Below are 522,031 nucleotides of genomic sequence, written 5' to 3' on the forward strand. Positions count from 1 at the left end.
CTGTGACATTCCATTTGCCGGACGACTCCGTGCCTAGTGATGTTAATGTTGAAATATCGATAAAAAATATATTCTTTTATTATACTTTAGCCGGATGAGTGTTCTGTGCATGCTGATAGTGATGTACCTTGTAGAATAATCGATAATCGATATATTAATCGTTTTTTTTATCGATTTTTTGGAATCCATGCTAGTTTTGTTCCAACTATCAATATCGATTTTTTTTTTTCGATGTAAATGTTTGTGCTGTTTTGTTTGCTGTGCTTTGTAAAATCCTCAGTAGTGTTGTACTAAATATAAAATTAGATATTAATAAAAAAGTTTTTATGATCACTTACATTATTTACATACTTAATGATTGTTTAATACATACGAGTAAAAAAGTAGGTGCGAACTGTGACGTAACAACCTAATTAAATCAGAGAAAATATGAAATATCAAAACGAGATATAAAATAGTTATTATTCAACAGGAATTTGTACAGAATTTTGAAATAACTTTATCGAAACATTACGAGCACATGACTAGTCGTCTGATTCATTTCGCCACAACGATACGGAACCAATACGTCGCGGCTAATTGGAGATCCTCAAGTGAATTATGGCTGAGAGCCGGGTTTTTTATAGCTTTTTAAAAATGCTGGTATTGACTTTCTGTTTTTTTTTATTTATGGACAGGATGCAAAGTCAAGTGCGTATTGGCTAAATAGGGGTTGCATGCCATGTACGGCAAAAATCAGAACTTTAATTAATTATAAATTTAAGTAATACTAATATTATAAATACGAAAGTGTTTATCTGTCTACATGTCCGTCTGTCTATATAATAATAATAATATCTATGGACGCTTCACACCACGTCTTGTGTTACAGGTACCAGACAACGGAAATATATTTAATACTTTTATACTATACATATATTTAAGATTTTTATTATATCATACACATATTTAATACACATCCAGACCCGGGAACTTTGAAAACTCTTTGTTCCGTCGGCGGGATTCGAACCCGCGACCTCCGGCTTGAGCTACCGACGCGCTCACCACTGAGCCACATAGGTCGTCAATATATGTCCGTCTGTCTGTCTGTTTGTCTGTCTGACGTCTAACTCTCATCACGCCCAAACCACTGAACCGATTTTGCTGAAATTTGGTATGAAGATACTTGAAGTCCGGGGAAATGGAGTTGCGGGCTCTTTATGTATAGGCATTCTTTTTTTGGGTCATATTGCTAATAACAGTATTTGAGAATTTTTTTTTTTTATATGCGTAAGTATAGTTTTCTTCTTCTTTTTTTTTTATGAGATAAGGGGGCAAACGATCAAACGGGTCACCTGATGGAAAGCAACTTCAGTCGCCCATGGACACTCGCAGCATCAGAAGAGCTGCAGGTGCGTTGCCGGCCTTTTAAGAGGGAATAGGGAAGGGTAGGGATGGGAAGGGAAGGGAATAGGGTAGGGTAGGGAATAGGGGATTGGGCCTCCGGTAAACTCACTCACTCGGCGAAACACAGCGCAAGCGCTGTTTCACGCCGGTTTTTTGTGAGAACGTGGTATTTCTCCGGTCGAGCCGGCCCATTCGTGCCGAAGCATGGCTCTCCCACGTATAAAATACTAGTCTTCTTCTGAGTCTTCGTAAAATACTAGACCAATTTTAGAGTATACGGGGATAAAATTATCGTGGCAGTCGGCAAAGCTTCCGTGTTATTTCGTTATGAGCACAATCAGTTGCAACATCCAATGGGATCAGAAATTAAAATTTTATTAGTATACAAGTTATAGGCTCTTGAATCGTCTCAAGTGGTCGTTTGCCTATAGAAGCTCCATTTTTTAGATTGCTATCTATTTTTATTCTGTAAAGCTTACAATAAGAATTAAGATTAACTATTTATTTCTCTTTCCAGATGGTGCCCAGTTGCACAAAAATTCGTTTATCGCGCGGAAACCGTACATTTTTCGGTACAAAAAGTATACTATGTCCATACTCCTTTACCGGGACTCAAAGTATCTCCATGCTAAATTTCAGCAAAATCGTTTCAGTGGCTTGGGTGTGAAGAGGTAACAGACAGACAGACACTCTCTCCCATTTATGACATTAAGTATGGAACTTGGAAGTATGAATTTTAATTCGACCTATCTATCATACGCATACAACGTTCGCCATTTTTTACTAATGACAGCTGTCAAAAGTTTCAGCTATCAAAACATCTTGGCGAAAGTTGGGCACGAATATAGGGCACGGGTCTAGCTCCCGACGTTTGCCGACGTCGGCCGAACTCGCCCGAACCCCCGAACCACCCTAGCCCGTCAGTCAGTCCGTGCGTCGTCGTTGGCGCGAACGCGTCGTTCGAAATTCGAACGCGGCAATTTTTTTTTCGGCGCGAAGTGTGTGATGGTTTCCGAATTGTGTGTGTAACGATAGTGCTGTGTGAGTGTTGTGAAAAAGAAATTAGGTAAATACTAATTTTATTCTATTTTTTATAGTGTTTATCTAATTAACAATCACAATTATTATTTTTAAGGATAATTCATCTGTAATATTAGAGTAACTTACGAGATCTTTTTATAAAGGGTCAGTAGGTCAAATTTCGGACGAATCAGAATATTAAAACAGTTCACATAATACAATTTCATTGAATTAGTGAAATTCTTCAAAATCAAGTTACCATTACAGATTAAATCAATGATTAATTAGCTATCACTCGAGTAAACGACTTATATTAATTAAAATTGACGATGAAAAATATACAAAGGGCATTTAAGCTAAATCTTTCAGTTGTATTAATATAAATAATACACATTTATATACTAAATATGACGCGAAGGTCGTATTTCATTTTTACAAGTCACTATTTAAAATTATGATTGGTTTCTAAGCCAAAATCTGTGATAAATATTTCAAGGATCTAACAAAACATAAAAAATCAATTACATTTTAAAAAATGTTTCTAAGAAGTCGCATCGAAATTTTCTTCACACTAAATCCCTATAAATATAGAATCATGAATCATCTATGAAAACAGTATTTAGGTGATCCACAATGTACAGAAATAAATGAAACGACTAAATTGATGCAAAGAAATGTGGAGTCTTTTTATTTAGATGATATCTCGTTATTTATTTATCTCGTCTTATTATTTAGATGATATGCGCTAGGAAAAATGAACATTTAACGGCCGTTCTCAATATTTGATCGATCTCTAGTTTTGCCCTACTAGAGATAGGAATAGCTCACATTAGACATTAGAGACATATATTTTATGTCACTTGTGAGCTATTCCTATCTCTAGTAGGGCAAAACCAGAGATAGATCAAATATTGGGAACGGCCGTTAGTGTCTAAAAAATAATTATAAAAACATGTGTCATAATTACAAAAAAGTTTCACATATTGCTACAGACAAAAAGTGTCCTGAGTATCAAAGACAAAAGTCCATAAAAGAGTCAATGGCTCATAATTGCTTGTCGTATTCTGAAGCCTCCAAACTCCATCCAACTGTATCTAAATTATATTCAGATGTACTTATACCCTCCAATACTTTATCAGCACCTATAAATATACAAAAATCAAGCTTTATAAATAACAACATTAGAAATAATAGTAATTTAGGTCAAAAATCTTACAAAAAAAAAAAGTTTTTAAACAACCTAAATCTCCTCACAGACAGGAGTATGGGTATGATAGACAAGCTCATAATACTTTAGTAAAGGATTATAATCCTCCATTAGGAAATAATGGTTCAGCCTATCCTGCACCTAATTTTGACGTTAACTCCATCCAAGAAACCGTTCTAGCCTTAAACAAATTAATAACATTGCTATCTACTTTTTCACCGTCCAACGTAGCTTCATTGAATACAGAAACAAATAGTAACAATACATCCAATAATGGACCACATAATACAGTGGAATTGCCGAAGCGCAATTAGCAAAAAACATGAAATCTTATATCTAATTAATAAATATAAACCATCTATTCTTGCCTTACAAGAGACATGGCTAAAACCGGAATCTCTTTTTAAGATTTCCGGATATACCTGTCTTAGGGAAGATAGATCCGATGGGCATATTGGTACAGCTTTGGTCAACAAACATCATCAATCATTTCATCATATTTCTCTCCCTCCACATCACTCAGATTTCTCAATCATTGCTGCATCTATAAATAACATATGTTTCGTTTCATTGTATATACCCCATCCTTCATATAACATTTTTTCTGATATTAATAATCTGATCAGTTCATTACCCAAACCAATAGTAATACTTGGAGATTTAAATGCACAACATCAAGCTTGGGGTAGTCATAAAGACGACTCATGGGGAATGTACTGCTGGACTTGGTAGATTATCACCAACTGGGGGCCTATTATGAGCTCTTAAATCCATTCACTTTACGTCCTTATACAGTCAGATAAGGACGTAAAAAGAATGGATTTAAGAGCTCATGATAGAGGCCCTGTGCATTCTTAATTCCGGCCATCCAACCCGTCGTACTGCTCCTCATGAAGGTTGCAGTGCTCCAGATTTATCCATTTGTTCACCTAATCTTTCATCCACTTTTCACTGGAATGTTTTGGACTCAAGTCACGGTAGTGATCATTTTCCCATCATTATTTCATTTCCAGGTAGAAACAGTAATAAATCGCCTAATCATAATCAGTCCTCAAAAAAATACCATTTAAACAATAATTTGGATTGGCATAAATTTAAAAATTTGCTTTCAAATCAGTTGCCATTCCTTCCTGACATAAAATCAGAAAATACATCTATTTGTGCAGAGGCATTGGCCAAGGCATTCATTAAAGCAGCTGATGACACTTTACCAAAAAAGAATTTATCATCTAATCATCCACCATCTCCACCTTGGTGGGATCAAGCATGCACAGTTGCTATTAGGAACAGGAAAGAAAGTGAAAAACAGTATAATAGAAACCCAAATATAATTAACTATCAGCATTATCTTGATTGTGTTAGACAAACAAAAAAACTATTCAGGACAAAAAAGGTTACAAGCTGGAAAAAATTTTGTCTGTCTCTAAGTCCGGAAGTACCATAATTGGCAAGGATGGCATCATTTATACACTGATGCATCAAAGAATTCTGCAGACAGTCATGTAGGAGTAGGGATCTACCATTTACAATATAATATTGTGCAAAAAGTTAAATTTCCTCCTGAATCCTCTGTTTTTACTGGGGGAGTATTATGGTCTTTTCAAGGCTATCGAGTACATTCTACTCGGTAGGCTTGAGAAGGCTCTAATATTCTCGGACTCCTTAAGCGCTTTGCAAACCCTAAATAAGTTCCCTTTTAAATTAAAAAACTGTTTTCCTATTATTATTCAGATTCGTAATCTTTTATACAAATGTAAATTAAAAGGCTACTCAATTACTTTTGTATGGATACCTAGCCATTGTGGCATTATAGGCAATGAGTTAGCTGATAAAATGGCAAAAGACGCTATATTCTGTGGGGATGTATTTCCTTTTCATAACTACACTCATGATTTGGTTGCCCTTGCCAAAAACTCTCTAGTAGAAGCGTGGGACGAGTCATGGAGATTGGAGACTGAGCAGTCAAACAAAAGCAGTTCATTATCAAAAAATTCAACCCGTGATCCCAACTAAGCCTTGGTTTGCTAAAATTCATCTCTCTAAAAACGTAACAACATCGATTATTCGAATGAGACTAGGTCATTTGTGCATTCCTACACACCTTAAGAGAATTGGCGTTCGACGTGATGATTTATGCGAGTGTGGCGAAATTGGTGATTTAAACCATATTATTTTATCCTGTCCTCTCCATGATCATTCCAATTTATATAATAGCTTATCATTGATTCCTATCCCATTTCCTACTTCTGTAAATATTCTACTTCATTATAATAATAAAAATGTATATAATTGTTTAAGTAATTACTTATCTTTAAATAACATTAATATTTGATTTTGTATTTCATTGTAATTTATTTTTAAGGATTTTTTTTTTAATGAAATAAGGGGGCAAACGAGCAAACGGGTCACCTGATGGAATGCAACTTCCGTCGCCTCGAAGAGCTGCATGTGCGTTGCCGGCCTTTTAAGAGGGAATAGGGTAATACCCCTATTACCCTATTCCCTCGGAGGGTAGGGAAGGGAAGGGAATAGGGGAGGGTAGGAAAGGGAATAGGGTAGGGGATTGGGCCTCTGGTAAACTCACTCACTCGGCGAAACACAGCGCAAGCGCTGTTTCACACCGGTTTTCTGTGAGAACGTGGTATTTATCCGGTCGAGCCGGCCCATTCGTGCCGAAGCATGGCTCTCCCACGTATAAACTATATTAATTAACTTATTCCAAATTCCGTTCCTATTATTCCTTCCGTTAGTTCCTTACCTTTTACTCGTCTGTGGCACAACATACGCAAAATTGTGTCAAGTTGCCAAGAAAAAAAAAAAACACTATTTTCAAACTTCAGAAAATTTCAAGATGAAATAGATTTTTTTAATTATTTATTTAAAAATAAAAAGAGCTGAAGATAATAATTATTTTAAATCTCATAGTTTAAATACTTAATTGTCATGTGTGTGTGATGTTACAACGATTGTGTTGTGGTTGCCTATCTTATGTTATGAGTTAGATTATTAATAATAATCCATCTATTTTACATACGCCCCTTTATTATTTTGAGTGTAGTTCGCAACAATTTTCTTTTATTTTCTTTAATTTTCTTATGATTCAACAATGAAAAATACATACAAAAATCTACATTTTCAATCTTAAATATCAATTGAAGATTTAAAAATGATATTATAGTATATTGGAAAAGCAACGTTTGTCGGATCACCTATACCGAAAAATTTCCTCTTGTCCGTTTTGTTTTCATGTAAATTCAAATAGGCTTCGGAAATACTAGGCCGATTTTGATTAAATTCGGCATAGACATAGAGAAATCCACGGCGATGATTTTTATCGCGGAAAAAAATGTACGATTAACGCGGGATGTGAGTTTTGCAACTTCTAGTATTATAATAAAATACTTGAACGCATAAAAAGGTAGTGATTTCTAACAGCGGTTCCTTCTAAATTAGTTAATTGGGGATTAAAGCTACCAGGATAACATGAACAGATCAAAGTAATCTAATTACATAATCCAATATACAGAAATTGATATTGCTTTAGGACGAATTTTTGTTGTTTATGTTAGCATTTTTAATGTAATATACTAATATTATAAATGCGAAAGTGTGTCTGATTGTGTGTCTTTTACCTCATTAAGTCATTACACTTATAAGCCGCTGAACCAATTTAGATGAAACTTGGTTTCGAGATACTTACTTTAGAGTCATAGGATAACTAGATAACGCCCTCAATGCCGTTGCGTCAAAATTTGTTTATCGCACGGGAACCTTACATTTTTCCAGACAAAAAGTATTTAAAAAATATATATTATAATATACATATGCTATTAATATCCAATTCGATAGCGTACTATTTACTACGCTATCGAATTGGATATTAATCTATTTAGATTAATTATTTAACACCTTTATAAACCACATTTCATGCAAAATAAAATACGAATAAGTCCTATACTTGCTGTTCACTTTGTTAAGTATTAAAGTAAATAAAACCCACCAATATTCCTACGGATCAGGGCCTCGCTAAAAACCGGCGTATTCGAAAACAAAGATAAAAGTATGACGCAGTATTCTATTCAAAATGTTAAAAGCCCAAAAGTTGAAAAAGCGAAAATTATTTGCACGTGAAATATGCTGATTTGGTAGTTTTTAATAAACATAAACCAAGCGCGAGACGCGTATAGAGGGTTCTGTATTGATGTCCACACTAATATTATCAATGAAAGTGTGTATGTCTGTCTGTACGTCTTCACGCCCAAACCGCTGAACCGATGTTGCTGTTTAGTGTGGAGATGCTTTGAATAGGATACTTTTTATTGAAAAAATGTACGGTTCCCGAATCCCGCGTGATAAACGAATTTTGGTTTTCCAGGCGCGGTCCGAAGGGGGGGTCACAGGGGACATGACCCCCCCAAAATCTAAGGTAAAATTGAAAATAAAATAAAACCCAGAACCATCCGAGGGCGCAGATAAAAAAAATAGTGTAGTGACTACTGAGTGACCCCCCCCCCCCCCCCAAAATTTCAGGCTGCGACCGTGCCTGCGGTTATCATCTCGTTGTTAATATGCAACAAAAAGGCCAAATAGTAGCGGTTTTAGGCTTTTTAAATATTTGTTATTATAGCGGCAACATAAACGTATTATGTAGTTATTAATTATATTTAAAAAAATAAATTATCTAGCTGTCGCGGTTTTCGAGATACAGCCTGGTGACAGAAGAAAGGACAGACAGACGGACGGAAGAATGGACAGATAGATAAATAGTGAAGTTTAAGTGATAGGGTTCCGTTTTTTCCCCATTTAGTACGGAACCCAAAAAAGTTTCACGAGTTTGGCAAAAGTCGAATTTATAGTTTTCAACAGAATACGGAATCCTAAAAAGTAACTTTAATTACGTATCCCTAATGAAGAGAACTTTTAAATGCACCAAACATTTAGATATTCGAAAATAGCAAAATATTTTTTATTACAATTCTCAATTTTACGCTTCGAATTTTTTGCAACTGAATTTTGAAATTCCCAGAAAGGATATAATAATATAGTTTGTCATAAAAGTGAGGAAATTAAAAACTGGCAACATCGTAGTGTCATCCCTTTTTTTCTTAGATGGATTTGAAAGGGGACACTACGTAGTTATGTCTATTGTGACGATGTCACAGTATAGCAATATGACATACGATGTTGGCACTTTTTAATTTCTTCACTTTTTTGACAGACTATAAATACTTTATTACTTTTTCTTGCTCGCATTTAATGTACATTTGCCATGGGTCAATATACAAGAAAAACAGCCTCTCCACTTTGGCCAAATGATGGACCAATGCAAGCAATTATGAACTATTTAAGCATACGATAGTCGTCTATGATTGACCATTAGGCGAATTCAGTCTCGAATTCAGCGGGCGGCGGGGCGGGAGCGGGGGCGGGAGTGGCGCGTTCTAATGTACCGTATAGAATTATGGATAAGCCGTCTATTATAACTTTTTCCACATTTTGACTTGTTTGTTTTTTATTTTATTTATTTATATGTGTGATGACTAAGACGTTTTTTTTTTATATTTAATCAATGAATGATGAATAATGTAATGGATTTAATTATTGTTACCTTGTATGTTATGATTTGTCAATCCCCTGTACAATTATATATTTTGCACGCCACTTCCAAGGCAGAATGACGGATCCATGTATGACGTGTGTACCCATATAAGACCTTTATATACCACATTAATTATGCAATAAATTGCTATTCTATTCTAAGCTGCGCCGCGCGCCGCTTGGTTTTCCTGTCCATATAAGACTAAGGGCCTGTCTCACCACTGCCTGATAAGTACCGGACATGCTATCCACAACTTAACTTGACAGATAGAGTATGGATCATCAGTCAAATAAGTTGTGGATAGCCTATCCGGCACCTTATCAGGAAGTGGTGAAACAGGCCCTAAATTTATATTCACGCGCCACCGCCGCCGTGCCCGCCCCGCTGCCCGCTACTTTGAAGACTGAAGGCCTATTGACGTCAATTATGCATGCGAACAGCTTCGCCATCATGGTGGCAATCATTGGAATACGTGGAGAGAGGCCTTTATAGAAATACGATAATAAAAATATGATCTCTCACGGGTCGTGTCCGTCGTACGTCACTCTGGGTTATAAGAGAAGGATGACAGTGAGATTATGTACTGCGCACACATTCGGGCACTATAAAAGCTAACCTGGTTTCAATGAAACCTGCCACCGTCACCCAAACCAGTGAGGGAGAGATTTATCTGTTTGTCTGTTCATCTGTATAATATAATAATACTTTTTTACAAATATTTTCGTACATTCTCAATAATTAAAGTGTATGTATTGACCTAGATATAAAAATATTCACTGAAACATAAAAACTGGCAAATCTCGAGTTGAATTACGAACGAGGGGTTCCGTACTTTCCATATAAGTATCTATGTGTCTGTCTGTCACTACTTGTAACTTGACGATTGAACCGCTGTACCGATATCGATGAAACTTTTAATGCGCGGGGAACTGTACGTTGTTCGAAAATAAAAAGTGTGTATGTCCGATAAAATAAGAAACACCATACTGCGCTCCCAAACGGGCATCAAGGACGTAGGTGTCAAGGCGGCCAAGCTGAAGTGGGAGTGGGCGGGTCACGTTAGCCGCATGTATGACCCCCGCTGGACAAGGGTCTCAACAGAGTGGGCACCCGAAGATGGACGCCGCCGCCGAGGCCAGCCTAGAAAAAGGTAGCGTGACGAGCTGGAGGCATACCAGCCAGGCTGGCTATCGGTGGCGCAGGAGCGAGAACAGTGGAAGATCCTGGGGGAGGCCTTTGCCCAGCAGTGGGACACTAAAGGCTAATAAAAAAAAAAGTCCTTTACCAAGACTCGAAGAATCTATTAAAATCGGTTTAGCGGTTTGGGCGTGAGGTAACAGATCGACACGTACACATTCCAGGCGCGGTCCGAAGGGGGGGGGGGGGGGTCACAGGGGACATGACCCCTCCCAAAATCTAAGGTCAAATTGAAAAATCTCAAAATCTTGTCAAATAATAAAAAGGAAATTTCTTGTTATCCTATAACAGCGATTTTTTTTTGTGTGACCCCCTCTAAAACTTCAGGCTGCGACCGCGCCTGACACATTCGCATCCATACTTATATTATTACAAATGCGAAAGTTTGTCTGTCTGTTGCCTCGTAACGACCAAACCGCTGAACCGATTTTGCTGAAATTCAGTAAAGATAGACGTAGGATACTTTGTTACCCGAAAAGATGTGCGTTTCCCATGCGACAAACGAAATTTTTTCGCAACGGAATTCCGTTCCGGAGTCCGTAGATTATAATACTAGTTAATATATATTCTGTGATACTAGTAAGTAAAATATAGACTTCCTCTTTTTTTTTTTATGAAATAAGGGGGCAAACGAGCAAACGAGTCACCTGATGGAAAGCAACTTCCGTCGCCCATGGACACGCGCAGCATCAGAAGAGCTGCAAGTGCGTTGCCGGCCTTTTAAGAGGGAATAGGGTAATAGGGGAGGGTAGGGAAGGGAATAGGTTAGGGGATTGGGCCTCCGGTAAACTCACTCACTCGGCGAAACACAGCGCTAGCGCTGTTTCACGCCGGTTTTCTGTGAGAACGTGGTATTTCTCCGGTCGAGCCGGCCCATTCGTGCCGAAGCATGGCTCTCCCACGTAAAATTTATTTATATTACTCCCTCTTATATTTCTTTTGATAGCTGATAATAGCGTCACATCAGGCGGTCCTTCTCTCGTTATCGGCCATCATAATGTACATAGGATCGTTGAAAGCGATTTCCAATAATCTTTCAGACTTCTATACACTTCCTTACATGTTCTATGAATGTACGCGCACCTTATTATGGCGCCGCAGCGTAGCGGGCTGCATATAATATTACTATATAGCTATTTGTCTGAGCTTTGCTCGGTATTCGATAAAACACGAAGAAAATGGCATTTTCTAAAAATGATTCCTAGGTAGATCGATTTATCGCCCCCGAAACCCCCTATATACTCATGAAAATCGTTGGAGCCGATTCCGAGATTCCAATTATATATGCAGCGGTTTGGCTGAGAAGTGGTAACAGACAGACACACTTTCGCATTTATAATATTAGTAAGGATTCTCGTGTCGCGGTGTTTGTTTCCAAAATCCTCCGAAACGGCTGGAGCAATTTTGTTGAAACAACAAACAGCGCAATTCTGAATCTCGTCGTAGTTCGTCCAAAAGAAACAGAACAACGTCCGCCGGTACAGATAGTTTATAATATCTTATATTATATAATATATAAAATTCTCGTATCACAATGTTTGGCCGTGTACTCCTCCGAAACGGCTTTACTGATTTTAACCAAATTTTATATGCATTTTCAGTGGGTCTGAGAATCGGCTACTGGGTACTTATTAATTTGTTGAATAAATAATAGTAAATTATTACAGCTCGAGACTGACGGTGACCATTGTTTGTGCGATGGGATAGCGATGGACGTTGCCATGGTGACACTCTTATTTAGTCACTTCAATAAAATAATACGGGCGAAATACTTTATATGGCAAAACAGCGTTTGCCGGGACAGCTAGTTTATTTATATAAATTGGGTCACAGTATGTCACTATGTGTCACACTATTTATGTCACATTACGGTATTTGTGACAACGTCAAGTATATTTTGGTACATTCGATCATTGGTATTTCAGAGTTAGTGATCGGTATGATCTTTACATACATACACACTATTATTTAAAACTATTAAAAAAACCGAGCTTTGTGAGGGCTCGCGTCGTTTTTCTGCGTGGTAATAATCTTAAGGCAGTTTTTTATATTTATAAGTAACCAAACCTTCACTGACCGATGATAACCATCTACATATAAATATAATTTACTATGTTAAAGCACAAATCAATAGGCTTGATAGTTTTTCCGTAAAGTGGACATCAAAATTTAAATTAATTACATTGTCTTTCCCGAGCCCGTGTTGCAGACCGTGGGAAAATTGCTGCTATGTGTTTGTTGTTATGTTTACAAGATGTACTTATAAGTTATAAGAGAGTGCTGTTTGTGGGATCACAGACTGACAGGGGGCCACGGAAGATCAGGCGCCACGGTTTGCCGCGGTCGATGCCTGAGTGGATTACCCCTTTAAACATGCGGTGTGTGCATTGCACAGCCATAACCGAGTTTAATTTTAAGTAGGTAGTTAAATGTTGTATGCGTCATGTCAATTTACTTGAATTCCTTGTTTTATTGTTATTTAACTCTGGCTGTGTTCTGTCCCTTTCACATGTTTAATAAAGTTATTTTTATTTTATTTATTTAAAATATACAGGTTGTGGAATATACTAGGCCCCTAGGGCTTCGCTCGCCCTGATAAACTAGATGTCCCGGTGAACTTTATATTACTTCCCTCCTAAAGAAACCTTCCCTGGACTTCCACGGATATTTCAACACTAAAATTAGCTTAATCGTTTCAACCGTTCTTGAATTGTAGCGAGACTAACAAAATGGATTTATTTTAATTTATACAGGGTGCAATTAAACCTTCCTGCCAAATTTTGATATATTGATCCTTGTTAAAAATTAAAATACACGTATTTTCTTTTATAATCACTCAGTACTAAAATGTTGAGAAATGGCTTTAGGAAGTTATCCTAAAAAACACTACAATTAATGGACACGACGCGTCGCCCGCGCGTGATGTGACCCCGCGCGCGCGCCTCCCCCCGCGTTACCCCCTCTCATTCCCCCGCGCCGCGAGTGACCGTTGTGCAACGATTTTAAATAAGATAAAATATGTCACTAAAAAAAAATAACACCCAATTTTTTTTTTGGTTAAATGGACTCTCCTAGTGATACATAAGCCCTGGAAAAAATTTGGCAAGAAGGTTTAATTGCACCCTGTATAGACTCGCTGTTGCCCGCGATCAAGAATCAACAAAAAATAGTAAAGGAGATTTTTCCCCGTTTTTTCCTCATTTACCACCGTTTCTTCGCTCCTATTGGTCGCAGGGAGATGTTAAGCCTTTATAATTTTCATGTTTACAATGAGATTTCAAATTATGGCAAAGCAAAATATGTTATAAGCCTACAATAACTTATTAGAAAGTAACTTTCTTTGGAATCCAAAATCTCTCATCATCAGCGATAATGAAAATTTCAATTTTAATGAAAAAACTTCTCTGTAACAAGGAAAAGTTGCGTACTTAAAAGTTACATTTGAAATCAAAATTAACATGTCTTTAAGTAAGGCGAATTATTTCAATTAACGCTTTTCCACTGATATTAGGGTCCGTACCCAAAGGGTAAAAAAGGGACCGTATTGCTGAGACTTCGATGTCTGTCCGTCTGTCTAACTGTCTGTCTCCAGGCTGATCTCAAGAACCGTTATAGCTAGACTTCTGAATTTTTCACAGATTGTGTATTTCTGTTGCCGCTATAACAACAAATACTGAAAACAAAATAAAATTGGATGTTGCTAGTCGTCCGGTGAACGGATGAATAAAATAAATCTTAGTCGTCCGATTACCGGACGACTAGCAAATTCGATTTATTTTATTCATCTGTTAATCGGACGACTAGACACGAATAAAATTAATATTTAACGGGGCTCCTATACAAAAACACAATTTTTGCCAACTTCGCTCTATAACGGTACGGAATTCTTCGTGCGCGAGTTCGACTCGCACTTGGTCGATTATTTTTGACGACATGTTTTTATTTTGATGGGCCAATACAAGCTCTCACCCAGAATAGGACGTTCTTGTTTTCCGTAAATGAAATTCTGGGTAAACGATGTTTTAGACTTTGTCCATACTGATATAATAAATGCGAAAGTAAGCCCGTTACCTCTTCACCTCTAAACCGCTAAACCGATTTTGCTAAAATTTGGTATGGATATACTTTGATTCCCGGGAAGGGACAAAGCATACTTTTTATCCCGGAAAAATGTACGGTTCCCACGCTTTTTGCGCAACGGGATTCCGGGCGTCATGTAGTTATATATGTGTTCCCAACATAAACATTATGACAGCCGCTGAAATAGCCAAGGTTTGTTAGGTCATAGATATTGCGGATTTGGGTTATGAATATACCAGTTCACGAGAATGATTTAACCGACTGTGGAAATATATGTGGCGGGGATAAAAAGAACAGCGGGGCTAAAATGGTCGCTTTGGAGAATCATATTATGAATCACAGTATGATTAATTTTTCTAAAATCGCAAAATGCAACTCTGCTTGCAATTCATTTCTGTATTATTGTACTGATTTGACATTTGTCAGTTTGACAGTTTTGACAATTCATTTGCTGAATTGATTGAGAGGAATTGCTAAATGTGACCATTTTAGCCCCGCTGAACTTTATAGTATCTTTGCGTGCAAAAAGATTAAAATGAATCCATATTTCCACACTAATATTATAAATGCGAAAGTGTGTCTGTCTGTCCGTTTGTCTGTCTGTCTGTCTGTCCGTCTGTCTGTCTGTCTGTCCGTCTGTCTGTCTGTCTGTTACCTCTTCACGCCCAAACAGCTGAACCGATTTTGCTGGGCATGGAGATACTTTGAGTCCCGGTAAAGGACATAGGATACTTTTTATCCCGGAAAAATGTACGGTGCCCGCGCGATTAACGAATCTTGGCTCAACAGAGTTGCAGGCGTCATCTAGTTAAATATAATTTAATATGCTGATAATAATATGTATTAAAAAAGCTGACGAGTTTGTTCGTTCGAACGCGAATATAATTTCAAATCTCACGATTTTTTTGTGTTGGATTGATCTAGGAACGCTTACAACATCACGCTGCGACCAAAAAATAAGGAAAAATCGCAAAATAATATATATTTTTAATGAAATAAGGGGGCAAACGAGCAAACGGGTCACCTGATGGAAAGCAACTTCCGTCGCCCATGGGCACTCGTTGAACGTGGTATTTATCCGGTCGAGCCGGCCCATTCGTGCCGAAGCATGGCTCTCCCACGTATAAAATCCATCCGGTGCATAACAGTGCATAAGCGCGAGAACCGTACATTTTCCACGATAAAAACTATCCTATGTCCTTTCCCGGGCCTCAAAGTATCTCCATACCGAAATTTCATCAAAATTGGTTCAGCAGTCTTAGCGGTAAGAGGTAACAATCACATTTTCGCATTTATAATATTTTACTTAAAAGATATTTGCCGATTGCCGCCTCCAATTCCAGCAAGCGATCTTAAACTAGTGCGCAGCTTATAAAATATTTTCCCCTAGTTCTTTATCTATTAATCCAAATGTCATACACAGTCTCAATTCCTCAATGTGTAAAAGCGATAGCAACTTGGCTAAGTGCCAGTAGCTCGACCTTACTTCTCCAGCGCTGGACGGAAATATATTTGATGCATTTGCAGTTTAGCGAAGAAAGAAATAGATGCTTTGTAAATTAGAAAATTATGGCCTAATTTGCTAATTTACAAAGCATCTATTTCTTTCTTCGCTTGCTTAATTATATCAATAAATATAACCTCCTCCTTCTTGGAACTCAGTTAAAAATTACGTGAGATTTGGCGAGACCCCACTCTTCCCAACGCGTGAGTTCTTTTTTATTTTTATTAAATAACGAGCAATAGCAAACGAGCAAACGGGTCACCTGATGGAAAGCAACCTCCGTCGCAAATGGACACTCGCAGCATCAGAAGAGCTGCAGGTGCGTTGCCGGCCTTTTAAGAGGATACACCAGGGGCTAGAGAAATGAAAAAAAAGCACGTGTAATATCTATAGCTGTCTCCCTTACCTCAAGCCTATACCGCAGAACGCGATAGAGACAACTGCAGAAAATCCAGAAAATCAACGATTCGTTGTCCCCTGATTCCTTCTCCAAAACTTAACCGATTTAAGTACTTTTTTCATTAAAGATTAAAAAAAGGCTTGAGCTGTGTTCCTATGTTTTGCTTTTTTTGTATAATCTAGCCAAATCTGTTTTCTGGACGTTTGAACACAACGGAAAATCTGGCCATTTTTTTTGGTTTTTGAACGTTCATATCTTATTTAATAATTAAATTATGAAAAAAAAGAAAACATAGGGACATCGTATTAGTGGCCGTAGATATTCAGGAAAAAAATTATAACTCTACTAGCATTATCCAGGGAGGAAACAGGGGACAGCGTTTGTATGGAAAAAAGGGCGGTGTGGACTCCTCTTAAGAGGGAATAGGGTAATAGGGGAGGGTAGGGAAGGGAATAGGGCAGGGGATTGGGCCTCCGGTAAACTCACTCACTCGGCGAAACACAGCGCAAGCGCTGTTTCACGCCGGTTTTCTGTGAGAACGTGGTATTTCTCCGGTCGATCCGGCCCATTCGTGCCGAAGCATGGCTCTCCCACGTTTTTATGTAATTTCGCTCAGATGTCGACCACAGGGAAGGATATAGACTACTTTTTGCTAAAAAACGCACGGTCACCGCGGAATTCCTTATTTACGTGGGCAGAACCAATAAAAAAATTTAAAACCTATTATTATCGGTTGTCAAGAGGTAACAGACTGACAAACTTTCGTTATATAATATTACTATGGATAACGTATAAGTTTAACCAAATTAGCTGGGTTTCAAGGGCGTATTGATTTCTCGCGCGAATATCGGTCAAGCCGTGCTTCGGCACGAACGGGCTCGCCTATGGACTCATAGAATAGCAACTATTGCTGTCACATACTGTTGCTTGTGATCTCGCGTTATAACGGCCAAACCGCGCGTTCGCGCGGACGCATATAATCCGAGTCTAAGTAGTCGTTCCGTAATTTCATAATATCTCCTTACTATTCATGGTATCCTAGTATATTATAATCGACTTGTTGGTTTATTAGTACAATAATTAGTTTGTTATGTATGTTAGGGTAAGGATTAAAGCAATTGCTTGCTACATTGATCTATATAATAGCTGAAGTGATCTAGAGATCTATTATAGAGATTAGTTGATTTAATAAAGAGCTCTAACTCGCTAGAGTTAAGCTGAACCGATTTTGATGAAAGTTGCCATGCACGTTTGAGTTCCGAATATGCAAGCCACCTTTAAGGTGGCTTTCGGATCTTTGCCGTGAGCGACCGCGACCGATAAAAATTCAAATGAAATGCTACTTTATGACATAGGATAGAGGTATTATTTTCTACTGACATTTGCGTGGCGACCCATGCTGTCGCCGGCGGCGACGTAACAGCTAGTGGTAGAGTAAAATGAAATCTATGCTTTTGTCATAAAAAAAACAAAAATTCGTTTGAATTTTTGTCGGTCGCGGTCGCCCGCGGCAAAGATCGGAAAGTCACTTTTTGGATTTTATGATGTCTTAGTAGACAAAAGTTGTAATCGTCATTATTGACCTTGAAACGAGCAGAATAAGTCTAAAAATATAAACTACCAACGAAAATTGGTTTGAATGAAATCTAGCAAGTAGTTTTTTTTATACGTCATAAATGGTAAACCTTAATTTAACTTTCATTAAATCAACTGAAATATAAAAATAAATCAAAAACCTTTTAATTTCATGAAAATAAACCTTATTGCTGTTGCGGAAATTTTCATTCGGTTAAAACAGACATAATTAAAAAACTAACACATTCCCATTAAAACAATGGAAGTTAAAGAAGAAAAAACTCAGTTAAATGACGCAGTTAAGCCGATCGTTAAAGTTAACTGGATTACAGTAGTTAAGTAGACAGTGATTAGAATATAATCAGAAATCGATAACGGACATACATACTAACTTACATATTATACTTAATACATTATACAGATACGTAAATGTAAGTCAAAACCTTTACGTTTTTTTAACCGACTTCCAAAAAGGAGGAGGTTATATTATTATGTTCGTGTGTTTATTTTTATTTCATTTTTTTGTATATGTTCAACGATCACTAATTCGCCGTTTGTGGACCGATTTTCAAGATTTTTTCGCTATTGTATAGGGTATAATCCGAATTTGGTACCATGTCCATAAAAGTAACGACTTGATGATGGGCCATGGGATCCATAAGTAATCGAGGGAATTCCTAGAAATTTATACTGAAAAATCCATTTACCTGGATAATATTGAGATTTCATATCTTCTCAAGTGAGTATTTCAATTAAAATGGAATCATATTATAGTAATTTTGGATAAATAATGGAGTACTCCAAGTGAATCTTAGCAAAAAGTTAGATTTTGCACCAAAATATAACATGGTTCAATGAGTTTCTGAAATACTAGTAACATAGAATATCATTGACATGGTTCGAAGGCGGTGAACAGATCTCCGGCCTCTTTAGATACATGTTTGGAGGTTTCATGTCCCTTGTATAGAGTTCACTGTGAAAGTGGCAGCACTGAAAGAATATTTTTTTGTGATTTGTATGGGCAAACCTCAGCGTCATGAATCTGGCCATGTGTGTCAATAAAGCAACTCTTTCAAAGCCTCAAACCAATTTTTATTAATTGACTTTCTAATAGCATAAGTAGAGGAATTAAAAATGTCAATGTCATGTTGTTTACTCAAATCATTCATGCAAGCGTGTTCTAACGAAGAAGGAATTCTTCCTATAATTAGAGTGGGAGAAAGGAATATAAAAGGGGTTGAAGGAGCATATTCTGGGTGAGCGTGAAGGGACTCAGGACTTAATTATGATCATGACAATTTTGATTGATTTAGAAATGTGCAAGTGTAATAATGATAATGATGATGATGAATAATTTCTCCGTAACCGCGTCTAATAAGATCTGACGTAACGCGACTATTTCTACGCGCCGGTTGGCGCCGAGTCAAATATACCACCGCGTTATACATGCTGCCCTGGTCGTATATCAATGGTAAGATGAAACAGAGGTGCAAGATGCACGGTTTCCGTTGGCATTTGAGTGTCTAACATACTATGCCGAAGTTCCGCGGCGGATATTCCGCATGATTGCGTCAATGTCAAACGCATACAATATATCGCGACGGAATTTCGGCTTGGTGTGTCACCGGTAATTTAAAATACATTGCAGGTGGAATCAAGCCGAACTTCCGCCGCGGAAATTCGGCATAGTGTGTTTAGACACTAAATAATCCTTAGACCTTATTACTTAAACTAATATTATAAATGCGGGTTTGACATAAGTCACCGCTAAATGACATTTCGCTTGCGAAGACTATTAATGTCAAATCCCATACATTTTGCGAACGAATTTCGTCAACGTTTTCAACGAAAGGGACTTTGGCTACGGCCTCTGCATCTTTTTTGGGTACCTAAAAATTAAGAACGAAGCTTATGGTATGGCCATGGGCGTACCTAGGCCTTGTACCATGAAACTGTTTTGAGACTCAAACAGTTGGACGAGAATGCCGCGTTTTACTCTAACAAACGTGAAATGACGTTGTTAGAGCAGGACGCGGTATTCTCGTCCGATTGTTTGAGTTTCAAAATAGTTTCGTAGTAGACCTCACGTAAAAAAGGCATGATTGAACATGAATTCTATGAGATTAAATTGTCAACTTGCGGCTCGTGCCGACTGGACGTCAAAAAAAGAAGGCTGCTATCATGTACCACACGTCTCTTTTTACCACGCAGTGTTACTGATAGTGACATCTCTCTTGCTCAGGCCTTTGCTTCTCTATTCCGCTAGGTATATTAATTTTATGGTTTGACGTCACGCAACCAAACTACTTAGGTCCCCGATTTGCATAGGAATCAACCTCTCTGATCGCACTTGGTACTACTCTAGTAGGTATGCATCTTTCTCTCTCTCTCTCTTTATCTTTTTAGCTCTCTTTCTCTTTTTATTTGATTCAAAAGAAAATTGTAATAAAATGCACTAAGCAGTGTATCCTTAGTAATATAGTCGTCTGTATGTCTGTAACTCTTGACTTGATGGAGATATTTTGAGCCCCGGTAAAGGACATAGGATATTTTTTATGCCGGAAAAATATAAATTCCCTCTCCAAGCTGTTAAGGCTTAACTTGATAAAAATACACAAGCATAATAATAATAATAAATAATAGCTCCCACACCGGTTTCGGTGACGGTGGCCGGTTTCATTGAAAACAGGCCAGCTACGCAGGAGTCATTTTATAGTGCCCAAGTGTGTGCGCTGTACACAAGAGCACAAGCATAATAACCCCCTTTCTAACGCAGTTGGATGCTGTTCTACCAGAACAACATAACAGTTATAGAGATTTGAAACAAAGCATTCGCAATTTTCATAATAGCTTTTAGGCTGTTGCTCAGTTTTGGTACATTTAGCAATTTCCAGTGTTGCCAACTTAGATTTGCCCATTTTAGGGGAAAATTCAGGTGAGATGAAATATTTTCTGGGCATTTGTTTTAAGTATTTGATTAAAATTTACAATACAAGATGACGCCCGCAACTCCGTTGCGCCAAAATTAGTTTTTTGCTGGGAACCGTACAGTTTTTCACAGCAAAAACTGCGGGGCTAAAATGGTCCCATTTAGCAATTCCTCTCAATAAATTCAGCAAATGAATTGTGAAAACTGTTAAACTGACAAATGTCAAATCAGTACAAAAATACAGAAATGAATTGCAAGCAAAGTTGCATTTTGCGATTTTAGAAAATTGAATTAGGTATATTATGATTCATATCATGATTCTTCAAAGCGACCATTTTAGCCCCGCTGTTCTATTTCCTTTTCCGTCACTCAATGTATCTACACATAAAATTTCATCTAAATTGCTTCAGCCGTTTAATAGTGAAGAGGTCACAGATTGACACACTTTTGAATTTATATTTTATTAGTAAGGATTTGAGGAGTTTTTATTTAAATTGGGGGTAAATATTTTAAAGAGTTAGCAACACCGCGCTTAAGGGTGTTTTAAGGGTGGTAATTGTTATAATCCAGGTGCGATGTTTATTGCGATAATAACACTTATTTATACACAGCTAAAGGATTATAATTGCGTGCTTGTAATAAGTAGGGTGACAATATTATAGGAACAAGGAAAGACTTAATGATAATTGCTATTAGAAGTAATAAAAAGATAATTTTGAGGTGCTAATTTTCTTAAGAATTTAATTTTATTCAAAGACAAAATATAATGGGGAACATTGGTTGTATAAAGTTTGTTTGTCTGACTGTTTACGCTTAACAGTTGAACTGATTTAGACGAAATTTGGTATAGGAATGGTTTGAGAGCCGGGTAAGGACTTATTTTGATAGTTTTTGTAGCGGAAAAAATACAATTTTAGCACAATAAATGAATATCGGTACAACGGAGCCGACGTCAAGCGAATATTAATTACTTAACTGTAATTTAAGGAACATTTTGACATAAGCTCCATAAATTATCTAACAAAATCTTTATTAAATTGAATTTTAATCATCATTAGCTGGCTCTGAATGCGGCCGTTACTCTACAATGAACATAAATGGTCCTTACTCAATGTCCTCACTTTTTCCCAAATTATGCTCACCCTACATAAAGCGTCACATAATTAAAGTGTCTGCTATTTATAATCGAGATAATTACAAATGTGTACGCGCCCTAAATCGCGAGTGTGCGCGCGCCCTTATTTAATTAAGTCGTGAATTTTATTGAGACAGATTATATTTATTGAAAGTGTATGCTGCTGAATTAATCGTGTGAACAGTACATTCTTCAGGGATATAAACTATTTTTAACCTTTCTCTGGAGTCTTCGTACTAAAATGGAAATTGGTTCGGCGGTTTTAGCGAGGAGGAATAACAAACAAAAGAAAGACAAACTGACACAAATTCTCTTCGTTTATCCCACAGTAACCAGCTTTGTCCACACTGTGCTTTTTTCTGTTCGTCAAGGGCATGCGCTATAGCGCAGTCAACAGCGAACGGAGGCATGCCCGCGACGCATGTCTGGTCGTATCAAAAAAACAAAAATGACGTTGGCGTTGCGTTCGTTGACGTATTCAATTATTGAATGCACCAAAACGAAAGTTTAATGAAACATGACGAAAATTGAAGACGAAAGCGCATAGTGTGAACTATCAGAGAAGTTGATTCCTATGCAAATCGGGGACCTAAGTAGTTTGGTTGCGTTACGTCAAACCCAGCAGCAGTGACAGATCACAATTAACATTGAATTGACATATTCGACCAAATAACGTTAGTCTGTCAATTGCATAGGAATCAACTTCCTCGATGGTACATAAATATTCAAACTATTCATATTTCAACGAAAAAAACTAATAATAATAATAATAATAATACTCCCCCACACCGGTTTCGGTGACGGTGGCCGGTTTCATTGAAACCAGACCAGGTACGCAGGAGTAATTTTATAGTGCCCAAGTGTGTGCGCAGTACACAAGAGCACTCTCTATTCCTTTACTCTCATAACCCAGTGGGACGGAAGACCGACACGACTGGCGAGAGATCAGGCGCAGGACCGACTTTTTACATGCCCATCCGACGCATGGATCATCTTACTTGTCAGACAATCAGGTGATCAGCCTGCATTGTCCTAACCAAACTTGGAAATAACATGTTTCCAACGCGGGATTCGAACCCACGACCTCCGGAGTCGAGAGCGACGCTCTAACCACTAGACCACGGAGGCGTAACGACAAAAACTATCATAATATTGTCGCTTGTGATTGAAAGTATTTTTAAATACCAAAAATCTAATTTTCGTGAAGGGGCAGCAAAGATCTACTTACAATGTACACATTAGACAAGGAAAGTGACGAATTTTCATATTAATTATGTAAGTAAAGGTTATTTGAATCACGTGCAAGAAAAACCTTAAAAACCTTAAGAGGATACACCAGGGGCTAGAGAAATGAAAAAAAAGTACGTGTAATATCTATAGCTGTCTCTCTTACCTCAAGCCTATACCGCAGAACGCGATAGAGACAACTGCAGAAAATCCAGAAAATCAACGATTCGTTGTCCCCTGATTCCTTCTCCAAAACTTAACCGATTTAAGTACTTTTTTCATCAAAGATTAAAAAAAGGCTTGAGCTGTGTTCCTATGTTTTGCTTTTTTTTGTATAATCTAGCCAAATCTGTTTTCTAGACGTTTAAACACAGCGGAAAATCTGGCCATTTTTTTGGGTTTTTGAACGTTCATATCTTATTTAATAATTAAATTATGAAAAAAAAGAAAACATATTGACATTGTATTAGTGGCCGTAGATATTCAGGAAAAAAATTATAACTCTACTAGCATTATCCAGGGAGGAAACAGGGGACAACGTTTGTATGGAAAAAAGGGCGGTGTGGACTCCTCTTAAAGTATCTTAAAAACCTGAGCTGATAGAGGGAAAATTTCTTAGAAACATGTGACCGGGGCACAGGGTTCTTACAGGGACAGCTTTTAGTTTTCAGGCACCAAATTTACTGTTGACCTGTGTGATTTATTATTAATAGTATCTTAGTTCTGTGTTAAATTGATTATTTAATTATTTTAGTTAAGTAGGTACTAATTATGCTTGAATAATATGATTAACTTGTACCTTAGCTAATGTTGTGTCACCTATATTGTGTTGTTTTTTAACTTTAATGTTCAATACATGTATGTACTGCTGGTGTCCTTTTTGAATAAATAAATAAATAAACCTTCAGGACCGTACGTTTTGGCGTAATTTTTTCCCGTCTGTCTGTCAAAATTACATTTGAATCAACAAATCTTTACTATTTTCTTTACATACAATAAAAATGTAAGCAAAAATTCTCCTGAAAGGCAGAAAAAATGGGATAATAAAGGAATTTAACATAACAACAGGAATAAGACATAGAGGATATATTTTGACGTTCCACCCCTTTTCACCCCTTGCCGAATTTCGGCATTAACATACGGATCACGCTTGGCCGCGCACGAGCACCTGCTAGTGTCTTATGCGGTCCTGGTACAAGTTAAGAGCGATTTGAGGGTTTTTAAAATAAAAAATACAGGTGAATAACAAAATTCAGTGATAATACTTTAGGGTGTGTATGTGTTCCTTGTAGAGAGTTCACTGTGAAAATAGCAGCGCTGAAAGACCAAATTTTTTTCACTTTTGTATGGGGAAACTCATGATGCAGGACTCAGGAGTGCTTGCCCATACAAAAGTGAAAAAAATGTTTGGTCTTTCTTTTGCGCTGTCACTTTCACATGAGTGTACTCTTTACAAGGAACACGTACACACCCTAAAGTATTTTCACTTAGTTTTGTTAAACCCTGTATATAACAAAACACGTGTGGCACTCGTGGACTGCCGCGGTACAGCTGCATAGCATTTTTTATCAACTTATGCAATTATCATTCGCATACGTCTAGTCGCACGTACACAAATACCGTCTGCTGAACTGACACGACGTTGGACGATGCACGGCAGTCGGCAATGTCGAACCGCTGTGCCGGTCGGAGTGCAGGGGGAGCGTTAGGTTTATTTTCGTTACGGAATTTCTTGATTCGGTCGCCGGGCGTTTTGAGCGTTCATATTAGGGGTCCATGAACGTAGCAGAGTTATTAAAACTGTAATGATACCTAAATATTCCTTCTAATATAGATTTATTAGTTTTAATCACAATCAAATTTCAACTTTATCACCTGCGCATAAAGTTGCTAATTAATAGCACGTAATATTAATGAAAAACCAATTAAATTTGAATCTTCTCACCTTGTGATAAGGTGCATAATATCGGAATTGTATTAATTTTGAATAATTTGCGCCAAATTGGCAACAGTCATTAGTAATGATTGATTAGATCAATTTAATGATTCTGCGTTTGTAATGAAAATTCAAAAGGCCGGAAACGCACTTGGGGTTCCTCTGTTGAGCAATTAACTAGGTCATCAAAGGTTTTTAAGAAACTCACCTGTAACTTCTAGGTAGCACTTTGGTATTTGCATCAGGCTATTCTGCTCGTTTCAAGGTCAATAATGACAATTACAACTTTTGTCTACTGGGACATCATAAAATCCAAAAAGTGACTTTCTGATCTTTGCCGCAAGCGACCGCGAGCGACAAAAATTTCAAACAAAATGACACTTTATGATGTTGGTTATAAGGTTTCATTTTCTACCGCATTGGTCTAGCGATTGCCGCCGCTGCTTTGTAATGGATGGCGAGCAAAATGAACGCAATGAAGCCTAGGTTTAGGGGTTCCCAAACTTTTTCAGCCTGCGGCGCAGTTACACGTCACAATGTTTTGTCACGGCACCCTGCTCTACCTAGCTTTTAGAAAAACATACATAAATAAACACCTTTAGCGATCAACTGATCATAGTTAGGTTAACCTTCAAGCGGTCGCGCGGCGTCGAATCGACTCCTCTCAATACATTTTCGTTAATATTATCGACATTTCTCGTTGAATCTGTATCATTCTCTCAGTAGCTTTTCATAATTTATCTATCTACAAAATAAATAGCTTACACTTACTTTCCGCACCCCCTTTGCAGCAAGAACCTCAATTGTTTTGGTCTCGGCGCCGGCGTCGAGAAGACTCCGCGCGCCTCTCTTATAATTTTGTATGTAGTTTTCATATAATTGAGGCAAATTATATGTTTATTTATAAATCTAAGTCGTCGTTGACCAATAACACCGAGTGTTATTGCTAGATGAAGAAAAAAATGGAACTAGGATAAGAAAATTCCGATCACTTTTTCTGCCTCTGTTCACACAAGATACTTTGGATCACCTTATTGTGTAATTAAGTTTTTACTAAAAATACATTTAATTTTCTGGGTGACTGGGGGTGTTTACTTTTAAAAATAGTAATAATTAAATTTATGAAATAATAAATAATGTTGAATGAAAAGTGTTTTGTTTTCCAAATTCACCTACGACGTCTTTTAGGTTACGCGCGAGTCGCGACCTACTACCGTACTGCCGTTACAAAATAGCGCGCGCTCGCTTGAAGGTTAATAAGGTACACGAGGCAAATAATAATAAACAAATAATATTTAATCATCTACCTGCTATTCAATATTATAATTTTATTTTATCAGGGGCGAGCGAAGCGAGCCCTAGTATATCCCATAATGTTTACATTTTGTAATACACTTTACGTAAAAACTATCACGCCTATTGATTTGTGCTTTAACTTAGTAATTTTTATTTATATGTAGATGTGATATCATCAGTCAGTCAAGGTGTGATGACGCGAGCCCTCACAAAGCTCGGTTTTAGCTAGTAATATTTGTTGTGTTTTGCGCACCAGGGCGCCGTGCCGCGGCGCACACTTTGGGAACCCCTGGACTGTAGGTCATAAATTAGCTTTTTTTTTTATTTTTTTGTTGGTTGCGGCTTCTTGCGACAAGGATCGGAAAGCCATTTTTGTTGATGTTACCATCCTTAGGAAACTCACTTTGAGCTATTTGCACCAAGAAACGCTCCGTTTGTCGTATCCGATAGAAATTGCTCGTTTGCAACCGAAAACTCGGTTTTCAACACTGATATTGTCCGAACGCTGCCAGTATAAATAGTTGCTATTCTATTTTGGTGGAATTTATAACTCGTCTAACCTATATACGCCCACGGTGAGCCTTGATTCTGGTTAGGTCATATCCGTAATTTCAGGGTCAGAAGTAGATATAGTGCAGTATTTCCGGATAGAACGAACTGCAAACCTTGAAGAAGAGAGCGATTCCCTCAAAAGGCCGGCCGGTCCATGGGCGACGATAGTTGCTTTCCATCAGCCGACCCGTTTGCTCGTTTGCCCCCTTAATTTTATATACAGAAATTATAATGAGTAAAATGGTGTTTGTCTAAGTTGGATGGACCAGTACAAGTCCCCTCTATAAATGAGCATATTATTATAATAATAATAATACCCAATACACCGGTTTTGATGATGGTGGCCGGTTTTATTGAAACCAGGTCAGTTACCCAGGAGTAATTTTATGGTGTCCAAGTGTGTGCACAGTACACAAGAGCACTCTCTATTTCTTTACTCTCATAACCCAGTGGGACGGAAGACCGACACGACCGGCGAGAGATCAGGCACAGGACCGACTTTTTACATGCCCATCCGACGCATGGATCATCTTACTTGTCAGACAATCAGATAATACGCCTGCTTGGTTACACAAAACTCTAATAGGTGTCAGGAATCAGAATGCAATATATTGAAGGGCTGTTTCACCACGTTCTGATAAGTGCCGAATAGGCTATCCACCACTTAACTTGACAAAATATGAAGTATAGAGAATCTGCAAAAAAGTTGTGAATCGCCTATTCGGCACTTTATCAGAAAGTGGTGAAACAGGCCCTGAACCTATCAAATCACTGAAAGTTGCTGACAAACTTTCATGAAGTAGACCAAAGTTTCCAGCACTGAGCAGGCTGATGATGATTAACTACTGCTAAGAACACTCGATCATGTCAGCTTTCAAACGAAACTCGGCCAAGTGCGAGTTGGACTCGCGCTCAAAGGGTTCCTTGAACCTCTCTTTAGCTATTATCGTTCTTGTGATACAGCCTAGTGACAGACAGACGGACAAGCATCAAAGTCTTAGTAATAGGTTCCCGTTTTTACTCTTTGGGAACCCTAAAAAGATCTAAACTCGTCCGCTGAATTCTTCGATGCCACGGACAGACAGACAGACAGACCGACAGACGGAGTCAAACTTTTCACCCCTCTTTTTCATCAGCATAACACCAAATTAAAGTACCAGGCGCGCAGAAAATTACAGGAGCATTGTTGTGATCTCTCCCGTTAACACCTGTTCACATTAAAAGGGCTGAAACCGTTAATCCCCGCCGCTTTAATAGACGTCAACTGTGATGGATCTCCTTGGATATTATGCTGCCTTGGTGAGAGATGGTGCTGAGAATCTTGCCTTAAAATAACTTAATATACGAAAGTGTGTCTGTCTGTCCATTTCACGATAATGAAGCGATTTTGATGGAATTTAGTACGTAGACAGAGAGCGGAGTAGGACATAGGATTTTATGGTCCCCCAAAAAAAGGGTCCCCGTGTGATAAACAAATTTTAGCGCAACGAATATGTGGGTGTCTTTTTTGCGCCATAATTCGTTTATCGTTTGGAACCGTAAATTTTTCCGAAATAAACATTATCCTATATCCTTTCCCGGCACTCAAAGTATCTCCATGCGCATCAAAATTGGTTCAGCGGTTTGGGCGTAACTCTGTTACTTCATCACTCGGCACGCCCAAACCGCTGTTACCGTAATAGACAGACAGACACACTTTCGTATTTATATATTAATACTAGCTGTCCCGGCAAACGTTTCTTTGACCTATAAAGTATTTCGCTCGTATTATTTTATTGAAGTGACTAAATAAGTATGTCACCATGGCAACGTCCATCGCTATCCCGTCGCACAAACAATACTCGCCGTCAGTCTCGAGTTGTAATAATTTACTATAATTTTTTCAACAAATGCACTTATCAATATAAAAAGTACCCAGTAGCCGATTCTCAGACCCACTGATTATGCATATATAAAATTTGGTTAAAATCAGTAAAGCCGTTTCGGAGGAGTACGCGGCCTAAAATTGTGACACGAGAATTTTATATATAAGATATCCGACAATCTGTACATTTTGTGGTACACTTGACGCAAAACTATCACGCCTATTGATTTGTGCTTTAAGTTTTAACATAGTAATTTTTATTTATATGTAATAATAATAGCTCCCACACCGGTTTCGGTGACGGTGGCCGGTTTCATTGAAACCAGGCCAGCTACGCAGGAGTCATTTTATAGTGCCCAAGTATGTGCGCAGTACACAAGAGCACTCTCTATTCCTTTACTCTCATAACCCAGTGGGACGGAAGAACGACACGACCGGCGAGAGATCAGGCGCAGGACCGACTTTTTACATGCCCATCCGACGCATGGATCATCTTACTTCTCAGACAATCAGGTGATCAGTCTGCATTGTCCTAACCAAACTTGGAAATAACATGTTTCCAACGCGGGAATCGAACCCACGACCTCCGAGTCAAGAGCCGCGCTCTATACCACTAGACCACGGAGGCGTCAATAATAATAAATAATAAATAAATAGTAAATAAATAAAAAAATAAATAATAAATAAATAAATAAAAAAATAATAAATAAATTTGACGTGGGAGAGCCATGCTTCGGCACGAATGGGCCGGCTCGACCGGAGAAATACCACGTCCTCACAGAAAACCAGCGTGAAACAGCGCTTCCGCTGTGTTTCGCCGAGTAAGTGAGTTTACCGGAGGCCCAATCCCCTACCCTTTTCCTTTTCCCTACCCTCCCCTATTTCCTTCCGTACCCTCCCCTATTCCCTTCCGTACCCTCCCCTATTCCCTTCCCTACCCTCCCCTATTACCCCTTAGAAGGCCGGCAACGCACCTGCAGCTCTTCTGATGCTGCGAGTGTCCATGGCGACGGAAGTTGCTTTTCATTAAAAAAAAAGTAGTTTATATGTAGATGTGTTATCATCGGTCAGTCAAGGTGTGACGACGCGAGCCCTCACAAAGCTCGGCTTTTGCAGTAATGCTAGTATGGATTTGATGAGAATAACCTATCACCATGCCTTGTTTCAGGTCGTACTATGTCGGGCTGAGTGTGTTAGTGTGAGTGACAACATGGCGCTCAACGTTTTGACAGTTCTGACGTTAGCTGTCATCGGCTGTCAGCTAGCGCACGCCGCTACAGAGAGAGGTGAGTTATGTTAGCTTGGTAGTTGGTACGAACTATGAAGTGTTATGCTTCCCTGGTGTTTCGGAAACGGGTGCATGTCCTCACCTGTCAATTGCCATGTTATCCTGGTATTGTGAAGGGGGTGTTACAAGTTGCAAGGGAATGTCATCACATCAGACACCAACATAGATAAAATTCATTTAAGGTGGTAAGTTACAAAATGGTTTTTGTTGCGTAATTTAAAAACCATAAATACATTTCATATAAGCTATGCGCAAATTAAAGTGTATGCTTGAACCAATCCATGTACAAATTTTGGAAGCTTAAATCAGTCTCCTCTGTTGGCAAAATAGGAATCCCTTTTTTTACAGAGGTCTTTTTGATTGATTATTCTGTTATAAAAGTTGACCAATCGTGTTATGCTATGGGTAATTCAAAGACAAAGACATGATGAATACTGACAATGAACTTTAATTTCTTAGCTTTGGTCATTGCTGAGAAAAATCGATATCGTTACAGCCAAATTATCAAGGCGTCGCCTTAAAGACAAAATTCTTTTTTGGGGTGCCGCCACCAGAAAAAAATTTGAGAACCGCTGAACTATAATGTCCTGAAAATGGCCATAGACAGCCATTATCCAAAAAAAGTTAAGACAATTTTTGAAATGTCAAAATGGCCACAAATAACACCGAAGTGTCTACGCAATGTTATTCCCCTAATTCCCTGAAAACCTTTAAAAATTATATCATTCAAATCTGCTCAGCTGTTCTAGCGTGAATGAAATCCATTCAGAATTTTTAATCTTTTAGGAAAAATTATTGTTCCAAATATAGTATCACTCGCCATTAGCGAAAAACCGGCCAAGTGCTAGTCGGACTCGTGCATTACGGGTTCCGTACCATTCATAATAATATAATATAATATAATATAATATATTTTTTTTATGAAATAAGGGGGCAAACGAGCAAACGGGTCACCTGATGGAAAGTAACTTCCGTCGCCCATGGACACTCGCAGCATCAGAAGAGCTGCAAGTGCGTTGCCGGCCTTTTAAGAGGGAATAGGGTAATAAGAGAGGGTAGGGAAGGGAAGGAAAGGGAATAGGAGAGGGTAGGGAAAGGAATAGGGTAGGGGATTGGGCCTCCGGTAAACTCACTCACTCGGCGAAACACAGCGCAAGCGCTGTTTCACGCCGGCTTTCTGTGAGAACGTGGTATTTCTCCGGTCGATCCGGCCCATTCGTGCCGAAGCATGGCTCTCCCAAATGCGAAAGTGTGCCTATCTGTTACCTCTTACTGCCCAAACCGCTGAACCGATTTTAAGGAAATATAGTATGGAGATACTTTCCTGGGAAATGAGATAGGATACTTTTTATCCCGGAAAATTCCCGAGTCCCGTGCGATAAAATAATTTTTGGATGAGTAGCTCTAGCGAAGAGACGAACAGAAAAATTGAAAGCAGAAAGTTAGATGCCGTTTTCACCGTTCAACTACGGAACCCTAAAAGATTTCCTTGAAAAGTTTGGAAATGAAATATTAAGAAAAGCGAAAAACACAATTCTTTGTTAGCAAAGTTTTTCGTGAAAAACTCGACTTGATCTTTCCATCTGATGGATGAGTGAAAATGTGGCCTAAGATAATAGCCTATGTTAAGAGGATACAACAGGGGCTAGAGAAATGAAAAAAAAGTACGTGAAATATCTATAGCTGTCTCCCTTACCTCAAGCCTATACCGCAGAACGCGATAGAGACAACTGCAGAAAATCGACGATTCGTTGTCCCCTGATTCCTTCTCCAAAACTTAACCGATTTAAGTACTTTTTTCATTAAAGATTAAAAAAAGGCTTGAGCTGTGTTCCTATGTTTTGCTTTTTTTGTATAATCTAGCCAAATCTGTTTTCTAGACGTTTGAACACGGCGGAAAATCTGGCCATTTTTTTGGGTTTTTGAACGTTCATATCTTATTTAATAATTAAATTATGAAAAAAAAGAAAACATAGGGACATTGTATTAGTGGCCGTAGATATTCAGGAAAAAAAATATAACTCTACTAGCATTATCCAGGGAGGAAACAGGGGACAACGTTTGTATGGAAAAAAGGGCGGTGTGGAATCCTCTTAAAGATAGCCTATGTCCTATTGTAAGGAAGTTTCTTACTCTTTGCTGAGAAGATTTTGATAAAATTGTACAGGGTGTAACAAAACTAAGTGATAGTAATTAGGGGGGTATCCCTTATACAGGCTGTAACAAAACTAAGTCATAATACTTTAATGTATAATATGTTCCTTGTAGAGAGTTCACTGTGAAAGTAGCAGCGGTGAAAGACCAAAAATTTTGTTCACTTTTGTATGGGGCACGTGACGCTGGGGCTTCAGAGCTGCTACTTTCACAGTGAACTCTCTACAAGGAACACGTACACACCCTAAAGTATTATCACTTAGTTTTGTTACACCCTGTATAGAGTTTACTGTGAAAGTGGCAGTGCTGAAAGATTTACTTTTGACGTAGTTCAAAATCTATACTAATATTACAAAATATTTGAAAGTATGTCTGTTACCTCTTCACGCCCAAACCGCTGAACCGATTTTGCTTAAAGTAGGTGAGGATATGCTTTGAGTCCCGAGAAAGGACATATGATACTTTTATCTCGGAAAAATGTACGGTTTCCGATTTACGATTAATTTTCACTTTATTTAAACCAGATTTTAAATAAATCACCAGGGACACATAATTGTACAAGAGCTCATTTAAATATAAACGCAAAATTACTGTCAATCATTATAATGAGTGTGGTACATTTCGTTAGCCTGTTTTGTTGGCGAGATGAGGCCAGCATCCCTTGCACCGAAATACATTCAGGGGAACAGCGGGGCTAAAATGGTCGCTTCCATGGGCGTACCGAGGGGGGGGGGCAGCTGCCCCAACCTGGATCACGTTGACGTCCGTATTAAGTATAATATTATCTAGTACTTTTATCTATAAAAATTAAAAATTAAGAACGATTTTTTGCCATTTGTTTGCAATACACTATTTTTACAACTAAAAATTATATTTTTTTTATTCTTTATAAACACTTAGCTTATGAAAAATCTGATTTGCCCCCTCCCTAGCCCAGAACCTGGGTAATTTGCCCCCCCCCCTGGCACCAGAGTCTGGGTAATTTGCCCCCCCCCTGGCTCAGAACCTGGGTACGCCCATTGTCGCTTCAATCATAATATTATAAATACTAGCTGTTTCCCGCGACTTCGTCCGCATCACCAAAATGGGATAACAAAGATAATAAAAAAGAGAAAAAAAATCCCCTTTTTAAGGTTCCTTTATAAAAAAAGTAAAATATATCCTCCCGTCGGTAAGTCGGTTAAAACGTAGCCTAAGTTATTACTTACTACATCAGCTATGTGCCTAAAAAAGTCCCGTCAAAATCGCTCCAGCCATTTCAGAGATTAGCCGGAACAAACAGACAGACAGACATACAGACAAAAATTGTAAAAAATGTTGTTTTGTTGTCTGTGCCCTATATACATTCATATGCATGTAGTAAAAAACGGTTCTTTCAGTATTACAAACAGACACTCCAACTTTATTTATATGTATCGATTATGATTGAAGCGATAATATTATGATTTATTTTTTTAATCGCAAAATGGTCACACTCATTCGTACATATTCGTCAGTTTGACACTTTTGACAATGCTGAATTGAAAGGAATAATTGCTAAATGCGACTATAAATCTTTAGGGTTCCATACCCGAAGGGTAAAAACGGGACCCTATTACTAAGACTTCGTTGTCTGTCCGTCTGTCCGTTTCCAGGCTGTAACTCAAGAACCGCTATAGCTAGACTTCTGAAATTTTCACAGATTGTGTATATCTGTTGCCGCTATAATGACAAATACTAAAAACAAAATAAAATCCATACTGATATTATAAATGCGAAAGTATCTCTGTCTGTCTGTCTGTCTGTCTGTCTGTCTGTCTGTCTTGCTTTCACGCCAAAACTACTGAACCGATTGCAATGAAATTTTGTATACAGTTATTCTAGAGTCTGAGAAAGGACATAGGCTACATTTTGATGTGGGAAAATATCTTATTTCCATGAAAATATCGATGAAAATGAATTCGCATTGCGCGTGGCCAGCGCTCATCCCGGGGGTCCTGGGTTCGAGTCCCGCAGGCGGAACAAAAAGTTTTCAATGTTCCTGGGTCTTGGATGTGTATTAAAATAAAATTTCAAAAATCTTAAACATATTTTATGTATAATACTAGCTGTTGCCCGCGACTTCATCCGCGTGGACTTTAGTTTATAGCGCGCGGTGTCAACAAAATTTGTGTCAAATTTAAAAACTTTTTAAAACCCTGGTAAGTGGTACCCCTCTTAGGGCCGCGCTACACCGGAATGGCAGCGCTGAAAGTGCTCGCCTCGCCGCTGCCATTCCGGTGTAGCGCGGCCCTTATTAATCAAAACAGCTGTGCAGTGTGCACATAATCTATACTAATATTATAAATGCGAAAGTATCTCTGTCTGTCAGTCTCGCTTTCACGCCAAACGCCAAAACTACCGAACCGATTGTAATGAAATTTTGTATACAGATAGTCTAAAGCCTGAGAAAGGACATAGGCTACTTTTTTACTGAAAAAAAGGGTTGTAAGGGGGTGAAAATGCGTAAATTTGTTCAAATTAAGTTTGTTCCAACAATTCATAATATATGGCGCCGTGCGTCTTCTATATCGCGCTGACGCTTGCTCAAAAGTCTTTCTATAAGACGTGGTATCATCTTACATTTAAGTTTCGATTGTTATATCTATTCTACGGTATTAAATAACTCAGTACTTTATCTGTGCAGTGACGTAACCTTAAACCTATCAATGATAAATAGTTTATGGGTAAAGTTTTGTAATTGGGGGCTAAAAAAGCTTTAAAATTTGGCATAAAATATAAAGTTTAATATAAAAAATGAAATACTTATTGTGTGCACACTGGACAGCTGTATTGATTTAAGGGGTACCAGGGTTTTTTTATAAAAGCTTTTGACACCAATTTTGTTGACATCGCGCTTTATAAACTGAAGTCCACGCGGACGAAGTCGCGGGCAACAGCTAGTTAATATATAAAGAGGGCTCCGGCCTCCGATGCAACAAACGTGATTTTTCGGCCTTTTTCGCTCTATATCAATAATGGTTTGAGGTAGGCACTTGAATTTTTCACATATTCTTGTTTTATATGTGTAATTTAATATTTAATAATAATATTAAAATAAAATAAGAATTTAAGGGGGCGCCCGTACAAAAAACCTAATTTTTAGGCTATTTTGGCTCTGTATTGCTACGGAACCCTTCGTGCGCGAGTCCGACTCGCACTTGGCCGATTTTTTATTAAATTACTTATTAGTAATTACATTAGATAGTTTTTGTTGCGGAAAAATTTACGGTTCCCTTCGGAATTCCCTATCTATACGGAACACGGATACGTTGTATAAAACTTGTTCACGTTTGTATGAATATTGGTCGCAGTGTTATCTGACCAATCGAGAAATGCGATATTCAAACACGTCTGTCACAAAAGGAGGAAACATACATATGATTGGATCTGCCTGTCCCCCGGTTTCGGGGTTTTTGCTCGTGCACTCCAAATTGTACGATAACTGTGGACTTGGGCAGAATTTTTGTGTAAATATGTTTGAAGAACGTTGATAATTAAATTTACGGAAAAATAGCTTTGAATATAAATCGAATTTTCATGTCGCTGGTTTGTTGACCCAGCCAGGTCCGCAAGATTTTTATAGTGCCAGAGTACGTGTATAAACCAAATATAGATGTTCAACACGATCGGCGAGAGATCGGATAGAACAAAAATTGTAATAATCCACAGATCATCAATATCTTTATGTAGCTATCGCAGTTCTCGACACAGACGGACGGACAGACAGCAAAGTCTTAGAAATACTAAAATATAAAAACAACCCTTTGGGTACGAAACCCTAAGAAAATATAATTTGTTTGGATTTTCAAAATTCGTTTGAATTTGAACGAACAACTTGAGATTCTGTAAACAAACTTGTCGAGTGCAGCCGAAAAGTTTTTCGACTATTGTTCTTGTAATAATTAAGTGTTGTTAAATTATAAGTGCCTCTTAGCGGAAACTTTGCGAACACTCAAATACTTGGGAACGTCTTTTCAGTGAATAAATTAAAATAATAAGTTTGAAGAAAAGAAAAGAGAGAAGAGATTTTCAATTAATTAATGTGAATAAAAATAAAAACTAAAATTACTTGTAATTTTTTAAAGTGAAAACTGACTTAGAACTTTTTTGGGTTGAGTAAACATTTTGAACGGTCGTCATAACAAGGTCCTGTGATATTCATCTGTTTCCTCATAACTTCTAAATAAAGTGTCATTCTTGATCATCCGCTCGTTATAGGCTGCATGACGTCACATTGAAAGGACTACGGCCTCTACGGGCATTGGGCAGTGCCTTAAATAGCCTTTTTTGTGCATAGTGCAAGCTTCTATAACTGCCCCCTTTTTTAGATGTTATAGGTACCCAGAGCAATGCTATGTAAAGCCCTCTCTGGTCTGGCCATTCTTGCGCCCCCCAGAATCTACGCCCTGTGCCTAGGCACCGGTGGGGGCGGTGCCACCGGTTTTACGGCACTGTCTATGGGACATAAAACAAAGAAACAAGAAATAGAGTTCTTGACGGTGTCGTAAGGTATATTAAATTAAAGACAAATAAATACAAAGAAAGAAAGATATAAAGATACTTAGAGTCCCGGGAAAAGACAAAAGATAGTTTTTATCCCGGAAAAATGTACGGTTCCCGTGCAATAAACGTATTTTGGCACAACTGAGTGGCGAACGTCATCTAGTTTCAAATATTTAAGTTACGTTTTCGAAATATTATAAGTAGTTTTTTAAACTGCCCTATAGTTTGATATGTAACCGTTTTCTTCTTTTTAATACATGGAAAGTTAAGTAAATACATCAATTAATCTCCTTTTTTGAAGTCGGTTAGAAAAAGTTTATGTCTGAGTTATTTTTTTATTATAAAAAGTTTGTATACAAAAAAAAAACACTCAGATTAAAAAGTCCCAAGTCCACAATATACGTGGAAGCATGTATGAACTGGACAGTGGTGGATTGAATTTTATCTGGATGGGCAAAATATTTGTCGAGTCCATCAAGAGATATCGTTATTTCTGGCTGTTTGTCCGTCGGTCTGTACGTTCATTTTGTTAGTTGACGAAGCGACGTCTCTGAAATTGAATGCGACGGGCTTGGAAGTTTTTTTGGAACGGAAACTTGGTATAGGGTTAAAAAGTATAACGTTTTTGCGCGAATATAAACGACTTTTTTCAAGTAACAGACGAGGACAAAATATATACGGGGACTGCCGAGGTAAAGCTTTTTCATAGCATTTTTCATCAACTTATGCAATTATAATTCGCATACGTCTAGTAACACGCAAACAAACGCCCTGCTGAGATCTGGGAACGTTGCAACACACCCCGAGCCACAACGAGCCGAAGTCTGCCGAACTGAAACGACGTTAGACGAATGTTAGGTATTTTTCGTTACGGATTTTCTTGATTCGATCGCCGCGCTCAAAGCCTGAGAATGGGTTACAATTTTGACATTTATTTTTACTCAAAACACTAAAGCTATATCCATTTTCCTCCTAAGATCTATCCTAGCTTAAGATCCTAGGGATCTATAAGCGCTAAGGAGCTCTAGGTCCTGAATTCAGATAGCCCTGAATAAGATACCGCGACAACAGGAGCACGGAGGCTGTAACTTTTACATAATGTACAACCCGTCCGGGATTATTTTACCTCCGAGTCTTGGAGTTTGAATCTTAACTTACCGGAATAAGGGATACGGAATTATGTAGGCGCAACACGTGATAATTCGTAAAATTTTCACGGAAAACAATGAATACTAATTTTGTTTCGTGCCATTTCGCTTTCTGATTTTTTTGAAGGTTATTGCAGGGTCATAGTGGACTTATCGGTCACTCGGTGTCTACAGTCTACACTGCAGTAGTTATAGTGGGAACGGATCCTAACAAATGATATGATATAAAACTCCAAGAATAAGTAATGATACACGGTTGACAACGGCGGTTCACGGTCGTCAACCGTGTATCAGATACTTTATGTAGCACTTGGATGACAGGGAACATTGTCATGGATTTAAAACTGTCACCCTAAATTACACTTGCAATAGCTAGATGACATTCACCGAAGTGGAGGTGAAACACCTATCATACACCTGTCAAGTGATACTTTAAAAGATGGTGGTGTTAAACATCATTGTAGAGTGGTATTTACTCTTGAGTTATTGACGTTTCTCTCTAGTTTGTGTATAATTTTTATACATAATTTTTAAGTGACTGTTCACTGGATGTTACTTTGACATTCTTCTAGGTTCAACCGCCATCTTGTGTTACATTCCAGATAATATGTCGTTCGACCATGTTGAACCGCCATCTTATACCATTGCGAGCTGTCATTATAACGTTCGGCCATGTTGAACCGCCATTTTAACCCGTCAATCGTGGGAAACGAGACACAATCGATATTCTATTGTGTCTCGTTCACCGGTGAGGGTTTGATGAAATTAAATAACTGACACCTACAATATCAAGCAAGGTAATCACAAAACCTGACTGACTTTGGCAACTCACAGAGCCTATATTAAAAAGAAGAAGGAATAACTGACAGCTGTCATTCTGACATTCCGCCATTTTGTTCCGCCATCTTGGCTCCCTCGCGTGTAATGGCGCGTGATATTACGCCGTGATGTATTTAAATAATCTACATTTAATACGTTGGGAATGCAATTTGTGGAAATTGCCACCCAATTTACGTTTTCCGTGATGTATAGGGGATTTTTTTTAAATCAATGTTACCCCAAAATGGCAAATGCCAAATCCATCCTATAAAATGCGAAAGTGTCTCTGCCTGTATGTCTGTAACCTGTTCATGCCCAAACCGCTAAACCTTGCTGAAACGTAGGAAGACACTGTAAGTCCCGGAAAATGACTTAGGATACTCTTTGTTCCCGTAGAATGTACGGTTCTATCTCTACGGTTCTAATCTACTTGTGCTACGGGTGTTATCTAGTGCCTTGAGTTTTTGCTCGACTTCCAAAATAGGAGGTTCTTATGTACTTTATTTATTAAAAGCACATAGGCAACATTAATTCTTCCCGTGGGAAAGATTTAATTGTCACGGGTTACTAGGAGCGCATAAACACGAAACAATGATCTCTGGCGGGCCGCCAACAGCTAAGCAGCCGGAAAATGGCTTGAAATCACAACACCGAGTAAATTACACAAGTTATGCTATCCTGGTTATAAAGTGGCTGTTCACGCGACTTTCGGTATAAACTCCTAAAGTTTATGAGCTCCGGTAGACTAAAAGGTTTTAAACCAGCTTGGCTATCTTTGAGCAAACTTTGGCTAGGCCGTTAGAAGTAGAGACGCTCGGAACTCAGTTGCATTGTAATTGTCCAATATCCTTTCCCGTCTCGGAAACTTGATTTACACTCGCGCGCGAGCCACGAGGCGAGCCGCGAGACGCGCCGCCAGCCCTGAGTGTAAACTCGAGCTCGCGGCTCGTCTCGCGGCGCGGCTCGCGGCTCGCGGGGCTCGCGTCGGGAGCGATTTCCAAAAGAGCTCGAAGGGGACGCGAGCTTTGTGTTTACACTCGCGCTTCGACGCGAGCTGCAAGACGCGCCGCGAGCCGAGCCACGAGGCGCGAGTATAAATCTCGTATCAAAGTATGTCCCTACCGAAAATCTAAACTTAATTTCAGACAGATTGACAGACAGTGCAAACTTGTAGTACTTATTGCTTAAGCTAAAAATTCCTAGTACAACAAAAAAAGAATAACGCAAATCGGACTTCTAGTTTCGGAGATTCGGTGACGGTGGCCGGTTTCATTGAAACCAGACCAGGTACGCAGGAGTAATTTTATAGTGCCCAAGTATGTGCGCAGTACACAAGAGCTATCTCTATTCCTTTACTCTCATAACCCAGTGGGACGGAAGACCGACACGACCGGCGAGAGATCAGGCGCAGGACCGACTTTTTACATGCCCATCCGACGCATGGATCATCTTACTTGTCAGACAATCAGGTGATCAGCCTGCATTGTCCTAACCAAACTTGGAAATAACATGTTTCCAATGCGGGAATCGAACCCACGACCTCCGAGTCGAGAGCGACGCTCTTAAGGAATTGATAACTTCCTTTTTTGAAGTCGGTTAATAAAGAGTACGAATCAGCATAGAATATTCACCGAAAAATCTCCACACAATTTTATAAGAGAACCAATAAATGCTAAGTCGTTTAAATAAAATTATACTCAGCCATCTTGAGTGTAATAAAATGTTACGGCTCTGCTGATACAGATAATGTCAGTGGCGTATTCGGTAGCGGGAGCCCCTTTTGGCGCCCTTCTTATTTTGTTTCTAAGGCTGTAGGGTGTCGGCCATACTTAGGGTGGGTTGCATCAACTTACTTTATCTATAACTGTAACTTTAAGTTTAACTATAACTTTAACTTTAACTAAAATGCAAAATGTCAAATCTTTGGTTAAAGTTAAAAATGGATGCCATCAAGACGCCATATTTAACCATAACCATAGACAAGGCTTTAAATGCACGTGGCGAAAAAAGGAACTAACGCTGTCATCATACAAAAACGCCATTTTTGACAGTTCTCCTTATAAAGCCTTGTCGGACCAGCAACGTCTTTTGTCAAATTCTGTGGTCAAAGTTAAGGTTAAAATTAAATTTTCCCCTATTAAAACCATAACTTTGACCAAAACTTTAATTTTAACCACGCCTCTGGTGCAACCCACCGCAACTTTAATATTATAAATGCGGAAGTTTGTCTATCTGTTTGTATGTTACCTCTTCACGCCCAAACCGCGAAACTGACTTTACTGAAATTTTGTATCAAGATACTTTTAATCCTAGAAAAGGACATAATATGATACTTTTTAACCCGGAAAAAATTACGGTTTCCGCGCGATAAACGATATTAGGCGCAACGGAGCACACCTGCATCTAGTTTTTGATAATTCTATCATTCATCATCGTCGTTGTAAATTTTGGGCATGTTCCGAAATAAAACCCAGTATGTAGGTCAGTGCAATGACGTGAACAATCGACACCACACTGTTTATTCTGAAAAACACGCAGTGTATTGACTTATGCCTTTGTTGGGATGTCATTATAATACTTACTAGCTATTTGACCGAGCTTTGCTCGATATATATATTATACACACAAGAATTGCTCGTTTAAAGATATAAGATATATAGCCCACCAGTGGTGATGTAAGATATCTTGCTGCAATATTTTCATGCCAGAGGCAGCACTTGCACGGACAGTAAACAAAAGTTTTTGTTTGACGTTTGACAACGTTTCTGTCTATATTCTGATATGCCGTGCAACATGTCGGATTGTGGTCGGCTTATTAGCGCCCTAGTCTGCTCTGACTTTTGCGTAATATTCTACTCCGTATTCCCTATTAAGTATTATGGCGTCACAACCATTGGCTACACTGGAAACATTTCAGAACTCATACACTATTTCTGCATGTTTCTTAATTCTCAGTTTTTGCTTTAAAATTGCATTATATTAAGGAGAGTGTTAATTCTAAGTACTAGGAGAGCAGAGACGTAGTGGTGTCGCCCTGTCTCATAAATTGCGGTTACACCACCGAAGGTTTATGTGCTCCTGGTAGTTGCCAGCTCCTTAGCTTGAATTATAATATTGTGTGTCTGTCTATCTGTCTGCCTGTGTATCTGTTTGTTTATGCCTGCCGCTTAAAGGAATAAGGCTGTTTAGTCATGTCGCTTAAGTTACTAAACTCGATTCATAGGATAGTTATTATAAGTATCTTCATAGCTTTCAGCAAAACCGGTTCAGTGGTTTGGGCGTGAAGAGGTAACAGACTGAAAGATAGACATACCTTCGCATTTATGAATGTTAGTGTCTAACCATAAAGTTAATATACCTAGCGGAATAGAGAAACAAAGGCCTGAGCAAGAGAGATGTCACTATCAGTAACACTGCGTGGTAAAAAGAGACGTGTGATACATGACAGCAGCACTCTTTTTTTGACGTCCAGTTTCGTTCCGGTTTCGTTTGACAGCTCGAGATTGTTGCTCTATTCCGCTAGGTTTTATGGTCTAAACACCATGCTGAATTTCCGCGGCGAAACTTCGGCTTGATTCCGCCTGCATGGTATTTTAAATTACCGATGATACACCATGCCGAAATTCCGTCGTGTTATATTGTATGCGTTTGACATTGCTGACGTCTGTCAAAAGTGAAGAAATTAAAAAGTGGCAACATCGTAGTGTCATCCCTTTCAAATCAATATAAGAAAAAAGGGATGGCACTACGATGTTGCCACTTTTTAATTTCTACACTTTTTTGACAGACTGAATTCATGCGAAACTTTGGCCGCGTAACTTCGGCATGGCGTGTTTAGTATATCTCTATATTTTATATGCTTGCCTTCGTATAAGACTGTTTGTCTGATCCTGTCGCTTAAGCTACTAAACTTGAATCATAGGATATAAATGCGAGAATTTCTGTCAGTCTGTTTATCTGTCGATTTGTCTATCTGTCTGGCTATTTCTTCATTAATTGTCTGTCTGATTGTCTGTCTTTTTGTGTGGATGTATGTTTTGTATGTCTCTCTATTATTTCTGCCATATTTCACTGTCTATCTGGTACCTGAGCTGCATTTTAACTGCCGAACCGGATAGACTGCCGAAACGTGGGTTTTTTTCTGTCCCGAAAAGGGTACGGTTCCCGGGCGATAAATTAATTTTGGCGCAACGGACTTGCAAGCGTCTAGTATACACAATAACAAATACTATGTTTTTACAATGTGAAAATTTGCATGAAAACATAATAACTTAATGTTGTTTGAGTCTCGTTAAAATATTTCGAACCATTGTTAATACGTGTACAACTAACAACGAGTACAGTTGCACGATAATTTATGTTTATCTCTGATCTGTTATGTAAATTAAATAAATATTATACTAATACTAGCTTTTGCCCGCGGCTTCGCTCGCGTTAAGAATTATTTTTATATACAAACTTTCATCTCCTATTTTAACCCCTTGGGGTTTGAATTTATCAAAATCCTTTTTTAGCGGATGCCTACGTCATAACATCTACCTGCATGCCAAATTTCAGCTCGATCCGTCCAGTGGTTTGGGCTGTGCGTTGATAGATCATCATGTCAGTCAGTCACCTTTGAGTTGTATATGTCGCAGCCGACTGGTTTAAATAGCCGTTCAATTTAACAGCTAGCCCTTTGACTGAACAACGCCATTCAATCACACGTCTAGCTTTTAGATTGAATATTTTAGTCGCTCAAAACGTTAAACACTACAGCTGATTCAAAAGACGCCGTCTAATTGAAGTAGTTCAGCGCGCACCGCTGCGGCGCTAGGTGCGTTTTATTTACAATATGGCGTCAACTAGCAGGTGATTGTTGGTGTTTGTGGTTGTTTTTCGGAAAGAAAGTAGTTAATAAAAGTTACAAGTGTTATTAAAGAGACAAAAATTGTGGAGGCACATACGAGTGAATTAAAATTTCAACAAATATTCGAGAAGAAATTACGGGATTATGAAATGGATGGACGCAGCCTCCCCCGAAAGGTGGGTTCGGGGGATAAGCCCCCCATCAAAACAAAAACAAACACAATCCAGAAAGTCCAAAAGTTGGTTAGGTTAGGCTAGAACTTAGACCACAACTCAGAGGGAGCCGAGCGAGCGCAGCGAGCGTGCTGCGGCAGCAGCCGGCGACCGCCGTTAAAGAAAAGGGGGGCTCGGGGGGCGCAGCCCCCCGCCAAAACAAAAAAAAAAAACCAGTTGACTAAGCATCGTCTAGCTGTAGTGTTGTAGAACGTTGTAGTCAACAATATATATACATATTGTTATATAACAATATAGTGTGATTGAATGGCGTTGTTCAGTCAAAGGGCTAGCTGTTTGATTGAACGGCTATTTAAACCAGTCGGCTGCGACATATATATATATATATATATATATATATATACAGAACAGACACAGTTTCGCATTTATAATCTATATATATATATATATATATATATATATATATATATATATATATATATATATAGATTATAAATGCGAAACTGTGTCTGTTACTTCTTCACGCCCAAACCGCTGAACCAATTGCTCAAAAGCATGGAGATACTTTGAGTCCCGAAAAATGTACGATTCCCGCGCTATAAGGTGTCATCTAGAAATATAATTAAACCGTTTGATAAGTGGCAGTCTTCCACAGTGCGTTTTTCGCGTAACTTTCTGCCGCGCACTGTAAAACTCTGGAACGAACTGTCACCAGCAGTATTTCCGGACCTATACGACCTGCAAACCTTCAAGAAGAGAGCGCATTCCCTCTTAAAAGGCCGGCAACGCACCTGCAGCTCTTCTGATGTTGCGAGTGTCCATACTCCATGGGCGACGGTAGTTGCTTTCCATCAGTCGACCCGTTTGCTCGTTTGCCCCCTTATTTCATAAAAAAAAAGATTCAGTAACTACCATTAAAATAATGAAGGATATAGGTAGCAAAATATACGTATACAGGGTGTAACAAAAATAAGTGATAATACTTTAGGGTGTGTACGTGTTCCTTGTATAGAGTTCACTGTGAAAGTAGCAGCGCTGAACGACCAAAATTTTTTTTCACTTTTGTATGGGGAAACTCGTGACGCTCGGACTCTTGCCCATACAAAAGTGAAAAAAATTTTTCGTCTTTCAGAGCTGCTACTTTCACAGTGAACTCTCTACAAGGAACACGCACACACCCTAAAGTATTATCACTTATTTTTGTTACACACTGTATAGGCTACTTTTTATCGCAATTTTCATTGGTCATTCAAAATAACGATACACTTTTTTTTTTTTAAGAAATAAGGGGGCAAACGAGCAAACGGGTCACCTGATGGTAAGCAACTTCCGTCGCCCATGGACACTCGCAGCATCAGAAGAGCTGCAGGTGCGTTGCCGGCCTTTTAAGAGGGAATAGGGTAATAGGGGAGGGTAGGGATGGGAAGGAATTAGGGGAGGGTAGGGAAGGGAATAAAGTAGGGGATTGGGCCTCCGGTAAACTCACTCATTCGGCGAAACACAGCGCAAGCGCTGTTTCACGCCGGTTTTCTGTGAGAAAGTGGTATTTCTCCGGTCGAGCCGGCCCATTCGTGCCGAAGCATGGCTCTCCCACGTATAATGCTATTTTAAAGGCTACTAGGCTACTTTTTATCGCAATTTTCATTGGTCATTCAGAATGACGGTACACTTTTCGTCCCAACATACACACAAAACATACATGTCATATGAAACAATAGCCGGGGGTTAATATATCAAAATGAATGGGATTTTGAACCTTTGTCATGTATATTTTGAGAGAGTGGAGCGTAGGCTAGTGGGTAGAACTGGTTCGCACTGGAGAGGGTGCAGGTTCGATCCCGGGTGGAGGCGTGTATAAGGTATTTTCTGATCTCAAGTAAGGACGCTCGTACGGTGAAGGAAAACATCGTGTGGAAACCTGCATAATATGGTTGGTCCCAGACGCATAAGCGTACCCAGGTTCTGGGCCAGGGGGGGGGGGTAATTACGCAGATTCTGGGCCAGGGGGGGCAAATCAGATTTTATATAAGCTCCTAGTTTATAAAGAATAAAAAATTAATAATTTTTAGTTGTAAAAATATTGTATTGTAAAAATATACTAGATAATATACTTAGTAGGGACGTCAACATGATCCAGCGGGGGGGCAGCTGCCTCCCCCCCCCTCGGTACGCCCATGCCTAGACGTATTGACTACTTCTTTCCTCTGGACTAGGTCGACTATGTGCTTGGGCAACCATATGGACATTCAAAGTCTTGTCCCAGGCATTACAGTATTTGAAGAGTGGTTACTTCGCACTGAAAATCTATACTAATATTATAATTATACAGTATGTAAAAAATATAAGTGATAATACTTTAGGGTGTGTACGTGTTCCTTGTAGAGAGTTCACTGTGAAAGTAGCAGCGCTGACAGACCAAAAATTTTTTTTACTTTTGTATGGGGAAGTTCGTGACGCTCGGGCCCTTGCCCCTACAAAAGTAAAAAAAAAATCGTCTTTCAGAGCTACTACTTTCACAGTGAACTCTCTACAAGGAACAGGTACACACCCTAAGTATTATCACTTATTTTTGTTACACACTGTATATGCGAAAGTGTCTCTTGTGTGTGTGTCTGTCTGTCTGTCTTCAACCTGTTCACGCCCAAACCACTGAACCGATTTTGGTGAAATTTGATATGGAGATACTTTGAGTCCCGGGAAAGGACATAGGATTTTTACCCCGGAAAAATATACGGTTCTAGGATTATAAAACGGATTTCTACAGCTCAATACGTCTACAGGCATTTAGGCATTTTTGAAATTCCGATTGACGTCCGATTCCGATAGAGGACTAAAGAACACTTTCGAAAGACGGGCATTGCTCGTCGTTTGGGAACGCGATATGGCACGCGAAGTACATACGCATGCGGTATCTATCTCGATCTATGTCTATGGTTGCGGGCGTCGCGTCGTCTAGTACTGTAAAGAGGTATACCGTCTATAATAGCACAATAGACATAACGACCAGTAGTTCGACTGCAAAGAGACGGACAGGTTTCAATATCTGTCAAATTCGTCGGGTTTCACTAGGATTATAAATGGAATGTGCCTCGCGCTGGCTGATATAATTTATTTTTAAATATTTAAAATAAAGATTTCAAAATTGGATTCTGACAATTTTAATCGCATGTGCCAAAACACAAACAACAATACGACCAAAGAGGAACACGTTCAGCGAATATGTCATAGTTTTAAATTCGTAGGTAACAATTTAACAACCCTAGCAACGATTTTCGTCATAATACGTCAAATTTAAAAATTTCAACATCAGTTCTAAGTCGGCATACTCTTTAATTCTGTCTACTCTGATAATAGCTTCATGTACCGTATAAATCATCCACAACGGATGCAAAGGCCTTGTTTTTGAGAGAACGTTGTGGCTCAACGGTTGCGCGAGTGCATTGGTGCTCAAGCAGGGTCGCGGGTTGAAAAGAAAATTTCTTAGTTACTGTAAACTTTTTGGGATGGCTCAAATTCGTGAGACAGAAGAGAGAGGGTGGACCGCCGGCGCGGCGTAAGAGAGAAATTGATATATTTTTCTACTGTGTGGCGATCATGTAAGCCTGCTGCTGCTGTTTCGCTATCACACCCGTGGTTTTACGCTATTGCATAGCTAGACCGAATCTAGGAATTCTGTAACAAAAATAAAACTAACGCCCCCAGTCCGACCGGCACAGCCACCGCGGTGCAGCGTTGCCAGATTTCGGCACGGTGTTTGAGTGCGCGCGACTAGACGTACGCAATTATAATTTCATTAGTTGATAATATGCAATGCTTTACCGCGGCAGTCGCCGAGTGCCACGCGTATTTTTTTTATTTCTTAAATTAAAGAGGGAAAAACCTCCCCCTTCTTTTCGGGTCATCAAGATAAATTCGACTAGGCTCGCATAAGATAGCGCGAGTGATTCCTTCACACGCCGTTGAACCTATACATTATACTTGTACTGGGGCAGTAATCTCTTAAGATTGATGGTGCCTTGGTAGGATTGATGAGCGGCAGTTAGTTATACGGTTAAATAACCACAGTTTATCGATCAGTTAAACTTAACTAACGCTGAACGCAATATTAGTAATGAAAACATACTACATATTTTTAAACTTGTTTTCTTCTAGGCGCCCGCCACTCTGCTGCACCGAAATTCGTTTATCGCGCGGGAACCGTACATTTTTCCAGGATAAAAAGTATCCCATGTCCTTTCCCGGGAATTAAACTATCTCCATACCAAATTTCAGCAAAATCGGTTCAGCGGTTTGGGCGTGAAGAGATAACAGACACATTGTCTCATTTATAATTTTAGTATGGCTAAGGGAAGAAGATTTCTGAACACACATAAAATATCCTTACTTTGTACCCCTTTTTATCCAAGATTCATAAATATTGCCGTCTCCTTTTAGCTTATGTGATCGTTATTTTCCATCCCACTCGCACACTTATAGAAATGTCAAAAGGATGTATTTCCAATTTTATATGACAAGCAATTTTGTGTTAAACATAAAATATGTGCGTTTATATGTAGACAGAAGAAAGGGTGGAGGTGGCATATTTAATATTGTGACTGAAAATAACTTAGAAACTTTGAACGATTATATTGTTTTTATTTAATAAGGGGGTAAACGAGCAAACGGTGAGCAAAAAAACCCAGATGGAAAGCAACTTCCGTCGCCCATGGACACTCGCAGCATTAGAAGAGCTGCAGGTGCGTTGCCGGCCTTTAAAGAGGAAGTAGGGTAATAGGGGAGGGTAGGGAAGGAAAAAAAGGGTAAAGGTGGGCCTCCGGTAAACTCACTCACTCGGCGAAACACAGCGCAAGCGCTGTTTCACGCCGGTTTTCTGTGAGCCCGTGGTATTTCTCCGGTCGAGCCGGCCCATTTGTGCATGCATGGCTCTCCCACGTCATTTATTCTATGTGTTGCCACCAGCTATGCCTTTGCCTACAAGTTGCGCAGAAATTATGTATGCCCGTGAATCGTACATTTTTCAAGCCTACCTTTTTTCGTGAACTTTGAGCGACCGAATCAAGAAATTCCGTAACGAAAAAGACCTAACAACCTACGGTGGTGCGGCGTTACGAGACTTCAGCGCAGTGTTTGTGTGCGAGCGACTGGACGTGTGCGAAATATAATTGCATAATTTGTTGCATAAGTTGATCAAAAATGCTTTGCAATAGCTTTACCGCGGCAGTCTCCGAGTGCCACACGTATTTTTATCACTCTGTTTTGTAAAGGGGGTGACAGACGTGCGAGTAAGTACGCGGAATTATGGCTCGACGATCTTAATTGCCTGTAGCAAAGATCCGCGAGCCTGCGGGCATGGTAATCCAGTGTGATCGATTCTCGTGTGTCACCGACGCGAGCCGAGTAAGTTCGCGAACTTAAAACCCGCGTACTTTAAGTTCGTACATCTATCAGGCACTTAACACTCTGTTTAAGGGTCATGTCTGCGTGTTGTCTAACTCTTTGCCCCCGAAGCGCGGGGTTACGATGACTAATGTGATCATACTGTACGGTGTAAAGCGTAGACGGTTTTCTTCACTGTGGGTGTTGGTACTTGGCGCTAAGGGGCCCCGTGCGAGTTTCTTACGCTGGTTCTTCTCGCCGGGTTAGTTCCCGAACCGGTGGTAGGCATCATGTAGACTATCAGAGGAGATTTGAAAAAAAATATTCTGAATTAAAAAAATGAGTTTTTTGAGTTTCTTTTAAGACGGTGGGTGCTTAGCCAAGACGCTCTCGGTGATTTCACTATTGATATTTCATACATTTTGGTATTACTGAGTGAAATGTGATGCTTTATATCGCCTAGATGTCTAGTAACTAGATGTTAGCAACTCCGTTGCGCCTAAATCCGTTTATCGCGCGGGAACCGTAGCTGTTAATCCGGAAAATTTACGGTCTGCGGTTCCCGAACAAAGATTTCAATTAACGCAATAGAATTGCTGACGTCATTTAGTATCACTGAATCTAGATTTTAAATGCCAAGTCTATGCCATTCTTACTCTATACTCTCCCCCTAAATATGAATATAATGATGTGTTGGTTCCCGCTGCTCTATCAGCAAAATGCACGGTGCGCGGGGGAAACTAGCTGGCGTTGCAGAATTTTTGGGGAATTTCGAATAAAAGTTGGAAAAAATCTTTTCAAATTGTGAGAAAATTTTGTTATATTTCGTATTTTAGAGTTAGGAAAATGTTATAATATTTTATTATAACTAGAGATCGCCCAATGGTCGAAATTCGACCTTCATGTCAACGACATTAGGACTTCTATCTAATACCTATATTTTATATAAAAACAATGACTTTATCATATTATTTTTTTCAACTCTTGTCTCTGGGTACCAGTGGTAGGCATCATGTAGGACATTCTGAAAACATTTATTTTAAATTTATTCAGAAATAAAACAATTTTGATTTTGATTTTTGGGACTCAGCTGATCTCAGACTGGCATGGCCGTGTAAGCATTGTCTAATAGTATCTCAGATACAATAAAAAAAACTATTAATATATAGATAATCTCAGTAATAGGGTCCCGTTTTTACCCTTTGGTTACGGAACCCGTCGACTTTCTTTTGTAGTAGTTTGTCAATAGGAGGTTGTATTTTTTTCCCTAATTTTGAAATATTGTCACTCTCGATTCTATGTATTAAACTAGATTTGTTTAATTTTGTTTACAGGAGAATCAATTCCGAATACTTTGAAAATTGATTTTTTTTTAGCCAGAAATAGTCATGCGCCATCATAACAATACCAGTTCTGATGTTTACAGATTATAACGCGACTGTAAAAAAAACGGCCTCAAAATCGCTGGTGGCGCGATACGGAATATTTACCCATTTTTGAAATATTGCGTAAGATTAGGAAAAAAAAGATCATATTTTGATAAAAACATTTATGGCCAGTTTCCATTTTTACAATCCAGTAATCCAATTTAGCGCTGAATAAGACTTAATTGCACTGGAATGCAATTCAATCCATTCCAGTGCAATTAAGTCTTACGTAACTTATGGACGCCCCCAAAATCAAATGTCAAACATAGCTTTACAAAGTGAAATCCATCAAAAGTTTTGGAAAAGTCACAAACTGCCGATTGAACAACACAAGCGCACTATGGAAAATGGTAGAACTAGAGCATATCATAAATGGATTTTAAAAATATCACAATTTGAATGAAATATTTATTGCATTCGATACTCTAATAACCAAATAATCCTAATCAGACATTTTTTTATTCTAAAACTGCATAAATATTTTTTTTTCATAGGTTGAAGTAAGTTGAAGTAGCGGATGGCTCATTCAAATGTTTGCATACACGTAATTCAAATGAATATTGTGAAAAAAGTATTTAGCTCATGCATGCGGTTTTATACATTTTTAAAAATGATATTTTATGTTCTTAATAATGAGCTATTAACTTTTTTTAATATGCTTTTTATTTTTGAGTAAGTACTTAAAAATTGACATACCCTATTTTTCACTTTTCTTTTTTTTTCGTCGAAGGTTTTCACATTTACCGACGGCTCGCGACGTGCAACTTTATGTGTTGTATGATAGCCTAACTATTTATAAATGAAAAATTAAAAAAATCAGCTGCGGAAGTTTGCGGTCCTGGAAGTTATTGGAAAAAATGTGATAGCGGTCGGAGTAGATAATTCGGTATCTTTTGCGGTTACTGCTGACATAGTTTACAAAAACTATATTAACCACAATATTTTGATAGCAATAGCTTATCATCTATTTTGCACTCGTCGTGCATGAGTAAATATGCATAACATTCATATTAGTACGTATTTCATATCTAAAAAACCAGTATATAAGGGGAAGCAAATATCTTCAAATTGCACACTTCAGCGTGTATTTCATATTGAGTGACACTTATTTAAATTGGTTATTTCCATTAAAATGTCAACTTTCAACTGTACTAAGGGCGATTTCATCATTCCCTATATCGAGCGTGGCAGAACCTTGGAATCGTTGTCCATAGTTCTACAGCAAACATTAAATGTTTCTGAAAACAACTCGTGTTTTGTAATTGGTGACATTCAAAGACATATTCTGCCTTCTTTCAATAAGCGCTGGGCTCAAGCATCACGGAAAAAGGACAAATTTATTCGGAATAATACAAGCTGGCTGGAGGCAGGATATTCAGTAAGGTTTCCGGAGTCTGAAGCACTGCCATCAACTTCTGGTGAACGAAGAATATAAGTGGAAACTCAAGTGATGGAAATACAGCACGAAGGTTCTTTTACTATTACACTTGCTCGGCGAACATAACAGGTGTTGATGAAACATTGATTAAACGCTTGTACCTATATTATTTTACAAGCTCTATCTTCTAGAATGATGATCGATCCCGGAAAATTTGGAGTTTATGCCTTAGAAACTGCGCGAATTAATGTTAGTAACTATGATTGGTACCACATGCCATCCTCCGTGCACAAATTACTTATACACGGAGAAAACGTGATCAAACATTTTTCTGTTCTTCCTATTGGGCAACTGTCGGAAGATGCACTAGAGTCGCGCAATAAAGACTACAGAAATATGCGCCTGCACCATGCCAGAAAATGTTCCCGTATAGCTACAAATGAAGACGTATTTAAAACGCTTCTATATACTTCAGATCCATACGTTTCAAGTTTAAGAAAACCTTATGTGAGAAATGTGAAGGATCTTGATGAAGAGGCACTAAGTCTTTTGAAGGTGGTACCTGAAGGTGATCCTACATTTACACCGGAAGTAATTTTAGTTAGGAATAGCGAGGATAATAACAATTAGATATAACATTATAAGTAACTAAAACCTAGAATAAAACCAATAATATTATAAGATTTGTCTAATCTAAGATAAATTAGTTTGGTGTGAGGCATAGATAGGTACTATACGATTTTATAATTTTATGTATTTTATTATGCTTGTGTGATAAGTATAATTTTACTCATATTAGTACTTATTTATAAAAAATAAACTACTCGTATTACTTTTTTATCTTTTCTTTTTTTTTAACCTAAAATAAATATGTATACAATGAAAAAAAATACAAAAATTGATTATTTTTAAAATCTTTGTATATCACTGTATACATGTGCCAAATCTCAATACAATACGATGAAAAACCTTGAAGTTACAGATTTTTGATCCGATAAGGACCCAAATTTTCCACTGTGAAGCGTGCCGAGGCACGGTCGTTACTTATATTGCTGAGTTTTCGTACGATACGGACGACTATCACACCGATACAATTCAGTAAGTATAGAAATATTTTACTAATAATAAACAAGACGCCAAAATAATTTATCTAATTTTTCTCTTTAAATATTTGTTGAAGTCCAGAGAAAATTTGTATGATGAAAAAAGGAAGAAACCAACATTCGTCAATTACGTTTAGAAAATTTAGTTCAACCTCTACTATTGCCAATCGTAACTTTTATTTTAGTTTAGCAGTAAAAAACAATGTGCAGTCGGATAAAACTAACGCACTACCCGATACACCGTATGCAAATTTCTAAGGCGTTATTAAATTTAAAATTACCATGGGAAAAACACACAGACAAAACAATATTTTAAACGTGCGACCGCCTTTGATTAATATAATTATAAACACAATCAAAGAGATAACAATTTTGCACATAAAAATCGTATACGTCAAAATAAAGTATAAGTAAGTGTATACAGTGTGTAACTAATAAGTGATAATACTTTACGGTATGTATGGGTCTCCTGTATAGTAATAATAATAATAAGGAAAAGTAACTCCGTCAAAAACACGCTCCACAATACTTGTCAAAAATGTGTACCTACGTACACATTTTCAATACATTTGCAATATTTAGGTGGCCTTGATACCGCTGTATCAGGCTGACGTTACGTGACAGTCCGAAAGGAACCTTAAGAGCTCACCTGACTCTAAAAATCAAACATCGTCCTTCTCTCTTCACACTCACGCCCGTCTTTCATATGCCAGGTGAAAAAGGACGGCGCGGAATCATCACCGAGTTAGTTTTACTTGAATAAAAGACGAACTATAATGATTATGAAAAAAGTGTTTTGAGCAAATTTAGGTTTTATCAATACCTTTTTAGATATTAAAAAATATTAAAGAAAAGACAGCAAACTTCGAAGATCCAAGCAAAAATGTGTCTAAAACAAGGTTTTTTGTAAAAAAGAAACTATCGAGCATTTTTTGAGTAATCGTGTTTTAGTCTTGAGCATTTAATCTTTATGAACTGAAGTTACTTGTGTCAAAAAATAAGTTTTCTAGACCTTACAGATTTTGAGATCTAGGTTAATGTATGTAGTCAAGTTAGGGTCATATGGGCTCTTAAAACGGTAATAGTATGGGAGTTACGTTTCCTTCGTTTATATTATTCGTAGGGAAAAAATCATGATACTGGGGCGCTTGCGCATACAAATCCCAAAAAAAAATCCTTGCAGCCCTGCTTTTATACAGAGTGTAACAAAAATAAGTGATAATACTTTAGGGTGTGTACGTGTTCCTTGTACAGAGTTCACTGTGAAAGTAGCAGCGCTGAAAGACCAAATTTTTTTTCACTTTTGTATGGGAAAACTCGTGACGCTCGGGCCCTTGCCCATACAAAAGTGAAAAAAATGTTTGGTCTTTCAGCGCTGCTACTTTCACAGTGAACTCTCTACAAGGAACACGTACACACCCTAAAGTATTATCACTTATTTTTGTAACACCCTGTATAATAATAATATAATATAATATTAATATCTATGCATGCTTCACACCACGACAGTCCGGCCCTAGGCTAAGTACCTGAAGGACTTGTGTTATGGGTACCACACAACGGTAATATCTATATTTAATACTTTTATACTTACTGTACAATATATATTTATGATTTTTTGTTGATACACGTATAATTTAATACACATCCATGTCCCAGGAACATACAAAACTTTTTGTTCCATCGGCGAGATGCGAACCCGCGACCCCCGGTTTGAGCGCTGACAACGCGCTCAACCACTGAGCCACGGATGCCACGCCACGGAGGTCGTCATGGAATTCCATATAAGGGACACATACAAACCCTTAAGTATTATCGCTTAGTTTTGTTACACCCTGTATAATAAGGTTGGGTATTTCATTGTTAGTAAGTTTTTTCTCCACTTCATAATAATTTAGTTATTTATTAGGAAATTTGGCCTCCAAATTTTAAAACCTTTGTTTTTAAAATATTTTTCTTTAGCAATTACGAAAATATTTTTATGCAGTAGTAATAATTTATTTTAATATGCATTTATATATTTTTTTACTTTTCCTGTTAGTGCAGCGGTTCTCAAAGTTTATTGGTAGCGAAACTCTTTTGAGAAGTGACATTTTTGACGGACCTCCAAAAAAATAATGTCTTAGAGTGAATTGTTTCCAATTCTAAAAAATTTGTATTGCTCGTGGAGCCTTTAAGGCTTTTGCGGAGACCCAGGGCTCCATAGAACACACTTTGAGAATGGCTGGTATGGTGGTTGCTATTTCCAAGAATTTAAAAAACTGTTATGATTTAAAATTTGTTAAGCCGGACTGTAATAATTATTATGGAAGCAGAATGCTTAAAACATTAATACCTTCATTTGTAGAAGAGCTGCCAGAAGACCTACAAAAGTTGTATCGGGACAAGCATGGGCGTACCGAGGGGGGGGGGCAGCTGCCCCCCCCCCTGGATCATGTTGACGTCCCTACTAAGTACTTTTATCTATAAAAATTAAAAAATTAAGAAAACGAATTTTTGCCATTTGTTTGCAATACAATATTTTTACAACTAAAAATTATGAATTTTTTATTCTTTATAAGCACCTAGCTAATGAAAAATGTGATTTGCCCCCCCCGGCCCAGAACCTGGGTAATTTCCCCCCCCCCCCCCCTGGCACCAGAACCTGGGTAATTTGCCCCCCCCCCCCTGGCCCAGAACCTAGAACCTGGGTGCGTACCCATGGGGACAAGTGTAAATATAGACGGCAACTTAAAAAACATCTATTGAGTAAATTTAACTAATGCGACCACATCTTGTCCAGATAAACTCTTTGTAGTTTTTGCGGCAAGATTTCTTGTATTTTGTAATATTATTGTATAGAGTATTGAACAAAATAAAATAAATAAATAAATAAATATGATTCTACTGAATGGATTAAAAATTGAGTTATTACTTGGACGTATCGTTTGTAGATTTATATAATACCCAATACTTTTATTACCAAAAACTTTAAATAAAAGGTAAATTTTTTTAAGCATTTTGTATTTTATATTTTTTGATGCTTCGACTTTTTCTTAGAATCGAATCGAAAATATCGGGGTATATTTCTTCGAGCATCATCAAAAATTGTGACCGATCATTTAAAAATATTGCCTTAGCACTTGGACGCCTCAAAATAATACTAGATGGCGCTCGCAAACGAATTTTGGAGCAACAGCTCCAAAATTCGTTTATCACGCGGCAACCGTACATATTTACCAAAACTATTCACTGTCTTTTTCCGTCTTTCATAGAAGCTCCATGCTTATCTATATATTAATACGTGAGAGAAAAACTTTGTAACCCTTTTTACGAAAAATGGGGAAACGTAGGTGCATGAAATTTCGCACAGTTATAGTTTATATGGTGAAGGAGTGCACCTAGCTAATATTATTTTAAAATTATGCTTTTATCATATATATTTTTAACAAATAAAACGTTACACACACTACGACACTACTACTAGGAAAAATGACAGATTTTTGAGTGACAAGCCTATACATACGAATTATACTCTTATTTATGGTTTAAGTCTGTTGACAATAAGTTGACAAATTAAAAATGGATTATTATTTTTTATATTTAATTTTAGATACTATTAGACAATGCTTAAACGGCCAGTCTGAGATCAGCTGAGTCCCAGAGACAAGAATTGAAAAAGACTATGATGAAGCCAATATTTTTTTACAAAATATAGATAGTGGTAGTAGTCCTGTCGTTGCAAGTAAGGTCGAATTTCGACCATTGGGCGATCTCTAATTTTACATAAATCGCTTCAGCCGCTATAGCGTGAAGAGGTAACAGACAGACGGACAGAAGAAAGACAGTCCATACCTTCGCAGTTATAATATTAGTAGCACGCTTAAACATATTAAAAGTTACGCTTTTATGTGAAGTTGCCAGACTTTGGCACGGTTTTTGTGTGCGTACGACTAGACTAGAGTAAGACTAGAGACTAGATATAGAACTAGAGATTGCATAAGTTGATAAAAAATGCTATGCTTAGCCGCGGCAGTCCCCGAGTGCCTCACGTATTTTTATCAGGGCGAGCGAAGCGAGCTCTAGTATATCCCACTACCTGTACATTTTGTTGTAAACTTTACGGAAAAACTATCACGCCTACTGATTTGCGCTTTAACGTAGTAATTTTAATTTATATGTAGATGTGTTATCATCAGTCAGTCAAGGTGTGATGACGCGAGCCTTCACAAAGCTCGGCTTTAAGCCAGTTTTTAAAATGTTACACTACGGTGTGAGTGTCAACCCTCGTTACTAGACGACGCGTTGTTTGAGGCAATTTGTTATGTTAAAATAAACGATATGATATGGGGCGCACCTTGTGACGTCATATGTCTTTATAAATGGCTCAAACCACTGAACAAATGCAATTTGAATTCTTAATTCTTAGCTTAAGCATAAAACCTTTTCTTTAGCTTAAGCATAAAAGTGGCTTAAATATTTAGTTTTGAAGAGTTTTGTAGTATGCATGTCCGTCAAACTATCCAGTGTCCTCAATAATTATGCATTTTCTTCGTCATCGCTGAACCGATTTTAATGAAAACCAACAAAACAGGATTGTTTTTATTCCGGAATAATGTGCGGTTCTTGCGCAATAACAAAATTCGGCGCTAAGTTAGTTAAATTTTATAATATTGGCAGTAACCGCGCATTTTAACCGTAAAATTTTAACTGAAGCTCCAATTTTCACCGGGCTTTTATGAGGTATCAGGAGGTAGCCGCAGCGTTATCGGTGACATCAATTTACCACTCCGTCGGTCCTGAGGCCCTAGTCCTTTGCCTCGACATTTTGATTTATTAACCCCAGCGTCAAGGGTATCTTTGAACCACTTAGGTAAATTACTCTTGTATGTTATGTGCTCCTGTATCTCACGGGAACCGTACATTATGGCGCAATGGAGTGATTTTTAGGGTTCCGTGCTTTTGATGCTTCGACTTTTTCTTAGGACCCTATTACTAAGACTTCGTTGTCTGTCTGTCCGTCTGTGTGTCAGCAGGCTGTATCTCAAACACAGCTATAGCTAGACTTCTGAAATTTTCACAGATTGTGTATTTCTATTGCCGCTATAACAAATAAATACTAAAAACAAAATAAAATTACTAATTAATAATGAAGGGGGGCTTCCATAAAAGAAACGTGATTTTTTGGCCTTTTTTGCTCGATTTAAATAATGGTTACAGTTAGACACTTGAAATTTTTATAAAATCCTTTATTATATGTGTACACTGTACGTACGTACGTACGTTGCGTATAATTAATAATAATAATACAATAAAATAAAAAAATTAGGGTGGCTCCCATACAAAAAACACATTTTGTGACTTACTTTTGCTCTATAACGGTACGGAACCCTTCGTGCACGAGTCCGACTCGCACTTGGCCGATTTTTTTTTCCTGTGCGAGTTTCAGTATCATTCTATAATCAGAGGCCAGCGCTAAAATTCGTTTCTCGCGTTCAAACTGTACATTTTCCCATCTGTCCTTTCCTGTCTCTCAAAAATCTGCATATATCATTTTCAGTAAAATTAGTTCAGCAGTTTAAGAGCAAATCATAATATTTTAAACGATCGCGCGGAATCTGCACATTTTTCCGGGACAAACTATCCTAGATGTCCTTTTTCGTCTCCCAAAGTATCTCTATACCAAATTTCATCTTAATCGGTTCAGCCATATTTTTTTTTTCACACGTTCACATGCAAGGATGTTAAAAACAAAAGTTTCTCATTAGATTTAATCGCAGTTTAAAAACTTTTCGCTGTTGCTAGTAAACTCTTAAGTTTTCGCCTTGCATAGTTAAAATTTATAGCTCAATCTAGTAAGTGTTGCGCCCCTGGTACTTAAAATCTCCGTAGGGGGTAAATAATTGATTAAACTGATGATGAGTACTGGGGGAGCAGAGCGTAAGTGGCGGTTATAATGGAGTTGAATTGCTATCGAATACGTTGAATGAAATACTAGGGAAACATGATTAATTAGAGTGAAATGTTTTAATTATTATGGTCCAAACCAGGATACTACATGCAGAACTGTATGTAATTTTATTAATGAGAAGTTTTATGACTTGTTTTGCGGTTTGCCATAGAAATTATTATTATAACTTACATTGCATTGCAAGCAAACGAAAACAATAGTTGATAATGAATTATACGTTTACTGAATAATAAATATTTGCAAACGTGCGAAAAATATAATATTATGCTGTAAATTTTAAAACTAAATATTTTTTAAATTAGTAAAATAAGTTTCACTTTTACGAGGCAGTTTCAAATTTTATTTTTGGTCTTTTTCAGGTATGTCTAATTATTGGTGAGCCTGAGTAAAGGAATTATATTTTCTTTAGTAAGTATGTTAGGATATTTCAAACTGTTATCTACATTCTACAATCATTATACAAGTCACGGTTAGAATTTTGATATTAAATAAAAACTCTTTTTGGGGCCTGTTTCAACACTTCCTGATAAGTGACTAATTTAATAGAATAGAGAGAAATAGAGCGAGACAGTACTTCAGTCCGGACCAACGTCTACAACTCTACAAGGCGCAGGTTCGGCCTCATATGGAATATTGTTCTCATCTCTGGGCAGGGGCGCCTAAATACCAACTGCTCCCTCTGGATCGTATCCAACGAAGGGCTGCTCGAATTGTTGACTGCCATAGTGTTTCAAACAGCTTGGACCCCCTGGAATTACGCCGAGATGTTGCTTCACTCTGCATCCTTTATCGGTTGTATCATGGGGAGTGCTCTGAGAAATTGTTCGGAATCATACCACCTGCAACTTTTCTCTATCGTCCCACGCGAAAAACATACCATCCTCATCACCTTGATGAGTGGCAGTCTTCCACAGTGCGTTTTTCGCGTAACTTTCTGCCGCGCACTGTAAAACTCTGGAATGAACTGTCACCAGCAGTATTTCCGGACCGATACGACCTGCAAACCTTCAAGAAAAGAGCGTATTCCCTCTTAAAAGGCCGGCAACGCACCTGCAGCTCTTATGATGTTGCGAGTGTCCATGGGCGACGGTAGTTGCTTACCATCAGGTGACCCGTTTGCTCGTTTGCCCCCTTATTTAATAAAAAAAAATAGGCTATCCACCAATTAACTTGACAGATCAAGTATAGAATCTGTCAAAAAGTTGTGAATAGCCTATTCGACACTTTATCAGAAAGTGGTGGCCCTTAAGAGGATACACCAACATGCCTAGCATACGCCAACGAGATATCTCGTGGATATGTCACTCTCGAGCGTAGTTATATTGTCGATATCGATATATATCTCTTTTTCGCTTACATGCATACGTCGAGACTCGAGAGATACATTTCTCGTTCGTATATAGTTCGTTAGTATATAGAAAAAAATAGCACATATAAAAAAAAAACAAAATTATCTCTAATTTTGACGACAGACGTACGAGAAAAAATGTATGTCATGTTAGGGTCAATAGAGATGAAGAGATAATCCAGTTAAAATCGAGAAAATGTGTAGAGTGAGATATCTCGTTGGCGTATGCTAGCACGGCATGGGCGATAGAAATTGAAAATAGGTATTTGAAAATGTATTGCTGTCTCACCAATCTCAAGTCTCCCACCGCAGAGCGCGATAGAGACAACACGACAAAAGTTCTAATAAAAGAACAGAAAATCTTCGATTCGTTGTCCGCTGATTCCTTCTCCAAAACTTAACCGATTTAAGTACTTTTTTCATTAAGAATTAAAGCAAGGCTTGAGCTGTGTTCCTATGTTTTATTTTTTTTTGTATATTTTAGCCAGTTTTGTTTTCTGGGTGTTTGAACACAGAGGAAAATCTGGCCATTTTTTTTGGGTTTTTGAACGTTCATATCTTTTTTAATAATAAAATTATGAAAAAAAAGAAAACATAGGGACATGCTAATAGTGTCCATAGATATTCAGGAAAAAAACCGGCCAAGTGCGAGTCGGACTCGCGCACCGAGGGTTCCGACAGCTTAAAGGTATTATAGACCTGAGTATTTGGTATGAATTTCAATTTAATACCTCTACGCGTTTATGAGGAAATGGGTAGTAAGTTTAAAATTATTAAAAAAATATATATTATGTGATGTAACTAAAAATTTATGGTTTTCGTAATTTTTCCTTTATCTATGCTATAAGACGTTGCTTCGTACCAAATTTCAAGATTCTGAGTTCACGGGAAGCACCCTGTAGGTTTTGATTCCCTTGCAAGTGTCGAAAATTTGCGGCATAAACGGCTGTATCTTTTGATTGCGTTGGCTTAGAAGTTTGATTTTTTCACAGCTTCAAGGGACAGTAGACCTGAGTAATTGATATTAATTTCAGCTTCATACCTCCACGCGTTCCTGAGAAAAAGGGTCTTGACAGACGGACGGACGGACAGACGGACAACAAAGTGATCCTATAAGGGTTCCGTTTTTTCCTTTTGAGGTACGGAACCCTAAAAATCATTACTCTACCGGCATTATCCAGGGAGGAAACAGGGGACAACGTTTGGATGGAAAAACGGCGTTGTGGACTCCTCTTAAACTTTTAAATTACTTACTGCCGCACTCAGAGTGGAACATTAATTACATAAATGTAATTTAATTTAAAATTTTGACATAAGCCTCATACATTATTTGTCAAACTCTTCATTAAATTAAAGGTTAATCATAATTAAATCAAAAATGTCCATAAATACAGCGGTTATTCAATTATTTTAACTTCTTAAAAAGTCTGCTACCCTGGTTAACAAATAATTGTACCGGGTCCCAGGACTTATAAAGACGTTACCCCATAAGTCAACAGATTAAGCTTAACATTGTTATACACAATTGAACCAGAAGAAGCACTTTTTGACCCCCACACCCCCTCATTTTCGGGGGTGTATTTCACCCCCTGAAATCATAAACCGTTGAAACAAGCATACGCACTGAACTGTTGTTTAATTGTATAAAGGGGAGTTTACATTGGACCATGTAAGTTTCTATTTTTTAAACAATTGGCTCGATTCATATTAAGCGTCCGCTCGTACGACTCAGTGGCATAGTGATTCGTCGCCTTCCAACGGGTGGTTCGATTTTAATGTAGTTTTTTAGGGTTCCGTACCCAAAGGGTAAAAACGGAACCCTATTACCAAGACTTCGTTGTCTGTCCGTCCGTCTGTATCTCAAGACCCGCTTTAGCTAGACTTCTGAAATCTTCACAGATTGTGTTGCCGCTATAACAACAAATACTGAAAACAAAATAAAATTAATATTTAGGGGGGCTCCCATACAACGAACGTGATTTTTTTTTACCTTTTTCGCTCAATATCAATAATGGCAAGAGGTAGGCACTTGAATTTTTCACATATTCTTTTATTATATGTGTACTTTAATATTTTATAATAATATTAAAATAAAATACAAATTTTAGCCTATTTTTATATAACGGCACGGAACCCTTCGTGTGCGAGTACGACTCGCACTTGGCCGATTTTATTATTATTTATTTCAAACAAAAAACTGACATGTTAGAGATTGTTCTTAGCAATAATTTTTATCATCATCCCGCTAAGTGCTGTAAAGTTTGGGTTTCTATTCTCTACCCGCCACTCTGTTGCGCCAAAATTCGCTTATCATGCAGAAACTGTACATTTTTCCGGGATAAAAAGTATCCTTTGTCCTTTCCCGGGACTCAAAGTATCTCCATACCAAATTGTAGCAAAATTGGTTCAGCGGTTTGGGCGTGAAGAGGTAACGGACAGACACACTTTCGCCTTTATCATTTTAGTATGGATCTACGTAAATCTTCATTTTTTTTTAGTTTAGACTCCAGTGTGAAATCTCCTTACATCGTCCCCCAAAAGATTGCGTGTTAGGCGATCAAATGCGATTGTCTCGACCGGGAAGCGAACCCCCGACCCCAGATATTGTGTCGACGCGTGAGGGCGACGATGTGTGGCTCCTGTTGACTTATGTTTTCCTGGTATGTCTCAAGGTTTTCATACAAAAATGTACGATTCTTGCATGGTTTTTCGAGTGAAAAATAACGTTGCTAGTACTTATGTTGAAATGAAAAATTTCCGGTATACATTTTCCGTTCTGTTCCGGTAATCAAAATATTTTTATTTCAAAATTTCATCAAAATCAGATCAACGGTACAAGTAACAAAAAGGCATAGACAGAATATGCGAACAGACTGACTGTCAAACTTTCGTCAAAAAACGTAGATGTCTGCGTGTCAGACTATGTGGTTTGTCTGATAGTTCTTCAGGTCTCAACTGTTAAACCGATTTTGATGAAATTGTTATTGGAGTAGTAACTCCAATAACAATTTCATTTCATAAGTCCCAGGAATTAACAATATTTTAATCGAGGGGTTAAAAAACGGGAGAAAATTCTCTCTATGCCACGACCGGACAACCAACATTGTCCCTTCTAAGAATAAGTAGCTTATCAGATTAGGACCAGGGTTGCAGGGACGGAAGGAGTAATCTAAGATGTCAAAAGAGCTGGCACACCCTGATGGGATGTGATAAGAACGCAGGGATTTTTAGGGCAAAAGATGCAGATTTGCTTTGCTTAAAAGAAGCTCATGATTCTTTTTTTTTCTTCCAATCATTTTAGGGTTCCGTACCCAAAGGGTAAAAACGGGACCCTATTACTAAGACTTCGATGTCTGTCCGTCTGTTTGTCTGTCTGTATCCAGGCTGTATCTCAAAAACCGCTACAGCTAGACTTCTGAAATTTTCGCAGATTGTGTATTTCTGGTGCCGCTATAACAACAAATATTAAAAACATAATAAACTTAATATTTAACACGGGCTCCTCCTCCTCCTCCTTACAACAAACGTGATTTTTTTGGCCTTTTTGGCTCGTAATCATATAATGGCAACAGACACTTGAAATTTTTAACACTATCCTAAATTTTATCTGTAGTCTAATATTTAATAATAAAATTAAAATAAAATAAACAATTAAGGGGGGCTCCGGGCTCCCATACCAAAAACACTATTTTTGCCCTACCTTCGCTCTGCACGGAACCCTTCGTGCGCGAGTCCGACTCGCACTTAGCCAATTTTTCCTTATTCTTTGATCGTTTTATGAAAAATATGCTAATGTGAAATTGTGTATCTCTGTCTGTCTGTTACGTCCTCACGCCCAAACCGCTGCATTGATTTTGCTGAAATTTGGTATGGGTACACACTACACATGTAATAGGATAGTTTAAAAAAAAACCTCGGAAGAATGTACGGTTCCCCGCGATTTTGGCGTTACAGGTTGCGGGCTTCATCTAGTAATCCTATAAAGTTGATTTAGGCGGTGTACTCACCTAAATAAGGGATAATACCTTAATACCGGTGTAATTCTATGTGATAACAACTTTGCCCTACAGGGCTGAGGCCCTACCTCTTAAGATTAGGCTCTGCGCAATTGTTGTTGTAGGTTGGGATTTGGGAGATTACAATAGTAGCCTCTAAGGACCGCTAGAACAAAAAGAGATACGAAAAATTTAAAACAAAACTTCATCAATATGTCAGAGGTATGAATTGCCTCGTGCATAGGCTGTATATAAAATTAGACGTCTCAATTAAATAATAATTAGTCTTACGGCGATATATATTAATTAGTGGCATTATATTGCTTATTTATTTTAAGTTCATACATTTTAAGTACATTTCTCCGGAATAAAAATTAGCCTGGTACCTTACCCGTTATATGTTCAATGTTTCTACTAAATTTTACCAAAATTGGTCAACTAGTTTCGGAGCCATCAGAATACAAACAAAGAAATAAATTAAATATATTTTATAAGACGTGATAGAACGTAGAAGGTAGTATAATTTTTACCAAATAATATTACTAGTCTAAATAACATTATGGTGAAATACTTATTTTAAAAAATTAAAACCGACTTCCAAGGTAAAAACAATAATAATATGAACTAAAAAGTATTAAATAACTCTTACTCTATAATAGTGCCTTTTTCAGAATTCGTCTAAATCTCAACTATTTCTGTACATACTACAGTCTTCATTATTTGAAGTCGGTACCAGCTAATTTTATCGTGAGTTCAGTCAATGTCAGAATATCTGAAGCTTTTGGGACTGGTTTTAATTTTTTGTTAAAAATAAGAATTTCACTCTTTTTAGTTATATTGCAGTTATCTAAGCGATGCTACAATTTAAAAACTTTTATCTTTAAAGGTTCAGGAGTTCTGTTCAGTGCCTTTGGACCAAGAGACACCTTTGTATGAACTGTCTCTTATTCGTAACATATGTTTAAGTTACTAGAATTTCCCTCGATTGCTCATAGATCCCATCATCAGCTCACCACTTTCGTAATTATTATACAAAATCAAGATTATATCCTATACAACAACACAAGAATTTTGAAAATCGGTCCACAAACAGCGAAATAATCACCAAAAACATCTGCTTCGATGCAAAATATCACGAAAAGCATCAATAATTGGGTCATAATGTGATGAGTGATGACCCATGGCATAATTATGATTTTGATGATGATGATCAAAGAAATTGATGTGTTGGCTTATGCTTTCAGTTCTTTAAACAACGCCGAAATCCCCGAACCCGTATCTATAAGGATTCAAAAGTTCTGTTGGGTACCTTTGGATCCAGGGTATAACCTCATGCGAAATCTTACTTTTAGGTAGCATTTACCTCGAATGCTTCAGAAAAAATTGAAATCACTATATGTTTCCATACAAATTTCAAGGAGTCCCCTCGATTCCTCCAGGATCCCATCATCAGATCACCACTTTTGTGAACATGATACCAAATTTGAGTTAAACCCTATACAACACAAAAAGAATTTTGAAAATCGGATCACAAACGGCTGGGTTATCGTTGAACATACCGCCGAACGTATAACCTCCTCCTTTTTGGAAGTCGGTAAAAATTGTGCATCTGTCGCAGCCTCGCCATCTGGTTGAATCGCCTATTTGATTAAATGGCTAGCGAATTCATTTAAAGAAACCATATTTTAATTATCACCATTTAATTTACTGTCAACGACTTTAGTCTTAAAGTCGTTGACAGTAAATTAAATGGTTTCACTCAATGAATTCGCTAGTCATTCAATGAAATATCGGGTTCAACTAGATGACTGTGACATATTATCTACATTTTTTCCGACCCATCCGTGCCGATGCACTTCTGTCGATATCGAAGCCATACAAAGTGATTTTTCTCTGGAACCTTTTTGGAGTATTTCAAATCTTGATGGATGAAATAAATTATTAAGTTACTGAATACAAAAATAGTTGAAAGTATGCCATATTCTACCCACGTCGGGAATCAAGCGAATATAACCCTTACACAACAGTAATAAAGTTGAAAATCCCACGATGTAACCCCCATATAAATTGCTTGAAAAATTTATTCGCACACGTCCTTATTTCGAAAGCAATAAAGTCTAAAATGGAATGTCTTTATTGGTAGTATTGGCGTATGCGAATTTATACTTTGTAGATACAAGAAAGAGTTGATTTTCCAATGGCATTCAAATCACGATGGTTTGATAGTATTGATACTGATTTGTGAATATGGACTTTATAACGATAAGATAGGGTTGGTTTTACAATGGTTGATATTGTTACAATGTTATCAGGGGATGTGACCTTTATTTTTAACGCGATAAAGTCGAATATCGCTTGTATCGCTCCAGGGTTGCCAGTATTCTAGGTCGCCTCTCTAGGTACAAATAATTCGATGTATTTTCTTTATTTTCGCGATTTTATTGCAATGATCCTATAGTTTTTAAATAATGTTTAAAATTAAAGTTACTAGGTTACATTTCAAGTGTATTTTAGTTAAAAAATCCTTTGGGGACCGTACCGTTTTCCACGATTCTAGAATCCTTACTAATATTTTAAATGCGAAAGTGTGTATGTCTGTCACCTCTTCACGCCATAACTACTAAACCGTTTTTACTGAAATTTGATTTGAAGACACTTTTAGCCTGGAAAAATGAGCAATTATATGAACGCGAGCGAAAATCTTTAGATCCCTTTCAACGGAAAATGCGGAAACGTAGGTGAATGAAATTTTGCACAGTTATTTAATATATAATAAAACAAAATAAGTCGGGTTTTCCTTCCTGACGCTATAACTCCAGAACGCACGAACCGATTTCCACGGTTTTGCATTCGTCGGAAAGGTCTCGGGCTCCGTGAGGTCTATAGAAAAAAAAATTCAGAAAAAACTTCAAGAGAAAAGCAGGAAAACAGGGAAAATCATTTTATGGCAAAACAACGTTTGCAGGGATAGTAGTTTATATGGTGAAGGAGTGCATCGAGCTAATATTATTTTGAAATTAGACTTTTATAATACATTTTTTTAACAAATCAAACATTACACACACTAGAATGTGCACACTACCATCTTTTTGAATGACAAGCCTATACATACGAATTATACTCTTTTGTTTATGGTTGAAGTCTGTTGCCAAATTAAAAATGTATTGTTGCTTTTTTATTAAATCTGAAATAGTCAATACTTTAAACGGGGAGCCAAAAGAAGATAATTTTAAGGTCGAATTTGGACCAATGGACGATCTCTAGTTTAAATAATTCGTTACATACATTATTGTGATCTAGCGATGTAACCGTCAAACGTACGTGGTAAACGTACGCGTTTATACGTGGGAGAGCCATGCTTCGGCACGAATGGGCCGGCTCCATCGGAGTAATACGACGTTCTCACAGAAAACCGGCGTGAAACAGCGCTAGCGCTGTGTTTCGCCGAGTGAGTGAGTTTACCGAAGGTCCAATTCCCTACCCTTCCCTATTCCCTTCCTTACCTCCCCTACCCTGTAATCCTATTCCCTCTTAAAAGGCCGGCAACGCACCTGTAGCTCTTCTGATGCTGCGAGTGTCCATGAGCAACGGAAGTTGCTTTCCATCAGGTGACCCGTTTGCTCGTTTGCCCCCTTATTTCATAAAAAAAAACGCGCGTTTGGGCGGTCGCCCATAAATCCAACCTAAGAAAATATCTAAGGAACCTCCCCTTTCCCGATTAAGAGATTATTTTAAGTGTCCAGGGGTGAAAAATACCCCGGGATGGGGTCAGCTTTTTTGGGGGAGCGAGGGCGAAAAGATATTACTGAGATCGTAAAAATGTTAAAACGATCTATATTTATCATTATCGGTTATTGTTCAGTGGGTTCGGTATACAGAATGTAACAAAACTAAGTGATAACTGACAATAATACATTAGGGTGTGTATGTGTCATCTGTATAGAGTTAACTGTAAAAGTAGCAGGGATCGAAGAGCAACTTTTTTTAACTTTTGTATGGGAAACTTTATAAGGCTTGGGCGTTTGTCACAAAATATGTTCTCTATCAGCGCTGCTACTTTCACAGTGAATACCATAATATAAAGGGCGACACATACACTCCTTAAAGTAATATATTGTATTACTTACTTTTGTTACACCCTTTATTATATAATATATTCATTATTATTAAGTAAATAAAAAATATTCTTCATATTGAAATTATAACTTTAATTATATTTTTAAGCGCATAAGTAGAAATAATTGTGGGCTTATAATAATATCTTGTTTATTTTGTTAATATTTTTTAAATTAAGGTAAAGGTTTATTTTGTGTAAGCGAAAATGTACTTTGTGTTGTTATAATAAGGATCAAATTTAAATAAATTTTGTGTTTCCAACGATATAATATATCATCTAGATAAAAATGATTGTGTTTACATTGTTTTTAATTTCATTCAATCGTTTTTCTGTGATATTTGTCCGGAAATTACTTTTATTATGAAAACAGTGTTTAGTATGAAATACCTATTTTTATATAGGGTGTAAAAGAATTAAGTGATAATACTTTAGGGTGTGTACGTGTTCCTTGTAGAGAGGTCACTGTGAAAGTAGCAGCGCTGAAAGACCAACATTTTTTCACTTTTGTATGGGGAAACTCGTGACGCTCGGGCCCTTGCCCATACAAAAGTGAAAAAAAAATCGTCTTCCAGAGCTGCTACTTTCACAGTGAACTCTCTACAAGGAACACACGCCCTTAATCACTTATTTTTGTTATAAAAGCCTAACATTATAATTTATAACACTAGGGTATCATAGCTCGGCAGGAGTTCTCTCGAATTTAATTACTAAACTAACGCCTCTGACGTCACTCATTATAATACCCTTTGTAATACTTAGATATTACCTAGGTTTGTTCTAAAATTACAAAGTCTATCTATTCTCTATATATATATATAAGTCTATTTATACGTGGGAGAGCCATGCTTCGGCACGAATGGGCCTGCTCGACCGGAGAAATACCACGTTCTCACAGAAAACCGGCGTGAAACAGCGCTTACGCTGTGTTTCGCCGAGTGAGTGAGTTTACCGGAGGTCCAATTACTTACCCTATTCCCTTCCCTACCCTCCCCTATTCCATTCCCTACCCTCCCCTATTCCCTTCCCTTCCCATCTCTACCCTCCCCTATTACCCTATTCCCTCTTAAAAGGCCGGCAACGCACCTGCAGCTCTTCTGATGCTGCGAGTGTCCATGGGCGACGGAAGTTGCTTTCCATCAGGTGACCCGTTTGCTCGCTTGCCCCCTTATTTCATAAAAAAAAAAAAAAAAAAACTCAAAGTGTGCTACGCGGAGTCCTAGGGCTCCGCAAAGACTTCGTAGGGCTCCGCGACCGATACATAAATTGTTTATACAAATGACATCAGATAGCACCGTGGAGACAATTCATTCAAAGACAAAACAATTTTTTGGGGATCCGTCATAAATTTCATTTCTTAAAAGGGTTTCGTCACAAAAAAAAGTTTGAGAACCGCTGGCCTTAGCTCCGTTTTGACGAAATATTATGGTTATCTCGCGGGAACCGTACATTTTCTGCGTTAAAAACTTTCCCCTGTTTCTGCCTCTTAAATTATCTCCATACCAATTTTCATCTAAATCGGTTCAATCGTTTAAGCGTAGAGGTAACAGACGGACATACAAACATTTTGTAATAGTATCATTCATAGCCAAGTTCCCCTCCAGTTTCGCTGAACGATCTTAAAGTTTTGCACAAGTTATCTGATTGAATATATGATGCTTTTTTATTGACTGACTAGCAAATTCATTGAATTAAATCATTCAATTTAATGAATAAAGGCCAACTCGTCAAGTCGTTGACTGTACTTAAAATATCTCATTCAATGAATTCGCTAGTCATTCAATCAAATAGCAGATTCAACGAAATGACTGCGATATAAATGTTTTTATTGTTGGACCGATTTCATTACCGCTTTGATATTTATGGGACGATTAAATTTTTGTTTAATTTTCGCGTTACACCCTTTTCGCCCTTAGAGGCCTGTGGTTTGTAAAGGGCCGATTTTAAATGGATACGCATAATTTTGTTTGTTTTACATGTATCGCTTTTATTTTGGGTGTTTTAATGTTTTTTTCTTTACCTATTAACGAAAAAGGGTGATGATTTTGGTATTGATACTAATATTATTATAAATGTGAAAGTATGTCTGTTTCTCTGTAGCTATCTCTTAAGCCGAAAACATGTCAAAATGTGCGTTTTTCACAGTATAAGTAAATTTAAATTGCGCCTCTGAAAGAAACAAAAAGTTGTAGGTCAATGGCCGAATTTCACTTTATCTTCAGACCAGCGGGGCTAAAATGGACACATTTAGCAATCAATTCAGCAAATGAATTGTCAAAACTGTCAAACTGACAAATGTCAAATTAGCACGAATTAGAGGGGGGGGGGAGAAGTCATGTGGCGGACAACACGACAAAAGTTCTAATAAAAGAACAGAAAATCTTCAATTCGTTGTCCGCTGATTCCTTCTCCAAAATTTAAACGATTTAACTACTTTTTTCATTCAGAATTATAGCAAAGCTTGAACTGTGTTCCTATGTTTTATTTTTTGTATATATTCTAGCCAGTTTTGTTTTCTGGGTGTTTGAACACAGAGGAAAATCTGGCCATATTTTTTGGATTTTTGAACGTTCTTATCTTTTTTAATAATAAAATTATGAAAAAAAAGAAAACATAGGGACATGCTAATAGTGGCCATAGATATTCAGGAAAAAAATCATAACTCTACCGGCATTATCCAGGGAGGAAACAGGGGACAGCGTTTGTATGGAAAAACGGCGTTGTGGACTCCTCTTAAATACCTATCCATTAATTTTTAATCAGCAGTCCAAAAATAAACTTTCATATTTCTAACTTAAGAAATGACGCACTTTCATTTAAACTTTCAACCCCTATTTCACCCCCTCGGGGTAGATTTTTCAGAAACGTCTAAACACGTATCCAATCATTTTTAATCATTAGCCTAAAATAAAGTTTCATGTTTCTAACTCAAGAAATAACGGACTTTCATTGACACTTTCATTCTCACTTTCAACCCCAATTTCACCCCCTTGGGGGTAGAATTTCCAAAAACGCTCAAATACGTATTCATTCATTTTTAATCCGTAACTCAAAAATAAAGTTTCATGTTCCTAACTTAAGAAATGACGGACTTTCATTCAGACTTTCAGCCCCTATTTCACCCCCTTCGGGGTAAAATTTTCAAAATTCCTACCTTAGTGGGTGTCTACTTAATAAAACAACCCTACCTACCAAATTTCGTGACTGTAACTTTAACAGTTTTTGCTCAGCGATGATGAATCAGTCAGTCAGTCAGTCGGACATGTAATTTTATAAGTATAGACGACAGCTGAATTGTATCACGTGGGCTTCGGCCTGACCGGGCATACCACCTCGCTCGGTCGGAAGATCTTCCTTTGGCCACCACATACTAAATGTGAATTGCAAGCACACTTGCATTTTGCGATTTTAAAAGAATGAATCATAACCCTTTAATCATGACCATTTTAGCCCCGCTGACTATTGCTTCCAACAAGATAAAAATCCTGAATTATTATTGTACAAACTTTACAAGAGCAATCGTAATTTTTAAAATAATTCAGACTAACAGTTTATTTATTGTAGTCAAGAACAATTTGTTTAGAGTAATACAACCGGGATTGTAAAGGTGGCTTTCCGCTCTATGCCACAAGCGACGAAAAAACATTCTAATAAAGTGCCACACGACCTAGGCTAAAGGTTCCATTTTCTACCGACATTGGTCTAACGCCCCTTTGAGGGCGCTGAAGGTCTAAAGAGGGCAGGCGCGGTCGCAGAGGTAAAGTAAAGTTATGGAGGGGGTCCACAAAAAAAATTATCGCTGTAATAGCATAACTAGAAATTTCCTTTTTATTATTTAGCAAGATTTTGAGATTTTTCAATTTGACCTTAGATTTTGGGGGAGGGGGGGTCATGTCCCCTGTGACCCCCCCCCCCCCCCCCTTCGGACCGCGCCTGAAAGAGGGGTGGTGTGGGACCCAGAAAAAAATGGGGGCGGTGTGTAGAGGCTTAGGGGATGATTTATTTCATCTGGATGCATTTTAAATTGAAACAAGGAGCCGCTAAAACATAATCTGTTCTCAATGGCAGGCAGTAGACAAGATAAGTTTGGGAACCCCTGGTCTAGCGATTGCCGCCGCTGCTTTGTAGTGGCGCAGAGCAAAATGAAACCTATAGCCTAGGTCATAAAGTGGCATTTTATTTGAATTTATGTCGGTCGCGGCTACTTGCAGCAAAGATCGAAAAGCCACCTTAACCGTTTCCGATAGAAAAATCTTTAATTATAAAGAAAAAGTGGAAAAGTTTCAACTTACTTTTTTACCGAGATTCTATTATAGGAATTTCCATAAGATCTACGAGATCTCCTGAATACTTATGCATTCCTAGTACATGAATTATACAGTGTGTAACAAAAAGTAGTGATAATACTTTAGGGTGTGTACATGTTCCTTGTAGAGAGTTCACTGTGAAAGTAGCAGCTCTGAAAGACGAACATTTTTTTTCACTTTTGTATGGGCAAAGGCCCGAGCGTCACGAGTTTCCCCATACAAAAGTGAAAAATTTTTTTGGTCTTTCAGCGCTGCTACTTTCACAGTGAACTCTCTACAAGGAACACGTACACACCCTAAAGTATTACCACTTGTTTTTGTTACACCCTGTATAAAACTGGTAAAACTATGGTAAATTAAAAGGTACGTGGGAGAGACATGCTTCGGCACGAATAGGCCGGCTCGACCGGAGAAATACCACGTTCTCACAGAAAACCGGCGTGAAACAGCGCTAGCGTTGTGTTTCGTCGAGTGAGTGAGTTTAACGGAGTCCCAAACCCCTACCCTATTCCCTTAATCCCTACCCTCCCCTATTCCCTTCCCATACCTACCCTCCCCTATTATCCTATTCCCTCTTAAAAGGCCGGCAACGCACCTGCAGCTCTTCTGATACTGCGAGTGTCCATGGGCAACGGAAGTTGCTTTCCATCAGGTGACCCGTTTGCTCGTTTGCCCCCCTATTTCAAAAAAAAAATAATATAAAGTGAGTGGCATTATGTACTAACTAAATAAACTCCGTTGCGCCGAAATTCATTTATCGCGTGGGAACCGTACATTTTTCCGGGATAAAAAGTATCCTGTGTCCTTTCCCGGGACTCAAAGTATCTCCATGCCAAACAGCAAAATCGGTTCAGCGGTTTGGGCGTGAAGAGGTAAGACAGGCAGACACACTTTCGCATTTATACAGTGTGTAACAAAAACTAGTGATAATACTTTAGGGTGTGTACATGTTCCTTGTAGAGAGTTCACTGTGAAAGTAGCAGCTCTGAAAGACGAACATTTTTTTTTCACTTTTAAATGGGCAAGGGCCCGAGCGTCACGAGTTTCCCCATACAAAAGTAAAAAAAATTTTTCGTCTTTCAGCGCTGCTACTTTCACAGTGAACTCTCTACAAGGAACACGTACACACCCTAAAGTATTATCACTTGTTTTTGTTACAACCTGTATTTATGGATATTTCCGTTGTCTGATACCCGTTACACAAGACCTTCAGGTACTCAACACGGGGCCAGACTGACGTTGTGTAAAGCGTCCATAGATATTATTATTATGACTAGATGTTCCGCGCGGCTTCGCCCGCGTAATTTAGAAATGTCACGGAAACGGAAATTTTTCCGCAAAAAAAGAAACCTATGTTCTTTCACGTGGTCTATTCTTCATGTGTGCCAACTGCCAAATAACATAAATATTGCTCCAGTACGTTCAAACAAGCCCTTTCAAATAATTTTCCCCGTTTTTTCCACGCTTTCATCTATTTCTTCGCTCCTATTAGTCAGAGTGGTAAAATATAGCCTATAACCTTTCTCGATAGGTAGGCTATCTAGCACTTAAATAATTTTTCAAATCGGACCAGTGGTTCCTGAGATTAGCGCGTTCAAACAAACAAACAAACAAACTCTTCCCTAGTATAGATTAAGGAGGATGGTACTTTAATTTGTCCAAAGCACACATGACTAACTGATTTCTTAACGCGAATAAATTTCCTTATGTTGATTCAAAGTAAGATTTGACTGTTCGAATAATATTTTCTCTAGAGGAACTTTGTTGGTGTTACAGACGTAGTGTAATCATCAAATAACAATAAGTTAAGTTTCGAGTTGAGTTTCGCCCTAAAAGGGGGGAGTAGGTGGGGGAATGGGCTTTAATAAGGGAGTTACAGATGGGGTTCAAACTCTTATCTTGCCTAAACAACTAAAGGGGCGTTTTGTTTGCCTTTGAAAGTTTCAACTTCTGTAGTGTCATGTAAGCCTAGTGTTGTGAGCTGATATCTGCTGTACCAGGAGATACGGTAGGAGACATAGACTGTAACAAAACCAAGGGCCTGTTTCACTACTGCTTGATAAGTGCCGAATAAGCTATCCACAACTTTATATTTGACAGATTCTCCATATGGATGACTATCCGGCACTTTATCAGAAAGTGGTGGAACAGGCCCTTAGTGATAGTACTTTAGGGTAAGGCCGGCAACGCACGTGCAACTTTTCTGATGTTGCGAGTGTCCAGGGGCGACGGTAGTTGCTTTCCTTCGGGTAACCTGTTTGCTCGTTTGCTTTCTAATTTTATAAAAAAGGGTATGTGTTCCTTGTATATGTTCACTGTGAAAGTGGCAGCGTTAAAAGAGTTACTTTAATTGTTTTCTATGTTTCTGTGAGAAATGCCTCAAAATCAAGAATTTTCCCAAACAATAACTTAAAAATAACGCCTATAGTTTTATGTAGTCCTGGTGTTGCTAACTGATATCTGCCATACCGGGTGATACATAGGAGTCAATTGTTACAAACCTTGGTGCCAAAATTACAAAGCTCAAAAATGCGCATTTTCTAGGAATCAGAAGAATAGCCACCCTATGTAGACTACATTTCGCCCTACCGATACGTAAAAAGCCTTAAATTTTTGCTGAGCGATCATAAAATCATACGTAGCCACCCCACTGGGTAACGTTTACCATAGAACCGAAGTTTTTCCGCAAATAAACCACCATTTTTATCTTGTTGATAGATAGACGCTATTATTCACATAGCTCGTGTTGACAGGCTTAAAAATATACGACGAGATCCCAAAGCCTGATTTTGGGCGTGAAATTAATCAGAATTATACCCGTCAGTATACCAGGGGATTAGAAGCTAGAGGAACATAATGTTTGCGCATCAGATTTGGCAGCCAGACTGACATATTACTAGGACGGCAGCGATGGAGAGATGTGTGAATTCGTATGTTAAATGTTTTATGTTTCCCGGCTAAAGTCTCAACTCTTCCAGTTTCACATTTCTTAAAATGTGAAACTGTCAGCTACCTGTTTAACCGCCGAACCGATTTGGATGAAATTTGGTATTTAGATAGTTTCAGTCCCGGAAAAGGACACAGGTTACTTTTTATCCCGGTTCCTGTGCATTAAAGGAATTTTGCCGCAATAGAGTTGAGCGTCATCTACTTTGTTCTGTTTTCAAACTTTTACACATTTAATTATATTGTTAGTTAATATAATATGTTACATAATATTATTATGTTACAGGTAGTGTCCGACCGAAGGTCTATTTTTGGCCGAAGCCGAAGCCGATTAATCGGCAATCGCTACAACCTTCGGCCGAAGCCGAAGCCGAAGCTTCGGTCGGACACTAGTTACAGGGCTAGAAAGGTAACAATAATATTCCAACAAGATTCCCATTAGTTTTCGCTCTGTTGACATAAGTTAGGCATAATAACTCTATAATCTAATGTATTTATTATCATAACATGATAAAATAATACTACGCTATGTTTGTGCCCTTGTTATACTTACATAAGATTATACTTATAATATGTCTTATATTTTATAAAGTAAGTAGATATTTCTTACTATACCTACTATTGGAAAATAGTCGACTTTTTATTAAAAATTTCCAATTACAGATTTTTAGGAATGGAATAAAATATATTACAAGACTTATATTTATTGCAATGTTTTCAAGCTAGAAGCAGCACCGACAGTAAAAAACTTGAGAGGTGTCAAGGGACACCCGAATGGAACGAAGTTATTTCTTATGTTTAAAAAATACATAATATAAGTACATTAAAAAAATCGGCCAAGTGCAAAACACTTGAAATATTCACAAAATATTTAAATAGATGTGTACTTTTATATTTAATAATAAAATAAAAATAAAATAACTAATTAAGAGGGGCTTCCATACAAATAACACAATTTTTGCTCTATAAATGTACGGAACCCTTCGTGCGCGAGTCTGGCTCAAGTTGGAACCCTTCGTGCGCCAGTCTGGCTCAAGTTTGGCTAATTTTTTGTACATTATTTTACTAGAAAAGAAAAATGATACTAGGAAAACATAACGGCTTTCTCCACAAGAAAAATGTACATCAGGCACTCATAAATGAATTAAAATCGATATTTAAACTTCCTTAAGCATATTTTTCCCACTATTCTGTCAATAGTCCCCTCTATGGGAATTCTGTGACCCGGTTTTTTTACCCGATAAACCTCCACGCGATATGCCACCTTGCTGCCCTTGAAATACATACTATAATCGCTTGGATTATGTAATACAAATGATTTTATACTCTATTTATAGGGGGTTAAATTGATTTTACCTTGTGGTGATGTTAAGTAACCTTTGTTCAGTATTTTTCTCACCATTGTCTTAAAATACAGTTCGACGATCGCGAAAACGTTAGATTAGTATTTTTGTAGGACCTTCCATTCATCATCATCATTGTATTACATCACTAAAATGACGCCTGCAACTCCGCTGCGCCAAAATTCGGCTATCGCACGAGAACGTTAAGAAAAAAATATTCTATAGCCATTCTCAGGACTCAAACATCTCCATACAAAATTTCAGCAAAATCGGTACAGCGGTTTGGGCGGAAGTTACAGACAGACAGTTCGTCACACTTTACACACTCTCGCATAATATCTATTACTTTTTAATATTATAAAATTTATAAAGCGGAAGAATTTGTTTGTTTGTTTGAACGCGCTAATCTCAGGAACTACTGGTCTGATTTGGAAAATTCTTTCATTCTTTATCGAGGAAGGCTATAGGCTATATTTTATCACGCTAAGACTAATAGGAGCGAAGAAATAGAGGAAAATGTGGAAAAACGGGGGAAATTATTTGAAAGGGCTTATTTGAACGCGCTAATTTCAGGAACTACTCGTCCGATTTGAAAAATTCTTTCAGTGTTAGATAGCCTATTTATCTAGAAAGGCTATAGGTTATATTTCATCACGCTAAGACATTTAGGAGCGGAGAAATAGAGGAAAATGTGGAAAAACGGGGGAAATTATTTGAAAGGGCTTATCTCACGAACTACTGGAACATTTTTTCTGTTATTTGGCACGAATAAGAATGTCAAGGATCATATGCTATTTTTTGTGGACTAATTTGTCTGTGAAATATCTTATTTACGCGGGCAAAGACGCGCGGAACGTCTAGTGTATTTATATTATTAGTATATGTAAGGTATAAGGCACCCAAATAATGTCGCTTTTATTAATGAAAAAGAAAACAGGAATGCGTATGCGTATTTCAAGAGAATTAGGGGCTGTTTCACCACTTCCTGATAAATGACGGACAGATAGAGTTTGGAATATCTATCAGATAAGTTGTGGATAGCCTATCCGGCACTTATCAGGAAGTGGTGAAACAGGCCCTTAATGAATTTACTGACCAATAAAATAAATGTAAAATGTTGTCCGAAAGGCTTGCGTTACAACCACACTCGCTCCCTCGGGGCACCAGGATATCACGAAACAAAGGAGATGTACGGGCGCGGGCAAAAATCGCGTATTGGAGGCATCGCTAACGAGCTATTGTATTTGTTTCGGACGAAAAATCGAGAAGCTTAACATTGATTTTCTATAATTATGTCATTTCGTCGCGGGCTTTGAGTACGGCGACCGAATCAAGAAATTCCGTGACGAAAATAAACCTAACACTAGTTTTTATTATTCGTAGCCTATGCCCGTTTTCACCAACATCACCTAAAATTTAAGTATCCCTTAAGCCAATATAAGGGCTACCTAACGTCAGTTTTGTTTTCACCAACGTTTAAGTGACATCTAAACCCAATGATATTCTATGTTACTAACGTAACTAGATTGGAAGTTTACGGTAGCAACGCGTTGCCACTTCGAAGATGCCTGCAGGCATATCTCACATACATAATGACATAACGAATATATGACTTGACATTGTCTTTTGAACAAAAAAGTGGTTACGCATTTCTGAGAATCTTTTGTAAGACATTGCTACTCTAGTATTTTAGAAACTCATTGTCTAAACCAATATAATTTAGGGGATGAATTGACAAGCCCGTAACACTTAGGTGACGTATATTTTGAATAAAACAACCTATTATGCGATTCGTCCGTCAAACCATTAGGTGACCCTTATAATTTAGGGGATGGATCAACGACCCCGTAACACTTAGGTGACGTATGTGGCGACGACGACGACGTTAGATGACGGTTGCCTTGACAATGAATCTGTTATCGAATAGCCGTCTGATATTTTACTTGTAAAATAGCAAACTCCCATAAATATCTTCATATTTGTCAAACCGCATCAAAATCCGTTGCGTAGTTTTAATAATTAAAGACAACTTGGACATGAGGGCAGAAAAAGCGACTTTGTTTTATACTATGTAGTGATATACGTCATCTAAGAGTTACGGGGTTGTCAATTCATCCCCTAAATTATTGAATCAAAACTGACGTTAGGTGCCCCTTAAGGGACATCTAAATTTTAGGTGATGTTGGTGAAAACGGGCATAACACTATTATAGCTCAAGTCCCAATGTGAGTCAAATTGAATCAGTCTTAAGTACGGTACTGAATATACCAGCCACCAGGCCATATGTAATGAAATATAATATTTGCGAATCAAAATTACCCGCCAGTCAGCACTCGACCCAACTGAAGTGCCATCAGCTATCGAAAGAACGTAACTCAAGTTTTATAATTATTTTGAATTTTAATTAGTAATTACTAATTACCGTTGCAATTTTAAAAACGAGACGGTCTGTAATGATGATTGATGACTGCAATTCTACAACTGTGTTTTGGCACGTGGTTTTTTATCACTAGTCACTAAGATAGCAAGTATATACTAGTATTAACAGTCGTCATCCCAGGGACTCAGCAGTATTAAAGATATTGTGAATCAAAATGACAGACGGCATTGGTAGATATTGTACCATCATCGATCATCCTCATCATCATCTTCATCATCATAAACATGCGTCTGTTCAGTTTCGCCGAGCGATCGCAAAGTTGTGCAACCTATGCTAAGGGTCAATTTATAAGCGAAGCGAAGGGACTTCCCAAAAGCTGAACACAGAAAATTCAACCTTAACTCCAGAGCGTAACGCATACATTACTTCTGCGAGGCCAATCAGCATTGGTCGAGCGCATTCACGCGAATTCGCGCGCCTTTTTAAATTTTCAGAAGTAATAAAGTGCGTTAACGCTTTGGAGTTAAGGTTGAATTTGTTATGTTCAGATTTAATAATTCGCTTCGATGCGCTTCGACTCTGAGCTAGTATAAATTGACCCTAAAGCTTCCTTTCATCTTCTGCTATCCTAGTACAAAATAGACAAAATTTTATTCCAAAGTACCAGGCAGGCAGGCAATCAGCAGTTACAAAGATGTTGCGAATCTGAATTACTCATCCAGTATTAATTATCGACGAATTTTAAAGCGAATAATTTTTAATTATTTACAAGCTGGCTCTGGCTTAATTACAATTAAATGTTGAAACTCATCAAATTTCTCTGTGACGTAATACGTATTTTAATGTATTTTGTTTCTTTTGATCGATGTAAATTATTTTGTGTTAAATTTTTGCTCCAAGAGAAAGCTGGTAAAAACGGTACGTGATTTTTGAAAGCTTAAGCTACTATAGCACAGCAATTCGGTAAGAATTTGTTCAGAAGTTTTTTCCTTTTGCTATTTGAAAAGAGAATTTTGACTTAGGTGCTATCCTACATACTATATATATACATTTCTCTGCTACCCTAGTAATAGCTGCTATCTGCGATCCTAGTAAAAGCAGCTATCTGCTATAGCTGCTATATGCTATAGCTATCTGCTATACTTACATAACTAATATCCTTGTAGAAGACTGGTTAGCTGCTATCCTAGTACATATAAATTTCTCTGCTACCCTAGTAATAGCTGATAATATCTGTTATCCTAGTAAAGGCACAGTATAGCAATATGACATAGTGGTAAAGGGCTGCGCTATTTACTATCAAAATATTAAACTAATGTACCAAGACAACATGGCCATAATGGATACAACGGGATATAGGCTCGATGTCCTCTGACTATTGTTTTAGTTAATTACATATTCATGCGAGCCGGGCGCCACATCAACTGGTAAACTGCCGTTTTATATAGGCGGTTAACGACTTGTATTAGTTTACAGGGGCACCTGCTGCCTTGCAATTTATGGCCCAAGTGTTAAATAATAATGACATTAGATGGACATGACGTGAACTTCCATTACATAATTAATGCGAAGGTGTCTCTGTTATACCCCTTCACGCCTAAACTGTTGAACCGATTTTGATGAAATTTGGTCTGAAGATACTTTGTATGCCTGGAAAAGACAGGATAATTTATTTTCCGAATTTTAAATGTATGGTTCCGCGCGAAACACTAATTTGAAATTTCTTGTTACATCTTTTATTATGAATCATGATGATCATGGCCTATGTAAGCGGTTTTCAAACTTTTTTGCTGGCTGGCATTATACCTCGATCGTGGGAATCGCAGACACAATAGATTTTCAATTGTTATGCGGCAGCCGGGTGCCGCTTGGGAGTTGATGGGTTAAGAAGTGACATTTTTCACGTACTCCCAAAAAATAATGTTTTGTGTTTGATATTAATGTCTGATGAATAATGATATTTCTAAAAACAATTTATGTATCACGGAGGCCTTACTAGGCCTTTGGCTATGGATTATACATCGGATTATATGCTTTATCGTTGATAATGCATATTTTGGTAGCTCCAAAATAGCTATGACACACATGCAAAACAGAGGTATAGATCAAAACACTTCAAATATGTGACTCCATTGCTATTTAAAGAATACAATATCTTTCTAGAAACAAAATTTTTGTTTAAAGTTGGCAACATTAATAAAAAAAATTCTAAACTTCCATGGGCATTAAGATTGCAATCGGAAAATGTTGGTAGAAAATTATTATTATTGGTTCTGTATAATGTATACTTATAAGAAATGAAAAATCCTGGATTTGATGAAATTATAAAAATTGGCGCTTCAATTATTATTTATCGCGCACTACCGGAAACCTCTTCAAAAATTATTATATTTAATAATAAGTGTCTTTTGATTGTGCATATTTTGTGCATATTTGCATGCATATTTGCATGCATATTTCGGCACTTTGATCGTGTATATAATTCGATGTCTAGCTATGATATTTAGAATAATGACAGCTAGTTTATTATAAAAGCGTAATATAAGCTGTTGTATATTTTTATGACGTCATATTGTGTAACGATGCTATTCGTCTTTATTAGCTCCTGGTGTTTTTGTTTTATAGCCACTTTGCGAGCACTCATTAGTACTTAAGTTGTGATGGATGTTTGTTATGCGAGCCTAGTATTAAGCTATAGCGGGAAAGAGACAAAATTAAACATAATAATAGCGTGAGATACTACGTCCTTTCCGACTCAAAAGTATATCTGTTCCAAATTTTATCAAAATCGGTTCAGGCCCGATTCGACCAAACTTGAAGTTACACGAGTATAACTATCATGAGAATAATTTTACTCCTTTAATTTACTCTAGGGTATTATCGTTTGCGTTTTACCAAGTAGTCAAAGAGTATGAAATAAAATGTCAATTATAGTTCACAATGACACCGACCGTGACAGTTGAACCCTGTTGTGCAACTATTCTCAGTTTAATATTTACTCCACCAAAATAGCCCGTGTAAATATTTACTCCCGTGTAATTGCCTCATTCTTGGATTAGAAGTTGGAAAAACGCAAAACCAGCTTACTCTTAGATTAGGAGACAGTTATACTCGAGTAAAATTTTACTCCAGTTTGGTCGAATCCGCCCTCAGTGGTTTAAGCGTGAAGAATTGACAGATGCACAGACAGAATATGTAATTTATAATATGAGTACGGAGTTAACTAACGCTTAAACCCCGATTAAGTCGATTCAGTGCTACTAGGCCCGCAGAAATAAAAGCATTATTGCTAACTTAATTAACTAGCTGTAATTAAAAGTCCAATAGCAGATGAATGCCGGTGCAAAATTGCAAATATAGAGTTAGGCTGTATTTACAGGGTGCAACAAAACTAAGTGATAATACTTTAGGGTGTGTACGTGTGCCTCGTAGAGAGTTCACTGTGAAAGTAGCGGCTTTGAAAGACCATTTTTTTCACTTTTGTTTGGGCAAGCGCCCTAGCGCCACGAGTTTCCCCATACAGAAGTGAAAAAAAAGGTTTTTCGGCGCTGCCACTTTGAACTTTCACAGTGAACTCTCTCTACAAGTAACACATACACACCCTAAACTCTAAGGTAATCAGTTATCAGTTATCACATAGCTGTTTTGTTACAGCCTGTATATGCGTCCGCCCGAACGCGCGTTTTGGCGGCTACACCGCGAGCCCACAAGCTGTATGTAAACTTACAGTCTTCCACGGTGCGTTTCTCGCGTAACTTTCTGCCGCGCACTGTAAAACTCTGGAACGAACTGACGCCAGCAGTATTTCCGGACCTATACGACCTGCAAACCTTCAAGATGGTTAAACCTCTTAAAAGGCCGGCAACGCACCTGAAACTCTTCTGATGTTGCGAGTGTCCATGGGCGACGGTAGTTGCTTTCCATCAGGTGACCCGTTTGCTCGTTTGCCCCATAAGTGTCTAAACACACGAGGCCGACAAAACGCGGTCGAAGTTCGGCGTGATTACGCCTGCAATGTAATTTGATGACACACCATGCCGAAATTACGTCGCGTTATAGTATGCGTAGCGCATTGCAAGCGTAATCATGCCGAACTTCGGCGCGTATTTTCGGCTTAATGTGTTTAGACTTAAGACACTTATTTTATTTAAAAAAAAATGAAAGAAAAATATACCCTTTTTTAGCATTGATGATGATGATGATGGAATGCTAATTTCTATATTTTTCTATTTCAGGTACTGGTGAAAACTGAACTTCGGTCCGAACGGTCGGCGCGTGTATCAATTATTTTTCAATTTTACCAATTTGTTTTATATTTGCGTATGCAAAAAGCGAAAAATATGGATAGGATTTGAATGGGAGGTTTTTATTGTTTTGGAATAGAAATTTACAACTAGAATATGGCGCCCGTATCTCGGTCGCGCCAAAGTATTTTGCGTACTGTACATTTTTCCGGGATGAGAGTATCCTATATCCTTTCCCGGGACTCAAAGCATATACATACCAAAGTTCACCAAAATCCGTGGTTTTGGCGAGAATAGGTAACAGCCAGACAGACAGACAGACACATTCGCATGTATAATAGTATATTAGTATGTAAGTAAAAATTTTAAGAGGGAACGCGGGTGCAGTAGAATTTAACCGAAGAAACTATTGCGCCGGCACGTGTATTGTGAGAGAGACAGATTCAGTAAATCGAGATCGTAGTCTTCTGATTCCTCCTTCAAAATATCTAATTATTATTTTATAAATATCTTTAGGAAGAGTGAGTCTATGCCTCTACGTTTTTATTTTATCTTAAATATCTTTCAAATTTGTTTTATGGTCGGTGGATTGGCGGAGTACGGGGCATTCATTTTTTGCGATTTTTGAAGGATCATATTTTTTTTATTTATTAGTAAAATTCGAAAAAAATTAACGTAGAGGCATAGCTTTTAAATATCCCAATATTGTATAAAAAATAATTTGTCTAGATGCATTGTCCAGGGAGTAAAATTGGGGAATACGTTTGTATGGAAAAACAGTATAAGCGTTTCCTCTTAAGAATTTGTTAAAACTATTTTGCTTATGCTTCAAGTTTTTTATATCAAAATATTTTTGAGCGCTCCTGACGCGTACCTCAATCAAAACCGTACATTCTGAACCGTGAAAACCGGGTTAAACCAGGTTATGACCGGGTGACTGAAGCTACATAACCGGGACCTGACAGATGCCATTAAACTTATTTATGTTCCGCGGCCATACTTGATTTATAGAGGAGCGATAGAGCCGTTTTAAAATTGTGTTTTTTGGTAAAATTTTATTGACCGGAATAAAATATTCGTTTACAAGTAAAAAGAATAAAACCAAAAGTGGATTTTATTACAAGCATATTATGTAACAATAGATACTAAAATTATAATTGTGTCTGTCTGTTTGTCTGTCTGTTATCTCTTCACGACCGAGGCGCTGAACCGATTTTGCTGAGGTATGGAGTTACTATGCAATATGAGTCCTGGGAAAGGACGTAGGATACTTTTTATCGCGCAAAGATGTACGGTTCAATAGGATATTTCTGATAACTATTGAAATTTTATTATCATACTAGATGATGACCGCAGCTCCGTTGCTAAGAAATTCACAATCGCTCGGGAACCGTTCATTTTGTAGTATCTAAGATTGTAAATCAAATCACTGTATGTTTTCCTGATAAAATAAAAATAAAATAAAATAAATAAAATAAAATTTTTCCGGCACAAAAAGTATCTTCATATGTCCATTTCCGGGACTCAAAGTGTCGTCATACTTATAAAATTTCAATTTTCAACAAAATCGGTTCAGCGGTTTATGAAGAGGTAACAGACCGACACACTTTCGCATTGACAATATGTATGTGGATAATTTAGATGTCTGTATTTTTACATTTGCGCGAGGAGTCCACACCGCCGTTTTTGCATACAAACGCTGTCCCCGTTTCCTCCCTGGATAATGCCGGTAGAGTTTTGATTTTTTTCCTGAATATCTATGGCCACTATTAGCATGTCCCTATGTTTTCTTTTTTTTTTCATAATTTTATTATTAAAAAAGATAAGAAGGTCCAAAAACCCAAAAAAAGGCAAGATTTTCCTCTGTGTTCAAACACTCAGAAAACAAAACTGGCTAAAATATACAAAAAAAAATAAAACATAGGAACACAGTTCAAGCTTTGCTATAATTCTTAATGAAAAAAGTACTTAAATCGGTAAAGTTTTGGAGAAGGAATCAGCGGACAACGAATCGAAGATTTTCTGTTCTTTTATTAGAACTTTTGTCGTGTTGTCTCTATCGCGCTCTGCGATGGGAGACTTGAGATTGGTGAGACAGCAATACATTTTCAAATACCTATTTTCAATTTCTCTCGCCCCTGGTGTATCCTCTTAATATTTAGTTCAAGTTATCTTTTCGTCTTTAGTGCGAAAAATGTTTAATATTCTGCATCCATTTTTCAAATTTCAACTCACGAATAACGATCTTGTTTATCATTTTAAAATGAGTTATGATCAGCTGTGAAAAATCTTCAACATTCATCTTCAAGTGGATTTTGAATAATCTGCTTAATTTTTTGGAAATATCTGACGTTTGAATTTTGGTATCTTTTTGTTTCAATTTACGACGAAAATCCCCTTTTATTCGATTTTAGTTTGTGCATCATTCAAATTTGCTTTTAATATCAGGCGATAAATATGCCCTTTTCTTTCTATAACACCAGGGTAACATGAACGTCAAAGTAGATAATATATTGTAATCAAAGTGATTTCCGGACCAATCGCGAACCTTCAAAGTGTTAATTCCCTCTTAAAAGACCGGCAACGCACCTGCAGCTCTTCTGATGTTGCGAGTGTCCATGGGCAACGGTTGTTGCTTTCCATCAAGTGACCGTTTTGCTCCCTTATTTTATAAAAAAAAAACATGTCCGTCCGACCTTGGTCGACTTTACCACTAAAACACCTTGGCCTCACAGAAAACTGGCATGAAATACCAGCAACGAACATGCAACTCCTAGGTTTGCGCATTCATAATCATCAAACGCATTCCATCAGGCGCTAATATTCATTTATCCCTAAACGCAACAATGCTACCAGATGGAAGATACCAGCATAAGTCCGACCTTGGTCGACTTGGCTGCCCTAATAAAATAACATGGTCTCACAGAAAGCCGATGTTCTGGTCCGATTTGTCATAAGCGGCAAAATATTACCTACCATGAGGCGACAATTCTGCCATTTTCTTCCTGTAATATCACGATGATACCAGGGCAACATAGCTTATGAGGTATATTATGTCCTTCCGACCTTGGAGGTCCTAGCTGCCCTACTAAAATGACCTCATAGAAAACCGCCATCAAATGCCAGCAACGAACGTACAACTCCTAGGTTTGTGCATTAAACATGTTCTTCAGCATGGAACGCTTCCCATTAGGTGCTGAGTCTGCCCATTTCTCCCTAGAATATCGCAATGATACCAAGGCAACATAAGCTATGAGGTATATAAAGTCCATCCGACCTTGGTCGACTTAGCTGGCCCACTTCGTACTGCGGCTTCATGATAATTATTTCTCCATTGTCGCCCTGAGAAGCCGAGACTGGTGTGAACAACACAAAGAAAAATATTTTAAGCTTTCAAGTATTCCACAATTTTATTTGGAATTTTTGTGTAAACTAGGTTAAAGTTTAGCATCTATACGAATATACTCAACCGATTTTGATGGAATTTGGGTCTTGGAAAAAATTGTATTTTTAATTTTTGAAAATAAAACTTGAGAGGTGTCAAGGGACACCCGAACGGAACGGAGTTATTTCTTATGTTCAAAAAACCTGTAAGTATACGTATAGACTCAAAAAAAAGCCCAGGAATACTAACAACGCGTCCCTGTTTATTCTCATAAAACGCCATCTAGTTGACGCACTAGAATACTATCAACGCCCTCTGCCCCTACCATGCAGGTAGTAATAAAAAGTGTCGAGGTCAAATATTGTTCTGTCTAGCCTTCTTTATGCCAAACGCGCGATAAGGAACATCGTTCCAATTTTGTAGCGCGATTTTCGATTAAATAGTTCACTGGCCGAATTTCTATTTATTTCCAAATCCAAATTTTATCAGTCAGAGTCAGACACACTTTCGGATAAATAATATTAGTAATGATATGAATTCTAGTAAGCGAAATTAAATGTTTAAAACTGCAACCACATTTGAAACATTTAAAATACACTGGCCATGGTGTGGTAGACAATAATTTCCTCCTTTTTGCAGTCGGTTCGAACTCACATACTCATTAAACGACAAATACTAAAGACTAAACGACTATTCCCTTGGGCGAAGACATTAAAAGAAAATTTTATTCGAATACAATAAAACAAATTCGAAACGGAACAATTTTGAACCGTATTACCTACGTCGTAAGGCGTTTAGGACAATTTTCCCTTGATAAATGCGTCCAGTCTACTCTGATCTCCCTCGCCCCGCGGCGCTCGAACAAAGCGGAGCTCAGCGGGGGAGAGAGTTAGTTTTGCAGAGACCAACTTATGTTGGCCGTTTTGAACTACCATTTTATTGTGACCCTCACTCTCCGTCGAGTTACATACTGGAAGCTTTAGATCACGGGTCTTTTTATAATGGTTCTGCAATTTTAAAGGTTTTGTAGTGTTGCAACTGTTCGATCGAATAAAGTAAGTAAGTAACCTCTTTATATGTCATGATACTTTAGGGATAGGGCCTGTTTCACCACTTCCTGATAAGTGCTAGATAGGCTATCCACCACTTAACTAGACAGACAGAGTATGATGGAGAATCTGTCAAAAAAGTTGTGGATAGCCTATCCGGCACTTTTTTTAATGAAATAAGGGGGCAAATGAGCAAACGGGTCACCTGATGGAAAGCAACTTCCGTCGCCCATGGACACTCGCAGTATCTGAAGAGCTGCAGGTGCGTTGCCGGCCTTTTAAGAGGGAATAGGTGTAAGGTGAGGTAAGGAAGGGAATAGGGGAGGGAAGGGAAGGGAAGGGAATAGGGGAGGGTAGGGAAGGGAATAGGGTAGGGTAGGGGATTGGGCCTCCGGTAAACTAACTCACTCGGCGAAACACAGCGCAAGCGCTGTTTCACGCCGGTTTTCTGTGAGCCCGTATTTCTCCAGTCGAGCCGGCCCATTCGTGCCGAAGCATGGCTCTCCCACGTTTCAAAATTCTTTGATATCAGACATTATGGATTTATTTATATCATTGTACAGTGGTTCTAAAACATTTTTGGTGGCGGACCCCTTTTAAGAAGTGACTTTTTGACGGACAAAAAAGGATGTTTTGTCTTTGAATGAATTGTCTTCATGATGGCAGTAATATTATAAATGCGAATATGCGTCTGTCTGTTACCTCTTCACGCCCAAACCGCTGAACCGATTTTGCTAAAAGGCTTAGTGAGTACTTTAAGTCTCGGGACAGGATGATACTTTTCATCCCGGAAAATCTACGGTTGCCTCAATAAATGAATTTTCGCGCAACGGAATTGCGGGCTCACTTAGATTATAATCAGGTGATAAGCCTGCTCGTTTATCAGTATTATTTCATTATACCCAACTAAGAAATGGCGCTCTAATAACTTCAAAATTAATTTCTCTCAAACGCAGTCACTTCCTGCAGCTTGGAATTAAGTTTTTGCAGTTTTCTTTGTGTTGGAAAATCAGACGATTCTTTGGAAATGATAGTGCTATATGCTTACATATAATTACTGTGCGTATTTGTTTGTCTGTCTGTTACCTTCCCATGCTTTTGGCTGACTCGATTTTGCTGAAATTTAAAAGAAAAGTAAACTATCCTATGTCCAACGCGACAAAAACTCTCCTACGTGCGTATGTTCTTTTCCTATTTAAGGAAAAGAACGTGCTTAGTTTTTGTTGCAGAAAAATGTACCGTTTCCGCGGGATAAACGAATTTTGGAGTTGCGGGCGTCATCTAGTTGGAGGGAAGTTCCTTATCGCGCGTTGCGCCTTGCGGGGTCTAGACTGAAAAAGTTGTAACTCAAATAAAACTAGCCGGTTATTCAGTGCAGAGCAACGTGCAGAGTAGTTTATTTGAAAATGACACATTACAACAGGAGACACACAGAATATATATTAGACATTACAATAGAGTATAGACGAGGTATAGACACTGTCAGTTTCTCAAATGTGCTAACAGATGGCGTTAGCGTGTACATTTTAACTTATTATTTTTGATACTAACTGACACCCCCACTTATCAAAAATAAGTAAACGTGGTCATGACACATCACATACCATCAACAAACTATGAACTAAGTAAACTACATTTTAATGATTCCTAAGATCTCCATAAATTTATAATGTTTTATGGATCCTAACCCTTTGGTCAACAAATCCGCAGGCATCTCGTTAGTTGGTAAGTAAGAAATAACTACCTTTTCATCTTTAACAACCTCTCGCACAAAGTGATGTTTAACATCAATATGTTTTGTTCTATTGTGACATTGATAATTTTTGGTCATTTTCAATGCACTTTGGTTGTCACAATACAACTGAGTTTTGACCAAAGTTCCAGTAAGTTCATACAATAGTTGTCTTAAATATATGGCTTCTCTGCAGGCTTCAGAAAGTGCCACATATTCGGCTTCTGTGCTCGAAAGCGCTGTAACTTTCTGTTTCCTGCTCTGCCAAGAGATAGCTGAACCTGACATGACAAAGCAAAAACCAGTATAGGACTTGCGGTCTAAAGAATCACTAGCCCAGTCGGCATCGACAAAACCACTTAAACCATCTCCCTTACTACTGAACTTTAAACAATATGTTTTTGTTTTACATAAATACCTCAACACCCTTTTTGCATAATTCCAATGCTCAGTATTGTAGCAAGTATTAAATTGACTTAAGTAACTAACTGAGTAAGCAATATCAGGCCTTGTCATAACAGCTAGATACATGAGACAACCTATAAGTTTTTGATAACTAATACCTGACATACATTTTTCTGCCTTAGTTATATTTAATTTACTTTCAATAGGGGTATCCACTGTTTTACAATCAGTCATTTTAAATTTTAATAACAATTCATCTATGTATTCTTGCTGATCGACAGTTATCTCATAACTACTAGAGTTTTTCTTTACATTAATATTCATTCCTAAATAATTTTTAACTTCGCCCAAATCTTTAATATTAAATTCTGAGCTCAAGATACACTTTAGCTTCTCAGTTTCAACTTTATTATCAGAAAATATAAGAAAATCATCGACGTACAATGCTATTATTATTTTTACATCCTTATTAATTTTTGTAAATAAACATGGCTCTTGTGTACAGTTTTTAAAGTTATTTTTACACAAAACATCTCTGACTCTCTCATACCAGGCCAACGCGGATTGTTTTAATCCATACACTGCCTTCCTAAGTTTTAAAACTTTACCACCCATTTGGGGTACAAAACCTTCTGGTACACACATAAATATTTCCTCTTTTAATTTACCGTTTAAGTAAGCCGTTTTAACATCTAATTGGTTAATTTCTAATCCTAACTTTACACTTAGCGCAAACAATAGTCTTAAAGTAGAGTGACGAACAACTGGCGAAAATGTCTCATCATAGTCAATTCCTTGTCTTTGGGTAAAACCCTTTGCCACTAATCGCGCACGGTATTGCACTTCACTATCACTTTTGTATTTCTTTTTTAGGACCCACCGACACTGCACAATAGTAGCTCCTTTTGGAGCATCCACAAGTTCAAACACTTCATTCTTTCGGAATGACTCGATTTCCTCGTCCATTGCCTTTCTCCACTGCACACTCTCGGGACCATTTAGCGCTTCTGCCACTGTCGGCTCACCATGTGTAGTGACCAGCCAACTTGGAAAGAACTTATCAGGCTTCCGCCGCACTCTTTTTTCTCTGCTGGAATACTCTGCGTCTGGTTCCTGTTCCAGCAACATAATTGGACTGCTGCTAGATGATGAACTATCGGGAACGTAAGTCTCATCGGCCTCGGCTTCAAAGAATGTTTGCTGTGATGATTCACTGTCAGATGGGGTCTCTGATTCTAACTCTGATCGTTCCATACTGTTACAATCCCCCACTGAACGATCATTCACTTCTGAAACATGACTGTCTTCTTCGATACACCATGTAGCTTCACTTGCTGCCGATTTTCCACCTGCCAATGTTCCTTCCATCACTACTACATCTCGGCTTGTTGTAACCTTATTTTTCACTGGGTCATACACTCTGTAGCCCTTCACATACTCAGAGTAACCAACAAGAATATGCTGCTGAGCTTTTCTGTCCCACTTGTTCCTTCTCTCCTTAGGTATGTGCACCATCACTGGGCTACCAAAAATGCGTATATGAGCCATATTAGGTTTTCTGCCATGCCACAACTCATACGGAGTTTTATCATGCAAACCTGAGGCTATAGACCGGTTTCTTAAGTAAACTGCTGTTGAAGCGGCCTCTGCCCAAAACTTTTTTGCTAGCTTGGCATCAAACAACAAGCAACGCGCTCTCTCAACAATTGTCCGATTGTTCCTTTCTGACATACCATTTTGTTCTGGTGTGTACGGGTTCGTCTTTTGGTGTACAATGCCACATTCTTTCAAGAAATCTTCCATCATCTTTGAACAAAACTCTCCACCATTATCTGTTCGTAGGATCTTGATATTGGCATTTTTCTGTTTCTCCACCATTAATTTAAATTCTTTAAAATATTTAGGCACCTCACTCTTTTCTTTCATGAAATATATAAATGACATACGGCTGTAGTCATCCACGAAGAGTAGGAAGAATCTGGCCAAACCTATAGACCTGGTTTCCATTGGCCCACACACATCAGCATGCACAATTTCCAGTACCTCCGTAGCTCTGGAACCAACGGGAAAAGGTAGACGTGTCTGCTTGCCCTCGCAGCAAATTACACAGTTAGATTTTGTAATTTCACAACTGCCTTCATAGCTAACACCTTCCACGGCGCCATTCTTCATTTTATTCAAGTCGTTATGGTTTATGTGTCCTAACCGCCTGTGCCACAATAATCCATTGTCTTTTGCAAGAAAACAATTTGTCACTGGTGTATCACAGATATCCAATTTGTATACACCGTCAGTTAAATTGGCAACAGCTACCAGTTCTTTCTTCGCATTGTATATTTTACACTGACTGTCTGAGAAGGACACACTGTTGTTATTCTTTATAAGCTGACTCACTGACAATAAGTTTGTTGTCAGGCTAGGCACTAATAAAACATCTTTTATTGTTACATCATAACCTTTCTGTGTTGATATTTTAACATTTCCTTTACACGAGACTTGAAGTTTTTCCTGGTTTGCCACCAAAATCTCCGGGAAAGTTTGTGGAGTCGAATCCTTTTCCAGCCAACTTTCGACTGCTGTCATGTGGGAACTTGCTCCCGAATCTACGTACCACTCGTATTTTCCATATTTAGCGCTTAAAAATACTGCACTAAAAGCATTAGAGGACTTATTTCTGTTTGATTTGACCACCATAGGACATTGATTACGATAATGGCCCGGCGATTTGCATTTGTAACAGGTTATGTTATTTTTATTTCCTCCTGTCATTTTGACATTTGACATCCCGCCTTTATTGGTGTTGCCAGCAGCGGTTTTATGTTTCACCCATTTTGTTGCAAGTGCCGATTCAGACTCATTTTCGTTATATGTCACTGATGCCATTTCTGGTTCCATATCCATCAGCTTGGTCTTGATAATGTCGGCTGTGATTTGAATGCCAGAGTGTTCTATTGCCATAATCATAGGCGAAAATCTATCCGGCAATCCGGCCAGCATCAATGATCCAATCCACTGATCTGTTATATCGAAACCTGTACCACTCAATCTTTGCGATGTTTCCACAATTTGAGTCACGTAGGCGGTCATATTTTCACAGTTCTCTCGTCGTATTGAAATCAGATGCCGCAACAAAGAAATCTTCCTCGAAAAACCTGAGTCGTCAAACAGAGATTTCAGTTTATCTCACAACTCTTTTGAGGTCTTTGTCTGCCTGATGTGCACGTACAAAGCTGGATCAATGGTTAGAGATAATTTGGCCCGCGTCTTCGCATCATCTTCGGGTTTAATATCTCTTCCTTCCACTGTCTTGACACAATGTAACATGCCTTCCAACACGAGTAAATTTTCAACTGCAAATGTCCACTCATCGTAGTTATCCCGGCCCTTCAACTTAGGCACACTAGCTAAATAGTTCGTTGACATCTTGCACAACACGACTTTATTCGAAAAAACTAATATTTCACTTTAAATACTGTGGAAATTCAGGGATAAGCCCATAACCTCAAATAAAACTAGCCGGTTATTCAGTGCAGAGCAACGTGCAGAGTAGTTTATTTGAAAATGACACATTACAACAGGAGACACACAGAATTTATATTAGACATTACAATAGAGTATAGACGAGGTATAGACACTGTCAGTTTCTCAAATGTGCTAACAGATGGCGTTAGCATGTACATTTTAACTTATTATTTTTGATACTAACTGACAGTAACGACACTTTTTTATTAGTACCTGCATGGTAGCAGAGGGCGTTGATAGTTTAGTTTTTTTTTTAAATATTGAATCTTAAATACTGTTCGACAAATATTATAAGGCCAGTCTGTCATCATTTGACTTAATTCATCTGAGACTTTCGCAGGAATGTCTAAAAAATAATAAATATTTTGACCATAGAATATCAATTAGAAAAGCGTTGAAATTTGATACTTACAATTTTTTTATTTGAGGTCGAATTTTGACCATTGGGCGATCTCTAGTATTGAGAAATAGACTCCTATTTAAAACTTCATTCCATCCGGGTGTCCCTTGACACCTCTCAAGTTTTTTTTTTATATACATACATAATATTGCGTGCTGCCAACATAATCGCTCTTATGAACTCTGTTATCCTATTACAATAATACAGTTGTAAGGTTTCAGATTTTTGTACAGAAGTTTAGTTAGTCGCGATAGATCCAAGTTTGTAACGGTATTTACTCCGTTGTGCAAATAAAAGTCTTCTACGCCGCGCTGGCAGTCCACTATCCCTGCGTCTTACGAATATTCGATCAGGCACTTGCCCCGAGTTGAATTTTACAGTTTTTACCCATCCTAAAATATTATGCAAAAGAAAAGAAATATCCACCTCACACCTCAGAAACCTAGTATTTTTCTACCCCAGTTAGCTCAACCCTTTATTTACTCAACCTGCTAAAGCAAAGAGACGAGTAAATTTTCATATCGCACACCTGCAGATGTTTTTAAGAGGAATATTATTGTAGTTCTAAGTTACTACATTTTTCTTGCGAACTGTTTCTTTAACTCTCAGAGTTTTGAAACCTCTGACGTGGGAGAGCCATGCTTCGACACGAATGGGCCGGCTCGACCGGAGAAATACCGCTGTGTTTCGCCGAGTGAGTGAGTTTACCGGGACCCAATCTCCTACCCTTTTGCTATTTCCTTCCCTACCGTCCCCTATTCCCTTCCCTACTCTCCCCTATTACCCTATTCCCTCTTAAAAGGCCGGCAACGCACCTGCAGCTCTTCTGATGCTGCGAGTGTCCATGGGCGACGGTTGTTGCTTTCCATCAGGTGACCCGTTTGCTCGTTTGTCCCCTTATTTGATAAAAAAAACCCTCATCTGTGGTTATGTTGTCCTGCCAGTATAAAAATTAACTTAAGAGAGACAATTCATTCAAAGACCGTCCGTAAGAAATGACACTTCTTAACAGACGTACAGACAGATGGACGGACAGACGGACGAAGAGTCGGACAGAATCTGTCTGTACGTCTGTTAAAAAGTGACATTTTTTACCGACGATCTTTGAATGAATTGTCTTCATGCGTGTCTGAAGTCTGCGGGGCTAAAATGGTCACATTTAGCAATTCCTCTCAATTAATTCAGCAAATGAATTGTCAAAACTGTCAAACTGACAAATGTCAAATCAGTACAAAAATACAGAAATGATTTTGCAAGCAGAGTTGCATTTTGCGATTTTAGAAAACTGAATCATATTATGATTCATATCATGATTCTTCAAAGCGACCATTTTAGCCCCGCTGATGACATTTGTACGTAAACAATTTATGTATCGCCCGCGGAGCCTCGACACCCCCCTTTGCGGAGACCTAGGCCTCCGCGGAGCACACTTTGAGAACAGCTGTACTAGACTACAATGTGCTTAATTTAAAATTTTAGAACAAACGTAGATAATAATTAATTTAAGCGGGGTATTTGTAATGACGTCAGAGGCGTTAGTTTAGTAATTAAATTCGGGAGGACTCCTACCGAGCTATGATACCCTAGTGTTATTACTTATTATGTCACTATGGCTGCGTTCCAGATGACGTTAATTTTGACCAAAACGCTCAAAACGTCCCCTTCTGCCGTTCCCTTTGGCGACCGGGGTCGTTTTGATCGCGGCTATGATTTTCGCTCAAAACGACCCTCAACGAAGATGGGTCAAAGTGGGCGTTCTAGTTTTTTTTTTAAATTTTAACGTAACTATATCGCTAAAGCCATGTTCGGAAAGTTTTCAGGAGAGAGTAGAGACAAAAAAACTTTGTTATTTCATTACAAATAATGTTGATATTACTTAAATAAATTAAATAACATTTAATGAAAAATTTTTTTGGAAAATAAATGGTTTTAAATGAAAGGTATAACGCGGGGTTTTAAAAATCGGGTACATCCCTATTGCATCACCAGGATCCATCCCTATAACACCTCCCCTCCCGCGCCTCGAACGCCGCGGACCGCTCCGGCGCCCGCGCGGGGTCCGCTGGCCAGTCAGTGCGATTTTGACAATCAAGCGGCGCGCTGTGAAATTCGCGCCTCTCCGATCACGCGATCCTCCGCGCCTCACTCAAACGGTCATACCAGCGATGTTTATGTTCCCGCTGGCCTCTTGTGATTGCTTATTTTTAATTGTTAACGTAAATGTGCTAATCTTGGTTAATGAATAAACGATTTTCAGTACAGAAGCGTTAAACTGGCGCCCATACTAGTGGCTCGAATCCCGCGGCTCGGACATTTTTACGTACATAATTACGTAAAATCGGGTAGGTAAATACCTAAACCGCTTGTGTGGCAGAAGCACGGACCTCCTACGTGATTATCCGTTCGCGTTTGGTTCGCGTACGATGACGAGAACACGGCAGGACGCGCTCCGGCATCGTCAACAAGATGGCGACGGCACGCCAACCGAGACCGGCGACGAAGACACTACCGGCGAGTTCGGTCGCGCTGAGCAACCTGCGGAAGGCACGAGACAACCGCAGGCACCAGCATTCCAACTCCCCGAGCAATTTCTATCTACGCTGGTAGATAGCATCACACGCGCTCAAGCTGAAGCGAACAGAACCCTTATCAGCTCACTGATGACATCCGCCGGAGACTTCAGGGCTTCTACCCCGGTGGCGTCGACGTCATCAGCATGTGCGCCCGGCGGAAACTTCACGAAGTGCACCGCCAGATTCGACGGGTCATCCCATGACGGCGAAGTATTGGAGGCATTCCTCGACGCCGTCGAGATATTCAAGGACTGCGCAGCCGTCAGCGACGAGCATGCTCTCCGTGGATTACCAATGCTCCTGGAAGGCGACGCAGCGATATGGTGGAGAGGCGTCAAGTCGTCGGTCGCGACGTGGCACGACGCGCTCGCACGACTCCGCGCAATCTACGGCGTCGCTCAACCGGCGTACAAAATATTTAGACAGATTTTCGCGTCCGAACCACAAGATAACGAACGCGCCGAAGTTATGTTGTGTAAAGTGCGCGCTCTATTCGCTAAGTTGCCCTATAAAGTAGACGAAGTTATGCAAGTAGATATGTGTTACGGTTTGTTATGTAATAGACTTAAGAAAAGAGTGCCCCGCGAGTCTGTAAGTAGTTTAGATGAGTTACTGTGTAACACGAGGATCGCGGAGGATAACATGAAGGAATATCAAGTAAGTCCCGATATTATTAAAACACGTAAGTCGCAAACTATACCTACTTCTACTGGCCAGCACCCCGCGCGATCCAATTCGCCTTGCACGAGTACTGTCGCTACGCGTAATAAAAACAGGCCCCGTTGCAGCTATTGTAGAGCTTTCGGTCATATTAGTGATGAGTGTCGTAATCGCGAGAAAACTTCCCAAATAGGTAATAAGGGTAACGACCCCAGTTATAGTTCACCTAAAGTTGTCCGATGTTATGGTTGCGGTAAGACTGGTGTCGTGAGGGCGAAATGTGATGTTTGTAACCCGGGAACGTCGACTTCGATGCCGGCGAAAAAAGAGGGGACGGGGCTCAATAGTGCGACATTTAATTATACCGACTCGAATAGGGATGTTACGTCGAGTCGCGATTTTTGTTATTGTTCCGATAAAGGTAGTGACACACATGTACACTTAGGTAGTACAGTCGCGTGCGAAAATTCATCGCACCCTATGGTGAATATTCGTGTTATGGGTCGTAACGGTGTGGCAATAGTCGACACGGGTGCTACACATTGCATCGCGAGTCCTATGTTGCACCGAATTTTAGTCGACGCGGGAGTACAATTTATCGAATCCCGCCGCGCTGTACGTTTGGCTGACGGGTCTCAGATGTTGCGGGACTTGTTGTCAGCTGAGGTCACAGTCACGATTGAAGGTCATGAGGTAACGAGTGAGTTCCTGGTACTGCCCGGGGACGAGACTAGAACACTATTGGGTGTCGAGTTCTTATCCCGGGCCGGTATGGTACTGGATGTTGCTCGAGGTAAGTGGATGTTCGCGGATGATCCCGAACTTTCGCATGACTTTGTGTATACCTACTCCCTTAGCCCAGCTGACACGGAGCTGTTGCGCGCCGACACCGCGCAGCTCTCGTTGCGCGAAGATGAAGGAACGAAGTTGTCAGAGGAGGAAAGGCGCACTCTCAACGAATTCATCAGTGACAGAACGGCCCAATTTGCGCGCCACGGTCCTGCCACGGAGTTCGCCACCCACCGTATAAAGGTGAGTCCAGACCAGGAGCCCATTGCTAACCCGCCGTACAGGATGTCCCAGAAACGGAAGGAGGCGTTGCAGAGGGAACTAGACAAGTTGCTACGTGACGACGTAATCGAGGAATGCGAGTCTCCTTGGGCCTCGAATGTCGTCCTCGTGGCCAAGAAAGATGGAAGCTTGAGGATGTGTGTGGATTACCGGAGGCTCAACGCGGTAACCGAGCCAGACCGTTATCCACTCCCGCGCATTGAGGACATCCTACACGCGGCCAAATCCAGTGAATACATGACAACCCTTGACCTGAGGTCAGGGTACCATCAGGTCAGCCTTTGCCCTGAGGATCAGGACAAGTCGGCGTTCACAACGCCGCTCGGAACCTTCAGATTCAAGCGGATGCCGATGGGCCTACGGAATTCCGGGGCCACTTTTCAAAGGTTGATGGACAGGTTCCGTTCAAACCTGAAGGGAGTAGAACTGCTGTCCTACTTGGATGACCTGGTCCTCCTGTCACCAGGTCCCTTCGAGAGGCACCTGGCGGACCTGAAGGCCGTCTTCGACCGGCTGGCCTTATTTAAGCTACGAGTCAATAGAGACAAGAGTCATTTCGCCCGAGAGTCGGTCAAGTTCCTGGGCCATGTTATCGCACCAGGCGGAATCCAGGTGGATCCGGACAAAACCGCGGCGGTAGATAACATGCTAGTGCCCACAAATGTGAAACACCTCAAGTGTTTTCTGCAAACGTCGAGTTGGTTCCGACGTTTTATACCGAATTACGCAGAGATTGCACGACCCCTCACTAACCTCCTGAAGAAGACGAACGTTTGGCGATGGGACGCCGAGCAACAGGAGGCGTTCGAGCGCATTAAATCTCTTCTCATATCCGCTCCCATATTGCGTCAGGCAGATGAGGCAAGGCCATTCATTCTCTGCACTGACAGTAGTGGATATTGCCTCGGGGCCGTTCTCATGCAGGGGGAGGGCTCCGATGAGAGGCCGATCGAGTACGCAAGCCGACTTCTCACCAGTGCCGAGAGGAATTACTCGACGACTGAGCGGGAGGCTCTCGCTGTCGTGTGGGCTTTGTGTAAGTTCCGCGGTTATGTGGAAACCGCGAAGGTTATTGTTAGAACGGATCATCAGCCCTTGCGTTGGCTGATGAGTCAGAGGTCACCTAGCGGCCGACTGGCCAGGTGGGCCCTAACTCTGCAAGAGTTCGACCTAAGTATTGAATACACACCCGGACGTTCAAATGTGGTCGCAGACACGCTTTCGCGGCCCGTTTGTTCGCAGGACCCGGTATGCGACATATGTCTCACCGTTGTTGATCTGCCGAAACGGAGCAGTGGTGACGTCCGTGACAATCAACTGATGGACCCAGAGGTTCGCAAGATTATTGAGGACTTGGAGTCCGACGAACCCTCTAGGGGGAGACCATGGTCCGACCGCGGATATACACTTTCCGACGGAATCCTTTATAGGTACAGTTTGGAGTCCGACGACGGAGAAGACGCATGTTTGGTTGTGCCCGAGCACGAACGCAGGCAAGTGATGGCTGACCTCCATGATGCACCTACAGCAGGTCACTTCGGAGTGGAACGCACCTTGAGCCGCGTTCGGTCTCGCTACTATTGGCCTGGCATGCGCACGTTCGTGACTAATTATATTAAAGAATGTGTGCCCTGCCAGAGGTATAAGGCCGACAATCGGAAACCAGCGGGGCTGCTGCAAACCCCTGCCGTATCGAGAAGATTCGAAGTTGTCTCGGTGGACCTATTCGGCCCATTGGTTGAGACCCCAAGAAGAAACAGGTGGATCCTGATCGTGGAGGACGTCTGCTCGCGCTGGGTGGAATTGTTTCCACTCGAGAATGCCACCAGCGTCGAGTGTGCGCAGACGTTAGCCAACGAGGTTTTCCTCAGGTATGGTGTGCCACGCCGCCTCATCAGTGACAACGGCGTGCAATTTGTGAGCGAGGTCATGCAGCAGGTATGTCATGTTTTAGGGATCAGCCAGTCGCTCACGCCATTCTACCATCCGGAGGCCAACCCGATCGAGCGCAAGAACAGGGACCTCAAGGCTCAACTTGCTATTCTTGTGGGCCAGGATCATGACACCTGGGATTTACACCTCGCTGCGGTAAGGTTCGCGATGAATTCCGCCGTTACCAGCAGTACAGGGTACTCGCCGGCGCAATTAACTTTTGGAAGAGAGCTGCGAGCTCCTTATGACTCCGCCACGGACATGAGGGCTATCTTGGAGGTGGATAACTTCGTCCCAGGTATCACTCCCTACTTAAAGAAAATGGCCGCGACCCTGGATGACGCCAGAGACACTCACGAGAGGGCTCAGGCCGTCCAGAAGGATAATGCTGACAAGAAGCGCAGGACGCCTCCAGACTATCAGGTAGGGGATCTTGTCCTTCTGAAGACTCAGGGGCCAAACGATGCAGGGCGCGGACAATCCGCAAAGTTCATACCACGCCGTGACGGCCCATATCAAATCGGTAGTATTGCCAGCCCAACAACTTATATGTTGAAGAACGTTCAGACCGGGGGGGACGTGGGTAAATATCACGTTTCACATCTCACGCCCTTCTCAGGCCAGGTAGAACCTCCCGTCCGGGAGAAACGTAAACGTGGAAGGCCACGTAGATACTTAGATAACTAGCCCAACGGCGAGGCGCCTAGTTAGGCTAGAGGGGGAGGATATAACGCGGGGTTTTAAAAATCGGGTACATCCCTATTGCATCACCAGGATCCATCCCTATAACACCTCCCCTCCCGCGCCTCGAACGCCGCGGACCGCTCCGGCGCCCGCGCGGGGTCCGCTGGCCAGTCAGTGCGATTTTGACAATCAAGCGGCGCGCTGTGAAATTCGCGCCTCTCCGATCACGCGATCCTCCGCGCCTCACTCAAACGGTCATACCAGCGATGTTTATGTTCCCGCTGGCCTCTTGTGATTGCTTATTTTTAATTGTTAACGTAAATGTGCTAATCTTGGTTAATGAATAAACGATTTTCAGTACAGAAGCGTTAAAAAGGTCAAATGATTTCTTATAAAATATTATAATAATTAATACTAATTTTCATCTCTCCTATACCTGTTGATTTATTCGTACTTGACTAAACATTATGCGGTATTGTTACCTAACGTTTATATGTATATTGTGACAATTATAGTCAATATTCAAAGTATGTGGATTTGTTATTAAAATGTGATTCAATGTGAAAACTCAAATATAATAAAAGTTTAACTATATTAAAATATGATTACTTAAGTAAAAAAATGTAATACTAAAAACCAAACAAATATAATATTATGTATTTTATTTGTAAAATAAATGTAACTATAAACAATAAAATTACTTTTAGTTACGACTTGAAGAAAAGGATCATAATATCCAAGTTCGGTTCATTGTACCTATGTATAAAAAAAATTATAGTTCTTTTTTTAAACTTTTCTCAAAACGCTCAAAACGATTCATAATCCGTTCCACTTGGGTTTGTATCGCTGACGCTCACACGCTAATGGAACGGGAAAAACTACGGTCTTGAGCGTGAGCGTTTCTAACGTCATCTGGAACGCGGGGTATAAAGAGAGTTTTACAGGTTTAGTACACAAAATTTTTTGACGTGGGAGAGCCACTTCGGCACGAATGGGCCGGCTCGACCGGAGAGATACCACGTCCTCACAGAAAACCGGTGTGAAACGACGCTTCCGCTGTGTTTCGCCGAGTAAGTGAGTTTACCGGAGGCCCAATCCCCTACCCTTTTCCTTTCCCTACCCTCCCCTATTACCCCTTAGAAAGCCGGCAACGCACCTGCAGCTCTTCTGATGCTGCGAGTGTCCATGGGCGACGGAAGTTGCTTTCCATCAGGTAACCCGTTTGCTCCCTTATTTCATAAAAAAAAATTTGGTGTTTGCCTGCGAAAATACTTAAAGGTTGAACGAACTGCCATACTCAACTGTGAAAGTCTGTCTGTCTATTTGTTACCTCTTCACACCAAAACCACTGAGCCGATTTCGCTGAAATTCGGTAAGGAGCTTGAGTCCCAGCCCCCAGGAAAGGACATAGGATATTTTTCATCCCGAAAAAATGTACGGTTCCGGTAGCAACGGAGTTCCGACCGTTACCTAATGTGTTTCACTTTGCTTCTTACGCAACATACGCTTGGATAAGAGAGATGGAAATATTTTCTATCTGAAAAAGAAAGCCAATGATAGGTCAATAAATCTCTGTATCATGCGGCCGGACTTATTTTCATGACGACGTCAACAATAAAAGAAAACGTCAAACAAGTTATGACACAGATAATAAATTGTACCAGGGTCCCAGATTGACGTGGTGTGAAACGCCCGTAAAGCCATAGGCGGTCATAAAATTCAAAACTACCCCCATAGGAGTTACTGCAATACGATTTTGAACTTTATTGCGTTTCTACAAGATTTATGTTCGCTCAGCCGATGTTTTTAGGGCCTCAATAAAAATGATATACTGCGGTGACTCGATGTGCGTTTCTGTCGTAAACGTTATTAGCTGTTGTATGAAGGGAGGACGTACGATTTGGAAGGAAGTCTGCGTTTCCACCAGACATGTGTTGCTAGGAATGTGCTGTGCGATCAAGCGAGTATTTTTTTACAAAAACATTTCCAAACGTCGATACTAAGGTGCCTGCCACCGGTTCGGGAACTAACCCGGCGTAAGAAACTCGCATGGGGCCACCTTTTACTTAAAAGATGGATAATTACAATTTAGTCCGGCCGCACATTGTCCGAATTCTGATCAGAAACAGTTGAATTCCGCCGGACCGCCCGCGCCACCCCACACACCATCCGAAATATCCTTCCGGCGAGTTCGAGCTCACTCGGCTCAGTACAAAATGAAAGAGACAGCGCGGACGTTCAACTGTTTCTGATCAGAAATTTCGGACGATGTGCGGCCGGGCTTAAACATAGTGCACCAAGGCTTTAAATGAATATGTCAATGGGCGCTGCTGGTAAAGGAGAACTGTCAATTGACGTTTTTATTTATGCAAACAGCGTTAGTTCCTTTTCTCGCCACGTTCATTTAAAGCCTTGTCGAACTGTAACCATAGAATTAGTATTTTGATATCTAATCGTTGACTGTAACAATATTATGACTTAGAGCTATTTACAATGACGTCAACGAAGTGATTCTATTGGTTCTCAAACACACGTTACCCGCAGCACATCTCTGGAGGAAACGCAGCCTTGCTGAGCTAAAACTATTGAACGGTTTTTAAGCTATCGGGCTTTGAGAGCGGCGATCGGGTCAAAGATATTCCGTAACGAAAAAAACATAACACGTCCCACTCTGGCCGGAAAATGGTGCAGCGTTTCCAGACTTCGGCACGGTGTTTGTGTGCGTGCGACTAAGCGTATGCTAATTATAATTGCATAAGTTGATAAATGCTATGCAATAGCTTAACCGCGGCAGTCCGCGAGTGCCACGCGTATTTTTTTGTCAAATTAGGGGGAAACGAGCAAACGGGTCACCTGATGGAAAGCAACTACCGTCGCCCATGGACACTCGCAGCATCAGAAGAGCTGCAGGTGCGTTGCCGGCCTTTTAAGAGGGAATAGGGTAATAGGGGAGGACGGCAGGGTAGGGAAGGGAATTAAGAGGGAATACGCTGTCTTCTTGAAGGTTTGCAAGTAGTATTGGTCCGGAAATACTGCTGGTGACAGTTCGTTCCAGAGTTTTACTGAACATACTTAAATTTAACTAGTTCTTATCCAACTGAGTATCAAAACACCTAAAACTCTCCCGGTACATCAGATTAACCATTTAGCCATTTAGCCGCCCTAAAATTGCAGTGAACCTTTCAAAGGACGAACCGCTTAAGCCCGTCGGCAAAGTTTTTTGTTACGTGGCAGCTTATCAAGTTGTGGGAAGCTCGTTAAGCGTCCTGTGAGCCTGGTAATCCGTGTTGGCGCGTGTTGAATAGTGTTGGTGCGTGTTGGTACGTGTTGGCGTGTGTCTAAACACACTAAGCCGAAAAAACACGGCATAAGTTCGGCATGATTACGCCAGCAATGCGATACGCATACAAAACAATTATGTAATGCGACGTAATTTCGGCATGGTGTGTCATCGCCTAATTTAAAATACATTGCAGGCGTAATCAAGCCGAACTTCCGCCGCGTTTTTTCGGCCTAGCGTGTTTAGACACAGCGTATTGGCGCGTGTTGGAGAGTGTTGTCACATCTTGGAGCGTTTTTTCGCGTGTTATTGTGTGTGTTGGCGCATGTGTGACCTAGCGGCCAAATCGCTCGTTCGCGCGGACGCACATAAATCGAGTCATAAAGTCAGCGCCATTTAAAGCCGGTTTTCCGTGAGGCCTTGTTATAAGTCTTACCGAATTAAATTAAGATTACAGACTTAAAATATCCAAACATAAATATTATCCTGCCAACAAACTCAGTTAAACATCTACGTGACACAGTTAAGTTAAACCGCAGTTAACTCCGCCAGAGAGCTTAGCTCAAGGCGTTTACTGGTTAACTTGATAACTACAATTTTGTGCTAACTTTTGTAGTTATTTTGTTTGTTATAGAGCTAACCTACTAATGTCGCAAAAATGTGTTTGTATGTTCCATCCTCATGCCGTAATCATTTAACCGATTTAGGTGAAATTTGGTGTGAAGATGCTTTAAGATCCGACAAAGGTACTAGAATAGTTTTCATTGCAATATAATGTAACTATGGTTACCGCGGGATAGACGAGTTTTGGCTCCACAAAGTTTCATATTATTTTTACAGGCAACATCTCTGACTTTAATGTTATCATTCCAACGTCACAACCATATCAATGTTTAACATCATAGCCTCAAAGGAAACCTTTGTAATATATAACGCGTTGATTTAAGCCGATTTAGGTTTTCCATACCAGAGATCTAGGAACTAAAGATTACTACGTATTTTATAAGTGCCATACTAGAATAGCTGAGGTAATCGCTTATCATTAGGTAATCCGGCCGCTCGTCCATTTCAGAATAAAAACCAAACATAAAATACGTTACAATATTGTATGCAGAACGATTTTAAAGATTCATAGAGCAGAGAAAATCAATTTTAATAGGGTGCGTTCCGATGTATAACCCAGTTTATGGCCAGTGCTCGTGACGTCTAAAACTGACGTCATACTGTTGATCCTGAAATATACGACACTGCATTGACGTATATGACTTTGTTGGGATGTTATTATTGCAAATATTACATAATATTATTCTATTTATAAGATACTTAAAATACAAGGGCACAAAGTTTAATGCAAATTTTGTCATTTTTTTTACAAACCACTTTAGCGAAATCGCTTCAGCCATTCTTGAGTTTTATCACGACTAATAAAATCTTAAATTTGTTTTTATATATTTAGATTTCACCGTATGCGTTATACTTGTTTCACCTATACAATATGGTGTTGGATTTAATAAACTCATAAGCAATGGCTATACTGTTTTATATTTCAGAACACACGCATGGTAAATAACGCTAAGGGTTCAAGGGATCAAAGTGCAAACTTAAAGGGACGATACTTACAAGTACCAGGACATAAGGAGTTAGAAGAGATTTGTGAGTTATTTGTGTACTAGGGGACCATCTGTGCAAATATTATACAATATATTACGCCCGTAAAAGTTGCGGCAAAATTCGTTTAACGCGAAACCCTACATTTTTCCGAGATAAAAAGTATCCTATGTCCTTTTCCGGAACTCAAATTATCTCCATACTAAATTTCAGCAAAATCGGTTCAGCGGTTTGGGCGTGAAAAGGTAATAGACAGATACACTGCGATTTTTTTATAGACGTGAAAGTGTGTTTGTTAGCTACCTGTTCTCGCTGCAACGGCTTAACCGATTTAGATTAAATTCGGTATGAAGATACTTTGAGTCCCGGGAAAGTACATAGCATAGTTTTTGTCGCTGTAAAATGTACGGTTCCCGCGTTATAAACGGATTTCGTCATCTTTAAAATATACTTATTTTCTCCTATAATTCTCAAGTTGTAGCGACTCCTTTCATATTTTATTTACAATTTAATTATCTCTTAATTAATAAGAAGCTCCTAATTATGCCGCGGCTTAATTTTTTAGCAGTCCCTTTGTGGAGCTAGAGGAATTAATTTTCATAACGATATTTCCTTTTGTGTAAATGAGACGGCACTTAGACAAGTCGTATTCGATAATTTCTAAAGCCAATTAGATGGGAGTGATTAGTTTAAACCATCAATCCCCAAGTTATAAATGCCAGATTTTGTCTGTTTATGTGTTACTTTTGCCCAAACCACTGAATCGATTTTTCTAAAATTCGGTATGGAGATACTTTAAATCAAGGAAAATGTACGGTTTCCCAGCACTATAAGAGTTTTGGCGCGACTGAGTCGTGGACGTCATCTAGAACAAAGGTAAAAATAAGCAAAACGATCACCTTATTGTCTGACAAGTAAGATGATCCATGCGTCGGATGGGCATGTAAAAAATCGGTCCTGCGCCTCTCTGCGGTCTCTCGCCAGTCGTGTCGGTCTTCCGTCACACTGGGTTATGAGAGTAAAGGAATAGAGAGTGATCTTGTGTACTGCGCACACACTTGGGCACTACAAAATTACGCCAACGTAGCTGTCAGTTTTCAACAAAACCGAAACTGTTTGAAAGGCATTATCAAAGTCTGAATTCTGATACCCTAGTATCTGTTACCCTAAGGGGAAATTCAAATATTTATCCAATAATTTCAGACGTCTTGAGCTAGACTATAGACCAATGTTTCCCAAAGTGGTTTAGGTAGATCTCCAGCCTGCCTAGCATACGCCAACGAGATATCTCACTCTACATGTTTTCTCGATGTTTGATGGTTTGTCTCTTCATCTCTATTGACCCTAGCATGACAAACATTTTTTCTCGCGTAGATCTACCTAAGAAATAACACATTTTTATAGAGTTTTGTCGAGATAATGTCGAGATTTTGACATTATGACATTATGAGACGAGTAGTTTTTAATTATCTCGAGAGTGAGATATCTCGTTGGCGTTAGCTAGGCAGGCAGGGGTCCAGCCTACCTAGCATACGCCAACTAGATATCTCACTCTACATGTTTTCTCGATGTTTGATGGTTTGTCTCTTCATCTCTATTCACCCTAGCATGACAAACATTTTTTCTCGCGTAGATCTACCTAAGAAATAACACATTTTTATAGAGTTTTGTCGAGATAATGTCGAGATTTTGACATTATGACGTTATGAGACGAGTAGTTTTTAATTATCTCGAGAGTGAGATATCTCGTTGGCGTATGCTAGGTAGGCTGGAGACGATGGGTGTCTACTTTGGGCGTGGCAAAAACTGGGGGTCCACAATAGTAAGGAGTGCATAAAAATATAATTTTATTTTGATAGTGAAGAACTAATATTGACGTAACTTCTATTTAATATGGAGATAATATCTGTATAATATTGTATGTTGATCACTAAGCTTAATATATACTTAATATTATAAATGCGAAAATGTGTCTGTCTGTTGCCTCTTCACGCCCAAACCGCTGAACCGATTTTGCTGAAATTAAGTATGGAGATACTTTGAGTCCCGATAAAGGACATAGGATACTTTTTATGCCGCAGAAATGTACAGTTCCTGCGACTTGAACGAATTTTGGCGCTACGGAGTTGTGGCCGTCATCTACTATCACATAATAATTATGATAAGAAACCCATCTTTACATGATAAGAGTAGATCATAATCTCCATTTTTTTAAGATTCAAGAATTCGTAGAAATGTAGCTTTTGGGGGAGGTCCATGAAATCCAGCTTGAAAGTGGTATAAGAATCAAAAAAGTTTGGGAACCTCTGAGCTAGACTGTAGCGTGCCTTTAATTATTTGGCGGGCGCTTGATCGGCGTCTAATACCCTGGTGATTCAAAATTGATTGAAGCTCCTCGCATGCTATGCTGACTTGGTACGTCTGGGTGGAATACAACATTATGTTTGGCTTTTCGTTGCATCAAAAACGTTGTTAGGGTCATGATGGGTTACCACGATTGCCACCATGATGTCCAAGCATAGTCAACATCGATCTTGGACAATCATAGGCGTAATTAATATTCCCTGTTGCATTGTGACGCGTCGATACGATGCATTCTTGCATATCTGTCATTTCACTTTGTGTCTTAATTCGTAGTAACTAAAGTTCAGTTTTGAATGACTCATTTTAAATTTCATCGCGTCGTCCCGCCACGTTGCAATGTAAAAATACCCTAAGGTGAGAAATAGGCGATAAACCGCTCACTTACCTGAACCTAAATCACCAGGAGATAATAAGTATGCTGGAGGTCTACGCGAATTTTCGTCAATAAAACCTTTTTTTTTTGCAAAACTAGGCTTTATCCCATTGAAATTATGGACGAATAGACAATATATCACTCCGGTATCACCTCCGAGCCATATCAGGACCTGACAGGGCTATCCCCATTGAAAAATGACCCAAGCTCTAAAAAACGACGGACAATTAAAATCCGACCTTATCCCCAGGGATCAGAGTCGATATTCCAATGCAAAATCTCACAAAGATAGGCTAAAATTGGCATCTCTTACGATAATGTATCTTAGTTTTAAACAAAACGGATACTGTATTGCGTACGAATAAGGTTGAATTTTGTGTAGCCCGAAATTTATATTGGCGTTTATTCAAATATGTACCTTATGTACATGATTTAGAGTGCAAATTGGTGAATTTTGCGTCAATAATGATTGTTTTAATTTGAATTTTAATGTGTGTGCCATAGAGTTAAATTTTGTTGGACGCGTGAAATTTATTGCGTTTTTTTGGATAAGAATAGTTAATTTGAGAAAACTAGAATATGCTCTTAATTATTATGATCGATCGATGTAAAGAAGATATTTGTACGTGGGAGAGACTTGCTTCGGCACGAATGGGCCGGCTCGACCGGAGAAATACCACGTTCTCACAGAAAACCGGCGTGAAACAGCGCTTGCGCTGTGTTTCGCCGAGTGAGTGAGTTTACCGGAGGCCCAATTCCGTTCCTTATCCTCCCCTATTCCCTTCCCTTCCCATGCCTACCCTCCCCTATTACCCTATTCCCTCTTAAAAGGCCGGCAACGCACCTGCAGCTCTTCTGATGCTGCGAGTGTCCATGGGCGACGGAAATTGCTTTCCATCAGGTGACCCGTTTGCTCGTTTGCCCCCTTCTTTCATAAAAAAAAGATATTACGCAAAAGTATGTCTGTCTGTCTCTTACCTCTTCACGCCCAAACCGCTGAACCAACTTTGATGAAATTTGTTATGGAGATACTTTGGAGTCCCGATAAAGGACACAGGATACTTTGTCCCGGGAAAATGTACGGTTCACGTGCGATAAACGAATTTCGGCGCGGCGGAGTTGCCGGCGTAGGTCATAAGACTCTTAAGGCGATTTTCTCTCTATCCGGCGGCCGAACTATACGTCTAAGGGCTGTAACTCACCGGGCCGCCATCGCGACGTAGCCAGTGACGTTACCATGTCACCTCTACGTCGCTGCAAGCGCTGTTTTTAAAATTAACTAGAAATACAGCGTTTTGCGGTGACGTAGAGACGCCAGATGTTGCTTGGACGTGGCCATGGTAACGTCGCTGGCTACGTCGCGGTGGCGTCCCGGTGATAGATGCGCCCCGGCACAGTGTGCGATACGCGCATCCGCTTCCATATAAATTGTATGGTGGCGGATTTTTGCGTTGCGCCCCGGCACGCTGAGCCCCGGCACGGCCCGTCTCAGTGTGCTCACTCCTTAAGTCTAGCCCCCTGTATTTTGCGTAATGAAATTGTACGTAATTAAATAATTAAGGGACCACAATAATTTCCGTCAAGACAATTAGACATTTTAAATGGAGTAAGAGACTTCTAATTGCTTTAGTTATAAGAAAAGAAAGAGTTTTGTTCTATACTTAGGCTGGATTCATATGCGTCCGCCCGAACGCGCGGTTTGGCGGCTATACCGCGAGGTCACAAGCCACAGTATATTACGATTTCAGTTACATACAATAGGCATTATGACTATTTTTTTCTTATTTGTAATTGAAAGACCCTTAAAAAATAGAAACATCGCTGAAAGAATGACTCTGATAGCTTAAAAATTCACCAAGATATGACAATTCAAACATCTCAGAAAATGACGGAGCTCATACGAAGCTCTGTATTAGCTCCGTGCATAAAATAGACCTGCCCGAAACGCTCCATACAAAGTGCTACGAAAGTATGACGTCAGTCTTTCGTAGTTTGTACGCATCGGGAGAGAACTTTGTTTGATAGGTATATTAAATATTGCGTTTATGAAAGTGGTTTCATAACGAAAGTTGCTTTTAATTGCATAAGTTATCGAATTGTATACAAATATTAAGAAATTTAATTGAAAAAAAAATCGACTTGAATATCCAACTTTGAAGGCGCATAACAAAAAAACTACAAATGCTATCAAGCTGAAATTTTGGGAACACTTATTTTTTACCGTGATTTCTTTATTTTATTAACAAAATTCGCTAATCTTTGACCTTGTCATCATTCCTATTGTAGCGATCTTGCGGTGTAGTCGCCAAACCGCGCGTTCGGGCGTTTTTCTTAAATATATAATATTTACTTTTAATTATTTTCTTGACTGTATTTTTTTAAAGATATGAATTTTCCCATACAAAGGTAAAAAAATAGTTATGATGAGGGTCACATACCACACCCTTAAGTATTATAATTTATAACATAGTTTTGATACAGCCTGTAGATCCTGTATACGTCAAAAGTTAGAATAATATTTATTCCTACGAATAATAAAAACTAAGGAAAAGTAACTCCGTCAAAAAACATGCTCCACAATACTTGTCAAAAAAGTGTACGTTAGGTACACATTTCAATACATTTGCAATATTTAGGTGACCTTGAGCGGTACTAGGCTGACGTTACATGACAGATCAAAAGGAACCAAATTAAAACGGTAATAGTATGGGAGTTATGTTTCCTTAGTTTTTATTATTCGTAGATTTATTCCATTATATTTTGACATTTATCGTTATCATTCTGTTTCGCGATAGCCGGAGATGCCATGTGATTGACGTATCGCTGTTTGATTGAAATGTTTCAAATGGGAATTCGTTTTTAGTTTTCCAGGTACAGCCAATTTTTACTCGACTTTGGTGGGGTGGGTTTTCGGTAGTCTATATAAGCACAATAGACATAACTACCAGTAGTTCGACTGCAAAGAAACGGACAGGTTTCAATATCTGTCAAATTCGTCGGGTTTCACTAGGATTATGAACGGAATGTGCCTCGTACTGGCTGATATAATTTATTTTTAAATATTTACAATAAAGATTTCAAAATTGGATTCTGTCAATTTTCATCGCATGTGCCAAAACACAAACAACAATACGACCAAAGAGGAACACGTCCAGCGAATATGTCATAGTTTTAAATTCGTAGGTAACAAGTTAACAACCCTAGCGACGATTTTCGTCATAACACGTCAAATTTAAAAATTTCAACATCAGTTCTAAGTCGACATACTCTATCATTCTGTCTACTCTGCTATAAGTAAAGGCTCTAACCAAAAATTTCCGGGAAGTAGCGAAATTCCGAGATTCGGTTCCGAAAAAGCTAGTCCTGAATTTTTTAGGACTTTTCGGAAATTTTTTGGGTAGACAGCAGTATTTTCGGACCAATACCACTGATGCGACCTGATCTGATCATTTTGAAAAGAGCGTATTCACTTTTAAAAGACCGACAACGCATCTGCAGCTCTTCTGATGTTGCGAGTGTCCATGGGCGACGGTAGCTTAGCATCAGGTGACCTGTTTGCTCTTTTGTAACCAAATTTTATAACAATACAGTTCCTTACTCCAAGTGTGACCACTTTTGAGTAAGAAAGACCTATCCACTAGGCTACGGAACCTTATAGAAAAGGTCGCTTTTTCGAAGCTTTTCTAGCATACGCCCAAACTATCTTTCCCGATCAATTTTAATTTCTAATTATGGAAATGTAGGAAAAACAAACGAAAAACTCATTACAATCTATCACGTGGCTATAAAGTTGAAAACCGTTTGAATTCTAAATAACTAATACAAAAAATCAAATTGAATGTTTGCGTGTGAGGAGTCATTAGTAGAGGGTAGTTTTAATCGTGTACAGTTTTGTATGTGTGGATTTTTTTAACTTTTAAAAACATGGAAATTACTCGAAATTACATAATATTATAGATAATATTATTTTTCGTAGCTAAGTTATGATTTCGTAGCAAGTCTGTCATTTCGTAGCAAGTCTGTCATTTCGTAGCAAGTCTGTCATTTCGTAGCAAGTCTGTCATTTCGTAGCAAGGCTGTCATTTCGTAGCAAGTCTGTCATTTCGTAGCAAGTCTGTCATTTCGTAGCAAGTCTGTCATTTCGTAGCAAGTCTGTCATTTCGTAGCAAGTCTGTCATTTCGTAGCAAGTCTGTCATTTCGTAGCAAGTCTGTCATTTGTAGCAAGTCTGTCATTTCGTAGCAAGTCTGTCATTTCGTAGCAAGTTTGTTATTTCATAGCAAGTCTGTCATTTCGTAGCAAGTCTGTCATTTCGTAGCAAGTCTGTCATTTCGTAGCAAGTCTGTCATTTCGTAGCAAGTCTGTCATTTCGTAGCAAGTCTGTCATTTCGTAGAAATATTATGAAGTAAAATTTTTGTGATTTTTTCCCTTACTAATAATAAGAATATTTTACACATGAAATAAGCTAAATAAATTTTCGCCAAGGACTGCAGTCCTTGAAGTACTGCAAATTACTCGTAGAGTGCAAATCAATATTATTGACGAAACATCTCCTACCTATCCAGGATAGATAGGAGATGGTTCGTCAATAAAGCAGGACCTGCTGCCCGCGTACTCTCCCATCCGTCTCTACCAGGGTAACATATTTCACTAGGATCTCTTTCGGCCCTCACAATAGTAATAACTTACCCTTTCCATAAATTCTCAAATCTGTCAAAGGACCGCTTCCACCAAGCTTAAGTTGATCTCGGATTATGTTTTGTCTCTCTCTTTTTTTGGGTGTGAGAAAGAGAAGGCGATGTTTTGATATACATTTAGTTGTGTGGCGCAACCGGGCCAGTTTCCAAACATTGTTGGAAATAATTTATAGTTTTTCCTTCTTTGGATTCGTATTGGCATGTTTTTTGGCGTGAAGACGGAGAAATTTCTTTTAACTGACTGTTAAAAAGAGGCCACTTTTTACAGTTTGTACAAGCTAAGAGTAAACAAACATACTTATCTATGTAGAATAATATATTATGATATTATAGACATAATACTATAAATGCAAAACTGTGTCTGTTTTTCTGTCTGTCTATCTGTCCTTGTACCTTCATACCCAAAATGCAGAACCGATTTTGTTTAAATTTGGTACGTAGATACTTTGAGTCTCGGGAAAGGATATAGGATACCGTTTATCCTGGAAAAATGTACGGATCCCGAATTATAATCGAATTTCGGCGCAGCGGAGTTGCGGGCGTCATGTAGTATTGAAATAATTATTCAAATAGCTAAAAATCACAATTGATTGAAATCTAATAGCTGCCTATTATGCCTGATATGAATTATTAATGTTGTTGTTATGAATTATTGGGATATATTAGAGGAGCGGCAGGTGCGTTGGCCAGGCTGAGGTGTTTGTGGGTTCGATGCTTGATTGAGGACAATCGGTCTTCGTAGAGTCCTCTGGTGTTGCAGTAATCGCTTGTCATCAGGCAATACGTTTGCACGTTTATGACTGGTGATATTATAGTGTTATAGCAGAATAGGGAGATTTGTATGAATGGTTTTTGCCTCTTGTCTCGAAGACCGTTAATAAGACCGTTAAGGTAAGCTACTCATTTGTGAGCGCACGAAATTAACAATTAAAAAAAAAGATATAAACAATGAAAAATCTCTATTAACCATATATTTACTATTGTTAATTGTATAGGCTATAGGGAATTTAAAAAAAAATACTTTTTTAAATATATTTTTTATGGGTCGAAAGTACCCAGATTTGAGATTTTTCGAACCTTTAAAAATTCATCAGTCTACAAAAGATTTAAACACATGTTGAGCAGTTGATTAGACATGTGTTCAAGAGATGTTTAATCTTTTGTGGTTAAAAAACAAAAACACCGCACATCTTTAACGGCGGTTCCCAATATTTGATCTATCTCTGGTTTTGCCCTACTAGAGATAGGAATAGCTCACATTAGACATTAGAGACGTATATTTTATGTCAATTGTGAGCTATTCCTATCTATAGTAGGGCAAAACCAGAGATAGATCAAATATTGGGAACGGCCGTAAAATATTAACTTTATCGTGAAAAGTCATATGACCTGTACTGATTTGTATTTCAATAAAGAATATTAAAATAAATTGTCCGGTTTAAAAATAACAATTCCTTGCAATCGTTTAAACAATATGGCACCGGGTTGCGCCATGGCAATACGTGGGAGAGCCATGCTTCGGCACGAATGGGCCGGCTCGACCGGAGAAATACCACGTTCTCACAGAAAACCGGCGTGAAACAGCGCTTGCGCTGTGTTTCGCCGAGTGAGTGAGTTTACCGGAGGCCCAATCCCCTACCCTATTCCCTTCCCTACCCTCCCCTATTACCCTATTCCCTCTTAAAAGGCCGGCAACGCACTTGTAGCTCTACTGATGCTGCGAGTGTCCATGGGCAACGGAAGTTGCTTTCCATCAGGTGACCCGTTTGCTCGTTTGCCCCCTTATTTCATAAAAAAAAAACATGCATTTATAATTTGAAGAGGATCGCATAAAAAATTGAGGTGGAATAGTTTTCGGTACTCATGCGCCGATTCCTCCTGGACTAAAGGGACACCCGGATGGAAGGAAGTTATAAAAAAGAACAAAAAAATACACAAACACACAAAAAAAAGAGAGAGAGAGAAAGAGACAGAGAGATAAACACTCGCTACCGCACGGCTTACAAAAGCATTTTTGCTGTAGTTGTAACTTGTAATATACCGACACTTTTGTCTAGCCCCCTTTCGCAACGCGCGATAAGCAACTTCGTTCCAATAATTTACTTTGGAGCAGGATCTTTTACCCAAGAAACTTTAGTTATTTCTTCTCTACGAAGACTGGAAACCATTATACAAGGCCATGCTAAGGGCGTTTGTGCACCATACGGAATTTTACCTTCCGGCGTTCATAACTTTCACGTTTGCCATATCAAAACGTAAGAAATCGGGACGCCGCGTCGCGCCGGATGGTAAAATTCCGTGTAGTGCACGCGCTTTTCGGGATTCGGGGGCTGGTATTGTGAAGTATTCTGTTATCCTGGTAAACAAGTGACATAAATTACCACAATGACTGCACTGATCTTCTGCCACCCCAGTCACAGTCACCAGCCTGTGTATCGTGATAGTGTGCTGTTATCCCGGTATACTAGTGAAATACACTGGCACGTATCTAAACTGAACTTCTGTAACCCTAGTGACAGTCACCAGGTATCGCGTGCTGTTATCCTGGTATACGAGTGACGGGTTCCTCTTCTGGCGCCCGCCCAGTGCAGCGCTGGGAATGTAAAGGACGTACGGTTAGCAAATAAAGTTTGGGTTATAGCCATGTTGGATTACCATGATTGTGTGAAATTTGTGTGAAAAAATCAATAATTTTTATCTTATCTTTTATCTTTTTGTGTTGTCTAGTGTGTCTAGTATAAGCGACGACGAGCATGGGCAATTATAAAGGCCGGATCTACCATATGGCTATTTGAGCTTAAGCCTAGGGCCCCATGAGTTCAAGGGCCTCCGCCCCCTGCTAAGTCAAGTCAAAAATAGACGATAATGCGAAAGAATTCATAATTGTATTAAATTTTTGTTGGTGGATCCCTGAGAATCCTACGATCAACGTTTATTATACAATTTAGGTGTTGGTACTACGAACTGGCAGTTAAAATGTTGTGGTCCTAAGTAGTTTCAGCCCAGGGCCTAGTAAGCTCACGGTCCGGCCCTGGCGGCATAGACGAATATCCTACACGTTCGTAATTTTATCTTTTTCTTTTGATCCGTTTAGGGCCAAATTATGCAAGTATGACTTTCATTTATTTCATACGTACCTATTGTGTTTTTATTTTGTTTCAGGTATGTACCTACTAAGAAGTTTCGCGTTGCAAAAAATAGAGTTAATGTATTTGGTAAGTTTTTTTTTTAAATGAAATAAGGGGGCAAACGAGCAAACGGGTCACATGATGGAAAGCAACTTCCGTCGCCCATGGACACTCGCAGCATCAGAAGAGCTGCAAGTGCGTTGCCGGCCTTTTAAGAGGGAATAGGGTAATAGGGAAGGGTAGGGAAGGGAAGGGAATGGAATAGGGGACGCAAGCGCTGTTTCACGCCGGTTTTCTGTGAGAACGTGGTATTTATCCGGTCGAGCCGGCCCATTCGTGCCGAAGCATGGCTCTCCCACGTATAAACATTTTTTTATTTACATTTTTTACCAACTTTAAGAATTTTTTAACTGACATTAATAACACAAGCCTAGTTTTTTTCACTTTAAGGATTCATACAGAAATTATTAATTACACAAAGTATTTTCTACAAAATATCTAAGGTTCTAGTAATGATAGGAGGACTGCAAAAGCCTCCTTGTTTTTTACAAGTGAATTTTAAGCGATTTTAACTTTTCGTTTTCTGCTGATGCTACTTAGCTCAAAGTGGTATGTAATTTGCGTCAGGCGCCATACCTAAAATCTTGCGGCTCAATGATATATCACCTGCCACTTGTCTATGCTCTCCTGGTAAACCGTTCAGCTTAGAGACGTTCCGTTCCGACCACGACGGACAAATTCAACAAAATAAATGGTTTTATTCTCCTGACCCTATGCCGCCGCTGCGTAGATCAAAATGAATCATACAGCCTAAACTTGCAATTTATCAAAATCGGTTCACCCGTTTGGAAGCTAACGATGCTACGGACAAACAGACATCTCTTTTTAAGGTTCCGTAAAGCGGTCCAAAGCGTTAAAACGGGACTCTATATTGTGCTAATAACTAAGACTTCGTTCTCTGTTCCTCTGGCTGTCTGTTAGTTTATCTCCAGGCTCTCTAGAACTGAAACTATAGACTTCTGAAATTTTATAACTTTATAAGAACAATGCCAGATAATAGGAATAAGAAACTTGATTATCAGGCACTCAGAAACCGCAAGAAAGTGAGCTAAGTACAAAATTATACTACAAGATGCTTTTAACCCAAGATTATAGTTAACTCTAGTTAACTCCTTAAAGTTTGTGTTTTAGAATCATTTAGCACATTGTGCTATTAACTGAAGGCTTAGGTGGTGGTAGGTGCAAATGAGTGGCTAGTCTAGTGAAATCTTCAATTTTGGTAGACTCGCTTAAACTAAAGAACAGCTGAACTGATTTGGAATTTGTTTGTCTTGAAATCATAAAGTTAATATACCTAGCGTAATAGAGAAACAAAGGCCTGAGCAAGAGAGATGTCACTATAAGTAACACTGCGTGGTAAAAAGAGACGTGTGATACATGACAGCAAAACTCTTTTTTTGATGTCCAGTCGGCACTTATCGGAACGTTGACAATTTAATCTTATAGAAAGATGCTTGTGCAAGTGTATACGTATACAAATTTTTACACACATGTAAATCAATTTCGGTTTCGTTGTCAAACGAGAGATTTCGTTGTCGAACTCAAGATTTTTGCTCTATTCCGCTAGGTACATAATATTAACTTTATGCTTGAAATATTCAGAAAAGTCCAGGGATGCTTTATAGTAGGAGGAAAGTTATACGAACTTCACCGGGACATCCATACTTATATTACTAACGCAAAAGGGTGTCTGTCTGTTACCTCTTCACGCTTAAACCGCTGAACCGATTTTGCTAAAATTTGGCATGGAGATGCTTTCAGTCCCGGGAAAAGACATAGGTTATTAATTCTAATCCCGGAAAAATTTACGATTCCCGCTAAACGAAAGAAATTCTAGTGTCGCGATGTAGCCGCCAAACCGCGCGTTCGCGCGGACGCATATAAATCCTTAGATTTTATAGTTAAAGTAGCCTATCAGTTGCATAATTTATTACCTAATCTCAATTCTGACACGGGTAGTGATAAATTGGCACTATTTTAGCACACTATTATAAACTTTAACACTGAAGTAATAGAGTTTAAAATCGCTTCACAATAGTTGTGAGCACCTGAAAATCTGTATGTAACACAGTTTTTGTATTAGTGATATATTACGGACAAGATTTATATAGCTTGAGATTTATCTTGAGATCCGTCGTGGGACGCAGCATCGTGTTTTATCGCTGTACGTGTTACAACCTCCATGTTTTTATGCGTTCCTGGTGTCATTTTTGTTAGTTAAACCGATTTTAGTGAAAACTGGGGTTTTGTTTTTGCACCAGATTGTAAGTTCGATTGTCCATCCGTCTGTCTGACTACCAAGCAAGAAGGAGCAGGAGTAATTTTATAGTGCCCAAGTGTGTGCGCAGTACACTACACACACACAGAGCACTCTCTATTCCTTTACTCTCTTAACCCAGTGGAACGGAAGACCGACACGACCGGCGAGAGATCAGGCGCAGGACCAACTTCTTACATGCCCATCCGACGCATGGATCATCTTACTTGTCAGACAATCAGGTGATCAGCCTGCATCGTCCTAACCAAACTTGGAAATAACATGTTTCCAATGCGGGAATCGAACCCACGACCCCCGAGTCAAGAGCCGCGCTCTATACCACTAGACCACGGAGGCGATACTCCATAGAATCCATACTATAAATACCAATGCGTGTCCGTCAGTTTGTCTGTCTGTTACTTCTTTTCGCCCAAACCGCTAAACAGATTTCACTGTTTGGTATGGACATACTGCTGGTTCGTTCCAGAGTTCAACAATAATGCAAAACGTCACACTTCCAATCAGGTCACATGTGAGGCCATTTTGTGAAATTATGACGTCACAAAATGTTACGTCATAGCGTAACATCAATTTCATGTTATAAATGCTTTTACAGAGGGAGAAATAAAATTTTATTTGCAGTGATTTTGTTGTTTACAATGTATTTTTGATCGGTTATATAAGTTTTGGTGACGGTGGCCGGTTTCATTGGCTACGCAGGAGTCATTTATAGTGCCCTAGTGTGTGCGCAGTACCAAACTTGTAAACAATTTTTTCCGATACGAAAATCGAACTCACGACCTCCGAGTCAAAAGCTATGCTACCACGGACTACCGACAGAGGCGTTTTTCACCCCCGAGCCCGACCAAAAAGTAGGGAAGTTTAAGTTTGATGTGTCTGTCTGTTTGTTACCCCTTCACATCCAAACCGCTGAACCGATTTTGCTGAAATTGGATATGAATATACTTTTTATTCGAAAAATATGTTTGGTGTGTCCACAGCATCCAAACGGATGGACCGATTCTCTGCGGCAAATCTCTGCGGTGTATTTATAATTTGATATCGTCAAGGACCCTACATCTTTCCGGAAGGGCCGAGAAACCCTTCCCTACATCCCGTATCGAGTGAAGAGAATTCGACAAAAAAATTACACAAAAAAAATGTTTTAAACCCATTAGAAATATGATTTTGATATCTCAATTCTTACTAGAGTTAATAAAAAAGCCTGTCTGTCTATTTGTAACCTTTTTATAACGTTTAAAACACTGCAACCATACTTCGATTTTCCCCCCATATTTAATACTAGGCGAAGCATACATTTTTCCGCTATAAAAAGTATCCTACGTCCTTAACCGGGACTCAAAGTATCTTCTTACGAAGTTTCATCAAAACCGGTTTAGTGACAGCGCGAATAGGTTACAGACAGACAGACTCTTTCGTATCTATAATATTAGTATGGAGTATGATGCTATTACGATAAATAATCACAATACACTCGATATCTAAGATGATTTATTTGAAAAGAAACGTATATCCGAAACCGAAGCGCTTAGCAGTAAGATTTCAATATGAATAGTGTTTACTGAAATACCGCCGAACATAATATGACCCAGATACAGCTAGGGTTGTCGCATGATTGTTAATAATATTTAATTATATTACATTTCATGTACTAGAGTTCTTGTGATAGAAATTAGAATGTTTACTATGTTTTTAAATCATTTAAATTGGTTATGTACCTATTCAGGATATCAAACTAAAATAAAAAAATAAATAAAAAAATCTGATTATAAAAACTATACTCTAATAAAACACAATAATTTTTCGAATACTTTTTCCAATATATTGAGAAATTTTTATTAATTTTAACAAATTACACGACCGGTTTCGAAAAAAATGTACTTACTCGAAAATTGGGAAGTTTATTATTTTGTTTGTACTCGAGTGTGTTTGCCGACTTTCGATTTTTTCCCCCATTTTTATCCCTTCAGAGCAGTTAATAGCTAAAAAACAAATGCATCATAGACTAAAAAAATGCTTCATCCGTTCAGGAGCTATGATCATAGACACACATCCCACAAAAACTTTGACATGCTGGTCAAACATGTACCGCCAATCTTTTTTCATGGCTTTACACCCATCCACCCAAAAATGTCACTTTACACCCAGCCATACTTAATATTATAAAATGTGAAACTCTCTGTCTGTCTGTTACCTCTTCACGCCCAAACCGCTAAGCCGATTTTGCTGAAACTTGCTAAGGAGACACTTTGAGTCTCGACTCCCAGGGCATACTTCATATACCAAAAAATATTATACAATTTTTAAAGGAATTTTGGCGTAACAAAGTTGTCGGTGTCATCTATAGTCTACGTAATCTTGTTCAGAATTGCCAAAATCTGTCATATTATACACTGTACAACCCTATATTATATACCGCCACATACATTAGCTCATTACCATACACCTATTTACTGGACGGCGGGCGTTTAACATTCGGGTATTTTGAATGCATTTCCCCGATTGTGACAGCCCTGAGGTGAATTTCGATTTGTACGAAACAGGGTAATTCGCGTAGATGTGAATTGTGGGTTGAACAACTTTTTTTCTTATAATTAGTACACAAAATTACAACTGTACCTATCATGAACACTCGCAACATCAGAAGAGCTGCAGGTGCGTTGCCTTTTAAGAGGGAATATGCTCTCTTCTTGAAGGTTTACAGGTCGTATAGGTCCGGAAATACTGCTGGTGCCAGTTCGTTCCAGAGTTTTACCGTTTTTTTTTATGAAATAAGGGGACAAACGAGCAAACGGATCACCTGATGGAAAGCAACTTCCGTCGCCCATGGACACTCGCAGCATCAGAAGAGCTGCAGGTGCGTTGCCGGCCATTTAAGAGGGAATAGGGTAATAGGGGAGGGTAGCGAAGTAGGGATGGGAATAGGGTAAGGGATTGGGCCTCCGGTAAACTCACTCACTCGGCGAAACACAGCGCTAGCGCTGTTTCACGCCGGTTTTCTGTGAGAACGTGGTATTTCTCCAGTCGAGCCGGCCCATTCGTGCCGAAGCATGGCTCCCCCACGTATAAAATCGTACGTGGCAGAAGTTTGTAGAAGCTAGAAACTAGGCTTGATTATTTCGGAAAGCGTACGTTTTAACGGGATGAAATACTCTTAATTTTTGAGGAAGATATATTTGTATTGAATTGTATCGAAATCGGTCTCATGGTTCTCTTGAGTTACTAGGAATTTCCGTAGTTGTAAGTTGTGGTGATCATATTGCGGGAACTGTACGTTTTTCCGGGTAAATATGTCTTTTTCTAGGATTTCAAGTAACTTAACAAAAATCCTTTCAGCTACTTAGTCTCAAAGAGGCGACAAATAGACAGATTTGCTAGTATTTCTTTAAATATACAATTTCTGCGTACAAAAGAAGTTTCTGCGTCTTTATATTGCGAACAATATTTAGTAATTTTAGCAATATAATTGGAATCAAAGTCGAAATGTTAACAGATTCTAACGGAAACCGACCAAATATTGAATCGTGGAAGAAATTAAAAATTTAACGACGACATTTGGAATTTCCGAGTCGAGGAAAATGATGAAAACGCCAACATTTCGCCCGCGGACTCGTAAAATTTGATTTTCCCGAGGAAAACTTTGTGAAAAGCTTAAGAACAATTAGCCACTATCAATGAAACATTTTCGCATTTGAAGGGAAAATGGAAAGCGGAAAATCTTTTTTTTTCTTCGTCTTTGTTTACATAAAATAGTTTTTCATACATAAATGCAAACGTGTGTTTATTACATAGGATACTTTTTATCCTGAAAAAAAGTACGGATCCGGCGCAATTTAATAATGTAATCAAAAACTTCAACAATAGTTAAATAATATTATAACATAATATTTAAATTAGTAGGATTAAAGCTCTGCACAGGTACATTACATGCCTTTTATCCTACGTGAACCGTACATTTTGGTTTTCAGGTCATTAGAAGATTTCGAAGTTAAGTTCTCTGGTACAATATAATGATTTGTACCAGGAACACATGACAAGCACGGTAGTATCCCTCCACTTAAAAAATACAAGACGAAGATGGACAGTGTAATATTATAGGAAGACGGAAAAGAGATAGATAAAGCATAGCTAATGATAAGGAAAGAGATGGCTAGCTCAGAAAGCCTACATCATTAATTTCTACGGATCGCAACCATTAATCAGGTTTTTGCTCGAATCACTTTTGTTCTTTAATGTATGTACAGTCTGGGGGATAAGATTATGCGAATGTTGAACTTTACGCTTATAGTAATAAGGTCGTAATGTGCTAAAGTGGTCATTTTGTTAACTGTACCGAGCGCGTTGTCTCAACAAATTGATTCTGTTATCTATAATGTTTGGTGTACTATTTGACAATGATGAATATTCAGTTGCGAAATTAACGCATCTGCGTGCCTTTGGGTGGTGCAGATGTTAAAATTATGTATGGCCATGTGTTATCCATATATAAAATGCGAAAGTCTGTCTGTCTCTCTGTTACCTCTTCAGGCCCAAACGCTGAAACCGTAAATTTTTCTGGGATAAAAAGTATCCCATGTCCTTTCCCGGGACTCAAAGTTTTGAACAAAATCGGTTTAGCGGTTTAGGCGTGAAGACGTAACAGACAAACAGACACACTTTCGAATATATTTTATTATATTAAGAGCCTGTTTCACCACTTTCTGATAAAGTGCCGAATAGGCTATTCACCATTTTTTTGACAGATTCTCCATACTTCATCTGTCAAGTTAAGTGGTGGATAAGCCTATTCGGCACTTATCAGGAGGTGGTGAAACAGGCCCTAAGTGTAGAGTCCATATTTCCTTGTTAAATGTAGCTAGAGGTCTAGGAACTCATGAGTTGTGAAGAGTTCTCTTTTATTTTATACTGTAGCCCCCAGAGGTTCAAAAATTATATTTAAGGTTCTCCCAACAGTTATAAAATGTTATTACAGCGAAAACATATTGTAGCGTAGGCGAGGAGTTGGCAGCGATTTTAGTATGTTATACTGTTCTATAGTCTAGGCGGTGAAAGTAAATTGGAAATGTTTTTTTTTTTATGAAATAAGGGGACAAACGAGCAAACGGTCACCTGATGGAAAGCAACTTCCGTGGCCCATGGACACTCGCAACATCAGAAGAGCTGCAGGTGCGTTGCCGGCCTTTTAAGAGGGAATAGGGAAGGGTCGGGAAGGGAATAGGGTAGGGGATTGGGCCTCCGGTAAGCTCACTCACTCGGCGAAACGTTTTCTGTGAGTCCGTGGTATTTCTGCGGTCGAGCCGGCCCATTCGTGTCGAAGCAAGGCTCTACCACGTAAAGACAGATATTACAATTACATCATTATAAGATTACCCTGTGAACCTCGCATCACTTCCGTCCTAACAAACCTTCTCTGGACTTCCACGACTATTTCAACACTAAAATTAGCCAAATCGTTTCAATCGTTCTCAAGTTTTGGCGGGACTAACAAAAAATCATTTTTATTAATTCCTTAAATTGTAAATATAAATGTTTGAAGTAAAATCTCACGGGAGCCTTACACTTTTCTACACTTAAAATATACGTCTGTATGCTCGTAATTTGTCTACTATTATATCCGTGCATCAAAATCTGTCTAGTAGTTTATCATCAAAATCTGTCTAGTAGTTTATCACTTATAATACCACACGAGCTTCAAAATTATCGGGTATTTCCCGATAGGTTCGTTGCAAACAAATGAAGGAGTTTTTCAGGTTAAAAAACTTGACGACTTTATTTGTTTGCAGGGAACCTTGAGGGAAATGCCAGATAATTTTGAAGCTCGTGTGGTATTCGGGGGATTATTTTTCCGTCCCAAATGTCGGCCAATAGAATTAGAATTTGTTTTTTATATATAGCAACTACCAGAGAAAATTTTCAAAAAATTATCAGTATAATACCATGTAGGTTGTACCACGTGACGTCGAATGGTGCAATTCTATTGGTCGATATTTGGGTCGTAAAAATAATCAGTATAATACCATGTAGGTTGTACCACGTGACGTCGAATGGTGCAATTCTATTGGTCGATATTTGGGTCGGAAAAATAATCATCAAAATCTGTCTAGTAGCACTTGCGGTCTCAATCCTTTTCTTTATGTGATAACAGTTACTAGGAACGCATAAGTGATAAGGAGTTCTCTTTCAAACAATAATCTTATCATGTGCGAACGAAAAGTTATACGTAACGACCGGCGGGCCTTCAGGAGCGTTATGGAAAATTATTATTGCTGTGTTAGGGCCTGCTCAAACGCTGCTTAATTTGAGAGGTCGTTAAGTTATTATATTATACTGTGCTACCGTTTTTAGACTCTGGACTACTAAACTAACTACTTACTTAGGATGATGTATAAACTCCTTAGAACTAAAAACGAAAAATGATCAAACCCGCTTTTTATGTAGTTAGACACTAGGATATCAGTCCCGGGAGAGGACATGCGGTAGTTGAATATCCCTAAATGTACGGTTCTCTCTCGATAAAGCCCTGGCCACACTAACGTCAAACGCCGTTAATTATCGCGTTGTTGGACGTTAGCCGTAGGTGTAGCCACAATTTAACGCGATAATTTTCAACGGCGTTTACAATGCCGTTTGCCGTTTGGCGATAGCTCTAGTGGCGGTACATCAAAGAGATTAAGGCAAGAATCAATGAAGAATCGTCACTTTGCGTTGAGAGCCCGACGGGATCACACGTGTTGGCTTAGACTTGTTTGTATTTAAATCGCACGTTTTTTTAAATTTAAATACGTACTTTGGTAATGGAGTCTTCACTCCACTCTAGTTACTCCTAATGAGAAAGTAATTGCTTTTTTTTTGAGATTTTGCAAACCGAACCATGTTTGTGGGATCTGAAACTCAAAAGTTACAAGAATCGTGAAATGCAAAGTGATGCTTGACGACGAATAATAGAATTATTACCTTTTGAAGAAATGAATTAACATTATAAAAAGATAAAAGCGACTTCAAAATTGTACGTAACTTAGAATTAAATCCCCCTACCTCCAAAACTACTGAACCAATTTTGATGCAACTTGCACTATTCCCTAGGTTGAACAATATCTAGTACAATAAAAAAAGATTTACTGAAATCGCAATGGTAGTTCCAGAGAAATGCGAACACAGACATAAAAACATACATACATACTTACATACATAAATACCTACACTTTTGAAATATTTTGGCACATTTGTTCAGACGCTGATATACGAAAATTAGGCAGTTCTGGAATATTACATACATACGCGTCGAATTAAATAACCTCCTTTTTTTGAAGTCGGTTAAGTAAAATCAACGCCGTTTTTAATGCCGTTTTCAACCCCGTTGGGCATTTGATACGTGGGAGAGCCATGCTTCGGCACGAATGGGCCGGCTCGACCGGATAATACCACGTTCTCACAGAAAACCGGCGTGAAACAGCGCTTGCGCTGTGTTTCGCTGAGTGAGTGAGTTTACCGGAGGCCCAATCCCCTACCCTATTCCCTTTCCTACCTTCCCCTATTCCCTTCCCTTCCCTACCCTCCCCTATTACCTTATTCCCTCTTAAAAGGCCGGCAACGCACATGCAGCTCTTCTGATGCTGCGAGTGTCCATGGGCGACGGAAGTTGCTTTCCATCAGATGACCCGTTTGCTCGTTTGCCCCCTTATTTCATAAAAAAAAAAAAAAAACGTTAGTGTAGCCACCCACTTTAACGCGTTAAAATTATCGCAATAATTGTCGCGTTGTTGGGCATTGACGTTAAACGTTAGTGTGGCCCGAACATAAGAAAGTTTCGTTGCGAGTTTAAGGCAAAAGCAAGATTTTCTTAATAATAAACGTAAGAATAAATTATTGTTTGCCATGAATTATGTACGGAACACAGATAGATGGGCATAACACATAGGCTATATTTTACCCAGGCGCACTCTCGGGAACGGAAGCTACATTCGTATGTTGCATTTTGTTATGTAGGTCACTTTTTAGCTGGTACTAGTGGACTTTTGGTCCGTAGCATTATCTAATACTAGATGTTGCGGTAAACTGTATCCCGCGGTACTTGTACATCTTACAACGATGATAAATATGGCATGTCCTTCCTCGTGGTGTACTCTATGTCTATGCGAAATTTTATCAAAATCGGACGAGTAGTTTCAGAGTCTATTCGATGCGAAGCTACAAAATTTTTCGCTTTCAATAATTTGATACAAAATAATAATGTAGGAAGTATTTCGATGATGGCTATTTTTAATGAAATCAGGCCAGCTACGCAGAAGTGGTTTTGTATTGCCCAAGTGTGTGCGCAGAGCACAGGAAACACTACTCTCAAACGGCAAGAGATCGTGCATTTACGAGTATATTATATCCATGCGACGCGTGGCAACATTTTTCCGAAGCATAAATTGAACCCGCGACCGGAGTCAAATGCCACGCTCGAAACCGCTGAACCATGGAGACACTAAAAGTTCTTAGGGTCACTGCACACGGGCCACTGACCAGATTATATTCATATTAATATTACTAGTTAAGCTATTTGACCGAGCTTTGCTCGGTATTCGATAAAACACGAATAAAATGACATTTTCTAAAAATGATTCCTAGCTAGATCGATTTATCGCCCCCGAAACCCCCTATATACTAAATTTCATGAAAATCGTTGGAGCAGATTCCAAGATTCCAATTATAAATATACATAAATACAAGAATGGCTCGTTTAAAGATAAAAGATTTTTGTCTGTCTGTTACCTCTTCACGCCTTAATCGCTAAACTGATTTATTTAGGATGAATAATAAATACTTTGAGAGAAGGGTAAGAACATAGGATACTTTTTATCCCGGCAAAAGGTACGGTTCCCATGCGTGATGCTACCCCCAAAAAAATAATGCTTTGTCTTTGAATGAATTGTCTCTATACTGTGATGACATTTGTATAAACAATTATTTATGTATCGCTCGCCACAAGGCCTTTGCGGAGCCCCAGGACTCCAGAGTACAATTAGATACCCCTAGACTATATTTTGTCACGAAATCGAAAACGAATATCTAAAGCGATAATGACGAGTTTTTGTATCTAATTGGAGTTAATAATTTACATCCAACGCCTGTACTATAAGGTCGTGAGAAACGGAACGGAACCAGCGAAGCGTGGATGCGAGGGATATTGAGTTTTATTGTCAAAAGCATAGGGTTGGTTTTTAATTGGCGCGTTAAGTGACATTGATTTTTAAGAAACTAGATGTTGCTTAGTTGCGAAGTTCGTTTGCGGGAACCCTACATATTGCCAAAAAAATATACTGCGTCCTTTCCTGGGAATTGGGATTTAAAGTGCCTAAATATTAAATTTTATTAAAATCGCTAGAGCGGTTTAAGCGTTAAAATGTTATAGTCTATAGACAAACACACTCGGATCTCAGTTTTTTATTCTTTTAGAGGCCGCGACTGGCTACAAAAAGTCGCAGTGGCCAGTGGCCAGTCTGCACAAACTCTAAAGCCAAAGTAAAAATAATTAAATCGTTTAAAATATTCAATATTCGATACTCAAATCCGATGTATCGTATCCGACCCTACACGACATCCAACAATAAACTTTATGGCGCAGAAATAAAGTTTAATATCGCATGAATATCGCTGTTTGGATTATAATATTACGCAATAGAAACTCGTAACATTTTGAAATTGTTTTAAAGTTTTGCAATTTTGTATTCTATTTCTGTAGCGTTAAGATTCAATTTGGGATGACGCAATAAAATTATATTGCTCCAAGAGATTTTGTTTTTCGAATTTAGGTTATTGTTTCAAGTCCTGTTAGCCTGGTATCTTTTTGGGTGAAAATAAAAAATATGTGAAAAGATTTTTAGAAAATAAGCGTATTTGCGCCTGATTTTAAGTGCGAGCAACGGAAGAATGTCACATCCATAAAAGTGAAGGTGTGTCTGTCTGTCTGTCTGTTACATTTTAACGCTCAAACCGCTGAACCGATTTTGCTGAGTATACTTTGAGTCCCGGTAAAGGACATTACTTTTTATCCCGGAAAAATGTATGATTCCGAACCGACCGTTATCTAGTATGAATAATATTCTCTTTGATTATGAAGGCGAAAGATTGTATTTTTGTCACTTTTTTACGCCTAAACGGCTAGAGCGATTTTGATGAAATTTGGCATGGAGTTAGCTGGCTTACTGGATTAACACATAATGGAAAAATGTCTTATAAAAACCGCGTAACACCGCAGGGCACGGCTAGTCTATTTTTGTCTTACTACAAATATAGACAGGATCGTCTCGTTTATGTAAAGAATTCTCTCGCGATTTCTCTCAAACTTGCTCTCCAACTAACTCAGGTATCATCTGGTGTGGTGGTAACACGACACCGAAACCCCGCAAGTGTAATGACGCCAGATTGTTGACCGACTGCGGAAGGAGGGGTTGTGTTTTTATTCGGGTATAGAAAGACGGGGTAAGGTTAGGGGTAAATGTTTGTAAACTGTACTAGGTGACAACTCCGTTGCGACAAATTTCGTTCATAGTGCGGTAACCGTACATTTTTCCGATACAAAAGTATTCTATTTTTTTTTATGAAATAAGGGGGCAAACGAGCAAACGGGTCACCTGATGGAAAGCAACTTCCGTCGCCCATGGACACTCGCAGCATCAGAAGAGCTGCATGTGCGTTGCCGGCCTTTTAAGAGGGAATAGGGTAATAGGGGAGGGTAGGGATGGGAAGGGAATAGGGGAGGGTAGGAAAGGGAATAGGGTAGGGGATTGGGCCTCCGGTAAACTCACTCACTCGGCGAAACACAGCGCAAGCGCTGTTTCATGCCGGTTTTCTGTGAGAACGTGGTATTTATCCGGTCGAGCCGGCCCATTCGTGCCGAAGCATGGCTCTCCCACGTATAAAGTTCTAAGTCCTTTCCCGGGACTTAAAGTATCTCCATACCAAATTTCTGCAAAATCGGTTCAGCGGTTTGGGCGTAAAGAGGTAACAGGCAGACAGGCAAACTTTCGCTTTTATAATAATATTAGTAAGTAAGGATTGTAAAGTGTTGTCTTGTGGTTAGTTTGTAATTGTCTGTTACTCCTTCACGCTCAAACGACTGAACCGATGGGGGTGAAAATTTGGTATGAACGTACTGCCAGTTTCCCTTTTCATAGCCTAGTGTTTATCACAAATAATGTACGGTTCCCGCGCGATAAACGCGATCCGCGAGAACTTACTAGCTGACAGCTTGTAATAAATTAACAATTACTTATTATAAGGTCATATTAAGGCTACAACAAAAACAGGATTCCAACATAAGGGTGTACTCACAAGCGCGGCGGAGCGGAACCGCGCGTGGGAACCGCGCAGGTTGTTCAACTGTGAAGCTGTGTGTTTGTGTGTGTGTGTGTGTGTAAAAAGTATCTTATATCCTTCCCCGTAGTCTGCCCTATGTTTGTGAGTTTCATCAAAATTGGTCTAGTATTTTGGCTTTTTATAACTGTCCTATAAGATCTCACAAAAAACCGGCGTGAAACAGCGCTTGCGCTGTGTTTCGCCGAGTGAGTGAGTTTACCGGAGGCCCAATCCCCTACCCCATTCCCTTCCCTACCCTCCCCTATTATCCTATTCCCTCTTAAAAGGCCGGCAACGCACTTGCAGCTCTTCTGGTGCCGCGAGTGTCCATGGGCGACGGAAGTTGCTTTCCATCAGGTGACCCGTTTGCTCGTTTGCCCCCTTATCTCATTAAAAAAAAGATCCTCAGGTCGACGAACAGATACACAGGAGTGGTTTTATAATGCCCGTATGTCTCAGAAAATGTACGGTTACCGCACGATAATACTTTTTTGCCTCGATGGAATTGCCGGGTACATCAAACGCGTTCTCATCAAGCCCCAAGCGGCCACCGGCGTCCGCGTAACAACTGAATATCTATTGTGTCTATTTTCCAAGATCAAGGTAATAAAATGAACAAAGAAAAGTTTTTTTTTAATGAAATAAAGGGGGCAAACGAGCAAACGGGTCACCTGATGGAAAGTAACTTCCGTCGCCCATAGACTCTCGAAACATCAGAAGTGCTGCAGGTGCGTTGCCGGCCTTTTAAGAGGGAACAGGGTAATAGGGGAGGATAAGGAAGGGAAGGGAATAGGGGAGGGTAGGGAAGGGAAGGGAAGGGAATAGGGGAGGGTAGGGAAGGGAATAGGGTAGGGAATTGGGCCTCCGGTAAACTCACTCACTCGGCGAAACACAGCGCAAGCGCTGTTTCACGCCGGTTTTCTGTGAGAACGTGGTATTTCTCCGGTCGAGCCGGCCCATTCGTGCCGAAGCATGGCTCTCCCACGTATTGTATACGCTTACGTCCGATTCTGGCGGCCTAGTATGAAGATAGTGTACTGTTTGTTAGTAATATTATACTCTGTATTAAAAGCTCTTCATTTGTTATGTTATCCTAGTATCTTTTAATAGAACTAAAACCTCTTAAATTACCGTAAGGCCCACTTGGGCCGCGCTTATGTACGGCCGGCGCCATCAAATAAAAGGAAAAGTTTCGTACAAACCACAGAAATAGATCAAGATAGAAGCGCCATACGCTCGTGTTCATACAAATTGGAGCGACATGGCGCTTCTATCTTGATCTATTTCTGTGGTTTGTACGATAGTCGGCCAACATTAAATTTTAAAGTCTGCGGTGACACAGCCACAAGAATCTCATCTTATAATGCTGGCAACTCACCTGCAACTCTTCTGATGTTGCGAGTGTCCATGGGTGACGAAAGCTACTTCCCATTAGGTGACTCGCTTGCTCGTTTGCACTCCTAATTTTATTTAAATGAAGCCGAGTTCATCCGCAGCACTCGATGAGTCACATGTGCGTTGTCACGGTACGGTACCCGTGGGATACTAATTCGCAAGCAGATGGCTAAAATTGTTATCATGCTTTTTGCATCGTTCAGCTGATAAGCTAAAAATTTAAATTTCATTCCTTCTCTTTCTTAAACACAAAGAAGAAGAGAGAAAGCATGACATTTATCAAATGTCTTTAAACTATGCTAACCAGTCATCACCTTGATGAGTGGCAGTCTTCCACCGTGCGTTTTTCGCGTAACTTACTGCCGTGCACTGTAAAACTCTGGAATGAACTGTCACCAGCAGTATTTCCGGACCTATACGACCTGCAAACCTTCAAGAAGAGAGGGTATTCCCTCTTATATCGGCTACGCACCTGCAACTCGTCTAATTCTGCGACGGTAGCTCTCCATCAGGTGACCCGTTTGCTCGTTCGCCACCTAACCCTCCGTGGGTTACTGGACTAGAACGACCGTATCAAAGGGTAGCGGGTTCGAAATGGAAGGTGTATTTTTTCTGAGGAAACCGTTGACGTTGGTACAAAGAAGGAATCGGTGGTCCGTGAATCCGGTGGTTACCTTGTGTGTTTAGAGCGTACGACACGATCGTCGGATACGATTTGTCACTTTTTTGTATGCGAATGGCGGATCTTCTTTATGCTGTCATGTTAAGTCAAAAGTAAGTAATATGGCAGGGCTTGACATAGCCCAACCCAATTACCTAGGCCCGCTATCTACATAATATGAATCAATTTGTATGATAGTGCATATTATATAAAAGTAAATATTTTTGGAACACTTTCACAATTATTATGTATTTAAATTAGGAGCATTTTTAAAATCGTAGATTACAGTTATAAGTTAGTTTACATCTCTTATTAGTAGAGCACTACTTAGAAATAATACATAATAACATTAAATGCAAAAATGTATGTATGTATACTACCTCCTCGCATTCAAATAACTGATCCGATTTCGATGTAATTTGGTAGTAAACGTGACTTCCCTCACGACATATCGTATCCTATAAAGGATCATGCAAGGAGTGTGCAACGGTGCGTGACTCCGGCCCGCGCGTTACCACTTACCGAAGGTCGTGGGGGGGACAGGAGGGTGACGAGGGGGCAGGGGGTGCTTGAGAAGCCTGATGGGAAGTGATCCTAAGTACTACACATACATACAACAAATATACAACTTGATGATTATGATGCTGATTTCGGTTAGAGGTACTAGGCTCACATGAGTTGTTTGTGGTACTCAAATCCTACTATCCTACTAATATTATAAAGGCGAAAGTTTGTTTGGATGTATGGATGTGTGGATGTATGGATGTTTGTTACTCTTTCACGCAAAAACTACTGAACGGATTTTAATGAAACTTTACAATAATATAGCTCATACATCAGAATAACACATAGGCTACAATTTTAACCGACTTTCAAAATGGGGGAGGTGTTATGTTCGTTTTCTTATGTTCAACGATTGCTCCGCCGTTTGTTAACCGATTTTAAAAATTTTTCTTTTGGTATATAGGGTATCATGCCAATTTAGTATTATATTCACAAAAGTGGTGATCTGATGAATTATCCATAAGTAATCGAGGGAACTCCTCAAAACTTATAGGGAAACGTGTGGTTACTTCGGTTTCGTGAGAAGTATTCTAAGCATATGCTACCAACAAGTGAGATTTTGCACCGAGGTATACCTGGTATACCGTGGTTCGGAAGGTGCTGAGAGAACTCCTGATTCTTTATAGATACAAGTTTGGGAGTTTCGGCGTTGTTTTAAGAACGGAAAGCATATCGACGGGTGTAAGCAGAAGTGGCGTATCTCAAAAAACCCAACTTTACAGTAGAGCCAAAAAACTTGTTTAAAAATTCATAACTTCTATATTTATTAACATAGAACGTTAAAAATTGGAACGTATTTATATTAATCTGAGGCCTATACGATGAGTTTCTGCAAATTGTTCTAAAGTTGATATTTCATTGATTTTTAACAAGTTACGACAAAATATATTTCTGTTTTATGCAACAGAAATGTTGTATCTTTGAGAGGAAATGTATAGACAACTTAAAAAAGCTATTTTTTTTGAGCGACGGATCTGTCGTATCTCAAATATGACATGTACTTTCATTTCGCCGTATCTTGTTTACTTAATTAAATTGCATTACAACTTTTGGTTTAAGTGCAAAATCGGTAATAGACGTTGTTATAATGGAATGCTGTATCTTAAAGTGAACGAATTGTTTGTTTTAAAAGAATGTCATTATAACATATTATAAGAAATATTACGATTATTTACTGTTATTTGTTTATAATATAAGAAAATAAACAGGGAAATTTACATGTGTGCAGCAGAGAATTACGTGAAAAACGCACGGCGGAAGACTGCCACCCATTAAGGTGATGAGTGGCAGTCTTACACCGTGAAGAATGATGGAGAAAAGTTTAAGGAGCACTCCCTGTGATACAGCAGATAAAGGAATCAGAGTGCAGCTACATCTCGGCGTAATTCCAAGGGGTCAAGCCTGTTTGAAATACTATGGCAGTCAACAATTCTAGCGGCTCTTCGTTAGATACGATCCAAAGGGAATAGTTGGTATTTGGCGCCCCTGTCTAGAGATGAGAAGAGTATTCCATATAAGGCCGAACCTGCGCCTTGTAGAGTTGTAGACGTTAGCCCGGACTGGAATACTGTCTCGCTCTGTTAAAAACACCAAGCTTTTTCGAGGCTAGCTTGGCTTCACCCTCTAGATGACACCGGAACTGGACTTCGCTCGATATGTTTACGCCAAGTATTTCAATGCTGGGGGAGATTGTTAAAGAGGTACCTTGAAATCGAGTAGATATATGACTATTGGTGACTTTTTAGTGGTGAACGCGTAAACTTGTATCTTGGCGGGGTTGAATTGGAATAAGTAACGTCGATCCGATATTTAGAGATTTTCTCCTGTAAATTCTCTATTTCAGACACAAGTTCGTTTCGACTCCCAATGACATTTAGAAAAATAAGGGGGGAGCTGGTATATAGGGAATCAACTGTACTATCATTTGCATAGCAATAAATGCCGTTGGTCTGTAACATGTCATTGATCTGCTAAGAAAATTGTGACCCATTTGCATAAATTCTCGGGGAGCCTATGTTATGGAAGCTTTGATAGCAGCGCTTTTTGCCAAACCCGATCAAAGGCCTTTGTACTCGTAATGTCCAAACTAACAGCCAATGTCTCTCCCTTCGACTCAATCACCTGAGTTAGGTACGCCAAGAGATCACCAGCCGAACGATCCTTTCGGAACCCGTACTGTTTGTCGCTTAGTAATCCTAAGCCGCCCAAGTATCGAAATAACTGGCAATTGAATTCCTTAATCTGCGAGAAGACGGAGGTTATAACGATTGGTCTGTAGTTGGAAGGATATGAGCGGTCACCTATTTTGGGGTTCGAATAAACCAAAGCTGTCTTGCAAGAAGCCGGGACAATGCCTATTTTTTATGGGAAAATGTACGGTTTCCGTAAAATTCCTAATTTACGCGGGCGAAGCCGCGCGGGACATCTAGTTACATTATAATCAGGCCCCTAGACGATCAGGTTTATTGTTCAATATCACGTATTGTGCAATAATATTATTGCCTTTCAATCTTATCGTCAAATAAATTGTTCAATAATATTGTTCAATGATTATTGCACAATACAGTTGATCGTTTAGGGGCTCATACTAAAATATTGCCTGGTTTGTGACGTTTGTGCCCCCATATCAAAGTACATACTACATAGATTGGTTAGTTTTATTCGTTTGAAAAAATAAGAAAGGCTCAGAGACTACTGGACTGATTTCGATAAAGTTTTGACAAAAAAAATAGAGTTGACTTTGCTGAAGGATAATATCTACTTTTCATTGGAATTCCCTAGCGCATATAAAGTTTTTTTTTATGAAAGAAGGGGGCAAACGAGCAAACGGGTCACCTGATGGAAAGCAACTTCCGTCGCCCATGGACACTCGCAGCATCAGAAGAGCTGCGCTGCCGGCCTTTTAAGAGGGAATAGGGTAATAGGGGAGGATAGGGATGGGAAGGGAAAGGAATAGGGGAGGATAGGAAAGGGAATTGGGCCTCTGGTAAACTCACTCACTCAGCGAAACACAGCGCAAGCGCTGTTTCACGCCGGTTTTCTGTGAGAACGTGGTATTTCTCCGGTCAAGCCGGCCCATTCGTGCCGAAGCATGGCTCTCCCACGTAATCCCAAGTGGGCAATATCCTTAATAATCCAACTTAATATTATAGAAAAGTGTGTCTGTCTTTTCACAGTTATGCCCAAACAGCTGAACCGATTTTGTTGAAATTTGATACGGAAATACTTTGAATCCCAGAAAAAGACATATCCCGGAAAATGTACGGTTCCGCGCGATGAACTTATTTTGGCGCAACGGAGATGCCGGCGTCATCTAGTAATTCTTACTTTCTTTGTAGTCGGTTAACTATTGTAGTGTGTTGATGAATAAAGATATGCCCCGCCCACTTCGGTAGGCAGCAGGGAGAGTGGGGGGTGGTCGCTCAACTTCGGTCTGACGATCACTTCCTCTATCAGCTACGAGCCCAAGTGGTGGTGTTGAGTGATATAACAGTTTTCTGTGTTTTACTCTCCCTATAAGATTTTTTTTTATGAAATAAGGGGGCAAACGAGCAAACGGGTCACCTGATGGAAAGCAACTTCCGTCGCCCATGGACACTCGCAGCATCAGAAGAGCTGCAGGTGCGTTGCCTGCCTTTTTAAGAGGGAATAGGGTAATAGGGGAGGGTAGGGATGGGAAGGGAATAGGGGAGGGTAGGGAAGGGAATAGGGTAGGGGATTGGGCCGCCGGTAAACTCACTCACTCGGCGAAACACAGCGCTAGCGCTGTTTCACGCCGGTTTTCTGTGAGAACGTGGTATTTCTCCGGTCGAGCCGGCCTATTCGTGCCGAAGCATGGCTCTCCCACGTATAAAGAATGTACAAATTGTACAACTATAATGGTTAACAACTTACTTTTAGCATAAACTCTGTCAGAGAATAAAAATCACGGTTGCGCCATCTCCAAGCAGAATTCATTTAACTCTTTTTAGAACAAAGTCTTTGGTGGACGGAAAATTAAGAAAACAGTTTTTCTTTCGAATATTAAAATTATTAGAGTTCTGTAGGATTTTAAGTGGTAACAGGGCGTTATTCTGTCTATATCTGTATGTTTGTCTGTCTGTCACTAGACTATGGAAGCTGGACAGAAAATTTCATAATAATACTAGCTGTCCCGGCAAACGTTTCTTTGCCATATAAAGTATTTCGCCCGTATTATTTTATTGAAGTGACTAAATAAGTGTGTCACCATGGCAACGTCCATCGCTATCCCGTCGCACAAACAATAGTCACCGTCAGTCTCGAGTTGTAATAATTTACTATTATTTATTCAACAAATGCACTTATCAATATAAAAGGTACCCAGTAGCCGATTCTCAGACTCACTGAATATGCATAATATAAAATTTGGTTAAAATCAGTAAAGCCGTTTCGGAGGAGTACGGTGACTAACATTGTGACACGAGAATTTTATATATTAGATATTATGATAATAATATGATGTGGTGTGTGCATGTATTTCTATGTTGCTAATATAACAAAATATATAAATACTCTTTTATGTCTTATAATATGACGCCCACAACACCGTTGCACACAAATTCGTTCATAGAAACTGTACATTTTTCCCCAACGAAAACTATTCAACGTCCATTCCCGTGTCTTAAAGTATGTCCATAACAAATTTTATCAAAATCGGTTCAGCAACTTAGGCGTGAAGAAGTAAAGGCAGGCTCACTTTGTAGTATCTGTCTTAAGACTGTCGTGTTTTATATGAGCTCGAGCCCTTATTGTAGAAACGTACAGAACCCTTCGCGAGCCCGACTCGCGCTTGGCCGGTTTTTGTTCTCAAGTACATAACAATGTTTTCTCAGACAATACAGTTGGTTAAGCAAAGCGGTTAAGTTTTAAAATGAAGTTAAAATGCCAGTGTTTACTTTGAAGTTGGTTCAAATATATAATTATTAATTTGTTTTCGAGTGTAAGGAAAAATACAGTGATTTTAAGGCTCGATTCATATGCGGCGGCCCAAACGCGCGGTTTGGCGGCTACATCGCCAGATCACAAGCAATTGTATGTAACGATGATAAGGCGACGCCTTGATAATTTGGCTGTAGCGATATCGATTTTTCTCAGCAATGACTAAAGCTTAGAAATTAAAGTTCATTGTCAGTATTCATCATGTCTTTGTCTTTGAATTACCCATAGCATAACACGATTGGTCAACTTTTATAACACAGAACAATCAGTCAAAAAGACCTCTGTAAAAAAAGGGATTCCTATTTTGCCAACAGAGGAGAGTGATTTAAGCATCCAAGTACATAGATTGGTTCAAGCATACACTTTAATTTGCGCATAGCTTATATGAAATGTATTTATGGTTTTTAAATTACGCGACAAAAACCATTTTGTCGCTATGCCCTTTCCATTTTTTGTTGTTTTCTATGAGAGGCGGGGCCGGCCTCTCATAGAAAACAAGCAATCTAAAACATATCCAACACGGTTTTTTAATTTATTGCGGCGTCACCCAGTCGCGCTGGCAACGTGGTTGCTTACCTAAAATATATACCCCCACAGCGGTTTCATTGAACGCAGGAGTAATTTTATAATGCCCAAGTGTGTGCGCAGTACGACCGACACGACTGGCGAGAGATCAGGCGCCGGACCGACTTTTTACATCCCCATCCGACGCATGGATCATCTTAATTGTCAGACAATCAAGTGATCAGCCCGCATTGTGCTAACCAACCTTGGAAATAACACGTTTTGAACGTGGGAATCGAACCCACGACCTCCGAGTCGAAAGTCTCGCTCTAAACCACTGGACAGAGGCATCTAGGTAGTAGGTAGGAACAACTATTCACTATTCACTCAAAGTTTCACTGTATACTGTATACATTCCGTTGACCGACTGAATGGATAATTGCAAGCACGTCTTACCCACCCGCGGAAGTGGAGTGCCATTTTCTTATTATGCTAAAATCTTGAAAACGCTCGTGGCCCTTTAAAATAATAGAAAGGGGCGAGAAGGGCTCTTCTACGGGCCCTTCAGGAAAAAATGTTGAATGTCATTTTTGTATTTCGAATAAGGTTTTTTTTTAATTAGAAGGTGAAAAAGAAGGGTGATGATTTTGTCTATGTATGTAGATGACACCCGCGACTCCGTTACGCTAAAACTCGTTTACTGCGCGGGAACCGTACATTTTTCTGGGATGAAAATATAAAGAACAATGGCCAAATCGTACCAGGTGGGCGGTGGCGTCCCGACATGCCATTAGTAGCAAAAATTCCCTAATATTCCTAATCATTAGAAATGTGTCTATAAATAGCCACAAAAAAAAAGATCAATATATTTTAGTTTCGTTATGTTCTGACAGCCGGCGATCATTCGCATTCGTTCTATTTTTTACTCGAGGAAAAATTGAAATAATTAGAAACGAGATCGCCGAATATACACTTGTAGGCTACACCGCAGTCGGTAAAAAGGTAGTTCTTAAGTCTAACCTCAAAATAATTGTAAACGTTATTAATTATTATAAAAAATCGTGGCTATTTAGACATAATTCTCAAACGGAATTATGTTTAGAGAATAATAACAACCAAATCTAACTATAGTTTATTTTGGGACATCAAAAATAAAAGTCGAGTCCAGCTCCTATACAAATTTGGCCATGATTCTTTAAAAAATTGGGGCTGTAATGGTTGCTTTGGAGAATCGTAATAATATGATTCACTTTTTTAAAATCGTAAAATGTTCGCTCTGCTTGCAATTCATGTCTATATTCGTACCAATTTGGCATTTGTCAGTTTGACAGTTTTGACAATTCATTTGCTGAATTGGTTGAGAGGAATCGCTAAATGTGACCATTTTAGCCTCGCTGGTGTCCTCCGGGACTCAAAGTGTCTCCATACCAAATTTCAGCAAAATCGGTTCAGCGGTTTGGGAGTTAAGAGGTAGCAGACATACACACTTTCGCGTTGTTATTAATGAGTATACACATAAAACCATAACCCTCCTAGCACAGTCGGTTAAATAAAACCTACACAACCATTTCCTATGTCCCTATCACATTTTTAGTTGTAACAAACTGCAGTTTGTACACAGAACGGACCGGTTAAATTGAGAGCATCGCTTTTGAACTGAAATATAGTTAGAAATACTGTAAATAAATGTACTAGCTGGCCCTTCGAACGTTGTTTTGCCATATACGACCTCTGTGGCTCAGTGGTTGAGCGCTTGGTACCCGGGGGTCGCGGGCTCGAAAAGTATTAAATATATTTCTGTTGTCTGGTACCCGTAACACAAGTCCTTCAGGTGCTTAGCACGGGGCCAGACTGACGTGGTGTGAAGGATCCATAGATACTATTATAATTATTACGGTCAATATGCTCGAGTCCAGTCAAGCCAACTTATAAGCTACTTATAGTACGGTCGTGGGATGGATAGACATACAATTTGGCGAAATGTAATAAAAATATGCTATACATTTTATTTTGTTCTACGCCACACAAATGTCAGTACTAGAAAATGATATCTATAGCCTAAGTCATAAAGTAGCATTTCATTTGAATACGAGCTCTTGGCCGCGGCTTCGCTCGCATTAAGAAGTAATAAAAGTATTATTATATGTATACAAACTTTCCTCCCGTATTTTAACCCCTTGGAGGTGTAATTGATCAAAATCCTTTCTTAGCGGATGCCTACGTCATAACATCTACCTGCATGCAAAATTTCAGCCCGATCCGTCCAGTGGTTTGGGCTGTGCGTTGATAGATCACCATGTCAGTCAGTCACCTTTGAGTTTTATATTATAATACTAGCTGTTACCCGCAACTTCGTCCGCGTCAGCAAAATGTGATAACAAAGAAAATAAAAAAGAGAAATAAAATCCACTTTTTAAGGTTCCTTTATAAAAAAGTGAAATAATATATCCTCCTCCTTTTCGGATGTCGGTTAAAAAGTAGCCTAAGTTATTCCTTACTACATCAGCTATGTGCCGTCAAAATCGCTCCAGCCATTTCGGAGATTAGCCGGAACAAACAGACAGACATATAGACAAAAATTGTAAAAAATATTGTTTTGGTGTCTGTACCCTATATACATTCATATGCATTTAGTAAATATGGAACCCTAAAAACGGTTCTTTCAATATTACAAACAGACACTCCAATTTTATTTATATGTATAGATATAGATTTATCGGTCACGGTCCCTCGCGGCAAAGATCCCAAAGCCACCTTTAAGACGAAGCAGTATCGCCCTTACACCGATCGTGATCAAACTCCCGAAATCCAATCCCGCGACTGGCAACACACGTTATTTGTGTCGTATTTAATCCGAAGTTTTATTTTTTTGCCGGATTTTCGGCGGATTTTCCCAGTACTTTTTACGTGCAGTTTCAAATTCGTTTAGTGCGCCGTAAAACTTTTTTATGCACTCCTGTTGAACCTGAAATACAGTTTTTTGTCTTTTTTACACTGTGATTTCATTTAGGTAGTTGTTTTGACTGAAACTCGCGCTCCATGTGAGTTGGTGTGTAATTTAAATTCATACTGCCTGATCCGGCAAACGTTGTTTTGCATAGAATATTGTTGACATTTCTGACTTCGTTATGTGACGCTCATGATAAAAAAAAAGCATATTGTGTGTGTTTGTCTTGTATAGAGTTTTAATTTGTCGCGAATATAGGTCGCCAACTTAAACATCACTCTATCCCGCGACCGGGCTATAGCGTTTCTAATTTGTCGTGAATATAGGTCGCGCCAAATTATATATTCATTTTAATCTCGCCTCGCCGATTTCCATACATCAATATTTATGGTGCCCTAGTGACTCGGGCAAGGTTCAGTACTAATTCACTCAATTAACTAAGCGCTTAAATTGAGAGGTTCTCATGTCAACCCTGGTGATTAACGTGCTAAATACAGAGGTACAAGGCTACGAAAGAAACCGCCATGTTAAAAAATATCACTGAGAAGTACCTTAAAATTAAAACCGCCATTTTGAAAAGTGTCGTAAACAGAATATAAACAAAACTGGGTGAAAAACTTTAGGGTGTGTATCTGCTACATCATACACACCCAGAAGTATTGAAATCAGCTGTCATTAGCTAGTTAAAAATTTGAAATACACAGCTCTATAAAACTCTCTTGGTTAAAATTGGCTTCACTCTGCATCCTCTATCGGTTGTTTCACGGGGAGTGCTGGAATTGTTCGGAATCATACCACCTGCAACTTTTCGCTACAAAATATACCATCTTGTTGATGTAAAATTCCCAAAACAAAATCTGTAAATGTAAAAATTTTATTACCACATATTTCATGCTCCCCTGGTAGTATATTTATTTTAACACTACAATAAATCAAAACTATAATTTAATTAAGCTACACGCAAAAACTATAATAATTGACGCCATTATAGCAGGGGAACATGAAATGTAGGTGTTTTAGGATGGCCGTAATTAATTCTAATTTCTACGACGCAAAAATTCCTTCATCGCGCGTTCATTTTTCTTGGATAAAATGTATATTTGTAATCCTTGCCCGAGACTCAAAGAATCTCCATACCAAACATTAAAATCAGTTCAGCGATTTCGGTATGAAGGTAACAGACAGTCTTATAATAATTAGTAGGTACGTAAAGCAATTTTAGGTCACTGCATCGATTTATATTTTTCTATGCTTTACGATTTTCGGTAAATTTTGCTCTATAATTGTGTAATTCTGTATGTAATAAAAATGTCGACATGTGCATTCTGCCCGTCCTAACTTACGGTGCACAAACTTGGTCATTGACCGATTTGCAAAGGTCCCAACTCGGGGTATGCCAAAGAGCGATGGAGCGCAGTATGTATGTAGGAGTTAAACTTCTCGATAAAATGAGAAACACCATACTGCGCTCAAAAACGAGAATCGCCCAATCCCATTTCAAGAAAGTTGAAATGGGATTGGTCGGGACACGTAAGCCGCATGCATCCCGACCGCTGGGCAAAGATCCCAACAGAGTGGGTACCGGAAGGTGGACACCGCCGCCGCGGCCGGCCTAGAAAAAGATGGCGCGTAAGCTGGAAGCATACCAGCCAGGCTGGCCAGCGGTGGCACAGGAGCGAGCACAATGAAAGACCTTGGGGGAGGCCTTTGCCCAGCAGTGGGACAGCATTGGCTAGAAAAAAAATTTGTGTAATTATAATTATTAGCTTATGTTTGTCGTCGTTTGTGCCCACCCAATCATGGCTATATAAATTGAGCCAACGTGTAGAAAAGTCTTGCGTCATAGTTGAAATGCATAATATTTCTTTCATCTCGGTAAAAAAAACCCTGTTACCACGGACGTAAAAATTTTTTACGTCCGTGCCTGTTACCACCTGAAGTCAAAAGACAACATAAAAAAGTGGCGTTTTGGCGGCAAGGATTTAAATCCAAATTCGGGTTGGTTGCTGTTGTTTTGTGTTTTGCGCTTTTAATATTCGGTTTATCAAAATTTTCGTATTTTCTTTTACATAAATAATCCATACTAATATTATAAATGGGAAAGTGTGTCTGTCTGTTACCTCTTCACGCCCAAACCGCTGAACAGATTTTGCTGAAAATGGCACGAGCGGACATAGGAATGAGGGCGTCCTCTATATTATAATGACAGACAGACAGATAAACGTCTGGACTAAGTATTTATAATATTACTAGATGTCCCGCGCGGCTTCGCCCGCGTAAATTAGAAATTTTACAGAATCCGTAGGTACATTTTCCCATAAAAAATATTTCCCCCGTTTTTCCCACATTTTCCTGAGTTTCTTCTGTCGTATTAGTCTTAGAGTAATAATATAATATAACCTTCTCGATAAATGATGAGTCTTACTCGATAAATGATCTATCTAAAACTGAGATAAGTTTTTAAATCGGACCTGTAGTTTCTGAGATTGACGCGTTCAAGCAAACATACTCTTCAGGTTTATAATATTAGGTAGATATAGATTTTTTTAATTATCGCTTGACAAACTCGAGTCTCGATCTAAAAGACTATGAAATGGTATAATATGGTAGTGATGATGATGATGATGATGATGAAGAATGTAACTTGCATAGTAGCATATGCTTTCTGTTCTTAAAACAACGCCGAAACTCCCAAACTTGTATCTATAAAGAATCAGGAATTCTCTCAGCACCTTCCGAACCACGGTATACCAGGTATATCTCGGTGCAAAATCTTACTTGTTGGTAGCATATGCTTAGAATACTTCTCACGAAACCGAAGTCACCATATGTTTCCCTATAAGTTTTGAGGAGTTCCCTCGATTACTTATGGATCCTTCATCAGATCACCACTTTTCTGAATATAATACCAAATTAGGATGATACCCTATATACCAAAAGAAAAATTTTGAAAATCGGTTAACAAACGGCGGAGTAATCGTTGAATATAAGAAAACGAACATAACACCTCCCCCATTTCGAAAGTCGGTTAAAATTGTAGCCTATGTGTTATTTATTTAATATTTTAATCAGCACATGAATTGAAAAACAAAATTTTTTTCAAATTAATCGTAGCACCATCTGTCAGGACAAACTAAAATTGAAATAGAATAATATTGAATGCGATGATAGCGCCGTCCGCCGGATCTAATGTAAAACATTCCAAAATCAACAACTCCTTATAAATAAGAAATTAATTGAAAAAACATTTTCCAGTAGACAAAACTGTAAATCTAAACCATTCTCGAATCTCCACGAACACACACAAAAAATTTCATCAAAATTGGTCCAGTCGTTTAGGAGGAGTTCAGTCACATACACACGCACACAAGAAATATATATATTAAGATTAGTATCCTGGATAAACACGCAACCCACCTGCAACTCCTCTCCGGTTTTATTAATAAAAAACGAGCAAACGGGTCACCTGATGGAAATCAACTACCGTCGCCACTCGCCCATGGACACTTGCGATATCAGAAGAGTTGCAGGCCTTTGCGGTGTGATGATCCCTTTCCATCAGGCAAGTCGTATGCTCGTTTGCCCCCAAAAAGCACTCCAAAGTAATTCATAAAACCAGGAAACCATGAGTATAAAGGAGATTCGAATTTCGAAAGCACTGAACATTGAATTTATAATGAGTGCCATACACTATCAACGTCTTTGGTTAAAAGAACATTTTTATACACATTAAAAAATTACCTTTGAATACGTTTTTGTTTTTTAGGGTTCCGTAGGAAAAGCGTGATGACGCAGTAGAATTATTTTTCTTTGACGTATTCTATTAACCGTGATTGCTAGACAGTTGTTAATGATTTCTTTTACTTTTATGATAAGTAATACTTAAATTGATATAAAAATCTAATATATAAAATTCTCCTGCCACGGGGTGCGTGGTTGAACTTCTGTAACGGCTCGACTAGGGCTAGGGCTGAGAATCGGACACCATCTACTTTTTATATTGATAAGTGCATTTGTTGAATAAATAATAGTACATTATTACAACTCAAGGCTGACGGGGACCATTGTTTGTGCGACGGGATAGCGATGGACGTTGCCATGGTGACATACTTATTTAGTCACTTCAATAAAATAATACGGGCGAAATACTTTACATGGCAAAGAAACGTTTGCCGGGACAGCTAGTATTAGTATATTATTATTAAAAAGGGCATGCAATTTATAATAGATGTAAAAACTTCCTGCTCGATCAGTATGCCTTTACATAGGCTGCTAGAGTGTGTATGAATCTCCCACTGTAAAAGTAGCAGTGCTAAATGAGCAACTTTTTTTAAACTTCACCTTACTTACCCTAAAGTTAGTTTTTGTTTGTTGTTTGTGTAATATTTCTGGTACTTTTAGCCACTGCGTTTTGAACGGAACCTTTTTATTCGAGCCCAGCTCGCACTTGGCCACTTTTTATTCACTTTTAAGACTAAGTGAGCCGTGAAATCATTATATGAAGCATCCTCCAGCGAAGTGCTCTGAGACGCATGTTATTTTTTAATTTACATTTTTAAGAACGTGGGGTTTTTAATTAAAATGTTTGTTTGTTTGTGTTTAAGAGTGTGCAGAGATATGTTGGTTTAGCAGATTAAAAACCGCTTAGCCGTGTTGCTTTAGCAAAAAATATGTTAAGGAGTAAAAACATATTATACAGACTTTTTTTTATGAAATAAGGGGGCAAACGAGCAAACGGGTCACCTGATGAAAAGCAACTTCCGTCGCCCATGGACACTCGCAGCATCAGAAGAGCTGCAAGTGCGTTGCCGGCCTTTTAAGAGGGAATAGGGTAATAGAGGAGGGTAGGGAAGGGAAGGGAATGGAATAGTTGAGGGTAGGGAAGGGAATAGGGTAGGGGTTAGGGGATTGGGCCTCCGGTAAACTCACTCACTCGGCGAAACACAGCGCAAGCGCTGTTTCACGCTGGTTTTCTGTGAGAACGTGGTATTTATCCGGTCGAGCCGGCCCATTCGTGCCGAAGCATGGCTCTCCCACGTATGAAAATATTTGTTTGACTATAGTCAAACGGCGAATCGAGGCACAAAACTTTATACAGGGTGTACAGTTCGACAAGGCTTTAATTGAATATGTCAATGTCAGTCAATGTGCGCTGCTGGTAAAGGAGAACTGTCAAAAGTGACGTTTTTGTATGATAGAAGCGTAATTGGTGTCTTTAATCTGTAGTTAGTCCCTTTTTTCGCCACGTTCATAAACAGCCTTGTCGAACTGTAACAAAACTAAGTTAGAGTTCACTGTGAAAGTAGCAGCGCTGAGAGAGCAATTTCTTTTTTTATTTGTATGGGCAAGCATCGTCATGAGTTTTTCCATACAAAGGTAAAAAATACTCTTTCAGCGCTGCTACTCTTACAGCGAACTCTAAAAATAAAGTCACTTAGTTTTGTTATGCATACCTCTTATAATATCTATGGACGCTTCACACCACGTCAGTCTGGCCCCGTGCTAAGCACCTGAAGGACCAGACAACGGAAATATATTTAACACTTTTATACTATACATATATTTAAGATGTTTATTATATCATACATATATTTAATACACATCCATGACTTTTGAAAACTTTTTGTTCCGTCAGCGGGATTCGAACGCGCGACCCCCGGCTTTAGCTATCGACAGCCCGCTAACTGAGCCACAGAGGTCATCACCTTGTTTTATACTAGATGACGCCCTCAACTCCGTTGTGCTAAAATTCATATATCGCGCGGGAACCGTACATTTTCCCAATATATCCTATGTCCTTTCCCCGGACTCATATTAGTATCTCCAATTTACATATCAGCAAAATCGGTTCAGCGATTTAGGCGTTTAGAGGTAAACAGACAGACTTTCAACGATTCGAAATTGTGATATATACAGCTTTACCATCATAGAAATCTTGGTAATCCATCATTTCCTAACAAGAAAGAGTGGTGTTGAAACATGAACTACCAACAACATAACTCCTTTACCGTAGTCGGTTAAAAAGCTCTTTTTGAACACCCTAATGTTAAAAGCATGTATCGTCATGATGTATTTCATCCATTCAAGTCATTCAAGTCTCATTCAAGTTAAATTCGAGTGAAATTCAAGTGAAATGTAAAATTTGTCACTAGGTTCGCATGAATGCGCGGAGCTAATGTATTCGTCCTTTCTCATTGCGTTACGGTTATTTATAAGATTTGGGTTGGAGCATGTTGGAGTTTCAATTTCGTTTTGATTTTGTCTAGATGATATTTCTTTGTGTCTATATTAATATCTATCTGTTCATTTTTATTCTATATCTACTAATAATATTATAAAGGTGTGTCTGTTTATCTATTATCTTTTCACGCCCATATCACCGAACCGATTTTGCTGAAATTCATATATACTTTTCGTTCCGGGAAAAAGGAAATAGGATAGTATTTATCCGAAAAAAAGCAAGGTTACCGCGCGATAAACGAATATGGACGTAACGGAGTTGTTGGTGTCATCTAGGTTATTATAAAACACATACACACCCTGAAGGTGCTTCCTCACCGGGAGCATTCGCTTGTAATGTAACGTTACAGAGTCGAGCATTATATCTGTGAGGGAGGAGAGCCGAGCATTACAATGCGCATCTTGTAATGATACAGTGTGTAATATCTTGATACAACTTGTAACATTAATCTGACATAAAGGAATCAACTAGCTATGGAGTGCTCAGTGTAGAATCTATAATGTTAAATTACACGCGAATGCCTGTCAATCAGAGAGTTAGTATTGTAATGTAATGCTCAAAGTCGAATCCTTAATGTTACATTACACGCGAATGCTCGTGAATCAGGGATTGTAATGCAATGCTCAAAGTCCAATATTTAATGTAACATTACACGCGAATGCTCGTCAATAGCGAAGTTAGTATTGTAACGTAATGCTCAAAGTCGAATCTTTAATCTTACATTACACGTGAATGCTCGTCAGTAAGGGAGGTATTTTTGTAATGTAATGCCCAAAAACGAACCTAAAATGTTACATTACAATTTACACGTTACGTTACGTTACATGTTTGTTACACCCTATTATGCTAAGTACTCACATACGGTTTTTCTCGATAGTTTTACTCCGAATCGAAGGAAATGACATACCGTATTTGACATATTTAATTCCATCGAGCCGGCTCGAAGCGAGCTTTCGAGCTGTCAGTTTTGCGGTCCACACGGTGGTTATTGCTCGATTTGGAGTAAAACCGCATGTGAGTACTTAGCATTACAACATTCTGTTATAGTTATAACCACGTTATAACGTTATATAGTACGTGAGGACCCATCATTAGGATAATGAATCATTAGCGAAGCGCCAATTACTATCATTATTGATATTATATAGTGTTGTGGCATATATGTCGATAGTGTCGATAAAATTTACTGGCTGACTCGGCATACGTTGTTTTGCCATATATGAGTATACTTGAACTGTTATCATTTTAGCTATAGTCATGCAAACATTTATGTCCCCGAGACTCAAGGTATCTGCATAAAAATCAGTTCAGTGGTTTGAACATGTAGAGGTAACACACACATACACTTTTATAACGCTAGTATTTAAGTTTGATAAAATTAATTGTCAATTAAAATGATTGAGTTTAAGAGGTAATACTGTACTAACGGTGTAACAAAAATAAGTAATATTACTTTAGGGTGTGTACGTGTTCCTTCTAGAGAGTACACTGTGAAAGTAGCAGCGCTGAAAGACCAACATTTTTTTTCACTTTTGTATGGGGAATCTCGTGACGCTCGGGGTCTTCCCCATACAAAAGTGAAAAAAATCGTCTTTCAGCGCTACTACTTTCACAGTGAACTCTCTACAAGGAACACGTACACACCCTAAAGTATTATCACTTATCAAATACACACTGTATAATGTATATACCTACCTACTTACGTAGTACCTAGTTATTTAGTAATCTGTCTCTATACATACTTTAAATTTCATCGACCTACTGCAGGTGTAGCGAACATCGATAACTGCCACATCCCTATCAATCAGTATAAAACGCGTTCACCACAGAACGCGGTTTCAGATTTAGCTATTGACTATCAAAACGGAATTAACTAAATATTGGACATGGGACATAGGCTACACTAAACATTGGACAGATTGTGCGGTTCATATTTAATTTCGATTGGAAATAAATGTGGAATGAAGAGTTACATTGAAAAGTTTTGTGCACTTTTTAGCCGTCCCAAAAAAATCCCAAAAACAACGCTGGAAGAAATTTAAAAATAAGACTGGATATAACGATCGGTTTAGTGGTTACTCCGCGAGATTAAAAGCGCATGTACGATTTAAGGCCCAGTAGTCCCTAAAATAAGCAGGTCTGTCAGTACGAATATCGACGTAAAGGACATTAAAATACCATTCATATCAGCGCGCCTTGTACAGTGGCTGTTACGCGCTCGCCGCGTGCCTCGATAATAGAAAATAGGAGTAAAAACCTTTTGTTTTTAGTATTACACAAATCAAATATTATATCAAATCGTTTACGTTAGGTTACGACACTTAAACTACATTTTTTGTTTTTTCTAGAAAGTGTGTAATTTAGCCATAAAATGATTTAATTATAAAAACAGCGTTATAACAGTCATCTTTGAGATTTTTTTCTATCGAGCAGAATTGTTCAAATTGTGTACTGTTTACCTTTACGTATAGGAAATTTTCTCAATTTTAAAACTGTACTTATTTTATACTTAAATAATGACATTTCCTTTACTAAAAACGTGTTTTAAAAAACCCATTTTACGTACCTAGTTGCAACAACCACAGCGCCTTAAAGCGACGCCTTGATAATTTGGCTACAGCGATATCGATTTTTCTCAACAATGACTAAAGCTAAGAAATTAAAGTTCATTGTCAGTATTCATCATGTCTTTATCTTTGAATTACCCGTAGCATAACACGATTGGTCAACTTTAATAACACAGAATAATTAATCAAAAAGACATCTGTAAAAAAAGGGATTCTAATTTTGCCAACAGAGCGGAGTGATTTAAACTTCCAAAATTTGTACATAGATTAGTTCAAGCATACACTATAATTTGCCCATTGATTATATATATATTTTTTTTATGAAACAAGGGGGCAAAGGAGCAAACGGGTCACCTGATGGAAAGCAACTTCCGTCGCCCATTGACACCTGCAGCATCAGAAGAGCTGCAGGTGCGTTGCCGTCCTTTTAAGAGGGAATAGGGTAATAGGGGAGGGTAGGGATGGGAAGGGAATAGGGGAGGGTAGGGAAGGGAATAGGGTAGGAGATTGGGCCTTCGGTAAAGTCACTCACTCGGCGAAACACAGCGCAAGCGCTGTTTCACGTCGGTTTTCTGTGAGAACGTGGTATTTCTCCGGTCGAGCCGGCCCATTCGTGCCGAAGCATGGCTCTCCCACGTATAGATTAGATTATATGAAATGAATAGTTTATATGAAATATATTTATGGTTTTTAAATTACGGGACAAAAACCGTATTGTCGCTTACGCCCTTTCCATTTCTTGCTTTACCATTTCTTGTGATCTAAAACATATCCAAAACTATTTTTTACTTTAACGCGGCGTCACCTTAAATAGCGGCGCGGTTGTCATGCTTTCATTTACATACAATTGCTTGAGTTCTCGCGGTGTAGCCGCCAAACCGCGCGTTTGGGCGGGCACATACAAATCCAGCTTTATTTCAGCCTAAGCCCGGCCGCACATTGTCCGAAATTTCTGATCAGAAACAGTTGAATTTCGCCGGACCGCCCGCGCCACCCCGCACACTATCCGAAATATCCTTCCGGTGAGTTCGAGCTCACTCGGCTCAGTACAAAATGTAAGAGACAGCGCGGACGTTCAACTGTTTCTGATCAGAAATTTCGGACAATGTGCGGCCGGGCTAAACCGATATAAAATTCTAATAAAATATGTTATATGTTTATAAATTGTATATAAATTAGTATGGAAAATATTGAGATCAAAACACTGGACAACTTTTCTTAATGTTATTGATAAACCTTCATTTCAATTATGATGGACAGATAGACGGACATACAGATAGAATATAGATAAACAAACAGACATACACGTAAAACTTACAATACCCATTTCGTCCAAGGTTAAAGTCGATATTGTGAGCTAACAAAGTTGTACTTAATTAGACATTAAAGAACACTTAAAAGTTAATGAATAATAAATTCTTTCAGACAGTCATTCTCAAAGTGTGCTCCGCAAATGCCTTGTGGGGCTCCGCGGGTGATAAAAATTGTTTTTACAAAATATGTCATCAGACACCAGTATGGAGACAATTCATTAAAATACAAAACATTATTTTTGGGGCTCCGTCAAAAATGGCACTCTTTAAAAGGGTTCCGCCACCGAAAAAGTTTGAGAACCGCTGGTCTTACGTCTTAATCCTATATCGCCACCCCCTTCCCCCTCCCCACTCGATTTTACGACTTCGAAAATTTATTACCAAACTCACAGCAAATTGTGATTAGTGAAACTCCAAAAATCGACTAAGACCGAGTTGAACTCGCACACGAATAGTACCATTTACTGATATCGAGCAAAAACGGCGATTTTTTTTATAATATTGGATACAATTAATATTCAATTTGTTTTGTTTTTAAAACTTATTTGTTGATGAAGTTTAAAACTGTATTTATTCCTCTGGCGTAGTTTTTATTATTCGTAGCTCTGACGGAAAAATATCAAAGTCTAAATAAAAATAAACTTCTATGGTTTATTTGATTATTTTTTAGCGGTTCGGATTTATGTATTCCTAGTAATTCCTTTTGCTGGCATATATGAAAACGTTTGTTGTATGCACTGCGTGCCAACAAATAAGAGCTCTTACAGACGAACGACACGTGTCGGCGGCACGCGTCGGCGGCAGTCGACGGCAGATGACGGCACGTGTCGGCGGAAGTCGACGGTAGTCGGCGGCATGTGTCGGCGGCAGTTGGCGGCAGTCGACGGCAGCCGTCGACAGTTTATCACGCTTGCAGTTATGACGTAGCGCGTAAAGGTCGGTCCACAGGTCGGTATCGTACGCAACGGACGTCTCGCATCAAACGGATAATTTTTTTACAGTACGTCCACAGTATCAGCAGCGTACGGATTACCGACTAGACAGTATGTTTATCTTCAAATTAGTCCAAACAAAGTCTCTAAGTCAAAATTTCTGCTTTCGACTATTCCATCCACACCCCCCTTTTGAGCATTCATTTACTATTCGATAATCCATACGCTGCCGATTCAGTGGAAGTACTGTGAAAAAATTATCCGTTTGATGCGAGACGTCCGTTGCGTATGATACCGGACCTGTGGCCGCTTACCTTTAGGCGGTACATCACAACTGGGGGCCTACCACCACCTCTACTAAGCGACACCGTTTAACAGATAAGCAACAAGCTAGCGATCTTAAAAAAGTTGATATTTCACAGCGGATTTAACAATATTTTGCATTTTTTTACTGTTTTTTAGTAAAATTATATTTGAAAAGTGAGTACGGTAACGTTATTGTGATCTTACAACAAAGCTTTCTGGAAACATGATCGTTTTAGGAAAGGTCGTGGTAGCGTCATAAATTGTCAACGGCTGCCGTCGGCTGCCGTCAACTGCCGCCGACACGTGCCGTCAACTGCCGTCGACTGCCGCCGACACGTGCCGTTCGTCTGTAAGAGCGCTAAATTAATAAACATACATAATATCCAATATCCATACTATCCATGCTAACATTATAAATGCGAAAGTGTGTCTGTCTGTTACCTCTTCACGCCAAAACTGCTGAACACATTTGGCTGAAATTTGGTATGGAGAAACTTTAAGTTCCGTGAAAGGACATAGGATACTTTTCATCCCGGAAAAATGTACGGTTTCCGTGCGATAAACGAATAGGCATGATGTCAATTTTTTTTCTTATCGGTAATTGAAAGACATTAAAAAAATAGAAACATCGTTGAAAGAATGACTCTGATAGCTTAAAAATTCACCAAGATATGACAATTCAAATATCTCACAAAAAAGACCTGCCCGAAACGCTCCATACAAAGTGCTACGAAAGTATGACGTCAGTCTTTCGTAGTTTGTACGCATCGGGAGATAACTTTGTTCGACAGGTATATTAAATATTGCGTTTATGAAAGTGGTTTCATAACAAAAGTTGCTTTTAATTGCATAAGTTATCGAATTGTATACAAATATTAAGAAATTTAATTGAAAAAAAAATCGACTTGAATATCCAACTTTGAAGGCGCATAACAAAAAAAATACAGATGCTATCAAGCTGAAATTTTGGGAACACTTATTTTTTACCGTGATTTCTTTATTTTATTAACAAAATTCGCTAATCTTTGACCTTGTCATCATCCCTATTGTAGTCCCCGAGTGCACACGTATTATTTATCACAAAAAAAATGTATATAATACAAAAGAATTTTGTACTTTAATAAAACAAAGACTTTCCTACACTATATATTCAGCTACAATTTGTTATATCCTGCCATATGTACACAGAGTGTAGACATATTATTGTGTGTTGGGCACGCCGCACAGTATAAATATTGAATAGTATACAGTACGCCAACTTTATACTACACCAAGGCCAGCGGATGCACTATAATATTATAAGCGTAGTTTGTGATTAAGGCGACACCTTGATAATTTGGCTGCAGCGATATCGATTTTTCTCAGCAATTACTAAAGCTAAGGAATTAAAGTTCATTGTCAGTATTCATCATGTCTTTGTCTTTGAATTACCTATAGCATAACACGATTGGTCAACTTTTATAACACAGAACAATCAGTCAAAAAGACCTCTGTAAAAAAAGGGATTGCTATTTTGCCAACAGATGAGAGTGATTTAAGCTTCCAAAATTTGTACATAAATTGGTTCAAGCATACACTTTAATTTGCCCATAGCTTATATGAAATGTATTTATGGTTTTTAAATTTTTAAAAAACGCGACGAAAACCATTTTGTCGCTTACACCCTTTCCATTTTTTGCTGTTCCAATGCTTGTTTTCGCCGGACCGGCCTCTCATAGAAAACAAGCAATCACCTTAAAATAGAAAATAGAACGTACAATCTATGTGTTGCACGAATTTGTTGATCTTTTTCTAATTATAGAAACGTTTTTGCTTTATACCCAATAGAATCCCAAAAATACTAAGCTCATTTTGTTGAAATTTGAAAGATTATAGATTAGATATAGATTAGACTTCAGGATAATATACATAAGATAATTTTTCTCAAGGGAAAATGGACGATTACCATGGAATACTACTTTTACGTAAAGGAAACCATTCGCTTTTTTGTATAGAATATGTGTGTCCGATTTGAGTGATCTCGTTCGAAGATAGCCTACCGTTTACTACTTATACTATGGTATATAATATGTTTAGTGCAGACATACTATATGTGAAGATGGCAGTGTCATAACTTAACCTTACAATGTGTTTTATTCCATAGCTAGTGTTGAGACCTGGATAGGCCAAAATAATATTTTAACCGACATAAAAAGGAGGTTATCAATTATTTGACTCGTATGCCATGTTAGTCTATATCAGCGTCTGAACAAATGCGCTTTTTAGAAGTGCATAATATTATAATATTATGTATGTACATGCATAATATTGTAATATACACATCAACATCTGTTTTCGCATCTCCGGAACTACAAATCCTATTTAAGTGACTTTTATTTTATTGTACTAGGTATTGTTCTAATTTCGCGAATACTGCAATTTTCAAGTAAGGTTTTTTTTTAAGTATTATGTCTTTGTATGTCGCACTGTAGCGCCTAAACTACTGATCAGATTTTAATAAATGAGGTGTCAATAGTTTCGTAATTTAACAACGATGGTCCCGTGATATTTTCCATTATCTTCAAGCTGTCAAATTCAAGTTTTAAGCATTTTAAGAAGTAGCACACAATTTCGTTGAGCAGAAATATGTGAACGGCACGAAAATTGTTGCTTAATAGACATCTTAGGTGTAGTGTTATTGTGTATTGCGCATATACTTGGGCACTATAAAATCAGTCAACGTGGTTTTAACGTTACCAGACATCGTCACTAAAATTATTGTGGCAGCTACTATTACAATTTACACTGTACATCACTAGAACATTGTATTATTTTATCTCCAAGTATGAAACACAATACGAGTATCATACAGTAGTGTTACGCTGCCTCGTTATTATAAATAAATAAATAAAATAAATAAAATAAAATATAAATATGTATTGAAATCAAACTTGTTCAACAAAGATAATAGTTTTACACGCACCAAGTGACACTACATTGTTTTGCTTCTTTAATCAGGGCGAACGAAGCGAGCCCTAGTATATCCCACAACCTGTACACTTTGTGGTACACTTTACGGAAAAACTGTCACGCCTATTGATTTGTGCTTTAACATAGTAATTTATATATATTATGTAGATGTGTTATCAGCAGTCACTCAAGATTTGGTTACTATTAAAATATGAAAAAACTGCCTTAAAGATTATTACCACGCAGAAAAACGACGCGAGCCCTCACGAAGCTCGGCTTTTAGCTAGAATTTATTTGAGTTTATGCTTATGTGTGAGTAAGCGCGGTTCGGGCTGCCTGAGTGAGATGGTCTACTGTATATATTTATACTGTGTACAAGACGCTTCTCTACAAATCGCTAAGAGTAATGGTAGTGAGGAAATATCTTTGTCTACATTGTACAAACTTAACTGCTGTATCTAGTAAAATGCAATACAATGTATTGTTTATTATTTGTGCTAGATCATAGATGACGCCATAATATGTTTATCGCGCGGGAACCGTACATTATCCGGGGTAAAAAGGACCCAAAGCATCTCTATATCAAACTGCAAAATCGGTTCAGTGGTTTGGGCGTGAAAAGGTAACAGACAGACAGACACACTTTCGCATTTTTATTAGTACTAGATACCACACGCAACTCCGTTATGCTGAAATTAGTTTATCGCGCGGGAACCGTACATTTTTCCAGGATAAAAAGTATCCTATGTCCTTCCCTGGGACTTTAAGTATCTCCATACCAAATTTCAGCAAAATTGGTTCAGCGGTTTGGACGTGAAGAGGTAACAAACATACACACTTTCGCACTTATGATATTATAGTATCGATCTATAAAATTTCAGTCATCACTGAAAATCATGTGTATAAAGTGAAAAGCACGTAAAATTTCAAATTTTAAAAAGATTGTAATATATTTGAAATATGTTTACAGAGCCTTATTGAAATATTCATAGAGGTTTTAAAATTCTAGGCCGAACTGGTAAGCCGTTGTAAGAAGAGATTATCTAAAGTTCATGCTAACCTAGTACCGCAAGGTAAATGTTGAATATTTCAATTCTCAAACTCGCCTTAAAGTTGAGATGTTCTCAAGTTTTAAGTCTCACATATGTGATTTGGGAAGCGTTTGAGAGTTACTAATCCTCACTAAAAATAAGTTTTTGTCCGTGTCTGATAGGTCAGAAAGTGGCACTAGAGATTTAAATAAATCAGACTAAATAATATTATAGTCGGGGTGGGGAAGAGGGGATTTCGGGATAAGCTCAAGCGAGTCAGATTAAGCATGTATAGGCTTCCGACATGTGTCTAGTTATCATGGTATAGAAATCAGATTTCTCACGTGGTGGGTCAAAACATTTTTTTTTATATTGAAATGTCATCTGATCTGTCAGATTAAGATAGGGGATGCTTAGTACTCCCCAAAGAAGCTTCCATATAAAGCACTGACGATTAGCGGCCGTTCCCAATATTTGATCTATCTCTGGTTTTGCCCTACTAGCGATAGGAATAGCTCATAATTGACATAAAATATATGTCTCTAATGTCTAATGTGAGCTATTCCTATCTCTAGTAGGGCAAAACCAGAGATAGATCAAATATTGGGAACGGCCGTAAAAGGTTAGGTTAGTTGCTATGCTGAGCGCTACGTTGAGTGCTACGCTGAGCGCTATGTTGCTACGCTGAGCGCTACGTTGCTACGCTGAGCGCTACGTTGCTACGCTGAGCGCTACGTTGAGTGCTACGCTGAGCGCTACGTTGCTACGCTGAGCGCTACGTTGCTACGCTGAGCGCTACGTTGAGTGCTACGCTGAGCGCTACGTTGCTACGCTGAGCGCTACGTTGCTACGCTGAGCGCTACGTTGCTACGCTGAGCGCTACGTTGCTACGCTGAGCGCTACGTTGAGTGCTACGCTGAGCGCTACGTTGCTACGCTGAGCGCTACGTTGCTACGCTGAGCGCTACGTTGCTACGCTGAGCGCTACGTTGCTACGCTGAGCGCTACGTTGCTACGCTGAGCGCTACGTTGCTACGCTGAGCGCTACGTTGCTACGCTGAGCGCTACGTTGAGTGCTACGCTGAGCGCTACGTTGCTACGCTGAGCGCTACGTTGCTACGCTGAGCGCTACGTTGCTACGCTGAGCGCTACGTTGCTACGCTGAGCGCTACGTTGCTACGCTGAGCGCTACGTTGCTACGCTGAGCGCTACGTTGCTACGCTGAGCGCTACGTTGCTACGCTGAGCGCTACGTTGCTACGCTGAGCGCTACGTTGCTACGCTGAGCGCTACGTTGCTACGCTGAGCGCTACGTTGCTACGCTAAGTGCTACGTTGCTACGCTGAGTGCTACGTTGCTACGCTTAGCGCTACGTTGCTGGCAACGTTATACTCTTTATTACGTCGGGCGTTCATTACGTTGACCATCTCCATGGTTCAATGGTTTAGAACGTGGATATTGACTCGCGTATGTGCTATGCCCGCGATGGAAACATATTATTTCTAAGTTTGGTTAGGACAATGCGGGCTGATCATCTGATTGTCTGACTAGTAGGATGATCCATGCGCCGGATGGGCTTGTAAGACGTCGGTCCTGCGCCTGATCTCTCGCCAGTCGTGTCAGTCGTCCGTCCCACTAGGTTATGAGAGTAAAGGATGAGATAGTGCTCTTTTGTACTGCTCACACACTTTGTCACTATAATAATATTACTCCTGCGTAACTGGCCTGGTTTCAATGAAACCGGTGTGCTATTATACGTCCCGTGGCCAACGCGGCTCGAAGTGTTTCTGACAGGTTGTAAAATGAATGAACGAATACCACTCGACCGGTAATGTGATGTGAAGGACCGAATTTATTATTTTCAGCTGTTTCGAGGGCTCTTAAATGATTAAATTAAAATATTTAGGTTATATTCATTAATCCATAATAAGATAAATAAGAAAGTATCCGTCTGTCTGTGTATCTGTGTGTCGGTTTGTCTGTTACCTTTTCGCGCTGAAATCGTAGCCTGTTTGTCCTCTTTTGTATATATTTCAACTATATAATTTTATACAAATCGGTTCAGCGGTTTAATCGTGAAGCAAGTCACGTATTTGCTTTTTCAATAACATACAGGCTACATTGATAAATAACACGCTTTGCTGTACATATGATTCACTGCAAACTATGTTATTACAATGTGAATACATGCTATAATCCTGTGCTATATCATAGCATATAATATCGGCATGCAATATGTGTAAATACTAATTACATGTCATCATGTAATATGCAGTTTATATGATGACATTGCTTAACCAATCAGTGTTATATGATATACTATATGTATTAATAAGTATGTTATAGAATGTTAATATCTCTTTGGTGGTTATGAAAGCCTGGTAGCTAAGGACAGTTTTTATCAATTGTGTACTGTGCATACACTTTCGCATTATAAGTTAGCTTTTTTGCGGCTTCTCCACGTTGGACGAATACAAGCGATCACGAACGTCGACATCTTCCCAATACTTGGTTACCCATCATAGCCTAATGTAGAATTTTTTAAATTAATCAGTTTCATATTTTCAAAATAGGACATAATATTATAACTGCAATGTTTTGTAGCTAGGGCCAGCACGAGCACAGACAGTAAACAAAAAGTCTTGTTCGACGTTTGACAACGTTTCTGTCAATATTCTGACATGATGTGTGCTGTCAGATTGTGGTCGGCTCGTTTACTGTATGTGCTAGTAGCCCTTTGTGTAATATTCCCTATTTAACAAACTGCCTAGGCATCGAATGGACTGCCTAATACGCAAAGGTTATACGTGGTTATAGGAGAGCCATGCTTCGGCACAAATGGGCCGTTTCGACCGAAGAAATACCACGGGCTCACAGAAAACTGAGTGAGCGACACGCCGAGTGAGTGAGTTTACCGGAGGCCCAATCCCCTACCCTATTCCCTTCCCTTCCCTTTCCTACCCTCCCCTATTACCCTATTACCTCTTAAAAGGCTGGCAACGCACCTGCAGCTCTTCTGATGCTGCGAGTCTCCATGGGCGAAGGAAGTTGCTTTCCATCAGGTGACCCGTTTGCTCGTTTGCCCCCTTATTTCATAAAAAAAAGGTTGCTACTAGCAAAATATACAGTAAATAATCCGACAGCAATCCGACATGTTGCACATGTCATATCGGAATATTGACAGAAACGTTGTCAAACGTCGAACAACACTTTTTGTTTACTGTCTAAGCTGCTGCTGCCTCGTGAACACGTTGCAGTAATATGTCCTATTAAATTTGCTGGTACATAAGATTGGTGACAACTTTTATTATGCAGCCTCCGGGTCTAGAAATTTGAAAACAAACGTATTTTCTGTCTAGTTCTTGTTTCACGTCGTAAAATTTGTTACGAGCTAGGCTCGGCGCATGTTAGCAGCGACAGATAGTCGCCAAGCGACAAAAATAGCGTTTCTGAAGTACAAGAATATCAGTTGAATAATTATCGATAGTACAAAATTCACAGGTCAAACTAGTTTTAACAAATTTTGATATTAACTATATACGTAAGTTACACGATCAGTTTCTCATCAATCTGATCCATCAGTCTGGTAAAGATTGACGCGAAACTGAACGTCTAACCCACGGATTGATGGACTGATATTTTTTTTAATATGTACTTTTTATAACCATCAATCTGAAGCCAGATTGATGACAGATTGATCGTGTAACCTACGTAATAGAATTTTGTACCTTGTCGTCTATTTTAGACCAGGGATAGATAGCAAACAAACATTTTAGCTTTATGAATTATTGCAATGACATTTTCGGCAATTCTAACACATACACGTTTATAATCTACGAATAATAAAAACTAAAGAATCGTTAAAAACTCCCATACTGTTACCGTTATAAATTTGGTTCCTTTTGATCTGTCATGTAACGTCAGCCTAGTACCGCTCAAGGTCACCTAAATATTGCGAATGTATTGAAATGTGTACCTAAGGTACACTTTTTTGACAAGTATTGTGGAGCATGTTTTTTGACGGAGTTACTTTTCCTTAGATTTTATTATTCGTAGTTTATAATAAACAAAAGTATTTAAAACAACTGAATTTCACAAACGAATAAAGTGAAATCGGACAAAAGTATCCTCTGAAAATATGGTGAAAAGTTTTTAATGTTTATCTCGCAACAATTTAAGGCTCGTGTTGGGGAAAAGGATGAGATTATGGCCATGCGTTAATTTACTCTATTGTTGTATTATTCTGCCTATTTGCATTTTATATCTTTCACAATTTAATAATAAATAAATTGAAATAAGTTACATTACCTGTTTTCTCTACGTAATATTTCTCTGACCTTTTCTTTCCCCATCGCGTCGTTTCTCTAATCTGTCGCGCGTTTGTCTATTTTGTCGCGTGCGCCACTCTGTCCATACCCTTACGTTAGCCCCAAGTTTTATTATAGCTTTTATTATGGCTGTTTAGCCGGTTCAGAGTTTTAGTTTATGACGTGTGCGGAATGGAAGCCATTTTGGATTTATGTTCTCCGAGAACGTTTGCACTTTGAGAACAATAGCACTATACAGTATACATTATACATATTATTATTAGTAGACTATAATTATTGAGGACATGAGTGGGTGTGGCGGGTAACTTACATTTTACAATAAGAGCAAATACTCATTTTTAGGGTTCCGTGCCCAAAGGGTAAAAACGGGATCCTATTACTGAGACTTCGTTGTCTGTCGGTCCGTCTGTCTGTCTGTCTGTGTGTCTCCAGGCTGTAACTCAAGAACCGCTATAGCTAGACTTCTAAAATTTTCACAGATTGTGTATATCTATTGCCGCTATAACAGCAAATACTAAAAACAAAATAAATTAAATATCCCATACAACAAACTTGATTTTGTTGCTATTTTTTCTCGGTATCAATAATGGCAACAGGTAGGCACTTGGAATTTTCATAAAGGCCTTAAATATTATATGTGAACCTTAATAATTAATAATAATATTTAAGAAAAATAAAAATTTAAGGGGAACTGCCATACAAAAAACACATCTTTTAGCATATTTTTGCTCTAAAACTGTGCGAAACCCTTCGTGCGCGAGTCCGGCTCGCAATTGGCCGATTATTTCTTTTATAATTTGAACGAACCATAGAATCCATATACTTTTTTTCAAATAATTTTCCCGGCCCTAAAGCCTTCATTCAAGCAAAAAACGATAGTTGCCAAATTGTAAGTTATCCGTTTTATACATTCATATCTTTAATTGATATAAAGATGCATAGTATAAGATGCATACAGTAAATCTTTCTATTCGACAGGTCTAATCGAGTTATTGTACTCTATGATTTTTAAGCTGCGTTGGTTTCTAGAACTGAGAATACAAGAGTTATTTCAATACTATGTTGCCACTTACAACAAAGTCCCAAAACAATGCAATATCAAGACGTCTCATTCGTGTAAAACTTTTCGTTATGTTGAGATTGATTTTTTTTAATGAAATAACGGGGCAAACGAGCAAACGGGTCACCTGATGGAAAGCAACTTCCGTCGCTCATGGACACTCGCAGCACCAGAAGAGCTGCAGGTGCGTTGTCGGCCTTTTAAGAGGGAATAGGGTGTAGTGTACTTGGCGGTCCCCCGACACACCGTGACAACAATTATGGACTAAAATATTATTTTACACAAGTTAGGAATTATTTGAACTTAAAGGCAGTAAATATTATTTCATTACTTTTTAAAGTTGTTTGGCTGGGGTTTTTTTAAATTTCTTAATTTATATTTCTATTTTTTATGTATTTCACTATTATTGAGTCTTTCTCCCTCTATCACATGAACATTGTCTATGTCTATCCCACTCTAACTATACATTTTATCTCGCGTGTAATACGAGATTTACAATTAAGTAGACCTTCAGCTCAGGAAATTCATTTGAAGATGCGTTGTCCAAGTTGTAAGATGTAGCGTTTTAATACGGATTTAATACATTCTGATATCGATTCGTGATAAATATTTAGTAATCTGTACAAATATCAATCAAGTTGCTCATCGCTAATCTTGAGAACAATTGAATCGACTACGTAATTTTTTTGTTGCATTTGTTAATATCGAAAAAAGGTGTTATAAAAGCAAAAAAAAAATACATGGAAAATTAAAATATTAAGGGCCTGTTTCACCACTTTTTGATAAAGTGCCTAATAGGCTATTCTTTTTTGACAGTTTCGCCATACTTGATCTGCCAAGTTAGTTGGTAGATAGCCTTATCAGGAAGTGGTGAAACAGGCCCTTAAGATTCTGCTACATCTTACACAATTATTTCCGGTGGCGTATTATTACTTTATTGCCTTTTATAATTTAAACTTCAAACAAAACTAGCGGGCTCGAAAGACAAAACAGTAAATATAGTTTACTTTCCGGTTCCCTCTTATGACTTGTACCACTCTACCCATCAGCGCGCCCCGAAAGCTTGGATTTACGACCGGACCGCATTCTGCGGGTCGCTCGAGCGGAGCGGAACGCACACGTTGTGGAGCCGCAATATAGAGGGCCTGCTTTTTAAATATAACTTAGTTGGAAGAATATTTTTTTATTTATTTATTTAACTCAGGCATCTTGGCCCATATTATAAATACCTTATAGACTAATATACATACAATTATACTAAAAACTAACACTAAAACACTAAACACGTATTGTCAGCGACGTGGGGCGCGACGTGTTCGGAAGTCGTCCTCGGAACCTCCTGTAGACGACTCCAATCGGCCAGAACTCCTCCTTCTCGAAGGTCGGTAGATGATGCGTCGGACTCTCACAACAAAGGAGCTAAAATTCACTTTGTGGCGGGACTCCAAGCGCTCGACCCTCAAGACGAAGTGGGTCTTGCTCCTGATGTAGTCGACGACCTGTGCAGCCAGCAATATTGATTGTAGTTTTAAGAGAGAAGAATAAATATCAATATTATCTCTATATTGTATACAGAGCGGGATGTGCACATTTTGGAGCCGCAGCCGAGAAGGCCGAACAATAAAAGAAACATGATAATTACGTAAAAAATCACTATTGCCTTTAGTAAGAAATGTAGCGTAGAGGGCCGCTTTTACATACTCCGAAATATAAAATTTCATTTGTGCAGGACATGGTTAACTAGTAATACTATTTTTTTTTGTTTCAGGTATGATTTGAATCTCCAGAAAGAAAGATCCAGAAATTTCTCCCTTTAGGTGTAGTCGAAATATCTATTTAAGCCATTAAGTTCGATTTCACCCATGATAATTTGGCCTATGATAAATAACTTAAGCGGGAAAGGTCCTCGCAGGGTTCGCTTGCCCAACTTTTTATTTGGAACGTGTAAAGGAAATACGTAAACCATGCACAAATCACAATCAAAGTCGATCTTGAGCAATCATATACAAATATACTCCTCTACAAGTTCGTAGCTGCTAGTTTTTGACCATCATAATAATATAATATCTATGGACGCTTCACACCACGTCAGTCTGGCCCCGTGGTAAGTACCTGAAGGACTTGTGTTACGGGTACCAGACAACGGAAATATATTTAATACTGTTATACTATACATATATTTAAGATTTTTATTATATCATACACATATTTAATACACATCCATGACCCAGGAACTTTGAAAACTTTTTGTTCCGTCGGCGGGATTCGAACCCGCGACCCCCGGCTTGAGCTGCCAACGCGCTCACCCCTGAGCCACAGAGGTCGTCGAATTTAAAACACAATATATTATTAATGTATAACATTTAATAATATGCTAACTTATAATTTTTGCGATGTTACATTGCCTTCTAAAGATCAGTTATATTGCGCCATTCAAAATTGTAACCGCAGCTGCAAGTCTGTCAGTGCAATGTGTATCTTCTGCAGTAACGAATAAAGTTCAATTTTAAATAGCTATTTTAAATTTTGCATTCCAGCCTACCTAGCATACGCCAACGAGATATCTCACTCTACATGTTTTCTCGATGTTTGATGGTTTGTCTCTTCATCTCTATTCACACTAGCATGACAAACATTTTTTCTCGCGTAGTTCTATCATCGAAATAACACATTTTTAAAGAGTTTGGTCGAGATAATGTCGAGATTTTGACATAATTATCTCGAGAGTGAGATATCTCGTTGGCGTATGCTAGGTGGGCATGTCCTCGTGGAACTGACCTAGTTTGTCACACGTTTAGGTGTACAAAACCCTTAGAATGTAACAAATAGGCCACACTATAAAATATTTCCTTTAAAATCTATAAAAACTTTACAAAAATGTTCTAAAATTTTGTCCGACATTTTGTATACAAAATGTATTGACGAAAGTGACTAGGGGCGAAGAGAGCCCGAGCATATTTTAAATGATATTTCCAAGAATATTGAATATGCGCTAAAAATCTAGCTGAGATGGGCTTTGAGACCTAGGTCTCGAGTGCACTAGATTCTAGGTAATAAATATTTGAGGTGAGGAATATTAAAGTATAGAAATATTTACACTATGAATTGAATTTTTACGTCGCTATGACAGATTGCTTGTTGCTTTGAATCTTATGGAAACGATTTTTAGATCAATATTATACTTACCTTATAAAGTAGATGACGGATACATTCCGGGATAAAAGTATCCTATGTCCTTTCCCGGGACTCAAAGTATCTGAATACCGAATTTCAGTAAAATTGGTTCGATCGTTTGGGGGTGAAGAGGTAACATACAAACAAAAAAAGGCAGACAGACATACTATCGCATTTATATTATTAGTCTGGATATGGATATACAGCGTGTAACAAAATATGATAATATTTTTGGGCTTTTATTGGTCCCCTGTAAAAAGTTCACTGTGAAAGTAGCAGCGCTGAAAGAGTAACTTTTTTCACTTTTGTATGGGAAAATTTGTGATGCTCGGGTACTTTTTTTATGTAATAAGGAGGCAAACGAGCATTCGGGTCACCTGATGGTAAGCAACTACCGTCGCCCATGGACACTCGCAGCGTCAGAAGAGCTGCAGGTGCGTTGCCAGCCTTTTAAGAGGGAATAGGGTAATAGGGGAGGGAAGGGAATAGGGTAGGTGATTGGGCCTCCGATAAACTCACTCAATCAGCGAAACACAGCGCAAGCGCTGTTTCGCACCGGTTTTCTGTGAGCCCGTGGTATTTCTCCGGTCGGCCGGCCCATTCGTACCGAAGCATGGCTCTCCCACGTTACAAAATACAAATCACAATAAAAAGGATATTTCGGCTCTGCTACTTTTACATTGAACTTTATATTCAGAACACATACACACCCAAAATTATTAATATCATTTTGTTTAGTTATACCTTGTACCTATGTGAAGTTAGCAACCGAGTTCAAGGTAAATGATTTTTATATATGTCATTCGATTGTACCCGGAGTGTACCCGATTGTACCGCAATTAAAATCGTTTGTACCTCAATAGGGTAGAAATGGGGGGGTGGTAAAATTTGCTTAGCAACCGACATAAAGATACCGGAATTTCAATGATGCCATCTGGAAGAGTATCGTTTGTACCGGATTGTACCCGTTTTTAAAGTTAATTTTTTTTTATTTTACGAAAAAAAAAACAAAAAAAAAATTTCCCTAAAAATAAGGCTTTGTATCTAGTAGAAGGAAAGAAAGTATATAAAGCAGTTCAAATGTGTAAAAGAAGTTATTTTTTGAGGTAGATTCGTTCGGACTTGACGAATTTTCCAATATCTTACTATAAAAGTCGGAGTTATATTTTGCAGTTTTTTTGTCGCTTGTACCTCGCCAAAACAGAAAGATTATAAAAGAAGATACTATTCACTTTAAATTCACACAAAATTTTTTGAGGTACAAACGATTTTTCATATAGTAACAACGTCAGAAATTCGATCGGTCTTGACGAATTTTCCTATAACTTACTATAAAACTTTAAGTTAAATTTTGCAACTTTTATCGTTTGTACCTCGCCAAAACCGAAAGATTATAAAAGAAGATACTATTCAGTTCATTTTTACGCAAAAAATTTTGAGGTACAAACGATTTTTCATTTAGTAACAACGTCAGAGATTCGATCAGTCTTGACGAATTTTCGAATATCTTACTATAAAACTCGGAGTCAAATTTTGCAACTTTTATCGTTTGTACCTCGCCAAAACTAAGAAATTATAGAAGTAGATATTATTCACTTCATATTTGTATAAAAAATTTTGAGGTACAAACGATTTTTCATATAGTAACAACGTCAGAGATTCGATCGGTATTGACGAATTTTCGAATACCTTACTATAAAACTCGAAGTCAAATTTTGCAACTTATGTCGTTTGTACCTCGCCAAAACAGAAAAATTATTAAAAAAGATACTATTCACTTCATATTTACATAAAAAATTTTGAGGTACAAACGATTTTTCATATAGTAACAACGTCAGAGATTCGATCGGTCTTGACGACATTTTGAATATCTTACTATAAAACTCTGAGTCAAATTTTGCAACTTTTATCGTTTGTACCTCGCTAAAACCGAAAGATTATAAAAGAAGATACTATTCACTTTATATTTCCAAAAAAAAATTTGAGGTGCAAACGATTTTTCAAATAGTAATAACGTCAGAGATTCAATCGGTCTTGACGAATTTTCGAATATCTTACTATAAAACTCGGAGTCAAATTTTGCAACTTTTATCGTTTGTACCTCGCCAAAACTAAGAAATTATAAAAGAAGATATTATTCACTTCATATTTGTATAAAAAATTTTGAGGTACAAACGATTTTTCATATAGTAACAACGTCAGAGATTCGATTGGTCTTGACGAATTTTCGAATATCTTACTATAAAACTCGGAGTCAAATTTTGCAACTTTTATCGTTTGTACCTCGCCAAAACCGAAAGATTATAAAAGAAGATACTATTCAGTTCATTTTTACGCAAAAAATTTTGAGGTACAAACGACTTTTCATATAGTAACAACGTCAGAGATTCAATTGGTCTTGACGAATTTTTGAATATCTTACTATAAAACTCGGAGTCAAATTTTGCAACTTTTATCGTTTGTACCTCGCCAAAGCCGAAAGATTATAAAAGAAGATACTATTCACTTCATATTCACTCAAAATTTTTTGAGATACAAACGATTTTTCATATAGTAACAACGTCAGAGATTCGATCGGTCTTGACGAATTTTCGAATATCTTACTATAAAACTCGGAGTCATATTTTGCAACTTTTATCGTTTGTACCTCGCCAAAACCGAAAGATTATAAAAGGAGATACTATTCACTTCATATTAACATAAAAAATTTTGAGGTACAAACGATTTTTCATATAGTAACAACATCAGAGATTCGATCAGTCTTGACGAATTTTCGAATACCTTACTATAAAACTCGAAGTCAAATTTTGCAACTTATGTCGTTTGTACCTAGCCAAAACAGAAAATTTATTAAAAAAGATACTATTCACTTCATATTTACATAAAAAATTTTGAGGTACAAACGATTTTTCATATAGTAACAACGTCAGAGATTCGATCGGTCTTGACGAATTTTCGAATATCTTACTATAAAACTCGGAGTCATATTTTGCAACTTTTATCGTTTGTACCTCGCCAAAACCGAAAGATTATGAAAGAAGATACTATTCACTTCATATTAACATAAAAAATTTTGAGGTACAAACGATTTTTCATATAGTAACAACGTCAGAGATTCGATCGGTCTTGACAACATTTCGAATATCTTACTATAAAACTCGGAGTCAAATTTTGCAACTTTTATCGTTTGTACCTCGCCAAAACTAAGAGATTATAAAAGTAGATATTATTCACTTCATATTTGTATAAAAATTTTTTAGGTACAAACGATTTTTCATATAGTAACAACGTCAGAGATTCGATCAGTCTTGACGAATTTTCGAATACCTTACTATAAAACTCGAAGTCAAATTTTGCAACTTATGTCGTTTGTACCTCGCCAAAACAGAAAAATTATTAAAAAAGATACTATTCACTTCATATTTACATAAAAAATTTTGAGGTACAAACGATTTTTCATATAGTAACAACGTCAGCGATTCGATCGGTCTTGACGACATTTCGAATATCTTACTATAAAACTCGGAGTCAAATTTTGCAACTTTTATCGTTTGTACCTCGCCAAAACCGAAAGATTATAAAAGAAGATACTATTAACTTCATATTTCCAAAAAAAAATTTGAGGTACAAACGATTTTTCATATAGTAATAACGTCAGAGATTCGATCGGTCTTGACGAATTTTCGAATATCTTACTATAAAACTCGGAGTCAAATTTTGCAACTTTTATCGTTTGTACCTCGCGAAAACCGAAAGATTATAAAAGAAGATACTATTCACTTCATATTTACATTAAAAATTTTGAGGTACAAACGATTTTTCATATAGTAACAACGTCAGAGATTCGATCGGTCTTGACGAATTTTCGAATATCTTACTATAAAACTCGGAGTCATATTTTGCAACTTTTATCGTTTGTACCTCGCCAAAACCGAAAGATTATGAAAGAAGATACTATTCACTTTATATTAACATAAAAAATTTTGAGGTACAAACGATTTTTCATATAGTAACAACGTCAGAGATTCGATCGGTCTTGACAACATTTCGAATATCTTACTATAAAACTCGGAGTCAAATTTTGCAACTTTTATCGTTTGTACCTCGCCAAAACTAAGAGATTATAAAAGTAGATATTATTCACTTCATATTTGTATAAAAAATTTTTAGATACAAACGATTTTTCATATAGTAACAACGTCAGAGATTCGATCAGTCTTGACGAATTTTCGAATACCTTACTATAAAACTCGAAGTCAAATTTTGCAACTTATGTCGTTTGTACCTCGCCAAAACAGAAAAATTATTAAAAAAGATACTATTCACTTCATACTCACATAAAAAATTTTGAGGTACAAACGATTTTTTATATAGTAACAACGTCAGAGATTCTATCGGTCTTGACGACATTTCGAATATCTTACTATAAAACTCGGAGTCAAATTTTGCAACTTTTATCGTTTGTACCTCGCCAAAACCGAAAGATTATAAAAGAAGATACTATTAACTTCATATTTCCAAAAAAAAATTTGAGGTACAAACGATTTTTCATATAGTAATAACGTCAGAGATTCGATCGGTCTTGACGAATTTTCGAATATCTTACTATAAAACTCGGAGTCAAATTTTGCAACTTTTATCGTTTGTACCTCGCGAAAACCGAAAGATTATAAAAGAAGATACTATTCACTTCATATTTACATTAAAAATTTTGAGATACAAACGATTTTTCATATAGTAACAACGTCAGAGATTCTATCGGTCTTGACGACATTTCGAATATCTTACTTTAAAAATCGTTTGTACCTCAAATTTTTTTGTGTAAATATGAAGTGAATAGTATCTTCTTTTATAATCTTTCGGTTTTGGCGAGGTACAAACGATAACAGTTGCAAAATATAACTCCGAGTTTTATAGTAAGATATTCGAAAATTCGTCAAGACTGATCGAATCTCTGACGTTGTTACTAAATGAAAAATCGTTTGTACCTCAAAAATTTTTATGTAAATATGAAGTGAATAGTATCTTTTTTAATAATTTTTCTGTTTTGGCGAGGTACAAACGACATAAGTTGCAAAATTTGACTTAGAGTTTTATAGTAAGGTATTCGAAAATTCGTCAAGACCGATCGAATCTCTGACGTTGTTACTATATGAAAAATCGTTTGTACCTCAAAAATTTTTATACAAATATGAAGTGAATAATATCTACTTTTATAATCTCTTAGTTTTGGCGAGGTACAAACGATAAAAGTTGCAAAATTTGACTTCGAGTTTTATAGTAAGATATTCGAAAATTCGTCAAGACTGATCGAATCTCTGACGTTGTTACTAAATGAAAAATCGTTTGTACCTCAAAATTTTTTGCGTAAAAATGAACTGAATAGTATCTTCTTTTATAATCTTTTGGTTTTGGCGAGGTACAAACCATAAAAGTTGCAAAATTTGACTCCGAGTTTTATAGTAAGATATTCGAAAATTCGTCAAGACCGATCGAATCTCTGACGTTATTACTATTTGAAAAATCGTTTGTACCTCAAATTTTTTTTTGGAAATATAAAGTGAATAATATCTTCTTTTATAATCTTTCGGTTTTGGCGAGGTACAAACGATAAAAGTTGCAAAATTTGACTCCGAGTTTTATAGTAAGATATTCGAAATGTCGTCAAGACCGATCGAATCTCTGACGTTGTTACTATATGAAAAATCGTTTGTACCTCAAAAAATTTTGAGTGAATATGAAGTGAATAGTATCTTCTTTTATAATCTTTCGAATTTGGCGAGGTACAAACGATAAAAGTTGCAAAATTTGACTCCGAGTTTTATAGTAAGATATTCGAAAATTCGTCAAGACCAATCGAATCTCTGACGTTGTTACTATATGAAAAATCGTTTGTACCTCAAAATTTTTTGCGTAAAAATGAAGTGAATAGTATCTTCTTTTATAATCTTTTGGTTTTGGCGAGGTACAAACGATAAAAGTTGCAAAATATGACTCCGAGTTTTATAGTAAGATATTCGAAAATTCGTCAAGACCGATCGAATCTCTGACGTTGTTACTATATGAAAAATCGTTTGTACCTCAAAAAATTTTGAGTGAATATGAAGTGAATAGTATCTTCTTTTATAATCTTTCGAATTTGGCGAGGTACAAACGATAAAAGTTGCAAAATTTGACTCCGAGTTTTATAGTAAGATATTCGAAAATTCGTCAAGACCAATCGAATCTCTGACGTTGTTACTATATGAAAAATCGTTTGTACCTCAAAATTTTTTGCGTAAAAATGAAGTGAATAGTATCTTCTTTTATAATCTTTTGGTTTTGGCGAGGTACAAACGATAAAAGTTGCAAAATATGACTCCGAGTTTTATAGTAAGATATTCGAAAATTCGTCAAGACCGATCGAATCTCTGACGTTGTTACTATATGAAAAATCGTTTGTACCTCAAAAAATGTTGAGTGAATATAAAGTGAATAGTATCTTCTTTTATAATCTTTCGGTTTTGGCGAGGTACAAACGATAAAAGTTGCAAAATTTGACTCCGAGTTTTATAGTAAGATATTCGAAAATTCGTCAAGACCAATCGAATCTCTGACGTTGTTACTATATGAAAAATCGTTTGTACCTCAAAATTTTTTATACAAGTATGAAGTGAATAATATCTTCTTTTATAATCTCTTAGTTTTGGCGAGGTACAAACGATAAAAGTTGCAAAATTTGACTTCGAGTTTTATAGTAAGATATTCGAAAATTCGTCAAGACCGATCGAATCTCTGACGTTGTTACTATATGAAAAATCGTTTGTACCTCAAAAAATTTTGAGTGAATATGAACTGAATAGTATCTTCTTTTATAATCTTTCGGTTTTCGCGAGGTACAAACGATAAAAGTTGCAAAATTTGACTCCGAGTTTTATAGTAAGATATTCGAAATGTCGTCAAGACCGATCGAATCTCTGACGTTGTTACTATATGAAAAATCGTTTGTACCTCAAATTTTTTTATGTAAATATGAAGTGAATAGTATCTTTTTTAATAATTTTTCTGTTTTGGCGAGGTACAAACGACATAAGTTGCAAAATTTGACTTCGAGTTTTATAGTAAGATATTCGAAAATTCGTCAAGACTGATCGAATCTCTGACGTTGTTACTAAATGAAAAATCGTTTGTGCCTCAATTTTTTTTTTGAAAATATGAAGTGAATAGTATTTTCTTTTATAATCTTTCGGTTTTGGCGAGGTACAAACGATAAAAGTTGCAAAATTTGACTCCGAGTTTTATAGTAAGATATTCGAAATGTCGTCAAGACCGATCGAATCTCTGACGTTGTTTCTATATGAAAAATCGTTTGTACCTCAAAATTTTTTATGTTAGTATGAAGTGAATAATATCTTCTTTTATAATCTTTCGGTTTGGGCGAGGTACAAACGATAAAAGTTGCAAAATTTGACTCCGAGTTTTATAGTAAGATATTCGAAAATTCGTCAAGACCAATCGAATCTCTGACGTTGTTACTATATGAAAAATCGTTTGTACCTCAAAATTTTTTATACAAGTATGAAGTGAATAATATCTTCTTTTATAATCTTTCGGTTTTGGCGAGGTACAAACGATAAAAGTTGCAAAATTTGACTCCGAGTTTTATAGTAAGATATTCGAAATGTCGTCAAGACCGATCGAATCTCTGACGTTGTTACTATATGAAAAATCGTTTGTACCTCAAATTTTTTTATGTAAATATGAAGTGAATAGTATCTTTTTTAATAATTTTTTTGTTCTGGCGAGGTACAAACGACATAAGTTGCAAAATTTGACTTCGAGTTTTATAGTAAGGTATTCGAAAATTCGTCAAGACTGATCGAATCTCTGACGTTGTTACTATATGAAAAATCGTTTGTACCTCAAATTTTTTTATGTTAATATGAAGTGAATAGTATCTTCTTTTATAATCTTTCGGTTTTGGCGAGGTACAAACGATAAAAGTTGCAAAATATGACTCCGAGTTTTATAGTAAGATATTCGAAAATTCGTCAAGACCGATCGAATCTCTGACGTTGTTACTATATGAAAAATCGTTTGTACCTCAAAAAATTTTGAGTGAATATGAAGTGAATAGTATCTTCTTTTATAATCTTTCGGTTTTGGCGAGGTACAAACGATAAAAGTTGCAAAATTTGACTCCGAGTTTTATAGTAAGATATTCGAAAATTCGTCAAGACCAATCGAATCTCTGACGTTGTTACTATATGAAAAATCGTTTGTACCTCAAAATTTTTTATACAAATATGAAGTGAATAATATCTACTTTTATAATTTCTTAGTTTTGGTGAGGTACAAACGATAAAAGTTGCAAAATTTGACTCCGAGTTTTATAGTAAGATATTCGAAAATTCGTCAAGACCGATTGAATCTCTGACGTTATTACTATTTGAAAAATCGTTTGCACCTCAAATTTTTTTTGGATATATAAAGTGAATAGTATCTTCTTTTATAATCTTTCGGTTTTAGCGAGGTTCAAACGATAAAAGTTGCAAAATTTGACTCCGAGTTTTATAGTAAGATATTCGAAATGTCGTCAAGACCGATCGAATCTCTGACGTTGTTACTATATGAAAATTGTTTGTACCTCAAAATTTTTTATGTAAATATGAAGTGAATAGTATCTTTTTTAATAAATTTTCTGTTTTGGCTAGGTACAAACGACATAAGTTGCAAAATTTGACTTCGAGTTTTATAGTAAGGTATTCGAAAATTCGTCAATACCGATCGAATCTCTGACGTTGTTACTTTATGAAAAATCGTTTGTACCTCAAAATTTTTTATACAAATATGAAGTGAATAATATCTACTTTTATAATTTCTTAGTTTTGGCGAGGTACAAACGATAAAAGTTGCAAAATTTGACTCCGAGTTTTATAGTAAGATATTCGAAAATTCGTCAAGACTGATCGAATCTCTGACGTTGTTACTAAATGAAAAATCGTTTGTACCTCAAAATTTTTTGCGTAAAAATGAACTGAATAGTATCTTCTTTTATAATCTTTCGGTTTTGGCGACGTACAAACGATAAAAGTTGTAAAATTTAACTTAAAGTTTTATAGTAAGTTATAGGAAAATTCGTCAAGACCGATCGAATTTCTGACGTTGTTACTATATGAAAAATCGTTTGTACCTCAAAAAATTTTGTGTGAATTTAAAGTGAATAGTATCTTCTTTTATAATCTTTCTGTTTTGGCGAGGTACAAGCGACAAAAAAACTGCAAAATATAACTCCGACTTTTATAGTAAGATATTGGAAAATTCGTCAAGTCCGAACGAATCTACCTCAAAAAATAACTTCTTTTACACATTTGAACTGCTTTATATATGTCGTAGGATGATTTGATAAATCCGTGTTTTCGCGAAATCCCTAGAATTTTCGCGAAAATTCGATTTATCAAATCATCCTACGATGTCGTAGGATGATTTGATAAATCGAATTTTCGCGAAAATTCTAGGGATTTCGCGAAAACACGGATTTATCAAATCATCCTACGACATATACTTTCTTTCCTTCTACTAGATACAAAGCCTTATTTTTAGGGAATTTTTTTTTTTGTTTTTTTTTTTTCGTAAAATAAAAAAAAATTAACTTTAAAAACGGGTACAATCCGGTACAAACGATACTCTTCCAGATGGCATCATTGAAATTCCGGTATCTTTATGTCGGTTGCTAAGCAAATTTTACCACCCCCCCATTTCTACCCTATTGAGGTACAAACGATTTTAATTGCGGTACAATCGGGTACACTCCGGGTACAATCGAATGACATATATAAAAATCATTTACCTTGAACTCGGTTGCTAACTTCACATAGGTATACCTTGTATTATATTATATAGACTCTATTCAACTCAAGAACAAAACTCAATCAAACGACGAAATACTGAAATTGTGCCATCAATCTTTCTCAAGATGGACCGCTGTCAAAACCACAATTCTGTAAAATAATTGAGAATAGAATATTTCGCTGACAATAGATTTGAATGGCAATTACGATTAATAGGAATATAATAATTATTATTAATAATAAAATTAAAAAGAAAACCTGCAAGATGAGAGCGTATTCCCTCTTAAACGGCCGACAATACACCTGCAGCTCTTCTGATGTTGCGAGTATCCATCGGCGACGGTACTTTCTTTCCATCAGGCGACCCGTTTGCTCGTTTACCCTCTACTTTTATTAAAAAAAAAATTGGAAATCCCACCCTTTATGCAAGCGTGTTATAAGTTAAGTTACGGAATACATGAAGTCCGAAAGTTAGACTCTTGCACGTTTTGCCCGAAAAGTTTATTAATTAACAATTGTTAAACCAGGTTAACATGGGTTGTGAAGAGTTGTGTTTTGAAACTGCGCTTTATAAATGCGAAAGTGTGTTTGTCTGTTACCTCTACACGCCCAAACCGCTGAACCGATTTTGCTGAAATTTTGCGTAAGTATACTTTGAGTCCCGGAAAGGACAAGGGATACTTTTTTCGGTTACTGTACGGTTCCCGCTCGATAGATACATTTTGCCGCAGCGAGGTTGCGCACGTCATCTAATTTTTGGTTTACCAACCAGAGGCGTGGGAGAGCCATGCTTCGGCATGAATGGGCCGGCTCGACCGGATAAATACCACGTTCTCACAGAAAACCGAAACTTGCCGAAAAGCTTGCGCTGTGTTTCGCCGAGTGAGTGAGTTTACCGGAGGCCCAATCCCTACCCTATTCCCTTCCCTACCCTCAACTATTCCCTTCCCTTCCCTACCCTCCCCTATTACCCTATTCCCTCTTAAAAGGCCGGCAACGCACTTGCAGCTCTTCTGATGATGCGACTGTTTATGGGCGACGGAAGTTGCTTTTCATCAGGTGACCCGTTTGCTCGTTTGCCCCCTTATTTCATTAAAAAAAAAAAAAGCGTAGCGTGCCTTAGCGGGGCCCTTTATAAAAAATGTTAGGGGGCCCTAAGGTATGGTTGCCTTTTTTAACTTTAAAAAATTGTGAGTTATTAATAATTTAGCTCACGTTGGGGCCCCTTGTGGCCCGGGGGCCTCGTATAATTGATACGGCATATACGGCGTTAGCTACGCCACTGACCCCAACAGAGTGTGTCCGTGCGCCACTCGGTTTTTTTGACAGTCTCGACATACTGATGAACTTGTAGCAACAAAAATTTTCACTTTTCTCATTGATACAAATAAACACCTTTGTAATTTCCGTAGTTACATTTGTTTAATAAATAGGTATACTTTTAAAAGTGTGGACCGCGAAGGTCATTTTATTTCTTAAAACGGACCCCGAGCGAAACTAATTGGTGACCCCTGGTTTTAGAGCGTGCCAAAAAGTATAAACATTCCGAGACAAAACCAAAGACTTCTTCTAATTTTGCCGAACGATCTTTAAGGCGACGCCTTGATAATTTGGCTGTAGCGATATCGATTTTTCTCAGCAATGACTAAAGCTAAGAAACTAAAGTTCATTGTCAGTATTCATCATGTCTTTGTCTTTGAATTACCCATAGCATAACACGATTGGTCAACTTTTATAACACAGAATAATCAATCAAAAATACCTCTGTAAAAAAAGGGATTCCTATTTTGCCAACAGAGGAGAGTGATTTAAGCTTCCAAAATTTGTACAAAGATTGGTTCAAGCATACACTTTAATTAGCCCATAGCTTATATGAAATGTATTTATGGTTTTAAATTACGCGACAAAAGTCGCTTCGCCCTTTCAATTTTTTGCTGTTCCATTGCTTGTTTTCTATGAGAGGCCGGGCCGGCTTCTCATAGAAAACAAGCAATCTAAAACATATCCAACACGGTTTTTTTACTTTAACGCGGCGTCACCTTAACTTGTGACACCATACGACGTTACATTATTATCATGTGGAAATGAAAATTTAATCCCGTACGGGAAGGGAAGCAAAATATTGGATTTCAGACAGGTTCATTACTGTGACGCCGCGTCACACGTCACTGTGACGTTAACGTCACAATCGTAAACATGACACAGTTGGATGTGATTGGTGAAGGGATTTCATGGTTGTTTGTGACGGAAACCGTACTCTTTGCGATAACATGTAAAAACTATAAAGGTGACAATAGATTTGCAAAGAAAATAAATACGTGTGACATTTTTTATCAACTTGTGCAATCATAATTCGCACATGTCTTCGTACGCACATAAACACCGTGTCGCGAAGTCCGGCCAGAATGGGGGGGTTAGGTTTTTTGATTAACTTTCTTGATTAGGTCGCCGTGCTCAAAGCCCGCTATAAAAGCTATGCAAAAGCTTAAAAACACAAGATCAAGGTCGGTCCACCCGTTGGATATGGATTTGGACGGTGTCTGTCGCAAATGCAACTCTGCTTGCAATTCATTTCTGTATTTTTGTACTGATTTGACATTTGTCAGTTTGACAGTTTTGACAATTCATTTGCTGAATTGATTGAGAGGAATTGCTAAATGTGACCATTTTAGCATTACGCAGAACTATAGCGCCCATGTGTGTGCGCGATTTTATTTTATTTAACTCTTTATTGTACACAAGAAACACATAAAGATATAATTAACACGTAAATATGACACAAAGATTTTGTACGTAGGAGAGCCATGCCTCGGCACGAATGGGCCGGCTCGACCGGAGAAATACCACGTTCTCACAGAAAACCACTCGGCGAAACACAGCGCTTGCACTGTGTTTCGCCGAGTGAGTTTACCGGAGGCCCAATCCCCTACCCTATTCTACCCTCCCCTATTACCCTATTCCCTCTTAAAAGGCCGGCAACGCACCTGCAGCTCTTCTGACCTGAAGTTACTTTTCATCAGGTGACCCATTTGCTCGTTTTCCCCCTTATTTCATTAAAAAAAACATAGGGACCGCTTATTTCTGAAAGAAATCTCTTACAGCAGCCCTACGAAAAGATACTTAATATACAAGAGTCCTCTTTCTTTTCGTTATTCATATGACCCAGTGGAACGGAAGACCGACACGACCGGCGAGAGATCAGAGATCAGAGATCAGGCCCAGGACCGACTTTTTACATGCCATCATGATCATCTTACTTGTCAGATGATCAGCATAGTCCTAACCAAGGAAACACGTTTTCAATGCGGGAATCGAACCCACGACCTCTGAGTCAAGAGCTACGCTCTATTAACCACTGCATCACCGTGGCGTTTAAAATAGACATACATAGACAGACACAACAAAATAACACTCATCTTGTTGGGAACGGTAAAGGTTTTCTCTCGCAAGATTTTACAATATCTAAACACAATTTGAATATTTTACCAACTTGGAGACGACCGCTTTTGATCTTTGGAAATGTTTTATTTTATCAAAGGAGAGTGTTGTATTGAATTATTTTGTTGTGGTTATTTCGTAAAGACAGACTGTAGCAGACTATAGTTAAACTTTTACGACCTCTGTGGTTCAGCTGTTGGTGGGCTGTTGGTAGCTCAAGCCGGGGGTCGCGGGTTCGAATCCCGCCGACGGAACAAAGTTCTCAAAGTTCATGGGTCATGGATGTGTATTGAATATGTGTATCATATAATAAAAATCTTAAATATATGTATAGTATAAAAAGTATTAAATATATTTCCGTTGTCTGGTACCCGTAACACAAGTCCTTCAGGTACTTAGCACGGGGCCAGACTGACGTGGTGTGAAGCGTCTATAGCTGTCAGCTGATATTATACTAAATTAAATGTCACTTGTTGATCAAAAAATCGGCCAAATGCGAGTTTTACTCGCGCACGAAGGGTTCCGCGTACCTTGATAGAGCATAAATAGGCCAAATATTGTGTTTTTTGTCTGAATAATTAGTAATCTTTCCGATTTTGCTATGTAAAGCGCATTAACAATATATATAATATACTAATATTATAGATGCAAAAGTGTGTCTGTCTGTTACTATTCACGCCCAAACCACTGAACCAATTTTGCTGAAATTTGGTATGGAGGTACTTTGGGTCCCGGAAAAGGACACAGAATACTTTTTATCCCGGAAGAATGTACGGTTCCCGCGCGATTATCATATTTAGGCGCAACGGAGTTGCAAGCCTCATCTAGTATTATTTTGTACATCTTATTCAAAATATCGACCCTATACAAAATTGTCAAACAAAGATGAAAGCGCCTTCCCCTGGGATATTCCAGTCCCAACCTAACCCTAACTCAATAAAACACTAGTTAACCCTGCGTGGGATCATAACGACCGTAATCTTGCCGTTTACAGGATTACTGTAAGGGTTAAGTAGACTTATAGTTAGTTTTAACCTTACGCCATACGAGGACTTTCTTTAAACGGCTGAACCGATTAAGATGAAACTAGACGACGCCCGCAACTCCGTTGCGCCTAGTTTATTATAACCGTTCATTTTACTGGGATATTAAGTATTCTATGTCCTTTCCCGGGACTCATATATACGTGGGAGAGCCATGCTTCGGCACGAATGGGCCGGCTCGACCGGAGAAATACCACGTTCTCACAGAAAACCGGCGTGAAACAGCGCTTACGCTGTGTTTCGCCGAGTGAGTGAGTTTACCGGAGGCCCAATCCCCTACCCCATTCCCTTCCCTTCCCTTCCCATCCCTACCCTCCCCTATTACCCTATTCCCTCTTAAAAGGCCGGCAACGCACCTGCAGCTCTTCTGATGCTGCGAGTGTCCATAGGCGACGGAAGTTGCTTTCCATCAGGTGACCCGTTTGCTCGTTTGCCCCCTTATTCCATAAAAAAAAAAAAAAAAAAAAAGTATCTTCATACGAATTTTCATCAAAATCGGTTTAGCGGTTTGGGCGTAAAGAGGTAACAGACAGACACGTTTTCGAATTTATACTTAATATTATTTTGTCTAATAGACTAGCTGTCCCGGCAAACCTGTGTTAAAACGGTGTTTTGCCTTAAAAAGTATTTCGCCCATATTATTTTATTGAAGTGACTAAATAAGTATGTCACCATGGCAACGTCCATCGCTATCCCGTCGCACAAACAATGGTCGCCGTCAACCTCGAGTTGTAATAATTTACTATTATTTATTCAACAAATGCACTTATCAATATAAAAAGTAGATGTTGTCCGATTCTCAACCCTAGACGATATGCTCGCTAAGATTCACGAAAATCGGTCGAGCCGTTTCAGAGGAGTACAACCACGCACCCCGTGGCACGAGAATTTTATATATTAGATTTTGCATTGACATACTTTGAGAGACTTGAAAGGACATAGGATATACTTATTGTTGTTGGAAAAATGTACGGTTACTCGTAACTCGGAAACGTATTTCGGAGCAACATCTATAATTTAAGAGTTTACATTGAATCTATATCTATAAGTATATAATATATAAAACTCAAAGGTGACTGACTGACATGGTGATCTATCTACGCACAGCCCAAACCACTGGACGGATCGGGCTGAAATTCGGCACGCAGGTAGATATTATGACGTAGGCATCCGCTAAGAAAGGATTTTGATAAATTCCAACCCCAAGGTGTTAAAATAGGGGATGAAAGTTTGTATATAATAATACTTCTTAACGCGAGCGAAGCCGCGGGAAAAAGCTCGTTAATAATAAAGCGTTTGTATAACATCTCATAAAGCTAGACATATTATTGTCTCGTTCAAGAAATGAAAGCTGCTAGTCTAAGCGATAAGTTGAGAATGGCGAAATATAGAGATAAGGGTCATAAAAATTAGGGTTGTTGAGGATTCCTCTTCCGCTTCCTCATAATGAGGAAGTTCCGCAATATTTTGGGTTCCTCAACCGTTACCGCATCCTCATAAATAAAAATAAAAAAATCCTCTTCCGCTATCGCTTCCTCAAAATTTAAGAGGAATTTATGAGGAATTTCACTGCGCATGCTCGTCGCGTACGGTGTATCCAATCATGGCAACGCACACGTAAGAGCGTGAGAATTGTATCATTCACTCATCTTTTTAGGGTTCCGTACCCAAAGGGTAAAAATGTACCCTATTACTGAGACTTCGATGTCTGTCCGTCTGGCTGTCAAGAACGTATCTCAAGAACAGCTATAGCTAGCCTTCTGATTTTTTTACAGATTGTGTATTTTTGTAGCCGCTATAACAACAAATACTAAAAACAAAATTAAATAAATATTTTTTGGCAGCCTAATTTGCTTATAAATTTTGCAATTTTTTGTGTGCTAATACACGCTTCTGATACATTTTTCTAGACGTCTTCCCGAATCTAATGAGCTATCGCACGTATTTTTATGACCCTTATCTCTATATTTCGCCATTCTCAACTTATCGCTTAGACTATGCTCTCGCTTGGTGGATATTAATTGTTCATAATTATAATTGGTACGAGATTTCGCGACGAGAAATATGTTTTACTAGATGTTCCGCGCGGTTTCGCCCGCGTAAATTAGATATTTCACAGACAAATTAGTCCACAAAATGATCCTTCACGTGGTCTACTTCTTATCTGTGCCAAATAACAGAAAAATTGCTCCAGCTTGCTTAGCACAGGGATTGAAATTTGTTTCCAATCTTCGTAGACAAAATATAACTATAGTTTTTTTGATATAAGATCCTACGTTTAAGTAAATAAGGTCGTAGATTAATTGTCAATGTTATTTTAGTGCATTTTGTGAACTGTTTTTTACCGACTTCCAAAAAGGAGGAGGTTATACGTTCGGCTGTATGTATCTTTTTTTTTATGTTCAACGATAACTCAGCAATTTGTGATCCGATTTTCAAAATTCTTTTTGTGTTGTATAGGGTTTAACTCGAATTTGGTACCATGTTCATAAAAGTGGTGATCTGATGATGGGATCCTGGAGGAATCGAGGGGCTCCTTGAAATTTGTATGGAAACATATAGTGATTTCAATTTTTTCTGAAGCATTCGAGGTAAATACTACCTAAAAGTAAGATTTCGTACCAGATTATACCCTGGATCCGAAGGTACCCAACAGAACTTTTAAATCCTTATATATACAGGTTCGGGGATTTCGGCGTTGTTTAAACAACTGAAAGCATAAGCCAACACATCAATTTATTTGATCATCATCATCAAAATCATAATTATGCCATGGGTCATCACATTATGACCCAATTATTGATGCTTTTCGTGATGTTTTGCATCGAAGCAGACGTTTTTGATGATTATTTCGCTGTTTGTGGACCGATTTTCAAAATTCTTGTGTTGTTGTATAGGATGTAATCTTGATTTTGGATAATAATTACGAAAGTGGTGAGCTGATGATGGGATCTATGAGCAATCGAGGGAAATCCTTGAAATTTATCAAAAGACTCATAGTGGTTAAACATATGTTACGAATAAGAGAAAGTTCATACGAAGGTGTCTCTTGGTCCAAAGGCACTGAACAGAACTCCTGAACCTTTAAAGATAAAAGTTTTTAAACTGCAGCATCGCTTAGATAACTGCAAGCATTTACCACAATTTCGCTTACAGTAACATAATGTGAATAGTTAACATTCGTAGTGGTTATTTACGCATAAAGCCTTGTCTTGTAGATAACTAAAAAGAGTAAAATTATTATTTTTAACAAAAAATTAAAACCGACTTCCAAGGTAAAAACAATAATAATATGAACTAAAAAGTATTAAATAACTCTAACTCTATAATAGTGCCTTTTTCAGAATTCGTCTAAATCTCAACTATTTCTGTACATACTACAGTCTTCATTACTTTGAAGTCGGTACCAGTCCCAAAAGCTTCAGATATTCTGACATTGACTGAACTCACGATAAAATTAGCTATTATATATAATATATATATACTATTATATATATTATATATAATAATACTATAGATGTGAGGTGTAGAATATTATGGTGATATTTTATCCTAAAGTGTATATAGTGTTTTAAATAAGTTTACTAGATAACACTTTCCACAATAAAAAATATACTATGTCCTTTCCTAAGACACAAAGTATCTACATGTCAAATTTGATCAAAATCGGTTCATCCGTTTTAGTCGGTTTGGCTATGTCATATTGCTATACTGTGGTTTGGCCGCTAAACCGCGAGAACACAAGCAAATGTAAATTGTAACGATTTGCTGCTATTAAACCTACTATTAAACGTTATTAAAATCGGTTCAGCCGTTTAAGCGTCAAACAGACAGACAGACGCATAGATACAATATTAGTAAGGATTACCAGGCTTGTATAAAGTGACAGTGGTATAATTTATAATCTACCTGTCACGGAAAGGAATTCTGTCCCTCCGAAATAGTTGTACGGACGTCGGACTAACAAAGTATTTTGAAGTGTTCCTGCGAATAGTTCGAGTTTAAGGTTAGATCGATGTCCTGTTGTTTTATGTTCTCCTGGTAAAAGTGAATGATTTATAGTCCAATTAAAAAGTAAATCCAGTACTGCGTTCACCCGAACGTGCGTTTCGGCCGCTAATGTATCAAACGATATCGTTAAATCTTTTGCTTGTGAACTCGCTGTGTAGCCGCCAAACCGCGCGTTCGGGCGGATACATATAAATACAGCCTCAATTTTTTTTTCGTATGTAATTTGTGTAAACTGCGAATAGTTTAGATAATCTATCCTGTCGTTTAACATATTTTGTTTGTTGTCCTGGTAGTAGCGAATGCTAGGCGTAGAGATCAGGCCAACTCTCTTTGAGTTAGCCTAAGCCTAGTAACTCAAAGAGTATGAAATAAAATGTCAATAATAGTTCACAATGACACCGACCGTGACAGTTGAACCCTGTTGTGCAACTATTCTCAGTTTAATATTTACTCCACCAAAATAGCCCGTGTAAATATTTACTCCCGTGTAATTACCTCATTCTTGGATTAGAAGTTGGAAAAACGCAAAACCAGCTTACTCTTAGATTAGGAGACAGTTATACTCGAGTAAAAATTTACTCCAGTTTGGTCGAATCCGCCCTAAATCATCAGAAAAATAATAGTAGTTGAGAATCGGGATCAGCTGGACCTACTGAAATGACTAAGAATAACTAACATAGCTATAAATGGAACCGTACATTTTCCACAACGAAAACTGTTCTACCTCTTTCATCGTCTTTCAAATATCTTCATATCAATCTCAATCTATTTCTATAGCTATATGGACGTACAGACAGACAGATATAATATAATATCAGTAACGATAAACACGCTCCCTAATAACAATAAAGCCAAGTTTACTTGTCGATATTATTTAACGCTACGCGTCAGATAAATAAGTGCCGACAACAGACATAATGGAAAAGTTATGGAAATATCCGCGAAGATTTCCACTTTGATGTTCATCCCCTCGATACTCGTGTTGTCCTAGTATGTCTCAATTATATTTGATGAAAGTACGCTCAGAGATTTGATTTGTCACCTGTCAAACTGACTTCCAAAATTGGAAGAAGAATGACTGGATTCATAATATTATGCGTCCCCCCATAAAGTTAAGAAACCTAGCGGACACATATTAAAATCGAGCCGACTAAGGTGGGGTTTCACCTGTCACACTTAAAACTTCGTTTTATAAAACTTAGTTCTCATTGAACGCGTTCGTGCGACGACGTAAATCTCGTTTTGTTTCAAATGGATTTCACTAGCTTCTTTTGATCGCGATTAATAAGTCTAAGTTTACGTGACGTCACGTGATGATTTTACATGTTATAGTCATTTTGGAGCCTCGTCACGTTAATTTAACAACAAAATAGTAAGGAACGACACATAAACTAACCAAACTCATCTGTCAAAACACTCATCTTGAATTTTTTTGTCTATGTTTTTCGTTCTGCCATGACACTTCGGCTTGAAAGGGTTTTATGACGTTAAACCTCAAACATTGGGTGTTCAAAAGATAAAACTCGGATTTTCTGTGAACGCGTTTAGTTTATTGGTGAAATGCAATTCGGTGTTATAAACGCGTTTATACATTTAGAACCAGTTCAGTGTCCACTGAACGCGTTCCATTTCTTTGGTGAAATCGCCCCTTAATGATGCCCGATGCACAGAACGATGGTATATTTTTCCGCAACAAAAACTATCTTTTTTTTTTTATGAAATAAGGGGGCAAACGAGCAAACGGGTCACCTGATGGAAAGCAACTTCCGTCGCCCATGGACACTCGCAGCATCAGAAGAGCTGCAGGTGCGTTGCCGGCCTTCTAAGGGGTAATAGGGGAGGGTAGGGAAGGGAATAGGGGAGGGTACGGAAGGAAATAGGGGAGGGTAGGGAAAGGAAAAGGGTAGGGGATTGGGCCACCGGTAAACTCACTTACTCGGCGAAACACAGCGGAAGCGCTGTTTCACGCCGGTTTTCTGTGAGGACGTGGTATCTCTCCGGTCGAGCCGGCCCATTCGTGCCGAAGCATGGCTCTCCCACGTCAAAAAAGTCTCTCTCTCATCTCATGTCCTTTTCCGGGATTCCAAGTATTTGTATTCTGAATTTCACTCAAGCTGTGTTCAGCGATGTTTATCGATTCAAACACTTACGGATTTTGTCGCGGAGCACTTTGATTAATCCCGACGTTTCGGCTGCTTTACAGCGGCCGTGGTCACGGGTGGACTGAGGTGACAGGCGTCCAATTTATTGAAGTTCTTCAACTACCCGAAGATTCATCAAATTTTTGTTTGCGTTCCGATCTACGCAGATGAATCTTCGGGTAGTTGAAGAACTTCAATAAATTGGACGCCTGTCACCTCAGTCCACCCGTGACCACGGCCGCTGTAAACGTCGGGATTAATCAAAGTGCTCCGCGACAAAATCCGTAAGTGTTTGAACCTTGTTATATAATGAGTGATACTCGCGTAAACCTAAGAAATCATTAGATGTTTACCGATATTAAAACTATCCTATCTCCTTTTCCCTCTCTCAAAATATTGTTTATCAAAGGGGTATGAAGATTTTTGTATGGAGCCTGGCCGTCCTACTATCCGCTAAACGTGTTTTTTCGCGTTCACGAATATTATTTTCAAAAATGGATAGCTAACATCAATACAAATAAAAAATAATCTTGGATTATTTTTCCGACCCAAATATCGACCAATAGAATTGCACAATTCGACGTCACGTGGTACAACCTACATGGTATTATACTGATAATTTTTTGAAAATTTTCTCTGGTAGTTGCTATATATAAAAAACAAATTCTAATTCTATTGGCCGACATTTGGGACGGAAAAATAATCCCCCGAATACCACACGAGCTTCAAAATTATCTGGCATTTCCCTCAAGGTTTCCCCTGCAAACAAATAAAGTCGTCAAGTTTTTCAGGTTAAAAAATCACGAGCGCGAAGCGAAAACGCGAATCCTTCATTTGTTTGCAACGAACCTATCGGGAAATATCCGATAATTTTGAAGCTCTTGTGGTATTATAAGTGACAAAACCGCGTAAGGTGTCACATTTCTAAGATTTGAGCTGCCAAAGTTGCAATATCTTAAATTGGTAAAAGTTTAGCAGCTCATATCTTCGGAATGTGACTCTTTACGCGGTTTCGTCCAAGATTATTTTTTGTTTGTATTGATGTTAGCTATCCATTTTTGAAAAAATATTCGTGAACGCGAAAAAACACATTTAGCGAAAGTAGGTCGGCCAAAATCGTCGTACCCCTTTCATTTAAATCAGTTCAGCGGACTTAGCGTTAACATACTAAGCAGATTTTTCGCAATTTATAATATCAGTAGGAATATTTTCAAAGCATCATATTAATTTGTCTAAAACCTATATATCTTTACAAGCTCTGGCATACATACGTTTTTCGTGTCCCCAAACTTCATAACTTTATAATCCAATTATGTGAGTTTGTGAGTTTGTCAGTTTGTTACCCGCTTGTACCAAGTTCACATGACTTGATAGGAGTTAGTTTACATACAATCTTGTAGTAGTTTTGATTAAATCACTGTTCCTCTGTTCTCTTGTGTTTTATGTGTTACATCGACTGAAACACTTATTTTTGCGGTAAAAAGTAGCCTATGTGTACATCTAGAGCCCAAGCTACTACCGTATCGAATTTAATCAAAATTCATTCAGTAGTTTTAATACGAATGAGTTACAAACATCTAGCAATTTTTGCATTATCAGTTAGATTTTTTTTACTTTGTAGAGTGATTAAATCACTGGATTTTGCTTATTATTTTATAAGAAAACCTTTTCCAACACTGAGCGGGCTGATGATGATGAACTGGCTAAGAACACTCTCGATCATGTCAGCTTTCAAACTGAAAAAACTATATCAAAATCGGTTCATCCGTTTAGCTGCTACGATGCCACAGAAAGAGACATATTAAACTTATCCTCTCTTTTCGGGGTCCGTAGATATAAAATAAAGCTGGCATATAAAATCAGGCAATCCACCGCCCATTGTAACAAAAAACAATACCAGGGTTACAGGAATTGAGAGCGATGCGTCGGTAGATTACCCGTGCGGGTTTTAATTTTCAGTCCATTGTCTATTGATAACGCTCAAAATGAAACAATACCTGAAAACAGTGCTACGTATGAAAATACGAGAATTTTTGGGTTCCGTACTCATTAATGAGAACTTGTCTGTCCGTCTGTCTATTAAGGTCAGTGCAGACAGAACATCAGAAAAGAAAAATAACAGATTTGCATTGTTGAATGACCAAACTTGTTTGACTACGTCACCGCTTGAAGCCTATACACACGAATACTCTTTTGTTTATGGTTGAAGTCTGTTGTCAAATTAGAAATGGATTGTTGATTTTTATTAAAGCTGAAATAGTCAATACTTTAAACGGGGAGCTAAAAGAAGAAGGTTAATTAAAAAGGTCGAATTTCGACCATTGGGCTATCTCTAGTATTATCTATTATATGTAGAAAATTTAAATAGCGGCGCGGTCGCGCTGTCATTTACATATTGTAATATGTAAATGACAGCGCAACCGCGCCGCTATACCGCGCGGCTATACCGCGCGGTATAGCCGCCAAACCGCGCGTTCGGGCGGACGCATCATGTATATGCGTCCGCCCGAACGCGCGGTTGGCGCCAGAGTATTTATGCATTACTTATCCTTGCGATAATAACAAGGGTATAAAAACTACTTTATAGGTTCCATAACTTTTGTTCACATCAGCAAAAATTCTTTATGGATGCTTTATTACTCATACATAAATACATAATACTAGCTGGCCCGGCAAACGTTTCTTTGCCATATAAAGTATTTCGCTCGTATTATTTTATTGAAGTGACTAAATAAGTATGTCACCATGGCAACGTCCATCGCTATCCCGTCGCACAAACAATGGTCGCCGTCAGTCTCGAGTTGTAATAATTTACTATTATTTATTCAACAAATGCACTTATCAATATAATAAGTACCCAGTAGCCGATTCTCAGACCCACTGAATATGCATATCAAATTTGGTTAAAATCAGTAAAGCCGTTTCGGTGGAGTACGGTAACTAACATTGTGACACGAGAATTTTATAGATTAGATGTTAGTAGACCCCGTTCCGCAAAAATTCGTCCACTGAATATGCATATAGGTTAAAATCAGTAAAGCCGTTTCGGAGGAGTACGCGGCCTAACATTGTGACACGAGTATATGATGCCCGCAACTCCGTTGTGCCAAAGTTCATCGCGCGGAAACCGTACATTTTTCCGGGATAAAAAGTATCCTATGTCCTTCCCCAGGATTCAAAGTGTGTCTATACTCAATTTCAGCAACATCAGTTCAGCGGTTTAGGCGAGAAGAGGTAACATACGCACTTTCGCATTTCTTATTTTAAGTATGGATCCGGCGAACGTTATTTTGCCCTATATTGGAGGAGTCGGTAGTACGTATACGGGATGTATTGAGCACACCAGATTTCGTCAGGTCGAAAGTTCGGTTCGACTCATAATTCGGATGCGGTTGGACACTAGTTTTCAATTTCGACTTATGCAATATGCATATGTGATTCACTACAAGCTACGTATACGGGATGTATTGAGCACACCAGATTTCGTCAGGTCGAAAGTTCGGTTCGACTCATAATTCGGATACGGTCGGACACTAGTTTTCAATTTCGACTTATGCAATATGCTTATGTGATTCACTACAAGCTATGTATACGGGATGTATTGAGCACACCAGTTTTGGTCAGATCGAAAGTTCGGTTCGACTCATAATTCGGATACGGTCGGACACTAGTTTTCAATTTCGACTTATGCAATATGCATATGTGATTCACTACAAGCTACGTATACGGGATGTATTGAGCACACCAGTTTTGGTCAGGTCGAAAGATCGGTTCGACTCATAATTCGGATACGGTCGGACACTAGTTTTCAATTTCGACTTATGCAATATGCATATGTGATTCACTACAAGCTACGTATACGGGATGTATTGAGCACACCAGATTTCGTCAGGTCGAAAGTTCGGTTCGACTCATAATTCGGATGCGGTTGGACACTAGTTTTCAATTTCGACTTATGCAATATGCATATGTGATTCACTACAAGCTACGTATACGGGATGTATTGAGCACACCAGATTTCGTCAGGTCGAAAGTTCGGTTCGACTCATAATTCGGATGCGGTTGGACACTAGTTTTCAATTTCGACTTATGCAATATGCATATGTGATTCACTACAAGCTACGTATACGGGATGTATTGAGCACACCAGATTTCGTCAGGTTGAAAGTTCGGTTCGACTCATAATTCGGATGCGGTTGGACACTAGTTTTCTATTTCGACTTATGCAATATGCATATGTGATTCACTACAAGCTACGTATACGGGATGTATTGAGCACACCAGTTTTGGTCAGGTCGAAAGATCGGTTCGACTCATAATTCGGATACGGTCGGACACTAGTTTTCAATTTCGACTTATGCAATATGCATATGTGATTCACTACAAGCTACGTATACGGGATGTATTGAGCACACCAGATTTCGTCAGGTCGAAAGTTCGGTTCGACTCATAATTCGGATGCGGTTGGACACTAGTTTTCAATTTCGACTTATGCAATATGCATATGTGATTCACTACAAGCTACGTATACGGGATGTATTGAGCACACCAGATTTCGTCAGGTCGAAAGTTCGGTTCGACTCATAATTCGGATACGGTCGGACACTAGTTTTCAATTTCGACTTATGCAATATGCTTATGTGATTCACTACAAGCTATGTATACGGGATGTATTGAGCACACCAGTTTTGGTCAGATCGAAAGTTCGGTTCGACTCATAATTCGGATACGGTCGGACACTAGTTTTCAATTTCGACTTATGCAATATGCATATGTGATTCACTACAAGCTACGTATGCGGGATGTATTGAGCACACCAGTTTTGGTCAGGTCGAAAGATCGGTTCGACTCATAATTCGGATACGGTCGGACACTAGTTTTCAATTTCGACTTATGCAATATGCATATGTGATTCACTACAAGCTACGTATACGGGATGTATTGAGCACACCAGATTTCGTCAGGTCGAAAGTTCGGTTCGACTCATAATTCGGATGCGGTTGGACACTAGTTTTCAATTTCGACTTATGCAATATGCATATGTGATTCACTACAAGCTACGTATACGGGATGTATTGAGCACACCAGATTTCGTCAGGTCGAAAGTTCGGTTCGACTCATAATTCGGATGCGGTTGGACACTAGTTTTCAATTTCGACTTATGCAATATGCATATGTGATTCACTACAAGCTACGTATACGGGATGTATTGAGCACACCAGATTTCGTCAGGTTGAAAGTTCGGTTCGACTCATAATTCGGATGCGGTTGGACACTAGTTTTCTATTTCGACTTATGCAATATGCATATGTGATTCACTACAAGCTACGTATACGGGATGTATTGAGCACACCAGTTTTGGTCAGGTCGAAAGATCGGTTCGACTCATAATTCGGATACGGTCGGACACTAGTTTTCAATTTCGACTTATGCAATATGCATATGTGATTCACTACAAGCTACGTATACGGGATGTATTGAGCACACCAGATTTCGTCAGGTCGAAAGTTCGGTTCGACTCATAATTCGGATACGGTCGGACACTAGTTTTCAATTTCGACTTATGCAATATGCATATGTGATTCACTACAAGCTACGTATACGGGATGTATTGAGCACACCAGATTTCGTCAGGTCGAAAGTTCGGTTCGACTCATAATTCGGATGCGGTCGGACACTAGTTTTCAATTTCGACTTATGCAATATGCATATGTGATTCACTACAAGCTACGTATACGGGATGTATTGAGCACACCAGATTTCGTCAGGTCGAAAGTTCGGTTCGACTCATAATTCGGATACGGTCGGACACTAGTTTTCAATTTCGACTTATGCAATATGCTTATGTGATTCACTACAAGCTATGTATACGGGATGTATTGAGCACACCAGTTTTGGTCAGGTCGAAAGTTCGGTTCGACTCATAATTCGGATACGGTCGGACACTAGTTTTCAATTTCGACTTATGCAATATGCATATGTGATTCACTACAAGCTACGTATACGGGATGTATTGAGCACACCAGTTTTGGTCAGGTCGAAAGATCGGTTCGACTCATAATTCGGATACGGTCGGACACTAGTTTTCAATTTCGACTTATGCAATATGCATATGTGATTCACTACAAGCTACGTATACGGTATGTATTGAGCACACCAGATTTCGCCAGGTCGAAAGTTCGGTTCGACTCATAATTCGGATGCGGTCGGACACTAGTTTTCAATTTCGACTTATGCAATATGCATATGTGATTCACTACAAGCTACGTATACGGGATGTATTGAGCACACCAGATTTCGTCAGGTCGAAAGTTCGGTTCGACTCATAATTCGGATGCGGTCGGACACTAGTTTTCAATTTCGACTTATGCATTATGCATATGTGATTCACTACAAGCTACGTATACGGGATGTATTGAGCACACCAGATTTCGTCAGGTCGAAAGTTCGGTTCGACTCATAATTCGGATGCGGTTGGACACTAGTTTTCAATTTCGACTTATGCAATATGCATATGTGATTCACTACAAGCTACGTATACGGGATGTATTGAGCACACCAGATTTCGTCAGGTCGAAAGTTCGGTTCGACTCATAATTCGGATGCGGTTGGACACTAGTTTTCAATTTCGACTTATGCAATATGCATATGTGATTCACTACAAGCTACGTATACGGGATGTATTGAGCACACCAGATTTCGTCAGGTCGAAAGTTCGGTTCGACTCATAATTCGGATGCGGTTGGACACTAGTTTTCTATTTCGACTTATGCAATATGCATATGTGATTCACTACAAGCTACGTATACGGGATGTATTGAGCACACCAGTTTTGGTCAGGTCGAAAGATCGGTTCGACTCATAATTCGGATACGGTCGGACACTAGTTTTCAATTTCGACTTATGCAATATGCATATGTGATTCACTACAAGCTACGTATACGGGATGTATTAAGCACACCAGATTTCGTCAGGTCGAAAGTTCGGTTCGACTCATAATTCGGATACGGTCGGACACTAGTTTTCAATTTCGACTTATGCAATATGCATATGTGATTCACTACAAGCTACGTATACGGGATGTATTGAGCACACCAGATTTCGTCAGGTCGAAAGTTCGGTTCGACTCATAATTCGGATGCGGTCGGACACTAGTTTTCAATTTCGACTTATGCAATATGCATATGTGATTCACTACAAGCTACGTATACGGGATGTATTGAGCACACCAGATTTCGTCAGGTCGAAAGTTCGGTTCGACTCATAATTCGGATACGGTCGGACACTAGTTTTCAATTTCGACTTATGCAATATGCTTATGTGATTCACTACAAGCTATGTATACGGGATGTATTGAGCACACCAGTTTTGGTCAGGTCGAAAGTTCGGTTCGACTCATAATTCGGATACGGTCGGACACTAGTTTTCAATTTCGACTTATGCAATATGCATATGTGATTCACTACAAGCTACGTATACGGGATGTATTGAGCACACCAGTTTTGGTCAGGTCGAAAGATCGGTTCGACTCATAATTCGGATACGGTCGGACACTAGTTTTCAATTTCGACTTATGCAATATGCATATGTGATTCACTACAAGCTACGTATACGGTATGTATTGAGCACACCAGATTTCGTCAGGTCGAAAGTTCGGTTCGACTCATAATTCGGATGCGGTCGGACACTAGTTTTCAATTTCGACTTATGCAATATGCATATGTGATTCACTACAAGCTACGTATACGGGATGTATTGAGCACACCAGATTTCGTCAGGTCGAAAGTTCGGTTCGACTCATAATTCGGATGCGGTCGGACACTAGTTTTCAATTTCGACTTATGCATTATGCATATGTGATTCACTACAAGCTACGTATACGGGATGTATTGAGCACACCAGATTTCGTCAGGTCGAAAGTTCGGTTCGACTCATAATTCGGATGCGGTCGGACACTAGTTTTCAATTTCGACTTATGCAATATGCATATGTGATTCACTACAAGCTACGTATACGGGATGTATTGAGCACACCAGATCTCGTCAGGTCGAAAGTTCGGTTCGACTCATAATTCGGATGCGGTCGGACACTAGTTTTCAATTTCGACTTATGCAATATGCATATGTGATTCACTACAAGCTACGTATACGGGATGTATTGAGCACACCAGATTTCGTCAGGTCGAAAGTTCGGTTCGACTCATAATTCGGATACGGTCGGACACTAGTTTTCAATTTCGACTTATGCAATATGCATATGTGATTCACTACAAGCTATATATACGGGATGTATTGAGCACACCAGTTTTGGTCAGGTCGAAAGTTCGGTTCGACTCATAATTCGGATACGGTCGGACACTAGTTTTCAATTTCGACTTATGCAATATGCATATGTGATTCACTACAAGCTACGTATACGGGATGTATTGAGCACACCAGATTTCGTCAGGTCGAAAGTTCGGTTCGACTCATAATTCGGATGCGGTTGGACACTAGTTTTCAATTTCGACTTATGCAATATGCATATGTGATTTACTACAAGCTACGTATACGGGATGTATTGAGCACACCAGATTTCGTCAGGTCGAAAGTTCGGTTCGACTCATAATTCGGATGCGGTTGGACACTAGTTTTCAAATTCGACTTATGCAATATGCATATGTGATTTACTACAAGCTACGTATACGGGATGTATTGAGCACACCAGATTTCGTCAGGTCGAAAGTTCGGTTCGACTCATAATTCGGATACGGTCGGACACTAGTTTTCAATTTCGACTTATGCAATATGCATATGTGATTCACTACAAGCTACGTATACGGGATGTATTGAGCACACCAGATTTCGTCAGGTCGAAAGTTCGGTTCGACTCATAATTCGGATGCGGTTGGACACTAGTTTTCTATTTCGACTTATGCAATATGCATATGTGATTCACTACAAGCTACGTATACGGGATGTATTGAGCACACCAGATTTCGTCAGGTCGAAAGTTCGGTTCGACTCATAATTCGGATGCGGTTGGACACTAGTTTTCAAATTCGACTTATGCAATATGCATATGTGATTTACTACAAGCTACGTATACGGGATGTATTGAGCACACCAGATTTCGTCAGGTCGAAAGTTCGGTTCGACTCATAATTCGGATGCGGTTGGACACTAGTTTTCAAATTCGACTTATGCAATATGCATATGTGATTTACTACAAGCTACGTATACGGGATGTATTGAGCACACCAGATTTCGTCAGGTCGAAAGTTCGGTTCGACTCATAATTCGGATACGGTCGGACACTAGTTTTCAATTTCGACTTATGCAATATGCATATGTGATTCACTACAAGCTACGTATACGGGATGTATTGAGCACACCAGATTTCGTCAGGTCGAAAGTTCGGTTCGACTCATAATTCGGATGCGGTTGGACACTAGTTTTCTATTTCGACTTATGCAATATGCATATGTGATTCACTACAAGCTACGTATACGGGATGTATTGAGCACACCAGTTTTGGTCAGGTCGAAAGATCGGTTCGACTCATAATTCGGATACGGTCGGACACTAGTTTTCAATTTCGACTTATGCAATATGCATATGTGATTTACTACAAGCTACGTATACGGGATGTATTGAGCACACCAGATTTCGTCAGGTCGAAAGTTCGGTTCGACTCATAATTCGGATGCGGTCGGACACTAGTTTTCAAATTCGACTTATGCAATATGCATATGTGATTTACTACAAGCTACGTATACGGGATGTATTGAGCACACCAGATTTCGTCAGGTCGAAAGTTCGGTTCGACTCATAATTCGGATGCGGTTGGACACTAGTTTTCAAATTCGACTTATGCAATATGCATATGTGATTTACTACAAGCTACGTATACGGGATGTATTGAGCACACCAGATTTCGTCAGGTCGAAAGTTCGGTTCGACTCATAATTCGGATACGGTCGGACACTAGTTTTCAATTTCGACTTATGCAATATGCATATGTGATTCACTACAAGCTACGTATACGGGATGTATTGAGCACACCAGATTTCGTCAGGTCGAAAGTTCGGTTCGACTCATAATTCGGATGCGGTCGGACACTAGTTTTCAATTTCGACTTATGCAATATGCATATGTGATTCACTACAAGCTACGTATACGGGATGTATTGAGCACACCAGATTTCGTCAGGTCGAAAGTTCGGTTCGACTCATAATTCGGATGCGGTCGGACACTAGTTTTCAATTTCGACTTATGCAATATGCATATGTGATTCACTACAAGCTACGTATACGGGATGTATTGAGCACACCAGATTTCGTCAGGTCGAAAGTTCGGTTCGACTCATAATTCGGATGCGGTCGGACACTAGTTTTCAATTTCGACTTATGCAATATGCATATGTGATTCACTACAAGCTACGTATACGGGATGTATTGAGCACACCAGATTTCGTCAGGTCGAAAGTTCGGTTCGACTCATAATTCGGATGCGGTCGGACACTAGTTTTCAATTTCGACTTATGCAATATGCATATGTGATTCACTACAAGCTACGTATACGGGATGTATTGAGCACACCAGATTTCGTCAGGTCGAAAGTTCGGTTCGACTCATAATTCGGATGCGGTCGGACACTAGTTTTCAATTTCGACTTATGCATTATGCATATGTGATTCACTACAAGCTACGTATACGGGATGTATTGAGCACACCAGATTTCGTCAGGTCGAAAGTTCGGTTCGACTCATAATTCGGATGCGGTCGGACACTAGTTTTCAATTTCGACTTATGCAATATGCATATGTGATTCACTACAAGCTACGTATACGGGATGTATTGAGCACACCAGATTTCGTCAGGTCGAAAGTTCGGTTCGACTCATAATTCGGATGCGGTCGGACACTAGTTTTCAATTTCGACTTATGCAATATGCATATGTGATTCACTACAAGCTACGTATACGGGATGTATTGAGCACACCAGATTTCGTCAGGTCGAAAGTTCGGTTCGACTCATAATTCGGATACGGTCGGACACTAGTTTTCAATTTCGACTTATGCAATATGCATATGTGATTCACTACAAGCTATATATACGGGATGTATTGAGCACACCAGTTTTGGTCAGGTCGAAAGTTCGGTTCGACTCATAATTCGGATACGGTCGGACACTAGTTTTCAATTTCGACTTATGCAATATGCATATGTGATTCACTACAAGCTACGTATACGGGATGTATTGAGCACACCAGATTTCGTCAGGTCGAAAGTTCGGTTCGACTCATAATTCGGATGCGGTTGGACACTAGTTTTCAATTTCGACTTATGCAATATGCATATGTGATTTACTACAAGCTACGTATACGGGATGTATTGAGCACACCAGATTTCGTCAGGTCGAAAGTTCGGTTCGACTCATAATTCGGATGCGGTTGGACACTAGTTTTCAAATTCGACTTATGCAATATGCATATGTGATTTACTACAAGCTACGTATACGGGATGTATTGAGCACACCAGATTTCGTCAGGTCGAAAGTTCGGTTCGACTCATAATTCGGATACGGTCGGACACTAGTTTTCAATTTCGACTTATGCAATATGCATATGTGATTCACTACAAGCTACGTATACGGGATGTATTGAGCACACCAGATTTCGTCAGGTCGAAAGTTCGGTTCGACTCATAATTCGGATACGGTCGGACACTAGTTTTCAATTTCGACTTATGCAATATGCATATGTGATTCACTACAAGCTACGTATACGGGATGTATTGAGCACACCAGATTTCGTCAGGTCGAAAGTTCGGTTCGACTCATAATTCGGATGCGGTTGGACACTAGTTTTCTATTTCGACTTATGCAATATGCATAGGTGATTCACTACAAGCTACGTATACGGGATGTATTGAGCACACCAGATTTCGTCAGGTCGAAAGTTCGGTTCGACTCATAATTCGGATGCGGTTGGACACTAGTTTTCAAATTCGACTTATGCAATATGCATATGTGATTTACTACAAGCTACGTATACGGGATGTATTGAGCACACCAGATTTCGTCAGGTCGAAAGTTCGGTTCGACTCATAATTCGGATGCGGTCGGACACTAGTTTTCAATTTCGACTTATGCAATATGCATATGTGATTCACTACAAGCTACGTATACGGGATGTATTGAGCACACCAGATTTCGTCAGGTCGAAAGTTCGGTTCGACTCATAATTCGGATGCGGTTGGACACTAGTTTTCTATTTCGACTTATGCAATATGCATATGTGATTCACTACAAGCTACGTATACGGGATGTATTGAGCACACCAGTTTTGGTCAGGTCGAAAGATCGGTTCGACTCATAATTCGGATACGGTCGGACACTAGTTTTCAATTTCGACTTATGCAATATGCATATGTGATTCACTACAAGCTACGTATACGGTATGTATTGAGCACACCAGATTTCGTCAGGTCGAAAGTTCGGTTCGACTCATAATTCGGATGCGGTCGGACACTAGTTTTCAATTTCGACTTATGCAATATGCATATGTGATTCACTACAAGCTACGTATACGGGATGTATTGAGCACACCAGATTTCGTCAGGTCGAAAGTTCGGTTCGACTCATAATTCGGATGCGGTCGGACACTAGTTTTCAATTTCGACTTATGCATTATGCATATGTGATTCACTACAAGCTACGTATACGGGATGTATTGAGCACACCAGATTTCGTCAGGTCGAAAGTTCGGTTCGACTCATAATTCGGATGCGGTCGGACACTAGTTTTCAATTTCGACTTATGCAATATGCATATGTGATTCACTACAAGCTACGTATACGGGATGTATTGAGCACACCAGATTTCGTCAGGTCGAAAGTTCGGTTCGACTCATAATTCGGATGCGGTCGGACACTAGTTTTCAATTTCGACTTATGCAATATGCATATGTGATTCACTTCAAGCTACGTATACGGGATGTATTGAGCACACCAGATTTCGTCAGGTCGAAAGTTCGGTTCGACTCATAATTCGGATACGGTCGGACACTAGTTTTCAATTTCGACTTATGCAATATGCATATGTGATTCACTACAAGCTACGTATACGGGATGTATTGAGCACACCAGATTTCGTCAGGTCGAAAGTTCGGTTCGACTCATATTCGGATACGGTCGGACACTAGTTTTCAATTTCGACTTATGCAATATGCATATGTGATTCACTACAAGCTATGTATACGGGATGTATTGAGCACACCAGTTTTGGTCAGGTCGAAAGTTCGGTTCGACTCATAATTCGGATACGGTCGGACACTAGTTTTCAATTTCGACTTATGCAATATGCATATGTGATTCACTACAAGCTACGTATACGGGATGTATTGAGCACACCAGATTTCGTCAGGTCGAAATTTCGGTCCAACTCATAATTCGGATGCGGTTGGACACTAGTTTTCTATTTCGACTTATGCAATATGCATATGTGATTCACTACAAGCTACGTATACGGGATGTATTGAGCACACCAGATTTCGTCAGGTCGAAAGTTCGGTTCGACTCATAATTCGGATGCGGTTGGACACTAGTTTTCAATTTCGACTTATGCAATATGCATATGTGATTCACTACAAGCTACGTATACGGGATGTATTGAGCACACCAGATTTCGTCAGGTCGAAAGTTCGATTCGACTCATAATTCGGATGCGGTTGGACACTAGTTTTCAATTTCGACTTATGCAATATGCATATGTGATTCACTACAAGCTACGTATACGGGATGTATTGAGCACACCAGATTTCGTCAGGTCGAAAGTTCGGTTCGACTCATAATTCGGATGCGGTTGGACACTAGTTTTCAATTTCGACTTATGCAATATGCATATGTGATTCACTACAAGCTACGTATACGGGATGTATTGAGCACACCAGATTTCGTCAGGTCGAAAGTTCGGTTCGACTCATAATTCGGATGCGGTTGGACACTAGTTTTCAATTTCGACTTATGCAATATGCATATGTGATTCACTACAAGCTACGTATACGGGATGTATTGAGCACACCAGATTTCGTCAGGTCGAAAGTTCGGTTCGACTCATAATTCGGATGCGGTCGGACACTAGTTTTCAATTTCGACTTATGCAATATGCATATGTGATTCACTACAAGCTACGTATACGGGATGTATTGAGCACACCAGATTTCGTCAGGTCGAAAGTTCGGTTCGACTCATAATTCGGATACGGTCGGACACTAGTTTTCAATTTCGACTTATGCAATATGCATATGTGATTCACTACAAGCTATATATACGGGATGTATTGAGCACACCAGTTTTGGTCAGGTCGAAAGTTCGGTTCGACTCATAATTCGGATACGGTCGGACACTAGTTTTCAATTTCGACTTATGCAATATGCATATGTGATTCACTACAAGCTACGTATACGGGATGTATTGAGCACACCAGATTTCGTCAGGTCGAAAGTTCGGTTCGACTCATAATTCGGATGCGGTTGGACACTAGTTTTCAATTTCGACTTATGCAATATGCATATGTGATTTACTACAAGCTACGTATACGGGATGTATTGAGCACACCAGATTTCGTCAGGTCGAAAGTTCGGTTCGACTCATAATTCGGATGCGGTTGGACACTAGTTTTCAAATTCGACTTATGCAATATGCATATGTGATTTACTACAAGCTACGTATACGGGATGTATTGAGCACACCAGATTTCGTCAGGTCGAAAGTTCGGTTCGACTCATAATTCGGATACGGTCGGACACTAGTTTTCAATTTCGACTTATGCAATATGCATATGTGATTTACTACAAGCTACGTATACGGGATGTATTGAGCACACCAGATTTCGTCAGGTCGAAAGTTCGGTTCGACTCATAATTCGGATGCGGTTGGACACTAGTTTTCTATTTCGACTTATGCAATATGCATATGTGATTCACTACAAGCTACGTATACGGGATGTATTGAGCACACCAGATTTCGTCAGGTCGAAAGTTCGGTTCGACTCATAATTCGGATGCGGTTGGACACTAGTTTTCAAATTCGACTTATGCAATATGCATATGTGATTTACTACAAGCTACGTATACGGGATGTATTGAGCACACCAGATTTCGTCAGGTCGAAAGTTCGGTTCGACTCATAATTCGGATGCGGTTGGACACTAGTTTTCAAATTCGACTTATGCAATATGCATATGTGATTTACTACAAGCTACGTATACGGGATGTATTGAGCACACCAGATTTCGTCAGGTCGAAAGTTCGGTTCGACTCATAATTCGGATACGGTCGGACACTAGTTTTCAATTTCGACTTATGCAATATGCATATGTGATTCACTACAAGCTACGTATACGGGATGTATTGAGCACACCAGATTTCGTCAGGTCGAAAGTTCGGTTCGACTCATAATTCGGATGCGGTTGGACACTAGTTTTCTATTTCGACTTATGCAATATGCATATGTGATTCACTACAAGCTACGTATACGGGATGTATTGAGCACACCAGTTTTGGTCAGGTCGAAAGATCGGTTCGACTCATAATTCGGATACGGTCGGACACTAGTTTTCAATTTCGACTTATGCAATATGCATATGTGATTTACTACAAGCTACGTATACGGGATGTATTGAGCACACCAGATTTCGTCAGGTCGAAAGTTCGGTTCGACTCATAATTCGGATGCGGTCGGACACTAGTTTTCAAATTCGACTTATGCAATATGCATATGTGATTTACTACAAGCTACGTATACGGGATGTATTGAGCACACCAGATTTCGTCAGGTCGAAAGTTCGGTTCGACTCATAATTCGGATGCGGTTGGACACTAGTTTTCAAATTCGACTTATGCAATATGCATATGTGATTTACTACAAGCTACGTATACGGGATGTATTGAGCACACCAGATTTCGTCAGGTCGAAAGTTCGGTTCGACTCATAATTCGGATACGGTCGGACACTAGTTTTCAATTTCGACTTATGCAATATGCATATGTGATTCACTACAAGCTACGTATACGGGATGTATTGAGCACACCAGATTTCGTCAGGTCGAAAGTTCGGTTCGACTCATAATTCGGATGCGGTCGGACACTAGTTTTCAATTTCGACTTATGCAATATGCATATGTGATTCACTACAAGCTACGTATACGGGATGTATTGAGCACACCAGATTTCGTCAGGTCGAAAGTTCGGTTCGACTCATAATTCGGATGCGGTCGGACACTAGTTTTCAATTTCGACTTATGCAATATGCATATGTGATTCACTACAAGCTACGTATACGGGATGTATTGAGCACACCAGATTTCGTCAGGTCGAAAGTTCGGTTCGACTCATAATTCGGATGCGGTCGGACACTAGTTTTCAATTTCGACTTATGCAATATGCATATGTGATTCACTACAAGCTACGTATACGGGATGTATTGAGCACACCAGATTTCGTCAGGTCGAAAGTTCGGTTCGACTCATAATTCGGATGCGGTCGGACACTAGTTTTCAATTTCGACTTATGCAATATGCATATGTGATTCACTACAAGCTACGTATACGGGATGTATTGAGCACACCAGATTTCGTCAGGTCGAAAGTTCGGTTCGACTCATAATTCGGATGCGGTCGGACACTAGTTTTCAATTTCGACTTATGCATTATGCATATGTGATTCACTACAAGCTACGTATACGGGATGTATTGAGCACACCAGATTTCGTCAGGTCGAAAGTTCGGTTCGACTCATAATTCGGATGCGGTCGGACACTAGTTTTCAATTTCGACTTATGCAATATGCATATGTGATTCACTACAAGCTACGTATACGGGATGTATTGAGCACACCAGATTTCGTCAGGTCGAAAGTTCGGTTCGACTCATAATTCGGATGCGGTCGGACACTAGTTTTCAATTTCGACTTATGCAATATGCATATGTGATTCACTACAAGCTACGTATACGGGATGTATTGAGCACACCAGATTTCGTCAGGTCGAAAGTTCGGTTCGACTCATAATTCGGATACGGTCGGACACTAGTTTTCAATTTCGACTTATGCAATATGCATATGTGATTCACTACAAGCTATATATACGGGATGTATTGAGCACACCAGTTTTGGTCAGGTCGAAAGTTCGGTTCGACTCATAATTCGGATACGGTCGGACACTAGTTTTCAATTTCGACTTATGCAATATGCATATGTGATTCACTACAAGCTACGTATACGGGATGTATTGAGCACACCAGATTTCGTCAGGTCGAAAGTTCGGTTCGACTCATAATTCGGATGCGGTTGGACACTAGTTTTCAATTTCGACTTATGCAATATGCATATGTGATTTACTACAAGCTACGTATACGGGATGTATTGAGCACACCAGATTTCGTCAGGTCGAAAGTTCGGTTCGACTCATAATTCGGATGCGGTTGGACACTAGTTTTCAAATTCGACTTATGCAATATGCATATGTGATTTACTACAAGCTACGTATACGGGATGTATTGAGCACACCAGATTTCGTCAGGTCGAAAGTTCGGTTCGACTCATAATTCGGATACGGTCGGACACTAGTTTTCAATTTCGACTTATGCAATATGCATATGTGATTCACTACAAGCTACGTATACGGGATGTATTGAGCACACCAGATTTCGTCAGGTCGAAAGTTCGGTTCGACTCATAATTCGGATACGGTCGGACACTAGTTTTCAATTTCGACTTATGCAATATGCATATGTGATTCACTACAAGCTACGTATACGGGATGTATTGAGCACACCAGATTTCGTCAGGTCGAAAGTTCGGTTCGACTCATAATTCGGATGCGGTTGGACACTAGTTTTCTATTTCGACTTATGCAATATGCATAGGTGATTCACTACAAGCTACGTATACGGGATGTATTGAGCACACCAGATTTCGTCAGGTCGAAAGTTCGGTTCGACTCATAATTCGGATGCGGTTGGACACTAGTTTTCAAATTCGACTTATGCAATATGCATATGTGATTTACTACAAGCTACGTATACGGGATGTATTGAGCACACCAGATTTCGTCAGGTCGAAAGTTCGGTTCGACTCATAATTCGGATGCGGTCGGACACTAGTTTTCAATTTCGACTTATGCAATATGCATATGTGATTCACTACAAGCTACGTATACGGGATGTATTGAGCACACCAGATTTCGTCAGGTCGAAAGTTCGGTTCGACTCATAATTCGGATGCGGTTGGACACTAGTTTTCTATTTCGACTTATGCAATATGCATATGTGATTCACTACAAGCTACGTATACGGGATGTATTGAGCACACCAGTTTTGGTCAGGTCGAAAGATCGGTTCGACTCATAATTCGGATACGGTCGGACACTAGTTTTCAATTTCGACTTATGCAATATGCATATGTGATTCACTACAAGCTACGTATACGGTATGTATTGAGCACACCAGATTTCGTCAGGTCGAAAGTTCGGTTCGACTCATAATTCGGATGCGGTCGGACACTAGTTTTCAATTTCGACTTATGCAATATGCATATGTGATTCACTACAAGCTACGTATACGGGATGTATTGAGCACACCAGATTTCGTCAGGTCGAAAGTTCGGTTCGACTCATAATTCGGATGCGGTCGGACACTAGTTTTCAATTTCGACTTATGCATTATGCATATGTGATTCACTACAAGCTACGTATACGGGATGTATTGAGCACACCAGATCTCGTCAGGTCGAAAGTTCGGTTCGACTCATAATTCGGATGCGGTCGGACACTAGTTTTCAATTTCGACTTATGCAATATGCATATGTGATTCACTACAAGCTACGTATACGGGATGTATTGAGCACACCAGATTTCGTCAGGTCGAAAGTTCGGTTCGACTCATAATTCGGATGCGGTCGGACACTAGTTTTCAATTTCGACTTATGCAATATGCATATGTGATTCACTTCAAGCTACGTATACGGGATGTATTGAGCACACCAGATTTCGTCAGGTCGAAAGTTCGGTTCGACTCATAATTCGGATACGGTCGGACACTAGTTTTCAATTTCGACTTATGCAATATGCATATGTGATTCACTACAAGCTACGTATACGGGATGTATTGAGCACACCAGATTTCGTCAGGTCGAAAGTTCGGTTCGACTCATATTCGGATACGGTCGGACACTAGTTTTCAATTTCGACTTATGCAATATGCATATGTGATTCACTACAAGCTATGTATACGGGATGTATTGAGCACACCAGTTTTGGTCAGGTCGAAAGTTCGGTTCGACTCATAATTCGGATACGGTCGGACACTAGTTTTCAATTTCGACTTATGCAATATGCATATGTGATTCACTACAAGCTACGTATACGGGATGTATTGAGCACACCAGATTTCGTCAGGTCGAAATTTCGGTCCAACTCATAATTCGGATGCGGTTGGACACTAGTTTTCTATTTCGACTTATGCAATATGCATATGTGATTCACTACAAGCTACGTATACGGGATGTATTGAGCACACCAGATTTCGTCAGGTCGAAAGTTCGGTTCGACTCATAATTCGGATGCGGTTGGACACTAGTTTTCAATTTCGACTTATGCAATATGCATATGTGATTCACTACAAGCTACGTATACGGGATGTATTGAGCACACCAGATTTCGTCAGGTCGAAAGTTCGATTCGACTCATAATTCGGATGCGGTTGGACACTAGTTTTCAATTTCGACTTATGCAATATGCATATGTGATTCACTACAAGCTACGTATACGGGATGTATTGAGCACACCAGATTTCGTCAGGTCGAAAGTTCGGTTCGACTCATAATTCGGATGCGGTTGGACACTAGTTTTCAATTTCGACTTATGCAATATGCATATGTGATTCACTACAAGCTACGTATACGGGATGTATTGAGCACACCAGATTTCGTCAGGTCGAAAGTTCGGTTCGACTCATAATTCGGATGCGGTTGGACACTAGTTTTCAATTTCGACTTATGCAATATGCATATGTGATTCACTACAAGCTACGTATACGGGATGTATTGAGCACACCAGATTTCGTCAGGTCGAAAGTTCGATTCGACTCATAATTCGGATGCGGTCGGACACTAGTTTTCAATTTCGACTTATGCAATATGCATATGTGATTCACTACAAGCTACGTATACGGGATGTATTGAGCACATCAGATTTCGTCAGGTCGAAAGTTCGGTTCGACTCATAATTCGGATGCGGTCGGACACTAGTTTTCAATTTCGACTTATGCAATATGCATATGTGATTCACTACAAGCTACGTATACGGGATGTATTGAGCACACCAGATTTCGTCAGGTCGAAAGTTCGGTTCGACTCATAATTCGGATACGGTCGGACACTAGTTTTCAATTTCGACTTATGCAATATGCATATGTGATTCACTACAAGCTACGTATACGGGATGTATTGAGCACACCAGATTTCGTCAGGTCGAAAGTTCGGTTCGACTCATAGTTCGGATGCGGTCGGACACTAGTTTTCAATTTCGACTTATGCAATATGCATATGTGATTCACTACAAGCTACGTATACGGGATGTATTGAGCACACCAGATTTCGTCAGGTCGAAAGTTCGGTTCGACTCATAATTCGGATGCGGTCGGACACTAGTTTTCAATTTCGACTTATGCAATATGCATATGTGATTCACTACAAGCTACGTATACGGGATGTATTGAGCACACCAGATTTCGTCAGGTCGAAAGTTCGGTTCGACTCATAATTCGGATGCGGTTGGACACTAGTTTTCAATTTCGACTTATGCAATATGCATATGTGATTCACTACAAGCTACGTATACGGGATGTATTGAGCACACCAGATTTCGTCAGGTCGAAAGTTCGGTTCGACTCATAATTCGGATGCGGTTGGACACTAGTTTTCAATTTCGACTTATGCAATATGCATATGTGATTCACTACAAGCTACGTATACGGGATGTATTGAGCACACCAGATTTCGTCAGGTCGAAAGTTCGATTCGACTCATAATTCGGATGCGGTCGGACACTAGTTTTCAATTTCGACTTATGCAATATGCATATGTGATTCACTACAAGCTACGTATACGGGATGTATTGAGCACATCAGATTTCGTCAGGTCGAAAGTTCGGTTCGACTCATAATTCGGATGCGGTCGGACACTAGTTTTCAATTTCGACTTATGCAATATGCATATGTGATTCACTACAAGCTACGTATACGGGATGTATTGAGCACACCAGATTTCGTCAGGTCGAAAGTTCGGTTCGACTCATAGTTCGGATGCGGTCGGACACTAGTTTTCAATTTCGACTTATGCAATATGCATATGTGATTCACTACAAGCTACGTATACGGGATGTATTGAGCACATCAGATTTCGTCAGGTCGAAAGTTCGGTTCGACTCATAATTCGGATACGGTCGGACACTAGTTTTCAATTTCGACTTATGCAATATGCATATGTGATTCACTACAAGCTACGTATACGGGATGTATTGAGCACACCAGATTTCGTCAGGTCGAAAGTTCGGTTCGACTCATAGTTCGGATGCGGTCGGACACTAGTTTTCAATTTCGACTTATGCAATATGCATATGTGATTCACTACAAGCTACGTATACGGGATGTATTGAGCACATCAGATTTCGTCAGGTCGAAAGTTCGGTTCGACTCATAATTCGGATACGGTCGGACACTAGTTTTCAATTTCGACTTATGCAATATGCATATGTGATTCACTACAAGCTACGTATACGGGATGTATTGAGCACACCAGATTTCGTCAGGTCGAAAGTTCGGTTCGACTCATAGTTCGGATGCGGTCGGACACTAGTTTTCAATTTCGACTTATGCAATATGCATATGTGATTCACTACAAGCTACGTATACGGGATGTATTGAGCACATCAGATTTCGTCAGGTCGAAAGTTCGGTTCGACTCATAATTCGGATACGGTCGGACACTAGTTTTCAATTTCGACTTATGCAATATGCATATGTGATTCACTACAAGCTACGTATACGGGATGTATTGAGCACATCAGATTTCGTCAGGTCGAAAGTTCGGTTCGACTCATAATTCGGATACGGTCGGACACTAGTTTTCAATTTCGACTTATGCAATATGCATATGTGATTCACTACAAGCTACGTATACGGGATGTATTGAGCACACCAGATTTCGTCAGGTCGAAAGTTCGGTTCGACTCATAATTCGGATGCGGTCGGACACTAGTTTTCAATTTCGACTTATGCAATATGCATATGTGATTCACTTCAAGCTACGTATACGGGATGTATTGAGCACACCAGATTTCGTCAGGTCGAAAGTTCGGTTCGACTCATAATTCGGATACGGTCGGACACTAGTTTTCAATTTCGACTTATGCAATATGCATATGTGATTCACTACAAGCTACGTATACGGGATGTATTGAGCACACCAGATTTCGTCAGGTCGAAAGTTCGGTTCGACTCATATTCGGATACGGTCGGACACTAGTTTTCAATTTCGACTTATGCAATATGCATATGTGATTCACTACAAGCTATGTATACGGGATGTATTGAGCACACCAGTTTTGGTCAGGTCGAAAGTTCGGTTCGACTCATAATTCGGATACGGTCGGACACTAGTTTTCAATTTCGACTTATGCAATATGCATATGTGATTCACTACAAGCTACGTATACGGGATGTATTGAGCACACCAGATTTCGTCAGGTCGAAATTTCGGTCCAACTCATAATTCGGATGCGGTTGGACACTAGTTTTCTATTTCGACTTATGCAATATGCATATGTGATTCACTACAAGCTACGTATACGGGATGTATTGAGCACACCAGATTTCGTCAGGTCGAAAGTTCGGTTCGACTCATAATTCGGATGCGGTTGGACACTAGTTTTCAATTTCGACTTATGCAATATGCATATGTGATTCACTACAAGCTACGTATACGGGATGTATTGAGCACACCAGATTTCGTCAGGTCGAAAGTTCGATTCGACTCATAATTCGGATGCGGTTGGACACTAGTTTTCAATTTCGACTTATGCAATATGCATATGTGATTCACTACAAGCTACGTATACGGGATGTATTGAGCACACCAGATTTCGTCAGGTCGAAAGTTCGGTTCGACTCATAATTCGGATGCGGTTGGACACTAGTTTTCAATTTCGACTTATGCAATATGCATATGTGATTCACTACAAGCTACGTATACGGGATGTATTGAGCACACCAGATTTCGTCAGGTCGAAAGTTCGGTTCGACTCATAATTCGGATGCGGTTGGACACTAGTTTTCAATTTCGACTTATGCAATATGCATATGTGATTCACTACAAGCTACGTATACGGGATGTATTGAGCACACCAGATTTCGTCAGGTCGAAAGTTCGATTCGACTCATAATTCGGATGCGGTCGGACACTAGTTTTCAATTTCGACTTATGCAATATGCATATGTGATTCACTACAAGCTACGTATACGGGATGTATTGAGCACATCAGATTTCGTCAGGTCGAAAGTTCGGTTCGACTCATAATTCGGATGCGGTCGGACACTAGTTTTCAATTTCGACTTATGCAATATGCATATGTGATTCACTACAAGCTACGTATACGGGATGTATTGAGCACACCAGATTTCGTCAGGTCGAAAGTTCGGTTCGACTCATAATTCGGATACGGTCGGACACTAGTTTTCAATTTCGACTTATGCAATATGCATATGTGATTCACTACAAGCTACGTATACGGGATGTATTGAGCACACCAGATTTCGTCAGGTCGAAAGTTCGGTTCGACTCATAGTTCGGATGCGGTCGGACACTAGTTTTCAATTTCGACTTATGCAATATGCATATGTGATTCACTACAAGCTACGTATACGGGATGTATTGAGCACACCAGATTTCGTCAGGTCGAAAGTTCGGTTCGACTCATAATTCGGATGCGGTCGGACACTAGTTTTCAATTTCGACTTATGCAATATGCATATGTGATTCACTACAAGCTACGTATACGGGATGTATTGAGCACACCAGATTTCGTCAGGTCGAAAGTTCGATTCGACTCATAATTCGGATGCGGTTGGACACTAGTTTTCAATTTCGACTTATGCAATATGCATATGTGATTCACTACAAGCTACGTATACGGGATGTATTGAGCACACCAGATTTCGTCAGGTCGAAAGTTCGGTTCGACTCATAATTCGGATGCGGTTGGACACTAGTTTTCAATTTCGACTTATGCAATATGCATATGTGATTCACTACAAGCTACGTATACGGGATGTATTGAGCACACCAGATTTCGTCAGGTCGAAAGTTCGATTCGACTCATAATTCGGATGCGGTCGGACACTAGTTTTCAATTTCGACTTATGCAATATGCATATGTGATTCACTACAAGCTACGTATACGGGATGTATTGAGCACATCAGATTTCGTCAGGTCGAAAGTTCGGTTCGACTCATAGTTCGGATGCGGTCGGACACTAGTTTTCAATTTCGACTTATGCAATATGCATATGTGATTCACTACAAGCTACGTATACGGGATGTATTGAGCACACCAGATTTCGTCAGGTCGAAAGTTCGGTTCGACTCATAGTTCGGATGCGGTCGGACACTAGTTTTCAATTTCGACTTATGCAATATGCATATGTGATTCACTACAAGCTACGTATACGGGATGTATTGAGCACATCAGATTTCGTCAGGTCGAAAGTTCGGTTCGACTCATAATTCGGATACGGTCGGACACTAGTTTTCAATTTCGACTTATGCAATATGCATATGTGATTCACTACAAGCTACGTATACGGGATGTATTGAGCACACCAGATTTCGTCAGGTCGAAAGTTCGGTTCGACTCATAATTCGGATGCGGTCGGACACTAGTTTTCAATTTCGACTTATGCAATATGCATATGTGATTCACTACAAGCTACGTATACGGGATGTATTGAGCACACCAGATTTCGTCAGGTCGAAAGTTCGGTTCGACTCATAATTCGGATGCGGTCGGACACTAGTTTTCAATTTCGACTTATGCAATATGCATATGTGATTCACTACAAGCTACGTATACGGGATGTATTGAGCACATCAGATTTCGTCAGGTCGAAAGTTCGGTTCGACTCATAATTCGGATGCGGTCGGACACTAGTTTTCAATTTCGACTTATGCAATATGCATATGTGATTCACTACAAGCTACGTATACGGGATGTATTGAGCACACCAGATTTCGTCAGGTCGAAAGTTCGGTTCGACTCATAATTCGGATGCGGTCGGACACTAGTTTTCAATTTCGACTTATGCAATATGCATATGTGATTCACTACAAGCTACGTATACGGGATGTATTGAGCACACCAGATTTCGTCAGGTCGAAAGTTCGGTTCGACTCATAATTCGGATGCGGTTGGACACTAGTTTTCAATTTCGACTTATGCAATATGCATATGTGATTCACTACAAGCTACGTATACGGGATGTATTGAGCACACCAGATTTCGTCAGGTCGAAAGTTCGGTTCGACTCATAATTCGGATGCGGTTGGACACTAGTTTTCAATTTCGACTTATGCAATATGCATATGTGATTCACTACAAGCTACGTATACGGGATGTATTGAGCACACCAGATTTCGTCAGGTCGAAAGTTCGATTCGACTCATAATTCGGATGCGGTCGGACACTAGTTTTCAATTTCGACTTATGCAATATGCATATGTGATTCACTACAAGCTACGTATACGGGATGTATTGAGCACATCAGATTTCGTCAGGTCGAAAGTTCGGTTCGACTCATAATTCGGATGCGGTCGGACACTAGTTTTCAATTTCGACTTATGCAATATGCATATGTGATTCACTACAAGCTACGTATACGGGATGTATTGAGCACATCAGATTTCGTCAGGTCGAAAGTTCGGTTCGACTCATAGTTCGGATGCGGTCGGACACTAGTTTTCAATTTCGACTTATGCAATATGCATATGTGATTCACTACAAGCTACGTATACGGGATGTATTGAGCACATCAGATTTCGTCAGGTCGAAAGTTCGGTTCGACTCATAATTCGGATACGGTCGGACACTAGTTTTCAATTTCGACTTATGCAATATGCATATGTGATTCACTACAAGCTACGTATACGGGATGTATTGAGCACACCAGATTTCGTCAGGTCGAAAGTTCGGTTCGACTCATAATTCGGATGCGGTCGGACACTAGTTTTCAATTTCGACTTATGCAATATGCATATGTGATTCACTACAAGCTACGTATACGGGATGTATTGAGCACACCAGATTTCGTCAGGTCGAAAGTTCGGTTCGACTCATAATTCGGATGCGGTCGGACACTAGTTTTCAATTTCGACTTATGCAATATGCATATGTGATTCACTACAAGCTACGTATACGGGATGTATTGAGCACACCAGATTTCGTCAGGTCGAAAGTTCGGTTCGACTCATAATTCGGATGCGGTCGGACACTAGTTTTCAATTTCGACTTATGCAATATGCATATGTGATTCACTACAAGCTACGTATACGGGATGTATTGAGCACACCAGATTTCGTCAGGTCGAAAGTTCGGTTCGACTCATAATTCGGATGCGGTTGGACACTAGTTTTCAATTTCGACTTATGCAATATGCATATGTGATTCACTACAAGCTACGTATACGGGATGTATTGAGCACACCAGATTTCGTCAGGTCGAAAGTTCGGTTCGACTCATAATTCGGATGCGGTCGGACACTAGTTTTCAATTTCGACTTATGCAATATGCATATGTGATTCACTACAAGCTACGTATACGGGATGTATTGAGCACACCAGATTTCGTCAGGTCGAAAGTTCGATTCGACTCATAATTCGGATGCGGTCGGACACTAGTTTTCAATTTCGACTTATGCAATATGCATATGTGATTCACTACAAGCTACGTATACGGGATGTATTGAGCACACCAGATTTCGTCAGGTCGAAAGTTCGGTTCGACTCATAATTCGGATACGGTCGGACACTAGTTTTCAATTTCGACTTATGCAATATGCATATGTGATTCACTACAAGCTACGTATACGGGATGTATTGAGCACACCAGATTTCGTCAGGTCGAAAGTTCGGTTCGACTCATAATTCGGATACGGACGGACACTAGTTAGACTTATGCAATTTTTATACGTGGGAGAGCCATGCTTCGGCACGAATGGGCCGGCTCGACCGGAGAAATACCACGTTCTCACAGAAAACCGGCGTAAAACAGCGCTTGCGCTGTGTTTCACCGAGTGAGTGAGTTTACCGGAGGCCCAACCCCCTACCCTAATCCCTTCCCTACCCTCCCCTATTCCATTCCCTTCCCATCCCTACCCTCCTCTATCACCCTATTCCCTCTTAAAAGGCCGGCAACGCACCTGCAGCTCTTCTGATGCTGCGAATGTCCATGGGCGACGGAAGTTGCTTCCCATCAGGTGACCCGTTTGCTCGTTTGCCCCCTTGTTTCATTAAAAAAAAACCAAATTCAAAAAGTATGGGAGGTACGTTTCCTTAATTTTTTTATTCGCAAACTTCAATTTATTTATATATTTTGGATAACCAACAGCTTTTATTACAATACAATAGAACAAATATTGATTAAAAAGAAAGCCAGTAACAGGTTTTCATGATTAGAGATTGACATAGATATAGCAACCTCAGAGCTTATGCTAAGAACTGACATACGGTCTTGCTCGATAGTTTTACTCGAAATCGAGCAAAAACCACCGTGTGGACCGCAAAACTCACAGTTCGATGGCTCGCCTCGAGCCAGTTTGAAGGCTCGAGTCGAGCCGGCTTGACAGATTTTTGACACAGTTACTCATCCTTAGTTTTTATTAGTCGTAGCTAATTTCCTTCGAAATGGAGTAAAACTATCGAGCAATACTGAATGTGTGGACGAAAGCCCGAGCCGTGGTTTTTACTCTATGTGATTGCTCGATCGAGAAAAACCGTATGTGAGTACTTACACTTACACACATTTAAGAGTTTGACAGATAATAAAATATGGGGCATATGTCAAAATCTTAATTTAATAACAGTTAAGTAATTAATGTTCGTCTCTAATTACTGTAGTAAGACAACCGAAGTATCCATACGTCTGTCTCTCTCCCTCTCTCTGTCTGTCTGTTACCTCTTCACGCCCAAACCGCTGAACCGATTTTGCTGAAATTTGGCATGGAGATACTTTGAGTCCCGGGAAAGGACATAGGATACTTTTTATCCCGGAAAAATGTACGGTTCCCGTGCGATAAACGAATTTTGGCGCAACCATCTTGCGGGTGTCATCTAGTAGATATAGAGTTTTCCCATCCAAGTTTTTCACCCCTCTTAAGTGGATCATAAGAAGAGCTAATAAAGTACGATATGGGATGAAACATGACGTGACCGGGCGCTGAGTTATGGCGCTCTTAGCGACGCGTTTTGTACAGTTTTTGTAGGGTTAGGGAGTTTCATACTTGCTGCGATTATTATTATTATTTGTGTAACCACACTTTTAGCAGCTATTAGGCTGATGCGTGTGTGTCAAATCGTTTGAAGATTGCATCTCCCAATAGGTCCAGTTTGTTTTTAAAGCAGTTCACAGATATTGCAACACTTTCAGGAAGCCTGTTCCAGACCACTTCCACTCGGTCAGGTTAAAAGTGCCTTCTGGGTAACTTCTTGTCACACACACACGGTGGTTTAGTAGTAATTCATAAATACATCTGTTGTCTGCTAGTATATCTGTGTGCTAACATCTAAAAAGCTTAACCGATTTAGATAAACTCTAAAATTGGTTTGAACATACATTAAGTCCCGGTCCCCCGGAAAAGGATTTAAATTCAAATTCAAATATTTTATTTGCCAGAATATGGTACAAAAAGATGTTAATAATAATAAATACACAAACATATTCTGTCATACACGGCGTGCAAATATTTAAATATAGATAATACATAATAGCTTGGATTACAATAATTAATTAAAAAATTAAATAAATTAGATACAGTAAATAACATTTTATAAATTTATTAATAACATTTTATAGATTCAATAATTACATTTTATAACTTTAATAATTATTGCATTTTATAAATTTATTAATTTATTAATTACATTTTATTCAATTCTTTATCGTTAATATATTCATTTAGAGAATAATAGCATTTTTTTATCAATAATTGAAATAATAGTTTGTTAAATATTCTTGGGTTATTGTTTTTTATTACGTCAGGTAAAAGGTTATAAATTTTAATTCCCATACAGAAAGCATTTTTTTTGAATACGTCTAGCCTTTGTGTTGGTACACATAATTTATTTTTGTGTCTTAAAGATCTGCTTGTGTTGTACGACTTTTGGTCGAAAAGGTGAATGTGTTTCTTAATAAATACATTTATTTCGTATAAGTACATACATGGAAGAGGCAGACAATTAAGTTTTTTAAAGAGCGGTCTACAGCTTTCTGTATAATTTGCACCAGATATAGCACGTATACAAATTGGGGGAGGTGTTATGTTCGTTTTTTTATGTTCAACGATTACTCCGCCGTTTGTTAACCGATTTTCAACATTTTTCTTTTGGTATATAGGGTATCATGCCAATTTAGTATTATATTCACAAAAGTGGTGATCTGATGAGGGATCCATAAGTAATCGAGGGAACTCCCCAAAATTTATATGGAAACATGTGGTGACTTCGGTTTCGTGAGAAGTATTCTAAGCATATGCTACCAACAAGTAAGATTTTGCACCGAGGTATACCTGGTATTCCGTGGTTCGGAAGGTGCTGAGAGAACTCCTGATTCTTTATAGATACAAGTTTGGGAGTTTCGGCGTTGTTTTAAGAACGGAAAGCATATTTCTACTATGTAAATTACATTCATCATCATCATCATCACTACCATATTACACTATGCGTCGTCGATTATGAGCCTATTATGTGTTATTGGTACTTTTCCAATCTTTTGGATCAAGACTCGAGTTTGTCAAGCGATAATTTAAAAAATCTAATTATAAACCTGAAGAGTATTTTTGCTTGAACGCTCTAACCTCAGGAACTACAGGTCCGATTTAAAAACTTATTTCAGTGTTAGATTATTTATCGAGTAAGGCTATAGGCTATATTAATTCACGCTAAGACTAATACGACCAAAGAAACTCAGGAAAATGTGGGAAAACAGGGGAAATATTAGAAAGGGTTTATCTCACTAACTACTGGAGCAATTTTTATGGCAATATTTGGCACAGATATAGAAAAACCAACATCTAGTATACCATATTTTGATAGCTTATCGAGGAGTATTTTATGATTTACAATGCTTTTGACATGTCAAGAAAAATAGAGACTACTCGATATCCTTGACTCAAGCTCTCCGTAACTGTTTTTGTTAAATTGAAACATACTAGGTTTGTTGAGCAATTTTTTCTAAAGCCATATTGTTGAGGAGTTATAATATTATATTTTGCTATAAACGCTTCAATTTGTTGGCTTTTTCGAAAATATTTGAGATGACAGGTATTAATGTAATTGGCCTATAATTGTTCATGTTGTCTCTATTGCCCTTTTTGAAGAGCGGTTTTACAATACAGTACTTGAATCTTGTGGGAAAAACGCCTTCTTCAAATGATTGATTAATTATGTGCGACAGTGGTATCGCTATAAATTTTGCAATTTTCTTTAATATATTTTTGAAGGACAAAGGATACTTTTTATCTCGGAAAATTTTAAGGTTCCCGCGCGAAAAACTAGTTTTTACGCAACGGATTTGCGTGAATTATCTAGTAAGGTAAGCTCTAGTAAGAGACATACAGACAGACATAGTCTCCCATTTTATTAGTATAGATCTATCAGGCTTACATAACATGTTCAGTTAGGAAACATTGACGAGTGTCGATAAAAAGAACAGGCGATCAGACTGATCGCAGGCCGACCTTCAGATTTTGTTTATTCGTGTGTTTGTCACACTCTGTCTATGATAAGTCTGATCGTGTCTAACGGCCTTCATATTGCGTTTAAACTAGCGGCTGCCGCACCCAGTGTGAAGCTCCCCGCACTTAAGTACACTATACATTATGAGAAATGACGTATAATATGTCCGTGGTAATCCGCGCGGACCCGTCGCCCGCTTCACTTTACTATTAGTCATAATCACTATACAAATAATATGACGTCATCCATCTTACATTATTCAGTAGATGAAGCTCGCAAATTTGATGAGCCAAAATTCGTTTATGGCGTAGGAACCGTACATTTTTCCGAAATTAAAAGTTTTCCATGTCCTTTCCGGGACTCAAAGTATCTCCATACCAAATTTCAGCAAAATCGGTTCAGCGGTTTTAGCGTGAAGAGGTAACAGACACACTTTCGCATTTATAATATATCTAATTTTTCCCTCGAAATAATCGTTCGCAACTTGACTAACTACCCAGGTGCTTTTCTCGGTCGTTTTCTATCAGACGTGCAAGCCAGTTTTCATTTCAATTTGGCAGTTCGGATAAGTCGAAAAAAGTCAGCTTTTAAACTGTCACTGTTTTGACAGTTCGCGTTTGTTCTGTTCGCTTTTTAGACTGCTATTTGGCAGTTCTGCAGGGCTAAAATGGTCGCTTTGGAAAATCATATTATGAATCATAATATTATTATTATGATTCATTTTTTTTTTAATCGCAAAATGGACACTCTGCTTGCAATTCACGTCCAGTAATTCGTACTAATTTGACAATCGTCAGTTTCACAGTTTCGACAATTCATTTGCTGAATTGATTGAGAGGAATTGCAAATGTGCCCATTTTAGGTCCACTGTTCGCTTTTTAGACTGCTATTTGGTAGTTCTAATAGGCTGAAATGAAAGGACGTTGATAATTGTAGAGTTTCTAAGGGTTTTAACGGTTTATCTAGTCCAGCCATTCTCAAAGTGTGCTGGAGGCCTGGGTCTCCGCAAAGTCCTTGTAGGGCTCCGCGGGCGATACATAAATTGTTTATACAAATGTCATCAGATACCAGCGTGGAGATAATTCAGTCAAAGACAAAACATTATTCTTTTGGGTATCCGTTCAAAATGTCACTTCTTAAAAGGGAACCCTTTCTAAGCCATCAAAAAAGTTTGAGAGCCGCTGATCTACGCTAGTGCTTTTGATTGGCTACTGTCTAAAAGTTGATCAATTATTACCACCGCTGTTGAATACATAAATAGTAAAAAAATCCAAAAACTGTGCATAACTCTGTTATATGAAAATGTGGGCTGATAGTGTTGACCTGAACACTCGATCATGTTCAGAGCTTTAAAAAAAACTACATTAAAATCGGTCTACCCGTTTGGATCATTGAGATATACAATACTTCATCTATGGTTTGGATGCTACAATCTTCTCTCTTCTCGCCGGGTTAGTTCCCGAACCGGTGGTAGGCATCATGTAGGACATTCTGAAAACATTTATTTTAAATTTATTCAGAAATAAAACAATTTTGATTTTGATTTTTTTGAATCCCACTGACAGACTCCCAGACGTCAAACTAACACCTCTTTCTCGTCGGGGGTTCGTGCGTCATTCTGACGCACAACCTAGGGGGGTAGTTTACAGGGGGGACAATAAATAAAACATTATCAGCTAGCCTCAGACAAACTGACGTAAACCGAAATTCGACGGCTAAATTTTGTATTAAATAGTGATATATTTTAAACTATATGACGTCGCAACTCCGTTTGCACCGAAATTCGTTTGTCGCGTGGGAACCGTACATTTTTCCGGGATGAAAAGGATCCAGGTATGACTTGAGTATCTCTCAATTTGAGTCGGCCTCAGCTTCTTCTCGCTAAGAAAGTAATATGCATATACTAGGACCGCATAAATCGTAAGCAGATGTTCGTTTCGTCCCCGAAGAGCCATAACTCATAATTTGTACATGATGAAATCAGATATGGGTGTGATGTAGCATTTTATTATGCGCCTTATTATCGTGTAATGGAGTTCAATTTGCGTCGGCTCAACGATAATATTGCTATTACGTACACTTGTACTCTATGTATTCCTGGTTGAAGTCATGCATATTCTTTAAGAAAATTAAAAGTACAGCATTTCATATTATATTAAATGCGAAAGTATGTCTGTCTGTCTGTCTGTCCGTCTGTTACCTCTTCACGCATAAACTGCTGAGCCGATTTTGCTGAAATTTGTCATGGAGATACTTTGAGACACGGGATAGAGCAAAGGATACTTTTTATCCCGGAAGAAATGTACGGTTTCGTGTGATAAATAATAAAGGCCTATTACATGTTGGACCATGATGAATAACCATGATTGTGAAGTTGTTTATAGCATATACGACGTCAATTATAAACAATTATGCCTCTATAATACTTGGCGAATAGCTAAATCGATTTTAATGAAATTTGGTTTAAGAATTTACTTTCATATTAAGAAAGACGGTGTCAAAATGTACGGTTTTTGCTTGAAATAGTATTGCTATCTAGTAATAAATAGATCGAACAATATAAACTCGAAGCAAAGTTTTGTAGCCCAGACTTAGAAGTTGGTTGAAACTTGAATTTTTACTTTTTGCTTTGGATTTTTTCGAAGAAAATGCCTTTTCATGGTCTGACCAAGTTTTCTATATATTTACTAAGTTTAAAACATTACTTTTGCCGACGTTTTTCTGTGGGGCCAAGAATTTTTAGTATTTCTCTTTAATAACACTAGCTAAATATTTGACCGAGCTTTGCTCGGTATTCGATAAAACACGAATAAAATTACATTTTCTAAAAATTATTCCTAGCTAGATCGATTTATCGCCCCCGAAACCCCCTACATACTACATTACCATGAAAATCGTTGGAGCCGATTCCGAGATTCCAATTATATATAAATTATACAAGAATAATTGCTCGTTTAAAGATATAGCGAAAACAGTAGTACTATTTTTGTAAAAATCTTTGCTGTCTACTATGATATTCTATTATAAAAAAGGTAGATATCGCACTAGCGCGTACAGTCTGATACGGCGAAATGAAGGTAAGTGCCTTCTTTTGAATTAGTTGCATGTTGGCAGCGAGTGAGCGACGAGGTGTCATGTTAGAATATCATTGTGTCACGTTTTTGACTTAAAATGCCAAGCTGCGTTTTTAGGAAATGCAAAAATTATAGTTATAAGGTAAAAAAGGATGAAAAAGTTACATACCACAAGTAAGTACATGAAAATATCTAGTAATTAATTTTTATTTGGATATTTTCCAACATTATCGACAAATTATTTAATGCAAAATATTAAACTAAAAAAGGATAGAAAATACGGACGACAACTGCAGCGTGATAAGGACAGATAATCGTGTGACAGAATAATCGCGCATGCGTGCCGATATGCAACTCAAAGTATATAGCAATCCTTTTCTATATCATTCGTAACGTATTATCTGTCGTAATTTATAGATATTTATATGTCGTACAGGAACAAATTCTGAGGACCGCTTTGTATGAGCATACGCCATCTTTAATAAAACATCATTGGCTGTCTAGCTATCGTGGTTGAGAATTTGAGATACAGCCTGGTGACAAACAGACGAACAGAGTCTTAGTAATAGAGTCCTGTTTTTTTCTTTGGGTACGGAACCAACACTTTTAAATCCGTTGGCCTAGTTTTGAAGATTGTAGCACAAAATAAGTTTTTCTGCCTTGGTTTTTTATAACATTTTTAAGGCGGCCAGCATACGATTTGGAATTCCGTGGGAATTGCGGAATGGTTCATTTTTTTAAATTTATAGTGCGTACAGACATTTCGGAATACGGAAAACGAATTCGGAAATCGAAAACTGAAAATCCCCTATCTATGCCCCATCCCCTACCCTTTTCCCTTCCCTACCCTCTCCTATTACCCTATCACCTCTTAAAAGGCCGGCGACGCACCTGCAGCTCTTCTGATGTTGCGTGTGTCCATGAGCGTTGGTAGTTGCTTTCCATCAGGTGACCCGTTTGCTCGTTTGCCCCCTTATTTCATAATGAAAAAAAAACTGAAAATTTGAATATGCGGCCAGAAAGTCGGTTAAAGTACTAAGAAAATCGCACAGTTTTTTAACACCGCTAAATCACAAACGTTTTGACATCCAGTAGGAAACTTGGCATCGTCCCGTCTTGTTTAATGTTCCGGATAATAACCGGCCATTTTGGCAGACAGGCTGACAGTTATTCGCGGGTTTTAATAAGTGATTCTACCCGCGGCCGAAAATATGGCAGGAAGCTGGGAGCTTAGTAAAGTTGCATTCGAATCGACGTCGTTAATCTTATACTGTAACAAAACTAAGTGATATATACGGGGTGTAACAAAAGTAAGTGATAATACTTTAGGGTGTGTATATGTCCCACGTATTGAGTTCTTTTTGAAAGTAGCAGCTCTGAAAGACTAACTTTTAGGCTCTTGCATAGCTTTTATCGCGGGTTTTGAGCATGGTGATCTAATCGAGAAGTAGATCTAGTCGACTAGGCGTATGCAAACTATAATTGCATAAGTTGATATAAATGCTATGCAATAGCTTTACCGCGGCAGTCCTGAGTGAGTAATGAGCCGTAAAATGATGGCGAAATATTGTTTGAGTATTGTACTTTGAGTCAAGGTAAAAGTACACTATAGTTTGTATCGCAAAAGATTCGGTTTCACCGTGAAAAACGATTTTTGGCACCACGAAATTCGGGAAATCCTAGTAGGCTGTTTTGAAATAATAACCGTTCTTTTGTAGTGGGGTAAATAGCCGCATACACTGCAATTTTATAAGCTTTTTCCCTGATCCGCTACCATAAGTCAAGACTTGAATGTGAAATATTTGTGTTTTGTAGCGTTTGGGTGTAATAATCACATAGTATCACGTGATCGTACTGTTTGTAATTATACTGTAATTTTGAGGTTATGTAAAAAGTGAAAATTTTAAAAAGTTAAAGTGAAATATATAAGTGAGTGGGATATATGCAATGTTGTCACGCTAAAGGCAGCAGCAGCACAGACAGTCAACAATAAGTTGTGTTCGACGTTTGACAACGTCTCTGTCAATATTCTGACATGACGTGTGCGGTCGGATTGTGGTCGGCTTGTGTACTGTATGTGCCTGTAGCTCTGCTGCACCTATTTTAATGAAATTTTTGTACACCGTAGATTGATAACAAGTTTAATCTAAATAAGTGTTGCGGTTTTAACGTGAATATTATTTTAAAATAAATACGGACAAAGGAAAACTAAGAGACAATTACTCCTGTACGAAGAAACAGACAGACTGGCTAGGCTTGGGGTCGAGAGTCTCATATATGGTCCAGAACCAGTGGTATACCTCCCAGTACCACAAAGCAAGTGCTCAAGGAATGGGGTCACAGACTATGCAGGAAGCAATGGGCTGAGACCCCTGGCCTTGAACAGTCCAAGGCACTAATTCCTGACTTCAACAAGAAACAATCAGAATTAGTGCTCACCTTGGGTAGAAACCAATTAAGAATCCTTACCAGAAGCCTAACTGGGCACTGCAAGCTCAACAAACACCTAAACAGAATGGGTATTTGTAGCATAACGACTTTTCTGTGAGGAGGAGGATGAGACACCTATTCAGCTTCTCAGCAGGAACAGGCACCTTGGTCGTCACGAATGTAGACGAGCCACAGTGGAAATTCGTGGCACCAACCCCAACCATATCGTTCAATTTATGAGCAGTATTGGGTTGGGGAGGATACTCTAGTGCCAAAGAGTCACAATAGATTCTCATGGGTCGCAGTGACGGCAGGGCTACAGCCACCTGCTTTCTTTAATAATAATAAAAAAATACTTCCATACTAATATTATAAATGCGAAAGTGTGTCTTGTCTATTTGTAACCTCTTCACGCCCAAACCGCTGAACCGATTTTGCTGAAATTAGGCATGGAGATACTTTAAATCCCGGGAAAGGACATATGATACTTTTCATCCCGGAAGAATGTACGGTTTCCGCGCGATAACGAGTTGAGAGAGTCGTCTAGTAAATTATAATATTACTATAAATATCGACTTCTTCACTTCATATAAAAGTTTTATGATCGGTCAAATAGTCCTTGAAAGTTGTCCCATTATATTTTATTCCTCTAATCGCCGAAGTTTTTTCTTTATGGTTTGGAACGAGCCATATATTTTCAGGCTGTTGAACAGACTATTAACAATAAATATGTTTTTGTAGGTAGCATTTTATTGCAATGTTTTTTACGTATTTTATAGATGTCCCGGTGAACTTCGTATCAGTTCCTACCAATATAAACCTTCCCTGGACTTCCAAAATTGGTAAAATCGGTTCAGCCGTTCTCCAGTTCTAGCGACACAAATAAAATCTTAAACTTATTTTTATTTATGTACGTAGATAAATATCATTAAATGCAAAATTGTATTGAATATAAAATATATTGCATATATTCCTATTACAACATTGCCAGGTCAGCAAGCTATGCGAATGCTATAGAATTATATAAAATCGAAAGTGTGTCTATTACCTTTTCATGCTCAAACCGAACAGATTTCCATGAAATTCGGTAAGAAAATACTTTGAGTATAGTAAATGGATATTAATGCTTTTTAATTCCGAAAAAACGTACGGTTCTCGATTTTTGAATTGCAACAATATCAGATTTTTTTTTCAGGGAATTGGTACATAAGATGTATTGCCGTCTTATATCATGAATAAGCTAGTAAAACATATATATTTAAACCTATAGGATAATGGATATAGAAAAAAACATCGCTTTCTAAAAGTTTTTATGTGTTCGAACTTTTCTTATTTTAACATACAAATTGACAATGTTTCTCACTATGTGTATACTATGTTGCATAATATTACTTTTTAGCTTAAAGTGCTTTTTTTTTTTTTTTTTTTTTTTTAATTTATTGTTTTAAGCAGGGGTTTTTTCCCAACGGAATATATCACCCCCATGATACATAAATTATTACAGTTCAAACAATACAAAATCAACACAAAGAGAAAAGAAAAAAGAAAAAAATAAAGATACAAAAACAAGACATGCTAACGCCGACTTACACAATATTTAAAAAGTTTATAAAGACCTCTGGCAGCTATAGAATTTGGAGAAGACAAAACTGTATTACAGAAACCTACTTGAAAATTATAATTATATACATAAAAATAATCCTGTCTCTCGGCCTCGGCCCGGACACACTCCATCAGAACGTGATATACGTCCTCCACAACGTTACACTCCTCACAGTTGGGACTAGGCGTCTTCCTCATAAGGAAACCAAAAGCGTTCAATGGAATATGTCCAGACCTAAGCCGAAAGGCAGTGATGACCTCCTCTCGATTCAATTTTATGTTCTCGAACCAAGGGGATCTGCACAACGTATGCTGGATAGTTCTGTACCAGATTCCCTTGGATCGAGACCTCTCATCAAAGTATTCACTCCATACAATCTTACACATCTTTTTAACTTCATGCATAAACTCATTATCATAACCCAAACAAATATGGTCTTATGATGGTACAATTTTACAGTGTCGCACATATTTTGGTCGATTTTCTCGACATGCAAACATTAAAATATGAACATTGGTCAAGACTCAAGATAGTAACATTTATAGTTCCATAATAATCATTACATTGTCATAATCTCTACACAATTAATAATCAAATTTATAAGTTTAGTCATAAAATATATATATTTTTAAACATGTCAATTAAAAAAAAATCTTAAAATTAGCAATGGATACAGTAATTAAATTAAATTCATCGTCTAAAACGATTTAAATAACAAAAAAAAGAGCGATAAGATGAAGGAGAATAGATTAAAAAAAAAACGTTATAATGTCAGTGTCATCTTTACAATTCTGTGCTATTCATTGTGGTCATATAATCAAGTTATACAATAATTATTTATTGATTATAATAATAAATTAAATAAAAATGTCAATCCAATAAAAATGTCAGTCAAATTTACAATTATTAAAATTATTAAATAAGGGTTATTTACCATAGATGTCAAAGAATTTAAAATTACAGAATTATTTAATTGTAGTAGGAAATTCTAAAAAATATCAACAATCTAATTTTAACTTAATCAAAACCTTCTTTCATTTTGTCTGTCTTCAAAATATTCTTTATTTGAATAAAAACATTTGTCTAACAGCCAAGAAAACAAATTATTTTTAAATTTATTATAGGTTGTTATATTTTTTATATTATTTGGTAGCTTATTATATATATTTATTGACATGATAAATGCATTTCTACGATAATATAAATACTATCCTTTGTCCTTTCATGGTATTTTCATAATTATACTAAATCCATACGCATTTACACTTTTAGGGTGAAGCCAAACGAGCGTAATTTTTTGAGTTATGAGTCGCAGAATTTCGGCTGGCAGAAATTCTGCTGCATTCAGTTTCATACAAAAGTCCTGTTTGATTCACACGAGCGTAATTTTGTGAGTCATGAATTATTATTAGTGTGTATTAAGTGCTACGATTAATCGTAGAGTATCTACGAACAACGTAGAAGTTACAAAGTCTATTTAACCGACTATCAGAAAAGGGTGAGGTTTTTTTTTTATGAAATAAAGGGGGCAAACGAGCAAACGGGTCACCTGATGGAAAGCAACTTCTGTCGCCCATGGACACTTGCAGCATCAGAAGAGCTGGAGGTGCGTTGCCGGCCTTTTAAGACGGAATAGAATAATAGGGGAGGGAAGGGAAGGGAAGGGAATAGGGGAGGGTAGGGAAGGGAATAGGGTAGGGGATCGGGCCTCCGGTAAACTCACTCACTCGACGAAACACTGCGCAAGCGATGTTTCACGCCGGTTTTCTGTGAGAACGTGGTATTTCTCCGGTCGAGCCGGCCCATTCGTGCCGAATCATGGCTCTCCCACGTATTGACGTGGGAGAGCCATGCTTCGGCACGAATGGGCCGGCACTGAAATGGGAATATTGATTCCCATTTCAGTTATGGTTAGTTTTTTTTTTTTTGAATGAACATTTTTTTAGCGGTGCTATGCACTTTTTCGTAGACGGGTAAATGTAAAACTGGCATCAGGACACCTGATCGAAAATAGGTTAGACCGAGTAAGAGTTGGCGTGGCGTAGGAAAGAAAGAGTTTTTTTTTATGAAATAACTACATAATGTCCTTCCCTGTGGTTCAAAATATTTTCTCACCAATTTTAATCTAAACGGGTTCAGTCGTTCAAGTTTTCAAAATAAAAGACCAATCTGCTAAACGTACAATTTATCCGACCGTACTGTACATTCATAACTTAAATAGTAAGTTAACCCCGTGTCTAACTATAATAGTTTACCCCTTAAATATAGCAGTTAGTTCAACTGAGGCAATAAAAAAAGAAATATACTCCCAACTTGGCCTGTAAAACTTCAGGAGAGTACGCACTGGGTGTGACTATTTCATTAGGGTATCATCTCTGTTCGTTTTAAAAAAATACGTGTGGCTCATGGGCGTACCGAGAGGGGGGGGGGGGGCAGCCGCGCCCCAAGGATCATGTTGACGTCCCTACTAAGTATATTATCTAGTACTTTTCTCTATAAAAATAAAAAGTTAAGAAAACGAATTTTTGCCATTTGTTTTATGCAATTAAAAATTATTAATCTTTAAACGAGCAATTCTTGTATATATATATATATATAATTGGAATCTCGGAATCTGCTCCAACGATTTTCATGAAATTTTGTATATAGGGGGTTTCGGGGGCGATAAATAGATCTAGCTAGGAATCATTTCTAGAAAATGTCTTGTAATGTAAAAATTTTCATCGGATACCGAGCAAAGCTCGGTCAAACAGCTAGTTACTACTTATTGAAATAGACATAATATAATTAAGGCCTTCGTGAAAATATCAAGTGCCTACCTCTTGCCATTATTGATATACAGCAAAAAAGGCCAAAAAATCACGTTTGTTGTATGGGAGCCCTTAAATATGTATTTTATTTAGTTTTTCTATTTGTTGTTATAGCGGCATATATACACCATCTGTAAAAAATTTCAGAAGTCTAGCTATAGCGGTTCTTGAGATACAGCATGGAGACACACAGATGGATGGACGGACAGACGGACAGACATCGAAGTCTCAGTAATAGGGTCACGTTTTTTTACCCTTTGGGTACGGAACCTTAAGAATCAGCTGGTTAGGGTAGCGCAGTCTGCACACACTTTGCCTCCATTGTAAGACACTCGCCGAAGAATTTATTCGAATCCATTTGTACCGATTTGGTCAAATTTAGGTCCCTATTTATTACCTAGACTTTGAAATAGGATTGGAAGTTATAGGGAGACCTAACTTTAAGACTTTGATTGCGAAGACTGATGATACCGGTTTCGGTGACGGCGGCCGGTTTCATTGAATCCAGTCTAGGTGATTTCTATAGTGCCCAAGTTTGTGCGCAGTTCACCAGAGCACCCTCTCTTCCTTGGTTTGTATTGTTCTAACTACATGTCTTGGAAACATTTATTTTTATATAAAACTAGATGACTCCCGTTACTCCGTTGTGCCAATAATTTGTTTATCGCACGGGAACCTTACATTTTTCCGGGATAATTCTAGGTCCTTTCCCGGGACTCCTGAGTATTTTCATACAAAATTTCAGCAAAATCGGTTCAACAGTTTGGGCATGAAGAGGTCACAGACAGACAGACACACTTTCGCGTTTATAATATTAGTTTAATATTAGGAGGTAAGCGAGCAAACGGGTCACCTGATTGAAAGCAACTATGCCGTCACCCATAGACACTCGTAACATCAGAAGAGCTGCAGGTGCGTTGCCGGCCTTTTAAGAGGGGACACTCTCTAGTCTTCTTGAAGGTTTTTCTGGGACTATCTTTAGTTGATTTTGAGCAGTAAATTGGATTTGAACAATTACTATGACTCAGTCGTTACATAGCTTAATACATATTCATGTAGGCGGTATTAAATATTAATCGAGCCAGCCGAACGTGTATTGAGCAGTAAAATTTAACTGCAACCTCCTTACTGTTGATGGTGTCCTAATATCGTAAATCCTTTGGGTAACAATATTAAATTGGTCTCCGAACATGATTGGGGTACGCGAGTGTTTTTAATGGGAGCCCATAGGGAGTTAGGAGGTCAAATATAATTAACGTACGGTCCACAAACTGGTTTAAAACTTTTGAACTCTATGACTATGGTAATATGGTTGAAAAGGTTAAATCCGAGACTGAAAAAAAAACATGAGGCGAATGCTATGTAAAGGCTGGATTTATACGCGTCCGCCTGAACGCGCGGTTTGGCCGCTACACCGCGAGTTTACAAGCAATTGATTGTAAATGACAGCGCGACCGCGCCGCTGTATAAATAAATCGTTACATCCATTTGTTTATTAACACGCGATGTAGCGGCCACACCGCGAATTTGGGTGGATGCATATAAATCCAACCTTAGGGCCGTTTTTTTACGCTCTTTTGTATCGATACAAACGCAAGCCGACACGCTTTATATCTGTCAAAACGCGATGAAAACGCGCAAAACACGAGCGCATCAGAAACGCGCGTAGTCAAGTTTAAAAAACCCTTATGTTTAAAAATTCAGTTCTGTATTCCCGCGCCTCCCATAAACTTATACTAGGGTATCAGCCATCAGCGCCCATATAACAGTAATATTACGACGTGCCCGCGCCGCCCGCGCGCGGCTCAAACACTCAACGTTGGTTACACAGCTAAAATATCTCCTCGAGAAACTGCTAGCCTGTTAATATCGATTTATAGATAGATGTCGCCCACGACACGGCAAGCCCAGAAATTTGTTTGCGTGGGAAGTGGGAACCATATATTTTTCCGGGATAGAATTGACGTTTCTCGAGACTCAGGGTCAATTTATTAGAGCAGAGTCGAAGCGCAGCGAAGCGAATTCCCAAAAACTGTACACAGAAAATTCAACCTTAACTCAAGAACATAGCGCACACATTACTTCTGCGAGATCAACCAGCGTTGGTCGGGTGCATGCGCGCGAATTCGCGCAGATGCGCTCGACGCGTGCGCGCCCCTTAAAATTCTCTGTCTTGATGATGCGTTAACGCTTTGGAGTTAAGGTTGGATTTGCTATTTTCAGTTTTTAATACTTCGCTTCGATGCGCTTCGACTCTGCGCTAATATTAATTGACCCTAAATACGTTTACGCTTCGCGGCTTGTTCGCGGCTTCGTATTTGTACGCATCGTGTTCACAGCGCGTAGCATCCGCGAATGGCGGCCGCAATTCGCGCCGCGAGTGTAGAGCCCGCATAAAACGGACGTTGAAGTCACTGTTGATGCTGCTCTCGCTTTGTGTGCACTCCGAATAAAAGCGAGTGCGGATGATGTTCGCGGTCGCGCTTCGCGGGCCCTTTCTCGCGGGCCAAAAATCGACACCGGACGGGGAAAGCCGCGAAGGGCGAATGCGAAGCCGCGAAACCCTCCACACTCGCGGTTCGCCTTCGCGGGCTTGTGCGCCGCGAGTGTGCTCGCTTTAGATTGGATATGGATACGCAAAAGCATGAAGACGTGATGAAACTTGGTACGGAGATACTTTGGGTCCCAGGAAAGGACATAGGCAAATTTTTATCCCGGAAAAAATGCACGGTGTTTATGAGATAAACAAATTTCTGGACGAACCAATTGTCTGGCATAAACTTACTAATAAATTCCTATATATAGTGGATAAGCTAGATTTTAATAAGCAGCTAAGCTGCACCTAGCTGTATCCGAATTTCTTGTAAGCTGTAGCTCGGATATTATTAGCTGCATATCCCGTCATATGTGTCACTTTCAGCTTGGTGTGGTGCAAGCTATAAGGCATAAGCGATAACCCGACTAACATGAATAGAGACGTAATGTTTTGTGTGTTAATGTGTCATTGTAAAGCCTATACTACTGATTTTATTTTATGTGGATTTAGTAGGTAATAATAAGAGAGAGACTGTTGAAATGTACTGACTATAATATGTCTAGTTAACATCGAAATATGTTTTATTTCTGAATCGGTTAGTAAGTAGCACTTAAATTTTGAACAATATCAGCTACTATTAAAATATACTAGATAACGCCAATGACTCCGTTGCACAAAAATTCGTTAATCAATCGGGAACCGTATTTTTTACTGATATAAAAAGTATTCTATGACGTCATTTGCATGGTGATTAGTGAATTTGGTGATGACTGATGAATATCGATACAGGTTCTCACGCATTTGTATTTAAGTCCTGCGAAAGACATAACTTCTTTTTGCCAAATTTCTGCTCCGCTATCTCTCCTAACTTGTACCACGCGCTCTCCCCATATGTTGTCGTGATTTTATTCCGAGGAGCCATTCTCCCAGCAACCGGCGGATTTCGCTTTGAAAGTAATTTAACGAAAATTAGTGAGCATACACACAGAGTAGACAGAATACACATGTATATGTGGTGTTGTAGGAATATGTTAATATTTTGGCAGATAGGTTTATATAGACCTATCTGCCAAAATGTTTACATATTGACGACCTCTGTGGCTCAGTTGGTGGGCTGTTGGTAGCTCGAGCCGGGGGTCGCGGGTTCGAATCCCGCCGACGGAACAAAATGTTTTCAAAAAAAATCCTGGGTCATGGATGTGTATTAAATATGTGTATCATTAATAAAAATCTTAAATATATGTGTAGTATAATTTCCGTTGTCTGGTACCTGTAACACAAGTCCTTCAGGTACTTACCACGGGGCCAGACTAACGTGGCAAGTATTTATTGAGTCAAAAAACAAAATATGATTCTGTACATTCTACCATAACAATGGTGTCTGAATTTAAATACGTCTAGCCTAGTAAACGAATGCCCAAAATGGGGGTCTGCTTGGAAAAGTCGAAAGCAGAAATTTTGACTTTGGTACTTTGTTTAGACTAGTTAGGAGTTTAATTTATTTTGTTTTTAGTATTTATTGTTATAGCGGCAACAGAAATACATAATCTCTGAAAATTTCAACTCTCTAGCTATTATCGTTCTTGAGTTATAGCCGGAGACAGACAGAGGGACAGACGGAAGGACAGACAGACGGACAGACAGACGGACAAACAGACGGACAGACAGATGGACAGACAGACGGTCAGGAAGACGGACAGACATTAAAATATCAGTATAGGGTCCCGTTTTTACCCTTTGGGTACGAAACCCTAAAAAACACACTCGGCCAATTTTAGAAGCTCATAGCGAGGCAATGATTGGAGATAGATACAAAGTGTTAAGGACAAAGTTGTAGAGAATTTAATTAGCTTTTATTATGAAGTAAAAGAGAATTTCGTACGAAGCACCGTTTTTGATGAGTAAGCAAAAAACCAAAAAACGGGACCTTCTTTGCCCCCCGGGCTCACCTCGGAGGGGTCAGGACTTTTAGTATGTTTATCTCCTAACTAGTCTAAACAAAGTACCAAAGTCAAAATTTCTGCTTTCGACTTTTCCATGCAGAATCATTCGTTTACTAGGCTAGTCACGCATTTTTTTAAACTATTAAATACAATTTAAGTTGCCATTAATGTTCATATACATTGTATTAGGAGAGAAGCGGGAAGTTCACCGGGACGCCTTGTAACAATATTAAAACGCTATAACTACATTTATAACTTGATGACAACATATAAAACTGTTATGTTGTTATCAAGGATGGACGATGGAATACCCACAAAGATAGTGAAACAATTTGCCCAGTATTTCGCTAGTCCATTGAATCATATTATAAATTTAGCAATATCCAAGGGCATATTTCCTGATGATCTGAAGATTTCTATTATTAGACCCATTTATAAAAAAGAAGATAAAACCAGACTTACAAATTACAGACCAATCGCCCAACTACCTATATTTTCAAAAATAATTGAAAAGATATTGTATGAAAATATATACAACTTTTTTGAAAAATTTGAAATTTTTACAAAGGAACAATTTGGCTTCCGCAGGAATAAAAATACAACAAAGGCAATACATGACTTTTTAGATTTTATAATGACTTCTGTCGATAAAAGACAACATATATGTGCAATACTTATGGATATGACGAGTGCTTTCGACCACGTATCACACAAAATATTATTATCAAAGCTCTATGCCTACGGAGTTAGGGGAATAGCGTATAAACTATTTGAAAGTTATTTAAGTAATAGAAAACAATATACGGCTATCTCCAAACTTTGTACGAAAACCAAAACTAAAAAAGAGTACATGTCAGAATGTAGAGACATAGAGTCCGGAGTTCCACAAGGAAGCATACTTGGCCCTTTACTATTCATTATTTTCATAAATGACTTTCCAAATTCAATTGATTATCCTTTAATATTATTTGTAGATGACAGTACAGCAGTAATTAAATGTAATAAAATATTGACCTACGAAAATGAAATTAATAACGCAATGAATAATCTCAAAATATGGTTAGAAAGAAATGAATTAATACTAAACCCGAAGAAAACTAAAATTATGCACTTTAGACAAAATACTTCAATGCCGAATGTCACAATCAAATACCAAGAAGAAGTTATTGAACCTGTGGATGTTACCAAATTCCTTGGTTTATACATTGATTACCAACTCAACTGGAAGCCCCATATTGAAAATGTATGTAGTAGAGTAAGTAGTTTTCACTTTGCCCTAAGTAAGCTGTCTAAAATAGCCAGCACAGAAACTGTGATAACAGCATATCGTGGTTATGTTGAGTCTGTATTGCGTTACGGAATTATCTTTTGGGGCAATTCAACTAACAAGACTCTACTATTTAAAACCCAGAAGAGATGTATTAGAGCTATGAAAGGACTTAAGTCAACTGAGAGCTGTAGACCAATTTTCAAACAAATGAATATCTTAACCTTGCCGTGTTTATACATTTATGAAGTAGCACTGTATGTATTCCAAAACAAACACCGATTTGTGTCTTTTCCTGAAATGAATCCTAATAGAAAGCACAGAAATGAGCATAGAATATGTGCCTTATCATGTAGAACGGAATTGTTGAATAGTAGTTTCTTCGGTATGGCACACAGAATCTATAATAAAATTCCGAATGAAATGAAAACTTTGCCAATCCAGACTTTTAAAAAACGACTATCATTATTACTAATTGAAAAATCGTATTACTCAGTGACTGAATTTTTAAATGACGATGCCCTGAAATAATTTGACATGTATTTTCAATTGACACCAAACTAATAATTATATTGTTATTTTAGCTATTCCATATTGACATTAATTGATATGAAATGTTTTAATTATTTAAATAATATTGTTAGTTTAAGTAAAATCGTGATGTACTTTGAAATATTTGTATACCTTGACGAAGGTGGAAATGTAGTGAAACCATTATTAATTTTAACACCTGTTACATGTATTTACCTGCATTTCACAAATAAATTAATTCTATTCTATTCTATTCTATTCAAGTTATTTACTAAAATACAAGTTTGTAGTGTAAAGTGTAAGTCGGGTAACGCCACTTTTCCTCCTAACCCACTTTCCACCGCTCAAGACGAGAGTCTCAACTCCTCGACAGTAACGACTTTCTTGAAGTCAAACTAAAATATACAGTTTACTGTAGCCTGTATAGTTCTTGATCTTGATCTAGATCGAATGGGCCGGCTCGACCGGATAAATACCACGTTCTCACAGAAAACCGGCGTGAAACAGCGCTTGCGCTGTGTTTCGCCGAGTGAGTGAGTTTACCGGAGGCCCAATCCCCTTACCCCTACCCTATTCCCTTCCCTACCCTCAACTATTCCCTTCCCTTCCCTTCCCTACCCTCCCCTATTTTATTCTCTCTTAAAAGGCCGGCAACGCACCTGCAGCTCTTCTGATGCTGCGAGTGTCCATGGGCGACGGAAGTTGCTTTCCATCAGGTGACCCGTTTGCTCGTTTGCCCCTTATTTCATAAAAAAAAAAATTACGAACGACGCACGCTTCAAACTAAGTTCAACCATCCGCGTATATTTCTTAAAGTTTAAATTATTACAATTCCAAAAAAGCACTTCAATAATTTTACGGCCGCACTTCGCCGCTGGAACAGGGTGAAGTGAAGTATGAGCGGAGTCGAACTGTTCAACATTTTTTTGTTGATTGTAATAATTTTAATAGTCCATTTTTTAATTTTTCCAAAGTTTAATGTATAAAGTGTGGAGTAATTATTTTTACTTGTAATATTATGTTGTTCTAATATGTTTAATCTTATAGTTAACTAAAATATACGTGTATACATTGAATATAAATGCTTAGAACATACAACGCTCGCTAAAGTCAGCTTAAAAAATTGTTCGCATCTTTGCCGTGCTATAACTGATATCCAATCTCCACATCTAACTGGATCTCGAGGAAACCTAAAAAAATATATTCCTCAATAAAATAAATAATAATTAATAGCGACTCCACCAAATGGAACAGAAACACAGTGTATAACCCGAACATTTCAAGTGGGCATGATAAACTACGATAAGTACCTTTAGTATAAGTATTCGCAATTGAGATGGTTTATACCTCGTGTTAATTTATTTACAACTTAATTTTAAAAATGTTTTTTGTTGATTTCTTAACGAAATACCAATATTTATAATACAATTGTATGAAATATATTAGGATAAAATTAATATTTACCGGAAATATGAAATTCCATCCTTTTTTTGCGTTTTAAACGTATGATTTTTACAATTGTTGAACGAGCACTGGGACATGTTTCCCAACGGAGCGTTCGAGCACTACTAAATCGAAAGTCCACCAGAATGTTGCGTTTGGTGCTCTTTTAGTGAGGTCGTTTTTTGCCGCGGACTGTGTATCTTGTATATTAGTGATCGAAGGCTACTGGATACTTTTTATATTGATAAGTGCATTTGTTGAATAAATAATAGTAAATTATTACAACACGAGACTGACGGCGACCATTGTTTGTGCGACGGGATAGCGATGGACGTTGCCATGGTGACATACTTATTTAGTCACTACAATAAAATAATATGGGCGTAATACTTTATACGGCAGAACAACGTTTTCCGGGACAGCTAATACTATAATATTATAAGAACGCTTAAGGTCATTAGACTACCGAGCTTTATGGCGCAGAGACATGCAGTTTCCGCGTCCTTTTTTAATCCATGTAAATTGTAGTGTGCAAGATTATCGTGGAGAGCACAAAAAGCATTGTCTTTCGACGTTCAGTAAGAAATTTGTAAAAAAAAATAACTCTGAATAACTATTGTTTGATTTGATATTGTATCTGTAAGTTTTTTACATGTAATTAAACCAAATAAATAAAACTTACTCTCTCTTTCCACAGAACAGGTGTACATTCTCTTAACCGCTCAACCACAAGTTTCAAAAACAATTTTAATTAATATTTCTTTCTCTCAACAGAGCATGCGTCCGCTCTCGTCGGCTCGACCGCGCGTCTGCGTTGCCGCACCGGCGCGTCTGCCTGCGGCGCGATGCACAGCATCAAGTGGTACCGCGCGGAGCGGCGCGTGTATGTGCTGTCCGCCGGCCTGAAGACCGCCCATCCGGAGCACGACAGGTGAGTGGCAGTCGAGAGTACAAGAGTAGATGTCAGTCGAAAGTTATTGGTCATAAGTACAAAGTTGTCAGCCATGAGTACAAAGTTGTCAGTCATGAGTGCACATTTCCCAGTCGCGAGTACAAAGTTAGCAGTCATGATTACAAAGTTAACAGTCGTGAATACTCGCTAGTCTAAGGTTATCAGTGGTGAGTACAGACTTTTCAACTACGAGTACAACATTATCAGTCACGAGTTGTCAATCATGAGTCGCTAGTCTAAGTTTATAAGTCGTACAGAGTTTTGAGTCATGAGTACAAATGTATCAGCCATGAGTCCGGAGTTGTCAGTCATGAATACTTAGTTATTAGTCGCCAGTATTTAGTGATGATAAGTTAATAGTAATAAATTAATCGTTAATCACATGAATTTTGTAAAAATACAAGGTTTGACCACTGCTTGATGCCTAAGATCTTAGAATGTTTGGAAAATCGCAACGCTGGCTTCTTCTGCGTTGCGGTGTCGCACGACAACACAACACAAAATTCACTCTCACATTATATAATACTAGCTGTCCGGGCAAACGTTGTTTTGCCATATATTTTTTTTGTATGAAAAATAGATGTTGGCCGATTCTCAGACCTACTCAACATGCTCACAAAATTTCATGACAATCGGTCAAGCCGTTTCGGAGGAGTATGGCAACGAAAACTGTGACACGAGAATTTTACATATTAGATTTTGTCCGTCTTTGTGTCATGTTAATACATATTACATACTGTACCATAATTCAGCGTTTTCAATCAACTTTTAAAAGGTTTTAAATAATACTGTTACATTTAGTAGATGTTTCCTGTAATTTTGTTGCACGGACATTGTGCATTTTTCCATTATAAAATTATCCTTTGTCCTTTCCCAGTTGTTAAAGTATATCTGTAATTGCTAAATTGCATCTCAATCTGTTCAGATTTCAGAAGTTTAAGCGTAAATAGATAACAGACGAACACACATTCCCATAACAGTCATAGCGTGATTTTTTTATTTTAACTTTGAGTGTTATGTCACACGCATGTAAAACGTAACGTGAGAAACACCACGGGCTCACAGAAAACCGGCGTGAAACAGCGCTTGCGCTGTGTTTCGCCGAGTGAGTGAGTTTACCGGAGGCCCAATCCCCTACCCTTTTCCCTTCCATACCCTCCCCTATTCCTTCCCTTCCCTCCCCTATTCCCTTCCCTACTCTCCCCTATCACCCAATTCCCTCTTAAAAGGCCGGCAACGCAACTGCAGCTCTTCTGATGCTGCGAGTGTCCATGGGCAACGGAAGTTGCTTTCCATCAGGTGACCCGCTTGCTCGTTTGCCCCCCTATTACATTAAAAAAAAACTAGTATCTGTGTTGAGCGTCCGATTTACTCTACTGTATATCATTATACTGTACACATATATGTTTACGTCTCTATTAATACAGTCGCGCTAAGCCCTCCAAACGAACTAATCCGCGTAGACCCTCTACGTAACTTCGTAGACCCTCTACGGATAAGCTACGAGATTGCTACGTGCTAGTGTTTCGTAAGGTGCTCCTGTATGTTATGTGTTCCTGGTACCGAGGAAGCGATAAAGAGGGGGATTGAGACAAATTATGTTAGATACTACATTAGGGCCTGTTTCACCAGTTCCTGATAAAGTGCCATGTAGGCCATCCACAACTTATTTGACAGATAGAGTATGGAGAATATCTATCTGTCAAATAAGTTGTGGATAGCCTATCCGGCACTTTATCAGGAATTGGTGAAAGAGGCCCATATGTAATGTACCTAATACAAAACCCCCTCTTTTTTAAATATAGAAATTATGTATTTAAAAGAAATGTAGTTTCTTTTAAACAATTACTTCACACGTGTCTAAACACACTATGCCGAAATTACGCGGCGGAATTTCCGTTGCGGAACGCGCGCGTCTCAAGTGAGTATTCTGTCTCGCTCTCGAGCGTAAAAATAATAGGTATATATTATGTACTATGCCATTTTCTCATTTGGTGATTGCAGAGAATAGCTTCTTTATACTGAATAAACATGAATTAAGAGGATACACCAAGGGCGAGAGAAATTGAAAATAGGTATTTGAAAATGTATTGCTGTCTCACCAATCTCAAGTCTCCCACCGCAGAGCGCGATAGAGACAACACGACAAAAGTTCTAATAAAAGAACAGAAAATCTTCGATTCGTTGTCCGCTGATTCCTTCTCCAAAACTTAACCGATTTAAGTACTTTTTTCATTAAGAATTAAAGCAAGGCTTGAGCTGTGTTCCTGTATTTTTTTTTTTGTATATTTTAGCCAGTTTTGTTTTCTGGGTGTTTGAACACAGAGGAAAATCTGGCCATTTTTTTGGGTTTTTGGACGTTCTTATCTTTTTTAATAATAAAATTATGAAAAAAAAAGAAAACATAGGGACATGCTAATAGTGGCCATAGATATTCAGGAAAAAAATCACAACTCTACCGGCATTATCCAGGGAGGAAACAGGGGACAACGTTTGCATGGAAAAACGGCGATGTGGAAGCTACCTAAAATCTGTTCAGTAGTTTTCAAGTACAATTAAAACATAATTTATTTTAAGTAGCTAGATAAGTGGTTTTCTTAGAACAACATCATAATTTGAATCTTTTATGGACCTAAAATAATATTATAAGTTTGAGTATCTTAAAGTGGAAATTTTCTTAGAATATGATAATTATATTATGTACTTATTCTTAACAATATTATTATAATTTAAGTTGAAACATCTTAATTTGCTGCTTTGTGTATATTTAGGATGGGTATAAGATGTGGAACTAATTGTTTGAGGAGTCAGTACATGTGACCTGATCGAAAATTCGTAAGATAGCAGGAGAATATAATATTACTGCTTGGCGCGGCGTAGGCTTTCTTTTTCTTCTACTGCGTAAAGAAATTATTTATGCTTGCCCCGCTGTTTCGTTTTTATTTCAGCTGGCATTTCCAGAGTGCAAAACTGTTTTTTTTTCACTCCCTAACCTAAAAGGTTAAAAAGTTACAAATTTCGTGAAAACTAGACCATGATTAAAAGTATCCCATGTCCTTTAACGGGACTCAAAGTATATATATAACCCACAAAATCGGTTCAGCGATTTGGGCGTGTAGATGTAACAGACAGACAGACAGACATACTTTCGCATTTATAATATTAGTATGTATAACGTGCTTTATTAAACGGTTTTCACGAAATTAGTTTGAACAATGGCCCATAATTGTATTGTATCAAATGACGTTTTGTCCCATTGTGTGCCGTGTCCCAGTTAATACAATGTCCCAAAGGTAAGTTCACATTGCGACGTGATGCAACAAACAGACCGACAGACAAGTATATTCTATCATTATATTAACTTACTAGACCGGTGAACTTCGTATCCTAATCCTAATATAAGCCTTCTCTGGACTTTCACGAATATTTCAACACCAAAATCAACCAAATCGGTTCAGCCGTTCTGTTTTAGCGAGACTAACAGAATTTAAATTCATTTTAATCGCTGTTTATATAGAAAATTACAAGTTTTTTGACAGGGAGTCAATGACCGCTACCGCCATGTTTCGCCGAGTACAGTATAGTCAACTGTAAACAAAATATGAAGATTATGACATAAGCCCCATTCATTATCTGTCAAACTCTTCATTAAATTGAAGTTTAATCATCATTAAATGTTTCTAAGTACGGGCATCACTATAATATTATTATGAATGTCCCATTTCATCTCGTGTCCCATTTCATATCATGTCCCAATTAGCACGTGTTTGTCCCGTGTCCCGTTTAAACCGTTTTCGAGTGTGCGGGTAAATTTGTACAACAGTTTATGAAAATTATTCGCTTATATCGTTGAGAGGCGGGATTTAATAATTACAGCTCACTCGATTATAATTCGAGTGGAAATATGTTGAGTGTGGTGTTAGTATACAGGTTGTAACAAAACTAATTACTTTAGAGTGTTGTTTACCTGTATATAATATATAGAGATCGCCCAATGGTCGAAATTCGACCTAAGTTTCAACGAGTAACGACATTAGGACTACTACCTATATTTTGTAAAAAGTATTGACTTTATCATATATTTTTTTCAACTCTTGTCTCTGGGACTCAGCTGATCTCAGACTGGCCGTGTAAGCATTGTCTAATACCTAGTACCTATCTAAGATTCAATAAAAATAAACTATAACCGATTTTCAATTTGTCAACTTGTTGTCAACTGCAACAGACTTCAACCTTCAATAAAAGAGTATTAATTATAGTAGTAATTCATATGTATAGGCTTGTCACTCAAAAATCTGACATCTTTCCTAGTGTGTGTGTTGTAGTGTGTGTAACGTTTTATAATTTCTAAATAATATAAGCTCGATGCACTCCTTCACCATATAAACTATAACTGTGCAAAATTTCATTCACCTACGTAAAAAAAGTTACGCTTTCAGCGCTGCTACTTTCACAGTGAACTCTATACAAGGGACACAAACACCCTAAAGTACCATCACTTAGTTTTGTTACACCCTGTATAGACGAAACCGTGCGATGTGGCACAGGTTTTGTTAATTCATTGCTTATATAATATTATAAACTAGATGTCCCGCGTCCCTCACGCCGCGAACAATAGTGTGGGTTGTGTGTTTGTCTATATTGTATATATCTAATTGTACTTATTTTAAGATTTTAGCATGTAACTGTTTTTTGTTCCAATAAAGAAAAATGAAAAATGGCTTCGCCAGCGTAAATTAGGAATTTTAGAGAAACCGTACATTTTCCCATAAAAAATAGCTTATGTCCCTACTCCCTTCACTTGGTCTACTGTATATCTGTGCTTAATATTGCCATAAAAATTGCTCCAGTAGTTGGTAATTTCTTATATTTCCTCCGTTTTTCCCACATTTTCCTGAGTTTCTTCGGTCGTATTAGTCTTAGCGTGATAATATTTAGCCTATAGTCTTACTCGATAAATGAGCTATCTAACACTGAAATAAGTTTTTAAATCGGACCTGCAGTTCCTGAGATTAACGCGTTCAAGCAAAAAAATCTATACCTACCTAATATTATAAACCTGAAGTTTATAATATTAGGTAGGTATAGATTTTTTTTAAATTATCGCTTGACAAACTTGAGTCTCGATCTAAAAGACCATGAAAAATACCAATAGCAGGGTCATTATAGGCTCATAAGTCATAACCATGGGACGATGCATGGTATAATATGGTAGTGATGATGATGATGATGATGAATGTAATTTGCATAGTAGCATATGCTTTCCGTTCTTAAAATAACGCCGAAACTCCCAAACTTGTATCTATAAAGAATCAGGAGTTCTCTCAGCACCTTCCGAACCACGGTATACCAGGTATACCTCGGTGCAAAATCTCACTTGTTGGTAGCATATGCTTAGAATACTTCTCACGAAACCGAAGTAACCACACGTTTCCCTATAAAATTTGAGGAGTTCCCTCGATTACCTATGGATAATTCATCAGATCACCACTTTTGTGAATATAATACTAAATTGGCATGATACCCATATTCCAAAAGAAAAATTTTGAAAATCGGTTAACAAACGGCGGAGCAATCGTTGAACATAAGAAAACGGCCGGCAACGCACCTGCAGCTCTTCTGATGTTGCGAGTGTCCATGGGCGACGGTAGTTGCTTACCATCAGGTGACCCGTTTGCTCGTTTGCCCCCTTATTTAATAAAAAAAAAAAAAAAAAAACGAACATAACACCTCCCCCATTTTGAAAGTCGGTTAAAATTGTAGCCTATGTGTTATTCTGATGTATGAGCTATATTATTGTAAAGTTTCATTAAAATCCGTTCAGTAGTTTTTGCGTGAAAGAGTAACAAACATCCATACATCCACACATCCATACATCCAAACAAACTTTCGCCTTTGTAATATTAGTAGGATAGTAGGACTAGAATATGAGGCGTGCGTGGGAGAGCCATGCTTCGGCACGAATGGGCCGGCTCGACCGGAGAAATACCACGTTCTCACAGAAAACCGGCGTGAAACAGCGCTTGCGCTGTGTTTCACCGAGTGAGTGAGATTATCGGAGGCCCAATCTCCTACCCTATTTCCTTCCCTCCCCATCCCCACCCTCTTCTATTACCCTATTCCATCTTAAAAGGCCATGGGCGACGGAAGTTGCTTTCCATCAGGTGACCCGTTTGCTCGTTTGCCCCTTATGTCATTAAAAAAAAAGGCCCGAAATTCCGTTGCGCCAAAATTCATTTATCACGCGGAACCCCAAATTTTTCCGGAATAAAAGTATCCTATGTCCTTTCCCGGGACTCAAAGTATCTCCATACCAAATTTCAGCAAAATTGGTTCAGCGGTTAAAAGAGGTAACAAACAGACAGACAGACACACTTTCCCATTTATAATATAAGTATGGATAGTTTTCTCGGCCTTATCCATTACCGGATATCACATTAACATTTTTAATGAATACTCTCTAGATGGAGGCCAGAGCGGACCTCATAACTTGATAGTTATATAAATTTAAATCTAACTTAGGGATTAATGTATGGTGCGAAGTGCAGGCGAAAGCGGTTAGCGATTTTAATAAACCATTACAAAAATATGGGACAATTATTTTAAACAAGCTTAGTTTGAGTGTCTGATGAAGACACGGCAAGACGAGATTATTTTCACAGTAGAATGTCTTATGGTATCCTTTTATGGGGAAACGCTGCCGACATCAATACAATTTTTGTGCTGCAGAAGCGAGCTATACGTTCAATTTATAAAATGTCAGCTTTTGAATCTCTGAGAGAAAAGTTTAAAGAAATTGGTATTGTAACTGCTGCTTCTTAATACATTTTGGATAATGTATTGTATGTTAGAAAGAATTTAACTAAATTTAAAACTAAAAGTGATAGTCACGGTAGAAACACTAGAAATAGGCACAAGCTGGAAATACCAGTGATCAGACTTAGCAAAATAAGTAAATCTTTTAAAGGTCAATGTGTACGCCTTTACAATAAAATCCCAGAAAACGTTCAAAATCTATTAATTAATAAATTTAAAAAAGTAATTAAAGAACGTTTGTGTGCCAAAGCCTACTATACGGTCAACGATTTCCTAAACGATAGCACATCTTGGGAGTAGGATGGCTGCTTGCAAGGCTGCTTCTACATTTATTATATGTGACTTACAATTGTGTATTCATATTGTATAGATTAAGTTATTTACATTGTAAATTTTATTTTTTTAAAAGACAAATTTTCCACTTTTTTACTAAAAAGTGGCCCGTGCGAGTTTCTTACACCGGTTCTTCTCGCCGGGTTAGTTCCCGAACCGGTGGTAGGCAACATTTATTTTATTTATTTATTCTTACAACTATCATTACAGACTTATGTCCAATTCAATAGCGTAGTAAATAGATGAATTACATTTTTTTTTTGTATTATTTTTAGACTTCATTTTAATGTAAATAAAATTGCCATCAACAACAATAAATACATCCCCTAAATTTACTGTATAATATTATTTAACAATATTATGTTATCCCTGAACTAATCGACTACACTCCACCTACCTAAATTAATTCATGTATAACATATGACCGATAGTGTCACTTTTATGAACTCACTCAAAGGACATACGAATAAGTCCAACTTGCTGTTGACTTTGTTAAGTGTTCGGATTGCTCCTACAATGGGCGCGTATTTAAATAAGTTTGTTCTAGAGTGCGGCGTCGCGAACAGCTCGGGAGACCGCCTCCGCCACACATACCAACCAACATGTAGTTCAACATTCTGAAAATATTTGATTCAAATTTATTCAGAAATAAAACAATTTTTATTTATTTTATTTATTTATTTATATGTAAATTGTAATGCTAACAATTTAAATGTCACGTACGTCCTTGAGTAAAAAAATAACACTTTATTACGTCATTAATTTGGTAGATTTGTTTTTGTTAACATTTAAATAAAAATGATTTGAAATGGGAATGGAATACATTTTCATCAATTTTGTACGGTCCGTATATAGTTGATGCGTTATCTTATTGCAAGACAGACACATGCGTCGATTAAGTCCACTTTTGCTGAGCGATCTTAAATATTATGTCCACGACCTACACGCTTCCGCCTATAAGCCCGCTACAGTATATTACTCAGGTCACAGCTATTGTGTATTATTTGCACAAAGAACTTGCAACAATTTCCTCTACTTTCGCTGAGCGATCTACAACTTGTGTGATGTCTACCCGCTGTCGCCTATGAGTTCGCTACAGCTAACTCTGGTTTTAATAGTCAAATCAATTGACAAACATGCATCAATTAGCCCTCCACTTTCGCCGACTGATCTTAAACTTATGCTTGGCTTGCCCGCTGTCGCATATAAACCCGCTTCAGCCTATCACTTGCACCACGCGTCAGACGTGCCCCTCCGCCTCACGTACACATTACTGGCGAGTTAGTTAATCAAGTTACAAGCGCCGGCGTCCTCCATTACTGATTTGTTATGTAACACTTCGGTGGTTAAAAAGTTTATTCATTGTGTCTAGTTTGATAGGGTTTTTAGGGTTCCGTACCCAAAGGTTAAAAACGGGACCCTATTACTGAGACTTCGATGTCTGTCTGTCTTTCTGTCCGTCTGTCTGTCTCCAGGCTGTAACTCAATAACCGCTATAGATAGGCTTCTGAAATTTTCACAAATTGTGTATATCTGTTGCCGCTATAACAACAAATACTAAAAACAAAATAAAATTAATATTTAAGGGCTCCCATACAATAAACGTTATTTTATTGGCCTTTTTTGCTAGTAATCAATAATGGCAACAGCTAGGCACTTGAAATTTTCATTTGTTTTCTTGACAATTTCATTTATTTGTCTACTTTTATAATGAATTATAATATTTAAATAAAATAAAAATGTAATCCTACACAAAAACACAATTTTTGGCTTATTTTTCGTTTATAACGGTACGAAACCCTTCGTGCGCGAGTCCGACTCGAACTTGGCTGATTTTATTTGGTTTTATTTGTTGTTATTAGGAGTTGTGGTATTTGGCACGTTAAGGTTGTTATGGTGTGAGGCTAAAATGGTCACATTTAGCAATTCCTCGCAATCAATTCAGCAAATGAATTATCAAAACTGCCAAACTGACAAATATCAAATCAGTAGAAAAATACAGAAATGAATTGCAAGCAGAGTTGCATTTTGCGATTTTAGAAAAATGAATCATGTTATGATTCATATCATGATTCTTCAAAGCGACCGAAGCGAATTAATAAGGGTGCAAACGAGCAAACGGGTCACCTGACGGAAAGCAACTTATGTCGCCCATGGACACACGCAGTATCAGAAGAGCTGTCTTAGGTGCGTTGCCGGCCTTTTAAGAGGGAATAGGATTACAGGGTAGAGGAGGTAAGGAAGGGAATTGGGAAGGGAAGGGTAGGGGATTGGGCCTCCGGTAAACTCACTCACTCGGCGAAACACAGCGCAAGCGCTGTTTCACGCAGGTTTTCTGTGAGCCCGTGGTATTTCTGGTCCATTCGTGCCGAAGCATGGCTCTACCACGGTTTAAATTGGAGTAGGTAGCTTTGTTTCCGTCGGTCTGCAATCCATTCTAATATTATATTTTGCAATATTGTGTCTGTCTCCTTTTCACGCGCAAACCGCTGAACCGATTTTGCTGAAAGTTATGAAGATATTGTAAGTCCCAGGAAAGGACATAAGGATACTCTGAAAAAATTACTGCTACCGCGCGATAAAATTAATTTGACGATTTCTTTTATACGTGATATTATTATGGACGTACTAGGAAATCATAACAAACTAGTTAGTACTTACTATATTCTAAACTATGTAACACGACAGGTGTTGGGAACTATTATCCCCCTCCTCCCGCCCAAACTGACCCCTCATTCGCCCCCTTAGGCCGTTTGTCCACGGACGTCACCGACAAAGATACAAATGAAATGCCACTTTATGACCAAGGCTATAGGTTTCATTTTGCTGTACGCCACTACAAAGCAGCGGCGGCAATTGCTAGACATGTCGGTAGAAAATGATACCTATAACCTAGGTCATAAAGTGACATTTTATTTTAATTTTTGTCGGTGACTAAGGGAGTGAGCCGTGAGGGGGTAAACACCCTGTTAGTTATTTCTGGACAGTTTAAAAATTCAGTAGCACGTCTTGTACACTGTCTGTTATAGAGTGCTAGTGATTGGTTGTATTTTTAGATTGATAAATAATATAAGTCTTTGTTAAAAGGTTTCAAATTCTATAATCCAAACTTAATAATGAAAGTGCTTGTCTGACAGTCTGTCTGTCCAAACTGCTGATCAGTCTGTCCCGGGAAAGGACATAAGATACTTTTCATCCGAAAAATGTACGGTTCCCGCGCGATAAATGAATTATAGCGCAACGGAGTTGCATACTTAATAATATAAGATCAAGTTTTATCTACTTATCCCCAATAAGTTCAGAACCCCGCTGTAGAAATTTTTACTTTAAGAATCCAATTCTCTGTCCTGCTCTCTCTCTCTCTCTCTCTCTCTTTCTCTCTCTCTCTCTCTCTCTCTCTCCGGCGTGGCGACGCGCTATTCCACCACGAAACAATCACAGAAATATGCAATTTTGTATTATTTAATAATGCAAAACTAGAAATGCTTCTAGTTTCCTACTAAAATGTATTTTAAAACGTTGTATTTTAAACTACAATATAAAGCGAACTCTATCTCAACGGTTTAAGGTTTAAGTTCGTATAAACGGATATTAAAATAGATATTATAACTCTTACCTGTTTATGATAACCTGGTGAGCTCGGACCACAAATCCCGCTGTTTTCATGGAGTAAGTGAATTTAATAAGCGTTTGTTTCACCTGATGATACGTGAAACGGACATTATTATGTTTTTTTTGGTCAAGCATATTTCTTTGAGGACGAACAGACAAACTAATATGTCACTGATCCATACTAATATTGTAAATGCGAAAGTGCGTCTGTCTGTTTCCTCATCACGGCCAAACCACTGAACCGATTTTGCTGGAATTTGGCATAGCGATATGTGTCCCGGTAAAGGACATATACCTAATTCTTTTTCTCTCGGAAAATGTACGGTTCCCGATCAACGAGTTTTGACGCGGAGTTACGGACGGACGTCTAGTTTAAAAATGGTTTAACTTTAAAATTGATATCACTACGCCATCGCCTTTAAAATAATTCCTCTCACGTTTAAATTTAAAGTTAATAAAGCCAATATTTTAGTTGAAAATGCGACATTCAGGTAGGCAATGCGAAATGCTGACACATAGATATGGACGCCTGCAGCAAACGATCATATCGTAATGACACACAGTAGAACAACTGTAGTCCAAACGGAAAATTGAGGCACAAAATTTCAACTCAAGGTTTTTTGCGTAGAGTTTAATTTACTTTTAAAAAAATCATAAATTCCTAAAAAAATAACATCTGAAACCGAAAATAAACGTCATATTTAGAAATAAACTTGCTCAGCAGTGTCATGCGAAAGTGCGTCTCTCGGTCTATCTGCTACCTCTTCACGCTCAAACTGCTGAACCAATTTTGCTGGGTATTGAAATAGTTTGAGTTTTGAGGATGGACATAGGATATTTTTATACCGGAAAAATGTATGGTTCCCACGCGATGAACGAATTCCTGCGTAATGTATTTGAGGGTGTCATTTAGTGTAACATAAAGTATAATAAAATATATATCGCGCAAAACTCTAAGATAATGATCGACCAATCTAGTATTGGTCGATCATTATCTTAGAGTTATAGCGTCAGGAAGAAAAACCCGACTTATTTTTATATATTATACTCATAAAGTTAATATACCTAGCGGAATAGAGAAACAAAGGCCTGAGCAAGAGAGATGTCACTATCAGTAACACTGCGTGGTAAAAAGAGACGTGTGAAACATGACAGCAGCAGCAGATACATAACGTCCAGTCGGCACGTGCCGCACGTTGTCAATTTAATCTCATAGAAATCATGTTCAATCATGCTTATGTAAGTGTATACGTACACATATTTTTACACACAGATGAAACCAATTTCGGGTTTCGTTTGACAGCTCGAGATTGTTGCTCTATTCCGCTAGGTATATACCTACATATACAAATACAATGCAGTGCTTAAAACCATAAAGCTAATATTAACTTTATGGTTGAAAACACTTCAACTTACCTGAAATCACGCTTATGTGTGTGTGCGTCGTTTCAAGCATTCCTGGTATGAAATTCGTCTACTGTATAATATATTTATACTGTACCTCATGCCTGAAGCGAACAATTATCTTTTTCGATACATTTAATTTGATAAACTGTAAAAGATATAATTTTACACTAACGAGATTCGTATAGAGCGCGGCTCCGAACGCCTCCGTGGTCTAGTTGTATAGAGCGCGGCTCTTGACTCGGAGGTCGTGGGTTCGATTCGCTCGCGTTGGAAACATGTTATTTCCAGGTTAGGTTAGGACAATGCAGGCTGATCTCCTGATTGTCTTACAAGTAAGATGATCCATGCGTCGGATGGGCATGTAAAAAGTCGGTCCTGCGCCTGATCTCTCGCCAGTCGTGTCGGTCTTCCGTCCCACTGGGTTATGAGAGTAAAGCAATAGAGAGTGCTCTTGCGTACTGCGCACACACTCGGACTGTAAAATGACTCCTGCGTAGCTGGCCTGGTTTCAATGAAACCGGCCACCGTCACCGAAACCGGTGTGGGAGCTATTATTATTCGTATAAAGTGAAAATACTTTACTCATTTTACTGAACATTTTTTCGTAGCGTATTCAAATGCCCCAATAAATGCACCAAATGCATTAGCTAGTAGGATAGCAGGGGTTGTGTGGATGTGATATTAGATTGTACTAGGCTTGCAGAAGCCGTGTAAATGTGTTTCGAGTTTGGCTTGTTTCGAGTCCTCTCGCACCCGTTTCGGTGATGGTGGCCGGTTTTATTGAAACCGTTAGCAGAATATTACTTATAGTGCATAATTAAGAAAAATAATCTTATAGTGCCTAAGTGTGTGCGCAGTACACTAGAGCACTCTATCTTCTGTAACCCAGTCGGACGACCGACACGACTGGCGAGAGACTGACTTTAGAATACAGAAGGACTCGCCTCCATACCTCGAGAATAAGCCAGCGCCTGTATGCTGTAAATGCTTAGAAAATGTTGTTCAGCGTCTACTACCTCTTGACAGTACAGTCGTGAAAATTCCCTGCTTATCCGTTAATCTGACTGTACAAACCCTTTAGTCCGGGAGCGTAGAACTGGAGACTCCAAATTGAGCGCGCGAATTAATACGTTAAGGGAAAAACATTCAATCTTATCCCGGACTGGGGTGACTACGCGGTCCCCGGGGCTAGGATATGTCCAAAATGAATGAATGAATGAATGAAAATGAATGAATGAATAAAATTGAATAAATGAATGCATAAAGGTTTTAATTAATGAATTAACAAAAAATTCTGTGAATAAACTAATAATATGTCATAATTAATCGGACAGGCTGATTGGCCTGCAATCAGCCTAAAGATTCACAAATTTGATGTTCATAGAATGTACCTAATAAAAACCTGCAGGTTATAACTGTTAGAAATAACCATGGTCACTACACTAACCGAGTTACAGCCATTTTGTAACGAACACCGACGTACACAATTAAACAGACACACGCGATACTGATATTTATTGCCTACACAATAAAAGCGGATTTGGCGTGGCAGTATTCGATAGTATGTTATCTATTTGTAAGGGTTTTTTGTTCCAGTTTGAAATATTGTCTATCCGGCATCCGGTGACATTTGTAAGAGCCAGTCCACACGGCGTGTTGCGTTCACGCAGCGCTGCCGTTTGACGCATAGCCGGCCACTCGGGCGCTGCGCCATCGCAGCGTTATTACGAAGCAGTCTTAACGTCAACACCCCCTCCCGCTGCGTCTCGGGGGCTGCTGTCCGTCATGTTTGCGTTGCGACGACACAGCGCGCCGTGAGAACACCTCGGTTATTGGAACGTAGTTCCTTATCGCGCGTTGCGCCTTGGGCTAGCCTGAAACAGTTGTAAGGACACTTTTTTATTAGTACCTGCATGGTAGGGGCAGAGGGCGTTGATAGTATTCCTGTGCGTCAACTAGATGGCGTTTTTTGAGATTAAACAGCGACGCGTTGTTAGTATTCCCGGGCGTCAGTAGATGGTGTTTTTTTAATATTTTTTTTGAGTACCTATATATAATATGTATACATGTTTTTTGAACATAAGAAATAACTTCGTTCCATTCGGGTGTCCCTTGACACCTCTCAAGTTTTTTTGTATGTAAACATCGCAACGGCAGCGCTGCGTCGACGCAACGCTGACGCAGCGTGCCGTGTGGACTGGCTCTAAAGCTGGATTTATATGCGTTCGCCCGAACGCGCGGTTTGGCGGCTACACATCACAAGCAATGCGTACTTAATATCATAAATTCGAAAGTGTGTCAGTATGTCTGTTATCTCTTCACGCTCAAATCGCTGAACCAATTTAAATGAAATTTGGCATGGAGATACTTTGAGTCCTGGGAAAGTACATAGTGTACTTTTTATCCTGCAAAATGTACGGTGGCCGCTGGATAAACGAATATTGGCGCAACGGATTTGCGGGCGTCATCGAGGTGTACTACGTATGTAAATGACAGCGCGACTGCACCGCTATATAAATAAATCGTTAAAGGGGTGACAGATGTACGTGCGAGGCTCGACGATCTTAATCGCATGTGTGTCACCTAAAAACCGCGTACTTAAAGATTGTCGCGCAAGTTCGCCGTCTTGGAATTTTACTCGTAGCTCCTCTCGGCTCGTACGTCTGGCGAGACTGCGAGCCGCGAGCCGCGAGCCTGGGGACATGGTAGTCCAGTGTGAGCGATTCTCGTGTGTCACCGACGTCGAGCCGAGTAAGTTCGCGATCGTAAAACCCGCGTGCTTAAAGTTCGTACGTCTATCAGGGGTCTTACATACAATAATTGTTTGTGATCTCGCGTTGTAGCCGCCAAAACGCGCGTTCCGGCGGACGCATATAAATCCAGCCATAGCGTCAAATAAAAGTTGACTTCGGCTTTAACTCAGGCGGCTAACAGGATTACTGCAATGTTTTGGCTAGAGGCAGCACGAGCACAGACAGTAAACAATAAGTTGTGTTCGACGTTTGACAACGTTTCTGTCAATATTCTGACATGATGTGTGCTGTCGGATTGCGGTTGACTTGTTTACTGTAGAGTTGCCAGCAGCGCCCTCTGCTCGGACCGCAGCGTAATATTGCCTATTGCAAAGTTTTCCGAACACACACGTCCAATTATAAACTTTACCGTGTAACTGCGTGTTAATTAATTCTAACCGTCGGTTAAACTATTAATTAACTACGGGAAAAACATTTGGTGACCATGCTTGGGTAGAGATGAGGATAAGTCCTGAATGTGACCATGTTGGAGAAGTAATGGGGACAGGTCCTGTTTTTTTTTGGGACATCGTTGACACCTACAAACGGGTGGACCGATTTTGATATTTTTTTTATAAAATAAGGGGGCAAACGAGCAAACGGGTCACCTGATGGTAAGCAACTACCGTCGCCCATGGACACTCGCAACATCGGAAGAGCTGCAGGTGCTTTGCCAATTTTTTAAGAGGGAATACGCTCTCTTCTTGAAGGTTTGCAGGTCGTATAGGTCCGGAAATACTGCTGGCAACAGTTCGTTCCAGAGTTTTACAGTGCGTACAATATAGTTTTTTTGTTTGAAAGCTGACATGATCGAGAGTGTTCTTAGCTATTACTTCATCATCGTCAACCCGCTGGGTGTTTGAAAAGTCGGGTTTGTAAGTGATTTTCAGTGATTCTATCGGTTTAATATATATTTATCACTAGATGGCGCCCGCAAGTCCTTTCCCGGGACTCAAAGTATCTTGATACCTCATCAAAATAGGTACAGCACTTTGGGTGTGAAAAGGTAAAAGACAGGCAGACACATTTCGCATTAAGGTGACGCCGCGTTAAAGTAAAAACCGTGTTGGATATGTTTTAGATTGCTTGGAAGCAATGGAACAGCAAAAAATGGAAAGGGCGTAAGCGACAAAATGGTTTTTGTCGCGTAATTTAAAACCGTAAATACATTTCATATAAGCTATGAGCAAATTAAAGTGTATGCTTGAACCAATCTATGTACTAATTTTGGAAGCATAAATCACTCTCCTCTGTTGGCAAAATAGGAAACCCCTTTTTTAAGGAGGTCTTTTTGATTGATTAATCCGTGTTATAAAAGTTGACCAATCGTGTTATGCTATGGGTAATTCAAAGACAAAGACATGATGAATACTGACAATGAACTTTAATTTCTTAGCTTTAGTCATTGCTGACAAAAATCGATATCGCTACAGCCAAATTATCAAGGCGTCGCCTTAATAAACCATACTAATATTATAAATATTGTGAAAGTGTGACTGTGTGTCTGTCTGTCTGTCTGTTACCTCTTCACGTCCAAGCCGCTGTACCGATTTAATTAATACTAAGGCCCGTATTTTAGTCAGTACTTAAGAAGCGCCTCGGCCTCAAGGCGCGGTTTGCCTCTGTGATTGGTCCAAATTTTGACAGCCAACCAATCACAGAGCCTGAAACGTTCCTTGAGGCCGAGGCGCTCCTTAAGTACTGACCAAAAATACGGGCCTAAGTATAATAGTAATAGTCTACTTTAAATGACATTGACGTGTTTATTTACTTGACTCAACCCTTCAAATTTAATTGAGGAAAAAATATCAAGGGATGACCCCAACAGATTTGAGAATTTGAATTGGTAATTTTTTGGTGTTTTGTGTTTATTTTTTCTTTATTTTTCTTTCTTTATTCTTTGAGCGTCGAGTTTCGCTTTTGTATGTTAATCTAGAATTGTTTTGATCTCTATGGATCGAAGGTAAACTTAGTTTTAGATAAAAATATTGTAGTTTGATAGAAAAATATACAGGGTGTAACAAAAATAAGTGATAATACTTTAGGGTGTGTACGTGTTCCTTGTAGAGAGATCACTGTGAAAATAGCAGCGCTGAAAGACCAATTTTTTTTTCACTTTTGTATGGGGAAACTCGGGACGATCGGGCCCGTGCCCATACAAAAGTGAAAAAAATTTTTCGTCTCTCAGCGCTGCTACTTTCACAATGAAAACTTTACACACCCTAAAGTAGTCTCACTTATTTTTGTTACACACTGTGTAGTAGGTATTAAAAGGAATAATACATTTTTGCTTGAAAATCCTATCTGTAATTTTCCAGAATTCAAATACTTAATGAAAAGCTTTTAATAATATTTTGAAGTTTTTAGAAAATAATTTTAATTTACACGAAAAATTTTTTTTTTTTTAAATGAAATAAGGGGGCAAACGAGCAAACGGGTCACCTGATGGAAAGCAACTTCCGTCGCCCAGGGACACTCGCAGCATCAGCTGCAGGTGCGTTGCCGGCCTTTTAAGAGGATACCACAGCGGCTAGAGAAATGAAAAAAAAGTACGTGTAATATCTATAGCTGTCTCCCTTACCTCAAGCCTATACCGCAGAACGCGATAGAGACAACTGCAGAAAATCCAGACAATCAACGATTCGTTGTCCCCTGATTCCTTCTCCAAAACTTAACCGATTTGAGTACTTTTTTCATTAAAGATTAAAAAAAGGCTTGAGCTGTGTTCCTATGTTTTGCTTTTTTTGTATAATCTATGCAAATCTGTTTTCTGGACGTTTGAACACAGTGGAAAATCTGGCCATTTTTTTGGGTTTTTGAACGTTCATATCTTATTTAATAATTAAATTATGAAAAAAAAAGAAAACATAGGGACATTGTATTAGTGGCTGTAGATATTCAGGAAAAAAATTATAACTCTACTAGCATTATCCAGGGAGGAAACAGGGGACAACGTTTGTATGGAAAAAATGGCGGTGTGGAATCCTCTTAAGAGGGAATAGGGTAATAGGGGAGGTTAGGGAAGGGAAGGGAAGGGAATAGGGGAGGGTAGGGAAGGGAAGGGAATAGGGGAGGGTAGGGAAGGGAATAGAGTAGGGGATTGGGCCTCCGGTAAACTCACTCACTCGGCGAAACACAGCGCAAGCGCTGTTTCACGCCGGTTTTCTGTGAGAACGTGGTATTTCTCCGGTCGAGCCGGCCCATTCGTGCCGAAGCATGGCTCTCCCACGTATAAGTGAAATAATGCTTCAATTGAATAATTGCGTGATAATTTATTGAAAATACTGTTGTTTTGCATCAAAATTCTTTGCTTTGTGTTAAAGTGTACCATGCAATGCCTTATGCCACGTATTAGGCCATATTCTTATAACATCTCTAAACAGCCATTGACATTGGACATTTTTCTTTCTTCTTCTTCGTCTTATTATTTTGTTTTTTATCTAGTATGAATAATAGTCCTTTGACATACTATATTTCAATTATTATTGTAAATGAATCACGATGAATTTAATTTCGACATAATATAAGGGGGAAATTATTGTAATAAGTATACTTCCATTAGGTCTGAATGGTTATTATGATACTAACTTAAACTTTGACAAATAATGATGTAAACTTAAATTAGTTAATAAGAATATTTTGATATATAAATAGGTAGATAATTATGTAAAAACTAACGAACTAAATGTAAGTAAATTCTAATAACTTGACTAACATTTATTTAACATTTTGCACGTCGAAAAATCGACAAAATATGTGAAACACTGCTTGATTTGTATCACCCTCTGTACCATATTTTTGCAAATAAAAATTATTATTATTATTATTAAAGATCAACGAATATATAGTTACAGGAACGGACCTAGTTATATCCCACAACCTGTACATTTTGTGGTACACTTTACGGAAAAACTATCAAGCCTTTGTGCTTTATAGGTACCTAGCAGAATAGAGCAACAATCTCGAGCTGTCAAACGAAACCGAAATTGGTTTCATCTGTGTGTAAAAATATGTGTGCACTTACACAAGCATGATTAAATATGAATTCTATGAGATTAAATTGTCAACGTGCGGCACGTGCCGACTGGACGTCAAAAAAAGAGTGCTGCTGTCATGTATCACACGTCTCTTTTTACCACGCAGTGTTACTGATAGTGACATCTCTCTTGCTCAGGCCTTTGTTTCTCTATTCCGCTAGGTATATTAACTTTATGGTTTTAACATAGTAGTTTTATTTATATGTAGATGTGTTACCATCGGTCAGTCAAGGTGTGACGACGCGAGCCCTCACTAAGCTCGGCTTTTTGCTAGTTTTATATTATGTAGTAAAGTTGGATAACTTTTTCAATTTGATTTTGACCAGTGTTGCAATGTATTTGATTGCAAAACTCACCTCCGCTAAGGGCGTTTGTCCACCATCAACGGGACGTCATTGAAAACCAAATGTGCCTGATAGACGTACGAACTTGAAGTGCGCGGGTTTTAAGTTCGCGAACTTACTCGGATCGCGTCGGTTACACACGAGAATCGCTCACACTCGATTACCATGCCCTCAGGCTCGTGGCTCGCGGCTCTTTGCTGATACACAGGCGATTAAGATCGTCGAGCCATAAGCCATAAGCCATACTTACTCTCACGTTTGTCAACCCCTAAATGTCACTGTCACATGACAAACATTTAAAAAAATGCCACTTTATGACCTAGGCTATAGCCTATAGGTATCATTTTACTTTACGCCACTACTAAGCAGCGTCGGCAATTGCTAGACCAATGTCGATAGAAAATGATACCTATAGGCTATAGCCTAGGTCATAAAGTGGCATTTAATAATAATAATATAACAATATCTATAGACCTGAAGGACTTGTGTTACAGGTACCAGACAACGGAAATATATTTAATACTTTCTAAGTACATAATATAATATATTTAAGATTTTTATTATAATAATATGATACACATATTTTAATACATATCCATGACCCAGGAACAAGGAAAACTTTTTGTTCTGTCAGCGGGTATTGATCCCACGACCCCCGCGCTCAACCACTGAACCACTGGGCTATATGTTTCGTTGTCAACCGACATTGGTACCGATCCATGCCGCCGCTTTGTAGTGGCGTAGAGTAAAATGAAACCTATAGCCTAGGTCATAAAGTGGCATTTTATTTGAATGTTTGTCGGTGACGTACCGTTGAGCAATGGACAAAAGGCCTAAGTTTTAGTACTGGCAACATTGTGGGTAACGGCCATCTAGGTCAGTGCGGCTTACTGCTGTCGTTTTACGCCGCCCTGGTATTTGAGTAATAAATTTTATTGTTGCATTTGCATATTTTACTATGTAGTAGTACTACTAATATTATAAATATTAGTAGTACAGACAGACAGACAGACACACTTTCACCGAAATTAGTATACAGTGTGTTAGTGTCAACACCGGTATCCTTGAAACCATCAAATGAGCCCGTCAAAATGAACAACTTTTTCTATGAGAACAATGCTGGGAACTCAAAAAAAAAAATGCCGTCTTCATACCCATACGGATGCCTGGATCGGCAATTTGTATGGGTATGAAGACGAATTTTTTTGAGTTTCCAGCATTGTTCTCATAGAAAAAGTTGTTCATTTTGACGGGCTCATTTGATGGTTTCAAGGGCGTCGCCAGCCGATGGCGCAGGGGGGGGGGCAAGTTGACTTTACCTACTACAGTCTACAATTCATACTTTACTCACTCTCTATAAATGAGAAAAGTAGGTATGAATTGTAGGTAAAGTAGACAGCACATGAAACTTTTCACTTGTACTACGAGCCTTACATCTATTACCAGATTTTAATATTATAGTGGTCGTTGCTTTTGCATTATATTTGGCAACGTTTTTTAGAGTCTCTAGGGGGGGGCAGCTGCCCCTCCCTGCCCCCCCCTGGCGACGCCCTTGGATGGTTTCAAGGATAACGGTGTTTACACAAACACACTGTATAGATACTTTGAGTCTTGGGAAAAGGATGGATACTTTTTAACCCCGACAAATGTACGGTTCCCGAACGATAAACGAATTTTGGCGCAAAGCTTTTTTGGGCGTCGTCTAGTTAGAAATAAATTTTACTTTTTTCTACAATGAAGAACATATTTGAAAATCAATTTACAAGCGGTAGAAGTAATCATTGAACCATATTCTATTTTTTACCCCCTACATGGTGTTTTACCCCATATTTATTTACATCAAAACAATAGTATAAATAATAAGGTTTGTCGAGTACTTGACCTCCTTTTTTTCACAAATCTTACACTTTGCTAATTATACATTTTCGACCGTACAATGCTAAACACATATAATTTCCCCGACGGTGCTGCCACGTAGCGCAAACACACATTGTGTATGCGCGCGGTGTCCACACTGTCCTCGGCCGGCGGACACTCGTAATATATTGTCACCCTTAGGGCGAGCACATAATTTGAGGATGCAGGACATAGGCTGGAGCGTTTTGCAGCGGCTCTCGAAATAGAGCCTAGAGACAGACAGACAGACTCACAAACGGACAGACATCGAAGTCTTTAGTAATAGGTCCCATATTTACTCTTTGTTTTTAAGGAATGATAAAAAATACGTGCGGCATTTAGGGACTAGCTCATCATTTTTAGGGTTTTTTATCAACTTATGCAATTATAATTCGCATACGTCTCGTCGCACACACACAAAAACCGTGCTGAATTCTGGCAACGCCGCATCACCGTGCCGGTCTGAGTGGGGGGCGTTAGGTTTATTTTCGTTACGATTTCTTGATTAGGTCGCCGCGATAAAAGCTATGCAATAGTCTAAAAACCTGCCATTAAGCTTAGGCCAAACCTACGCGACCAGGCGACTACGAAGCGGAGCGTCAAGTTGTCAAATGTGTTTTTTGTAAATAAGTGTCAGAAATTAGAATGCAAATTATTAAACCGATTAAATTACTGGAAGTTACTTACGACATTTCATGAAAAACATAACCCCTAATTTTGTAGCACTGAGCGGGCTGATGATAGTGAACTATTGATAACAACATCATGTCAGCTTTCGAACAAAAAAGGAACTAATTCAAAATCGGTAGATGCTACAACGCAACGGACAAACACATACACACACACACACAGACATCAAACTTATAACACCCCTCTTTTCAGTCGGGGACTAAAAAGAAAAATTTTAATATTCCGACCGCTGGGCAAGAGTCTCAACAGAGTGGGCACCTGAAGACGGACGCCGCCGCCGAGGCCGGCCTAGAAAAAGATGGCGTGATGAGCTGGAGGCATACCAGCCAGGCTGGCCAGCGGTGGCGCAGGAGAGAGACAGACGGAAGTCTTTGGGGGAGGCCTTTGCCCAGCAGTGGGACAATTTAGGCTTATAATAATAATAATTATTAATAACAATAAATAACACAACCAAATTAACACATTCATACATCACACATAATATCACAACCTGATCATACAACACATCACCCTTCGCCTGACACACCTTCGTCCATTCATACTAACAATTATACGTGTAAATTTATATGTGGGAGAGCCATGCTTCGGCACGAATGGGCCGGCTCGACCGGATAAATACCACGTTCTCACAGAAAACCGGCGTGAAACAGCGCTTGCGCTGTGTTTCGCCGAGTGAGTGAGTTTACCGGAGGCCCAATCCCCTACCCTATTCCCTTTCCTACCCTCCCCTATTCCCTTCCCTTCCCTACCCTCCCCTATTACCCTATTCCCTCTTAAAAGGCCGGCAACGCACATGCAGCTCTTCTGATTCTGCGAGTGTCCATGGGCGACGGAAGTTGCTTTCCATCAGGTGACCCGTTTGCTCGTTTGCCCCCTTATTTCATAAAAAAAAAAAAACAATTTAAATATTTATTTTTTAAGTACTTATCTGGTATGTACTTGGCTTCGGCCCGTACATACTAGTTTGCCGGTGAAAACCGAGAAATTTATAATAAAAACATAATAATAATAATATAAAATGCCAAAAACAATTTTTTCGCTAGTTCTTAACACTTGGGCGACTCGCTTCATCGTAGAAAACCTGAATAAATACGCTCCGAAAATACTAATAACATAAGATTGTGTTTGTCATCATTGTTTGTTAGTAGCGACGGGCTTCGGCGCGAATATGTCGACTTGAAATCACACCATTTACCTAAAGACACTTATTCTATGTTGACGCCCGCAACTCCGTTGCGTCAAAATTCGTTCATCGCGCGGGAACCGTACATTTTTCCGGGATAAAAAGCATCCTACGTCCTTGCCCGGGACTTAAAGTATTTTTATACCAAATTTCAGCAAAATTGGTTTTGCGGTTTCGGCGTGAAGAGGTAACAGACACACAGACCGACAGACACACTTTCGCATTTATAATATGTATGTATGAACAGAACAATAAATAGTAAACTGATGTAATGACTGGAAGTAACTTTAATGTAATGAATAAAGGTTTCGACAGAAAATATATCAGTTTATGCCAAAATATTCTTTAAATTAAAAACTTAACATAACATTTTTGTCGATGGTTAAAAAAGTTGAAATTAAAAGGGATATTGGATAAAAGCTAAAGGAAGTCAACGCACCTGTGTTCCTTCGGCAGTGCGGATGAATTAAGCGCTCTTTAGCTAAAGTTTATTGATTCAGAACTTTTCCGGTATGCCAAACCTCTTGAGAGCTGTAACTGAAAATTTTAAAACGTCGAGGTTTTTTAAAGTTTTTTTAGGGTTCCGTACTGAAAGATTAAAACGGTAAAAACGGAAAAATATATTTTTTTTATGTAACTAGGGACAAAAGGGTAAACGGGTACCCCCTTGAGGGAATATTACGCTCTGTTTTTACGCAGGTTTGCAGGTCGTATTGGTCCGGAAATACTACTGGCGACAGTTCGTTCAAGACGGAATATGGACAGGCAGAAAGTTGTATGTCCATCTGTTTGTCTCCAGGCTTTATCTCAAGAACCGCTATAGTTAGACTTATGAAATTTTCACAGATTGTGTAATGTGTATTTCTATGTTGCCGCTTTAAGAACAAATGGTGTAAATAAAATAAAATAAATATTTCAGACTTCAGTTTTGGGTACTAGTTAACAAAAAAGGGGTGTTATTAGTTTGACGTGTCTGTTTGTCTGTAATCTGTATGTATGTGTGTGGCAATTGCCATCCAAACGGCTAGACCGATTTTGATCTACTTTTTCCTGTTTGAAAGCTGATACCATCGAGAGTGTTCAGAGCAATAGTTCATCATCATCAGCCCGCCCAGTGCTGAAATATTTGGGTTTATCTACTTAATGTTACGAACTTGCAGTCATTAGATCAGTTTAATATTTTTTGTTCCGATCCTGACATCTATATATATAAAAATTGATTTTCAATTGTGTTAGTAACGCTAAAACTCAAAAACGGCTGAACGGATTGGGCTGATTTAGTCTTAAAATATTCGTAGAAGTCCAGGAAAGGTTTTAAAGTGACACGAAGTTCACCGGGACAGCTAGTTTATTATAATTTTGAATCCTGGGTTGCTTTTATAATTTCTTAATTTAACATTATTTTAGCTATTCGGTACGGAACCTGACGTGCGCGAGTCCGACTCGCACTTGGCCAGTTTTTTTTAAACCACTCACCGAGCAGAAGTTTCTCAAACGCCAAAGTTTGCTGGAGTTTATAAGTGATTTTCAGATTCTCAAACTTTATGTGTAATGCATGGACTTATAGGTTCAGACGCTTTGACTAAAATCATACTAAAATATTATGTAACGTACTAATACTAGAAATGCGAAAGTGTGTCTGTCTGTTACCCCTTCACGCCGAATCTGCTGAACCTTCAAGAGGTATTAACTAGATGAGTACATAACTTCGTTGTGCCAAAATTCGTTTATATCGCGGGAACCGTACATTTTTTCGGGATTAAAAGTATCCTATGTCCTTTACCGGGACTCAAAGTATCTCCATACCAAATTTGAGCTCATATGGTTCAACGGTTTGCGCGTGAAGAGGTAACAAACATATACTCTTTCGCTGGTCATCAGGTTGAGCGAAGCGAGCCCTTAGCCCTAGTATATCCCACACCCTGTACATTTTGTGGTACACTTTTCGGAAAAACTATCACGCCTATTGATTTGTGCTTTAACATTGTAATTTTTATTTACACGTAGATGTGTTATCATCGGTCAGTCAAGGTTTGGTTAGTATTAAAATATTTTAAAAAATGCCTTGAAGATTATTACCACGCAGAAAAACGACGTGAGCCCTCACAAAGCTCGGCGTTTAGCTAGTAATATTACTTATTAGTATTTAGTATGGACGAGCTTTTGCCCGCGGCTTCGCTCGCGTTAGCAAGTATTATTATACACAAACTTTCGTCCCCTATTTTGACCCCTTGGGGGTAGAATTGATCAAAATCCTTTCTTAGCGGATGCCTACGTCATAACATCTACCTGCATGCCAAATTTCAGCCCGATCCGTCCAGTGGTTTGGGCTGTGCATTGATAGATCACCATGTCAGTCAGTCACCTTTGAGTTTTATATATATAGATTGTCCATGTATGCAAAATACCCAACACATACACCGAAATACACCCCCTACAAATCTCCAACGCGTCCGAAAGTTATTATCGCTTCATTCCCTCCCTTCGTCTCTTTCCCCTGAGGGCGTTTGTCCAATGTCGACGTAACTGACAAACATTCAAATAAAATGCCACTTTATGACCTAGGTTATAGGTTTCATTTTACTCTACGTCACTGAAAAGCAGCGGCGGCCATCGCTTCATGTCGGTAGAATGTAGCAATTGACATTGCAGCACGCTACTGGTTACAAAACTAGTATCGAAATAATTTTAATCTACAATGAAGGTTAGATTCACCTCTGCATAGTGGGCACCAAATTAGTGAAAGAACAGAAAGATTTCTTCAGAAAAGGGCACATTGACATGAAATGGTTCGACATTCACCAAATTAAAACGAAAAGATTCGCCATCCTGACCTAGCTAGGCTATAACGGGTCACCTGATGGAAAGCAACTTCCGTCGCCCATGCACACTCGTAGCATCAGAAGAGCTGCAGGTTGTTGCCGGCCTTTTAAGAGGGAATAGGGTAATAGGGGAGGGTAGGGAAGGGTAGGGAATAGGGTAGGGGATTGGGCCTCCGGTAAACTCACTCACTCGGCGAAACACAGCGCAAGCGCTGTTTCACGCAGGTTTTCTGTGAGAACGTGGTATTTCTCCGGTCGAGCCGGCCCATTCGTGCCGAAGCATGGCTCTCCCACGTATAATATTTATAGCACGATTTTTGATGCACACCGACTACTGGCTACGGTAAATCAGTGTGCCACGGCTCACCCTTTGCTGAACACTGCAGGCACCTTATTTAAATGTTTTTCGATGACGTCCCGTTCGCGGTGGACAAACGCCAAGGGCGAAGGGCCAACTCGGATACAACTTTATCGCATTAACGGCATTTTTTCCGCACCTCCGCGCTCGGTGAGCACACGTTGGGGACTTCGCAGGACTTTGCGGGACGATTTATGGGCGGTATTTGGGTTTTTGAGGGATTAAAAAAATGTTTTTATCTTTGTCAGACATTGTTGCTAGAGTAAAAAAGATGTATGATGGCAAATTGTGTATGTTAGAGTTCGTGTAGTGTGTAAAGTACTGGACTTCGATTCCGATTTTAATGATGTTGATTGATTAGACAAAATAACTGGGCTAACATTTTTAAATTAATTATTAACTAGCTATTTGACCGAGCTTTGCTCGGTATTGGATAAAACGCTAATAAAATTACATTTTCTAAAAATGATTCCTAGCTAGATCGATTTATTGCCCCCGAAACCCCCTATATACTAAATTTCATGAAAATCGTTGGAGCCGATTCCGAGATTCCAATTATATATATAAACAAGAATTGCCCGTTTAAAGATAAAGATACAAGATTCGATAGTGGATTCTTGGAAATCTATTGTTATTATATTGTGTCTCGCTCACCGGTGAGCTAATGGGGCTTGATGGGTTAATATTGTAAATGCAAAAGTACATAATGTGTTTATTATTTTAACGTCTAATCTGCTGAACCGTTTAGGATGAAATTTGTTACGGATACACTTTGATATTTGGAAAGGATGTAGGTTGTATTTGTGTTGCAAATGTACGGTTTCCGCATATTTTATGACTTTTAGTCTATCTATACAAATAAAAATGGGTTTTGAGTTTTGTTAGTTTCGTTAAAACTCAAGAACGGGTGAACCAATTTGGTAAATTTTAGCCTTAAAATATTTGTTGACGTCCAGGGAGGGTTTAACGGAAGTGAGACGAAGTTCACCGGATGGTTTAGTGTATACAGGGTGTAACAAAAATAAGTGATAATACTTTAGGGTGGGTACGTGTTCCTTGTAGAGAGTTCATTGTGAAAGTAGCAGCGCTGAAAGACGAAAAATATTTTTCACTTTTGTATGGGCAAGGGCCCGAGCGTCACGAGTTTCCCCATACAAAAGTGAAAAAAAATTTTGGTCTTTCAGCGCTGCTACTTTCACAGTGAGCTCTCTACAAGGAACACGTACCCACCCTAAAGTACTATCACTTATTTTTGTTACACCCTGTAGATTTTTGTGCTTTAGACTGAATATTCAATGACGGTACGATTACCTAGCTACCAATTGTTCATGCTAAGCCCTCTGTGCATTTACATTCACAATGGAAGAGTACCTGCGCCTTATCAAGGGCTTCCTTTGAACGTCTAATTGAATATAGCGTATATAACGCATGCATAATTTAGTTGCAGAATAGATTTTGTTAGAAAATTCGTTGCAACAAAATTTGTACAGATGCTGTTCGAGAACCGTGCATTTTCCAAGATGAAAACTACCCTGTATTCTTTGAGGGATTAGGTACTCAAAAACGCCTCCGTGGTCTAGTGATATAGAGCGCGGCTCTTTACTCGGAGGTCGTGGGTTCGATTCCCGCGTTGGAAACATGTTATTTCCAAGTTTGGTTAGGACAATGCAGGCTGATCACCTGATTGTCTGACAAGTAAGATGATCCATGCGTCGGATGGGTATGTAAAAAGTCGGTCCTGCGCCTGATCTCTCGCCGGTCGTGTCGGTCTTCCGTCCCACTGGGTTATGAGAGTGAAAGGAATAGAGAGTGCTCTTGTGTACTGCGCACTCACTTGGGCACTATAAAATTACTCCTGCGTAGCTGGCCTGGTTTCAATGAAACCGGCCACCGTCACCGAAACCGGTGTGGGAGCTATTATTATAGGTACTCAAAGTATACTCTCATCAACTTTCATTAAAATCAGTTCACTAATTTAGGCGTTTTTCTTTTGCACGGATTATGTGGTAGATTTAACAATTGGAACGAAGTTCCTTATCGCGCGTTCGGCGTTCTGAAGGCTAGACAGAACGATATTTGACCTTGATTTGACCTCGACACTTTTTTAGTACCTGCAAGTTAGGGGCAGAGGGCGTTGATAGTAAGTATTCCTGTGCGTCAACTAGATGGCGTTTTTTTAAATAAACAGCGACGCGTTGTTATTATTCCTGGGCGTTTTTTAAATAATTTTTTTGAGTGTATAATTACAGATTTTTTGAACATAAGTAATAACTTCGTTCCATTCGGGTTCTCAAATTAATTATTACATTATTTTCAAAAGTATTATTACCTATTCTAATTTATTAACTCTTTAATTTTTTTCTCTTTCTTACAAACATGTTTTTCTCGCGAATTTATGAGTAGAATTTCAGAAATATGTTATTTAAAATTACAAAGACAGTATCCTACAAAATCAGAAACTCATCGTCACCTTAAACTTTCATAAAACTTTGTAGCGTGACAGACGCTGTAAAAGAAGATTGGTACATTATTTTTATAACACAATACCTTTTGTCCGTGTCGGTCAAACATGATAAGATACAGAAAGTATGGGTGAACTTTGTGATAAACATGAATGTGATGATTAAAAAAATGTGAATAGCAGATGTTAAGAGTCCGGGTGCCATCGCAATTCTCATACAAACGTAATACCAAGATAATGTTCCCATACGAGAATATTTACCATATTTGAGTTATTATTCAGCTTAAGATAGTAATTAAGTACCTAGGTTCCTGTACAAAGATTCTGTTGTGGTATATAACAAAATGATACATGTAACGCCATCTATTACCACATTAGTGTACTGTATGTCCATAGATGTAAACTATGATTGTCTATATTGTATTATCTATGGCTAGTTGAATGTAAAGAAAAAGTTAATATATTTTTTAGTCTGTGCCAACTATTCCGCTATTTCATTATAGGTTATGTCCCGTGCACGAAATTAATTTGAGTTTAATTAGAAAGTGATTGTAAAAGCAGTGATACTGTCCAATAATCTGATTACGAGCATCCCCAAACTAAAAGGCAGAGAAAATTACGAGGATTGGGCCTTCGCTGTAGAAAATTTTCTCATCTTGGAGGGAATGGAGAAATGTGTCAAAAAGGAAGGTGATCCAAATGATTCTAAAGCAAAAGCCAAGATCATTTTGACGATTGATCCAAGCTTATATGTGCATATTAAAAGCGAAGAGACTGCCATGGGATTGTGGGCAAAATTAAAGAAGATTTTTGACGACAATGGTTTCACGCGTCGTATCAGTTTGCTGCGTAACCTCATATCAATTCGTCGAGAAAACTGTGAATCTATGTCTCAGTATGTTACATCCATATTAGAAACGAGTCAACGTTTGAATAATACAGGTTTCAAGATAAGTGACGAATGGATTGGTTCGTTATTATTGGCGGGATTGCCGGAAAAATACGAACCCATGATAATGGCGGTTGAACATTCCGGTTTAGAATTGACAGCCGATGCCATTAAAACGAAATTGCTTGATATGGAGGACGGAAGTGAAGTTTGTTCAGGTACTACGCGGAATGCGTTTGCGACGAAAGGTATGCAGAAAAAACGAAACCCGCCAATGTCGGTGTCAAATTCAAAATCAAATGTCAAATGTTACAAATGCAAACAGTTTGGTCATTTCATGAACAAATGTACCGAAAGTATCCCGAAAAAGAAAGAATCTAACGCATTCAGTGCAGTATTTATTAGTGGGCATTTTAGTCAAACCGACTGGTATGTTGATAGTGGCGCCAGTTCTCATTTAACGTCAAAAAAAGACTGGTTAACGAACGCGACAAAGCAACAAGTGGATGAGATTGTTATAGCGGACAAATCAGCTATTCCTGTCCAGGGTTGTGGCGATGTGCAAATAACTACAATTGTTGGAGATACAGAGTACGAAATTCCAGTCACAGAAGTGTTATATGTACCTGATTTGGCCACTAATTTACTATCAGTCAGCCAGTTAATGACAAAGGGAAACAAAGTGACATTTAAAAATAATTACTGCCACATTTACAATCAAAAAGGTAAACTCGTAGCCACTGCGGACTTAGTAGATGGTGTATACAAAATGAGAATTAAAAAAATTAATTGTTTATTTACATCGATATCAGTTTGGCATAGAAGATTTGGCCATATAAACAGCAAAGATCTGAATTTAATGAGGGATGGTGCTGTTCATGGTTTGCTGTACAAGGATAAGGCTCAGGTCAGTAAAACAAATTGCATTGTGTGCTGTGAAGGGAAGCAGGCCAGGTTACCTTTCCGTAATACTGGTAACAGAGGCAAGGAGCTGCTCAATGTTGTACATGCAGATATTTGTGGGCCGATGGAGTCTAGATCAATTGGAGGAATGAAATACTTTTTGCTGTTTGTAGATGACTACAGTCGAATGGCATTTGTTTATTTTTTAAAAACAAAGGATGAGGTATTTTCCAATTTTAAGGCATTCAAGCAATTGGTTGAAAATCAGACAGGCAGAAAGCTGAAGGTGCTAAGGACAGATAACGGAACAGAGTTCTGTAATAAAGTTTTTGAGAAATACTTGCAGGATGCAGGAGTTATTCACCAAAAAACTTGCCCTTACACTCCGGAACAAAATGGTCTCTGTGAAAGGCTTAACCGATCAGTTGTAGAAAAAGCCTGTTGTTTAATATATGATGCTGGTTTATCTAAACGGTTTTGGGGAGAAGCAGTGAACACTGCAGTATATCTACGGAACCGCTCGATTGCATCAGGGTTGAACAACAGAACACCATATGAGATTTGGACCGGTGCTAAGCCAGATGTCAGCAACCTGCGAATTTTTGGCAGCAAGACAATGGTACATGTCCCAAAAGAGAGAAGACAAAAGTGGGACAAGAAGGCTTATCAATGTATTCTTGTTGGATACGCGGACAATGTGAAAGGCTACCGTGTATACAATCCCAACAATGACAGTGTAACAATAGCGAGGGATATTATTGTGATTGAGGAGGGGATTGAGCAGAAACAAGAAGAATTATACATTGATATAAGCGGAAGTTCAACTAACACGACAGTGAAGGAAGAACAAGTAGATACCCATGAAGTGGGGGAAATAAGAGACACGAGAAATCTAGAGGGTCAGGAGCAGAAGGTAGAAAAGTCAAGTATAGGAGAAGAAAGTTCAAACTCGGAAGAAGAGGACTTTCAGGATTCTTCAGCGGTGTTAGGGGCTGAGCCTGAGATGGGGGCTGTCCCTATGACGGCAGCAGAGTGCTATAAGGGCACTGAGTCTACTGCAGCGTCTGCGGAGTCTCCAGACTTGCCTTCAAAACGTTTACGTAGATGTCCTGATCGGTTTGGTTTCGGTAACGTGTGTGTGACAAGTGAATTAAGTGCTAACGAACTATCTCTTCATGAGGCAATGAACGGTCCTGAGTGTGAACAGTGGAAGCTAGCAATGCAAAGTGAACTTAAATCATTTAAGGATAATGATGCTTGGGAGTTTGTGAGTGTTCCTCCTAGCGGTACCATTGTGCAATGTAAATGGATTTTTAAAAGAAAATTTGATAATAATAATAAAGTTATATACAGAGCACGATTGGTGGCTAAGGGGTTCATGCAAAAACCAGGCATCGATTATGATCAAACCTTTTCACCTGTTCTAAGACATTCAACTTTGAGATTGTTATTCGCTTTAGCTGTTCAACTTAATTTAGATATTTGTCATCTAGATGTTAAAACAGCATTTTTAAATGGTTTTCTAGATGAAAATGTATACATGATGAAGCCAGTGGGACTACAGTGCAATAATGATGATGCTAACAAGGTTTTGCGCCTAAAACGGGCTATTTATGGCTTGAAACAGTCATCAAGAGCATGGTATCAACGTGTTGATGAATTCCTACAATCTTTGGGTTTTAAAAAATCGGATTCAGAACCATGTTTATTTATTAAAGCTAACAAAGATATAAAAATCATTATTGCCTTGTATGTCGATGACTTTTTTGTTTTTTACAATAATGAGAAGGAAACTGATGAATTAAAAAAGGCTTTGTCATCAAAATTTGAAATTAAAGATTTAGGTTGTATAAATAATTGTTTAGGAATGAGAGTAACTGTCAATAAACAAGAGGGAATTATAACTATAGATCAGGAAAGCTATATTGAGGAATTGTTGTATAAATTTAATGTTTCAGAATGTAAATCAGCTGATACACCTATAGAATCTAAGATTAATTTATTAAAAGGTGAAACATGTGATGCTAAGTTGCCTTATCAACAATTAATTGGCTGTCTTATGTATATAGCAGTATTAACTTGTCCTGATATAGTATTTGCTGTTAATTTTTTAAGCCAGTTTAACAACTGCTACAGTGATGAACACTGGGCCTATGCTAAGAGGGTTCTTAAATATTTAAAGAAGACTAAAACATATTGCCTGAGTTTTTCTTCTAATGGTAATAGTCAGTTACAAGCATTTGTAGATGCAGACTGGGCCAGTAATGTCATTGACCGTAGATCTTATACTGGATATTTCTTCAGGCTGTCAAACTGTGCTATATGTTGGGAAACCAAAAAGCAGACGACAGTGGCTCTTTCAAGCACAGAAGCCGAGTATATGGGCATATCAGATTGTTGCAATGAAGCCTTATACTTACGTAATTTATTATTTGAAATTACAAATGACTTGTATCCAATTCAGATCTTTAACGATAACCAATCTGCCCATAAGTTAGTTGCTAATCCTGTGTTCCACAAAAGATCTAAACATATAGCAGTTCGATATCATTCTTGTAGAGAAAAAGTTGCTAGTGGTATCGTAAAAATTTCATATTTACCTACTTCAGAAATGCCTGCAGATATATTAACAAAAGGGTTGTGTAAAAATAACCACTACAAGTTCTTGTCAATGTTTGGTTTATATAATAATAGTAAATAAATTATTATGTTTAATTTTGTTAGGTGGGGGTGTTGTGGTATATAACAAAATGATACATGTAACGCCATCTATTACCACATTAGTGTACTGTATGTCCATAGATGTAAACTATGATTGTCTATATTGTATTATCTATGGCTAGTTGAATGTAAAGAAAAAGTTAATATATTTTTTAGTCTGTGCCAACTATTCCGCTATTTCATTATAGATTCACCGCAAAATATTTACATACGATACTTTTACAAAATATTTTGATACGTGGGAGAGCCATGCTTCGGCACGAATGGGCCGGCTCGACCGGATAAATACCACGTTCTCACAGAAAACCGGCGTGAAACAGCGCTTGCGCTGTGTTTCGCCGAGTGAGTGAGTTTACCGGAGGCCCAATCCCCTACCCTATTCCCTTTCCTACCCTCCCCTATTCCCTTCCCTTCCCTACCCTCCCCTATTACCCTATTCCCTCTTAAAAGGCCGGCAACGCACATGCAGCTCTTCTGATGCTGCGAGTGTCCATGGGCGACGGAAGTTGCTTTCCATCAGGTGACCCGTTTGCTCGTTAGCCCCCTTATTTCATAAAAAAAAAAACATACCAAAAAATATTAACGAATACAATTTAGTATTTAAATATTGTAATCGTTCATATTTTTGGTAAGTATGTAAATATTTTGCAGTGAATCTTTGTACAGGAACCTAGGTAATTACTATCTTAAGCTGAACAATAACTCAAATATGGTAAATATTGTCGTATGGGAAAATTATCTTGGTATTACGTTTGTATGCGATGGCACCCGGACTCTTAAGAAATAAAACTAAGTTGCGTTGAAAGGGAACCGCACGTTTTTCCGGAACAATAAGTATTCTATGTCCATGAATGAGAATCAAAGTATCATACCAAATTTCATCGAAATTGGTTAAGTATTTTGATCGTAATAGGTATTAGGTAACAGGCAAACAGAAAGGCAATAATACTTACTAACTAGCTGATGACGCCCGCATTCCGTTGCGTCAAAATCGCGTGGGAACCGTATATTTTTCCGGACTCAAATTATCTCCATAGCAAATTTCATCATAATTGGTTGAGACTTGAGAGGTTTGGGCGTTAAGAGGTTGTAGACAGACAGACATACAGACACACTTTCTCGTTTATATTAGTACGGAAAATGTTTCTCTCTAAACACACTAGGCCGAAAATACGCGGCCGAAGTTCGGCATGCTTACGCCAGCAATGCGCTACGCATGCAATAACGAGACGTAATTTCGACATTGTGTTGATATTTAAAATACATTGCAGGCGTAATTATGCCGAACTTCGGCCGCGTATTTTCGGCCACTATGTTGCACTAAATATCCTTTAGAAAAGATTATCTTTATCGCATGCGGCAAAGATGGATGTCAATATAAAAGTTGGAAGTTCCCTAAGCCGACCAGGATCGCAGGAGCCGATAGGAGTTATCTCTGAGCGCGGGATTTAGGGATTTATAGGGAATAAGATTTATAAGTGCTTCGTTTGTTATGATTGCCTGCTGTCTAAGAAGTCAGTGAGTTGTTTACTGGGACCGGCAGAACGTTATTTTGCTATTTACGATACCCTTAAAGTTTATAGCGCGGGAACCGTACATTTTTCGGGAATAAAAAGTATATTATGTCCCGTGTCTCAAAGTATCTTCCTACCAAATTTCATCGAAATCGGTTCAGCGGTTTAGGCGTGAAGAGGCAACAGACAGACAGACACACTATTGCATTCATGTACAACAAGATGATGAATTCGTTATCGCGCGGGAACCGTACCTTTTTCCGGGATAAAAATTATCCTGTGTCCTTTCCCGGGACTCAAAGTATCTCCATACCATACCTAATTTCGGCTAAATCGGTTCAGCGGTTTAGGCGTGAAGAGGTAACAGACAGACCGACAGATACACTTTCGCATTTATAATATTAGTCTGGATATTAGTATAGATATTTTACAAACACCGCATTAAAATCAGACCAGCTGCTGGTAATCTTATAGTGCCCAAGTGTGTGCGCGGAATACAAAAGTTTCTCCGTATTACGCTAATCGCCCAGACTTTACTTTTTATTAGAGTGGAAATCAAACCACTTGCAAATAAAAAACCACACTTTTTAAAACCACAAAACCTAATAATATTAAAGTAAGTTTTAGTCGGTAGAGCTAATAAGATTAAAACTTGGCATGTTAAAAGTCCGATAGTTCGGTTAAATAATGGAGTAATTGGCAGGGTCCGGCTAATTCCGGCTTTTATGGAGATGTATCGGCGCGATACGGCCGGAAAAATGTAGACAGATATCCGTAAATGGACTTCAGAGTATTTTTCTGTATAGTTGTGTTTTAGTGTATTATATGCACTTTGCCGAATTTCCGTGGCGGAAGATCGGCTTGATTCCGCCTGCAATGTATTTTAAATTACCGATGACACACCATGCCGAAATTCCGTCGCGTTATATTGTATGCGTTTGACATTGCTGACGTAATCATACGGAATTTCCGCCGCGGAACTTCGGTTTGATTCCGCCTGCAATGTATTTTAAATTACCGATGACACACCATGCCGAAATTCCGTCGCGTTATATTGTATGCGTTTGACATTGCTGACGTAATCATGCGGAATTTCCGCCGCGGAACTTCGGCATGGTGTGTTTAGACACTTAAATTTATTTTATTTAATATAATTGGTACCAGATTGATCGCACGGGAACCGTACATTTTACGGGATGAAAACAAAAACTTACAAACTTTTAATAACGTGTATCTCACTGTTGTCAAAATGCTGTAAGTTTTCCTAAGAAAAAAAAAAATAAAGGCTGGCCGCATACACACGCATTCCGTACTCGGAAATCCGAATGCACAGTATCAGTAGAAAATACAGTACAGCAGACGTGTCGTCCCGACACTACTGGTTTCATGGGCGTACCGAGGGGGGGCAGGGGGGCAGTCGCTACGACAGGTCATCTGCGGTTGCTTACATGTCGCCCGCTGCTAACCGGCACCCACACGGCTGCTTTTTTCCGAATTCCGCACGAGCGTTTCGAGTCGAGGGCAAGCGCGGCGCGAAAAAAAAACGAAGAGTTATGCTAGTCTTACGGAATTCCAAATCGTAATTCCACATTAAGAAATCGCAGACGGAAATCGTGTGTGTGCGGCCAATAATCTGTGATTCCACCTCAATAAATTTTGCTTTTTCACCAATAATTTTTTGGGACAATTTTCGTGTGAAATAGCCAAGTCCTTTGTCAATATTTAGCATGCGCGGCGCGATGTTCTTTATCTCACGGAATTATTAACCGCTCTGATTCGGTCACGTACTGGCCTCTTGATTGAATAAATTACGATCGCCAAGCACGAAACAAGAAAATACGAGTTTTCGGGTTGGCTGGTTGGGATTTGGGTGAAAAATAAAATGACGCACCTATCTGTCAATGCAAATCGATACTTTATTTCTTTTAATAACTCCCACACTGGTTTCGGTGACGGTGGCCGGTTTCATTGAAATCAGGCCAGTTACATAGGAGTAATTTTATAGTGCCCAAGTGTGTGCGCAGTACACTAGAGCACTCTCTATTCCTTTACTCTCATAACCCAGTGGGACGGAAGACTTACACGACTGGCGATACTTAGATATTATAAATGTGAAAGTCTGTCTGTCTGTCTGTCTGGTTTTCTCTTCTCGGCCAAACCGCTGAACCGATTTTGCTGAAATTTGGTATGGAGATACTATGTCCCGGGAAAGGACCTAATACTTTAAGTCTCGGAAAATGTACGGTTGCCGCGCGATAAATTAATTTTGGCGCAACGGAGTTGCAGGTGTCATCTAGTATACTAGGTACTAAAATCATCGTTCCTCTTTTTGGCTACGCCGCAGTCGGTTAAAAGTATTGTAAAACAAAACACAAGTTGTAAAACATTTCCTCAATTCAAACAATTTGCGACAATAATTAATTTAAACACAGAAACGATTCGTGTAAAGGTGCCGTTTAGATCAACGCGGCTGCGATCGACAAAAAATACAATAAAATATGACCTATTTTTATATAAAATCCCCCCTATTTTCCCCCAAACCAGCAAATGGGTCTGTTGATGGAAATCAACTACCGTCGCCCATGGATACTCGCAACATCAGTGCGTTGCCTTTTATAAGAGAATACGCTCTCATCTTGAAGGTTTGCGGGTCGTATAGGTCCGGAAATACTGCTGGTGACAGTTCGTTCCAGAGTTTTACAGTGCGCGGCTGAAAGTCACGCGAGAAACGCATGGTGGAAGACTGCCACTCAAGGATGGTATATTTTTCTTATGAACTATGCTATGGGTTTTATTTTGCTCTATGCCACTACAAAGCAGCGTCGGCATGGGTTGCTAGACCAATGTCGGTACAAAATCAAACCTGTAATAGCTTAGGTCATACAGTGGCATTGTTCGCGCCAAACTTTAGCGCGACGAATGTGGCAGTTGGCAACACTGCGCGTGAGTCTGCGCTGTCAGCTGTCCTACGTTTGACATACAGTTCGACACAGTCCATTACCGGCGCGCGATCGTTAACTACAAAAATTATCGGCTAGCCGTTCCTGTGAATCGTGATCTCAGCTCAGTGAAATAGAAGGTGACAGTGTCGTGTGACCACATCAGCTCATCCCATCTCAGTTCATCTGCCCAGCTACCTCAGCCACCAGGTAACCCCAGTTTCCTTTCTGCCCATCGTTGTAGTGTAGAGGTCCTCGCCCCTACAGGCATCCTATTTTAATTTTGTCGGAGACGTAAAAGTAACAAAAAATACGGCGGTGGTGGACAAAAACAAAATTCACAAATTATGTAGGTAGTTATTTTGGTTGCTATTTTGTTGCTATTGCTTGTTCTTATCTGTGCCAAATAACATGAAAATTGCTCCAGTAGTTCGTGAGATAAGCTCTTTTAAATAATTTCTCCCGTTTTCTTCCACATTTTCCTCTATTTCTTCGCTCCTATTAGTCTTAGCGTGATAATATATAGCCTATAGCCTTCCTCGATAAATGGGCTATCTAACACTGGAAGAATTTTTCAAATCAGACCAGTAGTTCCTGAGTAATCCTGAGATTAGCGCGTTCAAACAAACAAACAAACTCTTCCGCTTTGTAATATTAGTATAGATGACTTCGCGAATCGCGATCGCTCGCAGCAAAGATCGGAAAGCCACCTTAAGGGATTTTTCGCTCAGTGACTCCGATAATTATTTGGGGGTTGATTGTTTCTCACCCCCTCCCCTTTCAACCCCCTCTATCCCATCTACCCCCATTTGATTCCATTAATTTGTGTGTCTTAGTATGTCTTAATTTTCTGTCCCATTTGTCATTTAAAATACTTTCTCCAGCCATACTGATATTATAAATACGAAAGTCTGTTTGTCCATCATGTTAAATAGCAAATCTGCCATCGCGTTGTTACCGTACATTTTACTACAATAGCATCTAGCGGCATTATCTAGATTCTAGCCTATGCTCTGTCCGTGAACTTAAAGTATCAGCATGGTATAAAGTTTTATGCAAATGTTTTTGTATTTTAAGCGGACAGACAGACGGACACGTAAGTAAAGGCAAATCAAAATATCATTATGTTTACCGACATGACCAAACCGTATCAAAACGCTCAAATTACTGAACAGATTACGATTTGAGATAAAATATTTATAGAAAAACTATGAAATAATCCACACTAATTAAAAAACATGCAAAAGTGTGTCTGTCTGTATGTCTGTTACCACTTCACGCCCAAAGTACTTAACCAATTTTGCTGGAATTTGACATGGCACTTTGAATTTTGAATAAGGACATAGCATACTTTTTAACCCGAAAAATGTACGGTAAGTTCCCGCGCGATATACGAGTTTTGGCGCAGCGGAGTTGCGGGCGACATCTAGTAACTAAAATAAAGCAAAAACTTGCACTGGATGTTGCTGCAAAATGTACAGTTGACTTATATAAAGTAAACAAATAATTAAAACTATGTTTTGAGTTCTCAGGTAGTTAAGTAAATAGTTAAAAATAACTTTACCTCGGCGTTCAAGTTACATAGCGAGTTCTAAACTGGGTTGCGGTGAAAAAACTACTCTTGGACGATATTTTAACTAATAATTATTATAAATGCGAAAGTTTGTCTGTCTGTTACTCCGACGCTAAAACGATGAACCGATTTAGATATAATTTAGTATAGAGATACTTTGGATGCGAAAAAATGGATAGTTTCAGCGCGTTATCAATAAAATATACAGGATGTGACAAAAACAAGTGATAATACTTTAGGGTGTGTACGTGTTCCTTATAGAGAGCAAGCGCCCGAACGTCACGAGTTTCCCCATACAAAAATGAAAAAAAATTTTGGTCTTTCAGCGCTCCTACTTTCACAGTGAACTCTCTACAAGGAACACGTACACACCCTAAAGTATTATCACTTACTTTTGTTACACTTGTACATATTTACAATCGGAGCCGACATTTTGCCAACAAACACGGAGTTGTGACAAAACTCGTTTATCGCGCGGGAACCGTGCATTTTTCCGGGATAAAAAGTACCCTATGTCCTTTCCCGGGACTCAAAGTATCTCCATGCCAAATTTCAGCAAAATCGGTTCAGCGGTTTGAGCGTGAAGAGGTAACAGACAGACAGACAGACACACTTTCGCATTTATAATATTAAAATATAAAATATACAGGGTGTAACAAAAATAAGTGATAATACTTTAGGGCGTGTACGTGTTCCTTGTAGAGAGTTCACTGTGAAAGTAGCAGCGCTGAAAGACCAAATTTTTTTTTTTCACTTTTGTATGGGGAAACTCATGACGCTCGGGCCCTTGCCCATACAAAAGTGAATTTTTTTTTTCGTTTTTCAGAGCTGCTACTTTCACAGTGAACTCTCTACAAGGAACACGTACACACCCTAAAGTATTATCACTTATTTTTGTTACACACTGTATACCTAGTATTTTTATACTAGGGTGTGTATGAGTCTATTCACGTCGTAAATTCACGTAGCGTTGTTTGCGCGCACAAATCACAAAAAATGCTATTTTAGTGCTGCTACTTTTACAGTGAACAGTGAACAAGGGACACAAACACAACCTAAAGTATTATCCTATATTATTCTATATATCCTGTATTATTCTATAGTGTCGTTTTCAACTGTTTCTGCTCGTATGTTCTAAGAGAATTGTAGGGAACCATTTATATAGTAAATGTGATACAATTTTAACTGTCAAACCCTTGCCACACCATTTTGTTTCCTATTCCATATACCGTAAGCTTCAGACTTCCCTGTACTAAAGTCTTCTTGATTCCATACGACGCTGAATCGAATTTGAGTCGAATGTGCATAATAGGGTTGGAATTTTCTTGTTTTGCTAGGAAATGTGTACCCGTATTTCTCACGTTTTGCATATGCACGCTAAGACCATACATTATCATAATCCTTGCCTCTTATGAGTTCCTGGTACTTTTTTCGGCAGTATATTAGGTTTCTTACACTGGTTTCGGTGAAACCAGCTACGCAGAAGATCTACACACACTCAGGCAGTATATAATAGTCGATATAGTGCCCAAGTGTGTGGGCAGTTCACAGGAGCTCTCTTTCAAGACCCTTGAAACCCATTGGGATCATTTTGTATTTTTTATAGAAAAAATTTGCCATCAGATCCTGGTAGACCTATACTCACTATAGAGGCAGCTTGACGCCTCCGTGGTCTAGTGGTATAGAGCGCGGCTCTTGACTCGGAGGTCGTGAGTTCGATTCCCGCGTTGGAAACATGTTATTTCCAGGTTAGGTTAGGACAATGCAGGCTGATCACCTGATTGTCTGACAAGTAAGATGATCCATGCGTCGGACGGGCATGTAAAAAGTCGGTCCTGCGCCTGATCTCGCGCCGGTCGTGTCGGTCTTCCGTCCCACTGAGTAAGAGAGTAAAGCAATAGAGAGTGCTCTTGCATACTGCGCACACACTTGGGCACTAAAAAAATTACTACAGCGTAGCTGGCCTGGTTTCAATGAAACCGGCTACCGTCACCGAAAAAGATGTGGGAGCTATTATTATTACTCGTATTATTATTAGAGGCAGCGAACAGCTTACTGTAATAGATAGAATACCAGTGTATTATCGAATTCAGGTTTATCAAGGCTATTTAAGTCACTAGATAGATTTTAGTCTACCTATGTTTGGCACATAGCCAAATCTAGCCAGACTTAATACAAGCTTACTACAACAATACTAGAATCCATACTACCTAATATTAATGTGAAAGCGTCTGTTATATCTTCATAATATTTATACAGCAAAACCTTTTTGAAAAGAAAATTTGTTTGACATTGCGGATGATTTTTATTGGAGAAAAATGTACGATTACACGGCGAAAAAGAAATTTCAGCACGAACTATCTGGTTATTTATTTAATTCTGAATGCATCATTAAGTATCTCTATTATATGTATTTTTTATCAAAATCGGTTTAGCGTTTCAAACACGAAGAGCTGATAAACAGCCACACAGACAAACAGACACACTTTTGCTCTTGTAATATTAGTATGGATGGATATTGCAGATGCGAAGCAAGGTAGGGTATAATGCGACTAAAGCCATTTATCCCACTTGTTTAGTATAAACTCTAGTTATTCATTATACTACTAGAAACTTTTAGCACGAACAAATGTTGTACATCAAAATGCATGAATAATATACATTAATTATGTCCCTATTGTTGCAGGTAATACGGTTCAAAGTGCCACGTGAGTTACAACAAACTCCAGATAAGTATCATTCGGTTACAAATCACATGCAAATACAAGCAAATTTATACTCTAAAGCGTTTACTGGGGGTGCAATTTTGAATAAATTAAACAAGAGTTGTGCCCTTTCCGAGAAATTGTAATTTCCCGCGCCGCAAAATTGAGTTCTACGCCGTTGTATTAAGATGGTCAGTCTAGTCGAATGCTTCATGGAAAACTTTAAATCGGTTTTTTATTAGAAAATTGCATTAGGAGTGTAAAGTTACTGCTACAATTTGCATTCATGATGTATCGTGGCATTTATAGCGCAATAAACGTCCGTGGACTGTTTAAAAACACGTTTCGTTGGAAAAAAAGCGTCGGGAGTGCCGCAGGGGTCAGCAAATGGACCGCACATGTTTTAATTGTATAAAGTTATCAGTTTTAATGAATATAACGTTTTTTGTTTTCGAGGTAACAATTAAAATCGAGATCTCACTTAAATTAATTGCTGTTGAGGATTTTGTTTAATGAACGGACGATTTTAACTTTCTACTTAAATGTCTTTTTTATATCAGCTAAAGAGAATTGATTGGTTGACGTATCTACTAGTCGATGCCCACAATTACTGCATTACGCAGAAATTAGACTATCGCGCGGTAACCGTACATTTTTCCACGATAAAAGTATCCTATGTCCTTTGTCGAGACTTTAAGAGAATTTAAGTAAAATCGCTTCAGCGGTTTAGGCGTGATGGTAACAGACATACAAAAATACTTTCTCATTTATAATATTAATATTTGGGATGGATTACAAATCTAATACATTAATATTAAGTGAAAACAGGTCTGTAGTTTAGGCGTTACCATTAACTAAACATACGTAAATGGTAAACACATACACTGTCAATAACATTACCGCTTTTAAATTCTGCTGCAATCGAGTAAAAACTCACACGGGTAAAAAAATGAGTTCGGAATCTTTTCGCCACGGTACGCAAAAAGTTTAATACAGTTGAAGGAATAAATTGAAAAGTTAAAGCGGAGGTTTAACGAAAAAGTTACATGTAAATCACCAGTTAAATTAACTGCGATCTGATAAATGAAGGATTAAAGCGTTTTACAGCATACGATATCGTGTACACGTTGTTGGAGTGATTATGACGGCTTTCGTTATCGGGCACGATATTCACTTCACTGACGTGACGACATTATGAGCAACCGCTCGTCTGTCGGACGCCATCTAATGGCGTATTTAAAAACAGGCGGATCTGTCGGACGCCAGTAGACGGCGTTTTTTTCCCCCGTATTTTAACGTCATGATTTTGCGATAAAAACATATTCTATCCTGCTCAAACTTATACAAAGTACTGGAGATACGACAAGGATGGAACAGAATACTACGTATAACAACACGTGATACAAAAATTTTAAATTCCAACTCAGTATTTGCAACGCAGTGCAAAGTGCAAAGCAGTGCGGGTTTTTTACCTTTAAATTATTATAATTACCGTGTGTTTAAGGTGAAAATTGTGTTTTTATAATGAACGGGTAAGTAATAAACAGTTTTTAATTCATATCTCATGTTATAGACGATGAATAATTTTGAATGAATGGTTTATTTTTTAAATAACATACGAAATATTGGCGTGTATTGACTTTCACCTACTTACACCTTAGGATTAACAAAATATTGTAGGGTAAAATAATATTAAATTATATAAATTATGTTAGTGTATATCATACAGATTCTAACAACATAAACTGTATATATATATTTCATACAAAATTAGGGAGTTTTCGTCATTTTAATACCACGGGGCGCTATTTCCAGTCCTAGGCCGAAATCTGTCTGACAGTTACGCCCGAAGATGTCATTTTAAATTTTGACAGACGAGGTGTACGCTGTGTACTACAGTATACGCTGTATACAAACAATAATATTACCCTTATCGTATAGCGGTTCAGCGGTTTGAGCCTTACAGGTAACAGAAAGACAATATCTTTCGCATTAATAATATTAGTATGGATATAATAATTCTGTATAAGTATATTTTTAAAACATATTTCGGAAAAAGTGATTGTTACACTATAAGTTAACATTATCAAAATAACTTATATTACCACATCTCTCTTCACTCGATGCCGACGCGAACGATGTCCTCTTAGAATTCATACTATCCATACTAAATTAAAGTTTGCGAGTACCTATCTGTCTGTTACCTCTTCACGCCCAAACCGCTGAACCGATTTTCTGAAAATTGGTATAGAGATACGTCTTGGAGTCCCGGGGAGGGACATAAAATCCTTTTTATCCCGGAAAAGTGTACTTTTCCCGCGCAACGAATTTTGGCGCAACGGAGTTGTCGGTCTAGTTTCTTATAAAATCTTCGCCGATGCGATATCGTATCGGTCTGTATAAGGCGCTCTAAAGTTGAGCAGTTATCTCAGAGATTTTAATTAACCGATAAATATTTGGTAAGCCGCCGTCTGGAGATCAAATCTAAATGATATTACGGTTTTGGTTACGTTCACTGATTTTGTTGTGTTTGTTTTGAGATGTGTTTCGACCGAAACGTTTAACTGTGATCTATGTAAATCACTGGTCGTGATTTGGTTAGAGTGAATACAAGGCATTAATGGACGTGGACGAGGCGCTGCTGGTAAAGAAGAACTGTCAAAAATGAGGTTTTTGTACGATGGCAGCGTCCTTTTTTCGCCACGTTCATTCAAAGCTTTGTCGAGCTGTAGCTATAAAATCATTGCTACTCGTAATTTTTTTTTTTATGAAATAAGGGGGCAAACGAGCAAACGGGTCACCTGATGGAAAGCAACTTCCGTCGCCCATGGACACTCGCAGCATCAGAAGAGCTGCAAGTGCGTTGCCGGCCTTTTAAGAGGGAATAGGGTAATAGGGGAGGGTAGGGAAGGGAAGGGAATAGTGGAGGGTAGGGAAGGGAATAGGGTAGGGGTTAGGGGATTGGGCCTCCGGTAAACTCACTCACTCGGCGAAACACAGCGCAAGCGCTGTTTCACGCCGGTTTTCTGTGAGAACGTGGTATTTATCCGGTCGAGCCGGCCCATTCGTGCCGAAGCATGGCTCTCCCACGTATAAAAAAATATTTCAATCTAGATAACGCCCGCAACTCCGTTGCGCCAAAACTCACGCGGGAACCGTACTTTTTGGGAGATACTTTTAGCCCCGGGAGAGGACATAATATTTATCACGAAAAAAATGTACGGTTTTCACATGAATTTTAACGCAATGCACCCAGTTATTTCTGAGAAAAATGTACGGTTCCCGTTCCACAAACGAGTTTACCCGTCATCTAGTTATTACAACTTTTAACCATTAAAATAAACCACGACAAAGGCCCAATCAGGCCTAATCAGCGTCATTATGGAGTTAAGTGATTTCGAATGGAAAAGTTGGCGTTATTGTTTAAGAAAACGCTGTCACACCGATATGTAATTTTGACTGAAATTTCAAATATTTTTACACTGAAAGTACTAAGAATCTTACTTATATTATAAAATAGGTGACGCCCGCAGCTCCGTTTCGTCGAAATTCGTTTATCGCGCGGGAACCGTACATTTTTCCGGAATAAAAAGTATCCTATGTCCTTTCCCGAAACTCAAAGTATTTCTATACCACATATGTTGAGCAATATTGGTTTAGTGGTTTGGGCGTGAAGAGGTAACAAACAGACAGACACACTTTCACAATCATAATATTAGTATGGACTTATATTATGAATGATTTTTTTGATTTTGATTTTCGATTTTGAATGCGACAGTGTGTCTGTCTGTTACTCCTTCTCTCTAAAACGGCTGAACCGATTAAGATGAAATAATAATAGTAATGGTATCTTAAATTCCGGGAAAGGACATAGGACAGTTTTTGTGACGGAAAAATGTACGGTTCCTACGCGATACACGACTCTCGGCGCTATTAAGTTGCGAATCTAGTAAAAAATAAAGTTACTAGGATAGCAAGAATCATATTTTGTATGTTACATTCAGTATTAAATGTTTAAATCAGTTAAAGTTATCATATAATCTACTTTTACCGGTTAATTTATGTAACCTTATAACACACTAAAGTTATTACCAGTCCTAAACCTAAATGTTTTAGTTTTGCCTTCATATTATGTAGATACAATCTTTATAACCGTTCCACGTTAAAACTCCTAAACGGATATCAAAAAGTAGGCCAAAAGGTATAAAATATAATAATACCTTTTATGTCCAGCTAATTCCAATAAAGAAAAATAATAATGAAATCATCTATAGCATAGATGATTATATTATTTTTCTTAGTATAGATTCTATACTATCCATTTTATAAACTGTGTGCCTGATGATTCACAATGTTTAAAGGATTCTAGTAACATTTTGCGTTTATTACAAGTTATTCAAGTCCCTGGATAACACATAGATCCCGTTAAAATGTACGGTTTCCAAGCAATAAACGAATTTCGTAGCCACGTAGTTGCAAGCAATAACTCGTGCATAGTTAAGTTAATAAATAATCAACTGTATTTTCTTTACACAAGAGAAATTTAACGATAATTTTGTTCAAACTGAAAATTATTTTTTTCTTGAATCGGTGTGACTGGCAGCCGGGAGACAAAGCGACAAAAGTTGGCATCGTTTTTAAAACTTTTAGATTTTTTACTTCCGCCCGTCGCGTCTGAGGTATTTAAGCGTTTTTAAGTTACGCCTCTTTCCTCCGCGAACGCGGTTATAGTTCTGAATAATGTTGTAAGTTTGTGGGCGATTCTGTTTGTGAAGATGAAAGATTAAAAAGGACATCTTTTTAATGGTATTTTTAAGGTTCCATACGCAAAGGGTAAAAATCGGTCAAGTGCGAGACAAAAATTGTGTTTTTAGGGCTCCGCACCCATAAAGTAAAAACTCCCTATTACTAAGACTTTGATGTCTGTCTGTCTGTCCGTCCGTCTGTCTACAGGCTGTATCTCAAGAACCGCTATGTAAACCAATATAAAAAAATGTGGCGGGTTCCAAATTTCCATACAAAAATACAATTTTCGGCATATTTTTGCTCTGACGGTATGGAACTCTTTGTATGTGTGTGCGACTTAGAGCATTAAACCACCAGCTGGTTTAATGCTCTAAGGTGTGCGACTCGTGCTTGGCCTATTTTTAAGTTACGCCTCTTTCTCTCTTGGGATTATAGGAGTGAGTAATGGAAGTTCGTGGACGATTTTGTTTGTGGAAAGATTTAAAGGACCTTAATTTCTTGAAATGTTATTCATATTTTATCAAGGTGTGACAAAAAAAAAGTGATAATACTGTAGGGAGACAAACGTGTCCCTTGTATAGAGTTCACTGTGAAAGTGGCAGCGCTGAATGAGATACATTTTTTTATTATTGCATGGTTACCTCTTCACGCCCAAACCGCTTAACCGATTTTGCTGAAACTTGGTATTGGTATACTTGAGTCCCGGGAAAGGACATAATAATATAATACTTTTTATCCCGCAAAAATGTACGGTCCCCGCGCCAAACGGTCATGAGTCATCTAGTATTATATATTAATACTATTAAAACGCAGTGAGTAACTTTTGGTAATCAACTAACCATAACTCTTTATTCCACAGACAACAGATAATAGACATAGTTCACAGATAATATTATTGATAAGTAACACAAGAAGTAAGTAACATAACACAGTCACAGATAATCATAGATCATAGACCAAATAATTAATGACGCTAGTATACAGTAGTTCCTTTGCCATATAAATTATTTCGCTCGTATTATTTTATTGAAGTGAATAAATAAGTATGTCACCATGGCAACGTCCATCGCTATCCCGTCGCACAAACAATGGTCACCGTCAGTCTCGACTTGTAATAATTTACTATTATTTATTCAACAAATGCACTTATCAATATAAAAAGTACCCAGTAGCCGATTCTCAGACCCACTGAATATGCATATAAAATTTGGTTAAAATCAGTAAAGCCGTTTCGGAGGAGTACGCGGCCTAACATTGTGACACGAGAATTTTATATATTAGAGATGAAGGAGATGTATTATAGGACGAATATACAGTCGACTAACTCGAAATCTGACTAACTCGGATATTTTCAACGAATCCAATAAGTCCGTTAATGGGATGGCCGGTTAATAAAATGCACGGTCCCGCGGGCGACGGCTGCGACGGACTTATCTTAAATTGATTTCATTTACATCGGCAAAAAGGGTCAAGCGTAAGTCGAGTGATGATAATAGGTTTCGTTTAGTTTTATAGGGTTCCGTACCCAAAGGGTAAAAACCCTATTACTAAGACTTCGTTGTCTGTCTGTCTCCAGGCTGTATCTCAAGAACCGCTATAGCTAGACTTCTGAAATTTACACAGATTATATTGTATTTCTGTTGCCGCTATATCAACAAAATAAACTAAAAACAAATTAAGTAAAGTAAATATTTACGGGGGGCTCCCATATAACAAACGTAATTTTTTGCCATTTCTTTCTCGTTATAAATGATGGCAATAGATAGGCACCTGAAATATTCTCAAAATACTCAATTGTATTAATATTTTAATAATTAACATTAAAATTTAAATAAAATCATTAAGCTCCCACACAAAAAACACAATTTTTTTCCTATTTTTGTTGTTCTATGATACGCATCCCTTCGTGCGTGAATCCGACTTGCACTTGGCCGATTTTTTTTTTTATTTTGGTTGTGTTGGCAATTTTTTACCACTGACGAACATCGTGTGTTATAAAATAAGTGTAGATTAAATTCGATATACATGCAACGTAAGCAAAAAGACCCGGAGGAGTATGTTCTGCCGAAAACTTTTCTAATTAACTACAAAATTGTTTCACGTGTACCAAGCTAACATGGGTTCTGAAGAGGTGGTTTTGCTACTTTAATACGGCGTAACTTGTAACACAGGTAAGCGAAAATTTCTGAGTCATGTTATATAAAATATCTATACTTACTAATTTTATAAAGGCGTCTGTCTGTTACCTCTTTACGGTTAAACCGTTAAACCGATTTTGATGAAATTTGGTTTGGAGATACTTTGAGTCCCGGGAACGGACGTAGGATAGTTTTTATCTCGTAAAAATGTACGGTTCTAACGCGATTACTACTGTTACTTGATAAAGAAAGTGAAGTTCAAAGTTGTTAACTACAACCGTTTCTTCAAAATGCGCTTGCTTAAGTAAGCGTGATTTCACGCCGGTTTTCTACATACCCGTGGTGCTCATATTAGCTTTCTCAATCACCATTAGTCAATCGACATTACCAGGAACGCATAACCAGTGAAGCGTTTCTGATGGAGCAATTCTAGTAAACTAGCGTCCCAGGGGGTTATATCGTTTGAACTGGATAGCTACCAGGGGAGTAGAGATACAGAGGATGTTAGTTGTCCTTCCTTAAATGGATGGGAATGTAGTTTTATTTGTAAAAAAAATCCACAGCCGAACATAATATAACCTCCTCCTTTTTGGAAGTGGGTTAAAAGTACCTACTCAACTGATTGGCATATTATTTTATTACAAACACATAGCAGCTTTAGCAACCACAACACTTGCAACTCTTCTGATATTGCGAGTGCCCATGGGCGACGGCAGTTGCCCCATCAGGTTTGCTTTATATAAAAAATGCAATTTTGCGTCGACCCTAACAGTTTTTCCTTACAAATTATGACGTATTTTCTTTATTAAACCAAACATGGATGTTAAGCCGTTTCTGTCAAGTGGTGAACGCGGTCCGACTGCTCAAACTTCGGAAAAACCGTACGCCTCCCGAGATAAGCCGGTGTCGAGAGGATTGTATTTTGGGGCCACGAAATTGGCGAAAGTGTTTTGGCGATTAAAAATAAATAAATAATAAAAATAAAATAAAATATCTTTTTATTCAGAATGGGTATCATGATACACTTTTTGAAAGTCGAACGAATAAACTACGTTGCCTAGCAACGGTAGGCAAAGGATGTACTCTATTCTTTTATACGTTTAACAAACATTTGAACATAAGTAGAAAAGGTCTTTGTCAGGAGAAAAGAGATTCTATTAAAAGAGATTAGATTTCATAATATTATTATCATTAATAGTAGCTTTAGGTTATAGTTTTTGTTCTTTGTAGGATAGAAACCTATCGAGGTCAAATTTTTCTCAAAATGCTTAGAAATTTAAGTGGATTTGGTGCCTATTTTTTATTTATAAAGTGTCATTATATTTTCTAATTAATCTTATAATGCTCAAAAGTGGTATTTGTTTTAAATATGCCATGAATTTTGGTGGATGTTTCTTATAGTAGCTTTCTATAAACCAGACAATAGATCGAAACGATTGATCGCAAGTGGCCGCCCCATGGCCTCACATTAGCCGCTCTCCGCGAAACCCGCGTCAGCTAAGCGTACTCAAATCGCTAATCCCGTGGCCGCACTGGATAATCTACTCCACTCTGAAGCATATTGTGGCTACCGAATTATCGAGCTGACTACGAGCTTAAACACTGGTCCTGTGACAAGTGGTCCAGCTTAAAAACAGCTGAAATAGCTTGAATACTTGATCTGTATTAATTATTTTTTTAATACTAGGTGACCCTCGCAACCCCGTTGCGCCAAAATTATTTTGGCGCGCGGAAACCGTACATTTTTCCAGGATTCAAAGCATCTCATACCAAATTTCAGAAAAATCGGTTCAGTGGCTTGGGCGTAAAGAGTTAACAGACAAACAGACACACTTTCGCATTTATAATATTAGTAACAATGTGGATTTGAAAACAATGTAATTAAAACATAATACCTATATTAAATGAAAACAAAGTGATAATAAAATGGGTATGTGTTGTAAAGACTTCATTGTGAAAGTAGCAGCACTGATATTCTTACTTTTGACTACCATATTTCATAACAAATATGCTAGTCATAATTTTTTTTTTTTATGAAATAAGGGGGCAAACGAGCAAACGGGTCACCTGATGGAAAGCAACTTCCGTCGCCCATGGACACTCGCAGCATCAGAAGAGCTGCAAGTGCGTTGCCGGCCTTTAAAGAGGGAATAGGGTAGGGGATTGGGCCTCCGGTAAACTCACTCACTCGGCGAAACACAGCGCAAACGCTGTTTCACGCCGGTTTTCTGTGAGAACGTGGTATTTCTCCGGTCGAGCCGGCCCATTTGTGCCGAAGCATGGCTCTCCCACGTATACATGATATAAAAATAAACTCTTTCAACGCTGCTACTTTCCCAGCGAACTCTATACAAGGACACATACACATCCTAAAGTACTATCACTTGGCTTCGTTACATTATGTGTATCATTTTATTGAGGTTACCACATTTTTTAAGTTTTTTAATACCCTACGCCTAAAAATAATGTTCAGCATTAATTTTCCTCTGACATCACCTCTATTCCAAAGCTATAAGGCTCATTATCGTAGCACAAAGGCTATATGAACGGTTTTCACCCCGTACTGGACATTAGGTGACCAACACCTGCGCTTTTAATAGTGGATGTTCTTACACCGTTGCGTAATATAATTTTTGTTACTTATACCACGTCACCGACATAAACAAAAAAAGGCACTTTATGATCTCAAGAACCGCGACAGCTTGAAAGTTGGAATTTTCATAAATTATATTTTTTGGTTGCCGCTGTAACAAAAAATACTAAAAACAGCTTTTAAAATGAAAAAAAAGTATCACGAAAAGTATGTCCAAAGTGAAGGTAAAAAATATAATTACTCAAATAGAACATAATATTATGCCTATAAACATATTACATAGATACGTACATAGAGACACTTTAGAATTTTAGCACATGTCTTCGAGGCTGACATAGATTAACATACGAGAACTGGGCAGTTCTGGAAATATTACATTCATACGGATTGAATTAATATCCTATTTTTTATTCGGTTAAAAACAAAACATATATTAATATCATAGCGGCTTTTATTTAATAATAATAATAATAATATCTATGGACGCTTCACAAATCACGCCACGTCAGTCTGGCCCCGTGCTAAGTACCTGAAGGACTTGTGTTACGGGTACCAGACAACGGAAATATATTTAATACTTTTTATACTATACATATATTTAAGATTTTTATTATATATAATACACATATTTAATACACATCCATGACCCAGGAACTTTGAAAACTTTTTGTTCCGTCGGCGGGATTCGAACCCGCGACCCCCGGCTTGAGCTACCGAGTACCGACAGCCCACCCACTGAGCCAGAGCGGTCGTCTTTAAACAAACATAAGCTCTATAAGATATTAAAAAAAATTTCATACCCATACGCGAGATATAAAATGTTTTAATGTGGCTGTAAATATTCATGTTTTGTTTATGGTTACTATTTTATGGTTATGATCTCCTGGTAATATTTTCATCCATACTATTATAAATGCGAAAGTGTGTCTGTTTGTTACCTCTTTACGCCAAAACCGCTGAACCGATTTTGCTGAAATTTGTCATGGAGATACTTTGAGCCCCGGGAAAGGACATAGGATACTTTTTATTCCGGAAAAATGTACGGTTCCCGCGCGATAAACGAGTTTTGGCGCCACGGAGCTACTTGCGTCATCTAATATAAGAACTGTCTTATAAGATTTTTCACAAAAGATATTCTTCCAGTGTAATTTTATCTAAAGATAAAAGTTGATAAATTGATTCTGACGGAACAGAAATAGCTAAATCAATGTATTCGTCTGTCTGTCTGTCAATATAAAAGCTAATAATAAAAATAGATGCTTTGAATTGTTTAGTGCTAGATGGAGTGACAAGTAACTTTGTTAAAGCTTTTTTACTCTGACAGTATTTTTATCAATTTAGATAGAGGAAATAGAACTTGGTTTATAATATTTAGAAATTGGCTTATCGCGATTTGATATTGGGAACCATATGATTTGGACGTGGGAGAGCCATGCTTCGGCACAAATGGGCCGGCTCGACCGGAGAAATACCACGTCCTCACAAAAAACTTGAAACAGCGCTTGTGCTAAGTTATCGTCGACGGTTTAAAAGCGTCTTCATATATTTCCATACATTTTACTTCCCTATGTTATAGTTTTACCGTGGTCGCCCACGATATTACCGCCACGTCCAAAATTATAAAAGTGCACTATGACGCATTAGCTTTGTCCACATTGTGCCTTTTTTTTGTTCAACAAGGGAATGCGTTTTAGCGCAGTCAATAGCGAAGGTGTGGCATGCCCGTGACGCACGTCAAAATCAACCTGCGTTGAAAGAAAAGTGTCATAGCGCGCGCTACGATTACAACGCGCGTTACGGGCATGCCTCACTGTTGACAGCGCTATAAGGCATGCCCTTAATGAACAGAAAAAGGCACAGTGTGGACAAAGCTATTCATAACACGAGTGCCTAGTACCAGGGCGCCAATCGCCATAAAACCAGAAGCACCCTCAGTATAAATGACCCAATTGACTATATTATACCAAGACCGCATAAAGTCAGCGAATTTCTAAGTTTTAAAAAATGTAGCGCTTCACTACCACCAGGGTAACATAAAACCAGGATTTCCAGTTCCTTAGCCATACCCACCAAAATGTACTAACGTTTTATACGTGGGAGAGCCATGCTTCGGCACGAATGGGCCGGCTCGACCGGAGAAATACCACGTTTTCACAGAAAACCGGCGTGAAACAGCGCTTGCGCTGTGTTTCACCGAGTGAGTGAGTTTACCGGAGGCCCAATCCCCTACCCTATTCCCTTCCCTTCTCATCCCTACCCTTCTGTATTACCCTATTCCCTCTTAAAAGGCCGGCAACGCACCTGTAGCTCTTCTGATGCTGCGAGTGTCTACGGGCGGCGGAAGTTGCTTTCCATCAGGTGGCCCGTTTGCTCGTTTGCCCCCTTATTTCACAAAAAAAAAAACAGATTTTTAGGGCCAAAATACAAATGTATGTCCTTTCCTGAAACCCCCGGGTACCTCCACACCAAATTTTATCTAAAATGGTTTAGCAGTCAAGTTCGGGAAACAGACCAACAAGCTTTTGAATTTGTAATGTTAGTATGGATATCTATACTTCTATATTTACTTATATTAGTAATGCAAAAGTGTACTCTGTCTGTCTGTTACTCATGGGCGTACCGAGGGTGGGGGCAGGGGGGGGGGGGGGGGGGGGGCAGCTGCCCCCCCACTGGATCATGTTGACGTCTCTACTAAGTATATTATCTAGTACTTTTTTTTTATAAAAATTAAAAATTAAGAAACCGAATTCTTGCCATTTGTTTGCAATACAATATTTTTACAAATAAAATTATTAATTTTTTATTCTTTATAAATACCTAGCTTATAAAAGATCTGATTTGCCCCCCCCCTGGCCCAGAACCTGGGTACGCCCATGCTGTTACTTCTTCACACCCAAACCGCTCAATAGATTTTATTAAAATGTGTTGTGGTAATTCCTTGTGTCCCGGGAGATATATATAGGATAGTGTTTATCCCGGAAAAACGCACGGTTCCCACGCGACAAACGAATTTTGGCGCATCGGAGTTGCGGGTGTTATTTAATCTGTTAAATATATTATTTAAAAATAAATAATACACAGAAAGAGGTAGGTATCAGACAGACATAATTTTAAATAAAATCAGGAGACAAACGGGCAAACGGTTCGCCTGATGGAAAGCAACTACCGTGTCCCATGGATACTCGCAACATTAGAAGAGTTGCAGGTGCGTTGCCGGCTTTTTACTTATTCATTGGCAATTTATAAAATTAGTATTCTAACTCGCACGTATCGGTGTGACAGGCGGCCGGTATCATTTACATTAAAATCGGTGCAATTAGTTTTAACGATCGAACACTAAATTGCCAAATCAATATGATACATGATACGATGAATGAATACACATACATACATACTGTATGTCTATATAGAGAATGTAACACTAGATGTGGTCTACGTTAGTTTATAGAGACTTTTGCATGAATGGGCCGATACAAAGCGAGAAATAGAGTTCTACATATCTCCTTTGTACGTATGTATCAGAGAAGTTGATTCCTATGCAGATGGCGGACAAGTAATTTGCCCTACTAGAGATAGGAATAGCTCACAATTGACATGTCTAATGTGAGCTATTCCTATCTCTAGTAGGGCTAAACCAGAGATAGATCAAATATTGGGCACGGCCATTAACCGTTCACAACTAACCATAAAGTTAATATACCTAGCGGAATAGAGAAACAAAGGCCTGAGCAAGAGAGATGTCACTATCAGTAACACTGCGTGGTAAAAAGAGACGTGTGATACATGACAGCAGCACTCTTTTTTTGACGTCCAGTCGGCACGTGCCGCACGTTGACAATTTAATCTCATAGAAATCGCGTTCAATCATGCTTGTGTAAGTGTATACGTACACATATTTTTACACACAGATGAAACCAATTTCGGTTTCGTTTGACAGCTCGAGATTGTTGCTCTATTCCGCTAGGTATATTTATGCAACGAACATTGAATTGACATAAGCCGACCACATGACGTAGGTCCGTCAACTGCCTGGGAATCAATTCCCTCGATGGTACATGTATCTTGTCACATTTGAAAGCTGCGCGCTTGCTTTCCTCCTTAAACTTCTAACATCGCATCGTATTGTCACGTTCTAATATGAAATTACTCAGAAAGTTTACTGGAAGCCAAAGGGTTGTTTAAGAAGTAACCAGATGACGCCCGCAACTCCTTTGCCTCACAATTCGTTTATCGCGCGGGAACCGTACATTTTTCCGGAATAAAAAGTATCCTATGTCCTCTTTAGGGACTCAAAGTATCTTGATACGAAATTTTAGCAAAATCTTGTCAGCTGTTTGGGATTGAAAAGGTAAAAGCCAGACCAATAGTGTAATATATTCATACGTGGGAGAGCCATGCTACGGCACGAATGGGCCGGCTCGACCGGAGAAATACCACGCTCTCACAGAAAACCGGCGTGAAACAGCGTCAGCGCTGCGTTTCGCCGAGTGAGTGAAATTACCGTAGGCCCAATCCCCTACCTTATTCCCTTCCCTATCCTCCCCTATTCCCTTCCCATCCCTACCCTCCCCTATTACCCTATTCCCTCTTAAAAGGCCGGCAACGCACCTGCAGCTCTTCTGATGCTGCGAGTGTCCATGGGCGACGGAAGTTGCTTTCCATCAGGTGACCCGTTTGCTCGTTTGTCCTCTTATTTAATAAAAAAAAACAGATTTTATTGGATAGATAGATATATCTATCGTTTACAATGTCCATGTTCAATTGTAATATATCGGGAGTTTAGCTCATTTCGCAGCCATTATTGGACAAACAGACAAAACGATAAATTACGTTTGGTTTAGGATATATGAGTTTTGTTTACTGGTGTGTGAGCTGTTAGTTAAACGTGATTTTGTCATGAATTTCGTTTAAAATCTATACTAATATTATAAATGCGAAAGTATCTCTGTCTGTCTGTCTGTCTGTCTGTCTGTCTGTCTGTCTGTCTCGCTTTCACGCCAAAACTACTGAACCGATTGCAATGAAATTTTGTACACAGTTATTCTAGAGTCTGAGAAAGGACATAGGCTACATTTTGATGTGGGAAAATATCTTATTTCCATGAAAATATCGATGAAAATTACTTCGCATTGCGCGTGGCCAGCGCTCATCCCGGGGGTCCTGGGTTCGAGTCCCGCAGGCGGAACAAAAAGTTTTCAATGTTCCTGGGTCTTGGATGTGTATTAAAATAATATTTCAAAAATCTTAAATATATTTTATGTATAATATTATAAAAAATCCAGAAATATATCGACGCGATGCAATGAACATTTTAGTTCTAATACGATTCAACAGATGGCGCTTTTTTTTACTTCGTTGTAACATAGAACTAATCATACTTATTAGTTATTATGTTTTTGTTTATAGTTTTTAATACGTTAGAATATTATGTTTAATAATATTATCACTTGCTATAATAATAATCAATCTATCTGATCTTATAGAACTCCTACTGCATTTCTAAGGAGTTCGAGTGTGTTGTGTTGGCCTATATTCCATCCAGAAAATATTTTTACATTTTAATTCTAATATATGAAAACAGATGGCGCTTTATTTTTTACTTCATTATTATAACAGAACTAATCATACCTACTTTATTATATATTATTGTTTTTATTCATAACTAGCTGTTGCCCGCGACTTCGTCCGCGTGGACTTTAGTTTATAGTGCGCGGTGTCAACAAAATTTGTGTCAAATTTAAAAACTTTTTAAAACCCTGGTAAGTGGTACCCCTCTTAGGGCCGCGCAGCGCGCTACACCGGAATGGCAGCGCTGAAAGTGCTCGCCTCGCCGCTGCCATTCCGGTGTAGCGCGGCCCTTAATTAATCAAAATACCCAAAAACAGCTGTGCAGTGTGCACATAATCTGTACTAATATTATGAATGCGAAAGTATCTCTGTCTGTCTGTCTGTCTGTCAGTCTCGCTTTCACGCCAAACGCCAAAACTACCGAACCGATTGTAATGAAATTTTGTATACTGATAGTCTAAAGCCTGAGAAAGGACACAGGCTACTTTTTTACTGGAAAAAAGGGTTGTAAGGGTCGTAAATTTGTTCAAAAAATTCATAATGGCGTTCATATGGCGCCGTGCGTCTTCTACATGGCGCTGACGCTTGCTCAAAAGTCTTTCTATAAGAGGTGGTATCATCTTACATTTAAGTCTCGATTTTTTTCGATTGTTATATCTATTCTACGGTATTAAATAACTCAGTACTTTATCTGTGCAGGCAGTGACGTAACCTTAAGACCAAATTTCACCAACGACTGTTAAAGTTAATGCTCGAATTAGTATCACGTTAGCTGTTTCGTTTTTCATATGAATGAAAGAGAAGACAGGATATTTTAACAAGCTGTTAACACTAACAGACGTTGGTGAAATTGGGGCTAAACCTATCAATGATAAATAGTTTATGGGTAAAGTTGTGTAATTGGGGGGCTAAATAAGCTTTAAAATTTGGCATAATATATAAAGTTTAACATACAAAAATGAAGTACTTATTGTTTGCACACTGCACAGCTGTATTGATTTAAAGGGGTACCAGGGTTTTTTTATAAAAGCTTTTGACACCAATTTTGTTGACATCGCGCGCTATAAACTGAAGTCCACGCGGACGAAGTCGCGGGCAACAGCTAGTGGTAAATATAATGATGATTACTGCCCGGGAACCGTACACTTTTTGTGATCAGCCCGGACTCAAAATATCTCCATAGCAAATTTTAGTAACATCGGTGCGGCGGTTTGAGCATGAAGAAGTAACAGACAGACAGATAAACATTTTATTAGTACGGATTATTTTGAAAAATAATATTTTAATAACACTGGTCCAAATCTTATTTGATTTGCCTCCAAGCGAAAGGGCCTATAGCAACAATCCCTTACAATTTACCAGGCTAACATAACATTGTAGGTATTACATCGCTATTAATTATTATAGTAAAACGATTATAATTTCATCTCTCGCAAGCTTATGATGTGTTGGTTGTAAATTGTTTAGTTTTGAGATCATTGCCATCCCAACTATTTGCGTTAAAATGAAATGAAACAGCCCAAGAGTTTATAACACTGCTTATTCGTCATAATTTGGACATAATGTTGGATACAGAGTCCCGATAAAGGACATAGGATACTTTTATCCCGAAAAAATGTACGGTTACCGCGTGATAAACTAATTCAACATTTACATTGACGTACATGGCTAGACGGTCACACGTCATTACAAGTTATTAGTTATTAGTAGATGTATTTTTTATGCTGGTCCTTGGAGTTTTACAAATCGATCTAAAAGTATTCCGCCTAGATATAAAAAACAGGAAAATATGGAAATAAACTTCGCTACATTGTCATACGAAAACTTCGCTTTCAACTTAAAAGGGTTTTTTAAGAGTTCTGAAAATATGTAAAACTTTACTTGCTTCTATTCCACTATAAGAAAGTTTTAAAGATGGCTAAGGCTAAGTGCTTATTTTTAACCGACTCCAGCGGAGCCGAAGGTATAATGATTTTCACAGTCTATCTATTTATGTGCCCCCGTAGCGGCTAAACCACTGATCCGATATTAACAGTAGATATTAACGCATAGGCCCGAGCGGGTCGCGATGCGCTATGTGTTCCAAGTGCATCGCGTCGTAAACGCAGAGGAATGGCCTAGACAAGTCCTAGTAGGGTCTCTGTTCGGCCTGGGGGGCAATTAAACGCCCCCACACAGACGTGTCTGCCGACGACCAGGCAGACGCCCACTGGTAGAACTGCCGTGGCCCCACATTTCCCGTGGATCTGTCAGTAGCGGCGCAGAAAGGAACACGGTCGGGTTTTAGTGGGTAGAGCTGCGGCCACTACCATCCATCGGTTGCAGCGAGTCCCACATAGGTTGTCCTCCCCAGCATGGATGCATAATGGCATTTCCCGACCCAAAAAAAAAATGGTCGGAGCAGAGGACGCTGCTAGAAAAATATGTAAGCAAACAAATTTACTTCAATCCGACATGTTGCACACGTTATATCTGAATATTGACAGAAACGTTGTCAATCGTCGAACAAAACTTTTTGTTTACTGTCTGTTCTCGTGCTACCCTCTAGCGTGAAAATACTAAATAGTGTCATATCGAGCAGGAGTTAGAAAATGTAAATAAAAACTTAAGTGGTGTAGTTAGGTGTTGGTTAGTATTAAATACTAAGAATTTATAATCAAGCAGTAGCCCTAGCACGGCCATCAGTAGAAATGCGAAAGTATGGACAAACAGTGGAGATAAACTTAAGGTAGCGTTCCGATCTTTTTTCGTTCCCAAAAATTCAATTAAAATGCCACTTTATGACAGACTATAGTCCCAAAAATTAAAATAATATCCTACTCTATGACATTATACTATAGTCTGTCATAAAGTGGCATTTTAATTGAATTTTTGTCGGTCGCGATTGTCCGCGGTAAAGATCGGAACGGCACCTTAAGTTTATATTCACAGTTTGTCTATACTTTCGCATTTCTACTGATAGCCGTGCTAGGGCTACAGGAGAAAATGTACATTTTAACTTAAGTGGTGTTAGGTGTTGGTTAGTATTTTATACTAGGAATTTATAATCAAGCTGGAGTTAGAAAATTCAAGCTAAAGGATCTAGAAACTCAAAGTAGCGTTTAAAGGTTTAGTTGTTGCTTAGTCGATAATACTAGGAACTTATAAGCTAGCAGGAGTTAGAAAATGCGAGTAAAAAACCTCTTGTTTTTAAAATAAAGCGTGCTAAAATTCCTCCTCGCAAAGTTACAATTTATTGTAGAAATTAAAACACTCTTCCTAGAATCGTCTTTGAACACGATACCTATAAAGCTGATACTTTATTGATGAAACTTTGACATTGTTTATGAAACAATTTTAAAACTTTAGAAGTGACTCGAGGTTTTTCAAGATATTGCACTTGCGTGCCGCGAGGTATTGCAGATTTATGATTAACAAAATATTATTATTAAGTAATAATAATAATAAACAGCCCGAAACAATCCAAGACATCATGGGCGCTTGTTCGTCCATCACACAAACAGACTACAAACACAGACACGACCAGGTAGCAGCTATCATACACCAGACACTCGCACACAAATACAAGCTCATCACAGACAAAATCTCATACTACAAATACACACCTCAAATCATACTTGACTTACCTGACTTTAAACTATACTGGGACCGAACAATATTGACTGACAAGACCATACACCACAACCGACCTGACATAACTCTCCACGACGAACGAAACAGAACAGTTTACCTTATAGACATCGCTATACCTAACCTTCCTTACCTTACCTTCCCTCCACACATACGAACAAAATGACTAAATATGTAGACTTGACTTGGATAGTGACCACAGTTAAAACCATACCCATCATCATATCCAGCACCGGCATTATTCCCAAAACACTTCACACTAGCCTCAAAACACTCGACATTCACCCACTCACGCACATAAGCTTGCAGAAAGCAGTTATTCTAAATACTTGTAGAATTGTTAGGAAATTTTTGTCATTTAATTAATTGCTTGGCCACAAGCTCGCAACTTTAGCAGAAAACCCGTAAAAGAGAATCTAAAAGATTAAAAAACCAATAATAATAACATTTATTCAACAAACATTCACATCACACAACACTTAAATACACATATTACACAGATACAAGGTACAAAAAAAAACAAAAGTACTGGCTGTCCCGGCAAACATTGTTTTTCCATAAAATGATTTTCCCTGTTTTCCTACTTTTCTCTTGAAGTTTTTTATAAAAAAAAAATCTATAGACCCCACGGAGCCCGAGACCTTTCCAACGAATGCAAAACCATGGAAATCGGTTCGTGCGTTCTGGAGTTATAGCGTCAGGAAGGAAAACCCGACTTATTTTTATATATTAGACTACTCTGCCTGCGTATACTCGTATAAGGAATTCCCGTGGTACTTTCCCTTTAGTTCTTTGACTTTCGGTCATTGCAACTTTGTGCTGTCTCCCGCTTTTTATGGGGAGGGAAAACTGTATACTTCCTACTCCTCCTATCTTCTTCTGATTAATTTCGTTGCGGGTCCCAAGACAGCTTTAGCATGTCCCTCGGGCTCCCTGAGATCGTATCAAAGGGTTTGCGTGGTTGGATACCGCTGTCGATCCTGGCGACACAGGAGATACAGTGCAGGTGGGAATGTGTGGTGGGCCAAAGCCCGTTAAAAATAAATTATAAGGAATTCGTCAGGAACCGTACATTTTCCTTAAAAAGAATCCTACGTCCTCTCCCGTAGTCTACTCTATATCTGTGCTAAATTATATTAAAATCGGTCCTGTAGTTCGTGAGGTTAGTGAGTTTAGTCAAATAACATAAAAACCGATTGATCAATTATAGCGTGGAGAGGTTTTACATATTATACAGACAGACAGACAGACATTTCGATAAGCAATTAAAAATTGTGAATGCTATCCTATATCAATGAGGGGTTTTGAAAAAGTATCCCCATATACTATCGGGATATAACGACTATGCAGTGGCGTAGCTAGGTAACTGAGGACCCAAAGGCGAAAAATGAATAAGGGTCCCAAGTCCCAATCGGTGTTAATTAAGACACAAAGAACAACGGCATTATTGGCATACCTAAACTTGCAAGTACATAAACATTTCGTATTTTAGTGTATACCTATGTAACATATGCCAATCGATAGAGAAGATGTTTACAAACAATAAATACTCTTTGACAAAATGTCGTAAATGATATACTTTCTGAGTTATTTCAGTTTGAAAATGTAAAATAAATAACATTTTAGTTATAAAATCTGAAATATCTGAAATAAGTTTCATAGGTGTACACGAAAATAACTTTAGGTATGCCACGCTCCATACAAAAAGGTTCGAGCTCTTTTCATGTGTACGATAGCCCTCGGATCAATTGTGCCTATTTACTTTTGCGATTTAAAATATAATTACTATCTGAAATCTACCTTTACATGATATAGGACACAATATTACTGCAATGTTTTCACGCTAGAGGGCACCACCAGCACGGACAGTAAACAAAAAGTTTTGTTCGACGTTTGACAACGTTTCTGTCAATATTCTGATATGACGTGTGCAACATTCTGGTCGGATTATTTTCTGTATAGCTATTGGTGCTCTGACCCTTGAGTGATATTCCATATTCACAGCTGCAGAACAGCTCCACCTTAAATATTGTGAATCAAAAATTGAAGGGGCCTACTTTGCCACTCAGTAGCTACGCCACTGCGACTGTACCCAGATGGGGACAGTGAGAGCCACTTGGCTAAAGTGGTTTCGTTTTTAATGAACGCCAGTTATTGTTAGTTTACTAGGGTTACATGAATACTAGGATATTGATATGGTAGTTCCAGAAGGGTCAGTTAACATTCTAACGTAACGTCACTTTCCGAACCTCTCGGCAAGAAAACACCGGTAATGTGCGCTTTTATAAATCCGGACGTCACGTTATCGTGGACGCCGACTTCCACAGTAAAACGTTAGGTACGTTAAATGCGTGGGAGAGCCATGCTTCGACACGAATGGGCCGGCTCGACCGGAGAGATACCACGTTCTCACAGAAAACCGGCGTGAAACAGCGTTTGCTTGCTCGCAGTGTTTCGCCGAGTGAGTGAGTTTACCGGAGGCCCAATCCTCTACCCTATTCCCTTCCCTACCCTCCACTGTTCCCTTCCCTTCCCATCCCTACCCTTCCCTATTACCCTATTCCCTCTTAAAAGGCCGGCAACGCACCTGCAGCTCTTCTGATGCTGCGAGTGTCCATGGGCGACGGAAGTTGCTTTCCATCAGGTGACCCGTTTGCTCGTTTGCCCCCTTATTTCATAAAAAAATGCCCTTTTGATTTTACGCACCGCGGACGTTTTGTGCGGTTCAGTGTAGACGTCGTGATGTCCTCTAACGTGCACGTTAAAAAGTTATCGTCGACGGTTTAAAAGCGTCTTCATATATTTCCATACATTTTACTTCCCTATGTTATAGTTTTACCGTGGACGCCCACGATATTACCGCCACGTCCAAAATTATAAAAGTGCACTATGATATAGCTTTGTCCACATTGTGCCTTTTTTTTGTTCAACAAGGGCATGCGTTTTAGCGCAGTCAATAGCGAAAGTGTGGCATGCCAGTGACGCACGTCAAAATCAACCCGCCTTGAAAGAAAAGTGTCATAGCGCACGCTACGATTACAACGCGCGTCACGGGCACGCCATGATGCCTCACGTTCGCTGTTGACAGCGCTATAAGGCATGCCCTTGATGAACAGAAAAAGGCACAATGAGGACAAAGCTATTTCATAACACGAGTGCCTAGTACCAGGGCGCCAATCGCCATAAAACCAGAAGCACCCTCAGTATAAAAATGACCCAATTGACTATATTATACCAAGACCGCATAAAGTCAGCGAATTTCTAAGTTTTAAAAAATGTAGCGCTTCACTACCACCAGGGTAACATAAAACCAGGATTTCCAGTTCCTTAGCCATACCCACCAAAATGGACTAACGTTTTATACGTGGGAGAGCCATGCTTCGGCACGAATGGGCCGGCTCGACCGGAGAAATACCACGTTCTCACAGAAAACCGGCGTGAAACAGCGCTTGCGTTGTGTTTTACCGAGTGAGTTTACCGGAGGCCCAATCCCCTACCCTATTCCCTTCCCGTCCCATTCCTACCCTCCCCTATTACCCTATTCCCTCTTAAAAGACCGGCAACGCACCTGCAGCTCTTCTGATGCTGCGAGTGTCCATGGGCGACGGAAGTTGCTTTCCATCAGGTGACCCGTTTGCGCGTTTGCCCCTTTATTTCGTAAAAAAAAAGGCATCATAACCAATACCCACTTCTCTTCCAGGATAAGCCTGCTGCACGGCAGCAACCTGACGTACGCGGAGCTGGTGATCTCCAACGTGGAGGCTGATGATGAGGGCGTGTATCGCTGCGAGATCACCTACCTGCAGGTCGGCGAGGACTGCAACACGGTGCAGCTGTTCGACTTCCATACTTACAGTGAGTACTTTTTATTATTGGAACGAAGTTCATAATCGCGCGTTCGGCGTAAAGGAGGCTAGACAAAACGATATTTGACCTTCATATTTTTATATTAGTACCTGCATGATAGGGGCGTTGATGGTATTTATGTGCGTCAGCTAGATGGCGTTTTTGAGAATAAACAGCGACGCGTTATTAGTATTCCTGGGCGTCAATAGATGGCGTTTTTTTTATAATTTCTTAAGTGTATATATGTATACAGGTTTTTTGAACATAAGAACTAACTTCGTTCCATTCGGGTGTCCCTTGACACTTCTCAAGTTTTTTAGCTTTTGCCTGTGGCTTCGTCCGCGTGGAATTCTGAGTGGCATTAATTATAATACATGAAATATATCCTATGTCACTCAAGAACACACCGGCTTTCTATCGGTGTTAAAATTTTTGAAATCGGACCAGTAGTTTCAGAGATTACATCCTACAAACAAAAAACAATCTTCACCTCTATATAAGTGTAGATTATTGATCCTGACTAAATCGCCGTTCCGAGCAACGGGGCACTATTACAATGAATACAGACTTGACGACCTCTGTGGCTCAATCGGTGGGCGTGTTGGTAGCTCAAGCCGGGGGTCGCGGGTTCGAATCCCGCCGACGGAACAAAAAGTTTTCAAAGTTCCTGGGTCATGGATGTGTATTAAATGTGTATCATATAATAAAAATCTTAAATATATGTATAGTATAAAAGTATTAAATATATTTCCGTTGTCTGGTACCTGTAACACAAGTCCTTCAGGTACTTACCACGGGGCCAGACTGACGTGGTGTGAAGCGTTCATAGATATTATTATATTATTGCATAGCACCTTAAATTTCGTGCCGAAGTATGTGCGCAATACATAATAGCCTCTATAGCGTCAACAAAGAGGAGGAATATATTTCGTAGCTGTCTACGATATTGCTACGGCGCTCGTAGAGGCTCTACGAGAAATCGTAGCACCAATAATAATAACAATTTATGTACGGTAGGTTAAATTGAATGGTTTGCTAGTGAAGAAATTGCTATAGTATGTATTATTGCCTACTGATGACGCCTGCAACTCCGTTACGTCAAAATTCGTTTATGGCGCGGAACCGTACATTTTTTCGGGATAAAAATATCCTATGTCCTTTCTCAGGACTCAATATTTCATACTAAATCAACAAAACCGGTTCAGCGTTTTCGCCGTGAAGACAGACCATAAAGTTAATATACCTAGCGGAATAGAGAAACAAAGGCCTGAGCAAGAGAGATGTCACTATCAGTAACACTGCGTGGTAAAAAGAGACGTGTGACACATGACAGCAGAACTATTTTTTTGACGTCCAGTCGGCACGTGCCGCACGTTGACAATTTAATCTCATAGAATTCATGTTCTTAATCATGCTTGTGTAGGTGTATACTTAAAAAAAATTACATACGGATGTAAACCAATTTCGGTTCCGTTTGACAGCTCGAGATTGTTGCTCTATTCCGCTAGGTATATTAGAGCGTGGCTCTTGACTCGAACCCACGACCGGGTTCGATTCCCGCGTTGGAAACATGTTATTTCCAAATTTGGTTAGGACAATGCAGGCTGATCACCTGATTGTCTGACAAGTAAGATGATCCATGCGTCGGATGGGCATGTAAAAAGTCGGTCCTGCGCCTGATCTCTCGCCGGTCGTGTCGGTCTTCCGTCCCACTGGGTTATGAGAGTAAGGGAATAGAGAGTGATCTTGTGTACTGCGCACACAACTGGGCACTATAAAATTACTCCTGCGTAGCTTATCTGGTTTAAATGAAACCGGCCACCGTCACCGAAACCGGTGTGGGGGTATTAATATTCCGAGGGCATAGGACACATTTTATCCCCGAAAAATGTACGATTCTGAACGATAAACGAATTTTGGCGCAACGGGGTTGCGGACGTCGTCCAATCTAGTTATAAAGTATTTTTAATGTTTTCCTAACAAATTCTTGTTTTTAATTTTGTTTTTATCTATCAAAAAACTTTGTCCGGTTGTAAAAACAAATTGTAAAGTAACTGGAGACGACTTTATTTCATAGGACATTTCATTTGTCTTTGTTGTTTCTTGATTAAAAAAACAAGATTGGATTTAGAGATTTTTATTAAAGATTTGATTAAGATCAGGTTGGTGAGAGTCTCATTTTTAGTTAGATTTCGTATCCAATTTGTGTTGTAACACGCTTTTTTTTATGAAAGCAAACGGGTCACCTGATGGAAAGCAACTTCCGTCGCCCATGGACACTCGCAGCATCAGAAAAGCTGCAGGTGCGTTGCCGGCCTTTTAAGAGGGAATAGGGTAATAGGGGAGGGTAGGGAAGGAAAGGGAATAGGGGAGGGTAGGGAAGGGAATAGGGTAGGGGATTGGGCCTCCGGTAAACTCACTCACTCGGCGAAACACAGCGCAAGCGTTATTTCACGCCGGTTTTCTGTGATAACCGGCGTTTGGTATTTCTCCGGTCGAGCCGGCCCATTCGTGCCAAAGCATGGCTCTCCCACGTGTCGCTTTTATAAGCTTGGGCTGTATGTATGTAACGGAATCTTTAAGCACGATTTTTACATATCCACAGTATTCTAATTAATTCGAAACTTTGCATACATATTAAGAGCCAATGACAATGCAATAATTTGTTTAAAAGCGAGTTTTTTTTAGTTTATTTAAACTATTAATATTTTTATTTTTATTGCCGAAATAATTTATATAGTAAACTAGCTGTCCCGGTGAACTTCGTGTCACTTAAAAACCTTCCCTGGACTTCAAGGATTATTTTAAGACTAAAATCAGCCCAATCAGTTCAGCCGTTTTCGAGTTTTAGCGCGACTAACACATTTGAAAATCCATTTTTATATATAAGACTAGCTGTCCCGGTGAACTTCGTGTCACTTTAAAACCTTCCCTGGACTTCTACGAATATTTTAAGACTAAAATTTCAATCCGTTCAGCCGTTTTCGAGTTTAAGCGCGACTAACACATTTAAAAATCCATTTTTATATATAAGACTAGCTGTCCCGGTGAACTTCGTGTCACTTTAAAACCTTCCCTGGACTTCTACGAATATTTTAAGACCAAAATCAGCCCAATCCGTTCAGCCGTTTTCGAGTTTTAGCGCGACTAACACATTTAAAAATCCATTTTTATATATAAGATATAGATATATAATGACTCAAACTTACTAGATATAAAATAAATAAACCAAATTCTTACTGATATTATAAATGGATTTCTGTATGTCTATATTCTGCCTGTTTGTCACGCATAAACCTGTGAACGGATTTAAAAATTCTGTATTTCCATACAGTAGTATCCCGATTCCGTGTCTCCACCCGGGAAGGAACATTGTATAGTTTTCTCCGGAAAATGCACGGTTACTGCGCGATTCATGATTTTAAATGCCACTTAAAAAACTTTAAAAAAATAGAGCCAAATATTTAACAACATCGATAAAAGCTTTTCCCCTCCCTAGCGATAAAATATTACGCTTAATACAAGGTGAAGACGCTCAGAAGCAGTTTAGTTTACGCGTATAGTGACGGCTTAATAAGCGCAGTTATAGAGATGTACAAAAATGTATCGATATCGACAAAAAAAAATATCGATGTTATATTAACTAGATGACATCCGCAACTCCGATGGGCCATTCGCTTATCGTACGGGAACCGTACATTTCTCCGGGATGAAAAGTATTCTATATCCTTTCCCGGGACTCAAAGTATCTTCATACCAAATTTCAGCAAAATCGGTTCGGTGGTTTAGGCGTGAAGAAGTAGCAGATAGACATACACACTTTCGCATTTGTAATATTATATAATAAGTATGTTAAATATGGATTAGCAACATTTCAACGAAGTCAACTTATATAGTCAATATACAATATGTATCTATATACTGTGTATTTATAAATATTTTTAAGTAAATAAATAATATAAAGCGGTAGTAATTTTAAAAAGCAAACCGAATAACATTAAAAAATAAACTTTATATCGAAAAAGCCAATACTGAACATTTTTAAACAAAATTGCCAATCAGAGTAATATTTCAACAAATAAACTCTGTGAAATTTTACTATAAAAACGCTATAACTTTAAAAATAAAAATCAGAGCCTCATTCCTGCAATATATCTCTGAGTCGAAGAGATAACAATAAAGAACTTCGGTAAATTTAACACCTGATAAATATCCGACTATCTGTCGATGGTTTCGATAAGTATTTATCGAAAAGCGTTTATCGAGCGTTGCCAACACTATTCGTTGCGTCTCCCTCGCACTTATGGTTAGTTATGTCTTTCTCTTTCTACGAAGATATTTTTATTTGTTTCAGGATTATTCCGTTGTGTAAAGAAGATTTTCTTAGAGATTTAAGTGTGTGCGTTTGTTGGTGACTAGAAAAATGTGTTGCCATCTTTTTAGGGTTCCGTAACTATTGAATCTTTGTATTATTGCTCTGTCTGTCCGTCGGTTCTCCTTTGATAACTCCGGTAATTATGAATATCAAGAATTGAATTTTGTAGGTACTGCCTTAGATTCCATATTACTGTAGTTTTTTTTTTACATAATATTATGTTGTATGCTGGGTGCTAAGTTATTTGCTTTTATGTTAAAAGATATAAAGCGGGAATCGAACCCACGACCTCCGAGTTAAAAACCACGCTCTTAAGGCAACGCCTTGATAATTTGGCTGTAGCGATATCGATTTTTCTCAGCAATGACTGAAGCTAAGAAATTGAAGTTCATTGTCAGTATTCATCATGTCTTTGTCTTTGAATTACCAATGGCACACGATTGGTCAACTGTTATAACACAGAATAATGAATCAAAAAGAGCTCTGTAAAAAAGGGATTCTAATTTTGCCAACAGAGGAGAGTGATTTAAGCTTCCAAAATTTGTACATAGATTGGTTCAAGCATACACTTCAATTTGTCCATAGCTTATACGAAATATATTTATGGTTTTTAAATTACGCGACAAAATCCATTTTGTCGCTTACGCCCTTTCCACTTTTTGCTGTTCCATTGCTTCTCTCATAGAAAACAAGCAATCTAAAACATATCCAATACGTTTTTTTACTTTAACGCGGCGTCACCTTAACCACTACACCAAAAAAGGATTTTGTTATAACAGCATTAAAATCGTGCATATTTTAAACCCTTCGCGAAATTTCAATAATTTTATTGAAATATGCGCAAAATTCCAATACAAGTCTTATTGGGGTTAAAGCAAATTTTGCGCTCGATTTGGACCGAAATTCGACTGAATTAGAGACGCAAGTGGATGGAATGGGTAATTGACAATTTGAAAAAGTTCGTTTTTTTGCATAAGTTTGCTTTGAAACGGGAAAAATTAAAATTAAAAAACTTAACTTTAAGCTATAGATTTCCGCAAAGTAACGGCTGATTCAATAGAATTTTCCCGTAGAACTTATTAGTTCTACGGGAAAATTATTTGAAACTAGCTGACCCGACAGACGTTGTCCTGTCTTAACGATGGTTATTTAATTCGAATTGGTATAATTAAGAAAAAAATAGATTAAAATTATTAGTATCTCCATACCAAATTTCATCAAAATAGATTGAATAGTTCAGGCGAAAATCTATAACTTTAGTTTATCACGCGGGAACCGTACATTTTCCGGGATAAAATGTATCCTATGTCCTTCTCCGGGACTCAAAGTATCTCGATACCTTTTAGCAAACGTTAGTTTCAAGGGATATTTGGATTAATTTTTTATTTATATACATAGATAAAAAATATGTATTTTATCTATAGTTTGATGTGTTTGCTAGACTTTGATAAAGTAATAGTAGTCGGTAAGTTACAAGGTTTGTTCAAATTACAGGGGAAAATATATGTGATAGCCCATCCATTCTAAGATGATTTTTATTAATAGTATAAATGTGAAAGTGGGTGTGTCTGTCTGTTACCTCTTTATGCCCAAACCGCTGAACCGATTAAGCTGAAATTTGGTAAGGAGATACTTTGAGTCCTGGAAAAGAATATATTATGATACTTTTCATCCTCCGTCCTGCGCGATAAACAATGTTTGGCGCAACGGAGTTGCGGGCGTCGTTTAGTATTTTCATACCCTAACATTCTATCTAAAACTTTAGTTATCCATTTCATCCCCTTTCGTCCTGAATTTTGAATTTAAATCTACATACTAATGCCCTTAAGGCACATTAAGGGTGGAAAGGTTTAGGCGAGATCGCCGCAGGGTTCATCTCAATATTGTTAAATGAGTTACATGTTTTAACGTTTTATCGATGCTTCGGCACTAATAGGTCAGCTATGGATGTAATAAAACTGAATGGTAATACTTAAGTATTGTTAAAAATAAGAATTATTACCACTTCTTTGGTAAAAGTGGGCCCCGAACAAGTTTCTTACGCCGGTTCTTTTCGCCGAGTTAGTTCCCGAACCGGTGGTAGGCAACAGGTAGACTTTCTGAAAATATTTGTTTCATTCAGAAATAAAACAATTTTATTTATAGTGCCTATGTTTTCTTAATCTGGACACATGATTACAGAGTGTAACAAAACTAAGTGATAATACTTAGGGTGTGTTTGTGTCTCTTGTGTTGATAGAGTTCAATGTAAAAGTAGCGACGTTGATAGAGCAATTTAAAGCTTTACCATTTATGGTGGCCTTTGAGCGCGGCGACCAAATAATAATCAAGAAATTCCGTAACGAAAAAACCTAACATCACCACTCCGACGACGACGGTGCGGCGTTGCCAGACGGTCTTTGTGTGCGTGGGACTAGACGTATGCAAATTAAAATTGCATAAGATGAAAAAAAAAGTTATGCAAAGCTTTACCGCGGCAGTCCCAGAGTGCCACACGTATTTTTTGAAATATTATTATTGTCTTACAACAATATGCTGTACGCGGTCAGCGCTCATATTATTTACAACGTATTTCCCGTGCGTTATGGCGCGTACATTGCGCGCGTTGTACCGACAACTGCGCCTTCCGCTGTATCACATCCGGCAATGTATACGCTGCAAAATGAGAACATAAAACATAGAAACGCGTGCGTGGTACATTGCGCGCTATATATCGACGAATGCGTTTTCTGTTGTTTGACATTCGGTAATGTATGGCTGTTCATATCTTACGCATACAAAGTTCATAAAAACACGATAGCAATATAAGTTGAGCGAAAGAAACAAGTAGCTATATAGGTCGATGAACGAGTTTCTCTCTATCCCTTTGATGGAAACTATGTTTTCTCTGTAATATATGATGAGAATAAAGCAATCAATTATAGGTTCATATCAATATTTTCATCTTCAATTTTCGTCATCAACTTTCATATTGGCGCGTTCAATAATTGAATGCGTCAAGGAACGCAACCCAATATTGTCATTTTTGAAGTTTTGGATACGGTCAGAGGGCATGCGTCGCGGGCATACCTCACGTTCGCTGTTGACTGCGCTATAACGCATGCTATGCCTTGACGAACAGAAAAAGGCACAGTGTGGACAAAGCTTTTGGACGAATTTCTTTTTATCCTGCAACCGTTTACCTTTTACCTTGTATTTTATTCTATAGATACTTTTCTCTCTCTCTTCCTCTCTCTGTTCCGCGACTGGACTGTAGCTCCTAAAAGGTTCAAATAAATTACCAGCCTATCATAAACTCTTAGGAGGTTAGATTAGAACTTTGTGAAATATGTCTCGTTTTACGCTAGGCCGTTGGTCCAACGTCTCCGTCACCGACAAAAATACAAATAAAATGCCACTTTATGACCTAGGCTATAGAGTACATTTTGCTCTACACCATTACAAAGCAGCGGCGGCAATCGCTAGACCAATGTCGGTAGAAAATGTAACCTACAGCTTAGGTCATAAAGTGGCATTTTATTTGAATAAAGGTACATATTCTCTTTACACAATTCGAACTCAAAGAATTCTATTATAGAAGTCTTTGTTCGAACTCGATACATTTGCTTCTAACCCTAAAGTGTCGTTTTTATAATTCATTTTTATACTTGAAAATAAGTCCCGAATTGTTTCATTTTTCAAAACTAGATACTACATTATAATTCCGAGAATTCGATTTGAGCAAAAACACGAAATCTTAAAATTTTCTTGATCGAAAAAAATCACAAAGATGCATCTAATTTTCACGAATTTTTCATTTATTGCCATAACCCTGCATTGAACTGATTTAATATTTTATCACATTGTATACAATTCTATCATTGAGAGATCGACCTAGCAGATTTTTAAAATGTTGTATATTTATCGAGTTCTTGAAAGAAACTAATTTGGCGATGAATCCGCGTCGTCCTTTTTCACCTGGCGTATGAAAGACGGGCGTGAGTGTGAAGAGAGAAGGACGATGTTTAATTTTTTGGGTTAGTCGCCCTCTTAAGCATGCTTATTATAGTATTCCTGCAGCAAAAAACTGATCGATACTACTAGCATGGTGCTTAAACCCCGCCACCCGCGCGGATGGCAGCACGCCCGAAAATAGCACGCCTGTCGATTTTGAGCATGCTCAAAATAAGCCACAGATGCTCGTAATCAACATTTGCTCGGTTAAAGCATGCTTGAAATAAGCATGTGTAATTGTAGCTTAAATGTCGTTGACGTCCCGCTTATGGCGGCAGTGGACATACGCCCATAGGGAGGAGGGAGGAAAGGCGGACTTTTAATTCTAACTGTCAACAAGATTAAAACTTTGTAGCGTTTAATCTGCGTTACCGGAGGCATTTTTGAAAAAAATGTCTTTTATTTTAAATTGTTATAATATGTGTGCACAATAAAGAATATTTATTTATATATTTTTTAGTATTACTTATATATTTTCACGCGTTTAGAGGTCACTGTGTGATTTAGGTGAGGTGGAATATTTTTTGGGATATTTAGATGTTTTGGTAATTTTTAGATAAGCCTAAAATATGCCGTTTCTCCACGTTTAAATGGCAAAGTGTGTACAGACACTAGACAGCTTAAAAGCTGTAAAACCGCTGAAACGATTTAGATGATACTTGGTACGAAGATAATATTTTAAGATTCGGGGAAATGTGGCAGCTCAAGCCGGGGGTCGCGGGTTCGAATCCCGCCGACGGAATTAAAAGTTTTTAATGTTCCCTGGTCTGGATGTGTATTGAATATGTGATTGATATAATAAAAAATCTAATTTGCTACGTACCAAATTTCAGCAAAATCGGTTCAGCGGTTTGGGTGTGGAGAGATAACAGACAGACACACTTTCGCATTTACAATGTTAGTATGGACATGCGAGGTGCATACACTGTATTAACTGGGACATTGCACACAATGGGTCAAAGCGCATTAAATATAATTATTATGACCGTGAATGGTTTTTTTTTTATTATGAAATAAGAGGGCAAACGAGCAAACGGGTCACCTGATGGAAAGCAATTTCCGTTGCCCATGGACACTCGCAGCATCAGAAGAGCTGCAGGTGCGTTGCCGGCCTTTTAAGAGAGAATAGGGTAATAGGGGAGGGCAGGGAAGGGAATACGGGAGGGTAGGGAAGAGAAAAGGGTAGGGGATTGGGCCTCCGGTAAACTCACACACACAACACAGCGCAAGCGCTGTTTCACGCTGCGAGCCCGTGGTATTTCTCCGGTCGAGCCGGCCCATTCGTGCCGAAGCATGGCTCTCCCACGTCATACGGTGAAAACCATTTAATAAAGCACTTTCAAATTCCCTAAATTTAGTTTTGTTTTGTATGCATGCGGGCAAACGCGCGGTTTGGCCGCTACATCGCGCGATCACAAGCAGAAGCGATTTATCGCGGTCGCGCTGTAATTAACATATACTAGCGACCCGCCCCGGCGTCGCACGGGTATAAAATATATAGCCACTAAAAAATCGATAGCCTATGATCCTTCACGTGGTCTACTTCTTATCTGTGTCTAATAACATAAAAATTGCTCCAGTCGTTCGCGAGATAAGCGGCCAGGGATAAAACCATAACTATTTTGTAGCACTACATTAGAGAAACATATATTAGTAATAAAAATTGTTCTAAGTAATGTCGGAGCTGAGCTACGATTATTTTAGTATATTTAATTTTGCACCTTATGTTCACAAAATCAATAGTAATTAACGATACTTTATGGAGCTATCCTTAACATACAGGCGTAGAAAGAGTATATTAATCTGTTGGATATATATTTCTCACTAACTATTGCCCACGACTTCGTCCGCGTCAAATATGAATAATTTTTCATACATATTTTCACACTGGGTTTTACTCTCGTCCGACTAAAATATAGCCAGACTTGAGACTATATTTCATTAGACAGTGATTTTCAAAGGGCCGGATGCAATATTAGGCAATTATAATTATTGTTATTGTTTGTATTATATTAATGTGTTGTAGGTAAAATGACTCTCGGATATGGCTCCCATAATATAATGTCGATTATTTCCACTATTTAACGAATTTTGCAGTATACTAAGTAGCACGAATGGGCCGGCTCGACCGGATAAATACCACGTTCTCACAGAAAACCGGCGTGAAACAGCGCTTGCGCTGTGTTTCGCCGAGTGAGTGAGTTTACCGGAGGCCCAATCCCTACCCTATTCCCTTCCCTACCCTCAACTATTCCCTTCCCTTCCCTACCCTCCCCTATTACCTCTTAAAAGGCCGGCAACGCACTTGCAGCTCTTCTGATGCTGCGAGTGTCCATGGGCGACGGAAGTTGCTTTCCATCAGGTGACCCGTTTGCTCGTTTGCCCCCTTATTTCATCCCCGACGTCACCAGCTTTCGGCAGAATATTCAGTCCAGCTTTTAATCTACTTCCCGGCTCATTATAGAAGTACAGCTGCAGGAATGTTTTATAGAATACTAGCTGTCCCGGTGAACTTCGTGTCACTTTAAAACCTTCCCTGGACTTCTACGAATATTTTAAGACTAAAATCAGCCCAATCCGTTCAGCCGTTTTCGTGTTTTAGCGCGACTAACACATTTGAAAATCCATTTTTATTTTTTACTAGCTGTCCCGGTGAACTTTGTGTCACTTTAAAACCTTCCCTGGACTTCAGGGATTATTTTAAGACTAAAATTAGCAGAATCGGTTCAGCCGTTATCGAGCTATAGCGTTACTAACACAATTGGAAATCCATTCTTATATATAGACTAGCTGTTCCGGTGAACTTCGTGTCACTTTAAAACCTTCCCTGGATTTCATTTAAAAATACGAAAAAATTCGAGAAAAAAATGGATTTGCATTTTTTTGCAAAAGCAAAATAAATATTTAAAAAAATATCCACAGCCGAACATATTATAACCTCCTCGTTTTTTGGAAGTCGGTTAAAAAACTCATTAAATGACGGCGCGGCGCGAAGATTGTATGTTAAATGGTTAAGTCTTCTCTAAAATGTAGGAATAACTAAAATTAAAAATAAATGATGAGATGAATAATTAATTGTTCTTGTATCTATATCTACAGGTTGTAACATAAGTGATATACTTTAGTTAGGGTATACATTAGTGTCCCTTGTATAAAGTTCACTCTGAAAAGAGCAGGGCTGATAGACCAACAAATTTTTTTTTTGTGATTTGCGCGCCCTGGCGTCAAAAGTGAAAAAAATATATATTTTTCAGCGCTACTACTTTCACAGTAAACTCTGTGGCGGTACCCACAATTCGCCTAACATTCCTGCATCGCGCTATCGAAGTTTCGGAGAACGGCAAGGTATACAACGTCTGAAATGACGTCAGTGGGCTTCGGCCTAACCGAGCATGCTATCTCGCTCGGTCGGAAGATCTTCCTTTTCGGCCGCTACTAACAACGTTAAATTGGTGACCACCGACAAGAACACGCATCCTTCTGGACATCAATCATCATCAACACTCCCCGCCCCTCCGCACCACGTCAGCACGGGACTCATACACAGTACTCAGTACACACCCTGAAGTATTCACTTATAATAATATTAGTATACCCTGTATACTAATATTATTACTTAAGTTGAAGTGTTTGTGTGTTTGAAAGTGCTAATCTCAGGAACTGCTTGTTCGATTTGAAAAAATATTTTTGTGTTGGATAGACCATTTATCGAGGAAAGCTTTAAACTAATAAATAACGCCGTTTTATTGTATTTTCCTGAATATTCATGTTATGATTGAATTTACTTTTAGTTGAAAATACGAACTTAAAATGCTTAATATCTCGGCTCCGATATAGTTTAGCTATATGTCCCCCATAATAAAGTTTACTCCCCTTGATATGTTCTTTCATAATATGCCGGTTTGGTGAGTGGCCGCGAGATTTGAAAATGACGCCAATATTACCCAAACCCCTTTAGCCAATATGGCCAACATGATGTCATCATTATTCATAATTTGTGTCATTCGATTCTTGTTGAGGACGAGTCTTTGAAGTTTGGAGATTGAGCGGTACCAGGGGTACATAATTTATAAGACACTCCGCGTAATACATTTAAAGTGAGGAGAGACAATAATTTCGAACAAAACAAACAGTGTTTGTGAGAAAAGTTTTTTAAGACTGTAATGAGAGATGTTTGGCGGTATGTAGGAGGGTCTTTCGTGTCAAATGTCGTGTCAGACAGACATTTGACAGCTGTTTAACACGACAATTGACACGATAGACCTTACGGCTACATAGCGCCAGACATTCCTCATTTTACAATGATTTCGGTGACGGTGGCCGTTTTTATTAAAACATGGTAATGCAAAAGTAATTTTTTAGTTCCCAAGTGTATGCAATATGCACATAGAGGTGGATTTTCAACATAACCGCCAAGAAATGCATGAAATCGAACCCACAACTCAAGTCAAAAGCGACGCTCTAGGCCACTGAATTTAGCAGACCTAGTAGAAGATATCCATACTGACATTATAAATGCGAAAGTGTGTCTGTTTGTCTATCGATTTACCTCTTCATCAAACCGCTGAACAAATTTTGCTGAAATTCATTATGGAGATACTTTGAGTCCCTTGAAAGGACATGTCATTTCTATGTCAGAAAAATGTACGGTTGAATGAATTTTGGCGCAACAGGGTTGCGGTCGTCATGTAGTACCACATAAAATTACCAGGAGAGCATGAGCTATAGAGCAGTCGCGTAATGACCGTAAAACCCGGTATCGGTCGCTCGCACTCGAAAATTGTCACAGAGGCCCCACAATTACCTGACTAGAGAAGTGACCGTCGATATCGATAATTTGTTTATTGATATCGATAGAAGACTAATATCGATACTTTCTTCTCAATAATAAAAGTATGCACTCAGCTAATAACAAAGTCTACTTGTGATTGTCTCTTGTGTGCATTTTTTCGAGTCCCGGGAAAGGATATGGGATACCTATGTCCTTTCCCGGGACTCAAAGTGTCTCCATACCGAATTTCAGCTAAATTGGGCGTTAAGAGGTAACAGACAGATAGACACACTTTCGCATTTATAATATTTTTATGGATTTAGCGACTACGTGTATAAGTATAACAAAAAACCATACAGTTTTCGCGACAAAACTAGCTTAAGTCCTGTCACGGGACTTGAAATATCTCAAAACAAAATTTCATCTAAATCACGTAAAATAAGGAGTAACGGAAATACACAATTTTGCATTAATAATGTTCATATAGATGGTCAAAATTCTGGCAAATTCTGGTGGTATATTAAAAAATCAAGTAAAATTTCAAGGTCACGATCAAATTACTATAATGCGGTATCAAATGAAGTCTTCTAGTGTCCTTTATCTATCGACATGGTCCTATTGGCCGGTTCGTAGTTGTGGTCTACCACTCTACTCCTCACCACCTCCTTGTAGACAAAAGCTGACTTCTTCGGAGTACGGCTTCTCTCAGGGTCTTCAAAGTCTACCGCGTAGAGACCAAAGCATGTTCTGTGAACAAAATCAAAATGATACAACAGGTGACATGTAAGCTTGGCTGGCTATCTGGCGATCAGGCGCAGGAGTTTTTAGATGCTCATCATATCCATGGATCTTCTTTTCAGACATTCAGGTGATTAACATATTTTTACTAACCAAATTTGGGAATTTTTCAGCTGTGTAATAGAACCTACCACGTAAAATTGGCCACTCGCTAGAAAGACAGAAAGCAAACGTGCAATGTATACTTATCTCTGTCTAGTAGGTTTTTTGCTTGTCATGCTGTAGGTATGTAAGAAGGCCTGACAGCCTTGTCAAGTGGACTAAGGATACTTCATGGATACTCACGTGTAACCGTTGTCCCATTCAAAACTGTCCATCAGGCTCCAGACCATGTAACCCCTGATGTTGACTCCAGCGTCGAGGCAGTCCAAAACATCTTCCAAAGCTGTCCTATGGTATGCAATCCTGTCATCATCATCCATGACTCCAGGTAGAGTTGACCAGCCATTCTCGGTGATGTAGAAGACAGTCCCATTGTATTTATTGTGCAGGTCGATCAGGACTTTGAAGAGGCTGTGTGGTGCTTGCTGGAAGAAGCAAAGAGAAGTGGAGAGATATTTAGTCTAGATTTCTCGTAGATTGGCTTGGAAATCAGCGCAGAAACCATACAATTAGGTGACAATTAGTGCTGTCTCAGGGAAGGGCCTGAGACTCAAACTCATCTTCAAACCAACCTGTTTGATTGAAGTCACAAGCTACATCAAAAACTTTCATAATCATCTGATAAAAGCCTTAGCTAAAGGATATACTCACACGTAACCAACTCGTCGCTGATTGTGGCCAATCAGGAGGCATATAGCTATAATCAATGTGCGTTTCTATTCCACCCGAAGGATGCTCGTACTTCGTAATATTTACCACCTTGCCAGTGTAATGGTTGACGCCGAAAAAGTCAGCAGTGCCTCTCACGAATTCCCTCTCTTCATCAGTAAATTCCAGTAAAAGAGATGGTAGTCCCAACTGTGCACTCTGCGTGGCTATGACTTCAGATAGTTCCTTTGGGAATCCACCTTCTTGGGAGAATATTGGCTTTGCATATAGGCCCCACTAGAACATTTAACGATGTTTTGAAAATATCTCCAATGTTCATAGCTTATCAGGGTGATTTCGGTTTTTAGGGCAATTCAGATAATTCAAATTAATGCTAAATTATTGAGTATTTTGATACCTACATGACACCATGCTACTATAAACCATTCTTCTATGTCACAGTGCACCGTAATGCCAAAAAATACTGGAGTCACCCTGTATCCGTGCTTACCCTGATGACTGATGACGCATAAAAACATTTTCAGACACAATTTTTATTTTTTATTTTTTTGAAATAAGGGGGCAAACGAGCAAACGGGTCACCTGATGGAAAGCAACTTCCGTCGCCCATGGACACTTCATCAGCATCAGAAGAGCTGCATGTGCGTTGCCGGCCTTTTAAGAGGGAATAGGGTAATAGGGGAGGGTAGGGAAGGGAAGGGAATAGGGGAGGGTAAGAAAGGGAATAGGGTAGGGGATTGGGCCTCCGGTAAACTCACTCACTCGGCGAAACACAGCGCAAGCGCTGTTTCACGCCGGTTTTCTGTGAGAACGTGGTATTTATCCGGTCGAGCCGGCCCATTCGTGCCGAAGCATGGCTCTCCCACGTATAATTTCTATGTCATCAAAGTAATTTAAGAAATAAACTGCAATACCTTTTTGTAAAACAAAACATAAATGTATAGAAGAAAGAAAAATTAAAAACTACACTAAAAAGAAAAACTTACAAATTGTAAGATAGAGTATAGCTTAAAAATTAAAGTAAATAACTATTAAAAAATTATATATTAAAAAATTAACACAAATGTTAAAATTTAACAATGAAAACATTTGTCCCTTTACCTCGAAGGGGGAACAAGAGGTCCCATATAATAGGAGCCAATAAAAAAAAATACCTGGTACTGACGAACGAGTTCCGTTGCTTGTCTGTTCTCTTCTGTGTCCTGCAGAGGCTCATACCATTGGACGTCAATAGTGATACCACACTGGCCACCCTGGGATCTGAACTCATCATGATATAGACGGTAGGCCTTGGCGTTAGCCAACACGATATTCTTCGCGCATTGATATACACCCGCCACATTAATTTCGGGGAAACTCAAAGCAGGGATACATATTTGAGAAGGCTCATTAAAAGTGGTCCAAAACTTCACTCTGTCACCGAAATTCTCGAAAGCAATCCTTGCATAGCTCTCGAACCATTCAGGGAAGTTGGGATTGGCGAAACCACCTAACCATCGAAGCTTAAGCGGTAAATCCCAATGGTACAACGTCACCATGGGTTTTATTCCATATTTTAGCATTTCATCGATATAGTTATTGTAGAATGCGATGCCATCTTCGTTGACTGTGGTTAGACCATCTGGCAAAATCCTTGGCCAGGAGATGGAGAATCTGTAGGAATCCAAGCCCAGTTCCCTCATCATTTCGACGTCTCTCTTGTAGTTGTGGTAGGAGTCGGTGGTTATGTCCCCAGTTTTCTGGTCAGCTACTAAGAAAGAGTATGAGTGTGTCAGATGATCCCAGACGCTCTCGCCTCTTCCTGTTGAAGATTGTTATTGAGATACACATGAGTAGCCAACTAGGGTATGTTTTGAAATATGTATTTTTGGTTTATAGAAGCAAGCAAGCAATCTAGAAGCTTTTTTTTACTAGATTTGCTTCTAGATTTTTTTTGTTTTTTAATAATTGACATGCAGAAAACTTTTTAAAATATATGTTTTTTATACTCTGGAAACTCACAATTGTATGGAATTCAATAAACCTTTATTTATTTATTTATTATTTCTGATTTCAGACCGAACGGTTTGACAATTTGTGTTATTAAACATCTTCCTTTTAGAATATCAACTAATATATGATTTTAAGTACACAAGATACGGAGACACTTTAAATCTCAGGGGAAGGACATAATATTCAGATCCAGTTTTAACAAAACATAACTATTAAAGTGACTCACAGACGGACAATGATATGTAAATACTAGATGACGCCCGCCACTCTGTTGCGGGAATTAATGTATCGCTCGGGAGTCGTACATTTTAGCGAGATACAAAAGTATCCTATGTCCTTTCCCGGGACTCAAAGTATCCCATACCCAGCAAAATCGGTCCAGCGGTTTGGGCGTGAAGAGGTAACAGACAGACACACTTTCGCATTTATAAGAATAGTAAGGACAGTAGGAGTACCTGATACGTTCCATGCTCCCTCTATCTGGTAGGCGGAGGTGGCGGCGCCGAATTCGAACTCCCTCGGAAACCGACGTTGGTCTGCGCACGCGCAACTCAGAGTGATGATGCTAAAAGAAAGCTTGATCAATCCATCATTTATTATTTTTAGTCATTTTTAGTCATCATACTACCCTATTCCCTCTTAAAAGGCCGATACAATTTTATAAATGAGAAATTGTGTCTGTCTGTCTGTTAACTCTTCACGCCCAAACCGCTGAACCGATTTTGCTGAAATTCAGTATAAACATACTTTGCGTCCCGGAAATGGATATAGGATACTTTTTATCCCGGAAAAATGTACGGTTCCCGCGTGATAAACGAATTTTGGCGCATCGGAGTTTAGTTTCACAAAAAACATACCTCAATATCAATATCTTCATTTCTACAGCTGATTATGTACTTATGCAGCCAACTCTGTTACTAAGTGGTTATAAATACATAAAAACTATACTAGTCCATTAAATAAGTTAACTTAGTAGATGCATACCTAAATTTGTAAATTAGGTACTTAAAATCGATGGTATCTACATGAATAGTTGGAAGTAAAAATTTACATTTTTAGGATTCCGCTATTTTTTTAAATTAAATAACGGCAAACGAGCAAACAAAATAGGGGAGGGTAGGGATAGGCCCTACCCTCCCCTATTACCCTATTCCCTCTTCCCTCCTTCCCTCCCCTTAGGGAAGGGAATAGGGTAGGGGATTAGGCCTTCGGTAAACTCACTCACTCGGCGAAACACAGCGCAAGCGCTGTTTCACGCTGGTTTTCTGTGAGAACGTGGTATTTCTCTGGTCGAGCCGGCCCATTCGTGCCGAAGCATGGCTCTCCCATGTATAAATTATATAATTTCTTTTTTGATGTCTATCGCAGTCGGCTCTTTTTCAAGCAATAATTTTTAAATGCGGTGGTTTAACGACTAGAGTAATTTGATATTAAGCTTCTGGCCAAACCTACGCGACTAGGCGACTGCGAAGCGGGAGCGTCAAGTTGCGTCAAGTTGTCAAATGTGTGTTTTGATTCAAAAAACATATTTTGACAACTTGACGCAACTTGACGCTCCCGCTTCGCAGTCGCCTGGTCGCGTATTTTTTAACAAACTCTTTCGAATTTATTAAAACAATGCAGCAAAAATAGAAAAGAAAATTTCTCATACACTGTAGACCAATGATCTACCAATTACGTCATACGAATTTAAAATTTGGTAACGTGTCCTTACGCGAGTTTAAGTTTTACCGATGCCAACAAGCGCTTATCGCCGCTAAAGAAATTTTACGTTGTTTTTTTAGTTTGTTCACTTCGATACCGTCTGAATGTTATCATCTGTAGTATTTTTTTTTATAATCATTCTAAACGAAATTTTAGTATTCATATAAAACACTTTATTGCAAAGAACATACACCTAAAATGTATTCATTAAAGTAACTCAGTCATATCCCTGAAATGAAATGACTCAACGGTAAAATGGGTGTCAGTGCAATATTCAAAATTTAGCTGTATACCAAAATAGTATCCATTAAAGTAAATCAGTCATATTCTTTAAATAAAATGGCATTACGTTAAAATGTACAGTTTCCGTGCGATATTCAAAATTTTACTGTAGCGAAGTTGTGGTTAATGATTTCGGCCATGGGGTCTTAGATAATATTTATTGTTCTTAACAATCTTTCGTTTATAAAACCCCTAAAACTGAGTGCTAAGAAAAACATACAGCGCGGCATTTGAATCCATATAAAATATCATCTAAATGATTCATCAAAAGCCTTCGATTCCACATCCCACTCCTTTATCCGGCTCTTACAAAACAAGGTATCGAACGAACCTTTATTGTAAAGTTAATTAAAATTATATAAATATAGCTACAATAGGGCCGGACACACATTAGATCCCTAGACCAACATTACAAATATAGCAAGGTGTAGAACAAGGTTACCTTCTATCGTCAAAGTTGTTTAAAATAGTTATATTTGGACGCTCATGATGTAACAAACCACAATAATTATTATTGTCGTCTGGACTGTTACATTATAAAAGGCGCTTGATAGACATGAGTACTTAATATTTTTAGTCAATAGCTTTTAAACGTTTAATAAATATACGGTTGAAATTTTTTCATAAATAATTTGCACATTGCATATATAAAATTAGCCTACAGTAATCAAACAATAACACCGTTGGAGTTCCTTTATTTCTGGTTGAAGTGTACAAAATTATAAAATAAGGTATATTTGACATTTATCGCTTGATTCATATATTTTAAGGGGATAAAAATGTTAGATTTTTTAATATTCCTTAAACTTGAAAACCGTCCTAATGGATATCAGTGATTGGAAATAATATCAGATAGGGCGTGCACAGATAAATTATGTACTAAATCTACATAATAATACACTGTATACAATTAAAAATGACAATAATCTAATTATATTATAACACAAACACATGACATAGTTATAATGTTATAATATACACAGTATAAAATGTAATATTATTATAATTGAATATATTTTTTTTTTATGTAATAAAGGGGCAAACGAGCAAACGGGTCACCCGATGGAAAGCAACTACCGTCGCCCATGGACATTCGCAACATCAAAAGAGCTGCAGGTGCGTTGCCGGCCTTTAAATAGGGAAAAGGGTAATAGTGGAGGGTAGGGAAGGGAAGGGAATAGGGGAGGGTAGGGAAGGGTATAGGGTAGGGGATTGGGCCTCCGGTAAGCTCACTCACTCGGCGAAACACAGCGCAAGCGCTGTTTCACGCCGGTTTTCTGTGAGAACGTGGTATTTCTCTGGTCGAGCCGGCCCATTCGTGCCGAAGCATGGCTTTTTCACGTAAAAGAAATAAATAAATACATTCCATATGTATATTTAATAAGAGTTTTCGGATTCTTAGTTGAGGTAGTACTCTTTTAGTCGCTTTTTAAAGACAGCGAAGGAAGGGCTGAAGGCTACGAATAATAAAAAATAAGGAATCGTAACTCCTATACTATGACCGTTTTAAAGGTGAATGCCCAAAAATGTATGGACCAAAAACCCGTAATCGATTGAAACCATCTATATGTGGCATAGTAGACTACTTATACTGTATCCCAAATACAATGTCCTTTTTGGATTAAACAATCACCGAGTACTTTAAAAACGATCGTAACTAATTGACTTTTCTTATAGGAATCTATATTCAGTCCCGAATCTATATTCTATATTCAGGACGACAACGCGATGCTACAAACGAAAGTGTGGCGATTAGTACGTAGTAAAAACATTTTTAATACAGATGTACAGTGTTGTAATTATGTATTTATGAATTTAATGTTTAAATATTTATCACTTTTATATCTGACAGTTTAGAATGTTAGTTGGTATAGAAAATAATCTGTATACAATATGTACTGTTTTTTTAGGATTATTAAGTACACGATATCGGTTATATCATCGTTTTTTTATATAAAATAAAGGGGCTAACGAGTAAACGGGTCACCTGATGGAAAGCAACTATACTGTCGCCCATGGATACTAGCAACATTTGAAGAGCTGCAAGTACGTTGCCGGCCTTTGATAGTTTGCAGGTCGTATTGAAAATATAGTGACAGTTTATTTCAGAGTTTTACAGTGAGCAGCAGAAAGTTACGCAAAAAACGCACGGTGGAAGACTGCCACTCATCAAAGTGATGAGGATGGTATATTTTTTGCGTGGGACGATGGCGAATTAATAATATTTGACATACTTTTTTAGGGTTCCGTACCCAAAGGGTAAAAACGGGACACTATTACTGAGACTTCGATGTCTGTCAGTCTGTCTGTCTCCAGGCTCTTACTCAAGAACCGCTATAGCTAAACTTCTGAAATCTTCACAGATTATGTATATCTGATGCCACTGTAACAACAGATACTAAAAACTAAATAAAATTGAGATTCAAGGGAGGCTCCCATACAACAAACGTGATTTTTTGCCCTTTTCGGTTCCTAATCTATAATGGCTATAGTATGTAGACACATAATTTTTTTACGAAAACCTTAATTATGTGTGTACTTTAATATTTAATCGCAAAATTAAAATAAAATAAATAATTAAGGGGGGCTCCCATACAAAAAACAATTTTTCCCTACTTTCGGTACGGAACCCTTCGTGCGCGAGTCCGACTCGCACTTGGCCCATTTTTTTATCTATTTATTTTCGATTTTCGATTTCACGAGAAAGATCACAAAAACAAAGGAAATAACTAGTTGATTCGAGATGCCATACCGTATATCTCAGATTTATTTTTTCAAATTATCGGTTTCGGTTATGGTTTAGAAAAAAAATTGCATATTTTCAATCTACTATTTATGCTCTACTTTGCTGCACATAAATTATTTTAATCGACTATGGGTTTTTTTTGAGCATAGTCCTTTGGTTCCTTTTGATCTGTCATGTACGCTCAAGGCCACCTTAATACGAGTATTGCAAATGTATTGAAATGTGTACAAATGTGGCAGCCTGAGGTACACTTTTTTGACAAGTATTGTGGAGCATGTTTTCGACGTTGTTACTTTTCCTTAGTTTTTATTATTCGTAGGCTGAAGGGCTGAATTATACTAAATAACAAACAAAAAAAAACAACAAAACATTTCTTCTTTTACAAAACATAACAAAATATTATAAAACACAATATCAATGGTTTACTTTTACTTTAAGTCTTCTAATTTCCCTCGTCTATCCACATGGTTCTATTGGCTGGTTCATAGTGGTGGTCTATTACTCTACTCCTTAACACCTCCTTGTAAACAAAAGCTGACTTCTTCGGGGTGCGGCTTCTCTGAGGATCCTCAAAGTCTACCGCGTAGAGCCCGAAAGATGTTCTGTGAACAAAATTTGAAATTGCTATAGGTTGAATTCAGAAGAAGGTCCAGAAGAAGATTGAAGACCATGATCTGATGGATTGCCATTAGGATTAGGAAGCTGTTTATAGGATGCCCCTTATATGCAAAATAAGAAGAACACCTACTGCTTTTGGTGACAGTAACTGCTTTTATCAAAACCAGACCAGCGTAGGAGTTGTTTTACTGTGCCAAAGTGAATGGGTACACAAGAGGAATCTCTCTTCCTCTAGTCTCGCAACTCAGACGTGTCTGTCAGAATAGACTAATCAGAATTGTAGACAAAGAGAAATATTGGCCGCACGTTTTATCTCTCTAAGGGCCTATTTCACCACTTTCTGATAAAGTACCGAATAGGCTATTTACAGCTTTTTTGACAGATTCTCAATACTTCATCTGTCAAGTTAAGTGGTGGATAGCCTTGTCAGGAAGTGGTGAAACAGGCCCTTATTCTACTGAACGTATTTACCTATCACTTGGATATAGGGCGCTATGTTCGTTCTCTAAGTTCATATATACTGACAAATTCAATCTAATATCTTCTTCACAATTTGGCTTTAGGCGTGGGATGTCTACAGAGGATGCAGTAACGATATTAAGCCAAAAAGTCACTCAATTGATAGATAAGGGACAAAAGTGTCTAGCAGTATTCTCGGATCTCAAGAAAGCATTTGACAGTTTCTATCCCGATTCTATTAAAAAAATTAGAACTCGTCGGAATCAGAGGTATTGCTCATTCTTTACTCGCAAGTTATCTGACGGGGAGAATGCAAAGAGTAAAGGTTAACGATTACGTCAGCGATGATAGGATGGTCTCATACGGTGTCCCTCAAGGCAGTGTGCTAGGACCAACGCTGTTTCTAGTGTATATAAACGATTTATGTCAACTTTCTGTAGAGAATGCCAATATTTTGTCGTACGCTGATGATACAGCTATCATATTTACAGAAAAATGGTCCGAATTAAAACAATGTGTAGAGCAAGGTATGAGGCAAGTAGCGAGCTGGCTGACAAATAATATTTTAACATTAAATACATCTAAAACTAAATATATCTGCTTTAGTATACATAACCCAAAAAAATCTGACTCTGATTTTAATATAAAAATCCACAATTGCAGATTAGACATGACATCCTCCTCTTGTAACTGTCCTACTATTGAAAAAATAGACAATATAAAATATTTAGGCGTCATAATCGATCAAAGATTATCTTGGCATCCGCATCTTCAACAGGTTTCTAATAGAGTTAGAAAATTAACTTGGATATTTAAATGCCTAAGAAATGTAATACCTGTAATAAATAATTCAAATGGCAGTGTTTCACCGCGGAATATTTTAAACGAAATCTATACAACTTTAGCAGAATCAATTCTGGTATATTGCATTACTGTATGGGGAGGTGCAAGTAAAACAAAACTACTAGAATTAGAAGAGCACAGCGCTGCTTATTAAAAATTATATATTTCAAAAACAAAAGAACTCCAAAAAAGGAACTGTATGAAACAAGTAAAGTTCTATCTGTAAGAAAATTATATGTTTTACTTATAATCCTCAAAAAACACAAAACCGTTAATGGCAGCCAAAAAATTTTACTTGGGCGTAGAAACAGGACAAAAATTGAACTTCCTAAAGTAAGAACTGAATTTGCGTTAAAACAGTATGTTAATAAGTCGGTTATAATTTACAACAAAGTTAACAATGTTTTAAATATTATTGAAAAAGATAACAGAGAGGTTAAGAAAATGGTTAGAGACTACCTGAGCTATTTAAGTTATGAAGATACATTAAAGTTGTAGTACTAATCACTTTTACACAGATAAAAACACACACGTAAATACACAAATACACTTACACACACATAAACGATTAAGTATTATTGAGTAGAGTTTTTAGGATAAATATTATTTTATTGTTTGTTTTGTTTTCATAGTAAGTATAAAGATGTTAGTTGAAATGAATGTATACTTTTTGCATGAGTTTATAGATAATTTCCATTTAGTTGTAACTTTATTTGTAACTTTATAATGTGTAATATAGGTAATAAGCTATTTCTATGCATATGGAAGAGCGTGGTTGCCCGATACAGGCTAATGCCTACTAGGTGACTTCAATCTTGCGTCTTACCAATGTAACTGATATTTATGAAATAAAGATTATTATTATTATTACTCACGTGTAACCGTCGTGCCATTCAAAGGTGTCCATCAGACTCCAGACCAGGTAACCCCTGACGTCTACTCCAGCATCCAGGCAGTCCAAAACGTCCTCCAGCGCCGCTCTTTGGTATGCGATCCTGTCATCATCATCCATGACTCCAGGTAGAGTGGACCAGCCATTCTCGGTGATGTAGAAGATGGTACCGTTGTATTGACTGTGTAAGTCTATCAGAACTTTGAAGAGGCTGTGAGGTACTTGCTGTGAATAGAGAGAAAGACAAAAGAGAGATAGTAGAAACACAAGCAGAATAAAATTACTCCTATTTAATACTGGATATAGCCACATCATCGGTTTATTGCGCAAAAACCGTACATATTTCTGTAATTTTTCCTCACGTATAGTCCTGACACCTAAAGTATCTTTCTACAAAATTTCATCAAAATTGGTAAGTAAATATACATACGCGTAGAAAACTGCTCTCTGATTTTGGCCAATCAGAAGGAACGTAGGATCTTATGATAGTTTCCATTCCACCTAAAGGGCTCCTGTACTTGGAAGTGTATATCATCTGGCCAGAATACTGGTTGATGCCTAAAAAGTCGGCGGTGCCTCGTATGAAACCCTTCTCTTCATCAGTGAGTTCTGGTAAAAAGGATGAGTGACCCAACTGCGAGCTCTTCGTGGCTACAGCTTCAGATAATTCCTTTGGGAATCCACCTTCTTGAGAGAATATAGGCTCACAATATAGTCCCCACTGAAATAATTTAATGTAATGTGCTAATCAAAGTAAGTTCGGAAGAAGTTGAAATTCAGATAACTTTTACGTTAAACTAATCAAGGTAAGTTCAGAAAAAGGTTTAATCCAGATAACTTTTTAATTCTAGTCAAAGCTAAATCAGCAATTATTTAGTTGCTATAATGATGCGATCCGCCATTTCCTTATACCATAGCGCCCCGAGGCGAACAAAACACAAGTTTATCGTGAACTAGATGACGCCTGCAACTCCGTTGCGCCAAAATTCGTTTATAGTGCGGAACCGTATATTCTTCCCGGATATAAAGTATCTTATTTGCTTACCCGGGACTCAAAGTTCCTCCATACCAAATTACAGAAAAATCGGTTCAGCGGTTTGGGCGTGAAGAGGTAACAGACAGACAGGCACACTTTCGCATTTATCATAATATTATTAGTATAATAATAATAATAATAGCTCCCACACCGGTTTCGGTGACGGTGGCCGGTTTCATCGAAACCAGGACAGCTACGCAGGAGTAATTTTTATAGTGCCCAAGTGTGTGCGCAGTACACAAGAGCACTCTCTATTCCTTTACTCTCATAACCCAGTGGGACGGACGACCGACACGACTGGCGAGAGATCAGGCGCAGGACCGACTTTTTACATGGCAATATTATTAGTGTGGATTATCCGGCATTACCTAAATTCTGAAATAACCCTGATTCAGACATTCAGAAAATAATTATGAATCTCAAAAAGTTATCAATACCTGTAACTGCTGCAGAAATTGGACTGCACGTCTATTCTCCTCCGTATTCGTCAACGGCTCCAAATATTCAGTTAAAAGAGAGATACCAATTTCCACACCCTGGGATCCATAGTACTCCTTGTACAGACGGTAGACCCTGGCGTGGGCTAGAAGCACATTCTTCGCACAGTCAAACATATTCAGCGCAGGGAACGCAAGATTAGGGAGGCATAAAATGGAAGGCTCGTTAAAGGTGATCCAAAAGTTGACTCGATCACCGAAATTCTCGAAAGCGATTCGCGCGTAGTTCTCAAACCATCCAGGGAATTCTGGATTGGCGAGACCTCCTAGCTTTTGGAGGCTCATAGGTAGTGTAAAGTGAAATAACGTCACCATTGGCTTTATGCCGTATTTCACCATTTCATCGATATAGTTATTGTAGAATGCGATGCCGTCATCGTTGACTGTGGTTAGACCGTCTGGGAGGATCCTAGGCCAGGAGATGGAGAATCTGTAGGAATCCAAGCCCAATTCCCTCATCATTTCGACGTCTCTCTTATAGTTGTGGTAGGAGTCGGCAGAAATGTCTCCATTGCTTCTGTCCTTCACGAGGTGGGGGTATTTGTGTGTTAAGTAATCCCAGTAGTCCTCTCCTTTACCTGTCGATGATTTTTTTTATTACCAATTGAATTATTAGTAAGTAATTCTAAATGGTGAATGAAAAGTAACCCCTACCCTATACGTTTTTATACGTGGGAGAGCCATGCTTCGGCACGAATGGGCCGGCTCGACCGGATAAATACCACGTTCTCACAGAAAACCGGCGTGAAACAGCACTTGCGCTGTGTTTCGCCGAGTGAGTGAGTTTACCGGAGGCCCAATCCCCTAACCCCTACCCTATTCCCTTCCCTACCCTCAACTATTCCCTTCTCTTCCCTTCCCTTCCCTACCCTCCCCTATTGCCCTATTCCCTCTTAAAAGGCCGGCAACGCACTTGCAGCTCTTCTGATGCTGCGAGTGTCCATGGGCGACGGAAGTTGCTTTCCATCAGGTGACCCGTTTGCTCGTTTACCCCCTTATTTCATTAAAAAAAAAACCCATTAATAAAATCCAAAGTTAAAACTACCACTTTTTTAACTTCCGTAAATCCTCACTTAACCCCGTTTCACCCGCGTCACCCCCGCTCAAACCCACCGCCGTGAGTGACCGTTCTGCAAAGATTTTAAATGTGATAAAATATGTAATTAAAAAAAATAACACCCAATTTTTGTTTTTGGTTAAGTAAATGGACTCTCCTAATGATATCTAAGCCCTGGATAAATTTGGCAGGAAGGTTTAATTGCACCCTGTATGTATTTACCTGATACATTCCATGCCCCCTCTATCTGATAAGAGGATGTGGCGGCGCCAAACATAAACCCGTCCGGGAACCGACGTTGGTCTGCGCACGCGCAACCCAAAACGATGATGCTTAAACAAGGGTTGATTTATCAATAATAATTTTATTTTAAAGAATGTGGTTAAAACGCACAAGCCGCTGAACCGATTTTTGCTGAAATTTAATATACATATAAGTATAATAATTTCTAGGACATCGGTCAAAAACTTACCTCAATAGGAAAATCTTCATTTTCACAACTGAATAAGCAACGAACTATCTTTCCGTCTATCTTTTACTACGTTACTATGTGTTATAAAATACATAATATAAAGTATGCAATGGCCTATTAAATAAATTAAGCAAATAGATGCAAACATAAAGTTAATTAGTCACATAAAATCGATAGTGTGTATTTAAGTTTAAACTGAAAAATTTTACGTTTAGGGTAATAAATGGTGTTTTAAGCGTAGATGTAATACAGAGTGTAACAAAACTAAGTGATAATACTTTAGGGTGTGTACGTGTTCCTTGTAGAGAGTTCACTGTGAAAGTAGCAGTGCTGAAAGAGCAAAAAATTTTTTCACTTTTGTATGAGATAACATCAAGCTGAAAATAACGAACGGCCGCTCGAATTGACTGCCATAGTGTTTTAAACAGCTTGGACCCCCTGGAATCACGCCGAGATGTTGCTTCACTCTGCATCCTCTATCGGTTGTATCACGGGGAGTGCTCTGAGGAATTGTTCGGAATCATACCACCTGCAACTTTTCGCTATCGTCCCACGCGAAAAACATACCATCCTCATCACCTTGATGAGTGGCAGTCTTCCACCGTGCGTTTCTCGCGTAACTTTCTGCCGCGCACTGTAAAGCTCTGGAATGAACTGTCACCAGCAGTATTTCCTGAACTATACGAACTGCAAACCTTCAAGAAGAGAGCGTATTCCCTCTTAAAAACTGCAGCTCTCCTGATGTTGTGAGTGTCCATGGGCGACGGTAGTTGCTTACCATCAGGTGACCCGTTTGCTCGTTTGCCCCCTTATTTAAAAAAAATCTCTTGAAAAGTTAAATTTTTAACTAATTAGGTATGTTGGCACCATGATGGCGCCATCTTATCTATTGTAATGAAATTTTTATGACATTAATAAATAAGACGTGGTTTGTCATTTATTAAACATATACACCGTTGTGCCAAAATTAGTTGATCGAGTAGGAACCGTACATTTTTCCTTGATAAAAAGTATCCTATGTCCTTTATCGGGACTCAAAGTATCTCTATAATTTAATTAATAATTTTTACAAGACGTCTTTATAATATTAGCTGGGTATTTATTTTTTATTTGAAGGTATTTTTCTAAACACCTTATGCTGTCTGAGCTCCTAGTACTTTTATTTGTTCTATTAGTGTTTTAGTGTCTTTTAATGGGTCTAGGACGCCTAGGTATTGAGTCTCTGACCTAGGTCGGCGGTTCTCAAACTTTTTTGGTGACGAAAAAGTGACTTTTTTGACGGGCTCCCAAAAAAATTTTTTTATAATATAAGTGAATTGTCTGATGACATATTTTGTACTAGCTGTTGCCCGCGACTTCGTCCGTGTGGACTTCAGTTTATAGCGCGCGATGGCAACAAAATTGGTGTCAAAAGCTTTTATAAAAAAAAAAACCCTTAAATCAAAACAGCTGTGCAGTGTGCACATAATATTTCATTTTTTAAAATCAAACTTTATATTTTATGCCAAATTTTAAAGCTTATTTAGCCCCCCAATTACACAACTTTACCCATAAACTATTTATCATTGATAGGTTTAAGTTTACGTCACTGCACAGATAAAGTACTGAGTTATTAAATAACGTAAAAAAGAAATAACAATCGAAAAGACTTGAGTATATGATGATACCACCTCTTAAAGAAAGATGTTGGGCAAGCGTTAGCGCGATGTAAGAGACGAACGGCGCCATCTAGTATGAATTTTTGAAACTAACTTAATTTGAACAAATTTTCGTATTTTCACCCCCTTACAACCCTTTTTTCCAGTAAAAAAGTAGCATATGTCCTTTCTCAGGCTTTAGACTATCTGTATACAAAATTTCATTACAATCAGTTCGGTAGTTTTGGCGTGAAAGCGAGACAGACAGACAGACAGACAGACAGACAGACAGACAGAGATACTTTCGCATTTATAATATTAAGTATAGATAAACAATTTATGTATCGGTCGCGGAGCCCATACAAGGCCTTTGCAGAGCCCTAGGGCTCCGCGTAGAACACTTTGAGAATGACTGACCTAGGTCTTAAGTCTGGGACCTAGGTCTCAATAGTTAATGCTCTTACTGCGACTATTGTACTTTTAATGCTATTAGATTTTAAATACCTACCGTACAATAAAGTTATTGTTTTAATATCATTTTGTTATCAAGTACTTGGAACTCTTCTAGTATTGCAGATGGAATTTATTTGTACAATTTGAATTTTCAAGTTTTCCTGAAATTGTTATAAATGTGAAAATGATTGGATTTCGGGAAAACTACTGAACGGATTTTGATAATTTTGGATTTTCCTATATGTATAGACTAGATGACGCCCGTAACTCCGTTGCGCCAAAATTCTTTTATCGCGCGGGAACCGTACATTTTTCTGGGATAAAAAGTATCGTATGTCCTTTCCCGGGACTCGAAGCATCTCCATACCAAATTTCAGCACAATCGGTTCAGCGGTTTGGGCGTTAAGAGTAACAGACAGATACACTATCAGTATATGGATTTACAAAATGTTTATTTAATTACTGTATGGGCAAAACATTGGGGCATTTCTGATTGAAACGTAGAAGTCAAAATTTACTCTTTCAGTGCTGCTACTTTCACAGTGAACTCTGTAGTGTGACCTGATCCTTATCACACCGCTATCTCTACCGCTTGTCCCTCGCGCCGTTCCAATAGAGTTATGTCTACGATTACTCTCGATCCGCCGTTCTGACACAGTATAATATCATACAGTAGAATAACTCTCGTACCCTTTAAAATACTCTCTATAGTCTGTATAGGTTTACCAGAATCTAATGGCAAATTTGGATGAAACATTTGCAAAAAATATCTTTGATCATTGTTTTTTTTTTACATTTGCGTGCATCACACACAGAATCAGCCGCTATAAGGAAAAAAAAATCAAACGTTTTGCTCCAATTTCTCTAGTATTGGTAGCGTCATTTTTTTTCCATTTTTTGCCATCAGATTCTGGTAGACCTATTGCGTATAGAGAATATTTAATGAGGTGACTTCCCTCAGACCTTTGCGCCAATATTATCGACGGGAGCTGTCAATTTTTTCGGGGTAAAAAGTATCCTATGTCCTTTATCGTATCTTAAAGGGTCTCCATTCTCCATATCATTTTTTTCTAAATTGATTGAACCGTTTAAGTGTTAAGAGTTTATAGGATATTTTTCTAAGTTTAGTTAGGACAATGCAGGCCCATCACCTGATTGTCTGACAAGTAAGAGATTCATGCGTCGGATGGTCATGTAAAAAGTCGGTCCTGCGCATGATATCTCGCCAGTCGTGTCGGTCTTGCGTCCCTCGTGATCTTGAGTATTGTGCACACACTTAGGCACTTAAAATACTCATGCGTGGCTTATGCAGTTTTAATAATCAAATACTGCAGCTAACGTAACCGAAATTTCGAAATTTCAAAGACACAGTGAAATCAAACTTACTCAACATTTAACATTGATAACTTGCACGCGCCCGTGACGTGATACTGCATTGTTTTGCGACATGATGCTACATGACACTGGATTGTTTGCTGCAAAGCTGAAATCACGATAATAATATGATGACGACCTCTGTGGCTCTGTGGTGAGCACGTTGGTAGCTCAAGCCGGGGGTCGCGGGTTCTAATCCCGCCGACGGAACAAAAAGTTTTCAATGTTCCCGGGTCTGGATGTGTATTAAATATGTGTATGATATAATAAAAATCTTAAATATATGTATAGTATAAAAGTATTAAATATATTTCTGTTGTCTGGTACCTGTAACACAAGTCCTTTAGGTACTTAGCACGGGGCCAGACTGACGTGGTGTGAAGCGTCCATAGATATTATTATTATAATATAATTTGTGCGTGTTGAATGCGAGACAAGTATTACACGTTTACGATGTGATACTATTGTTTTGCGTATGTCGATTTAGGCGTAGAAATATGAAGACGATCTACTGTAAATCGATTATACTATGATTATAACCTTGCATTTTGGACATCGTTTCTATTGACACTTTGAAACGCACTTCCAAGTCCTCTAGTACGCCGATTGGAGTAGTTGACACTTGTGACTTCTCTGGTATTGCAACTGCTCTCATGGTAACGTGTTATTGGCTATAATTGAACGCACTTGCATGCCCTCAATGAGCAGATTGGACACGTCCAACGTGGCTCCTCTATTACATTTTGTTCGTTTGTGATATCAGAGAATTGGACTCGTAGGCTGACCTATGTCATTTAGTCGGATTTTTTTTAATGAAAGATGGGGGCAAACGAGCAAACGGGTCACCTGATGGAAAGCAACTTCCGTCGCCCATGGACACTCGCAGCATCAGAAGAGCTGCAGGTGCGTTGCCGGCCTTTTAAGAGGGAATAGCGTAATAGGGGAGGGTAGGGATGGGAAGGGAAAGGAATAGGGGAGGATAGGAAAGGGAATTGGGCCTCCGGTAAACTCACTCACTCAGCGAAACACAGCGCAAGCGCTGTTTCACGCAGGTATTCTGTGAGAACGTGGTATTTCTCCGGTCGAGCCGGCCCATTCGTGCCGAAGCATGGCTCTCCCACGTATAAATATGTCAAGTCGACAGACAGTACTGACTCCGACTAAATAATGCAGGTCCTTACTAAGAATCAATTTCTTCTCAAAGTATACTAGATGACAACCACAACTCCATTGCGTTAAATTCGTTTATCGAGCGGAAACCGTACGTTTTTCCGGGATAAAAAATAACCTGTGTCCTTTCCCGGGACCCAAAGTATCTTCATACCAAATTTCAGCAAAATCGGTTCAGTGGTTTAAGCGTGTAGGGGTCACAGGCAGACTTTCGCATTTATAATATTCAATACGTACTGTCTTTTACATGACATTAAAAAAGTTGCAATGTTTAGGGCCTGTTTAACCACTTGCTGATAAAGTGCGGAATAGGCTATTCACAGCTTTTTTGACAGATTCTCCATACTTCATCTGTCAAGTTAAGTAGTGGATAGCCTTATCAGGAACTGATGAAACAATCCCTTAATATAGCGCATCTTCAACTCTTCCTGTATAGTGCAAGGCTTATCTAGCTCAGAGAGTAAAGAAAATAAAAGGAAAATACTTTTCATTAGAAAATTCCAGGATGTGATACTCAAAGGATAACAGCTGATTAGGAATGCTTAAAGATAAAGTCGAGATAGAAAAGATGTCGAGATTTCAGTCAAAGATAAATAAAGAAAAGAAATAGATAAGACATGGAACTACCAGTAACTCTTTGAGATGAAATTCACCTGAAAATTGTACGTTTTTTCCGTGAATAAAAATAATTATTTCCATCTTGTCCTTGTCTGGGACTCATACTCGTACTTAATGGCAATTTCATTAAATTCGTTTCAGTGATATTGGCGTGAAATAAAATAACACAAATATACACTTTGATAAGAAAAAGAAAAAAATCGGTGTTTTTTTTTTATAAAATAAAAACGGGCAAACGGGTCACCTGATGGAAAGCAATTTCCGTCGCCCATGGACACTCGCAACATCAGAAGAGCTGCAGGTGCGTTGGCGGCCTTTTAAGAGGGAATGGGGTAGGGGATTGGGCTTTCGGTAAACTCACTCACTCGGCGAAACACAGCGCAAGCGCTGTTTCACGTTTTTCTGGTCGAGCCGGCCCATTCGTGCCGAAGCATGGCTCTCCCACGTAAACAGTGTGTGTCTGTCATACGAGTTTACAGTGAAAGTGGCAGCGCTGAAAGAGTTACTTATGAGTACTTATGACAGCTTTGTTCCTATGAGAAAAGCCCCAACGTCATAAAGCCCATACAATAATTTAAACAAGTATCTTTTTCATTGCTGCTACTTTTACAGTGAACTCTATACTAGAGAAACTTACACACTTTAAAGTAATTAGCACTTTGTAAACGAATTGAGAAACCCTTTTCCTTTCTAAAGTCGGTTAAGGACCCAATATATTGTCGTTCCAATGATCGTCTCGGAAGGCATTATCTAAGACCGGACCAGAACCGGTTAATACCGGTTGGGACCGATAAAAACCGACGAAAACCGGCTAAGCCCGCCATTCCTCACCTTGAGCTCCGATAACGTGAATGGGCGCCATTACCTGAAGTACTGGAGACAGAAAAAGTAGCTAAGCGTGAGTCGGAATTGCGTATGACTGGTTCCGTAGATAATAATAGAAAAATAAAACTGACTGCACGGATTTATAATATTACTAGCTGTCCCGGCAAAAGTTGCTTTGGCATAATATAAATCAAGTATTTCACCCATATTATTTTATTGAAGTAACTAAATAAATATGGCACCATGGCAACGTCCATCGCTATCCCGTCGCACAAACAATGGTCGCCGTCAGTCTCGAGTTGTAATAATTTACTATTATTTATTCAACAAATGCACTTATCAATATAAAAAGTACCCAGTAGCCGATTCTCAGACCCACTGAATATGTATATCAAATTTGGTTAAAATCAGTAAAGCCGTTTCGGTGGAGTACGGTAACTAACATTGTGACACGAGAATTTTATATATAAGATTAGATGTTAGTAGACCCCGTTCCGCAAAAATTCGTCTATCGCGCGGGAACCGTACATTTTTCCGGGATAAAAAGTATCCTATGTCCTTTCCCGGGACTCAAAGTATCTCCATACCTCAGCAAACTCGGTTCAGCGGTCACAGGTAACAGACAGACAAACAGTATGGATTACGATTTTATCCCAGCAGACGTTATAAGTTTGATGTCTTTGGCGTCTTAGCATCCACACGGATGGACCGATTTTGATCTAGTTTTTTTGAAGTGAAAACTTCTTTAGCGGCGTTGAGCACTTTTGTGGGATGGGTAAAAACTGTGAAACTCGCGTCAGATTCTCGTGCTGATCGAAAAACCGTAACACGGTTAGACAGTAGTGATGTCACATCGAAATTGATTTATCGAACAATCGATTGTTTTTTTTTTGAATTGTCGATATTTTTTAATCGATTGTAAGGGTTTCAATTACTTAATTAAAAAAAAACGATTTTCATAAAAAATGAGTTAAAAAAAATAATGCACAACGTTAATAATCAAGTTTTCATTTCTGCCGGCACCCGGAGTGCAACCCTTTTTTTTTTTATTCTTCTTTTTTTTGTTTAAAAGTGTTCTTAGAAATCATTCTGCTCTCTGGAAAGTTATTGGTGGAGTTTTTTCTTCTTAAATATTTTTCTACCGACAGTACCAAGAACTCAGAAACGCGGAAGTGGTAAGGATTTGTCGCCGCAAAATATATGGCCGAAGGTAATTTCTCAACCTCACTTAAAAGTGCGCCTTTCAAACTGAATTCGTTATTAATTGGTTAGGGTGTTCGGATGTTTGTAACGCACTTATGTAAAGATAGGTGATAAATGGAATCTACATACGATCCATACTGTTACGTGCTAGGGTTCGAAGGATTCGGAGAGAAAGACCTGCTGACTCTCTTGGAGACTTTATTCACTAACACTAGGTCTAACACAAAGCACTAGGTCCAAAACACTAAGCACTATCACTGTCCTAGGTCGTAGCCAAGTCGAAGGTTTAACTGGAAGGATTCACTCACTACTGATCACTTGTTTTCACTCCGAAGTCGCCTTAAAGATATCGCTCGTACTGAACTGATTGACTGGCTCGTCTACCTGCGGCTATTTCTGTGGGCTGAGACAAGTTCCAGAAAGTTCCTTAAAACAAGTGTGGAATGTCTCTACAAAGTTTGAGCATGTACTCGTGCACCTAATGCCATCTAGTATCGAGTAGGGGATTTATGTTGTCTGTGTTCCTTCGATAAGTTTCGCTGGTTTGACGCTAGATGGCACTATATGTCGTAAGTCCGTAACAATACTAATATTATAAGTGCAAAAGTGTCTGTCTGTCACCACTTAACGCAAAAACCACTGAACCGATTTCGCTGAAATTTGGTGTAGAGATACTTTGAGTCCCGGACAAGGACATGAGACACTTTTCATCCCGGAAAATGTACGGTTCCCGCGTGATATACGAATTTTGGCGCAATAATACACAATATATTTTGTAATATATTGCTGACAAGCTTGTGCACGTTTTAGGTCATATCCCATGGGAATAAAAACCCCATAACCTTTCCCTGGTTGTAAGCTGCTTCCCTACCAATTTTCAGTCAAATCGGTTCTGCCGTTTTTTGAGTTATGAATAATAACTTACACGACTTTCTGTTATTTATAAAAATTATTGTAATTAAAGTTTTTATATTTTTGTGAATCAATGATTATTATCTAATACTTTAAGAGTGGGTTGCACCAGAGGCGTGCTTATAGTTACAGTTATGGTCAAAGTTATAGTTAAGGCTAACTTTAACTTTAATCTTAACTTTAACCACAGAATTTGACAGATGTCTGTTGCGTTTATTTTTTTATTAAAACTACAGTTAATGGGATTGAGAGTATAAAAAATTGAATTATCCGTAACAATCGACAGGAAAAATATTTGTTATAACATCACTTTGAGCCATAGTAAATTTTCATGGAAAATTTTCGATATAAAATATGAGCGGTTATGGTTATATATATTTTGCACTGTAGTTATAGTTAAAGTTAAATTAACAGTTATAATTAAATTAAAGTAAGTTGGTGCAACCGACCCTAAGAACAAAAAGCTGTGTATGTTTGTTACTTCAAACAGTTGAAGAAATTCAGATGACATTTGTTATGGCATACTTTGAATCCCAGGAAAAGGCATTGAATAGACTATTAATTCCAAAACGTACGGTTTTCGCGTTATATACAAAATTTTTACTGATGTGGACTATCAAAATTTTATTTTACCACCAAATATAAATTAAATAACAACAAAGTATTTCGTCAGCAAATAGTAAAAGACTGCATTTTTGTTATTTGGCAGTGTTTTTTCACCAGCAGATGGCACTTATTTGAATATCTCTGTTTTTCGCTTCTGTGCATTGCTCAGGCTTTTCGCTTAAGTAATTTTTGTTTTAAGACCAGCTATGTAGTTATGTGTGCCTGGTATATTCATACTAATATTTACGTGGTAGAGCCATGCTTTGGCACAAATGGGCCGGCTCGACCGGAGAAATACCACGGGCTCACAGAAAACCGGCGTGAAACAGCGCTTGCGCTGTATTTCGCCGAGTGAGTGAGTTTACCGGAGGCCTAATCCCCTACCCTATTCCTTTCCCTATTAAAAGGCCGGCAACGCACCTGCAGCTCTTCTGATGTCGCGAGTGTCCATGGGCGACGGAAGTTGCTTTCCATCAGGTGACCTGTTTGCTCGTTTGCCCCCTTATCACATAAAATAAAAAAATTAATGGTCTGTATTTTTGTATGTCTGTAAACTTATTTCATATTTGTGGTTCGCGGACCGTTTTTGAGAAAATTCGGTTTAGAGACATTGTCCCGGGAAAGGACACAGAATCATCTTAGCATATGTCCGAAATAGCTTAGCTACCTCCGTATATTTTATCATGTGTCCAGACTTTTGTGTGTGAAGTAACAAAAATTACTTTACAGCTATACCTGTATTACTATGTGAAAAATATACAAAATGCAGTTACAAAAATCAAAGAGCTTTACTTAAAGAGCAAAGCCATTTCAAAAGCAAATCTTTTCCGCCGTTCGCCAGTCCAAAGTAGAAATAATAGTTATTTCAATATTCAATTTTATTTTTCACGAAACTTGAATCAGACCTTGCCAAATGCACAGTCCCATACATTTCGGACAAACAAATGACGCCTCCTCTGGAAGGCTTCCAGCAAATAAATAAATACCAGGGCTGTATAAATGTAAAGGAGTTGGTGCAGCCAAAAGAATTAATCACTATTGCTCGGAGTGATCTCTTTGTGAATTGTGCCCTTGTGCCCGTTTATGTGTTCCTGGTAGTAATTAACTGAGCCAAGTTGTTCGTCTAGAGTCTAGACTAGTATTTCTCAAAGTAGGCGATAACGCCTAAAGGGGGGCCCAGAAAAAAATTAGGGTGTTGTGTTCTGGCTTGGGGGTTTGATTTATTTCATCTGGATGCATTTTAAACTGAAACAATGGGGGCGCTAAAACATAATTTGTTCTCAAAGTGGGCAGTAGACAAAATAAGTTTGAGAATCCCTGGTCTAGACTCAAGAACAAAAAAATGAAGATGGAGCAATTTATAATATATTGTGTCCGCCCAAACGCGCGGATTGGCCGCTACATCGCGAGATCAGAAGCAATTGTATGTTACGATTTATTTAAAAAGCGGCACGGTCGCGCTGTTTCCATACTTTTGCTTGTGATTTCGCGGCGTAGTCGTCAAACCGCGCGTTCGGGCGGACGCATATTATAAACTAGCTTCGGGAACTGTTTCACCACTTCCTGATAAGTGCTGGTCTGCCGGATAGGCTATCCACTACTTAACTTGACAGATAGAGTATGGAGAATCGAAAAAGTTGTGGATAGCCTATCCGGCACTATATCAGTAAGTAGTGAAACAGTCCCTTAAGAGACCGGGGCCATCGCAGTTCTCATACAAACGTAATACCAATCTAGTAAATACTAAATACCTAGGTTTCTGTACAAAGATTCACTGCAAAATATTTATATACCAAAAATATGAACGATTACAATATTTACAATATAAATTTGTAATCGTTCATATTTTTGGTAAGTATGTAAATATTTTGCAGTGAATCTTTGTACAGGAACCTAGGTAATTACTATCTTAAGCTGAATAATAACTCAAATATGGTAAATATTCTCGTATGGGAACATTATCTTGGTATTACGTTTGTATGAGAATTGCGATGGCACCCGGACTCTTAAGCTAGTATAATATTTTCAACACTTTCATAAAACCAACAAAACAATAAAACCAATACACTTAAAGCTCAGTAAAGATTTGTCGCTATCGCAGTACTGGAGAGACGCCAAGTGCTAAATATAGTTATTGATGATAAGTCGTATATCACACTGATATCTATACTAATATTATAATGCGAAAGTCAGTCTGTTACCTCTTTACACCCAAACCGTTAAACCGATTTAGCTGAAATCTGAGTACTATTTGAGTCCTGGGAAAGGACATAGGATACTTTTTATGGGTAAAATGTACGGTTCCCGTGCGATAAAATATGACTTTAAGTGCAACGGAGTTGCAAGCGTCCTCTAGCTTTCATTAATCCAACGGAAATCTGCACTTTTTCGTAATGAAACCTATGTGTTCAAGATTAAGGCTGCCACCAACCAAACGGTTTTATCAAAATTTGTTTAGTGGTTTTAGCTTGAAATAATAATAATCATCCAATCATGAAACCTCATACGCTTAAATTAAAGTTATTTAATAATTGTTAATTGTTAGTCTTGCCGTGAGACTTTTAATAAATCTGTAAAACATCTCCAACATGGTACCCTGGTACTGGACAGAAGTTTAGGTTTGTTTGTAGCCGACGATCGCTGCGCTCCTCATTATAGAAAAGTGATTCAGAGTGTACGATACGATTTTGGAGAAGAATTAAACATGGTGTAGATGTAGTATGAATAGAGCAGTATCAAAAATATAAATAAAAAATCCATTAATGTTTTTATATTTTTCTACGGGTCACGTCAGGTTTGGAAAGCCGGAGAAATGAACCAGCGTAAGGCTGCCTTCACATTAAGTCGAGAGCCGCGCGGCTGGCGCACTACTCGCGGCTTAATGTGAAGGCAGCGTAAGAGCCTCCAATATAATATTATAAACAACAAAGCCTAATAAACTGTTTAATTTTTTAGAGGTCTAATCATTTACATTTTACAATAAACATTACATTATATATAATAAATATTATATTATACATAAATATTATACATAAATATTATTGTGACTGTAGCACCAAACAGTACCACGTATTTTAGTTTTAATAATAATCGACGGCCGTTGTTTTTCCATGACATTAGAATGATTAGATATTACTTGGAAATTCTGTTATGCGATAATTTTAGTAGGCGTTTAAAAACGGAGAATCGTATCGTATCATGCGATATATCGTATGCTATAAACGCGTCAATAATCGCGATGTCTGATTTGTATATAATAATAACGAGTGTCTGAAGTGTCTGGTCTGTCGTCATTCGTACGGCTCTAAGGACACCAGGGTCGCAGTCAATTAGAGGTGAAATTATTACGACTGCAGGTGTATTTAGAATGTATTGAAGAGATCTCTTTATGTAACCTCCTACTTAACGATGTTGCCTTAGTTCTTAGAAGTTTATTTTGTAAGAAAATAAAAGAAGAAATTTATTTAAAAATTCTGACTTACAAAAAAACGCTTGCAAATGAATTTAAGCAAACGTTACTTTGTTGCGCCAAACCGTGTTTTCCACGATAAAAAGGACTTGTCCTTTCTCGGGACGTTAAGTATCTTCGTACAAAATTTTAATAAAATCAGTTAAGCGTTGACTCTGGGCGTATCCATGCCCAGAGTCCACGCTTAACTGATTTTATTAAAATTTTAGTAAAAAAGCCATACTTAGCAATAAAATACCATACTTTTTTGATATCCAACTTCGCCATCTAAATTATCGAATAAAAGTTGTCTAGGTACCAATTCCCACCTCGCCTAATTGGCTATATCAAATGAACATTTTATTTCTGTAAGAAAAATTCGATTTGAACGAATAACCGATTAAAAAACGTTGTATAAAATATTTAAATGCAGTTAATATTTTTTGCTGAGCTGAGTTTTTTGTTAAATAAAACCTAACAGTTTTAACGATTGTACATTTGAAAACGCAACGTTTGAAAAAGTTATTTAACTTTTAGTATAAATTATGCAAGCTGACATGTTGGCGATTAAGTACGTACAGAGGAAGATATTCGTGTATAATTGCTCATTGTTTTGTCGATTGTGCAATATATAATCCGACCACAATCCAACATGTTGCACACGTCATATCAGAATATTGACAGAAACGTTGTCAAACGTCAAACAAAAATTTTTGTATGTTTTAGTATTACTTCGGCTTTTATGAGAACCTGGTACACATACACATTAATCTACCAGGCTAACATACACCATGCGTCTTAGAAACACTTTGATTGTCGATCGCATGGCGATAGTCCAAGAGTCGATATCCCGATGCGAATTTATAGTAGCGCAGAGCTATTATGTAGTGTTGTGACTAAGTGTTGTGGCTAAATAGTGATGCGACATTTCCCTACTAATATTCTAAATGCTAATGTGTGTGTCTGTATGTTACCTCTTCACGCCCAAACCGCTGAATCGTTTTGCTGGGTATGGAGACACTTTGAGTCCAGGGAAATTCAAACTCAAACTCAACTCAACTCAAAACTTAAAATTTTGTATTCAGAATAATTCTATACAAATATTTTCTGAAAGTCTACATGGTGCCTACCACCGGTTCGGGAACTAACCCGGCGAGAAGAACCGGCGTAAGAAACTCGCACGGGGCCATCTTTTATACCAAAAAAAGTGAGAAAAAAATTAATCTTTTAAAATGAGGTTCACAGTGTTTTAACTTAAAATTATACAATGTCAACATACATAATAGGATAGTTTTTATCATGGAAAAATGTACGGATGAAATATTTCGGACACTCTCGATCATGTCGTCAATTTTCAAACACAAAAAACTTGACCAAAATCGGTTCACCCGTTTGGATGCTACGATACCATGGACAGACAGACAGACACGTCAAACTTAAATAAAAAAAATTAAAAAAAAGCCTTTATTTGACCAAGCTACAAAGATTCTTATCTACTAAGTAAATTAACATTATATTAATTATATTACTTTTTGTCTTTTTAAACTGGGTCCCCAGATTGGGTAAAGGCCTCCTCCAAGGATGACCACTTTTCTCTTGGGCTATTTGCCACCAATTTGTGCCAGCGACTTTTTTGATATCATCGTCCCACGTCAAACTTATAACACCTTTATTTGTTCGTCAGTGGTTAAATCAGTACTGCAGTACTGAGTTTTGACGTCTCTGTTTAAAACAATCTCTTTAAAAACACAACGTTCTAATTTCAAACGCTGACAGCGCGCCAAGATGGCCGCCGAGCGGAAACGTCAAACTTTCCCGCGCTTCCTGTTGTTGTACTTGTTTTGCCTCTGACGTGACCTCTATGACGAGGGCATAAGGCTTATTATAGCGAACGATCAATCGATATTTGTTATACGAATTGGTTTTCAAATGCAAAAATATGGAGGTAGTTTTCTGTGCATAGAGTTATTAAATGCATAGATGTGTCATTTGTACAGAGTAAAACAAAACTAAGTGATCATACTTTAGGATGTGTATAATGGGTCCCCTATATAGAGATCTCTGTGAAAGTAGCAGCGCCGAAAGAGTATTTTTAGGCGCTTGCCCACACAATCACAATAAAAAGAAATCTTTGGCTGTAATTTTTTGAATATAATGCAATTTCTGCTCGCTTTCTAGATGTTTAGTGTACTACTACAGCTTACCCGCCAAACGTTATTTTGCCATATACGTTGTGGAAATTCGTACGTATTTTATCTACACAGATCTACTTATTTTTACATCTGTGGTCGCAACAAAAAGTATAATTTCGATGTTTGTTGTGGAGTTTTGATGAATGGTCTACAGTTTGAAGGATAGCTCTTGTTGTTTGTATGGAAATGCTTAAGATAAGTTATACTTTTATACAGTTTTGTATCAACATGTTATATATTATAAAGATAAAATATTTGTTTGTCGAGCATTGATATTATAAGCAAGATGACGGCCTATGCTACAAAAGTTGTTTAAAAACGTAAATTATTCCCAGGTTAAAAGTATCCGAAGTCCTTTCCCGGGACTTAACGTATCTACCAACAAAATCGGTTCAGCGGTTTAGGCGTGAAGAGGTAACAGACAGACAGACACGCTTTCGCATTTTTAATATTAGTATGGAAATATCTGTAGTCGATTTTACCCCACATAAGTACACAAAATTGTTCCAAAACACTATCGCAATTCGTATGTATGTAAATTACATTAAAGATAGCACTGTTGTACCCAAAATGGCGATACGAATAGCCAATATCTTTTATCTAGTAATAATTTATGTTGCTATCTAACGCTACCTAATTCTATGGGAATTTATTTGTAAACTATTCATAGGTTATGTGTCCCTGGTACATTGTATTGATTATTTTATGCAACTTCTTCATGTTGGCCAATACAAGCACAGGTGTTGGCCATATTCGCTTCTTATCTTTGGCCCATGATAGGCAAATGTAGAGGGGACTATTGCCTATTAGTACCGGAGCCCTAGAACATTTTTTTATTATCAAGCTAATTTTTGTGAGTAGTTTCATTTTAATAAGACAACATTTTTATTTGCAAAAAATCTTGAAAGTTAAGATAACAGAGATAGAAAAGATTTTTTCGGGATGAAAACTGCCCTATATCAGATTCTGGTAAAACTCTGAAACGAACAATCGCCAGCAGTATTTCCCGACCAATACGAACTGCAAACCTTCAAGAAGAGAGCGTATTCCCTCTTAAAAAGCCGGCAACGCACCCGCAGTTCTTCTGATGCTGCGAGTGTCCATGGGCGACGGTAGTTTCTTTCTATCCAACCCGTTGCTTATTTTACCAATTATATTTTTATTACCAATTTTTTTTACCAATTATTTATAAAAAAATTAAATTATAGGGGGTTTATAATGGTGGTATAATGGTTCGGTCAATTCTTACATTAGCAGTTTAGCACGTAACACACACAGCAAGCTCAACCCCAAGTATTCGAAACTCGACTCTACTAATGAGTAGTTTTGGGATCAACCCCCCGGGTGGTAAAACTGCGGTTGAAACTCAACCCTAAACAGCCAGTGGGCTCGGAAATAGTTACACACGGGTACTTTTTATCCCAAATATCAGCATCAGACCTAGAGTCAGCTAACATTGCAACTTCACGAGGCGCCATATGAACTGACCTTTTTTTTTTTTATGAAATAAGGGGGCAAACGAGCAAACGGGTCACCTGATGGAAAGCAACTTCCGTCGCCCATGGACACTCGCAGCATCAGAAGAGCTGCAAGTGCGTTGCCGACCTTTTAAGAGGAAATAGGGTAATAGGGGAGGGTAGGGAAGGGAAGGGAAGGGAATAGTTGAGGGTAGGGAAGGGAATAGGGTAGGGGTTAGGGGATTGGGCCTCCGGTAAACTCACTCACTCGGCGAAACACAGCGCAAGCGCTGTTTCACGCCGGTTTTCTGTGAGAACGTGGTATTTATTCGGTCGAGTCGGCCCATTCGTGCCGAAGCATGGCTCTCCCACGTATACGTATACGTGACCTACGGCTGCATTTATATGCATCCGCCCGAACGCGCGGTTTGACTACACCGCGAGATCAAAAGTAAATTGTATGTAAATGACAGCGCGACCGCGCCGCTATTTAAATAAATCGTTAACTGATACAATGAAGGTGTTTGAAATTCAATTTGCTACGCAGGTTCCGCTATGTAGCCGGTCTATCGTGTCGTAGGTGTAGTATCATGAAACGTGACAGCTATATTGGGACAACTGACACATGACAACTATATCGTGATATAACACCTCCGTGGTCCAGTGGTTAAGAGCGTGGCTCTTGACTCGGAGGTCGTGGGCTCGATTCCCGCTTTGGAAACATGTTATTTCCAAGTTTGGTTAGGACAATGCAGGCTGATCACCTGATTGTCTGACAAGTAAGATGATCCATGCGTCGGATGGGCATGTAAAAAGTCGGTCCTGCGGCTGATCTCTCGCCGGTCGTGTCGGTCTTCCGCCCACTGGGTTATGAGAGTGAAGGAATAGAGAGTGCTCTCGTGTACTGCGCACACACTTGGGCACTATAAAATTACTCCTGCGTTTCAATGAACACGGTTTCAATGGAACCGGCCACCGTTACAGAAACCAGTGTGGGAGTTATTATTATCATATCGTGACATAATATGACAGCAGATGGACACGACAGACCCTGGCTGGCAAACACCATCATTGCTTGTGATCTCGCGATCGTTCGGGCGGACAAAATAAATAAAGCCTTAGCTTTGGATTTAGGAAAACTTCTTTTAAATCGTACAATTACTTCGTTTTGGATATACAAAGCATACACACAGAACCATAAAGTTACTCCATATATACACATCAAAATCGCTTTAGTACTTTGAAATATAGTTGCAAACGTAGAATTAATATTTAGCGTGCTCTAACTTAGGTATCCTAGAATTTCAACTTGCAACATGTGCTGGATATGTAAATACGTAGGTTCCCAACTGTGTCCAGGTAATAGCGAAATTAGTTAGAAATCTAGACTCCAAAGTTTGCGCTCCGAAAAGTAGAAACGCAGTTTGTGAGCTCCGTACTGGTTATGCTAGCCTGGTAGTTTGAGTTAGCGTTAATCTGCAAGACTAGAGGAGTTCTAACATGTTTCATCCAATATTATTTGTGTCTGTAAGTCTGTCTGTTACCTCTTCATGCCCGAACCGCTGAACCAATTTTGCTGGGTATGGGGATACTTTGAGTCCCGGGAAAGGACATAGAATACTTTTCATCCCGGAAAAATGTACGGAAACTGTCCCACCATAGCATCTTAACTACTGATTAAAATATGAGGCGTTATCAAGTTTAATAAATCATTTAACTATATGGCCGCTGGAATTTGTGTATTAACCCACAAAAATTTTGGTGTTGAGTTATGAATGCAGCCTTGTTCTAAATGATCTATAGATGCATTCATAAAATACTTTTTTTTGTGGAATGATACATCAGATACAAGCGTGTAATAAGCAACAAATATTACAATTATTTGAACCCCTTTCAAAATTTTTCACCCCAAAATACTAAATCTATTCGGGGTGTTATTTTGACATATCTTTCCCCATTGCGGTACCCAAATTAAGAGTTAATAATTCCAGTTAAAATTACGTTTTAACTGGAATAATGAAAAGGGTTAAATTTATACGTTTAATAAACTCATATAAAGTGACCTTATAAGTCATAAGGCCTTTATACTACGGTGTAATATAAAATCGGTGTTTCATAATAATTACTAGATGACACCCGCCGTACATTTTTTTGGGATGAAAAGTATTTTATGTCCTTTCCCGGAAAGTATCTTCATGCCAAATTTCAGCGAAATCGGTTCAGCGGTTTGGGCGTGAAGAGGTAATAGACAGACTTTCGCATTTACAATTGGTACTAGTATGGAAATATTTTTTGTTAGTCTCGCTAAATGTCGAGAACGGCTGAACTGATTTGGCAAATTTTAGTCTTTAAAGGTTGGTGGAAGTCCAGTACCCCTTACCTAGCACGGCCACCAGCAGAAATGCGAAAGTATGGGCAAACTGTGGAGTTAAACTTAAGGTAGCGTTTCGATATTTTTTCGTTCCCAAAAATTCAAATGCCACTTTATGACAGATAATAGTCCTAAAAATTTAAATAATTTCCTACTCTATGACATACTGTCTGTCATAAAGTGGCATTTTAATTGAATTTTTGTCGGTCGCGATTGGCCGCGGTAAAGATCGGAAAGGCACCTTTAGTTTATGTCCACAGTTTGTCTATACTTTCAAATGTCTACTGGTGGCCGTGCTAGGGCTACAGGGATGGCTTATATTACGAAGTTCACCAGGACATTTAGTAATCTTCTTCTTATATATAAAATTCTCGTGTCACAATGTTAGTCACAGTACAGATTTTTACTACATGCATATTCAGTAGGTCTGAGAATCCGCTACTGGCTACTTTTTATATTGAAAAGTGTAAAATATTTTGTTGAATAAATAATAGTAAATTATTACAACTCGAAACTGATGGCGACCATTGTTTGTGCGACGGGAGAGCGATGGACGTTGCCATGGTGACATACTTATTTAGTCACTTCAATAAAATAATGCGGGCAAAATACTTCAATTATGGCAAAGAAACTTTTACCGGGACAGCTAGTAAAATACTAAATTCCTTGCAATTCCTACAGAACTCTAAAACCAGAAGAAGCACTTAAAAAACATAATCGAAAATGCAATTTCTCAGCCATACAGAACAATAAAACAAGTGATAAAAATCCCGCTGTGTTATGAATAAGAACCGTAAACCAAATCCACTGTTTAGGGTTCCGTACCTACCCAAATGGTAAAAACGGGACCATATTACTGAGACTTCGCTGTCTGTCCATCTGTCTGTATCTCGAGAACGGTAATAGCTGGAGAGAATTTTATAGATTGTGTATTTCTGTTGCCGCTATTTAAAGAAAGAAAGAAAAATAAATTTATTTGGTATAGCATCTTACAAAAATAATTCTTAACTATTTATATTTGTGGGTCCCAAACAGTAAACTTTATACGTGGGAGAGCCATGCTTCGGCACGAATGGGCCGGCTTGACCGGATAAATACCACGTTCTCACAGAAAACCGACGTGAAACAGCGCTTGCGCTGTGTTTCGCCGAGTGAGTGAGTTTACCGGAGGCCCGATCCCCTAACCCCTACCCTATTCCCTTCCCTACCTCAGGTGACCCGTTTGCTCGTTTGCCCCCTTATGTCATAAAAAAAAAAAAAAAAACATGATTTTTTATGCCAATAATATCAATTATAGCAACAGGTAAGCACTCAAAATATTAAGAAAATTCGTTATAATAATAAAATTACAATAAAATAAATATTGTATCGTTAATATTGTATAGTTGTATCGGGACAAGTAACTTAAAAAACATCTATTGAGTAAATTTAACTAATGCGACCACATCTTGTCCAGATAAACTCTTTGTAGTTTTTGCGGCAAGATTTCTTGTATTTTGTAATATTATTGTATAGAGTATTGAACAAAATAAAATAAATAAATAAAAAGTTTAAGGATGGCTCGCATACTAGAACCACAATTTTAACCTATTTTTGCTCTATAAGGGTACGGAACTCTTCGTGCGCGATTCCGACTCGCACTTGGCTGAATTTATTTCAATTTTCAACCCTCCAACGTTATGGTGATGAAAATTTTATGTCTCTAACTGCGGTAACTCAAAAACATATAATATAATAGTAATTCTGTTGCACTAAAATTCCTTTATCACGAGGGAACCGTACATTTACCTATATACAACAAAGAAAGAATTACTTAAATCGGGCTTGTAAATCCGGACATATATGAATATTATACGTACATGATTTAACGTGGGAGAGCCATGCTTCGGCACGAATGGGCTGGCTCGACCGGAGAAATACCACGTTCTCACAGAAAACTGGCGTGAAACAGCGCTTGCGCTGTGTTTCGCCGAGTGAGTGAGTTTACCGGAGGCCCAATTCCCTTTCTACCCTCCCCTATTGCCCTATTCCCTAATAAAACGGACGGCAACGCACCTGCAGCTCTTCTAATGCTGTGAGTGTCCATGGGCGACGGAAGTTGCTTTCCATCAGGTGACCCGTTTGCTCGTTTGCCCCCTTATTTCATAAAAAAAAAACATGATAAATACATAGTAGAAATCTGGCTCATTTGTTTAGACGCTGATATAGATCAGACAGTTCTGGAAATATTACATACATATTTGATATAATTGATATTTTTGTTCGATATCCTTTTTTTCTGAAGTCAGTTAATATTGACGATAAAGTCAATATTACCAATGCGCGATAAAATACGAGCCGGCAAATATAAAACCTTTTTACATCTCAAGTTTAAAATGAAAAAACTCCGCGAGAAAGTCCGAAGGACCGAAACATTTGAACTCTATTACCTGGTGCGTAAAGTTCATTTTGCAAGTTCCTATCGGAATGCCAAATATGATTTAGCACAGTTTCGAATTTCGAACATAAGTATTGCTGAAGTTGCAATAAATTTTATTTCTACCCTCCCCTTAATGTCAAACTATTTGGTATTTCGATAATAGTTTAGGAGTTTTGAATGGTTTATCGTCGGACTGACATTCGGAATGTAGAGAGAAGCCTCTATGGTCCAGTGGTTTTAAGCAAGTTGTGGGGGTTCGATTCCCGCGTTGAAAATGTTTCCAAGTTTAAGAAAAGGTAGATCACCTGATTGTGTGATCTATGCGTCGGACGGTCATGTAAAAATTCTGATCTCTCGACAGTCGTGTCAGTCTAGCGCACACACTCGGGCACTAGAAAATTGCTCTGCTGGTCTGTTTTAATTGAAATTGCCTACCCTTGGGCCATGATTTGTCACCATGATTGGTGGTCGAAGCCAGGTGGGTGAAACTTTCGAACAAAAAAAAATTGGGTTCCAAATTTAAACGTAGAACCTAAAGTAAGTTGGATAATCTGTAATATTTTTAAGCAAGATCGACTGTTATTGGTTGATAAAAAAGACGAAGAAGAAGTTTAAAACTCAAAGTTCGATTTTCAGTTAGTGAAAATTATTTTGTAGCAACTCTTTCAAAAATTGTAAATTAGTGGATTAATTATTGAAAAACGAAAGGTAAGCCATTGTAAAATATAAATATAACCGTAAATTGATAAATTGAAGCAAAACATAACTATGTCATACCGTGTTCTAATACAAAGTATGTCATAGTGATTATTTGCATATTTGTATAATAATTTACAACTTAAACTATAATAATATGAAAAAGATAGATTATTATTTCATAGAAAATATTATAATGTATCAGTATGTATGCAGTTAATTTCGAAAGTGTTGAAATGTGTCTATTGATATATTGTAGTAATTAATTACACGTTAAGGTTATTAACTATAATTATTTATGTATGGAAATGTAGTAAATGAAAAACTTTTCATTAATTTCAGATTTTTAGGTCCCTGTACTAGTTTGCAACATTTTAGTCTGCAGGCAATGGTTGTTAAGGAGATTTTAGGAGGAGGTATGGGAAGGTATGGGATTATGAGAGGTGCGGCCACTAAGGGAAAATCCTCTGATCAAGTGAGGTGGTATACAGCTGGCCTGAGCCCACGCGATATATTTCAGCTGTCGTATGTACACTGTTATACAGGGTGTAACAAAACAAAGTAATAATACTTATGTGTGTATGTATAAAGATGCGCGTCCACTGGATCGGAATCGGAGCGTACGCAGCGGACGGATTTGTTGCCTAAACCTTGTGGATTAAATCTGTTTTATTGTTTTGTGTTTATTTAGCTATGTACAATAATTTTTATTGAAATAAAACATTTATTTGAGCTCATTTCTTTTTTTTCTTAATTTTCGGTATGTTTAGAGTGGAAGGTTTTGCACTTAAAAATTTTAACTTTAGTTTCAGTTTAAAAATATAATAAATGTTTTTTTTTTTTTCTCATATATGACATTCTCTTTGTTCGAAGCTATCATGCACAACTGACGTCGATCATGGGCTCCTCGTAATGTTCGTGATCGCTTGTATCTATGAATGGCCATCGTGGAAAGGCATTAACTACAAAAATGTAACCGGTTTAAGAGGTCTTTTTGACTCTAGTTTATTTAATCAACAGCGTGGTTAACCGATAAGCGGTAAGCCAATCAAAACCGCGAGCAAATAGTTAAAGTTAAAAAAACCTTCAGTAACTTTTAAACCCAAAAACCACATGACAGCTACAAAGTTAGAAAATAAACATGCAACCAGCCGTGCAAAACTAGACACGTTCTAAATTCAAATTGAGCGTTCGCTTTTTAAATTGCGGATGCTAAATTAAACGCCGACAAACGTTCTGTCAGCGTGACAGCTGTCAGCGGTGACAGCTGTCAGTTTTCCCGCCAATTTGGCGCCATGAGCGCTAAACTGTTATGTAATCGTCCGTAAAGTGTTATGATTGGTTGGCATTATGATAACTTTTAGACGTAATATTATGATTCCATATAATATGGGAGTATGGAGAATGTTTGGAGAAGTGAAAAATGGTTAAGTTTAAAATTGATTTAAAATGTAGTCAAATGTAGTCAAAGTCGACGATGTACTGTACTCATGTTCTTAATATTGTGTATCCATAGTAATATTATAGATGCGAAAGTGTGTCTGTCTGTCAGTCTGTTACCTCTTCACGCCCAAACAGCTGAAGCAATTTTGCTGTTTGATATGGAGATACTTTTAGTCCCGGAACCGTACATTTTTGCGGGATAATCGAAATTTGGCGCAACGGAGAACGTCATCTAGTTTTTTTTATAAAAAGACGATTTCCAAATATACTTCACCAATAACACAACTTTATTATGCGAATAAATAATATTCCGCGTGACTAATTCAATAGATGTGTCAGATTTGGCGCCAATATCGAAAATGTCATGGCGGCTAAAGCCTGACAGTTGTTTAGGGTTCCGTCCCCAAAGTCTAAAAACGGGACTATATTAGTAAGGATCAATTTAGTCCTCAACGCGACGCGTAGATGCATTTCTTTTGTATGGATTTGACAGACATCAATTACTTGAGACGTCCCGTAAGTCTGTCAATTCAATAAAAATTTAGCAATGCATCTAAGCGTCGTGTTTTGGTCTGACTTGACCCTTAGACTTCGATGTCTGTCCGTCTGTGTGTCTTCAGGCTGTATCTCAAGAACCGCTTTAGCTAGACTTCTGAAAATTTCACAGATTGTGTATATGTATTGCTGCTATAACAACAAATACTAAAAACAAAATAAATATTTTGGGAGGGGAAAGGAGCTCCCCTTGAAAAGTGATTTTTTACGTGACGTGATATTAATAATGGCAACAGGCAGAGACTTGAAATTTGCACAAAATCTTCAATTATATGGGTACTTTAATAATAAATAATAATAATATTAAAATAAAATGAAAATTTAAGGGGGCTTCCATACAAAAAACACAATTTTTGTCAACTTTTGCTCTATAACGGTACGGAACCCTTCGTGCGCGAGCCCGACTCGCGCTTCGCCGATATTATTTTTGACGAGGGACTCGGCAAACAGAATAATATAGTAGTTTTATATTTCTTTTGTCACTCGATGCGCAATGAAATATTTGCTTGGTTTTCATGCATCAGTATTCACACTGAAATGAATGATGATTTTGATTCGGTTGTTTTCATATCAGTGGGAGGATTTTTATATAAATCATGTTGGTTTTGAGTTGTTTTTAAACATTTAGGGCCTGTTTCACCACTTCCTGACAAGGCTATCCACCAATTATATTGACAGATCAAGTAAGAAGAATCTGTCAAAAAAGTTGTGAATAGCCTATTAGGCACTTTATCAGAAAGTGGTAAAACAGGCCCTAAATGTACAAAATATGTTGATTTTTAATTTGCTACATGTTGCTAGTACTTAAATTTATTTTGTGCAGAAATTTCGCTCGTAAAAAAACCACTCTATGTCCGATCTTGGGACTCAAAGTTTACAAGGCAGAGCTTTGTTGCTATCAGGCGAGCCGTTAGCCCATTGAAAATTATCACAGCAATTTTTTCTGTTGCGCAAAAAAAAAAATGCGTGGAAACAGTATATTTTTCCGAATGTTCTCTATCTCCTGTCCCGGGACTGAAAGTATCTCTATAACGAATTTCAGCAAAATCGGTTCAGCGGTTTCGGCGTGAAGAGGTAAGAGAGACAGACATACTTTCGGATTTATATTATTATAATATTATGTAAGTGGATATATTATGTAAGAAATATAATATTATAGACGCCAAGCGAGTAAACACTAAGCAAATGTTCAATCAAAATTATAAAACGCGACAAAATATAAAGTTTTGTGACTCATCTCATGGTTTAGACGTGTATTATTTTCCTCTATGGTTTAGACTGTAGCAAGAACAATCGTTTCCAATCAGGCAATCCTACAGCCCATTGAAATTTGTATCAAAATACCAGGAACGCATGAACGCCAAGAGCTGATCATCGAGAGGCAAATGAGTTGTGTACTCAAACAATTTCATACGAAGTACAATCGCGTAATGATGTTAAGTGCCTTATTATATCGTCCGGTACAGCCGAGCGCACAGTGGAAATCTAATTATTTTGTACCAAGCATTCAGGATTCGGATTCAGCTATTTAATATAATTTTAGGGTACCGTACCCAAAGGGTAAAAACGGGACGGTACTGGACTTCGTTGTCTGCCCGTCTCTCTGTCTCCAGGCTGTATCTCCCGAATCGCTATAGCTAGACTCTGAAATTTTTTACAGATTGTTTATATCTGTTGCCGCATTATGGCAAAGAAAAAAATAAGAAATTGTGCTTTCATAATTGGCCTATTTTTGCTCTATAACGGCCAAGTGCGAGTCCGACTCTTCGGGTAAGAGTCCAACTCGCACTTGGCCAGTTTTTATTTACATTACCTACTCGGAAAATATATCTATTCAATGTATCAATAACATATCAGACAGAAATAAAAAGATTGAAAAATACTTCAACTTCCATTCAGAATGCATTTTTGTTCCATTGTCCTTTGAAAGTCCTTTGAAAGGATTCTTTCATTGAAAACTTTCTGCAGTATCTAATTTATCTACCTTTGATATGCAAAGTATGTGATTAGAGTGCAGGGTACTTAGCCAAGTTGATAGTTTCAGTGGAAATGTTAGATTGTGTGGGATTTGACATAAAGTACCATGTCACATACTTAAACTGTCAAATCCTTTTTTGGTTCGTAACTTCACTGTTGAATTTACGAATGTAGCTTGACTAAGTACCCTGATCTATTCATATCTACTTTGAAATGGAACATCAGCATCAAAGACAAAATTAACTACCTTAGGTGGTGAAAAAGAAATAAGTATTTTCTCTTTCGGGGCTTTTTTTGTCTATTTTTTTTTCCGACTATGGACGAGCAAATCTATTTATATATAAAAATTTTAATTATGCTTATCTCCCTAAAACTCGAGACCGAGTCTCGGACGGAACTCGTGTCTAGAATTATCCGTGAAAGTCTAGCAAAGGAGGGAGGTAGTAGGAACGTCATCTATGATAGGTCTGCCAGGATCTGATGGCAAATTTGGATGGCAGATTTTCAAAAAATATCCTTGATCATTGGATAAATTTTTATATTTGCATGTTTCACACACAGAACCAGCCGCTATAAGGAAAAAAAGGATCAAAATGTTTTTTTTTAATGAAATAAGGGGGCAAACGAGCAAGCGGATCACCTGATGGAAAGCAACTTGCGTCGCCCATGGACACTCGCAGCATCAGAAGAGCTGCAGGTGCGCTGCCGGAAGGGAAGGAAATAGGGGAGGGTAGGGAAGGGAATAGAATAGGGGATTGGGCTTCCGGTAAACTCATTCACTCGGCGAAACACAGCGCAAGCGCTGTTTCATGCCGGTTTTCTGTGAGAACGTGGTATTTCTCCGGTCGAGCCGGCCCATTCGTGCCGAAGCATGGCTCTCCCACGTATAATGTTTTATTCCAATTACCCTAGTATTGCTAGAGTCAATTTCATTTCTCATATTTTGCCATCAGATTCTGGTAGATCTATAGTTAGTAATATTTTAACAGTCTTTATATTATTATGAGTATATGGCCTAATAGTGGCTAAACTACTGGTCCAGTTTTCACAAATGAGGTCCTAATCCATACTAATATTATAAATGCGAAAGTATCTCTGTCTGTCTGTCTGTCTGTCTGTCTATCTGTCTGTCTGTCTTGCTTTCACGCCAAAACTACTGAACCGATTGCAATGAAATTTTGTATACAGTTATTCTAGAGTCTGAGAAAGGACATAGGCTACATTTTGATGTGGGAAAATATCTTATTTCCATGAAAATTTCGATGAAAATGAATTCGCATTGCGCGTGGCCAGCGCTCATCCCGGGGGTCCTGGGTTCGAGTCCCGCAGGCGGAACAAAAAGTTTTCAATTTTCCTGGGTCTTGGATGTGTATTGTGTATTAAAATAAAATTTCAAAAATCTTAAATATATTTTATGTATAATATTATAAAAAATCCAGAAATATATCGATGCAATTTAGTTCTAATACGATTCAACAGATGGCGTTTTATTTTATTTTAGTTCTAATACGATTCAACAGATGGCGTTTTATTTTTTACTTAAATATATTTTATGTATCTATACTTCTATACTAATCCATACTAATATTATAAATGCGAAAGTATCTCTGTCTGTCTGTCTGTCTGTCTGTCTGTCTTGCTTTCACGCCAAAACTACTGAACCGATTGCAATGAAATTTTGTACACAGTTATTCTAGAGTCTGAGAAAGGACATAGGCTACATTTTGATGTGGGAAAATATCTTATTTCCATGAAAATATCGATGAAAATTTATTCGCATTGCGCAGGCCAGCGCTCATCCCGGGGGTCCTGGGTTCGAGTCCCGCAGGCGGAACAAGTTTTCAATGTTCCTGGGTCTTGGATGTGTATTAAAATAATATTTCAAAAATCTTAAATATATTTTATGTATAATATTATAAAAAATCCAGAAATATATCGATGCAATTTAGTTCTAATACGATTCAACAGATGGCGTTTTATTTTTTACTTAAATATATTTTATGTATCTATACTTCTATACTAATCCATACTAATATTATAAATGCGAAAGTATCTCTGTCTGTCTGTCTGTCTGTCTGTCTGTCTGTCTGTCTTGCTTTCACGCCAAAACTACTGAACCGATTGCAATGAAATTTTGTACACAGTTATTCTAGAGTCTGAGAAAGGACATAGGCTACATTTTGATGTGGGAAAATATCTTATTTCCATGAAAATATCGATGAAAATTTATTCGCATTGCGCAGGCCAGCGCTCATCCCGGGGGTCCTGGGTTCGAGTCCCGCAGGCGGAACAAGTTTTCAATGTTCCTGGGTCTTGGATGTGTATTAAAATAATATTTCAAAAATCTTAAATATATTTTATGTATAATATTATAAAAAGTCCAGAAATATATCGATGCAACTAGCTGTTGCCCGCGACATCGTCTGCGTGCACTTTAGTTTATAGCGCGCGGTGTCAACAAAATGTGTGTCAAATTTAAAAACTTTTTAAAACCCTGGTGGTACCAATCTTAGGGCCGCGCTACACCGGAATGGCAGCGCTGAAAGTGCTCGCCTCGCATGGCAGCTCCATTCCGGTGTAGCGCGGCCCTTAATTAATCAAAATACCCAAAAACAGCTATGCAGTGTGCACATAATCTATACTAATATTATAAATGCGAAAGTATCTCTGTCTGTCTGTCTGTCTGTCAGTCTCGCTTTCACGCCAAACGCCAAAAGTATCTCTGTCTGTCTGTCTGTCTGTCAGTCTCGCTTTCACGCCAAACGCCAAAACTTCCGAACCGATTGTAATGAAATTTTGTATACAGATAGTCTAAAGCCTGAGAAAGGACATAGGCTACTTTTTTACTGGAAAAAAGGGTTGTAAGGGGTGAAAATGCGTAAATTTGTTCAAATTAAGTTAGTTCCAACAATTCATAATAGATGGCGCCGTGCGTCTTCTACATCGCGCTGACGCTTGCTCAAAAGTCTTTCTATAAGACGTGGTATCATCTTTTTAAGTTTCGATTTTTTTCGATTGTTATATCTATTCTACGGTATTAAATAACTCAGTACTTTATCTGTGCAGTGACGTAACCTTAAATCTATAGTTTATGGGTAAAGTTGTGTAATTGGAGGGCTAAATAAGCTTAAAAATTTGGCATAAAATATAAAGTTTAATATAAAAAAATGAAATACTTATTGTGTGCACACTGCACAGCTGTATTGATTTAAGGGGTACCAGTGTTTTTTTATAAAAGCTTTTGACACCAATTTTGTTGACATCGCGCGCTATAAACTGAAGTCCACGCGGACGAAGTCGCGGGCAACAGCTAGTATTATATAATATTTTGTTATGGTGCCGTAGGTAGCATAATATTTTTTTTTCAATTATTTTATTAAGGCAAGTAACCGGAAAAACTATTATTAATCTACCAAATAATGTTTGTCCTCACCTGTACAACATAATGAGCACTTAGCCCATTGACAAAATGGCCGTCATTTATTAAAAGAAGATACGTCTCTCGCTAATTAACTTACTTATTAATATTTATGGACTGAAGTTAAAAATATATTTTTTAACTACCTTTTGATGTTAAAAATGTCGAAGAAACATGTGGCAATTTTATTTATAAACGAGCTTTTGGCCGCGGCTTTGCTCGCGTTAAGAAGTATTAACAAACTTTCATCCCCTATTTTAACCCCTTTGGGTTGGAATTTATCAAAATCCTTTCTTAGCGGATGCCTATGTCATAACATCTACCTGCATGCAAAATTTCAGCCCGATCCCTCCAGTGGTTTGGGCTGTGCGTTGATAGATCACCATGTCAGTCAGTCACCTTTGAGTTTTATATATATATATATAATAATAATAAATATTTTTTTTTTAATAATAATAAATATTTATTTCATCAAAACATTGTACATACGTTATATTAAACAAATGTTGACCTTCCCTATTAAGTACTAGCGCACCTGTGTCAGGAAAGGCCACTCTTCCTTAGCACACTCTTACTTATATTAGACTGATGAAATAGTTACAAAAATTATTATATTTTATTATCAGCAGTGTGTGTGTGTGTGTGTGTGTGTGTGTGTGTGTGTGTGTGTGTGTAATATATATGTATATTAAATATAGTGTAAAAATAGTGTAAATATTAGATATCGTGTAAATAGTAAAAGTAGTGTAAATTTTATATTAAATAATTATGATGTAGAATAGTAAAATAGTGTAAATATTAAACGTGTAAATAGTAAAAATAGTGTAAATATTAAATAATTATGGTGTAAAATAATCTGTAAAATAGTAAAATACTTAGTGTAAATATTAAATATGGTGTAATTTTTAGTAAAATATTATAACAATAATCAGCTTTAGAAATTAAAACTCATACTAGAAAATATTCTGTTTCTTCATAATTTAGGGTCTTAAGCCAGGCTGTTACTTTGATTTTGCAGTCGCGTTTATTTAAAGAGTAGATTTTTAGTATTTTATTACATTTATTGTATAAATACGAGGAGAGGTAATGGAACTGACATTGGGCGAATTTTGTACGTAACTGTGCAACATTTGCTACTTTGTAGTCACTTCTTTTTTTTAAAATTTTTGGGTCATATTCTAATGTTATATGTTTTTTTATGATGATATGTAGTATGAATAGTCTTCTAATAGATAGAGTGTTGGTAATATTGTGTAAGTTCTGTGTGGAAAATCTTCTTTTTTTAAAATAAGCGACTTTTAGTAGTGCCCTTTGTGCTCTTTCAACATCAATAATCCTTGTTTTGTCAGCGCCACCCCAAACTGTAATGCCGTAAATCGCTATCGATTGAGCCAGAGCAATATAGATTCGGTCTATTATTTTTCTGGTAGTAACGTGACGAAGAAGTTTAAAGAGCCAAATAAGCTTACGTAACCTGGAGGCAACCAGATCTATTTGAGGATGCCACGAGAGTCTTTGGTCCAGCATAATACCTAAGTACTTCACAGCGTTTACTTTAGTTAGTGCAGGGCAGTTGCAATTTATGGCGCCTATTATGTTACTACACTGATGTACTCTGATGTTAGGGTCAACTTCAGGCTGAGTCTTATTAGTAAGTGCGAAGGTCACGTAGTTTGTTTTTTGGGTGTTTAGCGTGAGTAAATTTTTTCTTAGCCACTTCGCTATTTTATGTAACCCATACTCAGTGTCCGTCTTAACCGCCTCCCAGGTAGTGTTTGTGAATACAACTGCGGTGTCATCAGCATATGAAAAAATATGAGCGTTAGGTATTTTTAGATTGCAGAGATCATTCAGGTAGATCAGAAATAGGGTAGGGCCGAGTACACTACCCTGAGGAACTCCATAATCTATTTTTTCGCTGTTACTAACCAGTTCACCGACCCTGACCCTCTGAGTCCTGTTGCTAAGGTAGTCTATAAGCAGTTTTAGTGAAATGTCTCTAATTCCAATGTATTCCAACTTTTTTACAAGGATGGGGATTGAGACTGTGTCAAATGCCTTTCTTAGGTCGAGAAAAACAGCTAGGCATTTATTTTTAGCATCTAGTTCATTAACAATTACAGACGTCAGTGCCTCAACGGCGTCTGTAGTTGATTTGCCAGATTGGAAACCATATTGATTATTTGCTATGATGTTATATTTGCATAGGTAATTTACGATACGTATATTTATTATTTTTTCCACAATTTTTGAGATTGCAGTTAATACTGAGATTGGTCTGTAATTGCTAATGTCAAGCTCATCCCCACCCTTGAATACTGGCGTAATAATGGATTCTTTTAATGCAGTAGGAAAAACACCTTTCTCGAAACATAAATTTACTAGGTGACAAATGACTGGTACAACATGATGTCTAGCTAACTTAAGGTAACTGGTTGAGATGCCATCCCATCCAGGTGCGCTATTAGACTTTAGGTTCCTAAGGACATTGTAAACCTCTCTCTCATCAGTGTCATAAAGAGCGAAGGAGGTGGTTAGTGGCGAACCCGCAGAAGTAACATCAGGTTGATCAGACTGCAACAGCGGTATTTTATTTGCAAGCTCTCTACCTATGTTACTGAAGTAACTATTAATGTAATTAACGGAATCCACTTTTGAGGACTTAATTTGTAGCAATTTAGAGTTATTTGATTTATCTTTTTTTAGATTTGTTACTGTAGCAATACTTTTCCAAAGCTTCCTCGAGTCACCACCAGAATCCTGCAATAGTTGTCTGTCGTAATCTCGTTTCAACTTCTTTATTAGATTGTTGCAAAAATTGCGGTAACGTCTGTAGGTGAGTCGAAGAATATCGTCTGTTGGGTTTATACGAAGTCTTAATTGCAATTTGTTCCTATGTCTAATGCACCTGAGAATTCCTGGGGTAATCCATGTTTTTAAAGTACGCTTATTTTTTTTATAGTTTTAGTGTTTTCTTCAATTGATTGTGTAATTTTGTCTATAAGTCCCTGAGCCACCAACTCGGGATCACTGCATAGTAATAGTTCATTTAAATTTTTATTTTTTAAGTCTTCGCACGCGTCTTCGAAGTTGGTAACTTTTTTAGTTTTTATGCAATTATTTACCATAATAGTACTGTTTAAATGTAATAATATCATCATATGATCAGTGACAGACGTATTCAGTACAGCAACCTTTGCAGAAACTTTACTTCTATCCAATTTTATCATGATATGGTCTATGGTCTCTGGCTAAAAAGTGTAGTCGTGCAGCCTTTGCGGTTAGTTGCTCGCCGATGAATACTGGGGTGTCTTCCGATGTGTGTAATCCTAGGTGTTTAGCACAAAGTTTTCCTTTTGTTTTGACATTAAATATCTTGCTTAATCTCAGGATATCCGATTTTATAATGGCAGACGATGTTTCAACCACGATGGGTGAGTTTTGCTGCCCCTTTTTACCACGAACTCGATAAATGTCCTTAATGTCTTCATTTCGTAGATTTCCACCAATTGTAGATGATAAGTGTAAGACCATATCGATGAGATCCCCCTTTGTTTCGCTTTGTTTACTCGGTACATTTTTTATTTCAAAGTTTGTTTTACGGTATCCAATTTGTAAATTTTCAATTTTCTCTTCTAGTATATTTATACGCTCATTTCCCGCTTTACATTTTGTTTCAAGTTCGGTTATTTTACTGTTTAGCTCCTTATATTGTGATGATAATAGACTAATGGCATTTTCGATGTTAGCATTGGAGTTTTTAATTTCTACCAATGTTTTAGCGAAATTTTTCGTTTCTTTTTGTTGCGCATTAAATAAAGAATGTATCATCTCCTTAATTTCAGTCTTAAATACGTTAAAATCATCCATCGTTATTGTTTTTGGGCGTGAAAAAACATACGGTGGGGTAACATTACCCGTCATGTAAATCGTGTCGCTGTCTTCTCCTCCTTCGGCTACGTCACAAATGGACATGTTGGTAGTTTCGTCGCTCATTGTACTAGGAGAGTATAAGCACGCAGGGAGTTATGCGAATTACGGCGTACGCGCGTAAGCGGCGTGTCCCGTTGTTTGAGCGGGACAGGTAGCTGTATCACAGTATCGTCGCACTGTACCTGTTCTGCGCTGCAGAGTACAAGAGACAGGTAGCACTCACGTATGGAGACGGCAATACTGACTTCGGATGGACTCGCCGTGGGATGTTGAAGGCGAGATCTCCTTATGTTTTATGCACTCCTATTTATTGCGCTGAATTTACACTGGATAAAATTTAATTAAAAATAAATTTTTAAATGGTACGGATCAAGTTACGTCTGGCCTTTTGGCTATCCGAGGGGGAAGAGGCTAAACTCAAAGTTTTATATATATATATATATATAAAACTTTGAGTTTTATATATATATATATAAAACTCAAAGGTGACTGACTGACATGGTGATCTATCAACGCACAGCCCAAACCACTGGAGGGATCGGGCTGAAATTATATATATATATATATATATATATATATATATTGACCTCAAACATTAAGATAACAACAAAAAAAACTATACTTAATGATAACATGACTAGTCCTTGTCTAGCAAGTAGCAAGCTACGAATAATAAAAACAAAGAAAGAGTAAATGTGTCAAAAAAATTGCCCACGAGTCTACAAAATGTGACGCGAATACATGAATACTTTATCCATGTATTCGGTACACAATTTTGTGTAAATATAGAGGTGACAATTAATGTCAACGGCTTTATTTCGTGAGTGTTAGTGTTTCGTCGCTATTGCCATATTATTTTACGTAACACAACAGGCGTATGCAACCTGTTTTTGAGATATTTGCTCCTTTCATTAAATATAAGTTACTATAAGTCTCTTTGAGGTGATGATTGGGGAATAATTTTAGGTTAAATTGTGCTTATATTTTTTTTTTATCTAGATTAAATTATGGTTAAGTTGTGTTTATATATTTATTAACCTCCCTCTTTCTTCCACAGTCCGTCCCCGCTCCATCGAGGTGATGACTGGCGGTGGGGACGTCCTCACTGAGGGGGCTACGCTCGGCCCCCTGCTGGAGCGGAGTGTAATCAACGTGAGCTGCATCGTGGTGGACGGGAAACCGCGGCCGGAGGTGACGTGGTGGTTCAACGGGGAGGAGAGGACGGATGGTGAGTGGATCTGGAGACTTATTATAGCATAATGGCAAGTTTATACGTGGGAGAGCCATGCAGGAGTTAGAGCAGGACGCTGCATTCTCGTCCGATTGTTTGAGTTTAAAGCAGTTTCATGGTACAAGGCCAGTAATCGAATCCAGCACTAAATTACAATTGGAATAATTTAAACGGGCACTGAAATTAACTGTAATACCTTCTTTACCAGCAGCGCCCATTGACATATTCATTTAAAGCCTTAGTGCACTATATATGTTCAAATTGTAATTTTCCATCTTTTTAGTAAAAGATGGCCCCACGCCGTGCGAGTTTCTTACGCCGGTTCTTCTCGCCGGGTTAGTTCCCGAACCGGTGGTAGGCACCTTAGTATCGACGTTCAGAAATATTTTTGTAAAAAAATTACTCTGAATAAAAAATATTTTGATTTTGATTTTGATTAATACATTTTTTCGAAAATTGCGCGTGACTGGAGTAATAAAAGCCGGCCATAATAGCTGGTTAACATTATTATTATTATATTATTACATCATAATAATTAACACCTCCGTGGTCTAGTGGTATAGAGCGTGGCTCTTGACTCGGAGGTCGTGGGTTCGATTCCCGCGTTGGAAACATGTTATTTCCAAGTTTGGTTAGGACAATGCAGGCTGATCACCTGATTGTCTGATAAGTAAGATGATCCATGCGTCGGATGGGCATGTAAAAAGTCGGTCCTGCGCCTGATCTCTCGCCGGTCGTGTCGGTCTTCCGTCCCACTGGGTTATGAGAGTAAAGGAATAGAGAGTGCTCTTGTGTGCTGCGCACACATTTGGGCACTATAAAATTACCCCTGCGTACCTGGCCTGGTTTCAATGAAACCGGCCACCGTCACCGAAGCGAAACCTATAGCCTAGGACCTAGGTCATAAACTAGCATTTATTTTTTTGGCGGTCGCGGTCGCGTTACAAATTTCGGAAAACATTTGCTCTTGATAATTTTTGCGTAAAATAACAAATAATCCATGCGGACGCAGTCTGTTTTGCCACACGTCCAGACTTAATGTAATCGCTTGAGCGAGTTTATAGTCTACCTTTTCTACATTTTAAAAATATGAAGAATCACAAAAATTACAAAACCTTCAAGAAGAGAGCGTGAATTCCCTCTTAAAAGGCCGCCAACGCACCTGCAGCTCTTCCCAAGTTGCGAGGTCTTTCCATAAGGTGACCCGTTTGCTCGTTTGTCCCCTTATTTTATTAAAATATCTGAGCCTTGACTCACAATTTAGACTATAGCATCTTGATATAGTTACAAAGAATAGAATTTCTTAGCCGTCTACGGCGGTGCTACGCCGTTCGTAGACGTGCTGCGGTTTCGTAGCACTCAGTTTTTAGGAGATATTTTTGCTCGTTTTATAAAAAAGCTGACAAGATCACTTAGGGTGGGTTGCACAAACTTACTTTAACTATTACTGTAACTTTAACTATAATGCACAATGTCAAATCATTGGTTAAAATCAATAATGGACGCCATATTTAACGATAACCTTGAGATCGACAGGGCTTTAAATGAACGTGGCGAAAAAAGGAACTAACGCCGTCATCATACAAAAAAACCATTTTTGACATTTCTCCTTTACCAGCAGCGCCCCCGCCCACGTTCATTTAAAGCCTTGTGGGACCAGCAACGTCTTCTGTCAAATTCTGTGGTCAAATTTAAGGTAAAAGTTAAGTCAACCTTAACTAAAACCATAACTTTGACCGTAGCTGTAACTATAACCACGCCTCTGGTGCAGTGGTAAGTTATACAATAATAGACATAGATTTAGTTAAATATAAATTATGACTGACGATAATTATTATTATAGGGTTCTCGTGGGATTTCTTTTTGCGACTACAGAATCGTAGGGTCATCTAAATAATTATTATAATCGAGCTTCCAAAATTATTAGGAAAACAACAAAAATCTAAAGTTATGGACAGTAATTAAAATATTATATATAATATAATCGGCCAAGTGCGAGTCTGACGCGCGCACGAAGGGTTCCGTACCGTTATAGACGAAAAATAGGCTAAAAATTGTGTTTTTGTGTGGGAGCCCCCCTTAAAATTTTATTTTATTTAAATGTTATATTTAATTATTAAAGTAGACATACAGCTAAGGCCTTTATGAAAATTTCAAGTGCCTAGCTGTTGCCATTGTTGATTACGAGCAAAAAGGGCCAAAAAAATAACGTTTGTTGTATGGGAGACCCCTTTAAATATTAATTTTATTTTGTTTTTAGTATTTGTTCTTATAGCGGCAACAGATATATGTGAATATTTCAACTCTCTAGACAGACAGACAGATAGACGGGCAGACATCGAAGTCTCAGTAATAGGGTCCCGTTTTTACCCTTTGGATACGGAACCTTAAAAAGGTATATGTTCAATTCCCACCAGCTAAAATTTCTGCTCGTTTTTCATAAAACTATCCGACCGTGCTACCAGGGCGTCATGAATACATAGGCGGTTCACTCATCTCCATGTCACAAGCCATATTGAATTGTAGATTCTGTGAGGCTAGACATAGTGCTGACGCCAATGAGTTTCTAAAATACTAGAGTAGCAATGTCTTACAAAAGATTCTCAGAAATGCGTAACCACTTTTTTGTTCAAAAGACAATGTCAAGTCATATATTCGTTATGTCATTATGTATGTGAGATATGCCTGCAGGCATCTTCGAAGTGGCAACGCGTTGCTACCGTAAACTTCCAATCTAGTTACGTTAGTAACATAGAATATCATTGGCTGACGCCCTCAACTCCGGGAACCGTACATTTTTCCGGGATAAAATTTCTATGTCCTTTTCCGGAACTCAAAGTATTTCCATACCGAATTTCAGCTAAATTGGTTTAGCCGGTTAAGCGTGAAGAGGTTATAGAGCAGGGGTCACCAATTAGTTTCGCTTGGGGTCCGTTTTAAGAAATAAATGACCTTCACGGTCCACACTTTTCAAAAAAAATTAAACAAATGTAATTACGGAAATTATAAAGGTATTTTTACTTTGTATCAGTGAGAAAAGTGTCAATTTTTGTTGATATGTGTTCATCAGTATATCGAGACATCGTCGAGACCGAAATTAATTTTTAACGAATAGGAGGTCATCTTCGGACATGCTCGGTCCGCACACAATGGGTCGGCGGTCCGGATGCGGACCGCGGTCCGCCATTTGGTGACCCCTGTTAAAGAGTATAGACAGCCAGACACTTTGACATTTGTAATATTACTAATTTGATGACCGCAGCTCCGTGGAACCGTACATTTTTCCGAAAAAAACTATCCTCTTTCCTATTTCGTCATGAAAAGTATCTCCATAACAAATTTCATTAGATGTTTAAGCATAAAGAAGTAATAGAAAGACAGAAAGACGGACAGACAGACAGACACACTTGAGTATTTAAATTATTAGTATGGATTGGTTTTGTCGACCAGTCTACAGTCGATGCGGTCATAACGTCGTCTGTGGCTCAGTAGTCAATTCAAGCCACGGAGGTCGCTGGTTCGAATCCCGCCGAGGAGACAAAAAGTTTTCAATGTTCAGGTCATGGATGAGTAGCGTTATTTCTACTACGCCGCGCCGGCGGTATACTCAGTCTTACGAATATTCGATCACGTCACGTGATCTAACGCGAGTTAGACATTTTTACCCATCCCAGAAGTGAACAACTAAAGAAGTTTTCAGTCCAATAATAAAATCTAAACGAAAGCGGTCGTCCGTGTAATGCGGAAAACGCGAAGAATTTTGCCGGAAACAACAGCAAAAAGGAAAAGTCGGAAGTGCGAGTCGGACTCGCTCGCGAAGGGTTCCGTGCCATTTATTGATATCAAGCTAAAATAGCTGAAAATTTTTAATGCTATTTAAGTATTTTTTGCCGTTTTCTCGGTACAATCTGGTGACAAATAGATGGACAAACAGATAGAAATCTGTTTTTTTTTTATGAAATAAGGGGGCAAACGAGCAAACGGGTCACCTGATGGAAAGCAACTTCCGTCGCCCATGGACAGCATCATCAGAAGAGCTGCATGTGCGCTGCCGGCCTTTTAAGAGGGAATAGGGTAATAGGGGAGGGTAGGGAAGGGAAGGGAATAGGGGAGGGTAGGAAAGGAAATAGGGTAGGGGATTGGGCCTCCGGTAAACTCACTCACTCGGCGAAACACAGCGCAAGCGCTGTTTCACGCCGGTTTTCTGTGAGAACGTGGTATTTCTCCGGTCGAGCCGGCCCATTCGTGCCGAAGCATGGCTCTCCCACGTGTTGGGTTTTTAACCGATTTCAAATAATAATAAGGTTTTTGCTGATGACTTCGTCCTTAGAATAGAATCGCGCGCTTTGAGCGCGGTGACCGAATCAAGGAATTCCGTAACGAAAATAAACCCAACATTCGTCTAACGTCGTTTAAGTTCGGCAGAGTTCGGCACGGTGTTTGTGTGTTTAGAAGTTTGTGTGTAGACTAGCTGCTAGCTGCAATAGCTTTACCGCGGCAGTCCCCGAGTGCCACACGTAGTTTTTTTTGTTAAAAATTGTTATCGGGGTACGGAACCCTAAAAATCTGCCAGGTGTATTAGTATGCGAGCCGCGTCAACAATAGAAGTGGAACCGAAACGCTTAGATGTAGGGATGTCGATATGTCAATTATCGATAATTTTTATCGATTCTTTTTGTCGAAATATCGATAAATTTTTATCGTAACTCGTAAGATAAATCTTATCGCGAATTAAATAATTAAGTCCCTTTATCGCGAACCGCACATTTTTCCGGGGTAAAAAGTATCCAATGTCCTCTCCCGGGATTCTAAGTATCTCCATACTGAATTTCATAGAAATCTATTCAGCGGTTTGGGCCTGAAGAGGTAACAGACAGACACGCTTCGCATTTTTAATATTAGCATGGATCGTACAGAATAACGATTTTGCTCTTCAGATTGCATCCATAAAATATTGATATTACCCGTTATTTTATTATGTTGTTAAATACATAAATAATGTTCGTGCGGGCGATTTAATTTCGCAGTCAAATCCGCTTTTTGGTAAAATTCAAAAGAGCTGTGTAAAATTTTTGGTAGCAATTTTAAATTTTCCGAGTACAATTATATTATACGAGTATTATACGAGTATTTTTAAATAATGTTGGTGAAATATAATATTTAAAGTCTTAGTTCCAATTAAAAGGGTTCAAATTATGAAAAAGTTTTCGAAGAAATTTCTCCAACATGAATTCTATGCTTCAAATGTAAATACTAAATATAGACAGACAAGATATAATTGCTTGCAACTCCGTTGCGCCAAAATTCGTTTATAGCGCACGCGGTAACCGTACTATTTTCCAGGATTAAAAGTATCTCCATGCCATATTTAAGCACAATCAATTCAGTGGTTTGGGCGTGAAGAGGTAACGACACACAGACTTATTACACATAATATTATAGCGTAATAGTCACATATTATTACATACCATACATTTTCCGGTATGAAAACCATATTTACTTATCCCGTTATTCAAACTATCTTTATGCCAAATTTCATCAATATCGATTCTCCGGCTTAAGTATAAAGGTACATAGACATACAGAAACACAGACACATTTTTCGATTTTTAATAATAATATTATGAATGGGTTATATCGACATAATATTGTCCCATCCCTAGTTCATCCGTTTTTAATATTATCACGTTTATATGTGCTTATTTATTTAACTCATATTTTATGGGTCAGATAAACCTGGTTTATCGCGACAATAACAGCTTAATAGCTTAAAGTGCTCTCATAACGAGCGGGATTACCTGATGGTAAGTGACAACATTCTCAATACAAAAGGGGTTACTCGTACATTCTGTAACTCTTCTAAAGCTGGCCCATTCGTCCAAAGGAAATCCCACGTCCACACCATAAAGTTAATATACCTAGCGGAACAGAGCAACAATCTCGAGCTGTCAAACGAAACCGAAATTGGTTTTCATCTGTGTGTAAAAATATGTGTACGTATACACTTAGGTACACAAGCATGATTGAACATGAATTCTATGAGATTAAATTGTCAACGTGCAGCACGTGCCGACTGGACGTCAAAAAAAGAGTTCTGCTGTAATGTTTAACACGTCTCTTTTTACCACGCAGTGTTACTGATAGTGACATCTCTCTTGCTCAGGCCTTTGTTTCTCTATTCCGCTAGGTATATATTAACTTTGTGGTCCACACTAATATTGTTATAAATGCGAAAGTATAATTATTGTATATTTGTCTGTCTGGCTGGCTGTTAGATGTTCACGCCAACGCTGGGTATGGAGATACTTTGATTCCCGGAATAGGATATATGATACACGGAAATTGTACATTTTCCGCGCCAAAACCTGGCCCAATGTATCCTTTCCTGTGTTTCTAAGTATTTCCATAGCAAACTTCACCTAAATCGGTTGAGCCGTTTAAGCGAGAAGAGGCAACAGACATACATACTTTCTCAGATATAATATTAAGTAAGGATGTTAAAATTCGTTGTAAAGACTCCAAACGAAAGACCCAATATTCCACCAATTCAAATAAAATGCAACTTTATGACCTAGGCTGTAGGTTTCATTTTCTACCGCCATTGGTCTAGCGATTGCCGCCGCTGCTTTGTAGTGGCGTAGACCAAAATGAAACCTATGGTCTACGTCATAAAGTGGCATTTTATTTGAATTTTTGCCGGTGACGTCCCGTTGACATCGGTGGACAAAATTAATGACCTTATTGTTCAGTCGTTTTTGTCCAATACAACTCTTTGTGTTTGCTGTTATCCTGGTATACTTTTAAGGGCCTTTTAAGGACTTTTAATCCTGTACTAATTTTAGATTCGGGGTCCCTTAGAATTTAGTTGTCAAGTATCTTTAGAATTTTTTAGCTAGCTGACCCGGCAAATATTGTTTTGCTTGTTGAGATCAGACAGATTTTATATTAAACTAGCTGTCCTTTTTTTTTATTGTATTTCACCCCTATTATTTTATTGAAGTGACTAAATAAGTATGTCACCATGGCAACGTCCATCGCTATCCCGTCGCACAAACAATGGTCGCCGTCAGTCTCGAGTTGTAATAATGTACTATTATTTATTCAACAAATGCACTTATCTATATAATAAGTACCCAGTAGCCGATTCTCAGACCCACTGAATAGGCATATAAAATTTGGCTAAAATCAGTAAACACGTTTCAGAGGAGTACGCGGCCTAACATTGTGACACGAGAATTTTATATATAAGATAACGATGCACCTTTTGTTCAAAAGTTATCGCGCTGGAACCGTAAATTTTTACAGAAAAGTATCCTGTATTCATTTAATATGGGACTCAACGTTTCTTTTCATCCATTTAAATCAGAACTGACAGTCACACTTTACCTACATAATATTTATATTAGTAAGTATGGAAATTATGGAAGAGAAACATTTATAATATTAGCATCCAGGATTCTTCTAAAGAGAAATGTTTTGGATTTAACATTGCGACCGCAAATGTCCGAATTTAGCGAAACGCGGTCACAAAATGTACGGTGCGGTCGGAATTAGCTTCAGATTGGCCTGATTCGCGTGCGGTTAGCTGCTGCTCGGCTATGCTGCCCTGGTACATTAGATGATGGTTCATGACATACATATTTTGTAAAAAAAACTATTTTATTATCAAATTCGGTCTATGATCAGCATAAACGTCGGAGAGCCATGCTTCGGCACGAATGGGCCGGCTCGACCGGATAAATACCACGTTCTCTCAGAAAACCGGCGTGAAACAGCGCTTGCGCTGTGTATCGCCGAGTGAGTGAGTTTACCGGAGGCCCAATCCCCTACCCTATTCCCTTCCCTTCCCTACCATCCCCTATTACCCTATTCCCTCTTAAAAGGCCGGCAACGCACATGCAGCTCTTCTGCTGCTGCGAGTGTCCATGGGCGACGGAAGTTGCTTTCCATCAGGTGACCCGTTTGCTCGTTTGCCCCCTTATTTCATAAATAAAAAAATAAAAAAAGATATGCGACCCTGGCACCATCATTAGAATCTAATGATGGTGCCAGGGGCAAAAGATATTTTGAGAGGAAAATTTGGTAGGTATCCGAAATCACGATCATAGAGGTACACTAGCAGCTGTCCCGGCAAATGTAGTTTTGGTATTTCGCCCATAATATTATTTTATTGAAGTGACCATATAAGTATGTCACCATGGCAACGTCCATCGCTATCCCGTCGCACAAACAATGGTCGCCGTCAGTCTCGAGTTGTAATAATTTACTATTATTTATTCAACAAATGCACTTATCAATATAAAAAGTACTTACCCAGAAGCCGATTCTCAAACCTACTGAATATGCATATAAAATTTGATATAAATCAGTAAAGCCGTTTCGGAGGAGTACGGTGACTAACATTGTGACACGAGAATATTATTATACAACTAGCTGTCCCGGTGAACTTCGTGTCACTTTAAAACCTTTCCTGGACTTCTACGAATGTTTTAAGACTAAAATTTCAATCCGTTCAGCCGTTTTCGAGTTTAAGCGTTACTAACACAATTGAAAATCCATTTTTATATATTATATAGATATACAGTTGTATAATATTAATATGTAAAGCCGTGTTGTGTGCCTGTCATAATTATATGCCTGCCTGACATATCAAACGATTCACAATCATGGTCTATCCAACATGGCCCCAACACCTCTATGAAGTAACACCAAAACCTGCTATAGAATATTCCATCGGTTAAACATCAAAAGCATACACCAGTCGTTTCTATGCTCAAATATTTATTTGAAAAGAAAATCCTCCTACAGCTCTTGAAATTTTCAATATTGCATGCCGAAATTCACAATACTATAAGCTAGGTAGCCTAAGCCACTGAATAGCATAAAGCAAAAGAGTACTAGGTGGTACTAGGGTAAGCATAGGTGTGTAGAAGTTAAACATTAAAATAGTGATTGAACCATAAAGTTAATATACCTAGCGGAATAGAGCAACAATCTCGAGCTGTCAAACGAAACCAAAATTGGTTTTCATCTGTGTGCAAAAATATGTGTACGTATACACTTACACAAGCATGATTGAACATGAATTCTATGAGATTAAATTGTCAACGTGCGGCACGTGCCGACTGGACGTCAAAAAAAGAGTGCTGCTGTCATGTATCACACGTCTCTTTTTACCACGCAGTGGGGGCATACCCATACTACGTGACCTACTTTTTAAGATTTTTTGACCCCCCCCCCCCCTGGTGACCACGCGTAGTATATGCCAAGACCCCCCCCCCCCCCCCCCCCTTCAATTGTTCACGTGGTATTGACAAGAGTAATTTTTAATCATTTTGTAAGTTGAAAGAAAAGATATCAAATGAAAATAATTAGACTCATATATTTTGTGCTTATTAAGTTATTTATTACAAAAGACTCTTCGCATGTTTATAATAATTATTACTACTTAATTAATTAAGGGAATAAAAATACTTTGATACCCAATAGTTTGCCAAAAAGAAATACTTGACACCAATATTTACAATAATTATTAGTACTTAATTATACAGGGTGTAACAAAAACAAGTGATAATAATTTAGGGAGTGTACGTATTCCCTGTAGAGATTTCACTGTGAAAGTAGCAGCGCTGAAAGACCAAAAATTTTTTTCACTTTTGTATGGGGAAACTCGTGACGCTCGGGCTCTTGCCCATACAAAAGTGAAAAAAAAATTTTGGTCTTTCAGCGCTGCTACTTTCACAGTGAAATCTCTACAGGGAACACGTACACACCCTAAAGTATTATCACTTGTTTTTCTTACACCCTGTATATGGGAATAAAAATAACGATCACCGAAAAATACATTGATACCCAATAGTTTGCCAAAAAGCAATACTTGACACCAATATTTAAGATATACTATACAAGGTGTAACAAAAGTTAGTAATAATACTATAGGATGTGTACGTGTTCCTGTATTAGGATGTGTGAGTTTACTGTAAAAGTAGCAGCGCTGAATGAGCAAATTTTTTTTCACTTTTGTATGGGCAAGTATAACGAGTTTCTCCATACAAAAGTGAAAAACAATTTGGTCTTTCAGCGCTGCTACTTTCACAGTAAACTCAATGTAAGAAACACATACACACCCTAAAGTATACTTAGATTTATGTATATTAAAGCCATCGAAAAAATGATTAAAATTGATTCAGCAGTTTTGACTTATATTCATTATTACTATCCGTATATATTAAATTTACAATGTATTTAAAGTATTTTGAATAAGTATTAATGCCGTATTGGTTAAAATCGCTTCGAAAATTAGCCATTATTTGTCGTTAAAAGAAAATGACAAAAAACTGTTATTGTGGGATATCCATAAGAGATAGACATATACCAATGTGGATTTTTCTGTAGCCCTTTTGAATGTGTACAATACTTGGTAGGGTTCAGCCAGCGTTTGCAATGTAAGTGGAAAAAAATATAATTATTTCTCCCAACAGTATTTCTCAACTATTGGAATGTTATTATACTTATAAACCTTCCTCTTGAATCACTCTATCTATTAAAGAAAACCGCATCAATATCCGTTGTGTAGTTTTAAAGATTAAAGGGAACAAAGGGACATGAGGGAAAAAAACTCTGTTTTATAATATTTAGTGATAGTCTAAAATTACAATAGAACAATCAGAGAAATTAATTTCTAGGCAGATGGCGGACCTAAGTAATTTGGTCGCGTTTAAAGTTAAACCCAACTGACAGATCACAATTAACATTGAATTGACATGATCCGACTACATGACGTTGGTCTGTCAACTACCTAGGAATCAATTTCCTCGATGGTTACTAGCTATTTTAGTCACGACTGTAGTTCAAATTGTAATCGCACACCAAATAGTAAATATGTGAACGCCTCCGTGGTCTAGTGGTATAGAGCGCGGCTCTTGACTCGGAGGTCGTGGGTTCGATTCCCGCGTTGGAAACATGTTATTTCCAGGTTAGGTTAGGACAATGCAGGCTGATCACCTGATTGTCTGACAAGTAAGATGATCCATGTGTCGGATGGTCATGTTAGAAGACGGTCCTGCGCCTGATCTCTCGCCAGTCGTGTCGGTCGTCCGTCCCACTGGGTTATGAGAGTAAAGGAATAGAGAGTGCTCTTGTGTACTGCGCACACACTTGGGCACTATAAAATGACTCCTGCGTAGCTGGCCTGGTTTCAATGAAACCGGCCACCGTCACCGAAACCAGTGTGGGAGCTATTATTATTATTATTATATGATCACCAAGCTTGACAGGTCCACCAAACTTAAAAATGCCTGATAAGTGACAACTGTGCCTGTTTTTTGTTAATGGCTGTTCGCTATAAATAACCATAATAAATGCCAGTGTCAAGTATTAAATGGTGAAAAAAAATTTTTTTCGTATGACGTTTCTCTCGGCGAAATTGACTACGTGACAAAACTCTAGACCCCCCCCCCCCCTAAATAGGTCACGTAGTATGGGTATGCTCCCCAGTGTTTGGTCAGGCCTTAAGTTACTGTTACACTTAAGTTTGTAACACCCTGTATAAAGGACACTACACTAGTTTTGTTACATTCTGTATATTATGTAACACATGAAAAACGGCCCCGAAATTCCTAACAACCTCAAATCGAAACAAAACCAATTTAACTCGGCTACAAACAATTTTGATTACAAATTAATTAACAAAACTTTATTCGGAAGTTTTTAACCCGAGCGAAATGGTATAAGTTTTGTGTGACAACGGATGAACCGTTTTTGATTTTGTTTTGTTAACCCTCTGTTGGTCGCGGTTTTAAAATTACGCAGTTAGTCACCTGGGGTCTTTAAGAGGGCGATTAGTCGCCCTATCAGAGAAGAACGATCAAGAAATTCAGTAACGGAAAAATCGGCTAAGTGCGAGTCGGACTCACGAACGAAGTGTTCCGTACCGATACAGAGCAAAAAATGGGCTATAAATAGTGTTTTTTTTGTATCTACATAAACTGTACTTAGTGATGAAATAATTTATTTTGATAAAAATTATTAGCATGAGTAAAATAAATGCGTTTAAATGTAGTCCACAAAAAATCAAGATTTTTAAATAAAAAGATGGTTGTTGTGCCTCACTTGACATAGATAGGTATAGTGTGTCGCGGACATTTTTGTAGATATTTATAAGATCTACATTTATTTAGAACATTGTATGGTTCTATCTTTTATAGTTTAGGCAGCATACGCAAAATAAGTAAATTTTCTGGTTGTTTCCGAAAAACTGAAATATCTTACGGAATCCTATATTTTCCAAAATAAAAAGTAGCCTATATTATTCGTAAATAATGTAGCTTTCGAATAGTAAAAGAATTTTAAAATCGGTCCAGTAGTTTTTGAGCCTATTCATCACAATTAAACAAACAAACAAACAAACAAACAAAGTTTACCTCTTTATAATATTAGTATAGATTAACATAAAATAAAATTTAAGGGGGGTCCATACAAAAAACACAATTTTTAGCCTACTTTTGCTCTGTATCGGTACGGAACCCTTCGTGCGCGAGTCCGACTCGCACTTGGCCGGTTTTTTCGTTACTGAATTTCTTGATTCGGTCGCCGCGCTCCAAGTCCGCGATATAAGCTATGCAATACCTTAAAAAAAAAAGTTACACTTTAAAAATATTATGTCGATTAAATTACTTGAGCTGCAAAATCAAACAGCGTAGATATTAAAATTGATAAACAGAAATAAACAATATTTTCGCTGCGCAAGTGGTTTTAATTAAAATTGTAAAAAGTTTCACACCCCTGCCTGTGACACCGATACATAGTGAATAGAAGCGACCTCCTCCCTGGTCGTGTTTTCCTGGTGTCATTAAAATTTATCAAACGAATAAACTACCTTAGGGTTCCGTACCCAAGGGTTCTATTATAATTATTGTGCTATTACTGAGACTTTGATGTCTGTCTTTCTGTCTGTCTATCCGTCCGTCCGACCATCCGTCTGTCTGTCAGTCCGTCTGTATGTATGTTTGTCTGTTTGTCCGTCTCTAGGCAGTATCTCAAGAATCGCGATAAGGCTTCTGAAGTTTTCAATGAGTATTTCTGTTGCCGCCATAAAGTAAAAACAAAATAAAATAAATATTTAGGTATTATTATAATACAGCAAACTTGTAGTTTTTTGGCGTATTTGCTCGGTATCAATAATAGCTACATCTAGGCACTTGTTTTATTCACAAAATAATTTAAGAGGTCTGCCATACAATAATAATAATTGCTATTTTACGATACGGAACCCTTCATGCGCTAGTCCGACTCGCATTCAGCCGATTTTTCCACCTTTTCAACTTACATTTATACCCTTTTACCTGACATTTAAAAATATTTAGTTGCACTTTTTAATTGCACACGAAAGGGCTGAAAGGGTCACGGACGACGGGAACCTCAAGTGCGTTACCTCGGCACGAATTGGTCCATTCAAAGAAGGTTTGAGTATTAATTTTATTCGACAAAGCCAAAAGAGGTTAAGATTTTAATTACTTGTATGTTTGTGCGACGGCCATCTAAACCAGCCATTCCTAAAGTGTGCTCCGCGGCAACGTATACGTGGGAGAGCCATGCTTCGGCACGAATGGGCCGGCTCGACTGGAGAAATACCACGTTCTCACAGAAAACCGGTGTGAAACAGCGCTTACTTAATGCCTTTTTCTGTTCGTCAAGGGCATGCGCTATAGCGCAGTCAACAGCGAACCTGAGACATGCCCGCGACGCATGCCCTCTGGCCGTATCAAAAAAAAACAAAAATTACAATGTTGGCGTTGCGTTCGTTGACGCATTCAATTATTGAATGCGCCAAAACGAAAGTTGAATGAAAGAAGATGACGATAATTGAAGACGAAAGCGCATAGTGATGGACATAGGATACAATTATTCCGGAAAATTTCCGGAAATTCGCGACAAACGATTTTGGCGTAACGGATTTGCGGGCTTCATCTTGTAATATTATAAATACGAAAGTGTGTCTGTCTTTTACTTAAAAGTATGAAACCACTAGATGACGGAACTCGTCCGGGAACCGTACATTTTTCGGGGATAAAAAGTATCTTATGTAGGGAAAGGTCCCGGGACTAAAAGTATCTCCATACCAATTTTCAGCAAAATCGGTTCAGCGGTTTGGGCGTGAAGAGGTAACAGACAGACAGACACTTTCCCAATTTTCTGTCATAAGATTAGGGGGCAGACGAGCAAACGGTTTACCTGATGTATAGCAACTACTGTCAGCCATGGAGACTCACAACGTCGGAAGAGCTGCAGGTGCGTTGCCGGCCTTTTAAGAGGGTATACGCTCTTTTCTTGAAGGTTTGCAGGTCGTATCGGTTCAGAAATACTGCTGGTGACAGTTCGTTCCAGAGTTTTACTCATCAAGTTAATATACCTAGCGGAATAGGGCACAAAGGCCTGAGCAAGCGAGATGTCACTATCAGTAACACTGCGTGGTAAAAAGAGACGTGTGATACATGACAGCAGAACTCTTTTTTTGACGTCCAGTCGGCACTTATCGGCACATTGACAATTTAATCTCTTAGAAAGATGCTTTTGTGAGTGTATACGCGTAAACAAATTTTCACACACAGACGTAAATCAATTTCGGTTTCGTTTGACAGCTCGAGATTGTTGCTCTATTCCGCTAGGTATATTAACTTTATGGTTTTACTACTATAATATTATCACATTTATAATCTTATATATAAAATTCTCGTGTCACAATGTTAGGCCGCGTACTCCTCCGAAACGGCTTTACTGATTTTAACCAAATTTTATATGCATATTCAGTGGGTCTGAGAATCGGCTACTGGGTACTTTTTATATTGATAAGTGCGTTTGTTTAATAAATAATAGTAAATTATTACAACTCGAGACTGACGGCGAGCATTGTTTGTGCGACGGGATAGCGATGGACGTTGCCATGGTGACATACTTATTTAGTCACTTCAGTAAAATAATACGGGCGAAATACTTTATATGGCAAAGAAACGTTTGCCGGGAGCGGCACAGCTAGTATTAGTATTAATAATCTATACTATTGTATAATGAACCATGTCCCATCTAGTAGCGCTATATATGTCCCAGTCAGCACTTAGGATTAGAGAACGATGCGATGTTTTATTTGTTCGTGTCCACTCCATCTAATAGCGAGCCGACATATAAACTGGTGGTTTAATTTAACTGAGATTTTAACTGGAACAGTTGCTGCCACACTTACCGCCGTAAAGACATTTAATTATGATTAAACTTCGATTTTATTCGGTGAATAAATAAAAATAAATTAAATTTTCACTAAAATTATTACATTTTCGTCGATTTCAGTTGCTGTCAAAATATCATACTTAATATTAATTTGTAAAATATATCTTATATATTATAATATTCTCGTGTCACAATGTTAGGCCGCGTACTCCTCCGAAACGGCTTTACTGATTTTAACCAAATTTTATATGCATATTCAGTGGGTCTGAGAATCGGCTACTGGTTACTTTTTATTGATAAGTGCATTTGTTGAATAAATAATAGTACATTATTACAACTCGAGACTGACGGCGACCATTGTTTGTGCGACGGGATAGCGATGGACGTTGCAATAAAATAATACGGCCGAAATACTTTATATGGCAAAGAAACGTTTGCTGGGACAGCTAGTATCGTATAAAATAACTAGCTGTCCCGGCAAACATTGTTTTGCCATGTAAATATTTTTGGTATGAAAAAAAGATGTTGGCCGATTCTCAGATCTACTCAATATGCTCACAAAATTTCATGAGAATCGGTCAAGCCGTTTCGGAGGAGTATGGCAACGAAAACTGTGACACGAGAATTTTATATATAGTGTTCGATATTTGTTATTGGGCATAACTATCGTATCGAATTTACTGAATTCTGATAGTTGTATATTATTATATCAATTGTGAAATTTAAATAATACGTTAAAGTACCGTTTCGACCAACGCGACTACCGACCGCGACCGACAAAAATTCAAATAAAATGCCACTTTATGACCTAAGCTATAGGTTTCATTTTGCTCTACGCCAGTACAAAGCATTAGAGTGGCATTTTATTTAAATTACTATCGGGTTCCTCGCGACGAAGATCGGAACCTTTAGATCTTTTTTAGTTATATAATGCTGGCTTCTCACGGCGCGTAAATTCACCAGCCACGCCGCGCCAAACCGGTTTGTACGAGCGTGCACGAGCCAACAGGCGAGTCCGTGCTACCCGTTCTCACGGCGCGTATGACGAGCCGCTCGAGTCATGCCGAGCCGCGCCTTTGAAGTTACCGACTTCAATGGCAGGTATTACACGCGTCAATATTATCACGATTCCGTGATAATATTGATGGTGTAATAGGCCGAATCGCAGTATCACAGTACACTTGTGAATCGCGTGATACGAACCATGATAATATATATATATATATTTTTATGAAATAAGGGGGCAATCGAGCAAACGGGTCACCTGATGGAAAGCAACTTCCGTCGCCCATGGACACTCGCAGCATCAGAAGAGCTGCAAGTGCGTTGCCGGCCTTTTAAGAGGGAATAGGGTAATAGGGGAGGGTAGGGAAGGGAAGGGAATAGTTGAGGGTAGGGAAGGGAATAGGGTAGGGGTAAGGGGATTGGGCCTCCGGTAAACTCACTCACTCGGCGAAACACAGCGCAAGCGCTGTTTCACGCCGGTTTTCTGTGAGAACGTGGTATTTATCCGGTCGAGCCGGCCCATTCGTGCCGAAGCATGGCTCTCCCACGTATAAAATTTTGATGCGTGTTACTGCCAATCAGATCGGACGCACCTGCTCGAGCTGCGCCGCGCCCCCTCGTTCCTAGCTCCCTTCATTCGGCACGCGGCTCGAGCTGGCGCGGCGCGGCTCGAGATATTACGCACCGTGAGAAGCCAGTCTTATAGTTTGGTTATATTACCAGACCTTTGTATATCTTAACATAGTTTGCGATTTCTTCAAAATCTTGAAACACAAAGCAAGCGTCGTTATAATGTGAAACGAACCGACACATGATACCAGGACAGCAGACTTCACAAAGAGCTCTCATTGAATGTAATCAAACCAACTTCGCCCCACTTGAAATACTCTGCTCTAGGAGACATACAAAAGTTTGTTGGGAAATATTTGTGTGACAGAGTCTAGATGACAGATCCGGCTAACGTTGTTTGGCTTTATACGATGGGAATATGTGAGCCTACTGTTTTATTGTATACGTTGTCATGACAATATGACTGATGACGCTGGTAGCACCAGCACAGACAGTAAGTAAACAAAATAAACTTGAGAGGTGTCAAGGGACACCCGAATGGAACGAAGTTATTTCTTTTGTTAAAAAAACCTGTATCTTATATCTTTAAACGAGCAATTCTTGTACATATATAATTGGAATCTCAGAATCGGCTCCAACGATTTACATGAAATTAAGTTTAAAGGCCTATAGGGGACTTCGGGGGCGATAAACAAAGACTTCTATTTAAACGCGATAAATCGATCTAGCTAGGAATCATTTAAAAAAAATGACATTTTATTCGTGTTTTATCGAATACCGAGCAAAGCTCGGTCAAATAGCTAGTACCTGTGCTAGTACATAAAATTATAAACTGAAAAAAAATTATTTAACAAAAAACGCAATCTACTGACGCCTAGGAATACTAACAACGCGTCATTATTATCAAAAAACGCCATCTAGTTGACGCATGGAATACTATCAACGCCCTCTGCCCCTACCATGCAGGAAAGTACTAATAAAAAAGTGTCGTTACAACTTTTTCGGTCTAGCCCCTTTCGCAGCGCGCGATAAGGAACTCCGTTCCAAAAGTGTTGTTCGGCGTTTGACAACGTCTCTGTCAATATTCTGATATAACGTGTGCTGTCGGATTGCGGTCGGATTGTTTACTGTATGTGCCAGCAGCGCCCTCTGCTCCGACCGCAGCGTAATATTTCCTACCTTCCTCACCATAATCAAAAGCTATGTCCACACTATGCGCTTTCGTCTTCAATTTCCGTCATCTCCTTTCATTCAACTTTCGTTTTGGCGCATTCAATAATTGAATACGCCAATATTGTCATTTTTTTTCTGGATACGGTCAGAGGCATGCCTCACGTTCGCTGTTGACTGCGCTATAACGCATGCCCTTGACGAACAGAAAAGGCACAGTGTGGACAAAGCTAAAGGCCCTTTCCATCAAACCTCACCTTTTGCCTTAGTTTTCTCCGTAGAGCAGTAACAATTCGAAAATCGGTTCAGTAGCTTAGGCGATACAATGAAACGAATTAACCATTCCAATTTTATACGTGGGAGAGCCATGCTTCAGCCCGAATGGGCCGGCTCGACCGGAGAAATACCACGTTCTCGCAGAAATCCGGCGTGAAACAGCGCTTGCGTTGTGTTTCGCCGAGTGAGTGAGTTTACCGGAGGCCCAATCCCCTACCCTTCCCTATTCCCTTCCCTACCCTTCTCTATTCCCTCTTAAATGGCTGGCAACGCACCTGCAGCTCCTCTGATGCTGCGAGTGTCCATGGGCGACGGAAGTTGCTTTCCATCAGGTGGCCACTTTGCTCGTTTGCCCCCTTATTTCATTTAAAAAAAAACATGGCCAAATTCCGCCAAAATACCCTTTTCTTTGTCGCAGTCGGATAAAAGTCTTTGATTTCACTCGGTCCGTAAGAACTTAGGGTTTTCTCGACCAAGCAAACTTGCCACTCGCAAAGAAAGGGGTTTAGTACAACTTCGTGGGACGGTGTTATGTGAGAAATGTGCAAAAAATATAATTTACGCCTATTTTTCTGTATATTTTAAGTATTTACGACCTAAAGTTTTGTCAACTTTTTTGATAGTAGGTATAGATTTGATTATGTACCGTATTTCATGAATATTTTTGATAATACAGCTGCCAGTCAAAATTCCATCTAAATCGGTTGAGCGGTTTCAAAGATTAGAAATAAATAGAAAACTAGTTTAATCTTTAATTATTTATGTTTATTATTCATTATTATGTATGTTTTCTGAAAAAATAAAATAAACGATCGATTGATGGCTTTTTCATCTTTTGCCACCCTTACATATTTCATCTGCTTATATTTTCATTCACAGATACTACGTACGTTTTTAATTGCATCTCGAAATAATCCAGAATTTTAATAAAATAATAGTCATATTTCCATGTATATTCAAAACCATAACTCATTTTTGTTAATTATTTAACGTGCGTTCTGAAATGTCGAAATAAAATAAATTATTCAAAAAGTGGGTCAGGGAAATGCGAATTTCGTAGAACCCTCGCGGGCTTCGATTGGGATCCGTACACGTTGTGCCGCGCCGCAGCGTTTTGCGGCGTAACGCAGCGCAAAATAAATACTTACCCAGGTCTTCTATTATGGGCCGGGCCGTATTATAAAATACTAGCTAAAAGCAGAGCTTTGTGAGGGCTCGCGTCGTCACACCTTGACTGACTGATGATGACACATCTACATAATATAAATAAAAATTATTATGTTTAGGCACAAATCAATAGGCGTGATAGTTTTTCTGTAAAGTGTACCACAAAATGTAAAGGTTGTGGGATATACTAGGGCTCGCTTCGCTCGCCCTGATAAAATAAAACTGAAACGAACTGTCACCAGCAGTATTTCCAGACCAAACCTTTAAGAACAGAGCGTATTTCCAAGGCCAGCAATGCACCTGCAACTCGGGACGGTGTTTGCGTGCGTGCGACTAGACGAATGCGAATTATAATTGCATAAGTTGATAAAAAACTTAGATTTGATAACGTGTAGGTATAACAATCGAAAGAATCGATAAACTAAGCCCAGCATGGTACCACCTCTTATAGAAATACATATTATGAGCAAGCGATAGCGCGACCTAGGCGACTCTTGGCGCCATCTGTTATGAGTTTTGGAACTAACTTAATTTGAACAAATTTACGCATTTTCGCCCCCTTACAACCCCTTTTCCAGTAAAAAAAAGTAGCCTATATCCTTTCTCAGGCTTTAGACTATCTGTGTACAAAATTTCATTACAATCGGTTTAGTTACTATATACTATAATACGGTATAATTACGAAAAAGATAACTTTACAGTTTACTGCAACAGTCCCCGTATTTTTTTGCTCTTCTTGGGGTTACTCCGACCCGTTGTGGCTCGGCATAGTGTGCGCGTACATATATAGTGGGTGTATGAAAATCCTTTGAAGCGGAAATAAAAATCAGGTAGCTTTTCTTTTGATTCTATTTTCATACCACTTGTGCTTACTCTAGTGGTTTAATAAAAGTTTTGAGGTTAGGTTGAAAATGTGCGAGTATTCAAGAGAAAATTTCTTTAGCATCGTAATTTTTTTGAGATGGGTATAATTTCAAAAGCGCTTCAAGACTCGTGGCATGATCGTAAATGCGTAAGATAGTAGAATAGACTGCCACCGCGGAATTGGTGAAAGTATAGTGTGGCTAAAAAGTGAAGAAACTAAAAAGTTGCAGCATCGTAGTGTCATCCCTTTCAAATCAATCTAAGAAAAAAGGGATGGCAGTATTGCTTTTAATTTTGCTGATACTCTCAGAGTGCATAAACTGTATTTTTAAATAAATATCAAGGTTAAGTTTTTTTTATTATAATACTAACGAGCCCGACACACCGTGTCCCGTCATATCTATGAGTTTAAATTATCAAAAGCGGTAACCGTTGTAATAAATTATTTTTATTTGGTATTATTTTAAAAATATTTTTTTTTGTATAAGACATTAAAAAACACAACAAATAAAAGCGAAATCGGTCCAGCTGTTCTCTCGAGTTTAGCGCGAACCTACACTTTTAGCTGATTAATTTTTTATTACAATATTAATTGCTTCTCTCGCATAACGCCGTCCCCGTCTTGGCTCAGTATAGCGTGACTGAAAAAGGTAGTCGCTACGCTTGAACTGTTTCGCAAAAATTTACCGCCTTCTTAACCGATTTCCCGAAAGAGGGTTATAATTGTTGGACCTTCCACTCGAACCGAACTGGGTCAAAAATGATTTCTCTCTCGGTATATTTATGAAAGACTAGATGTAGCCCGCAACCTGCCGCGACTTCGATGCGTCAAAAGTCGTTTATCGGTCAAAAACCGTATATTTTTTACCGAATTTTGGTATGGAGATATTTGAGTCCCGGTAAAGGACATTCCTCGAAGATCCCGGAAAAATGTTATAAAACAGAAGAAAAAAAATAATTATTGCTTCTGTTAAATTATTTACTCGACAAGGAAAACATGAGAAATGAGGAGATATTTATCAATTTTGTTTACACAAGGGAACGGCGCGTGTAGAGCTGAACTGACGCCCGCTTCGAAAGACCTTCTTGGATGTTATGGGTTCCTGGTAGTAAAAATTTCGATCATTGTCTTCTTGTTTTGAGGTGATGACAGAACCTAAAAATCCCTAACCCTAACCCTAAAAATCAGTCTTTTCCAGAATCCGCGAGCTGGCCTCGCCTTAAAGAAGAAACATTTGTTTTTGTGTGTTTTTGCAATGAAAAGTATCCAATAGCGCTAGACAGATTTCGACGCACACCACACTTTCTACTCCTTTTGACTGTTACAGAATGTACGGTTTCCTTGGAATTTAATATCAAAAACCCTACGACTGAACCTGGCAATTAAATCACAATCAAATACAGGCCTTCGTAGAATTTCTGCAAGCCTCTGGCACTGTGCCCGATTTCTGAGACCTTGGTACATTGTATCCCCTCAGGTATTATGTTTTCCCAGAACATAAGATCTTATGATAAAATAAATATGTTTAAAATAACAGTTGATATGATAATTTAAATATTATGTTAAACTTAACGTATTTTTGGAAATGTAATAAATATACAGTGTGTAACAAAAATAAGTGATAATACTTTACGGTGTGTACGTGTTCCTTGTAGAGAGTTTACTGTGAAAGTAGCAGCGCTGAAAGACGAAAAAAATTTTTCACTTTTGTATGGGCCTTGCCCGAGCGTCACGAGTTTCCCCATACAAAAGTGAAAAAAAATTGGTCTTTCAGCGCTGCTACTTTCACAGTGAACTCTCTACAAGGAACACGTACACACCCAAAAGTATTATCACTTATTTTTGTTACACCCTGTATATTATCGAATTTCAAAGAAGACCCCAAAAATATTACAATGTCATGGACTTATATGCGATCTAGTCTGCTTAAATTAAGTTACATTTTGTTTTCATGTACATTTAATAAGTCTTGTTTTTATGTTTCTGACAGCGCCCAAGGCCGGTAATTTCTTATTCGCATAGGAAAATGTAGCTAATAAATATATTATTACAAACATATTAGATTGTCCTATGACAAAAAATAAAATACGCCTTTTCTGTGTTTTGTGTGAAACTATAACGAAAGTCAGCCTGAAACAATTATCTAATATATAAAATTCTCGTGTCACAATGTTAGGCCGCGTACTCCTCCGAAACGGCTTTACTGATTTTAACCAAATTTTATATGCATATTAGATGTCCCGCGCGGCTTCGCCCGCGTAAATTAGGAATTTTACGGAAACCATACATTTTCCCATAAAAAATAGCTTATGTCCCTACTCCCTTCACTTGGTCTCTATATCTGTGCCAAATATTGCCATAAAAATTGCTCCAGTAGTTCGTAATTTCTAATATTTCCCCCGGTTTTTTCCACGTTTTCCAGAGTTTCTTCGGTCGTATTAGTCTTAGCGTAATAATATATAGCCTATAGTCTTACTCGATATATTAGCTATCTAACACTGAAATAAGTTTCTAAATCGGACCAGTAGTTCCTGAGATAAGTGCGTTCAAGCAAACATACTCTTCAGGTTTATAATATTAAGTATAGATTTTTTTCAATTATCGCTTGACAAACTCGAGTCTCGATCTAAAAGACTATGAAAAGTACCAATGACAGGGTCATTATAGGCTCATAAGTCATAACCATGGGACGATGTATGGTATAATATGGTAGTGATGATGATGATGATGATGATGAATGTAATTTGCATAGTAGCATATGCTTTCTGTTCTTAAAACAACGCCGAAACTCCCAAACTTGTATCTATAAAGAATCAGGAGTTCTCTCAGCACCTTCCGAACCACCAGGTATGCCTCGGTGCAAAATCTTACTAGTTGGTAGCATATGCTTAGAATACTTCTCACGAAACCGAAGTCACCACATGTATCCCTATAAATTTTGAGGAGTTCCCTCGATTACTTATGCATCCTTCATCAGATCACCACTTTTGTGAATATAATACCAAATTGGGATGATACCCCATATACCAAAAGAAAAATTTTGAAAATCGGTTTACAAACGGCGGAGTAATCGTTGAACATAAGAAAACGAACATAACACCTCCCCCATTTTGAAAGTCGGTTAAAATTGTAGCCTATGTGTTATTCTGATGTATGAGCTATATTATTGTAAAGTTTCATTAATCCGTTCAGTAGTTTTTGCGTAAAAGAGTAACAAACATCCATACATCCATACATCCACACATCCACACATCACAATATAATATTAGTAGGAAGTAGGATAGGATAGTAGGATTCAGTGGGTCTGAGAATCGGCTACTGGTTACTTTTTATATTGATAAGTGCATTTGTTGAATAAATAATAGTAAATTATTACAACTCGAGACTGACGGCGACCATTGTTTGTGCGACGGGATAGCGATGGACGTTGCCATGGTGACATAAGTACTTATTTAGTCACTTCTATAAAATAATACGGGCGAAATACTTTAAATATGGCAAAGAAACGTTTGCCGGGACAGCTAGTATTATTATATTTTACCATATGACGTGCGGAAACCGTACATTTCACCGAGATAAAAAGTGTTCTATGTCCTTTCCCGGGACTCAAAGTATCTTCATACCTTTAAACAAAGTCATTTCAGTGGTTTGGGCGTGAAGAGGTAACAGACAGACATACAGTAACCTTGGTTTGAAGCTTTATTCTATACAAGAAACACAAAATATTCAAGTTTCGTAATGTTTAGCCTCGCTGAAAGTCTGGAAAGCTAGTTTTGTTTGAAAATCGTTAGGTTGTGTGCTAAACCTAACGATAGGGTTAACAACCAAATACCATTAGAATTGATACCTATTTGTTGTGGTCTTGTTCTGGAGCTAAACTTCTTGTAGTTTCTGTTAGCTTGGTATCTGACTGGGGATTTTGTATAAAGCTTGCACTTAATTTGAGAGACTGTTAAGTATACTTAAATAGAGATGCCAAGGAGTGACAGACACAACATGTAAGTTATAGCCTGGTCGCAGAACTAAAAGAAATTCGTAATTCGTCTCTTTCAACTTGATTATGTGTCCGGGCTGATATTTTTACCAGCAATTTCCTTGTACCGTTAATTTTTATTCTTCTTCTGTTCAATTAATTCTTGTTTCCTCCTCTTCCAGCGGTGACGGCGATCGAGGGGAAGACGGTGCGGCATTCGGTGATGGTGACGGTGACCCGCGCGGAGCTGAACGGGCGGCTGGAGTGCCGGGTGTCGTCCGCCGCGCTGGAGCGGGACATAGTGCGGACGGTGACGCTGGACGTGCGAGGTGAGTTACGGTGACGGTGACGGCGACGGCGACGGTGCCGTTGACGTTGACGGTGACGGTGACGGCGACGGTGACGGTGACGGTGACGTCGACGGTGGTGGTGACGGTGACGGTATAATATAAGTATTAAGTATGGATAAAAGTAATAAACAATTCCTCCACTAATACCTTAAAACCTAATGCAATACTCCAAATCAATTATGTGAAGACTGTGGACCATTAAAATTGTAACCCTACTCCCTCGGGACGACTGTACCAGGCAGGACTTATTAAGGGGGATATTAAGTGTCATAGATGCTATTTGCTAATAGATAGGAAAAAGTTGAAATAAAAATGTATTTATTAAACGGCTAAAATGGTCACATTTAGCAATTCCTCTCAATCAATTCAGCAAATGAATTGTCAAAACTGTCAAACTGACAAATGTCAAATTAGTACGAATTACTACAGTGCGACCAGGCTTTAAATGAATGTAGGCGATGGCGCTGCTCGTAAAGGAGAACTGTCAAAAATTACGTTTTTGTATGATGGCAGCGTTAGTTCCTTTTTTCGCCACGTTCATTTTTTAAAGCCTTGTCGAGCTGTAGACATGAATTGCAAGCAGACTTTTACTTTGCGATTTAAAAGAAAATGAATCATATTATGATTCATAATATGATTCCCCAAAGCGACCATTTTAGACCCGCTGATGACACGACCAGAGTTTAAATAGGCAAAACAGACAAATAATTTCGGGGAAAAAAGCACAAATATAATTGGTTGTCTAATTTTTAGTAATATTATTATAAATGCGAAAGTATGTCTGCCTGTCTGTTTGACTGTTGTCTCTTCACGCCCAAACCGCTGCACCAATTTTGCAGAAATTTGGTATAGAGATACTCAGAATTCTGGGAACGGACATATTATATGATATCTTCTTATCCTAGAAAATGTACGGTTCCCACGTGGTAAATGCGTGGATAATGGACTTGCGGATGTCATCTATTTGGATATAATGTGCTGTTTGCTAATGGAAAAAAGATTTGCACCACTACATTCAGAAACATTGATTAATAATTACTCTAATTTAATGAAGAGGTTGAAAAAAATATATGTGTAGCACTCGAGGACCGCTGCGGTAAAGCTATCGCATAGCGTCTATTCTACACGCATACGTCTAGTTGCACGTACAACAACACCGTGCCGAAGACTGCCGAACTGAAAGGACGTTAGACGAGCCACGGAAACGCCGGCACACCGTGCTGATCGTAGTGGGGATGTTAGGTTTATTTTCGTTACGTAATTTCTTGTTGCGGTCGCCGTGTTCAAATCCCGCAATATAAGCTATGCAATAACATAATGATTAAACTGTCAAATCTGTCAAATTCCTCATTGAATTAAGATCTGTAAAATTCTTCATTAAATTGGGATTCTTCTGTCCTTATAATAATTATAATAGTTTCACTGAGCAATCTTAAAGTTTTGCGGCCCATATCAGAATTAGCTACAATAGCTATATCACTTGCTATAAGCACAATAGACATAACTCGAACTACAAAGTAGTTCGACTGCAAAGAGACGGACAGGTTTCAATATCTGTCAAATTCGTCGGGTTTCACTAGGATTATGAACGGAATGTGCCTCGCGCTGGCTGATATAATTTATTTTTAAACGCATCTACCAAAACACAAACAACAATACGACCAAAGAGGAACACGTCCATCGAATATGTCATAGTTTTAAATTCGTAGGTAACAAGTTAACAACCCTAGCGACGATTTTCGTCATAATACGTCAAATTTAAAAATTTCAACATCAGTCGGCATACTCTATAATTCGGTCTACTCTGCTATAAGTCTACGTAATAACCCCATCCTATTAACTCCCAAATTCCTTTATCTGATTACAATTTGAAATATTAAAAGAACTTTTTTACTTTTTATCGGAGACGATATCTTTTTGCCCACTTTTTATGCGGAATTTTACTTAAATCTTACGCTACTGTATTACAGGGTGTAACAAAAATAAGTGATAATACTTTAGGTTGTGTACGTGTTCCTTATAGATAGTTCACTGTGAAAGTAGCAGCGCTGAAAGACCATTTTTTTTTTCACTTTTGTGTGGGGAAACTCGTGACGTTCGGGCGCTTGCCCGTACAAAAGTGAAAAAAAAATTTGGTCTTTCAGCGCTGCTACTTTCACAGTGAACTCTCTACAAGGAACACGTACACACCCTGAAGTATTATCACTTATTTTTGTTACACCCTGTATATTATGTCTGTATATATTTTATTATTTATGTTGTTCTTTATTTTAATCTATACCAATACTAGCTGACCCGGCATATATTGTTTTGCCATATTATTTTTAGTGTCAATATAAAAAACCGGCCAAGTGCGTGTCGGGCCACGCGCAATATAGGGTTCCGTACGTAGGTTCCGTAGTACCGCTAGTTTTTTATATATTTTTGTACATGGTCAATGAATGTACATTTATAACGTGTTTTACGCCACTAACAACATCATCTCAGTTACTTTTAAAGGAATTCGAAAGAAAACTTCCTATATACATCGCCGAATACACTTCTTTTAGTTGATCGACTATTACTCAATAACTTATGAATACTTCTTAGCCGTGATAGTTTTTCTTTTACACGGACAGACAGACGGACAGACGAACGGACAGACCGAAACTATAAGGGTTCCTTGTTGACTACGGAACCCTAAAAAGGATCAAAATGTTTATAATTACCCCGGTATTGCTAGAGTCAATTTATTTTCTCACTTTTTGCCATCAGATTCTGGTAGACCTATAATATTTTATTATAATATTATGTTGTGTGAGGTATGATGGCTACTTATTATTTCTTGACATCAGCAAAAAATGTAATTATCCTCTTATGGTATTAACTCAGTCATTATCTTCGTGAGACATTCGGGGGACCGGCGTCAGCAGATTACTGGCCAAGTGCGAGTCGGCACGCGCATGACGAGTTCCGTTCGTTAGAATGTGGCTGTGATAATATACTGCGGGAAATAATGGTTATTTCTTAGTAGGTTTGTGAAGTTTATTTTTTCCAATCATAAATAAAATTTGGCCGGGTCATAGCCGCTCGTGGCTATAAATTTAATTATAATAAAATAGGCATAAAGTGGCCACACGTACGTCATACAAAATATTTTTATTTGATAGTAATACTATAGGTACTTACTTAAATCGTTCTGCTGCGGGAAAACAACCACTATCGACCGGATAAATACCGCGTTCTCACAGAAAACCGGCGTGAAACAGCGCTTGCGCTGTGTTTCGCCGAGTGAGTGAGTTTACCGGAGGCCCAATCCCCTAACCCCTACCCTATTCCCTTCCCTACCCTCAACTATTCCCTTCCCTTCCCTTCCCTACCCTCCCCTATTACCCTATTCCCTCTTAAAAGGCCGGCAACGCACCTGCAGCTCTTCTGATGCTGCGAGTGTCCATGGGCGACGGAAGTTGCTTTCCATCAGGAGACCCGTTTGCTCGTTTGCCCCCTTATTTCATAGAAAAAAAAAAAAAAACTAAAATGTCACGTTGTATAGACGACGCACAGACAGACATGACGAAACTATAAAGGTTCCCATTTTTTTCATAGAATTAGAACGTTAGAAAAGGCATTCCATACAATCGTCAGCGCGAAAATGTGTCACCCACGAAATGAGTGAGCTCACTCATCTGAGAGCAGTGTGCCTTAGGACGCGGTAATAGCCGGACGTGTTTAATTCATTAATTACCGCGTTGTTTTTCGCTACATTTCGCTCCAGAATGCCGTCATGTGCCTTCCGACAGTGCAGTAATAACACGAGGAATACAAATAAAGCCAAATGTGTAATATTTCACACGTAATTACTAAGATTTTATTAATCCATACTAATATTATAAATGCGAAAGTATCTCTGTCTGTCTGTCTGTCTGTCTGTCTGTCTGTCTGTCTGTCTGTCTGTCTGTCTTGCTTTCACGCCAAAACTACTGAACCGATTGCAATGAAATTTTGTACACAGTTATTCTAGAGTCTGAGAAAGGACATAGGCTACATTTTGATGTGGGAAAATATCTTATTTCCATGAAAATATCGATGAAAATTTATTCGCATTGCGCAGGCCAGCGCTCATCCCGGGGGTCCTGGGTTCGAGTCCCGCAGGATCGAACAAGTTTTCAATGTTCCTGGGTCTTGGATGTGTATTAAAATAATATTTCAAAAATCTTAAATATATTTTATGTATAATATTATAAAAAATCCAGAAATATATCGATGCAATTTAGTTCTAATACGATTCAACAGATGGCGTTTTATTTTATTTTAGTTCTAATACGATTCAACAGATGGCGTTTTATTTTTTACTTAAATATATTTTATGTATCTATACTTCTATACTAATCCATACTAATATTATAAATGCGAAAGTATCTCTGTCTGTCTGTCTGTCTGTCTGTCTCACTTTCACGCCAAAAACTAATATTATAAATGCGAAAGTATCTCTGTCTGTCTGTCTGTCTGTCTGTCTCGCTTTCACGCCAAAACTACTGAACCGATTGTAATGAAATTTTGTACACAGATAGTCTAAAGCCTGAGAAAGGACATAGGCTACATTTTGATGAGGGAAAATATCTCATTTCCATGAAAATAACGATAAAATGAATTCCTACTGCTGTTTCAAAATATGAAACCAGATGGCGTTCTAAAATAAAGGAGTACGTGTACCATGTTGGCCTATTATTCCATGCAGAAATATAATTTATCGATGCAATGAACATTTTAGTTCTGATATATGACAACAGATGGCGTTTTATGTTTTATGAACATTTTAGTTCTAATATAGGAAAACAGATGGCGTTTTATATTTCACTTTATTGTAACAGAACTAATCATACTTTATTATAATATGTTTTTATTCATAACTAGCTGTTGCCCGCGACTTCGTTCGCGTGGACTTCAGTTTAATAGCGCGCGGTGTCAACAAAATTGGTGTCAAATTAAAAAAAAATTAAAACCCTGGTGAGTGGTAACCCCTTAATAATTATTCAAAATACCCAAAAATAGCTGTGCAGGGTGCACATAATATTTCATTATTTTAAACTAGCTGTTGCCCGCGACTTCGTCCGCGTGTTCAGTTTATAGCGCGCGATGTCAACAAAATTGGTGTCAAAAGCTTTTATAAAAAAACCCTGGTACCCCTTAAATCAATACAGCTGTGCAGTGTGCACACAATAAGTATTTCATTTTTTTATATTAAACTTTATATTTTATGCCAAATTTTAAAGCTTATTTAGCCCTCCAATTACACAACTTTACCCATAAACTATAGATTTAAGGTTACGTCACTGCACAGATAAAGTACTGAGTTATTTAATACCGTAGAATAGATATAACAATCGAAAAAAATCGAAACTTAAAAAGATGATACCACGTCTTATAGAAAGACTTTTGAGCAAGCGTCAGCGCGATGTAGAAGACGCACGGCGCCATCTATTATGAATTTTTGGAACTAACTTAATTTGAACAAATTTACGCATTTTCACCCCTTACAACCCTTTTTTCCAGTAAAAAAGTAGCCTATGTCCTTTCTCAGGCTTTAGACTATCTGTATACAAAATTTCATTACAATCGGTTCGGAAGTTTTGGCGTTTGGCGTGAAAGCGAGACTGACAGACAGACAGACAGACAGAGATACTTTTGGCGTTTGGCGTGAAAGCGAGACTGACAGACAGACAGACAGACAGACAGAGATACTTTCGCATTTATAATATTAGTATAGATTATGTGCACACTGCATAGCTGTTTTTGGGTATTTTGATTAATTAAGGGCCGCGCTACACCGGAAGCACTTACCAGGGTTTTAAAAAGTTTTTAAATTTGACACAAATTTTGTTGACACCGCGCGCTATAAACTAAAGTCCACGCGGACGAAGTCGCGGGCAACAGCTAGTATTTTATACGTGGGAGAGCCATGCTTCGGCACGAATGGGCCGGCTCGACCGGAGAAATACCACGTTCTCACAGAAAACCGGCGTGAAACAGCGCTTGCGCTGTGTTTCGCCGAGTGAGCGAGTTTACCGGAGGCCCAATTCCCTTTCCTATCCTCCCCTATTCCTTTCCCTTCCCATCCCTACCCTCCCCTATTACCCTATTCCCTCTTAAAAGGCCGGCAACGCACCTGCAGCTCTTCTGATGCTGCGAGTGTGCCTAAAACAAACTGCAAACATGTCGATGGTTATGGCTTAAGGAACCCAAAAAAATCACCGCGTCTCAATATACGGCGGGCACTTAATCTAAGGGTCCCCCGTTTTAATTTGCCGCGAATAAATTTTCATTAAGTGTAAGTAATGGATGGTGCTGATTATACGGACAGAGCAGACGAGCGACCGAGACAGCGACTGACGACAGATACTTTCTTCAGAAATAGTGATGTCGCAGTCCACTGGTTAAAATAGCCGTTCAATATAAAGAATGACATAAATGTGATAGATCTTGGATTAGGCATAAATACAGTAAGAAAAATAGCAAATCAGAAAATTGTAATAGGCTGTAATACCATAGAAGAAAGAGAAATACTTAAACAAAACTTAGAAACTAATAAATAAAACTACAACACCTAGATAACAAAAACCCACTACTGAAAATAATAGGACTAACCAACGACATTACTAACAGCCAGATACCAGAAGCAATAGTAAAGCAAAACAAACACATCACAAAAGAAGATCAAAAAGACATAAAAGTAGTGAGACGAATTAGGGGAAGAACAAAAAAAAACAGTGAATGTCATCATCGAAACTAACCCGGAAATCTGGAAGAAACTGGAAGGTAGCAAAATACACATTGGCTTCCAAATTGTGCCAATCGTTGACCAATCCTCACTAATCCAATGTTACAAATTGAAATTCTTTATTAAGTATACCATAATATACAATAGTATAAAAGCTAGGTAGCGTACATCACGTCGTCTAATCCCATGCTAAGTAAAAACTTGTGTTATGGCAATCAGACAACGGATGCACGCCGAACAATTTTATCCTAAATTATATTATTTACACATTCACACACACAATCACACTACACTTTATCACGTAAAGTCTCTTTCGGCGACGTGATGCGCGCTTCGTTCGGGAGCCTCCCCCGGAGCCTCCGGTAAACTACACCGGCGGGCCAGAACTCCTCCACCTCGAAGATGGATAAAGCTTGAGTCGGCACTCTCACCAAAAAAGGAACTGAAATTCACTATGTGGCGAGAGTGCAGACGCTCCACCCTCAAGGTGTAGGTGGTCTTCTCGCGGATGTAGTTTACGACGTCTTCGACCGTCATGGACCAGTGCAGGCGCGACACGTAGAGCGGCGTCGCAGGCACCTCGCTCCGCAGGCGCAGCTCGAGCACATAAGGTGCGGTGCCGCGGTGGTTGCGGACGGTGGGCTTCCTCTTCTTCCTCCTCTCCACCAGAACGAAGCCCTCCTCGTCGCACCTCCTGCTCTCGTCCCTGTAGAGTCGAAGATTTTCAGCCTTGCGGCCCTCCTTTGCACCCCTCGCCAATGCTTAGATTAAAAAAAAAACAAATGCTTAGATTTCGGACACACAGCGAAGATATGTACAGTAAGTATGTATAAAATTGTCATGTCGCGGTGTTTGCTACCAAACTTTTTCTGAACGGCTGGAAAGATTGTGATAAAATTTAGTCTGCTTATCATGTAGGACTAAGAATTAGCTAACCCTCTCTGTCCCTGAAGTAGTCCCATACATTGGATAAAGTTATAAAGCTGTAAGGTTACGTTACGATACACGTCATTTAAAGTAATTCTATAAGGACCACCGTATTCTTTTATTTTCTAATTTTATAAAATTTATCTTTTATAACAAGCTTCCTAGAACAATAATAAACACAACCAAAAATAATTTGCGAATCAGTTTCAGCGGCTATCAAGATCTAAGTTCACGATCTACGCATCGCAACACATTGAGGCACTATTTTTAAAGTATAATAGTGATAAAAGTTATAATGTAACTAAAGTAGGGTGTCACTATAGTATCGACAATTTCCCAAGCCCGTCTTGACCCCTCGATACTGCAAGATTGTTAAATTTCAACAAGATAGGGACGGGGATAGGAGGTATCGATATTCGATAAATAAATTGAAATATTTTATCATACTGTTACGGACACATAGAGCCATCTAGCGTCAAACCAGCGCAACTTATTGAAGAAACGCAGACAGCGTAAATCCGCTATTGGATTATATTATAATATTAGATGGCGTTAGGCTTCTCGAAGTAGTCCACACTTGTTTACGTCAATTGTGTACGTTCGGGAAGGAATGCTCTCGAATATTCTGAGATTCGATCCGCCCATATGAATAGCCGCAGATAGACGGCCCGGCAATTCAGTTCAGTTCGATCTGAGCGATCTTCGAGGCGACTTCGGAGTGACAACAAGTGATCAATAGTGAGTGAACCAGTGAAACCTGCGACTTGGCTACGACCTAGGACAGTGATAGTGCTTAGTGATTGGACCTAGTGATTAGTGTTTGGACTTAGTGAGAAGTGTTGTGACCTAGTGTGTGCTTGTGTGACCTAGACTTAGTGAATAAAGTCTTCAAGAGAGTCAGCAGGTCTTTCTCTCCAAATCCTTGAACCCTAGCACGTAACAATACCTTTCAGTTTAGAACTATTGTTACAATAATAACTAAATGACACCCGCAACTCCGTTGCGTCAAAAGTCGTTTATCACCTGGGAACCGCACGGCGCACCGATAATCTAATTATAATATCTATGGACGCTTCGCACCACCTCAGTCTAGGCCCGTGCTAAGTACCCGAAGGACGTGTGTTACGGGTACCAGACAACGGAAATATTATATTTAATACTTTTATACTATACATATAGATACTTAAGATTTTTATAATATAATACACATAATTATTTAATACACATCCATGACCCAGGAACTTTGAAAACTTTTTGTTCCGTCGGCACGGTTCGATCCCGCGACCCCCGGCTTGAGCTGCCAACAGCCCACCAACTGAGTCACAGAGGTCGTCAAGCAGAAGATGACAGTAAATTTTACCACTACTTGACTATCTATCGATAATAATCCTTACAAAATATACAAGTTTTCCTGATCATTACCTGAAGTAAGTTCTATCGATAATAATCCCATTTCATCGATATCACCCCATCCCTACAAACTTATTAGCTCCTTATTTATCGTGGTGCTGAAAATTGCCCGTCTCTAGTGCGGCCGTTACAGCTAATACCCACACGGAGTGCTCGGTAAATTTACACTTCCTTATTAATTATGTTAGCCTGGTACAGAGGACCTTAAGATTGAGTTATAATGGAATTATAAGGTGAACCGTACATTTTGCTGGGATGGAAATTAACCTATGTTATTCCCCGTGGTTTAGTGTAAGATGACCTTGATTTAATCAAAATCGGTTCAGTATTTTTTAAAGCAATGCATGCAAATTCGTTAGATGTGAACATTCGTTTACGCGGGAACCGTTAATTTTTCGAGAAAAAACTATGCTTTCTCCTTTCCAAGGACTCAAATTATAGCCCGGCTAAATACAATTAAAATCATTTCATCTCCTTAAGCAGAGAGACATACAAACAAACAGACAACCAAACACACTTTTAAACGAGTTTTTTGACAAAATTCCTACCTCCTATAACTTAGGCTACATTTGCCCCTAGCGTCCAGAATCTTGATGTCCTATCATAACTAATAGCTCGTTCGTGCCGATGACTACAGTCATGCATGGAATATTTAGACTTCGCTCACATTCGGATTTAGACTCTCCGGCACTCAAAATAGAGTCTACTTTTCAATAACACGTGTTTGTTTTATCTGCAGTGAAGTTTTGTTGAAAAGTAAACTTTATTTTGAGTACGCTAGAGTCTATAATCAAAATGGTGGCGACAGAACATTGCTATGATATGCTTCTCTTAGGTTATGTATGCCTAGTAAATTATTCTTGTAATTAAAACGTTTTTAACTTGAGGCGATGCTACGGCCTTACAGAAGAACGGCGTAAATTTTCACCGTTTACCATGGGCTTAGCGCACTTGCTACTTACCTAGTATTGAGGATTTTCATAGACATTGTTTATTAATGTTATTATTATCAGTCATGTAGGCAATGCACAACTTTTAGATTTCTGTACAAAATGGAAGCTGTGCTTAATTATAGGCTAAGCAAAATTTTAAGATCACTGAGAAAAATGGAAGAAGATAAGATAGACAGACACTTTCTCATATTTTATAATACTTATTACCTACTTATTATAAAATATGCGACTGTAATAATATAATATGCCCATTGCCCATTGCCCAATCTTAAAATTGTGCGCCTATCCATGGCAAAAATTACCAATAAAAATATATTGTTTGATTGCAATCGTAGTCTATTTTAAAACATAATTAAAAAATATTACATTTCCATAAGTCTACTCGAGTCCATATTAAAACTCCAATCAAAAGTTATAATATTTTCCGATACAGGGAAACGTTGATATTTTAATGACATAATTATTGAAAGTGTAATTATAAAAAGATGAAAAAAATTGTAATATAAAATATAAATGTACTTCAAAATATAATAATTACTTTAATGAGGATTTGAAGTAATGAAAAATATTGTAAAAAAATTACAAAGCAATATAAATATTTGCTAAGCCCTTTAAAAAAAGGTGGTATAAGTTTGACGAAGGTTTGACGTGTCTTTCTGTCTGTCTCGCATAGTAGCATCAAAACGGCTGAACCGTTTTTGATCTAGTTTCATATCTGAACTGTATCTAAATATTACATACTTAACTAATATTATTATCCGTACTTCTATACCTTATTGTATTATACGTTTGAAAATGTGTCTGTTACCTCTTTAGTCTTTCCGCTAAAACCGCTAAATTGATTTTGATGAAACTAATTATGCAGATATCTAGTGTAAGATAACAAAAGAAACTAGTAAAACTAAACTGTCACTATTATTACCAGAAAAAATAGACATAATATTCGGAACGTGCACGTCAGTAGTGACATATTTCAAACAAAGTTTTAGGGGCATGTGTCAAAAAATAAACAACAAGAGTTTGTTTATTTTGTAAATATTATAGCAAATAAAATATATTTAGAACAATAATTAATGGTATTTGGGTTAGATTTAGTTAAAAACTACTTGTGGAAAATGAATATAATCATAAAAAACTGGTTTTGAAAGTATAAAACACTCAATAAGTTTCAAGGCCCAATCTATGCTAAAAGGAAATAAATTGGTGTTAGCAGGACATGTAAGGGATGTAGAAGAGCTAAGAACTAATGGCAATGTTATTTAATACGAGCCAATATAATTCGTTGAACATCGGTGACTTTAGCACCCTATAAAACAAGTTTTATACGTGGGAGAGCCATGCTTCGGCACGAATGGGCCGGTTCGACCGGAGAAATACCACGTTCTCACAGAAAACCAGAGTGAAACAGCGCTTGCGCTGTGTTTCGCCGAGTGAGTGAGTTTACCGGAGGCCCTTCCCTACTCTCCCCTATTCCCTTCCCATCCCTTCCCTTCCCTACCCTCCCCTATTACCCTATTCCCTCTTAAAAGGCTAGCAACGCACTTACAGCTCTTCTGATGCTGCGAGTGTCCATGGGCGACGGAAGTTGCTTTCCATCAGGTGACCCGTTAGCTCGTTTGCCTCCTTATTTCATTAAAAAAAAAACCAATCAAAAACGTAACTAAGCATTTAGATAATGGTAGTCTAAACGTTTTTATTCATTCTTACAGATAGATAATAATGATCGGTTGTTGCTGGAGTAAAATGCAGCTGCGTTTATAACCAGAGCGGCAAGTGCAAACATATTGCTGCTTTAATCAGTAACAAAAATACAAGCAATACTTTATAATTGAAAAAAATAAATGTAATGTTTTTAAAAATCTTGTTTTTATTTATTTTTTACAATATTAATACTCTGGAAGAAAATCGGAGTCTATAAATTTACTAAAACACTGATACTTTGGATTTAAAATAAAATATGTATTCTATGAAACTATCACTGCAAGTTTTGTCGTCGGGTTTTTGAGAACATGCTGGTCCATCATTCATCAACACTAAAACAATAGTTAGGTAATATATCTTTACAAAATGGAACTTAAATAAAAATGACTTGACTGATATAAATGCAATTTTAGGTTATTTTTACATCAGCTATCTGATCTAATTTCCTAGTGGATTTAGGAAAAACATTAAATTCGTATACTGACTACCTATTTTTGCTGTTATTTTTGCAGTCTACGATACAAAAGCCATTAAGACCAATTTCTAAAAATTTTAAAACAAGATTGACAAGTTCGTTTGACTACTAACTGAGCCCCTTTGGTTGCATATTTTTGCCACGGCAAGCGCGGCAATCGCTTTCTTTATCCCCTCCACCCACTTCGCACGCTCCGAATACGGCTTAGCTAATAACATATTAATGGCCTATCAAACATATATTGAGGTTATATCATATTATATGCATGATTATAGGAAAATAATGTGCTATTTCTTGCGTCGGTCCTTTAATGAGGATCTAGGAGACTAGGAGAGCAAGAGATTAATGAACCTATAATGAGCAGAAAGTACTAGGAACACATGAAAGATGTTGTGATTGTCTTGTAAGTTGTAATGTATTAATTTTGTGCAATGCTTTCTACACGTGGGCATTTGATGGACCAATTATTACGAACATGTGTAGGAGCACATTCGTCTATGATTGCCCATGATCGTCGTCGATTATTATGCATGATGTAGCTTCACAATCAGGGTTATCAATCATAACATTATAACGTTATAATATGAGGAAAATATTGATTATATTTTATAAGTTAAACCTTTATTGATTTAATAATACTCTTTCATGCTTCGAGTTTAAAAGATAATGATATTGAGACAAACTATTGTCACAATCAAGCACTAAATTGAAAATCACAAAATGGACTTACAAAACTCATGATAGTTCTTAGCGATTATTGATTATGCCAAATATTTAGAACTGTGTTTAACTTGTTTGAACCCATTGGCATTCAAAAATTAGAGACTAGATGACGCCTGCAACTCTGTTGCACCAAAATTTGTTTATCTAGCAGGAACAGTACATTTTTCCGCAATAAAAAGTATCCTATGTCCTTTTCCGGTACTCAAAGTATCTCCATACCAAATTTCAGCAAAATCAGGTTTAGTTGTTCGGGCGTAAGAAGATAAACAGACACACAGACGGACACACTTTCTTATGGATATTTTGCGCCGATTTCCTCTACGACCGCGACATCGCAATCTTTTGAGCTCCGTAATATAGTTAAAATAATCTTGTACAGGAATAGAAAGCCAATATTAACAAATAAGTAATCAAATTCGCCTTTAGGCGTTTAATAGCGATTTAATTAATCGTAAACATAAATTCCTTTGATCTGTGAGCCTAGTACCTGCGAGCCCGGTACCTGTAATCGACGCTCAGCGCAATAATTGGCAATCACAAAGCTAAGGGGATTACTCGGTGACTATTTTGGATAATCTCTTTACGTTTATTTGGCCTTAGTATCAGTGTTTAGATTTTAGTTATAACGTTGGAACTTGGATACCAGAGAAATATTCGTACCGACTTAACCTTGTGAGTTGTACAGACAAAATGTTAGTTTCTCGTTTCCAGGCATAATAATATAATTATGCGGCCTCTCCACGTTGGCCCAGGATGGACAAAAAATATGGATTTATCCATCCTGGGTCATAATCAACGTCGATTGTACCATCGAAGAAAGTGATTCATAAACAGACATCCAACATAATATTATTATAATAGGTCGAATGTAAGTCCTGATCTCTCTGCCGGGTTTGACAAAATGCGATCAAATGACATAAATCCGCTATGAGCGTATGAATCAACTTTTCTAATAGTGCATGCTATAGAAAGCTTCGCAATTATGATTCATGGCACCAATCATGGTCATCCTTTAAAGTTAAGCGTGTAGAGGGGCCTATAAGGCTGACGCAACTTCAGACACAAGTTGACAAGACCTCCCCTGAGTACCAGGGAACTATGAACTGTCATGATCCTCACCACACTGGGAATACAGAAGTTTAAGCGGTTTTCAACTTGATAATCCTTACTTTCAGAGGGAATATTTCTCAAGGGTTACAGAAGGCGCGACTAGCACAATAAATACAGTCATTAATAATTAATCTGACTAACCGCCGTACTTAGAGACTTTTAATTATAATTTAATGAAGAGTTTGACAGATAATGTAATTAATGTTCCACTCTGAGTGCGGCAAAACAATATAATATTATTATTATGTTGCACACGTCATATCAGCATATTCGTCTTCTGTGGAACCCCGGTTCGCGGGTTCGAATCCCGCCGACGGAACAAAAAGTTTTCAATGTTCCCGGGTCTGGATGTGTCTTAAATATATTGTGTATGATAATATAGTAAAAATCTTAAATATATGTATACTCGTAGTATTTAAAAGTAATTAATATATTTCCGTTGGTGAAAACATAGCAACGTATTGGATGTTTTAGTATCACTTCGGTTTTTATAACACCATGCATTTATACGTGGGAGAGCCATGCTTCGGCACGAATGGGCCGGCTCGACCGGATAAATACCACGTTCTCACAGAAAACCGGCGTGAAACAGCGCTTGCGCTGTGTTTCGCCGAGTGAGTGAGTTTACCAGAGGCCCAATCCCCTAACCCCTACTCTATTCCCTTCCCTACCCTCAACTATTCCCTTCCCTTCCCTACCCTCCCCTATTACCCTATTCCCTCTTAAAAGGCCGGCAACGCACTTGCAGCTCTTCTGATGCTGCGAGTGTCCATGGGTGACGGAAGTTGCTTTCCATCAGGTGACCCGTTTGCTCGTTTGCCCCCTTATTTCATTAAAAAAAAATAAAAAAATCTTAGGTTTCTTTGATTGTCGATCGCATGGTGATAGTCCAAGAACTGATATCTGAAATGTTTAATCCTAAAAATAGTGACTAACCCCCACAATTTTGTTCCAGTACCCCCCAACAAGATATCCATCACCGGTGTGGGAGAGCACGCGACTCAGGGCACACTCCTCACGCTCATGTGCGCCGTGTCGGGAGCGCGGCCGGCGGCGACGGTGGAGTGGCTGAACGGCACGGAGAAGATGGTACCAGGAGAGCAGAATATACAGGTAGGTGGTAGGGAGGAAGTAGTGCTAGTGCCAATGATATTCTACTTATACAGATATGTTACGTCCATACTATTTTCCGGCTTAAATCTCTTCCGAACAGTTTTCAAATTCAAAATTGCAAACATTGACAAATTTGACAGATAAGTGAAACAAAAGATACGAAAACCATTTACATAAAAGGGACAGTTCTATTTTTAATCGTCGAATCGTATCGCTGTCTCTTTCTTCGCCTAAGCTATGACGAAAATTCGATATTTTCCAGATTGTTCGAAAAAATAATTGAAAATGTAAATAATCGAGGTAGGTATTTATTGCAGTCAAGACATGTGGTAGGAGATTCCATGTGTTTTGTTTACTAATTACTTTCGAGTCATAATTGGTACATTTTCGAAACACGCACGACGTCATTTTCCATTTATTTAGGTAAGACAAAACGCGGCACGTTCGTGACTGCGCTCGATGCAGACTAAACAACAGACGGCCCAATTGGGCCGTATTTGAATCTTCACAACGCGCGCGGTAGTAACATCTGCTTTGAGTTTTTCATCATTGGCAAGTGCTAAATGAACAGAGCAGATAGATTCAAGTAGAAAATGTGATATTGGTACTAGGCGTGCAGAATATACAGATAGGTAGGTGGCAGAGAGTTACAGATCGACAAGGATTTATATGAACGTGGCAAAAAAAGGAACTAACGCTGCCATCATACAATAACGTAATTTTTGACAGTTCTCCTTTACGCGCAGCGCCACCGCCCACGTTCATGAAAAGCCTTGTCGATCTGTAGATATTGGTGCTAAGGTGGACTTTTCGAACTTTGCCGCAAGCAACCGCGATCGACAAAGAACAACGGCATTGGCATACCCAAACTTGCAAACAATAAATATTCTTTGATAAAATGTAGTAAATGATATACTTTCTGAGTTATTTCAGTTTGAAAATGTAAAATAAATAACATTTTAGTTATAAAATATGAAATATTTTAAAAGGTATATGATTTACGACATTTTGTCAAAGAGTATTTGTTGTTTGTAATTATTTTCTGTGTCGTTTGGCGTATGTTTCATAGGTTTACACGAAAATAACTTTAGGTACGCCACGCTCCATACAAAAAGGTTCGAACTTTTAAATATAATGCCGTTATAAATAGGTTTCATTTTCTACCGACACATTGGTCTAACTAGTAAATTACAAAAAATGTTATTTCAACAGTTTATTTACATCACACCTTCTTTGTAGTCGAATAAAAAAGAATTCCACGTACGAAATAATATACTATTCTTGGAAACCAATTCAATATCTCAATAGTGTAAAGCGGCCTATGTCTCCTCCCCCTTCCCCCCAACGCCTATGTAAATAAGAGTCTCATATCTTTTCCGAGGGGCTCATAAGTCCACAAATATTTGGTTTTTGTTTATGTTACCCTGGTGAATGGTGATATTGTTCAGTGGAAAATAGTTTTCCTGGAGGAAATAATTGAAAACTGTGTAATAAGAGGAAATGAGTATGTCTGTTTGCTTGTTACCTCTTTACGCTTAAACTGCTGAACGGATTTAGATAACATTTTGTATACAGATACTTTTTGACGATCTCTGTGGCTCAGTTGCTGGGCTGATGGTAGCTCTAACCGGGGGTCGCGGGTTCGAATCCCGCTAATGGAACAAAAAGGGGTACGAACCTTTGTGGCAAAGGCCATCTTGATTTTTTTTCAAAATTTCCGAGCACGATAAAAGTAAGTCTATATTTGGATAGAGTCGGAAATGTGACACTTTACGATAGCATGTTATGTAACATTTTTTGGTTGTATAATTAGTGTCCTCTATCCAAATATACCACTTTTATCGTGCTCGGAAATTTTGAAAAAAAAAATCAAAATGGCCGGCGGCTAGATTTGCCAGGCTCCATACAAAAATATTCGGACCCCTTTTCAAAGTTCCTGGGTCTTGGATGTGTATTAAATACGTGTATCATATAATAAAAATCTTAAATATATTATGTATAGGTACTTAGTATAAAAGTATTAAATATATTTCCGTTGTCTGGTACCCGTAACACAAGTCCTTCAGGTACTTACCACGGGGCCAGACTGACGTGGTGTGGAGCGTCCATAGATAAAAAAAGATGTTTTAAAAATATTAAAAAAGTGCCTAATTAATACAATTTAAAAAATGTTATGATTACAAAATCCCTGAAAACAAAATAACATCAATTTAAAACATCATTTTAATCCAGAAATCGCGTTTTCAAAGAAACGGCCAGCAATTTTGGCAAAATCAACATCTGAAAGGATGAAAGTAATGTGTAATTAAGCTGAAAGCTTTTTGTTTAAATATTATATCGAATAATATTGTTGGTGGGGGTGAATTGAAAAATGTTTGGTTTCCGTGTGTTTACATTTCACGGTTTTCGAACGAAAATAAAGTAGGTGATTTTAAAGGGAGATTTTTACGTACACAATGTAAATATTGTATATGTCGTAGCACATTCATTGAATACGGTCAACCACTGAGCCACAGAGGTCAAAACAATGCATGCCGCAGTATTTTACATAATATTTTGAAGTTAGGTCGTATGGAAACCTAATTTCTAAGTTTTCTCAGTACTGTACCTAGCTGTGCAAGCTATGCACTAGAAAGAACAGAGCTATGGAGTAGATAGTTTATAATTTTTTACCTCATTGCAATAAGAGAGTTTGTATTTTTCAATGTATGTATGTAAATATTTTTCTATAAAATACTTCAGGTCCTATTTTGGATTGAAATAAAATTATAAAAAAAAACTTGAGAGGTGTCAAGGGACACCCGAATGGAACGAAGTTATTTCTTATGTTCGAAAAACCTATATACATACACTAAAAAAATATTTAAAAAAACGCCATCTATTGACGCCCAGGAATACTAACAACGCGTCGCTGTTTATTCTCAAAAACGCCATCTAGTTGACGCACAGAAATACTATCAACGCACTCTGCCCCTATCATGCTACAGTACTAATAAAAAAGTGTCCTGGTCAAATATCGTTCTGTCTAGCCTCCTTTAGCAATGCCGAACGCACCATAAGGAAATTCGTTCCAACAAAGTTATACATTTTCAGACTAAAGAGACACAGAATCAGCAACAATTTACACAAAAAATAAGTGAGTGTCAATAACGTACAAGTAACTAATAAGGTAATAAGAATGAATGTAATTTACTCGTAAGCTTGCGAAGTTCGACGACGACTCTTGTAGTCGTCTTGAAGGTGTAGCATAGCAGTTACAACGTAAAAATTAACAGAAATATTGACTGATATTTGGCAATAAAATTACACATTTTCTTCGTCTATCTATAACTTATTCTGATGTGGAAGGTAATACGCTCTCTACAGTTATAGTTATGGATGTTTTTACAAATAGCTATAAAATATAGTCGACGTAAGAGAAATATAACAAACCTTTATCTGCAGTCGGCTAAGCATAATACCTAAATATTTTAATGTAAATTGCGTTTTATTTAACGGTAGGAAAATACACCTAAACCCAAAACAAAAGTACACGTTTAATCTTTTAACTGGTAATGAAAACCGCAGACTGTAGCAAACAAGGCCTTTATTGTACATTTTTAACCGCGTAATGGCCTCTCTACACGTTGGCCACGATGGGTAACCATGACTGTGAAATAAACATCGGCGTCGATCATTCAAAATTTATTATACACGTGTCCAACTGTCTATACTAGTAGTATCTATTATAAATTCCAAAGTGACAGGGCCCCCGCTACCATATGTGTAATGTGTGCAATGCACACTGGCGCCATCCTCTAGGGGCGCCAAATCGCCGTCTTTAGGGGCGCAAAAAAAAACAAAGACCCAAAAAAAAATGCCTGAAGGGGCGCCAAATTTTTTTTTTGCACACAGTCGCCAGTAGCCTTTACGGGACCCTGCAAAATGTGTCTGTCTGTTTGTTACCTCTTCACGCATCAACCTCTGAATCGATTTTGCTCAGTCTCGGGAAAGGACATAGGATACTTTTTCTCCTGGAAAAATTGCACGATCCCATGCGATTAATGAATTTTGGCACAACGGAGTTGCGGGCGTCATCTTCTTTTTTAATGAAATAATTGGGCAAACGAGCAAACGGGTCGCCTGATGGAAAGCAATTACCGTCGCCCATGGACACTCGCAACCTCAGAAGAGCTGCAGGTGCGTTGCCGGCCTTTTAAGAGGGAATGCGTATTCCCTCTTAAAAGGCCGGCAACGCACCTGCAGCTCTTAGAAGATAGCGTTATCTTCTTGAAGGTTTGCAGGTCGTATAGGTCCGGAAATACTGCTGGTGACAGTTTGTTCCAGAGTTTTATAGTGCGCGGCTGCGTCATCTTGTATTAATACTAGACGACGCAGCCCATGTGGTTTTACTACTTGTATTATTATCTATTCTGTGGTATTACGTAACTACATGGGCTGCCAAAATTATTATAACCCATTCCTTTTGCTTCATCATAGTGGGTAAGAACAAGAGCTACAAAAAATAATAGAGGAATCCTCTCCACACCCGGCCCTGTCCCCGTCCGCTAGCCGACGTCCGACACTTCAATAAGTCAAATTCAATAACTGCCCGAACTACGACACGGTCCAGAGAGGAGACAGAAGAAGAATAGACATGGCGTATGGAAACACTTTAAAAGAGAACGCCGCACTCAGAGACGTTTGATGATGATTAAACTTCAATTAAATGAAGAGTTTGACAGATAATGTATGGAGATTATGGCAAAATCTTCATAGGTTTTGTTGGGATTATTTAGTAGATGGCTTTGTCCACATTTGCATCATTTTCGCGTATATGTGCGTGTATCATGATACGAAGTGTATCATGCTCGCGATCACGCTAGCGAACATGATACAAATGATACGTTTGTATCATTTTCGCGTATCATATCTCCGTCGCGTAGCATTGAAGTCCACACTAGCGAATATGATACGTTCGCTAGTGTGGACTCAAAATGATCGTGAACATGATACACTTCGTATCATACCCCGATCGCTATAAACCGCGTATCGGATACGTGTCGTATCGGATACGCATATCACGATCGGCAGAATGATCTAGTGTGGACGCATTTTGATGTCTGCACTTTGGGAGTTCTTGACTGAATGAATCACTAGATCGATACGAGGATCAGCGAGACGATACGCGATCAAGATAACTGTATCTTGATCGCGTATCGTATCTATAAGTGTGGACGTCGTTTTTTGGCCGAACTGTGGCTCACGCGATATACGCTATGGTCAAACACTTGGGATACGCATACTCGATACGATACGCCTGATACGGATACGACTACTTGATACAAATGTGGACAAAGCCTGGGAAGTTTTCACAAAATCGGTCAAGCGATAGGTCGGAGCAGAGGGCGTTACTGGCACATACAGTAAACAATCCGACCGCAATCCGACAGCACACGTCATATATCAGAACGAGCTTTTGCCCGCGGCGTCGCTCGCGTTAGCAGGTATTATTATATACAAACTTTCATCCCCTATTTTGACCCCTTGGGAGTAGAATTGATCAAAATCCTTTCTTAGCGGATGCCTACGTTATAACATCTACCTGCATGCCAAATTTCAGCTCGATCCGTCCAGTGGTTTGGGCTGTGCGTTGATAGATCACCATGTCAGTCAGTCACCTTTGAGTTTTATATATATAGGGCTTATAATTAACTGATCACCAGAAATAGTAACATTTCACAGACAAAAATAGTAAACAATCACCAAAATACAGACCACCAATTTAATGTAAAATGATAACCAAAGATTTAACATCTTAAAACCAAAAATAGTAAATGATCACCAAAATAAGTAAATGATCACCAAAATTAGTAAATGATCACCAACGTTATACTCGCATTTTAATGTAAAATGATCACCAAAGATTTATTATCTCGCTATCCTATTTATGCAAAATGACTCCAAATAATTCATTGTTAAACCAAAAGTAGTAAACGATCACCAAAATTAGTAGATGATAACCAACATTATACGTTAGCATTTTAATGTAAAATTATAACCAAATATATTTTCATTTAGCAATCCTATTAAAGATAAGAAGACAGACACATATCGAAGTCTTAGTAATAGAGTCCCGTTTTTACCCTTTGGGTTTTAACCTTAAAAACGGGACCCTATTACTGAGACTTCGATGTCTGTCCGTCTGTCCGTCCGTCTGTCTTTCTCCAGGCTGCATCTCAAGAATCGCTACAGCTAGACTTCTGAAAATTTCACAGATTATGTATCTGTTGCCGCTATAACAACAAGTACTAAAAACAAAATAAAATTATTATTTAAGGTAAATCAAGTACTAAAACAAGTACTAAAAACAAAATAAAATTATTATTTAAGGTAAATCATCACGTTTGTTGTATTAATCCCATACAACAAACGTGATTTTTTGGCCTTTTTTGTTCGATATCAATAATGCCAACCGGTAGGCACGTTGATATTTTTGCAAATGCCTTAGTTACATGTTTACTTCAATAATTAATAATAATATTAAAATAAAATAAAAATTTAAAGGGGGCTCCCATACAAAAACACAATTTTAGGTCTAATTTTGTTCTATAACGGTACGGAACCCTCCATGTCCGACTCACACTTGGCCGATTATTTTGTTATTAATATGCTTACATTTTTTGTCAATCGTAGTGATTTATTTGGACAGAAATATCGCATTGATTTGCTCACAAAGATTTGGTGATATTTACTATATTTGGTGATCATTTACTATATTTGGTGATCATTTACGATATTTGGTTGTCATTTACTATATTTGGTGATCATTTACTTTATTTGGTGATCATTTACTATATTTGGTGTTAGATTACAATTTGAAGTGTTGTCATGACTAAAATAGCTGGTAGTATTGCAATTTTAGACTTTATTTTTTTGGTGTTAATTATTTTTTTTTGGTAAACAAGTTTAGGGTATCAGTGCATTTTTCGGTGGTCATTATATTTGTACCCTATATATAGATACTGACGAAAACGTTGTCAATCGTCGATCACAACTTTTTGTTTACTGTCTGTGTTGGTGCTGTCTCTAGCGAAAACATTGCAGTAATATATCCTATAAATAAAATAAATAAATAAAAAATGTTTTATTTCTGAGTAGATTTTAAGAAAATACTTTCAGAATGTTAATATTAGCTACGGTGCCTACCACCGGTTCGGGAACTATCCCGGCGAGAAGAACCGGCGTAAGAGACTCGCACGGGGCCCACTTTTTTTACCAAAAAAAAAAGTGAGGTAAAAAAATTAATCTTTTAAAATAAAATTTACAATGCTGTAACTTAAAATTATACAATGTCAACATACATACATACTCGTAGTAAGTCATGTACAATAATGTAGAAGTAGCCTTGTAAACAGCCATCCTACTCCCAAAATGTGCCATCGTTTTGGCACACAAACGCTCTTTGACTACTATTGTATTGAACTCATATTTTGTTATAGGGGTTTATTTTATTTCACCAATGCCATGTCTTTCCAACCTTATATCCACGTCTTCACCCACGAAGCGCTATATTTTCTCCTTCATTTCTGTGGATTTCCAAGATACTTGGTCCTGGATTGCGTGTTTACAGTTCAAATATTTTACACTAAAGACCGGTCGTGGAAAGAAGTTCAGCTAAGGTCAAGCTGCTTGCTTTTTCATAAGCACAAAATTGTTGATTGGTTGGCTGGTGAAAGATGTGGAAATTAGATAGCAATATTTTCTTGAGTGTTTGTGTCTAAACCACAGAATATATATTAGTAGTACCAATCTAAACACACTAGGCCGAAGTTACGCGGCGGAAATTCGGCATGATTACGCCCATGACCGATGACACACTATTCCGTCGCGTTCCGTCCGTATAATATTGTATGCAATGAGTGCGGACGTAATTATGCGGAATTTACGCCGCGTAACTTCGGCCTAGTGTGTTTAGACACTTAGAGTGTGTTATCAGCTCAATGGCAAATTTTTTGTCTTGAGATCAACCTATACTTATTTTATTCTCATGCTTGCCAGAAAAAATCCTATGAAAATTTTAACCCATTTTATGGTACAATAGGTTAAAAACAATAATGTTGTGTAGACTGTATCGATATCGATATAATATGATCGCGAAGCTGTAGCGTGCTTAATGGATGTCGATGATAGGTAATCACTAATCACAGACCAATATGTTCTTCTGCTCGTTTGTCATCGCTTGTGTTTGTCCATCATGATTGCCAATTTTGAAGAAAAAAAAAGAATTATTTTAATGAAATCGCATATTGCTTTATATAAATACACAGATTGACATAATGTTTTAACAGCAAGAAGATAAAAATGCCACCAGAGCAACATAAAAGAAAAGAGATAGAAATGAAACGCATGACATAAGACAACATAAAAAGAGTGAGAAAGGTCCACTGTGAAAGATATACTTACTCAAATTGCATGACATAAAGCATAAATTGAATGAGATGGCTTGTTAAATTATTATAAGTGAACGAAATTTCGGTTTCGGTTTCGGATTTCGTTTCGATTTTGGTCACAACGTAACCGAAGCTTTCGGCTTATAATTCTTACTAGTATTGTGAATGTGAAAGTGTGTTTGTCTGTCTGTTGTATCTCAAATCCTAAACAGCTAAATTTATTTATTATTTACCGATTTAAATGAAATTTCTTATGCATACTACAGATACGGGAAAGGACATATTTTACTGCGAAAAATGTACGGTGATAAATGAATTTCGGGCCAACGGAGTTGTAGGCATCAAGAAGTAAAAATATTTTTTTTATGAAATAAGGGGGCAAACGAGCAAACGGGTCACCTGATGGAAAGCAACTTCCGTCACCCATGGACACTCGCACCATCAGAAGAGCTGTAGGTGCGTTGCCGGCCTTTTAAGAGGAAATAGGGTAATAGGGGAGGGAAGGGAAGGAAATAGGGGAGGGTAGGGAAGGGAATTGGGCCTCCGGTAAACTCACTCACTCGGCGAAACACAGCCCAAGCGCTATTTCACGCCGGTTTTCTGTGAGAACGTGGTATTTCTCCGGTCGAGCCTGCCTATTTGCACCGAAGCATGGCTCCCCCACGTAAAAATTTTTGTTTAGTGTCAGCCGAAACAGCGTTCAAAGCCGTATTGTCAGTTTCGGTTTCGGATGAAAAAATATAATCGTATTCGAAACAGCGAGAGAAAAAACAAAATGGCGATCTCATTAAAGCGAAGTATAGACATAACAATCTCGTAACATAAAAAAGTTCTCGAGAGGCTAAATCATTTATTTTATGTCTTCAGTCTATACAACAGGATCTATAGTATAGATCCTTAAAATTTATCGAAGGCCATTGCTTTTATCGATGTAACAACAACTTAATGTACGTTGGCAATATTTTTGTATACAGGCTGATATCCCGTCTCTCGACTATGCTGAATATACTCTTATACAGGGTGTAACAAAACTAAGTGGTGATACTTTAGAGTTTAGGGTGAGTATGAGTCCCCTATAAAGAGGCCGGCCGTGTGTGAGGCCGACCTTAATTGTGAAAGTAGCAGCGCAGAAAGAGTTTTCTCACAGAAACATAGAAGTCAAAAGTAACTCTTTTAGCGCTGCTACTTTTACAGCAAACTCTACACACTGCATTTTTAAACGGGAAAATACTTTACTCTTTCTGAAGAATCCATACTAATCCATACTAATATTATAAATGCGAAAGTGTGTCTGTCTGTCTGTCCGTCTGTCTGTCTATCTGTCTGTCTGTCTGTTACCTCTTCACGCCCAAACCGCTGAGCCGATTTAGCTGAAATTCGGTATGGAGATACTTTGAGTCCCGAGGAAGGACATAGGATACTTTTTATTCCGAAATAATTTACGGTTCCCGCGCGATAAACGAATTTTGACGCGACGGAGTTGCGGGCGTCATCTAGTATTATATATGCAAAAGTGTGTCTATTTTTCTGTCTGTCTGTTACCTCTTCACGCCCAAACCGCTCAACCGATTTTGCTGAAATTTATTATGGAGGTACTTTGAGTCCCAGGAAAGGACATAGGATACTTTTTATCCCGGAAAATGTGCGGTTTATTAATAAACGAATTTTGGTGCAACGGAGTTTCGGGCGTCATCTAGTATATTATAAAAGTCTCATGTCACATTATTTTTAACCTATTTAAATAAATCGATGTGAATAAACTTTTAAAAGTACATCACTATGACCTTGAATCACATCACTAGCCCTCGTGAGGGGAACAGTTGAAGTGCAGTCACAGTAACGGTCGAATTCTGTGCGTAATTCATTTCATTTGTGAACCATATTTAGGTGGGACAAGTTAGAAGTGGAGGCGGTTAGCGATTTTGTAAGCTTTATAAATTTAAAAGCGACTTAATTATGGCAAATTTTAGTCCAAAATTATAAATTTACACAAAGTGACAGCCAAAGTATATGATGATCAAATACTGACCTTTTAAGGTTAGAATTAAGTTTTAAGAATTAGTGAAAATTATTTTTTAGAAACCCGAAAAACTACATTCAGTAATTCTAATAACATGATTGGGACCCCGTTTAAAAATGTTAAACAGTGTCAGTAAATCATATTTTGGATTTAATTACAAAAAAAGTAAAATTAACATTTAGCTTTAAATGTTTCTTGTTTTTTTTTTTAATATTATCGATATTTAGCAATTAGGTTTATCTTAAATATTTTTGTTCATGGCATTTCGTTGACGCATCCGTTGTTAAATGTACAACTCTGTTAATTAACAAGCATGAACACAATCCCAAACGTTCTAGATCTTTTCATTGTTCTTTTGTACAAAACTCTTTAGCTGATAACTTGTGCCACACTAGAGTCGTTTTTTGCATGTTATCGGCGAGTAAATTGGGCGGCTCGGGTTTTTGCGAGAATTGAGGGGGGCAGAAGAATAAGAGGGAAAGGGGGACAAGGGTACAGAAGTACAGGGGAGAGCCTGCGTTTTACTGCCCGTTACATATCGGTCTTAGTATAACTCAATGTGGATCATTTTTTTTTTTATGAAATAAGGGGGCAAACGAGCAAACGGGTCACCTGATGGAAAGCAACTTCCGTCGCCCATGGACACTCGCAGCATCAGAAGAGCTGCAAGTGCGTTGCCGGCCTTTTAAGAGGGAATAGGGTAATAGGGGAGGGTAGGGAAGGGAAGGGAATAGTTGAGGGTAGGGAAGGGAATAGGGTAGGGGTTAGGGGATTGGGCCTCCGGTAAACTCACTCACTCGGCGAAACACAGCGCAAGCGCTGTTTCACGCCGGTTTTCTGTGAGAACGTGGTATTTATCCGGTCGAGCCGGCCCATTCGTGCCGAAGCATGGCTCTCCCACGTAAACGTTTTATTTAATCACACGCTCAGTCTGGCATTAGTTCAGTACGTACGTTTTTTTTTTTATAAAATAAGGGGACAAACGAGCCAACGGGTCACCTGATGGAAAGCAACTACCGTCGTCCATGGACACTCTCAACATCAGAAGAGCTGCAGGTGCGTTGCCGGCCTTTTAAGAGGGAACACGCTCTCTTCTCGAAGGTTTGCAGGTCGTATAGGACCGGAAATACTGCTGGTGACAGTTCGTTCCAGAGTTTTACAGTGCGCGGCAGCAAGTCCCGCGAAAAACGCACTGTGGAAGACTGCAAAATATTTCGGTTACGGTTTCGGCCAGTTTCGGTTGAAAAATCTAATTACGGTTTCGTTTTGTGACACATCCTAATAGTGCGTAATTTTAAGAGACCCAATATTACTGTGAGTAATTATTTGAAACAAAATGACGCACGCAACTCCGGTACGCCAAATCTTCTATCACCGTCCATTTTTTCCGGGATAAAAAGTATCCTATGTCCTTTCCCGGGACTCCAAGTACCTCCATATCCAGGAAAACCTGTTCAGCGGTTTGGGCGTGAAGTGGTAACAGACAGAAGACTTTGGCATTTATAATATTAATGTATTGATTCCGTCTGCGGAACCCCAAAACTCCAAAGACGACGAGAAGCGAATTATTTCTGGAGAAATTCGTATTCTTTTTTATTTCAAATTCGTTAATTCACGTTTCGATTAAGTACTTTTGTTAATTAGGGATAACTTCAATCTTTTGTTAATTTCTAAGAAATTGTTAAAATGGTTGTTCTTGCTCGGGCGAGTGTAATTTTTTAAGTGGGACGAAAAGACAGCACTTTATTACGCAGCTTCTAGTTAGCTATACTTAATAATATAAATGCGAAAGTGTGTCTGTCTGTTTTCTCTTCACGCCCAAACCGCTGAACAGATTTTGCTGAAAGCTATGATATTTTGAGTCCCGGGAAATGACATAGGATACTTTTTATCCTGTAAAAATTCACGGTTCCCGCGCGATTATTGATTTTAGGCGCTACGGATATGCGAACAACCTAATTTTGCTATAGTACGACGAATAATAAAAACTAAGGAAACGTCTGGCCATTTAGCCGAAACTTTTTCGTTTTCGCTTCGTTATAGAATCGCCGATCAAAATGTTCCATACATTTTGATCGGCGATTCTATAACGAAGCGAAAACGAAAAAGTTTTTTTGTTGAATTGACATAAGGCGAGTCGAACGTCAACGTCATATTAACGAACGCTTATGTCAATTCCATACATTCTCATCGGCGATTCTATAACGAAGCGAAAACGAAAAGATTTTGGCTCACCCCCCTGGTCTGTCTATCTGTTACCTTTTTACGCAAAGAGAGTGTGTACTCTTAAAGTATTATCACTTTTGTTACATCCCCCCTTAAAAGAGTGGGACTGTGACATACGAAGATCACCTACGTAGATAAAATTTGTTTTCTAAATTGTATCTGCAGTCGACAGTATCAAATTTGGACATCTGAAAGTAGGTTGGTGCAATTTTTCACGACTGTCTTTCCGCCCCCTGCGCAGTGTTGCCAAGTCCTGAAAATATTTCGCCTTTTTAAGTCAAAAATTATTTCACCATAAATACATACACAGTACACACCGTGTAATAATGTGAAATTAAGAAAAAACAAGCCTCGATTCAAAACTATAATGACGGAAATGAGTAATATGTAAAATATTAATCCGATCTTAGAATTACATACTTGTTAGTATGTAATTCTAAGAAATAGATATAAATAGGTAAATAGATAAACCCAAACTTTCTAGTACTGAGCGGGTTGATGATTATAAAATATTGCTAAGAACACTCGATCTGTCTAGGAACACTCGAACTTTCAAACATAAAAAAATTTGATCAAAATTGTTCCAGCAGTTTGGATGCTACGAATTACGATGCCACGGACATACAAATACGACACACGTTACACACACACACACACAGAGACAGACAGACCGAAACGTCAAACTTATAACATCCCTCTTTCGTCAGAGGTGAAAAACATTATCATTTGAAAGTTAACAAAATCTCTGAAAGTGCCCTTAAAATCCCAGTAGATTTTTTTACCCCATAAATTTGGGGAAAACCTCTCAACTGGTAACACCGTCAGCTGATCGATGAGTTAATTCCCGCCTTCTGCAGGGGTGCTCAACCTGATTGTCTTATTACAAATTAATTAATTGAATATATTCATCACTAGGTGACCCGGTGAACTTCGTATCACTTCACGAGCCTAATATAAACCTCCCCTGGTCTTCCGAACGAATATTTCAAAACTGAAATTAGCCAAATCGGTTCAGCCGTTCTCGGGTTTTAGCGAGACCAACAAAAATTTTAATTCCTTTATTTATAAAGAAGATAGAATATTATGTTGTTTATTAAATTGTCGTGTGTGGACTGTGGTGTTTGTTATCAAACTCTGCCGAAACGGCTGGACCGATTTAATGAAACGTTATATCCAGTAGGTCTAGGAAACGGCCATCATCTATTTTTCATGTCAAAAAACATAATAATAATTTGATAGGTATCTACCACTAAAAAGTGTTTTTTTAATTAACCTCATTATTGAATTTTGAAAAAATAAGACAAGCCGCGGCAAAACACCACTCTTTCTATCAAGTAATTAATTATTTTCCAGTATGTGACACATCATCTTATAATAAATGATATCGCGCCGAAGGTTGCCGACACCTGATGTCTAATGAGTATCATCAATCACGTGAACTGAAGAATAAAACTCCTAGATCTTTATGAAATCCTGGTAGTGAAGTGGAAAAATATAGAGGAGTTTTTAATGAAATTCATACTAATATTATAAATAAATAAACCGATTTTCCTGAAATTTGGCTTGGAGATACTTTGAGTCCCAGGAAAGGACTAGGATGCTTTTATCTCGGAAAAATGTACGGTTCTCGCGAGCTAAACGAGTCATCTAGTTACTTATCTTATGAGTCGAGCAAAAAATAGCAAAAAAATCACATTTTGTTGTATGGGTTAATTTTTTTTTTTGCTTTTTTTGAATGTCAGTTAAGAATTAATTAAAACCTACTTTACATAATTCAAATCTCTTAATTCTTAATTAATAATGATAATATGGGAAGATTAGAGGGTGGGAAATTAATGGCTCGTATCAGTGGCGGATTTACCAATAGGCTAAGTAGGCTGCCTAGGGCGGCAGATTTAGAGGGGCGGCAAATTTTGCTCCATTTTTTATCTTACAGAAATAAAAAATTCCACCAAAACATTTCTTGTAAAATATTGCCGAGACGATCACTTATGGTTTACGGTTTACCCTGTGAGAAAGATATGAGATCTCATGTAGAGCCAGGCTTCTGAATCTACACGGCCTAACTCTAACCCTGCTTAATGTTTGGCTACCGCACTGGGTGAAACCTTGTGTGATCGTCTCAGCAAAAATTTTCACAAAATGTTTTCGGTGGTATATGATTGTGAACTAAACTAACGTATTGAATTTCAAAGGTCAGTTATAGGGGCGGCAAAAAATTGAAAAGCCTACAGGCGACAAATTTATAATCCGCCACTGGCTCGTATCATATCATGAGAGAAGTGGGTGAAAAGGGGTGAAAATGTGATCGTTAAAACGATGTCGGTACTTAGACAACTTGCATTCGATAATTTCGACAGTAATCCAAACTTAAAAACTAATATTTTAAATGCGAAAGTATGTATCACGGCTCAGCGGTTCTCAAAGACCCCTAAAATATTTATTTTTTTGAATAAATTGTCTCCATGCTGGTGTCTGATGACAAGGACTTTGGCTTGCAAACCTTCAAGAAGAGAGCGTATTCCATCTTAAAAGGCCGGCAACGCACCTGCAGCTCTTCTGATGTTGCAAGACTCCATGTGCGACGGTAGTTGCTTTCCATCAGGTGACCTATTTGCCCCTTTGTTTTATAAAAAAGCGTTACAGAACTTAAGTGCTATTCCACATCGGTCTTCTACAAGGCCACGCACTTTCTCCAGTCTTTGTAAGAACAAATTTTCGTAAAGTGAAGCATAATATTATAAAAAATTGGAAACATCGAAAATTCTCTCTTCCCAAATTAACATTGGCTCTTAATTCTATTAGGGGGAAACCTTTCAAGGGTATTAATATAAAAAATTGGTTGTCGGTCCGTACGTTTACTTACTAATTGGTCGCAGTTTAAATTTGGACGAAATTTTTATTATTGGCTTTAGTGTTGGGACAAAGATGTCGATAAGTATTCGATAATATGACGCCCGAAACTACGTTGCGCCTAACATGTTTATCGCGCAGGAACCGTACATTTGTCCGGGATAAAAAGTATCCTATGTCCTTTCCCGGGACTCAAAGTATCTCCATATCTAATTTGAGCAAAATCGGTTCGGCGGTTAAGGCGTGAAGAGGTAACAGACAAACACACACTTTCGCATTTATAATATTGGTTTGGATATTAGTATGGTATGGATGGGGGATTTTTAAGAGTACATAAAAGCTAAGTATTTAGTTTTTGTTTTTGTCATATATTTTACTAAAGAGCTAACTAAAAGCCTATTTGTGTAAGTTTTTTTACATTAATAAATAATGGATGGATATTCGTAAGTGCTACAAAGTAAAAGGTCTCGGAGAAAAATGATGGTTCTGTAGATTACATTATATCAAATAAACGACCTGGCTGATTGTCGGCATTTCGTGAACAATCTAGTCGTTATGTTGAGTACGAATTCTGTTTTATCAAAAGATTAGAGGGCATTGATATTTTTTTGTGAATTTATTTTTGGTGTAAAACAGTTTTTGGGAAATGAAATATTATCTTAAATAAGGAATGCTTAATTAAAAGTTTTTATAGCCGTACAATATTATGTAAGTAATTTTAAATTTCCAATAATAAAACTATAGAGTGAAGTTGTAAAAATATTGATATTCTAATCTATACTTATAGGTTTATTGTAAAATATGCAAAAGTGTGTCTTATGTCTGTCTGTTTGTTACCTCTTTACGCTCAAACCGCTAAACGAAAGTTGCTGAAATATGGTATGCAGAATGCAGATACTTTAAGTCCCGGGAAAGGACATATAGGATACATTTTATTCCAGAGAAATGTACGGTTCCTGCGTGTTAACCTAATTTTGGAGCAACGGAGTTGTCGCCATCAACTCGTAAAATATTAAAAAATTAACTATTTAAAAATTCTCGTGTAGGATATTTTTTCTTGAAATCGACCAAAATCTATTTTATACCCAAAATAACATAGCAAAACAACGTTGTCAGGGCTAGCTATTTCAATAAAACTTTCGATAACTTTTGCCATCACTATTTTAAAACAGATTACGACTTTTCAAAGTTAATCTTTTCTTTGGAGTTCAACGCTTTGGTTTTATATTTAACTGAGTATCGATTTTTTCTCATTTCGTTGGTGTAATACTGTTAATCCATGAAAAGTTCTTTTGTTAACTAAATTTATTGTTTTTTTTTAAGTTGGCTCAGTGGTTGAACGTGTGGCGGCTTAAGTCAGGGTCATATTAGGTTCGAATGAAAGGGGACAAAAAGTTTTCAACGTTTCTAGGTCATGGATATGTATGATATAAAAAAAAATCTTAAATACTTGTATACTAGCGAGCAAAGATAATATTATCTATATATTAATACGCAAGCGAAAAATTTTGTATCCCTTTTGACGAAAAATGCAGAAACATAGGTGAATGAAATTTTGCACAGTTATAGTTTATATGGTGAAGGAGTGCATCGAGCTAATATTATTTTGAAATTATGCTTTTATCACACATTTTTTTAACAAATAAAACATTACACACACTACAATACGCACACTCAAGAAGATGACAGATTTTTGAGTGACAAACCTATACATACGAATTATACTCTTTTATTTATGGTTGAAGTCTGTTGACAACAAGTTGACAAATTGAAAATGGATTATAGTTTTTTTATTGAACCTTAGATACTATTAGACAGGGCCCCCGTAAGGGCTACTGGCGCCTGTGTGCAAAAAAAGGATTTTGGCGCCCCTTTTAGGCAAATTTTTTGGGTCCTTGGTTTTGGCGCCCCTAAAGATGGCGAATTGGCGCCCATAGAGGATGGCGCCCGTGTGCATTGCACACATTGCACATAATATGGTAGCGGGGGCCCTGCTATTAGACAATACTTACACGGCCAGTCTGAGATCAGCTGAGTCCAAGAGACAAGAGTTGAAAAAAATATATGATAAAGCCAATATTTTTTTACATAATATAGGTACCAGGTCCAGGTCCAAAATATGTCGTTGAAAGTTTGAAACTAAGGTCGAATTTCGACCATTGAGCGATCTCTAGTTATATTAAAATTATAATATTTTTTTAAATTTTAGTATTTTAGCTGGTTAAATAATAAATTCTACATTACAATCAGACTTATAATGTGTTTTTTGTTCCATGTAACATCAACAGCTGCGCGAAATAGAGGCGGTAAGTTACTTTTATCTTTTTTCATCTCTCTTTTTCTTTCCTTATCCTACGCTAATGGATTTTTTCAAACAAACAACATTTGATCCGCAACGATGTTATTCTGTTTATTTTTATTGGATCGTCTTCGGTGTAACAATTGAGGTGTGCCACAAGGAAGCGTTCTGCGCCCGGTGGCTTTCTTTGTAGACGTTAGTGGATGACGTTGGTTAGTAATAATTTGAAAATTGACGCTATTTTTTATAACAGGCTTTAGGAGCGGAAAAGTTATTTGAAATAAAAAAATGTGTTTTTGATGTATATAAATACAAGGTGTAATAAAATATACTTAGTGATAATATTTTAAGGTGTGTATGTGTCACTTTTAAATAGAGTTCACTGTGAAAGTAGCAGCGCTAAAATAGCAAAAATTTTTTGCGTTTTTTTTTTTTTTTTTTATGAAATAAGGGGGCAAACGAGCAAACGGGTCACCTGATGGAAAGCAACTTCCGTCGCCCATGGACACTCGCAGCATCAGAAGAGCTGCAAGTGCGTTGCCGGCCTTTTAAGGGGAATAGGGTAATACGGGAGGGTAGGGAAGGGAAGGGAAGGGAATAGTTGAGGGTAGGGAAGGGAATAGGGTAGGGGTTAGGGGATTTTTTTTTTTTTTTTTTTATTAAAAAATTGTGGCCGTCTATGGACTGTTCGTCCATATCCTTTTTTTGTTATTTTATTATTTAGATTTTTCGCACCAAGGATAATTGAAATAATATTATGAATTTAATTGTGGTCCATCACGCCATGGACACTTTTTTTTTTTTTTTTTTTTTTTTTTAACATAAGTAATATATATTTATATATATACTTAGTAGAATAGACTATAATATATTATACATATAATAAATAAATATATATATTTATTGTTTTATAAATTACATAAAAATAATATGTTTTGAACGGTGAGGTCCCAGTCGGTGTGGCGGCCAGTAGGTCCGACATTTTCCGATTTCCTTAGATTTTATGCTGCTCCACCCTTTGCCTTTAGATGTTGTGACATTGGCTTGGTGGAGAGGGGTCACTCAAGCTGGGTGGAGTTTCTAGGGTGTTAAAGAGATATCGTTCTGTGTCGAATCTACCCGCCATGTGGCTTAGGACTTTATCGTTCCTGTCTTTTATAGCCATTTTTATGTTATAATCTCTTATGTGTTCGGTTGACACCTCCGTGGCTCTTTTTATGAAGCTTGCCACAGCGTCTCCATCAGTGTCAGTGTAATAGACACAGGTGTTAGTGTGCCGGGATATGGCTACAACTGCATGAGGAACGCTGTCATGGATTGCCAGCTTTCGGGACTTGGTCTGTATGATGATCACCGAGGGACTCGTTAATCCCTGAGCTTCATGGATTGTGAGGACGCGAGAGTCCGTTCCCGATCCATAGCCTGTATTAGTGAGGGCTGCTTTCTCCTCTTGTGTGTGGACAAGATACAGGGTATTTAGATTGGCTTTAGGTATTCTCGCTCCTGTATACTTCATTAGCCTTAGGGACCGCACAATTTCCTTCGATGAATAGATGTTATTATAGACCATGCTTAAGGCGTATGCCACATCCATAGGGCTCCTGTGTGTGCAAGACAACTCCTGGGTGATGCTGGTTACCAGGTTTGGACGAGTGTAATTAAGTTTAAAGAGGTTTTCACGCTCTATAAACGGGAGTTGGTTAATATCTCCAATGAGGATGACATCGTTGGCGCCTGTTAACTGATTCGCCATGACGATTGAGCCGAAATGGTTCATGAGGGCCTCGTCAACTATCAACCTTTTGTAGGTTTCTTTTGTCCCATTTACCAGCAAAGAGGCCATGGTACGAACTTTATCTTTAACTTTGTTGCCAGTTCGTAGCGATAGCCTTTGCTTTAGATCCTCGGCTGCTTCGATTGTCGTTGTTATTATAACGTCTGTTTCCTCATTGAAGTTATTAATGATCCAAGTTGTCTTCCCACATCCAGGAACCCCATTGACCCACGAGTAGTTGATAGGTTTCGCGAATATATCCCAGTCCATGCTGGATTCGGGGTCCCCAGATAGGACTTCTGCCATTTCTAGTATCCTGTCTTCCAGCATTATTCTGGTACATTCCGCTATTACCACTATTGGATCCTCAGATTTTGTGATAAATTTGAGAGTTCCCGTGCGTTTTGTCTCATCCTCGTCCAGAACCACGAATCCGCAGTCGGCACTTAACGCCGCCATATACTGCCCTGTCATCGCCCCGGCAATTATTGTGGAGGTGACATTGTCGTATATGGCAGCTTTTGCATCCTCGAGTCTCACTTCTAACAGCTTTTGATTTTTCCGCTGATAGGCCTGCATGATCTTATTGCAGGTCAAGAGCTTTATGGTCTTATTTGCTCTTATTATCGCCTGGAACTCGAGGAAGGCATTTATTATATGATCTTCGGGGCTCTGGGCCAGTCTGAGTTTTGGCGGGAGCACTTGCCTTGGGGGTTAGGGGATTGGGCCTCCGGTAAACTCACTCACTCGGCGAAACACAGCGCAAGCGCTGTTTCACGCCGGTTTTCTGTGAGAACGTGGTATTTATCCGGTCGAGCCGGCCCATTCGTGCCGAAGCATGGCTCTCCCACGTCTATATTTGTATAGGCAAGCGCTCCAGAGTCATGAATTTTTCAATACGAAAATTTCAGAAAGGTTAATCTTTTAGGGCTGCTACTTTCATAGCGAACTCTATACAGTGGACCCATACACACCCTAAAGTATTGTCATATAATATGTAAGTTACAAGGTTTGTTCAAATTATAAGGGAAAAAATGATTCATCCACTTACGTCTTCGTTTGTGATTGAGTTACTCGTGCGGATCTGACGTAAGCCCATAAAGTTAATATACCTAGCGGAATAGAGAAACAAAGGCCGGAGCAAGAGAGATGTCACTATCAGTAACACTGCGTGGTAAAAAGAGACGTGTGATACATGATAGAAGGACTCTTTTTTTGACGTCCAGTCGGTACGTGCCGCACATTGACAATTTAATCTCATAGAAATCAAGTTTAATCATGCTTGTGTAAGCGTATACGTACACATATTTTTACACACAGATGAAACCAATTTCGGTTTCGTTTGACAGCTCGAGATTGTTGCTCTATTCCGCTAGGTATGTTAACTTTATGCATAAGCCTTGGATAAAAGTTCTGTTATCTATTTCTGTATGTTTATGAAGAAAAAGTTATTCTATCACGTGATTAATTTATATGACAATAACTTTAATACTTAAAAGAAATCTACTGTTTGAAGTTGCTAAATTCAAAAGAAAATTGTACATTTAATATAGAGTTTACTTATTTATTGAGAATAAATTTTATTCTTTAAAATAATTAATAAGTATGTAGGTACTTTTTTTATGAAATAAGGGGGCAAACGAGCAAACGGGTCACATGATGGAAAGCAACTTCCGTCGCCCATGGACACTCGCAGCATCAGAAGAGATGCAGGTGCATTGCCGGCCTTTTAAGAGGGCATAGAGTAATAGGGGAGGGTAGGGATGGGAAGGAAAGGAAATAGGGTAGGGGATTGGGCCTCCGGTAAACTCGCTCACTCGGAGAAACATAGCGCAAGCGCTGTTTCACACCGATTTTCTGTGAGAACGTGGTACTTCTCCGGTCGAGCCGGCCCATTCGTGCCGAAGCATGGCTCTCCCACGTATTTGTCCTAAAACTTAAACTTATCTCTATAACCAGAGAACACGAAATAAAGTCTTAAACTATAAAACAATTTTAGACATAGAATTAAGTACTGTAGCTAATATTATCATAGATATCAATAAAGATGATTAAATTTAGACGGTGCTGATGTTGTTGTTGGCGATAATGATGATCATGATAATGATGACGATGCAATTCCAGAACGACACGACATTCGAGACGACGTCAAACTTGACGTTCGAGGCGACGCGGTGGGAGAACGGACGCAAGTTCGTCTGTCAGGCGAGCAACGAGGTGATGACGATGACGAACGAGCACCCGATACAAGCGAGCCGGGAGCTGGAGATCTGGTGTAAGTAGATAATGATAAAGATCCAGATGACGTAGTAGTTCTCGGTGATTTAGATAAAGCAGTAAGTCTAGATAATGTAGTAGATATTAAGGTGGATAAATGTCCAGATGGTGTCGTAGATCTAGGCGATATACAATAATTAGATGAAGCATTAGGTTCAGTTGATGTTGCAGATTCAGATATTGAGGTAGATCTAGGTGATAATAAGTCAATACGACATAGAAGATCTATAAGTTGATTTTGTATTTTCTTAAAATAGAAAAGTTATCTCTTGTTTTCTAGATTTATTCTGACTACACTTAGTTGTCCCTCGCAAAAAATTAAAAACAATATTTCTTTTTAAAATAAAATCACTAATCACGAATCACATGTTTGAAATTTTGGTAGCCCGGCTGAAATAACGTGCGCTTCAATGCGCTATATTTTGTCTGCAACTGAAGAAGACAGCGACGATGTCAATGGACGAATTTGCTATTCTAAAAATATGTAAAATTTTCCATTTTTTTTTTCTCTACATATAATAGAATAACAAATGTAGCGTGAAATAAAATCAATAAGGGCCCAGGGACGCCTCATCACCAGGCGCACAGGACCTGAAAAAGGTCGAAATCACTGAATCCCTGAACACCCGCCCAAGTGGAAATACTTTTATTGAACTGTGACTGATATGATTAAACTATTGAAAGTAATCTTTGGGTATATGGATGATATCGTATGTTATTTGGGTTCCCGGGCTGCAAAAATTTTCATTGATTTGATTATTTTCTGTTACTTTTACACAGGCATAGTACTATGCACTGTACATAATATGCACTGAACCCGCTTTTCTTCATACATTCGATTATCCGGATTTTAGATTATCCGTATAATATTAAAAAGACGTTGCGAACTGTAGTTGTACAATGCCCTTGTCTAGCAGAAAGGGACTTTAAGTATGAATACTATGATCCAGATCCGCCCATCGTGACGGTGAGTCCGCCCAACATCACCGTCATCGAGGGCTCCAAGATCCTGCTGAAGAGCGAGTACGAGAGCAACCCCTCCGCCCTGAATGAGGTTATATGGTGAGTTTGAATTTGGTGGTGGTAAATGGGAAAGTGGTACAGTGGTGACTGGTGAATGATGGCAATAATTGGCATTGACCCTTAAAGGTCTTAAAGGGAAGCCAGAGCCTTGTGTGACCGCAGCAGCAAAGCTCCAACGTTTTATATAATAATGTATGATGTGCTACATTGATGCGTTGCGTCTTCAGACGCAGTGATTTGAGGAAATTATAAGTGAAAAACAACGCGGTAATATGCGGTAATATAATAATTTCAGCACGAATGTGATTTTTTGTACTTTATCGCGTCGTTGTAACGCAAAAAACTTATAGTTGCAAGTGTTGCAACAACGCGACCACACGCCTCGCACCGTAACAATGTTTGTTTCGGTAGGAAATACGTAATTGTAACGTTTCACTCCTTGTCTTTTATCCAAATTAGCGAAGATAGTAGTTTAGGCTCTGGATAAACCATAATATTATGGTCCCTTCTTATTCGTAAATAGTAAAGTTCAAACAGATAGTAATCACTCGTAGGACTCTGATAACCTAGCAATAATCCGGTGAGAAAATCGTTACTACAATCAATAAGGGTTTAAAGTTCATTATAAAGACCTCTTCACCAATTTCAGGTTCAAAGACGGCGAGCGACTGCATGTGAACAGCAGCCACTACCAAGGCGGCAGCACCGAGCAGCACTCGCTGATCATTCTCGACGCCGACGGCGACGACACCGGCAACTATACCGTGCTGCTCAACAACGCCGTCGGCAACGGCAGCACGGAGGATGTGATCAGCGTGCACGTGCTGTGTGAGTATGGTGATGATGATGATGATGATGATGATAGACGACAACAGCCGATTAATTGGTCGCGATGTAGCTTTCTAGCAAATTAAAAAAAAAGGAGACTCAAGTGGCAGACCGATGTTGGTTACCTGCTAGGTGTGTCAACACTGCCGAGTTTGGTCCAATATAGCTGCAAATCTATTCAATATTTCATTATTCATTTCAGTCAAGCCCCAAGTACGCCTCACCATGTCCTCACCAAGCCCTATCCTGGAGAAGGAGCATCGGAACGTGACCCTAACGTGTGAGGTGGTCTCCGGCAATCCGGCGGTGTTGGATGAAGTCATTTGGTACCTGGATGGAGAGGTGCTGAAGCATCTGCCTGAGTGCAACGGCACTGATGGTGAGTTATGGATGCTTGGTAGATTCTCAATGCCAGGAAAAAAGTGGTGATAATTACTTGATTTTATGGAAGCCTGGTAGATAGCAAGCATTTTAGAGGCGTTGGACTTGCTTGATTTCATGGAACCTTAGGAGATAGGGAGCATTTTCAGGGTGGCTCAGTCATCATCATGATTGTATTAATGAATTTTAAATTAATTAATACAATGATTGCTGTTGCTTGTCCTCACACACGCACGAAAATATTGCTATCGGGCTCACATGGGTGTATAAAGTAAAAACAGCTCTATAGCTACTGCTTTACCAACGGCAATAAAGGGATTTCTATCAATTCATTCTGACCAACTTGTTTAAATGCGAACAGAAAATAAAAATAAGCAATCGCCGAAGTACACAAGCAGCTTCTTGGTCTGTTGAAGAACAGCATTCTTACGAAAACATTTACTACTTATACTGCTTACGTCACACCTTGTGGACAAACAGCATTTGTACCACAGATATAGATAGTGATAGATGCCGCATGTTTATGTACTTTGCGTGCCATATCGCGCTTCCAAACGACGAGCAATGCTCGTCTTTCGAAAGTCTGTTCTTTAGTCTGCTATCGGAATCGGACGTCAATCGGAATTTTAAAAATGCCTAAATGCCTAAAAGTGCCGTATTGAGCTGTAGAAATTCAAATAGAAACATTGGCCTAGATGGGCATTGGGCACTTTTGTTATCATCGGTACGTCGTAGCTATAAAAAAGTGGCACGCTCGTTTTCATACAAATGGAGCGACATGCTGTATCTATCTTGATCTATGTCTGTGATTTATACCAAAACTCGTCACTACTGCTCATTCCACACCTGATATTTCCAGACGCGCTCTGCAACGAGGTGGACCCATCAATGCTGCTCCTCCAGGACACCACGAAGAGTTTCCACGGCAACTACTCGTGCAAGGGCAAGAACTACGCCGGCTGGGGCAACGAGAGTGAGAAGGCTGAGCTGGTTGTGAACTGTGAGTATTGTTGCAGACGCATTGGGTTGCGTTTTTACAACAACCTAGCATAAAGCCTCTGCGTTGCTGACACACATTGCTTGCATTGTTGCAACGATGTAACTCCTAGTATGCGTTGGGCCGACGCTGAAACGAAGTTGGTATGGGAATCATGATTGGGCTCCAGGAAAACAAATTTTATTACGGCAAAACTGATGCTCTTGATGGATAATTTGATTTCAATGGACGTCCACAGACTGCTACCTCTTAGCTCCCAAGCCGTTTGTAATGTGCACAGCAACACTTTAGATCGCACAAAAGTATATGACGTGGGTGAGCCATGCTTCGGCACGAATGGGCCGGCTCGACCGGAGAAATACCACGTTCTCACAGAAAACCGGCGTGAAACAGCGCTTGCGCTGTGTTTCGCCGAGTGAGTGAGTTTACCGGAGGTCCAATCCCCTACCCTATTCTCTTCCCTCCCCTATTCCCTTCCCTTCCCATCCCTACCCTCCCCTATTACCCTATTCCCTCTTAAAAGGCTGGCAACGCACCTGCAGCTCTTCTGATGCTGCGAGTGTCCATGGGCGACGGAAGTTGCTTTCCATCAGGTGACCCGTTTGCTCGTTCGCCCCCTTATTTCATTAAAAAAAAAATGAAATTGTGAGAGCTTCAAAATCAAGCTCGTTATAGAATTTTCAAACCAATAGGTGTTGCCGAATGGAGTTGCCACCAACGTCTCATGGTTTTTAGTACAATGTTTATCGTTTGTTTCTAATCAAACCTATGGCACGTCTTTTTTCAGACCCTCCCGGGCCGGCGAAGCTGACGTACTCCCCCTGGCGAGTGGTGAAGGGCAAGTCGCTAGTGCTGTCCTGCAGCATCGAGGAGAAGGGACGACCGGAGGCTCACAGGTAAGAACTGTTTTGATGGCGGAAACAGGTTTCGTTGAAACGAGACTATAATATTATTTTTATTGTGCTCTTTTGATGCACTGCAAGAGCACCGTTTAACTCTCGTAACCAGTGGGGCGACCGACACAACAGGTGAGAAATCAAGCGCATGACTTTACATGGCCATCCGACGCATGAACCATCTTACTTGTCAGACAATCAGATTATCAGCCTGCGTTGTCTTAACCAAACTCCAAAAAAACATGTTTCCAACGCGGGAATCGAACTTGTGGGAATATGCGCGGAGGCCACAAAGGAAGATCTTCCGACCGAGCGAGGTGATATTCGGTCAGGCCGAAGCCCACGTGACTGATTTCATCTGTTGTATATGTTACGCTCAAAGACCGAAATCGCTCAATGAGCGAAAAAATGGCTCACAACGCGTTGTGGTTACAGTGAAACAGCCACGACGCGGAATTCGCGTCGTGGCTCTGATGAAAACAGCCACGACGCGTTCTGGCAATCACAAAAAGACCATAACGCGAAATTCGTGTCGTGGCTGATATGCTATTCGTTATCTTGATTTGTTCTTGATTGATTAATCGTTCATAGGTATGGAAGATTATATTTGAATTACCACGCGTACTACAAAATATTTTTTCTTTTACAGAATCACTGCATAACGTGTTTATCATTGTTATTTATAAAATATCCATAGTTCCATACTATATGTACTAATATTATTACTGTATGTCTGGCGCAACGTAGTTGCGGGCATCAACTAGTAGTATTATATTTAAATTATATAAATAAAAATAAAGCTAAATTTTTATAATTTATTAAAATCAGATTACCTTATATTAAAAAAAAACAACAACAAACAATAACGCGTTGCGCCAGACAGACAGACAGTAATAATATTAGCACGGATATTATGGAACTATGGATATTTTCAAATAATAATGAAAAACACGTTATGCAGTGCTTTAGTAAAAGAAAAATATTTTGTAGTACGCGTGGTAATTTAAATAAGTATAATCTTCCATACCTATGGACGATTAATCAATCAAGAACAAATCAAGATAACGAATAGCATATCAGCCACGACACGAATTTCGCGTTATGGTCTTTTTGTGATTGCCAGAACGCGTCGTGGCCGTTTTCATTAGAGCCACGACGCGATTTTCGCGTCGTGGCTGTTTCACTGTGACCACAACGCGTTGTGAGCCATTTTTTCGCTCATTGAGCGATTTCGGTCTTTGAGCGTAACATATACATATACCGACGCACTTAGAAAACTTCGATAGCGCGATGCAGGAATGTGAGGCTACTTGTGGGTACAGCCACAAACACGTGACCTCCGAGCCAAGAGTCACGCTCTAGACTGCTGTCGGCATAATAGCTTACCATTACTTCTTTCTTGTGTACCAATTAGAACACCTTATGTACCAAATACTAATTGCCTTTAAACAATTCTGATTCTTATTCTCTTTTCATGTTCTTCAGATTCCGTTGGTACCGCGGCGAACGTGTCGTCAGCGACATCGTCTCCCAAAACTGGACGATCGACCCCGTGACGTTGGACCACCGCACCAACTTCTCCTGTCGGGGCACCAACGCGGGCGGCGAGGGACCGGCGGCTAGCTTGAATGTGGATGTGCTGGGTGAGTTTGTACCAGACTACGAAAAAATGTATATTTCATTCTTAGGTAATAAGATTTTAAAGGTTTTTATGTACTGCCGAGCTTTCATCATACAGCTGTGAAAACGAGATGCAACATTTACAATTGAAAGCGACGAGTATCTGGAGAAATCGTTGTTTCATTATTAAAGCGCCCCATGAGATTATACTATTTTTTCATTATTAAAACGCCTCTTTTTGGCGCACTTTGGGCCCAAACGGCTTGTCAAGACTTAAAGAAGCTATCACAAAAATTAGCAGGTTAGTACGAATATCGACGTTATGGACATTAAAATAACATTCAATATCAGCGCGCCTTGTACAGTGGCGGTTACGACGCTCGCCGCGTTCTTGATAGGGCGAAAATGTATGAAGAAATGTTATTTCTTTTTATATAAAATATTTAGCTATTCGTACAGGGGACTAATTAAACAACATTTTTTTGTATATTTATTTTCCTTAGTTCAGTGTATTTAGCTATAATGGTACCTAATCAAACCCCATTTTTTTAATCTTATGCGAATATTGTGATGGTTAATTTAAATGTGAAAATTTTGTATGCGGCTATAAATTTTTATAGTGTAGCCGTGGAGATGAATATATCTTTCATTTGAAACCAAGATATCCTCGCAGTGACTCCTAATTCTTTAAAATGGTACCTGAAAATCGCTGATATTTGTGAAAAAATGTGATAGCGTCCTTAAGCTTGAGAGGTACCATTAGATATTCGTCTTGTTGTGAACCTAACACCGTTTGGTAAAAACTATATTGTGTTGTATGTTTCAGCACCACCGAGCTTCAAGTACGCAATGAACCATTACAGTGGTGCTCTGTACAAATCACAGGTAAGACTTGACAAAAAATATGTGAGCTTGATTTGGAATAAACACTAGCAACAGGAATCATTAAACCTTGAAACCCTGTTTAGCTTTGTCCACACTGTGCCTTTTTCTGTTCGTCAAGGGCATACGTTATAGCGCAGTTAACAGCGAACGTGAGGCATGCCCTCGATGCATGCCCTCTGACCGTATCCAAAACTTTCGCTTTGTTATTAAAAATGGCGTTGCGTTCGTTGACGCGTCCAATTACTGAATGCGCCAAAACGAAAGTTCAATGAAAGAAGATGATGAAAATTGAAGACGAAAGCGCATAGTGTGGACATAGCTAATAGCTTTGTCCACACTGTGCCTTTTTCTGTTCATCAAGGGCATGGCGTATAATAATAATTTAATGCGATGCGTTCCTTGACGCATTAAATTATTGAATGCGCCAATATGAAAGTTGATGACGAAAATTGAAGATGAAAGTGCACAGTGTGGACATAGCTATTGTCCTTCTTTCATCATGACATAATATACTATTATATAAATACGTACTAATGGTTCTAATGTGAAATAAATGCGAAAGTGTGTATGTCTGTCTATACGTCAATCTGTCTGTCTGTCTGCTTCTTATAACAGACAGGTTCAGCTTTTTAGAGTTGGTTTGTTAAGAGACGAGAAAAGGACATCCGAAATTTTTACTTTCGAAAAAATGTACGGTTCCCGCATGATAATTAAATTGCGACGTAACTTATTTTGCGTCTCTTCTGATGCTGCGAGTGTCCATGGGCGACGGAAGTGGCTTTCCATCAGGTGACCCGTTTGCTCGTTTGCCCTCTTATTTCATTTAAAAAAAAGTACACTTCTAAATCTAATCTATTCTAGAACATCTCCCTCTCGTGCACTGTGGAGTGTGCGCCGCTCTGCTCCGTGCAGTGGCTGAAGGATGGCGTGCTGATAGACCCTGAGAAGACGAACCAGTACTACGTGGTGGAGAGGCATATCGACCCGCAGGTCAACAGGAACGACTTCGAGGCGACGGAGAGCACGCTGGTGAGTGGTGATTATGATGATGAGTGTGGTGATGATGATGAGGTGAGTGGTGATGATGGTGACAATTTTAGTGGTAATGATAATAATGAGGTTGGTGGTAGTTATGAAGATGAAAGGGATGATAAGAGTGATAATGATTATGACGGACCAGTATTATGTGGTGGAGAGGCACATTGAGCCGCAGGTCAACAGAAACGACTTCGAGGCGATGGAGAGCACGCTGGTGAGTGGTGATGATAATGATGACGAGAGTGGTGAAGAAAATGATGATAATAATAGGTTTTACAATATTATTGTCATTCTTTGTCGATGTTTTAAGCGTTTATGGATATGATGGGTTGCTAGTAGGTATGCGATGAGGTCCGTATATAATGAAAATCTAGACTTACTGATACAGCAGGTTATATTGTCCAAGCACATACACTAGGTTCATATCTATATAATAGTTCGAAAGAAGGTGCAGAACAGGAGATGAAAAAGCACAGTATGATATAGCACGAAATGATATTAAGAGTTCAAGCACAGGATAGTGATTTAGCGAAATATTTAAGCTGCGGCGAACAAGCGAGTGACATGCGCTCCGCGTCAGTATCGGGGAGTGACTGGGGAGGTTCTAGAAAACATGCGCGCGCGCCGCTCCGGCGGGACCGGTTATATCGATAGTGCGAGGCACTGCTCGATAAACCGCTATCGATAATTTGTCGTATCGATATCGACCATCTGGTATACATTTAGTTTAATTAATAAATAAAATATATAGTTGTAAATATGTAAAATATGTATACATAAAATTGTAAATATAGATAAGAAAGTGTATATTATGTGCTTGTAAATATTGTAAATATAAAATCTAAAAATGTAAATAAAGATATATAAAATGAATAAAGGTAGGCCACACGTTTTAAAAAAAGCGAAGTTGATGATGATGCGATGGTGGTAGTGATACAAACAGGATAATCATGCTTATCTGCTTAAAAGCACTGATGAAACAGCAAGCAGTGGTGGTGTTAGATTTGATTTTGGCCACATGCGAAATTACACTAATGGAAAGAAGTTTTGTCACAGAACGTGGATGTGATGTGGTTCTCTCAAGTGTCATTTACGATGGTGACGTTTATTCTGATTTTGGCCAGATCTGAAAGATTCTTGAGGACTTGTATCTTTAATCTTTCACTTACTCTTTTATTCTTATTAAGCAAAGAATTCTATTTAATTGTTGTTAACTTATTTAATATTTTACTTATGTTGATTCTTATCTGCATTAAAACATACTTTTTATTTCCATCCAACTTGTTCTTCAGCAAGTCTTTTTCTCTTAATAAGTCTATCTCCATCTATAGCATATAAATCATTTACGTCAATACTCATCTCTCTCTCTAACAATATCTCCATCTCCTTCCAGCACTGGAACATGTCGGCTTGGCCGGGCGGTGCCCTGTGCCATTTTTGTCGTCTCTTTCTCTTTCCCTCTCATGTAAATTGTAGTGTGCCATCATGTTAGTATCTGTGAGCATCTTTGCTAAATTAGTTGTCTCTTTCTCCCTCATATAAACCGTATCTCCGTCTCCTTCCAGTACTGGAACTCTTAATTCCCTTTCTTGTAAATTGTACTGTGCCATCATATTAGTATCTGTGGGCATCTTAGCTAAATTAGTTGTCTTTGTCTCTCTCTCTTTCTAACAATATATCTATCTCCTTCCAGCACTGGAACATGTCAGCCTGGCCGGGCGGCGTCCTGTCACGGGCGGCGGACACCGCTCGCTACACCTGCAGATCTTCGCGTAATGCCGCTGGACCACCTGTAAACAGTACTACGAAGTTCGCTGTGGAGTGTAAGTGGGAGATAGACTTTATTATGTGTACGCTAAGGTCTTAAATTAAAAAACATTAGGTACTCCTCGTGCGAGCTATATGCACGGTCACGCACTTTATGAAAGTGTACTTCAAAATGGACTGTTTTTTGTCTACAAATGAAATTCATCAAGATAATATTTTTGTGCCGTGAGCTAGCTATAGAAAGGGAGGAGTCTGTCTTTGTGTTTCCTCTTATTAAGCGTTAAGAGGAAACAGAAAGACAGACTCCTCTCTTTCTATAGCTAGCTCACGGCACAAAAATATTTTATGGCTGATACCGCCCTGAAATCAGCAGGTCGATGTCTGTCAGTACGAATATCGACGTAAAGGACATTAAAATAACATTCATATCAGCGCGCCTTGTACAGTGGCGGTTACGACTCCTTGATAGGGCGAAATAGAGGAAAATTATACTTTTCACATGAACGTGACTGTTCGATTAAAAATTCCTCGTGAGGAACTGTAGTGTAACTGATAATGTATTAAATATAAAATGTTCAATGCTCTAAGCCAACAGGTTAGGAAGTTAATAGAATATTTGCAGAAAAATCGATGACCACGGCATATACGTGGGAGAGCCATGCTTCGGCACGAATGGGCCGGCTCGACCGGAGAAATACCACGTTCTCACAGAAAACCGGCGTGAAACAGCGCTTCCGCTGTGTTTCGCCGAGTGAGTGAGTTTACCGGAGGCCCAATCCCCTAACCTATTCCCTTCCCCTCCCTACCTTCCCCTGTTCCCTTCCCTTCCCTCCCCTATTACCCCATTTCCCTCTTAAAAGGCCGACAACGCACTTGCAACTCTTCTGATGCTGCGAGTGTACATGGGCGACGGATGTTGCTTTCCATCAGGTGACCCGTTTGCTCGTTTGCCCCCTTATTTCATAAAAAAAAAAAACCTGAAAACCTGTTGAGTTTGGAAAAAAATCCTCGTGGGCAATTGAAGATTAAAGACCAGTCTACAACATATATTTTTTTCGGTATTGTGCTTTAAGTTGCACGAGACTTTATAGAGGTTGAACTTAGACGAAATTGCCAGGTAGCCCCTCAAACGGCAGAACTTATTTAGATTAAATTTGGACAGACCTGGGAAAGGCCAACACTTTATATCGCTGAAAAACTATTTTCTGCGCAACGGGGTTACAGACGTCATCTAATACAAAATTTCTACATGCTCTCTCTTTCAGACAAACCTGATTAGACTAAGACAACCCTACATAATTGAGTAATTATATCATGCTATCTCTTTCAGACGAACCGGAGAACATAACGGTGACCCCGCAAGTGGTGTCTGTCAACGAGAACGAAATACCAGCCAAGGTCGTGTGCGCAGCCAAGTGAGTGGTTTGGTTCTTTAATAAAACCTACGGGCTTAGCATGACAACATTAGTAACGGGAGAGAATCGACATACTGACAGATTTTGTTGATAAAATGGCGGATTACCTTTGTCTATCTGTCACTTTGTCTTCCGTAGAAAGAAACCGCTTCTATGGTAACTATGCTAAGCATACAAGTATACTGCATGGCCAATGTGGCCAGTGTCCAAGACGTTTTATATAGATCTGCTCAGATTTTAAACTATATCCAAGTGACCCTGCAGTTTCTCGAAATGTACTATCAGCGTTCTTCCTGAGGCTTCCTAATGCCAAGTTATGAGTTTCTCAAAATTCAAGCTGCTCCTTTATACAATGTGTCCCGACACCGGTGTCCGATCCTGTAATGTCATGATCTATGGCATATTTTTTCGACAAATTGACTCTCAAACTCTTTCACACTAATCTGACCAGTACTTCTCATGTAAATATCCTATGAAAATAAAAAAGATCTCATCTGATGGCTAAGCTTATGGACTACGCTTACACAGGAAATATGTTATTCGTGGAATTAAACATAGAAAAACCAAAGCTTAAGAAAAAAAAATGTGCATTTTTTAATTATAGGGTTTTTGTGAAAAATCTAGCGCATTAAAGTGGTTCTTTTTTATTTTAAAAAGATAGAAGAGGTTTTCATCCTATAAATTCTTTACTTCAATGCCCTAAGTCAGATAGTTTAGAAGTTATAACAATTTTCATAAGAAGTATAGGTCAGTGACAGGTGACAGGTGACACTAATATATTTTCGAAATGAACTACCAGGAACTCATAAACACCCATCGTTCCAGGGGCTTCCCAACGTATAAGAGCTTCTCAAAGGCCTTTAATAAATGAAATACCAGGAGCGCAAAACAACCCCCGATCTTCCAGTTTCTTCCTAATGCCAAGTTAAAACTACCAGGAACACATAAACACGCATCGTTCTTCCAGGGGTTTCCCGATGCCGAGCTACACGTGGCGCCGCGAGACAGCCTCGAAGAGCGGAGCGAGGGAGCACACGAATACATCGCTAGTGCTGTCCTCTTCTAATACGCTCCTATTGGGCCCCGTCGCGCGGAAGGACGGCGGGAACTACGTCTGCGAGGCGTATAACCGACATGGGTCGGTCAATACGACGGTGTATTTGGATGTTATGTGTAAGTATTAGGTATTCAATCTACAGGGTATAACAAAACTAAGTGATATTACTTTAGGCACAGCCTTGTATTCCTTATAAGGAGCTCACTGTGAAAGTAGCAGCGGTGAAAGAGCTTTTTTTTCACTTTTGTATGGGGAAACTCGTGATGTTGGGGACTTGGGGTGCTTGCCCATACAAAAGTGAAAAAAGAATTGGTCTTTCAGCGCTGCTACTTTCACAGTGAACTCTCTATAAAAAAACATGTACACGTCCTAAAAGTATTATCACTTAGTTTTGTTACACCCCGTATATTGTATGTATAGTCTTAGTTTGTCTGTTTGTCCGTCTGCTAATGTATGATAATTTAAAGGTAAAAGTGTGTCTGTCTGTTAACTTATTGAGGCTTAAACCGCTGAACCTGTTTCGAATACATTTTGTACGAATACGATAGTTTTGTCCCCTCTACCATAACTTTGACCGTTGGTACAACTTCTGAACGAATTTTGATTTTCTCTAGCATTGCCGATTTTCTGATGTTCAAACTACTTAACTGATTGTAATGTTTGTTTCAGTCATACCAGAATGCGGCATCAAGCAGATAGAGATGGACGGAGAGCAGGTGCTCGTGTGCACCGCGCACGCCAACCCCGCTGAGGTATGTTAGCCTGGTAGATGGCATAAAGATAAGCGATATATTATTTGAAAAATAGGTAGTCACTAATTGGTTATGCTAGCCTGGATAACATTAGGGTAACAGAAAATATTTTGCAATTAGTTTTTGAGAGCCTGGTATCATTCTAAAGATAGGGATGCTGAAGAAGAGCCAGGCAACGTCAGTCGGATCAGTCAGATTTTGAGATGTACTTCATCTCAAACAAAACAAGAAAGATTTTTTAGTCCTTCAAACAAATACTTTCTATCTTTAATCTTTTTAAAAGAAGTCTCCAAAAGATTGAGAAAATAGGCTATTGTCACTATAACTGTACTGTCTGATCCTATACGGTCGCTGGCCGCTGCTAAGCATTTGTGTTTTAACCCACAAAACATATTTTTTTGAGTTATGAATGCAGTATTGTTCTAAATGTTCTAAAGAACATGACCGCATTCATAATTCAATCTTTTAATTATTTGTGGGATGATACTCAAACGCTTAACAGCGTCCATATTTTGTAATTAACTATATTCTTTAGCTGTTAGTTCTTAATGTGCACTATCGGTACCAATTTCTGCAACTGCTCTCTCTTTTTCTCTTTTTCTCGTCTTGTTTCTCTTCTCTCATTCTTTCATTTTCTCAGGTCTCATTCTCATGGAAGCTCAAGAACGACAACGACAGTTTGACCGACGAGCGGATCTGGCAGATTGGAGTGCAGAGCTACCTCCGCCTGTCCTCGACCGTCGACGTGTATAGGACTTACCTGTGTTATGCCAACAACAGCGTGGGGTTGTCGAGAGCTTGCGAGAGAGACGTTATGGGTAAGACTCAAATAACACTTGGCTTTTCTGCTACCCTAGTCTACTAAAGAACTCCTAAGGGTCATTTCTCACTGCGAAGAGACACGTAGATCCCTAAAGCTGATCGCACACGTCTTGTCAGTGTCACTTGTCACACCGCACAGTACACGAAATCAGAGTAGACAGAATGATAGAGTATGCCGACTTAGAACTGATGTTGAGATTTTTAAATTTGACGTGTTATGACGTAAATCGTCGCTAGGGTTGTTAACACACATCATGGTGTCACCTACGAATTTAAAACTATGACATATTCGATGGACGTGTTCCTCTTTGGTCGCATTGTTGTTTGTGTTTTGGCACATGCGATTAAAATTGTCAGAATCCAATTTCGAAATCTTTATTTTAAATATTTAAAAATAAATTATATCAGCCAGCGCGAGGCACATTCCGTTCATAATCCTAGTGAAACCCGACGAATTTGACAGATATTGAAACCTGTCCGTCTCTTTGCAGTCAAACTACTGGTCGTTATGTCTATTGTGACGAAATGCGGCGCGTTCGTCGCGTGTGTGCTGATTAGTGTGCAACACCTTAAAAGATGTTTTTTTTAAATTAACCATTTCAGTTTAAATTTTATTCATCCAATAGCTATATAACTCCTTCCACAGTAGTTTTTAGGATTATTTAATGAGCAGTTGAATAGCTTTCTTGCTGTTTTTTTCAACTAAATACGTTATGCTATAATGCATTATCGTATTCACTAAAATCATTAAGTATACTAATTCATTGATTTTTCATTTACTAACAGCTAACTTGGAAAGCTATGGTAAGTATAATAATAGTATCAAAAACATTTTTTTAATATTAATTTAATATAACCTCTTGTAAAATTAACACTAATATTACAAATTCCTCTCAAGTATTCCCCACTAATATTTCAATTTTCAACCTCAATACTACAATTTCAACTAATATTACAAACTCCCCACTACTTTTTCAACCTTAATACTACCAGTTCATAAAATATTATTTACTCCCCACTTCTATTTCAACCTCAGTATTGTTATTTCGCCTAATACTTCTCGATACTTTTTCAACCTTCATATTATTATTTCAACAAGTATTACAATCTCCCCACTTTTATAAACCTCAATATTACATTTTCAATAAGTATTACAATCTCTCCAAAACTAATATTATTAACTCCCCACTACAACTTTCAACCTTTATACCCTTTTAACTAATATAATTTCAACTGATATTAAATATTACAATTTCAACTAATATTACAAACTCCCTACTTTTATCAACCTCAGTATTATAATTCCAGCTAATATTACGAACGCCCCACTTTTATCAACCTCAATATTACAGTTTCAATAAATATTACAAACTCCCCACTTTTATCAACCTCAATATTAGAATATTACAAACTCCCCACTTTTATCAACCTCAATATTAGAATATTACAAACTCCCCACTTTTATCAACCTCAATATTAGAATATTACAAACTCCCCACTTTTATCAACCTCAATATTAGAAATATTACGAACTCCCTACTTAATATTACACTTTCCCCAGGCAACAAGGTGTGGTGGCGAGACCAACAGAAGCTGATCCTCATTGGGGGCATAGCTCTGGCTGTGCTGGTCATCACTGTGATCCTCTGCATCATCATCATCTGCATATGCAGGAGAATGAGGGGCAAATCCAAATGTGAGTTGAATATAATGTCTTTTAATGTCATGACTCATGACGTAAGCCTGGTAGGTTTTTGATTGATGCAAACAATTTTTTTTTATATATATAAAAAAATATAAATAATATAATCCACAGCCGAAAATATAACCTCCTCCTTTTCGGTAGTTGGTTAAAAATATAAATTAGAAATTAATAGTACGCTGCAGAGAATATTTCCAGATTTGGTTTTCTGGCTTTTCTAGGCAGGATAATGATAAATTCGATTGGGAATACATTAAAAAACGTTTTTTTATATGGATTTTAGATTTTTTTAAATAAATAAACACTCCAATAATAATTTGTTTGCATCAAGATCAATTAACTGTTTAAAGACAGTTTCCAAAGTGTGCATTTGTTAATGTTTTTTTTTCGTCGTGAAACCTTGAATGTTTTTTTTTTTAATTTTTTTACTAATATGCCCGTTTTTTTCTCGATGCTGCCGTTAACTAACCGGATTACTAATAGACAATAACCCCGTCGAGTTAGAAGAGAGAGAGAAGTAAGTATTTAATGAGATCCTAAAAATAATGTAAACATCTCCTTATTTTTTGTGAAACTGATGCTAAATAAAATAAAAAATAAAATGTTTTTTTAAGAATGGAATATTTTTAAAACGAAATTTTTTCTTTGGCTTTTCAAGTCATTTTGTTAGCATTCGTTTCACAAAATAATATTAATATAAATAAAGTAATAAAGTCTTCTACCATAAAGTCTAACTAGCTTTTAGGCTTATAAATAGTCTGTCTTAACTCTTAGTATCTAGCATAGTGCCATAATCTGCGTACGGTGGCAGAACATGTAGAAATTCGTACATTAACCTACCGCTACCTTGTCTCTGTCATGTGCGCAAAAAAAATGCTTATTTCTACGTTTTCTGAATCCGTACCTCAGCCAGCTAGTGTTAGAAATAATCTGTCTAGCATCTAGTATAGAACCATAATCTAATAACCACTAGTATTTAGAATTCTGGGATCGATAGAAAAAATTGATCGTACTGTTTTTTCCTGATCATATTCATTTTTAGCTTAGCTTACTATAAACGATTGTTGATTAGTATTCTATTCGCTTACAATTTCTAAAAAAAGTACTTGTAGTTTAGTATCACAGACCACATTAATATTTCGAAAAAAAATCACATCTTATATATTTTTGTCCTTAAATTATTTTCTCATTCTATTAAGAACGCATGTGGTCTTCTACAACATTTTTCTACCGACCCTATGTTTCTAGTCAAGATAATTCAGTAGTTCTTCTAGCTTTCTAGTTCATCACATTTTAGTTATTCAGTGCACTATAATTGGGAATAGTTGGCGTATTTAGAAGTAAAGTTCGGTCACAGGATAGTGAGGAATTTGTCCATTAATCTTTATCACACGATATTTCGTGCACGAGTGAGAGAGACGAGCAATAGAATTTCTCATTATCTGCGACTAGGTTATAGAATAAAGCACAATAACCAGTTAGGGTTGTTCTAGAATACACTAGGAGGACAATCTTAAAAACTTAATTAACTGTAACTTTTCACTTCTTTAAAATGCACGAAATTAGTCAAATACGTGAATTTTTTTTCATGTTTGCCTGGTATATCAACTTAATCTAAATCTTGCAGTAATGTCATCTAAAGCTATGTCCTCCTAATCTAACCTTATCAGCTTTACTAAGCCTTTTTAGTATCTAAACTAAGTCCTTTACTAGTAAATTTCCTTATTTCAGCCACGCCTTTGGTCCGAGCTGACTCTTGGTCTTTGTCAATGCCACCATCCAGGTCTCCTCTCATAGTGCCTCAAAGGTCAATGCCTCCTGGCTTGTAAAGGTCAATAACCTTTGTGTCCCTTATACACAAGAAGTGGAACTTTTAAAAATTCTTGTGATTGTGATTTTGTGAATAAAATATTTGTTCGATTTGCTGACAATAGATGGCGCTAAATCTTTGTTGAATCGCGCTATCGTTTTGTTTATTTTTTATGCTTTTTCGCTCTTTTGTATCACAATGATGCTTGAAAAGTTTTCACTTCAAAATGATGTTATAAGGGACTGAAAGGCTATGTTTGGTTTTCGCTTGGACCATAGGCTGTAAGTTCTAATTAAGTCTTAGTAAAATCTTAAAACTGGTTACTAACTGACAAGTAGAATTAATCATTTTACTAACGACTGCACACTCAAACGCTTCTTTAAGTAAGAGGCTCTTAAGTCACTCGTTGTCCTTGTATTTCTGCAAAGCCAAGAAAATGACAACGACTTATACAACACCACATTTTTGACAAAATATATTAAATATTCTGATCTAACATTTCAAAGTCCTGCAAGCCTAGTATCTTTAAGTAGCGTTCGAGAATTAGACGTACTAGGACCGCATGATGTACTAACAGACTAACATGTATGTTATTGTAGGTTCCTTACCGCCCTAACTCCAGATGTATTGAGACTGACTACAATTAACACAACAGGTATATCCCGTTTGTGCTACCAGCATGGGGAGTGTTCTGTATCTATGTATTCTATTGTGTTCCTCATTAGTTATATTTGTTTCTTCATTCATTTCGATTTGCAGATTAGATTATTATACACCCGTTATTCGTAAATTTGAATTGAAAATTTTAACAATATTGCTGTCGTTTTTGTCATCACAAAATTATGACATCACAAAACATGACAAAAGGCGACTAATTCATAAATCGGATTTTTTTTTACATTATTGTTGTCGTGTTTGTCAAGTGTTTAACAAAGACGATAACATTGGTTAGATGATCAACGGTTAAGTTTTGAATATGGGTGTCCATACAGTTTTAATTAATCTAATTGCAAATGTCTTTATCATAATTCATTTGATCCCATCGCATGTACCTAACATTTTGTTTTTGTTTTGTTTATTAACCAGCCCGGACGGTAGCTGTCTAAACGAAGTGTCCATAGCTCAGTCAATTATATCGCAAGCTTTGCCCGCTTTATCGCCACGGCTCAGCCTGTCCTTCAGTCCGAAAACCTCAGATAGGACGAGACTGGTAGACGCACCGAGCTACCCCCATGGCATAGAGATGGACGTTAAAAAATCCACAAGCGATCTACAAGCAAGCTTAACGCAACTAGAAGAGAGCATAAATAAGCACGCACAAGCCACAGAAGATAAGAAAGAAGATAAAGTACAGACAGTCACGTCGCCCAATAAATGGCCCTTAAAACCAGGAGTACTGGTTCACGTGAATTCCAATCATACGCTAAGCCCAAAGAATCAAGCGAGACTACAGAATACAAAAAAGGAGAACGAAGAAAGTAATCTAGGACTGCTAGAGCGTAGTCCAAATATTGACGAGAACAAGGAAACGAAAGAAATGAAGAAAATTCCAAAGAATAGAAACAAAAATGTAGTTAGTGCAATTTTAAAGAACGTTAGAAGAAGAAGCACATCGTCTGATGAAGAAAGCGGGAAATACAAGAAGATAAATAAATCGAATAAGCGAGCTGTGAACCTAGTAACTATAAATAAAAGCTATGGACCTAAGAAAGCTATCAGGTCCTTTTTTCAAAGCGAAACGCCTAACGTTATAGTTACTGAAGGAGGTAGTTTAGATCATTTTATATACACGTTTGATTAAACACATTTATCACTTATATACTTTTTCGTTTTACCACATACACCACACGACATTTGTTTTGTTATTAATTTGCTTAAACCGTTGTTATTTAAGCATATTATCAAAATATATTAACTAGTAACGAAAAGACCTCAAAATTTTTTACATAGTTTTAAATCTAATTCTTTTATTTTATTAATATCAAACAAACCACAGACATCGAAAAAGGCTTTCATCAAATCTGCTTCTTAAGTATGTGGATGATTTAATATACATGATATATGCTTAAATAACACCAACAATTTGCTTTTTAACGCTAGCACGTAATATGTTAGCTTCATTTGTGGCATGTTTTTAGTTGTGTCGTTTAAAAGGCCGGAGCGAATGGCTATGAACGGAGAGGACTCCAGGAACACCAGGAAAAGAAAAAAACCTGGCGACAGTAAGTACTGCACGGCTTTTGTGTCTTTAGTATGATACTGGAGCAGTGATGATTAAAAAATATTATTTTGTTGCACAAATCTGTTATAATAAATAATTGGCTTATTTTGATGACATTGTGTTTCGAAATTAAAAATCTTCGTAACATAACTGATATTTAAACCTAATTGAGAAACTTTTTTATACAGACATAAAATAACAAAATCACTGATCTAGTCCTTATAATAATTTTACAAAGGAAGTACCTAATGAAATAATTTTCATCGCAGAAATGAGTACCATAAAAATTAAAAAACAACAAAATATTAGTTTAATACAGTAACACATATAAAATATGTGCTGTTAATTGTTGATAATATTCAACAGTCTCAAGACGTACCTACTTTTTACAAACTATCTTGTATAGATAGTGTGGAAACATCTATAGTCATAAAAACTTTTTTACAGTGAACCATTTAAAGTCAAAACAGAAATGAGTCACAAAAATCTCCCACCGGTTATGATTATGGTTATAATTGCTGTACTAAAAATGATTGTGTCACTTCCAGGCCCACCTACGAATGGTGTAGATAATGCCGCGAACGGGGCTCTCGGGGATCCGGGCTTGTACGAGAACCTCCCCTTCCATGGTCTCCAGCAGCCCCCCAACAAGGTAACAAACATACATACACACAAACATAATATCATATATTACATATACGTAAACTCCCTATTAACGTCGGTCAGTAAAATTACATTCAAAACTCTGTTCAATTGACGATATTATGTAATTGATTGATACATTTGCTAAAGATACTGGTAACTGGTATGAAACATGTGTAACAAAATAAAGTGATTAGGGTTTGTATGTGTCCCTTATATAGAGTACATTGTGAAAGTAGCAGCGCTGGAAAAGCATTTTTTTGTGATTTGTATGGACAAGCACCCGAGCGTCATGAATTTTCCCATACAAAAGTTTTTAAAAAATTTACTCTTTCAACACTGCTACTTTCACAATAATCTCTGTGTAAGGGACATTATCACAATGTTGTATTACACCCTGTATACAGCAAGTTCTTTTTGGATATGCTCACAACAAAATAGTTGCTGAATTAGATAGATCAAAAGATACTAGTGCCTACTACTACTTACTATAACTGTATCAACATAAATAAGTCCCATTAAAGATAAGGAGAAAGAAATAGTAAACAGTAATGTAATTTTACTGACTGTCATTATGAATCATATAAAATTTATAATAAGGAAACAGAATGACATAGAATACAATTTAAAATACAAACGCTTATAATATGCTTTGCCATTTTGCCATAATATTATCTTCTTCGTAGTTTTCGTGTTAGTTAGCTATAATTTAAACGTCAAAATGTGCATATTCTTGCTAATTATAATGAAATTCTGAGATTACTACGAAATTATTCAAAAGTATATTATGTCAATTTGTTTCTATCATAGTTTTTTAACATAATTTATGCAGATAAAGAAAAAATACCTTTTCAATGCTAGCAATTGGGCAATTTGGCGATCAACACAATATTATCAACCTGGTAAACGTATATTAATAAATAATAATTTATCTATATAAGCCATCGATCATATCGATTAATACATATTATTTTATTTCTAAATTTGATAATATGATTACATTCAACAGCAGCTGCAAATCGTATAATAAATCATTAAATCGATTAAAATTGTCTCTTTTCTTTATCTGCATTACTCAACACGTGTTTTGAATTAATATCATGCTTTATTTTTGCTTAATTTTGTGCACATCACAACTAATGTTTCATTTTTGTTAATTTGCATTTTCTTTTCTTTTTCATGTTTTGTTTTGGCATGCTTAGCCCGTCCAAGCGATTCAACCTAGAGTAGTCGATACTAACCAAAAACCGCCGAAAGATCTGGAAACATTGCAAAAGCAGCTAACCACGAACCCGTCGTTCGCACCTCGTATAGTCTGCCCGCCGTTCGTCCAAAATGCTATCAACTATCCTGTGACGTCAACGAACTCTGAGTATCAAACAACTTATGGGATCCCAGTACTCTCGCCGATACAACAGATGTTTCCACTGCATCAAACGGTGCTATTGAACCCCTACCTACCGCCAATGCAGACATCGTACCTAAAACAGTTCTCAACGATAGAGGAAGAGGCTGAGACGAATAAGAGGAAATTCAGCTCGCTAAATACGAGAAATCATAAAGCTAATCCACCTAAATTCCAATCTATGAGAATAATAAGGAAAAGAAATATCGAAAGGTTCTATCCCAACACAGAATATGGAGAAAACTTCAATGAGATTAATAGCAATAATAAAAATTCCGATTCCGATTATGAAAAAGTTGATTCCGATGATAATATTTATGAGAATTATCCATCGGTGTTCAAAGTGAAGTCAGATATAAGCGGTGTCGAACAATTTGAGAATTTGACGGATTCCATTCAGATTTGTGAGGAATCGATGGATGTGAATGCAATAAATGCATCAACCACATCATTAAATAGACCTATACCTGCGCCGAGGACGAAAATTACTCCTAAGACGTCACCAGCTAAGACTGATCATGTTTATGTCAATTTGTCCATGCCTCTCATCAATAATAGAAGCTTGGACACTGTAGATGCGCCGGTAAGACCGGCTAGATCAGAAGAAAACCTCCGAAAACTGAAACTCCAAAGGGAAGAAGCCAAAGAAAAAGAGATAGAACCTTCTGATGAAGTGTCAGACGACGAGAAACAGAATAATGATAATGAGGAAAAGGCCGCAGCAGCAACGAAGCCACATATACACATAGTTGGTGCTACACCCAAAAAAGTATCGACCGGTATACCACCATCGACATCACTAGTTAAATCCGTAGTTAGTCAATTAAACGAGCAAGGTATAACTAAAGCTGCACCAAAAAAGCAAATTATAACACCAAATAAAACATTACAAATACCAAAGCTAGCCGAAAAGCCGATACCAAAAAGAACTGTAGTGAGACGTAGCAATTCGGTACAAATAACTTTACCAAATAGTAGTCATGACGATCAGGTATAACTTTGTATGTTTTAGTTTTTCATCTTTTAGTTAACAATATTTCATCTCATTCCCATAACTAACACGTGTGTCTCATTTCAGAATACTAACATACTCCAGCAACAGTATCTGCAAAAGAGAAATCATTTTACTAACATTAGCACAAAAGGAAAGAATAAGAAGAACTTCCAAATTCCACTGCAAAAACACCACAGCTTCTGCTACTTCCAACCTATTCGAGTCGACAAGAGAATACCCGTAGACCAGGAGAGAGCGTACAACAACACCATAGGTCCAATGATATACCAACCGACAGAGCCGCAATATTATACAAAAACACTGAACAGAACCAGAGAAAAGAACAGTCACAAAAATAGACTTAAGAAATCGGAGAGCCTTCGAGAAAAGTTGTCCTGTGTAGGTGTCTACGACAACTACGAGAAACCCAACTACCCAGAGCCAGAATATAGCGAATCGGAGAGAAGATCATACCTCCATCTCCTAAAAGGCAATTACATATCAAACTCCACGAGAAATCTAGCGGAGAACAATTTTAATCCAAATTTTAACACGCTCGGTCCCAAAGAGGAGAGACCGAAGAAAAAATTAGTTTACGCAGATTTAGCGCTAGGTAATCATAATTTAAAATTTAAGAATACTGTCAATTCAAATAGACATTTATACGACACGTATTCTTGTAACGACAGTAGTAAAAATAGCGAAGGTAGTTATAAAAATAATACGAGCCAAAGAAAAAGTAGCCAAAAGAGTGATTATGCGACTCTGAAATTTAACGAAATCGACGTTTAAAGGTGAGTGAACTAACCAACATTTATTGCTATATTCCGTGATTTAAAATAATCTAAGATTTTTTAATTTCGTATAGAAAATCTTTGGATATTAAGAATTAAAATAATCAGCCAACGAAATAGGGAATATTACGCAAAGGTAGAGCATTTAAAGCATTACGGAGCAGAGGGCGCTACTAGCACTAACTGCAGTAAACAATCCGACCACAATCCGACAGCACACGTCATGTCAGAATATTGACAGAGACGTTGTCAAACGTCGAACATAACTTATTGTTTACTGTCTGTGCTCGTGCTGCCTCTAGCGAACATTGCAGTAATATAATATTCTATTTACAGACATAGATCAAGATAGATACCCCATGTCACTATTTGTATGAAAACGAGCGTGCCACTTTTTTTCTACCTACTGTGACGTACCGATGATAAGAAACGTGTCCATTATCTATGCCAACGTTTCTATTTGAATTTCTATGGCTCATACGGCGCTTTTAGGCATTTAGGCATTTTTAAAATTCCGATTGACGTCTGATTCCGATAGCAGACTAAAGAACAGACTTTCGAAAGACGAGCATTGCTCATCGTTTGGGAACGTGATATGGCACGCGAAGTACATACACATGCGGTATCGATCTTGATCTATGTCTGAGATCCTATTCAAGAAAAAAATCGGTGAAATAGCAATGAATTTAAATTCTTAATCATGTAAACATTACTTTCAAGTTTTTAATTTACAATTTCTGAACCAAATAATACTACTAATACCTACAATTATTATATTTGATACACTTAAAATATACGAAAGCTTAACTATTTTAGTATATAATAATTTCATCGGCATAGAAGTTAAGAAAAAAATTTCAAACACCCCCAATGTATATTATATAATACTAATAGCTTTGTATATCAAGCTATCGTTGTCACGTTATGATGCTGAGCTAAGCAAGGCACATTAACACATCATATAACCTCCACCTATTTGGAAGTCGGTTAAGCAAAACTAGCTTAAAAAGCCCTAAGCATGTCAGTAGTGTTGTGACGATTTCTTTCTGATTTTAGGAACGCTTTAGCAAGAGCGACACATACATTTTTTAAAAGGTAACATTGTCCATTCTAAGCTCTTAAATACTCTTTGCTATTTTACTAACGCTTTCTAAAATGTTCCTAATTTTTTATAAATGCGACTAAAATTTCATTGTGCTGAAATTATTCAGATTAAAATTATTAATAGTTACTCATTTTTACTAAATTGCACTATTCTAAAATGATTTCATCTATAAAAAAAAAAAAAATTATAATATGTATACTTTAGACAAATAATAAAAACGAAAAATCTCTATTTTAAGCGCCAGTAGTGACTAAAAGTAAATTAAATTTTCAAAATTAACTTTATTTGGTTGATGTTGTCGTAGAAATAATGTGAATAACTGTAGTGTTATAATTTAATACAGTGTGGCTGACTAAACCGTACTAAACTAAAAGTAATTTTCAAAATTTGAAATATTTTGTTTAGTTCTGTTAAAATAATCTTACAAGATACTTTAAATACATGTGTCTCGTAACAAAAGCAGATCAATTATTTAAAAAGTAGAAAGCAGATTACAAACTTATACTTAAACAAAAGTATAAGATATTTTTGTACTTGCGATTACAAAACAAAAACGATAATTTTAAGTACTGTAAGTACTTAATTATAGTCTAATTTGAAATATATATCCTGGATATATTTATATTTTAAATTAGACTATCCAAATTAATTTTATTTAAATGTATTAAATGAGATCCTAAATGTATTAAATGAGATTTCACTAGAATCCTTATTGGATTAAATAAGATAAAACTGGAATTATTGTAAGTAATACAATCTAATTACTTACACATTTTAAGAGCCTATGCTGTCCCACAGCTGGGCAAAGGCCTCCCCAAGGTTTTCCAGATTCCACTTCTCTCGATTTAAGGCCACCGTACCTCATGCTGCATTTTACTTTTCTTTATAATTTCCAGCCTTTCCGCCCCGAGGACGCGTTCATATACGCGGACGCGGATCTCAAGGACTACGGACCCATCAACTATAAGGCCGCGTCCATCTACGCCCAGATGAAGAAGGTGAAGGACCAGCAGAGACTCCAGGAGTTGCAAGAAAACCAGGAACTCCTGTGAATACGGGGGTTGTCGATAGATGGCGCTGATTTTAAGATACATGACGCTAAGCATGACGCTGAATGGCCGATGGCGTTTTGCATAGATTGTACTGATATGTCGATAGATGGCGTCAATTGCGTTCTGTCTATACTCTTTATGACGCTAATTGATGCGCTCTGTCTAGAGATGGCGCGAATATATTTTTAAAGATACTGTCGATTCTTTTTGTTAATTTTGTTTCAAGCGATATTTTGAATTACAAGCCATCTTTCTTTTATCAATGCTTAAAGAACAAGTAATATTTGTGTTTTGTGTTCAATCGATTTTTAAATAATATAAAAAAATGTTGAAATCAGCACCATCTATTGAAAACCCCTTTAACAATTAATGCTGATTAAAACGCTAGATAGACGGGCACATCGCACTCAAGGGCCTAAAATGTACATTTTGAACAAATAGTTTTTATAATAGCAATTTTAAATACACCTCATACAAGTTTTTCGATTTAATATCTTTAAAAAAATATAATAATATATTAAAAAATAAAAATATGTTTGATTGTGCTTGAATACCAAAATATTTGATTTTGTTCCTAGTCCAAACAATACTCATCAAATTACAAAATATTCGCCACAGAGTATCGTCTTCGCTTGTCACCGCTAGAATAAGTCCGTCCACAACGGCATGACTTTTGTTAAACACTGAAAAAAAAATGTACTGTAAAATATGACAAATTTTCTTAGCACCTACTACGAAATTTTAAATCGAAGATATTAAAACGAAGAACTTTTCACTCTCAAGACTGTCTGGTTTATTGGGCTATACATTGTCGATTTGACGAATAGTTTGTAAATAAAGTGTAGATTTTAGTCAATGCAGGTGTCGAGTTGAAAATAGACATCTAAATCCTAACGGCCACTCAAGTGCTACTTAAGAACTTCTTATACTAAGTAGCGTTTGAGACGAGCCAACTACAAACCTTGATGTCTACTTCTAACTCGGAGATTAGAGTCCACTGCCGACCATATGTACATAAAATTATTTCGAATTGTACTAGCAAATATTTTGTAATTTGTAAATTAAATGTGTCTCTTGACGTACCGTGATGGATGTATGATAAAGATCAAAATACATATAATATTATCCGTATTTTGATCTTTATCGTATAATACGTATCCCTGGATTTTAACTCCAAGAATAAGTCTATGAGTTTATGAGATGGATTTTGGGCTTGTTGACAGTATTTTCCAAAGTGCAAAATTAATCTTCTGAACGGTTTTTATTCTTATTTGCTACAAAATGCAAACAATACTCATCAAATTACAAAATATTCGCCACCGAGTAGCGTCTTCGCTTGTCACCGCTAGAATAAGTCCGTCCACAACGGCATGACTTTTGTTAAACACAGAAATGGATTGAGCAAAATTATCATCTCTAGAAAGAGACGACATTACCCGTCTCTTTCACACTAGAAAAAGACAACTTGTTTCGTTTCTTTCTAGACATTGATAGATTTAAACATATTTTTCGAAGCTCAATTTATTTTCTGTTTATGGTTAAACCTGTACACATAGTTATATAATAGACTACTCGCTAGCATAACCAAAACTTGCCTCTTCTCGTTAAACTTATGTCTTCAAAATTATTTTTCTTTCTCTTTTTGTCGTATCAAAAAGAAAAAGAAGATTGAGATAATTTACTGGATTAATTTAAAAAGAAATGTAACTTTTATTTTTTTATTGAGGAATGTAGTGGATACCCGCGGTGTAATGTTTTTGGATCTTATTATCATAATAATAATTTCAAAAGTCACATCGGATTTGTCTGCGCCTGTATATTTCTGTATAGCATACTATACAACATCTTTAAATTACAATGCGTTTGCTTTTTCCGAAAGTTCTGTATCATATACTATACATTTGCCAAAAATCAAGGTTTACGAGAACAGCGTACTTAGACAAGTTGCAATTAATAATTTTGAAACTGAATTTAAACAAAAATTGACAACGCATCGTAAGGGCTATGTCACTTGATAACGTTATAACGTTACGAAGTTATAAAGTTATCCAATTTCATACATTTTTTACTCCAATTTCGGTGTAAAAATTATCGAATGCACGTTGTCTAAGTGCCCAGGCAAGCTACTCAAAGGAATTGTAGATGTGTTCAGTTTCCGCGCCCACTTTGCAATTGGCATTTACGATTTTTTTCCAATTATTTTTATACTTTTTTATCTTTCTAATGCCGGGGTCACACTGACGGAAAACCCCGTTTATTATCGCGATATATTGAATATACGTGTAAAGAGTTAATGATTTTAAATTTCAATAATGATTTAATCATTGTTAAATAGGAAAGAAAATTAAAACATTGTATTGTTGCCAGAGAAAGATTGATAGAAGCGAAATAAAAATGTTGTCGTTAACTATAAAATGGCTCCGAAACAAGGTATTTCACCTATTTACGATTTTTCAGTAACGAAATGGCACGTCTAGCACGTTAGGTCACGTTAGGTATAACGTGACCATATTAGGTCCCGCTTTCAGGCAGTCTGTCCCGGTGTCCCCCACGAGGCCGAAATTGTCCCGCTTTTGCAAATAGACCAAATGATAATTTTAAAGTATTTTTATGTTTGAAATGCCTGTGCAATGCCTGGAAGTAACGCACTCCCATTCAACAAACGTGATTATTCTGCCAAATTTTGGTATTTCAAAATTATGATAGGTTTAGTTTATATGTTTACCTATATACTTTCATAATTAATAATAAAATTCAATTAAAATTAATATTGGGAGGGGGGGGGGGGGGGGGGGAATGGCCATCCCATTGTTGTCGTATAGGTGTCCCGCTCTGACAAACGATAATATGGTCACGTTAAGCATACTATACATCTATGATCGTCGCGATAATTAACGTTTTTTACTCTTAGTAGGCCCCTGTATTATACAGGGTGTAACAAAAATTAGTGATAATACTTTAAAGTGTGTACATATTCCTTGTAAAGAGTTCACTGTGAAAGTAGCAGCGCTGAAAAACGAATTTTTTTTTTCACTTTTGTATGGGCAACGGCCCGTGCGTCACAAGTTTCCCCATACAAAAGTGAAAAAAAAATTTGGTCTTCCAGCGCTGCTACTTTCACAGTGAACTCTCTACAAGGAACACGTACAGACCCTAAAGTATTATCACTTGTTTTTGTTACACCCTGTATATAAAAACGAGTACATTTTGTAATTTTTAATAATTTTAACAGACTTTTAACAGAATATTGTTGTCTTTTAACTTGATGTTTCACATTACATTAATTTATTAATATTATTATTCAATTTAACGAATTTTAGTGTAATTGCCCTGACAAATGTGAGAAGTATAATGTAAATAATATAGCACCCTGTAGGAAATAATTATCTTTAAAATGTAACTTTTTTGTTTAATATTTTTTTAATACGAATTTAAAATGCAGGGCTATTTATTTTAATCTGAATTAACGAACAATTTTAATCTTGAATGAATTGTTGAATAATTTATTGAAATAATTAAGATTTAATTATTCGAGAAGATAATTATTATTGTTGTAACAAACTGTAGCGGCGTAATTGAAAATTTTGTACATAATGTACTACGTTATACATAGTGTTAATAAATAAGTTATGAATTTTTTACAACTGTTTTATTTCAATTTCTTTGTATGTATTTACTTACTCACTCGTGTTTTATAAAAATATGAAGTACCAATGAAATTATAGCAGAAAGGAAAAAAATTATAAAGAGGTGGGAAATGAGATGACACCTTCAACCGTGAATAATTAAAAATGAACTTAAAACACTGGAAATGCGAAAAAGAACAACTTCGCAGGTTTTTGTGTTGAAAGTCACGAGTTTCTGGCTTCTTGCCTGTTGTCCACAAACGGCATGCCATCTTAGGCATCCATTACACGCTCATGCAAGCGACAGTCAATTCCGTCAATCATGAAGTTTGACTGATGGTGACTGATGGACTGACGAATGGTATTAGACGGTCACTCAATTCTCTTCAGTTTTATGTCAGTCATAGCCAAAATTTCCAAAGGTATACGTTTCTAATTTTTTTCCTATTTTGTCAGATGTGATAACACTCACTCAAAATTCGTGACTGATGGTTGCATGAAGCAAAAATCAAGATATCCAGATTTTCGTCAATCAACTTCATGCAACCGTCTGTCACGCTCTTACACGGTAGGTTATCCATCAGTAATGTAGGCAAATATCAAATCCCAGTATGTCCACCATAAGCGAAACTTGGCAAATGAGAGAAATATGTTTTTGGCTATTAATAAAGGTATTTCTTGGAATTTTCAGCAAATGGGGATTTATATAGGAGGTAGTGTGTAAAGGAAAATATAAAAATACAGTTTTGATAAGAGATTACGCTTTAAAACCTTGTTAAAGTTTGGACATATCGGTGTTTGGTGTGTACTGTCGAAATTTATCGGAGTTTGAAAAATATCGCTGTGGACTTACCGGATTTCGAAAAATAGGTACTGGACTTACCTAGTTTTGATAAATCTTATTTTGACAATCCCGTACTGAGGGTTGCTTCATCGTAATATTACTAAGCCATAAAATAAAACACATCTTAATACAATGTAGTTTAACTTTATTCTCGGCATTTTTCTTTTTAACTTTTGACACAGACATCTTCTTTGCTCTTTCAGGATTCACCGCACTAATTTGTATACTGCGTTCTTCCATTTTTCTCACAAAATTCAATAAAATCGACGACAGCGAGGTGTATTTCTCTCGAAAATTCTTCAAACTGGCTGCCATCTTGGACGCCATTCTCAGTTGTGATTGGTCGAAGTGGACTGCTTGAGTTTGATTTAGATTTGTCAATGGACGTACCGGGTTTTGAAATAAATCGTCGATTTTAAACTTTGTTTTTATACAGTTTTTGGGGACTTATCGTGATTTGGAAAAAAGATAAAGAGTACTAAATTTCAAATTTAGCGCCATTCATAGTTCAGTTTCGAGTATGGGTGTGACTTGCCGGGTTTTGATATTCACCTACACTGTTACAGCTATGACTGTGGTAAAACTGACAGCAAAACCTACCGTGTAATGTATGCTTAGGCTTAGGCTACTTAGGTAGGACTTGTGCTTGTCACTTAAAATGACGCGCCCCTCCCTCATATTCACAGTACAAAATTTTTCATTTATATCAACTAGTGAAGTGGTCGGGCGCGGCAATTCAAATAAGACAAGCTCTAGAGCTTTTTTATAATTTCAAATGTCTAAACTTCAGGACTTTCGAGCTTAATCAAGAAAATTCTAATTAAAATTTTCATTAATTTAAATAGTTTTCCTTTGTTGTTGTTATTTAGTATTAAAGTACCAGGCGGCCTACCACGACCTTTCCTAAAACTATCATGTTTCCAGAACACTTTGTTGTAAGATTACAATAACCTTACTTTGATTCGTACCATGAACTTTTTAAGGTGTATGAAAACAATCTTGTTTTATTCCTGCTAAGTGATGGGAAAGAACGAACGATATCAAATTATTTGTTTACATTTATCAATGGGTGGAAGCGAGATAGCAGCTACAAAGCGCTTTGTCTCTCTCACACGATTGTATAAACAAATGAATTGTCATGGGTGGAAGCGAGATAGCAGCTATAAAGCTTTTTGTCACTCTCACACGATTGTGTAAACAAATGAAGTGTCTAATTAGTCTAAACGTAGAAAAAACTTATTAGTGACTGTAGAGAATTTGAATGGTACTAAACCAAAATATTTCAATAAATTAAACCGATTCAGCGCTAAAATGTTAACATTAAGAATTAAATCAAATAGTGAAATTGTTGAAAAACCAATGCTGAAACCCAAATAAGACGTGAAGTGTTGGTGTGGTACGCTAAAACAAAAAAGTTTTAAGTGGTGTGTGAGTTGCGCGACTTTGAAGACTGTTTCGATATTTTCTATTATAAGGTAAATAGAAGGTACGTTTAGTAAATATTTAATACATTGGTTATCTCAAAACAAACGGCGTTTTTTATGTACATGGTTAACTTTAAATACAAATAAAGTTAAGAATTTTGTTGTTAATACATAATATGCGTAATTTAAAGTCGTACCGTACTCAATTTTCAAATATAATTTTACTAAAAAACAGTAAAAAATGCAAAACAATCTTAAAAAAGTTGATATTTCACAGCGGATTTAAGATCGCTAGTTTGACGTTAAAGTAATCTTGCTCATCTGTCAAACGGTGTCAAAATGGAGCTCATGGCACGCTGAGAGCGAATGAATCGGGACATGACGTCACAAAACGTCTTGACGGAACAATCATAAAGTAATCTTACTTTTAAGAGGTGATGGTACGAAATCATAAAGTAAGATTAAAATAATACTGCTTTAAGAGGTTGTAGTAGGCCCCCGGAAAAATCTTAATGCAAACAGCATTAAGATTTTTCGTCCCACCCACTAATTCTATGATTTTTCCCCCAATATTTTGTTTCAATTCTTGTGAATCGACAAATTCAGAGGGGTAGCCAGAAGCGCATAACGTATGAAGATGTGTTTGGATCTTAATCCAAATTTCTTATGTTTTTACTCGACTTATCAACAACTTATAACGTTAGGAAGAGTAATATTATCAACTGTCAAAATATAAGGCGCCCTCTAAATTCCAATAGATATACATCAGTATGCTTTTTTTACTGACTCAAACTCAACCCGTCGAATGCTACACAAACAATGGACGCAGAAAAAAACAGACAAAAGAATTTAGAAGTATTTTATTAATAAACCTAATATATTTTTTTATTAAAACCTATTTTACTGACTAAAATATCACAGCCATTCTTTTGATAGACATTAATGATTAAACACAGCCAATAATAAAAAAAAATACTCTTTTGACATCGCCAATAATGTCTTATAGGTCTCTCAACGTTGGCCAATGGTGGATGGACAAGCGATTACGAATGATAAGAGATTATTCGTCAATGATTGCCCATGATCGTCGATTGTGATATTATGAGCTTCGCAGTCATGGCCATCCATCACGGCCCAACGATATTTACCTTCACATTTTTCACAATATACAAACACTTTATGCACATTTACCTAGCATTTACACACCATATTAAAGCGAATTTCACATGCTATAGTCCTGTCACAGGACTGAGATAATGATTCACTCATTATAGCTGTTCTCTTTCACTCACTCACAAAAATGTTGGTATGTCATTTCTGCACATATTATGTGAGCCAGATGCCAATATTTTCGTAAGTGTATGAAAGACACAAGCAGCGTGAGCTCCATGGACGAATTTCTCTGTATCCTGTGACCAGACTCTACATTCACAAAATTATTTAAACATAGTTAAGATAAATTCATTTTCTTGTTTTAGTTTCAACTATTTTTAATATAATATAAATTCTTATTCCAAATACTTTTTTGAGTTGAAATTACAATTTTTCATGAAATAAATACTAAAAGTGAATATTTAGTCGGCACAAAACTAGTTTCAAAGTACTTTTTTCTGATTTATTTTAATCATCTTTGATGAATTATATCATAAAAGTATTAGAAATGTCATATTCATATTGACTAAGTTTAAATCTAATAAAAGTCTACAGGGCACTTACATTTTTAGCTAACATAGCTTGTAATTCTAACTTTTCAGACATAATAATCATTATTATACTTAGATATTATTATTTACAAACTTTTTAGTGATTTTTTTGCCACCAAATTTTGTAGAATCCGTCTTATTTAACTTAAAATGAAATAACACGTTCAATGCCATGCAAAAAAAATTCACTTGGCCGATTTTTTTAGTAAGTACATTTTTTTGTCTGGATTAATTATTATTACTTAACTGACTCTGAGAACGTTAATTTTATTTAGATACTATATAAGTAGTTGAAAAAAAATGTAGCTACACTTGTATGACGGGAAATATTGTAAAACTGACAAATTTTTCTATTCTGTTTAAACTGAATAGGGGAAAATTTTCAGATACACAGTTATACAGCTAACAACATTTATGTATCATCGATACCATACTTCCATCCATTTCATCCATACCATTCCATTTCTTTCACACTTCCATCCAGATCCATAAATTGCATTGATAATGTTAGATTGCCTAAGATTTAACAATATGATTATCTATACTTAAATTACGATCACTTATATTAATATTCGTATAAAGACAGAGACTGGAACAAATTTTGACTACTTTAAATAGCTCAACTGTTTATGTATATCTTTCATTTCAATCCCATATTTTATAAATAGGCCATACGGCCTACGGGCAACAGATTTCGTACCTACATGGGGCGGCAGAAATAAAGTGACCTGCACTCGTAAAAAATATTAATTCGGTACCGTTCAACCCCATTATTTTACCAATTGTTAACTTAGTCGGATCAGTCCCCATAATTTTAACGTAGTCTTTTCTCCACTAAAGTACCAGGATATTATAGAACATAGAAGTCGTAGGAGCCTCGACCAAAGTACACATAGTCTGAGCACCATTTCCGTGCCTCCATATCCGTGGAACAGCATGCTGGGTAGGCCAGCTTGGATTTGGTCAGCTTGGCGCAGCGTTGGCAGAGATCTAGTAGCTCATCCTGGAAGAGAATAAAAAAGTCTTTAAAAAAATATCCTCAGATAACCTAAAGAAACAAGGTCCTTACCAATATTATAAATTAATGCGAAAGTGCGTCTGTCGGTCTATCACCTCTTCACACCCAAATCGCTGAACTGATTTTGCTGGAATTTAGCTTAGAGATACTTTGAGTCCTGGGAAAGGACATACGATACTTTATATCCTGGAAGAACGTACGGTTCCCGCATGATAAACGAATTTTGGTGTAACGGAGTTGGGGGCACCATCTAAGTGTCTAAACACACGAGGCCGAAAATACGCGGCCGATGTTCGGCATTATTACGTCATCAATGCGCTACGCGTACAATATAACGCGATATAATTTCGGCATGGTGTGTCATCGATAATTCAAAATACATTACAGGCGTAATCATGCTTCGGCCGCGTATTTTCGGCCTAGTGTTTTTAGACACTAAGACTTAAGTTAACCATATTAAAAGGAATCGGTTATCGTTTTCCTTCTTGAAAGTCGGTCTGTTTATATTTTTCTCTGTCCGACTACCAGGCATTCAGAAACAGCAAGAGACTCACGTCGGTATGGCACGCGGCGCTCTCTGTAAACACGTCGCTGTCCGGCGCCAGCCACGGCGGTCGCGCCTTCGATTCCCGGAGAAGGATGGCCAGCGCCACCATGAACAGTATGCACTTCTGTGGACAAGAGAGAATAGAGATTAATATATTGTTAGTACCCAGTAAAATAATATAATAATTAATAATGTTGCGGTATATAATTAATAGATTGTATGTGTTCTCAATTGACCCTAATATATCTCTAGTCTCTACCTAAAAACTGAGGTCAAGGGTAAAGGTGACAGATAAAACGGTAAAAATACATCCTGTTTATATTATACTGATAGCGATGTGGAACATCACGCGAAACACCACTAAAATTATACACACATGTCAAAAAAATTAAAAAATTAAGTAGAAAAAATTACAATATCTGCTGCTGTCTTTGAAAAATTTCGCTCACAACATTTTTTAAAGAGGGTCGCGCAGCCTTACAAAAATGATCACCTACACGTGTAATAAAAATATATATTAAAATTAAATAATGAGAAAAAATGTGGGCGCCCCAGGTGCAACCAAATCGCCCATGACTATTAACAATGTCGGATGTGCAAAATCGTCATTTTTGTTTTATTTCATAAAATATGTCCTTATAACCAAGGCTATCGTGAGCTGAAAAGAAAAAATCTATATTATGCGTAGTTTCTGAAATAGCCACATTAAAAATGTCGTATATTACTAAGATAGCCCGCTAACAATGTCGGATAGTCACTACCTACGTTATTAACGGAACGCGGAAGCGAGTAAGAGCGCACGATGTGCCACATCCGACTATGTTAACAGAGGGAATGGACGTTGCGCTGTCACTTGATTTTTTGCTACCGTAGTTATATTTTTTTACTTTTCGACGCCATTTTCTATGTCTACAAGATCAGCACGGCCAATTAAAACTTGGTACTCAACGAAATTAAGAAAAATATAGTAAAAGGCAAAAAATGCTGATGGTAATATTATGTCCAAAGCTAACGCTAGTGCGGAAAATGGTATTTACTATTTTTTATAATCTTTTTAAATATTTTTAACAGCTTATGTTTTATTGCTTTACATTTGATTATGAGATGAATTCTTAACTTCATCAACATTAATTTATCGTAGGTAACTTAAAATTGTAGGATGTACTACATCCAATGTTCTTAACCGGTTTTTCAAATGTGCAAAATGTCGGTAGTACCACATACGACATTTTTAATCGGTTTTATAAATGGTTAAATTGTCGGTAGTGCCTCTTCTGACATTATAATGTGGATTTATAAATTGGTAAAATGTCGGTAGTACTAAATCATAATCATTTCATTTACTTTTCTTATTTATTAAATGGCGCTTGTAGTTTGTACCATATCTGTCGTTGCTTACCGACTTTTAAGAAATTTCAGAAGGCTTTAAAATGGGTAATTTTTGTGCGAAAATTAGGTTTTTGTTGGCACATGTCATACCTAATGAATTAATATAATTTTTTATTTATTAATCGTATTTTTCATGGTTTTGCGATTTGGTGACTAGTAGCCGCAATAAAGCCAGACTTTCTTGGCATTTTGCTATTAAGCAGACAACAAACATAAAGATTTACTCAAATTATGTAAAAGTGACATAATTCCCAAAAATAATATCTAAAATGCTATTTAAAATACCACAATGGATCAGAAAAAATCTCGGACGAAGAAGACTGCTTTTGAATAATTAATGTAATAAATACTAATCTCAATTTTTCATGTAAACAAAGGCTGTGGTGGTACGTAAGTGACCTAAAATGTAGAAATTTTTAAGAACTACTTGAGTCCGCGAACTTCGTTTCATGGGCCTGCAAAACAGTCAGTCCTTCGTCAGTACTTTCTGTATAACCCACACATTTAGGCACTATCATCTCTCCAGCATATTTGGAAGATCTAGATGAGATCGATAGCCGGTCGTTCGACTTGCAAATATAATATTTTCCATTACACATTCGTGGTAGCCGCCGCCGTTGCCGCGTCAGCGTGGGCGCCTTATTTTGAGCTTTAATCAAACTGTCCTTACTTCTAAAATATTTGGCCCATGGTAATAATTTAAAGGACAATTCTATTTTTCACATAATTCCAATTAATATTTTGATATTTATGTAGGCAAGGATTAATAACGAATATGCAAAAAAAGTCACGCTAGAAGGAGATGATTTGAAGTATTTTTTTTAATGAAAGTAATGGTTATTGTTCGTTAACCATAAAAGATAGACATAATCTGCCCTAGGCTTTTTGTAGATAATGATGAGTACTATAAACATGTATAACATTATTTTGATGTATCAACAGTATTTTTCGTAGCGGAAGCGAAATAATGAATTTTTCGGCAAATTTTTACCACTTTGGGTTATATTTTTGCTATTTTCGGTAGGATCCCTAATATTTTTCAGAATAATACATAGCCTGTGTTCTTTGCAAATGATTTAGCTTTCCAAAAGTAAAAAAAATTTTAAAATTAGTTCAGTAGTTCAGTAGTTAGAGCCCATTCAATACAAACAAAACTTTTTCTCTTTATAATTTAAAACAAACTTTTTCTCTTTATAATTAATATATTTTTTGATTTTTTATTTTGTTTAGTTAATTTGTGTTATGCTATCAAAAAGTCAACAAAATAGTGTTGGTAATAATTTTTAATTTCAATGTTGAAAGTAAGTTTTCATTTCGGATGAAAATTTGATTTTCCGAATTATTTAAATCATAAGAAATGTTTTGTATTTTCATACGTACATTGTTTTTACGTTTTATTTGTCAGAAGTCCATAAAACTATTTTTTTTCTTTAAATTGTTGTCGTTTTTGTTGGTAATTTCTAGATGCGACATATTTTTAAATTAACAGCTATCACTTAACAATGACGTAAATGCCACTTCCGAAAAGCAATCGTCGATTTTCTACAAGCAACAATGTCGGTTCTGGCACTTCCGACAAATCAGCATTACTCGTACCCCGTTAAAAAGGTCAGAAGTGACTTTTCTCATATTTAGGCATAAAATACGAGATACTCATAATAACACATCAAACGTAAATAACTTTTATAGTATTACTCTGAAATTTCATGATCCTACTTGAAGTAAGTAAAAAGTTATGCACAATTTAGACTTTGAATCGCTCTCCTGTAAAGTTGTCGTTTTTCACATCCGACATTGTTATTAGTCATGGGCGAAATAGTTAACACTTTCAATACCGCGCAAAAAAATGGACGCAACTGTAATAAAATCTGACACCGATGTCCGCATTCGTGTTTTAGAAAAAAAAAACAAAATGATGCTAGATTTTTTCGGCAGAATAATGGTGACTATTCACCGCGCGATATTTATTCTTTATACATAGTTATTTATTTATTGCGAAAAATCCGCTCGGTTATAATTCGCAGTGTGGACAGGCCCTAAAGACACCTAGAATAAATTTGAAAGAGATACAGCAGAAATTAGTTCTAATCACTATTTACTATGAACGTAACTGCTACAAAAATATCAACCAATTAATAATTTAAAATCATCGCATTCGACAATCGCTATTTAATTTACATAAGTATAGATAATATGTTATCAAAATTGTTGTTTGATAATATTTTCGGTAGGATCCCTAATATTTTTCAGAATAATACATAGCCTGTGTTCTTTGCAAATGATTTAGCTTTCCAAAAGTAAAAAAAATTTTAAAATTAGTTCAGTAGTTCAGTAGTTAGAGCCCATTCAATACAAACAAAACTTTTTCTCTTTATAATTTAAAACAAACTTTTTCTCTTTATAATTAATATATTTTTTGATTTTTTATTTTGTTTAGTTAATTTGTGTTATGCTATCAAAAAGTCAACAAAATAGTGTTGGTAATAATTTTTAATTTCAATGTTGAAAGTAAGTTTTCATTTCGGATGAAAATTTGATTTTCCGAATTATTTAAATCATAAGAAATGTTTTGTATTTTCATACGTACATTGTTTTTACGTTTTATTTGTCAGAAGTCCATAAAACTATTTTTTTTCTTTAAATTGTTGTCGTTTTTGTTGGTAATTTCTAGATGCGACATATTTTTAAATTAACAGCTATCACTTAACAATGACGTAAATGCCACTTCCGAAAAGCAATCGTCGATTTTCTACAAGCAACAATGTCGGTTCTGGCACTTCCGACAAATCAGCATTACTCGTACCCCGTTAAAAAGGTCAGAAGTGACTTTTCTCATATTTAGGCATAAAATACGAGATACTCATAATAACACATCAAACGTAAATAACTTTTATAGTATTACTCTGAAATTTCATGATCCTACTTGAAGTAAGTAAAAAGTTATGCACAATTTAGACTTTGAATCGCTCTCCTGTAAAGTTGTCGTTTTTCACATCCGACATTGTTATTAGTCATGGGCGAAATAGTTAACACTTTCAATACCGCGCAAAAAAATGGACGCAACTGTAATAAAATCTGACACCGATGTCCGCATTCGTGTTTTAGAAAAAAAAAACAAAATGATGCTAGATTTTTTCGGCAGAATAATGGTGACTATTCACCGCGCGATATTTATTCTTTATACATAGTTATTTATTTATTGCGAAAAATCCGCTCGGTTATAATTCGCAGTGTGGACAGGCCCTAAAGAAACCTAGAATAAATTTGAAAGAGATACAGCAGAAATTAGTTCTAATCACTATTTACTATGAACGTAACTGCTACAAAAATATCAACCAATTAATAATTTAAAATCATCGCATTCGACAATCGCTATTTAATTTACATAAGTATAGATAATATGTTATCAAAATTGTTGTCATAAATCAATAATTGACATGGATATTGATAAATAATAATCATCGTTACTTTTCCTCAATATGTCGTTACGATGTGATTCGTCATTCAATATACTAATTACTATGGTCTATCTGTCTTTGTGTTTCATTTAATTATTAATTTGTTCAAAATCCCATTAAAATATATTTTATTATTTATTTATAAAAAAAATCTAAAAAAAAATATTAAAAAATGTCAAATAAAAATTTTTGGAACAAAAATCGCCAAAATTCAACGCTAGGCTGCATAATTCACATAAGTAGAAAGCATAATTTGAAAAATAGAAACGAAATGTTTCTATTTTTTAATTTTTATAAGCTTACATTTTAAACGTCAAAAAAATCTAACGCCCTAATCTTAACCCTGTCAGCGCCGTGCAAAAAAATAGTCACAATGTACGGGTCTCCAAAGTACGAGTAAATTTTTTTTGCTTCTTACCCAAATCACTTCTAAACATCTAAACCGACGTCTGCATTATCAACTAGTTTGTACTATTTACTATCAAGTCAGATAAGTATGGTACCAAAATTGGGTCACTCTTGTTTTCATCTCTGTATTTGGGCCACGACTGTTGCATGTACCTTAGGCCTTCTACGTCTTCACCAGGCATGAGTAAACATAGGTACTTGCTAGAATGACTAGAATCTAGATAAACAAAGCTACTTTTGGTATATGTCTAGAATTAGTAAACAAAAGTACTGTTGGCATAGTACTTCTAGAATTTAGATCAAGGAAGTAAGAAGTACTAGTTGTTTATTACAATGATGTCACTCGCATTGTTCAATGATTTTTGATTAGCTTAGAGTTTAGACCTACATTTTAGGTCATGAATGGACTGAGATGCGTCTGTGGTCTAGAAGGTGCAGCTGATTAATTGATCTCGGGAAAGGTGCACCTGGCTGACGTAAAACAAAGATTTTTTTCTTCAAATCAACTAACATCATGGCAAATGATATATATTAATAAATGAATCAAAAATTAATATATTCCTAATTTATGCTCATTTTAATATGAGTAAAGGTTTCTTTTATACGATTTTTTCTTTTCTGGAGAATGAAATTTTGCGCGTTCGGCCGCAGAAAACATCTTGTTTTTTTATAAGATCTTTAAAATATTTTTTGTATACACAGGTGTAACAAAACAAAGTGATAATACTTCAGGGTGAATATGAGTCCCCTGTATAGATTGTGTCTGAAAGTAGCAGCACTTAAAGAGTAACTCATTTTTAAAACTTTTGTATGGGCAAACACGTGTCACTAGGGCGCTTGTCCATACATATAAATCACAAAAAATATTGCTCTTTCAGCGCGGCTACTTTTACAGTAAGTTCTATATAAGGGATACACACTTTCAAGTGTAAAGTGTTATCACTTTTCTCTGTTGCACTCTGTAAAGTTTTAAGGGAGATGATGTAACACGCAAACACACATTTACATTTTTTATATTAGTATAGTTACCATTCTCAAAGAGCGCTCCGTGGAGCCCTGGGGCTTCCGTAAAGGCCTTGTATAGGCTTCGCAAATGATACGAAAGTTGTTTTTAGAAATGTCATCAGACACCACCACGAAGACAATTCATTCAAAGAAAAAACTTTCTTTCTTGGGGTCCGTCAAAAATGACACTTCCAAAAAGGGGAACCCTTTGTCATTTTGACGGACATTTTTGACGGAGCAATCGCTGCTTTAATCAATTCCTAAATTCTCCTTAAAAATCCTCAATCCGGTTAGCATTGACTAGCAACAAACTACAAAGTTCTTATCGTATCACGTGGGGACACCGTGCAGTGCCAAATTACAGAATTCTTTGTTTATCTGTGTGACCCCACCCCCAGTGTATCTATGTTTTACCGGTACGCAGGTAGGTATACTTAATTGGTGGACAATCGAGATCTTTTATTAACTAAATGACGCCCGCAACTCGTCTATCCAGCAGAAACCGTACATTCCGGGATACAAAAATGTCTATGTCCTTTCTCGGGACTCAAAGTACCTCCATATCAAATTTCAGCAAAATCAGTTTAGCGGTTTGTACGGTTACTAAGCGGAAGTTCCTCAATTCGATTTATCAACCCCCATAAGGACACCGGTGACCACGACAACAATAGAATAACAATAGATTTCCAAGAATCCGCAATCGAAGGAATAATGTTACTTTTTTTTTAATTCTTTGGTATTCGCTCATCGTTGTAGATTTATAATAGTAGAAGATCTAAGCACAAAAAAATATATTTAGATGATATGCTGCCGTTCAAAACTTTATTTCAAATTATTTTGATTCTAAATTTTCTAGACACCACCAAATTGATTTGTATCTTTTTCTACATAATCGATCAAATATCAAAATTAATTTATCTCAGAATATTTTGAGAAGTATAATATTACGTTGTCTTAAAGGTTCTGTAAGAGGTGAATTGAGTCTAAACGAATTGTAAATAAACTGAATGTAACAAAACAATATTCGAATACTAACAATATTTTATACGTGGGAGAGCCATGCTTCGGCACGAATGGGCTGGCTCGACCGGAGAAATACCACGTTCTCACAGAAAACCGGCGTGAAACAGCGCTTGCGCTGTGTTTCGCCGAGTGAGTGAGTTTACCGGAGGCCCAATCCCCTACCCTATTCCCTTCCCTGCCCTATCCTATTCCCTTCCCTTTCCTACCTTCCCCTATTCCCTTTCCTTCCCTACCCTCCCCTATTACCCTATTCTCTCTTAAAAGGCCGGCAACGCACTTGCAGCTCTTCTGATGCTGCAAGTGTCCATGGGCGACGGATGTTGCTTTCCATCAGGTGACCCGTTTGCTCGTTTGCTCCCTTATTTCATAAAAAAAAAAAAGAATCCCGCCGACGGAACAAAAAGTTTTCAATGTTCCCGGGTCTGGATGTCGACGTCCCCACCGAATAATCAGACAATGTGCTATTGTGGGGTTTTTGCTGTTATGCGATTTTCGGCATCTAGAAGTCAAAATACATCATGTGAATTTTTTTCAGAATTTTTCTGTGGATATTCACAAAGATACAAAAAATTATGTGTTTATTCCATAACAATACTTAAATTGTATTTTACACCAAAAACTGGGCAATAGGCTATTGCGAAAAAATATGTCAAAACGATTTGACGATAAACAACTATTGCATAATTATTCGGGTAAATACATTGCTGCCTACTGCACACTTCCACTCCTGCACATCTCACTTTCACACTCCTTCCACTCAGGTAGCTGCTCATCACCGCCTCAGGTTTCCCAGACACCTAACTTCAGCTAACCGAACCTTTACAGATGGCCACCAAGTATTGTCGAAGGCCCCCTCTGTGTCCAGCGATACCACAACAGAATTTTTCTCCTTCTCTCTCATCTTTCTGATGTGGTTCACTAACCTATAAATCGCTAACTAACGAATAACCGGTCGTTTTGGAAGACATCGAGTGGTAAAGTCCTTTTCCTGCCTAACATTCGTTAAATTATGTACATTGCTCATAGTTTTATACTTTATAGTTATTGTAGGAATCCGTCTTCTTCAGTTTTCAGGATATATAATCATATTCTGTTTCGATTTTTGTAATCCACATGCGGGTTTTCTCACAAACAAGGATGTATGGGGATTGGGCAATACTTGCTACAAAATAAACTAATCGTTACCGATAAGCAGCGAGATTTGTTACGAATTAACGAGAACGTATTTAGATATTTTCTTCTTTCGCAAAGACTCCTAAGAATTGCTTAAAACTGTCACGACAGCACTTGTTACCGTTTCACGCCTGCAGGCAGCTGTCAGACAGTCAAACCTTATTCTTGGAAGTTGTCCTGCAGGTTCTAATGGGAATGGGCCCCAATTCAGTATTTAATTAGGAATGCGATTGCTAGCTACTTTAAGATATGCTGTTATAGTGTGTTGTGTGAATATTGTATTGTGTTGTAACTTGAGAAGTTTTTAACATAGTTTTGACCCTGATTACATTGAACTGTATTACGATGAAGATAGAAGTCGACGATTAAAGCACCGTCATAATAATATAAGAAAGGCCTACGATGCTCTCGGAAGACTGTCTAAAGGAATTTCCTGCCATTACGTGGGAGAGCCATGCTTCGGCACAAATGGGCCGGCTCGATCGGATAAATACCACCTTCTCACAGAAAACCGGCGTGAAACAGCGCTTGCGCTGTGTTTCGCCGAGTGAGTGAGTTTACCGGAGGCCCAATCCCCTAACCCCTACCCTATTCCCTTCCCTACCCTCAACTATTCCCTTCCCTTCCCTTCCCTACCCTCCCCTATTACCCTATTCCCTCTTAAAAGGCCGGCAACGCACTTGCAGCTCTTCTGATGCTGCGAGTGTCCATGGGCGACGGAAGTTGCTTTCCATCAGGTGACCCGTTTGCTCGTTTGCCCCCTTATTCATAAAAAAAAAAATATCATTCATTTTATTAGAACATAATATGATATTGATTATTGTAACACAAACTCTGGTGGCGATGAGGGTTATGATAACCATTTTAGTTAACTGCAATGATTATAAGTACTATAAAATGATAGAACCAGTCTCCAGAGCATAAAGTTAATATACCTAGCGGAATAGAGAAACAAAGGCCTGAGCAAGAGAGATGTTACTATCAGTAACACTGCGTGGTAAAAAGAGACGTGTGATTCATTACAGCAGCACTCTCTTTTTTCGTCCAGTCGGCACGTGCCGCACGTTGACAATTTGATCTCATAGAATTCATGTTCAATCATGCTTTTGTAAGTGTATACGTACACATATTTTTCACACAGATGAAAACCAATGTCGGTTTCGTTTGACAGCTGGAGATTGAAGGCTCTATTCCGCTAGGTATATTAACTTTATGCTTCAGAGTGCATTTTTTTAACCTAAAGCTGTTTCGATTGCAAGAATGTCATTTTAGTCATCAAATAATGCATGTATAAAACAAAAATATATATTATTTTTATTTTACCTCTATTACCTATAGTAGGAAATCATTGGAATAAACGACAATGTCTATAATTATAAAGTGTACAATATTTTTTAACCACCGAATAGTAAAGTAATAGGTGTTTACCAATATTCTTATCCCAAACAATTTCCCCGAATAATATTGCAATGTGATATTATATGTGCATTTTATTGCAGTCGAAATACAAAATTACCCGAATAATAATGCAATAGACAATAATGATTAGAGCTTGACCTACTCCAGAACGATAAGTTGCGTTTTGCTTTATTTAAAAAAAACCTTCGGTGGTAATTAAATATTGTTAAGATAGCATGATAGGCAAAAAAAATTGCTTTCATTTGAGATATAAAAAATCTTTTATGGTTTTTTTTTTTGACGGAGTTATTAACAAAAATCAGTTTTTTGGCTCTCCTGAACATTTTCGTTTTTACGATTGTCCGATTATTCGGTGGGGGCGTCGATGTGTATTAAATATACATAATAAAAATCTATACGATTATTATAAATGCGAAAGTATCTCTGTCTGTCTGTCTGTCTGTCAGTCTGTCTCGCTTTCACGCCAAAACTACTGAACCGATTGTAATGAAATTTTGTACACAGATAGTCTAAAGCCTGAGAAAGGACATAGGCTACTTTTTAACTGGAAAAAGGGGTTGTAAGGGGGTGAAAATGCGTAAATTTGTTCAAATTAAGTTAGTTCCAAAAACCCATAAGAGATGGCGCCAAGAGTCCCCTAGATCGCGCTATCGCTTGCTCATTGGTATTTCTATAAGAGGTGGTACCATGTTGTGTTAGGTTTTTCGATTCTTTCGATTGTTATATACGTTAATAATTAATTGTTATATACGTTAATAATTAATAAGTCACCTACCAACTTAGATATCAAAAACAACAGCGCCAAAACTACTGAACCGATTGTAATGAAATTTTGTACACAGATAGTCTAAAGCCTGAGAAAGGACATAGGCTACTTTTTACTGGAAAAAGGGGTTGTAAGGGGGTGTTTATGCGTAAATTTGTTCAAATTAAGTTATTTTATAACAAATTAAGGTAGTCGCCTAGATCGCGCTATCGCTTGCTCATATGTATTTCTATAAGAGGTGGTACCATGTTATGTTAAATTTTCGATTCTTTCGATTGTTATATCTACATGTTATTAAATAACTCACCTACCAACATAGATATCAGAAACAACAGCCTTACCAATAATGAATACTAAATAGTTTATGGGCAAAGCTAAAGTTGTGTAAAGCTAAATAAGCTTTAAAATTTAGTATAAAAAAGTTTATTTTAAAAAATTATAATATTATGTGCACACTACACGGCTGTTTTGGGTATTTTGATTTAAGGGGTAGGTACCAGGGTTTTAAAAAGCTTTTGAGACCAATTTTGTTGACACCGCGCACTATAAACTGAAGTCCACGCGGACGAAGTCGCGGGCAACAGCTAGTCTTAAATATATATATATATATATATATATAGTATAAAAGTATTAAATATATTTTCCGTTGTCTGGTACCTGTAACACAAGTCCTTCAGGTACTTAGCACGGGGCCAGACTGACGTGGTGTAAAGCGTCCATAGATATTATTATTATTAAAAGTATCAAAGTATATCTGCCTGATCGGTTTAAAATTGACAAAGTTTCATACAAACTTTCATCCCCTATTTTATCCCCTTGGAGGTAGAATTGATCAAAATCCTTTCTTAACACATCATAATATCTACCTGCATGACAAATTTCAGCCTGATCAGTCCAGTGTTTTGGGCTCTGCGTTGATAGATCACTATGTCAGTCAGTCAGTCACCTTTGAGTTATATACATATATTTAGATATACCTAGACTGTTATTTATAACATGATTTATTGAAGAATGGATCAATAAAAAATACCCATAAAATAAATGGATAGGTAAAGAAATAAATAAAGGAAGTTAACCCTTTGACTGCCACGCAAAAAAAACACCGTATTAGTCACCTAGGTCTCTTAGACACCGCTTAAGCGTGTGATGATAATTATTTTTTATAAGATTTCAAATAATTCATTTCATATCAATGTGAGTGCAAACGTGTGATATTATGTAAAATATAGCTAATTTAAACGTAAGATAAATAGGTATATAACCTTGTACCCTGTCATGTTTTGCTTTTGCTGATTATAATCTAATTATAGTTACAATCGCTATGAAAAACTTCCTTTTTATTTTACATTGATAAAAATATATATTTTTGATAATTCTGGCTATATATTAAATAATAAAAAACAAGTAAGGTATTTTAATATGAATATGAAAGAAGCATAATATATAAAAATAAGTTGTCGTTTGTTACTAATTAATTTTATTACAGCATTGATAACAACTTTCTTCTAAACATTAAAACGAGTTAATTGTTGCCTCATTAGTAACAAAAGATACTTGTGGTAACGAACAAAACGTACAAACATTAATGTCGGATATATAAAAAAAGTAAAAACCAAAAAACACTTAACAAAAATTAAAAAAAAATAGCCACCAAAAAGTCAAAAATCGAATACTCATAAAAAATTATAAACAAAAACGCACCATAGATAAAGACATTGCCGCTCAAAACACCTGTCAAACACAACACTTGTCACAGACTTCGCTCTGTCGATCCTCACTTAGCAATGACGATTTCTCGTCTCGAATCTACTTATTCTCCCGTTATCAACACCACAGAAGCGCCGCGTGCGAGTTGCCTGATTCTGATAATTTTTTACACTACCTGACTAGACTAATCCCACAAACACATTCGTGCTGGGTTCACTAAGATCGTTGACTTGTTTTTGTTAAGTCTACGGCGATTGGTGACTAATAACCTTTACATAAAGCTTTTTACTTCCTACCTAAAAAGAAGAAATATATATAGCAAAGAAATGATGCAATTTTATAAGTTACTGAAAATCGATCAAATTCCCTCTTAAAAAACTAATTTTACAATGTGTATTTTTTTTTTAATTAAGAATTAAGATACACACGATACGAAAAGAGTAAAAAAAATCTTACGAAAAAATGTCAAAATAAAAATCATGTGACAAAGTCCAAACACAAAAATAGGTATGCGGAGCTATTGATAACATTCTTAGTTTATTTTTATTTTTTAATTAATTGTTTGTGGTCACGACCTACTGAATCATTGATTTACTTATTATTTTTTTTTCATGAGAGATGGACATGCTCGGGAATATACAGCCATAAAAATTGTAATGCGTATATTTTTAATTGGGTCTTTTTTTACGTATTAAGTTTTTAGTAAATGTTTTAAAAAATATTTTTTGCTTAATGTGGCCAATTAGTTTAGTAATATCTAATTTTTAGCAGCTTTGATAGGTAATTTTGATTTTTTTAAATTAAGTAAATAATTTATTTGTGAACCTACTTATCAATGATATTTTATCAGTGTATTTTCACAGATTCAGGCGAAAACCATATCCGCATAGATATAATCGCTGACTTATCGTAATCGTAACATTAATTACGACACCAATCCCCAAAATTATGATACATCACATCACGCGATGTCTTAAGTCTTATCACTACCTAGTGATGTTTATTGAAATTTTTGATATAAACTCGATAAAGTTTTGGCCGTAAGACAGTAAACTTTTTCAGTTAATAGTTCAATTCAAATTCAAGTTGTGAATATAGAAAATAAGATATAAATAAATAAATAAAATATGTTTATTTCAGGCTTCATCAACCCATAAAAATATTAGTAGATGTGTTAGTAACAATGCATGACTTAACCTATGTTAGTATTGTTAGTAACAATATTATAATGTTTATTTTAGGCCCAGTGCTACCTCCACCCAGTGCCTTTGAATTGGGCAATCTGGTTTACTTGCAATCATTTTTAGGATACTGTTCCGAGAGCCGCGAACACGTTGCAGCAGGGAGACGGCTTTTTTGCGCATGATAGCGTGAAAGCCATCAGTACGGGCCTCCGCAAACATCCCTGATGCGCTACAGCGCCACGGCAGTCGCAACAGCATCCTAAAAGCGTTGTTATACTGAACGCGCAGAACGTTGTAGGCTCGACTCGTGTATGACACCCACAGACCGCTCGTATAAAAAGACTGGCAGAACGCCTTAAATAGAGTTGTTTTGACGTCTGCAGTGGAGCGAGCAAACCTGCGGGCGAGCATGTTACTTCTCACCGCCAACGCTCTGCGCTCCCGCTCTATGTCGCTGTCATCTCGTAAGTCACTGGTTACAATGTGACCGAGATACTTAAAGCTATCGACGACCTTAAGAGCCACCCCATTAAGATAGACTGGAGGCACACGCCTGGGCTGTTGTTTCGGTGCCTTGAATATGAGTATTTCACTCTTATTTGAGTTATATTTCAGGCCGTGCGCCTCCGCGTATCTCTCACAAATCGACAGGAGTTCTCTAAGTCCGCTTATCGAGGGACCGAGCAGAACCATGTCGTCCGCGTAGCTTATGTTGTTGACACACACTCCGTCAATGTGGCAGCCGACATGAGTGCTGCTCAGTTCCTCGATAAGCTGATTTACATAAAGGTTGAACAGTAATGGGGAGCTCAACCCCCCCTGCCTCAAGCCACAGTTCATTATATACTCATCCGACAGTGTACCGACCCATCTCACTCGGTTTGTCTGGTGAGCATACCAGTATTTGAAGAGGGCGGTGTACTGGTCCGGCACACCCGAGCCCCTCAACTTGTTCCATAGGATATCGTAGGCAACCAGGTCAAAAGCCCTCGACAAGTCGAGGAAGCACGCGTATACCGGCGTCCTCCTCGCGGTGTAATACTTGACAGCGTGTTTAAGGCAAAAAATGGCACTCTCAGTCGATACTCCTGCCCTAAAGCCGAACTGAGCATCGCTGACCTCGATATACGTTTTGACGACCTCTGTGGCTCAGTGGTGAGCGCGTCGGTAGCTCAAGCCGGGGGTCGCGGGTTCGAATCCCGCCGACGGAACAAAAAGTTTTCAATGTTCCCGGGTCTGGATGTGTATTAAATATATGTATGATATAATAAAAATCTTAAATATATGTATAGTATAAAGTATTAAATATATTTCCGTTGTCTGGTACCTGTAACACAAGTCCTTTAGGTACTTAGCACGGGGCCAGACTGACGTGGTGTGAAGCGTCCATAGATATTATTGTCCATAGATATTATTATTATATACTCGGCAAGGAAACCATTCAACACACTGTCAAGCACCTTCGCCGCGGTAGTAGCGAGAGAGATGGGCCGGTAGTTGTTCATATCGGATGTGTCACCCGTTTTGTTTTTCACTACAGGCACTACTAGTGTACGCATAAGTGGTTCGGGCAGGTAGGTGTGGCCTATGCACAGAGTGAAAAACAGAGACAGCACTCGCGGCAAATGAACCCCCGCATACTTAAAATGTTCAATACTGAGACCATCATGACCCGGGGATTTTCCCCGTTGCATTTTGGAGATGATTCTGGACACTAATTTTGCTGGTATTTTAGTGTTTTGATTATTCATCATGGTCTCAGTATCGCTCATTCTCGGATCGGACGAAGTCAGAGGCGAGCGCACAGAGAAGTGCACCCTGAAAGCGTCCGCTACCTGCTTGTGGTCCGTAACACCGCCAACGCACACGGGGAGGCTGGGCTTAATATTCATTTTATTTGTCGTTTTCCAAAAGTTCTTAAAGTCTTTACGATGGTGATTAGTAGCGAGGATATTCATTTTAATTTGTTCCTGCCTGTTCTGACACCACCTCAATTTGGCCTTGAAACGTCTTCTAGCCTCAACCATCTCGCTATGCACACTACCACTTGGGGGTCGACCGGCCAATACCCATAGCTGAAACTTAAGCCGAGCCTCACCGTGCAGGCCGGCGACGTACCTATTCCACCCTGTTATATAGCCACCTCTTCGCTTACATATTTTATTTATATGCGTGAGTGTAGCCGCGCGCGACAATGTGGCAATAATATTAGAATACATTTCATCAAGAGCCGAGCGATGTTCTATGCAGTTACAAAACCGGTCACAGCACTCGCTCAGCTCCTGAGGAATGTCTACCAATCTCAAAACTGAGTTACAAATGTTTTGGTAGTCACTAATCTGCTGCGCCGACCTCTCCCCCCACACAACACAGTTATTCATCTTGTTATATAATTCATTACATACACTTTTAGATTTTATTTTATGTAAATCACATTCAACTACTAGGGGAAAATGATCGGACCAGTACACGTCATACAAAACATTCACGCTCATTATAGATAAACGCGCAGATTCAGTAACGATACAATGGTCTAACCACCTGTTACAGCCGTGTGATTCACTTGTAAAAGTGTAAGTACTTCTATCACACATATTCATGTCTATACATAACCAGTTTTGATCTAAACAAAAATGTGTCATTTCATTATGAAATAGCTCATTAGGATGAGCATTAAAATCGCCTATAATGTAAAAAGCCTCGATTCCATTATTTTCCTCTATCTCTATAATCGATCGAATATCACTGAGACATGACGTAAACTCCGGAAGATTGTCAATCGAGTTCGTGGGCATGTAGACGCTAAATATGACTATAGATCTACTACTTACAGTTATGTTGATCGCACACACTCGCACGTTATTACACTCAATAGGCACTACCGAGTCGAAAACACTCTTACGCCACAGTAGGGCCACGCCACCGTGCGGCCTGCCGCTCAGCAGACCCGCTCCCGTGTCCACGGCCGACGTCCCGGTGCACCCGAAGTCGTCGTCAATAGCACTCAGCAGCGGCAGATCGTGCGGCAGCAGCCAGGTTTCTTGGAGGGCGACTACGTCCGCCAGTTGACACAATGACCGCACACCATCCATCGACCTCTTCAGCGATTTACAATTGTAGCTTATGACCTTACTTAGACTGCCCATTTTGGTCAATATTCTTTTCCATATTCTTCCTACTACTCATAGGAAACTGCACAAAGATATAAAGAATAAAAGTATTTAAGCTGCACTCGTTGTAACAACGATATAACAGTTATAATGTTAATTTGGGCAATCCTGCTTACTCAGAACTAAAATCAATGTAAATAATATTATTTTTTTCAATGGTAAATATACCGACAATTAGTTTCTGATCATCACCAAAAAATAAACATCATCATTTTGGTCTACATAGCAAAATATGAATTTCTGGAAAAGTGCGACTAAGACTTCTTAGCGATATAAAACAATAAGAACCATCACACGAATATTTTAATTGATTTATTATTTAAATACAATGAAAATGACAAAAGAAATCCATTTCGGTGTGAAAACTGTATGAAAATAACAAATCAAATTTTGTTACGCGGTTTGTCACCTGCCCCCGTAGACAAGTGGCAAAACGCTAACGCTAGCGCTACAAAATGTATGGATTTGACATTAGTATTCGCTAGCGAAGCGATGACTTAATATGTCAAATCGCAATCGTTCCGATTTGGATGTGACGTCATCAGACTCGTAATTTAATATCTTTTATTTATCGCTCTCGTTATAAGTAAGTTTATTTGTACATAAATAATAAGAATAAGCCGAGAAAGATTTGTAAAATATATTTTGTTGAATAATTCAAATAAAACATCAGTTTTATATATTATCTCCATTTATTGTAGACGGGAAATGAAATGGCCAAAACTTTTCTCCAAAAGTTTTCAACATTACAAATGATTTCTAATTTCTTATTTAATTATTTTATAATTTTTGGGCACTTTTAGACTCGTAAAGTAGCACATTAAAAAAATTTCAATAAAGAAAGTATAAAATACAAAAAATATGACGTCACACTATGGCGGACAGTGTTGTGGACAGTTTTTTCGGCGCCATTTAAAAGGCATATTTTTCAATCAAGATTTATGGGTTTCTACTGTTTAAAATATTAAAATATTAGTTTTTTTGGTGAAAATGGATGATTAAGAAGCGATTAGCATGAAGAAAAAAAATTGGTCAAGTACCCTATTAGGTAAAACAATGGGGGCGCTAAAAATAATTTGTTGTCAAAGTGGGCAGTAGACAAAATAAGTTTGGGAATCCCTGGTCTAGACCATAGAGGTAGGTAGTAAAAACTATATCATATGACGTTAGTCTCCGGAAAAGTTTTTATAATATGTGTCAAGGACTGGAGATAAAAATTCGCTAATCACGTTCTGTACACATGACCGATAGTATGTTATATTATCATCACTAGATACAGTGAGATATACATTATACATGAATCGGTAATAGCAATTCACGAAAGCTTTAAAAATGCTAAAGGAAAAAATGAATTTTCCTAAAAAGACTATGTAGTTTGTGTATTCGGTATTCAATTATTATTATTAGCAAAACCTTTGTTAAGCTGCTATCAAGCAAGGGCAGATCATGGGGGTCATGACCCCCCCTCCCTGGGCTGGGATCAGGTCCTAGGTGAACCACTAAGTAAAATTGTTAAACATACTGATTTTATATATTTTTTATAGATTTTATTTAAGTACTTTCAATATTTAATTAATTCAATATACTTACCTAATACTTCGTTTTATTTACAGACACAAGAATTTAAATTATAAGGTCTTGTATCTTGACCACGACTAAGTGACGCCCCCTCGCAGCATCAGAAGAGCTGCAGGTGCGTTGCCGGCCTTATAAGAGGGAATAGGGTAATAGGGGAGGGTAGGGATGGGAAGGAATTAGGGGAGGGTAGGGAAGGGAATAAAGTAGGGGATTGGGCCTCCGGTAAACTCACTCACTCGGCGAAACACAGCGCTAGCGCTGTTTCACGCCGGTTTTCTGTGAGAACGTGGTATTTCTCCGGTCGAGCCGGCCCATTCATGCCGAAGCATGGCTCTCCCACGTATAAAATATAAGTCAAATCTATCCAGTCGTTCCCGAGTTTTAGCGAGACTAACAAAATTTTAAATTCACTTTTATTTACTGTATATTTAGTGTTAAACATGAATTTCTACCAAGAACCCACAGTACAATCAATTACATACACTTTTATTTAAACAGAGTGTAACAAAACAGAGTCAATACTTTAGGATGTAAATGGGCTCCCTATATTATAGTACACTGTGAAAGTTACAGCACTGAATAAGCAATTTCAATATAATTAAATAATAATTTCAAATAGTGTCATGATTTTTTCCATGCAAACGTAACAAAGTTACGTTTTCAGCGCTGCTACTTCACACCGAAGTATGTATAGGGAACCCATACACGTCCTAAAGTATTATCACTTAGTTTTTTACAGCCTGTATAGATAGACTTAGACCCTTACTGGGTAATTTAGGTTCAAAGGCACCATTGGCCCTACACAGCATAATATTATGATTATATCGGTACTATCACCTCGCGCTCGTGTACAAGCACATAAAGATTATCGTGTTGCAAACAATAATATCGTTTATGTAACTGTCCAGACGTGACGCGCTGATCTTAATGATATTCTAACTGACCTATAAAAAGTTGGATAAGAAAAAATTTTTTTGATGATCAGGCTGCAACTCTCGTGTTGAAATGTCCGATTTTTTTTGTGAGGACAATTAGTTAACGAATTAAGTCATATTCAATCAGCAATTTTAAAACATTCAAAATTTATTTAAATAAGAAATAAGTAAAGTGAGGTTTTAAATGTTCCTAATTTAAAAACGTAACATACACAAAATTCTATAATACGATAACATCTTTTTAAACAGAAAAAAATGCCAGTAATGGTCGACATTTCTGGAGCATTTTACACAGATCTTCTATTAAAATTATTTGCATACCACATTTTTTCTATTTTAGTAAATACAAAAATAGGCCAATTAACCTTTAGGCTTTAACGTAAATCATTAATCATAGTTGCACACGGTTGATCATCTTGCTATGACATCACAGATAGCGCACGATTATAGGCGTGCCGATAGTAACAATGTAGTAATAGTTACTAATGCATACTAGTTCTGGGCCATGGATACAATTAAATAAGAATAAATATATTATTTGCGCAAAAAATATATTGACGAACAAATAACCTCATCCTTTTTGGAAGTCGGTTAATAAAACAAAACACGTACAAAGTGACAAAAACAAAAGAAAAAGCAACAAAAAAAACAAATTTACAAAATGTGTAAAAACCCGTGGGCCCAGTGGCATTTACGCTTTGACGGTTTTTTTCAGTGTCTTAGTCTTAGGTAAACAAAAAGAGTAACTTATAATCCTTACTCATCATTAAAGGGTAATGATTAAGCCGCTGAAGCGATTTTGATGAAATTGCAAGGATTCGATTTGGTAATTTATTTGGGTTCTGGGAAAGGACATAATATTATGTTAATTTTTTCACAAGTGTAATCAATCAACATGCTTTAATTGGTAAAATAATATTATGATTACATAATAAACAAATTTCTTTGCAAAAAAAACAGTAGTATGAAAAACAATGCTTAAAAAAAAAGAAAAGTGTTTAAAAAAAAATTATATAAGTACATCAATATTATATTGGAAATATAACCTAAACTGGTAAATTTGAATGTTATTTTTATATTACGAATATTGCAGTCCTGAAGGACACGTGGGCGGTCAACTTTGTGTACATTTTTTCGTGCGGCATTCAACGTGTTAAGTCAAAAAATTATTTTCTATATATTTTTCTAATCAAAAAAATGTTTTTGCTGAATATATATTTTTGTACATATTTTATATAATTTTCAGATTAATATGGCCAAATTATATAAGGAAATTCGTTATCTTTTGAGGAACAAACAAACATTTACATTTTTTTCTCATTTACAATATTAGTAAGATTTTAGTACACGTATTATCTTTTCGTCTTTATACATGGTGTATATAAAAGTCGTCCCAATATGTGCTCTATCTTCTTACCTTCAATAATGTTTTCGTCCAGCCATTCTCAAAGTGTGCTACTAAGCCCTCGGGCAAAGGCCTTGTAGGGACTCCGCGAGCGATACATATAATATTATTTTTACAAATGTCATCAAACACCAGCACGAAGACAATTCATTCAAAGACAAAACATTCCTCTTTGGGGCGCCTGACAAAAATATCACTTCATAAAAGGGCCACCTAAAAAGTTTGAGAAACGCTGTTTTAATCACTGGATTTTCTCGCAGCAATTTTCTTCTTCTTCTTTTTATTATGGCGGACTCAGTGAATTGCCAATGTCAGAGTGATTTTGGGTTGACTTTGCTTAGCATAACAACAGTAGAAATGGAAAAGAATAGACTTACTGACAGATTTTAGTGACAAAATGGCGGATTTCCTTTGTCTATTCTTCTGTAGAAAGAAACCGCGTCTATAGTGACCATGCCAAGCCTATTGGTCTGGTGAAGAAACAGCAATTTTCTTATTCCCGATGTCACGGGTGGACTGATTTGACAGACGTCAACTCGCTGAAGTTTTACCAACTACCCGCAAATTCGTCAATTATTATTTGTGTTCCGATCTACGCAGAACGCACTCAGTGTTTTGGAGCCCTTTTCGATTAACACTTTATTGATGAAACGTAACGAAATTCGTTTTTAACCGTACATTTTTCCGCATAAACTCTTATCCTATGTCCTTTCCCATCTCTCAAAGTATCGAAATACCAAATTTTGTCAAAATCTGTTTAGCGGTTTAATGCCGGTATAAATAGTCAGTACTCAAGATGCATCTCGGTCTCAAGACACGGTTCAGGCTCTGTGATTGGTTGGCTGTCAAAATTTGGACCAATCACAGAGCCGAACCGCGTCTTGAGACCGGGTCGCATCTTACGAGTAAGTACTGAATGGTACTGACTATTTATACGGGCCTAAGTGTGAAAAGGTAATAGACAGAGTTGAGAGTGGCACATTTTTTAGGGTTCCGTACCCAACGGGTAAAAACGGGACCCTATGACAGAGACTTCGATGTCTGTCCGTCTGTACGTCTGTCCGTCTGTTTCCAGACTGTAACTCAAGAACGGTAATAGCTAGAGAGTTGAAATTTTTACAGATTATGTATTTCTGTTGCCGCTATAATAACAAATACTAAAAACAAAATAAATTAAATATTTAAGGGGGGCTCCCATACAACAAACGTGATTTTTCAATCATTTTTTGCTCGGTATCAATGATGACAATAGGTAGGCACTTGAAATGTACACAAAATACTCAGCTGTATTTATACTTTAATAAATAACTAGCTATTTGACCGTGCTTTGCTCGGTATTCGATAAAACACGAATTAAATGATTAAAAATAATTTTCTAAAAATTATTCCTAGCTAGATCGATTTATCGCCCCTGAAACCCCCTATATACTAAATTTCATGAAAATCGTTCGAGCCGATTCCGAGATTCCAATTATAAATATATATATATATATATATATATATATATATATATATATATATATATATATATATATATATATATATATATATATATATATATATATATATATATATAAGATAATAAAATTTAAATAAAATAAATAATAAAAGGAGGCTCCCATACAAAAACACATTTTTTACTATTTTTGCTCTATAATGGTATATTATATTATTATTAGCGAGATACCAAGATTGTAAGTGTTATTTACAATAATTCTAATTACGGTTTTAGGAGCATCCTCTGTATTTTACATCCGCAGTCAAATGTTATCTCATATCTGCGGATGAGGTGACAGCTCGTCGCTCGGGCAACACTCGGGTGACAATCGGGTGACAGCTGACAGGTTACACGTCACCTGATGTAATAACACAGGATAGGGACCACGAATAATTCAACAGTTTTAAATTAATTAGATACAGTACCTTGTTCCTTCACCAGACCTGCAATATATAGAGCAAATGTCAACACAAAATCACTCTGACATTGGCAACTCACTGAGGCCGCCATAATAAAAAGAAGAAGAAGGATAGGGAACGTGCGGGAACTGATGAACATGCGATGATTGCACCCACATTGTACCCCATAAGACTGTCAACAGATCAAGACTATAACGGCTATGCCACACGACGCGGTGCGGCACCGCTCCGGTGTCCGTCTCACCGGACCATAAAGTTAATATACCTAGCGGAATAGAGCAACAATCTCGAGCTGTCAAACGTAACCAAAATTGGTTTTCATCTGTGTAAAAAAATGTGTACGTATACAGTTACACAAGCATGATTGAACATGAATTCTATGAGATTAAATTGTCAACGTGCGACACGTGCCGACTGGACGTCAAAAAAAGAGTGCTGCTGTCATGTATCACACGTCTCTTTTTACCACGCAGTGTTACTGATAGTCACATCTCGCTTGCTCAGGCCTTTGTTTCTCTATTCCGCTAGATATATTAACTTTATGGTCTCACCTCACCGGACCACACGGTGAGTGCGGCACCGCACAGTACTGCAGCAGCGACGGACTCGAGCTTCCAGCGTCCCCGCCTCATCTCGATTGACGAACGGCGCCGTGTGCCATACCATCCATTTTTATATACATGTAGGACACCGGAGCGGTACCGGTCAGATGCCGTACCGTCGCCGCACCGCATCGTGTGGCATGGTCCTAACTTGACATAATATCATGGTGAGCTTATGTCAAGTCAGCTGTCAGTCCTTCGTGGTCCAGTAGTTTAGAGCGCAGCTCTTGACTCGGAGGTCGTGGGTTCGGTTCCCGTGTTGGAGGCGAGGAGGCTGATCCTGATTGTCTGACAAGTAAGATGATCCATGCGTCGGATGGGCATGTAAAAAGTCGGTCCTCCTCTGAACTGGTAAGGTTACCGACAACCTAGTTAGGTGACTTACCGCTCCAAACTGGATAGGTCACCTAACTCGTACCTAACCCTCAAAACCCGGAGAGAACCGGTTACTACGACTTGTCACCTACAAGAGGCGGATTCTACATAAAGTTAGCTAGCTATTTGACCGAGCTTTGCTCGGTATTCGATAAAACACGAATAAAATGTCATTTTCTAAAAATGATTCCTAGCTAGATCGATTTATCGCCCCCGAAACCCCCTATATACTAAATTTCATGAAAATTGTTGGAGCCGATTCCGAGATTCCAAATATATATATATATATACAAGAATTGCTCGTTTAAAGATATAAGATATACCTAGCGGAATAGAGAAACAAAGACCTGAGCAAGCGAGATGTCACTATCAGTAACACTGCGTGGTAAAAAGAGACGCGTGATACATAACAGCAGCACTCTTTTTTTGACGTCTAGTCGGCACGTGCCGCACGTTGACAATTTAATCTCATAGAAATCATGTTCAATCAAGCTTGTGTAAGTGTATATACGTACACATATTTTTCATACAGATGTAAACCAATTTCGGTTTCGTTTGACAGCTCGAGATTGTTGCTCTATTCCCCTAGGTATATTAACTTTTTTTTTGGCTGCTGCAGTCGAAGAGGTGCCGGAAGCGGCAAGCGCTGTGGAGGACGCGGTGAATGCACTGCGATCCCGCTCCTTCACGTGTAGCGCTGACGAGGGCATGGGGGGGTTTTAGTCGGTAAACCTCTGCGGAGGGAGTCCGACATACCCCTGCCCCTTCCCCGGAGGGGGCGGGGGATGCGTCATTTTCCTATCTTACTTTAGGGGTGTCTGTCACAAATATCCGGCAGTTCAATCAGAGATTTCTACAGCTATCCCGAAGAAAGTAAGATAATAGAATTGAGCTTTACTCTTTATCGAAGGTTAGGTAGACCTCCTAAAGTAACCGCGACCGAAACTCCATAGTTGCTGGTCCTCTATAGAGGTCGTATACAGGTAAACTTGGGTTACGTCAAAGAATTGAATCCTAAAACACATTGTAAACTTTGACGATTATAAAGCAAGAATTTGCACTAATATAGTTAAGAGAGAGGCTCTCTCTTAACTTTATTAGTGAAAATTCTTGCTTTATAATCATCAAAGCTTACAATGTGTTTTAGGACTCAATTCTTTGACACGATATTTAAAAAAAATCGGCCAAGTGCGAGTCAGACTTGCGCACGAAGGGTTCCGTACCGTTAAGGCTGATACCGGCCTGAAATTAGCAGGTCGATGTCTTTCATTACAAATATCGACGTTAAGAACATTGAAATAACATTTATATCAGCGCGCCTTGTACAGTGGCGGTTACGACTTACGTAGCTCGCCGCGTTCTTCATAGGGCGAAATAGGAGAAAATTATACTTTTCACATGAACGTGACTGTTCGATTAAAAATTCCTCGTGAGGAACTGTAGTGTAACTGATAATGTATTAAATATAAAATTTTCAATGCTCTAAGCCAACAGGTTAGGAAGTTAATAGAATATTTGCAGAAAAATCGATGACCACGGTACATTTTTTTTCTGTGTTTTTTTTTTATCTTTATTTATTAAGAGGTTTTTATACATAAGTACATGACAACCCCATCTTATCTTATACAATTGTAGGTACATTAACTTAATACTAATTCTTAACTACTAATATTAATTGATAAGCTGATAGATGCAAATCTCACCAAAACCTTAAGCTCCTTTGAGTTATTAACTTGCGACAATAAATGATGAAACATTCCTACGTCAGTTCTGTTGAGACTTAGGTCTAGCAGCAGCTGCCGACGTCGCGGCTCGTGCCGGACACACTCCGCCAGCAGATGGTGTGCGTCCTCCACCACGCCGCACACTGAACAGTTCGCAGAATCACTCAATCTCATCATATGCTTGAATCTATTAAGCGGAATGTGTCCGGAACGCAGTCGATACAAAATAACGCAGTTTTGTCTGCTGAAATCGGTATTGTCGCACCATGGTATACGAGGGGGTTCGGCTTGCAGTTTCCTATACCATATACCTTTCTCTTTAGAACTCCTATCGAAATATTTCTTCCATTCTATTCTACACTTATATTTATATGCATTTATATGATCTAAAAACGTAGCTTTATAATACGTTATTATAATACCGTCTATAGAACCCCCTTTCGCCAGCCTGTCGGCCTCCTCGTTACTCGTAAGTCCAATGTGCGACGGGACCCATTGCAATCTCACAGTTATGTTTTTTCTCATCAGTGTCATTATTGCTTCTATTATTTTATAAGCTATCGGTGAACCTCTATAGCTAGAGGTGCAACGAGCTATATGTTGTAGTGAACTTTTACTATCCGTGCAAATAAGAATGTATTGAGAAGGTATGTGCTCCGCATAACTGAGCGCCTGTGAGATTCCAATGAGCTCCAAAGACATAATAGAAGTAGTAGCCAGTATTTTAAATTTATTATTACTACATTCCCCTCTACACGAAGGATCATAAAATGCAGCTCCCTGATTACCACCCGACTTAGAGGCATCGGTATATAAAAAATGAAAATTTTGATATTTATTTCTTAACTCTATAATAACATTAAATTTAAGTTCATTGTAATCATACAATCTCTTCGGATCAGTTAAGCTCTCCAAAGTGGAGTGGATCACACTATTCGCATCAAAGTTACTGACCCATGCATTTAGCGAAAACATCTCTAGCGGGTAACACGATTCTATTATTTCATTACTTGTTTGATCCCACGATTCTACAAGTAGGGGTAATTTTTTATTTCTCCAAAAAGTATTATTTTTACAAAACGCTGAGAGTTCGGACAGAATATTTAGTGATTTAGTGTCGGGTTATCTTTAAAAGACTGCGCCTTTAGTAAATATTTGTAAGCTAAATATTTTCTACGTACAAACAGTGGACACACACAAAGTTCAGTCTCCATGACATAAACTGGAGTGGTTCTGATGAAACCGCCTATGACACGCAGAGCCTGGTTTTATATCCTGTCGAGTCTATCCAAATGAACTTTAGCACTATTATTATAAAGGTAGCTTCCATAATCTATCCTACTCCGAAGTAAGGAAATATAAATCCTGCGCAAGTGCTTGGGATGTACACCCCAGCTAGATCCTGTTAATATCTTCATAACATTTAATATTTTTTGTGTCTTTTCAGATATTTCTTTTATGTGTTTACCCCACCTTAAGCCCTTATCCAGCCAAAATCCTAAATATTTATAATTATCAACTACTTCTAACTCTTGTGAATCTAATTTTAATGAAAGTGTATAGTTTTTACGTCCCCTATTAAATAAACATATTTTAGATTTGTTAACTGATAAAGTTAATCCTATATCCGTTAATAATGATGAAAAAACGTTTAGGGCAAATTGCATTTTTTCAATACATTCCAATATACTGTTCCTGCCACTAATATAAAAAACAAAATCGTCAGCATACTGACTTTGAAGAACCATCTTAATTTGTTTAACAATTTTTGTCGTACTGATATTAATTAATTGAGGGGACAAGGGGTCCCCCTGTGCTAATCCTCTAAAGGTCGATCTTATAATTTTTAAAATATTTAAATTTCGTTGACTTAAAAAATTCCACAAATAAATACATATTTTTTTACCTATTTCAAGCCTATCTAATTCAGTTACGAGTTTTTCTATAAGTAAATTATTATATGCATTATCTACGTCTAAAAATAACACTAATGTAGGAACTTCCTTCGAAAACCCCAATTGAATATATTAAATCAGTTTAGCTAAACAATCCAAAGAACTCTGACCTCTTCTGAAACCCGTCGTACTGCGAGAAAGTAACTGATTCTTTTCTATGAACCATTCTATGCGTTTTTGTAGTAACAGGTGAAATGTTTTACATAAACAATTAATCAAAGATGACGACCTCTGTGGCTCAGTGGTGAGCGCGTCGGTAGCTCAAGCCGGGGGTCGCGGGTTCGAATCCCGCCGACGGAACAAAAAGTTTTCAATGTTCCCGGGTCTGGATGTGTATTAAATATGTGTATGATATAATAAAAATCTTAAATATATGTATAGTATAAAAGTATTAAATATATTTCCGTTGTCTGGTACCTGTAACACAAGTCCTTCAGGTACTTAGCACGGGGCCAGACTGACGTGGTGTGAAGCGTCCATAGATATTATTATATTATTAAAGATATTGGTCTTAATTTTGGTGGTAAATTTGGGTCACTACAAGCTTTTGGTATGGGCACTATTTTAATATCTCTCCACTGAGTCGGAATTACTCCGGTTTTTAGAATTAAATTAAATATTTTAAGAATATAACACTTACAGATGTAAGGAGAATAGTAAATCATGGAGTATGTAATTTCGTCAATGCCTGGTGGAGTATCCTTTTTCTTTAAGATATTGCATAACTCTGGGTAGGTGGATTCAGCCTCCATGACCGCATTGCTAGATGTAAGAGACGGACACTTCACCTGTACATAGTCCGGTACCAAACTACAGAGTAATTCTTAATTTCTTTCCTGTGACACAATATAAGAACTTTTCTTTATTCCTTTATTCCAACGTAATTTGTTCCACATTTCAGTGGCTGTTAATGAATTATCTATCGCAGAACAATGTAATTGCCAGTCATTAAATTTTGCCTTCCTGATTTCTGTCTTAAATTCGCGGATAGCCTTTTCAAATGTATTTAAATTCTCCGGAGTAGGATTTTTACGAAATTTACTTAAGGCCAACCTTCTACATGCTACGAGGCGAAATAAAAGAATATATTGTACCCATTAATTCGAAAATCAGTGTCATACTTCAGCCATGATTCTGATATTAATGCAATATGTATTTTTTCTTGAGTTAAAAGTTGCTCTAATTCCTGACATTTTAATTTAACACTTTGTGCGTTCCACTGCAATATGTTACAATCAAATATTTTATTAGGATTTCCTGTCATTATTAGTTGTAAAAAGTTTATCTATCACGTCAAATTTTTTAAAGAACTCACCAACAGAAGACAACAAAACTTTAACAAATAAAACTATAATGTCCGGAATCTTTTCTTGCATTGTCTTATCTTCAAAAAAAATTATCTTTGCTTCCGAAAAAAAATGCTTGAAATTGTTTTTATTCTGCCTAACATCATTAGTTTCTTCAGTATCTTTTTGTATTTGACTCTCCGTATTTTCAACGTCGTCTTTCTGAACGGGATCCTTCTTCTTTTTAAGAATCTTTCTATCATTTGCAATATTTTCTTCTTTGTTTTGTTTATGAGCTCCTTCCTTTGTTATTCTATTTTTTGTTGTGTTTTCGTATTTTTCTTTTTCAACATCTAATTCTGGTACTTCCTCTCTGTGAATAATGGCATCTGTGACGAGTACTTCCCTGTATGATTTTCTAGTAGGATGACTTATTATGGGGCTCATTTCCCTTTCTGAACCGTCCTGTTGTTTCTGGAGGGACACTTTATGTATATAAGCACCTTCTCCTCTTCTCGTAGCTAAATATACTGTCAAAGCTCTGCGATACGTATAATTCTCTCGGGTCATAATTTCTCGAATTTCTTGTTCCTTCTTAAATATTGGGCACTCTTTACTTAACGAAATATGCGGACCTTTACAATTAACACACATAAAAATATCTGTGTCACAATTAGCATGCTTGCCTCCGCATTTCGGACAAATAATCCTCCTAGTTGGACACTGCCGACTCAAGTGCCCAAACTTCCAACACACCGAACACTGGGAAACAGGAAATTTAAAAGCATTTACTCTGAATCGGCATCCATAACCATAGACATAAGATGGTACGGAATTACCCTTAAATCCCAAACGCACCGAATCACTTGACGTCAATCCAGGCTCCATCATTGTCTTTCCGTTTTAATCTTTTCATAGAAATAATAGGATACTCGCATTCAAAATTTTCTAAAATCTCCTTTTCATCAACCTCTATTTCTACATTTTTAATAACTCCATAACATATCGATACTGAGTTGCTTCTTTGACACCTATAGTCTAACTCTTCAAATTTTTTATTGTTTATCATTTTTTCGGCCATTTCTTCCGTTTCGAATTGAATACTAACTTTGTACGGCCCTTTGTATTTAATACGTAAAATATTTTGTATATTTTCTTCTCTTAACAACTTGGCAAAAGCTATTTGTTTCGGCAATACCTGTTCCGATGACACCAAAACTTCGATATTTCTATCCTTATCTGATAAACTTCTAATTACTTTCTTACGGCTACGGCATACAGTTGTAAACCCCTCATCATCCATCTCAGCGGTATCGGAACTGCGTCGCTTTTCTGCAGATTTATTCGAACTAAATTCCTCTTCCATAACTTGTTGCTCACTGTTTACTTGTTGCTCACACTCAATTACTATGTAAATGATTAGACACTCAAAACCGATGCTATCCATTGTTATTCAAAAATGGATTATTCACACTCATAATTATTTTATTTAGATTAGGTAAGTTCAAGCCTACGGCGCTGAATAGCGCGGCGTAGATAACGATAAACACACAAACAACCTTAACTGTGACCGGCAAATTCTTGACACACGTGCACTTGCATACGCCTATCGCACCGGACTCAAATTGTGTTTTTAATTATTAAATTATTTTATTATTTATTTTATTTTAATGTTATTATTAAAATATAAATTAAAGTACATGTATAAATGAGGATTTTGTGAAAATTTCAAGTGTTACATACGTGTTGCCATAATGGATTACGAGCCAAAAAGGCCAATAAAATCACGTTTGTTGTATGGGGGCCCCCTTTAAATTAAAAATATTAACTTTATTTTGTTTTTAGTAAGTATTTGTTGTTATAGCAGCACCAGAAATACACAATCTGTGCGGAAGTCAAGCTATAGCGGTTCTTGAGATACAGCCTGGAGACATCGAAATCTCAGTAATAGGGTCCTGTTCATGGGCGTACCGAGGGGGGGGGGGGCAGGGGGGTCAGCTGCCCCCCCCCCTGGATTATGTTGACGTCCCTACTAAGTATATTATCTAGTACTTTTATCTACAAAAATTAAAAATTATGAAAACGATATTTTACAACTAAAAAATATTATTAACTTTTTATTCTTTATAAACACAGCTTATAAAAAATCTGATTTGCCCCCCCCCCCCCCCTGGCCCAGAACCTGGGTAATTTGCCCCCCCCCCCCCTGTCCCATAACCTGGGTACGCCCATGGTCCCGTTTTTACCCTTTGGGTACGGTACCCTGAAAACCGTCTATAATCTCCGTAACCATTGCCGAAGGATACCAACAACGTGGTTATCTCCAGGTTTTTGCGACGTCTCGTATCGTCTCAGACCTTAGTAAATATTGCTGTGCCGATAACCTCGCGTTTTTATGTCCGTCTGTAGATACCCTAATTAGCTCAGAAAATCCGTTATGAATAATAAAAATATCTATTAATTGTCAACAAGTAGTGTATCAAGAAATTAATAAATAAAAACACCAATAAAACCGAGATCAACCCAATATTTTTCAGTAATGAGCTAGCTAATGATGATGAAATATCGCTAAGAATACTCGATCATGTCGGCTTTCAAGGCTTTAAAGGCATATGTCAATGGGCGCTGCTGGTAAAGGAGAACTGTCAAAAACGACGTTTTTGTATGAAAACAGCGTTAGTTCCTTTTCTCGCCACGTTCCAAGGGCGTCGCCAAGGGGGGGCAAGGAGGGGCAGCTGCCCCCCCCCCCCTAGAGATTCTAAAAAAGTTGTCAAATATAATGCAAACAACGACCACTATAATATTATAATCTGGTAATAAAAAAAAATACGCTGTACGCTGTACACTTATTCTAATTCAAACTCCTTTTTATTCTATTTTTCTAATAAATGTTATTATAACTTATTTACAAGTTTTTTATTGCATAGTCAAGAGCTCGTGCTCGTGTAGCTTTACACATTGGACTCTGTACTCTCTGTACATGTTTATAGTACTAAGATACTGTTGATCGCTGTAGATCATAGATGTAAGGCTCGTAGTACTTAAGTGAAAAGCTTCATGTGCTGTCGACTTTACCTACAATTCATACCTACTTTTATCATTTATAGAGAATGAGAAAAGTATGAATTGTAGTAAGTAATTGGTAAAGTCAAGGTAAAGGTTCGGAAACCTACCCCAAGATTGATGGGGAGCGGAGGTGAGGGGGGAGTGGGGAGGAGGGGTAAACACCCCCCGTACCAAATCCACACTGAGAAACCCCCCCAGTTTTTGGAGCTACTCACCTTTGAAATTTTCGGAATTCTAAGGCATGTTTTGTGACGGTCGCTGGCTGCTGCCGCAGCACAGTCACAGTTCTAACCTAACCTACTTTTGGCTTTCTGGATCGTGTTTGTTTTTGTTTTGGCGGGGGGCTGCGCCCCCAAGCCCCCCTTTTATTTGATGACGGTCGCTGGCTGCTGCCGCAGCACGCTCGCTGCGCTCGCTCGGCTCCCTCTGTGTTGTGGTCTAAGTTCTAACCTAACCAGCTTTTGGACTTTCTGGATTGTTTGTTTTTATTTTGGCGGGGGGCTCAGCCCCCCGAACCCTCCTTTTGCCCCCCCCCCCCTCCTGCGCCATCGGCTGGCGACGCCCTTGCCACGTTCATTTAAAGCCTTGTTGAGCTGTATATCAAAATCGGGCCACCCGTTTGGATGCTACAATGTCACGGACAGATAGAGTACATACACACGCCAGAGCGGCAAAACTGAGTGGCGGCAAAATTGACTTATTCCCACTCTTATTCCTGTCCTCCAACCTACAGTCTGTCAAGAATCAAGATAGAGTAATAATAATAATAATAATAAGCCCGCAGGGCAGCTTGTGGCGAGCTGTTGGGGAGTAGCGACCCCACGTACCCGAGTGCTCCCAGGGAAGCCCCTGTTCTCCATCTCCGGCTTGCCTTCACCGGCCGGCCGGAGTGAACACTGACGGAGAATCAGGCCCTACCTCTGCCTTGCCTTAACCGGCCGGTCAGAGTGGAGTCGCAAGAGCTTCGGCTCGGAGGGAGGATGTGAAGCGTAAGTGGCGAGTGGGTGACGTGATGGGACCCTCTGAGGGTGCAAATGATCGGCGTTTAAAGTCCAGCGACACCTCTCCTGCCTCAAGCCGCTCTGTCAATGTTGCCGCCTCGGTGCACCGTGCGTGCGACCATTTTGAGGGGCCCATTCAAAGAGTTGGCGAGTCACCGTCTGCCAACCTTATGATACATGTTTCCACGTTGTATCGGCAGACGCCATAGTCCTTCCATAGTCCCAGTTACCCAGTCCACTAGCACCTCACCCCCATAGCCCGGTATAATTTCTAATATCCATTCCCTGCAATAGTCCTACACTGGCCGCTGGCTCTCCTTGGTCGTACTCCCATAGTGCGGACAGGGAGAGTCGCCGGCCAGTGTCACATAACATTTTGTGTGATTTCAAAATTGTGTTCAGCGTCTTCTCTTTTTTGACAGGCTATAGCACCACCCAAATATGAATACCTCCCAACTTCAGTTTAAATAGGGGAAATATTTACGTATTTTACTTAAGTAAATATTTTCTGTGTATAAAGGGCGGAGAAAATTGATCTTTGCCCAGAGCGGCTAATGGTACAACATTGTGACACGAGAATTTTATATATAAGATAACAATATTATGCCCGGTAGGTGAGACACTTTATAGGAACGTGGTACAGTGCCTGCTTATTCATCACTAAGGATTATAGGGCTACTCTCCTGGTACAACCGTGGAAAGGGGGGGAGAGATCCAGAACAACTAGGGCGCTGGAGGGACTCTGCTTCCACACGGTGACGTCGGAGACAGCAGCAGCGTTGGACTCCGTGGATAGACGGTCACCCGCAGCGGAGACGGTCGTCGCGACACTACTGGTTTCTATGTATTCTACATAAAGTTAATATACCTAGCGGAATAGAGCAATAATGTCGAGCTGTCAAACGAAACCAAAATTGGTTTTCATCTGTGTGAAAAATATGTGTACGTATACACTTACACAAGCATGATTGAACATAAATTCTATGAGATTAAATTGTCAACGTGCGGCACGTGCCGACTGGACTTCAAAAAAAGAATGCTGCTGTCATGTATCACACGTCTCTTTCTACCACGCAGTGTTACTGATAGTGACATCTCTCTTGCTCAGGCCGTTGTTTCTCTATTCCGCTAGGTATATTAACTTTATGGTATTCTATGAATGGTGTCGCTAGCTTCATGTCGTTAGCTGTGCAGGGTAGGTATATAGTGGTCGTTAAATAGAATTCTTTGGTCGCGTGTCGCTCGGTTCCAGCTTGTACCTTTTTACGTGGGAGAGCCATGCTTCGGCACGAATGGGCCGGCTCGACCGGATAAATACCACGTTCTCACAGAAAACCGGCGTGAAACAGCGCTTGCGCTGTGTTTCGCCGAGTGAGTGAGTTTACCGGAGGCCCAATCCCCTAACCCCTACCCTATTCCCTTCCCTACCCTCAACTATTCCCTTCCCTACCCTCCCCTATTACCCTATTCCCTCTTAAAAGGTCGGCAACGCACTTGCAGCTCTTCTGATGCTGCGAGTGTCCATGGGCGACGGAAGTTGCTTTCCATCAGGTGACCCGTTTGCTCGTTTGTCCCCTTATTTCATAAAAAAAAAAAATATATTACCCTAGCGCCCCTTGCAAGCGCGCGGTGAAAATCAAATGGGTACCAGTGCCGGTCCCAGTCAAACTTTCAGTTGGTGCGAAAACCAAAAGCGGCGCCCTTCTAAATAAAAAATAGAAGGGCGCCACTTTTGGTTCAGCCAATCGGCAAACGGCCAAGCGTGAGTTGGACTAGCGCACGAAGGGTTAAAGCAAAGATAGGCAAAAAACTATTAATCTGAGAATTTCAAATCTCTAGCATAGAGATTATAATGAATGCCATCTAAGACCTGTCTATGATCAGAATAAATATGAGGTGAGCCCATAAAGTTAATATTCTTTTTACGTTGGTCAATAAATTGACCAACGTAAAAAGAACTCCAGTTTGCAAACATTTTTGTGTAATATCCGAAGCTCTTCTTATATTTGTAGAATTACAGCAAAGCAAGGCGCGCCATGAGCGGCTCGGCTTTTGCAATATAAATATTATAATCTTTATTTTACAACGTGAAATGAACCTTAAAACACATAAATGAAGATTATATTATTTGGTGTAATAGTGAGTGTCCTATCGCTCATTTTTTTCAAAATAGGTAGTGGGAAGATTTGGATTTTACAAAAAAGCACAGTGTTCTAATTTAGAAAACAAACTGTGCCATGCTGGCTCTTCGGATGTAGTGGAGTTAGAGCTCTTCAATGAAATCGAATAATGAAATCGAATTAATACCGATGTTGTGATGATGTGATGTTTAATAAGTATAGAACATGAAATTTAAAGTAAAATTGAAGTACTTAAGCGATATAAAATTTACGTTTTGGGGTTAGGCTTGTTAGGGTCAGCCAAGACACAAGAGCACATCATGGTCAAAACCGAAAAAAATTCTGCCTATAGCGAAGCGATAACGAAAAAGTTTTAGCTAAATGGCCAGGGGAGGTTTATATTAGGAAGGGAAGGGAAGGAAGATACGAAGTTCACAGGGTCATCCGGTTAAATATAGAACTACGTTGTGGCTCTTGTTTTGAAGGAATGCGAAAACAATATGCCACGTAATTAGTTAATTTTAGCTCTTTGAAGGACAAACAACAACAATAAGCTACAAAAATACTTAAATCCGTCTATAAGAGATAAAGAGGGCGAACATGTCACCTGGTGGACACCGGCCAAGGGTGAAACGCCACGCGGGCGGAGCGTGCGTGCCTTAAATAGTTAATACCGATGACAGTGGCCAGGACGCAGGTGTAACTTTATAGTGCCCAAGTGTGTGCGTAGTACACAGTAGCACTATCTACTCTCATACTCCATTATGACGGACCACGGAAACATACCTCGGGTCTGTTTCACCACTTCCTGATAAGTGCCGGATAGGCTATCCACAACTTGTTTGACAAATTTTCCATACTTTATCTGTCAAGTTAAGTGGTGGATAGCCTATCCGGCACTTATAAGGAAGTGGTGAAACAGCTGGCTCTTATTATAAGAAATTATAAAAGCTAGCTTCGCAACAGTTGTTCTTTACGGATCCTCTGGATAATCTATACTAATATTATAATTATAATAGGGAAGAGTTTGTTTGTTTGTTTGTTTGAACGCGCTAATCTCAGGAACTACTGGTCCGATTTGAAAAATTCTTTCAGTGTTAGATAGCCCATTTATCGAGAAAGGCTATATGCTATATTTTATCGCGCTAAGACTAATAAGAGCGAAGAAATAGAGGAAAATGTGGAAAAAATGGGGGAAATTATTTGAAAGGGCTTATTTGAACGCGCTAATCTCAGGACCTACTGGTCCGATTTGAAAAATTCTTTCAGTGTTAGATAGTCCATTTATAGAGAAAGGCTATAGGCTATATTTTATTACGCTAAGACTAATAGGAGCTAAGAAATAGAGAAAATGTGGGAAAAAAACGGGGAAAATTATTTGAAAGGGCTTATCTCACGAACTACTGGAGCAATTTTCCTGTTATTTGGCACATATAGGAAGTAGACCACGTGAAGGATCATAGGCTATAAAAATGTGCGGTTCCCACACAATATACTTTTCTGATTTGCGCGTAAACGACTCTATCGATGTACGTGAACTAAAGTCCACGCGGACGAAGTCGCGGGCAACAGCTAGTCCATACATAATAGTCCCCACACCGATTTCGGTGACGGTGGCCAGTTTCATTGAAACCAGGCCAGGTACGCAGGAGTGATTTTGCTCAAGTGTGTGCGCAGTACACAAGAGCACTCTCTATTCCTTCACTCTCATAACCGTGACAGAAGACCGACACGACTGGCGAGAGATCAGGCGCAGGACCGAATTTTTACATGCCCATCCGACGCATGGATCATCTTACTTGTTAGACAATCAGGTGATCAGCCTGCATTGTCCTAACCAAACTTGGAAGTAACATGTTTCCAACGCGGGAATCGAGCCCACGACCTCCGAGTCGAGAGCCACGCTCTTAACCACTAGACCACGGAGGCGGCGATCCATACATAGAAATATTATAAATACTAAAGTGTGTGTGTCTGTCGTCTCCCTCACGTCTCTCCTCACGCTTAAACTGCTGAACCGATCGAATTTGGCAGGCCCCCGTAAGGCCTACTGGCGCCTGTGTGCAAAAAAAGGATTTTGGCGCCCCTTTAGGCAAATTTTTTGGGATCTTGGTTTTGGCGCCCCTAAAGATGGCAATTTGGCGCCCCTAGAGGATGGCGCCCGTGTGCCTTGCACACATTGCATATATGGTAACGGGGGCCCTGCTTTGGTATACTTACTTTGAGTACCGGGAAAGGACATACGATACTTTTTATCGCAAAAAAATAATATACGGTTCCCGGTTTTATCTCATAAGATTTTGTCGCAACGGAGCTGCGGGCGTTGTCTAGTTATATTACAACTGCGAAAGTCTGTCTGTCTGTTTGTCTGGTACCTCTTCTAAACTGAACAGAAAAGACCATAGTTTTTTTTACCGGCAAGAGATCAGCCGGAGGACTTTCCATGCCCATCCGACGCATGGTCATGGATCATCTTACTTGTCAATCATCAATGTTAGATAACCAAATTCTTTTAACCGACTTTCCAATAATACTTACTTAGTTAAAAAAAACTAAAATAACACGCCTTTTGGAACGAAATTCCTTATCGCGAGTTGCGAAAGGTGGCTAGACGGAACGACACTTTTAGAACGACACTTATTTTAGTACCTGCGAAGTAGGGGCAGAGGGCGTTGATGTGGCGATGACGTCAACTGGCGGGTTTAAAAATTCGTTCCATCCGGGTGTCCCTTGACATCTCTCAAGTTTTTTCTTTGAAAAAAAAACAAATTATTGCATTGTCACTGGCTCCTAATATGTATAATTTCAAATTAATTAGACTACTGGAGATAGGTAAAATCGTGCTCAAAGATTCCGTTACGTATACATAGAACGTAGTTGTGACTTGTGAGTCATATATCACCTAAGTGTCTCATGCTCTCGTCTGTCGTTGGGCTATATTTAGTCTGCGGTAAAAATAGCCTACGTCAGTTCGTTAACTTGGTCGTGGTAGTGAAGTCAGGCTTTACCCGATAACAAAGAAAGGGAGGTAATGCTTTTGGCAACATCCGTTGCGCCAACATTCGTTTGTCGCGCGGTAGTCATATGTTTTCTGAGGAGTTGAGTTGGACTTGAGTTCCGTTCCCGAAACACAAAGTATTTTCATACCAAAACAGCCTTTTAAGTGTGAAGACGTAACAGACAGACTGACAGTTTTTTTTTATGAAATAAGGGGGCAAATGAGCAAACGGGTCACCTGATGGAAAGCAACTGCCGTCGCCCATGGATACTCGCAACATCAGAAGAGCTGCAGGTGCGTTGCCGGCCATTTAAGAGGGAATAGGGGAGGATAAGGAAGGGAATAGAGAAGGGTAGGGAAGGGAATAGGGTAGGGGATTGGGCCTCCGGTAAACTCACTCACTCGGCGAAACACAGCGCAAGCGCTGTTTCACGTCGGTTTTCTGTGAGCCCGTGGTATTTCTCCGGTCGAGCCGGCCCATTCGTGCCGAAGCATGGCTCTACCACGTGTAGCCTATACCAAGTATACCAAGATACGCATTCATATACAGATTTTATAAAGTAACCAATATTAGTAATATCTATATACTAATATTATAATAGCGGGTGTATATCTGTTATCTCTTCACGCCCAAACCACTGAACCGATTTTGCTTAAATTTAGTACGGAAATACTTTGGGTCCCGGGAAATGACATAGGATAATTTTCCCGGAAAATGGTACGGTTCCCGCGCGATAAACGCATTTTGGCGCAACGTGTGGGCTTCATATAGTAACTAGTAAAGTTCGCCATATCGTGAATTTTAAACAAAAATCTTACGCGACTTATTAAAAGTATTGCATAATTATGACTAACTATAGTTACTACTTACTATAGTATTTCCTTATAATGTCAAAGGTCGTATTTGATATTCGACAGTTCAGGTTATTGTGTCTATATATAGACAGTATTATGTCTGTAGGAGACAGTAAATATTATATTACGCAGCGAAACTTTATTTATTAGTATTGTTGGTATGCAGATAATACGAGTATAATCTACTTGGAGTCACGGGAATGAACATAGGGTACTTTTTCAGTTTTCATCTTTTTTTATGAAATAAGGGGCAAACGAGCAAACGGGTCACCTGAGGGAAAGCAACTTCCGTTGCCCATGGACACTCGCAGCATCGGAAGAGCTGCAGGTGCGTTGGCGGCCTTTTAAGAGGGAATGGGTAATAGAGGAGGGTAGGGAAGGGAATAGGGTAGGGGATTGGGCCTCCGGTAAACTCACTCACTCGGCGAAACACAGCGCTAGCGCTGTTTCACGCCGGCCGGTCATCTCAGAGAAATGTACGGTTCCGCGTGATAAACGAATTAAAGTCATTACTCATTAAGTTTACGAATTACGAATAAATCCTTTGTATAATTCGCTTTAGAAAATGGTATCTAACCTTTGCTTTTAGGACTCATCTCCAGATTCTTAAGAGGAGTCCACACCGCTGTTTTTCCATACAAACGTTGTCCCCTGTTTCCTCCCTGGATAATGCCGGTAGAGTTATGATTTTTTTCCTGAATATCTAGGCCACTATTAGCATGTCCCTATGTTTTCTTTTTTTTCATAATTTTATTATTAAAAAAGATAAGAACATCCAAAAACCCAAAAAAATGGCCAGATTTTCCTCTGTGTTCAAACACCCAGAAAACAAAACTGGCTAAAATATACAAAAAAAAAATAAAACATAGGAACATAGCTCAAGCCTTGCTTTAATTATTAATGAAAAAAGTACTTAAATCGGTTAAGTTTTGGAGAAGGAATCAGCGGACAACGATTCGAAGATTTTCTGTTCTTTTATTAGAACTTTTGTCTTTTGTGAGACAGCAATACATTTTCAAATGCCTATTTTCAATTTCTCTCGCCCCTGGTGTATCCTCTTAAAATTATTCCTAAACTAGATGACGCCCGCAACTCTGTTGCGCCAAAAATCGTTTATCGCGCGGAGACCGTACATTTTCCGGGATAAAAAGTACCCTATGTCCTTTACTCGCACTTCAAGTATCTCAACTTTCTTCAAAATCGGTTCAGCGGTTTAGGTGTGAACAGGTAACAGACAGACTTTCGCGATATTAGTAAGGATTGGGAATTCTGGCAGTAAATAAATAATATTTGTTATCAGTACAACAGTTTGGTCACGTAGTGTACAATCTCTTTTCACGTTTAGTTTATAAATATACGACTATTATTGGATATCACCTGTTGTCATTGTGTTAAAAATTATAACGCTACTATAATAATATTATTATTGTCCTTACTAATAGCTAATATTTTGTTTTGCTTAATATACTGTACTTATACTAGACTTATACTGTATTTAACCCCCGACAAAAAAGAGGGGTGTTATAAGTTTGACGTGTCTGTCTGTCTGTCAGTATGTGTGTGTATCTGTCCGTGGCATCATAGCATCCAAACGGGTGGACCGATTTTGATCTAGTTTTGTTTGGAAAAAACACAATATGACAGATTAACAACCGCACTCAAAGACATTTAATGATGATTAAACTTCAATTTCATTAAATGGAAGTTTAATTAAGAGTTTGACAGATAATGTATGGGGCTCCTGTAAAAATCATCATTAATTTATAGTTAAGTATTTAATGTTCCCCTCTAAGGGCGGCAGTAAGACGGCAGACTATAATATTATGGGCTTATGGTCCTTTAAATAAATAGAAAAGAAATTAAACAATAGCTGTCTACATTATTGTAACTTTAACGAATACTCAAGTAGGAAAATAAAAAACGTCGAAACAAGTTTATTATAAAAACTTAATTTATTGAATATAAAACATAATATAATATTTACAAAAAAACATATTCTTTAGAACAATTCATTGACTATTTTAAAATCTAACGGCCACACTCAGTAAGATTTAAGTTTTAAGACTTTTAACTATTACTTAACTTTAACATACCAAAGGTTTTGACGTAAGCTCTATACATTTTCTTTGAAAGACATCATTAACCGATTCAGTGCGGTGTCATTTTTGGCAATTTCACGCGCCTGGCTGCGAACAAATATTTCGTATCTCCTCTGAGGCGCCTACCGCCAGGAACTTTGATATCTCCTCTCGGGCGCCACCCGCCAGGGATTGTAATTTATCGCTGTTTCGTCTGTTTCCAATTGTTTTTCTTTTAGTAGCGACCCAAAAGCGAACGGAATTATAGTTCATTTCAAGTATTTAAAAGTGATTATTTACGTGTACAAACAGAAATGGAAGGTAAGTAACTTATTTTTATCAGGTGTTGTAAACCTTTGGCTATATTGATCAATTTATTTTCGTTTTATTGTAGAACGGGATATTACGTATGCTAGTCATGTATAACGCCAAAAAATGTATATAACGTCAATACGTATCCCTTTTTTTTATAAAAAAGCGTAGATAATGATTAAAAGGTTGTTTTTTTTTGTTAACTTTAATACAGATTTTATCACTTTAGTCCTTATAACGTCAATACGTATCCCTTTTTTTATAAAAAAGCGTAGATAATGATTAAAAGGTTGTTTTTTTTTTGTTAACTTTAATACAGATTTTATACAGCACTTCCCACTACAGATAAAAGGTTAAAACCATCTGGCAACACTGCGTCATATATACGTCAGAAAATCTCTTCCGATGTCAACGTACCACTTTCTTCAACACAAAATCTTCCGGTCGATAATTTCGTTGCGGAGATTGGTCATACAAAAAGGATTGGAAGAAAAAATATGCATGTGCAAGCCGTACAAAGGCGATATTATGTATGGAGCATGCAACATTTCTTGCAAAAACTGTGCTGAACTGAGCTCCAGTTCCTAAGATGTTCCTAAATATTTTTGTTATTTTTTCTTGGTTTATATGGTTACTTATATCGTGTTGCAAAATAGTTTTATTATTATTATTATTATTATTATGTTGTAAACAATTCGAGTCTCGGCTATTAGCCGGATAAAAGATTCAGGTACGGGCTAATGCCAATGTACATGCTATTATTATTTAAAATAACGCAATTTTTTTATTTCCAATATGTTAAAATATAGTCTTATTATAATAAAAGATAATGAATTTAGCGCTCTTCCTTAAAATCCGGTTTTACAGCAAATATTGTTAGCGGGTATGTCATACCCTGCCACATACTCTTTGTTACATTTTTTCACCACACTCTCGCCGGGAGAGCACACCACCAACTTTAGAAATGTTTGTTTCATACCCGTGCGAAGCAGGGGCGGGCTGCTAGTTAGTTATAAGAATAAATTATGTTGATGTGAGATTTTGCTGGTGTTTGATGTTTAGGACTCCTGAAGTGTAAGTTTTTATGCAATATCCTAAAACTAACACTGTACACGTAAAATACGTGACAAATAAAGCCACTTTCATTGAGGGGAAACCTCTGAAAAATGTAATTTCATCATAGTTTTACAGGTAAACATTTTATCTCCTCTCGGGCGTCACCCGCCATACAGAAAAGCTACCCATGATGCCTATCGGTGACATCCGCACGAAAACGGTTAAATTTACGTTAAGTGATCATAAAATGTTACTGAGTGTTACCTAAATGTCGCTACATACGCATCGCCAGGTGAGTTGCAAGTGCGATTCGCATCACCGGAGAAGTCAAAAGTGCGTTCGCATCAATACAGAAGTCTCAATACAATCTGCATTACCTAAAAACTTCTATCTGCATCACCAGTAGACTTCCATGTGCGTTCCGCAATACCCGATGCCTCCCAAGCGCGATTCGCGTCACCAGGCTACTCCCAGGTTTTTTTTATGAAATAAGGGGGCAAACGAGCAAACGGGTCACCTGATGGAAAGCAACTTCCGTCGCCCATGGACACTCGCAACATCAGAAGAGCTGCAGGTGCGTTGCCGGACTTTTAAGAGGGAAAAGGGTAATAGGGGAGGGTAGGGAAGGGAAGGGAAGGGAATAGGGGAGGGTAAGGAAGGGAATAGGGTAGGGGATTGGGCCTCCGGTAAACTCACTCACTCGGCGAAACACTGTTTCACGCTGGTTTTCTGTGAGAACGTGGGATTTCTGCGGTCGAGCCGGCCCATTCGCGCCGAAGCATGGCTCTCCCACGATAAATGCGTTACTCTCCCAGGTGCGTTAAGTTAGTCTGTAGTAGTGCTATCGGCATCACTAGAGGACTTCCAACTGCGATTTGCATCACTGGAGAAGTTGTAAGTGCGATCCGCATCACCGGGAGAGCTGCAGGTGCGTTAAGTAAGCCTGTAGTAGTGCGGCGCGACCTCCAGCAGCCACTCCCGCTGCACCACCATGAGGTCTCGCATGAGCGTTCTGTCGGAGGACGTCGATATAGACGCGTAGACTAGCCTGGAATGATAATGATGATGATTAGTTTGTTTGAAATCTTTAATCTAATATCTTATATTGATACCATAAGCTAGAGTTTTTTGTTTGAACGTGCTAATATCCCGAACTTCTGGACCGATTTTTATGTAATTTGGCACATATACGTAAAACGCATTAAGGTGCTCCCACACAGCATTTATATAACGTTATAAAACATTGTGTAACACAGCATAACAGCATGTAATATACGCTACAACATGTCAAGAAATAAACGTGTATTTGTTATTTTTTTTTAAAGGTAGACAAAAATGTTATCTAACGTTATATAACTGCTGTGTGGGAGCACCTTAACGACCACGAGTGCAAAAACTAAGTACGACTACAACTTTGACTAACTACGACTACATATACCCACCAGCTCGGCTGCTGCGTGTGATACAGACAGCTATCACCACTGATATACAGCTCGGCGCCGCGCAGCCCGCGGTAACCGCACGGCGTGAGGCGCGATGACTACGACTACGACTATATATACCCACCAGCTCGGCTGCTGCGTGTGATACAGACAGCTATCACCACTGATATACAGCTCGGCGCCGCGCAGCCCGCGGTAACCGCACGGCGTGAGGCGCGATGACTACGACTACATATACCCACCAGCTCGGCTGCTGCGTGTGATACAGACAGCTATCACCACTGATATACAGCTCGGCGCCGCGCAGCCCGCGGTAACCGCACGGCGTGAGGCGCGATGACTACGACTACATATACCCACCAGCTCGGCTGCTGCGTGTGATACAGACAGCTATCACCACTGATATACAGCTCGGCGCCGCGCAGCCCGCGGTAACCGCACGGCGTGAGGCGCGATGACTACGACTACATATACCCACCAGCTCGGCTGCTGCGTGTGATACAGACAGCTATCACCACTGATATACAGCTCAGCGCCGCGCAGCCCGCGGTAACCGCACGGCGTGAGGCGCGATGACTACGACTACATATACCCACCAGCTCGGCTGCTGCGTGTGATACAGACAGCTATCACCACTGATATACAGCTCGGCGCCGCGCAGCCCGCGGTAACCGCACGGCGTGAGGCGCGATGACTACGACTACGACTATATATACCCACCAGCTCGGCTGCTGCGTGTGATACAGACAGCTATCACCACTGATATACAGCTCGGCGCCGCGCAGCCCGCGGTAACCGCACGGCGTGAGGCGCGATGACTACGACTACGACTATATATACCCACCAGCTCGGCTGCTGCGTGTGATACAGACAGCTATCACCACTGATATACAGCTCGGCGCCGCGCAGCCCGCGGTAACCGCACGGCGTGAGGCGCGATGACTACGACTACATATACCCACCAGCTCGGCTGCTGCGTGTGATACAGACAGCTATCACCACTGATATACAGCTCGGCGCCGCGCAGCCCGCGGTAACCGCACGGCGTGAGGCGCGATGACTACGACTACGACTACATATACCCACCAGCTCGGCTGCTGCGTGTGATACAGACAGCTATCACCACTGATATACAGCTCGGCGCCGCGCAGCCCGCGGTAACCGCACGGCGTGAGGCGCGATGACTACGACTACATATACCCACCAGCTCGGCTGCTGCGTGTGATACAGACAGCTATCACCACTGATATACAGCTCGGCGCCGCGCAGCCCGCGGTAACCGCACGGCGTGAGGCGCGATGACTACGACTACATATACCCACCAGCTCGGCTGCTGCGTGTGATACAGACAGCTATCACCACTGATATACAGCTCGGCGCCGCGCAGCCCGCGGTAACCGCACGGCGTGAGGCGCGACGACTACGACTATATATACCCACCAGCTCGGCTGCTGCGTGTGATACAGACAGCTATCACCACTGATATACAGCTCGGCGCCGCGCAGCCCGCGGTAACCGCACGGCGTGAGGCGCGATGACTACGACTACGACTACATATACCCACCAGCTCGGCTGCTGCGTGTGATACAGACAGCTATCACCACTGATATACAGCTCGGCGCCGCGCAGCCCGCGGTAACCGCACGGCGTGAGGCGCGATGACGACGACTACATATACCCACCAGCTCGGCTGCTGCGTGTGATACAGACAGCTATCACCACTGATATACAGCTCGGCGCCGCGCAGCCCGCGGTAACCGCACGGCGTGAGGCGCGATGACTACGACTACGACTACATATACCCACCAGCTCGGCTGCTGCGTGTGATACAGACAGCTATCACCACTGATATACAGCTCGGCGCCGCGCAGCCCGCGGTAACCGCACGGCGTGAGGCGCGATGACTACGACTACATATACCCACCAGCTCGGCTGCTGCGTGTGATACAGACAGCTATCACCACTGATATACAGCTCGGCGCCGCGCAGCCCGCGGTAACCGCACGGCGTGAGGCGCGATGACTACGACTACGACTATATATACCCACCAGCTCGGCTGCTGCGTGTGATACAGACAGCTATCACCACTGATATACAGCTCGGCGCCGCGCAGCCCGCGGTAACCGCACGGCGTGAGGCGCGATGACTACGACTACGACTATATATACCCACCAGCTCGGCTGCTGCGTGTGATACAGACAGCTATCACCACTGATATACAGCTCGGCGCCGCGCAGCCCGCGGTAACCGCACGGCGTGAGGCGCGATGACTACGACTACATATACCCACCAGCTCGGCTGCTGCGTGTGATACAGACAGCTATCACCACTGATATACAGCTCGGCGCCGCGCAGCCCGCGGTAACCGCACGGCGTGAGGCGCGATGACTACGACTACGACTATATATACCCACCAGCTCGGCTGCTGCGTGTGATACAGACAGCTATCACCACTGATATACAGCTCAGCGCCGCGCAGCCCGCGGTAACCGCACGGCGTGAGGCGCGATGACTACGACTACGACTACATATACCCACCAGCTCGGCTGCTGCGTGTGATACAGACAGCTATCACCACTGATATACAGCTCGGCGCCGCGCAGCCCGCGGTAACCGCACGGCGTGAGGCGCGATGACTACGACTACGACTATATATACCCACCAGCTCGGCTGCTGCGTGTGATACAGACAGCTATCACCACTGATATACAGCTCGGCGCCGCGCAGCCCGCGGTAACCGCACGGCGTGAGGCGCGATGACTACGACTACGACTATATATACCCACCAGCTCGGCTGCTGCGTGTGATACAGACAGCTATCACCACTGATATACAGCTCGGCGCCGCGCAGCCCGCGGTAACCGCACGGCGTGAGGCGCGATGACTACGACTATATATACCCACCAGCTCGGCTGCTGCGTGTGATACAGACAGCTATCACCACTGATATACAGCTCAGCGCCGCGCAGCCCGCGGTAACCGCACGGCGTGAGGCGCGATGACTACGACTACGACTACATATACCCACCAGCTCGGCTGCTGCGTGTGATACAGACAGCTATCACCACTGATATACAGCTCGGCGCCGCGCAGCCCGCGGTAACCGCACGGCGTGAGGCGCGATGACTACGACTACGACTATATATACCCACCAGCTCGGCTGCTGCGTGTGATACAGACAGCTATCACCACTGATATACAGCTCGGCGCCGCGCAGCCCGCGGTAACCGCACGGCGTGAGGCGCGATGACTACGACTACGACTATATATACCCACCAGCTCGGCTGCTGCGTGTGATACAGACAGCTATCACCACTGATATACAGCTCGGCGCCGCGCAGCCCGCGGTAACCGCACGGCGTGAGGCGCGATGACTACGACTACATATACCCACCAGCTCGGCTGCTGCGTGTGATACAGACAGCTATCACCACTGATATACAGCTCGGCGCCGCGCAGCCCGCGGTAACCGCACGACGTGAGGCGCGATGACTACGACTACGACTACATATACCCACCAGCTCGGCTGCTGCGTGTGATACAGACAGCTATCACCACTGATATACAGCTCGGCGCCGCGCAGCCCGCGGTAACCGCACGGCGTGAGGCGCGATGACTACGACTACGACTACATATACCCACCAGCTCGGCTGCTGCGTGTGATACAGACAGCTATCACCACTGATATACAGCTCGGCGCCGCGCAGCCCGCGGTAACCGCACGACGTGAGGCGCGATGACTACGACTACGACTACATATACCCACCAGCTCGGCTGCTGCGTGTGATACAGACAGCTATCACCACTGATATACAGCTCGGCGCCGCGCAGCCCGCGGTAACCGCACGGCGTGAGGCGCGATGACTACGACTACGACTATATATACCCACCAGCTCGGCTGCTGCGTGTGATACAGACAGCTATCACCACTGATATACAGCTCGGCGCCGCGCAGCCCGCGGTAACCGCACGGCGTGAGGCGCGATGACTACGACTACATATACCCACCAGCTCGGCTGCTGCGTGTGATACAGACAGCTATCACCACTGATATACAGCTCGGCGCCGCGCAGCCCGCGGTAACCGCACGGCGTGAGGCGCGATGACTACGACTACGACTATATATACCCACCAGCTCGGCTGCTGCGTGTGATACAGACAGCTATCACCACTGATATACAGCTCGGCGCCGCGCAGCCCGCGGTAACCGCACGGCGTGAGGCGCGATGACTACGACTACGACTACATATACCCACCAGCTCGGCTGCTGCGTGTGATACAGACAGCTATCACCACTGATATACAGCTCGGCGCCGCGCAGCCCGCGGTAACCGCACGGCGTGAGGCGCGATGACTACGACTATATATACCCACCAGCTCGGCTGCTGCGTGTGATACAGACAGCTATCACCACTGATATACAGCTCGGCGCCGCGCAGCCCGCGGTAACCGCACGGCGTGAGGCGCGATGACTACGACTACGACTACATATACCCACCAGCTCGGCTGCTGCGTGTGATACAGACAGCTATCACCACTGATATACAGCTCGGCGCCGCGCAGCCCGCGGTAACCGCACGGCGTGAGGCGCGATGACTACGACTATATATACCCACCAGCTCGGCTGCTGCGTGTGGTACAGACAGCTATCACCACTGATATACAGCTCGGCGCCGCGCAGCCCGCGGTAACCGCACGGCGTGAGGCGCGATGACTACGACTACGACTATATATACCCACCAGCTCGGCTGCTGCGTGTGATACAGACAGCTATCACCACTGATATACAGCTCGGCGCCGCGCAGCCCGCGGTAACCGCACGGCGTGAGGCGCGATGACTACGACTACATATACCCACCAGCTCGGCTGCTGCGTGTGATACAGACAGCTATCACCACTGATATACAGCTCAGCGCCGCGCAGCCCGCGGTAACCGCACGGCGTGAGGCGCGATGACTACGACTACGACTACATATACCCACCAGCTCGGCTGCTGCGTGTGATACAGACAGCTATCACCACTGATATACAGCTCGGCGCCGCGCAGCCCGCGGTAACCGCACGGCGTGAGGCGCGATGACTACGACTACGACTACATATACCCACCAGCTCGGCTGCTGCGTGTGATACAGACAGCTATCACCACTGATATACAGCTCGGCGCCGCGCAGCCCGCGGTAACCGCACGGCGTGAGGCGCGATGACTACGACTACATATACCCACCAGCTCGGCTGCTGCGTGTGATACAGACAGCTATCACCACTGATATACAGCTCGGCGCCGCGCAGCCCGCGGTAACCGCACGGCGTGAGGCGCGATGACTACGACTACGACTACATATACCCACCAGCTCGGCTGCTGCGTGTGATACAGACAGCTATCACCACTGATATACAGCTCGGCGCCGCGCAGCCCGCGGTAACCGCACGGCGTGAGGCGCGATGACTACGACTACGACTACATATACCCACCAGCTCGGCTGCTGCGTGTGATACAGACAGCTATCACCACTGATATACAGCTCGGCGCCGCGCAGCCCGCGGTAACCGCACGGCGTGAGGCGCGATGACTACGACTACATATACCCACCAGCTCGGCTGCTGCGTGTGATACAGACAGCTATCACCACTGATATACAGCTCGGCGCCGCGCAGCCCGCGGTAACCGCACGGCGTGAGGCGCGATGACTACGACTATATATACCCACCAGCTCGGCTGCTGCGTGTGATACAGACAGCTATCACCACTGATATACAGCTCGGCGCCGCGCAGCCCGCGGTAACCGCACGGCGTGAGGCGCGATGACTACGACTACGACTATATATACCCACCAGCTCGGCTGCTGCGTGTGATACAGACAGCTATCACCACTGATATACAGCTCGGCGCCGCGCAGCAATTTTCCTGTTATTTGGCACATATAGGAAGTAGACCACGTGAAGGATCATAGGCTATAAAAATGTGCGGTTCCCACACAATATACTTTTCTGATTTGCGCGTAAACGACTCTATCGATGTACGTGAACTAAAGTCCACGCGGACGAAGTCGCGGGCAACAGCTAGTCCATACATAATAGTCCCCACACCGATTTCGGTGACGGTGGCCAGTTTCATTGAAACCAGGCCAGGTACGCAGGAGTGATTTTGCTCAAGTGTGTGCGCAGTACACAAGAGCACTCTCTATTCCTTCACTCTCATAACCGTGACAGAAGACCGACACGACTGGCGAGAGATCAGGCGCAGGACCGAATTTTTACATGCCCATCCGACGCATGGATCATCTTACTTGTTAGACAATCAGGTGATCAGCCTGCATTGTCCTAACCAAACTTGGAAGTAACATGTTTCCAACGCGGGAATCGAGCCCACGACCTCCGAGTCGAGAGCCACGCTCTTAACCACTAGACCACGGAGGCGGCGATCCATACATACAAATATTATAAATACTAAAGTGTGTGTGTCTGTCGTCTCCCTCACGTCTCTCCTCACGCTTAAACTGCTGAACCGATCGAAATGTTTGGTATGCTTTGGCAGGCCCCCGTAAGGCCTACTGGCGCCTGTGTGCAAAAAAAGGATTTTGGCGCCCCTTTAGGCAAATTTTTTGGGATCTTGGTTTTGGCGCCCCTAAAGATGGCAATTTGGCGCCCCTAGAGGATGGCGCCCGTGTGCCTTGCACACATTGCATATATGGTAACGGGGGCCCTGCTTTGGTATACTTACTTTGAGTACCGGGAAAGGACATACGATACTTTTTATCGCAAAAAAATAATATACGGTTCCCGGTTTTATCTCATAAAATTTTGTCGCAACGGAGCTGCGGGCGTTGTCTAGTTATATTACAACTGCGAAAGTCTGTCTGTCTGTTTGTCTGGTACCTCTTCTAAACTGAACAGAAAAGACCATAGTTTTTTTTACCGGCAAGATATCAGGCGCAGGACTTTCCATGCCCATCTGACGCATGGTCATCAACTTACTTGTCAAGCATGCAATGTTAGATAACCGAATTCTTTTAACCGACTTTCGTATAATACTTAGTTAAAAAAAAAAAATAATAACACGCCTTTTGGAACGAAATTCCTTATCCGTCCGTTCCGTCTACGGAACGACACTTTTTGACCGACACTTATTTTAGTACCTAAGTATTTACCAGCAAAGTACGGGCAGAGGGCGTTGATGTGGCGATGACGTCAACTGGCGGGAAATTTAAAACTTCATTCCATCCGGGTGTCCCTTGACACCTCTCAAGTTTTTTCTTTAATTAAAAAAAAAAAATAACAAATTGTCACTGGCTCCTAATATGTATGCAAAGTTTCAAATTAATTAGACTACTGGAGATAGGTAAAATCGTGCTCAAAGATTCCGTTACGTATACATAGAACGTAGTTGTGACTTGTGAGTCATATATCACCTAAGTGTCTCATGCTCTCGTCTGTCGTTGGGCTATATTTAGTCTGCGGTAAAAATAGCCTACGTCAGTTCGTTAACTTGGTCGTGGTAGTGAAGTCAGGCTTTACCCGATAACAAAGAAAGGGAGGTAATGCTTTTGGCAACATCCGTTGCGCCAACATTCGTTTGTCGCGCGGTAGTCATATGTTTTCTGAGGAGTTGAGTTGGACTTGAGTTCCGTTCCCGAAACACAAAGTATTTTCATACCAAAACAGCCTTTTAAGTGTGAAGACGTAACAGACAGACTGACAGTTTTTTTTTATGAAATAAGGGAGCAAACGAGCTAACGGGTCACCTGATGGAAAGCAACTGCCGTCGCCCATGGATACTCGCAACATCAGAAGAGCTGCAGGTGCGTTGCCGGCCATTTAAGAGGGAATAGGGGAGGATAAGGAAGGGAATAGAGAAGGGTAGGGAAGGGAATAGGGTAGGGGATTGGGCCTCCGGTAAACTCACTCACTCGGCGAAACACAGCGCAAGCGCTGTTTCACGTCGGTTTTCTGTGAGCCCGTGGTATTTCTCCGGTCGAGCCGGCCCATTCGTGCCGAAGCATGGCTCTACCACGTGTAACCTATACCAAGTATACCAAGATACGCATTCTTATATTTTATAAAGTAACCAATATTAGTAATATCTATATACTAATATTATAATAGCGGGTGTATATCTGTTATCTCTTCACGCCCAAACCACTGAACCGATTTTGCTTAAATTTAGTACGGAAATACTTTGGGTCCCGGGAAATGACATAGGATAATTTTCCCGGAAAATGGTACGGTTCCCGCGCGATAAACGCATTTTGGAGCAACGTGTGGGCTTCATATAGTAACTAGTAAAGTTCGCCATATCGTGAATGTTAAACAAAAATCTTACGCGACTTATTAAAAGTATTGCATAATTATGACTAACTATAGTTACTACTTACTATAGTATTTCCTTATAATGTCAAAGGTCGTATTTGATATTCGACAGTTCAGGTTATTGTGTCTATATATAGACAGTATTATGTCTGTAGGAGACAGTAAATATTATATTACGCAGCGAAACTTTATTTATTAGTATTGTTGGTATGCAGATAATATAATCTACTTGGAGTCACGGGAATGAACATAGGGTACTTTTTCAGTTTTCATCTTTTTTTATGAAATAAGGGGCAAACGAGCAAACGGGTCACCTGAGGGAAAGCAACTTCCGTTGCCCATGGACACTCGCAGCATCGGAAGAGCTGCAGGTGCGTTGGCGGCCTTTTAAGAGGGAATGGGTAATAGAGGAGGGTAGGGAAGGGAATAGGGTAGGGGATTGGGCCTCCGGTAAACTCACTCACCGGGCGAAACACAGCGCTAGCGCTGTTTCACGCCGGCCGGTCATCTCAGAGAAATGTACGGTTCCGCGTGATAAACGAATTAAAGTCATTACTCATTAAGTTTACGAATTACGAATAAATCCTTTGTATAATTCGCTTTAGAAAATGGTATCTAACCTTTGCTTTTAGGACTCATCTCCAGATTCTTAAGAGGAGTCCACACCGCTGTTTTTCCATACAAACGTTGTCCCCTGTTTCCTCCCTGGACAATGCCGGTAGAGTTATGATTTTTTTCCTGAATATCTAGGCCACTATTAGCATGTCCCTATGTTTTCTTTTTTTTTCATAATTTTATTATTAAAAAAGATAAGAACATCCAAAAACCCAAAAAAATGGCCAGATTTTCCTCTGTGTTCAAACACCCAGAAAACAAAACTGGCTAAAATATACAAAAAAAAATAAAACATAGGAACACAGCTCAAGCCTTGCTTTAATTATTAATGAAAAAAGTACTTAAATCGGTTAAGTTTTGGAGAAGGAATCAGCGGACAACGATTCGAAGATTTTCTGTTCTTTTATTAGAACTTTTGTCGTGTTGTCTCTATCGCGCTCAGCGGTGGGAGACTTGAGATTGGTGAGACAGCAATACATTTTCAAATGCCTATTTTCAATTTCTCTCGCCCCTGGTGTATCCTCTTAAAATTATTCCTAAACTAGATGACGCCCGCAACTCTGTTGCGCCAAAAATCGTTTATCGCGGCTGAACCGTACATTTTCCGGGATAAAAAGTACCCTATGTCCTTTACTCGCACTTCAAGTATCTCAACTTTCTTCAAAATCGGTTCAGCGGTTTAGGTGTGAACAGGTAACAGACAGACTTTCGCGATATTAGTAAGGATTGGGAATTCTGGCAGTAAATAAATAATATTTGTTACCAGTACAACAGTTTGGTCACGTAGTGTACAATCTCTTTTCACGTTTAGTTTATAAATATACGACTATTATTGGATGTCACCTGTTGTCATTGTGTTAAAAATTATAACGCTACTATAATAATATTATTATTGTCCTTATTAATAGCTAATATTTTGTTTTGCTTAATATACTGTACTTATACTAGACTTATACTGTATTTAACCCCCGACAAAAAAGAGGGGTGTTATAAGTTTGACGTGTCTGTCTGTCTGTCAGTATGTGTGTGTATCTGTCCGTGGCATCATAGCATCCAAACGGGTGGACCGATTTTGATCTAGTTTTGTTTGGAAAAAACACAATATGACAGATTAACAACCGCACTCAAAGACATTTAATGATGATTAAACTTCAATTTCATTAAATTGAAGTTTAATTAAGAGTTTGACAGATAATGTATGGGGCTCCTGTAAAAATCATCATTAATTTATAGTTAAGTATTTAATGTTCCCCTCTAAGGGCGGCAGTAAGACGGCAGACTATAATATTATGGGCTTATGGTCCTTTAAATAAATAGAAAAGAAATTAAACAATAGCTGTCTACATTATTGTAACTTTAACGAATACTCAAGTAGGAAATAAAAAAAAACGTCAAAACAAGTTTATTATAAAAACTTAATTTATTGAATATAAAACATAATATAATATTTACAAAAAAACATATTCTTCAGAACAATTCATTGACTATTTTAAAATCTAACGGCCACACTCAGTAAGATTTAAGTTTTAAGACTTTTAACTATTACTTAACTTTAACATACCAAAGGTTTTGACGTAAGCTCTATACATTTTCTTTGAAAGACATCATTAACCGATTCAGTGCGGTGTCATTTTTGGCAATTTCACGCGCCTGGCTGCAAACAAATATTTCGTATCTCCTCTGAGGCGCCTACCGCCAGGAACTTTGATATCTCCTCTCGGGCGCCACCCGCCAGGGATTGTAATTTATCGCTGTTTCGTCTGTTTCCAATTGTTTTTCTTTTAGTAGCGACCCAAAAGCGAACGTGAACGGAATTATAGTTAATTTCAAGTATTTAAAAGTGATTATTTACGTGTACAAAGTGATTATTTACGTGTACAAAGGTAAGTAACTTATTTTTATCAGGTGTTGTAAACCTTTGGCTATATTGATCAATTTATTTTCGTTTTATTGTAGAACGGGATATTACGTATGCTAGTCATGTATAACGCCAAAAAATGTATATAACGTCAATACGTATCCCTTTTTTTATAAAAAAGCGTAGATAATGACATACGATACTTTTTATCGCAAAAAAATAATATACGGTTCCCGGTTTTATCTCATAAAATTTTGTCGCAACGGAGCTGCGGGCGTTGTCTAGTTATATTACAACTGCGAAAGTCTGTCTGTCTGTTTCTCTGGTACCTCTTCTAAACTGATCAGAGAAGACCATAGTTTTTTTTACCGGCAAGATATCAGGCGCAGGACTTTCCATGCCCATCTGACGCATGGTCATCAACTTACTTGTCAAGCATGCAATGTTAGATAACCGAATTCTTTTAACCGACTTTCGTATAATACTAAGTTAAAAAAAATAATAATAACACGCCTTTTGGAACGAAATTCCTTATCGCGCGTTGCGAAAGGGGGCTCTAGCCCCCTTTCGCAACGCTCCGTCCGTTCCGTCTACGGAACGACACTTTTTGACCGACACTTATTTTAGTACCTAAGTATTTACCAGCAAAGTACGGGCAGAGGGCGTTGATGTGGCGATGACGTCAACTGGCGGGAAATTTAAAACTTCATTCCATCCGGGTGTCCCTTGACACCTCTCAAGTTTTTTCTTTAATTAAAAAAAAAAAATAACAAATTGTCACTGGCTCCTAATATGTATGCAAAGTTTCAAATTAATTAGACTACTGGAGATAGGTAAAATCGTGCTCAAAGATTCCGTTACGTATACATAGAACGTAGTTGTGACTTGTGAGTCATATATCACCTAAGTGTCTCATGCTCTCGTCTGTCGTTGGGCTATATTTAGTCTGCGGTAAAAATAGCCTACGTCAGTTCGTTAACTTGGTCGTGGTAGTGAAGTCAGGCTTTACCCGATAACAAAGAAAGGGAGGTAATGCTTTTGGCAACATCCGTTGCGCCAACATTCGTTTGTCGCGCGGTAGTCATATGTTTTCTGAGGAGTTGAGTTGGACTTGAGTTCCGTTCCCGAAACACAAAGTATTTTCATACCAAAACAGCCTTTTAAGTGTGAAGACGTAACAGACAGACTGACAGTTTTTTTAATGAAATAAGGGGGCAAACGAGCAAACGGGTCACCTGATGGAAAGCAACTGCCGTCGCCCATGGATACTCGCAACATCAGAAGAGCTGCAGGTGCGTTGCCGGCCATTTAAGAGGGAATAGGGGAGGATAAGGAAGGGAAAAGAGAAGGGTAGGGAAGGGAATAGGGTAGGGGATTGGGCCTCCGGTAAACTCACTCACTCGGCGAAACACAGCGCAAGCGCTGTTTCACGTCGGTTTTCTGTGAGCCCGTGGTATTTCTCCGGTCGAGCCGGCCCATTCGTGCCGAAGCATGGCTCTACCACGTGTAGCCTATACCAAGTATACCAAGATACGCATTCATATACAGATTTTATAAAGTAACCAATATTAGTAATATCTATATACTAATACTATAATAGCGGGTGTATATCTGTTATCTCTTCACGCCCAAACCACTGAACCGATTTTGCTTAAATTTAGTACGGAAATACTTTGGGTCCCGGGAAATGACATAGGATAATTTTCCCGGAAAATGGTACGGTTCCCGCGCGATAAACGCATTTTGGCGCAACGTGTGGGCTTCATATAGTAACTAGTAAAGTTCGCCATATCGTGAATTTTAAACAAAAATCTTACGCGACTTATTAAAAGTATTGCATAATTATGACTAACTATAGTTACTACTTACTATAGTATTTCCTTATAATGTCAAAGGTCGTATTTGATATTCGACAGTTCAGGTTATTGTGTCTATATATAGACAGTATTATGTCTGTAGGAGACAGTAAATATTATATTACGCAGCGAAACTTTATTTATTAGTATTGTTGGTATGCAGATAATATAATCTACTTGGAGTCACGGGAATGAACATAGGGTACTTTTTCAGTTTTCATCTTTTTTTATGAAATAAGGGGCAAACGAGCAAACGGGTCACCTGAGGGAAAGCAACTTCCGTTGCCCATGGACACTCGCAGCATCGGAAGAGCTGCAGGTGCGTTGGCGGCCTTTTAAGAGGGAATGGGTAATAGAGGAGGGTAGGGAAGGGAATAGGGTAGGGGATTGGGCCTCCGGTAAACTCACTCACTCGGCGAAACACAGCGCTAGCGCTGTTTCACGCCGGCCGGTCATCTCAGAGAAATGTACGGTTCCGCGTGATAAACGAATTAAAGTCATTACTCATTAAGTTTACGAATTACGAATAAATCCTTTGTATAATTCGCTTTGCTTTTAGGACTCATCTCCAGATTCTTAAGAGGAGTCCACACCGCCGTTTTTCCATACAAACGTTGTCCCCTGTTTCCTCCCTGGATAATGCCGGTAGAGTTATGATTTTTTTCCTGAATATCTAGGCCACTATTAGCATGTCCCTATGTTTTCTTTTTTTTTCATAATTTTATTATTAAAAAAGATAAGAACATCCAAAAACCCAAAAAAATGGCCAGATTTTCCTCTGTGTTCAAACACCCAGAAAACAAAACTGGCTAAAATATACAAAAAAAAATAAAACATAGGAACACAGCTCAAGCCTTGCTTTAATTATTAATGAAAAAAGTACTTAAATCGGTTAAGTTTTGGAGAAGGAATCAGCGGACAACGATTCGAAGATTTTCTGTTCTTTTATTAGAACTTTTGTCGTGTTGTCTCTATCGCGCTCTGCGGTGGGAGACTTGAGATTGGTGAGACAGCAATACATTTTCAAATGCCTATTTTCAATTTCTCTCGCCCCTGGTGTATCCTCTTAAAATTATTCCTAAACTAGATGACGCCCGCAACTCTGTTGCGCCAAAAATCGTTTATCGCGCGGGGACCGTACATTTTCCGGGATAAAAAGTACCCTATGTCCTTTACTCGCACTTCAAGTATCTCAACTTTCTTCAAAATCGGTTCAGCGGTTTAGGTGTGAACAGGTAACAGACAGACTTTCGCGATATAATAGTAAGGATTGGGAATTCTGGCAGTAAATAAATAATATTTGTTACCAGTACAACAGTTTGGTCACGTAGTGTACAATCTCTTTTCACGTTTAGTTTATAAATATACGACTATTATTGGATGTCACCTGTTGTCATTGTGTTAAAAATTATAACGCTACTAGGTATAATAATATTATTATTGTCCTTACTAATAGCTAATAATATTTTGTTTTGCTTAATATACTGTACTTATACTAGACTTATACTGTATTTAACCCCCGACAAAAAAGAGGGGTGTTATAAGTTTGACGTGTCTGTCTGTCTGTCAGTATGTCTGTGTATCTGTCCGTGGCATCATAGCATCCAAACGGGTGGACCGATTTTGATCTAGTTTTGTTTGGAAAAAACACAATATGACAGATTAACAACCGCACTCAAAGACATTTAATGATGATTAAACTTCAATTTCATTAAATTGAAGTTTAATTAAGAGTTTGACAGATAATGTATGGGGCTCCTGTAAAAATCATCATTAATTTATAGTTAAGTATTTAATGTTCCCCTCTAAGGGCGGCAGTAAGACGGCAGACTATAATATTATGGGCTTATGGTCCTTTAAATAAATAGAAAAGAAATTAAACAATAGCTGTCTACATTATTGTAACTTTAACGAATACTCAAGTAGGAAATAAAAAAACGTCAAAACAAGTTTATTATAAAAACTTAATTTATTGAATATAAAACATAATATAATATTTACAAAAAAACATATTCTTTAGAACAATTCATTGACTATTTTAAAATCTAACGGCCACACTCAGTAAGATTTAAGTTTTAAGACTTTCAACTATTACTTAACTTTAACATACCAAAGGTTTTGACGTAAGCTCTATACATTTTCTTTGAAAGACATCATTAACCGATTCAGTGCGGTGTCATTTTTGGCAATTTCACGCGCCTGGCTGCGAAAAAATATTTCGTATCTCCTCTGAGGCGCCTACCGCCAGGAACTTTGATATCTCCTCTCGGGCGCCACCCGCCAGGGATTGTAATTTATCGCTGTTTCGTCTGTTTCCAATTGTTTTTCTTTTAGTAGCGACCCAAAAGCGAACGTGAACGGAATTATAGTTCATTTCAAGTATTTAAAAGTGATTATTTACGTGTACAAACAGAAATGGAAGGTAAGTAACTTATTTTTATCAGGTGTTGTAAACCTTTGGCTATATTGATCAATTTATTTTCGTTTTATTGTAGAACGGGATATTACGTATGCTAGTCATGTATAACGCCAAAAAATGTATATAACGTCAATACGTATCCCTTTTTTTATAAAAAAGCGTAGATAATGATTAAAAGGTTGTTTTTTTTTTGTTAACTTTAATACAGATTTTATCACTTTAGTCCTTATAACGTCAATACGTATCCCTTTTTTTTATAAAAAAGCGTAGATAATGATTAAAAGGTTGTTTTTTTTTTGTTAACTTTAATACAGATTTTATACAGCACTTCCCACTACAGATAAAAGGTTAAAACCATCTGGCAACACTGCGTCATATATACGTCAGAAAATCTCTTCCGATGTCAACGTACCACTTTCTTCAACACAAAATCTTCCGGTCGATAATTTCGTTGCGGAGATTGGTCATACAAAAAGGATTGGAAGAAAAAATATGCATGTGCAAGCCGTACAAAGGCGATATTATGAATGGAGCATGCAACTTTTTCTTGCAAAAACTGTGCTGAACTGAGCTCCAGTTCCTAAGATGTTCCTAAATATTTTTGTTATTTTTTCTTGGTTTATATGGTTACTTATATCGTGTTGCAAAATAGTTTTATTATTATTATTATTATTATTATTATTATTATTATTATTATTATTAGAGTTAAGTAAAATAACAAAAATGTTAAAATAACGCAATTTTTTTATTTCCAATATGTTAAAATATAGTCTTATTATAATAAAAGATAATGAATTTAGCGCTCTTTCTTAAAAATCCGGTTATACAGCAAATATTGTTAGCGGGTATGTCATACCCTGCCACATACTCTTTGTTACATTTTTTCACCACACTCTCGCCGGGAGAGCACACCACCAACTTTAGAAATGTTTGTTTCATACCCGTGCGAAGCAGGGGCGGGCTGCTAGTTAGTTATAAGAATAAATTATGTTGATGTGAGATTTTTTTTTTTTTTTATTTTTTTTATTTTTTTTTATTAAATAAGGGGGCAAACGAGCAAACGGGTCACCTGATTTTGCTGGTGTTTGATGTTTAGGACTCCTGAAGTGTAAGTTTTTATGCAATATCCTAAAACTAACACTGTACACGTAAAATACGTGACAAATAAAGTCACTTTCATTGAGGGGAAACCTCTGAAAAATGTAATTTCATCATAGTTTTACAGGTAAACATTTTATCTCCTCTCGGGCGTAACCCGCCATACAGAAAAGCTACCCATGATGCCTATCGGTGACATCCGCACGGAAACGGTTAAATTTACGTTAAGTGATCATAAAATGTTACTGAGTGTTACCTAAATGTCGCTACATACGCATCGCCAGGTGAGTTGCAAGTGCGATTCGCATCACCGGAGAAGTCAAAAGTGCGTTCGCATCAATACAGAAGTCTCAATACAATCTGCATTACCTAAAAACTTCTATCTGCATCACCAGTAGACTTCCATGTGCGTTCCGCAATACCCGATGCCTTCCAAGCGCGATTCGCGTCACCAGGCTACTCCCAGGTTTTTTTTTATGAAATAAGGGGGCAAACGAGCAAACGGGTCACCTGATGGAAAGCAACTTCCGTCGCCCATGGACACTCGCAACATCAGAAGAGCTGCAGGTGCGTTGCCGGACTTTTAAGAGGGAAAAGGGTAATAGGGGAGGGTAGGGAAGGGAAGGGAAGGGAATAGGGGAGGGTAAGGAAGGGAATAGGGTAGGGGATTGGGCCTCCGGTAAACTCACTCACTCGGCGAAACACTGTTTCACGCTGGTTTTCTGTGAGAACGTGGGATTTCTGCGGTCGAGCCGGCCCATTCGCGCCGAAGCATGGCTCTCCCACGATAAATGCGTTACTCTCCCAGGTGCGTTAAGTTAGTCTGTAGTAGTGCTATCCGCATCACTAGAGGACTTCCAACTGCGATTTGCATCACTGGAGAAGTTGTAAGTGCGATCCGCATCACCGGGAGAGCTGCAGGTGCGTTAAGTAAGCCTGTAGTAGTGCGGCGCGACCTCCAGCAGCCACTCCCGCTGCACCACCATGAGGTCTCGCATGAGCGTTCTGTCGGAGGACGTCGATATAGACGCGTAGACTAGCCTGGAATGATGATGATGATGATTAGTTTGTTTGAAATCTTTAATCTAATATCTTATATTGATACCATAAGCTAAAGAGTTTTTTGTTTGAACGTGCTAATATTATCCCGAACTTCTGGACCGATTTTTATGTAATTTGGCACATATACGTAAAACGCATTAAGGTGCTCCCACACAGCAGTTATATAACGTTAGATAACATTTTTGTCTACCTTTAAAAAAAAATAACAAATACACGTTTATTTCTTGACATGTTGTAGCGTATATTACATGCTGTTATGCTGTGTTACACAATGTTTTATAACGTTATACAAGGTGTAACAAAAATAAGTGATAATACTTAAGGGTGTGTATGTGTTCCATATAGAGAGTTCACTGTGAAAGTAGCAGCGCTGAAAGACCAAATTTTTTTTGTCACTTTTGTATGGGGAAACTCGTGACGTTCGGGCGCTTGGCCATACAAAAGTGAAAAAATTTTTTGGTCTTTCAGTGTTGCTACTTTCACAGTGAACTCTCTATAAGGGACACATACACATAATTATAATTGAATTTATTACTGTAATTTTGACATTATTTTGACTTCTAATGGATAATTATAATTGAATTTATTACTGTAATTTTGACATTTTGCTACTTATTTTTTATGAATTTTACTTATTTTGACTTCTAATAGATATTTTAATGCTAATTTAATAATTACGAACTTCGTTTTGTAATCGATTCTAATATTGTAATTGTATAAATTAATTTTCAATATTATATTAAATGTTTACTTTGACTTTTGCACGCCACCTGGATGGCAGAATGTTTAGAACAGTATTTTTAATTTGAAGACCTATGTAATGCACTACATTCTTGCAATAAATATATTTCATTTCATTTCATTTCATTTACACACCCTAAAGTATTATCACTTGTTTTTGTTACTACACCCTGTATAACGTTATAAAACATTGTGTAACACAGCATAACAGCATGTAATATACGCTACAACATGTCAAGAAATAAACGTGTATTTGTTATTTTTTTTTTAAAGGTAGACAAAAATGTTATCTAACGTTATATAACTGCTGTGTGGGAGCACCTTAACGACCACGAGTGCAAAAACTAAGTACGACTACAACTTTGACTACGACTACGACTATATATACCCACCAGCTCGGCTGCTGCGTGTGATACAGACAGCTATCACCACTGATATACAGCTCGGCGCCGCGCAGCCCGCGGTAACCGCACGGCGTGAGGCGCGATGACTACGACTACGACTATATATACCCACCAGCTCGGCTGCTGCGTGTGATACAGACAGCTATCACCACTGATATACAGCTCGGCGCCGCGCAGCCCGCGGTAACCGGACGGCGTGAGGCGCGATGACTACGACTACGACTATATATACCCACCAGCTCGGCTGCTGCGTGTGATACAGACAGCTATCACCACTGATATACAGCTCGGCGCCGCGCAGCCCGCGGTAACCGCACGGCGTGAGGCGCGATGACTACGACTACGACTATATATACCCACCAGCTCGGCTGCTGCGTGTGATACAGACAGCTATCACCACTGATATACAGCTCGGCGCCGCGCAGCCCGCGGTAACCGCACGGCGTGAGGCGCGATGACTACGACTACGACTATATATACCCACCAGCTCGGCTGCTGCGTGTGATACAGACAGCTATCACCACTGATATACAGCTCGGCGCCGCGCAGCCCGCGGTAACCGCACGGCGTGAGGCGCGATGACTACGACTATATATACCCACCAGCTCGGCTGCTGCGTGTGATACAGACAGCTATCACCACTGATATACAGCTCGGCGCCGCGCAGCCCGCGGTAACCGCACGGCGTGAGGCGCGATGACTACGACTACGACTATATATACCCACCAGCTCGGCTGCTGCGTGTGATACAGACAGCTATCACCACTGATATACAGCTCGGCGCCGCGCAGCCCGCGGTAACCGCACGGCGTGAGGCGCGATGACTACGACTACGACTATATATACCCACCAGCTCGGCTGCTGCGTGTGATACAGACAGCTATCACCACTGATATACAGCTCGGCGCCGCGCAGCCCGCGGTAACCGCACGGCGTGAGGCGCGATGACTACGACTACGACTATATATACCCACCAGCTCGGCTGCTGCGTGTGATACAGACAGCTATCACCACTGATATACAGCTCGGCGCCGCGCAGCCCGCGGTAACCGGACGGCGTGAGGCGCGATGACTACGACTATATATACCCACCAGCTCGGCTGCTGCGTGTGATACAGACAGCTATCACCACTGATATACAGCTCGGCGCCGCGCAGCCCGCGGTAACCGCACGGCGTGAGGCGCGATGACTACGACTACGACTATATATACCCACCAGCTCGGCTGCTGCGTGTGATACAGACAGCTATCACCACTGATATACAGCTCGGCGCCGCGCAGCCCGCGGTAACCGCACGGCGTGAGGCGCGATGACTACGACTACGACTACATATACCCACCAGCTCGGCTGCTGCGTGTGATACAGACAGCTATCACCACTGATATACAGCTCGGCGCCGCGCAGCCCGCGGTAACCGCACGGCGTGAGGCGCGATGACTACGACTACGACTATATATACCCACCAGCTCGGCTGCTGCGTGTGATACAGACAGCTATCACCACTGATATACAGCTCGGCGCCGCGCAGCCCGCGGTAACCGCACGGCGTGAGGCGCGATGACTACGACTATATATACCCACCAGCTCGGCTGCTGCGTGTGATACAGACAGCTATCACCACTGATATACAGCTCGGCGCCGCGCAGCCCGCGGTAACCGCACGGCGTGAGGCGCGATGACTACGACTATATATACCCACCAGCTCGGCTGCTGCGTGTGATACAGACAGCTATCACCACTGATATACAGCTCGGCGCCGCGCAGCCCGCGGTAACCGCACGGCGTGAGGCGCGATGACTACGACTACGACTATATATACCCACCAGCTCGGCTGCTGCGTGTGATACAGACAGCTATCACCACTGATATACAGCTCGGCGCCGCGCAGCCCGCGGTAACCGCACGGCGTGAGGCGCGATGACTACGACTATATATACCCACCAGCTCGGCTGCTGCGTGTGATACAGACAGCTATCACCACTGATATACAGCTCGGCGCCGCGCAGCCCGCGGTAACCGCACGGCGTGAGGCGCGATGACTACGACTATATATACCCACCAGCTCGGCTGCTGCGTGTGATACAGACAGCTATCACCACTGATATACAGCTCGGCGCCGCGCAGCCCGCGGTAACCGCACGGCGTGAGGCGCGATGACTACGACTACGACTACATATACCCACCAGCTCGGCTGCTGCGTGTGATACAGACAGCTATCACCACTGATATACAGCTCGGCGCCGCGCAGCCCGCGGTAACCGCACGGCGTGAGGCGCGATGACTACGACTATATATACCCACCAGCTCGGCTGCTGCGTGTGATACAGACAGCTATCACCACTGATATACAGCTCGGCGCCGCGCAGCCCGCGGTAACCGCACGGCGTGAGGCGCGATGACTACGACTATATATACCCACCAGCTCGGCTGCTGCGTGTGATACAGACAGCTATCACCACTGATATACAGCTCGGCGCCGCGCAGCCCGCGGTAACCGGACGGCGTGAGGCGCGATGACTACGACTATATATACCCACCAGCTCGGCTGCTGCGTGTGATACAGACAGCTATCACCACTGATATACAGCTCGGCGCCGCGCAGCCCGCGGTAACCGCACGGCGTGAGGCGCGATGACTACGACTACGACTACATATACCCACCAGCTCGGCTGCTGCGTGTGATACAGACAGCTATCACCACTGATATACAGCTCGGCGCCGCGCAGCCCGCGGTAACCGCACGGCGTGAGGCGCGATGACTACGACTACATATACCCACCAGCTCGGCTGCTGCGTGTGATACAGACAGCTATCACCACTGATATACAGCTCGGCGCCGCGCAGCCCGCGGTAACCGCACGGCGTGAGGCGCGATGACTACGACTATATATACCCACCAGCTCGGCTGCTGCGTGTGATACAGACAGCTATCACCACTGATATACAGCTCGGCGCCGCGCAGCCCGCGGTAACCGCACGGCGTGAGGCGCGATGACTACGACTACGACTATATATACCCACCAGCTCGGCTGCTGCGTGTGATACAGACAGCTATCACCACTGATATACAGCTCGGCGCCGCGCAGCCCGCGGTAACCGCACGGCGTGAGGCGCGATGACTACGACTATATATACCCACCAGCTCGGCTGCT

At 38.7% G+C, this 522,031-nt stretch overlaps 4 protein-coding genes and 2 long non-coding RNA genes across 7 annotated transcripts in view; 2 read left to right on the forward strand and 4 right to left on the reverse strand.

The window, feature by feature from the left end:
• The first annotated feature begins 2,266 nt into the window (after window positions 1-2,266).
• On the forward strand, window positions 2,267-446,887 carry LOC121738194. Of its 2 annotated transcripts, XM_042130105.1 has the most exons (30): window positions 16,177-16,196; window positions 30,076-30,193; window positions 235,158-235,314; window positions 299,706-299,860; window positions 360,922-361,092; window positions 385,526-385,672; window positions 400,705-400,862; window positions 418,682-418,699; window positions 422,591-422,741; window positions 423,694-423,805; window positions 424,416-424,594; window positions 424,797-424,973; window positions 425,835-425,975; window positions 426,760-426,868; window positions 428,354-428,511; window positions 429,315-429,373; window positions 430,235-430,402; window positions 432,105-432,234; window positions 433,509-433,593; window positions 434,561-434,766; window positions 435,320-435,402; window positions 436,043-436,220; window positions 437,011-437,028; window positions 437,786-437,920; window positions 438,410-438,443; window positions 440,336-440,391; window positions 442,506-442,609; window positions 443,802-444,995; window positions 445,083-445,792; window positions 446,849-446,887. In XM_042130105.1, exons 2-29 carry the CDS (start codon window positions 30,118-30,120, stop codon window positions 445,788-445,790), a joined length of 5,067 nt encoding a protein of 1,688 aa, XP_041986039.1. In that variant the 5' UTR covers window positions 16,177-16,196; window positions 30,076-30,117; the 3' UTR covers window positions 445,791-445,792; window positions 446,849-446,887. The 2 variants fall into 2 exon arrangements, with proteins under 2 accessions (XP_041986040.1, XP_041986039.1); XM_042130106.1 differs by lacking the exons at window positions 16,177-16,196; window positions 438,410-438,443; window positions 440,336-440,391 and adding an exon at window positions 2,267-2,452.
• Window positions 313,578-317,428, reverse strand: LOC121738215 (myrosinase 1-like). The gene is made up of 6 exons (XM_042130165.1): window positions 317,409-317,428; window positions 317,007-317,116; window positions 315,714-316,360; window positions 314,542-314,835; window positions 314,074-314,315; window positions 313,578-313,737 (listed from the first exon to the last, which is right to left on the reverse strand). The coding sequence occupies exons 1-6, from the start codon at window positions 317,426-317,428 to the stop codon at window positions 313,578-313,580; spliced, it is 1,473 nt and encodes a 490-aa protein (XP_041986099.1).
• LOC121738234 lies at window positions 329,734-350,998 on the forward strand. Its single transcript, XR_006037264.1, has 3 exons — window positions 329,734-329,789; window positions 342,853-342,860; window positions 350,987-350,998. It is a non-coding gene; the product is annotated as an uncharacterized LOC121738234 (long non-coding RNA).
• An 8,970-nt stretch (window positions 446,888-455,857) lies between the features above and the next one.
• LOC121738000 lies at window positions 455,858-469,525 on the reverse strand. Its single transcript, XM_042129795.1, has 3 exons — window positions 469,454-469,525; window positions 457,119-457,235; window positions 455,858-456,549 (listed from the first exon to the last, which is right to left on the reverse strand). Exons 1-3 carry the CDS (start codon window positions 469,466-469,468, stop codon window positions 456,397-456,399), a joined length of 285 nt encoding a protein of 94 aa, XP_041985729.1. The 5' UTR covers window positions 469,469-469,525; the 3' UTR covers window positions 455,858-456,396.
• A 12,767-nt stretch (window positions 469,526-482,292) lies between these two features.
• Window positions 482,293-498,937, reverse strand: LOC121738002. The gene is made up of 3 exons (XR_006037214.1): window positions 498,927-498,937; window positions 496,504-496,514; window positions 482,293-482,421 (listed from the first exon to the last, which is right to left on the reverse strand). It is a non-coding gene; the product is annotated as an uncharacterized LOC121738002 (long non-coding RNA).
• An 18,568-nt stretch (window positions 498,938-517,505) lies between these two features.
• Window positions 517,506-522,031, reverse strand: part of LOC121738001 (probable ATP-dependent RNA helicase DHX35) — a 59,187-nt gene continuing 54,661 nt past the window's right edge. The window contains exon 17 of the mRNA XM_042129796.1: window positions 517,506-517,712. Coding sequence (XP_041985730.1) covers window positions 517,598-517,712 — 115 coding nt within the window. The 3' untranslated portion in view covers window positions 517,506-517,597. The remainder of the gene's footprint in view (window positions 517,713-522,031) is intronic.

This window comes from Aricia agestis, chromosome 22 (genome assembly GCF_905147365.1).
Source record: "Aricia agestis chromosome 22, ilAriAges1.1, whole genome shotgun sequence".
Lineage (NCBI taxonomy): Eukaryota > Metazoa > Arthropoda > Insecta > Lepidoptera > Lycaenidae > Aricia > Aricia agestis.

Excerpts from the sequence above, each read along its gene's own strand:
- LOC121738194 (XM_042130105.1), top strand. The coding sequence starts at position 30,118 with ATGGCGCTCAACGTTTTGACAGTTCTGACGTTAGCTGTCATCGGCTGT. Across the intron at positions 422,742-423,693 it reads CCGGGAGCTGGAGATCTGGT|ATCCGCCCATCGTGACGGTG; the intron begins GTAAGTAGATAA and ends ACTATGATCCAG. Across the intron at positions 437,921-438,409 it reads AATGAGGGGCAAATCCAAAT|ACAATAACCCCGTCGAGTTA; the intron begins GTGAGTTGAATA and ends GATTACTAATAG.
- LOC121738000 (XM_042129795.1), bottom strand. Across the intron at positions 456,550-457,118 it reads GCGCCGCGTGCCATACCGAC|GATGAGCTACTAGATCTCTG; the intron begins GTGAGTCTCTTG and ends ATTCTCTTCCAG.
- LOC121738215 (XM_042130165.1), bottom strand. The coding sequence starts at position 317,428 with ATGAAGATATTGATATTGAG. Across the intron at positions 314,836-315,713 it reads AACTCGTTCGTCAGTACCAG|TGGGGCCTATATGCAAAGCC; the intron begins GTATTTTTTTTT and ends TAAATGTTCTAG. Across the intron at positions 314,316-314,541 it reads CAGCGACGAGTTGGTTACGT|CAAGCACCACACAGCCTCTT; the intron begins GTGAGTATATCC and ends TGCTTCTTCCAG.